Below are 576,716 nucleotides of genomic sequence, written 5' to 3'. Positions count from 1 at the left end.
TATTCAAAGGGCATTGCATTGTTATTTGGACAGAAATAGTGTGCAAGTGTATGGGGAAAAGCAGGGGATTGGCACTAGGTAATGACACATGTCTGAAGAACAAGTGCAGACACAATCAGCCGAATGGCTTCCCTCTGCACTTTACTAGTTCTGTGAATCCTTGATAACAGAAATCCCAAACAACAATCTAACATGTATGGATCAACTATTCACATCGAAACCTCAAAGTAAAACAAGGATATTTTGAAAATTCAGAACACCCCAGCCAACATATGATAGAGAGATATACATTATCGTTTTTTCACAAAAAACTCTTGACGAAATGTCACATCTGGGAAAAAAAAAGTGTTCTTTTCTTGCTGAATTGACCTGATGTGTTTTAGTAGCATTTTAAATTTAAATTAGAGACTGCCAACATTCCCAATATTTCTTGTACTCCTACAGTAAAAGCTTATTTTCCAAACCATGCTAGTTTTAGTTTGTTATACCTAGAGCTACTTGAGTTGGTTAAAGACCAATAGACAAGAAACTATCGCATATCAGCAATAATTTAACAACTTCAGACTCATCCCCATCACTTTACTTTCTGAATTCAATGATGCTTCAGAATCTGAGTAGAGAATTGATTTCCGTCCTGCTCATCACACAGCTACTAAAAATGCAATGGTTCGGACTGAGTAATTGACTGCCAAGTGGCAAGTGTAGACAATGTTATTAACAACATTCACAGAATTTCAACCGGATTACTTTTGGTGTTAAGAATTTAATGCACATTTATATATTTTTTAAAATTCTTTTGTGGAATATGGGCATGCCAGACAAGGCCAGTATTTATTGCTGATCCCTAATTGCTTTGAGAAGGTGATGGTGAGACATCCTCTTGAAATGCTGCAATGTACATCCACTTTACTGTAACTACAATAAGGTGGTGACGTAGCTGGATAGTGATCCAAAACCCTAGGCTAATGTTCTAGGGAAATGCATTTGAATCTGACCATGATAGATGGTGACATTTAAATTAAATAAAAAGCTAGCTCAGTGGTGACCGTGCACAGAACAACCTCGATTATCCAATCAAGACAGGTGGGGATTATTTTGTTCAGGTAACTGATTGTTTACGATCAGACCAGTGATCCGAACAAAGGAAGCCATACTGAACATAATTACATAAAAAAGCTGTTTACAGAGTTTTTATTTCATTCAATTGATAAAATATGTACAAATGCTGGATATTACTTAAAATTCCTGATTTTTACAAATAAAATCACTTTTTGGCTAGAGTTTGACTGAAGTCTCTGAAATTTCTTGCTGATATTTTCCTTGGATTTATCCTGGTCCTCAACAGCATTCGGAATCTCTCTGTTCAGTGTCGTCCTATCATCCAGCCGAACCAAGTATTGTCCCTCCCTCCTCAGCAACTGCTGAGCCCTTGGTGAGAAAGAGAGAGAGAGAGAAGCGCAAAATACGGGGGGGAAGAACACAAGAGAGAAGGACGATTTTTTCCTTGTGTTTCCTCCAGTCGTGTTTCCTCCAGTCAAGTTTCCCTCCTGTTTATTTTCACGAGTGCTAACTTACAGCAATTTGCTCTCCCCCATAAAAAAAGTTATGTTAAATTTTCTTGTCAAAATCTTTTTGGTTTAAGAGTTATCATGTGATAACGGGAGGAAAAAGCAACAGAAAAGTGCGAGCTCATGTTTTGACTTAACTCTCTAGAGAATGAGCTGTGGAAAAAAATTGTTGGGTTTGCAAAATGAAGCACGTCAATGTTGAGAGGGAACCTTACTGTTAGAGCGCACAGCTCGGGCTGGCACATGTGTTGTTTTGTGGGTTCACAGTCATAAACCTTTGCCCTTGGGGAGAATAAGTGTTGGAGAGCTTTTTTTATTAAATGTGTAAGACTTAATTCTGACATCACATGTCAAGTATATATTTGAAGATAATTATTTGTTAAAGCATACTTGCATCTATATTCCTGTTCAAATTTACAAAATGATGTATTAAATGGATGAGGAATAGAATTTTCCTACTTCAATTGAGATCTTGTTTGGATAATTGATATTCAGATAACTGAGGTTGTTCTGTATTCATTGTCAATTACCACTAAAGGTCCACAGTGCTGGTGGAGCTGTTGTGGCAGTGCTCCTCCCATTGGATCAGGAATTTCAGGTTCAAGGCCTACCTGGTCCTAAAATGTATATTAGGATCTTTGATCAGGTTGACTAGGAAAACATTAACCCACCATGCTGCTGAGAAGAAGGTCTTACAAGATTCCATCCAACAACTCAACTCTCTCCTCAGTCAAATGGAAAGGCTGAGGTGACAATGAAAATTGTCAAAGCGATCCGGAGAAACAAAACAAGCTGATTTATCAAACATGTATACAAGGCAATCTCAGAGTGGAAACTACCCCTGTTTTGTGGTTACATCCATGCTCACTGGCATAGCAGAAGCCTTTAATTTAGTAAGTGGCTGTTTCATTCTACAAGTTTCTGTTTGACTTAATTTGTGCTTTATTTTGATAAAGTGACCCAGCAGGGGCTGTTTCATTATTGTTTTCAACCTCCTGTTTTTGTAAAACAGTGGAGGGAACTTTATTTTCAGTTTAATTTTTAGCCCACTGAGTGGAAGGAGCTTTACTCTCTATTTAACATCAGTTGCCCCCACTGTGGGAGTGTTTGATGAGGATAGTGTCAAGGAAGCTTTTCCATTTTCTTTTCAATTTAAAAGAGTGGAGACGCATATTCTGAAGGCATGACAAAGGTTACCTCAGAGTACAACGGGACTTTGATCAGATTGGCCACAGGCCAATTTAGATAAATGTGACATGTTGCATTTTGGAAAGGCAAATAAGGGCAGGACTTATATAATTAATGGTAAGTTACAGATCAAAGAGATCTTGAAGTGCAGATTCATAGTTCCTTGAAAGTGGAGCAGAACATAGATAGGATGATGAAGAAGACACTTGGCATGCTTGCCTTTATTGGTCAGTACATTGAGTATAGGAGTTGGGAGGTCATATTGCAGCCATAGAGGACACTGGTTAGGCCACTGTTGCAATACTGCATGCAAATCTGCTATCGGAAGAATGTTGTGAAAATTGGAAGGGTTCATTTACGAGGATGTTGCCAGCGTTGAGGGATTTGATCTATATGGAGAGGCTGAATAGGCTGGGACTGTTTTCCCTGCAGCATTGGAGACTGAGAGATGACCTTATAGAGGTTTACAAAGTCATGAGAAGCATTTATAGGGTAAATAGATAGGGGCTTTTCCGTGGGATGGAACGAGTCCAAAACTAGAAGATATAGATTTAAGGTGAGAGTGGCTAGATTTAAAAGGGACCTAAGGGGCAACTTTTTCATGCAGAGGGTGGTGAGCGTATGGAATGAGCTGCCAAAGGACGTGGTCGATGTTGGTACAATTACAGCATTTAAACGGCACCTGGATTGGGAATATGAATAGGAAGGGTTTAGAGGGATATGGGCCAAATGCTAGAAAATAGGACTAGATTTATTTATGATATCTGGTCAGCATGTTTCTGTGCTGTACATCTCTATGACTCTAAGTAGTCAACTTCAGTAACTAATGTCACACTGTACCCACACTACTTTTCCAATAGCTAATAAAACAAGGTAAGTCAGGAGCAGTGACAAGAGGGACTGATAAAATCAAAGTGAACTGACAAAAACGTAACCTTCACTTTGCTAAACCTTCCAGATTATTGTCAATGCTACACTGTGGACAACCCATCAGAATACAAACACTCAGTACTCTTTAGAAAACTCAGCTCATTTTGCAATGGGGATCCTATGTTGAGAAGTTGCCACCTTGATTGTACATGGTTAACATAATTGACTAGCTATATTCTTGCAATTACTGGCACTCACATCCAGCTGGAAAAGCTGTTCCTTCACTGTAGATGAGGAAGATCTTATGTCACTAACTGCACAGAGTACAGATCAATCATCAGTCTCAGTAATGCACCACTCCCCAACAAGGATGATGGATAAGCACCAACAGTTATCACAGCAGCAACATTGGTATCAAATGATTTACATTATTCCACAATAAACATCAACTCAGGAATGAACAGATACCAAACAAGCAGCCAAATACAATCTGCACACATACAATTCCAATTTGAATGATTTAAGGAATATTTATGCAATGAGTGTGCATGGACAGATGAAAATGGGACAGATTGAGAGGAACAAACATTTTTGGTTCATGAGAGATAGTTTTCTATACAGACCTTGTATATTGGGTAACATCCATATACAAATGCTTGTGCATTTTTTCTTCATGGAACTGGGGATGTTTAACGAAATGTGTTTGTATACTGTACATTATGACCTGCCATAGTTATATGACCTTGGATGTACTGGTTTTTAGTTTTTATCAGACCCATTAAAGTCTGTAAGGGAAGGGTAGTCAGGTTGAGCTATTTCAGGGACAGTCACACAGGTGGGCACATGTGGTTAAAAGCAGACCGGTGAGCAGGCTGGTTGCATAAAGGGCCATAACCTTTCAAATGACACTTTGCCAAATGCCTTCTGGAAATCTAAGTACACCATATCCACTAGTTTCCTTTTCTCCATCTTATTAATTACCTGCTCAAATAACTCTAATAAATTAGTCAAATGTGTTGTCCTTTTCACAAAAAGGGATGGCATGGTGACTCAGTGGTTAGCACTACTGCCTCACAGTGCCAGGGAGCCAGGTTTGATTCCAGTCTCGGGTGACTATGTGGAGTTTGCACATTGTCCCTGTGTCTGTGTAGGTTTCCTTCAGGTGCTCCGGTTTCCTCCCATAGTCCATAGATGTGCAGGTTAGGTGAATTGGTCATGCTAAATTGCCCACAGTATTCAGCAAGGTGTAGGTTATTGCATTAGTCAGGGGTGGGGGCAGTAGGTCTGGACAGGTTGCTCTTCGGAGGTTGGTGTGGACCTGTTAGGCCAAAGGCCCTGTTTCTACACTGTAGGGATTCTATTCTATCCTGTAAAACCATCCTACTTCAGGAAGTCTTGGGCTTGGTTTCCCAGGTGTCAATGGGAATGCTGCACTTTTTTAAGAAGACTTTGAAAGTAACCATGAAATGTTTCCTCTGCCCTCCTGAATCTACCTCCTATAACACATAATTGCACTTCACAACTAAGATTGAGAGTAATCTCAGCATGAAAGTAGGACTGTAAAGTACTGTGAGGTGGTCAGTCTTAGCATATTGCCATGAACTGATGCATTTGTGCTCTGTAATTAGTGAGGACAAGCTGTATGCCGATCTCTATAGTTGGTTCCTTCAACATTTGTCAAAAGCCCAGACTGATAGACATTTCCTTCAGGACTTGGCCAGCTCAGTCAGTAGCGCTGCTCCCAAACCACTCATGGCATTGGCCATTTGAGCTTCCCTTCCAGTTACCCTCAGTGCTTCTTCCAAGTTTTATTAAAGTGTTTCTGTGTATTGTCAGATTCCTCCTTTATATTGACTACATTTCAAATTGGGGTTAAGCACACATGATTGACATAGAAAGACAGACAGACAGACAGACAAACAGAAGGTTGGATGCTTGGATGAATGTTTCACAGTTAATATGCAGTGTAACTTTAAGACGCATGCTTGTGATATCATGTATTATAGCATGTGACACAAGGCTACAAAAGTTTCAGCCTCCATGGGGCCACCTGAAGCATGGCATGTTTGTTGATGCGTGCTGCTCTTTATAATGGAATAGCTTAATTTTAGTCCTAATGCTGAAGTGCCTGTGACTATATATGTCAGGAGCTAAACTACATGTCTGTTGAATCTTTCAGCATCATGTTACCCACAGCTAGTTCCTATGTTACAAAAGCTAACATTAGAATCATTGCACCAGGTACAAAAACTCTTTTGGAGACAAAGCCACATCACAGTGGCTGTTTATATAGCTACATATATAATTAACATATTTAAGAATCATCATTTTGGCAAGTAATAGTACACATAAAATAAGTAATCATTATTTATGACATGGTTACAAACCATTGCAATAAAATAAAAATAAAATACAAAATAAAAGACGGATTATACAGTCACAATCACTGCGTCATATAATGCAGGTGTTCTTAATTTATGGAGTACAAATGAAAGGTCTGAAAAATCCGGAATTGCATGTGTATCAATGTCTTAGTGATATGTTTACATTGTTGGGTAAAGGAATAGTATTGAGGAAGAAAGACCAAATGAAATACATAAAAATTGCTAACAAAAGCAATTTCAGAATGTCAACATATTTCAGGTAGCCACAATTTTCGTCTAAATATCAGTGCCTTAAAATTGCAGTGTTTTGGTTTTGATTGTCAGCAGGAAATGCTTTTATATATGCGGTTCAAAAATAATCAAGCATTCACTCTTGTCTTCACCAAAACCACATCTGAAGGACAATAGGCCTTTGACTGATGTGACTCAGTGAAATGGATAATGTTCTGTCTACCAGGAGAAAATGTCTGCATTTCAAATGGAAAGGTTAATTACAGCCAGACACTGCAAAAATCTGATATATCCTCCAACAGCTGTACTAAGTATAAGCACGCTGATGTGTTCAGTGTTTATTAGGGAAAACATTTTTTCACGACAAAGAACAGAATTTATTTCTGTGCAATTTCATTGAACAATTGACAAAGGTTTTCCTACTTGGATAATGTAATATCTAAACTTATCAAATGACAAACCAAATGTTTCTGCTTTCATATCCATTCAAGTAACAGGATGATGGAAGGAAAATATTTTGCTTCAACCTGAATCCATTTTGTGGCAGTTGTTTGATGGCCCCAGCATGGACAACCTGTGCTCTTATGACCCCAGATTGTCCCAAAGTCTTTTTCCAGTCAGTGATGTATCTTTGTAGTTGTAATTTAGGAAACATGGAGGCTAATTTGTAGACAGTCATGTCCCACAAGCAAATATATCATAATGTCAGATAATCGGTTATTGTGATGTTGTTTGGCACCAGAATGTCAGGGACTAGTCCTCTGTTATTTCAAAATAGTGCTCCGGGGTTCTTTAGGTTTACCTAAGAGGGCAGATTGGAAGGTAGCTTAACTTGCATTCAGAAGATCATACCTCTTACCCTGCAGAATACCTCAGTACTGCATTGGAGCATCAGTGTAGATCTTTTGTGTTCAAGTTGATCTTGCATTCTTCTGCATCAGAAGTGCCAGTACTACCAACTGAACTATAGCGGGCATTTTAGTGGCATGAAATTTCACTACATCTCTTCCATTTTAAGTTTAAAGCAACAGCATATGATTCTGTTTAAATGTCTAATTTTCTATATTTGCAGAGGGCTGAGTAAGGAAAAAAGATCAAATGAAGAATGAGAGCAAATCTCATCCTCTCCCTGACCCTCCTCCCTCTCAGCTTTGTTCACTGACCTGAACGAATCTGCTGCAGTCTGGGAAGTGCACTGGCTTAATATTTTAAGTATGGATGAAGAGCAGGATGTACGTACAGAATTCTGTCTCAAAGGTGAGCTCCTATCATAGTTGTGCTACTGTGGGAAGATATCAAGAAATGTCTTTTCACAAAATTTGGAATGACGTCCTTTCCAAACCACTTTCAGCAGTTATTTTCAGTCACAGCAGAAATATGGGATTCGCTTGGCTCTGATTGGCGCCAAGGAATCAAAACAAATTGGTGACAGTGAAATACCTACCAAAAAATACAATTATTTTTGCAAATAACAGCTTTATTTTAAAGATAAAAAAGCTTTCCACAGGGAAATGCAATCGTTTATTCCATTTTATTGTACTACTGTTTTTCTATATCTCATCCAGTAGACTTCCTTTTCTTGTAACCTGTAACTAAAATCTAAGAACCAGATATCTGGGAAAGGATGCCTGACAGCAATATGAACTGAAACATATGGCTAAGGATCTGTTTCTCAAGATCTCATTATGAATGCTTGGCTGAGCTCTAAGATTTACTAACAGATCTGTTCAGCAGAGACTTGTGAACACAGGTTATGGGGGAGCAATTGTTTTGATTGATCAACATCTTTCAGGTTAAAGTTCACTTCCTTTTTAAAAAAATGTTTGCATATGTATCCGGACAAGGTCAAGTGGTATGAAATGAAGTCAACCGTGTAATTTACACTATGAATATCATTGTGTGATTCTCCCTTCTATATATGTTGGCTGATCAGCAATTTCTTTTGCAAAAAAAATCTTTGAATGGATATTGTTTTCTTATAGTAGGAACTGTTTTCTTATAGTTCCTACTGTATGCCTGCACGTATGTCCTGACACGCTCATGGTGTCTGAATGAAAACAAGAACCCTTCTGATAAGTGGTGACCCTTATCTTCCAGTAGCCTGTCTTTGACTAGTTATGATGAATTTAGTGCTGTTGACTCAGACACTGCAAAGAGTAAAGCCATCAAGGCAAGATAATGTGTATTTTGTTGTCTGATGAGCTGTAAGTGAAGGGGTGAGAATCACTTTCAGTTCACCAAAGTGGCTGACTTTGGATGAGGCACATGTGTAGTCATTTACACTCAGAAGGATGAGGAAGCATGTAGTCTAGCTTACCCTCAGGCTTGGTCTTCCTGTTTGTCTCTGACAAGAGGAAGGGAGATGATGCTGGCTGTGTGAAGAGAGGCTGAGTGACCTCCTTTATTCAGCAGGGCACAGAAAACTGTTGAGTGTTGCAAATAATTCCATCTGGGGTCCGGAAAGGGCAAAATGCATATAAGTTGAAAGCCCTAGTCAAATGCGTAGCTACTAGCTGTGGTGTCCTCAGCTAACTGAAGGGTTCAAATTGGGATTACAACAGTTCCCTGAAGAACATGCCCATCTCCACTACTAAAGTTGAACCAATGTTATTCATGCCATTGCCACTGCTCATAAGCTTTTCACAGGTCTACTCAATATCACAATGTATACTAGGAAGAAAGAAGATCAATATTTATTGACTTATATTTACTACGTGCTCTCAATTTTACATGGGTTTTTCCTTGGAGACTCTCTAAACTGATTCCATTTTTCTTTGTTTGTGAGCTGTGTCACATTTTGTGGAGGGCTTTTCACCACAAGGCCTAGTGAGGTTTCTCATCATCTCTTCGCAAACTCACTTAATTAATGAACAATGCTGTTGCTATGGTATCCCTCATAAACAATTCAATCCCCATTTTACACAAACCATCCCAAAACACTCATCTTGCATTGGTTATCTACTAAATAACAAGCATCCCTTGCACCTGCGCCAACTTTGAATTTTGAATAACTTTGAACTTTAAATGAGAAAAACCCATTAGGTCTCAAGAGAGAAACCCTCCTTGACACTCAGAATTGACACTAAGCCAAAGTTTGGAAAGATTCAATCCTTTGTTCCTATGATCTAGACTCCTCCCTGGTGAAACAAATGCTCACTGTCCAACCTATCAATTCCCTTCAGAATGAAGCATTTCAGCTATGAAGAAAGGCTGGATAAGTTTAATTGTTACCTTTAGAGTACACTATGTTGACAGATGATCTGAGGTGGGGCATAAGATGATTAAGGCCATGGACCAGGTGCATAGAAAGTAGTTGTTCCCCTTAGTCAAAGGGTTAAAAAGAGGCGGCCTATTTTTGGAGTGAGGTTTCGAAGGGATTTGAGGAAAATGTATTCACACGAACTGGTGGGAGTCTGGAATGTACTGCTTGGGAGGGATTTGAGGAAGGCAACCTCACAACCTTGAAAAAATCCTTGGATGAACACGTGAAGTGTCATACCATTCAAGGATATCAGCATAGCGCGGGAAAGTGCGACTAGTGCAGGTAGTAGTATATTTTGATGGTACAGACTTGATAGACCAAAGGGTCTCTTCTATACTGTATAATTCTATGAATCTCATGTGTTGAATGAGATCACCTCTCACTCTTCTAAATGCCACAGAAGACAAACCCAGTTCAATCAGTCTCTCAGAATAGGGTAACTAACCTCATATCAGGAATAATACAGCCAATACAATGCGTGCTCAAAGATATCGGATTCAAAGTGTATCTCACCAAAGCCTGCGCATTTGGAATTATAGTGTTTGTTTGTAGTGGAATTGTACAAACATGATTGTACTCTAATCATGTTTGCAATAAAAGACAATATACTATTTGCCTTCCAAAGTTCTTGCTGTACTTGCTACCTTCTGTTTTCCAAGAACAGTGCTCCTGAACACCAATATTTTTAAGTTTACTGCTGTAAAGAGAAACACGTTGCCTACATTTTCACCTTACACTCATCAGGGCAAATGCAAGAATGGTCACAACAATTTACTCTGACCTTAAAACGTCCTCCGGGCTATAGGCTGCTGAGGCAGAAGATGAAGTGTTGTTTCTCCAATCTGCGGCCTTATTCGTTGTGGCAATGGAGGTGGCCGAGGATGGTTATGTCGGAATAGGAAGGGAAATTAAAAGGGACGGTGACTGGGAGGACTCAACATTGAGTTCTCCAATTTCAAATAATCTTCCTTCCCGTCCCCCGACTCCCTTTTCAGCCCCTTCCCATCCCTTCCAGCTACTAACCTGATTCGTTCCTCATATCGACCGATCAAGTTGTACCTTCAACCTGTGTTCACCTATTCACTACCTCACCACTCAGCCCATCTCCCTACCCAAAACCCTCCCCTCCTCCAAATTTATTTGCAGTTCCCTTTACCCTCATCCCCAGCCCTGAAGAAGGATTATACCTGAAACATTGACTTTTCCACCCCCTGATGCTGCCCGGCTTGCTGTGTTCTTCCAGCTTCCTACTTGTCTACCTTGGATCCCAGCATCTGCAATTTTTTTTGTCTCTGACTAATTGACCCAGGTCTTCCACGTGGCATATATGAAACTATCTGCATCATAAATTTTCTTCAAAAAGTTCTGAATATCAGTGTGACATCAAGAAATTTGTATTATTTTTGTTTAACTCACATGATAAATGCACGTATTAAATGAGGAAAGGTTGCTTACAACTGTCCAGCTGAACACAGAAATGAAGAAAGCAACATGGACTGATAACAGCAAGGATACTGGAAGCTCTAACCTTCCTCTTTCTCTCAATACTTCTCTCAATCTGACAAAATAAAACTGGTGAAAAAAGCACCTTGCAAAAAGCACCGAATAAGGCAAGTACTATTGCTGCTGGAGATCTGAAACAGAGAGAAAAAAAATCCAAAGTGCTGGAGAAACACAGCGACTCTGGTTATATCAGTGGAGAGAGAAAAAAAGTTCTGAAGAAGAGTTGTATTGAAATGGAAAAATTAACTCTGCTTCTCTCACCAGAGATGTTGCAAAACCTGTTACATTTCTCAAGTACTTGCTATTTTCACAAGTACCACTCATTAAGAAATCATGGTTATCTTAAACCTTTGCCGCACCTGAACAAACTGGGCAACAGCTAAACTGTTGAGGATCAGGTTTTACTCTCACAACTCGAGGACTCTAAAACGTAAACTGCAGCAGCCTGTACCTTCTGTCTGTATCCTCCTCCCTTTTTTTCTTTCAAAGTTTATTTCTTGTACTGTATCTATATGTTTGATGTTGTATTTTCTTATTTTTCCCTTAGTTTAATCAATAATAGAACTCTATTCTCTATTCAGAAAAACCTTGGAGTTGACTCACCCTCAATTTGGCTTAATTAAGTTTCACTGAAGTGTAATAATAACGTGCTCAAAAATAAGTAAAATACTTGTTATGACTAGCCAAGAGAGATTAAAAAATAAAGGAACCAAACACCCCATTCATCCAGTATGAATAATATATAGGCACTCCAAGATGTTTTCTTCTAATTAATTTGTTTAAATGTGTTACATTACACACCTCTGAAGACATTGGGACTGGAACCCAGGCATTCAAGTTCAGAGTAGGGACACTACCACTGCATCACAAGAGCCCCATATGGGAGCCCAAATTAATGCCCAGTTAATATGCATCAGGTTAATACCATTATAACTCAATTGCCCTGCACCCTTCACTTGAGTTGATCATTTTGCCTTGTTCTGAAGCTATTGACAGTGCCCTCTCAGTTTTTCACATACAATTATACAAGTCCCGGGGGACTTACCTGCAGAGGCGAGCATGATCCCGGAGTTTGTTAAGCTCCGAGAGAAAATCGACACATCCATTGAAGAGACCCGGTCCTGGTGGGAGTTGATCTCGGTCATGCTGCAGAGGCATGACCGAGAGATCAATAAACTCGGGCAGCGTGGTGGAGGTACAGAGCAAAATGCCGCGGCCTCTGAGACTGCTGCTGAATCCTCTGTGGGACAGGTCCGGGCACTGGAACACCGGGCCTGGGCCTTAGAAGAACATATCGATGACCTTGAAAATCGAGGTCGTCGGAAGAATATTCGGTTGCTGGACCGTATGAAATGGGAGGAAGGCCAGCTTGTTGATTTTTTGGAGCAATGGCTCCCAATGGAGTCGGAGCTGGGCCGGATGCAGGTTGAGCGGACCCACCGGATTGCTGTGCGCAGGCCTGGGTTTGACCAGCGCGCCTGCTGTCCTGGTTTGATTTCAGCACTACAGGGAAAAACAAATGTTGGTAGAGGCCTCCAGAGTTTTGGGGAAGGATCCCCATGCCATGGTATACAAGGGTTCCAAAATAATGTTGTTCTAGGACTTCTCTCACCAATTAAAAGGAAAAAGATATTATTAAGTCTTTAAAACGAAAGGGTTGGTTGTAGCCCTTCTACAGGAGACACATCTACTTGATAAGGAGCATTCAAAGCTGCAACAGGGTGGATTTGGCCAGGTGTTCTTTTAATCTTTTAGTTCAAAAAGTAGGGGAGTGGCCATTCTTATTCGGAAACATCTTCCCTTCCAAATGCTAAGCCAGATAAAAGATGCGTCTGGATGGTATATATTACTTAAAGCCCTAATATATGGAGAGGAATATGGGATTTTGAATGTTTACTACCCCCGGCACATCCTTTTAAATTTGAAAGAGAATTTGTAAGTTGATAGCTCTCGGGATTCATCACACAATTACAGGGGGAGATTTTAATTGTATTATCGACCCTGAGGTGGACAGGATACCTAGGAGCTTCACGGATATGTCTCTGAGATCTAGGCAGTTGGCTGATCTGAATAGGGAGTCGGGGCTGGTAGATGTGTGGAGGTGTCTTCACCCTGAGGGTAGAGATTTTACTTTTTATTCTAAGGCACACAAGTGCCATTTTTTTTTTGTCCCTTCGACCTTTCTGAATTCGATATTGTTTTGTAAAATAGGTAATATAACTATTTCCGACCACACCACAGTATATATGAAGGTTAAGACTAGTGATGACGGGATGGGTTCCCTACACTGGCGTATGGACTCTTTCCTCTTGAAGAATCGTAAGTTCATAGAACATTTCTCGCAGGAATTCAAAACTTCCTGGGATATCAATTCAGGCATGGCCAGTAACCCATCAGTGAAGTGGGAGGCTACTAAGGCATACGCGCGGCAAGGCTATCTCATATTCTGCAACCTGGAAAAGACAAAAGGGAGAACAACAGCGTCTGCTTGAGGCTCGCCTGAAGGCAGCTGAGACAGCGCATGTTGATAGGCCCTCCATTACTAAACTACAGCAGATTACAGCCCTCAGGGCAACTTTGAATACTGCACTTACTCAAACAGCAAAGAGGGAGATATTATTTGCGAAGCAGAGATTATTTGAATACGGCGATAAGCCAGGCAGGTATCGAGCATAACTTGCCAGAAAGAAAAAGACTCCTCAATCCATTACATCTGCAAGAGAGAGTGCTGGTACCCTGACTTGTGATTGGAATAAGATCAGTGCAGCCGTTAGAAAGTTCTATTTCGAATTGTATAAGTCAGAGGGCTGTGAGGATAGAACGAGGAAGATGGAGTCTACTTTTTTTAAACATCTCGCCCTGTCGGGCCTAACCTCAGAGCAGGTGTCGCTTTTGAATGTCCGCCCACCCCCTTCACCCTGGACAACCCAGTAAGGGTGAGGCAGCTCCAGAGTGGGAAAGCGCCCGGACCAGATGGATTACAGGCTGCGTTCTATAAAGAATTTATAGGTGAATTGGTCGGGTCACTTATAGATATGTATAATTATTCACACAGTCAGGGTTGCCTCTCGCCTCCTCTGAGAGAAGCAAATATCTCTCTCATTCTTAAGAAAGGAGAAGCCCCAGATGACTGATCTTTGTACAGAACTATATCCTTATTGAATGTGGACTTTAAAATTCTCTCAAAAATGTTGGCATTAAGATTGGAGAGGGTTTTACCATTCATTATAAAAGAGGATCAGACGGGGTTTATTAAGGGTCCCAGATCAACTAATAACATTAGAAGAATGTTAAACATGGTACAAGTCTGCCAGCAAAGAGCGATACTGGGATTAGTTGTCTCCCTAGATGCAGAGAAGACATTCGATCGGGTAGAATGGTTATATCTCTTTTATACTTTGGAACGGTTTGGTGTTGGAGAGGTCTTTACTAAATTGGTTACGGTATTAAATAAGACCCCAAAGCAGTGGTGATTACCAGTGGTTTAAGTTCCAATAGCTTTAGTGTTAGCAGAGGCTGTCATCAGGGATGCCCTCTCTCACCACGACTATTTACACTAGTGAGTCAGCCACTGGTGGAAGCTATATGAACTGATCCTATGATAACGGTCCCAGAGGTAGGATCGAGTAAGCATAAAATCACACTCTATGTGGATGACATCCTTCTTTTCTTAAATGACCCATTGACATCTGTGCCCTGTTTAATTCAAGTGGTTAACTTATTTGGTATGTTCTCAGGTTACAAAATCAATTTTATGAAATCAGAGGCTGCTGCTAGGAGGTTTTACCAGCTTATCCAATTTTGCAGATGGATCCTATTTCCCCTTTCGGTGTTAACTGGGAGGTTTTCTTTATTTAGATATTTTTATTACTCCGGTATTTGGCCAGCTATATAAAGCTAATTATACACACTTATTAGATAAAATAAGGCAGGACCTTCAACATTGGGAAGATCTCCCGATATCCTGGCTAGAAAGAATTGCTTTGGTCAAAATGAATATTCTACCTCGCCTATTATATCCTATGAGAATGCTCCTCTTGATCCTGCCAAGACAGGTGCTGTGTAAGCTCTATGATTGGCTCAGCTCCTTTATTTGAAGTTATAGACAGACCCTTATTAAATTAAATAAGTTGCAACTCCCACAAGTAAAGGGAGGGCTGGATGTTCCAGATTTCAGGAGGTACCAATTGAGTTCTCTGTTATCTTTCATAGCTGATTGGGTCTCCTGTGACCCACAATCAATCTGGTTGGATATTGAGGCCTCCCAAGCAAAATGTCCCCTCATCAATCTATTATTTATGGATAAGATGAGAGTTATTATGGATCATTGTAAAAGTCCAATTGTATTAAATACAATCAAAGCTTGGAGGATGATGCGACAGGATGAGGGTAATTTACAAAAAACCTCCCCTTATACCTCTATAGTGGGAATGTTGGGATTTCAGCCAGGGTTGGCTGATGCTGAATTTAAAATCTGGGAGTCTAGAGGAATCTCATGTTTGGGAGATCTGGTTGATGGGGAGGTCATGATGTCCTTCGAACAGTTACGTCAGAAGTTCGGGTTGCCCAGCGAGGACCTTTTTTGATATTTTCAAGTACGAGATTTCATACAAAAAAAGACCACATTGATGGCTAATCCTTATAAATCAAAAATGGAAAGCAGACTGCTTTGGCCGATGGGTGCGCCCTCGGTCAGTTCTCTCTACCACTTGCTACGTAATAAGGTATCGAAGGACATAGAACGGTTATGTAAAACCTGGAATCAAGAATTGGGGATGGAAATCTCCTTAGAGATGTGGGACGATATCTGGGAAAATGCCAGGAGATCTCTATCTGTAATAGAATTCTGGCTATTCAATTCAAGAAACTTCATAGGGCTCATACTTCATATAGCACCAGAGCGACTTGCAAAGTTCAAGGCAGAAGCATCCCCAATATGCCCTAAAAGAAAAACAGAAGTTGGCACCCTCACTCATTGTTTGTGGACATGCCATAAGATTCACAGATATTGAGATAATGTAACGAATGCCTTGGCAAAGATTTTGGGAATGGAGATTGGGTTGGATCCAGTGTCTCTTCTTCTGGGTTCTCCAAATTTCCCTTCTCTAGATGCATATGGGAAGAAACTATTCACTATTCTTTTGTGTGAGGAAAAACATCTTAGTAAATTGGGTATCCAAATGTCCCACAGGACTTTGGAATTGGCATAGGATGATTATGAAATATATTCCCCTGGACTTCCTTACGAATATGGTGCACCAAAAAATGGAATTGTTTTATAGAACATGGCAGCCGTTTTTGAACTACATTGAGGCAGATGTATCGGCCATACTGTTAAGGGCCTTTGCTCAGCCATGAGGATGGTCTTGGTTGGTTCAGGAGAAAAAATCCTATATAAATATGGACTTTATTATGACTTGATATAACTTTATCTTTAATGTGTACCTAGTTATTTATTTACTTTTTTTATTTTATTTTCTCTTTTCTTGGTTATTGTTAGTAATATATGATATCTTACTTTGTGTTTTGGCAGTTTGTAGAATAGATTAGTAGTTATTTTTCTTAATTTTATATTGGTGCTGTTATTATATTGTAAAACGGGAAACATTATTTTGTACTAATTTTGTAAAAAAATCTCAAATATCTTTTTTTTCAATAAAAATATTTATGAAACAAAATCACACAACACCAGGCTATAGACTAAAAGGTTTATTTGGAGACACTAGCTTTTGAAGCGCTGCTTCTTTATCTAAGATCACCTCTTATTCCTCCAAACTCCAATGAGCAGAATCCCAACCTGTTTGGCCATTGCTCATAAAACAGTCCCTTCATACCGAAAGTCATCCTAGTTAACCTCCCCTGAACAACTCCAGTTAAATAAATATTTCCTTAAAATAATAAGACCAAAACTGCTCATGGTACTCTGGATGTGGTCTCACTAACAGCTTGTGTAGTAAGACTCTTCCACTCTTATACTGCAACCACCTTAAAATAAGGGCCAACATTCCATTAGCCTTCCTGATTATCTGCTGCATATTTGTACTAGTTTTCTGTGTTCTGTACACCATTACCCCCAAATCCCTTTGTGTTGTAGCTTTCCACAACTTTTGTCCTTTTACATAATATTCTGTTGAATAACTTCACATTTTCCCACATTACACTCCAGTTGCCAACATTTTTCCCACTTTCTTAATCAATATCTGTCTATAAATTGTTTGTACCCATCTCACAACTTGCGCCTATCTTCGTGTCGCCTACAAATTTAACTGCAGCAAATTTGTTTTTTCCTCCATGTCTTTAGTATATATTGTAAATAGTTGCAGTCTGAGCATACACACCTGACAAATCTTTGGAGTTTTTTGAAGAGGTAACCGAGAAGATAGATGAGGGTAGGGCAGTGGATGTAGTCCATATGGACTTTAATAAGGCCTTTGACAATGTCCCACATGGCAGGTTAGGTTGCATGGGATCCAGGGAGGGCTAACTAGTTGGATTCAAAATTGACTCGATGCAGAGGGTAAAAAGCAGAGGGTGATGGTTGAATGCTGTCTCTTGGACTGGAAGCCTGTGATTAGTGCAGTGCCACACGGGTTGGTGCTGGGACCTTTGTTATTTGTTATTTACATAAATGATCTGGATGTGAATGTATAAGACATGGTTAGTAAGTTTGCAGATGATATAATATTACGAGGTATTGCTGATAGCGAGGAAGATTATCAAAAATTACAGAGGGATCTTGATCAGATTGGGAAGTGGGCTGATGATTGCCAAATGTAATTCAATACAGATAAGTGTGAGGTGTTGCACTTTAGAACGTCAAACCAAGGTAGGACTTATAGAGTAAATGGTAAAGTCCTGAAGAGTGCTGTGGAACAGAGGAACTTAGGAGTACAAGTACATAGTTCTTTGAAAGTGGCATCACAAATAGACACGGTGGCGAAGAAGGCATTTAGCATGCTGACCTTCATCGGTTGAAGCACCCAGTATAGGAGTTGCGACCTTATGTTACAGTTGTAAGTTGTTGGTAAGGCCGCACTTGATGTACTGTGTACAGTTTTGATCACCCTATTATAAGAAAGGCATAGTTAAACTGGAAAGAGTGCAAAGAAAATTTACAAGGATTTTGTCAGGACCAGTAGGCTGAGGAACAGCTGAGGATCCTGGGATTGTATTCATTGGAGTTTAGAAGATTAAGGGGAGACTTAATAGAAACTTACAAGATAATACATGGCTTGGAAAGGGTGGACGCTAGGAAATTTTTTCCGTTAGGTGAGGAGATTAGGACCCATGAACACAGCCTTAGAATTAGAGGGGGTCAATTCAGAACAGAAATGCGGAGACATTTCTTCAGCCAGAGAGTGGTGGGCCTGTGGAATTCATTGCCACAGAGTGCAGTGGAGGCCGGGACGCTCAATGTCTTCAAGGCAGAGATTGATAGATTTTTGATGTCTCGAGGAATTATGGGCTACGGGGAGAATGCGGGTAAGTGGAGTTGAAATGCCTATCAGCCATGACTGAATGGCGGAATGGATTCGATGGGCCGAATGGCCTTACTTCCACTCCTATGTCTTATGGTCTTACGAATCATAGAGAAAGCTTGGCCAGGAGAGGACTTTATTCCTTGGAATGTAGGGGAATAAAGGGTGACCTTCATGGGGTGTATAAAATCATGAGGGGCATAGATACGATGAATGCATGTAGTCTTTTTCCCAGGAATGGGAAATTGAACACTAGAGGGCATAGGTATAAGGTGAGAGGAGAGATTTAAGAAAGACCTGAGGGACAACGTCTTCACGAAGAGTGATGCGTATATGGAATGGGCTGCCAGAGAAAGTGGTTGAGGCAGGTACAATAGCAACTTTTTAAAAACATTTGGATAGGTACATGGTGGGAAGGGTTTAGAGGGATATAGACCAAATGAGGGCAATTGTAACTAGCTGAGTGGGCACCATGGTCAGCGTGGACCAGTTTGGGCCAAAGATCCTGTTTCCGTGTTGTATTACCCTATGACTCTATGACCTGATGAAACCCAATAGTTACAAGTTGTCAACCTGAAAAAGAACTCGTCATCCCCATTTGTTGTTTCATGCCCATAGACCAATTCTCTATCTACACCAATATACTACCTCCAACACCCTGGGCTCTTATCGAATGGCTCAATCTTGTGTAAGGTACCTAGTCAAATGCTTCGGGAAGTCCAAATATAACACAACTACTGATACCCCTCTCCACTCTGGTTGAAAATTCCTCAAAAAAACCTCTAATAAATTAGTCAGACATCATTTCCCTTTCACAAAGTCATGCTGATTCTGCTTGATAAGATTATGATTTTCCAAAGGTGCTGCTATTACTTCCTTAATAAATGATTCCAATATTTTGCCAGCAATGGATGTTATGTTAATAAGCCTGCAGTTATTCAGGGATCAGTGCTCAGACTGCAACTATTGCAACAATATATTCTAATGACTTGGAGGAAGGAAACAAATTTTCTGCAGCCAAATTTGCAGATGACACAAAGATGGGTGCAAGTTGTGAGCAGGATACAAACAGTTTACAGAGAGATATTGATTAAATGGGTAAAATTTTGGCAAATAGATATAATGTGGGGGAATGTGAAGTTGTTCGTTTTACCTCTGAAAAAAACATTTGTTCTTAATTGCGTTGCATTTCTTGGATTGTTAAGTGAATAGTTTCACTTTAGTTGATAGCTTGATAGGAAGAGGTAACAACTTTTTCGTACCTAAGGGGAGATGTTACTTGTTCAAATAATGAAATGCTAGTTCCTGGGACCTAGGGAGTATGAAATAGGCTTTTGTTTTCACAACATGATTCAATTTACATAGGTGGAGATGATACATATTGATCTTCATTTAAAGACAATGGAAAAAGTTAAATAAAACATTTTGAAAAAGAAACACGCAGTCATTGGAATTTAGGATAAATGTGGGAAATGCAACACCTTCTGTCCTACAGTTTCACCATGATCTTAATTTTTCTGAGATACAGTTTAACTTGAGGAACAGGAAAGAAAAGGAATTACCTGTGCTGGCAATATTCAAGAATTCTAGTCCCTGGAGGATCCATACTATTTTCACAGTTTGTGGAGTGAACATTTATAAAATCTTGCTTAAGGAACTCTACTTAATTCAGAAATACTGATTATTGCTGAAAAAAAAGGACACATGTTGTCAAAGGGTTTTTTTTTTGCCTTATACTCATCAGGACAATTTATAAGAAATACCAATATTTGTGCTACATGAGAAAAAAAGTAATGATGTCAGTTGGCATCTATGTAGTAAGCACCCATTAATGAACACATTCTTCATGGCAATGCCTTTTCCAATCAGAGTGCACCTTGCCAACCAATCAGCACTGTCACCTCATAAGTGTTATTTTTTTTCTTTTGAATTGGTATTCTTATGAATTGGCCTGATGAATGCAAGATGACAAGCTTCAACAAAAAACAACCTTTTTCAGCAATACTCAGGTTCTGCACTACTAAATGACTATTTAAATATTGGTTATTTGTACTTTGTTAGGTTAAGAGCAACAGAGGACAGCTATGATCATGACTGTCAGATTGAAGTTTGGGGGTGCTGTGACCAGAAGGAAGGCAAAACACTTCACTTAGGGGTGAGGTGAAAGGTACTGCTCATTCATCTCTACAACCACAAGCAGTGTTATCAAAGTACTCAACATCTGCAGCAAAAGCTCCCACTTCTCTTTCAATTCCAGTTTTTCCACATCCTTGGAAACTCAAACGGCAGAAGTTGGTTTAAATCTGATTCCCAATTATATAAGGTGAACTTGTTTTAAATATTCTATTGCAGTGCACCACCTCTCCAAAAGGGACCCTCATTATCTACCATTGTTAAAGTAGGAAAATGAAAGCAGGAATATATCTGGCAGTTGTTCCATATCAGTTTTGGTAGAACTCCTGATTTCTTCCTGTGTGCTGTTATGTTGGACTGAAGGGGGGATAGACAGTGAATTTAATATTCGGATCTTCCTGCATCACATTTCTGATAGGTTTCTGCATTAATTATGTGAAACTATAGACCAATCATAAAATTTCAAACACGTTCAATCAATTTCCATTGCTGGTGTTCTGTTGCCTTCACGAGCTTTTAATCTGGGCATTTCACCCACTCTGTCTAAATTTCTCTCCCTCTTGGAGTAATGTGAAAAGCTCTGCTTTACCTCCTTTCAGTTCTACCTCCTACTATCTCCCATGCCAACCCTGCTTCCTTCCTTCTACATGTCTCATCTGATTTCCTCTATTCTACTCAGCACTGTTGTTGATAAAATATCAACAGGAGGTAACTTCTATCTGCCATTCCATATTGTGAATATCTGTCACCAATTTGACTCTACCACATTGTGAATTCAAGACCATTTGGATCCAATAAACTCTGGATGACAAGTCATGCTTACATCAGAGGTGTCAAAAAACAAAGAACCTAATTATTCCTAGATTAATTGCCATAAATAGATCTTCAGCAATAACACCGTAGCTATTCATCACCTTTTGACAGCTTTGTATTAGTCATCTTTCTTCAACTTTAATTCAAAGCATTTCAATATTCCATGCAACTCTTACTTCACCTATTAAACAAACGTTTGGCATATCAAACATGTATCTATGATATACAGAAAAATATTGACATACTTCCCAGAATTACAGTTGCTAAAATGAGTTACATAATCATCCAGACAACATTATAAAATACGCCTGGGGCTCAGTGACTGAGATGATGGTAATTACTACAACTTGTTCTCATTAGGAACCAAATTTATTGTGACAATGTGTTATATCTGTGCTTACCATTGACAAATGCCTTTTATGAATTGTATGGGTCAAGGCTTATTACCAGTGCTGTGATCAATGTCTGACAAAGTGACTGAAGAACCAAAATTAGACTTGACATGTATGAATATAGATCATCAAAGTAGTTGTTTACTTCTTTCTAGCAATTGATCAGCTTAATGAAATTTGAAAAAGTATCATTAATAACATTCTTGGCAAACAATGATATGAAATGCAATGGGAAGCATTCAAAATAGTGTTCAACAGCGTTCAGAGAAATATATTGCTCTCAAAGCAAGAATAAATAAACAACAATGGTATATGGTGAATGAGTGAAAACATTGGGAAAAAATGCAGAAAAGATGAAGATAAACAATGAGTACATGAATCCCAAGGAGAGCACTAAAACAAATTAGGAGAGTTTTTTAAAAAACACAATTAGAATGCATAAGCGGGAATTCAGAACTAAATAATCAGTGAACATATATTAAGGAGTGAAATTTTCCATGTAAATTAAAGAAAAAAAAATGGCTAAGTGATGAAGATCTCAGGCAGCTCAAGCAAAATGGCAGAAATATGAAACAATTATTTTAATGCAGTAATTACCAGGAAATAAAATCAGGTGTACATGTCATCAGAAAATTAGATTAGAAATTACATAGCCACATTTAAGATACTTTCTTTATTTTTCTAATTTATTGAGGGGATTTGGGCTTTGTTGGATGGGCCAGCATTTATTGGTCATCACTAATTGTCCTTGAGAAGGTGATGGTCAACTGCCTGGTTGAAGCATTGCAGTCCATTTACTGTTGGTAGTTCATAATGCTGCTTAAGAGCATGTTCAATGATTTTGACCCAGTGCTGGTGAAAGAATAATGATATACCCCCAAGTCAGGTTGCTGTGCGGCTTGGAGGCCAACTTACAAATGGTGGTGTTCCCACTTATCTGCTGCTTTTGTACTTCTAGATGGTCGTGGCCATAGGTTTGGAAGGTTCTATCCAGACATTACTATACTACATTACTACCACTGAGCATCAGTGGTGGAAGGAATGAACCTTTGTGGATGACAATGGAGCAGGCTGCTTAGTCCTGGATGGTGTCTACTCTTTTGAAAGTTGTTGGAACTGCACTTATTGAGATAAGTGGGTAGTATTCCATTACACTCCTGATTTGTTACTTATCAATAGTGGACAGGATATGGAGAGTCAGGAGTTGAGCCACTGCCCAATTTATGACTGCTGATCTGTTCTTGTAGTCACAGTACTTATATGGTTAGGTCAGTTCAGTTTCTAGTCAATGTTTACTCCCAGAATGTTGTTAATGTTTTGATAATGGAGGATTTAGTGATGGTAGTGCTGTTGAATTCCAGAGAATGACTGTTAGGTTCTCTCTTGCTACAGATGATAATTGCATCGCGCTGTGTGGCACAAATGCTATTGCTGCTTATCTGTCCAAACCTGGATGTTGTCCAGGTCTTGCTGCATTTTGACATGAACTGCTTCAGTATCTGAGGAGACACAAATGGTGCTGAACATTGTGCAATCAGTGAAATTCTCCATTTCTGGCTTCACAATAAAGGGAGGTCATTGATGAAACTTTTGAAGATGGTTAGGTCTAGCACACAACCTTGAGGAATTCCTGCAGCGATGTCCTACAACTGAGATAACTGACTTCCAATGACCACAGCTGAAAATGTGTTGCTGGTTAAAGCACAGCAGGTTAGGCAGCATCCAAGGAACAGGAAATTCGACGTTTCGAGCCAGAGCCCTTCATCAGGAATGAGGAGAGGGTGCCAGGCAGGCTAAGATAAAAGGTAGGGAGGAGGGACTTGGGGGAGGGGCGATGGAGATGTGATAGGTAGAAGGAGGTCAAGGTGAGGGTGATAGGCTGGAGTGGGGTGGGGGCGGAGAGGTCAGGAAGAGGATTGCAGGTTAGGAGGGCGGTGCTGAGTTCAAGGGAATCGACTGAGACAAGGTGGGGGGAGGGGAAATGAGGAAACTGGAGAAATCCAAGTTCATCCCTTGTGGGAGGAGGTGTAGTCCAGGTAGAGATGAGTTCGGTGGGGCAGGAGCAGCTGAGACAATGGGTCGGCCGGGGCAGTCAGGTTTGTGGATTTTGGGCAGGAGGTAGAAACGGGCGGTGCGGGGTTGTGGGTTGGAGGCGGTGGATGAGAGATTACCTGAGGTGATGAGGTTATGGATGGTCTGGGAGATGATGGTTTGGTGGTGGGAGGTGGGGTCATGGTCAAGGGGGCAATAGGAGGAGGCGTCCGCGAGCTGGCGTTTGGCCTCAGCGGTATAAAGGTCGGTGTGCCAAACTACTACCGCGCCTCCTTTGTCTGCCGGTTTGATGGTGAGGTTGGGGTTGGAGCGGAGGGAGTGGAGGGCTACACGTTCTGAGGGTGAGAGGTTGGAGTGGGTGAGAGGGGTGGACAGGTCGAGTCGGTTAATGTCGCGGCGGCAGTTGGCTATAAATAGATCGAGGGCGGGTAAGAGGCCAGCACGGGGTGTCCAGGTAGATGGAGTGTGTTGGAGGCGGGAGAAGGGGTCGTCAGAGGGTGGGTGGGAGTCTTGGTTGTAAAAGTAGGCACGGAGGCGAAGGCGGCAGAAGAATTGTTCAATATCTTGCCGCATGTTGAACTCATTAATCCGAGGGCGTAGGGGAATGAAGATGAGGCCACTGCTGAGGACTGATCTTTCATCCTCAGAGAGGGGGAGGTCTGGAGTGATGGTGAAGATCCGGCAAGGTTGGGAGCTAGGACCTGGTGTGGGACTGGAGATGGTCTGGGAGACGATGATTTGGTGATGGTCCCACCGCCTCCAACCTCATAGTCATCTCCCATCCACCACCTCCAACCTCATAGTCCCACAACCCCGCACCGCCTGTTTCTACCTCCTGCCCAAAATCCACAAACCTGACTGCCCCGGCGACCCATTGTCTCAGCCTGCTCCTGCCCCACCGAACTCATCTCTGCGTACCTCGACACGGTTCTGTCCCCTTTAGTCCAAGAACTCCCCACCTACGTTCGGGACACCACCCACGCTCTCCACCTCCTCCATGATTTTCGCTTCCTCGGTCCCCAACGCCTTATCTTCACGATGGACATCCAGTCTCTGTACACCTCCATCCCCCATCACGAAGGACTCAAAGCCCTCTGCTTCTTCCTTTCCCGCCGCACCAACCAGTACCCTTCCACTGACACCCTCCTTCGACTGACTGAACTGGTCCTCGCCCTGAATAACTTCTCTTTCCAATCCTCCCACTTCCTCCAAACTAAAGGAGTTGCCATGGGCACCCGCATGGGCCCCAGCCATGCCTGTCTCTTTGTAGGATATGTGGAACAGTCCATCTTCCGCAACTACGCTGGCACCACCCCCCACCTTTTTCCTCCGCTACATCGATGATTGTATCGGCGCTGCCTCGTGCTCCCACGAGGAGGTTGAACAGTTCATCAACTTTACCAACACCTTCCATCCCGACCTCAAATTCACCTGGACTGTCTCAGACTCCTCCCTCCCCTTCCTAGACCTTTCCATTTCTATCTCGGGCGACCGACTCAACACAGACATCTACTATAAAACGACTGACTCCCACAGCTACCTGGACTACACCTCCTCCCACCCTGCCCCCTGTAAAAACTCCATCCCATATTCCCAATTCCTTCATCTCCGCTGCATCTGCTCCCAGGAGGACCAGTTCCAATACCATACATCCCACCAACCCCACTGGTTCTCACCTACCACCCCACCAACCTCCGTATACAGCGTATCATCCGCCATCATTTCCGCCAACTCCAAACGGACCTCACCACCAGGGATATATTTCCCTCCCCTCCCCTATCAGCGTTCTGCAAAGACCATTCCCTTCGTGACTCCCTCGTCAGGTCCACACCCCCCACCAACCCAAACTCCACTCCCGGCACCTTCCCCTGCAACCGCAGGAAATGCAAAACTTGCGCCCACACCTCCTCCCTTACTTCTCTCCAAGGCCCCAAGGGATCCTTCCATATCCGCCACAAATTCACCTGCACCTCCACACACATCATCTATTGCATCCGCTGCACCCGATGTGGCCCCCTCTATATTGGGGAGACAGGCTGCCTACTTGCGGAACGCTTCAGGGAACACCTCTGGGACGCCCGAACCAACCAACCCAACCACCCCATGGCTCAACACTTTAACTCTCCCTCCCACTCCATCGAAGACATGCAGGTCCTTGGACTCCTCCATCGCCAGAACATAACAACACGACGGTTGGAGAAAGAGCGCCTCATCTTCCGCCTGGGAACACTCCAGCCACAAGGGATGAACTTGGATTTCTCCAGTTTCCTCATTTCCCCTCCCCCCACCTTGTCTCAGTCGATTCCCTTGAACTCAGCACCACCCTCCTAACCTGCAATCCTCTTCCTGATCTCTCCGCCCCTACCCCACTCCGGCCTATCACCCTCACCTTGACCTCCTTCCACCTATCACATCTCCATCGCCCCTCCCCCAAGTCCCTCCTCCCTACCTTTTATCTTAGCCTGCCTGGCATCCTCTCCTCATTCCTGATGAAGGGCTGTTCCTTGGATGCTGCCTAACCTGCTGTGCTTTAACCAGCAACACATTTTCAGCTCTGATCTCCAGCATCTGCGGACCTCACTTTTTATTTCAATGACCACACTCAACTTGCTATGTGCCAGTATGACTCAAACCAAGTACTTTTTTTCCCTTGATTCCCAGACTTTTTTTTTCCCCAGGATTCTGTCAAATGTAATGTAAATGTCGAGGTCAATCACTCTCACCTCAACCTCTTTGTCCATGTTTGAAGCAAGGCCGTAATGAAGTCAGAAGCTGAGTGGACTTAGTGGAATCAGAACAGAGCGTCAGTGAGCAGGTTGTTGCTAAGTAAGTGCTGCTTGACATCATTGTTGATAATAACAGCTTAACTTGGGAGCAGCAAGTTCTAGATCAATAGTCTTCAGTATTCTAGCCAGGATGTTGTCAGAGCCAATAGCTTTGTGGCATCCTAAGCCTTCAGTCCTTTCTTGATATCACATGGAGAAAATTGTATTGACTGAAGCCTGGCATATCTAAGGAGGCCAAGATGGATGGTAGACTTGACACTTCTGGTAGAATTGCAAACATATCCATCTGATCTTTTGTACTAAACTGCTGGACTCTCCCATTACTGTGGATGAGTGTAATTGTGGAGCCCCTCTTCAAGTGAGTTTTTTAATTTCTACCACCAATTACCACTGGATGAAGCAGGATTGCACAGCTTGGGTCTGATCCCTTGGTTTTGAAATCACTTCATTCTGTCTATCACTTGATGCTTATGCTGTTTTGCACAGAAGTAGTCCTATGCTGTAGCTTCAGGTTGACACCTAATGTTTTATTTTTCTGAGTACTGCACTTATGTCACCCTCCTGCACTCTTCACTGAGCCAGGGTTGAAAGTAACAGGCATCTGTCACATTTTGCAGTTTTGTCTGAGGTCAGCACTTTTCCTTGTTTAACTCTGTGGCACAAGGCAAGGGACTTGCCTCTTCCGTGGAGATTTAGCACTGGTAGGATGAGTTAGGGATGTAAGGTCTGTGGATTGGGGTTTGCAATATGGATGAACGGAAGAGGGATCCAGAGATGATAGAGATTGGTATCACAGCATGGAAGAGTAAGGATAACTAAAGAAGGGACTGAAAGGGTCATGTTAGTGCTGTCTAAATGAATGCACATCTCATTGTTATCTGGAAGAGATTTTACAGGTTTGTAAGTTAATCTACAAAATGTTGATTGTCTCCATTGTGAGTGCTTCTGGAGTCTGTTACAATACATACAAGGGACAGCTAGATGAGCCTGCCCATTCTGATGAAGGGTCACAGGACTCAAGATGTTAACTCTGTTTTTCTTTCCTCAGATGCTACTAGACCTGCTGAATTTCTCTAGCACTTTCTGCCTTTATTTCTGCTCGTTTATCCATGTCGCACAAACTGTTAAGTACAATAATGGACACTAAAATGATAGTCCAATGAAAACTGAGCAAAAAAATGCAATACAGGACAGAGTGGAAATTTCTCCTCCTTGATGTGGTGTGGGGAATTCTGAGAGTGTAGGGAAAACACAGTGGAATGAAAACATCAGAATGTCAAAGTCAAGTATTTTTTTTCCACTGTTTCTCTTAAGCTTTAAAAGGCAACTTCAAAATCTCACCATTGAGTGATGACTATCTAACTTACATGTATTTCTGTCTCACTATTAGCCCAACTCACATTACTTACATACCACTTTCAATTCTCCTCTCCTTCCCTGACAAACAAGATGATGCAATTTCTCAGCCTGATGTCAATGTGGATGTCTCGTGGTTGCTCTGCGCTGATTGGTTCCATCAGCCCTTATCCAATTTCTTCCTCACCACAATGTTTCTGCACACTCCATGACCACCATCCTTCACACAACAGTTCGTCCACGCATGTCAGCCGCTGCTCGTCAGCCTCACCCCATCATCCTGCTTGCTTTCAGTCCAACTCACACACCACTTCAGCTCTTCAATACGTTACATGAAGCTCAAAGATTCGTGTCAATTGCATTCTTCTATCAGGTCATTTTTCCACGTACAGATCTACACCTGCATCCACATAGGATGCATCTTCTGCGTCTTAGCTTGCATTTTTAAATCTCACTCTCTTCGTTCATGTGTGGCAGCCTCAGTGTCATAGAGTCATTGAGTCATAGAGATGTACAGCATGGAAACAGATCCTTCGGTCCAACCCGTCCATGCCGACCAGATATGCCAACCCAATCTAGTCCCACCTGCCAGCACCCGGCCCATATCCCTCCAAACCCCTCCCATTTATATATCCATCCAAATGCCTTTTAAATGTTGCAATTGTATCAGCTTCCACCATTTCCTCTGGCAGCTCATTCCATACACGTACCACCCTCTGTTGTCCCTCAGGTCTCTTTTATATCTTTCCCCTCTCATGCTAAACCTATGCCCTCTAGTTCTGGACTCCCCAGGAAAAAGACTTTGTCTATTTATCCTATCCATGCCCCACATAATTCTGTAAACTTTTAGAAGGTCACCCCTCAGCTTCTGACACACCAGGGAAAACAGCCCCAGCCTGTTCAGCCTCTCCCTGTAGCTCAAATCCTCCAACCCTGGCAACATCCTTGTAATTTTTTTCTGAACCCTTTCAAGTTTCACAACATGTTTCTGATAGGAAGGAGAAAAGAATTGCACGCAATATTCCAACAGTGGCCTAACCAATGTCCTGTACAGACGCAATATCACCTCCCAACTCCTGTACTCAATATTCTGACTAATAAAAGAAAGCATACCAAACATCTTCTTCACTATCCTATTTACCTCCACTTTCAAGGACCTATGAACCTACATTCCAAGGTCTCTTTGTTCAGCAACACTCCCTAGGACCTTACCATTAAGTGTATAAGTCCTGCTAAGATTCGCTTTCCCAAAATGCAGCACCTCACGTTTATCTGAATTAAACTCCATCTGCCACTTCTCAGCCCATTGGTCCATCTGGTCAAGATCCTGTTGTCATCTGAAGTAACCTTCTTCGCTGTACACTACACCTCCAATTTTGGTGTCATCTGCAAACTTACTAACTATATCTCCAATGTTCACATCCAAATCATTTATGTAAATGACAAAAAGTAGAGGACCCAGCACCAATCCTTGTGGCACTCCGCTGGTCACTGGCCTTTAGTCTGAAAAACAACCCTCCACCACTACCCTCTGTATTCTATCCTTGAGCCAGTTCTGTGTCCAAATGGCTAGTTCTTCCTGTATTCTGTGAGATCTAACCTTACTAACCAGTCTCCCATGGGGAACCTAGTCGAACACCTTGCTGAAATCCATATAGATCACATCTATAACTCTGCCATCATCAATCCTCTTTGTTACTTCTTTAAAAAACTTCAGTCAAGTTTGTAAGACATGATTTCCCACACACAAAGCCATTCTGACTATCTCTAAATTGTCCTTTCCTTTCCAAATAAATGTACATCCTGTCCCTCAGGATTCCCTCAAACAATTTGCCCACCATTGACATCAGGCTTACTGGTCTATAGTTCCCTGGCTTGTCATTACCACCCTTCTTAAACAATGGCACCATGTTAGCCAACCTCCAGTCTTCTGGCACCTCACCTGTGACTATCGATGATACAAATATCACAGCAAGAGGCCCAGCAATCACTTCTCTACCTTCCCACAGCATTCTAGGGTACACCTGACCAGGTCCTGTGGATGTATCCACCTTTAACCGTTCCAAGACATCCAGCACTTCCTCCTCTGTAATCTGGGCATTTTGCAAGGTGTCACCATCTACTTCCCTACATTCTTTATCTTGCATATTCTTTTCCACAGTAAATTCTGATGCAACATACTGATTTAATATTTCCCCATTTTCTGCGGCTCCACACAAAGGCTGCCTTGCTGATCGTTGAGGGCCCCTACTCTCTCCCTAGTTACCCTTTTGTCCTTAATGTATTTATAAAAACCCTTCAAATTCTCCTTAATTCTATTTGCCAAAACTATCTCATGTCCCCTTTTTACTCTCCTGATTTACCTCTTAAGTATGCTCCTACCGCCTTTATACTCTTCTAAGGATTCACTTGATCTATCCTGTCTATACCTGACATATGCTTCCTTCTTTTCTTAACCAAACCCTCAATTTCTTTAGTCATTCAACCTTCCCTATACCTACCAGCCTTTCCTTTCACCCCAACGGGAATATACTTTCTCGGGATTCTCATTATCTTATTTCTGAGGGCTTCTCATTTTCATTTTGCGAACATCTGCCCCAAATCAGCTTTGGAAAGTTGTTGCCTAATACCGTCAAAATTGGCCTTTCTCAAATTTAGAACATCAACTTTTAGATCTGGTCTATTCTTTTCCATCACTATTTTAAAACTAGTAGAATTATGGTCGCTGGCCCCACTGTAATCTCAGTTATCTGCCCTGTCTTATTTCCCAAGAGTAGGTCAAGTTTTGCACCTTCTCTCGTAGGTACATCCACATACTGAATCAGAAAATTTTCTTGTTCATGCTTAACAAATTCCTCTCCATCTAAACCCTTAACACTATGGCAGTCCCAGTCTATGTTTAGAATGTTAAAATCCCCTACCATAAGCATACTATTATTCTTACAGATAGCTGAGATCTCCTTATAAGTTTGTTTCTCAATTTCCCTCTGACTATTAGGGGGTCTATAATACAATCCCAATAAGGTGATCATCCCTTTCTTACTTCTCAGTTCCACCCAAATAACTTCCGTGGATGTATTTCCAGGAATATCTTCTCTCAGTACAGCTGTAATGCTATCCCTTGTCAAAAATGCCACTCCCCCTCCTCTCTTGCCTCCCTTTCTATCCTTCCTGTAGCATTTGTATCCTGGAACATCAAGCTGCCAGTCCTGCCCATCCCTGAGCCATGTTTCTGTAATTGCTATGATATCCCAGTCCAATGTTCCAAACCATGCCCTGAGTTCATCTGCCTTCCCTGTTATGCCCCTTGCATTGAAATAAATGCAGTTTAATGTATTAGTCCTTCCTTCCCTGACTGTTTGACTCGCTTCTGTTCTCAACTGTACCAGTTTCAGATTGATCTCTTTCCTCACTATCTCTCTGGGTCCCACCCCCACCCCCCACCTTACTAGTTTAAATCCTCCCGAGCAGCTCTAACAAATCTCCCTGCCAGTATATTAGTCCCCTTCCAATTTAGGTGCAATCCGTCCTTCTTGTACAGGTCACTTCTACCCCAAAAGAGATTCCAATGATCCAAAATGTGAATCTTTCTCCCATACACCAGCTCCTCAGCCGTACATTCATCTGCTCTATCCTCCTATTCCTGCCCTCACTAGCTCTTAGCACTGGAAGTACTCTCGAGGACCTCCTTTTTAAATTCCTGCCTAACTCTCTGTAATCTCCCCTCAGAATCTCAACCTTTTCCCTTTCTATGTCATTGGCTCCAATGTGGACAATGACCCTCTTCCCCCTTGAGAACATTCTGCACCCTCTCTGAAACATCCTTGATCCTGGCACCAGGGAAGCAACACACCATTCTAATTTTTCCCTATTGGCGCAGACACGTCTGTCTGTACCTCGGACTAGACAGTCCCCTAACACAATTTATCTCTTGGAACCCGATGTACCCCTCATTGTATTAGAGCCAGTCTCAATACTAGAAACATGGCTGTTCATGCTGCATTCCCCTGTGAATCAATCATTCCCTACATTTTCCAAAACAGCATACTTGTTTGAAATGTGGATAGCCACCGAAGACTCCTGCATTAGCTGCCTACCTCTCTTACCTTCCCTGGAGTTAACCCATCTATGTGACAGTATCTGAAACTTTCACCCCTTCTTATAACTGCCATCCATCACATACTGTTGCTATTGCAAATTCCTCATTGCCTCTAACTGTCTCTCCAACCGATCCATTCGATCTGATAGGATTCACAACCAACAGCATTTATTACAGATATAATCCGCAGTAACCCTTAAACTCTCTTTAAACTCCCATATCTGACAAGAAGCGCATATCACTCTTCTAAAGGCTATTTCTGCTCCTTCACAATCTATAGACCCAGAAAATAACACCATAGTATTCCTCTACAAAACACTGCTCCAGGTTAAATGAATAGTTATGACTTATATTTTAAGTTTAATCAAGAGACATAGCTCAGAAAACATATAATCAAGAAAGCACCTACTCTACTCACTACTGCAGACTTTCTGTAGGCCACACTTAAAAACAATTCACTCATCTGTTTCGGTGCTGTGAACTTCGCCCAAACAGTTCCTCCAAAATCAGTTGTGAATTTCACTGTTTGTTAATTTTCTCAGATGCACTCCGATGTCCAGTGATACATGGATTCAAACAGCAAAGGCAGTAACTGTGCAGGTACACTGTGGTGTCAGTTTCTTTCTCTCTCTCTCTCTCTCTCTCTCCTGCACTGACCTCACCATATGCTTCCTTTGTCTGTTCTTCTCCCTTTTAAAACTGCTGTTGTTTTGACTTTTTTTTTCCCAACGTTCCAAACCAATGCAACATCATATGAAACAGTAATTGCTGCTCCTGGAATTCAAGGAAATAACCTCCAACACCTAAAATACCTCAAAAAAGGAGCAGCTGTTACAGACAGATATTTTTCCCATCCTCCATCTTGGATTCGTATAGTACTCTTGAGCATAGAAGCAGAGACATAGTAGGGTGCACTGAACAGTATGTGGATGGACATGTCACTGTCCAGGTCCGTGCTAGGAGGACTACAATCAATAAGAAAATACAGACAGAATCAGTCAGGGTACTTCTTCTACCAGTGTCCAGGGGACAATGTTCATGTAATCTAGGATTTAGGCCAATGTTAGTCTGCAGGTCAGTCAGGTTACAAAAGGATCTTGATGAGATGGGCCAATTGGCTGAGAAGTGGCAGATGGAGTTTAATTTAGATAAATGTGCGGTGCTGCATTTTGGGAAAGCAAATCTTAGCAGGACTTATACAGCAGGTGTGCTGCTGAACAAAGAGACTTTGGAGTGCAGGTTCATAGCTCCTTGAAAGTGGAGTCGCAGGCAGATAGGATAGTGAAAAAGATGTTTGGTATGCTTTCCTTTATTGGTCAGAATATTGAGTATAGGAGTTGGGAGGTCATATTGTGGCTGTACAGGACATTGGTTAGGCCACTGTTGGAATATTGCGTGCAATTCTCTTCTCCTTCTGATCAGAAAGATGTTGTGAAACTTGAAAGGGTTCAGAAAGGATTTACAGGAATGTTGCCAGGGTTGGAGGATTTGAGCTATAGGGAAAGGTTGAATAGACTAAGGCTGTTTTCCCTGGAGCATCATGGGCTGAGGGGTGACCTTATAGAGGTTTATAAAATCATGAGGGGCATTGATAGGATAAACAGGCAAAGTTTTTTTTTCCCTGAGGGAGTCCAGGACTAGAGGGCAAAAATTTAGGATGAGAGGGGAACCACATAAAAGAGACCTAAGGTGCAACGTTTTCACGCAGAGGGTGGTACATATATGGTATGAGCTGCCAGAGGAAGTGGTGGAGGCTAGTACAATTGCAACATTTAAAAGGCACCTGGATGGGTATATGAATCAGAAGGGTTTGGAGGGATATGGGCCGGGTGCTGGCAGGTGGGACTAGATTGGGTTGGGATATCTGGTCAGCATGGACAAGTTGGACCGAAGGGTCTGTTTTCGTGCTGTATATCTCTATGACTCTATGAGTTGTGGTGCTGTGGAGATTTCAATCTCGAAGTATTTGGTTAATTTTTTCTAGCAATGAAATTAAGGAGGGATTGAGAATCCTGGAAATGAATAGAAGAGCATTTAGTGGTGAAGCAAGAGCAGGAGAGGTGGCAAGACAATCTCAGTAAACAAGTAGAATATGCAGGGGCACGAAGGATTGATCATTTGGCAGGATGAGATGGGTAAGAGCCATCCAGTGGAGCTGATCCATGCAGTAGTGAAGTTGTAGTCTATAAGCCTTAGTGAGATGAGTGTGCAGTGTCAGATCCTGCAAGTGTAACAAAGCAGAGGAATGTGGTATCATGTACCTTTGTAGAACACAGAGGTCAACAACCTTCTTCCTACTGACTCCTTTTTATCCAAGAGCTGCTGTTTGAATCTACATATGCTGGTGTGACCACCTTTGAATCTTATCAGATGCAAGGACTGCTCTCCTCTCCAACAGCCATTCATCAGAACCTCCAGGTCCCTGTCAGCAAAATGGGGAGAAAGCTTAGTTTCAGGATTATGTCTTCAGTGATAATGTTCAAGCACCAGAATGAAGAAAATGGCAGTTCCTAACTGCAGAGTCAGATGTGATGGGCTTCTGGGCTTTAACTATGGTGCCAGCAGCATAAATGCTGGAAGATGATGGCAGTGTTCAACACATCTGCTTCTTTGGCCATAAAAAAATTGGAAAAAAGGCTTGCCAAAAATCCAAGCTGCAGAATGAATGAGGTGAAGTGTGGAAGACAACATGGGAGAAATTGTTGTAACCCATGGTAGACAAGGTGCTGGAAATCTCACTCAACAAACCACTTTAACTGAAAAAAGGTTTCAGGTACTGTTCCTTCCATACTGAATAAAATGTCCTTAAAATCCCTGTGTGCTGCAATGTATGCCAAACAGGAGGCATGCCAGCACATTTAACTCTCTGACTAAGCTAATCTCAACAAATAATTAATCTTGTGAAACCAATCTAATGTGACATATTTACAAGAGAAAATAAAATTTGAAAAACAAGTGCTACTTGTACTCTTAAGTCTCTTCTTATTGGTAATGTAGATCAGTAAGGAACCTGTGGCTGTGATGCAGGTTTTACTATTTGACCAGCACATGCGTTGGTAGCTGACCTATAGGTGCAACATTATCAACTGACAGCAGGTTTCTCAAATGAAAAGCTTCTCCAGGCTATAAGTTGTTTGTTGTTTGCATGCACGCCTCCCAGCATTTCAAATTATGGTTGTAATCTTATGGGCAACAGGACAAAAAGAATGGAAGTTGATGACTTTTCAATTGCATCATCAGGAATGACATGCTGTTCACACCTGAGGAAGGTGCAGCTCTCCAAAAGTTAGTGTTTCAAATAAACCCATTGGACTATAACCTGGTGTCATGTGATTTTTGTCAAAATTCCAGGTAACATGCCCAATTTCCAACCATCTCTTCCTTCTCAGAGTTCAATCCTAACTCTTTCCCTTCTTTGACATCCTGTCTCCTGGCTCACATTCATTACAAGCTGACAGATACTTGATTGCAACTCCTCACACTCTGTTCCTGTTACAAGTGATGGCTTTGTGGTAATGTCAATCCACAATAATGTTCTGGGGACATGGGTTCAAATGCCACCATGGCAAATGGTGAATTCAATGAAATCTGCATTTAAAAACCAGCCTAATTGTGACTGTCAACTGTTGTTAACATCCATCTGGTTTACTAATGCCCTTTAGGGAAAGAAATATTCCATCTTTAGCTGGCCTGGCAAACATAAAACTGCAATGTGAGTGATTCTTAACTGATTTGGCCTTGCAAGCCAGTTAGATGCCTCAAACAACAAAAAGTCTAAAGGAAACATGACCAATCTGGCATCGGCCCACATCTCAGAATGACACAGTAAACACAGACCTCTCAACCCTCCTTTCTAACATCTGGGGGTTTGTGCCAAAATAGAAGAGATGTATGACAGACTAGTCAAGACCTGTCATAGCCATACTCACAGAATCATTCCTTATATACAATGTTCCAGACACTGCTATCATCAACTATGTTCTGTCCCAATGGCAATGACAGACCCATCGAAGATGGCAACACAGTGGTATACAATCAAGGGGGAGTTACCCTGTACTTAAAAACTAAGAGGACCAGATGCTCTCCGCTATTAATTCGATCATGGCTGATCTCATTTTGGTCTCAAATCCACTTTCTTTCTGACCCTTTAATTAAAAATCAATCTCCCCTTTAAATGTTTTCAGCATCCCAGCATCCAATACTCTCTGGGGCAGTGAATTCTCCAGATTAACAACCAATTGAGAGAAGCCACTCCTTCTCATCCCTGTTTTAGATCTGCCACCCCTTAGCCTAAAACTATGACCGCTCATTCTAGATTGGCCCATAAGGCAAATTATCTACTTGACATCTGCTTTGTTAATCCCTTGGGTTTCTTATATACTTCAATTAAATCTCCTCTCATCCTTCTAAAATCTAATGAATAAAGGCCTAAACTGCTCAATCTCTACGCATCAGACAAGCCTGTTAACTCTGGAATTAGTTCTCACCGAAAGCCCTCAACATTAAGTCCATTAAATTTCATGGACCTCGTGAAATCTCATGCTACCAGGACAAACACGGGCAAGGAAATCTTGTACTAATTATCACAACTGGCTACCGCACCTCGCTCAGCTGGTAAATCAACACGCCTCCAAGTTGAACATCACTTAAAGGAGTAATATCACTTAGATGGACATTAACACGATGCTTATGCAAACATAGTCCAGTGTCCATCATGTAGTGTAAAAGTCTCAATGTCCTAAATTGATTTGCAACAGAGGTAGCAACACAAAACTGGGCATCCATGGGCTGCCTTTGGCCAACAATAGGAATGGACATGGATTCAACAAAAGTCTGTTAACTTATGACCAGGCATTTCTCCATACTACCATCACCATCAAACCAAGAAATCAACCTTGGTTCAGTGAAGAGTGTAAGATGGCATGCCAACAGCAGTGTGCTGAGAAATGAAGTGAAATGATAATGCATGAAGTTAAAACACAGGTCAAACAATGGAATCAACGCGCAATGGATGAGACAAAGTTAAGTCCATCACTAATGGGTCAAATTGAAACTCCGCAATCTTGCCCAACCAGTTGTGACTGGTAAAGGATAGTTAAATAACTGCATGAAGGTTTGCTTGCTGACGTGGAAGGTTCATTTTCAGACGTTTTGTCACCATACTAGGTAACATCTTCAGTGGGTCTCCGGCCGAAGCACTGCTGATGATTCCTGCTTTCTATTTATATTTTTGGGTTTCTTTGTCATTTCTGATGGTGATGCAATTTCCTGTGGTGATGTCATTTCCTGTTCTTTTTCTCAGGGGTAGTAGATGAGATCTAACTCGATTTGTTTATTGATAGAGTTCTGGTTGGAATGCCATGCTTCTAGGAATTCTCATGCATGTTTCTGTTTGGCTTGTCCTAGGATTGATGTGTTGTCCCAGTTGAAGTGGTGTCCTTCTTCATCTGTGTGTAAGAATACTAGTGGGAGAGGGTCATGTCATTTTGTGGCTAGCTGATGTTCATGTATCCTGGTGGCTGGTTTTCTGCTTGTTTGTCCAATGTAGTGTTTGTTATAGTTCTTGCACGGTATTGTGTAAAAGACATTAGCTTTGCTTGTTGTCTGTATAGGGTCTTTCAAGTTCATTAGCTACTGTTTTAGTGTGTTGGTGGGTTTGTGTGCTATCATGATGCCAAAGGGTCTGAGTAGTCTGACAGTCATTTCCAAGATGTCTTTGATGCACGGGAGAGTGGCTAATGTTTCTGGACATGTTTTGTCTGCTTGCTTGGGTTTGTTGCTGAGAAAGTGGCGGACTGTGTTAATTGGGTTTTTGAATACTTGGTATAGGTGATTTTCCTCTGCTCTGCGTAGTTCCTCTGTGCTGCAATGTGTGGTGGCTCATTGAAATAATGTTCTGATGCAGCTTCGTTTTTGGATGTTAGGATGATTGCTTCGCCTGGAAGCCCACTGAAGATGTTACCTAGTAGGGTGACGAAACGTCTGGAAATGAACCTTCCAGCTCAGCGAGCAAACCTACATGCAGAACCTCCACCTGAACTACAAATCTTCTCAAAACTCGCTAAGTTAAATAATTAACCAAAAGGAGAGGCTGCACTAATATCCGTCTCCCCAATGATGGGATAACCTCGTACATCAGTGCAAAAGGCAAGGCTGAAATATTTGCATCCACTTTTATCAAAACGTCAAGTGGATGATCTACCGCAGCCTTGTCCTGAGGTCTCCCAGCATCACAGATGGCAGTGTTCAACCCATTTGATTCACTCAATGTGATATCAAGAAATGATCAAAAGCATTGAATACCACAAAGGCTGTGGACCATGACAACATTCTGACAATAATATTGAAGACTACAGAACTGGCTGTGCCCATCAGCAAGCTACTCCAATACAACTACAATACTTGCAGGTAACTAAGAATGTCAAAAATTACCCAGATATGTCCTGGGCACATATAGCAGGACTAATCCAGTACAGCCAATTTTCACCCTAGCAGCATATTCTTGATCATCAATAAAGTGATAGAAGGTGTCATCAACAGTACTATCGAGCTATATTTGCATAGGAACAACCTACGCACCAACACTCAGTTTCAGTTCTAGCAGGGGCTGTCAGTTCCTGACCTCATTACACTCTTGGTCTAAACATGGGCAGAAGAGTTAAAATCCAGAAGGAAGGTGAGAGTGACTGCTCTTAACACAAAGTTAACATTTGACTGGGTATTACGTGCAGGAGCCCAAGCAAAACTGGAGTCAATGGGAATTCAGAGAAAACTTTCCAGGGCTTGGAGTGATACCTGGCATGAAGGAAGATGCTTCTGGTTGTTGGAAATCAGTTGTCTCAGGCCTGAGACATCACAGCAGGAGTTCCTCAGGGTAGTATCCTAGGCTCAAACATCTTCCACTACTTCATAGAGTTATACCGCATGGAAAAGACTCTTTGGTCCAACTCATCTACATTGACCAGATGTTCCAAACTGATATACTTCCATTTGTCAGCATTTGCACCATATTCCTCTAAGCCTTTCCTATTCATAAACCATTCCAGGTGCCTTTTAAATGTATCTGCCTCCACCACTTATTCTGGCAGCTCGTTTTATATATGCACCACCCTCTGCTTGAAAAAGTTAATTCTCAGGCCTTTTTTAAATCTTTCCTCTCTCACCTTAAACCTATGCCTGCTAGTTTTGGACTTCCCTACCCTGGGACAAGGACCTTGGCTATTCACACTGTCCATGCCTCTCATGATTTTATTAACTTCTCTAAGATCGCCCTTCTGATACTCCAGGGAAAAATGTTGAGCAGTGTAATATTTGCTGATGATTGCACAGTGTTTCCTTGTCTCCAGGGTAAAAGACAATTGTGGATGGGCAATTATGCTGGCTTAGCCAGTGACACCTACAACCATGAGCAAATCGTTAAGAATTCCATTCTCTCCATCTGTATTCTATCAATTTATGTAATCTAATGACCATCTCTAATAAGAAACAATCTAATTACTGCTCCTTGACATTCACTGGTATCACCAACACTGAAATCCCCACTATCAACATTCTTGGAGTTACCATTGACTAGAAACTCAGCGGGACTTTCCATAAAAAACAATGGCCATGAAAGGAGTCATAGGCTAGGAGTACTGCATTAAGTAACTTACCTCCTAACTCCCCAAATCCTGTCCACCATCTACAAAGCACAAGTTAGGAGTGTGACGGAATTCTCCTCATTTTCCTAGATGGGTGAAGCCCAAACACTCAAGAAGCTTTACACTATCCAAGACAAAGCAGCCTGCTGGATAGGCATTACACCCACAAACATGCACTCCCTCACCCCACCCCCCCCCGCCACATCACCCCACCTACCACTGACTATCAAAGCAACAGTGTGCTATCTAGAAGATGCACTGCTAAAATTCAACTAAGATCCTTCAGTAGCTCCTTCCAAATCCATGGTCATGACAAGGGCACCAGATACATGAGAACATCACCACCTGCAACCTCCTCTCCAAGCCAATGATCATCCTGACTTGGAAGTATATTGCTGTTCCTTCACTGTTGTTGGGTCAAAATCCTGAATTCCCTCCCTAAGGGCATTGTGGGTCAATCTACAGCATGTGGACTGTAGTGGTTTAAGAAGCTCACCATCACCTTCTCAAGGGCAACTAGGGATGGGCAATAAATGCTGGCCAGCCATTGATACCCACATCCCATGAATGAAGTCAACAAGATGGATAGGACTCTGGAAAGTACTGATGTTCAGAGTGATCTTGTTGTACATATTCTGAAATTCCTTCCCGAATGGCATTGTGGGTCTACCTATAGCACACGGACTGTAGCATTCAAGAATGCAGCTCTCCACCACTAGCTTTGTTGAGAGTAACTAGGGATGGACAATAAAAGATGCTGGTCAGCCAGCATTGCCAATATCCTGCAAGTGAAAAACAAAGTGGAATATTTCATAGTAGCACTTCATGTATCTTCCAATTTCCTCAGAGAAGAATGCATCCACTGAGCTGTGCATTCAATAGATCACGCTTTGCCATAATGCCACCAACAATCACATCTTCTCCTACTGTCCCCTGTCAACATTCTAAAACATCCTTTCTTTCTGTGACTCCCTGATCCACTCCTCATTCAGCACTTCACTGTGACTTCTTTCCGCGCAAGTGCAAAATATGCAGCACTTGTTCTTTTACCTCATCCTTTCTCACAATCCAAGGTTCTGAACACTGCTTTCATACGAATAATGATTCACATTTACTTGTTTCAATTTTGTATAAAGTGTTATGATTCACAATGTGGCTTCTTCTCTACTAGGGAGACCAAATGTAGATTGGATCACTGCATTGAAAAGCATATTTGTTCAGTCTGCAGGCAGGACCCTTATCGTCCTTTCTTTCATTTGCCTCTTCAATTATGTTTCTTTTTCATACTCAAACCTTTCTGTACTTGATTGGCTGCCATGTTCTAATGGAATGGAACACTACATTGTCATTCAACTTGGCATTTTAGAGAAGTTTTGATTTAACACTGAGTTTAATAATTTCAGGTCATAACCTCTGCCCCAATCAGCTTGATTAGATTTCTCTTCTTTTTTAATCCTGTTACTACCAATTCAGATAGCTGCTAATATGCCATTCACATCTCATTTAAATTTAGCTTTTATTTATTTACTTAACCCATTACTATTCTTTTGGCTGTTACATCATGAAACCCTTTGCTATTTAATCAGCAGTGTACTTCACTCTGTTGTAAACCTTCCATTTGGTTTCTCACCTTCCCCACCTTGCTTCCAAACATTGAATTGTCCTCATTTCTGGTGAAAAGTAACAGGCTTGAAAATATAGCTCCATTTTTCTCCACTAATGCTGTCAGACATACTGAGTTTTTCAGTAATTTCTGTGTCTGTTTCAGTCCTGTTCATGAGTGGCTTCAAAAAGAGATGAATTTAGATGTTTTACTTATCTTTCTGCTAACAGTCATAGAGTTATAGAGTTGTACAGTCATATAGCACAGATAATGACTCTTTGATCCAACCAGTCCATGCAGACCATAATCCGAAACTAATAAACTAGCTCCACCTGCCTGTGCTTGATCCATATCATTCCAAACATTTCTTATTCACTTACTTATCTAAATATCTTTTAAACGTTGAAACTCTAGCTGCATCCAGCACTTCCCCTGAAAATTCATTCCATGCACAAACCATTCTCTGTGTAAAGAAATTGTCTCTCGTGTCTTTTTAAAAACTTTCTCTGACCTTAAAAATGTGCCCCCTAGTTTAGAAATCCCCCACCCTAGTGAAAAGACACCTGCCACTCACCTTATCTATATCCCTCATGACTTCATAACCCTTTACAAGGTCACCTCTCAACCTCCTATGCTCCAGTAAAAAAAGTCCAAGCTTATCCAGTCTCTCCCTATAACTCAAACCCTCCATTCTAGGCAACATCCTGGTAAATCTCTTCTGAACCTTCTCCAGATTAATAATATCCTTCCTATAACAGGGTGACCATAACTGGACACAGTACCCCAGAAGAGGCCTCACCAATATCCTGCACAACCTCAACATAATGTCCCACCTCCTCTATTCCAAGGTCTAAGCAATGAGGTGAAGCAAGCTAAATGCCTTCTTAACCACCTTATCTAGATGTAATGCAAACTTCAAAGAATTATGTACCTGAATCCCTGGGTCTCTCCATTCTACAACACTACCCAAGCCCCTACTTTGAAGTGTATAAGTCTTAACTTTGTTTGTTTTACCAAAATGTAATACCTCACATTATCCAAAATAAACTCCATTTATCACTCTTCAGCCGACTGACCAAACTGACCAAGATCTCTTTGTAATCTTAGATAACCTTCTTCACTGTCCACTTACAGCAACAATCGTGGAATGTAGGATATCCAGCTCCTCATATACTTCAAAGCAGGCAAGCAAGAGGCTGGAAGAGCACAGTAAGCTACACAGCATCAGAAGTTCAAGATTACAGGTAAAAACCCTTCTTCAGGAATGGAGGTGGGGGTAGGGGGAGTTGCAGAGTAAGGAGAAGGGTTATAGGTGGGTAAGAGGCAGAGTAGAGAGATGGCGACAGGTGAATATCTGGTAGGTTGATAGGAGGAACAAATCCGGTTGATAGCTGAAAGGAGGGGTCAGCTGGAGAGATGGAAGGGAGAAGTCAGAGCTGAAAAGGGAGTTAGGGTGAGGTGGGAAGGTTATTTGAAATTGGAGAACTCAATGTTGAGTCCTCCAGGCTGTAGGCTGCCCAGGCAGAAGATGAAGTTCCTCCAATTTGCGGTCTGATTCACTGTGGCAATGGAGGAAACCAACAATCGACATGTCATAGAGGAGAATCCTCATATAATTCAACCCAGTAATTTATTCAAAACTAAGCTCATATTGGGTTGTCATGCTAACATCATAAAATGCAATTTCAATGCCTTCGTGCTTTGAAAAGAATCCCAATACTCCAAAAAAATCTTTCTACCGTGCAGTTTAATATTTTTTTATATTCAAATCAACTTCCACCAGTTATTTATATTAAAATAAAGAATTTAAGAAGTAAAACAAACATCTATATTTATTTTCATAAATAAATTTCAATAATTGTTGTTTTGGTTCCATATGATTTACATTGTCACCAGATATAGATCCAAGAAAGTCCAAGCAATAAAACAAATGATAGCACAGTTTCATTTGTGGCAACATTACTTATCTCTTCTCACTTTGACGTTTAACAGTTAAATGATTACTCAGGTAATTTTAGTAAACAATTAATACATGACCTAATTAGAATGTATCACTTAGCTTTGGAAATAGACATTTATAGTAGTGGTTCTGTTCGCCGAGCTGGAAGTTTTAGTTGCAAACGTTTCGTCCCCTGGCTAGGAGACATCATCAGTGCTGTGGAGCCTCCTGCGAAGCGCTTCTTTGATGTTTCTTCTGGTATTTATAGTGGTCTGTCCTCGCCGCTTCCGGGTGTCAGTTTCAGCTGTCCGCTGTAGTGGTTGGTATATTGGGTCCAGGTCGATGTGTTTGTTGATGGAGTTTGTGGATAAATGCCATGCCTCTAGGAATTCCCTGGCTGTTCTCTGTCTGGCTTGCCCTATGATAGTAGTGTTTTCCCAGTCGAATTCATGCTGCTTGTTGTCTGAGTGTGTGGCTACTAGGGATAGCTGGTCGTGTCGTTTCATGGCTAGTTGGTGTTCATGTATGCAGATTGTTAGCTGTCTTCCTGTTTGTCCTATATAGTGTTTTGTGTAGTCCTTGCATGGTATTTTATAAACTACATTAGTTTTGCTCATGTTGGGTATTGGCTCCTTTGTTTTAGTAAGTTGTTGTCTGAGCATGGCTGTTGGTTTGTGTGCCGTTATGAGTCCTAAGGACTATATAGGACAAACAGGAAGACAGCTAACAATCCGCATACATGAACACCAACTAGCCACGAAACGACACGACCAGCTATCCCTAGTAGCCACACACTCAGACAACAAGCAACATGAATTCGACTGGGAAACAAGCCAGACAGAGAACAGCCAGGGAATTCCTAGAGGCATGGCATTCATCCACAAACTCCATCAACAAACACATCAACCTGGAACCAATATACCAACCACTACAGCGGACAACTGAAACTGACACCCGGAAGTGGCAAGGACAGACCACTATAAATACCGGAAGAAACATCAAAGAAGCGCTTCGCAGGAGGCTCCACAGCACTGATGATGTCGCCTAGCCAGGGGATGAAACGTTTGCAACTAAAACTTCCAGCTCGGCGAACAGAACCACTACAACAAGCACCCAAGCTACAAATCTTCGCACAAACTTTGAATAGACATTTATCTTTAACACTTGCACTGGAATCTGTCTGTTGTTGTGACTTCCACAGACCCAGATTTTATTACAGTTGAGAAAACTCCATGGATATTTCAAAATTGTGGATGCCATTTATAGGATCAAGCAAAAATTTGAATACCTAAAATATTGGACAAAACTCTGGACTTCTCATAATTTTTAAAGGATAAATGAAAGCTGAAATGAGTCTGCAGGAAATACACAACTAGCAAGGCCTGGGAATAGAGACTGCTGTTCTGGGACTATTGTTCAGCCTGGAATTCCAATTTTCAACACCCCTCTAAAAGAACAATCGACCAAAACTAACAGGCCCTAGCCTGAGACAGGTTTTATACCTTGGGCTGCAAAGTGCAGATGGTATGGGGCCTACAGAGACACTGGACATTCTACCTCGATCAAAACCCATTCACACATACTCTAATCATCTAACTAGCCAAATAACTTCAGAAAAGAACATCAAGACCTTAAAGAAAACAACAGATTTGAGGAGAGATAATGAGGCACACAGTCAGTATAATTGCCAGCCCCGATCTCACCAGAGGGGTGCAGCTTTTCTCAACAAGCTTCTGCATGAACATCTTCCTCACAGGCTTCAACTCTCAACCAAGAACCAAGAATCACAGAGGCTGAATCAAGAAACTGAACAGAGAAGCTGAATCAGGAAGCCGAACCAAGAGCATCATTGGAACAAAGGACATTTGAGAGGGGGGTAGGCCAACTAAGCACCATCTGAACAAGAGCTTCCAGACACGGGCCTGTTCTGAATCAAGAGAACCGATGGCAATGACCTCAACAACCGGGTGCACTTCAAAACCACGTTTTGAATGGTGAACATAATCTCCCGAGACCCTAAAGTTCTGACTCATCTAGCAAGGAGGGGGAAGATGATGGTGATAGTGCATTGAGAGCCCAAGGGTAGGAATTCTAATTAAAGTGTCTGAAATTAAACACTGTTGTTTCCTGTGTGTAGTATACTTATAGGATAGTATTCTGATAATAGTCATCTAGTTACTTGTGTATTTTAAGTACTACTGTTCTGTGAACTGATTGTGGCAATTTCCTGTTTAATTGCATTAACTATTTTCTTATATTAAAATTACCTTTAGTATTTTAAATAAACACAGAGATTCTTTTGCCCTGAAAGATGTCAACTGCCTCTTCATTTCACATTCCATAAAGAAGTCCAGTGTCCAGAACCAGGGATCCGGGAGTGATTTGGACCACTTAAAAATCAGAAATAACTGATTAAAAACCAGAACCTACATGTTTTAGGACCCACTTCACCTTTTAACAAATCAAATTTAGTCAGAGGAGAGAAGGGGACAGGCCATAATTCATGCAGGCAGGAAAATAAAACTCAGCAGGGACATTCGAAATTAGTGCAGGTTCAAATACACCAGATTTTGACTGTTACAAGGACCTTAATCTGCAAAATGGGCATCATAATTTGATGAATGAGACACAAATGCTCTTAAAGAGTGTGTAAGGTCGGTAGATGTCATGATCTGAAGTTCTTTAAGTCGCCTGTTCTTTGATCTAAAAGTGAAATAAAAGGCTTAAGTTACCAAGATAAATTTACAGAAAAGCCAGACTGCTAGACTGCTTTGACTGTTCAAATTATTGTTGGGGATTAGGGAAGAAAAATACAGTCTGTTAGTACAGTTGAAACAAAATAATTTGTTGTTTGATTCTCAAAAGTTAATATTACGTCATTATGAATGTTTGCCTGAGTTTCCAAAACCATAATTAGCTCAGCAGTTCTAAACTCACAGCTTAGTTGATAATTGAAAGAGGCTATTTCGGAATTGTACATTACAAAACAATACAGCACAGGAACAGGCCCTTCAGCCCACAAAGTCTGCGCTGATTACTAATCCTGATTTGGAGGTGGGGGGAAGGGGTTTTGGGGAATGTGGATAGCAGCCAAAGCTTGATATAGAGCGATATGGGATGTATGAGTGGACACAAGGGATAGGTTAGACATGGGATATGGCAGGGAAGAGCTTTGGCTGTTACAAGGGAACAAGGAGGAAGTCAGACGTGAGTTGGTATGCTGGAACCATGGGGGTATGAGGGGGACATGAAGATTGCTGATGGTATGAATTGCATGGAGGGCCATGGGGCATTTAGGGGTGGAGGTTTAGATGGTGGGGTGGGTGGGGGGGGGGGGGATGTCGGTGGCAGGGTTGTGGCATGGACAGGGTGGAGGTGCATTGACCAGGTTTCAGTGCTGAGGGCTAAAATAGTTAACAGTTCTGACAGAAAGGGGCCAAAATTCCAGAAAACTGTTTGCGTTCTGACCAGCTTGTTTGCTTGCCACCTCGGTGGTCATGTAATGATCTACTTCCAGGATTAGTGTGCCCAACTGAATCCCATCTCCCCCTCCCTAGAGTTAAAATTGGGTATTGAAGCAGGTCTGCAATTTGGGGAATCTCACAGTGGAAACCTGTCTGTGCATCAAGGCAATAGAGCGTTTTTGAATACAGACCCAGTTAAATCTCCCCTATTGGCCTTAATTTTAACCTAAATCAGAACTGGACACATGAAAGAAGTAGGAATGGAAAGAGGAAGCTGCATTAGCTAAACAATAATTCACACCTATTGTACTTTAACTGACTGATATCATTTATTTAAAGTGAGGTCCTTTATCCTTGGTCAAATAGTAAAAATGTTGAAGATCAACAGAAAGACAGTGGAAAACAAAGTAGCTCATTTTAACTTCTTATCCATTGCAATCCCATGCCATCAGGGAATTTAAATTGCCCAAATATTTCAACACCTCCATGTGACCCGTTATCTGCTTTGAAAAATATCACAGGCTTATTTTCTTTGTCAATTATTTATAACATCAAGGAGAAGTTGGAGGCTGTATTGTCAAACTACACGTTAATTACAAAAGCCTCTTCAGTCTTAGGCACTCATCTAACTGTCACAAATACTAACATTATGTGAAAATACAAGCATAACTAATTGCTCAGCTTGTAGAACAATGTGCTCCTCTGGGAATTTATGTCAAAGCTGTTGTTAGCTGTTTCAGAATGATAATTTTTTTTCCATAGATCTTTTCAAGACCAATAAGAATCATTATTATTAATGATATTGAAATATGTATGTTATTTTTATCCAGTCATGGTCACATGACATTGATTCATGCCCTGCCCAGTGGAAATGGAACTAAGGTTATTCGATACAAAGCTGAAAATGGCATTTGATTTTTTTTTCTTAAGTCACTTCTGAATAGTTTGTGTTGTTTTCTTTTAGTTTTTGCTGTTATCAATCAAATTACATTGTTTTTATTCAGCCAGTATTTGGTTTTGTCAAGGATAACAATAGATGTTAACCAGAACATCAAGGAGTCAAGGTGAGGAAGCATTGAAGAAAGTAATTGAGAAGAGATTGTGGTTGTGGAGGTTGAAAGGACATATGGTGAGAATAATGATTAAAGTAAGACTGCCAAGATGAAGGTTAAGAAGAAAGTCTTAGACTAGATGAAAGGACTCAGTTCTGAGAGCTCTTAATTGGAGCAGTATTGAAAGAAGAATGGGTGACTGACAGGAGGAGATGTGGAAAATCATAAGACCATAGGAGATAGGAGCAGAAATTAGTCCATTCAGCCCATCAAGTCTGCTCTGCCTGATAAGTTTCTCAACCTTATTCTCCCGCTTTCTCCCTGTATCCCTTGATCCCCTTGACAATCAAGAACCGATCTTAGTCTTAAATACACTCAATGATCTGGCGTCCAAAGCCTTCTGTGGCAGTGAATAGCATAGGTTCACCACTCTCTGGCTAAAGAAGTTCTAAAAACTCTTCCCTTTATTCCAAGGCTGTGCCCTTGGGTCCCAGTCTCTCCTACCAATGGAAACATCTTCCCAACATCCACTATGTCCAGGCCATTCAGTGTTGTGTAAATTTCAATTAAATCCCCCTCATCCTTCTAAGCTTCAAAACTCCATTCAGCATAGACCCAGAGTCCTCAAACGTTTCTCATATGTTAAGCTTTTCATTCCTAGAAACATTCTCACGAACCTCCCCGTACATGTTCCAGGGCCAGTAAATGCTTCCTGAGATATGGGGCCCAAAACTGCATTCAGTACTCCAAATGTCGTCTGACTAGAGCCTTGTAGAGCCTCAGAAGTATATCCCTACTTTTGTATTGAAGTCCTCTCAACGTAAATGTCACCATTGCATTTGTCTTCCTAACTACTGACTCAAGTTTATCTTAAGAGAATCCTGGACTAGAACTGTCAAGTTTCTTTGCACTTCAGACTTCTGAACTTTCTCCACATTTAGAAAACAGTTCATACCTCTTCCTATAAAGTGCATGACCTCAAACTTTCTCATGTTGTTTATCATCTGCCACTTCTTTGCCCACTCTCCTAACCTGTCCAAATCCTTCTGCAGCCTCCCCATCTCCCCAGTACTACCTGTCTCTCTATCGTTGTATCGTTGTGGGAGGCACGGTGGCACAGTCATTAGCACTGCTGCCTCCCAGCGCCAGAGACCCGGGTTCAATTCCCGCCTCAGGCAGCTGACTGTGTGGAGTTTGCACGTTCGCCCCGTGTCTGCGTGGGTTTCCTCCGGGTGCTCCGGTTTCCTCCCACATTCCAAAGATGTGCGGGTCAGGTGAATTGGCCATGCTAAATTGTCCATAGCGTTAGGTAGGGGGTAAATGTAGGGGTCTGGGTGGGTTACGCTTCGGCGGGTCGGTGTGGACTTGTTGGGCCAAAGGGCCTGTTTCCACACTAAGTAATCTAATCTAATCTCCAAACTTTGCCAGAATCCTCTCAGTTCCTTCATCTAGATCGTTAATGTATAAAGTGAAAAGTTGTGTCCCAACACTGAGCCTTGCGGTGATCACCATCATTGTGGTGACACCAAATAAAGTAAGTGAAGCTGAAGGTACAACAATAATGGCAGTTTTGTTTTGGAAATTTAAAAAATATCAAAAGGGGAAAGTGAAGCAAATGTTTTATCACCATTCTGCACACACCCATCAAAATGCTTATGCTTGTACCCACAAACAGAGCTACACAGATCTTAACTAGTCCATTGAACACAGCATTAAATTTATCCTTTAAAGATTGCGTGCTAGTAGGCCTGATTGAAGGAATGAGATATCTGAGTCCTCGATAAATTCTAATGCTTGAGAATTCTTCAGAAGCGTGATAATCATAGCGTCCCATGTTTTAAATGACACAATATAAAAATAGGCATTGCAGAGTGATCAATAGCAACAAGCATCTGAGTGGTCCTATTCAAAATGCTGGGGCTTATCTCATCTCCAATTTCTGGCATACCTTCCTGATAATAACTATCGGGAATTAACTGCATGGATTCTGGTTAAATGCTATCTAAGGACACCTACAAGTAGCATTAGGTTGTCACCACCAGAAGAAGTAACTACATTCTAAAGTTGAATAGCTTTTAAGACCATAAGACTACAAGACAGGAGCAGAAGTAGAACTTTAGAGTGTGCCACAACATTCAATGAATTAATAGCTAATCTGATAATTCTCAACTCCACTTTCCTGCCTTTTCCCCATAACCCTATCTCAGCCTTGAATACACGTAATGAGCCAGCTTCAAAACAGCCTTCTGCAGTAAAGAATTTCACAGATTCACAACCCTCTCGGAGAAAAATTCCTCCTCATCATCTCTTTCTTAAATATGCAACTCCTTAATTGAAATTATGCCCTCTGGTCCCAGACTCTCCCACAAGAGGTAACAACCTTTCTGAGCATAACTAGTTCAAATCTTGTATGATCCAATAAGGTCACTTCTCCTTCTTCTATGTTCCAACAATTCAGGTCCATCCTACTCAATCTCTTCTCGTAAGACAGTACTTCCAGACCTGGTATCAGCCTAGTGAACTTTCTTTGGACTGCCTCCACTGCCAGCATATTTTTCCCTTAGATAAAGGACCCAAAACTGTTCACAGTATTCCAGCTGTAGCAGCTCTTTCCAAATAGATCATCATGTTTACCTTGGGATTATGTTTTAGTGTGAAGCAAGTTTGGGTACATGATGGAAGTGGGAGTGAACAGCGTATTTCCTTGCTTTAGCTGTCCTCCCCAAATGCATTTCTCAACAGCTTTTCAACTGAATTCCTTTTGCCCATTCTCTGCCCATCTTCCATTGATATCTTCCTGTAAACTATAGCCTTCTTCGACATCATCAATTGAATACCTAATAATCATATTATTCACAAACAACTTTGTAATGCTGCCTACATTTAACTTTAAATTATTGAAATATACTAGAAACAACAAGGGCTCCAGTACTGAGCTTTGTAGGATCATTACCCTTTACTTCAATTTTTAGATCCAACTTTTCATGGATCAATGGGCTTTTAATCTTCCAACTAGTCCAATTTAATTGCAATTATGGAAGCTGTGAAGACAATTTGTGTGTCCAGAACAGTCTTCCTTCTCATTGTGTAGAGCTGTGAGATCATGTAGCATGAAGAGATTTTGATCAGCAAATGTAAAGGTCTGTTGCACATTTGTGCCAGTTGACATTAATTTGTTGTTCTAAAATTGCAGCATTGCCACAAACATTTCCAGAAGTAGAGCAATTATATACTTGTGATAGGTCTGTGGCAAGGCCTACACGAAATAACAAGCTACAAAATGAAGTAGGAGAAAGTGAGGTCTGCAGATGCTGGAGATCAGAGCTGAAAATGTGTTGCTGGAAAAGCGCAGCAGGTCAGGCAGCATTCAAGGAACAGGAGATTCGACGTTTCGGGCATAAACCCTTCTTCAGAAATCATTCCTGAAGAAGGGCTTATTCTGGAAACGTCGAATCTCCTGTTCCTTGGATGCTGCCTGACCTGCTGCGCTTTTCCAGCAACACATTTTCAGCTACAAAATGAAGTAGAACAGATCAGCAGAAAAACTACATCCTTCCCTAATGCGCTCAATGTATTTTTTATGTTCAGTTTGAGCAGAAGATCAGTGAAATAGTGTTACCTTCCCCAATAGTCCCAGATGCATCTGTTCCCTCAGTCACTGCTACAAACATCAGATTGGCTTACTTGAGAGTGAACCCATAGACAGCAACTGATCCAGATGGAGTCCCTAGCTATGCACTCAGATTCTGTGTGGGCCAGTTGACAGGAGTATTCCTGGACAACTTTAACCTCTGTCTGCTATGATCTGAAATCCCCATCTGTTTCAATACAACCATCATCATCCCAGTACCAAAGAAAACACATGCATTGTGCTTCAATGACTACCACGCAGTGGCTCTGACTTCCATAATTATGAGGTGCCTTGAGATCCCACACCTCCACCCTTGAACCCCATCCCTCCAACTGCAACGAGGACAAAACTCCCCTGGTCCTCACCTTTCATCTCACCAACATTGCATCATCCTCTGCCATTTCTGCTGCCTACAAACAGACCCCACCACCAGAGATAATATTTCCCTCCCCACCCCTATCCAGTTTCTGTAAAGACCGTTCCTCCATGAATACCTCGTCAGGTCCATGCCCCTTGAACAGCCCACCCTCACCTCCTGTCACCTTCCATGCTACAGCAGGAATTGTAAAACCTGCACCCACACCTCCCCCCTCACCTCCATCCAAGGCCCCAAAGGAACCTTCCACATCCATCAAAGTTTCATCTGCATTTCCACACATGTCATTTATTGTATCCATTACTCACAATGCTATCTCCTCTACATTGGGGAAACAGGCTGCCTACTCGCAGAGCGCTTCAACCCCACTTCCCGTGGCCGAACACTTCAACTCCTCCTTCCACTTTGCCAAGGACATGCAGGTCCTGGGCCTCCTCCACCGCCACTCCCTTACCCCTCCAACGCCTGGAGGAAGAACACCTCATTTCTGCCTTGGGAGCCTCCAACCCTATGGCATCAATGTGCATTTCATCAGTTTCCTTATTTTCCCACCCCCCCGCCCCACCATCTTACCCCAATTCCAACCTTCAAGCTCATGACTTGTCTCATCTGCCCATCTTCCTTCCCACCTATCTGCACCACCCTCTGACCTATCACCTTTACCCCAACCTCCAACCATCTATTGTACTCTCAGCTGCCTTCTCCTCAACCCCATTTATCTCTCCATCCCCAAGGCTCCCAGCTTCATTCCTGAAGAAGGGCTTATGCCCGAAACGTCGATTTTCCTGCTCCTTGGATACTGCCTGACCATCTGTGCTTTTCCAGCACCACATTCTTGACAGTCATAGCTCATGTCAACTCTAGCCTCCCAGTTGGCTTTGGTCTCTTGCAATTTGCCTACTAGTGCAACAGGTCCATGGCAGACATCATCTCCCTAGCCCTACACTCAACTGGCTAATAAGGATACCTACATCAGACTTCTACTCATTGACTATAACTCCTTCTTCAACACGATAATCCCAACCAAACTAATCTCCAAACTCTGAGACCTAAATCCTTTGCTCCAACCTTTGCAACTGGATTCTCGACTTCCTGACTCACAGACCGCAACTGTAAGTGAGGATAGGAAATAGCATCTCCTCCACGGCAATCAACACCGGTGCCCTGCAAGGCTGCGTACTCAGCACCCCAGCTCCTTATAGACTCATGACCGTCTGGCCAACTTTCGTCCAAACTCCAACTGCGCTACTGCTGTAGGCTGGATATCAAACAATGATGAGACAGGATACAGGAAGTAGATAGAATGCTTGGTGACGTGGTGCAAAAATAATAATGTCACCTTCAATGTCAGCAAAACTAAAGAGCTGATCATCAAATTCAGGAAGTAGGAGGACACGCCCCTACCTACATCAATGGAGCTGAGGTAGAGATGGTTGAGACAGTCAAGTTCCTAAGAGTGAGATCACAAATAATTTATCCTGGACCACCAGTATTGATGCAATGCTCAAGACGGCAAAACTACATCTCTTCTCCCTCAAGAATGTTAGGAATGTCAACATGTCCAGAAGGACCTCACCAAAATGTTACACATGCACCAGAGAAAGCATTCTATCAGCAACTGCTCTGCCCAGGACTGTAAGAAACTACAGAATGTTGTGATCACAGCCCAGACCATCACGCAAGCCAACCTTCCAAGCATTGACTCCACCTACACTTCTCGCTGCCACAGAAACGCAGCCATCATCAAAGGCCCCTCCCACTCTGGTCATTATCTCTTCCCACCTCTTCCCTCAGATAGAAGATAAACATACACACTAACGGGTTCAAGAGCAGCTTCTTCCCCACTGTTAATAGACTTCTGAATGGACCTCTTAAATTTCAAATCTAATGTTGATCTTGTTTTTTTGTGCACCTTCTTTGCAGCCATAACTTTGTATCCTAGGCTCTGTCCAATCACTCTATGATCTTTCTGTCTTTGTATGTTATAATATGATGCACTTGACAATAATAAATCAAATCAAATCAAATCAAATCATGATGGAAGCTGGGATAGAGCTAGAATAGGAGAAAGTGAGGACTGCAGATGCTGGAGACCAGAGTTGAAAAATATGTTGCTGGAAAAACACAGCAGGCCAGGCAGCATCCGAGGAGCAGGAGAATCGACGTTTCGGGCATAAGCCCTTCTTCAGGAGGGCTGGAATAGTCAGGCATCCAGATTTTACTGATTATTCCATTTCATATTAATTAGCAGCACAAAATAAGACAAAGGCTGAGGGAACTTATGGCACAATGTAGAGACCTCATCTTTAAACCGATCAGCCCCAGTTTGACTTCTACCTGTTCCAGAGGTGTGTAATAGTCTTGAACAGATTGAGAAGGAAACATTGTTTTAAAAAGTTATTTTCAGGCGTAGGCCAACACAAATTATGGATTCTGCCTCTCCCTGTGTTTGTTTTCTAGTACTTTCAATTAATTTACATTTGCTGCACAATTATCCTAAAGCACATCCTTGAAAGTTCGTAGATTTCATTGGCTTTGGTATTTGAAGCTGTATCAATACAATCAGTAACAACATCAACTTTATAAAATGGTTCCTTTTCTTCAATGATCATACCATCACACCTTATCGCAGACAAACATTGCCACATTGGATGCTCAGGTCTCTCCCTCTCTCTCATTCACTCTGTTATAGACCGACCAAACCCCTTCAAAATATATTAAGAAGATAGCCCAGACCCTAACTTAATCTTATTTTAAAGGCAAGTGTCAGGTGTTGCATTTCATGTACATTTTGACTGATCAAACTACCAGATTTGAAGTAAAACATATGTTCCTCATATACTATAGTTAAAATACATAGAATCATAGAGTCATAGAGATGTACAGCATGGAAACAGACCCTTCGGTCCAACCCATCCATGCCGACCAGATATCTTAACCCAGCCTAATCCCACCTGTCAGCACCTGGCCCATATCCCTCCAAACCCTTCCTATTCATATACCCATGAGGAAGAAGGGATTGGATAACTGTACTGGAAAATGTAACAGAATAATCGATTAATTTACTACTAAACACTAACTGTTCTAATATGGTAACATCCCACAATTCTAGCATCAGCAAATAAAGCCTCTACTCTTTGTAATTTTTATTAATGACTTGGATGAGGAGATTGAAGGATGGGTTAACAAGTTTGCATACGACAAAAAGGTTGCAGGTGTTGTTGACAGTATAGAGGACTGTTGTAGGCTGCAGCGTGACATTGACAGAATGCAGAGATGGGCTGAGAGGTGGCAGATGGAGTTCAACCAGAATAAATGTGAAGTGATGCATTTTGGAAGGTCGAACTTGAAAGTTGAGTACAGGATTAAAGACAGGATTCTTGGCAGTGTGGAGGAACAGCGGGATCTTGGTGTGCAGGTACATAGATCCCTTAAAATTGCCACCCAAGTGGACAGGGTTGTTAAGAAAGCATATGGTGCTATGGCTTTCATTAACAGGGTGATTGAGTTTAAGAATCATGAGATCTTGTTGCAGCTCTATAAAACTTTGTTTAGACCGCACTTGGAAAACTGTGTCCAATTTTGGTCGCCCTATTATAGGAAAGATGTGAATGCTTTGGAGAGGGTTCAGAGGAGGTTTACCAGGATGCTGCCTGGAATTGAGGGCTTATCTTACAAAGCTCGGACTGTTTTCTATTGGAAAAAAGAAGGAAGAGAGGGGACCTAATTGAGGTGTACAAAATAATGAGAGGCATAGATAGAGTTGATAGCCAAAGACTTTTTCCCAGGGCAGAAATTGTTAACACGAGGGGTCTTAGTTTTAAGCTGTTTGGCGGAAAGTATAGAGGGGATGTCAGAGGCAGGTTCTTTACACAGAGAGTTGAGAGAGCATGGAATGCATTGCCAGCTGCAGTTGTGGAAGCAGGGTCATTGGGGATATTTAAGAGACTGCTGGACATGCATATGGTCACAGAAATTTGAGGGTTCATACATTAGTTTTACTTTACATGAGGATCAATGGTCGGCACAACATCGTGGGCTGAAGGGCCTGTTCTGTGCTGTACTGTTCTATATTCTATGTACACCCTTTGCAAAAGACAAATTTAGTTCAACAGATTGTCTCACATGCAATTCTAGCATCAACAAATAAAGCGTCACGAGAAAACGTTGACCGGAAGAATAGCAGGGAGAGAGGTACTGCCGCTTCCAAACCCAGCTTCAAGAACCTAGCAACAACTGTTGCAAACTAAAAACTAAAAATCCTGATTCCATGGGAACTGGCCCCATCCATTCAGGCTGCTTCTATTGTTCTTACTTTAAAAAAAAATCCAAGACCTAATAAACTGTTTGCTCTAATAGCTCTGAGTAGGCTGCTCGGTACCACTCACACTTCTTCATTAAATAAAACCAAGACAAAACACACCTCTTAAAGCCATAGTCTCGTTACAACTCTCATTGTGTTGATTTGGCCAATTCTGAATGTTTTCAGATGTATATTAATGCAGCCAGAACTATATTTCAGGATAGAGAAACAGCGCTACATGCCCAAAAGAACAGTTATCAACCAAACAGATGCAGAAGGTTTCAGTCCAGTCATAACAGACACTTCCGTTACAATTAATGCACACACAAAAATTGTCTTTAATTGGACTGTCCTAAAATGTTTTAATTTGTGTTTTCCTTGTTACTAATGGATTATTGTCACCCAACATTAAATCATATTTTTCTGAGGTTCAGAGGAAATGTGCTCCCTTGGAATAACATTCGCAAGCCAATAAATTCTAAGAGTGGAGTGCAGTCAAGTAAATGCTATAATTGCGCAGGCAGGAGGTTAATTATCACAGTTAAGTTTTATATCATGTGATGACATTTCTACCATTAAAAAAAACGTTTAGCAGTTTTTCATCCCACTGTCACCAAAATTTATATCAGATTGGAAATTAATTAGGTAGGTTTAATAACAGTTTTTTTGTCAAATCCTTAGGTCAAAAATTACCATTGAGACCGAGTTCATCAAATAATTCATTAAAATGTAGCTGTCAGGGGAACTCCATCTCCGTTAATCTGTCTATGAAGAAGGAAAATTTGCACTGCACTAAATCACATCTCTTTACATCATGGTCACAAGTGAAGGGCCCACTTCAACAGTAAAATGTGCTATAAATCTTCTAAATGCTGTAGCTGTTTAGTATGAAAACAATCATCTCATCTCATCAATAGCAACATCACAATAATTGTAAAATACTTTGCACTTTTGCAGTCAAGAAATATTGTATACTAATGATGTATTAATCCTGAACATATTGCAAATGTTCAGCAGCTCCACTTTTAGGTTGTGTTATAATCTGAACCTTTTTTTCTGGAAAAATGCAAACATTTTTACTGTTATCTATTGATCTGTTAGTTTGGCTTCTAATTATCCAAAAGGAAAGAATACACACCAATAACTGCGGGCTTTATCTTTGTACTGCTGTGATACCTTTATATATTTACCTTCAAAGTCTCTCTCTCGACAAAAATATAAACATTTTCCAGCACCTCCTCGTTCATGTGCCGCCCTATGATGGTGTCATTCACAGACATGGTGCCAAATCTTGTCATCCCAGAGCACAAAAGACATGCATAGGCAGGACCCAAAAGACTTGCAGGCAGGATCCAATTTCAGAGCTCCTCCCCTAATCCCATCATGTCATATTTCTGATGGCAAGAGATAAAGGTTTAGGTTCCCAGTGTGCATGTTGCAATCCTAATGTGACTGATCCATTGCTGAGTCAGTGATGTCAGGTCTACTGCCATTTTTAATCGAGTCATTAGTAGGAGATATGGTTTATACCAGCTGAGAACTGGAGTGAGGCCTATTCTAGAGTTGTGACAGGGAAATGTAAAATGGATTGCTAACTTTACATTATAATCATGTTGTTAGTTAAAAAATGCCTGTAATGCAGTGAGTGATCATAAGTTCCTTTTTAGAAAAGGTGATGAATAAATTGACCAAAATTGTGAAAGTGAGAAGTTTTCAAAACATTAAATTAATTTATCCAATGGATAAAGGCCAAATTCTTATTGAACAGTATTAGTTTTCTGATTTTAATTTGTCATTTACATCTTAGATTTTCATCTTTTCATGGGTTGACAGGTCAGGCAGTTTTCAGGTTTTGAGGCAGTGGGATAGTTGGCAATCTGAACAACTACTTCAAGGCCTTTACTATATTCAGATCTGGAAGTTTTGTGAACATATTTGTGCAATGGAATCTCATGATGAATGCTTTGCTGTGGTTCAAAAACCTAACAGTGAATTCAGCTCGCAGAGGTTTATTGAGATTGTTACTAAGGGGTAATGGCTGCCTAGCATTCATAGCAGAACTGGGCCGTGTCCCAGCAAAACAGGCCTTCTTCAGGAGACTATGACCGAAATTCCAATCCAATCCTGCCACCTCATCATGAAGATAGTGTGAGTGGGCAGTGATGGGCAGGATTCAAAACTGCACTGCATAGAAATCTCCTAACTCATGAGTCACATCTCAAAAGGAAAATGTAACCCCACTACTGAGCCAGACTTCACATATACACTGACATAAATAAGCTTTATGTTTCCTTCAACATTCCTGAACTTGCTAGTATCTTTGTCAGATACTAGGGCAACCAGTGCCATTACCTATGACTTGGGATTGAAATTTTATATCTTGATACTAACTCCATTCACCGCCTCAGCTATTGTTCCAGGTTAAAGCTGACTGTTCAAATCTATGTTCTAGTTGATTGTGCCTCTCTGAAGGATCAAGTTTTTTTTTTCTTCTGTCTGGTAAATTGATCACTTACATGAAAAGCTGGTGCTGCTGCCGTTTGTAGGAAAATTTCACATTGATGCAATTTTAGACCAAAGTGGATTTTCTTTCACTAATGATAAATTATTTAATTCCATTGTCTCAGAAATTGAAAAGGTACAGTGACTATAATGTTGGCAATTGCAATGATTTTTTTTCTCAACTGAGCACTGACAACTTTAGTGAGGAGCAGCTATTAACTAACCGAGCATCAATGATAGGTCAAAGATAATAAGTAGTAATAGAATTCAATTGAAAAACAGGTTTGCCATTTCATTTGATTGCTTCCATTAAGTTTAGTTTTTATCTAATGAGCAGAGGCCATTTGCTAATATAGCACTGTCAGCAATGTGATGTGGATTACCTAATATCCTACTGAAATGAATTGAAAAGGTGGTTCAGAGGGGCTTAGTTATTAATTATATGAAGAGATGATTAAGCTAAACTCAATAGTGTTATAATACTAATACCTTATGCTTTATTCCCAAGTAACCAATGGAAGTCGAACAGTGGCCTTTTTCTCAGCAACGGAACTCCTGACAGTCCTCCAACTCAATGCAAGGAAAGAATGACAGATTTTACATTTTTTTTGTGTATTGGTACTGGGGAGTTATGTTGATGTGAACATTAAGCAAGATACTTTATTTCTTATTAATCTAATTCATATACATAATGAAACTAAATAAGTTTACACAATAAACACGTGTAAAACATTTGGTTTAGTATCAATTAGATTGTGCCCAATTCTGTGAATCACAGTTGAGGAAGGCAATGGAGACATCAGAGAGCACGCAGAAAAGGCTCCCAAGAATGAATCCATAGATAAGGAACTTCAGTTTGTGAATACAATAGAGGATCTGGAGCTGTTCTCTTTGGATAAGAGAAAATTAAGAGGAGGTCAGATTGAAGTGTTCAACATTGCAGCGCCTCAGAACAGTGTACTTAGAGAGAATCTATTTCTATTGGCAAAAGGATGCGAACCAGAGAACAGTGATTTGAGACCTCAAGTTTCCTAAACATTGTTGCCCAGAGAACAAGATGCGTTACTCCAGCTGATTTTGAACCACTGTTTTGTACAGGTTTAATGTTTTGTTTTCTAAGTTCCAGTTGATGAAGTCTGGATTCTATATGCTTTAGTAATCTCTCTCAACACATCCTACCATCATCAAAGACTTACATACATATATTCACTGGTCTCTCTCTCTCTCTCTCTGTTCCTGTGCCTTCTTTGAAATTTCCTTTCATTTTTGTTTTATTTCTCTATGCTCATCCTCCCAAAATAAATAATTTCTTACCTTCCTGCATTGAATGCCCTCTGTTACTTGTCTATCCATTTTACTAAATTATTTTTAAGCTTCTACACCATCTTCCACGTGATTTATGATACATCCAAGTTTTGTGTCCATTGTAACTTTTGAAATGATACCCTGTAAATCAAGATTTCAATGGTCAACTTACATCGGGAGGAGCAGAGGCCTGAGCACTGATCCCTGGGGAGGTCTATCATAAAATGGAATCATACTCTTTGAGATATTTAGAAAGTAAGGACCCAACTGAATACAGAGAGATTAGTTTGTAAGTTTTGTTTGTCATTGATAAATCCTGTATGACATTGTTCATTAATTATGAGTGTGCTGTTGCAGCAGTTCAAAAGTCACAGATCACATCTTGTGCCATAATGATAGTATCCTGATTTCCGGACTCAAGTCCCACCTGCTCCAGAAGTATGCCATAATATGTCTATACAGGTTGAGTAAAAATACTATTACACACCATATAATCATGACCCTCATTATATTCTCTGTCACCCCATCTATAAATGCAAGCAACTTAGTTAAACACAATTGACTGATAACAAATCCATTCTGTTTTTTCTTAAAAGACCCACATTTGCCCAAGTAATGATTAATTTTGTCCTCAATTATTGGGCTGAATTTTCCCAGGTCCTGAACAACATGGGCAATGATGAAACAATTGGGAAAATATAGTGCAAAGGTGGGCGGCACAGTGGCACAGTGGTTAGCACTGCTGCCTCACGGTGCCTGAGACCCGGGTTCAATTCCTGCCTCAGGCGACTGACTGTGTGGAGTTTGCACGTTCTCCCCGTGTCTGCGTGGGTTTCCTCCGGGTACTCCGGTTTCCTCCCACAGTCCAAAGATGTACAGGTCAGGTGAATTGGCCATACTAAATTGCCCGGAGTGTTAGGTAAGGGGTAAATGTAGGGGTATGGGTGGGTTGCGCTTCGGCGGGTCGGTGTGGACTTGTTGGGTCGAAGGGCCTGTTTCCACACTGTAATGTAATCTAAAAAAAAATCAGATTCTTGACATCCAGAGATGAAAGTTTGATTTTTGCACAGAATATTTCAACCTCTAATTGAGAATCTCACAAGTGAATGGCAAGGGGCCTATTTGCACGCATTAGAATTTTGTTATTACATTATTGTTTATCTGTGCATTATTATTTTCCCAAGCAGTGGTAAGAAAGTAGACAGTGACAATTTCCAACATGAAAGTCATAGTTGGCACCAGATAGCTGTCACTCACCAATATGCTTTCTGAGTCTTCATGGTGGCCAGCTTCATGTGGAGTATTCCATGTGCAATGATCACCCCCATCCTCCAACTAGAGAGATTGACATTGACCAAGCACACCAGACTCACCCCATCACCATGGCAAACCTCGGAATCGCTTATAATCCAGTTCACCAATCTAATACTGTACTTTGCGGTTCACCAATACTTCTCAATGCAATACTTCCAGGCTGCATTGTGCTCAGGGACAATAACATTATGCATCAGAAATGGGCAGAACTCAACTCCAAATTCCTTGTGGCCAGTTGTTTTTCGGATTTTGGGATTTTTTAGATTTCAGAATAAATGATATTTTCAAAGTGAAATTAAAACATCTTACTAAACAGTAGACCCATGTGTGTCTACTACGAGCACTGAGACACAACTGATGCCTGCCAGTGCTGTGCCACGCTACCATGTCACACCTGAGTGATGTGGGTCGAAGGTGTTTGAAGTTGGGTCACCTGTTCGCATGCCAAACAACCTTGTTATGCAAAAAAACTTCACGACAAAAACTTTGGATTTCAGAGCTATTCGGATTATGAAATTTTGGATAAAGGATTGTGTACCTATACTTCATTTCAAAGAATCATAGTATCTCAAGAGTGCAGAAAGAAGTAATTTTGCTCATTGAACTTGCACCAACCCTTCAAACAGCATTCCACCCAGACCCACAACCCTGCAATGAGCATTTTTCTAACCATGGCTAAACCTAACTTGCACATCTTTAGTTTACGAAAAGAAACTGGAGCACCTAGTGGAAACTCACACTGACACAGGAGAGCGTGCAAACTTCACACAGATAGTCACCTAAGACTGGAATCAAACCTGGGTCACTGGTGCTGTGAAGCAGCTGTGCTAACAACTATGCCACCCCACTTTGTGCTTACTTAGATGCTCACAGCTTCTATACCTAGCCTTGCCTTATTGTACATTGCTGCCACATTCAGAATTTAAAGGTTCATATTACTTCATCTTGCCTTTTAGCACAGACAACAACCAGTCATCTGTCATGTCTGGCAGGAATGACTACATTGTTGAATGTCACCATACTACATTAATAACATGCCTACAGAATGTGCCAAAAGCGGATGCAGCAAACACACCAAAAGTGCTTCAACTAAAAGATCATGTGTCAAAACTAAGGTGATTTCGCCAAGGCAATTGTGACTGTTCCAAAGAAATTTCACTGGACACAAAACATTAAGTGTGTTTCTCTCTCCATAGATACTGCCAGACTGCTGAGTTTCACCAGTATTTTCTGTTTTTATTTTAAGAGATGCTTTTGATAGTCAGAGAATCCTATGGAAAGGAGGCATCATTGGTCACCACCACAATGGGCTTCCATTTGGGTACAGTACCTTACATCATTTGGAATCACTAAACTGCAAGACTCAGGCTCATAGGGAAAAAAGATAAAGAGTTAAGTAAAGGTGTTGAATGCAAACATAGAGTACCTCAAACCTGAAGGAGTTAACAGAGTGGGCAAAGAAGAATGAAACATGAAGGTTTGGGAGGGCTTGGAAGGGGGGGGGTCACACTAGATTAATAGGCTGAGCCTAAACTCACTCAGTGAGGGAGTAATTTGTGTTGCCTTCCATCTACATCCTGTGACGATGCTGCTCCTTTAACAAGGTCAAGTTGTCCTTGGCTGTTTTTTTCCCAAGAGGCGTCGTAAAGGCAGAGGTTTGATTTGTCTGGGTTAGGGACTTTGCTAATGGTTAACAAATACTGCTTAAGGCAATAATCAGGGAAATGGATTTTTGAAAGGGGAGTGGCCAATTCTCCCAGTTCAGAGATTTTTCTAGTTTGGTTTTTAGTTTTAGCTGGTGACCCCAAGAAACTACTAGGGAAAAAGAAACAGCTACACTGAAAAGAGGCTCCACATCGATTCTCTCTCTTCCTCTCTGCCATCTGTCTTGTAAGAACCTGTGTTTGAAATTACCTTTTTGCTAAGGCAGTGTGTTTATGGGATGTTGCAGGTAATTGGAATGGTTCTTTGTTAAGTTAGATTGTGCTAGTCAGGTTTTCAAGTTGTTGTTATTCTAAATTGAATTATTTCGTTTTTGTTTCCTTTGGTGGTGTGTAAATAAATTCTATTTTACTTGAAGCCAAATGGTTTGATCTGCTGCATCACACCTGTGATATCAACCTTAACATTTGCTTAAAACAACTGGAAACGTTAGGGTCTGGGTTACCTTCTTAAAATATTTTGAGGGGGTCTGGCCTGGTCCTAACAGATTGGGGGCTCTTTTCAGGATTTATTCTATAGTTCCAATTTGGAATTCGGGTTCTTGGACTCAAAGGCAGCGAGTGGTAGGCTTTAGTGTCTTTTGCTCTTTGTGTTGAATTCGATTGCTTTAAACAGTGCTGGTGTAGTAATGACTCTTTCAGTTGCCAAGAGTTTTCTGGGGGTGGAAGAAGTGAATTTGGGGGCTTTACAAAAGGTGAACAAGGAAAAGCTGCTGGAATTGGCAGTCAAATTGGAGTTGAAATTGCCTGTGTCTCTGAAAAGTGATGTGGTTATTGCAACAATAGTTCAGCATTTGAATTTGCAGTAAAGGCCATCAGAATCTTTGGAGATGACTAAAGTTCAATTTAAAATGAAGCAGCTTGAGTTAGAAGCAAAAGAAAAAGAAAGAGAAAATGAAATGAAACTGTTTGAATGATGATTAAAAGCAGAGGAAAGACAAAAGGAAAGAGAGAGAGAAGAAAGTGAGAGAGAGAGAAGAGAAAAGAGAGAGAGAAGAAGAAAGGGAGAAAGAGAGAATTTGAACTTCATAAATTGGCACTTAGCCAGAAAAGTCAGTGAAAAAGGATGGAGATGAAGGCAGAAGGTAAGCTGAGTAAGGAAGAGCATAAGAATGAGCAAACCCATTGGAGCCAAAGGCTGGTATGGATCTGTTTAAAAATATTCAAGCAGGAGTGCTGCATATTGTGAAAAAGCCAGTGGAAAATCAGGCAACTGAGCTATTACAGGAAGCATCCCCTGGGATTTTTCCTGTCTGTGCGACAATGAGGTCACGAAGTCACTAATTGAAACAGGAGAGAACAAACAGTACAGATAAGAAAGTTGAAGTGGAATTCACAGAGATCTTGTTTGATCAGATGGTTGAGACAAACCAAGAGCAAATAGATGATAAAGTAGACATTTTAGCTCAAAGAAATTAACTGGGTTACAGCAGAAAGATGAAAAAAATTAAAGCAATTGTATAAAAGGGCACACATGGAAGAATAATCTAGATCTACCCCTGAGTGCTACTATCTTAAAAATGATGTCTTACTGAGGAAATGGAAATCATCACACATTCAGACAGATGGGAAATGGACAGAAGTTCATCAGGTCATATTGCCAGTGAGTTATAGAAAGGAGATGTTGGGGGTAGTGCATGAACTCCCAATAGGAAGTCATTTAGGGGTAAGACAAACTCAAGCCTGGACTGCACAAGGATGTAGTTGAATTTTGCCAGACATGTCATACATTTCAGGAAACTGGAAAACCACAGGCAATAATAGAACCCACACTTTTAATATCCATTCCTGCATTTGAGGAACCTTTTATAAGAGCCTTATTTGATTGTGTAGGAGCCCTACCTAAAACAAAAAAGAGGCAATCAAGATCTGTTAACTATAATGGATGTGTCCACTAGATTTCCAGAGGATATTCCATGAAACAATATCACAGCTAAAAGGATTGCAAAGGACTTACTCAAATGTTTTCACAAGATACAGATTCCCCACAGAGATCAAGGGTCAAATTTTACATCAAAATTATTCAAGAAAGTTATGGACAGCTTAGGAATAAAACAATTCAAATCTACGGTGTACCATCCAGAATTGAAGGGAGCACTAGAAAGGTGGCATCAGGCATTAAAGATTATGTTGAGGACTTATAGTCAAGGTTATCGAGATTAAATTGGATAAAGGAATTTCACTTGCACTTTTTGCCATCAGAGATAAACCAAATGAATCAACCAAATTCAGGCCATTTGAATTAGCTTTTGGGCATGAAGTGAGAGAACCATTAAAACTAAATAAGGAGAAATTCTTGAGTCAGAATTCAAAGACTACATATTTGGACTGTGTGTCAAATTTTAGGGAATGATTAAATAGAGTGGGGGAGTTAGCTGGGTAGTGTTTAAAAGTATCACAACATACAATGAAAGAGGAAACAGACAAGAAATCAAAAACTTGTCATTTTGCCATCAGAGTTAAATTGAGTGTTACTTCCAGTATTGATGAATCTTTAAAAGCAAGGTTTAGTGGACCTTATCAAGTCAAAAGGAAATTGAGTGAGGTGAACTATTTGATAAGGACTTTAGATACAAAGATATCTCACAGAGTGCGTCATATATGCTCAAAAGATATTTTGATAGGGAAGGAAAACAAAAGGAGAATGTGTTATTAGTTACAACACGGAGTGAAGGATCAAGTTCAGAGGATTCTGAATTGGACATTCCTCAAATTAAATTGAACAATGAGGAAGTTGTCAAAAATTGGGATAAATTATTGAGTTACCTGCCACAGGAAAATCAAAATGACCTGAAAGGGTTATTGCAATCACATGGGGAGATATGTGGAAATAAGCCGGGAAATACGAACGTAATTATCCATAATGTAGATTTAGAAAATGCTGTCCTGATTAAGCAACATCCTTATAGCCACAACCCCTGTAAAGCTGGCACAGGTTCAAAAGGAGATTGAACGCATCCTCCAAGATGACAAAATCAAATGAGTTATAGTGATGGGAGCTCACCCATAGTAATGGTGCAAAAGCCAAATGGTACTAAACAGTTGTGTGTGGATTATTGCAAAGTCAATGCAGTTACAAAGACTGATGCATATCCAAATCCACATTTGGAAGACTGTGTTGCAAATGTGGGAGGGGCAACTAAGTTGGACTTGCTCAGACAGTACTGGCAGATATCTTTGACCGAAAGAGCGAAGACAATTTTGCTTTCATAACGCCGAATGGACTGTATCAATTTAAAATCATGCCATTTGGTATGAAAAATAAGCCAGCCACATTATAAAGACTAACCAATACGGTCAAATCCAGATTACCCAATTGGGTGGTATACACTGATGACCTGGTGATTTTTAATCATACATGGAAAGAACATTTGCAACATTTATCAGAATATTTCAATCAACTTCAGGAAGTAAGCTTGGTGATAAACTAATAGTGAATTTGCCAAAGCCCAAGTCACCTTCTTTAGACATGAATTAAGGACCCCATGGAATGCATAAACAAAGGTAGTTGGGGAGTTTCCAATATCATCCCATGCAGCAGCCAGCACTGTATGCACAGGATTGGAGGATCCCTCCAAGTATGCTCCCATTTAAACAGATGGTTGTGTTTGAATTTGGGAAAAAATTGAGATGTGATAAAAATCCAAGTGATTTATGAAGTAATATTTGAAATCTAAAGTCATCTAAGATAAAGAACAACCAAACAAAACATAAAATTGCCTGGAATCAAATATAAATATTTGAGTCCTGCTTTAAAGTTTTCTGAGAATATTTTATTGGACCATAAAAGTTTCTCTGGAGCTCATGAATGAGATAGGATAGTAATTGCTGGGATGTGGAAGGCTTGTCTTATAAGGAAAGGTTGCACAATTTAGGCCAATACTCACTAGAAAAATGAGAGGAGATCTAATTGAGGTATATAAGATGCTAAAGAGGATTATCAAATTAGATGTAGAAAGGATGTTTCTCCTTGTGGGGCAAATGCCACAACTTTAAGCTAAGGAGCGGCAGATTTAAAACAGAGATGAGGAGGAGCTACTTCTCTCAAAATGTCATAAATCTGTGGGATTCACTATCTCAGAGAGCTGTGGGTGCCAGGACACTAAATAAATTTAAGAAAGAGATAAACAGGTTTATAATTTAGGATTTTGGAGAGTCAACAGGAAATAGGACTTGAGGCTGAGATTTGTACAGCCATGATTGTATAAAATGGTGGAGCAGGCTTGACGGGCTCAATTGCTACTGCTGATCCTATTTCTTGTGTGCTTACACATACATTTAAAATGAGAAAAATTAATTGAGGCTACCAGACTGAGACAAAATAAAACAGCAAATAACGGAGATTGGAAAAATGTGTCTTGGTGTAACTCAGTCAACTTGACATTAGTGTGCATTTTAGTGGAAGGAAACCTTAAATAAAAGCAATAAATCAATATTTTTCTCTTGGCAATGTTTGTGGCCTTGTCCTCTTTTTAAGAGAACTGAATTCGAGAGTCAGGCCAGCATCTGAGGCATCGAATGCAGAGATAAGTAAGGACTTGCTATCCAGACCTTTTGGTAAGATCAAAGACAGTCAAAATGCATTACATAGAGAATCATAGTTACAGTGTTATACAGCACAGAAACAGATCCTTTGGCCTAACTACGCACACCCCTACATCCTGCTTCAGGCAGTTTCTCTTGGCCTGTATAACATGCTCAAAAGAGTGATAGTTCAGTGACTACTGACAACAAGGCACCAGAAACAGCTTCTAAGATCATTAATGGCTCCCAAAAGATATTTATTGCTGGTCCAATGAACATATCAGGAGTCAGTGTGAACCTCACATTGACTTTCACAGGACTTCCAAGACTTGCCCTGAAACTATTTAATCTGAACTAACCAATCCATTGTACTTCTGTTCAAGTGCTGAAAAAAAGTCACAAATATTGCAACAATTTGAACTATTGGCAATTATGTGTCTTCCTTAATGCTTCATTCAATGCCTGCATGAGTGGGGCTCAGTTGTGCAATGGCCTATTCCCCTTAACAATACAAGAGGGACAGTTATATTGATCGGATAAGTAAGTGGACAAAACGATGGCAAATGGAATGTAGTGTTGGAAAATATGTAGTTGCTCATTTTGGAAGGGAGAACAAAAGAAAACATTATTTAAATGGATAAAAATTGCAGAAATCTGCAAATCAGAGGGACCTTTTATCCATACAGTCTGGAAACAGACCCTTTGGTCCATACCAACCAGTCACCGTAATCTGACCTAGTCCCATTAGCCAACATTTGGCCCATATCTCTCTAAACGCTTCCTATTCATATACCGATTCAGATGCCTTTAAAATGTTGTAATTGTACCAGCCTCTGCCACCTCCTATGGCAGCTTGTTCCACACATGCACCACACTCTGCGTGAAAAAGTTGCCCCTCAGTTGTCTTTTAAATCTTTCCCCCGCACCATATTGGGATCTTAAAACAATTTGGATTCAGTTAAACACATTGATACATTCTAACATGAACAAAATTAAAAACTGTGGGCTTAGAATAAGAATGTGAGCAAGAACTGTCTTCAAAGTGAAGGGAGACCTGGAGAATTTAAAATTAATTTGTGATCTTGTTTTGTTACTATAGAGTAAATTGACCTGCCGGTGAAAACTGGAGGATGACAAACAGATATAGAGCATAACCCAACCCAATCTAGTCCCACCTGTCAGCACCCGGCCCATATACCTCCAAACCCTTCCTATTCATATACCCATCCAAATGCCTCTTAAATGTTGCAAGTGTACCAGCCTCTACCACATCCTCTGGCAGCTCATTCCATACACATACCACCCTCTGCGTGAAAAGGTTGCCCCGTAGGTCTCTTTTATATCTTTCCCCTCTCACCCTAAACCTATGCCCTCTAATTCCGGACTCCCCGACCCCAGGGAAAAGACTTTGCCTATTTATCCTATCCATGCCCCTCATAATTTTGTAAACCTCGATAAGGTCATCCCTCAGCCTCCGATGCTCCAGGGAAAACAGCCCCAGCCTGTTCAGCCTCTCCCTGTACCTCAGATCCTCCAACCCTGGCAACACCCTTCTAAATCTTTTCTGAACCCTTCCAAGTTTCATAACATCTTTCCGATAGGAAGGAGACCATAATTGCATGCAATATTCCAACAGTAGCCTAACCAATGTCATGTACAGCCGCAACATGACCCAACCCCTGTACTCAATGTTCTGACCAATAAAGGAAAGCATACCAAATGCATTCTTCACTATCCTATCTACCTGCGACTCCACTTTCAAGGAGCTATGAACCTACAGTCTAAGGTCTCTTTGTTCAGCAACACTCTCTAGGACCTTACCATTAAGTGTATAAGTCCTACTAAGATTTGCTTTCCCAAAATGCAGCACCTCGCATTTATCTGAATTAAACTCCATCTGCCACTTCTCAGCCCATTGGCCCATCTCGTCCAGATCCTGTTGTAGTCTGAGGTAACATTCTTCACTGTCCACTACATCTCCAATTTTGGTGTCATCTGCAAAATTACTAACTGTACCTCTTATGCTCGCATCAAATCATTTATATAAATGACAAAAAGTAGAGGGCCCAGCACCGACCCTTGTGGCACTCCACTAGTCACAGGCCTCCACTCTGAAAAACAACCTTCCACCACCACCCTCTGTCTTCTACCTTTGAGCCAGTTCTGTATCCAAATGGCTAGTTCTCCCTGTATTCCATGAAATCTAACCTTGCTAATCAGTCTCCCATGGGGAACCTTGTCGAACGCCTTACTGAAGTCCATAGAGATCACATCTACTGCTCTGCCCTCATCAATCTTTTGTTACTTCATCAAAAAACTCAATCAAGTTTGTGAGACATGATTCCCCATGCACAAAGCCATGTTGACTATCCAGAATCAGTCCTTGCCTTTCCAAATACATGTACATCCTGTCCCTCAGGATTTCCTCCAACAACTTGCCCACCACTGAGGTCAGGCTCACCGGTCTATAGTTCCCTGGCTTGTCCTTACCACCCTTCTTAAACAGTGGCACTATATTTGCCATCCTCCAGTCTTCCGGCACTTCACCTGTGACTATCAATGACACAAATATCTCATTAAGAAGCCCAGCAGTCACTTCTCTAGCTTCCCACAGAGTTCTCAGGTACACTTGATCACGTCCTGGGGATTTATCTACCTTATGCACTCCAAAACATCCAGCACTTCCTCCTCAGTAATCTGGACATTTTGCAAGATGTCACCATCTATTTCCCTACAGTCTAGATCTTCCATAACCTTTTCCACAGTAAATACTGATGCAAAATATTCATTTAGTATCTCCCCCATTTTCGGTGGCTCCACACAAAGACCGCCTTGCTGATCTTTGAGGGGCCCTATTCTCTCTCTAGTTACCTTTTGTCCTTAATATATTTGTAAAACCCCTTTGGATTCTCCTTCATTCTATTTGCCAAAGCTATCTCATGTCCCCGTTTTGCCCTCCTTATTTCCCTCTTAATTATAGTCATACTTTATTTATACTCTTCTAAGGATTCACTCGATCTATCCTGTCTGTACCTGATATATGTTTCCTTCTTTTTCTTAACCAAACCCTCAATTTCTTTAGTCATCCAGCATTCCCTATACCTACCAGCCTTCCCTTTCACCCTGATAGGAATATACTTTCTCTGGATTCTTGTTATCTCATTTCTGAAGGCTTCCCATTTTCCAGCCGTCCCTTTACCTGCGAACAACTGCCTCCAATCAGCTTCTGAAAGTTATTGCCTAATACCGTCAAAATTGGCCTTTCTCCAATTTAGAACTTCAACTTTTAGATCTGGTCTATCCTTTTCCATCACTATATTAAAATGAATAGAATTATGGTTGCTGGCCCCAAAGTGCTCCTCCACTGACACCTCAATCACCTGCCCTGCCTTATTTCCCAAGAGTGGGTCAAGTTTTTGCACCTTCTCTGGTATGTACATCCACATACTGAATCAGAAAATTGTCTTGAACACACTTAAGAAATTCTTCTCCATCTAAACCTTTAACACTATGGCAGTCCCAGTCGATGTTTGGAAATTTAAAATCCTCTACCATAAACACCCTATTATTCTTACAGATAGCTGAGATCTCCTTACAAGTTTGTTTCTCAATTTCCCTCTAACTATTGGGGGATCTATAATACAATCCCAATAAGGTGATCATCCCTTTCTTATTTCTCAGTTTCACCCAAATAACTTTCCTGGATGTATCTCCAGGAATATCCTCCCTTAGCACAGCTGTAATGCTATCCCTTATCAAAAATGCCACTCCCCCTCCTCTTTTGCCTCTCTTTCTATCCTTCCTGTAGCATTTGTATCCTGCAACATTCAGATGCCAGTCCTGCCCATCCCTGAGCCATGTTTCCATAATTGCTATGATATCCCAGTCCCATGTTCCTAACCATGCCCTGAGTTCATCTGCCTTCCCTGTTAGGCCCCTTGCATTGAAATAAATGCAGTTTAATTTATTAGTCCTACCTTGTCCCTGCCTGCCCTGACTGTTTGACTCACTTCTGTTCTCAGCTGTACCCGTCTCTGATCGATCTCTTTCCTCACTATCTACCTGGGTCCCACTCCCCCACCTTACTAGTTTAAATCCTCCCAAGCAGTTCTAGCAAATCTCCCTGCCAGTATATTAGTCCCCTTCCAATTCAGGTGCAATCCGTCCTTCTTGTATAGGTCACTTCTACCCCAAGAGAGATTCCAATGATCCAAAAGTGTGAATCCTTCTCCCCAGCTCCTTAACCTTGCATTCATCTGCTCTATCTTCCTATTCCTGCCCTCACTAGCTCATAGCACTGAGAGTAATCTAGATATTACTACCCTTGAGGACCTCCTTTTTAAATTTCTACTTAACTCTTTGTAATCTCCCTTCAGAGTCTCAACCTTTTCCCTTCCAATGTCATTGGTTCTAATGTGTACAATGACCTCCTGCTGGCTCCTCTCCCCCGTGAGAACATTCTGCACCCTCTCTGAGACATTCTTGATCCTGGCACCAGGGAAACAACACACCATTCTGCTTTTTCTCTGCTGGCCACAGAAACATCTGTCTGTACCTCTGACTACAGAATCTCCTAACACAATTGAGCTCTTGGAAGCTGACGTAATCCTTGTTGCATTAGAGCCAGTCTCAATACAAGAACCCTGGCTGTTTGTGCTACATTCCCCTGAGAATCCATCACCCCCTACATTTTCCAAAACAGCATACCTGTTTGAAATGGGTATATCCACAAAAGACTCCTGCCCTAGCTGCCTACCTCTCTTACCCTTCCTGGAGTTAACCCATCTATGTGACTGTATCTGAGACTTTCCCCCCATCCTATAACTGCCATCCATCATATACTGTTGCTGTTGCAAATTCCTCATCGCTTCTATTTGTCTCTCCAACCAATCCACTTGATCTGATAAGATTCACATTCAACAGCACCTATGGCAGATATAATCCGCAGTAACCCTTAAACTCTCTTTAAACTCCCACATCTGACAAGAAGTACATATCACTGCAAAGGCCATTTTTGCTCCTTCACAATCTACAGATCCAGAAAATAACATTGTCTTATTCCTCTACAAACACTGCCCCAGGTTAAATTAATAGCTATGGCTTATATTTTAAGTTTAATCAAGAGACTTATCTCCAAAAACATATAATCAAGAAAGAATCCACTGTACCCACCATTGCAGCCTCTCTCGGACAGACTTAAAACAACAATTATCTTATCTGAACTTCGCCCAACAGTTCCTCCAAGATCAGTTGTGAATTTCACTGTTCGTTAATTTTCCCAGATGCACTCCGATGTCTAGCAATACACAAATTCAAACAGCAAAGGCAGTAACTGTGCAGGTTCTCTCTCTCACCTGCACTGACCTCACCATGTGCTTCCTTTGTCTCCTCTTCTCCCTTTTAAAATTGCTGTTGTTTTGACTTTTTTTTTCCAAAGTTCCAAAACAATGCAACAGCATATAAAACAGTAATTGCTGCTCCTGGAATTTGAGGAAATCACCTCCAGCACCTAAATTACCTCAAAAAAAAGGAGCAGCTCTTACGGCCAGAAATTTTTCCCATCCTGCATCTTGGATTACCCAGAATCCAAATGCGGCTAAACCAAAATTATTTAGATAACTACTGATATTAAGGGAAAAGAAAATGGTCAGTGATAACTCTGATTTAATGGGAACTTCATTAAATTCAGTGAGGATTGATACAAAAGCTCAAAGATCTCCAGTGGTGAGATGAGAGTGACAGACTTTTACATCAAGGCTGCATTAGACCGAGGGTGGCATCAAGGAGCTCTCCCAAAACTGGAATCAATCACAGGGCAATCTCCTCGGTGGTTGGAGTCATACCTGACGCATAGGAAGATGGTCGTGCTTGTTGGAGATCAATTGTCTTAGCTCCAGGACATATCTGCAGGAGTTCCTCAGGGAGCATCCTAGGCCCAACCATCTTCACCTGCTTTGCCAATGATCTTCCCTCCACCATAAAGTCAGAAGGGGAAATGCACAACGTTCAGCACCATTCGTGACTCCTCAGATATTGAAGCAGTCCATGTTCAAATACAATAAGATCTGGACAACATCCAGGCTGATAAGTGGCAAGTAACATTCATGCCACACCATCGCTAATAAGAGACAATCTAACCACTGTCCCTTGGCATTCAACAGTGTTACCATCTCTGAATCCGCTACTATCAACATTCTGGGAGTTATCATTGATCAGAAACTCAACTGGATGCATGACAAACATGGCTACAAAATCAGGTCAGAAGCTTGGAATACTGTGGCGAGTAACTCACCTCCTGATCCCCTCAAAGTCTGTATGCTATCCACAAGGCATAAGTCAGAAATACAAAGGAATACTCTTCACTTGCCTGGATGAGTGCAGCTCCAAAATCACTCAAGAAGCTTGACACCATTCAGGACAAAGCAGTCCAATTGATTGGCACTTCATCAACAAGCATCCACTCCCACCATCGCCAATGCTCAGCAGCAGCAGTGTGTACTAGAGACAAGATGCACTACAGAAATTCATCAAAGATCCTCAGATAGCAACTTGCAAACCCATGACCACTTCCACCTAGAAAAGTGAGGTCAGCAGATATATGGTATCATCACCACCTTAAAGTTCCTCTCCAAGTGACTCACCATCCTGACTTGGAAACATATCGCAGTTTCTTCACTGTTGCTGGGTCAAAAACCTGGAATTCCCTCCCTAATGGCATTGTGGGTCAACTCACAGCAAGTGGATGCATTGGTTCAAGAAGGTAACTCACCATTGTTACAACACAATGGTGAACCCTTTTGTTAATTGAACCAAACACCCAGAGAAGCTCACTTCACCTCATAATCTAGGCGAAAGTGAGTACTGCGGATGCTGGAGATTAGAGAGTCAAGAGTGTGGTGCTGGAAAAGCATAGCAGGTCAGGCAGCACCCGAGGATGTTTCAGGCAAACGCCCTTCATCAGGAATGAGGCAGGGAGCCTAGGAGGTGGAAAGATAAATGGGAGGGGGTGGGCCTGAGGGGAAGGTAGCTGAGAGTGCAATAGGTGGATGGAGGTGGTGGTAAAGGTGTTTGGTCAGAGGGGAGGGTGGTGCAGATAGGTGGGAAGGAAGATAGACAGATGGGACAGGTCATGAGGATGGTCCTGAGCTGGAAGGTTGGAACTGGGGTAAGGTGGGTGGCGGGGAAATGAGGGAGCTGATAAAATCCACATTGTTGCCATGGGGTTAGAGGGTCCCAAGGTAGAAGATGAGGTGTTCTTCCTCCAGGCATCGGGTGGTAAGGGAGTGGCGATGGAGGAGGCCCAGGACCTGCATATCCTTGGCAGAGTAGAAGGGGGAATTTGAAGTAAGTGTTCGACCACAGGGCAGTGGGGTTGGTTGGTGTGGGTATCTCGGAGATGTTTTCTGAAGCACTCTGCGAGTAGACAGCCTCTCTCCCCAATGTACAGGAGACCACGTCGGGAGCACCAGATACAGTAAATGACAAGTGTGGAAGTGCAGGTAAAACTCTGAAGGATGTGGAAGGTGCCATTGGGGCCTTAGATGGAGGTGAGGGGGGAGGTGTGGGGGCAGGTTTTGCAATTCCTGCGGTGTCAGGGGAAGGGGCCGGAGGGGTCGGTTGGTGGGGGTGTGGACTTGACAAGGGAGTAGCAGAGGGAATGGTCTTAATGGAAAGTGGATAGAGGTGGGGAGGAAAATATATCTCTGGTGGTGGGGTCCATTTGCAGGTGGTAGAAATGGTGGAGAATGATGTGATACACACAAAGGTTGTTAGGGTGGAAGGTGAGGACTGGGGGGTTCTGTCCTTGTTGCAGTTGGAAGGGTGGGGTTCAAGGGTGGAGGTGTGGGAATTGGATGAGATTCACTGGAAGGCATCATCAACCATTTGGGAAGGGAAACTGTAGTCTTTAAAGAAGGAGGTCATCTGGTGTGTTCTGTGATGGAACTGGTTCTCCTTGGAGCAGATGCAGCAGAGGTGAAGGAATTGAGAATAAGGGATAGCATCTTTGCAGGGACCATGGTATCTGTGGGAGTCGGTGTGTTTGTAGAAAATGTCAATGTTGAGTTGGTCACTGTTGATGGAGATAGAGAGCTCCAGGAAGGGGAGATAGGTGTCAGAGATGGTCCAGATGAATTTAAGGTCAGGGTGGAATGTGTTGGTGAAGCTGATGAACTGTTCAACCTCCTCATGGGAGCATGAAGTGGCACTGATGCAGTCATCAATATAGCAGAGGAAAAGGTGGGGAATGGTTCTACCTCCTACCTAAGATCCGCAAGCCTGACTATCCCGACTGACCTATCGTCTAAGCCTGCTCCGACCCCACTGAATTCATCTCCACATACCTCAATACTGTCCTATCCCCCCTAGTCCAGGAACTCCCTACATACATTCGGGACACCACCTTTGCCCTCCACCTCCTCCAAGACTTCCGTTTCCCTGGTCTCCTATGCTTCATCTTCGCCATAGACATCCAATCCCTATACACCTCCATCTGGCATGATCAGGGCCTCCAAGCCCTCCACTTCTTCCTCTCTCGATGTCCCCAGTAGTACCCTTCCACTGACCCTCTTATTCGCTTGGCTAAACTGGTCCTCACCCTCAACAATTTATTCTTTGAATCCTCCCACTTCCTTCAGTCAAAAGAGGTAACCATGGTCATCCACATGGGCCCCAGCTATGCTTGTCTCTTTGTTGGTTATGTGGAACAGTCTACCTTCCATAGATACACTGGCACCACTCCCCTCTGCGAATATGTTTCATTTGAAAAGGTATGTTTCATAGAATGTGTTTCAATGGCAGTTATTCTCTCACTGGCAGTTACTCTGTGTGACTATCAAACTACCTACCGTTTTTATGCCCCCAACATTGGATCATCTCACTGGTTTGATGTTGGCAAAAACAATAAATTCAAATGCGATTGGATTTTAGTATCCTCCAGCATAATTTAAGTGTGTGTTTTAGTATCCTGGGGCATAAACACAATTGAGTTTTAATAAATTGGGACATAATTTAAACTGAGTGATTCAATTCCAATTGTTGTCAAAACAGCAACCAATTTAGGTATCCATTTCACAACCAAATGTTATATATCTTTAATTTTCCAGTACACTCTGCGACTGCTAGTTAGACATATGACTGGTGCTTGCAAGCTCTCAGTTCTGACCAGTATTCATTCTCTCTTAAAGGTACAGTACATGCCTTCAACTTAGGGCAACTATGGTCAGCCAGGATGTAATGCCCTTCCCAATTTGTGTTTTAATGAGGGAAGGGCATTAAATGCTGGCTAGCCCTTGTTGCCCACATCCCACAAAATGAATAAACAAAAAAAAATCAATCATTGGGTCTTGACAGCAAATGCCTCTCATTTTCGTGAAAAGATAAACAACAGTTCATATTATCTTAGTAAAGTGACAATAATAAAAATAACAGAAAGCATGGACCCATGGGTTATCAACAACTTCAGGAAGCAGACATGAAAAAGTATTAGGTGATATCAATCAATATCCATCACTCTCAAAAGCCAATTAAAGTTTGATAATGTATCCTTTAAACCAATTAGCAATCTGCCTTGCTTAGCCGAGGCGAATCAGAATATCCTGATGAAATTGATCATGCTGTGGATTATGGTTTGCAAGGAGTTAATAGGGGACAGCTTTCAGTGACTAATGTGCGTGAGAAATTTGAACTTATCCTGCCTCCAAGTGAAAGTGGAAGTCCCTTGAGGTACTGAAAAAAAATCAGAGATTGGATGTCAAATTTCATCCTGAGCTGAACTGGAATACAGAGGTTGTAGTACTCCCATAAACTTGCTGCCTTGCTTTAATAGGTATTACTTATAACCTATAAATATTGTAGTGCTGTAATAGGCATTACTTATGACCTAAGTAAAGTGTCCTTGGTTACTGCATTAGATTGTCCCCTGTTACCTTTTTAGGTCGAAGTCTCAAATGAACAAATGATTATTAGGAGGAGCAAATTACTGCAGATGCTGGAATCTACACTGAAATCTGCCGGAAGTTACAGTGGGTCAGGCAGCTTTGATGAAGAGTCATCTAGAATTGAAACATTACCTTCCTCATTCTCCTTAGATGCTGCCTAAACTGCTGTGGTACCCAGCACTTCTGTTTTCAAATGAATATTGGGATTTGAATATAAATTATGTAAGAACTAAACATTATCACCCTTGAAGCAAATTTCCAAGCTATTAATTCTTCTCTCAAATGCTGTGTTTCCAACATGTTCCATTTCTATATCTAGTCATTTGTTGCATTGCTGTTACCAGAAGTTTGCAGAGTAAGATTTGATTATCATTAAGCTATTGTGATAAAAGTCACTGACTAAATTGTTTTTGTACAGCCAGAGGTTGAAGAGGTTGTGAGAAAGATAATTTCCAAAACATGCCTTTCCATGTCACTTCTTTTCTCTCATTTATCAACGAGAAGCTGTCAATACAAATATATGGAGGAAACAATATAGAACAGTCTGGTCCATGCTTTGGACACTTTGACTAGCTTATGTATTAAAAACACTTTTACCAAGTACTCTTGTTGGCGAGGCAAAAGGACACAGAATTTGGTTTGCAGTTTAAATCGATTTTATTAATAAAATAAAACTTATTTAAAACACCATGTAAGCACTACCCAAATTCCCACAATATTTACTCTTTACTGAGCTCAATCCATTTGATAAAGGATATTTCCTGCATGTTTGAACTGGGGCATTGGAATCTCCCTCCACTCTGACATACGACTGGCTCCCTTCAACGGAGGTTGATCTTACAGGTCAGGATGGATCTTCTCTCTCGATCTCTCCAGCTATGTTTTTTTTATTCATTCTCAGGTTGTGGACATCATTGGCTAGACCAGCGTTCATTGCCCATCCCTAATAGTCAAGAGGGCAACTGAGAATCTAGCACAATGGTGCTAGAGTTATATGTAGGTCAGACCAGGTAAGGATGGCAGTTTCCTTCCCTAAAGAGCAATAGTGAACCAGATGGGCTTTTCCTGACAATCAATAATGACTTCATGGTCATCATTAGACTCTCAATTCCAATTTCACCATCCACCATTTAAACACAGGTCTGCAGAACATTACCTGGGCCTCTGGATTAATGGTCCAGCAATAATACCATTATATCATTATCCCTGTTTTCAAATCTCTCCATGACCCTTCCATTCCCTATTTCTGCCATCTTCTTCAACCTTAGAACCCTCCAAGATATCGACTCTAATTTAGTTCTGCTTCCTGGGGCATCATCAATTTTAATTGTTTCACTATTGCTGGGTGTGCTTTGGTCGCCCTTGGCACCAAGTCCTGGAGTTGATATGAATGATTGCTTCACCTCACACGAAGGTAAACATAAAGTTAAAAGTCATAATCAGACTCACGTGTTTCTACCAATGCAGCCACATAGCAATGATATATAGATAGTGATATAGACCATCACTTTGCTGGCTTCAAGCTAATGTTTATTTCAATTCTCTTATATTCTATCCTTCTCACAGCCATACTTTTCACAGCCTTCAGATTTTGCAGTTCTCCTGGGTGTTTGTTATTAGTCAAATTGACCAAACAACACCCCAACTTCAATTGTCTAATGCTGGGTTTTGTGTGCTGGAGAAAGCAATTATAAATTGAAGATCTGCAGCGCCCCATACATTGCATGGACAGGATGGAAAAATGCTTTCTGTGATGAAAGAGTGAAAACTAAGAATCAAGCTCCTTTTCTCTTTGGTAGTGAATTGTAAGGTCATATATCTGAAGCAATCACAGATAACCTTAAAAATGTCTCTGAACTCAAGAGACATATTAAACCAAACAACCCAGATATCTATGGCTAAGTATAGGTTGTAAACATATCGAAACCTACAAATGTGAATCAAATTAGAAGTATCACCTAGACTTGTTACAGCAGCACTAATATAGTTAGTCAAATGAAACCATTAACTGCTGCAAAAGCACAAAAGGCTGTTGAGAAGTACAACAGCCACAATAACGACTTGCATTTCTATCGTAATTCCCACTTACAAGATGACGCCTCATCACTTTACATTAAAGAACAAAAGTCAGTGGACCAATGCTAAATAATAATTTATGATGAGATTTGGGAGCTTTATTATTACTTTTACCTGTAGAGCAAGATCCTAAGAATCAATAGTTTATAGAGATAAACAGAATTATTACAGCACAAAAGGAGGCCAGTCAGCCTATTCAGTCTGCACTACCTCTTCAGATCAACATTTCATTAATCCCATTTTTCAAATTCTTCCCTGTGATCCTGTACATTTTTCCTTTATTAAAGACATGCAAACTGCCTTTAAATGCATCAAATGAACCTGTTTCAATCGACCACACCTCAGGCAGTGCATTCAAGGTCAAACCCTAACCACTTGCTGCGCGAGAAAACCTTTTCTCATATTGTTTTTGCTGTTATTGCAAATTGCTTTCAATTTGTGACCTCTTCATCTTGATCTTATAATTCACAGGCATACTCGTGTGTCTGAGTGACATGGGCTATTGGTAAGTTATTGGATGACAAGGGCTGAGAGGCCCATCTTCATGTTAGGAACAACTTGCACTACCTTTTATGGTTTTCATAAGTGATGTGATCAGATTCTGTCTCGTCAGCACCTAGTTTTCAAATGACAGTGATTTTGCTAAACTCTTTGGTAACAGCCCAACTCATGCCATCAAAATTCAGACACCTACCAAACTCACAAAACAAGCTCAACATTGGGAGAACACAGAAAGCAGAATGAGCTCCTGGCTGATTGCATTCCTCGTTTGCTCTGAACAAACCCCATGCTGGAAACCAGGCATTAACTGTTCAGAGTACTGGCCGCACACAGCCCACATCCACAGACAATGGCACTTGATATATGCCAGCCTCTGAGAACCAACATGACACATAATGAGGACTTACGCTTTGCACTCTGGCTAGTAAATTTTGGAACATCTGCTGTTCTGAGAACAGTGTGTGGTAAGACAGGATGGTATTTGGATTTCAGAGTGCCATGGGAAAATGATTATTTATTAATGAGCCAAGTTTGGTAACTTATGATGAGAAAACCTGCCCAACTAGGTGGTGACAATCCTTCAGCGGACGAGGGTACTGCAGATGCTGGAGATTAGAGTCAAGATTAAAGTGGTGCTGGAAAAGCACAGCAGGCAGACAGCATCTGAGGAGCAGGAAAATCGACATTTTGGGCAAAAGTCATTCATCAAGAATGGGCGTTTGCCTGAAACGTCGATTTTCCTGCTCCTCGGAAGCTGCCTGACCTGCTGTGCTTTTCTAGCACCACTCTAATCTTAACGGTGACAATCCTTCCTCAAGAAGGTTGACTCAACTTCAAAGTCAAAAAAAAATGTTGGATTCAGCCCAATGATCTGGACTGGGAAGAGAAGAAAAACAAACACACTAGTGTTAGTATATCCATCCATTTTATAGTCTCTTCTCAAGTTGTCCTGCTGGAATTCTATGCTCTTTATTTCCCCCATGAGAGACTTCCTAAATTATAGCAGGTCCTTTGAAAGTAGCTGTGCCCTGGCTTCCCTTAAATGGCACTGTCCTCCAAAGAGACTTCATGGCTTTTCATGGCTACTGCAGCATGATGGTCTTCATCGGTACTGTCTTTTCCGACTGCAGTCAAAAATAACTGAACATGCTTTATACTCAAGGAGTGGTCAAATTTATTCTGAAATAATTTCAAAGTTTCTAAGAAAATATCCCACAGCAAAATGAAACTAGCACCAAGGAGCATGGCATCGCGGAGCCCTAACAAAACTGGAATCAGTGAGTATCATGAAGAAAAAATTCTCTACAAGTTGGAGTTATAACCTAGCTCAAAGGAAGATAGTTGTGATTGTGGGAAGTCAGTAACCTTAGTTGCAGGGCATCTCCTCTGATGTCCCTTGGGGTAGAGTTCTAGGCCCTATCTTTTTCTGCTGTTTCATCAATGATTTTCCCTCCATTATAAGGTTAGAGGTGGTGATGTTCGCTGATGAATGTGCAATATTCAGCACTATTTACTACTTATTAGATATGGATGCAGTTCTTTCCATGTGCAGAAAGACCTGGACAACATACAGGTTTAAACTGACAAGTAACAAGTAAAATTCATGACACACAAATGCCATGTAATAGGCATCTCAAGCAAAACAGTTTTCAACAAGAGAGAATCTAACATCTTCCTTTGATATTCAATGGCATTACCATCACTGAATCATCTACTATCACCATTCTGGGGTTATTATTGACAAGAAACAGAACTGGATTATCCATTTAACTATTGAGGTTACAAGAGTAGGTCTGAGGCTAGGAATTCTGTGATGAATAACTCACCTGCTAAATCTCCAAAGCCTGTCCACCATTTACAAGGCAGAAGTCAAGAATGCGATAGAACATTGCCCACTTTCCTGCTTGGGTTCAACTCAAACAACACTCAGGAAGCTTGATACACCCAGGCCAAAGCAGATTGCTTGACTGGCACAGCATCCAGAAATACTCACTCTCAGCTACCAACATTCAGGAACAGTATTATATACACCATCTATAAGATGCAATATCTACAATACGATGTGATTAGTCACAATTGATACTGGTCACAGAAACATCTGCTCTTCTAACTTCATGGTAGAGGAAAGGTTATTGATGAAGCAGCTGGCAGTACTATCATAGAATCCCTCCACTATCAATAGCTTGGGGGTTAACTTTCACCAGAAACTGTACTGTACTGGTATATAACTTAAAATGTGTAAAACTATAGTGGCTACAAGAGCAGATCAAAAGCTAGGAATCTTGCAACAAGTAATTCTTTTCCTGACTCCCCAAAGCCTGTCTACTATGCACAAGGCACAAGTCAAGAGTGTGATAGAACATATCTCACTTCTCTGGATGAGTGCACTTCTAACAACCCTCAAAAAGCCTCACACAGGACAGGCTAAAGCAAGCTGCTTAACTGACACCCTAATACTATTATCAACATTCATTCCCTTCACCTCTGATACTCAGTGGTAGCAGCATGTACTATCTACAGTATGTAATGTGGTAACTTGCCAAAGTTTCTCCAATAGTACCTTACACACCCAAGATCTAGATGGACATGGGCAATATTTTGCAAGGGAAACTACCACCTGCAAATTCCTCTCCAAACCATAGATGTAGCGCATTTTGTTGATGGTATTCTCTGCTCCCACTGTGGAGGAAGTGAATATCAAAGGTGATGGATGGATTGCTTTGTCCTAAATGGTGTTGAACTTTTTGAGTATTGTTGGAGTCACAATTATCTGGCAGTCGCAATATTCCATCTCACTTCTGACTTGTGATTGTGAATGCTGGTTTAGGGTGTCAGAAAGTACATTACTTACGTCAGAAATTCCCATCCCTATCCTTGTTTTAATAGCCACAGTCTTAATATCACTAGTCCAGTTTACTTTCTGGTCAATGGTAAACACCAGGATGTTGAAAAAAATGAAGACAGAATCAGGAAATGATATGCCGATGAGCTTGATATCAATGTTGGGCAGTTGGTAGTAAGTGTCATTAGGGGTGAACTGCACAAACATTCTTACAATAAAGAAGTGATTAAGATCATGCACCAATTCTTATGATAAATAAATTCATGTCTTGCCAACCCAATCGAATTCTTTGCAGTGATTATACTTTGATGAATGAAGGCAACATAGTGGATACTGGATGTTTAGACTTTAAAAAATCTTTTGATAATAATGATAGTAATGCCATTGCATATCTAAAGGTAGATGGTTAGCTTGTCTTTTGTTGGAGATGGTCAACAACTCTCATGGAACAATTGTTACTTGCCATTTAACAGCCTGAACCTGGACACTGCCCAGGTGTTGCTGTAAAGAATATTGGCTGCTTCAGTATCTGACGAGTTTTGAATGGTACAATCAATGAATATCAATCCTTTGAACTTAATGCAGGAAGGAAGGATGAAGCAACTGAAGATAGTTGGATCTAAGACAATACCCTGCAACAAAGACTTCGGAATGACATGACTGACCTCCAACAACTACAAGGATTTTCCTTTCTGCTAGTTATAGCCCCAACCAACGGTGAGTTTATCCCTTGATTCCCATTGACTCCTGTGTTGCTTGGGCTCAATGTTGCTATACTCAGTCAAATGTTGCGTTGATATCAAGGAAAGTTATTCCCACCTCATGTCTGAAGTTCAGCTCTTTAATCCACATTTGGGCCAAGGTCAGGGGCTGAGTGTTGACAGCAGAACCTAAGCTGGGCCTCAGTGAGCAGGTTATTGTGGAGCAGGTGCCACTGATAGCCCTGTCAATGACCCCTTCCATCCCTTTCCTGATAATTGGCAGGAAACGTGCTGGATGTGTCCTGCATTTTTGGGGACAGGACATATTGGGGCAATTTTCCACTTTGCCGAGTGGATATCAGTGTTGTAGCTGTATTGGAAGAGCTTGGTAGGGGCACATATAGTTCTGGAGCATAAGTCTTCCATTCCACTTCTGAAATGTTGATAGGACCCATATACATGGCAGTATACAATGCCTTCAACTGTTCCTTAACGTTACATGGAATGTATTGTGGTTTAAAACTTGCATCTATGATGCTGGGGACCTGAGGGGCACTAAGATGGATCATCCACTTGGCACCTCTGGCTGCATAGACCTCAGGCTTGCCTTTTGCACTCATGTGCTGCTCCCCAATTAGAAGATTTGTGGAATTGCATCTTCCTTTTAGTTGTTCTGCATCCCCATTCATGACTGGATGTGATGGAACTGCAAAGCTTGGATCTGATGCATTGGATAGGGGATTGCTCAGTCAATGCTGCTTTTGCTGTTTGGCATGCAAGTAACCCTTGGGTATATCTTCACCGGCGTAATACTTTTAATTTGGATGTGTGGTGTTCCTTCTGGCATGCTTTCCTACAAGCTCTGTTGCACCAGGGTTGACCTTCTGGGTTGGTGGTAATGGTACAGTGGTAATTGCACCATGAAATTACAGATTGTGGTTGAATATAAGTCTGCTGCTTCTGATGGCCCACAGTGTCTCATGGTTTCCAGAATTGCCAGAACTGTTCAAATCTGTCCCATTTAGCACAATGCCTCTGATGCACATATAATAGAGTGCATTTCCAATGTGAAAATGCAAAATTTGTCTCCACAGTTACTATTTAGTGGTCACTGCAACTGATACTGTCATGGACAGATGAGTCTGTGGCAAGTAGATTGGGGAAGATAAGCTCAAGTAGATTGTTTTCTCCCTTACTCGTTCCTTAACTGCTTGTTTCAGACCCAGTCTAACATTTCTGTACCCTGAGACTCAGCCAGCTTGGTCGGTGGTAGGGCTACTGAGCCTTACTTCGTGATGGACATTGAAGTCCCCACTCGAAGCATATTCTCAGCCCTTGCTGCTTTCAGTATTTTCTTCAAATGGTGTTCAATATGAGAGTGGTGGTCAGCAGTGGTAATCAACAGGATTACCTTGACCCTTGATCTGATACCATGACACATTATGGGGCTTGGAGTCAATGTTACGGATTCTCAGTGCAACTCGATCCTGACTGTATACCACTGTGATGCCACCTCTGGTGGCACAGAATATTTACGGGAGTGTGACGGTGTGCCTGAGATATTGTATGTAATGTATGACTTGGTGAGTGTGACAATGGTGACTCAGTTATTGTACAGTTCTCCCAATTTTGGCACAAGGTCCCACATGTTAATAACAGAGTTTGCAGGTTCTGGTTTCACTCCTTTTCTCAGACGATATACCATGCTCAACATTCAGCCAACAGAGTGGAATTTTCAACAAATCTCGGCCCTCCAACGTTGTCACTGTTGTAGTTGCAGAACACTGCTGAATGGAATCTCCTTTTAGAAACATGAAGCTTTCTACTTTCATAAAAAGGAAGATTAACAGTTCTCTGAAAATCCAGCCCTGTATTTTTAAAATAATGAGATCAAACAATTTCACTAAAATACTATTTCTTCAATAAAAGCTAACTGGCCAGTACCTTCAGTTCAGTGCAAAGGGAACTTATCCATTATTCCATGATGCATTTGATACTGTGATGTGGGTACTTGGTTGCTAACACTTAACATTAGCTTTAGGACTGCACATCATCACAGACTTGGACCAACTGCTGAACTACTGCCAAAGTATGACACTGGTAATGGTGTTATTGATCGGTACATTAAACTTAAGGGCTGCAGCAGGAATTGTGTTCCCATGGCTTTTCTTTATTACATTTCATTTTATTTCCTTAGTAGCTAAATCTTGCAGATTACAGATGGGAGGAAGACAGCTCTAAATGCTGCACATCTCCAAGCAAAATGTATAAATGAGTCACTGTGCTACAGATTTAGATAATACATGGCTTTCTGCTTTAATACAACACTTCAATTATTAGTTTGTGGAATTACTTAGTTAAATCTTAATTTCTATTAAATTTAATGTTTATGAATTCTTTTAAAATAGGAGTAATTGCTTACACTTCAAGGACCAATTTCAATAAAATGGATAGCAATGTGCATTTCTCTTTTCTGGACATTTAATTAGTTATGTTACAATGTATATAATCGTTAGCTTGACATGCTTTCCATTTTTTTCAACAATAATAAAAGTAAAACAATGCTTTATTAAAAGAGATTCATACCTCAATTAAGTTAACGCCCTGGAACAGAAACAGGACTTTGCTAGAAATGAATAAAGTCAAGCTATTTAGTTTCAGTAACAAACGATGCAAGAATATGAAGTAATAGCATACACATTCATTTGTAAAAGGTATCATCAAGCTTCCATTTTGGTCAACTTTACATTATCGACAACTAGAAAGAAAAGTAAATGATAATATTTAATGAATGTAAGATTCTGTCGTACTCTTACAGCAGGTTCTCAAGTAGCTGATGGACAGATTGCAGGGTATTGCAAAGAGATTGAAATTAAAAAACACACAATTTAAATCAGATCCAGTTATAAAACTCTACTGGCCAAGAAACAGTGGGAAAAAAAACAGATCGCTTGGTGCCATAGAGATGTACAGCATGGAAACAGACCTCTCAGTCCAACTTGCCCATGGCGACTAAATACCCTAAATTAATCTAGTCCCATTTGCCAACATTTGGCTTATATCCCTCTAACCCCTTCCTATTCATATACCCACCCTTATGGCTTTTAAAAGTTAATTGTACCAGCCTCCCCCACCTCCTCTGGCAATTAATTCTATTCATGCACCACCCTCTGCATGAAAAAGTTGCCCCTTACATCCTTTTAAATCTTTTCCCTCTCACCTTAAATCAATGCCCTCCAGTTTTGGATTCCCCTTCCCTGGGGAACCGACCCTGTCTGTTCATCCTAACCATGCCTCTCATGATTTTATAAACGACTGTAACATCACCTCTCAGTCTCCAGCACTCCATGGATAATAGTCCCAGTCTATTTAGCCTGTCTCTATGGCTCAAACTTTCTAACCCTGGTAACATTCTTGTAAATCTTTTCTGAATCCTCTCAAGTTTCACAGCATCTTTCTGAAAGCAAGCAGACCAGGTTTAAATCCAGTATTCCAAATGTGGCCTAACTAATGTCCTGTACAACCAAAACATGACTTCCCAAGTCCCATACTTAATTCACTGACCAATAAAGGGAAGAGAACAAAATACCTTCTTCACAATCCTGTCTACCTGCACTTCCGCTTTTAAGGAACTATGAACCTGCACTCCATAGTCTCTGGAGGAGACATTAGGAATACGTTCAGAAAAATACATACCAGTGCTGGGAAAGATTAATGGATTCAAAAGAATCAGCATGGCAACACAATGGGATCCAGATGTCATGGGGACTTCCAAAAAAAAATCACAAGTTCAGAGATTGGACTCCGAGTACGAGCAGCAACTGAAATCTACCATTCTAGTTTGCAAGGCAAGCAGTGAAACAATTTTCTCATTGAATGAGTGACAGCTTCATTGTAAGTTGTGGCAATGTTGTCAGAAAGGGTCTCGAAGATTTTGAGCCAGTGACAGTGAAGGAATGGTGCTATACTTCCCAGTCAGGATGGTGACTGACTTGGAAGGAAGTTTATAGGTAGTGGTGATCCCTTCCTCCTGATGAAGGGCTTTTGCCCGAAACGTCGATTTCGCTGCTCCTTGGATGCTGCCTGAACTGCTGTGCTCTTCCAGCACCACTGATCCAGAACCCCTTCCTCCTACCTAGCTTGTGCTTACTTTAAATTAAACTGCATTTACTTCAATGCAAGGGGCCTCACAGGGAAGGCAGATGAACTCAGGGCATGGTTAGGAACATGGGACTGGGATATCATAGCAATTACAGAAACATGGCTCAGGGATGGACAGGACTGGCAGTTTTATATTCCAAGATACAAATGCTCGCAGGTAAAAGGACAGCTGGAAAATAGGAAGACTTCAAAAATGAGATAACGAGAGTCCAGAGTCAGTATAATCCTGTTAGGGTGAAAGATAAGGCTGATTGGCATAGGGAATGCTGGATGACTGGAGAAATTGAGGGTTTGGTTAAGAAAAAGAAGGAAGCATATGTCAAATATAGACAGCAGAGATTGAATGTATCCTTAGAAGAATATAAAGGCAGTAGGAGTATACTTAAGGGGAAAATCAGGAGGGCAGAAAGGGGACATTAGATAGCTGTAGCAAATAGGGTTAAGGAGAATCCAAAGGGAGTCTACAAATACAGTAAGGGCAAAAGGCTAATTAGAGAGAGCATACGGTCCTTCAAACATCAACAAGGCGACCTTTGTGTGGAACCACAGGAGACGGGAAAGATATTAAATGAGTATTTTGCATCAGTGCTTACTGTGGAGAACAATATGGAAGACACAGCATGTGGGAAAATAGATGGTGACATCTTGAAAAATGCCCACATTACAGAGGAGGGGGTGTTGGATGTCTTGAAACTCATAAAAGTGGATAAATCCCCAGGACCTGATCAGGTGTATCCTAGAACTCTGTGACAAGCTAGGGAAGTGATGGTTGGGCCCCTTGCTGAGATATTTGTATCATTGATAGTCACAAGTGAGGTGCCAGAAGACTGGAGGTTGGCTAATGTTTTGCCAGTATTGAAGAAACGTGATAAGAAAAAGACCAGCGAGCCTGACATCAATGATGGACAAGTTGTTGGAGGGAATCCTTAGGAACAGGACTTACGTGCATTTGAGAAGGCAAGGACTGATTAAGGATAGTCGATGTGGCTTTGTGCGTGGGAAATCATAACTCTTGAACTTGATTGAGTTGTTTTGAAGAAGATCGATGAGGACAGAGTAGTACATGTGATCAATATGGACTTCAGTAAGCCGTTCAACAAGGTTCCTTATGGGAGACTGGTTAGCAAGGTTAGATCTCATGGAATACAGGAAGAACTAGCCATTTGGATATAGAACTGGCTTGAAGGTAGAACACAGAGGGTGGTGGTGGAGGGTTGCTTTTCAGAGTGGAGGCCTGTGACCTCTGGTGTACCACAAGGATCAGTGCTGAATCCACTGATTTTCATTATTTATATAAATGATTAGGATGTGAGGTATAGCTAGTAGGTTCGCAGATGACACAGAAATTGAAAGTGTAGTGGACAGCGAAGATGGTTACCTCAGAGTACAATGGGATATTGATCAGGTGGGCCAATGGGCTGAGGAGTGGCAGATGGAATTTAATTTAATAAATGTGAGATGCTGCATTTTGGAAAAGCAAGTCAGAACACGACTTTTACACTTAATGGAAAGGTCCTGGAGAGTGTTGCTGAACAAAGAGACCTTGGAGTGCAGTTTCATAATTCTTTGAAAGTGGAGTCACAAGTAGATAGGATAGTAAAGGAGGCATTTGGTATGTTTTCCTTTATTGGACAGAGCATTCAGTACAGGAGTTGGGAGGTCATGTTGCAGCTGTACAGGACATGTTAGGCCACTTTTGGAATATTATCTGCAGTTCTGGTCTCCCTCCTATCGGAGGGATATTGTGAAACTTGAAAGGTTTCAGAAAAGATCTATAAGGATGTTGCCAGTATTTGAGCTATAGGGAGAGGTTGAATTGGCTGGGGCTGTTTTCCCTGGAGTGTCAAAGACTGAGGGGTGACTTTAAAGAGGTTTAGAAAATTATGAGGGTGACAGATATGGTAAATATCAAGGTCTTTTCCCTTTGGTGGGGGAGTCCAGAACTAGAGGGCAGAGGTTTAGGTGAGAGAGGAAAGATTTAAAAGGGACCTAAAGGGCAACCTTTTCACACTGAGGGTGGTTAATGTATGAAATGAGCTGCCAGAGGAAGTGGTGGAAGCTGGCACAATTACAACATTTAAAAGGCATCTGGATGGGTATATGAATATGAAGGATTTAGGGGGGATATAGGTCAAATGGGACGAGATTAGTTTTGGATATCTGGTCGACTTGGACTGAAGGATCTGTTTCTGCGCTGTATACCTCTATGACCCTATGATCCGTTCCTCTAGGTGGTAAAGGTCATGGATTTAAAAGATAAAACTTGTTGGATATCTAAATCATTGGAGTCACAGCACCCCATGATTTCGACCAGAAGATATAGGAGCAAAGTAGGCCATTCTGGTGTGCATTATCATTCAATGAAGTCATGATTGATCTGGTATTCCTCAACTCCACTTTCCTGCCTGTTCCCATAATTTGATTCCTAACTGATTAAATCTTTGTGGACCACAACCTTGATTATAATTAGCAACACAGCCTTGATGGGCCTCGGTGGTAAACAATTCCAGATTCACTGCCGTCTGACCAAAGAAATTTCTCCTTTTATCTAGGTTTTAAATTTGCGACTCCTTATCCTGAGATTACTTTGATTAGGGTCAACGGAGAGCTCCTGTAGTTTCTCTCTCCTCTTGTATTGGTGTGGCAAAAAGGCTCACATCAGAGGTTCCTCTGGAATGTCAAAATTCACACCGGTATTCTTGGAACAGTTTTCTCAACCCCAGGAAGTCGGTGATTCTGGAGAGTACATGTCTGTATTATCCCTGTTTATGGTTAAGAGAGAAATCATTTGAGGCTTTGTGCAGCATGATTTATATCCTTTCTTGAAGATTGTTATATTTACATCCTTGAGGTTTGGGTGAGGGAGTTTTTTCACTTCCCAGATCTGCAGGATGGCTATATGGAGTTTTGATGTGAACAAAAATTCACTGGCTTTAAAATCCTGAGCTGACATATGACTGGGAGTTCAAGCTTTAATTTTGCTTTCATGTGATTACTTGTTGCAGCTCTTCCATTATTGTTAGATCCCCCATGGATTCTACCACAGCTATCAGGATCAAAATATTTTTTTCAGTGTGGATGGACAAGATTGTCATCCTCAAGAACGGAAACATTATTTTGTGAATGAGGTGAATTTTATTCATTTGACATGAGTTTATAGGTGTTCCTGGCGTCCTCTGAAGTGCTTTGCATGTTTTCTTTATGGCCAGCAAGTTGTTGGATCTCCTGGGCTTTCACTTCCCAGCACACACGTCCTTACGCTTCATCATTTGTGTTTGGCTGTCAGTGTTGAGCTGTTGAAATGCTGTCTTCTCAGCTTGTGATCTTGGTTTGTTCTGCCAGGCAATGGAGGTTGTTAGTTTTTATTTTAAGAAGTCAAATATTTCAGTATCACTTTCAGTGAACCATTTCTGCTGAAGGCAATGGTTGAAGCTAATGCCTGGCCTTATGAGTCTAATCGGCTGTCTCTATTTGACCCCACTATTATGCCATTGAGTTTGATGTGCATTCAGAATTTCTCTCTTCAGCCAACTACATTAATGCTGAGGTATTATCTTCGTGTCTTACATAATATCTTTCTATGTGGCATCTTATCAAACGCATTCAGAAAATCTAAAAGCATTACAACTACCTGTTCTCTCCTATCAACTCTGGCTGTTATATCCGCAAAGGACTCTAGCAAACTTTTCAACATGATTTCTCAAAACCATGTTGACTCTGCTCAAATGAATCAAGATTTTCTAAATATCCTGCTATTTCTTCCTTTAAAATGGAATCTAGTATTTTCCCAATGGCAGATGTTAAGTTAACTGACCTACAATTTCCTGTTTTCTGTCTTTCTCCCTCCTTGACTAGGAGCATCATATTAGCAGTCTAGATTAGAGTGGTGCTGGAAGAACACAACAGGTCAGGCAGCATCCAAGAGCAAGAAAATCGACTTTTCCAGTAAAAGTGCTTCATCAGGAATGAGGCAGGGAGCCACCAGGGTAGAGAGGGTGGGAGGGGGTGCAGCTGGGGAGAAGGTAGCCACAAACACAATAGGTGGATGGAGGTGGGAAAGAAGGTGATAGTTTGGAGAGGAGGGTGGAGCAAGTAGGTGGGAGGGAAGATTGGCAGATAAGACAGGTCACGTGGATGGTGCTGAGCTGGTAGGTTGGAACTGAGGTAAGGTGGGGGGAGGGGAAATGAGGAAAATGATGAAGTCCACATTGATGCCTGGGGTCAAAGTGTTCTGAGGTGGAAGATGAGCTGTTCTTCCTCCAGGCGTCAGGTGGTGAAGGAATGGTGGCGGACGAGGCCCAGGACCTGCATGTCCTCAGCAGAATGGAAGGGGAACTTGAAGGGGAAATGTTGAGCCACGGGGCAGTGGGGTTGATTGGTGCGGGTGTCCCAGAGATGTTCCCTAAAGTGCTCTGCAAGAAGGATATTAGCAGTTTTCCAATATGCTGGAACCCTCTCAGATTCCAGTGGAGTTTAATGATTTCAGCCAATGCCTTCATTATCTCTGCAACACCATTCTTTAAAACCACTTGGTGCAATTTGGAGCTGACCTTGCTTCTCTACTATGTTTGAGATAAAGTGTACACAATCTTGTAGCACAGAAATTTCCTCCTCTTTTGTGTTTATGTTATTCTCCCCCTTTACTCTATTACTCTTCCCTTTCTGTGCTTTTTTATTTTCTCTTGCTGGCTACAAGCAATTCTCTTGTTGGTGGGCTGCAATTTCCCTTCAGTAGAACACTAAGAGCTGTGAATGAGAGCTACTGACAAAGTGAGCAGTAAAGGTGTGAATTAACCATGGCAGAACTGAGTGCCATAGGACAGAGGGTATAATAAGGTGAGGTGTCTAAAAACCTCCACCATCCTTAAAATTTTCAATAGAAAAAATATTTTTGGGGATAAATTAATTCATGTCATACTTACAGTTGACCAACACTGTGAGTATGTCATATCCTCTGGTTATTAACCACTGGTGACTTATTATTGGGGTGGTCCTCTGCCACTAATCCTCTTACTCCATGCTGAATATAAGAACCTCACTATTATCAGTGATAGACAATAGACCAGTAGACAGTCTTAACAAGAGAAACCTGTCTTGCATAACAAGTTTTTTTAATGTGATGTCAACACATCTAATTGACATTAGAGATAGTTACAACTATCAGGGGCCATGTCTGTTAAATCTGTCTCAGTCAGGACCCCTTGCAAGACTGCCTCTTTCTCTACACAAAGATTGTGTAACATCATCAGATTAGGTAGAGCTCAGGCAACTTTAACATCAAATCTTTCAGAACCATTACCTGAGACGATTCTAGACAAATGCGTATTGATTCCCATACTAGCAGGCAGCCACACGTCACTATCTGTGCAGACTACGTGGCCTTCCTCAAAATAAGGAATACTGCATTATAATGAACACATTTCTCCTCTTTGTTTTAGTAGCCAGTGCAATGAAGAGTAGAATTGCATAAAGGTACTGTTCCTCAAAATGTGTTACCCATTGTATTACAACATTTGTATTCACACAGATCATCTGCTCATCTGAGAAGAAGATATTTAACTATTTAAAAACTTTTTATGGTAGAATATGAATGTCTACATGCAAAAATAGATTTATATCACAAAATTAATTAGATCATGGAAACGCTGGTATATAAATATCAGGAAATATACACTCCACTGTTGACAAAGCTTTCCCAAAAAGCAAACATGAATAAAGCTTTAGGTGAAACCAATGACTGCAGATACTGGAAATCAGATTTTGGATTAGTGGTGCTGGAAGAGCATAGCAGTTCAGGCAGCATCCGAAGAGCAGCAAAATCAATGTTTCGGGCAAAAGCCCTTCATCAGGAATAAAGGCAGAGAGTCTGAAGGGTGGAGGGATAAGTGATAGGAGGGTGAGGGTGGGGAGTACAATAGGTGAGTGGGGGAGGGGATGAAGGTGATAGGTCAGGGAGGAGGGTGGAGTGGATAGGTGGAAAAGAATAAAGCTTTGTCCTGCACCTGCTTTTTCATTAAAGTTAATGTGAAAGGAAAACATAGCCACAGCTATTTGGTGTTGTTAAGTACTGATGGGGGAATAAGTTGTCCTTTACAAAAAAAATCATCTGGCTAAATCATTTTGCATTACAATCACCATAACACATTTTTAATGTCAAATGATTCAGTAAAGTGTTTATATTTTCAATTATCTGAAAGAAGCAACAATTGATGGAAGAAAATATGCAAAACAAATTAAATGCTTACCAGCATAAGTTGGTTTAAAAAACGGTTAGATATTTAGAAAATAAATACTGAAGACTGGAAATTATGAGGTGAAACATACAGCAAAACTTAAAGATCTTCACTGCAAGGGAAACTGTATGAAATGAGTTAGGAGGTTGCAGAATTCACTTTCAGGATGATGGTTAAGGCAGGAACAATTTTACATTACCAGAATGATTGGATGGGTGGATAAAGAAAACTTTGACAATAGGAAATGGGAAAATGTGTTTTGATCATTTGTTCAAATGGAAGGTAAAGAACAGATCTAATAAAAACAATTTTTCTATTTGCATATTAGAAATAGAAAGAGGTTATATCATATCTTTGTGAGCTTAAAATGACACATGCTTTGATAAACTAGATGCTCATAATATAAATAACCACAAAAATAACTCTACCTTATTTTAACCAATATAATTTAAAGCTTGACAGGGAATGTTCTAATTGACTGAATATTATTTATTTGCTTGCCTTGAAACCGAGGCCATACATTCACAACGAATTCACGGTTATTTCCGCTCATGAAATGGTTCACAAGGATATACAGTTAACTATTAAGCAGAGCTATTAACTGAAGACAGTCAGGTCTCATTGAAAATATATCATCATGTCAATCAATTGCCCAATTCAGAATATCAGCACTCTGAAGAGCTGTGCGTGACTGAAACCAAGCAGCAATTCTTCAATGTTCCTGAGTGCTGGAAAACCATGGTAATACTCGAAACAGTCACAGACCTTGCGATCAAGGTAATAATAATGGGCTCTGCTTGTATTACAACAGAAAATCGAGGTCAATCAAAGCACTGAAGCAGCAGATTAACCCATCTATGCTCTGTTCCATAATTTCCTGCTGCAGTACCACTGTTTAAAATTATGATTTAAAGGAGAAAGAAATCCCCAATGTGCAATTTTTATTTGAAGTACTATACTTTCCATTTTTATGGAAACAAATAAGCAAATCACGAATTTCTGAAGCTATTTTTTAAAATATCTATCTTCTTGACAACATGATGAGTCAGGAATAAGCTGCCCCTTATTTTTCTGCTGCTTCTTGATGATAAATGTCTGAACTATGCCAGAGTGAAATATCAAACTTGCCTGACAGCTGCTCAGGAGCTGCCAATCCACAGAGATCATGCTATAAGCTGAGACTGCAGATTTTGCAACCAATTTAAAAGGTTACCTGGTAGTCTGTGGTTCATCACTGGATTGCTGAATGCTAGCCTTGACTTTCATTGAAACTTGACCATGTTCATTGTATTAGTTTGTAGCAGGGAACATCAATGGGGAATCTCAAACAACAACCCATATACAATAGGGTTGTGCAAGTAGTTTGTTGGCATAATGTTGGAATTCTGTTGTACTTTGCTGTAATAGTTATTGCAATTTAACCTTCTGTTAATTTCCAGGGATATAGTTGATCCACAGATGCAGATGACTGAAGAGCTGTTGCTCACTCTATACCAGATTCAGATGTCATTCTCAATTTCTTCATCACTTCATAGGGAAAAAAAAATCACTATTTTCGAGTGCTGCCAAAACATAACTTGGTTATCAATTTACATCTGGTCATCGAAATATTCCACCTCTGATGTATATTGAAAGTGAGATTCTGGAATATATTAAATAGTTCCCATACCTTGACACCTTTCTCTCAGAAGACCACCATTAGTGAAGAGATGTGACATCAGATGATCTACTTTAGTGCAGCCTTCTTCAAGCTATAGCAGCAAGTGTTTGTGACAAAAAAAGTTCCTGTCATCGAGTCATAAAGCTCAGAACAGGCACTTCAGCCCATCAGGTCTGTGCCAACCTAACCACTCTAATCCCACTTTCCAACACTGAGTCTAAAGCTTTAAATGCTATGACATTTCAAATGTTCATCCATTTATAGGTAGTCAGGCTTCTCGCCTCTACTATCCTCCCAAGTAGCACGTTCTAGATTCCCATGACCCTCTGGGTTCAAAGTGTTTCCTCAAACCTCTTCTAAACATCCTGCACATCACCTTAAAATTATCACCCTTCTTTATTGAGCCTTTAAATAAGGGAAACAGCTGCTTCCAATTCAATCTACGAGCATGGTTCTCACCCTGAACATTTGCAAGACCAAGTTCCTCCAGTAATGGCCTGGCATTGTGCAGTGAACCCCCAAGCATCAAGGATCCACAGGGAGGCCTTAGAGAACAGTGACTACTTCCAATACCTCAGGACTGTCAAGGAGTCATAGATATGTACAGCACAGAAACAGACCCTTCGGTTCAACTCGTCCATGCCGACCAGATATCCTAAATTAATCAAGTTTCATTTGCCAGCACTTGGCTCATATCCCTCTAAACCCTTTCTATTCATGTACCCACCCAAAGCAGCTATTGTAAAAGAGATTGAGCACCACCTCTAGTGTGCTAGCACAGCCTTCAGCCGTCTGAGGAAAAGAGCATTCAAGGACAACAACATCAAATTCAACACCAAGACCATGGTTTATTGAGCTTTGGTGATTCCTGCCCTCCTATATGGGTTTAAGACATGGACTGTCTTCAACAGACACCTCAAGATGCTGGAGCAATACCACCAATGCTGCCTGCACAAGATCCTGCAAATTCACTGGGAAGAAAAATGTACCAACACCAGTGTCCTTGACTAGGCCAACAGCCCAGCATCGAGGCACCCTGACCACCCTTGACAGGCCACGATGGGCTGGGCATGTCATTCATATGACCAGCACAAGACTCTCTAAGCATTTGCTTCGAAGCAATAGGTGAATCCCAGGTGAACAGAGGAAGCACTTCAGCGATATCTTTGAGGCCTCACTGGCGAAGTGCATCATTCCCACATACACTGAGACTCCAAGTGTTCTGCCATTCATTAAGTACTTCCTTGTCCTGTTACTTCTTCCAAAGAGTATCATCTCACATTTTTCAGGGTTTCATTCCTTCTGTCACTGATCTGCCCATTTGACCAACCTGTCTATAACTTCCTATAACCTAACACCTTCTTCATCACTAGTAACCACCCAGCCAAACCATTTGTCATCTAAAAACTTACAAATCAATCCCCCACACCCCTGCACAATAGGGTCTCCATTGACTTGCTCCCATTTGCAAATACTAATAGTTTTTCTTGTCCTTGTTCCCCAGTCTTGAATATTCCTGGACATTTATGATTCTTTGGGCTTTATGCTCCTACATTTCACCCTTGAGGGAATGTGTTGGGTCTATATTCTCGCCATTTCTATTTTAAATGCTCTGCCTACACTCCAATTGCCTGTTGACTATTTGAGGTCTATAGTATAGACCCAGCAATGTGACTGTGGCATTTTTATTTGGAGGCTGCACCCACAAAGAAGAAGAAGATATTGTCCCTGTTTACTGTGGTAACTGATTCCTTAAGTAATAATGCCATAACCCCTCCCCTTTCACTATTTCCTCAAACCTCTTCTAAACTTCCTGCGCATCACCGTAAAATTACCACCCTTCTTTATTGAGCCTTTAAATCAGGGAAACAGCTGCTTCCTATTCAATCTACGAGCATGCATCTCACCCGTCTCACTTACAAATCCAAAACCCTGGAATGTTGAGTTGCCAGTGCTCCCCCTTCCGTAAGCTATATCTCTGTCATGGCAACAATATCACATTTCCAAGTGTTAATCCATACCTTTAACATATCTGTAAGTCAGCACAGAGTCAGAGTCAGGCAGCATGAAAACAGATCTTTTGATCCAAATAGTCTCCACCGACCATGGTCCCAAACCAAACTAGTCCCATTTGCCTCAGTTTGGCTCATATCCCTCCAAACCTTTCTGATTCATGTACTTGTCCACATTGTTATGGAGCAGGCCAGACCCTCTCAAAACATTTCAAGAAGGTAGCCCAGACGTGAACTTTTCTAGTTGTTTTGAATAGGTGTAGATTAGATATTCCACGAGTGATGCAGTTGGTCAAACCCCTCAGTTTTAAATAAAACAGAATTTATTTGCAGAGTACCAAATGAAATACAAACAAAAGAGAATAGAATACAGAATAACGTAACCTCTCTGAAAACCCAACAGACTCTCCCAACTTAATGATGCTGTTCTAAAATAATCCTCATAAACAGCACTTGGCAAAAAAGGTAAAATCAATCACAGGGTTTTTAGAGGAGAGAGAGAGAGATGGAAGAGAGATTCAGCATGGAACACCTTCTTCCATGTCACTGTTTATTGGACCAGCAGCCTCAAAAACTGACTGTTTGCTAAATCCAAACTCAACCAAAACAGAGAAAGCTGAGCTGGGAGAACTAGCCACTCCCCTTTCATTGTATAAGTGTTTGTTTAAAAACATAAAAGCTTCTTCAAGTAGATACACTCAGACATGTTGGAATCTTTTTTTTGCATGACCCCTCTCAAAAAAAACCAAGACAACATAACATTGTTAAAGGTGCTGCATTGTCACAACATGGCCTTTAAATAGTGTAACTGTACCTTCATCCACCACCTTCTCTAGCAGTTCATTCCACATACAAACCACTCTGTGTTGCCACCTATGTCCTTTTTAAACCTTTCTCCTCTCACTTTCAAAATATGCCCCCCTAATTTTGAATTTCCCCACACTAGGGGAAAGATCCTTACTATGCAAATGTCTCATTTTACAGGGCTTTTGTTGCCACTGGATTGTTGTACTATCCTTCTGCCCATGTTGGAATGTAACTCCAAATCATGTCCTCTTCAAAGATCATCCATTGTTCCACTATTGTTTTTCCTGTCAATTTTTAGTACTATTTTACTTGGGCTAGGACCTTCTCTCCTCATAGAAGTTACTCATCTTTCAATTTCAAAGTTTTACTTCTGATTGTACCTTGATTGTGTCCATTGGGAATTTAAATCCTTAATACAGTAGTCACTCTTTCTCGAGCATTCTCTCCCCTTATTTCATCTCAAATCCTTCCACGATACTGGCCAAGAAATTACAATCGAAGATATAAATAGGATCAGGCTAAAAACAACCAGTTACTTGGAGATCAGTTCCACACTGGAGATTCCTGGACTGAAACCTCCTGTTAGAAAATATCAGAGACACAGCAAACAATGGACAGCAAAGAGGAGAACCATCATTGAAGCCACACGTCCCTTAACAGGACAAACTGATTTACAGGATTTCTGAAGTTTAAACATCCAGCAACACAGCCAACCACTGTGACACAAACGATGAAAAGGTAAATTGGTAACGGGGTAGACTATTTGTTCAATGCTGGGAGGGGTAGTGTTGAATAGTGAGTACATGGAGTATCCGGTGGGTAGGATGCCACAATACGGCACCATTTTTGAATAGGTTGAGAACGAAAAGAGTAAAAAGATATAACTGAAAGAGAGTCTATCTTCATTCCACTGTCTCTACCATGAACCCTGAGCTGGCTAACTAGCCATACCTGCGCCTCTTTCACCACCTCATTGCCATCAAACCCACTAATGAAGGCGTCACCAATCTTTAGGCACCATCTCTTCGCTGCTGGGCCTACCTCGCCAAGCTGAATCCCACACCGAACCCACACTTGGCCCGCAACCAGGAGTGCCCTACTCCGCTGTCACCACTGCCTTGTGGATTACCAGAGATCCCCAGGCTCTGTGCTGCCTTAATAACGACAGGCCTCCCTGATCCAGGCATACTATTCTGCCACTGCTGCAGCCGTCACCTTGCCAATGCCAGAAGTCCCTCTCTGGGCCTACAGCAACCAGAAGTCCTTGGCTCTACTGCTAGGCCAGGTCACCACAATATCAAGAGTACGCCTCCGGTCCCCCCAGTTTCCCAACAGAGTTCTTTGGTGCCAGTGCCACCTCTGATTGCTGGAGGAGCTTTGCTGCCGCTGTCACTAGTCAACCAGATGGGTTTATCTGATAATCAACAATGTTTACATAGTCACCGTTAGAATAGCATTTTATTCCAGATTATATTGAATTCAATCATCTTCACAATTTGGGATTTAAACCCATGTCACCAGAACAGAAACCTGTTTTCTGGTTGATATTAGGAGACAGTGAGGACTGCAGATGTTGGAGATCAGAGTTGAGAGGGTAATGCTGGATCCTGATGAAGGGCTTATATCTGAAATGTTGATTCACCTGCTCCTCGGATGCTGCCTGACCTGCTGTGCTTTTCCAGCACCACACTCTCGACTTCGGGCTGACATTACCAATGGCACTGCCTCCCAGAATCCAGGAGCCTAGACAGTTTTCTCTCTAAGGCTGTGTACAGTGTGGCAACAATATTCAATGCCAACATCCCATTTGCCTTCATAATCAATTGCTGTGCCCACATGTTGACTTTTTGATACATGTACAAGGATCTCTATGACACCGAGATCATTTTTGTAACAGAGTTCTGCAGTGTCTCTCCTCTACTGTTCTATTTGAAAAGAAGTCTTCTTTTCTATTTTACTTGTCAAAGTTCACATTTTTTCATTTTTATTTACCAATGCATAAATCCTGTCTACAACCTTTTGCAGATTCTTTATGTCCTTTTTACTCTTATGTTCCTACTTCTCTTTCTGTCAAGTAAGCAACCGCACATTTGACTCTTTCATCCAGGTGACTGAAACAAACTTTAAATAGTTGAAGTCCCAGCATTGTTACCTGTGGGACTCATATTCTTAAATTTACTGAAAAAGTAAGAGTACTATGTGCAATTTAAGAATTTATAAGTAATTTGGTTGAAAAGGCTTTATTTGCACATCAATTCATAACATAAGTTCATAAATATCAAAGTACAGGGGATATTTATAGAGTCTAATTGGGAAATTCAATGTATTTTTCCATTAAATATAGATTCAAAAAGTAAAATTTTAAAATCAACAGATCCACTTTATGATATTATTATTTAAATTTACATTAATCGCACAAGAAAGTCACTGACCGTCGCTTAAAGTCCATTCGAAAAAAATCTTAAATGGTCATAAAGCTGTCAAAATAAATACACATTCAAATATATGTGCAAAAACATATTTAAATTTCATAAAACTGTGAATCAAACCAAGTTTATAGTCACCTTGACAGCTGTAGCAACAACACAAGCTCAGTTGAATCAATTCGTGGAATTTCAAACTCAACCTGCATTCATTACAAGATTTTTTCCACAAATGTATTAGTAAATATTGTGAAGCTTTTGAAGTATTGGATCCTTTCACCATCTGTTTCACTGCTTTAAAGGCTGAATATATAACTGACATATCAATAAATAACTTAACCATCTGTTTTACTGTTTCAAAAGCTGAAGAGAAGGCCGACCTCTCAATCAATGAAAAGATCAGAGTTCTGGTCTCAAATGGCACTTTACATTTTGAATCTCAAAGGGTTCAATGGTATCTACTGCATAAAGTATTTAATGCTTCTGATTACTTGTACAAAGCTCGTCAATTTAATATTTGCTTACTTTTAAAGAACAAAGCCTTATAGCCAATCACTGATGTAAATTAAAATTACTCAACATCTAATTCTAAGATACATGCTTGTCAGCAATGCTTAAACTTACCTGTCGAAAGGTTCCCAACAGGTTTCCATCATAGTAAATGCCATTCCGATCTGCAAACCAAGTTATCTTCAGAAATCCTTCAAAGCCCAACGACATAAAAAGTGTGAGGCTCTGAAATCACCACCCCACAATGGGAACATTAGCAATGAGATTGGTGCATGTTGGATCACAACCTGTATTTTTATTCCATGCCCGTGAAAACAGCAGAGGGTGGGAATGAGATCAGGAACTTATTTCCATACATGATGTAGATTTGCCCTGTGTTGGAATGGCAAAATGACCAGCTTAGATAGATTAAAAATCTGTTGATTTATCTGGGCAGCAATATGTAATTTTCAAAGTATTACTCTATTTGTTAATTGTACTATGCTTAGCATTACTGCCTTGGCACAAATGGGAAGAGTCTTATAACTGTGCACTGATTACAAGATATTTTGCAAACTGAATTGGAGAATACTTGAGTTTTTTTTTAAAGAAATAAACATTCAATCCTGCACTCTATGGAAAGGGTCACCTCTCCTCCCCAACATAAACACCTAAGGGCGTAACAGAAAAGCAGGTCCAAAACATTGCCGCTGTGCTCAAACAATAATCAAACTGGAGAGGCTCACATGACAGATCACACTTGGGTTATTCTGAACATTTTCCAGGTAGATTGTATTGCAAGCATTTTAAATGTGAAGCCTTTGAAAATGTGAGTGTGCAAGGAGTGACAATTTTCAGTTGCAGATTGAACCTGTGCCATACACGGTAAGTAATTAAAGAGCAGCACGATTATTTGTTGGATTGTAACAGAACAATACAAACGTGGAATTGGGTGTCGTATTATATCGTGTGATATTGAGAATTATTCTCTTTACGTAAAACATAGCTCTAGCCATTTCTTCATGCCACTGGGATCGATGGCCAAGAATATCAGTGTGGGTGGGAGTGGGGGAAGATGGGGGTGTTGTTGCTACTAGTTTCCACCTCAACCTTGGAACAAATATAGCTCATAGTCAGGAACATGATAGGAGACCAGCAAACTAGTCAACAGTAGAAGATTACTGGTGTGTCCATCTTCAGTCTCAACACAGCATCCGTTTAAAGATCAGGAACAGTGTACACCAATATAGTACACTGACAAAATGAAATGATCGCATTTTGTAAATATTTTCCTACCATACATTCAAAACCAAGCAAATCTGACAGCTTGGGTAACCCCAGCATCACCTTTCCATAAAATGGCCAAAAGAGATCAATGACGTTACAGACAATCACTGTGCCTTGACATTCAATGGTGTTACCATTACTAAATTGCCCACTATCAACATCTTTGAGGTTACCATTGACCAGAAACTCAACTGGACTCGTCACATAAACACAGTGACTACAAAGGCTAGGAATACAGCAGCAAGCAACTCATCTCTTGATTCCCTAATTCTTGTCCATCATCTACAAGGTACAAGTCAGACATGGGATGGAAGTGGAATGCTCCATGCTTGCCCAGATAAGTACAGCTCCAACAACACTCAAGGAGCTTGACACCATCCAGGACAAAGCAGCCCACTTGATTGGCATGACATCCACAAGCATCCACTCCTTTCACCACCGATGCTCGTAAAGCAGTGTGTATTATCTACAAGATGCATTACAGAAATTCACCATAGATCCTTAGACAGCACCTTTTAAACCCACAACCACTTCCATTTGGAAGGACACATGCAGCAGATTCATTAGAATTAGATTATATTGATATGGAGATGCCGGCGTTGGACTGGGGTGGACTAAATCAGAAGTCACACCACACCAAGTTATAGTCCAACAGGTTTATTTGAAAACACAAGCTGTCGGAGAGCAAGTCCTTCATCAGGTGAAGTCAGGTAAGGAAGGAACGGATGATAAAAGGAGCAGATGATGAAGGAGCAGTGCTCCATAAGCTTGTTAGACTATAACCTGGTATCATGTGACTTCTGGTTTAGCTTTTACTGTCATGTGTACTCAAGTATTGGAATTCATGAATACAGTGAAAGCTGTATAAAGTCACCATTCTCTGGCACCATCTTGGTTACAAAACCAGTATTTTTAAAAAAAACAGAAATAATAAGAAGAGCCAAACAATAAGAAAACATCCAGATCTTAAAATCTGAAGTCTTATTTCCATAAAGTTGTTTGGAACACCCAACTACCAATACAGGCATATGGGTCTAGCCACAGCCTGGAGTCTCGGTCAGGCAGTGAGCCTTGCATCGAACATTGGGAGGAGCCATGTTTTTGCTGCCGCTGATGATGTCACCACTGCACCTAAACACTGGAAGGAGTCATGTTGTAGCTGACACTGATGCCACTATATCCAATCACCGGTACTGCCTGCCCATACTACCATGTTGATGCTGCAAAACCGCTGCAAAAGGCTTGAACAAAAAGAAAATAAAAAGGTGAAAGAAAAAAGGGAAAAGTAAAAAGAAAAAAATAGAAAGGAAGCAGACAGGACGGGACGAGCCTCAAGCTCAGCCCTGCTACTCCGTTGCCAACTACCATCATTGTTCAGAAAAATAGGAACACTACCACCTCTAACTTGGAAATATATTGCCATTTCTTCGATGTTGCTGGGTCAAAAACCTGGAATTCCCTCCCTAACAGTATTGTGGGTCAATCCACGGCAGTTGAACGTAGCAGTTCAACAAGGCGGTTCACCATTACCTTCTCAAGGGTAACTAGGGACAGGCAATAAATTCTGGCCAGCCAGCAATGTCCATGTCCCACAATTAAATCAAGGAAAAACTATAAAATCGTCTGGACATCTAACACATCTTAACTTGACAAATGGCAAACTGAATTTCTCATCATTAGTATACCTGATGGGTCAATAATTATTATAATTAAAATAAATATAATGTTCACATGCGGTTTACAGTATAAGATATGGCGTAACCAGCAACAATCAAGCCAGCTTGCTCACCGTAAACATCGTAACAACATAGCTGCAGAAAATGTGGAGCTGAAATAACAATATTTTTGAGACCGCAGCAGACTGCGATGAACTTATGACTTGACTGTAGGTCTCTGATGATTGCAATGGAAGTTGTAGAGTTGAAATAGAATGATGGTGTTGCTAAAGACTGATTTTTACCAATCTATTATCTTACAAACCTTTCTAAGACTCTTGTCTTGGAAAAAATGTATCCGCCAATTATGAACCAAATCGAAATGTAAATTAAAATAATTTGCTAATTCAGTTTTGTGAGCTGCAAATAAATTTTCTTGGTTTACAGCCTTCTATTATGGTGACATTATTTTAGAATGTTTATCCAGTTAAATGAGGACACTTCAAAATACTAAAACGGTCTAACAGCATTAACGGAAATGATATTTATTCTAAAATTTTAGCGAAAAATAAAGCCTTTTAAAAAAAACTCAATGTCTCCATCCTGCATTATCATGCTCCCATTTCTATATTTCCCCATGTAGTTAGCTGGCCTCTTCATTTATATTTGCAAAGCCAGGATCTTAGCTCCTTATTCTTTGTCAACTCCCTGCCCTGAAAAATAGTGGATTAATTTCCATACATACATGGACAAAGCCTAACTTCAGTCCGTGACAACTGACACATGCTGTCTGATCAAATGTAAAACAAACTAGAGTTTTAGAATAACAACATGGAACCTGTTCAACTCCTGCGAAAATCTTTGAGGCAAAGCTATCAAGTCTCTTTCTGTCCCTTTCTAACTTCATCTCCTGACACATACCTCTTTCCTGATCAACATTGAAATCGAAACCTCAAACCCTACAAGTCCCATGATTTAAATGTTTACTTGCCAACTTTACAGATCTATATTCACACTGTACTCAGTCAGTTGCTCATCCATGTCCTCCTCACCTTAAGGTTTATTTTCATGAATGCCACTTGCAATGATTTTCCAAGTTGGAGACTACAGAAACTCCAACTCAGGCAGAAGCTCACAATTTGCAGCACTAACTAATCACACCTGCCTCGCACTCTAAACACTGCTCCTAATGTGTTGACTTCAATAGCCATGTCTTCAAATTCATCCACAATCTAACCTCACTGCACTGCTGAAATCTGAAATGATAATCAACACAAAAGGGAGGTATAACCTAAGTTCAAGAAATAAGGATGGCCACTTCGCATTGTTTGAGATGAGAAATTATAAAGGCAAGAAATAATTTGTGGGAGTGGTGCACAACCCTCATGACTACATAATAGGGTGGAGTAAACAGAAAGAAATAGTGGGCACTTGTCACAAAGGTATAGAGAATTATATAGGATTTTAATCTATATATAGACTGCAAGAATCAGATAGGTAAACGAGATCTAGATAAAGAGTTCATAAGATGGTTATAAATAAGTTTTTTTAGATAGCACGTTCTGGAGCCAACCAGAGAACAAGTTACATTGGACCTGATGTTCAGCAATGACATAAGATCAATTGATGACCTCATAATGAAGGTGTCCTAGGTAGCACTAATTATAATTCCGAATTTTACATTTTGATAAAGGGAGAGAAAGGTGGGTCCAAGACTAGATTTTTAACCTTAAATAAGGACTGTTATGGTGCATGAGAGCAAGGCAAAGTGATTTTGCAAATTAGGTTATGAACTAAGAACTCAGAATTGGAACCAAAGGTTATTGTTTAAAGATGAACAGTCACTCATTAAAATAAAGACCAGGAGAAATTTTGTCTTTCAGAGGATAATGAGTCTCTGAATGTTCTTCCTCAAAAGACAGTGAAAGCAGAGTCATAGGATTTTTGTTTTGGCAACCTACCTGGTCAGAAATGGCCCCATCATATTTCTGCCCTCTAAAGGCTGGGGTTGGATTAAGTCCAGCCTGTTGACCTTTGTTGCAGAGCAGAGATTACCAGGAGCAAGCTGTTAATAAGACAGGATGGCCAAAAGACCTACCTTGGTTCTCTGGGACAGCATGCAAGCTGTCTTAAAAGTCATTAGGCCCTCTAACCCTTAATCCCCTACCTAGACCCTATTCCCTTCACCATTTTACCTCTCTATCCATTCCAGACATCATAAATATTAGAAATTTTAATGTTTAAAATTACACAACACCAGGTTATAGTCTAACAGATTTATTTGGAAGTACAAGGTTTTGGAGCGCTACTCCTTCATCAGGTAGTGGGTTGCAGGATTCGATTCAAACATTCTAACAATCTAATAGCATTTTCATTCATTCACATTTTACAGGAAGAAAAATGTCTCAGTCATAAAACATACTCAATAATTCTAAATCCCCTCAAGTGCTCAATCTGTGAGAGAATAAGCAACCTTTATTCCATTCCCTTTTTTGTTTCAGCAGCAGGAGCATCGACCAGGGGTTGACAGGAAGGTGAATCAATGATTTTAAAACTTTCCTTTAGAATAGGCGGAGCGCACGCTGAGCAGGAGTGGACATGGGAGTGCTGAGTGAGTGAAGCAATATATTTGGGTGGTTGCGTTACCCGAAACACTACTCAGGTAGTGTCTCCCATCCATCCTCCTCCTTTCACAAAAACAAAATGGTTCGGTGCACCGGATTGGTAAGGTACATGGTTCTTTTTTATTCTTTGGGAATTCAGAATAACGGGAATGGTGGTTAAGGCAGTTGAATGTTCCTCCTGCAGAATGTGGGAGGTAAGGGTCACCACTCGTGTCCCTGTTGACTGCAGCTGCAGGAAGTGCACTCAACTCCAGCTCCTCAAAAACCACATTAGGGAACTGGAGCTGGAGCTGGATGAACTTTGGATCATTTGGGAGGTGGAATGGGTTATTGAGAGGAGTTACAGGGGGGTAGTCACACCTCGGGTGCAAGAAAAAGGCAGATAGGTTACAGTCAGGGGACGGAAAGGGAATTGGCAGGCAGTGCAGGGAACCCCTATAGCCAGTCCCCTCAATAACAAGTATAGCATTTTGGATACTGTTCGGGGAGTAACAACTTACCGTGTAAGCCATGGAGTATAGGTCTCAGGCACAGAGACTGTCCCTGTTGCTCAGAACAGAAGGGGGAACAGGAGTAGAGCATTAGTCATTGGGGACTCCATAGTTCGGGAGACAGATAGGAGGGTTCTGTGGGAACCAGAGAGAGTCATGGTTGACGTGTTGCCTTCCAGATGTTTCAGATTGTGTTTTTGGGATCCTTGACGGAGAGGGGGAGCAGTCCCAGGTCATGGTCCACATGACTAACAACATAGGTAGGAAAAGGGATGGGTATTTAAGGCAGAAATTCAGGGAGCTCGAGTGGAAGCTCTTTGCTAGAGCAAACAGTGTTATTATCTCTGGTTTGTAACCTACACCACATACTAGCAAGACGAGGAATAGGGAGAGAGAGGAGTTGAATGCGTGGCTACAGGGATGGTGCAGGATGGAGGGTTTCTGATACCTGGATAATTGGGCTCATTCCAGGGTAGGTGGGACCTCTACAAACAGATTGGTCTATACTGAACCAGAGAGGTACCAATATCCTGGGGGGGGAGGGAGGGGGGGTGGTGGAATGTGCTAATGCCCTTCAGGAGGGTTTTAACTATTTCAGCGGAGGATGGGAACCTTAATTGTAGTTCCAGTGTTCAGGAGGTTGAGAGCAGCGAGGTCAGAAATGTTGTAAGAGTTCACTGGCAAGCAGGAAGGTGGTTTGAAATTCGTCTGCTTCAACGCCAGGAGTGTCTGGAATAGGATGAGTGAACTTGTGGTACCTGGGACTTCGACGTTGTGGCCATTTCAGAAACATGAATAGAGCAGGGACAGGAATGGTTGTTGCAGGTTCCGGGATTTAGATGTTTCAGTAAGAACAGAGAAGGTGGTAAAAAAAGGAGGGGGGCGGGTGGCATTGTTAATCAAGGACAGTATTACGGTTGCAGAAAGGATCTTTGAAGACTCATCTACTGAGGGAGTATGGCTGATGTTAAAAACAGGAAAGGAGAGTTCTCCCTGTTGTGAGTTTTCCATAGGCCTCCGAATAGTTCCAGAAATGTAGAGGAAAGGATAGCAAAGATAATTCTGGATAGGAGCGAGAGTAACAGAGTAGTTGTTATCGCAAACTTTAACTTCCCAAATGTTGACCGGATATACTATATTTTAAGTACTTTAGGTGGTTCAGTTTTTGTCCAATGTGTGCAGGATGGTTTCCTGACACAGTATGTAGCCAAGCCATCAAATGGCGAGGCCACATTGGATTTGGTACTGGGTATTGCACCTAGCCATCTAGATTCGGAGGTAGGTGTCGAGAGTGTGGTGCTGGAAAAGCACAGCAGATCAGACAGCATCTGAGGAGCAGGAGAATCAGCATTTCAGGCATAATGGTACAGGTAAATTTCTGCTGGATGTGGAATGATCCTTTGGGGCCTGGGACAGAGGTGAGGGGAGTGGTGTGGGTATAGGTTTTGCCCTTCCTGTGGTGGCGGGGGAAGGTGCCAGGTGTGGGGTGTAGGCTGGATGAGGGAATCGTGGAGGAAATGGTCTCTCTGGAGTGCCGATGGGGTGGGGAGGGAAATATCTCTCTGGTGGTGGAATCCATTTGTAGGTGGCAGAAGTGGCCGAGGATGATGCGATGTATGCAGAGGATGATGGGGTGGAAGGTGAGGACCAGGGAGTTCTGTCCTTGTTGTGCCAGAAATTTACCTGCACCTCCACCAATGTCATCTACTGTATCCATTGCACCTGATGTGGTCTTCTCTACATCGGGTTGACAGGACACCTACTTACGGAATGCTTCAGAGAACATCCCTGGTGCACCGGCAACAACCAACCCCACCACCCCATGGCTAAACACTTCAACTCCCCTGCACACCCCGTCAAGGACATGCAGGTCTTGGGCCTCTTTCCATCACCAAACCCTTACCACACAATGCCTGGAGGAAGAACATCTCATATTCTGCTTCGGGACCCTGCAACCACGTGAAATCAATATGGATTTCAACAGTTTCCTCATTTCCCCTCCCCCGACATTATCCAAGTCCCAAGCCTCCAGCTTGGCACCGCCCTCCTGATCCATCCGTCACCTTTCCCATCTATCTTCTCCAACCCCCTCTCTGACATACTACCTTCTCCCTCACCTTCACCTACCTCTCACATTCTCAGCTACTTCCCCCCCCCCCCCCCCCCAAACCCCACGCCTCCTCCTATTTTTCTCTCATCTCCCGGCCCACAAGTCTCATTCCTGATGAAGGGCTTATGCCTGAAATATCAATTCTCCTGCTTCTCGGATGCTGCCTGACTTGCTGCACTTTTCCAGCACCACAAGCTCAACTCTGATCTCCTGCATCTGCAATCTTCACTTTTTCCTAGTTTGATTTGGAGGTAGGTATGCACTTTGGTGATAATGACCACAATTCGGTTAAATTTATTCTGTGATGATATGGAATAGGAATATACCACAGGGTTATTGCTGGGGGAAAGACAATTATAATGTGATTAGGCAAGGTTTAGGATGCATAGGAATGGGAAGGTAACTGAAGGGATGGGCACAATTGAAATGTGGGACTTATTCCAGGAACTAATGCCCGAAATGTCGATTCTCCTGCTCCTTGGATGCTGCCTGACCTGCTGCGCTTTTCTAACAACACATTTTTCAGCTCTGATCTCCAGCATCTGCAGTCCTCACTTTCTCCTTATTCGAGGAACAGCTACTCCATGTCCTTGATAAGTTTATACCTGTCAGGCAGGGAGGAAGTTGTCGAGAGCGGGAGCTGTGGTTATTAAGGAGGTTGAATCTCTTGTCAAGAGGAAGAAGGCGGCTTATGTTAGGATGAGATGTGATGGCTGTTATAGCGCTTGAGAGTTACACGTTGGCCAGGAAAGACCTAAAGATAGAGCTAAGAGGAGCCAGGAGGGGACATGAGAAGTCATTGGTGGATAGGATCAAGGAAAACCTGAAAGCTTTCTACAGGTATATCATAAATAAAATAATGACGAGAGCAAGATTGTTGTGAGTAGAGTCAGAGGAGAATGGGAAAGCGTTAAATGAATACTTTTAGTCAGTATTCACACTAGGAAAAGGCAATGTTCTCGACGAGAATATTGAGGTACAGGCTACTAGACTAGATGGGATTGAGGTTTACAAGAAGGAGGTGTTAGCAATTCTGGAAAGTGTAAAAATAGATAAGTCCTCTGGGCTGAGTGGGATTTATCCTACGATTCTCTGGGAAGCCAGGGTGGAGATTGCTAAGCCTTTAGTTTTGATCTTTATGTTGTCATTGTTCACAGGAATAGTGCCAGAAGACAGAAGGATAGCAAATATTGTCCACTTATTCAAGAAAGGGATTGGAAACAACCCTGGTTATTATAGAGCAGTAAGCCTTACTTTAGTTGTGGGTAAAGTGTTTCATAAGGTTATAAAGAGATTGGATTTATAATCATCTAGAGAGGAATAAGTTGATTAGGGATCATCAACACGGTTTTGTGAAGGATACGTCATGCCTCACAAACTTTATTCAGTTCTTTGAGATGATGACCAAACAGGTGGATGAGGGTAAAGCAGTTGATGTGGTGTATATCGATTTCAGTATGGCGTTTGAGAAGGTTCTCTACGGTAGGCTACTGCGTGAAATATGGAGGCATGGGATTAAGGGTGATTTAGTGGTTTGATTCAGAAATTGGCAAGCTGAAAGAAGACAGAGGGTGGTGGTTGATGGGAAATGCTCATCCAGGAGTTCAGTTACTAGTGTTGTACCGCAAGGATCTGTTTTGGGGCCACTGCTGTTTGCCATTTTTATAAATGATCGAGATGAAGGCATAGAAGGATGGATTAGTAAATTTGCAGATGATACTAAGATCGGTGGAATTGTGGATAGTGCTGAAGGATGTTACAGGTTACAGAGGGACATAGATAAGCTGCAGAGCTGGGCTGAGAGGTGGCAAATGGCATTTGATGCAGAAAAATGTGAGGTGATTCACTTTGGAAGGAGCAACAGGAATAAAGAGTCCTGGGCTAATGGTAAGATTCTTGGTCGTATAGATGAGCAAAGAGATCTCAGTGTCCATGCGCATAGATCCCTCAAAGTTGCCACCCAGGTTGATAGGGTTGTTAAGAACCATATGGTGTGTTAGTTTTTATTGGTGAAGAGATTGAGTTTCGGAGCCACAAGGTCATGCTGCAGCTGTACAAAACTCTAGTGCAGCCACAATTGGAGTATTGCATGTAGTTCTGGTCATCGCATTATAGGAAGAATGTGGAAGCTTTGGAAAGGGTGCAGAGGAGATTTACGAGGATATTGCCTGGTATGGAGGGAGGGTCTTATGAGGAAAGGCTGAGGGACTTGAAGCTGTTTTCATTAGAGAGAAGGTTGAGAGGTGACTTAATTGAGACACATAAGATAATCAGGGTTAGATAGGGTTAACAGTGAGAGCCTTTTTCCTCGAATGGTGATGGCTAGCATGAGGGGACACAGCTTTAAAATGAGGGGTGATAGATATAGGACAGATGTCAGAGATAAGTTCTTTACTCAGAGTAGTAGGGGTGTGGAATGCACTGCCTGCAATAGTAGTAGACTCGTCAATTTTAAGGGCATTTAAATGGTTATTGGATAAACAAATGGATGAAAATGGAATAGTGTAGGTTAGATGGGCTTCAGGTTGGTTTCACAGATCGACACAACATCGAGGTCTGAAGGGTCTGTACTGCGCTGTAATGTTCTATGTTCATTAACCAGGTCAAGGACAGATAATCCTTTATGAAATGCATAAAAATGTCAATGTAAATGTGAACTCAATCATCTTGAGAAAAGTGATTTTCAATCTTTTGAAACTCAGCAAAGCATTCATAATTCATCATTTATTGAGAAATGTAAAGAAAGCTAATCCTTTAATATTCTTTTCAAAATTATTAATTGGAACATGAACTCAGACTGTGTTCTGGGAGAATTCATTTTAAATGTTTTGGAACTCAGCCATGTATTTACTAAACTATAACAGCCGTCCTTAGTAAATACCAGCAACTAAATTGATCAAAACTGCAGGAACAGATGGGTAATGCATTTTATTCAGTTACACAAATGGCCTCCCAATCAGAGAAATCCAGCAGCCAATGCTTATTTGACCTTGAACCAACAGATGCCAATATTTTTATGTTTGAAAGGTTCAGATCTAAATAAAATCAGGCCTTGGTGTCCACTTTATCCTCCTTCAAGAGCATTTACATTCACCACATAAATTTACGACCCCCACATTGTGAGTTACCGTCCTAAGGACAGCAGAAATAAGGTTGGCTTGAATTCAGTACTAATTTCAGATAACCCTGCTGAGTTTAGTTTTCTCACCTGTGTAGTTCACACACAATCCCTTCTCCTGAAGGCAAAAATGGGGGCAGGACATCTGTTCCTAAAAGTCATTTTTAAAGACTTCCAGAGTCAGAGCAACTCTGATAAAATAGGGTCCAATGAGTTACTCAAGTATTTAGTTTTTTTTTACAAAGGGAGATGTCATCTCCAGGTAGATTTAGTGGCACAAATCATTATGAGTGTTATAAATTATGCTAATTTGCTTTCCAATCCTGCTTGGATGGGAATGGTCATAGGATCATAGAGTTATACAGCACAGAAACAGACCCTTTGGTTCAACCAGTCATAGAACATAGAACAATACAGCACAGAACAGGCCCTTCGGCCCTCGATAAAAACAAATTACTGTGGATGCTGGAATCTGAAACCAAAAGAGAAAATGCTGGAAACTCTCAGCAGGTCTGGCAGCATCTGTACCTATTTTTCCCCTTTTTTTTAGCTTTGACAAAGGGTCAGTTAGACTCGAAACGTCAGCTCTTTTCTCTCATTACAGATGCTGCCATACCTGCTGAGATTTTCCAGCATTTTCTCTTTTGCCTTCGGTCCTCGATGTTGCACCGACCCGTGACCTATTCTCAGCTCGTCCCCCTACACTATCCCAAAATCATGCATGTGTTTATCTAAGGATTGTTTAAATCTCCCTAATGTGGCTGAGTTAACTACATTAGCAAGTACTGCATTCCACGCCCTTACCACTCTCTGCATAAAGATCCTGCCTCTGATATCTGTCTTAAATCTATCACCCCTCAATTTGTGGTTATAATCTTTCACCCCTCAATTTGCTGGACATGATCCCAAAGTAAACTAGTCCCATTTGTTTGCTCCTGGCCCATATCCTTGCATACTTTTCCTTTCATGTACCTATCCAAACGTCTTTTAAATGTTGTAACTGTGGACTCATCCACCACCTCCTCAAGAAGTTCATTCACAAATGAACCACCCTCTATGTAAAGGATTTGTCCCTCATGTCTTTTTTAAAATCTCTTTCCTCTCACCCTGAAAATGTGCTTCCTAGTCTTGAAATCCCCCATCCTAGGGAAAAGACAACTGCCATTAACTCTACCCATACCTCTCATTACTTTATAACCTTCTTTCAGGTCGCTTCTCAAACTCCTATGTTCCAGTGAAAAAAAAGTCCCAGAAAGTTTCTTAAAAGTCACAAGCTGCCTTGACCTTTTTTCAAGTATTTGTTTATGGTTTCCAGTGTGAAAATTAAAACAAGTGGTTATAAGCAATTTCTAAGTCTTGGGGCCCATGTTGCCCTGTGGTTTGTGAAATCATTTCAATATTTTCTTCAAACTCAACGTTTATAAGTGGACCTTTCCATTTCAAAACCAATATTGTTGAAAACAACAGATCAGCTTAAGCTGTAATAAGAATCACAGGATTGGACTGTAACAGAGGCTATAACTTATATAGTTCATCAATCAGTGGAAACAGTAATACTGGACTGCAGGTCAAGCATTTAAAACCAGAATGCTGAGTCTGCACAGACCCAAAATATTCCATCCATTAAGATTAGCACATACCTATAATCTTGAGTACAATGCAGTAAAACTTGCCATATTTAATGTCCAAGGTTAAATAATAAACTGCTCCAAATTGAAAGAAATTGTGAAGGGCCTGAAGGCGTGAAATTAATCGAGACTGAACATTTAAAAAAAGGATATTTCTAAAGGCACAAGTCTGTATACAAGTTTGAAGAAACTGTGTCCTCGATGACATTAACTTATACATTGGATTTTGTAGATTACAATATTCAGTCTCAACATAAAATATCGGCTGCGTGAACAGCTCCAGAACAAACTCATCAGGCCAGAAAATTGCTTTGAAAGCAAGAAGCACCATTGAAGAGCTGAAAGGTCACTTATCAGTATGGTCAGTTTCTATTTCGGTCCACCTAAATAATGCTGTTGAAAACAGAATTGTCACCAGGACTTGTTAACACTGTGGAGCGTCTGGATCTTCTGAACATTCGGTGTCTGGACAATCACTTGCTGTCACAGGTTTTATTAATGGTGCTTAGCTAAGCAAACCAGCTCGTCTCAGAAGTTATTCACTGCCTCTGGTCTTTCTGCGTAAAGAAGTGACCTTTGCTTTCAATTTCAACCCTAGAAGCTTCTGTACAACATTGCTTTCCAGTTTAGGGGAAAGATATGACAATAATGTTCAAAAATGATGGAAGTTTCTGTTTAAGTGGATATTTGTTTTTATATCGAAATGATACAGCAGGTAAGTTCTTGAAATGTTATGCCACTAAGTCATGCAGGTCAGGAGATCCCAGGTCCTAATTTGGACAGCAGTTGCCAAAGGGGAGCCCGATAAAAATAAAGAGGTTAAACTTAAGAATGTCTGTCCAATCTGAAGTTATAGGCCTGACTGTCGTCTACTTCCTGGACTGCGGAGGCATGGATTCCCTGAACAAGTACATCCCAAGTGAATGCCTGACCATAACCAATTCCCTGCATTGGTATTGGAGGCTCCCCTTAACTTATTTTGCCAGAAGCCTATGACTTACTGAGCTAAGACTCCATGACCTGCAGCTGTCTTCATTGATTTCAGTGAAGGCTTCTTCCCTAAGACTTTGAGACATGATTGCCTTCTTACTATGTATTTGCTGTGTTGGCTGTTGACAAGCGGTACTGGTGTGAGATTGATGTAGCATATTGCTACAATATGTACATGCTCTTGACTGAGGACAGCTGACCAACAAGGCAAGCCGACTTTTTCTGTGACTGCACAAATAGGTAAGCTGAGACATGGCTGGGATGATAGAAACATCCAGATATATGCTAAGTGAATGGCTGCTAAAAGAGCAAATGAACAGCCCTGAAATGAAGTGTGATCCAATCCACAAGCTTGTCCCTGTACATGGAATGTTCTTGCAGAAGCCTTTTGATGTCAATGTACCCTGCAATGAGGTCTGTACTTCTGAAATGTCCTGCACTTGATCATAAAGGTACTGTGAGCAACCTGAGGGCTTAACAAGAATTAGAAGCCAAGATCTGTGAATGAAGGGTACATCTGGCATGTGGTGGTGCTTGTAGATCATGTCTTGTGATGTTATTTTTAGCTAACATGGGGATTTTTTACAGTGAGCAGTGAGCTGAAGTCATCAGGTATCCACACTGTCTTCCAAAAATTCTTAGCACCTGGTTTGCTCAGTGATAAGTGTTAAGAGAGAATACTGCATTTTAATAAGGTGAGATGGGAGTTTAACAAGCAATAAAAGCTCATAATATGCAACTCACCACTGCCCAGTGAGAATCTCTCCTTGCTACCCAGATTTGGAGGAGCCAGAGTTGGACTTGAGTGGACAAAGTTAAAAATCTCACAACACCAGGTTATAATCCAACAGGTTTATTTGGAGGCACTAGCTTTCGGAGTGCTGCTACTTCATCAAACAGTGCTTTGAAAGCTAGTGTCTGCAAATAAACCTGTTGGACTATGACCTGGTGTTGTCCGAATTTTAACTTGATACCCAGAAATTAATTTAAAGATACAGCAAATTGGTATCCAATGTTGAGATAGGCCTTGCTGAACTTCACAGCTGACTCTTCCATCTTTCTCACCATAGCCACCATGGCTCAGACCCCTATTAGACTCCACCCCATCAGACTGGCAGAAATTCACTAGCTTTGATTTGCTGTGGTGGCTGAAATAAAGTTGGTACAGTAGGCTGACATGGAATAAAAAGTATCACGATTTGCCATGATACCATGCTTTGATCTGCATGTTATGCCTTATGTTAAAATCTCTTTTGATTCTGATACAGAATCAGGGTTGACATGTGGCACTCATAACAGCAATGTGCATCTCAATGGTATTCTGCAATATGAGAAATGCCACAAACTTGCAAATCCTTCTCCTCACTCCACCTGCTTCTGTCTGCAAAGGAGCTTGTTCAGCTGCTGAGTCTCCATATTACACTCAAAATTCTTTCAGCAGTTTTTTTATCCACTAATTTTATTCTCAGCAACTACATTTTTATTGGTGAAAATATAAATGCAAAAAATGTTTGTTTTCAAATGGTACACTTCTCACAGTTTGACTTTTCTCTCTCTTTTTAATGGTTTAATTAGAAAGGTTTATGTGAAAGTCTTAGTCTGTTTTAAAAGCTTATATTATTATCCAAAGCTTTGATCAGATAGACCTACGGATCAAGGAGTGTCAGATGGTGTTTAATTTAGATAAAGGTGAGGTGCTGCATTTCGGTAAGACAAACCAGGGCAGGACTTCCACAGATTATGGTAGGACCTTAGGGTGATTGCTGAATAAGTAGACTGAGAGGTGCACAGTGGAGTCATTGGTAGACAGAGTGATGAAGAAGGTGTTTGGTACGTTTGCCTTTACTGGGCACTGAATACAGGACTTGGGAGGTCATGTTGCAGCTATGCAGGACATTGGTGAGGCCACTTTTGAAATATGGACTGCCAATCACATTCAAATTTACTAACAACTACAGTCAAAGCAGACTAATATTAGGTGAGGTTCAAATTTAATGTTGTTCTAGTTACATCCACCTTTTGACGAGTGGTGGTAGAACAAGATCTATGGGTGGGCTCTCATTGTGGAGTGGCAATGTCTCTTTCTCTTAGCCAGGAGGCTTGAGTTCGGTTCCACTTGCTCCATAGGTGTGTAATAACCTCCATAAACAAGCTGATTATAAAACATCCAAAATCTACTGGAGAGGACACGAAGTCTCACTGATTTTCTTTATTGACATTCTACCCAATCCTGTGTTTTTTTCACATGGAAAACTGGAGCAAAATTTCCCTCAAAGATTCTAGACTGTGGAATACAGGGAGATATGGAATACAGGGAGATCGAAAGACGTTAATTAATTTGACAGCAGATAAGTAGGGTTTTAATTTAATTTATTTCAAGATATTTTGCAACAGCTTTTATTTGACACAATTGCCAAAAAAAAATCAGTTGTTTGACTAAATGCAGGTGTCGAATTAATAAATTTAAAAAATGGCAAGTGCTGAGATCAACCATAAAGTTCAACTAATGCATTGCAAATATTAATCTAATGCTTGCTGCGTTTGTCAAAAAGACTCAGAGTCTCTGCAGTGCAGAAACAAGTCATTTGGCCCACAAAGTACACACTGACCTCCTGAGGGCCATCCTCCCCAGTCCCACCCTATTCTTATAACCCTGTATTTTCCATGGCTAATCCGCCTAGCCTGCATATGTTGGACTGTTGGAGGAAACCCACACAGACACAAGGAGAATGTGCAAACTCTACACAGTCACCTGAAGCTAGAACTGAACTTGAGTTCCTGGTACTGTGAGAAATGTTCCACCCCAAATTAAATGAAATTAATATCAGAACAAAATTAGAAGGAGCAAACATCAGAATTGGTGATGGTTGAACGATTTAAAAAGTGACAGTTTTTTAATGTGCTTTAGTTATGCTAAAGGGATGTGTGTGTTTGTTTACATCAAATCTTTAACTCAGCAATAAAGGGCTAAACCATTACTGTAACTCTGGACAAGCTGAAGTTTTGTTTAAAACAGACACAGTGAATCAGATGTGAAAATGTGAATGTTTAGCAGCTGAATTTATGATTGCAATAGAATTGTCATAGAGTTGTTACTGATGGACCAGGGAAAGTGGGAAAAAAAGCCGTGAAACTTGAAAGGGTTCAGAAAAGATTTACAAGGATGTTGCCAGGGTTGGAGGATCTGACGTACAGGGAGAAGCTGAGCAGGCTGGGGCTGTTTTCCCTGGAGCATCAGAGGCTGAGGGGTGACCTTATAGAGGTTTATAAAATCAGGAAAGGCATGGATAGGGTAAATAGACAAAGTATTTTCCCTGGGGTCGTTGAGTCCAGAACTAGAGGGCATAGGTTTAGGGTGAGAGGGAAAAGATATAAAAGAGACTGAAGGGGCAACTTTTTCACACAGAGGGTGGTACATGTATGGAGTGAGCTACCAGAGGATGTGGTGGAGGCTGGTACAACTGCAACACTTAAAAGGCATTTGGATGGGTATTTAATAGGAAGGGTTTGGAGGGATATGGGCTGGGTGCTGGCAGGATGGGACTAGATTGGGTTGGGATGTCTGGTCGGCATGAACGGGTTGGACTGAGGGGTTTGTTTCCAAGCTGTACATCTCTATGACTCTATGAGTGTTACATTTATAGTGTTACAATCATAGTAGCAATTCGATATAACCTCCATGATTTGATTGTGATATCTGAAGCCTGTATGGACAATGGATTGTTTTAAAGAGAATTCTATTAACCTAATATGGTTGCTGTGCCCAGACAACCTACATGGAATTTGAGTGAATGATTTTATTGTCACATGTATTTTAGAGTGAAGAAAACAGCAAAATAAAGTGAAAAGCCTTTCCATTGTCGCCATGATCGGTGGCATTTCAAATGGTTAAAGAGTAAGAAAAAAATAGAAAGATATAACTTAGGGTCCATCAGTCCAAGCCAGCTTATCAATGATGCTTGTGCCACCATCCCTCACCATCATCTGTATCAAACCCAACCAATGTTAAGTTGCCATTCTTCAGGCACCACCTTACCCTGCTGGACCAATTCTCCTCTGCCACTGCCTAGCTACTGCCTGCTCCAGACCAACCAATGTCAGAGTCTCATCTCTCATCACTGGCCCCACCTTGTTAATGTTGCCTTAATGCTGTTGGGGTTAATTCATAACTGGGGTGCCTAGGTTGGGGCTAGGAAATGTACTAGCATTGCTACAACAGGCATTGACAGATTCAGTCCCTAAACAGTTAATCACAGCCATGCAGGGGGAAACAAACAACTGCAAGGCTACTTGACTAAACCCACATTCCCCATTGATTAGATCATGTCAAAGCTAACAAAAGAACCGGTAACTGTCGGATAGTGTAAATTGGAACACATTATCGATAGAGTAACTGTTAATGCCCTTGTTGACGTAAAGCCCCATCGAAACCGGTGATAAACTATAGAGCCTGTTAAACCACCTATGGAGAGCTATTGATTCAGTAAAGGAAAATGCCTAGCTAGGTAGACACATAGTAATAAGGTTGATCACCCAAACAATGGACTACTGATTATAGAATCAGAACTGCCGGACCCAGGATGGCTGAACTATTGTTCAGCACCGCAGAGGTTTGACAGGCACCTCAGTGCGGCCAATGGAGGCACAGACCCCCTCGCACGCAACAGAATGGACCAATGAGAGGAACGATCAAGGGAGGACAGACCGGGGACTCGAAGAACCGGGAAATATAATTTCGCCGGGTCCGAAGAGGAAGTCAGAACGCGCCTTCTCCAGCAAGCCCAAAAGCTTGCTGTTTCACGGACGACCCTCTCTCTCCCTTTTCGAATAAAGCAGTTTTGTGCTCTTTGAATCTGGCCTGGTGTCTCACTCTTTTCGGTACGAACACGGAGACGGGAGCCCCGTCTCAACAATGCCCTTCCACCACCAGACCCAACCAACAACAAAGTCACAGATTTTCAGATGCCATCAATCGCCACTGGGCCTACCTTGCTGATGTTGCCTCTGCCAATGTAGCAGACACTGATTCCAATATCAGGTCCCATGCCTGCCCTGGAAAAGCTGTGCTGGGATCCCTCGCCACTGCCGATGCTGTCCAAGCTCAGAACATGATGTTAGTAAAAGAAAGGAGAAAGAGAAAAAGAAAAAAAAGCAGTTGAAGCAGACAAGCCCCAGCTCAGGAGCCTTATTCTGCCACCATCTTGGTGATGTCATGATCAAAACATTTGTGTCAGGATTAACATTAAACCTTGTAACTCCACAATAACTGACTGAACTGTCACAGTAACTCTGGAAAAGCTGAAGTTTTGTTAAACAGGTTAACATTCATCATGATGATGAATATGTGAAACTGGCTACATTGAAATTGTGATTTTACTCAAGGGCATTAAAAGTAAATGAGATGTCAAGAAATTTACAACTCTTGCTTTACTAATACTCATACGATAACTTCATATATCAGGAGGAGAGGTTACCGGCGACTGTCCAGTTGAAAAACAAAGTGATGAATGACTTGGAAGCCAGACTGTGCAAAACCAATCTGAAATGTTAGCTAACCTTTAAAGTGGCAAATTAAGAAGAGTTTAGTAATATTACAAACAAAGAACTACATTTGCCTTTATCTATTTGATGCTTTTAATCAACACAGAGACCAGAGTGCTGTACTGAAACAAATCAAATTGGATCCAAAAGAGAAAATGCTGGAAAATCTCAGCAGGTCTGGCAGCATCTGTAAGGAGAGAAAAGAGCTGACATTTTGAATCTAACTGACCCTTTGTCAAAGCGCAAATTGGATAGTTGAACAATCCCTATTGCGTGCCGGTTTAACAGAAAACTCAATTTATTAAATAATATTTCCTCTTCCGTTGTAAAGCAGACTTCAAGCAATTAGCACCAAATGGAATGGATTTTTACTCCATTATTTGTTGCCGCATTTTATGCTACTAAAGCAATGTTGCTTTATTTAAATCTAAGTGGCCCTGCCCATGTTAAAGAATACTAATAGAGAAAAAGAGCAAAACCTGAAGGGTGAGCTGAATGTAATAGCTGTTTCATGACATTAAGGGTTAAAATATGCATTTCTGTTGTAATCCACTAGTCACAACTCTAATAACATGGTGAACCTGGACATGAATTATACAGATTGTCAATGTCAGACTCCAGACAAAGGACATCACACAAAAATATTCTTTTCAGCAGAAGCAAGGCCAGACAGCAATTATTTAGTTTGTGGGGTTACGGGTTACTCAGTGCAAAATGTTCCAACCTTCCTAGCAGAAGTCAGTAGTTTTTGTACAAGTATTCTCAAGACACTTTATACTTTAGACTTGATGTTGTGTCAGGGAGAATAGAAAGAATTAATTTATATTTATAAAATTTTATATCACAACCCCAAGAAATTGCAAAATTTTAAATATGAAATTATTTATTTTTGATGTGCAGTCACCATCATTATGTAGGAAAGTGTAAGATTGAAACATTCATGAAGTAACTGTTTAGATTAAACTGAATTTGAGTTTTTGATTTATTTAAATCTGGTTGAGATCCTACCTTTACTCCTCTTTAGTGCTGCACATTAAACGGGAATTTACCTCATGCCTGCAATCAGGCCACTGAAAGTGCGTTACACTTATTTTTTGTGATCACAGGGCAAATCCTGCACACTTCCACAGACTTCAATAGGCATAGATACTGCTTGAAAATATATACCATAGTGGCAAGTTAAAGTACACAAGGCCCCATCTTCTGCTGCCATAGTTCCCAACTGCAGTGACATATTAAAGGGGTCGCAGATGATATGATGGAACATCCAATGTTACAATCATCACCACAAGATTTCCTTCCATCTAATGAATTTGAAAATTTATTCCACGCATTTCAACATCACTGATCATTTATCACAAACTGGCAATTTTGAGTCACAGATTCTCATTCAAAGAACACAGATTGCAAAACTATACCTCCTTTAGAGATGGAAAAAAGCATCATCAAGCTACATTCAAATATTTTTTGCTCCCATATGCACATAAAACATGGCAATCGAAGAATAATTGCAATAACCTAAAACAGCTTTTGTTCATTCAGGTATTTGAATCAGTTTTCATTTTGTTGGTATTGCTAGAGTGGAATGGCTAACTGAGAGCACTGAATTGGGGAAAATATTGCTCTTAAGGTCTCCAACTATAATTCATTAGAGTAGCTTTCTCTTGGCATGAATTGCCTTTTTTTGCAGAAGATGCAGGAGATTCAGGTTAATAGCAATAACAATGTTTATGAGGTGGAAATCAGCACGAGTATGATCTGAAATGATAGAAAGTTGATGCATTGAACAAAGCCAGAAAACTTGGAATATACATGAACCTGAGCAAATTTGGGAATATTTTTGCTCAGTCTTGAATTTTTGCTAGACTTGAGGCATTGAAAATGGAAGCCATGATGAATAATCTGGAGAAGATTTCAGAGCTTCTGGGAATGAAAATAAGCTGAGCAGAAGGTCTTCCTTACTGCTTCAGCATTTGGTTTGGTACATGAGGGCATGATTATAATTTTAAAAAGCCATTTTGAATTAGATCACTGTTCAATCTTTTAAATTTTGAAGAATACAGTCCCTGTCTTTTCACGCTCTCCAAGTGAGTAAGAGTTAAGTTGACAAAAGGACAATTAAATGCCATGAGGTGGAGTAGAGAGGATAAGCTGCCATTTGGTTTATAAAGGGCTGGATGTTGTGAAACTTGAAACGGTGCAGAAAAGATGTCCAAGGATGTTGCCATGGTTGAAGGACTTGAGCTATAGGGAGAAGCTGAATAGTCTGGGGCTGTTTTCCCTGGAGCATCGGAGGGATGATCTTATAGGGGTTTATAAAATCATGAGGGGCATGGATAGGGTAAATAGACAAAGTCTTTTTCCCTGGGGTGGAGGAATCCAGAACTAGAGGGCATAGGTTTCGGGTGAGAGGGGAAAGATATAAAAGGGACCTAAGGGTCAAATATTTCACGCAGAGAGTGGCACATGCATGGAATGAGCTGCCAGAGGAAGTGGTGAGGGATAGTACAATTGCAGCATTTAAAAGGCATCTGGATTGGTATCTGAATCGGAAGGGTTTAGAGGGATATGGGCAAAGTGCTGGCAAAAAGGACTAGATTATCTTAGGAAATCTGGTCAGCATGGATGATTTGGACCGAAGGGTCTGTTTCATGCTGTACATCTCTATGACTCTATGAATGTGGGTGAAAGAGCATAAATGGGCATGCAGTATAGGAGGGATCTTGGGTGGCAGCACATATGTTGACATGGAGTAAAAGGGGTCATGGGGTGGATACATTAGGAAAAATCTTAGAATCCTTACAGTTTAGAAGCAGGTCATTTCACCCATCAAGCCCACACCAGCCCTCCGAAGAGCATCCCAACTATACCTACCTCATCCTTTGGAGATGCCGGTGTTGGACTAGGGTGTACAAAGTTAAAAATCACACAACACCAGGTTATAGTCCAAGAGGTTTAATTGGAAGCACACTAGCTTTCGGAGCGACGGTCCTTCATCAGGTGATTGTGGAGGGCTCGATCGTAACAGAATTTATAGCAAAAATTTGCAGTGTGATGTAACTGAAATTATACATTGAAAAATTGATTGTCTGTTAAGCCTTTCATCTGTTAGAATACAGTGATAGTTTCACTTCTTTCATGTGTAAATCACAAAACCCTTTTTTTAAAGTTGCATTCTCGGGTTAGCTGCTAACAATGGTGATAGCTAGACAATATGTTGAAGGTGTTAGCCCTGTGTGTTCTCTGTCTATGACCTGATGTTTAGATTGATTCTAATCTAATAAGTGAGATAAGCGTTTTACATAAATTCCTGCAGTTTTTGAGTTGAGTTCGACATGAATGTATGCAGTTTTTGAGCAACGTGCAATGTAACTGTGCAATACAAATTCACCACACAAAATATATGTGTGCATGTGGGTTTTTGTCTGTCTGTGTGTGCCTGTCTGTCAGGGTGAGGGTTGTGAGTGTGAGAAAGTGTGTGTGTGTGTGTGTAGTGGCTGCAGAGTGTATTAAGTCTGCGAGGGGGTGCATGTGTGAGCGTGGGAGTGTGTGTGTCTATAAGGGTGTGCGTGTGTCTGTGTGTGCGCCTGTGTGTACCTGTTTCCGCGTGTATGTGAGAGTGTGTGTGTGTATAGGAATATCTGTGTGTGTGTGAAGTGCAATGGTGATCACCTGTAATGTGACATGAACCCAAGGTCCTGGTTGAGGCCTTCCCTATGGGTACCCTCTCTATGGGTACCCTGGTACCCTAGTTGGACTATAACCTGGTGTTAACTTATCTCATCCTTGTAACGTTGCATTTCCCATGGCCAATCCATGCAACCTCCACAGCTCTGACAATATGAAGCAGTTTCCCATGGCCAATCTGCCTAACTTGCGAATATTTTGACTGTGGGAGGAGCCGAGAGTACTCAGAGGAAACTCACACTGACATGGGAAGAACGTGCAAACTCCATACAGACAGTTGTCCAAGGCTGGAATCGAGCCTGTGGTCCTTGGTGTTGTGCGACCACTGAGCCACTTAGCCACCCTGCCACTCAAAAGGTACTAACATCTTCCACATAGCAACTTACCTCTCCCAAAGGTCTCCAGGGCCATTTCAAAATACCTTATTTCTTCAAAAGTGTACTGTACTTCTCCAAAGAATTATGGGAGCTTTAGCACTTATAATACTAAGTGAAAAGTGTAAAGTCATGATTTTGACATGCCACTAAAAAAATCTGATCAGCCTGAGGTAGCTACACTTCATCATTGCCTCCGTAAACCACAAATATGAAAATTAGAACCGACTTCCTTCCTTCCCTCTGGGAAATCAAAACTTATTCAAGAATGAGACTTTCAGAATCAGGCCTCTTCTGTCAATTTTAGTAATGACGCAGAGCTTGTCCCTCGACCTGAGAAATGAGGTCTCAGTGTTTGATTGTATACTTTTGAATTCCTTTTCCACATTATTAGCAATAAGATCTGAAATAAATATATTCGAAATTTTAAATCTGGACTTATCATTACTTTTGTACAATTTATCCAGTATATGAGTTGCTTCTATTTAAATTAACATGTGTATTCTCGGGTGGCTGTGTTGTACGATTGGTTTGTGAGTTTAGATAATTTGGGAGACAAGAGTGAATTGTTTCACTTTCAACCTCCCCAGTTTGCTGCAATAAATATTTACAATCTTTGTAGCACAAGGCAGTGCCAATCTCGAATAAAAAAGTATTGTCCTTTGTCTACTGCATTAATATGGAGCCAATTACAAGGTTTCCTTGAGTGAAAAAGAGCAATTTTATTATCTACCGATCCCAAGAAAAATAATGAAGACATTATGTCAAGTCTACACACAGAGGTACAAAGTTAAAAGAATGGATAGTGTCTAGTAAACAAAAAGGAAGATGGAAGAACTGTGCACTTTAAAGTCCTTAGGAAACATGAGACAGAAGATTTTAACCTGAGACCATGTTGGTTTAATTGATGTCTTACAGGATCAGCAGTAGTGAATATTTAATTGTCCTTTGACGTCTCAGTGTCTAATGTTTTCTTTTCATCTGTTACTTCTTAGAAGGCTGAGAGAAAGGCACTTTATTTTCTTGAGAGACGAAGAAAGAAAACTTTGTCCTGTTCTGCATCACAAATACACCTCCACTGCTCTATAAAAACCTTTGCTGAAATACAAGCTAGATTGTGTATTTCAAAATTTGAGTTAGTTGTTTTGTAAGTTTAAGAACTGCAGTGAAATTTTTAATCATCTCTGGCAAGCGAACCTTATCATAAAGGTGTAAATCAAAATAAGAGTCAAACACCTTCTCAAGCCTGCCTTAGTGGACTAGTTTCAATACCTTTGAGTATTAAAATGTGAGAATGATATTCAAAAATCAATAGTTCCTATTACGTCACAATTGTGACAATTTTTTGCAATGTTTAAAATGACATTTCCAGTGGCAGCAATCAAGTAGAAGTTACTTCAGGATAGGCCAACGAATGAAATTTTAGGAGTTAGTATGTGGACACTGAAAAGAAAACTGGGGTTATCTTTCAGTGAAGTAAAATAAATCTTTTTGTGGCACATGTAACTTCCCATGTTCTCGATGGTATGGTGATACAGTAGTTAGCACTGTTACCTCACAGCACCAGGACCTGGGTTCAAATCCAGCCTTGGGCACCCATCTATGTGCAGTTTACACATTCTCTCAAACTCTGTGTGAGTTTCCTCTGGTTGATCCAGTTTCTTCCTATAGTCCAAAGATGTGCAGGCTAGGTGGATTGGCCATGCAAAAAATCGTCCTGTCGTGTACACTGATAGAAGAGGGGGGATAACCATAGTGAAAACCCGATGCAAGGTTACAGGGATGGGGTGGGATGCACTTCAGAGGGTTGGTGCAGACATGATGGACCATATTTCCTCTTTCTGCACAGTCGGAATCCTATGTTGTTGATAAAGTGGAATTATCAGCTATTCATAGCTGGATAGATTTCTTAAATGTAGGGATTTTACTTATCTGCTCTGTCTTTGAGTTGTTGGCACATCTCCTGCATCCATTGCTTGTTGTGACACAGTGAAAACCTTCCCAGAAGCAGGTGGCAGAAGCAGGAAGTCATTTTGGAGCAAATAGGAAGTGTCTGAATACCAACTTAACTTGTCCACCAATGCCTCAATCATAGCTTTGTAAAGGGTTAAGGAAATCAGGAGACTAGAAGAGAATGCAGCCCCCCACTACAAAATGTAAAACTTCAAAGTGAATCAACAGCACACTGAAAATAGGATAGCCAATTTGCTTAACAACTCCTTCTATGGCTTGAACAACTCTGAAATGGAAAAAGATGGATATAAATTACCATTGGCTCCACGGCTTGCAAGAATGGCATTAATTTTTCATCATTGCAACAAGAATCCCAGCAACACTGAAGCAATGACATTCATAAAAGCTTCCAGACCTTGCACGCACAGCCAGAAACCAATTGGTGGCAACAAAATTAATCTGAAATGATTTTCAAAGCATTTCCTGAATTGTGTCTACAACTGCATTAGAGGAGATCAATATGACAGGACTTATTGCCTTGTTAAGTCAGCCTGGTGCCATTTCACAGCTACTGAACCTTAAATAACAATCACTTAATAATGTATAATTTTCAATTCAGAAAGTGATATTTTCCTGGTTTAGATGTGTGATATTGATCTGCTGCTGATTCTACTTACAGTTGCAACTTTTGGGTAGGACAGAGATCCTGGAGTGACTCAGTCATTCTCTCCATTGCGAGGAGGACAAATTCTTCATTTATTAAGTACTAGGGTGTTTACATCAATGACACTGATGTTCTGTTGAAGAAGTCAATCTGCATATTTGTGAACATTGAGGTGTTCTAAAGTTAGTGTTTTTGCCACAAATGTTGAATACTGTCACAAGCATCCACTTAGAGGGATCGAGTCATACAGCATGGAAACAGACTCTTTGGTCCAACTCATCAGAGCTGACCAAACCTCCTAATCTGATCTAGTCCCATCTGCCAGCATTTGGTCTATATCTCTCTGAACCCTTACTATTCACATAGCCATCCAGCATGGCTTTGTGCATGGGAAATCATATGTCACTAATGGATTTGAGTTTTTTGAAGAGGTAACAAAGAAGATTGATGAAGGTAGAGCAGTAGACATTGTCTAAATGGACTTCAGTAAAGCGCTTGGTAAGATTTTGCATGGTAGACTGGTTAGCGAGATTAAATCACATGGGATCCACGGGGACTTAGCCAATTGGGTACAAAATAGGCTTGAAGATAGACAGCAGGTGGTGGTGGAGGGATGTTTTCTGGACTGAAGGCCTGTGACCAGAGGTGTGCCACAGGGATCAGTGCTGAGTACATTGGTTTTTGTCATCTATTTAAATGATTTGGATGTGAATGTAGGAGAAATGGCTCATAAGTTTGTGTAGTTGGCGTAGTGGGCAGTGAAGAAGATTGTCTCAGAGTACAACGGCACCTTATCAGATGGGTCAATTGGCCGGGGAGGGGCATTTGGAGTTTAATTTAGATAAATGTGAGGTATTGCATTTTGGAAAGGGTGGGACTTCTATAGTAGATGGTAGGGCCTTGGTAAGTTTGCCAAACAAAGAGACTTAGGAGACAGTGATTACCAACTGCGCATGCACACAATCAAACAATTTTCAAAATTAAATCAGAAGCTCTATTTTGTTTAGCAGTTTATTTCTGTTATCTGATTTACTGTTACATTAAAATTACATCATTAACTGGTCTTTTTACTATTTGTTACTATATTTATGAGCGATGTCACTGCCAATACAGAGGCTTTTTGGTGTCAGCAAGCATAGGCTTTTAGAAAATAAGAATTTATCATCTTTAACAAAATCTGTATTGCATGATCCTTTATGTAAATGCATAGAAATCTGCATCATAAGCAAGTGAGAATAAAGTGAGAACGGTGTGAATAGAATAGCTAATCAGGACATTATAGATAGCGGTTTATAGATAGCTGTTCTTTTCTATTTTACAAGCTTCTCTAAGGCAATCAGCATATTCATTTTCATCAACAAAAATACAAAGACAGAATTTTATACACACGTCTAAGGTTATATTTGTACTGCAGTTTGGTTCCTCGGATCAAAACATTAACGAATGTTACATCTGATTTTAAATCATCAAATCGTCTATTGATTTAATCTCTACTTGAAGAAAATAATTCACCAAATTTGGAAAGCAGAGATAAAAACCCCTACTTCACATTCTTATGAAAATGCATTAGCCTATAGAGTGTAAACAAAGATTCAAAAACTCAATAGTAAGCTTCTTACTGACTGAGGAATAGAAAACTTAAAAGCACAAGAATACTTAGTCATTGCCTGGTCTTTTGCTTTTCAGCGTGGGTAATTGACTTTGGACTAAACATTGCATTTGTGTATCATGTGCCAGAAACTGAACAGAGAATATTAATAAATATCATGAAGATCGAGTCAAACTGCTGAAAAGAGCAGATTCCTGCCAGACCAAATTTAATGCAGGGAAGCATGAAATTATTCATTATGGTTTGAAGATGAGGGAAAGCAATCCAAACTAAATAGTGCAATTTAAAAGATGTACAGGAACAGAGATACCTGGAAGTATATGCACAATAAGTTGAAGAGGCTATTAAAATTCTATAAGTGAATTTTGGTTTTATAAATAGAAGCATAGAGTACAAAAGTAAGGAGATTATGCTGAACTTTCACAAAATACTTGTTAGATTCAAGCTGGAGAATCGTGACCAGTTCTGGGCACTACACACTGACAGTAATGTCAACCCTTTATACAGAATGCAAAGGACCTTTACTAGAATGATACTATACATGAGCAAATTCAATCAGATGGAAAGACTACAGAAGTCAGTGTTGTTTTCAGAATAGTGAAGATGAAGGGAAATTTAATAGATTTAAACTATCTGCAATATTTTAAAAGAGGATTTATTTTAAAATAAAAAGGAACTGTCTGTTGTAGCAGAAGAGTTGATAACCAGGGGACACAGATTCAAGGTAACTGAAGCAATATGACAAAAACTGTCACAACACAATAGGAAAAAGTACATCGATAATTATGCCCTCTATATCACAAGCCAGTATAAGTGGATATCTACACAATTAAACTATTATGATCAATTTGCTTGACAGGTTCCTATTCAAAATTAAATAAATTCTCATCAGGTTCTGACATTAATAGGAAAAAACAACACGGATTGCAAGCAAACATTGTGTTTAATGGATAGCAAAAATGGATGACTAATGCACTATTATATGACTTAAGCTACTCCCTTCAAATCCCAAGTACAGACACATTCATTCACAAATAAGGCAGACAAAAACAGATGGTTTCACACAAATATTATGGGTGGAAAAATAGAGAAAGAGAAAACAAATTCTGCAAAACAAAGTGTCGATCACAGGGTAGTTTGAGTCATTTCTCACAGTTCTTTGGCTCTTAATGATGACATGACGCTGCTTGTAGAGCGATGGTTAATCTTGGATTTAACAGCAAATCAGGTGAACCTAGTTCCTTTCTTCCATTAGGATTCCTTCTTTAAAGTGCCTTAACTCTTTCTTTCTTTTGTATTTTTCACTTGCAGAGGGGCAGAGATGCTTTTTGCTTGCAGGCTCCTGAAGTCTCTGCATGAACTGCCCTAGAGGACTGTGAAAGTGTAACTAAAAAAAGCAAATCCAAACGCTGTTGCTCAGCACCTTTTCCCTTAGTCTCCTAGAGCCAACCTGTCTTGTAAAGTATCCACCTCACTACTCTGAAAAGTAACGCAACCTTGTAGCTAAAGTGTGTATTACACAAGTCCACTTGATGCTCAAGTTAAAAAAAACCTCCTGATCTTCTAGCTATACTGTAATGTTCATTAAATAAATTAGACTCATTGCACAACTGTTTTCAGCAGGTCGCCAGACAAAACGAAAAATCATTCCAGTTACATCCACCTTTCCAGTCTGGGAGAGAATGAAAAATTGTCAACAATGAAGCAACTATATTCAAAATAACTAATAATTACATACAGTTAGCCTGTACTCATGTTTTAGATTGCACATTCTATTTCTCATATTTTGATTACGGGCAGTTCTACAAATAAAAATTTTAGGATTTTGGGATTCTCGTTTCTGTTTATCTTTTGAAATTGGTAATTATGGTATATAATTATGGGACCACCACCAGTTTAGATTGGTAATATCAACAAACTGTTGCAAAGGCATGGAGTCAAAGAGATCTACAGAAAAGAAAAAAAAAAGCCCTTCAGAATATTATGTCCGCTCTGGACAAAAATGACAACTGAAGTATTCTAATCCCATTTTCCAGCATTTATTCAACCCATCTGCCGTCTTTAATGGTCTGACTCGCAATGTGACTCCAGCTTCATAGCTGACTCTTAACTACCCTCTGGATAATAAATGGTGGATCAGCCAATGATGCCCACATTCCATAATAACTTCCTTTCCACAAGGTATAAATTGAACCAGAGTTATCCCACTGATTCAATTGAGTCCAGTTTTTCTACAGCTCCTTGATTCCAAACTTGGTTAAATGCTACTTTGACACAATTAACAAAGTTTATAGAGGTTTCAACAGAAGTAGGTAATACTGTATATAGATTTGTCTTCTTTCCATTTAATTTCCCATCTTCAAGATCTGAATTTTGCAGAAGTGGGAGTCCTCAGATATCTTAGGATTGCAGCTTGCATGTTTAATTTAGTTACACTAGTGTGTCAACAGTCTATTACCTTCACAAATATGTCAATATTGTTGCTGGTACTTTTTCCAAAGTTACCTAGTTTCATATTAAAACTAATTACAGTAGCTATTAAGAATCAATAGTTACAGATTTCCAAAGCAACATTGTCAACTCACAAATATTGCCCAAGATGGCATGAAGTACTAAGTTTGTTCTAAACCACTGACAGCTTTGAAAAATGTCCCTAAATGGGACAGTGGTTGAAGAATACCAATCACTTTTATTTATTATCACCAGCTTAAGAAGTGCTAAAAGCATGTCACTTTCCAGCTAGAATGAACAAAGACATTAACCCACCTGGGGTAACATTCGGTTTTCTTCCTCTAGTTGCTTCACTCTGGTCTCCAGCTGTTTGACATAAGTAACTGCTGGCTCTGAAACAAAGAATAAATGGTCACATTTCATTAACTCAACAGAGCTTTTAGATGACAACCACTTCCTTTCAGCATCTTTGAAAACAAATTTAAATTCTAAAATCACGCAACATTAATAAGGACCTGATTGTGATCAAGACAGCTGCTGTCACTGGAGTTTTACATCAAACTTCAAATTCCTTTAACTCAACAGAATTAATTACTGCTTAAGCTCACAATTATTGCTAATTTCAGCTATATCATGAATCTTTAAACTCATATCTTAATGCTGGCAACACAAAGGAAGTGTACTGAAAAAAGGTAAAAATTCTTAATAAACCTAAAAATTTCATACATGAAAATGACTAAATAACTGTCCCAAGTCCTTTCCAATGACTGAATGAGATTATATGACCTGCAAAAATGTTTCATCTTTACCATTAGCTTTAATAATAAGTTTCTCAATGAATAATGAGTTGAAAAAAGTTACTGGCTTATAGCAAGAAGACAGTTCATATGGAGAGTCATTCACAATTACATACCACATCAAACAGATTTTGCAGATTTAATTACTGGAATTCATTATTTATTTTGGAATTTGAAGATAAGTTGTTCATTTGAAAAAGTGCCTGATAGTAAGGAATACTTTATATCTGTAGACAAATTACAAAGTCACAGTCTACTCAGTGGTTTAAGGAGATGCTACAAACTGACATGAAGGATTTCATACATCCTTAACTTTATTCCATCATTTTTGTTTCTTTCCGTCTCTATTCTTTGTACAAATATTCTTCAAAGAAATGTTTGATATTTGCACCTGAAGCAATGCAAAAGGAAATGACAACAATCAGCACTTACTTTCATTTCATTGTATTCACAAGTTATTAAAATATTTTAATACCTGCTACGAAACAAATAATAAATATGTGTTTTGCCACTATCCTCCTAAGGTTGGAGTACTGTGAGAAAGATAACTAACAGTCCTCTGGGCAATTAGTTATGGGCAATAAATGCTGGTCAAGCCAGTAATAATCCAAATCTCTGAATGAACATGTAAAAAAAATCTAGCGTTTTCTCTCTATAGAAATGTTTATAGAGACAAGGCCGTTAACAGGGAAAGCAGCTGAAATGGGCCAGATGCTTGAGATTCGAACATAATGAGGGTGTAATTTGTTATAGTTAACATGGAAGATAAAATCAAGTGTAAATTGTCGAAGAAAGAGCCCAGGCAATTATATCAAAAGGATGCACCTGTGGACACTAATATGCTTCGTATTAGCTTCTGATTGGACATGCAGCTGATTTTACTGGATTTTAACAAATCATGAGAGCCTTAATTAGCTTTTAAAAACTTAATACATTCTTACAATAATCATATAACAATGCTGTGTTGTAATCTTTACATTTTTAAATAGATTCAATAAGCATGATTGAAAAGCCAGTTTCCTTTGGTTGCAGCTTGACGTCAGCTTTGTGGCAAAATGCTTATGTAGAATAATTGGAACACTTTCTATCATTTGAGAATTAGGTAGGATGTAAAAAGCAAGTCTTGTGAGCTAATCAGGTTATATATTGTTTAAAGCAGTTATAGATGCTCAAAGCCTGGAGGAAGTTGAATCATTTGCTAATGGCCTCCTCTCAGGAAGGCATTCTAGTTGCCATCACAACTGGTCACACTACGTCCACTGAATGTGAGTTTTGACTTTAAGTTATAACCTCATCCCCAATAAAAAAAAATTGCTGATTGCTTTGACCCTAAACAGTGGATACTAAACTGCACCTTTGATCTTGGTTGACTGACAGTTCTTAATTCAAAGGTCTGAAAAGTGACATAAATATTGCAGGATTTTCTCAATATTTTTTATAGCAACTTGTTTATGAAGTGAATTCTATAGGCCAAACCAACATACCACGTACATCTGGCATTGATTGCATGAAATATTTTTATCCACAAGTCTTGTAGATTATTGTGATACAGTCCAAGAAAGCTCAACATCAGCCATGGTAAGTATTAAAGAAAGAATGAGTTGCACTGATATCTTGATCAGTTAGGTCAATGGGCTGAGAAGTGGCAGTTGGAGTTTAATTTGGATAATTGTGAGGTATTGCATTTTGGTAATACAAACAAAGACAGGACTTACACAATAAATGATAGGACCCTGAGTAATATTGTAGAATAGGGAAACCTAGAGGTTCAGATAGATACTTCTTTGAAATTTGCATCACATGTATACAGGGTGGTTAAGAAGGCGTTTAGAATGCTTCTCTTCATTGGTCAAATATTTGAGTGTAGGAGTTGGGATGTCAAATTGAGGTCGTACAGGATGTTGGTGAGGTCTCTTCTGGAGTACTGTGTACAGTTCTGGTTGCCCTGTTACAGTAAGGAAATTATTAAACTGGGGAGGATTCAAAAAAGATTTACCAGGATGTTGCTGTGAACAGAGGGTTTGAGTTATAAAAATAGACTGGAACTTTATCACTGGAATATAGAGGTTGTAGGGTGATCTTATTGAGGTTCATAAAATCATGAGGGGCAGAGATAAGTGAATTACAAAGGTCTTTTCCTGAGGGTGGGAGAGTTCTAAACTAGGGGGCATGTTTTTAAGGTGAGAGGAGAAAGATTTAAAAAGGACATGGGAGCAACTTTTTTTACACAGAGAATGGTTCATGTCTGGAATGAACTGCCAGAGAAAGTTGTGGATGCAGTACAGTTACTACATTTAAAAGACAATTGCACAAGTTCCTGAATAAGATAGTTAAAAATCACACAACACAGGCTATAGTCCAACAGGTTTAATTGGAAGCACACTAGCTTTTGGAGCATCGCTCCTTCATCAGGTGATTGTGCGGTGCTCCAAAAGCTAGTGTGCTTCCTATAAAATTGTTGGACTATAACCTGGTGTTGTGTGATTTTTAACTTTGTACACCCCAGTCCAATACCGGCATCTCCAAATCCTGAATAAGAAAGGTTTGGAGGGATTTGGGTCAAGCACAGGCAGGTGGGACTAGTTTAGTTTGGGAACATGGTTAGAAATGGACTGGCTGGATCAAAAAGTCATACAGAATGGAAACAGACCCTATGATATAGTGCCTTTCACATGCTCTGATTTTCCCAAAGTATTTCAAAGCATTATACAACATAATCCTTGCTATACAGATTATCTCATTAACTCAAAGTCAAAGCCAACAATAAATTTAATTCAAAGGTATTACATTAATTCTGATGCTGATGTGATTGCATTTTCCCAACAGCAGCATTATCCCTGTCAAGTTGTAGTTCACTTTCAACTATCTGAGAATCCGCAGCAGCCAGCCTAGAAAATGTTGTCATTCCTTGTCAACACTCCTTATCAATAACTTGCTGCTAATCTACACTGATTTCTGTCCTTAGGCCAAATACCCAATGTGGTACCTTGGCACCGCACACATGTAAATCATCCGGTAGATGCAAAAAATACAGAAATGTGCACTCAGGTTGACCTTAGACCTGAGCATCACTTATACAAAATAACTCTTCAACTCACAAAGCTCAAACCTCTGCAGCCAAGAAGAAATAATATTTGTACAAAGATTTGAAAATCCCTGATGTAATCTGCCCAATTTCTGATCTGCTTCGGCCATGACCAGAGCAATCAAGGCAACTCAAGCTGTAGGATAGAGTGATGGTCTGAGACTGGATGAGATGCTCTTCTGAAAGTGGGTGCGGACTCAATGGACTGAATGGCCTCTTTCCGCACTGTAGGACTTCTATGATCAGAGAAATGTGACTAAATTCAATCTCATATAATGCAAGACAGACAGGTAATAATGTTTACATGGTTCAGAGCTCAATGAAGTATTTACATTTTCATATATATATGTTCCATGCCTATAATACATGACAGATGTATTGGTTTGTAATTTTAGAATAATTTTAATGCAACATTACCCTTCCATTAATATTCCATTTATCATTTCCCTGTCACCTGCTGCATTTGTTTATCAATTTTTAGTTCGATACGATTGCATACTTTTTAAATCCTGTTTTCTTAGTCTATATGCATTTTTCAATAAAAGTCACACAGCAATCTACCCTTGATCATATTTCTTGAATGAATTACAACTACTAAGATAGTATACCATGTTGATACATACATGTATTGGACATAGAATGGTGTATCCATTCTTTTAATGGTTTCTGTTTCGAAGCAATTCTACCACATGTATTTCAAAAGATTGTATGTTTCATAAATGATAGATAGTACTTTTTTTAACAACAAGAAATTAAGACATTTCAAGCACACACCCCCTCCCCCACTCCCCACCACCACCAAAGCAAGCAATGACTTTGTTACATTCAACAAGGAATTGCTTCGTGATGGTGTTCAGCAATATATCGTGAATATTTATTTTATTCAACATACGATAGGTGATGGATAGGATAGCAGGACACCTCAGCTTTTATGACAGTGATTTTCTTAGTTCCTTACTATTAGATTTCAAAAAGGTGATTAAGTCAGATCTCAAAAGCAAACATCATTTTAGCTGTAATGGTGGGTGAGCTTTGGCATGTTGGGACTTCAACTCAGCTATTGCTTGCACTCTAACATCAGCCATTTCTCTGGCGGGTAAAAGACAGAAAAATTCTCTTGATATCATCAAGTTTTTTTTCCCCCTCTAATAATATGCTAGCCCATATTTGTGTGAATACACAATCCAGCTGGAATCATTTCTAGTACTAAGTCTCAGATGTCAAGGAAGTGGAAGAACAGTTCTCTACTGAGTTTCCCTCAACCTGAACAGTCCCAAATTTCATCATTTTACCATTGAAATCCTGTGAAAATCAAAGTAGCCAGTATTCATTAAATGTAACATCTGCAACCATATTTGCATATAATTGGAGCCAACAACTGAAAATGTGGTGGAGGCAGGTTCAATTGAGGCATTCAAAAGGGAACTTGATTGTTTGGATTGAAATGATGTGTAGAGATAAGGGGAAAAGGCAGGAGTTTGGCATGAGGGAAGAGAACCAGTGCAGGCACAATGTGCTGAATGGCACTGTAACAATGCTATCATTCTGTTTTCCCCCACTTTTGTTTGATAAGAACTGTTATAATATTGCACTGGGATAATAAGCAGAACAGCACAGGTTTTTCGTGCTTTTAGTATTCAAATATACTTCAAACAGTTCTACAAATAGAGTGAGAACATTATATTTCCTTCAGTTCAAAGCCAATTCATTTTATAAGCATTTGCTTCAAGTATCTATTTGAATTAATCTAGTTGTAAGTGACAAACCTTAGGAACACAAAATATTTTCTGGTAGAAATATAATTGAATATGAAACAATGCTAAAATTTTTGAGTCAGAATTTCACCTTCTTGATCTGTTATTGAGACATATTCAGTCAGATGGTGGAGACATCTACAGTAAAGTGTCGCTAAGAGTCATCACCTGAAGCATTAACATTGCTTCTCCAGCTCCGATGTTGGCTAACCTGCTGATTATTTCTGACTTATTTTATTTGAATTTCATATTTTTTATCATCTTAGCTCTCAAATTAGAAATGCAGTAACCTTGGTAATATTTGGGTATTACGGCGGCACAGTGTCAGAGACATGGGTTCGATTCCAGCCTCAGGTGACTGCCTGTGTGGATTTTGCCCATTCTTCTTGTGTCCAGGTGCTCTGGTTTCTTCCTAGTCCAGGGATGTGCAGGCTAGGTGGATTAGCCATGATAAATGCAGAGATATAGGGATGGGGTGGATCTGGGTAGGATGCTTTTCAGCGGGTCAGTGTGGATTTGATGAGCTAAATGGTCTGCTTCCACACTGTAGGATCCTATGATTCTCTCCAAGACTTAACATTGCTCTTAACATGTGGTGGTCACAGTATCTAGCCAAGATCTAACCAGTGTCATAGAGACTTAACGGAAACAGACCCTTCGGTCAAACCAGTCTATGCCAAATATTATCTCAAACTAACTAGTCCAATCTCCCTCCACCTGACCCATATTCCTCCAAACCTTTCCTATTCATTTACTTATCCAAATGTCTTTTAAACATTGTAATTATACCCACATCCACAACCACATCCTCAGAAAGTTTATTCCACACGTGAACCACCCTCTGTATAAAAGAGGTTCCTCCCATGTCTTTTTTAAAGCTTTCTCCTCACACCTTAAAAATGTGCCTACTAGTGTTGAAATCCCCCATCTCAGGGAAAAGACACCCACCATTAACTCTATCTTTTTGCCCCCATAATTTTATAAACCTCCTAATTCCAGTGATAAAGTCCTAGCCTTTCTTTATAACTCAAACCTTCCTTACCCAACAAAATCCTGGTAAATCTTTTCTGAACCCTCTCCAGCTTAATAATATTCTTCCTATAACTGGCCAATCAGAACAGGACACAGTATTCCAGAAGAGGCCTCACCAATGTCCTGTACAGCCACAACGTGACTTGCCAACTCCTATAATCAAAGGATTAAACAATGAAGGCAAGCATTGCAAACACTTTTTTAACCACACTGTCTGTTTGTGATGCAAACTTTAAAGAACTGTGTACTTGAACTCCCAGGTCCCTCTGTTCTACAACACTATCCAAGGCCCTACCATTAATTGTATAAGCCCTACCCTTGTTTGTTGTACCAAAATACAATATCTCACATTTACCCAGTTTGAACTACCATCTGCCCATTGACCCATTTAATCAAATCCCTTTGTAATCTTAAAAAAACCTTCTTCATTGTCTACTATACATTCAATTTTGGTGACATCTACAAACTTACTAACCTACAATCCCACATTCTTAAACATGCCCTGAGTTCATCAGCCTTACCTGCAAGACCTTTGCATTGAAATAAATGTAATTTAGTTCTTCAGAGATATCACATAACCTGATTCTCTCTTGTCTTTATTTTTGAATTAAACAATATACCACCACTTAAGCCATTAATTTATCTTCTTCATACCTGCTTATGATAAAGTTCAATGATTGAAATGTTGTACGGTTTAAAATTTCAGTGTCATTAGGACTCTAATCTTATTAAGCTTGTGTTTTGTTCTACCTAAGTAGCACAAAAGTAGTCACAAATGGCTGATTTGGCCTGGACAATCTTTTGGAGTCTCCTAACAACCTTTCAGTTAATTTCTATATTTATCTTCTATTGAAATCCTTTGGGATGGGCAGATTAAACAGAGGACAGGCTTGCCTCTGTACAGTAGAGCTTCACTGTTTATGATTATGAAAATTACATTTACAAAAGTAAGGGAATTAATTCTGATGACTTAGTACTTAATATGTTTGTTGATCTAATTCCATAATATTTTGTATGAGATTTTTTAAAAATCAACATAGGGATTGAGACTCATGATCTGGTCCTATTGACACAGGCAGCTTGCAAACAGTGTCCTGCTCCTTCTATTGCAATGATTTGGAGATGCCGGTGTTGGACTGGGGTGTACAAAGTTAAAAATCACACAACACCACGTTATAGTCCAACAGGTTTAATTGGAAGCACACTAGCTTTCGGAGCGACGCTCCTTCACAGCGACAATCACCTGATAAAGGAGCGTCGCTCCGAAAGCTAGTGTGCTTCCAAATAAACCTGTTGGACTATAACCTGGTGTTGTGTGATTTTTAACTTTTGCAAGATTGTGACTTTTAAAGCCAATTGGGATGCATGCTACTCTCTGGCTAAGTCCTTATCAGGGTGCCAAGTATATGTATTCTCATGACAATTAAAAAAGAAAGTGTTTGGGAAACACAGGACTGGTAGCATCTATCAAGAGAGAAACAGAGTTAATGCTTTAAATCCAATAGATTATTTTGATGCCTTATGCTGGTTCCACAATTGCCAGTTTTTTGGTCTAAGATGACTCTTCATTACTGTATACGTGCTGTTCCTCTATACAACTATTCCCCTCCACATTGGTCTGAGACTCTCTGCTTCCTCCTTGAAAAGAGATGTGAATATTCTCCATTCACCACCCCCTGGCTGAGTTCAATCTCAATTTGAATAACTTCTCCTTTACCTCATCTCACTTTCTCCGAGTGGAGTGTGCAGCTATGTCTACCCACTATGCCAATCTCTTTGTGGGGAATGTGGAATATTTGTTCCAGTCCCACTCAAACCCTCACCCATAGTTCTTTGTCCATAACGTAGATGATGTAATCAGTGCTGCTTCCTATTCATGTGCAGAATTAGAAAAAATCTTCAATTTTGCGTCCAATTTCCATCTTTCTCTCACCTTGACCAAGATAAAGATTGAAGAAGGTAGCTCACCATTATCTTATCAAGGGCAACTATGCAATAAATACTGGTCAGCCAATGGCCATATGCAGAAGTAAATCCCTGCTTTTATATTCAAGTCCTCTCAAAATAAATGCCATAATTGCCTTTACTTCCCTAACTACTGACTCAACCTCCAAGTTTACCTTGAGAGAATCCTGAACTAGAACTCCCAAGTTCTAGAATGAGGAAAGTGGCTCGTCTCCCCAATATAGAGAAGGCCACATCGGGTGCAGTGGATGCAATAGATGATGTGTGTGGAGGTGCAGGAGAATTTGTGGCGGATATGGAAGGATCCCTTGGGGCCTTGGAGAGAGGTAAGGGAGGAGGTGTGGGCGCAAGTTTTACATTTCCTGCGGTTGCAGGGGAAGGTGCCAGGAGTGGAGGTTGGGTTGGTGGGGGTTGTGGACCTGACGAGGGAGTCATGAAGGGAATGGTCTTTGCGGAACGCTGATAGGGGAGGGGAGGGAAATATATCCCTGGATGTGGAGTCCGTTTGGAGGTGGCAGAAATGACGGCGGATGATACGCTGTATACGGAGGTTGGTGGGGTGGTAGGTGAGAACCAGTGGGGTTCTGTCCTGGTGGCGGTTGGGGGGGCGGGGCTCAAGGGCGGAGGAGCGGGAAGTGGAGGAGATGCGGTGGAGGGCATCGTCGATCACGTCTGGGGGGATTCTGCGGTCTTTGAAGAAGGAGGCCATCTGGGCTGTGCGGTATTGGAACTGGTATTAGCACCCGATATGGCCTCCTCTATATTGGGGAGAAGGGCCGCCTACTTGCGTGCACCCGATGTGGCCTCCTCTATATTGGGGAGACGGGCCGCCTACTTGCAGAACGCTTCAGGGAACACCTCTGGGACGCCCGGACCAACCAACGCAACCACCCCGTGGCTCAACACTTTAATTCTCCCTCCCACTCCACCAAGGACATGCAGGTCCTTGGACTCCTCCATCGCCAGAACATAACAACACAACAGTTGGAGGAAGAGCGCCTCATCTTCCGCCTGGGAACCCTCCAACCACAAGGGATGAACTCAGATTTCTCCAGTTTCCTCATTTCCCCTCCCCCCACTTTGTCTCCATCGATTCCCTCGAACTCAGCACCGCCCTCCTAAACTGCAATTTTCTTCCTGACCTCTCCGCCCCCACCCCACTCCGGCTTATCACCCTCACCTTGACCTCCTTCCACCTATCACATCTCCATCGCCCCTCCCCCAAGTCCCTCCTCCCTACCTTTTATCTTAGCCTGCTGGACACACTTTCCTCATTCCTGATGAAGAGCTTTTGTCCGAATTTCCTGTTCCTTGGATGCTGCCTGACCTGCTGTGCTTTAACCAGCAACACATTTTCAGCTCTGATCTCCAGCATCTGCAGACCTCACTTTTTACTCAAATTCTTCTGCAGCCTCCCTGCCTCCTCAATGCTATCTGTCCCTCTACTTATCTTTGTATCAGCTGCAAAGATTTCCACAAAGAATTCTAGCAGGCTTGTCAGGCATGACCTCCCTTTGATGAAACCATGCTTACTTTGCCCTATTTTACAATATAATTCCAAGTATTCAGAAATGGCATCCTTCACAATGGATTCCAGGATCTTACCCATAACCGAGGTTAGGCTAATTGATATGTAATTTTCCATCTTTTGCCTTACTCCCCTTTTAAACAGGGGTGTCACATTAGTGATATTCCAATCCTATGGAACCCTCTCCTGATTCTAATGATTCCTGAAAGATCATGACTAACGCCGCCACTATCTCTTCAGCTATCTCCCTTAGAACTCTGGGATGTAGTCCATCTGGTCCAGGTGATTTATCTACCTTCAGGCCATTCAGTTTTTCTAGCAACTTCTTCTTGGTGATGACAACCATACTTAGCTCTGCCGCATCATTCTATTGAATTTTTGGGCAATTACTCATGTCTTCCACCATGAAGACTGATGCAAAGTAATTATTTAGTTACTCAACCATTTCCTTGTTCCCCACTATTATCTCTCCAGCATCATTTTCCAGTGACCTAATGTCCACTTTTGCCTCTCTTTTGCCCTTTATATATCTAAAGAAACTCTTTCAGTCTTCCTTTATATTATTGGCTAGCTTGCCCTCATGTTTAATGATATCCCTTCTTTTTTTTTGTTATCCTCTGTTGGTCTTTGTAAACTTCCCAATCTTCTGGTTTCCCACTGCCTTTTGCCGCATTATATGCTTTCTCTTTTATCCTTGACTTCCCTACTCAGCCATGGTTGCCTTATCCATCCTGTACCATGTTTCTTATTCCTTGGGATGAATCTCTGCTGTGTCTCCAGAATTACTCCCAGAAACTCCTGCCATTGTTGTTCCACTTTTTTTCCTGCTGGGCTCCTCTCCCAGTCAATTCTGCCCAGCTCCTCCCTCAAGCCTCTGTACTTGTCTTTATTCAGCTGTAATACGATTACTTCTGATTCTCTCTTCTCCTTCTCAAATTATGGAGTAAATTCCATCATATTATGGTTACTGTCTCCTACGAGTTCCTTCACCTTAAACTCCTTATCAAGTCTACTTCATTGTGTAACACTAAATCCAGAACTGCCTGCTCCCTAGTGGGATCCACCACAAGCTGCTCCAAAAAGCCATCTCATACACATTCCTTAGCAGAGTCTCTACCATGTTTTATCTATGTCATTGGTACTTATGTGGACCACGTCCGTTGGATCTTTACTCCCCAACTCCAAGTTTCTCTGAAGTTTCCTTTCTTCCAATCCAATATCAACCTAATTTTCCCAGGCCATCTGCATATTGAAAGTGCCCATAATCACTGTAACTTCGCCTTTCCTACACATCTTTTTTTTATCTCCTCATGTATCTTATGCCCAGCTCCTGACTATTGGTTGGACTTATGTATAGGCCTCCAAACATGTTTTTTTTTACCTTTGTGGTTCCTTAATCCTACCCACACAGATTCTACACCATCTGACCCTACTTTATTTCTTACTATTAATTTCATTTCATTTCCTACTAATAAGGCACCCTACCCCTCTGCCCACCTGCCTAACTTTTCAATCAGATGTACAGCCTTGAATACAATATTCAGCTCCCAATCCTGATTCCCATACACCCATGTCTCTGTAATGTCCACCATGTCAAACCTGTCAATTTTGATCTGTGCCACAAACTTATTTACTTTATTCCTTATACCGTGTGCATTCAGATAAAACACCTTCAGTCCAGTATTAACCATCCCTCTTTTCTCATTGTCATTCTTTTGTCCAGTGTGCTTGAAGTTTGACTACTAACCCTTTCCAGACACTCTGTCCTATTTGTGTCTGTGTTGTCAATTTTAATAATCTCGCCTGAGTTCCACATTCTTGCCTCCTCCTTTAATTCAGGTTTTCTAAATCCCCCTATAACTGAACCTTCCCCTCTCCCCAAATTTAGTTTAAAGCCCAGCCTACAGCCGTGGTTATGTAATTCGCAAGAAGTCTGGACCCAGTAAGGTTCAGATGAAGACCATCCCATCGGAACAGATCCCTTCTTCCCCAATACTGGTGCCAGTGTCCCATGAATTCAAACCCATTTCACCCATACTAATCTTTCAGCCACACATTTACCTGCTTAATCTTATTGACCCTGTGCCAATTAGCTTGTGCCATGTCCACTGGATGTTTACTGTCCAACTCCAAGTTTCTCTGAAGCCCAGATGAGATATCCTCAACCCGAGCCCCAGAAAGGCAACACAATCTTCTGGACTCTCAATCCTGTTCATAGAGAACAGGCAAAGAATAGCTCAGAAACAGCATAAGGGCTCCTGCTAACAGTGATTAATGTGAGTTGGGTGGGCAAGTTGGTCTTAATTCCTCTAATTTTTCATGGATAACTATTAAGCAAGGTGAGTCCACAGCCTAGTTAAGTCTCTGACTCAAACTCAGAATGGATTTTTTTTAACGAGTACTCCAAATACTGAGTAATTGCCCTCCGGAAGCTTGAACATCCTGGGAAATCCTCCTATGGTCAGTTGCATTAGTACTTCTGTATGTTTCTGACGCATAACTCCAGGCTACATTGTTGCAACAAGTGTCTTCCTAACAGATTGCCTGGGACATTATCCCTTAAATAGCCACAGAATCAGACTGACATCAGATTATTCAATGTAATTGGGCTGGAGTTCAACACTTACAGGTAGAATGCCTGCCACTAGTTTATGTTACATGTGAAATACAAATAATTACTTGATTTAAGTTGCTATCTCACTATAAACAGTATGCAGACAACAAAGCTGACACAACCGTGCATGCATTTCAATTGGTCCCAGCGTAACATCTGATGTGGCTGCCGCGATTATTAACTTGCGTTCCTGTGTCTTAATAAATTGATTTTGTTTAATGTAATTGCCTTGAGAGCAACATCGGAAAATGAGAATGAAAAAGACTCTAAGCAGAGGAAGGGTAAACAAATTGAAATTATCTATCGTCCTTCTGCTCATTTTACAGATTCACTTGGCAAGGATAGGCATTCTGTGCAATTACAGATAGAAACCTGAGAAGTGTTGTTGGTAATATTAATGGATGAATGCTAAATGCATTTAAAAGGCATTCCCCTCTGCTCTGCATTCAAGACTGAGACCTCTGCATTGACTCTTCCAAACTAAATGAGTTAATGCCTACACCAAAATAGCAAAAAATGGATAAAGTATTATTCCTACAGCACTTAATAGGTTTGATTCACATAAAATTCTCTTTCCCAAAATTCTTCAGATATTCTACTATCTGCCAGCATAACTCTAATGGAACAACAAGAAAAATAACAGTTGCATCACCAACTTCAAAAAGATAAAGGCAATAAAATGGAATGGTTCCTCCACATCCTGCCTTTCCAGCAATAAAGGCAGAAACACTATAATGGACAATTGAAGAGGACATGATTTTGGTGATGCGACAAATGAAAATAGACACACATTCTGATCTCTACTCAGCTATTCTTACTAACAGTCCTAATAAAATATACACAACTGCCAAAACTGTTTGCATCAAAATACAATCCCCTGATACAAGTACAGTAATATTTTCTAATTAAGTGCTGTCACATTGGGTCTCTTCACTGAAAATGTATTATTCTTGCAAATAAATAAATTCTGTATGTGCCTTGGGAGACTAGATGAAGAAATGTGATTAATTGCTATCGTGGTAACATAAATTGGAGTCTGTCACATTCATAGCGTGACAATTATCTTACAATGGTCTGAACTACAGCTTAATGATTGTAATTTTCCTGCTTAAATTGGTGGTGGTGTTCTGATGAAATTTGTGAGGTATAAAAATGAATAAATACAAACAAGTGCTTGACTTCACATCATTTTCAGTTTTTGGCTACATACATTCAATTAATTGTGCAATTCATCCTATGTGGGTAATGTTACCATTTCCTGACTACAAATTATACTGCGCTACACCAGCAGTAATTATCATTTTGCAGCAGCTCCTATTAAAGCCAGCTGTAAACGAATGGCACACCTCAGTAAAACATTAATTAATAACAACTATGAGGGTGAATTTTACTTGAATAAGTAAAACTGGAATCACCAATACTTTTTTCCAGGAAATATTAAGCCAAATTTAAAAAAAAACACTTGACTGATTTATGGTGTTTTGAACTGAATCTATGCATAAGTAACATTTTTGATTAAATATAAATCTATTGTGTGCCATCTCTCCATTATCTCTTAATACTGGATACTTCAAGAATTATTTAAGTAATAAATATTCCCATAAAAACAAAATGCAGATTTCATTACTTATTTTTAGTTAAAAAGGGAAGAATTTTTAAGAAATCAATGTTGGACAACTACTTACAAGACAGAACTTCAATGTCAATTAATTTTAAAATCCTTCCAGGCCAGAAATATAAAGTCACATAAATATGAATATGTTCCATTAAGGGCTGATCATCTCCAGGTACAAGTTTGGCATCATTACTCCTGATTATTGCTGAGAAAGAGTGATAAGAAAGGGACATAAAACTTAAAAATCCATGTAAAAGAATCCAAACACAGGTATATTACTGTTCCTTCATATATTGAGTCCTTCCAAATCTGATTCCTCAGTGTTCAAAAAACTGACATCAATACCATGGGCATTTTGATCACACTGCTAGAAATTCTGACACAATGCTGCCCTGCCAAAACATGTCTAAACTACCTTCATAAGGAAGCAATCCTTTCAAAAAGACTCTTTTCTGTCACTGAACCTCTATCGAACAGAAGCACTATAAGAATGCTCTTTCTTCACTGACAGGCTCTCCCTTGTCAGCAGAATTTACCTAGCAGTTGATGGTGCATCATAAGTAACAGCAACTCACAGAAAAATGTCAGGAACAGATGGGCACAGCAGGGAGGTGGAAATACCATCCACTAGTAATGACCTGGAAAAGGCAAAGCCAGTACTGTCTTGCGAAAAAGTGAATTTAAACTTTAAGTTTCATTCACTTATCATCTGGGGCCTCACTGATGTAGACTGGCTCCCAGTCTGGCAGCCTCAATTTTAAAATATTTGACCTTGTTTTTAAATCTCTCCACGATCTTGTCTTGTCTCATTTCTGTAACATCCTCTAGCCCTACAAATCTTTGAGATTTTCTTCTTATTCATTCATGGAATATGGGTTTTGCTGACCAAGCCAATGTGTATTACCCATTCCTAATTGTAATTAATCTTTGTGTTGTTATAAGTCTGGTCTCTTGTACATATCCTACTTCCACCACTTTATCATTGGTGGCCATTCATTGTGTTGTCTTGACCCTTGGTTTCTATCCCTAAGCCTCTCTGCTTCTCTACCTATCTTCTTTCTGTTAAGACCTACTTAAATGCCTTTTCGTCCATCCTACTATCTGACGGGACCTCAATTCAAACTTTGTCTGTAACACTCATGGGATGTTTTCCAACATGATTGGTGCTACATAAATTAAAGTTTGCATTGTTGTCATAGAACCCTTGATCCTTTATACATCGCCCCGCCTCAGAAAATTTGGGAATCTCTTTTGGTTCAGCTATCATTCACCTTTTCTAACTTTCCCCTTCCTGTCCAAACTAACCTTTCTGACATTCTCTTACACGTACAGGGATTTTTTTTTTTTTGACATTAAAGTTGTTGCAGTAATCCAGGATGTTATGGTAATGTTTTATGCATATGAATCAACGAAGTGAAAGATTGTCAGAATCACTGCAGGACAATGGAAACAATGCCATTGGTTGAACATTTGTTCTTGGATCAGTGAATTCTGCTGTCAACTGTGATGGTTAATTGACAGCTATATTATGGGCAAGCAGCATGGTTACCAGATGGTATGTATTAGCGGCACACTATATCAGACAAAAGACACTGCTTGACATCAGCATGGGAATCCAAATCTTTTCCTGCGTAACTACCAGTGCACCTGTGCTTAAACAATCCAAGGCTATTCCTGTTCTGCTCAATGCATCAAGATCATTCTCTTTCAAGTGTACAAAATCACTAGCGTATTCTCCATTTCTCAACAGAAACAAACAGTGAATGTTGTACACCAGCAGGGTAAATATATACTGATTACTGTATGTCTCTGAACACAAAACAGGATGTTTTTTCAGAAATTCAATGGTCCTATACTCAGAAGTTTGATTCTTCTTAAGTATTCTTTGGCAGCCTTCCATTTTCTGAGAAGACCATTTCTGCCATAGTTGTAACTTCTGTGTTGAATTTTGCTTGGTGGGGCAGAGTTCCACTCTGCAATGCTCAGTCCCAAGTATATTTGCTGCAGTTGAATACTATGGGTGAAGAGTTCATAAGATTCTGTTTACTATTAAAGCTGAACTTTATGTTTCTAGAATCCGAATTAGTTTTATTATCACATGTACTCACATGAATACAGTGAAAAGTTTACATGTCTCCACTTATGGCGCCATCTTAAGTACCAAGGTACCTCAGTACAGATTCTTAAGTACAAATTCTTGGGGAAGGAAAAAAATAGGAAATAAAGAAATAAAAAGTTCAGCAATAAGTTAGAAAAACAGAGAAATAAGAGTTCAGAATAACACTCCTTCCAACTCCCACCTTGCTGGGCTTCACCTCAAACCCAGGAGTTGAGTCCATGTTGAGACCACAAGTTCAATTCCACACTGAGGCCGCGAGTTCAACACTGCCAGCAACAAATCACCTTCCAAAGATCATGACCGTTGTGACTGAACTGCTTGAATATCTCAATGTCTACCATCTTCATATATTGCTAGCAATTTTTTGTGGTGGGGATATGGATGCCTAGCAGGTCTGACTCAGTGACCAATTCAGTGTTCAGTCATCCTTCAGTAATGAACTTGGTTGAACCAGCACATATAATTGTTGACTTCAAGACCTCTGAGATGGTGTTCTTGCCTTGCTAGAGATTATGGGTGTGCATCTTAAGCAGTGAATGTAGAAACTGTTCATTCTTTTCTCCTGTAGCTTTTACAATTTGTGAGTTGATTTCAGCATTGTGTAACAGATTGCTGGTTATTATGGAGCATGATATATGAAGTTTCAGCATTGCATTGCCGTAGTATCATCTATGAGGATTGACAATGTCATGAATCATGATACAAAACAACCTTGATCATCTGAACATTAACTATCCAAATTTCAGATTATCCCAATGCTTGGGTAAACTGTGTTATCCGAACCTTTGATTATCCAAACATTTGATTATCCGAACAAAAAACTCCCCACCCGTGTCATTTGGATAATCGAGGTTGCCCTGAATCTGTCTTCCTGATGCTGACGATTAAACTAAACATTTAACAGATATGAGGAAGTCTGCCTATTTACAGCTGAAGGGTTTTATGGAATTGACTTCTAGAATGGAGTCAATTATAGCCTCTGATGACAAAAAAAGCATAAATTGCTTGAGAACTCAGCAGGTCTGGCAGCATGTGTGAAGAGAAAAACAGATTTGGAGGTGCAGAGTGAACATTTCGAATCCAGTCACTCTTCTTCAGAACTGTTTCTACCAGATCTGCTGTTTCTCAATCAATTTTTGGATATTTTTTTGTTTCAGATCTCCAGCATCTGCAGTTCTTTGTTTTATTCTCTTGTAGTACACTCCTGTCTTGATTTTCAGGTGGACAATGCAAAGGCAGCATTGTATCAATTCTGTTATGTAGTAGATACTTGCAGTTGAAGTGAAGATACAAGATTGCATCAAAAACATTAAAAGTGACACATTTAGCAATTTTATCCTTCTAAAATGCATAACCCTAATAAGACAGACATAATTTAGTATTCACCAACTCTTAGCAGAAATTCCCCGACTGCTACGTCTTTGTCTTCTCCTGTAGATTGGACCTTTCAGGAGAAAAACAAACCAAATGGTTTGAGACAGTGAGTGAATACTTTGTATGGATTCTGCTTTTTAGATACTGCTGTGGGATGATCCACCACCAGAATGCTTGTATCTGAATTGAATGGATTGGCCACTTTCTGAGAAAAAAAACTGTTTCAAATTTGCCAGACATCTCCTCATGGAGGAGCCGGAGTAACAGTAAATTTTCACCAAACGAGGACATTGAAATTTTCCTTTCTGTTCCAGCCTGCAATATATACTGTCTGTAACCTGGGCAAGAAGCTGTCAGTAATACTGCCAAATGACATATACAAAATAATAAAATAGATACTTTCTTGATAAGCTTGTGACCGAAACTATTGTTCCTCACAAAAACTAAGTATAATCCATATTGTTTGATGAATTTGCTGGATTAAAAGCAATCATGTTATATTAAGGTGGATAGACACAATACATGGGGCTAATTCTTTTGGCAAAGCTGTAAGATGCAAAGGTGAGTGATTTGCAATGCTAATATAGATTGACTACAAATTTCTCTTGCGACATAGTACAGTAATGGAAGTAATTAGAACATTGATTAACATAGCATCAAAGTGTTCAGTGGCATAACTCTGTCCAGCATGGAAAGACTGCAAAAGCAAAAGCGACAATCTGGTTTTAATTAGAATTATATGCTTGTATGACAAAGCAACAATTGGTATTTATGATAAATTGTTAATGTAAATAAAACCCAATGAATTGCACAAGGGAGGAAACAGAGTGAATATGTGAGACTTTTGTGAAAGAGTTAGAAATAATTGCTAAATTGGCATGAGTTGTGTACTGAGCATGAAATTCCAAACTTAAGGATCTTAGCAAGGGAGTTTCAGAGATGGTGAAAGGCTTTGCTATTGATTTGAACCAGAGGGAGTGCATGGAGTAAGGGCAGGAGGGCATGGGAGAGGATTCAAAATTGAAAAGAGCTAAATTGAGGGAAAGGCTGTGGTGGAATATTCAGAACAGGAGGTGGATTTCAAACACAATACTGTCCTGGAGACTCTCCAGCTTTTGCCTTTGGTCAACCCTGCATTTAAATGTTGAAAATAAAATGCGCCAGTTTATGAACTAACATGCTTACAACATTTATTATTTGATAAAATAGGTTTTCAATGCTTAAGAAACTAATCGGGTATAAGAGATAATTTGCGATAAAAGATCAATTGTGTAAAATAAACAAGGAATGCAAGTAAAATGAATCCTGTAAAGTGTGTGCTGAAGAAAACAAGCAATTTCAACAAAACAGCAGAAAAGAATGTCAGGATTATGTTTGATACTACAACCGAAACTGATATTGGAAGATTTTGAGAAATATAGGTATATCAACTTTCACAAAAACAAAGAAAATCTAGAATTGAGCAATGAAAGTAAAAGGAAACTGCAGGATATTTATGGTAAAATATCCCCACAATGAAGTAACATGTAAAAGAAAACTAACTATGAAAAGCCTACAAACAAAACTCATTTGTAAAAAAAAAATGTCAACTATAAAGCAATTGGCAAAACAATGATGTAGATTAACTGAAGCCATCAATTTAAAAACCCTGTGGCTTGAAATTAAATAATAATGTGAGTATATACTACATTAAACAAACTAATCATATTCTCAAAATTAAAATCAAACTCGTCAAATGCAACTCAATAGTTTTTTCTCTTATCTACCTAAAATTAGGAATCCTGGCAAAAGACAGAAATGCATGATCTTTCTTTTCTAATTCATTGAAACTTCATCAGGTAGTTTATTTTATTAAAAGTTATTCTCAATAAAGTAAGAAGTATTCAACCATGAAGTAATCAATAGGCAAAATGATCACATCTTACTGTTTCATGTTCCCATAGCATTCATGCAGTTGCTTTATGTACACACATTTGATGAGAATCATAAGCAGAGGCACATTGAAGTTACTTCACAAGTGACAGGTCCAAATAACTTGTAAACAAGCAGGCAAAAGTAGGTTGTCTGAGTGCTTTGCAACTTCAGGATCAAAACCTGATTCAATATACTATGTGATAAGCATTTGACTAATCTCTTAAATATAGTTGATCAACGGATGCATATAGCACTTGCATGAAATTGTACTTTTTATTTATATGTGATAGGGATAATGATGATGGTGGGCATTACATTTCTAGGTCCACACTAGAATAATGTTGGTAAAGTTAAAAACATGAAAATGGGCATTATATTTTCAGACTTATTTCCAATAACAGGTGGCGGCAAATAATCCTCCTCCGATCAAGAAATATAAGACAGGAATATTGCAGCTTTTACGTGTTTCTTGCACCTAACAAATTAAAGTGTCCCTTTAACTGGGGCAACACACTCTCTAATAAGAGTGGAAGTACTACACAATGTAAATCTCAATCCAATATTCTGCTGCTGTTTAATTTGGCTTGTTCATTTGGCTCTATAGGTTTAATATCTGCTCGGTACATCTTTAGGTCAGTTAGAAGTGAATAATTGATTTTTTTTTGTCTTTCCAAGTATGCATTAGTTTTCTTTATTCTTTCATGTGATGTAGGTATTGCCAGCAAGGCTAACATTCCTAATTGTCCTTGAATGAAGTGGCTCTCTGGGACATTTAAGAGTCAATCATGGATTTATCTAGGGTCATGCTTAAGCCAACAAGTTGAGGACAGCAAATCTCCTTCCTCGAGGATACTAGTGAACCAGATGAGATTTGGAATAAGTAATCAAGTGTTTCTTTGTCACTATTACTGAGACTAGTTTTCAATTTCCGATTTTATTAACTAAATTTAAATTCCACCAGCTGCTATAGTGAGATTTGACTCAGGTCTTCAGAAGATTAGCCTGGGCGTCAGGAATATTGTTCAGTGATAGCTTCACTGCACTGTGGTATGTCTACCAATGTCTTCCCTTAAATGTTTAAGGATGTTTAGTTTGCACTTGTTTGCTTTTTGATGAACACCTCTCAAAATCATCACGTATTTATGGTAAAAATGCCAATAAATCAGTGAGCACACTAGGTGTTCAGCCTGGTCAACCACATTGTCCCAGATAAAGATCCATTTATACAAGAATGTTGCAATGGAAAGGAAATTGAGGAATGAAGTTCAGTAACAATAAGCTTAAGTTTTGTTGCTGAGTGCAGACCTGTTAGATTTAATCGATTTTTAAGATTCGAAAGTATGGAAATATCACAATTAGAAATATTCCTGAGTTGCCATCAGAATGTACAGTATCTTCAGTCTGACTTTGTAAAATGTCTTTTTTTTATTTGGTGTTTTCAAAAAAAAACTGTGGACTGAAATTAGAAAATTTCAAAATAGTGTTTAAGAGGCGGCTGAATGTTTTTTAAAAAAGTAAGTCAATACTCATACCAACCATCGTGTAAAAAGCACTGTTTGAACAAGTAGTAATTGAAGTTCCAGTTGCAGATTAGTTGGACCCAAAAGCAGAGTGTTAGCAACAAGATGTTGATTGGCTATGGACACGTGACCAATTATCAATAACAGATTTTTTTGCCTGCTAACAACTGTATGACTGGTTCTCAGGTAACTGAACTGCTTGCAACTGGGATCATGTTACAATGAGAGGAACAATCTGTTCTTCCCCTGCTTCGAAGCAGTCTCTCTGTTCTCTGCAGTCAAACCTCACTGAAAACCTGAAGAAAGCAGGTTATCTTTTCCATAATACAGGAGAACCTCAATTATCCAAATGTGATGAGCGAGCACTACTCCGTTCGGATAATTGATTATTCGGTTAATCGATTAAATGCCTTTCCTCTGGGGCTCAGAGTTTTTAAAGTCTGCTCTCTGTTCAAGAGAAAGCAGCAGCACACAGCACATGAGTCCCCACCCCAACACCCGCCCTCAGCCCAGCACAGCCCCCCGTCCCCCCGTCCCCCCAAACCTGTCCAATGCCACCAACTCCCCTGCCCCCAACACCATCCAACACACACCCCCACCCCCAACACGGCCCCCTGCCCCCAACCCGTCCAACCCGGTCCCCTACCCCCAATACAGCCCCACCCCCAAACCCACCCTCCACCAGCCCCAACACTGTCCAACATCAACCCCTTGCCCCAACCCCCTCCAACACCACCTCCTAGCCCCAATCCCATCCAACACTGCCCCCAACATGCCCCCTCCACACCGAACCCCGTCCAACCCCGGTGCCCTGCCCCCAGTCCAACACCGTCCTCTCCCCGCCCCTAACCCCATCTAACATCGTCCCCTGCCCCCAGTCCAACCCTGCCCCCAACCTCCCAACCCCATACACACCCATCCCCTCTCTGGGGCAGCCGGTCTGGACACCAACAATATGACTGCTGGTTGCCAACAATATAGTTGCCTTTGTGACACACACACACACACACACCCTTTTACTGCAACCTTTTGACAGGTTCCACCTTTGCCCTGTACAGGACAATGTTGGAGAGATTATGCAGGGAAAGGGGGTTTAGGGTACATCCCTATGTAGAACTCCAGGGAAAGTGTGGGGAGAAAGGGCAGGATGTCAGCCATTTGGAGACGGTGCCTATTTCCTCACTGCAAACAAAAGACGTGATCATTGTTGGAAACACAGCTTTGATGTAATGTTTCCATCGAGACCTCAAGATCTCCTGCAGATAATCCAATTTTTGGATAATTGGTATTTGGCTAATCGAGGTTCCCCTGTAGTTGTTGTAAGCTGTGAGTTTAACTGATAAGTTAGATATTTTCTGTGCAACAACCACCTTGTGTCACATTATAAGGTTCCCAAAAATAGACATAGAAACACAGGAACAGGCCATTCAGCCCCTCGTGCCTGCTCCACCAGTCAATATGTCACTCTTCAGTTCCATTAATTTCCCCATTATTGATGATTTACTTAAGTTAATTTTATTTTGATTCTGACCCCAATCCTCTAATTTATTTTAGACTTCCAGCAAGCTATCCTCCATTACTGATGTAAATGCTAATTATTCAGCATGTCTGCCATTTCCCCATGGTCATTGACAATAGCAACATTCTCAGCCTTCTTAACCAGTGACTTTCATGTTACATAATTATAAAATCTCTTATTGTACTTTGTGTCCACTACAAGTTTCCTTTCATAATCTTTTTTACCTGCTCTTACAGGCCACTTTGTGGCCCTTTGTTGATCTTTGCATTTGTCCCATACCGAAGGATCTGTACTGATCTCTGTATTTCTTTTAATTTTGTGCTGTCCATTACCTTCATAAATGATTTTTTTTTGTGAGGTTGAGCTTTTCCTTCTCATGCGTACAAACTGTTTCTGAACAGCATCAAATGTTTCTTCGAATGCCCTTCACTGTTTCTCGGTTGTTTTGTCTATTGGCAGAACTTCCCAGTTTACTGTGGACAGTCTCTGCCTCATCCCATTAAGTTCTGTCTTACTTAAATCCAGAATTCTAGTATCCAAATTTTACTTATCTCTTACAAATGCTACATGAAACTGAATCATGCTATGATCACTATTTGACAAATGCTGACAAACAACTAAGTTATTTGCTCATTACTAGATCCAATATTGCTTGTCCCCTTGTCACATCCAAGACACATTGTCATAGGAAATTATTGTGGACACACTCTAGAAATTCTCAACCCTTCTGGCAAGTCGGGCTTAAAAAGGATGTCTTCAAATGAGATTACTAAGGGTAAATTAGAAGACAGTGCAAAACTCACTTGTCTGTATATCAGTTAAAAATCACACAACACCAGGTTATAGTCCAACAGGTTTAATTGGAAGCACACTAGGTTCCGGAGCGACACTCCTTCATCACCTGAAGGAGCGTCGCTCCAAAAGCTAGTGTGCTTCCAATTAAACCTGTTGGACTATAACCTGGTGTTGTGTGATTTTTAACTGTGTACGCCCCAGTCCAACACTGGCATCTCCAAATCATGTCTGTATATCATGTTGTTTAAACTGATTCACTCATTAGTTTGCCTATTTTTAAATATATATTAAGTAGATTAAAGTACATGTGTCATCTTGTAATCATTATTAGGTACTTTAAACCTAATAATACTCTTGATGCTGTGAGCAGTGTCTGAGCAAAATATTTAAGCAGAACAAGGATAACATGGCTGGTGAAACATTGCATTGGTTTTGCTGTGTAAGTGAACTGGTTGGATGAATTAGGAACCCCACAGTATTGTAAGAGGGATTTGGAGCAAAATGTCAGGAGTTACTCTGTGAAATAAAGGTTTCCCTGGAGCAAGTAGCTTCCCCAGAGCAAATTCCAAGAGTGTCAGCCAAATGGGGTGGATTCTGGTGAGCAGCTCCCATATGTTATGTCAGGAGGCGTTAGAATTAAAGGAAATGATTGGTAAATTGACTGCTGTGTTGGTCACGCTGGCAGCTTAGGTTGGTAACGATCCAGCAAAACAAGCGGGTAAAACCTGAAAGATGAATCCAACAAACGTGTGCCCTTTATTATCTTCAGCTGATTGAGTGAGGGAGAGAGAGAGAGATATCTACAATGATACTGCAAGTGCACTCTGGGTGTTGAGTAAAATCATTTAGTCATTCCACTGGTCCATGCTATATCTATATATACAATACATATAATGTAGTTTAAGCCAATTTATTCACTCATTAGCTTTTATATGTCATAAATATATATTTAGTGGATTTAGCTAATAAATTAGCTTCATATTAAAGTTTACATGTCTCCTTGTATTAATTTTGATCAAACCTTAAAGAACCCATTAACTATCTTCAGCCTAACAATGAACAGGTGATTGTCTGTCTCTTACAGTCTATGTTAAGATTAACATCCTTCATTAATATTATTCTGCCTTCACTACATAGAAGCCAAATTTCAGCATTTATACAATCTAGCCCTTCTGAACTGCTACCAGGTAATTTATATATGACACTTTGTGCATTTAGTTCCTTTATGATTCTTCAGTTCCTCAGTTCCACCCATAAGATCTCCACTGGGTATTTTACACTCATTTAAGTCAAGTCGTCATAACTTTACCAGACCACAGAGCTGCTTCCTCATTAGACAGATGACAGATGTTGATATAACCTGAAGGCCATCATACCTCAGGTGAGGGGAGAAGTTGAGAAGGAGTGTCCTTCATGGCAACCTCAGCTGGCATTCAGATTGAACCCACACTGTTGGCATTAAAGTGCTTAGCAATTCAATCATCTAGCCAACTGAGCTAAACTGAACCCCTTTTGCCCCATTACATCCTCCCTCACCATAGAAGTGATTCTGTTTCGAATCAGTAATACTATTCCACCCCTTCTGCCATTTTCTCTACCCCTACCATTAGCTTCTTAACCTGGTGCATTCAGTTCCCAGTCTGGACCATCCTGTACCCATGCCTCTGTAATGACTACTATATCATAATCTCCAATTTTAATTTGTGTCTGTAGCTCATTTACTGTGTTCTTTACACTGTGCATCTGTACAAAGAACTCTAATTTTGGCTGTACACTCATTCCTGTCCTTCAGCATCTTTTTTATTATTTCACCCTCATGATTTACTCAACACTTTTTAATAGTCCCACCTTGTTCATTTAACTGGCTCTGCTTGTTCATTGTTTTAACCTTTAAATTCTCCTCACATTCTGACCTCTGCTACAGCTCAACTCCAGCCATACTATTTAAACCCTCCCAAGTGGCACCAGCAAACCTCCCTGTAAGGATATCCCAATATACAAAGATAACTACAAATCAATGTCCTGACCAGTAGAACTGTTGTGTGTGTGTGTGTGTGTGTGTGTGTGTGTGTGTAAATGAGGGGGAGTTTACATAGGGATGAGTTTTAATTAATAGTATTATATGCCAACAGTTTATAACTATTTACCTGTAGCTACAGTCTAATAGCTTGTAATAAATCAGAATTCTTGTTCAGTACATAAATCTATTCCATACTTTCTATTAATTATGCCTGGAAAATCAGGTAAATTGGGAAACTTTACATACTTTATAACATCATTGACTTTTGTGATGATTTTGGGAAAAAGTGGACTTGGTTTCCAGATCCCAGTGAGGCAGAACAAATTCCTTTTATGGTATAATTTCAGAACACAATTTGACTCATCTTCCGAAGTACTGCCTTATTTCCTCCACATAAGTAAGCATAAATTGATATGTAACATTATCAATAAAAAATAGTAGCCAGGCTATCAATCTCATCACTGCAAGTACTTTGTGCCAAATAAAATGCAAGCAAGGCCATTCTGTAATGGAAGACACAAACATTTTCACTCCATTCTTGCTGGTCAAATTCTTTCTTGGTTGTGATAAGGGTAGACATCAAATTGTCTTTTTTATATATAATACAAGAATATTCTATACACATTGACTTCCTGGATTGCTTTTATTACCTTAAATAATTAACTATTTACTATAAATTTTCCTTTTTTTGCAATCTCATTGTAAATTTCAGACATCTTTCAGGAAAGGTTCTTGAAAGACAAATGCATGCAGGTATCTACAATAGGTCACATATGCACACCAAGTTAAATGTCAATCATCTATACAATACTTGTAAAGTGGTGCTCAAGACTATTTAATTTTCTTCAAAGCTACAATACATTGATTTGTCCTACTAATGGAATTCTAAATCATTGATGAACAAGTGTGAATGAATTTTCTTCAAAGAACTATAGTTAAAGCACAATATAAATTATTATTTGTTGTCTTGAATTCACTTGTAAGACTGACTGTATGTTAAAAGTCACCCAAAGATTGTATGTACATACATGCAATGTTCTGCAATTGGAAGATGCATATTGTACCACTTGCTTGGGCCAGGTACGGAGGTGTGAATAACCTCACCCTTTTTAAAATCCCTCAGTTGGTCCCAGCAAAGGTTTTATTTATTAATCCATATGAGCTATATCAAACTTTAATTAAAATATACTTTGTCGGTTCAAATGCAAGGAGCTAATTACAAGGTTCCCTAGAGTCACAGAGGTGTATAGCACAGAAACAGACTTTTCAGTCCAATTCTTCCATGCCGACCAGATTTCCCAACCTAATCCAGTACCACTGGCAAGTGCCCAGCCCATATCCCTCCAAACCCTCCTAGTCGTACACCCATCCAGATGTCTTTTAAATGTTATAATTGTACCAGCCTCCAACTCTTCCTCTGACAGCTCATTCCATGTGAAAAGGTTGTCCCTTAGGTTTCTTTTATATATTTCCCCTCTCACCCTAAACCTATGCCCTCTAGTTCTGGACTCCCCCACCCCAGGGAAAATACCTTGTCTATTTATCCTATCCATGGCCTTCATGATTTTATAAACTACGATAACGTCACCTCTCAGCCTCTGACACTCCAGGAAAACAGCCCCAGCCTATTCAACCCCTCCCTGTAGATCAGATCCTCCAACCCTGGCAATATCCTCGTAAATCTTTTCCGAACCCTTTCAAGTTTCACATCATTCCGCTAGGGAGGAGAACAGAATTGCACACAATATTCCAATGGTGGCCTAACCAATGCCCTGAACAGCTGCAACATGACCTCCCAACTCCTGTACTCAATACTCTGACCAATAAAAGAAAGCATATCAAATGCTTTCTTGACTATCCTAGCTACCTGCGACTCTACTTTCAAGGAACTATGAACTTGCACTCCAAAGTCTCTTTGTTCAGCAACACTCTCTAGGACCTTTCCGTTAAGTGTATAAGTCCTATTTTGATTTGTTTTCCCAAAATACAACACCTCATATTTAACTAAATTAAACTCCATCTGTCATGCCTCAGCCCATTGGCCCATCTGATCAAGATCCGTTGTAATCTGAGGTATCCTTTTTCACTGCCCATTACACCTCCAATTTTGATGTCATCTACAAACTTAGTAACTAAGTATACCTCCTATGTTCACATCCAAATCATTTATATAAGTGGTGAAAAGTAGAGGACCCAACATTGATCCTTGTGGCACTCCACTGATCACAGGCCTCCAGTGTAAAAGACAACCCTCCACCACCACCCTCTGTCTTCTACCTTTGAGCCAGTTCTATATCCAAATGGCTTGTTCTCCCTGTATTCTGCGAGATCTAACCTTGCTAGTCAGTCCCCTATGGGGAACCTTGTTGAATGACTTACTGAAGACCATATAGATCACATCCACCACTCTGCCCTCATCAATCCTCTTTGTTACTTCTTCAAAAAACTCAATCAAGTTTATGAGACATGATTTCCCATGCAAAAGCCATGTTGACTATCCCGAATCAGTCCTTGCCTTTCCAAATACATAAAAATCCTGTTCCTCAGGATTCCTTCCAACAACTTGTCCACCACCGATATCAGACTCATTAGTTCCCTAGCTTGTCCTTGCCACCTTTCTTAAATAGTGGTACCATGTTAGCCAAGCTCCAGTCTTCCAACACCTTACCTGTGACTATCAATGATACAAATATCTCAGCAAAGAGCCCAGAAATCACTTCCTTAGCTTCTCACAGAGGTTTAGAATACACCTGATCAGGTCCTGGGGGTTTATCCATCTTTATGCATTTCAAGACATCCAGCACTTCCTCCTCTGTAATCTGGACATTTTTCAAGATGTCACCATCTCTTTCCCTCCATTCTATATCTTCCATGTCCTTCTCCACAGTGAACACTGATGCAAAATACTCATCTAGTATCTCCCCTCTCTTCTGCAGCCCCACACAAAGGTCACCTTGCTGATCTTTGAGGGTCCTATTCTCTCCCTCGTTACCCTTTTAACCTTGATGTATTTATAAAAACCCTTTGGATTCTCCTTAATCCTATTTGCTGAAGCTATCTCATGTCCCCTTTTTGCCCTCCTGATTTCCCTCTTAAGTATACTCTTACTGCCTTTATACTCTCAAGATTCACTCGATCTATCCTGTCTATACCTGACATATGCTTCCTTCTTTTTCTTAACCAAATCCTCAAGTTCTCTAGTCATCCAGCAATCCCTATACCTATCAGCCTTCCCTTTCACCCTAACAGGAATATACTGTCTCGGGACTCCTGTTATCTCATTTCTGAAGGCTTCCCATTTTCCAGCCGTTCCTTTACCTGCAAACATCTGCCCTTACCAGCTTTTGAAAACTCTAGCTTAATACTGTCAAAATACTGTCTAAGTTCCTCCGATTTAGAACTTTAGATCTGGTCTATGCTTTTCCATCACTATTTTAGAACTAATAGAATTATGGTCGCTAGCACCAACGTGCTCCCCCACTGACACCTCAGTCACCTGCCCTGCCTTATTTCCTAAGAGTAGGTCAAATTTTGCATCTTCCCTAATAGGTACATGCACATACTGAATGAGAAAATTGTCTTGTTCACACTTTCCTCTCAATCTGAAACCTTACCTTTCCCAATCTAGGTTTGGAAAATTAAAATCCCCTACCATAACCACCATATTATTCTTCCAGATAACTGACATCTTGCAAATTTGTTTCTCAATTTCCTGCTGGCTATTTGGGGGTCTATAATAAAATCCCAAGAAGGTGATCTTCCCTTTCTTATTTCTCAGTTCTACCCAAATAACTTCACTGAATGCATTTCCGGGAATATCCTCCCTAATCTTAGAGTTAGATTAGGGCCAATCAAAGATAGTATTGTAAATTTGTGCGTGGAATCTAACGACATGGGGAAGCACTTAATGAATATTTTTCATCAGTATTCACATTGGAAAAGGGCAATGTTAGTGATAAAATGGTGATATAGGCTACAAGATTAGGTGGGATTGAGGTTGACAAAGAGGAGGTTTAGCAATTTTGGAAGATCTGAAAATAGATAAGACCCATGGGCCAAATGGGATTTATTCTCAGATTCTCTGGGAAGCCAGGGAGGAGATTGCAGAGCCTTTGGCTTTGACCTTTATGTTATCATTGTCTACAGGAATAGTGCCAGAAGACTGGAGGAAGCAAATGTTGTTCCCTTGTTTAAGCAGGGGAGTCAGGACAACCATAGCAATTATAGACCAGTGAGCCTTACTTTGGTTGTCGGTAAGGTGTTGGAAAGGTTATAACAGATAGGATTTATAATCATCTCGATAGGAATAATTTAAATAGGAATAGTCAGCATGGTTTTGTGAAGGGTAGGTCATGCCTCACTAACCTTATTGAGTTCTTTGGGAAGGTTACAAAACAGGTGGATGAATTTAAAGCGGTTGCTGTGGTGTATATGGACTTCAGTAAGGCATTTGATAAGGTCCCACACAGTAGGCTATTGCACAAACTATGGGATTGAAGTTGATTTAGTGGTTTGGATCAGACATTGGCTAGCTGAAAGAAGACAGAGGGTGGTGATTGATTGAAAATGTACATCCTGGAGCTCAGTTACCAGTGGTGTGTCGCAAAGTTCTGTTTTGGGGCCATTGCTGTTTGACATTTTTATAAATGATCTGGATGTGGGCGTAGAAGGATGGGTTAGTAAATTTGCGGATGATACTAAGGTAGGCAACGTTGTGGATAGAGCTGAAGGATCTTGTGGATTTCAGAGGGTAATAGATAAGATGCAGAGCTGGGCTGAGAAGTGACAAATGGAGTTTAATGCGGGAAAGTGTGAGGTAGTTCATTTCAGAAGAAATAACAGGAATGCAGAGTACTGGGTTAATGGTAAAGTTCTTGGCAATGAAAGTGAACAGAGAGATCTTGGTGTCCATGTGCATAAATCCCTGAAAGTTGCCACCCAAGTTGGTAGGGTTGTTAAGAAGGCATTTGATGTATTGACATTTCTTGGTGGGGGTATTGAGTTTCGGAATCACAAGGTCATGTTTCAGCTATACAAGACACTGGTGCAGCCGCACCTGAAGCATTGTGTGCAGTTCAGGTCACGCATTATAGGAAGGATGTGGAAGCTTTCGAAAGTGTTCAGAGGAGATTTACTACAACGTTGCCTGGTATATAAGGGAGGTCTTATGAGGAAAGACTGAGGGAACTGAGGCTGTTTTCTTTGGAGAAGAAGGTTGAGAGGTGACTTAATCGAGACGTATAAGATAATCAGAGAGTTAGATAGGGTGGACAGTGAGAGCCTTTTTCCTCAGATGGTGAAGGCTAACATAAGGGACACAGCTTTAACATGAGGGGTAATAGATTTAGAAGAGATATTAGGGGAAGTTTCTTCACTCAGAGAGAAATAGGGGCATGGAACGGCCTACCTGCAAGAGTAGTAGACTCACTGATGTTAAGTGCATTTAAATGGGCATTGTACATTAATATGGATAATAATGGAACGATTTAGGTTAGGCGGGCATCAGATTATTTTCACAGGTCGGCGCAACATCAAAGGTCGAAGGGTCTGATAAAAATGACTGCACTGTAATGTTCTATATTCTACATTAAGCATAGTTGTAATGTTACCCCTTGTCAAAAACACTGCTTCCCTATCCTCTCTTGCCTCGTTTTCTATCCTTCCTGTAGCATTTGTATGCTAGAACATTAGGCTCCAGTCCTGTCCATCCTTGGGCCACATTTCAGTAATTGTTATGATATCCCAGTCCCATGTTCCTAACCATGCCCTGAGTTCATCTGCCTTCCCTATTCGGTCTCTTGCATTGAAATATACGCAGTTTAATTTATCAGTCCGACCTTGTTCACTGCTTTGTCCCTGCCTGCCCTGACTGTTTGACTCACCTCTTATCTCAACTGTACCAGTCTCAGATTGATCTTTTCCTCACTATCTCCCTGGGTCCTCCCATGCACCTCGAGCAAATCTCCCTGCCGGTATATTAGTCCCCTTGCAATTCAGGTGCAATCCATCCTTCTTGTACAGGTCATTTCTACCCCAGAAGAGATTCCAATGATCCAAAAGTATGAATTGTTCTCCCATACACCAGCTCTTCAGCCACATATTCATCTGTTCTCACCTCCTATTACTACCTTCATTAGCTTGTAGCACCAGGAGTAATCCAGATAATACTACTCCCAAGGATCTCCTTTTTAAATTCCTGCCTAACATTCTACATTCTCCCTTCAGAATCTCATCATTTTCCCTTCCTTAATCATTGATTTCAATGAGTACAATGACCTCCTGCTGGTCCCTCTCCCCTTTGAGAACATTCTGCACTCTCTCTGAGACATCCTTGATCTGGCACCAGGGAAGCAACACACTATTCTGATTTTTCGCTGCTGGCCACAGAAACGCCTATCTGTGCCTTTGACTAGAGATTCCCCAACACAATCGATTGCTTGGAACCCAATGTACCCCTCATTACATTACAACCTGTCTCAATACCAGAAACCTGGCTGTTTGTGCTGCATTCCCCTGAGAATCCATCAATCCCCAATATTTTCCAAAACTGCATACTTGTTTGAAATAGGGATGGCACAGAAGACTCTTGCCCTCAAAGAAGGAAGAATGCTATTGCTTACTAACACCAAGAAAAACAATAAAATGCATTGTAAATTTACGCAGAAACACAGGTATAGAGTTTAAGAAGAACAATATAGTATAAAAAGGAAAAGAAAAAGAAAAGCTTAAAAGTCCTTTGAGTCTTTGAGACTGTAGTTGTTTAATTGATGCATTTTATACTGTATCTATGGACATATTATTGAGTTTGTAGTGAATAGGTGTTTCTCTGATTTATTTTATCACTATCTTATCTTTCCAGAGACGGAAAAGAAACAGGGAGACACAAAGAGAAAGAGAAAGAGAGAGAGAGAGACGCAATCTTTCAGTTCTACTGATGCAAATCTATTTCTCTCTCTCTCTATTGCTTTGCCAAAACAGCTGACTGAAACAATGTTTATTTGTGTATTCCCACATCTGACTTCACCGTTTTTCCAAACTGGATAAATTGGAAGTCAATCATCACCCATATGGGGAACATATCCATGAAGTTATAAACTGAATAGGAAATGCAACCTTAACTTTCAATGCCATTTGATAATGAAGTTAGTTATTTTTGGCTCAAACTGGTTGTTTGTTCCAAGGGTTTCATGAACTGGCTCAACCTGCAGTCAACCGAGGTCTTTTTAAGTCAATAAAAACCAAAAGGGCTGTGGATGCTGTAAATCAGAAACAAAAACAGAAGTTGCTGGAAAAGCTCAGCAGGTCTGGCAGCATCTGTGAAGAGAAATCAGAAATGAGGAAGGGTCACTGGACCGAAAATGTTAACTCTGATTTTTATTTCACAGATGCTGCCAGACCTGCTGAGCTTTTCCAGCAACTTCTGTTTTTCTTTTATAAGTTAATGGTTATTTTTAAAACATTTTTAAACAATACTTAAATCCATTAAAATCCTAGGTATTAAAACCAGTTAAAGGTAATCAAAAGTTTTGGATTACCACTTTATCACCATCAGAACACATTAATTTCAAGAGAATTGCAGGGAGTGGCAGTATCTGGCTATTCCTTTTTAGATGGACTTGCCAAGAGTTTCCATGATGTTTCTTTCTAACATGTATTAGCCAAGCATTCTTTTTATTTTATGGCAGCTGGTGTCTCCTTCTTAAACACAACTCCTTTCTCTCTAAACTGCATCAAATGTTTCAGTGCAGCGCTGTTGGATTTAACTCAACAGCACGAGAATACTCCCTTTCTGCAGCAGAAATTGGGAGTTTACTGTTCTACTTTAATGACCTGAACCCAGATAAGAGCATTGGAATCATGACTAGATTGGGGTTGAATGCAGATATGCAGCCCTGATCACTTCTTACAGTGAAACAAGCCTGGAGGAAAATTTAGCTTTACCATATGTCCCAAGACTCTGTACATTTGCTGAACACTTCACCATGTCACTCAGGTAGCCTGCATCACCATTGTCCCTGCACAATGCTTCTGCCCCAATACCCAACACCCATCAGTCTCAGTGAACTATTGACCCTTCTGCTGTGACATTCTTTCCTACCACAGTTACTAATTCCATGGCGAGAGAGCAAACTAATGTTTCGAGTCTAGATGACTCTTTATCAGAGCTAAAATAAAGTGTGGACGGGATAGCATTTATGCTATAGTTTGGGAGGGGGGGTGTTGGGGTAGTGGGTATAGGGTGTTAGTGGAGTAAGCATGTTAATAGTTCAGCTTAAGTGATCGGAATGTAAGAACGGCAGAACAGTAGCGTGTCTAACTGTCAAACTTGAAAGGACAGACAATCCCACTGGGACAGGAAGAGGGGAGAGAAGACATGATAACAGAATATAACAAGCCAAAACAAAGGGAAGAAATAGAAGTTGGTTCACAATTTGAAGGTGTTGAACTGAAGGCTGTAAAATGCTGCTCTCAAGAAGAGATGTTGTTCCTACAGTTTGCACAGTGATTCATTGGAGCACTGCAGCATGCAGAGGACAGACGTGGGTATGCGAGCTATGGGAAGGTCAGAATTGGCTCCATCCCATGAATGCTGTCCCCACCACACTTCACTTCAACTCTGATGAAGAGTCATTCAGACTGGAAATGTTAGCTTGCTGTCTCTCCATGGATGCTGTGTGGCTCACTGTAATCTCCAGCATTTGTTGTTCAGATTTCAGCATCTACAGTAATTTGTTCCTACAGTTACTAATTCAACTGAAGCTCCTATCAAATTGCAAGGGTGAGATTTCTGCAATCTTGGGAGATTCCTGAAACAGTAAAAATTGTTGGGAGATTAACAATGACCAACTATAGCATGTAACAGATACTTGTTCAATAGCTTTTACTTTGACATGTACTTTCAAATTTATAACAAAGTTAGTCGATACTTATACAAACACACATATGTATTAACATCAACAGGTGGAGCTTAAAGAGTAAACTTTAAATTTTTCATTATAATGATATATTATTGGCTTTAAAAGCATCTACAATCAAATGCAAGTTTTTCAGATGATCAAGAGAGCTTATTTCATGAAGCATAGCATGGGATTTTTGAGATGGAATGATATGCTAATGATGAAATTAAAAGAATTGTCCCTGTAGCCTGACAATAGCAAGCATCAGCTTTGAAGATTTCATTCTCAATGTGATCAAGCAGTTCAGAAATCCAAAGTTATTTTCATAGCCTTCATAAGTACTGAATAACATTATTGACCTGAAGCTCTTTCTGGTGTTGAAAAGATTTTTAGAAGAATTCCTATTCTCTGGACATGATATTATTCATGACACCCACAATGCTCAAGGTCATGTTGTCATTCATATTCATCAATGTTACAAAATCCCAAATGCAACAGCACAGGAAAGGAGAATCAGCATATGAAGTCTATGCAATATGAAAGAGAATGAGAGATAATATCTGTACTTCGTAACTTACAATGATATCTGGGTTTTTGTTAGATGTTGATCAGCCTTATTTAATGCCCTTTCTACCTAAAGACATTGAGACCTTGCTGTGGTGTAATTCTCCAAATCCCTCCAGTAACTCATCAAACTGGCTATCACCTTGCGCTCAATCATGAATGATTCTGGCGTATTTGACGAAGTGAACATTACAGTTTAAAACAATCCTTTTCTCATTCAATGCAAAGTCAACAATAGTGAATGTGTGATGGATTTTTACTCTGCCTGAAATAGGAGTTCTAAGGCTATGTGATCCCCACCACCATTCTGGCTGGAAGGAGTAAACCCAGCAAAGATATCAAAGCTGGTCTCTTGGCATGTATGATTCAACTACCACTGAATAAATCAGCGGATCTGTCAGGGAACTACATTTACATAGTACAAAATGGATATCTGCAAATTTTGGTCATTATTTGATGAAGAAATGTTAGATTAAATGAATGCTTTAGGAACAATCTTGGGTCATAGACTATTTGATGGTTATAGCATGGTCATAGGACTTCAGCATAACTTGTTCTTGCCACCCAGTTTTCACAATCCACCTAGTCCTATTTGCCTGCATTTAGTCTATATCCCTGCATACTCATCCCATCCACGTACTTGTCCAAATGTTTCTTAAATTTCAAAATTATATTTGCCTCCACCACATCCTCTGGCAATCCATTCCAGAAACTCATCAACCTCTGCATGAAAGAATTGCCCCTCTGGATCCTTTTGTATCTCTCTCCTCTCACCTTAAACCTATGCTCTCTAATTTTAGACTCCTATACCATGGAGAAAAGTTGTTGGCTATCTGCCAATTCTATGCCTTTCATGATCTTCTGAACCTCCAATAAGGCCCCCCCAGTCTACTACGCTCCAGAGTAAAAAGTCCCAGACCATCCAGCCTTTCCTTACAATTCAAACCTTCCAATACAGGGAGCATCTTAGCAAATCTTATTTAATAATACTCTTTCTATAGTAGGGCAACAAGAACTACATGCAGTACTCCACGTGTGGCCTTACTATCATCTTGTAGAGCTGCAACAAGATGTCCCAACTCTTATTCTCAATGCTCTGACCCGATGAAAGTATGCATGCCAAAAAGCTCTCTTCACCACTCTATCTACCTGTGACTCCACTATCAAAAAGCTATGAACCTGTACTCCTACATCTCTTTGTTCTATAATATTCCCCAGGGCTATATCATTGACTGTGCATGTCCTGTCCTGGTCTGACCTATCAAAATGCAACACCTCACATTTATCTGAATTGAACTGCATTGGCCATTCCTCAGCCTACCTGCTCAAAATCTCGCTGTATTCCCAGATAACTTTCTTCATTGCCCACTATACCACCAATCTTGGTGTCATCTGCACACTTATTAACCATATCTCCTGAATTCTCATTTATATAAGTGACGAATAACAGTGGACCCAGCACCGATCCCTGTGGCACACTGCTTATCACAGGCCTCCAGTTTGAAAAATAACCTCTATTATCACTTCCTTTCTTCTACCTTCAAACCAATTTTGTATCTAATTGACCAGCTCTTCCTGGATCCCATGAATTTTAACTTTATTCAACAACCCATTTTGCGGTACCCTGTCAAAGGCCTTGTTAAAGTTTATGTAGACAACTTCTGTCACTCTGCTTTCATCTACTTTCTTGGTCACCCTTTCAAAAAACTCAGTCAAATTCACAAGACATGATTTTCCACGCACAAAGCCGTGCTAACTAACCCAAATGAGTCATAGAGGTCTACAGCATGGAAACAGGCCCTTCGGCCCAACTAGTCCATGTTGCCCAGTTCTCACAATTAAACTAGTCCCATTTGCCTGTGTTTGGTGCATATCCCTCCATACCTATCCCAGTTGTCTAAATGTTTCTTAAATGACAAAATTACACTCACTTCCACTACTACTTCTGGCAGCCAGTTCCAGACACTCACCACTGTCAGTGCGAAAAAATTGCCCCTCTAGACCCTTTTGTATATCACCCCTCTCACCTTAAGCCTATGCTCTCTAGCTTTAGACTCCTCTGCTGTGCTGTTGGCTATATACCTTATCTATGCCTCTCATGGTATTTTAGACCTCCATAAGGTCATTTCTCCATCTCCTATGCTCCACGGAACAAAGTCCCAGCCTATCCAGCCTCTCCTCATAACTGAAACCCTCTAGTCCAGGTAGCATCCTAGTAAATCTTTTCTGCACTCTTTCTAGTTTAACAATATTCTTTTTATTGTAGGGCAACCAGAACTGCATACTGTACCCCAAATGTGGCCTCATCAACTTCTTGTACAGCAACAAGACATCCCAACTCCCATACTCCATTCTCTGACTGATAAAAGCAAGAATGCCGAAAGCCGCCTTCACCATCCTGTCTACCTATAACTCCACTTTCAGGGAGCTATGAACCTGCACCCTTAGATCTCTTTGTTCTATAACACTGTAATACTTGACATTTAATAAGTAACTGAGTAAAAAAAAACATCTTTCACTTTCACCTTGTCCACTGTTCCTCATGAGACTATTTTGATGCAGAAAAATCCAGTGGTCTGATAAGCATAGCTTATACTCAACAGCACATTGCACTGGTACTACAGGGAAACAAAACAGTCTAATTATAAAATATTTCACTTTCTCTGACACATTCACACCATTCATGTATTAAGCAATCTACGTCATGTGTGAAAAAGATTAAACAACTATTTGCACATAAAAGATTGAAAAGGAAAAGCAGTGGAAATTTTCAATAGGTCAGCACATCTGTAATTAGATTGGATTCCACTACAGTGGGAAACAGGCCCTGAGGCCCAACAAGTCCACTATGACCCTCCAAAGAGTAACCCACACAGATCCATTTCCCTCTGACTAATGCACTTAACACTATGGGCAATTTAGCATAACCAATTCACCTGACCTGCATATCTTTGGACTGTGGGAGGAAACCAGAACATCCAGAAGAAACCCGCACAGGCACGGGGAGAATGTGCAAACTCCACACAGACAGTTGCCTGAGGCTGGAATTGAACCAGTGTCCCTGCTGCTGTGAGGCAGCAGTGCTAACCACTGAGAAACCTTGCCTGTGCAAAGTGAAATAGTTAACATCCAACAAAATAGGTCATCGACCCAAAACATTAAGTCTGCTTCTCTTCCCACCAAAGCTGCTTTTCCGATTAAAGTTAAAAATCACACAACACCAGGTTATAGTCCAACAGGTTTAATTGGAAGCACACTAGTTTTCGGAGTGTTGCTCTTTCATCAGGTGGTAGTGGAAGGCTCAATCCTAACACACAGAATTTACAGCAAAAATTTACAGTGTGATGTAACTGAAATTATACATTGAAAAATTGATTGTCTGTTAAGCCTTTCATCTGTTAGAATACAGCGATAGTTTCACTTCTTTCATGTGTAAATCACAAAACCTTTTTTTAAAAAAGTTGCATTCTCGGGTTAGCTGTTAACAATGGGTGATAGCTAGACAATATGTTGAAGGTGTTAGCCCCCTGTGTTCTCTGTCTATGCCATGATGTTTAGATTGATTCTAATCTAAAAAGTGAGATAACAGAGTTTTACATTAATTCATGCAGTTTTTGAGCTCAGAGTTCGATGTGAATGCATGCAGTTTTTCAGCAAAGTACAGTGTAACCCTGAAAATACAAATTCACCCCACAAAATAGATGTGTGCATGTGGGTCTTTGTCTGTCTGTGGATGTATGTCTGTCTGTCTGGGTTGGGGGTCGTGAGTGTGAGAAAGTGTATGTGTGTGTGTAGTGAGTGTCTTAAGTCTGTGAGGGGATGCATGTGTGATTGTGGGAGTGTGTGTGTCTGTAAAGGTGTGTGTGGGTGTCTGTGTGCGCATTTGTCTGTATGTGAGTCCGTGTGTATGTGTGTACAGGAGTGCCTGTGTGTGTGAGAGAGAGTGTGTGTGTGTGTGTGTATAGTGCAATGGTGGTCACCTGTAATGTGACATGAACCCAGGGTCCCGGTTGAGGCCCTCCCTGTGGGTACTGAACTTAGCTATCAGCGTCTGCTCGGCCACTTTTTGCTGCTGCCTGTCCTGAAGTCCGCCTTGGAGGATGGTCATCTGAAGGTCCGAGGTTGAGTGTCCTGGACCACTGAAGTGTTTCCCAACTGGGAGGGAACCCTCCTGTCTGTTGATTGTTGTGCGATGCCCATTCATTCGTTGTCATAGCCTTTGCTCAGTTTCCCCAATGTACCATGCCTCAGGGCATCCTTACCTGCAACGTATAAGATAGACAACATTGGCTGAGCCACATGAGTACTTGCCATGTACAAGGTGGGAGATATGGTGGTATCTATGTCCACAATCTGACACGTCTTGCAGCGCCTGCCGTGACAGAGTTGTATGGAGTTGTCCTGAGAGCCGGGCAGGTTGCTATGAACAATGATCTGTTTGAGGTTTGGCTGTTGTTTAAAGGCAAGTAGCGTAGGTGTGAAGAAGGTCTTGGTGAGGTGCTTATCCTCATTGATAATGTGTTGCAGGTCACGAAGAACATGGCGTAGTTTTTCAGCTCCTGGGAAATACTGTACAACCAAGGTACCCTGTAAGTTGCAGCACGTGTCTGTCCTTGTCTGTCTCCTGAGGAGGTCATTACGGTTCCTTGCTGTGGCACGTCGGAACTGGCGGTTGATGAGTTAGGCATTGTACTCCGTTCTTGTGAGGGCATCCCTGAGTACTTTCAGGTGTCTGTCACATTTCTCCTCATCTGAGCAGATCTGGTGTATGCGTAGGGCTTGTCCACAGGGAATGGCTGTTTTAATATGTTTTGGGTGGAAACTGGAGAAGTGTAGCATTGTGAGGTTGTCTGTGGGTTTGCGGTAGAGTGTGGTGCTGAGGTGTCCATCCTTGATGGAGATGTATGTGTCCAAGAATGAGACAGATAGTCGAGAGTAGTCCATGGTGAGTTTGATGGTGGGATGAAACTTGTTGATGTCAGTGTATAGTTTTATCAGTGACTCCTCGCCATGGGTCCAGAGGAAGAAAATATCGTCAAAGTACCTGGTGTATAATGTTGGTTGTAGAGCCTGCATAGGGAAGAAGTCTTGTTCGAACCTGTGCATAAAAATGTTGGCATATTGGGGTGAAAACTTGGTTCCCATGGCTGTTCCGTGTGTCTGGATGAAGAACTGGTTGTCAAAGGTGAAGACGTTGTGATCGAGGATAAAGCGGATGAGTTGTAGGATGGTGTTTGGAGACTGGCAGTTGTTGGTGTTGAGTACTGAGGCTGTTGCTGTGATGCCATCATTGTGGGGGATGCTGGTGTAGAGTGCAGAAACGTCCATTGCGACGAGGAATGTTCCCGGTTCGACTGATCCGTGGATGCTGCGTTTCTGTAAGAAATCCGTAGTGTCGCCACAGAAGCTGGGGATCCCTGTACAATAGGTTTCAAGATGCCTTCAACATATCCGGAAAGATTCTCACATAGGGTCCCATTGCCTGACATGATGGGACGTCCTGGTGTGTTGGCTTTGTGTACCTTTGGAAGGCAGTAGAAGTTGCCTACACAAGAAGTACGTGGGATGAGGGCGCGTAAGGAACTCTGAAGGACTGGATCCAAAGTTCTGATCAATGTGTTTAATTTATGGGCATGTTCTTTGGTCGGATCAGTTGGTAGTTGCCTGTAGTGTTCCTGATTGTTCAGTTGTCGGTACACTTCCTTGCAGTAATCTGTTCTATTCTGAATGACAATGGCTCCTCCTTTATCTGCTGGTTTGATGACAATGTTGTGATTGATTTTGAGAGCCTGGATGGCATTACGTAGTGAATGGGTGATGTTTTGCTCTACCTTGTGGGTACGGCTGATGAATCTGGCATTTATATATTTCCTGATAGTTTGAGTATTCATGTCAAGCCCAGAGCAGCAGCCCTCCGGTGGGGTTTCCGATTAAGTATTTTCTGTTTTTAAGATTTTCAGCAACTGCAATATTTTGCTTTGTACACTGAATGATGCCAGATTGTGGTGACTGAACACTTTTTGCTGTATCTTCAAGATAAATATGAAAATAAATAAATAATTTGTCCAATTAGAAATGATAATTGAAGATTTTCTTTCAGAAGCGCAAATATATTTCTCAAGCTAACTTCACCTGACAATTTAACCATTCCAGTTAACGGTCATTCTTAATTGAGGTAGTAAGTGAATCTCAATGTACCTGATCTGCAATGCCTCTCAGCAGGACTATGACACAGGCCGTGATCTTATATTCTAAGTATCGTTCGGCATCCTGCCGGCAAAGTTTAAAGTCAAACACCTTCAAAGTTTACTTCTTCCTGGAAACAGAAAGCTTCCTTTTAAAATAGTTTGAATCCTTTGACTCTGCAAATGTCTGCAGATTCTGTCTCTCAGAACTCTCTAATAACTTATCCACCACAGACATTAGGCTTACCGGTTTGTAGTTCCCAGGCAGCCTTTCTGAAATAATGGCACACATTAGCCACCCTCCAATCTTCAGGCATTTCACCTGTGGCTATTGATGATTCAAATATCTCTGCTAGGGGCTCTTTAATTTTCTTCCTAGCCTCACACAAAGTTCTGGGATACACTTCGTCAGATCCCAGGGATTTATCTCCCTAAAAGCATTTTAAGACTTGCAACACCTCCACTTCTGCAATCTCTCTTCAGGCCATTATTAGTTATTTCCCCTAACATTTTCATTTTTGTGTTTATTTTTCCTGAATTTACTTTATTATTCAGGTCTTTGATGCAACTGTGGGATGATGCTTTTTCTGCCCTATCTACATTATTATTACCACAAAGAGTTCCATACTAGGTTTCTGCTGTACTTGTGCTCTTTAGAGAATAACATTGAGGGGCAACAAAATGAGGTAGGTCAAGCTAGATCAAAATATGTTACACTTTTACAGGAACAATTGTATTTCATAAGCTGTTTTGGATTTTCAGTGTAATAGAAGTGACACAAAAATGCCCAAAACATGTTGAGGCAAATTGCAATAGAATATGAGAGGGTCATCCTGCTTTGACTTTGTACCAGATGCAGTGTGAACATAATTAATCAGTGCAAGAGTAGGCTATTGGCTTTAAATAAGTTCATGACTGATCTGATTGCAGCTTTAGCTCCTTTTTCCTGCTTGCCATCAATACCCCAACAGCCCATAACACTTGACTCCCTTGTAAATCAATAATCTGTCTAACTCAGCCCCGAATATATTAATTAATCCAGGTTATGCTGTTGTCTAGGATAGATCATTCAAAAGGAGAAAGTGAGGACTGCAGATGCTGGAGATCAGAGCTGAAAATGTGTTGCTGGAAAGGCGCAGCAGGTCAGGCAGCATCCAAGGAGCAGGAGAATCGATGTTTCAGCATTTCTGAAGAAGGACTCATGCCCGAAAAATCGATTCTCCTGCTCCTTGGATGCTGCCTGACCTAGATCATTCTAAAGACTAATTATCGTTTGAGAGAGATTCTCCATCTTGGTCTCCATGTTATGTGAGGAGACCCTTCAGCTTCAATCTGTGTCTTTTAGTTCTAGAATTCACCAGCAGGTGGAACATTCTCTTAGCATCCATCCTGTCAGGTTGTATCCTTTCAGAATCTTACATGTTAATAAGATACAGAATTTTACATGTTATCAATAAGATAAACTCCCATTGTTCAAAACTCCCGTGAGTATGGACACAATGAATAAAGGTGAAACATAAATGTCCTTATTAGAAAGAGAGGGCCAAGGGTGCTTTAAACTGAGGGTCAACACTTCATGGTAGAGATAAAGTTGAGAAGCAGATTTCTTCATGGAAATCTCTGCCAATTTTGGAAATTGAACCCATACTATTGGTGCCACTCTGTATTAGAAACATCCAGTATGAGTGCAATTAATGCAAAGTTAAGTTTGAATATTTACAAAAAAAATCCAATCAATTTTTTGGGGCATTTTGAACTCATGTCCCTTCCCCCTTGTTAGCAGTAAAATTCAACTGCTCTTAAGTTGCCATAGGAAGAGCTCTATGAGTGTATGGCAGAGCCAGCAATGCAATTTCCATTTGTTTATCTCATTCATTCTAAACAAATTCCAGCCACAAATTGGGAAACAATATCAAGTACAATATTTCTTCAAATCAGCTAATTAAATTGGACATAACGTTGTCATTATCAGATGTCAGTAAATTTTCTGTTTTCTACTTATAAAGATTAAGCTAGATGTTTACACAGTACTAATTTATGTCTAGTATCAATTAATGACCATTGCACAAAAGAATTATTTAATTGCTCCAGTATAGATGATCATGTCATAAACATAAGCCTTTTGCGTGTTCTGATTACTTTGAAGATTTAATTCCACATTTATAATGAGCTTCATTATCTCAACGCCACATTGAAATTGAACATTCTGGAACTGCATTCATTCCCTTTTAAGAAAAACTGCTTCACAGATCAATAGGCAATTTGAAATACTCTGTACTGCTCAACAGGAATGTTGTAGGTAAGGAAGCCAAGCAGCAGAAATTTGTAGCATGTTTCTTAATGTATTTTCACTCTTCACCATTCTTACTAAATTCAGAAACGTTGCCTACATCAGAGGTGGGAATGCCCAATCAAATGGGGGATGTGCAACAATTTTGTGAAGTTAGGAGGAGTCTAGAGCCATTTAAAAATGACAGGCTTGGTTGGATTCCATGGACCTCATTCATAAGTCACTAAAAACGAGCATGCAGCAAGCAACTCGCAAGGTGAATTGAAAATGCAGTATTTACTCAATAAGAGAAACTATGACATGATCTCTGAGTGGTAAATTTAACTAAGTGCAGGGAACAACCCCAACAGTAATGAGGTCAGACAGGTGGACCTCATAGAATGACATCCCTGATTGGAACTATTAATCTGAACCAATCAGGGAGCCCTGGCTGACAAAAGGTTCTGTTCCCTCTCAGAGCTGGCTCTGAGGAAGCCAGACCAGTTTCGAATACTATGTACATGTAAATACAGGGCGACTTGGTGACAGTTTACCAGCTTCTGTGGAGTTATTTCACTAATCATTGTGCATGGCTGTTCTCAATCACATAAAAACCATCGATTTTGTCAAGTGCTGCCCTTTGCCTCCTGTGCCTACTCCACAATGAGCTTCAGGTTGTGATTCTTACAAATGGAATCAGCACAAACTTGACCGAGGTGAAGATTGGAGTCAAACAATGCTATGTCATTGCATCAACTCATCTGTTTTTCTCTCTGCAACACTGTGCCTTGCTTCCAGGAAATTTATCCTGAGATGTGACAGTGAGCTACAGAACAGACACAAAACTGTTCAAATTGCTTTCAATCCAAAGCAAAAACCATTCTAACCTCAATCACTGAATATCAAGATGCAGATAGCACCCGTGTGTGCTCATTCAGAAACGGAGTTCCACATCACTATTGATATTTTTTTCAAAGCAATGTAGAAAATAGCCTTTCACTAAACCCTTGGATTTCAAATTGCTCCCAATTCACAAAACATTCTTTCTTTTGATCAATAAAAAAAATCTCAGAAAATCTGGACTGCTTTCTGTGTCTTGGGAGTTTCCTTTTAACAAGTACAGACATCAAATAAATGATGAAGTTCATGATCACCCCTAATGTGGCTTTTTTGATGACTACTTTTTGCAAGATCCTTGAAGTCTGGTTACAAGAAAGGTGGTTTAACTGCAGCATCATCTCCTTGCCAATTTCCCCATTACTGACATAGAGGGTCAGCATGGAAGTGTGAATTTAAAAAAAAAGACATTAGTTTTAAATAATTTAGCCAATGTAAGATTCCAGTGTATGGAGGACAATGGAAAGAATTTCAAGCAGTTATGAAAGCTTAGGTGAGAAGGTATTCTAATCTTTGGCTGGTTGGAACCTTAGATAAACATATTCATCCACTGATTATTAACAGGAGCGAAGATAAAGAATTATGCCATGCCAACTACTTCAGCTAAAAGTCTCTACTGCTTAACAAACAAAAATGCTATGCATAAACAATACACATGTAAAATGCAAGTAATAATGGGTCATGAACTAATGGCGAACTAATCTGGCCAATAACAAAATAATAGTAACTTAATCAGGTTGGCAAAAGGTAGGTTTCATCCGACCCAAGGGTATGCCACAGCACAAGGCTAGATTCAAAGGGGGTACAATATCATGCTTTTTGTGACAATCATGAGAGGAGGAGCTAGGATATGGTCAACAAGGATGAAGCAGCAAGAATAATGGAGACAAAACACCAATCAACTGCACTGTCCGATGCTGGTGTTCAGAAGAACACAGCATCCCTGAAGAAGTGAAAACCCAAGCCGATTATTGGCAGTCTCTGGTCTGTGAATGACCTAAATGGCTTTTTGAGAAAAGCACCAAAGCACATTGAGAGTCTTTATCATTAACATGGAGAGGAGAAAGTGAGGTCTGCAGATGCTGGAGATCAGAGCTGAAAATGTGTTGCTGGAAAAGCGCAGCAGGGTTCCTTGGATGCTGCCCGACCTGCTGCGCTTTTCCAGCAACACATTTTCAGCATTAACATGGAGAGTAAAGTTGAGGCACCTGTGAGACTGCACAAACCTCCAAATAGCCCACCAACCCAACCCTTCAAAGGCTCCACATATGACAAAATACGCACACTGCGCAATGGACTTCAAGCCATCAAAGAATAGAGTGGCAACAAGACAATGTTAATTGTGATGGACTGTTTCAGAACAGGAAGCAAAGGTAAAATTCATCCCCAACAAGGTCTCATCTTCTACAAAGTACAAGAGACACCCAACTTAACTCAAACCATAAATGATTAAATTACGAGTTCTGAAGAGGGATCACGCTGCACACAAAATTTAACATTGTTTCATTCTCCACAGATGCTGTCAGACCTGATGAGTTTCTCCAGTATTCTCTGCATTTGTTTCAGATTTCAATATTCACACCATTTTGCTTTTCCTCAAACTAGTCATAGTTTTCTGCCTTCACAGAATCAATTACAAGGAATCTTTACCATTCAAACTATAAATCTTATGAAATGTGCTTACAAATAGTTGCACCTCTTAACACTCCACCTGGCAGTCAGAATCACAGCAGCAATTTGACAATCATTGCCTGAGGTTCTCAGCCACATGTAATGCTTTACATGAACTACCAGAGGCCGCAGGTGAATAGATACATTAAGTCTCCAGGTAATTCACAGGGTATGGTCCTCAGACTTCGAGCACAATCAGTAGCTCATTGTTATGGGAACATGTAAAATACCATCCACCTAACTGTGAATAACATGAAGGCAACCTGAGTAACACTGATATTAGTACTCGCATGCACTTGAGAGATCAATATCGCAATAAATGTCATGAGTCTGGTCAATGGCAGGGCATCAAACATCACAATTAATGACTGGTCAATGCAGAGAATTAAAGATTGTTGGGATTATTTGCAGAAATGGATTAGATTAGATTACATTCTCTACATCCTCTACAGTGAGGAAACAGGCTCTTCGGCCCAACAAGTCCACACCAACCCTCTGAAGAGAAACCCATCCAGACCCATTTCCTTCTAACTAATGTACCTAAGACTATGGGCAATTTAGATTGGCCCATTCACCTGACCAGCACATCTTTGGACTAGTCACAGAGGAACTATACCAAGATGTGAAATGTGACAAACAGAGCTTCATGAATGTAGTGAAGAGAGGGAGAATGAAGGATGATCTTATGAAGCAAATACCTCATTGTTTAAAGGAACATTGGCACCTGTTCATCATCTTCGGTCATTTATAAGGGTAGGGTTCAATGCCTCAAAAGGCAAATCATTTTCAATTAGAAGCTTAAACTCACAAATTTGTGTGCGCTACTTAGCACCCTTGCATGTTTTATTCAAATTCTGTTAACTCATGATGAACAATTGTTTAAAAAATGAAGATTGGATGAAGGGATCCTGGAAAATTAATGGAATAGAGACAATTATTGATGTTAATCATTTTGCTTATTCCCCGTTTTGTTATTTTATTAATATACTGAAAATAATATTTTTTCTGCTTCTTAAGAATGAGGATTCTTGACAATTAGAGTTAGTTCAATTTACTTTCCAACAAAATAATGAGATGCAAGGGAAATCACCCTAATAATCAAACAGACAGCAAAGAGTGTCTTGTACATTGACTGTTAAGAAATAATGAAGTTGGTATATTGTATGTACAACAAAACCGTGTGAATTATCTTTTCAAAAGCTAATATCGGTGTTCTGATCAACTGAGGAGGGGTAATTAGATTCCCTCTTTTTACCCTGCTCTCTGTCCTTAATTCTATCTTAGTATGTAGCTATTATACTTCCATTTAAATTTAACTTGATCAACATGAATGAGTCAATGTACAAAGTTGTCTCTTTAGATTAGATTAGATTACTTACAGTGTGGAAACAGGCCCTTCGGCCCAACAAGTCCACACCGACCCGCCGAAGCGCAACCCACCCATACCCCTACATTTGTCTTGAGTGGATTTTTTTTTAACTGAAGGTGAACAGCCCAGAGCCTTACCAGATCATAGAGCTGCTCTCTCATTTGATAGAGAGGACTGGTGGTGGCTTAATCTGAGGGTCACCATACCTCAAGCGAGGAGAGAGATTGCGAAGAAGGTTCCTTTTCGGTGACTGCAGCCAGTGCAGGAATTTAACACATACTGTTGATATTACTCCTTATTGCTGGCCAGTCATCCAACAAACACAGAAAAATAATAAAATGTGGCAACAAAAACACACAAAATGGTAAGACGTTGAGAAAAAAAGACACAGGTATGGTGTCTGGACAGAGTGGGAGACAAAGACAGTCGGAGATAAAAGATTTGAGAATCCTTTAGGCATTAGGTTTTACACCAGAACTGAATGTGAATAAGAGCAGTGAATTGAGTGGGAACGAGGGCAATGTGGAGTAGGGCAGGGTTCTCAGTGTGGAATGAGCCGTATAGATTGACCACTGTGAAAGTGGGGCAGGGAGCTCAGTGCAGAGTGGGGCAATATGGAGTGGGGAAGGGAGGTCAGTGTGGGGTGAGGCAGTGTGGAATGGGGTAATTAGGAGTGAGCCAGTGAACTCAGTGTGCAGTGAGGAAATGAGGCAGGGAGCTCAGAATGGAATGGGACAGTGTAGCATTGGGCAGTGAGCTCAGTGCAGACAGGCAGAGAGTTCAGTGTGGAGTGGGGCAGAGAACTCAGTGTGGAGTGGGGCAGGGAGCTCAGTGTGGAGTGGGGCAGGGAGCTCAGTGTGGAGTGGGGCAGGGAGCTCAGTGTGGAGTGGGACAGGGAGCTCAGTGTGGAGTGGGACAGGGAGCTCAGTGTGGAGTGGGGCAGAGAGCTCAGTGCGGAGTGGGTCAGGGAGCTCAGTGTGACGTAGGGGAGGGAGCTGAGTGTTGAATGGGACAGGGAGCTCAGTGTGGTGTGGGGCAGGGAGTTCAGTGTGGAGTGGGTCAGGGAGCACAGGGTGGAGTGGGGCAGGGAAATCAGTATGGAGTTGGGCAGTGAGCTCAGTGTGGAATGGGGCAGTGACTTCCGTGTGGAGTGGGACAGGGAGCTCAGTGTGGAGTGAGGCAGGGAGCTCAGTGCGGAGTGGGGCAGAGAGCTCAGTGCGGAATGGGGCAGGGAGCTCAGTGCGGAGTGGGGCAGGGAGCTCAGTGCGGAGTGGGGCAGGGAGCTCAGTGCGGAGTGGGGCAGGGAGCTCAGTGCGGAGTGGGGCAGGGAGCTCAGTGCGGAGTGGGGCAGGGAGCTCGGTGCGGAGTGGGGCAGGGAGCTCGGTGCGGAGTGGGGCAGGGATCTCGGTGCGGAGTGGGGCAGGGATCTCGGTGCGGAGTGGGGCAGGGAGCTCAGTGTGTAGTGGGGAAGGGAGCTCAGTGTGTAGTGGGGCAGGGATCTCAAAGCAGATTGGGGCAGGGAGCTCAGTGTGGAGTGTGGAAGGGATCTCAGTGTGGAATGAGACAGTATAGAGTGAGCCAGTGAGATGTGGGGCAGGGAGCTCAGTGCAGAGCAGAGCAAGATGGAATGGGGCTGGGAGCTCAGTGTGGAGTAGGGCAGGGATTTCAGTGTGGAGTGAGACAGCATAGAGTGACCAGTGTGAAAGTGGGCAGGGAGCTCAGTGCAGAGTGAGGCAATATGGAGTGGGGCAGGGAGGTCAGTGTGGGGTGAGGCAGTGTGGAATGGGGTAATCAGGAGTGAGCCAGTGAACTCAGTGTGCAGTGAGGAAGTGAGGCAGGGAGCTCAGAATGGAATGGGACAGTGTAGCATTGGGCAGTGAGCTCAGTGCAGACAGGCAGAGAGTTCAGTGTGGAGTGGGGCAGAGAGCTCAGTGTGGAATGGGGCAGAGAGCTCAGTGCGGTGTGGGGCAGAGATCTCAGTGCGGAGTGGGGCAGAGATCTCAGTGCGGAGTGGGGCAGGGATCTCAGTGCGGAGTGGGGCAGGGAGCTCAGTGCGGAGTGGGGCAGGGAGCTCAGTGCGGAGTGGGGCAGGGAGCTCAGTGCGGAGTGGGGAAGGGAGCTCAGTGTGTAGTGGGGCAGGGAGCTCAGTGTGGAATGAGACAGTATAGAGTGAGCCAGTGAGATGTGGGGCAGGGAGCTCAGTGCAGAGCAGAGCAAGATGGAATGGGGCAGGGAGCTCAGTGTGGAGTAGGGCAGGGATTTCAGTGTGGAGTGAGACAGCATAGAGTGACCAGTGTGAAAGTGGGCAGGGAGCACAGTGCAGAGTGAGGCAATATGGAGTGGGGCAGGGAGGTCAGTGTGGGGTGAGGCAGTGTGGAATGGGGTAATCAGGAGTGAGCCAGTGAACTCAGTGTGCAGTGAGGAAGTGAGGCAGGGAGCTCAGAATGGAATGGGATAGTGTAGCATTGGGCAGTGAGCTCAGTACAGACAGGCAGAGAGTTCAGTGTGAAGTAGGGCAGAGAACTCAGTGTGGAATGGGGCAGGGAGCTCAGTATTTAGTAGAGCAGGGAACTGTGTGGAGTTGGATAGGGAGCTCTGTGTGGATGGGGACAGGGAACTCCATTTGTTGTAGGGCAGGGAGCTCAGTGCGCAGTGGGGCAGGGAGCTCAGTATGGAGTTGGGCAGGGAGCTCAGTGTGGAATGGGGCAGTGACTTCCGTATGGAGTGAGGCAGGGAGCTCAGTGTGTAGTGGGGCAGGGATCTCAGTGCGGAGTGGGGCAGGGATCTCAGTGTGGAGTGAGGCAGAGAGCTCAGTGCGGAATGGGGCAGAGAGCTCAGTGTGGAATGGGGCAGAGAGCTCAGTGTGGAATGGGGCAGAGAGCTCAGTGTGGAATGGGGCAGAGAGCTCGGTGTGGATTGGGGCAGAGAGCTCAGTGTGGAGTGGGGCAGGGAGCTCAGTGTGGAGTGGGGCAGGGAGCTCAGTGTGGAGTGGGGCAGGGAGCTCAGTGTGGAGTGGGGCAGGGAGCTCAGTGTGGAGTGGGGCAGGGAGCTCAGTGTCGAGTGGGACAGGGAGCTCAGTGTCGAGTGGGGCAGGGAGCTCAGTGCGGAGTGGGGCAGGGAGCTCAGTGCGGAGTGGGGCAGTGAGCTCAGTATGGAGTGGTACAGGGAGCTCAATGTGGAGTGCGACAGGGAGCTCAGTGTGTAGTGGGACAGAGAGCTGAGAGTGGAGGAGGGCAGGGAGCTCAGTGTGGAGTGGGACAGGGAGCTCAGTGTGGAGTTGGTCAGGGAGCTCAGTGTGGAGTTGGTCAGGGAGCTCAGTGCGGAGTTGGGCAGGGAGCTCAGTGCGGAGTGGGGCAGGGAGCTCAGTGTCGAGTGGGGCAGGGAGCTCAGTGTCGAGTGGGGCAGGGAGCTCAGTGTCGAGTGGGGCAGGGAGCTCAGTGCGGAGTGGGGCAGGGAGCTCAGTGCGGAGTGGGGCAGGGGGCTCAATGTGGAGTGGGACAGGGAGCTCAGTATGGAGTGGGACAGGGAGCTCAATGTGGAGTGGGACAGAGAGCTCAGTGTGTAGTGGGACAGAGAGCTGAGAGTGGAGGAGGGCAGGGGATTCAGTGTGGAGTGGGACAGGGAGCTCAGTGTGGAGTTGGTCAGGGAGCTCAGTGTGGAGTTGGTCAGGGAGCTCAGTGCGGAGTGGGGCAGGGAGCTCAGTGCGGAGTGGGACAGGGAGCTCAATGTGGAGTGGGACAGGGAGCTCAATGTGGAGTGGGACAGGGAGCTCAGTGTGGAGTGGGACAGAGAGCTGAGAGTGGAGGAGGGCAGGGAGCTCAGTGTGGAGTGGGACAGGGAGCTCAGTGTGGAGTTGGTTAGGGAGCTCAGTGCAGAGTGGGGCAGGGAGCTCAGTGCGGAGTGGGGCAGGGAGCTCAGTGCAGAGTGGGGCAGGGAGCTCAGTGCGGAGTGGGGCAGGGAGCTCAGTGCGGAGTGTGGAAGGGAGCTCAGTGTGGAGTTGGTCAGGGAGCTCAGTGTGGAGTTGGTCAGGGAGCTCAGTGCGGAGTGGGGCAGGGAGCTCAGTGCGGAGTGGGGCAGGGAGCTCAGTGCGGAGTGGTGCAGGGAGCTCAGTGCGGAGTGGGGCAGGGAGCTCAGTGCAGAGTGTGAGAACTCTGTCACTGTTCTTGAGTTTTGAAGAGTGAGAAGTGATTTCATTGAAGCTTACAAAATATTGAGAGGTCTGTATAGATTGGACATGGAAATGATGTTTGCACTGCTCAGAGAGACTACAATCCAAGGGCACAGCCTCCAAGTGAAGCAATGACTCCTTCAAACTGAGATGAGGAGGAATTTCTTCAGGCAGAGGGCGGTGGATTGTGAAACGTGTTTGTCTGTTTTTAGTCAGATATACATAGTTTCTTTATTGGGCAAGGGATCAGGGGTCAAGGCTAGAATGGAAGTGGCAACACACAAAGCAATCCAAATTTTAGGCAGCATCTGATAGCCACTATTGCAACCACAGCATAAGCAGTGGGCACCTGTTGTCTAATACAGTTAGTACAAAATTAGCTCCACCCATCAGGAAATAAATGACTGTTCCTGGGAAGAGCTAACCAGCATTGCACATTGTGCCTTAAGATCAAGCCATTGTTCTGCCTGAAACTTTGTAAACAATCTTCTCCACTTAGTATTAGTGGCATAGACGAATACCAGCAAAAATCAATTGTTGGTGTGAATCTACTCTGGACACTGCAAATCATAACTGATATTATAAGGTGGTGACAGCTGTGAGGACTTTCCAACGGTAAGAACGCCAAATGTCTCAGATTGGGGTGAGTATGGCCGTGCACAACAATGTTCAAAGGGCCCTGTACGGTGCAGCAGTAGTCCCAAATCTATCCTACAACAGATTTAGAAGATTACTGAGCCATCACTGTGATAGTGGGTCCATGGAGCATGAATCTGCTGCATTCTCTCAGGATCGGTTTATACTCGGAGGCTGCATTTGGCAATACTCTGGCTGTTCCCAGTCAGCCAACCCAGGCCAAAATCATACCACCTGGCTGAGATAGTGCAGGTTGAGCCAGGTCTTATCGGCCCAGTGCAGCTGGAGGTTGCCCTCCAAGGCCATCTCAGTCTCTCCCTCACTGAAAGCTTTTCACCATCCATGCTGTAGCCAGTGTAGGAACATTAGAACAAGTGAAGGAGCAAAGGAAGGAAGAAAAAAGGGAATTAGTTGATGTTTGTGTGCAGTCTGACATTTGTGGACAGCACACACTGCTGATATGGTGCAAAGGTACATGGAATGCATGTTTATGGATGTGGTGACAGTCAAGTAGATTGTTTTTGTCCTGGATGGTGTCAAGTTTAATGAGTGTTGTTGGAGCTGCACTCATCCAGACAAGTGAGGAGTATTCCAGCACACACCTGACTTGAACTTTGCAGATGGTGAACAGGTTTTTTTAGCCTCTGACCTGCTTTTAGCCAGAGTATTTATGTAATTAGTTCAATTCAGTTTCTGGTCAATGGTAACCCTACCACGATAATGATACTGAAGGATTCAGCAATGGTAATACCACTGATTTTTAAGGTGAGATGGTTAAATTCTCTTTTGTTAGAGATGGTCATTTATGTCACACAATTGCCAAGCAAGGTTACCTGGTTCCCTATTAGTCCAAGCCTGGATATTGTCTAGGGCTTGCTGCAGATGGAAATGGACTGCTGAAGTGTATGAGGAGTAGTGAATGGTGCTGAACATTGTGCAATCATCAGCAAACTGTCCCTACTTCTTATGATGGAGGGAAGGTTATTAATGAAGCAATTGAAGCTGGCTGGTTCTAAAATACAACGATGAGGAACTCTTGCAGTGATGTCCAGTTATTAAGAGGATTATATTTGACAGAGCTGGCATAAAATAACGTGCATGCAGTCAATGCCACCTTGCAGTGTGGGGAAGTCTGCCATCCTAACAGTGCCACATGCTCATTCCAGCTATTGGGATCTGGTAGGAGGGGATGAAATGGAGTTAGCTTGAGTGTCATAAAGACATATAGCATGCAAAAAGACCCTTTGGTCCAACCAGTCCATGCTAAGCATAATCCCAAAAGAAACTAATCTCACATTCTGCTCCTGGACCATATCCCTCCAAACCATTCCTGGTGATCTAAGTATCTTTTAAACGTAACTTTGCCCACATCCATCACTTTCTCAGGGAAATTCATTCACATATGAACCACACTCTGTATGAAAAAAAATGCCCCTTTTGTTTCTGTATAGAACCTTAATGACCTATCTATACAACAATGTCTGCAAAACTGCATTTGTTGTAAATATTTCCAGCACCAGTCTGGAAGCAGCCAGGTTCATGCCACAGCCAGAGGTAACTTAACATTACCTGAAGCTGCAGTTGTAACTAAAGGGAGTGATTGGTTAGATTAGATTAGATTAGATTACTTAGTGTGGAAACAGGCCCTTCAGCCCAACAAGTCCACACCGACTCGCCGAAGTGCAACCCACCCATACCCCTACATTTACCCCTTACCTAACACTACGGGCAATTTAGCATGGCCATTTCACCTGACCTGCACATTTTTGGATTGTGTGAGGAAACCGGAGCACCCGGAGGAAACCCACGCAGACACGGGGAGAACGTGCAAACTCCACACAGTCAGTCGCCTGAGGCAGGAAATAAACCTGGGTCTCTGGCGCTGTGAGGCATGGTGGCACAGTGGTTAGCACTGCTGCCTCACAGCGCTAGAGACCCGGGTTCAATTCCCGCCTCAGGTGACTGACTGTGTGGAATTTGCACATTCTCCCCCGTGTCTGCGTGGGTTTCCTCCGGGTGCTCCGGTTTCCTCCCACAATCCAAAAATGTGCAGGTTAGGTGAATTGGCCATGCTAAATTGTCCGTAGTGTTAGGTGAAGGGGTAAATGTAGGAGTATGGGTCTGGGTGGTATGCGGGTCGGTGTGGACTTGTTGGGACAAGGGGCCTGTTTCCACACTGTAAGTAATCTAATTGGTATCTGTGAGAGTATATTTAATGAAGTTTAGATACTGCATCCATTAGTTCTCACTGATATTCAGGTAGGTGCATATGGTTTCCTGTTGAAAGCTCCTTTTTCCTGCACCCTATCTTCTAACAACTTCTCCTGCTCTGTGTATCCTCTGCTTATTTTCCTAGCCATGCTGTATTTCAAAGGAAATGTTTATTGCTATGCCTATATCTGGGAGAAACTGGTTTGTGTAGAGCCTTGAAGTCAGCAAAGTGTCCTTCAGCAACCTCCTTGCCACTCCCTGTAGAACGGACGACTTGAAAGAGTTATGGAAAGCATTGAAATATTGCGGAATGCAGCAAAACTAGGAAAAAATAATCAAATCAGCAAATTGATGATTCCTTTAGTTCTGGTGGGGTTGGCAGGAAACCCTCCTGCTGCTGAACATACGTTCAGCTTTGTGAGGTTAAGTAAATACTCATCTAAAACACCAAGTTCCAAAATGGCAACCCAAGACATTGACCTGGTACTGCTTGGCATCTCACAATTTGTGTTAAAACAGGGATAACGCAGCCTGGTTATCTGAGGAGAAATGTTGCCACCAATCTGTCTCTGATATTGGAAAGAGGGGCTTTGTAGTGCTTTGTGGTGAAGGACAAACCTCAAAAAGATGAGGCACTTGTCTTGATAATAAGATAGGGTTATTGTAATACAGAAACTATATACAGGTTGTACTAACCCTGGGAAAATTAACTGTTATTAACAAGAGATGGTAAGGCACATGAGTCTCCATGAACAGGCCAACCGTTGTCTGCCCAAACTGTCTGGTACTGCACCACATGACTGTACTAAATATCAGAAAGGGCAAAGCTTCAGTTTAGCCCAAGTTAACCCTTTCATATCCTTTTCCTTGTACAACAGCCTGCATTCCTCCAGTAAATGTTACCTGTATCCACAACCAGATGAACAACATAGCGATTAGTATAATTCATAGCAGAAAGATGTCCATCGACATCAAATGCTGTTTAGTTCTCCCACTGGCACCTGCACCACCCAAACAATGGCCACTATTAGTCCAAGCTTATTTCAGAGACTTTTAATGCTGGCCAGTTAGATATCTGGAAAACCGTCTCCAAGACAGTTTTCTAATTTCAATTATTTCTGTTCATCCTTCATCAGAGTATTGTTATTCTGCTAGTTTATTATTGAATTAGAAGATGGACACATGTTCACTGAGGATGGGTGAAAGGATCTTAATCCTTATAAATAGTTTTCGTGCATTTTTGACAATTACTCTTTATCCACCATTGTTAAACCGAATGACCCAACATTATTTTTGAATTAAAAAGAACATTTGTCCAACAATTATTATTTCATGTGTCATAAGACACTGGAAAGGATGAAAATAGATAAGTCCCCTGAGCCTGATGGCATTTATCCTAGGATCCTCTGGGAAGCTAGGGAGGAGATAGTGGAGCCATTGGCCTTGATTTTTATGTTGTCATTGTCTACGGGAATAGTGCCAGAAGACTGGAGGAGAGCGAATGTGGTCCCCTTGTTCAAGAAGGGGAGTAGGGATAGCCCAAGTAACTATAGGCCAGTGAGTCTCACTTCTGTTATGGGCAAAGTCTTAGAGAGAATTGTAAGGGATAGGATTTATGAACATCTGGATAGGAATAATGTGATCAAGGATAGTCAGCATGGTTTTGTGAAGGGCAGGTCGTGCCTCACAAACCTTATTGAGTTCTTTGAGAAGGTGACCAAGGAAGTGGATGAGGGTAAAGCAGTAGATGTGGTGTATATGGATTTTAGCAAGGCGTTCGATAAGGTACCACATGGTAGGCTAATGCAAAAACTTTGGAGGTATGGCATTGAAGGTGCATTAGAGGTTTGGATTAGGAATTGGCTGGCTGGAAGGAGATAGAGGGTAGTAGTTGATGGTATAGGTTCATCTCGGAGTGCAGTTACTAGCGGTGTTCCACAAGGATCTGTTTTGGGACCATTGCTGTTTGTCATTTTTATAAATGACCTAGAGGAGGGGCTTGAAAGCTGGGTGAGCAAGTTTGCGGATGACACGAAAGTCGGTGGAGTTGTGGACAGCGAAGAAGGATGTGGCAGGTTACAGCGGAATATAGATAAGTTGCAGAGCTGGGCAGAAAGGTGGCAAATGGAGTTCAATGTAGCTAAGTGTGAAGTCATTCACTTTGGTAGGAGTAACAAGAAAATGGATTACTGGGCTAATGGTAGGCTACTTGGTAGTGTGGATGAGCAGAGGGATCTTGGTGTCCATGTACACAGATCTCTGAAAGTTGCCACCCAGATAAATAGTGCTGTGAAGAAGGCATATGGTGTACTCGGCTTTATTGGTAGAGGAATTGAGTTCCGGAGTCCTGAGGTCATGTTGCAGTTGTATAAGACTCTGGTGCGGCCTCAACAGTTTTGGTGCAGTTTTGGTCGCCATACTATAGGCAGGACGTGGAGGCATTGGAACGAGTGCAGAGGAGGTTTACCAGGATGTTGCCTGGCATGGTAGGAAGATCGTATGAGGAAAGGCTGAGGCACTTGGGGCTGTTCTCATTGGAGAAAAGAAGGTTTAGGGGAGATTTGATAGAGGTGTACAAGATGATTAGGGGTTTAGATCGGGTTGACAGTGAGAACCTTTTTCCGCTAATGGAGTCAGCTATTACTAGGGGACACAGCTTTAAATTAAGGGGTGGTAGGTATAGGACAGATGTTAGGGGTAGATTCTTTACTCAGCGGGTTGTGAGTTCATGGAATGCCCTGCCAGTAGCAGTGGTGGATTCTCCCTCTTTATGGTCATTTAAGCGGGCATTGGATAAGCATATGGAGGTTATTGGGCTAGTGTAGGTTAGGTAGGCTTTGGTCGGCGCAACATCGAGGGCCGAAGGGCCTGTACTGCGCTGTATTTTTCTATGTTCTATGTTCTAAGACTGCTTTCATTTTTCTTTCAAGAAGTAATTTTCCCCAAGAATATGGGAAGTACAAACTTAATGACTTAGCATATAGCTCTCTACCAAAAAAAAATTGCTCATCTTCTCTTGCTATTTAATTCCAGATAAGTACCAAGCAATATGTGACCTTCATAAATTGTAGTCTAATTAGTTCCTTCTCAAAATGTCAGTGCAAGAATGCCACAATGATACAAGTCTGTTAATTTAATGTAAACCAGCTCAATTTGAGTGATCTGAGTGATAGGAGATTGGAGTGTCGGATTATGAAACATTCTGTGTGCAATTAGATAATGTTTGTTTTCTGTTCATTTTTAGCTTTAAAGCTAGTGTTGCTAGAATTTACAAGTAGAACTGGTTTTTAAAAAATCCCATTTGGGAAGGCTGCAATATGGCAGTCAAGCTACGTGGAATTTGCCTGTGAAACATCTTAGAACTACCTGCAATCCTGCAGTATCGTTGTTACACTAGATACTATTATTCTTGATTAAAGTGTGTCTAAAACACTCCCAGACTAAAGGAGTGAGAAACACTAGATCACTCCTAAAATGTGATTAATTATATTGGTATCTTATGTTGCAATTTATTTTAGAAGATCTGTTGTTAGTAATTCAACTTCTTCAATGAAATCAGCAAATTAATGTGTCATTTGCAGTATAATATTTTGTTTGTTCCACAAAACAATGATGAACGGATTCATGAATGATTTATCTCATAGTCCATTGAGTCTGTTCAGGAAGTCAGAAAAAGATTTGATCTGTTCTCCAGTGCTTCACTTCTGAGCTCAGAGTATGACATGCTAAACAATGTAAATACACAGAGGTCTGTCTGTGGAATGAAGGTCCAGAGGAAGTTACAACATTTAAAATACATTTGGACAAGTACATGAAGAAGAAAGGTTTGGAGGGATATGGGCCTAGTTTAGTTTGGAATTATGGTTGGCATGAACAGCTGAGACTGTTATATGCCTCTATAACTTTATGATGCTTTCAGAGTGTTTTATATGCCATCTAGAGAAACTAAAGAATAGCTCTTTATTTAATGAACAGTTTTACAAAAGTCTTAGTAAGGAGTATTTAATTTAATAAAATAATGACCATGAACATGCAGGAAGCAAAGGTCAGCTTTAGTTCAGGAAAATTAGCAGTTCAAACAAGAATGTCACCCCAATGTTACCCTCTCTTAAATCATGCGATGTTTTCATTTCTCATCATTAAATAATAGAACTGGAAGTTGATCTTATCCTCTCATCCAAGGTCCCAATTTCTAAAGTGAAACCTACAACCATAACTTTAAAGTAGGTTAAACGATGGGAATGTACAAGTGAGTTTTTGACGAGAGACACTGTCAGCCCAACACAAACTGCAGCATTCTATTTGCTTTGAAAAATTATAGTTTTTGAAGCGTAGAATTTGCATCTTTAAGCTTTTAGTGAAACTGAAAAGGAATTTTAAATGGTGCACAGTTAGCAATTTGACAGATAGCGAAGCAAGAGCTGGGAATCTCCCTGCTGAACATCAATGAAAACTGGAAACATTTCAAAGATGTTTTCAAACAGCAAAATTACTGTCAAACTGATGTAACTGTTACTATCACTGAGGCAAAATAGCTCCTGACAGCAGTGTCCAGTGACAGGTAACAGGCAGAGCTACAACAAGATGTTTCCTTGATGTGACAAACTGTTGCCTCAGAAAATTGGGAAATTATTGACGTGATGTGTTGCATATTTAAGTTATTGATCTTACTGGCATTTTTCCATTGTAACATTTTAAAATTATGTTCTACTAATTTCTGTTTCATTCTGATCAGTAATGGTCATAATGATTTGATATAAATATATAAAGTTCCAAATCAAATGTAAGCATGATTTAAAGCACCATTATTTAATTCTGTAAATAATCTTTATTCTTCACAAGCTTGCTTCAAATATACATTGGTTAGAAATTTGGGCATAATTTAAAAGACTACTGTTTTATTCTGCAGATTATATCTATTTCTTGCTGGTACAACTGCAACATTTAAGAGGCATTTTCATGGGTATATGAATAGGAAGGGTTTGGGCGGATATGGGCCGGGTGCTGGCAGGCGGGATTACATTGGGTTGGGATATCTGGTCGGCATGGACGGGTTGGACTGAAGGGTCTATGACTCTAAGTCATAATTCAGGATCCAGAACTGTTGGCTCTGCACTTCACGCTCAATCTTGTAAACTGATTAAATAGCATGCACTTTTTTTCAAACTGATGGACAGCTGGTCTATCATGTAGACTCCTTATTCTGACAAAATTAGGCTTGAGAAATCTGCAAGAAATGCAGGGAAAATACTGGCCTGGAAATTCCTCAGCAATACTCAAAATTGATCAAAACAACAAGAGACCACTGCAAGTGTAAAGCACATCAGATAATAACCTTTTGTCTCCAGTGCCATCATTCTTCAGCAAGAACTCAAACAACTCCCTTTTGAGCACTTGCAGCATATCTGGACTGACTATATGTGCCAACTTGTTCTAAAGATCAAAGAACCTCTGCCAACAGAATAACCTCCTAATGTTTAGTTCTATCCAGGCCCCGTCTTACTTTTCAAATTCAACCAATTTATCATTAAGGATGCAATCTAATCCAAGTAAATCAAATGACTCTTCAACTCAATGCTTTTCTGGAGTGAAGCAACTCAGCTCTCTAAGCCTAACAAAGGAATTTTCAGGCAAACAACCTGTTAGGTTGGTGCATCCTTTGGAAACAGGAATTATTCACAAGGGAGATGAATGCTAAATGTGAACAGGAGCATTTTCTTTACAATGCTCACACCCCAGTTCTAACTGGACTTCAGCTCTGCCCCTCCAGCTCACCTGATCAACTGTCTTAACGGGGCATCCCCTCCAACTACAGACATAACATAACCCTCCTCTGATCTTCAGTTGCAACCTTCATATGTCTCCTATTGGCTTGGAAAGCCAGGAACAAAATTCACTCCACTGTTTCCTGGAGCCTGACAAAAGTCTGCAGCAGACAGGCTATTAACTGTTTGATGTTAGGAATCTCATCCATTGAAAAGATCCTGCTGTGGAGCCACCGCCAATCAGTCCCAGCAGGAGGACTGGGCGCTATGGCCATGTTGATGAATACATCAGACCCAGAGTTCTCAAAAGGTAAAGGTAAAACCTGGATATGACACAAACTGGTCTGAGTCAACTTGCATTCCTAAAAATGGATGAAAAGCACTATGGAGGCCACCAGGATACCAAAGAAATGTGTTTGGAATAACCAGCACAAATCAGACACGTGATGGTGAGGCATGTGGTGGTTGGTGATGGCGGAGACTTGTTTCTGCAAGTGTGATTTTTAACATCAGCATGGACTTCCACGGGTACCATCATGCCCAGGGGGTCCTTATACCCAGCCTGCAGTTGAGCTACTAACCTTCATTGGGCAGTTTCACCACGTGGTGGAAGGATTGCCCGGCACAGACAGAACACCAAGTGAGACATCAAGAGACCCTTAACTAGAATATAAAACTGTACAGCAAGGAAACAGACTCTTCGGTCAAACTCATCCATGCCAACCAGATATCCTAAATAAATCTAGTCCCATACAGCAGCATTTGGCTCATATCTCTCCAAGCTCTTCCTATTCATATTCTTATCTAGATACCTTTTACATGTTGTAATTGTACCAGTCTCGACCACTTGCTCTGGCAGCTCATTCCATGCACTCACCACCCTCTGCATGAAAAAGGTGCCCCTGAGGTCCTTTTTACATCTTTCCCCTTTCACCTTAAATCTCTGCCCTCCAGTTTTGGACTCCCCCTACCAAGGGATAAGATTCTGGCTATTCACCCTATAATTCACCCTATAAATCACTATAAGGTCTCCCCTCAGTCCCTGAACCTTCAGGGAAAACAGCCCCAGTCTATTCTACCTCTTCCTATAGCTCAAACATTCCAACCCTGGCAACATTCTCGTAAATCTTTCCTAAACCCTTTCAAGTTTCACAACATCCTTCCTACAGCAGGGAGACCAGAACTGAAAGCAGTATTCCAAAAGTGGCATAATCAATGCCCTAGATAGCTGCAACATGATCTCCCAAATCTAATACTCAATGCACTGATACCATCACTATCCTGTCTACCTATGACTCCACTTTCAAGGAACTATGAACCTGCACTCCAAGGTCTCTTGATTCTGTAACACACCCCAGGACCTTACCATTAAGGACCTGTCTTTAGTTACCCACTTAAGAGCTTCAATTGGCTATACTTCGCTTTCCCCATCAGTGACAAAGTACCACTGCACCAGAAGGTTCCAAATGAGGCCTCAAGGCCTTGTATAGGACACAACAGTTTTTGTTTTATACTTAGGTATCCTAGTAATGCAACTAATTTTTTTTTAGCACTGGTCTTGCATCAGTGATCTTGTTCTGTAACATCTAGGTCATATTGCTGCACGATGGATTTTAGTTAGGGACCCAGCAGAGCACAGATGTGCTTGATACTAACCCGATCCTTTTCATAATACTATATTAATCCATAACGAATATCATCTGCCAATTAACTTTTTTTTATCCAAGGTCTATTATAAGTCTTCGTGGCAGCCGCAAGTATTTCCCCAACACAGTGGCCCTGATTTCCAAATCTTCATACTTGTGAATGTAATCTCATACAGAGATGTAATTTTAAAAGTCTGACATAAGCATGTTTCCTGCACTTAAGAATGGCTATTTTACATTGTCCTGCAATGCACTTTGGCTTGTATACAAATCAACTTGGGAGTGGACTCAAGAACAGAAACCGTGTTAGCAACTCAGGGACTACCTGTGGTAAAAACAAGGTAAAAACAATGACTGCAGATGCTGGAAACCAGATTCAGGATCAGTGGTGCTGGAAGAATACAGCAGTTCAGGCAGCATCCAATGAGCATCGAAATCGACGTTTCGGGCAAAAGCCCTTCATCATGAAGAAAGGCAGTGAGCTGGAAGCATGGAGTGATAAGCTAGGGAAAGGTGGGGGTGGGGAGAGAGTAGCATAGAGTACAATGGGTGAGTGGGGGAGGAGATGAAGGTGATAGGTCAGGGAGGAGAGGGTGGAGTGGATAGTTGGAAAAGGAGCTAGGCAGGTCAGACAAGTCCGTACAAGTCATGGGGATGTGGTGGGGGAAGGGGAAATGAGGAAGCTGTTGAAGTCCACATTGATGCCCTGGGGTTGAAGTGTTCCGAGCTGGAAAATTAGGTGTTCTTCCACCAGGCATCTGGTGGTGAGGGAGCGGCGGTGAAGGAGGCCCAGGACCTTCTTGTCCTCAGCAGAGTGGGAGGAGGAGTTGAAATGTTGGGCCACGGGGCAGTATGGTTGATTTGCTAGGAGGCGCCCAGTCTCCCCAATGTAGAGAAGACCGCATCGGGAGCAACGGATACAATAAATGATATTAGTGGATGTGCAGGTAAAACTTTGATGGATGTGGAAGGCTCCTTTAGGTGAGGGAGGAGGTGTGGGCACAGGTTTTACAGTTCCTGTGGTGGCAGGGGAAAGTGCCAGGATGGAAGGGTGGGTCATGGTGGGGGGGGGGGGGGCGTGGACCTGACCAGGTAGTCATGGAGGGAACTGTCTTTGCTGAAGACGGAAAGGGGTGGGGAGGGAAATATATCCCTGGTGGTGGGGTCTTTTTGGAGGTGGCGGCCCCCCTACGACCCACCCTCCCATCCTAGCACTTTTCCCAGCCACCGCAGGAACTGTAAAACCTGTGCCCACACCTCCTCCCTCACCTCTATCCAAGGCCCTAAAGAAGCTTTCCACATCCATCAAAGTTTTACCTGCACATCCACTAATATCATTTATTGTATCCGTTGCCCCCTATACTGTCTCCTCTACATTGGGGAGACTGGGCGTCTCCTAGCAGAGCGCTTTAGGGAACATCTCCAAAACACCCGCACCAATCAACCACACTGCCCCATGGCCCAACATTTCAACTCCCCCTCCCATTCTGCCGAGGACATTGAGGTCCTGGACCTCCTTCACCACCACTCCCTCACTACCAGACACCTGGTGGAAGAACGCCTCATCTTCCGCCTCGGAACACTTCGACCCCAGGGCATCAATGTGGACTTCAACAGCTTCCTCATTTCCCCTTCCCCCATCTCATCCTAGTTTCAAACTTCCAGCTCAGCATTGTCCCCATGACTTGTACGGACTTGTCCGACCTGCCTAGCTCCTTTTCCACCTATCCACTCCACCCTCTCCTCCCTGACCTATCACCTTCATCTCCTCCCCCACTCACCCATTGTGCTCAATGCTACTCTCTCCCCACCCCCACCTTCCCCTAGCTTATCTCTCTATGCTTCCAGCTCACTGCCTTTATTCCTGATGAAGGGCTTTTGCCCGAAACGTCGATTTCGCTGCTCATTGGATGCTGCCTGAACTGCTGTGCTCTTCCCCACTACTGATCCAGATTCCCTATCGTGTTCATCTGGTAAATTAAGATTAGAAAGTGAGAAGCAGTATTGATAGTGAAGACCTATTGGACTTAAACAATCTTTTCATGTAAGTTCCAAATTCAGCTCAAATACAGTCATATGAATCATATGACTAGCTTCCCAAGTTCATTCATAAAAGTTGTAATCGACTTCATCTTCACTGGAGTGTAGCATTAGTTACCTAAATAACAATAAGACACCTCAATGGATAGTATCATGCTGTTAGTTAAGATCTACAGCTTGACTGTGACCCAGCCACCAACTCAAAACCTGGCAGGCAGTTCAAATTGCCACTGCAAATTGTAACAGTTCATTCCAATGTCTTCCCCTAAATTGCAATATTAAGCCCAGAGCTCTTGTGGTGTAGTATTATGCATTCCCTTGTATCAAGAAACTGGGGTTCAAAAACTAGCTATTCCAGCTATAAAACATCACAACAGTTGATTAAAATTTCTGCAACATTAACCTTTTTTATTTGAACCAGAAAATAGTATAATCACTAGAAGAAACTTCCTACCTTAAATATGTAGATTAGGCTCGGTTGATATCAAGTACATTAATTTAAATTATATAGGTACAAATGAAAGAGATAAATCAGCTTATTGTTTTTATTATTATGGACTGCAAGCAAGTACACATTTGTATAAATGTTTAAATGTATAAGTACCAGTATGTGAACAACTGACCAAACCAGGTATTCTGTCAGCACAAAATATCAATGAATTACAGAAAGCCACACTTCAGGTGGACAATGCCAAGTAACCTATCCTGAACAAACAACGTTGCTGTACTCTGCTCAGATCTCATGACTTGAGCATCCGTGACTAGGTCAAACTGGTATTGGGAGCCAAGGTAAATTGAAGCAGGAGTGAAGTCATGTTGTTTGGACACTGGACTGAGTGATACTTTACCCCCTTCACTATCAGGTTAGATTAACAGAAGGTGCTGGATGTATGGTTCAGAAGGCCCAGAGCATACACTAAAAACAGGGAGGATCTGATTGCTAGGGCGAGGCAGAAACTGGGCATGAGACAGCATACCACTCCCTCTAAAAAGCTGGACAACAGATGTGAGGTTCTCGGTGTTGCTGTACATGGTACAGGTCTGACCCATTCCCTGAGCATGCATCCACATGGTCACCTTAACAATCTTCTACTTCACCTGCAGATCAATAATAGACTGTGTCTGCAGGAACACCATGTATCAATCTCTATATGGAGTTGTGGGGGGAGGGGGGTGGTATAGGACATACCCAACATCTCCTTCATCCTGATGCGCTGTTTGATGTCGCTGCATCAAGCTGTGTGTATAATCTTGGTACAAAAATACCAAGTGTCATTCTGTGCTGAGGTTCTACCTGTTCCTGGTGTTGCACAGAATGCTCCAAGTGTTTGGACTGTACCATATTATATGTCCCTCACGGAAAATGAAAACATGTTTTCAATCAGATGGTGGTCGGCACATAACACCCTTGAGACCCTGATGTTAAAGTTTGTTCCCATCGGATGTTCTCTGAGCAGAATGTTAAAGTCATTTAGCAGAACGCCTCATCATCAGAACGTTCTAACTAACACCAAGTGGTAGATTGGCTGGTGATGCAAAGGGCACTACCCGTCAAGGCTTTCAGCATGCCTGGACTCAATGTGTCACCACACACTCCCTTCGAGGTTGTTGCAATGGTGAAGAGTCTGTCCCACATCTCCTTCAGGAATGTGCCTTTGCAAAGAAGATGAGAGATTTGGTTTTTGTTGTGCAAATCCATGCTGCAGGACTCTGTGGTCTATGGGCTGTTCCCTATGATGCACATTGAAATAAAGATCAGTTTACCTTGGAAGACCAACAACTCAGTGAATGACGCTCTTTGCTTTGCCTGAATCTTGTTTCTTTTCCAATGTTAAAGAGTTGTCCTCAACTGAGGGTTCCAGACTGGCACATTCCAAGACTGTTTGATGAGGGATGCGCTAAAGCTTGGGCAGCCGTTGCTACAGCACAGTGGAGAAGGGTTGCTTTCTGAGATCTTTCTATCATGGTAGACAAAGGGCTAACTTATACTAACTCATGCTAACACCCCTTGGCTTGTATTGTGATTTGATCAGTTTCTCAATGTATTCAGTAATTGTTCTAGTCTTGCATTTGGTTTGAGACACCTAAGTATGCAAAATGCTCAAATAAGAAATGTGATTTCTTTGTATTTTATTTATATCTGATTTGAATTATTTTGTAATGTACTTCTCAACGTTAGCGAGTTTTGAGAAGATTTGTAGCTCAGGTTGAGATTCTGGATGTAAGTTTACTCGCTGACCTGGAAGGTTCATTTTCAGACGTTTCATCACCATACTAGGTAACATCTTCAGTGACGCTCTAGATGAAACACAGGTGACATTGCCTGCTATCTATTTATGTGTTTAGGTTTCCTTGGGCTGGTGATGCAATTTCCTGTGGTGACATAATTTCCTGTGATGATGTCATTTCCTGTTCTTTTTCTCAGAGGGTGGTAAATGGGATCCAAGTCAATGTGTTTATTGATAGAGTTCCAGTTGGAATGCCATGCTTCTAGGAATTCTCGTACATGTCTCTGTTTGGCTTGTCCTCAGATGGATGTGTTGTCCCAGGTGAAGCGGTGTTCTTCCACATCTGGATACAAAGATATTAGTGAGAGTGGGTCATGTCTTTTTGTGGCTAGTTGATGTGACCCACTCTCACTAGTCTCCTTACAAACAGATGTGGGAGGACACCACTTCGACTGGAACAACACATCCATCCTAGGACAAGCCAAGCAGAGACACGTATGAGAATTCCTAGAAACATGGCATTCCAACCGGAATTCTATCAACAAATACATTAACTTGGATCCTATTTACCACCCTTAAGAAAAACAAGAAATGACATCACCACAGGAAATGATTTCACCATAGGAAATGGCATCATAACCCAAGAAAACCTCAACACATAAATAGGAAGTGGGCCATGTCACCAGCGCTTCATCCGGAAGCTCAATGATGATGTTACCTAATATGGTGATGAAATGTCTGAAAATGAACCTTCCAGCTCAGCGAACAAACCTACATCAGAACATATAGATATTTTATGAATAAAGCACAATTTGCAAATCTGTTCTGAAATTATTGTTACATGTAGGTGAATTTTCCAATTCATGAGCAATCGGTAATCAGGGTGTAAATTGTGCTTGTTTAGAACAGTTCGCTCTGACTTTTAACCAATTTGTCAAACAAAACCTCTGGCAGGAACTGATGCAATTGGTCAATGTTTTAAAACCACTTTTAAAGTTTATGAAAATGGGGTTATTACTGAAAAAACAATGTTATTACAATATCAATTAATTGCCTGTAAGGAACCCCATTTTAAATGACTAAACATTTCTCTTTAAATAAAACAAAAGCATTTTCTCGTTTCTTAAGGGATCGTAATTACTTTTAAAAACTTTAAATAGTGTTCATCAATGTTCATCAGTGTTCACCTAAAAGACAAGTAATGAGTGCAGTTAACAGAAATCTGCAACGCTGATTAATTTGAAGTGAGACTGTGGTCAGCTCCGTGGACAATGTCAGCTTCCAGGTGTAATGTTTGCAAACCAGCAAGAAAAAAAGGTTGCAGAAACTGGATTTGCACTGAACTTAATTTGCACTTAAAATTCCATGATGTTTTGAGCTGGTTAAGGCAATTCTGAATAGATTATCCTGAAGAATCAGCACTTTTGCATGGAAACTATCTCATGATATTTACGAGTCTAATGTTGCTGTAGATGCCAATATCACACCACAAACTTTGTCCTCAAGAGGTTGTGATCATTGGATTTAGAGGAGCTTAAAATAGCTTCCAAGATTAACTCTTTCAAAACTATTACAGATAGTTCTCCTAAAACGCGCATTTATTAAATGCGATTTGGTGGTACCGCGATTTATGAACTACGGACCTTTTTTAATAAAGCAAACTCCCACTTGCTGTTACATGATTCCATTCTTGGTACAAGCTGAACAGCAAAACCCAGCCTCAGGTTCCTCTGTCTGCAAAATGCTAAGTTAATGTGTTCAGCTAAAATAGGAAGACAATCGGCTCTGCAACCCTTGAAACTTAGCCTGAAACTGGGAATTGTGGTCTATATTTAGAAGGAATTTTATTTCAAACCCGGGGGTAAAATCTTGAAGAGGATTGGACTTCCACATCAGCACTATATGGCTCATGCACTCTCTGGTGAAGTGCTTCGTGAAAGGTGCAGCGTTGTCGGCAGTGATTTTAGTGTTAAAGTGTTAAATTTACTGTATTATTTCACTAAAATATACGATTTAAAGATTTACTTAGACTGAGCTATCCTTTGTGTGAGGCGTCACGGTGGCTCAGTGATTAGCACTGCTGCCTCACAGCACCAGCGACCTGGGTTTGATTCCAGTCTCGGGTGACCTGTATGTGTGGAGTTTGCACACTCACCCCGTGTCTGTGTGGGTTTCGTCCGGGTGCTCTAGTTTCCTCCCAACCATTCAAAGATGTGCAGGTTAGGTGAATTGGCCATGCTAAATTACCCATAGTGTTTGGGGTTGGATGCATTAATCAGGGGTAAGTATAGATTGGGGAGATGAATCTGAGTGGGTTACTCTTCGGAGGGTCAGTGTGGACTTGTTGGGTCGAAGGGCCTGATTCCACACTGTAGGGATTCGATGATTTTTGTTTTGATGTTTACTCTTTTTTTTGGTGGATCACCTCAACCCTGTTTTTCCCATAGGTGCTATTATTTATATTGTGTGATTTTCTATGACACAGTGTCACACAAGAACTACTTATACCTAATACAACAAAGTGGTGAGTGGGGATCATTTTGAGTGAGAATTGTGGTGACCCAAGTGGTGTGAGTGAGTCAGGAGGGGATTAGTGAGGGACTGACCAATATTTTGGGTGACATGGGTATTGAGGAGCTAACCACGACTGGTGGTGTGATGGAAGACAATGAACTGTATTGGGGGTAAAGGAGAAAAGGTGAGTATTGTCAATAGTTGACAGAGCGGGGGGGGGGGGTGGTCTTGGTTCTCTTAATCAGGAAATGAGGGGAGAGACTGAGCATTGCCAATGGTGAAGGGTGAGTGTTGTCAGGCATGAGGGAAGTGAGTGAGTATCTCGAGGGGTGAGGGAGGGAGTGGATATTATCAGGGGATGAGCATTTTCAGGGGGTGAGGTAGGAGGTGAACATGGCTGCAGTGTTGAGGGTGACAAGTCTATTTTAAAAAAAAGTGTAAATCAATGAACTGAAGGTTCAATGGTGTAAAAAAAGAGGTAGTTGCCACTTGACCTCCCGAATTCTATTCATTGTTGGATACCCTCTTGTTCCAAACAGTGCAGAGGCTCTAGGTATGTGAACAGTTTACATCACAGAGAGCAACAGTATGTACCACTGCTGTACCACTGACTGCAAGGACTGGACCATAGTCACAGGTGAGGTGCCGGAAAACTGGAGGTTGGCGAACGTGTTGTTTAAGAAGAGTGGTAAGGACAAACCAGGGAACTATAGACAGTGAGCCTGACATCGGTGGTGGGCAAGTTGTTGGAGGGAATCCTGAGGGACAGGATGTATGTGTATTTGGAAAGGCAAGGACTGCTTTGGGATAGTCAACATGGCTTGTGCGTGGGAAATCATGTCTCACAAACTTGATTGAGTTTTTTGAAGAAGTAACAAAGAACATTGATGAGGGCAGAGCGGTAGATGTCATCTATATGGAGTTCCCAAGGGAGGTTGATTAGCAAGGTTAGATCTCATGGAATACAGGGAGAACTAGCATTTTGGATACAGAACTGTCTCAAAGGTAGAAGACAGAGAGTGGTGGTGGAGGGTTGTTTTTCAGACTGGAGGCCTGTGACCAGTGGAGTGCCACAAGGATCGGTGCTGGGTCCTCTACTTTTTGTCATTTACGTAAATAATTTGGATGCGAGCATAAGAGGTACAGTTAGTAAGATTGCAGATGACACCAAGATTGGAGGTGTAGTGGACAGCGAAGAGGGTTACCTCAGATTACAACAGGATCTTGACCAGATGGGCCAATGGGCTGAGACGTGGCAGATGGAGTTTAATTCAGATAAATGTGAGGTGCTGCATTTTGGGACAGCAAATCTTAGCAGGACTTATATAGTTAATGTGAAGGTCCTAGGGAGTATTGCTGAACAAAGAGATATTGGAGTGCAGATTCATAGCTCCTTGAAAGTGGAGTCGCAGGTAGATAGGATAGTGAAGAATGCGTTTCGTATGCTTTCCTTTATTGGTCAGAGTATTGAGTACAGGAGTTGGGAGGTCATGTTGTGGCTGTACAGGGCATTGGTTAGGCCACTGTTGGAATATTGTGTGCAATTCTGGTCTCCTTCCTGTTGGAAAGATGTTGTGAAACATGGAAGGGTTCAGAAAACATTTACAAGGATGTTGCCAGGGTTGGAGGATTTGAGCTATAGGGAGAGGCTTAACAGGCTGGGGCTGTTTTCCCTGGAGCGTCGGAGGCTAAGGGGTGACCTTACAGAGGTTTACAAAATTATGAGGGGCATGGATTGGATAAATAGGCAAAGTCTTTACCCTGGGGTCGGAGAGTCCAGAACTAGAGGGCATAGGTTAAGGGTGAGAGGGCAAAAATATAAAAGAGACCTATGGGGCAACGTTTTCACACAGAGGGTGTTACGTATATGGAATGAGCTGCCAGAGGAAGCAGCGGATACTAGTACAATTGCAACATTTAAGAGGCATTTGGATGGGTATTAGAATAGAGACGGTTTGGAGGGATATGGGTCGAGTGCTGGCAAGTGGGACTCAATTGAGTTGGGATATCTGGTCGGCATGGATGGGTTGGACCGAAGGGTCTGTTTCCATGCTGTACATCTCTATGATCTATGATCTATATGCACTACCTTTATAAACTCCTTTGAATGGCAGGACCTTCCCTTTAGGAATAGCTTTCTGCCACCCAGTGTCCCTTCCTACCCCAGCAGCCGGCCAGCACCTCTCATCCCCTACTGAGCTGGAGCCTTGATAAGGCTTGTTCAGCTAAGGACTGAACTTCCTCCTCCTATCCTTTCCTTCACCCAAACTCCTGACAGCCCTCCTCCAATACCCTTCACACACATTCCCTCAGCCCTCTAGAATCTAACATTTCCCTTCTGAGGACCTGAAAAGTCCCTATTTCCCCCGGAGACTTGCAAACACCCCCTTGATATCCCCAGAACCCAAATACCAACCCGTCCTGAACCAGCAACACACCCTAGAGCCTTCCTCCACCTTTCCTCTCGACCTCTGGAACCAACAACTACTCCCTCTGCCCCCTGAACTTCACATCCGCCATTCCCCTCCCTCATCCAGACCCACTTTCTACACCAGCACAGACTTCTCAAAAATTCTAACATGTCCTAAACATTTAATCACGTTCGTGACACGATCCTCACCTTGTGCCCTCACTCCCCAACTGGCCTACTGGCACCCTGCCCATTTGGTACTCTGCTATCCTAAACACCTAGCACACTACCACCCTGCTTACCCTCAGTCCTGGCACCCACCCACCTGGCATCTCATTGAATTGGTACATTATCTGCCTGTTACCCCACCTCCTGACATATTTGTACCTTCCCACATAGCACCAACATTCACCCTAAGATGAGTGCATATGCAACAGCTCTGATGTGCTGCACATGGCCATTGGCTTCTGCACACATTTCAGGAAATGAGCAGCCAATAAGAAAATTAGAAAGAACACTGCCTGGTACACCAACTCCAGCACTTATAAAGAACATAAAGTTGGCTCAGTTCCAGAGGACTATCGGGCAGATCTCTCAAAAGAGGGACAGAGAGATACAAGTGGTATGTTTATCCTTTCCCAGAAGCTGCCAAAGTGCCTGCCTGTGGTGCTGGACATTTACGTCACAGAAAATGGCAAGTACTGCCATGGAGAAGGGTCTGTAGTTTGCCTTATTACCCAGCATTACAATGATGGAGTCATATTAAAGATATACACTACATTTAGAGTCAAAGCATCATTGAGATGTACAGCATAGAAACAGACTCTTCCATCCAAGTTATCCATGCTGACCAGATATCCTAAGTTAATCTTGTCCTATTTGTCAGCACTTGGCCGATATTCCTCTAATCCCTTCCTAATCATATACCCATCCAGATGTCTTTTCAAATGTTGTAATTGTACCAGCTACACCACTTCTTCTGGCAGCTTATTCCATACACACACCACCCTATGCGTGAAAACCTTCCCCCCTAGATACCTTTTAAATCTTTTCCCTCTCGCCCCAAAACTCATGCTCTCTAGTTTTGGACTCCCCCACCTCAGGGAAGAGACTTTGTCTATTTTTCTATCTATGCCCCTCATGATTTTATAAACCATTATAAGGTCAACCCTCAGCTTCCAACCCTTACAAGTTTCACAACAACTTTCCAATAGGAAGGAGACCAGAATTGCACACAATATTCCAAAAGTTCTGTAGGATCTGTGATTGGAAGACCCCATCAGAACTCCGAAGGTTCTTTTTAGTGTAAAAAAGCAAGAATGGAATGGCAAGCTGACGATGAGAAAGGTAAAACACAATGGATAAGATGTTAGAGAATGCTTCAACTCTTTCTCATGATAATGGTTTAAAAGAAAATAGAAAATCTAGTGCAGATGGTAACTCTGCTGTCTTGATTATTACTTTCCGGTCACACATCTATCATTATCTGCATGATTCTTGCTTGATTGTTTCATCTATTTGGAATAAATGCAAAATGCAGACAGAAACATTATTGTATAAGAAGCAAAACATGTCATAAACAGGAACACTGCCAAACTAAAGACTTTAGTATTTTGACTCATCCTGCTTCACAGGGCGGCAACTTACAGAATTTGTGAAAATACAGTTGATGAACAATAATCACAATAGCCTTTCAAAAGGTGAAACTACATAACTGAATGACTTCTGTTTATTGGCATGAATCATGAATGAAAATATGGTCCACCTCCTGTGACTGTTATCTAGAATAACAGTGGTATTCTCAGAATATTTCCCCAATTCATCTCCAAGATTTAATGCTAATTAGTAACAAGTGATTGTCATTTTCTCACACATTGCTGGATTTATTGGAAAATTAGGTTAAGATCAAAAATAATACACACAAAATCATAACAGACATTAAAGACCAAAAGCTTCCGTTCTTTTGGTCTGAGTTTGATTCAAACATCGAAGTGAGAATTCGAAGAGCAATGTAATAACCCCACTGTGACCAAAAGTCATCAGGCTCTGGCCCGAAACGTCGAATTTCCTGTTCCTTGGATGCTGCCTGACCTGCTGTGCTTTAACCAGCAACACATTTTCATCACTGGTTGGGACAGTATGTAATGTCCACTCCTAATTGCACATGAGAAGGTGGTGATGAGCTGCCTTTTTGAACTGCTGTCGTTCATGTGTTGGAAGTCAACTCACAATGCCATTAGGGAGGGAATTCTAGGATTCTGATCCAACAACATTGAAGGATTGGCGATATATTTTCAAGTTAGTCTGGTGTGTGGCTTGGAGGAGAACTTGCGATGGTAGTATTCCCATGTATCTGCTGCCCTTGTCCTTCACATGGAAGTGGTCATGGATTGGAAAGGTGTTGAACAAGGAGCCTTGGAGAATTTCTGCAGTGCATCATCTAGCTGATACACACTGCTGCTACTGCACCAATGGTGAAAATGAGAGATTTATACTTTTGTGAATGAGCAGCAATATGGAACCTCCAACAGTAGGTGGTGATGTTAAGGGAGAGCACTGAGCAGAGTACTGGAGCAGTTGTGTCAGGACCTCCAGTACCAGATTCCACTGAGTTAGTCAGCTGTGCATCTCATTATGATCTTGGTTCAAAAATGGACAAAGGATCTCAGCTCCAGATATGAGCTAAGTGTGGCTGTACTTGACTTCAAGGCAGCATTCAACCAGCATCAAAGAATCAAAACTGGAGCTAATGAGAATCAGGGACATACCTCCCCAATGGATGGAGTTGTACCTAGCACAAAGGAAGATGATACATGATTGTTGAAGCTCAATAGACTCGACTCTATAATTCACAGCATACAGTATGGTGTCCTAAGTCCAACTATCTTTAGCTGTTTCATCAATGACTTTCTTTCATCATAAGTTCAGAGGTGGACATTTTCAATGATGTTTGCACAATGTTCAGTACCATTTGTGATGCTTTCAATATTGAAGCAATCAGTGTCCATATGCAGCATGACCTGGGCAATATCCAAGCTTGGATAATATGTGGCAAGGAACAGTCATGCAACACAAGTATCAGGCATTGATATTCTACAACAGAGAATCTAAATATTATCCCTTGAGATTCAAATGTAACGTCCTCACTGAATCCCCCTCTATCAATAGCCTGGGGGATGTAATTGAACTGCAGCTGAACTGGACCAGTCATATAAATAATGTCGCTACAAGAACAGATCCGAGGCTGGGAATGCTGTAGCAAGTATTTCATCTCCCAACCATACATTCACAAGGCACAAATCAGGACCGTGATGCTTTCCACATGCCTGGATGGGTCCAACCACACACACAAATGCTACACCATCCAGGACAAAGCCATCTTCTTGACTGACACCCCATCCACCACCTGCAACATTCACTGCCTTTATCACTGACACACGGTGGTAACAGTGAGTACCATCCACAGGATGTCCTGTAAAAACTCACAAAGGTTCTCTTGAGAGCAATTTCCAAACCCACGATATCTACCAGCTAGAATTCCCTTCCAGGTCACAGGTAGAAATATTTCTTCACTCTCACTGGATTATAATCCTGGAACTCCCTCCCTGACAGCATTGAGCACCCAACAAATGCAACAATACAAGAAGGCAGTTCACCTCCACCTTCTCTGGGGTAATTATGGATGAGCAATAAATATCTGTCTGAGCCAGGGATGCCCACACCCCTTGAGAGCATTAAAAAAAAACGATTGTCCTTTGTTTTAGTAAGGCTTTGCTGAGGATTGAATAGCTTTTTTTCTCTAAACATGCCAAGCTCATGCAAATGTGATGAGCATGATTGCAAAGATTTGATTCAAACAACTGGCCTCTGACAGTACAGATGTTGCACCCTCCATTCTGATGGAAGCTTTGATGAATTGGTCTTAAAGCTTTGAGATCTCTTTCTTGCAGAATTGAAGATCTCTTTCTGATTCCACAATTTTTGATATCTCAGATTCTGTGACCACTTTACTGGCTGTAGACCTGTCTGAAGCTTCATCATTGAACTAGCAGAAGGTTACTTGCTTGCTTCTACATCTCCTGGGCAAGTCCTGAGTATGGGCTGAATCTGGCATGGTTACTCAGCTTGTCAACAACACCAAAATTGGTGGCACAGTAGACAGTGAAGAAGGTTTCCTAAGATTACAAAGGGATTTTGATCAAATGGGTCAATGGGCTGAAAAATGGCAGCTGGAGTTCAATCTGGATAAATGCAGAGTATTGCATTTTGGCACAACAAACGGCTGCAGGACCTGTACAATTAATGGTAGGCCTTGAGCAGTGTTGAAGAACAGAAGGAGCTCAGGGTTCAAGTACATAACTCTTTGAAATTTGTGTCACATATAGAAGGGTGGTTAAAAAGACATTTAGTATGCTTTGTCTTCATTACTCAGTCCTTTGAGTACAGTCTGTTTTGATATAACACGATAGTTCCATTCCCATGCAATCCTGCGATATAAGAAAATCATGTAATAGCAGCACCATTTAAACCAATGGGACTGGAATCATGTTATAGCCAATACAGGTGATGAATGTTCACGTTATATGAATGATGGTCTAAATTCTTCAATCGCGTTATAGCCAATTTGTGTGGAAGAAATGCACATTATAGCAGAACTGACAATATAGGAATTGGGAAATCATGTTGAGGTTGTACAGGACATTAGTGAGGCCTTTTTTGGAGTATGATTCCATTTTCTGGTCATCCAGTTATAGGAAGGAGATTATCAAGCTAGAGAGGGTTCAGAAGAAATTTTTCAGGACATTGCTGGGTATGGAAGGTTTGAGTTATAAAGAAAGTCTGGATGGAATGGGACTTTTTTCCACTGGAGCATAGGGGGTTAAGAGATTACCTTATAGAGGTTCATAAAATCATGAGAAGTATAGATAGGGTTAATGGCAGCTATCTTTTTCCTCGGATGGAGGGTTTCAAAAGTAGAGGGCACATTTTTAAGATGAGAGGGGAAAGATTTAAAAAAGACATGAGGGTCAAATTGTTTTACACAGAGACTGTTCACTTGTGGAATTAACCTCCTGAGGAAGTGGTTGAAATAAACACAACTACAACGTTTAAAAGACACTTAGACAAGTAAATGAATAGGAAACATTTGGACGGATATGGCCCAGTAGTAGGCAAATGAGACTAGTTTAGTTTGGGATTATGTTTGGTGTGTATGGGTTGGACTGCAGGGTCTATTTCTGTGCTGCATGGCTTTATGACTCTGTGCTTTGGTCCAGTCCGAGTTATGTCAAGATTTTGTCTGGAGGGTTTCAGCCACAAGACCTAGTGAGTTTCTTCACCATACCTTACCATATGTGCCACATTAGTTACCTATCCTACCCACATGGCAGCCATCGCAGTACATTAGGGAATCATATTACCATGCATTCTAAGCTGCCCTGCTCATTCGTATATAGATGCTCAACATATAGATGAAGGGGAAGATGGATTCACGATTCTCCTGAAGGTCCTGGTCAAGGAGGTGATGCAGAAGAGGGGTGCCCTGTTTCTGGAGGATTGGCAAAGGAGGCCATACCACCAGGTCCTGTTCAGTACCACCCTGTTCAGTGTTATATCGATGGTATAGAGGAAGGGCCAGTAATGGCATAACAAGGTCAATCAAATTCTCTGCTCTATCTCTGCTACTACACCCATCTCCCACAAAACCTTATTCTCTGTTCTCACCAGTAACAAATTCCCTCATTCACTGTTGTACCTCACCCCCCACAAGCCCACTTTGCAATTTGTGCCTACACTATTCATCCTGAATTGCCTCTGCACTGCCTCCCCACTCCCTTGGAGCATCTGTGCATTTTCCTTTCTTGCACTAGCACGAACAGCTGTGCCTCCCACTTTCACCTCATTCAATCTCTCCATTTCTCTTATTACAGAACGGAGCATCCCACAATAGGTCAAGAAGGGCTTGGACAAACAGATTCCTCAGCCTCTAGAAAGAAAGAGACACCTGACTCAAACAAGAGAAAACCAGACTACTCCACTGGGGATGTCCTGCGAACTGAGTAAGAATAACTTGTCATTCCCCTGTAATTCTTACAATAATGTCGCTGTCATTCCAATGCATTGCATACCACTTCTAACCACTCAGCAAGATCAGCTTCTCTCTCTTTGGTCTTGCAGGTACACTCACAGTGTCCACCACCTCTGTGCAGAAATACTTGGCACACCTCCTGGAGCTCTGAGGATGACAATAATGTGGCCTCAGAAACAGTAGTAGTATGGCCGCCTCCTGAATCTTGCATCAGCTCAGATACTTAAACCATTGTGTGAACATTAGCCTCAGAAAGTGTGAGAGCGCAAGTTGGTAAGCACCTCACTGTGACAGCTATACAACTGGCCAAGGAAGAAATGCCCCAAATCGTTTGCATTTCAAGGCTTGCCAGAGACCAGGCACCTTCTCAGGCATGGGCAGGAGAGGACCCAATGATGTCTGCCATTAGGGACTTCACGCACAGAAGGGAACAGCAGCAGCAGATAGGGATGTGGGTGAGAATGGCCCTCCCTGCCCAGAAGCTGCAGCAGGGCAGGAAGTAAATATGACTCAGGTCCAGCTCCCCTAGGGACTGGTGAAAAGGTGCACACAACTGCCACTTTGTCAACCCAGCCAGTGGTCCTGAGGACTGAGGCATGGGGAACCTGCTATATACATCAGGTACCCCTTCCTCACAATGGCACTGCCAGGAGGCACCTGGCTGGAGGAGGAACCACATGCAGGATCCTCAGAAATCTCCAATCAGGACACTCCAGAGGTGACAGGTCCCTCTACCTGTCCACTTTCACCCTCCAAAGCTGAAGTTGACGAGGGTCAATCTGCTTCTGTTTTCTCTGGCCCTTCCTGCGGTTGCTTGACCAAACCCCTAGGGCCAACCTGCTGTCCTGATGAATGGCCGTGGATCCAGAGAGTAGACCAAGAAATTGTGGGTGGGAGAGAAAGAAGAAAATATATTGAGTGTACTTTCATGGCATAGGTGACAATTCAATCTATGTGATTTTGCCCATTTTAAAAGTAAATGTCGCTGATTTCACCTTACTTTCATCTCTTTATCTAGCCTCAAGTGAAACAGCACAACATAAAGTGAACACTCCTTGGCGCATGACTTCCAACCTCCACATCAACATGTTAGTGAAGCTCTAAACATCCTACTCCCCTTGCTGGTAACCTGTCTCATAACCACATGACCTTCACTGCTCCCCAGGCTGTCACCCAACCCATCCCCACAAACCTACATCTGTCCACCTTACCAACCCAAACCCTGGCATATGAAGTGACTATTCACTGTGTGATCATTTGCTGCCCCTTCCTTGAAGCCAGGATGCTCTTGACAGTGGGTGAACCACCTTCCTTACATACATTTACTTTTCTATGCTGCAACTGAAACCTCTGTGTGTACATGATACTCTCTAAAACAGTATCCATGATGGGTTCCTGCTGGTTAAGTTCCTTCATGGCTTAACGAGGTGTTCCTTTGCACACTTGCCATTGGTGTTTTTCTTCCCTACCCGTTTGAGTTTCTGTGTTACCATAAGTCCATAACAAATAAGAATAAGAGTAGGCCATTTGGCCCCTCAAACCTTCTTTGTCATTCAAAAGGATCATGGTTTTTTTTGTCCTTTGTCTGTAACCTTCGATTCCCGTACTGATCAATAATCTATCTCAGCCTTTAATGTATACAAGAACTCTACCTCACAGCTCTCAGTGACAAAGAGTTTCCAAGACTTACAACCCTCTGAGAAAAGAAATTCCTCCTCACCTGACTCATAAATTTGTATCCCTTTAGTCTTAGATTATGCCTTCTGGTCTGAGGCTGTCCCATGAAGAGAAACATCCTCTCAGCATTTACCCTGTCAAGTTCCTTAAGAATCCTATTGTTTCAATGAGATCACCACTCATTCTTCTACAATCCAGTGAGTAGAGTCCCAACCTGTTTAGTATTTGCTTGTAAGATCCCTCCATATTGGAGATCATCCTCGTGAACATACTGTGATCTGCCTCCTATGAAAAAATATCTTTCTTTAAAGAAGGAGGACAAAACTATTTACAGTACTCCAGATGTAGTCTCACCAGTACCTTGTACAGTTGCAGTAAGATATCCCTGCTCTTACACTTCCATCCCCTGGAAATAACGGCCTACATTCCATTAGCCTTCCTGATTACCAGCTGCAGCAATGTGTTAGCTTTCTGTGTTTCATGCACAAATATCTCCTTATCTTGCAGGTTATTACAGTTTTTAAATAATATTCTATTATTTTGTTCCCTTCCAAAACAAATACCTTTACATTTTCTCATAATACACTCCAGTTGCCAATGTTTTATTGGCTAACTTCATTTTTCAGTATTTCTCTGTAAATTGTTTGTATCCCTTTCACAACCTGCCTTTCCAACTATTTTTGGGTCATCTGACTACAGGACTTCATTTCCTTCAGCCAAGTCATTAATATCCAGGTAGAAGATCCTTTGTCCGAAATGCCCAGGATCAGCTGTTTTTTCAGAATTTGGAATTTTTTGGTTTTCAGAATGTGACACGGTGCTTGGTCATGCCCCCTGTGTTACATCTGAGTGACATGCAGTGAGTGGGTGTCGACTTGGGTTAACTGCTCGCTTTTCACTTTTTGGATGTTCAGATAAAGGCTCTTACACCTGTATTTTGTAAGCAGTTACGGTCCCAGCACTAAACCCTTTTGAACATCACAAGTCCCAGGTTGCCAACCTGAAAAAGAACCCCTTATCCCCACTCACTGTTTCCTGCCGATGAACCAATTGTCTATCCATGCCAATATACTACCTGAAACAGCATGGACTCTTACCTTTATGATTTAGCTATTCATGAAGTACCTTGTTGAATTCATTCTGGAAGTGTAAATGCAACATATTTACACGTTCCCCTCTAGTCACTCTGGTTGAGACTTCCTTGAAAATGTCTCATATAATAGACAGACATGACTACCCTTTCATGAAGCCGTGTCAACTCTGTTTGATTAGATTTTGATTATTTATTGATTTCTCACAAATGCTAACTGCATACTCTCCCTTCAGCCTTCTCCCGTGCTTTCTTCAGCTGGGGTGTGTAAATATGCCACAAAATCTGTTGGTAGCCAGCCTATTCCACTGCTGAGTTTGTACTCACATTTTCACCAGTGGGTTTGGACCATTGGTCAGGCAGTAATTTACCCTAATGGGCTCACAATTACCCATTCCTTTATCTGCCCAACTGTTGTTCTCTCTCCTGGCTCAAGTGCCCCTTATTATTTACTCCTTCCTCTCTCACCTTTAATGCCTGTCTTCAGCTTGTTCCTGTATCACTTGTTCTGAGTAAATCAATTCTGAAGAAGGGTCACTGGACCCAAAACATTGACTCTGCTTTCTCTGCACAGATTCTGCCAGACCTGCTGAGCTTCTCCAGCACTTTCTGTTTTTGATTCAGATTCCAGCATCGTAGTTCTTTGCTCCCATTTATAACAATGTCACCTATAACAGAGAGATTTCCTACCATTTGTTATAATTAGATAATTCACTTTCAATAAAAGCTCCAAAGCACCAAACAAGAGTTACTTCTACCCAACGTGAACACAGGGAACAGCATGAGAATACTTCCTGTATCCACAAATCGAAGCAATGTCAACACATTCAGCTCTTGTGGAATCAATAGATTTGCAGAACAGAAATGTGGAAGCTGTTTGAGGAGCGTGGGAGTGTGGGATAACTTTGTCCCACTGAGACAGGCAAGGAATGGTGAGGTAAAGGAACCTTGGACGGCAAGAGCAGAGAAGCTTCTCATCAAGTGGAAGAAGGAAGCTTACTTAAGGTTGAGGAAGCAACAATCTGGCACAGCTTTAGAGGATTACAGGGTCACTAATAAAGTACTCAAAAATTGACTGAGGTGAGCCAGGAGGGGGCACAAAAACACCTTGGCGGGAAGGATTAGGGAAACCCAAAAGCATTCTACATTTTCGTGCGGAATAAGAGAATGATCAGAGAGACAGTAGGGCTGGTCAGAGATAGTGGAGGGAATTTGTGCCTGGAGTCTGAAGAGGTTGGGGAGGCCCTAAATGAGTTTTTTGCTTCAGTATTCACTAGAGAGATGGACCTTGTTGATAGTGAGAACACCCATGGACCAGGTTAATAGAAAGTGGATGTGCTGGAAATCCTGGGAAGCATCAAGATAGAGGGGTCCCGAGGGGCGGACGAGCTACGTCCAAGGTTACTATGGGAAGTGAAGAATGAGATTGCTGCACCTCTGGCAATGATCTTCATTCTCCACAGTGTTAAGACATGGGCTAAACCCCTCCCCCCGCTAATTTAAACCCAACACACAGAAAAGATTCACCCATGCTGTAATCTATGAAAGTTTGAGAGGCAAAGAACTATCCCAAAAGTCTATTAAAAATTAAAATTAACAAGTTTTTAAGTCATACAGAGAATAATTAACTAACATCTATTTACAAGTCATTTATCTAAACGTTCTCCTTTTACTTTCTCCTCTACAATACTGGTCCAATAAAAGCCCCGATTAAGATTTACAGGAAAATTCAAACTTCAAAACCAGCCAGCTGTCATATCTTCTCTTCGTATCTTCCTCTGTATATCTGCTCTCCAGGTCAGTGTCGATCTTTTTTCCTGTGCAAACTCCTTCTCCAGATAGGAACCTCTCAGAGAGTTCTTACCAGCAGCCTACATCTGTTGGTCTTTTGGCAGTTCTCCAACTGTTCAATTTTTCCCCATCTTACATCCCAAGGCATTGGATCGTTTCATTGGTTTTAATATTGTCAAAATACCAAATTCAAACTAGATTGGAGTTTAGTATCTGGGGGCATAATTTTAACTGATTGGCCAAATTTGAATCTGTTTTTTTTGTCTCATATCAACCCAGGTACTGCTAGCTGCTGGACCAAATGTTACATTGTAAATTCTCCAACAAGCATTCTGTGTGATGGCTAAGTCCTTCAGCTCTCTTAAAAGTACAGTACTCCTTACACCTTCATAACAACAGGAATAGTACTGTCTGATTGGAGGGAGGCAAATGTCCCTCTGTTCAAGAAAATTCCTGGGAATTACAGACCAATCAGTCTTCTGCCTACGGTAAGTAGGTTACTGGAAAGGACTCTGAGAGATAAGATATATGACTATTGAAAAAACATGGTTTGATTAACGATAGTCAGCGTGGCTTTGTGAGGGGCAGGTCATGCCTCACAAGCCTCACTGAGTTCTTTGAGAATGTGAAGAGACAAGTTGACAAAGGTCGAACAGTGGATGTGAAGTATTTGGATTTCAGTAGTCTTTTGGTAAGGTTCACCATGGTAGGCTCATTCAGAAAGTTAGGAGGTATGGGATACTGGGGAATTTGGCTGTCTGGATACAGAATTGGCTGGGTGAAAAAAGACAGTGAATGGTAGCGGATGGAAAGTATTCTGCATGGGCGCCAGTGACCAGTGGTGTCCCGCAGGGATCTGTTCTTAGGCCTCTGCTCTTTTTAGTTTTTATAAATGACTTGGATGAAGAAGTGGAAAGGTAGTTTAATAAGTTTGCTGATGACACAATGGTCAGTGGTGTAGATAGTGTCGAGGGCTATTGGGGCTACAACAAGACATTGACAGGCTGCAGAGTTGGACTGACAGATGGAGTTCAACCTGGATTGAAGTGAATAATTTTGAAAGGTCAAATTTGAATGCTGAATACAGGGTTAAAGACAGTATACTTGGTAGTGTGGAGGAACATTGGGATCTTGGTGTCCGTGTATATGGATCCCTCAATAGTTGCCATCCAAGTTGATAGAGTTATTAAAAAAGCTTATGGTATTTTGGCTTTTATTAATGGGGGATTGAGTTTAAGAGCCTGGAGGTTCTGCTACAGCTCTATGAAATATTGGTTAGACCACACTTGGAATATTGTGTACAATCCTAGTCGCCTCATTATTGGAAGGATGTAGGTGCTTTAGAGAGGGTACAGAGGAGATTTACCAGGATGCTGCCTGGATTGCAGGGCTTGTCTTATGAAGAGAGGTTGAGTGAGCTAGGGCTTTTCACACTGGAGAGAAGGAAGAGAGATGACTTGATAGAGGTGTACAAGGTAATGAGAAGCATAGATAGAGTAGATCACCAGAGACTTTTCCCCAGGGCAAAAATGGCTGTCACGAGGGGTGACAATTTTCAGGTGATTTGAGGAAGGTGTAGGGGAGATGTCAGAGGTAGAAACTTTACACAGAGCGTAGAATGCACTGCCAGCGGTGGTAATAGAGTCAGAGACATTAGGGTCATTTAAGTGACTGCTGGATAAGCACATAGACTGCAGTAGTTTGAGGGGTGTGTAGGTTAGGTTGATCTTAGATTAAGATAAATGCTCGGCCCAATATCATGAGTAGAAGGGCCTTTACTGTGCTGAACTGTTCTATGTTCTATGTTCTAACTCAAACAACAGCTTGCTGCCTTGATGAATTCACTGCTATTGTGTTCCACTAAACAGAAATTTGGCAGATGGCCAATTAAATACTGGCAAAGAATTACAATCACATTATTGCTTCCTTTATCAGGCTATCAGTCATTAAAACATGATGATTATTTCATGAAAATAGCTTGACTAATGCAACATAATGAACAATTTGCTTCATTGCTACGATAAAGGGACTGAACACATTTAAACAACATTACAAATATACACAAAAGATCATAGGCTCAGTATGCTGGGGAAGAAGTGTAAGTTTACATACATTGATGCAAAGATTGAACAAAGTATAATACAAGCAAGAAATTAATCATCATAAAAGGATTAGGGTTTACAAAATCAACATTGGATAGGAGTGTTAATTCACTGAGTGAGGAGGAGGGAACACACACATACACACACACACACACACACACACACACACACACACACACACACACACACACTTGTAACACTTGATTTTTTTGTCATCAATTCTTGGATATGAGTGTCATTAGCATTTACTTTCCACATTTAATTACCCAGAGAACGCAGGTGGTCTTCTTGAAATACTGCAATACTTTAATACTCATGAGACTTCTTTAAATGTGCAGCTAAGAATCAAGTACATTGGTGTGGGGTCTTGGTGAGGCTAACTAACAACTTCCCAAGAGGAAATAACAAATCAGTTCAGTTCTTTGGACAGTCAGACAGTTTCTGGCTCACTTCTATTGATATCTGCATTCATTTCTAGATTTTTACATCGAATTAAAATTCTCAAACAGCCAACTAATGCCCACTAGACTATTTTTTCAGTAGTACGATTGTTATACCACCACACCCTGGTTTTGATTAAAGGACAGCATGTGGTTTTGGTCAGCAGGAGCATAAACATAAAATGTCTGAAGTGTGAGTGTGTGTCAGTCTAAGGGTCCCCAATTTATGAACGTTCATATTTATGAACATAATCTCATACACAGCTGTAATTTTAAAGATCTGACACACTAACATTTCCTGTACTTACAAACAATTCTTTACATTGTCCTGCATTGTGTTCCAATTTGGGTTTCCAGAATGGAACCCGTTTGCACCCTATGGGATGGCAATTAGTAAGAAAGCGTCCCACATTCTCAACTGTCTCCATGGATGTATTACTGGCTGAAGTGATAGCTCAAAGGAAAAGCCCATTGGAGATTGAGGACAAAATCTATGTGATTGGCTCACTCAATACCCTATGGAGTATGTTTGCTGGATCAGTATTGCAACCTTGACCGTCTCAATAATTCTCACAAAGTACCAGCAGAGGTTCAATGCCCTTACAAGGCTGGCAAAAATAAACCAAGAAAGACACCATTTACAAAGCACCTCATGTATGAAAGAGAGTTTACTTCATCTTTTACTCATCAATGTCTTTATGCGCCATCAGCTGGACATCAGGCAATCTTTTTGACTGTGAAAAGAGAAACCTCGGAAGATAGTGACACTTACTGCTTTCCAGTGGCATATTTCATAATCTTGAAGAAATGTATTGAAGGAATATGGAATGCCTGCTCTCATAAAAGGGAAAACAGCACACATTCATATTCTTTTAACATTTAAATAATATATTTTTTCTCTCTCTCTCTCTCTCTCTCACTGTCTGCAAAATACAAAGTTGCACACAACAATGACAGCGAACCACAATGTGGGAGGGATACCAAGACTGAAAATAGTGTATCTACATAAATAGAAATAATTTTAGAAATTACACAAAAGAACAGAGGAGTTGGTAAATTTGGAGATGGCGAAAGGAAGTTGGTGAAGGTTAAGTATCATACTTAAGGGTACTCTTTGAAAAGGGTATTTCTTCAAGGTCAAATGTTTCGCAGATAATGGATTGAGAATAATGTGTCTCAATATCATAGGAAAGAGAAAATAATGGGATAACCCACTTACCATCGAGCACTTGAAAATTTACAACTTCTACAATCACCTTATAAACCCCATTATATCAACGTACATGGACAAGTCCAGCCAAGATATACCATCACAACCATATCCAGATGAGTGAATACATTCCTGTTTTCATTCCTGAGGCTTATAAAAGTTTGAATGTTCTAAAAGTTGTTTTAATCAATTTGATACGCATTTGACAGTGTGCAAATCTATAAAGATACAATCCAGCCAGATCCCTTGAGTAAATCAAAATTGTAATTGGACTTAGAAGTAGAAACATTATTGTATTGCCCTTATATTACAACATTATACCCTTCAGAAGGTATCATTCGTGCCTCAGAAAGGTTTTCAGAGGATAAGCATTACTGAGTATGAAGACTTGGGAATAGAAATTTTAAAAAGTGAAATTACATGAAGTTCAATTCTGAAATCTTAGAGATTAAGGGTCATATTTTCACAGAGTTAGAAAGATTCTGTGGATGATTAGAAATGGTGGTGAGCACCTGGATGCCAGAAGTTGCCCCCTGTTCTGATAAATCTCATTTTTAACAGGAGAGGAAAGGGAAGTGGTATGATTCATACAAAGGGAAACATTAACTCAACAGAGCCATATGACCTCAGTAATGAATTCAAACAGAATTAATTTTCACTGTTGTAAATTTTTAACCAACTGTGTGGGAGTTATGAATAGATGTAAATATTCTTGAAAAGCAGAAAAAGGTTGTATAAATGTCATGAACTGAAGTTTCTTTAAATACAAAATCCTTTGAATGTGAAAATATGCTGCAGGTGTCGGAGTTTGCTAACACAAATTCTCTGCTGGATTGATATAATTGACTGGCCAGCTGATGTAGCATCTGTTGCACCCTTAGTTGCTGACCCTTTACAAATTACTAATACAGTCAGTTCTGCTATAATGCAGTAGTTCCATTTTCATGCAAACCCGTGTTATAAGAAAATCGCATAATAGCAGCACCATTTAAACTAATGGGGCCAGAATCTCATTGTAACCAATATATGCTTTACAATTTTGCATTTTGGAAACAGTGTCCCCAATTCATCAATCATGTTACAGCAAATTCATGTTAACAAAATGTGTGTTATAGCAGAACAATCTGTATGATGGCATTGTGCAAGTTTGCCTTAGTTTCAAAGGCTACAATTATCTCAACAGATGGTTCCTTGTACACATTTTGATTGAGAGTTTAAAGAGGTCATTAAAGATTTAGCCACTATTGATATAAATCCATATGACTTTCGAGCAGAAGTAGGCCATTCAGCCCATTGTGTCTACTACATCGTTCAATGAGACCATGGCTGAACTGATAATCCTCAACTTCACTTGCCTGCCATTTCCCCATAACCTTTGATTTCCTTACTAATTAAAAAAAAAGTCAGGTTCAGTCTTAAATATGCTTAATGACCATGCCTTAACAGCCCTCGGTGGTAAAGAATTCCACAGATTCATGAGAGAAGAAATTCCTCCTCATTTTAAATATGACAATTTCAAAGCAGTATTAACCATCGCACCAGTTTTAGCTATACCAAAATTTTTGAAATCCTTCAAATTTTTAATTGATGCTAGTGACATAGCAGTTGCAGCTGTACTGCTATTCTCCCAAATCTGAGAATACACCTTCTTTTCCTACATTCTCCCACAATGGATATAACCTTTCTGCATTTACACAGTGTTATAACGCAGTGGTGAACCCTTCCACTAATTAAACCAAACATCTAGAAAAGCTCACCTCACCCCGTAATCTGTTAAAGCATGAGTGACAGAAAACTCTCAAATTTACATGAAAAAAAATCAATTAAAGTGAACATTAAACAACTATTTACAACTCTAAGCTACCTTTCTCTTAACTACTTATTGTCCGCCTTCAACTCTATAGCAATATACTGTTCTGATAAAAACCAATATTCAAATTATGTCAACTTAATTTCAAAAGCACACAGCGACTATCATCAGTGCCTGCCTTCCTCTGGCTGTAGATCTCTCTGGGTCATCTTCGGTCTTTTGCTGCAAGGATGTTTCATATGAAAAGGTAGTTTTGATAGAGATGTGTTTTGCTGGCAGTTACTCTGGCGATGGCAGTTGGCCTCTTTGTTCAGCATAGACAAGTTGGACTGAAGGGTCTGTTTCCGTGCTGTACATCTCTGTGACTGTGAACTGTCAAAATGTCTGCTTCTTTATACCCCCTGCATCGGATCATCTCATTGCTTTGATGTTGGCATAACAATGAATTCAAAATTGATTTTTTTTGTATCCTGGGGCATAATTTAAACTGAATGGTTCAATTTGAATTGTTGTGAAAATAGCAACCAAAACTCAGGTATTTGTTTCACAGCCTAATGTTACATACTTTCAATTTTCTGAGATTGTTAGTCAGTCACATAACACATGCCTGCAAGCTCTCAGTACAGAATAGCTTTCAGTCTCTTAAAGGTACAGTACACACCTTCACCTTCATAACCCCTCCCCATTAAGAAAAATGAACCATCACAATGAAAAGCTGGCTTAATTTTCTTTTTTCTAATTCTTAGCCCATAACAATGAATTACCCAGGACATTAACTTAAGTTCATATTAATTTCTGCACACATGTATATATAACATTGGTATCTGTTCAATCTTATCCATACTTTATCTGTTAAATCAGTGATAATAAATCTGTTAACTAATTCTTATGACCCATAACATGAACAATTTGCAAATTAAAAGTCTGTAACATAAGACTCCAATGAAATAATATTATACTTATCTCTTTAAGTTGTTCCAAGAATGTAAGAGGATTGTAATCCATGTACACAACTGTCTCCGAGACATTGTTTGTCACATAAACATTAAAATGTTGTAAGGCCAGACTCAAACTCAATAATCCTTTTACGATGGTAGAGTATTTTCTCTGGAGAGTGTTGAGTTTCTTTGAAAAGTAACCAACTGGCTGTTCAATTCCATTGTCATTGTCTTGGGGCAGAACAGCTGCAACTCCTATGTCACCAGCATTAATTATAACTTTGAAGGGCTTCAAAAAATTTGGTGCAGCTGAAACTGATGTGGTGGTTAATACTCCTGGCATTGTTCTGTCCACCAAAATTTTGTGCTCTTCTTCAGTAAATCTGTTAGCAGTGCCACTACGCTGCTGAAGTTTGGACCAAACTTCTGGCAGAATCCATTTAGTCCCAAAAATCGAAGCATCTCTTTCTTCGAGGTTGGTCATAGAATTCCTCAATAGCCTTCATCTTGGCATTCCTTAGGGTCAACCTTTAATGACCTATGTTATGCCCTAAGAACCTCACCTCTGCCTTCATGAATTCTGTTTTCTTTAAGTTTATGACCAGTTTTGCTTCTCTTAATCACTCAAAAAGCTGTGCCAACTGTACCATATGATCTTTCCACGATTCACTAAAGATCACTACATCATCCAGATAAACTGCACAGTTTGTTAACCCAGCTATGCCTCTGTTCATGTGTCTTTGGAATGTGGCTGGTACGTTCTTCATTCCAAGTGGCATCACTTTGAATTGATATAGCCTATTTAGGATTACAAATGCTGAAACTTCTTTTGCTTTCTCTGATAAAGGTACCTGCCAATAATCACACAGTAAGTCCAACTTCGTGACATAACTGGCTTGTCCGACTTTCTTCATATAGTCCTTCAATCTTGGTATTGGGTATGAGCCTGATTTTGTTATGATGTTGAATATCTGATAATCAGCACAAAATCATTGAGTCCTGTTAGGTTTGGGAACAAACACAATCAGCGAATTCTACTCACTCTGATTCGGTTCAATGATATCTTTGCTGAGCATTTCTTCCACTACCATCTGGACCTGTATGGCTTTGAAAGGATTAAGCCTGTAAAAGTGTTGTTTTATCAGAACAGCATTCCCTACTTCTACCTCATGCACAATAGCATTAGTCCTCCCCATCCTATTCCTGCATATGTCCTCATACTGCTGCAACAAACTTTTCAACTGTGTTATTTGTTCCTGAGACAGATAGTTCACTAACCTATCCCACTCCTCAAGGACTTCCACATTGTTTAATGTCTTTTGAGGCATATCAAACATAATCATAACCCACGTAAAAGGTTCTTCAAATGTGGGAATTGGCAACAAAGGTGCCAGTTTCATTACTGCCTGTGTCTTGCCTACCATTTGGCATGGATGACACGTACAGCAAAGATTAACGACAGCCTTGTGCATTCCAGGCCAATACAATTGTTTTTGTATCTTAGCCTGAGTCTTTTGTACACCTGTGTGACCTCCTAAGGGTAGTTCATGTGCTACCCGTAACACTCACTGTCTGTATGCTGCAAGCAATGCAATCTTTTGTACTTCTGCCAATTTCGCCTCTGCACTAATTTGCCATGGTCTCCATTTTTGTCTTAGAACTCTATCTTTAAGATAACAACCTTCAGGAATATTCTCTGACTCCTTTTCTGAGTATACACCAACATTTCTATCTTTTTAGTGTATCGTTTTTCTGTTGTTGGTCCATTAGCCTTTTAGGACTGAACACCTCTGCCTGACCCACTGCCTGTTCAGGTTTTTCCTGCACCATTATGTCCAACAGGGTGTCCGCTAACTGAACCTCAACTCTACCATCTTACTCTTTAGTTTTTACCTCGGACGAATAGTGGGATCTTGTTACTACACAGTCTGAAAAATTCCAGGGTATTTTTCTATTAATTCCTCAGTTCCCTATCTTATTTTGGCTTCTCCACAACAATGGATGTCACTCCCACCTTGGATCCTGCTAAATTCAAACTGAATTCCTGGAACTGACACTCTGTCAATCAGTCTCACTGTTACTTTCCTAGTCTTGAGTTGGCACTCCAACCTGATCTTACAAAGGGGAACGCTACATTTCTGTCCATCTATCCAACAAATTACCACACTCTCGGGTAACAGGTCAGAAAGAGTGCAAATATATTCATCTCTAACTATCAGCGACTGGTTAGATCCTGTACCTCTCAAAATTATAACTTCTTTCTCTTTTCCCCCATTCTTTCTGAGTAAACTTTACCCGCTGAAGCGAATTCTTGATAGAGATCAGGTACTAACTCCATACCCAGCTCCTACCTCAGCTATGCACTCTCCTGAAGCTCCTTGACTTTTCTTGGGGTTTCCTTTCCTACTTTCACTAATGCCACTGGCTTAGCTTCTTTTACCACATCTTTTCCCACACTGCCTTTCTTTAGATCAGCACTGTGACTTTACGTGTCCCATTTTACCGTAGTGGAAACACCTGAGGCCTTTCACCTCCTTTCACCTTCTTGGGTTTCTTTTTTTAACCTGTGGTAAACAATTACCAGTGTGCTCTACTCTTTGTTTCACAGGATGAAATTCTTGCCAGAAGTTAAACTTTGCCTTATGCACCAATGTGTATTCATCTGCCATCTCCGTTGCTCTTCTCACTTTTTGAACTTTTTATTCATCCACATGAGTTCTTATCATCCCTGGAAGTGAGTTTCTAAACTCTTCCAGCAGAATAATCCCTCTTAGAGCTTCATAGGTCTTATCTATTTTTACAGCCTACAACCATTTATCAAAATTACTTTATTTAATTCTTTCGAACTCAACATAAGTCTGACCTGGTTCCTTCTTTATGTTTCTGAACCGCTGTCTATCCTCTTCTGGTACCAATTCATAAGTACTAAAAATAACCTATTTGATATCTTCATAATCTCTTGACCCCTCGTCCGACAGCGCTGCAAATATCTCAACAGCTCCATCTACCAGTTTAACTTGAACGAGCATTACTCACACGTTCTCTGACCACTCCATCTGCCTAGTCAATTTTTCAAATGAAATAAAGAAGGCTTCGATATCTTTCTCATCAAAATGTGGCATTTTTTAAACATATTTGTGTGTATCACTGCCTTCTCTCTTCATCTCCATCCTGTTAAGTTGACTTTTCTGACTACGTCACAACTTCTGAAGTTCAAATTCTCTCTTCCTTCGTCTTTCTTCTCTCGTTCTCTCTCTCTCTCTCTCTCTCTCTGCTCAGCTAAGTACCTTCTCTCCTTTCTTTATCTTCTAACTCTATTTTCCTCAATTGAATTTAAGTTTCTCTATCTCTACTGCAGTTGTCTGGTTCTCAGACACACTAAGTGCTTGACTAACTCCCTTATAATTTCAGCTTTCCTTTTGTCTCTGATTAGACTCAATTCTAACCTCTTTGCTAATTCGAAGCATATCCTTCTTCTATCTTTTTAAACTTTCTTGGCAAATTTGGGACTCCTCATCAAACACCAGAACCTCTTTAGCAATTTTAATGGCCATATCTCTCACTTTTAAGTTAACCAACCACCAGTAACCAAAGTTAAACAAATTGTCTCACTTAATTTTATTTAAAGGTCTAGGACACGAATCGGCAAGGGTTTATATCTGCAGGGATCTTTCATACCCAAATCTGTTCAAATCTGTCCCAATCTCAGACTGGGTCTGTCTAAATCTGTCCAAACCACAGACCTGAGCCACCAAACTGTTCTGACACAGCCGTGAACCTTTCTGTTAATTAAACCAAACACCCAGAAAAGCTCACCTCGCCCCGTAATCTGCTAAAGTATGAGTGGCAGAGAACTCCCAAGTTCCATTACTTAAAATTCAATTTATTCTTTAACTCTAAAAGTGAACATTAAACAACAACTACTTACAACTCTAAGCCCTCTTTCTCTTAACCACTTATTGTCAGCCTTCAACTCTATAGCAATATACTGTTCTGATAAAAACCCATATGCAAATTATGTCAACTTAATTTCAAAACCACATTGGTGTCTGTCTTCCTCTGGCTGTGGATCTCTCTGGGTCATCTTCAGTCTTTGCTGCAAAGATGTTTCATATGAAAAGGTGCTTTTGATAGTGAGTGTGTTGCTGGCAGTTACTCTGGTGATGGCAGTTGGTCTCTCTGACTAGCTGTCAAAATGTCTGCTTCATTATACTCCCAGCATTGAATTGTCTCATTGATTCGATGTTGGTAAAATAATGAATTCAAAATTGATTTTTTTTGTATTTTGGGGGCAGAATTTAAACTGAATGGTTCAATTTGAATTGTTGTAAAAATAGCAACCAAAATTCAGGTATTTTTTTCACAGCCAAATGTTATATATTTTCAATCTTCCAGTACACTCTAAGACTGCTAGTCGGTCACATGACACGTGCCTGCAAACTCTCAATGCAAAACAGCTTTCATTCACTTTTAAAAGGTACAGTACACACATTCACCTTCATAACAATGGTTAAGTCCCTTATGAATGGATTTTTTTTAAAAAAGGAACATTTAATTGGGATTTAGAAGTTTTCAATAAGTTTATGAATTTGAGGGGGTTTTTTTCATGAATAAAAATGCAGCGTGAGAGATCCCTAAAATGTTTAGACATGTGGGTTATTCATCTGCACATGACTCCTGAAGTCTGCCCACAGTGAATACTTGTTGAGTTGGCATTGATTTAACATGAAGGGTGTAGGATACTATGAGTGGGTGGGTGAGGGGTATGAGTTTGCATGGAGGCAATGGAGGAGATATGGAAAGTTGGTGAGGGTGCTAAGAAGTTGTGAGAGGTAAGGGCTGAAGGGCCAACTTGCTTTTAGTACAGTTATTATGAAGTCCTAGAGAATTCAAGCCAGCCTTAAAAAAATCTACCATGTCAGTATTTACTTCTGTTAATAGGATTCCTATGAGCTAAAGGTAACAATGCAAGAAGATATTGGGAATTAATTAACCTATTCAAACATACAGAAAGAACAATCAGCTCGAAGGTAGGTGAATTCTATTGTGTGTACTTGATTGAAATAGAACTGTCTGAAAGCTGGTTGAATGTACAGTATGAAAGGAGTCGGTTAGGCTCATGGATTGGAAACATCAACAACAAAACCTGAAGTAAAGAAAATATAGTGTAAGCTGAGAGACTGGGTAAAGGAATGAACGTGCCCCACAAAAGAGATCATGAACTTTTTAAACAGAGCTCAAACAGTAGCAGTCCACAAAAAAGTTAGAAAGCACCATAGAAGGTGCAGTTTAACAAGGTCAGGAAATATATTATGTATTAGGAATACCATCAAAGCACAAGACATGTGATCAGGAAGTGTTAAGTTATTAAAAGCTGCTAACAGCAAGAATTACAAATTTGTGTGATGCGCACAAAGATGCCAGATATGGATTGACAGTCATGTGACACAGTAATACATGAACTAAAATGGGGATTCCTTACTAAATGCATAAGGCCAAAGCCAGGATAATGGCACAGGTTTTCAAAACAGACTAACATATAAAAGCAGATTCTCCTATAGCAAGAAGAATAATTCCGAAGATTTTCTTGTCTTTATTAGACTAAAAAAACATGTAAATCAATTGATATAAAACAGCACTTTTCCAGAAAGATTCACCTCAAAAGGGAAATATTCTTTGCCTTCCAAAAGCAGTAAACATACTGGGTACATCCTGGAAGTTAAATGAATGCGGCAATGGCTCAAATGATGCCTCTAAAGTTTACCTCTTCTCAGTAAAGTCCATCCCATTAAATGGGGTTCTCTACATTTTAAAGCAGACCCATGTTTTTTTTTGGCACCGTTCATCATTGATTTTGTTTTGTAAGGTAGTAAGAGGGAATTTGAAAACATTATCATAAAGCAGAATTTAAAATTGGAAGTCAGGCTTCAGGAGCTTTTCATTTTATAGGCTTTGATATTAGACTAGATAGGGAGCAACTCTAAATGAATAGCCTTAACTACACAATGTTAATAGGTTTCCAATAAATTAGGCCATATACTCAGACAAGGAAGACTCTAAAACTAAGGAAGAGGGAGACTAGTAGACAAGTTTAGCCAGTCAATTAATCTAGTTATCCACACAACAAAGCTGGATGCATGCTATGTTGTGTATTAATTAAGCACCAAGTTAAAATATACTTCATTTGGAGATGTGCCAATAACAAATTAGACATATTCTTTTACAAAGTGTAGAACAATGTCAAATCAGAATTCTAGCCTGGACCTCCCGAAGGAAAGAAATTAGTCAAATGTAATGGAATGTCTCATAATCTTTCCAAGGGTTATTCAAGTATATTAGGACAATTTTATAGGAAATAAATTGTAAGTATTGTCCATTAGTTTGGGAATCATGAAAAAAAATTAAAGTACCTTAGCTGCAGAGACACTTGCATGGGTAGAAGCAACAAATATTGCTCTGTATTTACCTAGTATTTTCAAGGAGCTCTTATATAAGGGCCAATTGGAAAAACACCTAGATTGACAACTAGCTACTGTAATATAATGTTCATTCCACAAAAAGACTGAAGATCATTCTTCTAAGTATAAAAGACATTTCAGACAGAGTCTACTTCACAAATAAAATTAGGAGACACAAGTAATCAGTTATTCGATCACTTAAAAAAAAATCACTTGTTCAACTGGAATATGTGAGTTTTCTTCAAACGTTATATGTGGTGTTCTAATGAATTGTGACAGAAAGCCGCAACTGATGACTGACCTGATCTCTCACCACTCTCTGTACAGATACCCAAGTGATGGTCCATAAATCTTGTGACTGCTTGCACTGAACTGCTGCTCACGCTGTGATCCACTTCTCAAGCTGAAGTGAGCTGGAGTCCCTGATCCTGATCATCTCAAGTGGATAGCTAATTGTGTCCAAGCCCCTGGACTATAAGTACACATGCCTTTGACTACCTATGCTAGGACTCCTTGACTAACAGCAGCCCAACTTTACTTGGTTGAACAGTATTAGCCTTTACCTTTGAGATTCAACCATTTGGTGCATGCAGTGTGTTTGATGTGTAAACGACTGTTACATAATGCAGGTGTGAGATTAACATAGTAACATTCCCCATATCCCCAGTGAAAATATTCCCAGGCTAACCAGTCTTCCTTCATAACTCAAACCTTCCATACCCAGCAAAGTTCAAGTTATAAAGAAATGCTGATTAAGCTGGGGTTATTTTCACTGGCATGTAGAAGGTTGAGAGCGACCTGTAGAAGTTTATAAAATAATGAGAGGTATAGGTAGAGTTGATCGTAGTTGTCTTTTCCCTAAGGTGGGAAATTTCAAGACTATGGGGCACAATCTTAACGGGAGAGGAGAGAGATTTTAAAAGGACATAAGAGGCAAATTTTTTATAGAGTTCGGTTTGCATGTGGAATGAACGTCCTGAGGAAGTGGTGGATGCAGACACAATTACAACGTTCAAAAGACATTTCAAAAGATAGGTGAATAGCAAAGGTATAGAGGCATGTGGACCAGGAACAGGTAGGTAGGACTAGTTTAATTTGGAATTATGTTCGGCATGGACTGGATGGACTGAAGGGTCTGTTTCCATGCTGTACGTCTCTATGTCCATGCCCTTGACTGATCACTGTGGGCAACAATGAAACCTGCTTGGATATAAGTCTATGCAAAACATCAAGGCAAGATAGATGTGCTGTGATTTTTTAATATTTGACTGTGGGGCAAATCACCAAAAGGCAAGATAATGCAAGGCAAGGTGAGGCATGGATATTGTGGGCATCTAGGTCAGCACAAAGTAAGTGTCTTCTTAAAATAGGAGCAAGCAGCCCTCAGATACGGCCTGGTGCAATCCTTAAACTGGACACCTGTCCCTATGCATGTTTTCTTGCAACAGCCCTGCAATGAAAGGTGTCAGTGCACCCCAAAGTGCAGCACTGAATTGCAGAAGTGAACTATAAGTGGATGACATGCACCATTATGATGCAGTGAATCTTGTATATGCTAGATACCATCAAGGGAGCATGCAGCTGCTACCCATGGAGTGTACCCTTGCTGGGTGTCAAAGATGGAAGTCCAGAAAAGCCAGCAGTGAGCTGGGGTCACCAGGTAACTGCTCTGACTTTCATATTGGAGTTTTCAGCATTTAGTTTCTATCCAGCAAGTAGGAGAATAGGGGGGAGGGGCTAAATGTTGATGTGATGAGATTAAATAATAATGAGGATGATAACGAGCATTAATCCATACTAATAACTCTCTCACCACTCACTGGTGAAAATTGCAACTCAGCATCCAGACCTTGCTTGGGGAATGCGACATTGTCCCCCACCATTGTGAAAGACATCACTCGAACTCTCACTCAATTTTCCCACATCTTTCTCCGGCTAGGAAGATTCTGCTTTATGTTTCTATGTAACAGTCATGGAGCAGCTTTTAATACATTTGAGTAATATCAAAAAAACAACAAAGTAAACTACGCATGCCCCTTCATTCTGCCTCAAGCAGTTTCTCATAGCCTGCAAAACATGCTCGAAAGAGTGACAGTTCAGTAAAAACAAGGAACCAGGAACGGCTTCTAAGATCATTAGATTCATAGAGTCATAGTGATGTACAGCATGGAAACAGGCCCTTCGGTCCAACCCATCCATGCCGACCAGATATCTCAACCCAATCTAGTCCCATCTGCCAACACCTGGCCCATAACCCTCCAAATCTTTCCTATTCATATACCCATCCACATGCCTCTTAAATGTTGCAATTGTACCAGCCTCCACCACTTTCTCTGGCAGCTCATTCCATACACGTACCACCCTCTGCAAGAAAAAGTTGCCCCTTAGGTCTCTTTTATATCTTTTCCCTCTCAACTTAAACCTATGCCCTATAGTTCTGGACTCCCCGTTCCCGGAAAACGATTTTGCCTATTTATCCTATCCATGCCTCTCACAATTTTGTAAACCTCTATAAGGTCACCCCTCAGCCTCCGACGCTCCAGGGAAAACAGCCACAGTCTATTCAGCCTCTCCTTGTAGCTCAGATCCTCCAACACTGGCAACATCCTTGAAAATCTTTTCTGAATCCTTTCAAGTTTCACAACATCTTTCCAATAGGAAAGGACCAGAATTGCACGCTATATTTCAACAATGGCCTAACCAATGTCCTATACAGCTGCAACATGACCTCCCAATTCCTGTTCTCAATACTCTGACCAACAAAGGAAACCATACCAAATGCCTTTTTCACTATCCTATCTACCTGGGACTCCACTTTCAAGGAGCACTGAACCTACACCCCAAGGTCTCTTTGTTCAGCAACATTCCCTAGGACCTTACCATTAATTGTATAAGTCCTGCTAAGATTTGCTTTCCCAAAAAGCATCACCTCGCATTTATTTGATTTAAACTCCATCTGCCACTTCTCAGCCCATTGGCCCATCTGGTCCAGATCCTGTTGTAATCTAGGATAACCCTTAAGGCTCCCAAAAGATATTTATTGCTGGTCCAATGAACATGTGTGTGTGTGTGGACATCACATTGACTTTCACAAAGCTTCCAAGACATGCCTGAAACTATTTAATCTGAAATAATTAACCCATTGTACTTCTGTTCAAATGCTGAAAAAAGTCACAAATATTGCAACAAATCAAACTACTGGCAATTATGTGTCTTCCTTCATGCTTCATTCAATGCCTGTATGAGTGGGGTTCAGTTGTGCAATGGCCTATTCCACCTTAACAATACAAGAGGGACAGTTATATTGATAGGATAAGTTAGTGGACAAAACTCAGCAAATGGAAAATGTGTAGTTGTTCATTTTGGAAGAAAGAACAAAAGAAAACATTACATAAATAGTTAAAAACTGGAGAAAGCTGCAAATAGAACATAAAACATTACAGCCCTCGATGTTGTTCTGATCTGTGAAAACAATCTGAAGCTCATCTAACCTACACTATTCCGTTTTTGTCCATATGTCAATCCAATGACTATTTAAACAGCCTTAAAGTTGGCGAGTCTACTACTGTTGCAGGCAGTGCAATCCACGCCCCTACAACTCTCTGAGTAAAGAAACCACCTCTGACATCTGTCCTATATCTATCACAAACTATTCCCCATTATTCTACAAAACAGATGGACTGTTTATCTATTCAGCATGGAACAGACCCTCGGTCCAACTCATCCACACCAACCAGACATCTCAATCTGACCTAATCCCATTTACCAACATTTGGTCCATATTCCTCTAAATCCTTCTTATTCATGTGCCAATCCAGGTATCTTTTAAATGTTGTAACTGTACCCGCCTCTACCACTTGCTCAAGAAGCTTGTTCCCAATACACACTATCTGCTATTTGAAAAAGTTACCTCTCAGTATCTTTCCCCTCTCACCTTAAAACTATGCCCTCTAGTTTTGGACTCCTCCACCCTAGGAAAACAATCTTGGATATTCACCCTATCCATGCCCTTTATTATTTTACAAATTCTGTGTAAGGTCACCCCTCAGCCTTCGATGCTCCAGAGAAGAAGTCCACAGCCTATTCAGCTTCTCTCGATAGCTCAAACCCTCCAGTTGTGGCAACATCCTTGTATTAGTGATGGGCAAGTTGTTGAAGGGGATCGTAGGGAACAGGATTTACATGCATTTGAAAAGGCAAGGACTGATTATGGACAGTCAGCATAGCTTAGTGCGTGGGAAATCATGTCTCACCAACTGTATTGAGATTTTTGAAGTAACAAAGAGGATTGGTGAAGGCAGAGCAGTGGACATGATCTAAATGGAGTACGAAGGGTTCATCAGGATGAAGGGTTTTTGTCCAAAACATTGGTTTTCCTTCTCCTTGGATGCTGCCTGACCTGCTGTGCTTTTCCAGCACTACTCTACTCTAGACTCTGATCTCCAGCATCTGCAGTCCTCATTTTCGCCTAGTGAGCTAAATGGGCTTTAGTGAGATGTTCTAGGAGAAAGTGAGGACTGCAGATGCTGGAGATCAGAGCTGGAAATGTGTTGCTGGAAAAGTGCAGCAGGTCAGGCAGCATCCAAGGAGCAGGAGAGTCGACGTTTCGGGCATGAGCCCTTCTTCAGGAATGAGGAAAGTGTGTCCAGCAGGCTAAGATAAAAGGTAGGGAGGAGGGACTTGGGGAGGGGCGTTGGAAATGCGATAGGTGGAAGGAGGTCAAGGTGAGGGTGATAGGCCGGAGTGGGGGTGGGGGCAGAGAAGTCAGGAAGAAGATTGCAGGTTAGGAAGGCGGTGCTGAGTTCAGGACTAGTCTGAGACAAAGTGGGGAGAGGGGAAATGAGGAAACTGGAGAAATCTGAGTTCATCCCTTGTGGTTGGAGGGTTCCTAGACAGAAGATGAGGTGCTCTTCCTCCAGCCATCATGTTGCTATGGTCTGGTGATGGAGGAGTCCAAGGATCTGCATGTCCTTGGTGGAGTGGGAGGGGGAGTTGAAGTATTGAGCCACAGGGTGGTTGGGTTGGTTGGTCCGGGTGTCCCAGAGGTGTTCTCTGAAACGCTCCGCAAGTAGGCGGCCTGTCCCCCCATTATAGAGGAGGCCATATCGGGTGCTGCGGATGCAGTAAATGATGTGTGTGGAGGTGCAGGTGAATTTGTGGTGGATATGGAAGGATTCCTTGGAGGCCTTGGAGTGAAGTAAGGGGGAGGTGTGGGCACAAGTTTTGCATTTCTTGCGGTTGCAGGGGAAGGTGCTAGGAGTGGAGGTTGAGTTGGTGGGGGGTGTGGACCTGACGAGGGAGTCACAGAGGGAGTGGTCTTTTCGGAACGCTGATGGGGAGGGGAGGGAAATATATCTCTGGTGGTGGGGTCCGTTTGGAGGTGGCGGAAATGATGACGGATGATACGATGTATATGGAGGTTGGTGGACTGGTAGGTGAGGACCAGTGGGATTCTGTCCTGGTGGCGATTGGAGGGGCGGGGCTCAAGGGCGGAGGAGCGGGAAGTGGAGGAGATGCGGTGGAGGGCATCGTCAATCACGTCAGGGGGGAAATTGTGGTCTTTGAAGAAGGAGGTCATCTGGGTTGTCTTTGAAGAAGGAGTCATGGACATCTAGTCCCTGTACACCTCCATCCCCCATCATGAAGGACTCAAAGCCCTCCACTTCTTCCTTTCCCACCCTACCAACCAGTACCCTTCCACGGACACCCTCCTTCGACTGATTGAACTGGTCCTCACCCTGAACAGCTTCTCTTTCCAATCCCCCCACTTCCTCCAAACCAAAGGAGTAGCCATGGGCACCCACATGGGGTGGTCAGTGATCGTTAATTCAGAGTACAATGGTACCTTGATCAGATGATACTGGAGTATAAAACAAAAACTATTGTGTTCTATCTAACACGATTTGGAACTCTCCGACGCAGCAGTACTTTGTCACTGCAGGAAAAGCCGAGGATGGCCAATTGAAGCTTTTAAGTGAGTAACTAAAGACAAGACCTTGATCAGATGGGCTGATGAACTGAGGAGTGGCAGGTGGAATTTAACTTACATAAATGTGAGGGGTTGCATTTTGGAATGGCAAATCAGGGCAGGTCTTATACACTTCATGATAAGGTCCTCGGGAGTGTTGCTGAACAAGGAGACGTTGGAGTGCAGGTTCAAAGTTCCTTGAAACTGGAGTCGCAAATGGATAGGATAGTGAAGAAAGTGTTTGTTATGCGTGCCTTTATTGGTCAGTAAATTGAGTGTAGGAGTTGGGAGCTCATGTTACAGCTATACAGGACATTGGTTAGGCCACTTTTGGAATACTGCATTTATTTCTGGTCTCCCTGTCTGCTATGGTTAATTTAGAATTCCTGCATTTATTTTAGTACACATACTTTGCTGGTTTTTTAGTGTTGGAATCTCAGATGTTAGCAAAAGGAACTAATTACAGCTAACTAGTTCATATTCCATTGATTTAAAAGGCAATAATTTTATTAAAAATTAGCTTGAAAACCATACATGGCTTAAAAATGGCTTAACAGCTGTATCAGGTTGAGATAAAATTTCACAATAAGCAAGCTTTTAAAAAAAACCACACTTGGTGATATTGTAATGACAGTAGTATCTAACTAAGGCTGTGAAGAAATGTTTACATGCTATTTCTGCTTCCTACTTTGTCCCTTAGAGGGAAATGATGTCTTAGTGGCATATTGACTTAGCACACTGACCTTTTGCTTCTGGAATATGAGACTGGATCAAGCCCAAGCATCGTTCTGCCAGCTGTCTCAGTTTTAGCAGTTTTAAATTAATTCCTGGTAAGGGTTGGTTCACAGCACAAAACTAGCTATGGCTGCAAAATGTAGGAGCTGTTCCATTGTCATCACTCACTTTAATGAGTATATTATTTCACTCCATATTTCCAATTTCTTATTCTCTCTGGTACCCTCTGCTACCAAACGAATGAAGGTCTTGGATTGCTGAAAGCATCAATTAAAACACAATGATGCCATTACATTACATTTCTGAGCAAAAAGCTGTCCCTAAAGGAAAATGAACTCACCAGTGAATATACTAACAGTAATTTTTCTGCTGAGTCAGAATATCATGAGATCAAGCAATATGCCACCTCTTAAACAAGTAGGTTTACATACAGTGCAGCCTGTCATGAGGAGGAACATGGTGACTAAATCCACTGAATTGCAGGAGAGGCTACATGTCATTCTCCTGGTTACAAGGAATCTTTTCGTGATCAAGTTGGAGGTGGAAAAAAGGAGAACTCACTCACTCACACCAGGTTGTCAATCCAAGGCTAAGGTAGACAGATTCTTAATCAGTCAGGGAATCAAGTCAAGAGTAATAGAGAAAAGGCAGGAAAGCAGAGTTAAAGATTATCAGATCAATTATGATCTCACTGGAGAAGACTCGATGGACCGAATAGCCTATTTCTGCTCTTAGTTTATTGTCTTATGATCACACTATTGAGCCAATTATCACAATTAATGCCTGAGCTCACTGGAATTTAATAGTGGCTGCAGGATTTTATGCCATTTGAATAAAAGGAAAATACTGCAGTTGTTATACATCTTATATATAAGTAGGAAACGTGAAAGAAACTCTAGCAGCATCTAGAATTAACATTTCATGTCTGATATGACTCTTCTCCAGAACTGAACTGAAGAAGAATACTAGACTGAAAACATTAACTCAATTTCTCTCTCTAGAGATGCTGTCAGAGCTGCTGAATTTCTCCAGCATTCTCTGCAGTTTGTATACCAGTCTCATGACTTTCCTATGCCTTCAGGAACATTCTGTTAGATTTGAGTTCATGAGCAGAATTTAATGCCTCTGACATGATTTTAGCACATTGTTTAGAGAACAAAGGATATACTTGCTTCTGACGGTGGGGTGTGAGGCATTCTGAGCAGTACACCTTTCAGTCACTCAGCTAACTAGAATCATAGAATCCCTACTGTGCAGAAAAATGACCTTCCAGCCCATCAAATTTGTACTGACCTTCTGAACAGCATCCATCGAGGCTGAACCCTATTCCTCTACCCCACATTTACCATGACTACTCCACCCTAGCCTGCACACCACAGGGCAAGTTTTGGCTGATGTAGCCAATCTGCACAACTTTGGACCATGGGAGAAAACTGGATTTGAAGCCTCCCCGGTGTAGTGTGGTTATGACTAGGGACTCAACAGAACATGGGATTTAAATAGGTGTCCAGAAAGTGATCCATTAAAATGGCATAACCTATTTTTATCGATGCCAGCTATCCCTTGATGGCAGGATGACATCTTATCAGGGCTGCAATTTTCTGCCATAGCGAGCAGGGAGTCACTTAGAGTCAGTGAGCCCTCAGCCCAACCCAGTCTCCTTTCACAGTCACAGGTTCCAGGCATGAACCAAGCCAGTAACACATGTGATTTAAGTTTTGATTTTCGTTTTGTGTATTCAATAGTGGCAAGTTTGTCTTGTAAATTCTTGTCTTGTAAATGACATAATAATTAGCTCATGAGCTGCACTGGCAGAAGTGGCTTAGAACTTGCCTTTTCTGTTTTCAGTCTCTCTCTCTCTCTCTCTCTTTATACTTTTTGCTTTTTTTTAGCAGCAGAAACTTGAGTAAACAGGAATGGGCAGTTCAGAGAGAGTAAAGCGGTCCTTTTAGATTCTAAAACTGGTAGGAATCCACATTCCTGAGGATTTGCCCAAGCGGGATATGGTTTGCCTGACAACCTTTGGAGTTATTCTGCCACTTTTGTATTGGTGTGAATCATGTTGCATCAGTGCAAACATGGCTGTATAAATGTAACTAATATGTGGTCAACCTTCCCTAATACTCCAGTAAATTTGAAAAAATGGAATGGAAAAGTTCAGTCACGTAAAATTACACAGATATGTTTATAAATAACAGCATTTGCCTATACTTAATTTCTAGCTTGAAATATAATCAATTTTAGAGTCAGAAGCACTTGAGAGCTGCTTTGTAGAAATATTTTACCCTCCAAACGTTAGGCATTTTCAGTCTGGAACCTAAAAATAAAATGCAAACATCTGACCCTATGTCACTTTTTAACATCCTTAATGGCTGATATTAGCAGAGGTTGTACAGGTCTCCCTGGTCGTCTATTTGTGTTTTCAACCAGAGTTCAAAGTGGAAGGAGCAGAAAATATCCAAACATAAATCAATTAAATCAGAAGAGATGGTTGGCCCTGCATTGCTGCACATCAAGCAGTTGGAAATGAATCAATGTGCCTGTAATTCAGGGTTCATGAAAGTTACTGAAATACTCTGCTGAGGGTTCAAAAGGCTTAGGTTATTCACAGTGATTTGATCTGAACTGTACCTTGACACTCCAATATTGAGTGTGAAACTACTCAGGCATTTCAAACTATATAACTATGTAATCAAACAAAAATTTAAAAGCTGATTTGATGTAAATTTAACAATATAAAAGACTTGCATTTATGTTGTGACTTGTATGATCACTGGACATCTCAAATTACTTTACAGCCAATTTAATACTATTGAATGATTGTCACTGTTCTAAGATTAATTTACAGAGATACTTGATTCATGAATACTATTACAAAACAAAGTTATGGGTTACTTAAAACTATGCAACTCTGAAATGATCATTTATAAATAGGCCCTCCATATGCTACACTTCATGAAACATGAAGACCTATTAAAAAGACCTATTAATCTCTGACATGAGTATGACATATTTGTAAGAGACCAGATTTAAATTTCATTATTTCTTAATTGAAAAACAAACAATCATTAGTTTCTTAAGGATGTTAATTCATTTCACTCCAGTATAATCACATACTGTCACAACCTGCAAGGGAACTTCATCCACTGGAGAACAAGCACTGCCTTGTTTCTGAATCATTGTTCTTCTAAATCTGCTTTCCTTTTAAATAGACAAAAAAAACTCACAACATTGTGCATTAACGATCAAACCAGCTGCAGTCTTAATATTGAAATTAAAGATTCCACCTGATATGCCCTAGTAGCACAAATATTTGGTAAGAGTGCAATGATAGAAATTATTCCAACAGACTCTGATTTATTGAACTATTAGAATAATCAATTGATTGTTCATTCTGCTGTAATGAGTCCTTGAATAATGTAGAATGGTTAAACAATCGGACCTGAAGATAATAATTAAGGCAATAATATGTCAATACATATTTTTCACTCAGAATATACACTCAGTCATTCACTCAGAATGTAAATTCACTGATATTTTTGTGACATGCTGTACTTGAAATCTGACTTAAATTCCACTGATCATGAATCCACAGATTGCCTCGTTTACAATGGAAGGGATCATAGATTTTGGATGACCAGATGGTTGTCACTTTGTCATTTAAAATTCACCTCTGGGACTTCACTTGGTGAAAACTTCATGGAATGTACAGTCAAGCCTGAGCAAGAAGCAAATGTTGTTCTAACTCTCAGCAGCCTCAGATGTAGCAATTCTTCAAAACCCATCTGATCCTGGAAATAATCTACAGTTCAATTATCTGATTTTGCTAATTACATAGATGGAAATTATGAGATTTTCAATATATAGTATAATATAAATGAGTGACAAAAGATTCGGTAAATGTATATCAGCAGAGCAAAGAGGAAATTTGCATATTACAGCCATGAATGGTGTAAATCTGTTCTATGGAATTATCTGTGTGTAAAAAAAAACTCTCTGGCACTATTCTTATGCCACAGTTACATACAGACTTTCCAGAGAATTACATACCTGGGTATTCATTTCAAACACTAACTCTGATTGCACATCCCACAGCCTTCCAACCTCTGGGTAAATAGGCTCAGAACTTTACCATTGCAGAGAGGGAAAAATGAAGGTGGACATAACTCAAGTAACTCTAATTTCTATTGCACAGATATTCAATATTGTGAGGAAAGAACGTAAGTGCCAGTACAAACTGAAATTCAAAATTAGAAGGATTTCCTGACTTCAAGCAATGGCTTGGGTTGAGAAACCCAGGCTCACCCGTTTTGTTGTGGGGAGAGCGAAGCCAGGTCTTGGCTGTCTGCAGCTGAACAATGAGTACCAAGGCCCTCCAGGTGTTGACTGACAAGGTTCATTTTAATAGACATGATTCGGACATGATTTAATAGAGATTGCAAGTGAAGATTAGCGTAACACAGGGCTAAGTGGATCCAACTTACAAATCACATAGTCAGGAATCACAGCGGGGAAGAAATCAAAAGGTGGGACTGGCAATCCTAAAGGGAGCCAATGTTAAAAAAGCTGTAATACTGAGAAATGAATGTGCTTCAGCACTATTCTGCAATACACAAAACAAGTCTAGCCAGTAAGCATGATTCACAAGTTTTATTGGTTTCTACTTCTGAGCTGTTAGCAATATGTTGGAAAGAAGGAGAAGAGGGAGAAAATCCAATTAGTCCCTTTTGTTTGGATTTCAGAGGAGCACTCCTGTTCCAATGGGCTTTCCAATCACAGGTAAGTTACTCAGCTTCTTGGTGGAGCTAGTAGATAACTCTTAGGCATGTATTCATTCAATACAGTAGCATTGGTACTCTTTCTATTTCCATTTCACATGTTGAAGTGTGTCTTGGCATTGCAATTAGGGGCTTGCTGATAACTCTGATGTCATCATTACTCTGCTGATAAAACAAGGGCACAAGGTGTCATCAGTGCATTGCCTTGAACTCCTAGGATAGACTAACACAGTCACCTTTTGTCCAAAAAAAAGTGGAGCAATTGTTGGCTTAACATTAAGCTGACCAATGCAGTCCACATAAGTTGGATATTCGATTGGGTGGACTTTGTTCCTATTGTAGAGCTGGATGAAATTGAAGGCAGCATACAGAGGATCCTCGATAATCCAAACAAGATAGGTGGGCACTATTTCATTCAGATAATCGATTGTTTGGTTAATTGATGTCCTCTGAGGTTCTGAGTTTTCTATGAAGTCTGCTCCCCCTTCAAAAGACTAGACAGCAGCACACCATGCGCGAGACCCCACCACTGCCCCAGCCCCGTACCCCCATGCGTCTCCTGTCCAACACTGCCCCCACTCTCGCACCCCAACCCTGTCCAACACCACTCCCCTGTCCACCCTCAGCTCTGCATGTCCTCAATCCCATTCAACACCGCCCCTCCATCCGCCCCCAACAGCATCCAGCACTGCCCACTGTCAACCCCCACCCACGCCCTCCCCCCAAACCCATCTAACATTGCCCCCTTCCACCCTACCCCCGGCCCCCCAAGCTCAACCATCACACCCCCCATCCCCTCTCCGGGACAGCCGAACTGGATGCCAACAAGCGCGTGCGTGCGCGCACACACACAACATTTCATTGCAACTTTTTGACAGGTTCCGCCTTTGTCTTGTACACGACAATGTTAGAGAGATTATCTGGGGAAGGGGGGTGTAGGGTATACAACTGCATAGAATGGCAGGGAAAGTGTGAAGAGAGACCGCGGGCAGGAGGTCAGTCATTTGGAGACATTGCCTGGGCTCCCATCGAAGTCCAGGCCTGTTCCCGGCAGCATTTCTGTAAGCCAAGTTCACTTTTAATCACTGTAATTAAAATACACGATAAGTGTTGGAAACACATGTTTGATGTAATGTTTCTATTGGGACCTTGAGATCCCCTTCGGATAATCTGATATTCGGATAATTGATATTCGGATAATCGAGGTCCTCTGTATATGGTCAAGTGGTTGAAATCTATGACTCTTTGTATTTTGAGGAACCATTTTGTGTTAAAATGGCAAGAGAATGACAGCTTCACAGAATTAATCATTAAACTATAGATTCAAGTGTCAGTGGACAGAGAGCGAAACAGAGGCATGGAGCAAAATAAACATTTTATAGCTTCAACCAGCACCACTTTCAGGCTTTTAAACAGATGTCCATATTTAGGCAGATACAACATTCAATGCTATCCTGGAAAATCCAAAGCCATTCAACATGATCATGACTGATCCTCTATATCAATGGCATATTCCTGTTTTCTACTTCATTCTTTTTTTTTAAATGATCAATCTTTCTTGAATATACTCAGTGACCCAACATCCACAGCTTTCTGTGAAAGTGAATTTCACAGGGTGACCACCTTACAAGTGAAGAAATGTCTCCTTATCTCTATCCTAAATGATGTCCGCCTTATCCTGGGACCGTGTCCCCTTGCTGTATATTCCCCATCCAAGGAAGCATCTAGTCTGTCCAGCCCTATTTAGAATTTCACATGTTTCAATCAAATCCTCTCTCATCCTTCTAAACTCGAGTGAATATTGACCCAAACAAACTAATCTCTCCTCATAGAACAGTGCTGCCAAATGTTAGAGGGGGTGGTGTCTTGAATTTGTATAGTTGGTAGGAGACAAAAACTGACAGTTCTGATCATACAGGCATAATGATGTATACTCTGGTCAATATTATTTTCTGTTGAAATCGGTGGGAAGGAAACATGGGTATGATGTATGATGGGTAAGCCATCCATTGCCAACATTTGTCCATCTTGGCCTACATTGAAAATTAACCCTTAGATGCTGACATCACAACACAAAGGGCAGACACTTCCTGGGCCCTGAATTACATGGGTGTGGTGAGACATTTGGGTAAATTGTGTGACATGTCAAGTAAGGCCCTTCTTGAAATCAAGATTGAAAAGTCACATCTTCCAAATCAGTCCTCAATATGAGACAAGATTCTTGCTAAAGAGTGGTGATAGGCCAATTACCATCATGATTATTACTTAATCGCAAGTCATTAAAATGCACGTTTCCATCATCCCATGCACCAGATAAGAACTAGGTGCCGATAATTCCCAACGTGAATGGTGAAGCAAATAGATGGGGACTCCAGCTCACTGCTTATTTATATTCACTCACGGAATATGGATGTCACTGGCTGGGTCAGCATTTACTGCCCATACTTAGTTACATTTGAGAAGAAGGTAGTAAGTTACATTCTTGAACCACTGCAGTCCATGTGCTGTAGTTAGACCCAGAATGCCCTTAGGGAGGGAATTTCAGGATTTTGACCCAGCAAAACTAAAGGTAACATACGTCCAAGTCCAGATGGTGAGTGGTTTGGAGGGGAACTTTGAAGTGATGTGTATCTGCTGCCCTTGTCCCCATCTCGACAGTAACAATTGTGGTTTGAAAGATGCAGTCCAAGGAAGCTTGATGATGTTTTGAAATACATCTTTTGGGTTATACACACTGCTGTTACTGAACAGTGATCGAGGGAGTGATGTGATGCCAATATGTAGGCTGCATTGTGCTGGATGGTGGCAAGCTTCTTGAATGTTCTTGGAGCCAAGTAAGTCAGGAGTAAACCATCACATTCCTGACTTGCCCTGACAGTGACTTACTGTTATGAAGTTGAAAGCATATACTGTACCTTTAAGAGAGTGTGAATGCTGTTCTGAACTGAGAAATCACAAGCACCTGCGATATGACTAATTGGCAGGCTCAGAGTAAACTGAAAAATTGAAAATATGTAACATTTAGCTGTGAAATGGATACCTGAGTTGTTGCTGTTTTGACATCAGTTTAAATCATGCCTCAGGATACTAAAACCCAATCGAGTCTGAATTTATTGTTTCATCAATATCAAACCAATGAGATGATCCTATGTTGGAGATATAATAATGCAGCATTCTGAAAATTGGAGATGAACAACTGCCATAGAGAGAGACACAAAAGATTAAGAAACACTCTATCAAAGGTACCTGTTCGTATGAAACTGACTTACAGTAAAAAGAAAGAAGACGACCCAGGGAGATCTTCAGTCGGATGAAGAAAGACACTAAAGATGATAGCTGCTGTGTGATTTTGAAATTAAGTTGATGTAATTTCAATAAGTCTCTTATTGGAACAGCATATTATTATAGAATTGGAGGCAAGTAATAAGTAGTTAAAAGAAAAGGGGGCTTAGAGTTGTGAATAATTGTTGTTTAATGTTCACTGTTATAGAAAATAATATCAATTTATATTTTAACTCCAAGTAGTGGAATTTGGGAATTCTCTGTCACTCATATTTTAACAGATTACAAGGTGAGGTGAGCTTTTCTGGGTGTTTGGTTTAGTTAACAGAAGGGTTCACAGCCATGTCTAACAGTTACTGACTGCCAGATTTCAAGCCTATGACCTCTTTTGTGGACATTGTATTTATAAGTTGAGTTCAGTTCATTTCCTGGTCAATAGTAACCCCCCAGGATGTCGGGGGAATTCAGTGATGGTAACACCATCAAATTTCAAGAGCTGATGGTTAGATTCTCTCTTTCTGGGGATGGTTATTGCCAAGCAATTGTGTGGCATGAATATTACTTGCCACTTGTCAGCACAAACCTGGATATTGTCCAGATTATGACACATTTGGACATGGAGGGCTTCAGTATCCGAGTAGCCACAAATGGTGCTGAACATTGTACAATCATTAGTGAGCATCCCCAATTCTGACTTTATCATAGAGAAAGGTCATTGATAAAACAGCTGAAAATAGTTTGGCCTAGGCACTCCCCTGAGGAGCTCTTTCAGAGATGATCTGGAGCTGAGATGACTGACCTCAATAAGCCACACCATCTTCTTTTGGGGAGGGTATGACTGTTCTGGAGAGTTTCCCCCAAATTCCTACTGACTCCAGTTTTGCTAGAGCCCCTTGATGTCATGCTTAGTCAAATGCAGCATTGATGTCAAGGGACTTCAGTCTTCCCTCACTCTGGAATTCAGCTCTTTTGATCCAAGGCTGTAATGAGGTTAAGAGCTGAATGGCCCTGGTGGAACACAAACTGGGCATCACCGAGCATGTGCTACTTGATAGCACTGTTGACACCTTCCATCACTTTAGTGATGATAGAGAGTAGACTGATTGGGCAGTCTTTGGCCGGATTGGTTTTTATCTGTTTTTTTATGTATGGGACATACCTGGACAATTTCTATTTGTCGGGTAGACCCCAGTGTTATAACTGTACTGGAACAGCCTGGTTAGGAGTGCAGCAAGTTCAGGAGCACAAGTCTTCAGTAATATTGCTGGAATGTTGTCAGAACCCAGAAGCTTTGCGGGATCCAGTGTCTCCAACCATTTCTTGATATCACGTGGAGTGAATCAAATTGGCTGAAAACTGGCATTTGTGCTTCTGAGGAACTTTGAAGGAGGTTGAGATGGATTTTCCACTTGAGACTTCTAGTTGGAAATTGTTATGAATGTTTCAGCCTTATCTTTTGTGCTAATGAGCTGGGATCCACTGTAAATAAGGATGGGGACATTTGTGGAAGCTTCCCCTTGTCCAGTGAGTTTTTTCATTGTCCACTACCATTCATACTAAGTGTGGAGAGATTGAAGAGTTTAGGTCTGATCGGTTGGTTATGGAATGCTTAGCATTGACTATCACTTGCTGTCTCTGCTGTTTGGCACACAAGCAGTCCTGTTTGTAGTTTCACCAGCTTGAATTTCACATTGAGATATGTCTGGCACTGCTCCTGGCTTACCTTCCTGTACTGTCCATTGAACTTGCTGAATTTGTGGCTTGGACACATAACACCAGCATCTCTGGGTACACTTCTTAGACAGTGACCATCTCATAACCTCTTCCACCCTCTTCCGTCAACTGAAGATATAAAAGTTTGTATACACATATGAATACATTCAAGAACAGCTTCTTCCCCACTGTTACATGACCTCTGAAACGGGTCTTTAATGTTAATGTTCATGTCTCTCTCTGCACCCTCTCAGCAGCTGTAACATTGCATCCTACACTCTATTCTGTTACCCTGATGCATAGTTTTATCTGTTTGTAAGTATGTACGACCACACTTTTCACTGTACCTTGGTATACATGATGGTAATAAATCAAATCAGATCTGACACATGCCAACCTCAGGAGAAAGCGAGGATTGCAGATGTTGGAGAGTCAGAGTCAAAAGGGTGACGCTGGAAATGCACAGCAGGTCAGGCAATATCCAAGGAAGAGGAGAGTTAACATTTCAGACTTAAGCCATTCATTCGGAACGTGGAGGGGGAAAGGGGATGAATGATAAATATGGGACCGGGGGTGGGGAGGGGGCGGGTGGAGGTGGATGGGAAGGTAATAGGTGGATTCAGTTAGGGAGTAATTGTGATCAGTCAGTGAGGAAGGTAGAGCACATAAATGGAAAGGAAAATGGACAGGTAGGACAGGTCAACAGAACTGTGCCGTGTTGGAGGGTTGAATCTGGGATGAGATTGGGGGAGGGGAGATTTGGAAATTAGTGAAGTCGATCTTGATGCCATATGGTTGTCGGGTCCTGAAGTAGAGGATGAGGTGTTCTTCCTCGTTTAGCAGGAGGCTTTGATTTGATGGTGGAGGAGGCCCGGGATTTGCATGCCCTTGGGGGAGTGAGAGAGGGAGGGGGAGTTGAAGTGGTCGGCCACAGGGTGGTGAGGTTGATTAGTGCGTATATCCCAGAGATATTCCCTGAAATGCCTCCGTGAGTTGATGTCATATCTCCCCAATGTACAGGAGACCACATTGAAAGCAATGGATGCAGTGGATGAGGTGGGTGGATGGGCAGGAAAGTCTCTGCTGGATGTGGAAAGATCCTTTGGCGCCTTGGACGGAGGTGGTGGGGAAGTGTGGCAGCAAGAGAAGGTTCTGGGTATAGCGGGTGGGTTGGTGGGATGGGGGTGGGGGTGGGGGTTGGGGGTGGTGGGGGGGGGGGGTGGGTTGGACCTAACAAGTTTGTCACGGCAGGACTAGTCTCTGCAGAATGCAGGTAGGGGTGAGGAGGGAAATATCTTTGATGGTGGAGTTTGACTGTAGATAGCTGAAATGGTGGAGGATAATGCACTATATCGAGATTAGCAGCATCACATGGCATCAACAATCAACTTCACTAGTTTTCAAATCTCCCTCCCCAACTCATCTCAGATCCAACTCTCCAATTTGGCACCCCTTGACCTTCCTTCCCACCTATCCGCTCCACCCTCCCCTCTGACCTATCACAATTGCTCCTCCACCTGCATCCATCTAAAGCCTTCCCACCCATCTTACCCCCAGCTCCATCCCCACTCCCCTTATTTATCTCTCTTCCCTTTCCCCATCCACATTCCTGATGAAAGGCTTATGCTCAAAACGTCAGCTCTCCTGCTCCTTAGATCTTGCTGTGCTTTTCAGTGCCACCTTTTTTGACATACCAACCTCATGACATCCTGATGACACATCTCAGCTCTACCTACAGGATGTTTCTGCACATAAATGCTGCAACTGGAGAATCCCACCATCTATTATTGCAATGCTGCTGCAAGAAAACTGTCTGTGTTTGAATAGACTCTCAGCTTGCACATTAGACTAGACTGCCTCCCAGGGCTGTTCTCTTGCTCTTTTAGTACTCACTCACTTTGAGCCTATTTTAATGGTCAGAAAATCTGTGCTTTGCCTTGCCTTAAGTGCAGAACATCTGCAAGACAAAAGGTCCTCCACAAATCTGGCCTGGCATTGTGGAGCAAATCCTGGATCATCAAGGACCACGGGGAGGCCTTAGAGAACATTGACCACTTCCAATACCTCAGGAATGTCCTGTTGACCAAAACAGCTATTGATGAAGAGATCCAGCATCATGTCCAGTGTGCTAGTGCAACATTCGGCACATTGGAAAAAGGGTGTTTGAGAACAACAATAGGTCCAACACCAAGATCATGGTTACAGAGCTGCAGCGGTTTCCACCTCCTCTGTGACTCTGAAACGGGCCAGTGTAATTCTCCAAGCCAGACCCCCTCAGAATATTTTAAGAAGGTAGCCTAGAACCTAACTTTTTCTGATTTTAAAGGCAGATGTGAAGTGGGTGTTCTAGGTACAATGCAACTGGTCAAACCACTCAACTTTAAGCGAAACAAAATTTACTCAACACTACAGGTAAAACACGAGCAAAGAAAGCAGAATTTAGAATAATTTAACTATTAGAAAACTGAACTGACCCAATACTGTAACGATTACTAATGAACTGTTCCAATCCATTCCACAAACACACCCTTGGGCAAAAAGGTAAATTCTATTGGATATTCTTACAGGCAAGAAGGAACAACATCTAAATGAGATTTCAGAAGAAGGTCACAGAAAGCTGACCGAAGCTTGCAACTCCCCTGGACTCTCACATCTTGTGACTACTTAACTAAAACAATCGAGAGAAAACCTGAACTGAGAGAACTGGCCACTCCCCTTCCATTGTTGAACTAAACCCTTTGACACTTCTGCCTTTATTACTTGTCTTCAAAAAAATTAAAGACAAAATAACTTTATCAAAGTGACAGCATTGACACACTGTTTACAGCAGACAACTCAAGGCGCTGGAACAATACCAACAACATTGCTGGTGCAGGATGCTGTGAACTCGCTGGAAAGAAAGATGCACCAATACCAGCATTCTCAACCAGGCCAACTTCCCTAGCATTGAAGGTACTGACTACCCTTCATCAGCTATGATGGGCTGGGCATGTCATCTGCACGACCAACATGAGATCTCCAAGCAGGTGCTCTACTCCCAGCTTTGAAATGACAGGTGAGCCACAGGGAGACACAGGAAACATTTCAATGAATGCCTCACTGATGATGTGCAGCATTCCCACAGACACTTGGGAATCATTGGCCCAACACCGACCAAAGTGGAGGAGGAGCATCTGGGAAGGTGGCGAGTACCTCAAGATTTGCCATCAGGATAAAAATGAAAGCCAGGTGAACACCAAATGTTCCATCCACCCCTTTCGTCAACCACCTTCTGCCCCAAGTGTAACAGAGTCTGCAGTAGCCATATTGGTCTGTACAGCCACCTATGGACCCAACCTGAGAATGGAATAGAGTTGCCCTCATCTGCAAGGGACTATCAATGATTGCCAGTACCAATGGGCTCACAGCACCTCTTTCGTGCCTTGATGTTTAGTCCAGACACAAAGGCAGGTACTTTGTCATTAGTCAAGGTGCGCACATGGATCTGTCATAAGGGTGGTCAGGGTAAGGATCCTCTGCTCAAATTGAATAAGGAACCTAATGTCAGGCATTTCGCCATCGATGGGGAAGTGATAGTGGTTACCTGAATGAGCTAGTAGGCAATGCAGAGGGCCTGTTGACTTAGTGGTGTGAGGATGTGGGAAGCACTGGTGAGGTTGAGAGTAAGTGGAAGATGTTGCATGCAACATTGTGGGTGGTGGAGCACAGGACTCCATGGCTCCTGGGTGCAGTATCAGAGGCAGAGTGAGTGTGATGTGCGGACAGGAGATGATGGCATTTAGCCTGGCAGAAGAGAGAATGTCATTGACCTTCTTCCTGCACTGTTAAGTTTCTGCCCCAATGGTTATTATCCACACTGACTGGGGGCAACCCCAGACCAGGCTGGAAGGATCTGGTGTCATGGCTTCCTAATCCAGTTTTGAGGGAAAATGACATTGCTCCTCTGCACCACTCCATACACCAGGACCTCCAGTTTCTCTCTGCGACACAAGTTGCCAAATTCCCTTTATCTGCCATGCCTGGGGCAAATGTCATGAACTTTACAAGGCAAACCAGACCAACAATGCTTGATCAGATGCTGAATGTCTTTTAAAGATGCTGCCAATGATCCTAGGTTATCCTGGCAGTAGTGAGTACTTCTGGCCATGGCAAGTAGGAGAACTGGTTTAGCACTGGATAAGCTATGGGAAGGGCAGAAAAGAAGGCAAGAAAGGAGGGGTGGTGGCGTTTTTGTAACTAGGCAAAATATTTCTGAAAAATTATCCAGTGAAAATATGGGTAAAAATTACAAACAAGAAAGGAAAGATCAACTTGATGGGATTGTGCTATAACTCATCCCCCCACCCCAACCCCCCACCCCTCCCAAAGCCAATAGTAAGAGAGAAATTGAGAAACAAGTATGTAGATAGATCTCAGATATATGTCAGCATAATAAGGTTGTAATAATGGAGGATTTTAATTTTCCAAACATTGACTGGGGCTATCAGAGTGTTAAAGGTTTGGATGGTGAAGAACTTGTCAAATTTGTTCAAGAATTTTTTTTATCAATATGTTGACACTCCTATTAGAGGAAGAGCAACACTAGATTTTCTTTTGGGCAATAAAGCAGGGCAGGTGACTGACATAAAAGTGGGAAACACTTTGGGTCTACCAATGATAATTCTATTAGTTACAAAATGGTTTAAGGAAAAGGATCAGCCTTCCATAAAAGTTATAGTTATTAACTGGAGTAAGGCAAATGTTAATGGGGTGAGACAAAAACTTTCAAAATTAATTAGAGTAGACTGTTCACAGGTAAAAGAATGTCTGACAAATGGGAGGCAATTAAGAATATAATGACGGGAATTCAGAGGCAGTATATTCCTGTTAGAATGAAAAGTATGTTTGGATGAATAAAGATATTGAGATTCTAGTCCAGAATAAAAGAGAATCTTATTTTAGATATAGACAACTTGGTTCAATTGAATCTCTTCATCAATATAAAGAGTGTAAGGGCATTCTAAAGAAAGAAATCAGGAAGGCAAAGAGGGAATATGAGATAGCATTGGCAGATAAGGTTAAAGATAATCCAAAGAAATTCTACAAATAAATTAAGAACAAGAGAGTAACTAGTGAGAGGTAGGGCCTCTTAAAGATCAGGAAGATCATTTTTGTGTTGAACCCCAGGAAACGGAAGCGATACTATATGAACATCTCACGTCAGTTTTTACTGTGGAGAGAGAAATGGAGTCTAGAGAAAGCAGAGAAATAAACTTTGATGTTTTAAAAACCATTCACCTTACAGAAAAGTAAGTTTTGGAGAGCTTAAAGAATATAAAGGTGGATAAATCACCATGACCTGATCTATGTATCTCAGAACATTGTGGAAAGTAAGAAAGGAAATTTTGAGACCCCCTCACTGGGCTACACTGAGAGAAAGGCTCCAGGAATTGCAACAAAAACAACACTTACTGATTTCTGGAAATGTTCACTCTTTGGAATTCTTAATCTTCATTTGTCTGGCTCTGGGCAGTAATTTTATATCAAACCATCCATTTCTGGAAGAAATTCTCACAGAAACAACTTTTAGTTGGCAGGGATGACATAATACATTCTAAATAAAAAATTTGGTGAGACAAAACAGAAAAACCTAAGCCTTTATGTCTGGCCTCACAAATGGTCACTTAGACAAGATAAAAAGTCCCCTGAAAGCCACAGAACAACTACCTCAGCATTAACATTTCCTTCAGTGGAAGAAGAGGTTAAAAAAAAACAGATGAACCTTTCATCTGAGTGCAATTGTGCTGTGGTACGGGCTTTTACTAAACTAGGAGCATTTCATTTCCTATCACTTTTAAACCATGCTAAACTTTAATCCTTTTCAAAATGCATTAAAATCAATATAAATGTGCAATTTCCTTTCATATGTGCAAGTACATAAGGGTAAAAGCAGAAAATACTGTAAAAATTGAAATGCTTCTCTCAAGTCTTGCTTGAATTATTCATGAGACATTGTATTAAACTTTAATTTAAAAGACCTCTACTATTTCAGAATAATCAGATTCAGGGGATGTAAATCATTACAACTTCTGCTTGAAACAATTTTTTTGTCATCTATAACCTAAAGCATCGATGTATTTATATTTTCTTCTTTTATGGACTATAAGATGGTGATTTAATGATGTACAATTTCATACATCAGCTCACATCAGTGCCTTCTGAGCTGAAATTCATATTTTAAATGCTGGGAAACTTGTACTAACCCTGACATATCAAATGATTGAATTGAACTGATCTAGTCCACTGGTTAAAGAAAGTGTGCAGAACAAAAGACATACAAGAAATGACTTCAATTACATATTAAAATAATTCCTTCTGGAAGGGAGTTGCAAATATTTTGAAATGACGTGGAACATGTTTTAATCAGCACGGAGTAATTGTATGCCCATAGTTTTCCATATTTATATATAATGTGGATCACATCTTTAATTTCAATATGAGTTACATGACAGTTGATGTTCACTTCGCTAATCTCCAGCTTTGAGTTCGATTTGTGACTTTCGTATCTTGGTGCTGCTGAGACCCAACATAAGCGTCACTTGAAACCAAGATGCCAGCATCATTGCAAGGGCCTTCATTCCCCCTGGCAATGTTACAGAAAGTACAAAGTACAGCAGAAGGTGACATGATTATTCAAGATGTATAAAAGTAGCATGCAATGGCACACCTGTTTCTCTAGCATTAGATTGATTCAGGTCTTCAAAATATGTCTTTTGCACACTGAAAAGCAGGCTAGAGAATAAATTAGAAATGACCTAGAAAGCTTAAGGTGCTGGAAATTGGAATGTCCAATTTTTGGGGAATTCCTGACATGATTCACAACTTGCTGCTGCTCTGTGTCTGAATGAGATATGTAGCATCTAAAATTTGTTTGCCCACCTCAGTGTCTGGAATGTTTGTGGCTCTGAGCTGATACCACATTGTAATGTTTCCTGTAGCACAACAAATGGTTTCTGTGCTCTGCAAGGGTTTAACCCTGTTTCATATGATACAGTATGATGAGGTTGTTTGTTTATAAATGGACACAGCAATTAACCCTGATCTATTCTGCCACAGGTGCAGCGATGGGCTCTTTATCATCAGCAAGGCATTCATTTCTGATGAGGTGAGACTTTCTTTAGCTCCAATAGACATTGATACAGTTCCTGGTATTTACATATATATTGCAATCATTGACATTGCTTAACTGGCTAATACTGAGCAGTTTGGTTGCAAACTATAGCATGCTTTGCTTAGTGCCATGTTACAAGTCTCCCCAGTAAGATGGAGACTAAGACGTTTACAAAATCAGGTCACATGCCATAATAGAGTAATGACAACATCAGTATATCTCTTAAAAGGTATATAGCATACCAGCTGCAAGACATAAAAAATATGTGGTTCAGGAATCTATTGCTCTATAAAGGCATATATAGAGCCTTTATTCCTGGTATATATTCCTGGTATTCTCTCTCTCTCTCTCTCACACACACACACACACACACACACACACACACACACACACACACACACACACACACACACACACACACAGTCACTGCTGTGCCTATAAAAGGGAAGTTGCACTATTGGATTAAAAGATTACTCAGGGTCAAGAGAGATATCAGATCAGCCAGGGAAGGAGCTCCCCACTTCATTGATATGAGTAGATTGAGTAGATTCCCCCGAGTGTGGAAACAGGGCCTTGGCCACAACAAGTCCACATGGACCCTTTGAAGAGTAACCCACCCAGACCCAGTTCCCTCTGACTAATACACATAGCACTAAGGGCAATTTAGCATGGCCAATTCACCTGACCTGCACATCTTTGGACTGTGGGAGGAAATCTGCCAAGAGGCAATGGCCAGACAATTGGAGATCAGTAGATACATAATTCACTGGATTTTATTAACCCTACAGTGACTGAACTGAAGATGGCAGGACCCGTAAAATGGCAAGGGAAGGCAGGAGTGAAAATTGGCATGCCCATCAACTTCTGTGCTGCCATGTCATCTTGCCAGTGGTGGGAAAGGTGACAGATGGCATTTCCAACCAGAATTGAATTAAACCACCTCAAATTCTCCGACAAGCTATTCATGATATTGACTTAGAAATATCTCACCATTCCTTCACTGTCACTGAGCACAAATCTGAGAGTTCCTCACTAACAGTATTGTGGATATTTCTACAATACTGCACCTCCAATTTTGGTGTTATCTGGAAACCTATTAACTATACATCCTTTGTTCACATCCAAATCATTTATAAAAATGATGAAAAGTAGCGAACCCAGCACCAACTCTTGCGGCACACCACTGGTCACAGGCGTCCAATCTGAAAAGCAACCCTCACCGCCTTCTGTCTTCTACCTTTCAACCAGTTCTGTATCCAAATGGCTAGTTCTCTCTGTATTCCATGAGATATAACCTTGCCTATTAGTCTCCCTTGGGAAATCTTGTCGAACGCCTTACTGAAGTCCATATAGATCACGTCCACCACTCTGCCCTCATCAATCCTCTTTGCAACTTCTTCAAAAAACTCAATCAAGTTCATGAGGCATGGTTTCCTGTGCACAAAGCCATGTTTTATGTTTATCTTTGTTGATTCTTTCAATCTATAAAAAGTTATTAAAGTCTGAAGTGTATAATATCAGATCACAGACAATTGTTTTGCTTTGCCTCTGTGATTCCTTACAGCCCATACCAAGGTGGTGTCCATGTTCCTGGTAGTGTGGTATGTATTTCTCTATTTCCTGGAATCTGCAGGTCACCTTGGAAGGAAGTGGTAAGGTTTGTGAGAGAGCGGGAAGATTTGAAGGAGGCCACATTCATCAGTTGCAACAGGACACGATAAGATGGTCTGAAAAGGGACTTTCACACCCCATTGTGCACTTGACTGTACCTCTATTTTAGATTTCTGTTCACAAAGCCTCCATGGCCAACAACCTAGTTTATCAGTCAGCCTGACCTGGGACACAAATTGTCACAGGCAATATATTAGTAACTCCAATACTCAGAGTACAACAGGATCTTGATCAGATGGGCCAATTGGCAGATGGAGTGACAGATGGAGTTTAATTTAGATAAATGCAAGGTGCTGCATTTTGGGAAAGCAAATCTTAGCAGGACTTATACACGTAATGGTAAAGTCTGAGGGAGTGTTGCTGAACAAAGAGAACTTGGAGTGTAGGTTCATAGCTCCTTGAATGTCGAGTTGCAGGTAGATAGGATAGTGAAGAAGGCATTTGGCATGCTTTCCTTTGTTGTTCAGAGTATTGAGTATAGGAATTGGGAGGTCATGTTGTGGCTGTACAGGACGTTGGTTAGGCCACTTTTGGAATATGGCATGCAATGCTGGTCTCATTCCTATCGGAAGGATGTTGTGGAACTTGAAAGGGTTCAGAGAGGATCTGCAAGGATGTTACCATGGTTGGAGGATTTGAACTATAGGGAGAGGCTGAATAGGCTGGAGCTGTTTTCCCTGGAGTGTTGGAGGTTGAGAGGTGACTTTATAGTGGTTCATAAAATCATGAAGGACATGGATAGGATCAACAGACAAAGTCTTTTTCCCTAGGGTGGGGGAGTCCAGATCTAGAGGGCATATGTTTAGGGTGAGAGGGTGAAGATTTAAAATGGACTTAACGGGCAACCTTTTCACGCAGAGGGTGGTACGTGTATGGAATGAGTTGCCAGAGGAAGTGGTGGAGGCTAGTACAATTGCAACATTAAAAAGGCACCAAGATGGGTATATGAATAGGAGGGGTTTAGAGGGTCATGGGTTAGGTGCTGACAAGTGGGACTAGATTGGGTTGGGGTATCTGGTCAATGTGGATGAGTTGGACCGAAGGATCTGTTTCCGTGCTGTACATCCCCATGACTCTATGACAAAGCAATCAGCAATAACTCTACCTGGAATACACTATTATAAGATACAGACAAACTTATACAGAAATTGAAGGCAATTAGCTATGTCTGGGAGAGGAAGGAGTCGAAGCCACATGAAGAAAACCTTTTCAGCACCTGTTTGATAACTGGATGCCTCATGCTACAAGAATATATGACTGCCCTGCTGAAGAATTCAAGGAGCTAACTGTAGGAAAACTACAAACAGACAGCTAACACCAAATATAACAAGGAACAGAGGAGTTGCTTCTGATAAGGAAGCAAGATGCAGACAGAAGACATTCAAAACAGTAATCAGTGTTTTGGATGAAAGGAATCTAAAAAAAACTCAACAATAATATCACATCAATGCCTGAAGGATAAAAAAAACTGTACAACAAAGCAACTCTAGAACTCTCTGGAACTTCAAAGAACAACACTGCATAAGGACTGAACCCTGGACATTTCTAGAGATTGAAGCTGTTGGTTGGTATCATAGCTAAATTCCACCATTCATCGGTTAATAGCTAAGTTGAGTTTTGAGGGGCCTTTTTTTGATTGCTACATGCAATAAAGTTTAAATCATTGAATACTAATAGTATACTGCACGGTTTTTCTCTTGGTCAGACAAGAGAAGATCATCTAAAACATATGAAAATGTGTTGTGATCCAAGCTGATGTTTTACTCGACAAGTCAGATTCCGGACTAAAGTCTGGCTTGATAAATCAGATTTAATCTTTTTCTTAACTTAAAGAGGTGATCTTTCTCTGAAAGACAAGCACGAATGCTGCAGATTTGTCTTAAGTGATGAATCAGAAGTTATTATGCAAATCACAGATAAGTTAGAACACATCAAGCTATTTACCTAAAACACAATTCGAAAGACTTTTGAAACATACAATAAAAATACCAACTATCCCAACCCTATCCAACAATGGAGAGAGTTTGCTTCTCCATCACATACGTTTGACTTAACTGTTCCTTTCAATTTCTGGTCCTGAGAGTTTGGTAGCTTTTTCCTTGGTTGAGTTTAAGCTTTCTCAGTTTCGAATGATCTCTTCTGAATTCTAGCCAAACATTTACTGTCTGGAACTTTCATATTAAAACCTTTAGGTTTACAAAATCAACGGGTTATACAGAGAGTTAATGGTAGTTGTCTTTTTCCTAGAATGGGGGATTTCAAAATCAGAGCACAGTTTTAATGTTAGAAGAGAGAGATTTGAAAAAGATATGAAAGGCAACTATTTTACACAGAGGGTGATTTGTGTGTGGAATGGTCTTTTGGAAGAAATGGTGGTTTAAAAGACACTTTGATGAGTACTTGAATAGGAAAGGTTTGAAGGGATATGGGCCAGGAGCAGTGAGTGGGACTAGTTTAGTTTGGGTTTATGTTCAGTATGGATTAGTTGGATTGAAGGATTTGTTTCTGTGCTGTATGACTTTATGACTCTAGTTCTGACTGAGGTTCTATCTACAGAAGTAATTGTTTCATACATCTAACTTCCACCAGGACCTCTGTGAACTGAAAACAAAAGCTTTCCCAGCAAAAAATACACACGATCACTAATCCTGCTAAACTGAAAGAAAGAGAATACAGAGGAACCTCAATTATCCAAATATTAATTATCTGAATTTCGAATTATCCGAAGATCTCAAGGTCCCAATAGAAACATTACATCAAACAGGTGTTTCCAACACTGATCACATCTTTTGTTTACAATGATTAAAAATGAACTGGACCTATTGAATTACTGCCAAGAACAGTTCTGGATATCGATGAGAGTCCACTGTCTCCAAATGACTGACCACCACTCTCTCTATCTCTCCACACACTTTCCTTCGAGTTCTACACAGGGGTGTACCCGAAACCCCCCTTCCCCAGATAATCTCTCCAACATAGTCCTGTACTGTCCAACATTGGAGGCGGGGGGAGGTTGCAGACAGGGGCAGGGGTTAGGTTGGATGGGGACAGGGTTGGGCAAGCATGTGGGTGTGGGCGTAGGGGCAGACAAGGAGTAGGGGCAGACGGAGAATGTGGGCAGACGGGGGTGGGGGTGGGGGCTCACAAGTGGTGTGCTGCTGCCTAGTCGCCTGAATGGGGAGTGGATGTAGCAAGTGCTAGCTGTGTCAATCTTATTGAACTGATTGGGGGGGGGGGGGGGGGGGCAAGGGTGGGGGGAGGAGGCTTTAGCAATGCTGCGGGTTCCTTACATACAAAAGTGTGTGTCTGCTCAGAAACAAACCCTGGGACAGAGAGACAGAACAATTTGTCAACCTCAGGTAGCAATGCCATGAGAGTTGCGTAGGTAACAGTCAGCAATGCACATTCAGACAAAAATCTAAAGTTGACCTTCATAACATTACTATTTGTAGCTATACACCACACAAGTCTAAAACACCAGGGATAGAACATTATTCTATAAATAATTTTAAATCAACTCGGCATAGATATGCAAAGGCACAGCTCTGAAGCAGTGGAACTTGACCCTGGGCCTATAGGCTCAGAGGTAGAGACATTATCAATGCACCACAAGAGCTCCTGAAACCTTACTTTATTTCACACTCATAACCATTTAACATATTTGGTAATTGCTAACAAAATCCATAGCTTTCTTATGCAAAGTATAAAATCTCAGCTAAAATTATTCTACAGACATGCAACATTTCACGTTTGCAATAAAAATATGAACTCCTACTAAAATTTTGTTAGAAAGTTCCAATATTTAATATGTCCAACATTTAACTATTTGACTGTGGCATGAAAGTACAATGTTACCCAAACCTATAGATGACGTACTCGATCTGATAATGTTTACTTAAAATTTAACTTGCACATCAATTGTAATCTTCACAAACAGAATCTTCAACATTACAAGATAAGATGCAGCATATTGAGCATAAGAGAAAACTGCAAAGAGAAATTTAGGATAAAGAGCCAAAGGCATGTTTGAGGTGAAGAAAGTCCAGCTACTGGGGTAGCTCGGGTAGCTGGTTGCCTGGAGCCAAAAACAGATTTGAATTAGGCCAAACAATTTAAATTATACCCCCCAACAAAACAAACTCCAATCCAGTTTGATTTGAGAATATTGACAATCTTAAAAGCCAGTGACACAATCCAATGTTTTGGGAGTAGAAGGCTAGGTAAAATTGAACAGTTGAGAGGAGAACTGCTACTTCACCAGCATGTAAAGACTGCCTGAAAAATAGCTCTCTTAAAGGTACCTGTGAAGCAGAATCTCCAAGAAGAAGAAAAGAATGCAAAGAAGAACCAAAAATTGCCTGGTTTTGAGATAAGAAGTTTTGTTTTGTAAATCTTAATTGGGATTTTTATCAAACCAGTATTGGAGAAGAGAAAGTAAAAGATAGGTTAGAGGAAGGAGTTGTAAATAGTCATTAGTTAATTATTCTCTGTTATATTTTAAGAAATAAAGTTATTAATTTTTATTTTAAATAGTCCTTGGCCTCTCAAATTTTCACAAATCTTTTCTGCATTGCTGGTTTAAATTAAGCAGGAAAGTTTACCTTGTGCTGTAGCAATTCAAACAAAGAGTATAAGAATAAACCCAGCAACTACCACTTGGAGGTTCAAAAGTTTTGAGAAACAATAATCTGGAAATAAACTGATGGTTACTTATTCAAGTTTGGATTAATTCAGTAAAGCACCCATGGATTTTTTAAGTGTTTGACTAACTTGGATCAGCTTTTAATGAGGTAACAGAGAGGAACATTGAGGGCAATGTTACGGTGTATATGGGCTTCCAAAAGAATCTGAAAAAGTGTCACATGATGTATTGCTTGCTAGCAATTTAGAAAGCCATGGAATAAAAGAGTCAGTAGCAGCATAGATACCAAATTGGTTGAACGACAAGAAATGGTTTGTTGCCGTGAATCAATTTTGTTTTCAGACTGGAGGCAGTTATTAGGTCTAGTTTGCCAGAAGTCAGCAGTAGGACTGTTGACTCAACATGTGGAAGTACTGTGAATTGGGCAGAGGATAGCAACAGATTTCAGAAAAATGGGACTTCCAGACTGAATGAGCAGACACACTGTAGATGGAGTTTAATATAGGGAACCATGAAGTGATATATTTTGGCAGGAAAAATGAGGAGAAAGAATTAAAAAGTATAATTCGAAAGCAGGCAGAGGAACAGAGAGGTCTACAGTTGTATGTGCACAAATTGCTGAAAATTATAGGGCAGGTTGAAAATGTTGTTACAAAGTCATACAGACTCCTTAGCTTTATATATAGATGTATCAAGTATGTAAACAATAATGTTACTTTATAAAACAGTGGTTCATCCTCAACTAGGATCTTGTATTCAATTCTAGGCATCACACAATGGAAAGGCTCTGAAGGCTTTAGACAGAATACAAACACAATTTGCAAGAATGGTCCCAAAGATGAGGGATTTCAGTTGCACAGATAGGTTGGCAAAGCTGGGAATGTTTACCTTAAAGAATAGAAAAGGGAAAGACACTTGGCAGAGATATTCAAAGTTCAAAGGAATCGAAACATAGGAAATGGAGAAAAATTGCTCCCATTGTCAAAAAGGTCAAGAACCAGAGAAGACAGATTTAAGATGATTACCAAAAGAACCAAGGTGACATGAGGACTTTTTTTTATGTATGTAGACACTAGTTAAGACTGGGATGAAGATTTGCATTGTGTCTGAAAATGTGTGGATTACCTCAATCCCCAAGTCACATGGAAACTTGCCACTGTTTGGCTGCCAATCCACTTTGAACTTCCACTGGAAGTGGGTGAATGGAACCCACATTTAATGCTCCAAGAAAATTGCATCTACACAGCAGTTAAGTGCTAAACCTACAGATGTCCCTATTTTAACTTGCCAAGCAAGTTTAAATTCTGCTAATCTTTAGTCAGGACCAAACTTGAGTGCTTAAACCAGATTTGCAAACAAATATGTCGTTTTTGCACAGCATTCATTCACAACCTGTTTTCAATTTCTTGCCGATATAACATTTTCATTCTTTGCAGTGGTTTTTGAATCAGGTATCAGCAACCCAGTCTCATAAAAATTTAAACAGTATTTAAAATTAGGAAAGTGTCACCTTTCATTGCATCAAATAAAAATGAGTTATTTAATGACATTATTCAATGGTAATTGTTGAGTTTTTTTGTCGGGCCATTCTATATCACACTTTGACCTCCTTTCCCTTCTAATCCACTGTTCCAACTATGCAAAGCCTAAGTGTGCTCCAAATCAAGCTGCAGCTTAATTGCTTTAATATCAAACCATCACCCTTCCACGCACGCACCAACTGATTTTCAGAATTCTCTATAATTGATGTAGTCTTTGTTACTAGCATCAACACTGTTTTCAGTCATTACATTTGCACTGCCCATAAGAAGTAAAATCTGTGACTGCTAGTTTCATCCTCAATAAATCAAGAGCAACAAAGATGCCAGATGCAAATCTGTTTGAGAAATAATTCAAGAACAGTGAAGAAGCTACAAGCTGAACATTTGCCAAGTGCATCAATTTACTGACACTTGATGCGACATGAACCAATGCACAGATTGCAATTGTATATTTAATCTAACTTCTAAATACTTTAAAGTAATATGAACACTTTTCATCTAGTACGCTAAAGCAACAGAGACTTTTCCAGCTATTGCTGATGCTTCAGAGAGGCTCCCATGTATTTTCTTTACTTAATATTTCTGATCAATCTTTTTCTTTACTACATTGTTTAGTCAGAAGCAAGGCATACTATCAACACGGGAATCATACATGTCAGTGGGTACAATGTTTGGCAAAAGACACAGATAACATCAAGAGTCAAGTGTGAGGAAAATAGGAGGTTTCCCATATTTCTACAGCAACTGCGGTACAATGTATGGAAAAAAGCACAAAAATCTGCAAAATTAAGATCAATCAATATTTAAAAGAGAAAAATAGTTTAATGTTTTAGATTTGATCTTTTATTTCCTATAGCCTTAATTCACATTTTACTTGTTGACCAAGTCACTATCTAGAACTAGCTGCTTTTTCATATAAATAAAGAAATACCTTTTGATTTGCCAGTCATGCTTTGTTCCTCTGAATCTTCACTGTGCTTGGGACATCAATGCCATATTAGTAATTATTTCCCTAAAACAGCTGGAAGCAGATAGCTTGCCCATTTGTGGCCATTAAAACACTCTAGATTTAAGTAATAAGCAAGAAGATTCAAGAGGTACAGCATGGTGTATCAGATATTTGTTTCTCTAAAAAATATTATCCACTGAGTCTAGCCAAGAGTATGGAGAACATATAACAATGTGACCCAAGAGTGATGGAAAAACCCACGCTCTTGACATGCTATTTCTAATTTTTTCTATTCATTTATAACGTAAGAACCAGAAGCAGGAGTTAGCAATTCACCCCCTCTCCACCATTCACTATGATCATAGCTCAGCATATCTTGACTTCAACTCAAGTAAGCATTCCTGGCTGGGCCAGCATTTATTGTTCATCCATACTTGTCCCTTGGGGTTGCTGGAGCCATTACAGAGGAGTTAACAGTCAACCACATTGCTGTGGGGCTGGTGTCACATGTAGGCTAGACCAGGATGGCAGATTCCTTCTATAACAGACATTAGTGAGCTAGATGGGTTTTCACCACAATTGACTGTGATTACATTGTCGCCATTTGGCTAGCTTTCAATTCCAGATTTTGATCAAATACAAATTTCATCAACAGCTATGGTGAGAATCTAACCCACTTCCCCAGAACATTAACTGAGGACTTAGAATACTGGTAGAAGGCAAATGTTCTCCTTCCTCAGTGCAGGCAAGATAATTCTACAAATATCATTTCCTTCAAGAGTACCAATCACATTGTCAGGTTATTGATCTCACACCTATACTTAACTTTGTCCTGAATGCATCCAATGACAGAAACTGGGAAGAAATTCATGTCGGGCAAAGACAGCATTGCAGATCCCCTTTTTATTTTTGCTGTGACTTTTGCTGCTGAAGAGTTAAAGGTCCTAAAGTAACATTGACAGTGACTCAAGAAAAATAAATTTGCCAGTAAGGCATGAGTGCATCAAGTAGGTTAGGGGTATAAAATGTAAGGTGAGTGGGGGTTTAGGGAACCAGGCAAGTGGATGCGCTTAGGATAGAACAAGGATTTGGGTTTGGGCATGGGAGATCAGGCTGGGGAGTGAGTGGGGAGGAAATGGGTTGTTGTTTCCAGCACGGTTCGGTCAGGTGATGAGGAGAGGTTGTTTTGTTTTACAGAGGGGTGAGGTCAGGTCATGCCTGGAGAGTAATAGTGTTGGTCGTAGTGACATTGGGACAGGTCAGATCTACAAGGATGTAGGTATAGCTGGTATCAGGTCCAGCAGGTTAAGGGGATCAGGTCAAGTGGTGTCAGGGGTTAGAGAAGCTGTAGGTGGGGAAAGGCGACAGTTGTGGTGATTTGTCGGGACAAATTAGTGTTAGTGTTTACCTATGAATTAGAAAGATAGGTAACTTTTCCTGAGTGACTGTTATAGAGTACAACACGGAGAGAGACCCTTCAGTCCAACTCATCCATGCCAACCAGATATCATACATAAATCGTATTCCATTTGCCAGCATTTGGCTCATCTCCCTCTAAACCCTACTCATCCAGATGCCATTTTAAATGTTGTAATTGGACCAGCCTCCACCACTTCCACTGGTAGCTCATTCCATACACTCACCACTATCTGTGTGAAAAAGTTGCCACTTTGATCCCTTTCAAATTTTTCCCCTCTCACTTTAAACCTATGCCCTCTAGTTTTGGACTCCCCACCTCAGGGAAAAGACCTTGTCTATTTACCCTATCCATGACCATCATGATTTTATAAACCTCTATAGGATCACCTCTCAGCCCCAGATGCTCCAGGGAAAATAACCTCAGCCTATTCAGCCTCCACCAGAGCTCAAACTCTCCAACCTAGGCAACATCCTTGTAGATCTTTTCTGCGCCCTTTCAAGTTTCACAACATCCTTCCCATTTAAGGAGACCAGACTGAAGTATTTCAGCCTAACCAATGACATGTCCAGCAGCAACCTGATCTCCCAACTCCTACACAGTACGCAATGCACTGACCAAGAAAGGCAAGCACGCCTTATTCACTACCATGTCTACATACAACTCCACTTTCAATGAATTATGAACCTGTCTCTTTGTTCAGCAGCACTTATCATTAAGTGTAGAAGTCCTGCCCTGATTTTCCTTTCCAAATTTCATCACTTCACATTCATCTAAATTAAGTTGCATCTGCCAATCATCAGTCAATTAGCCCATCTAATTAAAATCCTGTTGTTCTCTGAGGTAACCTTATTTGCTGACACAACTCTAGCCTGTTAGATTTGCAATCTGTCCACTTGCATTGCCACCTTGGGCCAAACCTGTCTTCCGAGAATGGAAATATCGTGGTTTGGAGCCTTTTGAAAGAAGCTGGGACTACTGATTAGTCAAGTTTCCCAACGTGGTCTTCCAGCCCCCTTCACAAAAATCCAGTCCGTCTTTTTGATATTAATCCCTGTTGTGATGCTACACCATCCGATGTAATAGGTTTCCCACCATTTATCCCTGTCGTACCATCTGCCGCTAATCATATATTACTGTTTTTTTCCTCACTTGGTCTGCAATGGGCACCACATTCTTGTAAAAACCTCTCCTGAAAATATAGTGCAGTGTTATCCTTCTCTCATCTTTAAAATTGACAATTGGACTAACCTGTATTTTCAGTAGTAGTTCGAACCCATTGCTGCTCAAGCTTGGTGGCCACTTTAAGTAATTAATCGGGGATTCTTGAAAATGCAAAGAAATATTTTGGCTGATTCAAACTTCAGAAGGAATATTGGACTGTCAAGTTAAATAAATATTATTTAAAGTGATAACAGGCACACTGGTGATGATGTGTTTGGACTTACGGTGAAAACATTTAAAAATTAAAATCTGACTGGCCACGCAGCTGATTCTGTTCACGCGACGGGAGCACCAAGACTCAAAATGGCGGCGGCAGTGGGCCTCGTCCAACACAACATCGAGTGCCCTATCTTAAGTGAGTCAGAATCCTTCGAGTTTAAGGTTCTTTTTGGATGAGCAGAATTGTCCATTGGAATCTCGGATTTCCCAGGCAATTTGCATCCGTGTGATCCCAACACAAAACTCCAGTCTACGCTACTCCAACGATTATCAGACCATCGGAATATCTGTCCCTTGTGTCGGACAGTTGGGGAAAGCTTGTTTTGTTTACAGCATTAGGTGGTGTATGTTGGTGTGTTCGTTCATTATCACACTGAGCAGCTGTGCTACACTGAAACAGCTTTTCAGCATATTCCTAAATTAATGAGAGTCAAGTAAGAGAGGTGGGTGGCAAGGTATATGGTGCCAAGGTAGGATGTCTGGAGTTGGTAAGTAGGTTGAAGGGGTGGCAGGTTGGCATATGTGACAGGGTAAGCAAGTTGGGCACTGTGGCCAGGATGGATGAGCAGATATGAAGGTTGAGGTCCAGTCAGGTTAGGTGGAAGGTTGGCTTATGTGGTCAGAGAGGAGTCACATAAGGAAGTGGAGCTGGTGAGAGTCCAGCCACACCCAGAGTGCGTGGGAGTGGGGTGTGTAATTAGGGTCAGGCCCCAGAGGATGGAGATTTGGGTCAGGAACAGGTTGGGATCAGAACAGGAGGGAAAGGTAGTCTGGACCTTGTTGGTGAAGTTGGACTTGGGTCCAGTGCAGACTGGCAAGGTCTGGTCCAAGCTTGGCTGGATATCAGTAGTCGGACAGGATTAGGGGGAAGTCAGATCACTTCCAGGGAGGAGTTTGAGAAGAGTTGGGTATCCATGGAAGTGGTCTGTTATCAGTTGTACTGGAAAGTGTGAGCCACTGGGGTTGGAGTTGGGGAAGGGAGATTCAATATTATCCAGGAGTCAGAATAAGTTTTAATCTTCATAATTTCTCAATTATTCTAGCTGACCGTATTGAATCAAAAGTATGTCTCCAACTCTGACATCAAGTTGAGGAATTTGTTTAGGAGCCTTTCTTTTGCAGCTGGCAACAGAAAAGTATAACATCTACCACGAAGAAAGAAAATAGAGTTCCACATAATTGAAATTCAGGCTTTAAATGAGCAATACTAATCTATGTAACAACTTAGAACATAGAATACAGAACAATACAGTGCAGTAAGGCCCTTTGGCCCTCAAAGTTGCACTGACCTGTGAACTAATCTAAGCTCATCCCCCTATACTATCCCATCAGCATCCATGTGCTTATCCCAGGATTGTTTAAATCTCCCTAATGTGGCTGAGTTAACTACACTGGCAGGCAGGGCAATCCACGCCCTTACCAATCTCTGAGTAAAAAGCCTGCCTTTGACATCTGTCTTAAATCTACCACCCCTCAGTTTGTATTTATGCCCCCTCGCACAAGCTGATGTCATCATCCTAGGAAAAAGACTTTCGCTGTCTATCCTATCTAATCCTTTGATCTTTTTATATGTCTATTAAATCGCCTCTTAGCCTTCTTCTCTCCAATGAGAACAGACCCAAGTCTCTCAGCCTTTCCTCAAAAGACCTTCCCTCCAGACCAGGCAACATCTTGGTAAATCTCTTCTGCACCTTTTCCAATGTTTCCACATGTAATGGGGCGACCAGTATACAATATTCCAAGTGTGGCCGCACTGGTGTTTTGTATAGTTGCAGCATGATATTATGGCTCCGGAACTCAATCCGTCAATCAATAAAACCTAACATACTGTATGCATTCTGAACAGCACTATCGACCTGGGTGGCAACTTTCAGGGATCCATGGATCCAAGATCCCTCTGCACATCCACACTACAAAGAATCTTTCCATTGACCAATACTCTGCCATCCTGTTATTCTTCCCAAAGTGAATCACCTCACATTTAGCTGCATTGAACTGTATTCGCTACCTTTCAGCCCAATTCTGCAACTTATCCAAGTCCCCCTGCAACATTCTTCCACATTGTCCACTACTCAACCGACTTTAGTGTCATCTGCAAATTTACTAATCTATCCACCGATACCTGTGCTTAAGTCATTGATAACAATGACAAATAGCAGTGGTCCCAAAACAGATCCTTGTAGCACACCAATAGACACTGGACTCCAGGATGAACATTTTTCATCATTCACCACTTACTGCCTTCTTTCAGAAAGCCAGTTTCTATTCCAAACTGCTAAATCACCCTCATTCACATGCCTTTGCATTTTCTCAAATAGCCTACCATGTGGAACGTTATCAAAGGCTTTACTGAAGTCCATGTACACTACATCAACTGCCCTAACCTCATCTACATGCTTGGTCACCTTCTCGAAAAACTCAGTGAGGTTTGTGAGACATGACCTGCCCTTGACGAAGCCATGTTGACTATCTGCAATCAAATTGTTGCTTGCTAGATGATTATAATATTTTATAATCCTTTTCAAAACATTTCCTACAACAGACATAAGGCTCACTGGTCTATAATTATCTGGGTCATCTCTACTGCCCTTCTTGAACAAAGGCACAATATTTGCAATCCTCCAGTCCTCTGATAATAAACCTGTAGAAAATGATGACTCGAATCTCAAAGCCAAAGGCACCACCATCGCCTCCCTATCTCCCAGAGAATCCTTGGATAAATCTCATCTAGCCCAGGGGACTTGTCTACTTTCCCCCTTCTCGAATTGATAACATCTCTTCCTTACTAACCTCGATCCTTTTTAGTCCAAAATCTCACATCTCTGTCTTCTCCTCGACAATATTATCCTTTTCCTGAGTGAAAACTGATGAGAAATATTCGTTTAGCACCTCTCCAATCTCCACAGAGTCCACACCTAACTTCCCACGTCTGTCTTAGATTGGTCCTATTCCTACCCTAGTCATCCTTTTATTCCTCAAATACCTATAGAAAACTTCAGGCTTCTCCTTTATTCTACTGCTGAAGGCTGCTCATGGCCTCTCTTTGCTCTTCTTAACTCTCTTTAAATCCTTCCTAGCTACTCTAACTCTCCATCGCCTCATCTGAACTATTTTGTCTCATCGTCACATAAGCCTCCCTCTTCCATTTAACAAGAAATGTAATTTCTGTGTAAACCACGGTTCCCTTAACTTATCACTTCCTCCCTCCCTGACAGGGACATATCTATCAAGGACACGCAATATCTGTTCTTAAACCAGCTCCACATTTTGATTGTCCCCATCCCCTGCATTTTGCTACTCCATTCTATGCATCCTTAGTCTCGCCTAATCGAATCATAATTCCCTTGCCCCAACGTGCCCCTGCGACATGGACCTATCCCTTTCCATCGCTAAACTAGACGTAACCGAATAATTATCATTCTCTCCAAAGTGTTCATCTATACTAAATCAAACACCTGGCCTGGTTCTTTGCCAAGCACCAGAAGCAGTGTGGCCTCCTCTCTTGTCGGTCCTTCGACATACTGTGTCAGGAAACCCTTCTGCATACATTGGACAAAAACTCATCCATCCGAAGTACGAGAGTTACAGCATTTCCAGTCAATGTTGGGGAAGTTAAAATCCACCTCAATGATCACCCTGTTCCTTTCACTCCTATCGAGAATCATTTTGCCAATCCTCTCCTTATCTTCCTGGAACTCTGCGGAAGCCTATAAAAAAACTCCTGGCATTGTGACCTCTCCTCCCCTGTTTCTAACCTCAGCCCATACTATCTCAGTAGACAATTCCTTGTCAAAATTTCTTTCAGCTGCCTTTATACTATCCTTGACTAACAAGGCCACACCTCCCCTCTTTTACTGCCTTGCCTGTTCTTAATGAATGATCTAAACCCTGGAATCTGCAACCTCCATTCCTGACTCTGCTGTATCCATGTCTCCAAAATGGCCATAACATCAAAGTCCCAGGTATCTATCCATGCTGCAAGCTTACCCACCTTACTCTGGATACTTCTGGTGTTGAAATCGACACACTTCAAACCAGCTTGCTGTCTGCCAGCGCATTCCTGTGACCATGAAATCCTGTCCATGCCCTCCCTACTCTCATCCTCCTGTGCACTGGAACTACACCTCAGGTTCCCACTCCCCTGCTGAGCTAGTTTAAACCCACTCGAATAGCAATAGCAAATTTCCCACCCAGGATATTAGTACTCCTCTAGTCCAAATGAAGACCGTTCTGTTTGTAGAGGTCCCACCTTCCCCAGAATGAGCCCCAATTATCCGAGTACCTGAAAGCCTCCCTCCTGCACCAACCCTGCAGCACGTGTTCAGCTGATATCTCTCCCTATTCCTTGCCTCACAATTACATGGTAACAAACCAGAGATAACAACCCTGTTTTTTCTCACTCTCAGCTTCCACCCTAGCTCCCTGAAATCCTGCCTTACATCCCAATCCCTCTTTCTAACTATGTCATTGGTATCTACGCGGACCACGATTTGGCACTGGTCACCCTCTACCTTTAGGACCCCAAAGACACGATCCAAGACATCATGACCCTGGCATCTGGAGACAAATATACCATCCATGAGTCTTGTTTGTTCCTTCTATCTGACCCTCTAGCTATTGAGTCCCCAATAATTAACACTCTACTCCTTTCACTCTTTCCCTTCAGTGCAACAGGGACAGAACTTGAAACTTGAAAAGGCAATGCGATAGTAAATAAAAAGAGAAAGAATGAAATTGTATTTTAACAAGTTAGGGTTCCCACAATTTTGAGTTTATAAAGATGTCAATAATTTGATAGTATGTCCTCCATCTTTGTTCATATATTAAATAGAAGTTTTTTTTATGTTTACTCACATTCACCTATTTCGCTGAGGCATAGAGTCCTAATCTGCTTCTCTTTCACAGTAACCTTCGACCATGTGAAAATGTAAACAGGGGTTCATAAATGTATATGAAGTATGGACTTGGCTGATTTCAAAGATGACCCACCTGATATGAATCCAAGCTTTTACTGATAGCATGTTATGGGAAGCAAGATAGTAAGTATTGTGTTTACCATTTTACTTAAACCTGGTCTGTTATACTAAATTGCTGTTCTAAATGATATGAAGCTTTGACAACATGAACATAATCCTTCAGTAAATCTATAATAGAAAGTAGAAATTTGATTTGGAGAATTGTGCAAAACCGACAATACTGGATCATCCACTGGATGCACACAGTGCCCTTTATTCAGTTCCCATTTACTGCAACAACCCCTTCTGTGCTTTTGAGATCCCTGGGCTGTTTCTTAAATTGGCGTCTTCCCAAAGTCTGAGTGTGATAAGCCTTGGAAATGCAGCATGGTAATCCTTTACTGAAGAGCATGGAACCAGATTGTATCAGGACCTTTCCTGAAATTTCTTACTGAGATGATGACCTATGATTCTATGAACTGACTCTTGTTATTTGCTGCTTTTCACAAATATCTGTAGATGTGTGTGAAGTTTCAAGAAAGTATCCTGAAGCCAAACAAATGCCTCCCATTTTCAGAATAAATCAAAAAGCATGGGGGTCTGATGGTTGCACTTTGACATTTACCCGAGACAGTTTTTGACAGATCTACAAAATTATCAGCAGGGTAAAGTGATATCAATATTGAGGTTCCATGAAAGGTGGCTGTCGCTGGAAGTGCTGATGGATTTGTAGTGTCATTCTTCCTCATGTCGATTTTGCTGCTTCTTTGTTCTAAATCGCAACCAATGCTCAAGCAGCAAACACTGGACAATTCAGAATGTCAGCACATCAATACTGCAAGGTAGAACAGAGTTATTTACTTATTCTGAGTAGAAAAGTAGTAATAATATTTGCTTTCATGAAAGGATGCAGGCATCAACAGTCAGGTTACTGAAGTACTCGATATTCTGGTCCAGAATTATGACAAGAGTGGTCTATTTCAATTGAAACACAAAAAATCAGAGCTAGATGGAATGCAATGGAAACAAGCAAAGCCAGTGGCGAACAAACAGATTGGCAGCTTTTGACTCCAATGGTGGGGATAATCTATACAGCAAGGGGCTGGCTGTAACAGACCTTGTGGCATCCAACTTTGCAGATAATCATGACGTGGTACTTTCAGTGTTAGAAAATGCAGGAAGTTTAATGATAAACCAGAACAGTTCCAGGGTTGCATGAAGGGTGGTACAATGACTCAGTGGTTAGCATAGCTGCCTCACAGTACCCAGGACCTTTGATTCTACCCTCAGGTGACCGTCTGTGTTGGTACATTCTCCCCGTGTCTGCGTGGGCTTCCTCCCACAGTCCAAAGATGTGCAGGTTAGGTGGACTGACAATGCTAAATTGCCCGATAGTGTGAAGGCTAGATGGATTAACTATGATTAAAAATAAGGGGATAGGGTAGGATGTTATTGAGAGGACTGGTGCAGATTTGATGGGCTGAATGGCCTTGTTGTGCACTATAAGAATTCTATGAGAGTAGGTTAAGCTCTTTGGACTTTTGAAGCTGGATTCCAAAGGTGTGTAATGACATCTCTGAATGAAAAAATAGAGGAAGGAGATGGGGTCTCAATTGGGTGGTTTGGTGGTGGATTATTAAGTAAAAGAGCTGAGTTCTGACCTGCTCCTGGGCCTGACTAAAATGCCCGTGAACAGATTCAGGCAGTGGACTGAAAATCCCAATAACCTGCCTCTCTCCCACAGTTATATTCATGAGTGGATGTCTTTGGAGAGGGAGCATGCGGTGTCCGGGAGCAGTCTCGAAGCTTTTCATGGAAGTTTGGCACCGTAGAGGCTGAGGTGCATTATTTTCCCCACCAACTCCATTTTGATTCAGTTGCCTCCCTTGCTTCCTCCATGTTTTTGTGTTCTGTAATTGTTACAGCACTGCTGCTGGGCAAGGTTGATCATTGTTGATTGGGTGATTAGATAAATTGGTGGTGCATTTTACCAAATTTTTTTTAATACAAAACGAGCTTGGCAAAAGTGGCCATCAACAGGTCCCTAGTGGGCAGTGGTTGTTTGTTGCTCATTACTAAATGGGTTATTAGACAAATTGCTGTTTGGTTCATAAAATAAATTTTAAAAATTTGATTTCTGGCCTGTTCCTGCACCTGCCTACCTCTCTTGCATGGTTAGGACTGTGCCTGAATATTATTGGAAAAGTATCATGCTGTGTCCATTGGTTATCCTGAAGACAATAGGATAGGTGGGCAATATCTTTTCTAATTGGACCATTTGATTGAGTGTGCTATCTTTTTTCCCCTTCGTGGTTTGATTTTGGTCTGATAGGCAATGTTTATAATTTATAAACAAAAAATAGCTGAGTTCTTTATTAAAATAGAGCTGAATTATTTACAGAATAAAATATTGTGTTGCTTTTCCATATGGCACAGAAGACTTTCCTATGGAGGCTGTTGCTGCTCACCCTCTACTTTAGCACCTTCATCCACTGCTGGGCAGTAGTGGTCCCCAGTGGAGGGACCTCTGCATGAAAATCCTCCTGCTTTCCATTGAGGACCTGGGATAGAGGATGTTGTATGCAGCAGTCCCATGCAACACCAATTAAGGAGGTTTGTGGGACCCCAACCAACCCTGTATTTTGCAGTGCTGTGAAATCTGTGAACCGCATCTGAGTTGTGAGGGGTTGCACCCCTTTAGAAAAAAAAATTTGATTGCATCTCAGCCCAATGTTCCTGGTCTTAGGACATCCTGTGCAAAAAGAAATGGGCTGTCAAAGGACTGCTCCTGGGCTTGGTTAGATTAGTCATTAGTCGTTCCAGACTGTGGCCTGTGGAAGGGGTATAACTCTCAACTACTGCCTCACTCCCATGGTTACATCTGCACCTGGGTGTGCTTGAAGATGGGGCACATGGTGGTTGACCAGCACCCATGAAGCATATAGGGCCACTGTGAGGGCTGGGTTATATTTTATCCCCTCCCATGATATTTTGATTTAGTTCCCCTACATTTTCCTTTGAGGTTTTTTGGGTTAATATTACAATACTTCTAGTGCTTTTTTTCTCAGTGAAGATTAAAACCACTCACACTTACTATTTTGCCTTTGTTACAAATTTCAACAATTTATTGTTAAATCTTCCATCCAATTGTTTCACTGTTAAGGATATAAATTTTGTACAAAAAACATTGTTTTCTGACCCTTCCTGTTCCTAATTACTATCCATACTGACTCTACTTGCTAATGTTTGAAGCCAAACTTTGTTACTAACGTCCTCATGTCATCCTTTACTATTTGGATTACCCACCTATTTTCCATTCTGTATGTCTATTTTGAAAAGATAATACAACTATATCAATTCCATAAGGTTTACCCGGATCTATGAATCTGTAAAAGGTGCCAACCTTAAATGACAGGATCAAAGTATCCAGAATCAAGGTTTTACACAAATGATGGTTAATTTCCAGTTTCAATTACTACAGGTGTGATAGGATAGAAGATCAAGAATGTTCACCCCTACTCCTGACATCAATGATACACTTCCGTCATTGTAACTGAATGGGGAATGTATTTGTATCACTGGAATCTACAGCAATTCCCCACCTAAGACTAGATGATTGACGATCCCTCCCACCTTCACAGAAGCACATAGTGTCACTGTGTGCAGCTGCCATGCTCTGATGGATAGGAGACATGTATTTGTCTCTTTGGGCTTTCCAGACCTGATACCTGCCATTAGTCTGTATGCCAGATATATCGCTAGTAACATTGATCCAAAAACCAATAAAAGGACTGATGTCAGTCAGCAAGTGTTTGTGATCTGTTAGAACAGCAGCAAAAAGATACCCACTTTCCTTTAGACCAGTTCTGTGCAGGATATTTGTGGACTAGACTAGTCCCTTAGTGAGATTCTCCAATTTCTTATGGTAATGAAGTAGATACTTCAAACTGTTAAGCTCCCAGTAAACTGGTTCCTTTTGGCTGCTCACCCATCCCTTTCTATGGTTGCAATCAGGTTAATTTCAAAAAGATGCCTTTCCTTGTGGATATCATTTTTCCTTGGATCACTAACAGACCACTAACACACACATAACTCACTTTAACACTTTCTGTACATGTCTAGAAAAAAAACACAAACATGTCTGTGTGACATGGCCCCCTGCTCAGGAGAGGTTGGCTTGTCAATCTGTCTTGTTTTCCTTTTTAGGGTTTCCATTTAACTTTCCCTAATGTGATAGTTTGACATTTCTGAATCTCTCTCCAGATGGCTACTGAATTTGTATCCACAGCTTCATCAGCCTTTTTAAAAATCACATGTTGGAATTGAAGTTTGAACAGTAATCCAGGGCTATGATCTGTGGTCATGACAATCATAGCCATAAATACTGCAGTTGAAAGTTTGTTAAGTATTGGACTCTGTAAAAGGAATCATACGATGATTGATGCAATGCTGTATACAATTTTAACTAGTCAATCAGCCTCTTAGATGATAACTGTACTTGCATGGAATGGATACTTCACTCAATGAATTAACTCCAAATCAGTTGATGGTATAAGCCCATTCAAGAATGCAAAATTGCTTTCTTCCTACTCCACAAGATACTCCAATTTGCTCCACTCTTTCTTTGTATTGGAATGCTTTACATGCAGGAACATGGGCTTTCAGCAACACTAAGGTATCAAAAAAACATTCATAGGGCGGTGAGAAATTGTGCAAGACTATTTGAAACAGAATTCAATTTTAGAGATTTGGTGTATTGTAAAGGAGAGTGTCACAGAGGACAAAAAGCTCTGAAAAGGCAGTACTTATCAAATATTGCAATCTGTCAAGTTATACACTATGATAAACTGGAATTACTTACAAAAATACATTTTTGAACAGCTAAATGCGAAAGATCTTACATCCCAAATAGTCATGTGTTTCACTGTTTAAAGTCCTAAGGAACAGAAAACAATGGATCAAAACTGGCAGAATGCCAATGTGAGTGATCACAACACACAGGAGAGAACTATCATGAAGTGGAAACTTGGGTAACATATGTTCCACAAAGGAACGGGAAAATTATGGGATGTTCACCTATGGCAAAGTTTAAATATTGTTCAATGCTCAGGATTATGCTCAAGAAGAGAGTTCCATTGTCTGCCAGAATGCTGTGATAAGGAGAAGAGGAAAACAGCACAATACAAGTACTGATAGATATCCAGGTCATGTATTGAAGAAAGAACACCAAATTAGACAAAAATGCAATCTCTTAGTCGAAAGCCTGGCAGATGTAAAAATGAGAGGCCAAGTAGAATAGAATACCCAATAGGAGTGAGGTCACAGAATGATCTTCAAACATGAAGCAGAAGTAGTCATGATTGGGAATTTTCAAAGTTTTGAGGATAAATGAAAAAGAGAGGCAAAACAAAAGAATATTCAATAGTTTGAGGAGGTTTGGAGCTTAGTCTAAAACTGAAGGATCTGTTTCTATGCTGTTAGACTGCAAGGCTCTATAACTGATAAACGTCAACCATCGTATCATACAGATGAAAATGTACTGAAACATTTTTGCAGATGGGATTTATAAGGCTAGCAGCTGGGCATTTTCGAGAGTTGATCGGTGATTCCAATGTCGGAGCTGACTCTCCCACAACTGGATAAATAATCTTAAAAATCTTCTTTGGCTCATTTATTCACATTTCCATGGGAGTGCAGTTCGATCAACATAAATAATTACACTCCTGCTGGATAATTCTATTCAGAGAGAAGTGTTTGTGAAGCCTCCAAAGAAGCAGCTGCAGAATGAAAACTACGGAAACAAAACAAAAATGTCTGCCTTGACTGATGCTTCCAAAGTCTGGTCTTTTTTAGTGAGATCTGTTTTGGTAAAAATATTGTTCAAGTAAAAGCTGACCTTGTGGTGTTTGTTGATTTCATAAAGGAAATCATTCAAGCATTTATCTTCTTGACACATGTTGATGATTTCTGTTTAGAAAGTCGTGTAGAATTTGACAAATGTATTATCAATAAGCTCAGGAGATAACAAAATTGAACATTAGATTCATAGAGCTTTTAAATGTGTTGATTGAGGTGGAAAGCAGATAAGGCCAAAAACAAAGGATTAAATTAACCATCCTATTTAGAAAGTTTCATTTCTGTCCTGGTTAATTGTGCTAGGTCATCACAGAAATGAGATATTTAAGCCACAATCAAGACAGAATAATAGTAAAACATGATTGGTTGGGCATTCAGGCCAGACCAGATGTTAATTTTGATGGGTAGTTAAATCCTCCAATAAAATATGATAAAGCAAAAAGTATCTTAAGGGTAAATAGAACACTTTTTTTGAACATCTGGAGAAATGCATAATTTAGTTGCCATTCAAAAATGACCTCAAGAATACAAAGCTAGGCATGTTTAATGATTCTGCAAATGCTAATCTTTCTAATTTGTATTCAATCCAGTTAGTTTCCAATAGTAGCCTTTATTTCAGAAAAGCTGATCAAAGGCCAACAGCTCTCCTGTACTCTGCAGCACCACTGGTGAGGTGGTGCCCCGTTCAGTATTACATTAAACAAGAGGTTGAGGGATCAAACTTGGGTAATGTAACAAATCAATGGATAATGCTAAGGCAGGAGAGAAAAATATTAACGTGAAAAATGAAGTTAACAGAATGGTAAGGAAGGAAAAAAAAATCAGATATATCAGTAATCAGGATTAAATGTTACAAAGGAAACAAAAGATGAAGACATCTACACTGGAAACGTTAGCTTGCTCCGTCTTCATGGATGGTCTCTGACCCGCTGTGATTTCCAGCATTTCAAACAAAACTAATGCCTTTGTATCTGAATGCCATTAACATGCATAACAAAGTAAATGAATTGATAGTGCGCATTGAAGTGAACACAGATAATCTGATTCCCACTACAGAGACTTTACTGAAGGATGACATGGATCAGGTCCTGAATATTAACGGGTATATGACATTTAAGAAAAATAGAAAACTAAGAAACACTGGTTCTTGTGGATACAACGGATACGTGACTTTGTCAGGTATTTTAAGTGAGTTCCTGTAGAACAGTTGTACTGAAAATTTTATATCCATTGAATGCTACATAGATAATCACATGGTGTAAGATAGTACACAGTCTACCAAAAGTACGAGTGTGACAAGTTATGGACTTAGCTTGATGATTTGAAATAATACTGGAGAGAAAGGACATCTCTAAAACTAAACAAATGATGCAAATCTTCATTTGTCTAGTTATTTTACATAATTTAAATTATTCCGAAATTTGGACACCAGCCTGAGAGGTCCTCAAAATATAATGTTTTGTACAGAATTTTGGGTAGGTTGATTAAATGGTTTTGAAATTTTGGTTGCATTTATAAACTCCATTTTTCACTTTTAGAGAGTGAAGGAAATCTGTTAATTATACGCAAGTGCTGACCATCCATTGCAACCCCCTGTAGATTACAGCTTTTTTAGGGATTTTTCTGGTGCAGTGGCAGTGTCCCTACCTCTGGACCACAAGACCGGGGTTTGAGTCCTACCCACACCAGAGATGTATAATGATATCTCTGAATAGGTTGATTTAAAAAAAATTGGTGGGCTTACAAGGTGAAAGCTTGTTACGTCATAGTGTATAAAGATGTAACTAGTTCTATCCTTCATAGACTAGCTTTCTAGAATAAAACATGGGAAGTGCATGTAAGATTATTAATGTATTAGAAGTTTGGTTCTGCTCTTCTCATGCACCATCTTTTATTTTCTTAAGATAGGATTTAATTCCATATAGTTTGTTGCCTAGTATCAGCCTTTGAATGAACTCCAATTTATATTTTATTGAAGGTACGGTACCACTGTCAAGCTGTAAAGTTTATACTTTTAACAACAACAATCATTTAAGCAGCTGAACTGCAAAACCGATTTCATTTTATTCACAACACTTAATTCTTCGTGTGTTCAGGCAGTAATAGTTTTTTTTTGGAGATAATGCCTAACTCAAGTCCCTTCTGTGAATCATTGAACTTCATCAGTTGTAGATCAGTTTCATGATATTCAATAATATTGTCTCTGATAAACAATTCCAGCTCATTTAGTTGAAGAACAGAATTGAATTGTGAATATTGGCCTCAAATAGGGAAAAGATTAATTGATACCCAAAATGGTCTTCTAAAAGTAATCCCCAAAATAATACAAGCATCAGCAAATTATTGCTTTACCCCACTGGTGATTACCCTTAGAATGTTTTTTTTTGTTTTTCAACAGCTATTTTTGTACATTTTAGTGTGAAACTTTGAGAAACATTCTGATGCCAATGAGGACCTTGGTTGGAGAGCTGCATGTTCTCATGTCAGTTCTTTTTCAGGAAAGCCCATTGGATCATTTCTGCCACTCAGGCACTTAACACTTGGTACCTTGTGGGGAGGATTAGAATGTTATTTAAATGGAGAAATACTGCAGAAAGCTGCAGCACAGAGACATTTGTGGATCCTTGTGCAGAAATCACTAAAAGCCAGAATACAAGTTCAGCAGGTAATTGAAAGGGCCAGTGGAATATTAGCTTTTATTGTGAAGGAAATGGAATATTAAATTAGGGAAGTCTTGCTAAAATTATACATGACACTAGTCAGACCACAGCTAGAATACTGTGAACAGTTGATCCCCTGATATAAAGGAAGATATAATGGCATTGGAGGTTATCCAGAGAACATTGATCCTGGGTATGAAGAGCAGAACCAAACTTCTAATACATTAATAATCTTACATGCACTTCCCATGTTTTATTCTAGAAAGCTAGTTTATGAAGGATAGAACTGGTTACATCTTTATACACTATGACATAACATTTAAGACAGAGATGAGAACTTCCTTTTCCCGTGGTGTAGATTATCAGTGGAATTATTTACCAGTGAAAGGTTTTGAGGCTCAGGCATTAAAATATACTCAAAGTTGAGACAGACAAATTTTTAATCAGGGAATCAAGGGGTATGGAGAAAAAGGCAGGAAAGTAGAATTGTGAGTTATCAGATCAGCCATCCTCCTCATCTCTGTCTTAAATGAGGCTCCCCTGCTCTGAGATTGTGTACTCTGGCCTGATTCTCCACAAAGGGAAACAACTTCCCCATTAATCTTTTTCTATATTTTTTTCAAAAAGGTCCCTTCTCAATCTTCTAAATTCTAACATATGCACACTCAACCTCTTCTCATCAGAAATTTCCTTCTGAAACTGTTGGGTTTATTGAGAGGGGGATTGAATGCAAGAGAAGGGAGGTTGTGTTACAGTTATACAGTGCATTCATGAGATCACATTGGAAATATTGTAAGGAGTACTGTTCACTGTACTTTAGAAAAGATGTTAATGAGTTAGAAGTAGTTCAGAGACGGTTTACTAGACTATGACCTGAAATGAGCAGATTGCCTTCTGAGCAAAGGGTAGACAGGCCAGTATCCTCTGGTGTCTGGGCAGTTAGAAGTAAGTTTGAAACATATAAGGTACTGAGGGAACTCAACTGGGTGCATGTGGGAAAGATGTCCCCAGATCTTCCTCCAGTGGGAGATGCTAGAACTAGGGATCATACTTTTAAATTAAAGAGTTGTGGATTTTAAGACAAAGAGGAAGATTTTTTTCTCTCTCAGCAGTTTAAGAGTCTTTTGAATTCCTTCCTCAAAAGGCAGAAGTAGTCAGAATGTAGTTTACTGAGGGATCAAAAATTATCAGGAAGATGTGGGACTGTGAAGTTGAGGTTAAAATTAGATTAGCTATGATCTTATTGAATGGTGGAGCAAGCCTGAGGGGCTGAGTAGCTTACTCTTGTTCCTTTGTTCATATGTTTGTCAGAACATGCATGTCAATCTTTTCAGAAACAAGCATGTAAGCTCCACAACTTACTGGAGGGTCATGTTATGGAGAGTGTGGTAGATCACTAAAATATCACAGATCTGTTTTTAGTGACCTCCGAACTTAGATAGAGGACACAGCACAATGGACAATTGCCTCATCAGATACTCAGTGGCCTGCTTAAGTAGTTGTTTTTCTGATTAGATAGCTTCTATGCCTCGGTCTCTGGATCTTAGAAGAGGTTGAGTCATCATTTCTTTAAAGGATACCTATTCTTCCCCACAATCCATCCCCAGAATCTGGGGTCATAGGTATAGACGGTGGGTGAAATGAGAAATTGCAACACTCTGGACTGGTGCAAGCTAAAGGTCAAGGTAGATGCAGGGAATATGAGCACAGGTTTGCTGGAAGCTCTTGTGCTCACAGACTAGCTGAGCATTGATGAATCCAACTGAATGGACATTTGACAATAGCCAATAGACAATAGGTGCAGGAGTAGGCCATTCAGCCCTTCGAGCCTGCACTGCCATTCAATATGATAATGGCTGATCATTCCTAATTATTATCCTCTTCTTGCCTTATCTCCATAACCCTTGATTCCACTATCTTTGAGAGCTCTATCTAACTCTTTCTTAAATGAATCCAGAGACTGGGCCTCCACTGCCCTCTGGGGCAGAGCATTCCACACAGCCACCACTCTCTGGGTGAAGAAGTTTCTCCTCATCTCTGTCCTTAATGGTCTACCCCTTATTTTTAAGCTGTGTCCTCTGGTTCGGCACTCACCCATCAGCGGAAACATGTTTCCTGCTGCCAGAGTGTCCAATCCTTTCATAATCTTATATGTCTCAATCAGATCCCCTCTCAGTATTCTAACCTCAAGGGTATACAAGCCCAGTCACTTCAGTCTTTCAGAGTAAGGTAATCCCACCATTCCAGGAATTGACCTCATGAACCTACGCTGCACTCCCTCAATAGCCAGAATGTCTTTCCTCAAATTTGGAGACCAGAACTGCACGCAGTACTCCAGGTGTGGTCTCACCAGGGCCCTGTACAGCTGCAGAAGCACCTCTTTGCTTCTATATTCAATTCCTCTTATTATGAAGGCCAGCATGCTATTAGCCTTCTTCACTCCTGCTGCATGCTTGCCTTCATTGACTGGTGTACAAGAACACCCAGATCTCTCTGTACTGCCCCTTCACCTAAATTGATTCCATTTAGGTAGTAATCTGCCTTCCTGTTCTTGCCACCAAAGTGGATAACCATACATTTATCCACATTAAACTGCATCTGCCATGCATCTGCCCACTCACCTAACTTGTCCAGGTTGCCCTGTAATCTCCTAACATCCTCATCACATTTAATCCTGCCACCCAGCTTTGTATCATCAGCATATTTGCTAATGTTATTGCTGATACCATCTTCTATATCATTAACATGTATTGTAAAAAGCTGCAGTCCCAGCACGGATCCCTGCAGTATCCCACTGGTCACTGCCTGCCATTCCGAAATGGAGCTGTTTATCACTACCCTTTGTTTCCTATCAGCCAACCAGTTTTCAATCCAGTCTAGTACTTTTCCCCCAATACCATGCGCCCTAATTTTGCTCACTAACTTCCTGTGTGGGACTTTATCAAAAGCTTTCTGAAAGTCCAGGTACACTACATCTACTGGATCTCCCTCGTCCATCTTCAGAGTTACATCCTCAAAAAATTCAAGAAGATTAGTCAAGCATGATTTCCCCTTCATAAATCCATGCTGACTCTGTCCTATCCTGTTACTACTATCCAGATGTGTCGTAATTTCATCCTTTATAATAGACTCCAGCATCTTTCGCACCACTGAGGTCAGACTAACTGGTCTATAATTTCCTGTTTTCTCTCTCCCACCTTTCTTAAAAAGTGGTATAACATTAGCCACCCTCCAATCCTGAGGAACCGACCCCGAATCTATCGAACTCTGGAAAATAATCACCAACGCATCCACGATTTCCCGAGCCACCTCCCTCAGTACCCTGGGGGTAGACCATCAGGCCCCGGATACTTATCAACCTTCAGACCTAACAGTCTCTCCAACACCAAATCCTGGCAAATATAGATTCCCTTAAGTTCAGGTCCTTCAGCCACTGTTACCTCAGGGAGATTGCTTGTGTCTTCCCCAGTGAACATAGATCTGAAGTACCCATTTAATTCTTCTGCCATTTCTTTGTTTCCCGTAATATACTACCCTGTTTCTGTCTTCAAGGGCCCAATTTTAGTCCTAACCATTTTTTTTTTTTGCCTTGCACATACTTCAAAAAGCTTTTACTATCCTCCTTTATATTATTGGCCAGTTTACCTTCGTACCTCATTTTTCCTCTGCGTATTTCCTTCTTAGTAATCCTTAGTTCCTTGATGACCATTAGATGCAATCAATGATACTCTGCACTGACAGAATCCAACAGAGGAAGCTAAACTTACTGGCCTCTGTTACTGTGAGGGTGCAACTTGCTGAAGTTGAACATCCTGCCAGCTTTCAAAAAGAGCATCAGTGACCTGTGAGCTACAACTGCTAAGGAGGTGACATCAAGGTTCTTGCTAGGCCCCACAAGCAATGCATTTCAAGACCTCAGAGAATGTAACAGCTATTGGAATGGCATGGTGCTGCAGGCTGAGACGTATCATCTCAAGGGCATGAATCTCTGTGAGCATCTGTTGAATAGAGTTAACCTACTGATGCAATGACTCTCCAATATCTCCAAGTAGCTGACAATATGTCGTCTCTCATCTTTGTTTCTTATGTCCAGGGCTCTGCCTGTCCTGTAAAAGAAATTGCTCCTCATCATCACTGGTCTCTAAATCTGAGCACTATCCTTTAATGAAGTTGTCTTTCTTTTGTTTTGCTTGATTCCCTATGATGGCTTCTCTTAAGCCACTGCAAAGTTAAGATGGGGACAACCTTCTGCATTGCTGAGTGTGTACAGGACACTCTCCCTACAACCTGTGCAGACCTGATGGCATCTGTTTACTACTGACTGAGTGTCCTCCTTGGCCAAATTCCCATTTATGGGGATAGCTGATGTTGATGGTATGCAAATCATGCACCATTACCAAAATCCTAAACTGGTCCTCAGAAAGATTGTAATGAGGTCACTAATGACTTTAATTACCCTCTCTCCCAAATTGTTTCCTGGGCATGCCTCTCCCCTCCTGATGAAACATGGCAGGGTTGGGAATGGTGAGTTCTTAAGGTGAAACAATCCTGCCTACGTAATGAGTTATTTAGAAAGATGACTAAAAATTTGGTCAAAGGGTTACGTGTACAAAAGGATGTCGGAAGTACAGAGGTGACAATGTTTAGCAAGGTAAATCCTTAGGCCTTAGGTAGCAGAAGGCACGGCTGCCAGTGGTGAGTGGTTAAGATTGAGATTGCACAAGAAAGCAGAAAGAGTGCGGATGCAATCCCAGGATATCACTGCAGCTGTTGATCAGGGTAGCGTACAAAGCTCAACCATCTTCATCTGTTGCATCAATGACGCTTCCTACATTATAAGATCAGAGGTTAAGTGATTGAACAAAAGCTTGGAAGATGAAATATAATGTGACAAATGTGAAGTTATGCATTTTGGCAGGACAAATAGAGAAGCTGAATGTTATTTAAATAGAGAAATACTATAAACAGGTATTGAATGGGGGGATGCGGAAGTCCTCCATGGATCACAAAAAACTGTCATTCAAGTTCAGTGGGTAATAGAGAAGGCAAATGGAATGGAAGGTCAGAAATTTGTTTTTTTTTGCTTTTGATTAGGAGAAACACCCAGAGCTTGAAAAAATAGCATTCTACTTTAGGTTTGTCCGCTTTGCAAAAGGTCGAGCTGAAGATGACTATATAAAACAGTTGCTCATAATGAAAGGAGAGAGTTTACAAAATGTTAGGAAATTGGTTATTTCAATGTGAACAATTTAGTTTTAAAGTTCCAAACCATGAGTGTTTGATTAAACGTTTGAAGGGTTTCTTGAAGCTGAGAAAATCTATGCTTAGTTTTAAGAAGTCTCAGGCAAGAGTTTGTCAGAATCTGAAGATAGAGACTTGAAATTAAGCCCCATGGATGTGATAGAGAATGAAAATATCTTTAGTATGAGCACTGTAAAGGAATTATTTTTGGATTAATGAGATTGTATTTTATTGGGTGTTTCTAAATCTTTAAAATTATGTTATATATAAATAAATTGGTTTATTTTAATTTATCTTCAATTCTTTTGCAAAATAAACTTCTGTTCTATTGTTAAGAGATATCCTGTTGCATTGCATGTTTGTGTTTCAGTGAAAGACCACCTAATTAAAACAGCAAACCCAAATATGATTTATCAAGTCAGATTTCAGGCTGTGATCTGACATGTTCAAGAATAACATCAGATGGGATCACAACATCGTAATCTCCACATCTACAGACCGCTGACAAAATTGGCTTTTGTGAAAGTGCGGTCAGCTTGCCATGAGTTATATTGCTGAAGCCCAAGGAAAAATTCCTGTCATTGTGCCTCTTGGCTTGAATGTGGGCTGCTCATGTTGTCCTCTGTCATCGCTTGAAGATCGAGCTAGATGAAAGTACAGCCCCATAAATTTGAAAAGGATATTCAAATTGGAGCAATCTCAAGAATACAGCCAACAGATTTTATTTGAAATATTTGGAGCACAGTGAATGATTTTATGAAGTAGTATTATTGTGGTTTTATTCAACCTCATTGCATTCCACCTCATTCCCCCATTAAATCATATTTCCTATTCATATCGTATATGAACAGCAGTTATAATTATTAATATTGCCTAATTTGAAACATAATTGCTGACTTGCCTTTTTTAAAGCCCCATCAATATTTGAAATGTACCTCCCTTGCTCGTGCCCACTCTTTTACATTTTCAAATATTCTAGGTATAGTTGATTAATCTTTTATTTCAAAGTAGTTAATGGTGCTTAACATGCCATGAAATCAAGTCTTTCACATTCTCTTAAATGACTTCACAGTTTTCACCCTCATACCAATTACTTCCAGTCCACAGTAATTTTCTACCGACAGGGACCATTACAGCAGGATATGGTGATTCACTCTATGGCTAGCACACACTCATTCTTACCCTTTTGAAGTTTGTTGGATGAACCTGAATACTTGAACAAAAAAAAGCAATAAAGCGAGATCAGGGCTACCCAATATATCTCTGCCGACATTCAATAAAGTCAGCAAGCAGCATGGTTTTGTTGTGTTATGTTGGAAACTAAAGTAAACATTCATATTTGCTTATTTAGCAAAGATTTTCCTAGCAGCAATACCCATCCTACAGTTACTGGCTTAGGCTGAAACAAAGGATATCTCCTTCTCTTCAGTATTTTAAAGAGTAGATTTAGAGTCATAGACTTGTACAGCAGAGAAACAGACACTTCAGTCCAATTCGTCCATGCCAACCACATAACCTAAATTAATCTATCCCATTTGCTAGCATTTAGCCCTGTCCCTCTAAATCCTTCCAATTCATGTCTCCATCCAGATGCCTTTTAAATGTTGTAATTTTAACAGTTCCTACACTTCTGGTGGCAGCTCATTCCATGCACATACCACCCTCTGCATAAAAATATAGCTCCTTTGTTCCCTTTTATATCTTTCCCCTCTCACTTTAAACCTATGCCTTCTAATTTTGGACTCCTTATCCAAGGAAAAAAAAACTTGGCTGAAATCCACACTCCTCATGATTTTATAAACCTCTGTAAGGTCCCTTGCTCCAGGGAAAATAGTGCCAGGCTATTCAACCTCTCCCTTTAGGTCAAAGCCTCTAACCTGGCAACTTCCTTGTAAATCCTTTCTGCACCACTTTCAAGTGGGCCGGCACGGTGGCTCAGCGGTCAGCACTGCTGCCTAACAGCACCAGGGACCCGAGTTTGATGCTAGCCTCAGGCGACTGTGTGGAATTTGCACATTCTCTGTGTCTGCATGGGTTTCCTCTGGGTACTCTGGTTTCTTCCCACAATCCAAAGATGTCCAGGTTAGGTGAATTGCCAATGCTAAATTGCCCATAGTGTTCAGGGATGTGTAGGTTAGGTACATTAGCCAGGGGTAAATGTAAAGGAATTGTTTGGGTCTCCCTCTTTGGAGGGACTTGTTAGGCCAAACGGCCTGTTTCCATACTGTAGGGATTCCATGATAAAGTTTCAACACCTTTCCAATAGCAGGGAGACCAGAATTGGACCAGTATTCCAAAAATAGCCAAACCAATAGCCGCAACATGACAACCCAATTCTTATACTCCATTCACTGACTAAACAAGGCCCGTGTACCAAACTCCTTCCTCACTATCCTATCTACCTTCAAGGAACCATGAACCTGCACCCTACGGTCTTTTTGTTGGCAACACTCCCCAGAGCCCTACTGTTAAGTGTATAAGTCCTGTCCTGATTTGCCTTACCAAAATGCAACACCTCACATGTATGTAAATTAAACTCCATCTGCTACTCCTCAGCCCATTGGCCAATCTGATCAAGGCCCTGTCATACTACGAGATAACCACCTTCACTGTCCACTATGTCACCTATTTTGGTGTCATCTGCAAACTTACTAACCATTCCTCTTGTATTCACATCCAAATCATTTATATAATTGACAAAAAGCAGTGGACCCAGCACTGATCCTTGTGGCACACAGCTGCTCTCAGGCCTCCAGTTCAAAAAACAGCCCTCCATCACCACCCTTTGTCTCCTATCTTCAAGCCAATTCTGTATCCAATTGGCTAGCTCTCCCTGGATTCCATGTGATCTTGCTAACCAGTTTATCATGCAGAAACTTGTCGAACGCCTTGCGAAGTCAGTACAGACAATGACCACTGCCTTGCCTTCATCAACTGTCTTTGTCACTTCTTCAAAAAAATGCAATCAAGTTTGTGAGACACAATTTCCCACACACAATGCCATGTTGACTATTCCTAATCAGTCCTTACCTTTCTAAATACATGTGCATCCTGTCCCTCAGAATCCCCTCCAACAACTTACCCATCATTGACATCAGGCTCACCAGTCAATAGTTTCCCGACGTTTCATTACCACCGTTCTTAAATAACCACATTAGCGACTCTCCAGTCTTCTGGCACCTCGCCTGTAGCTATAGATGATACAAATGTCTCAGCAAGGGGCCCAGGGGTCTCTTCCCTGGATTCCCACAAATGGCTGGGATATATTTGATCAGGACCTGAGGATTTGTCCACCTTTGTGTATTTTAAAACATCCAGCACCTCTCCTCTGTAATATGGTCATTTTTAAAGATACCACTGTTTACTTTTCCAAATTATCTAGCTTCTATATTCTTCTACACTGTAAACGTGAACAAAATAAAAGAGAAAATAATTACAAATTCTTATGATGTCAGATCCTTGCCTGCCAAATCAATACTGTTTTTACAGTAAAAATGTATAATCTGAATGAAACAAAAATCATATCAGGAATCTAATCAAATGACTTGCAATGTCAACCAAACCACAAGATTAGGCCACAGACTTGAGATTAATATATAGTTGGGTATTTAAAATGAGAACTTCATTTCAGAATTCTTGTTGAGAATTCTACACAATTAATCTGAATTGATCGGACAGGAGTAAAAATGTGATATTCAGAGGATCTGGAAACTGTTCTATTATTAATGCTGATTTACCTGTATGGAATGTTTGTTGGCAAACTCCTTTGATGTCCTTGGACCTACTCAACTAAACTTGATGAGATGATAGTTTGGGCCAAGGGACATGTCACAGGATAGTTGACATTAAACCATCCCCTCTGGGGTGGTGGTCAGGGAGATTAAGTAATGGAGGATTAACTAATTAGCTAAACTAATTAACTAAGTAGAAATGGGATGGGTATATGAATAGGAAGGGTTTGGAGGGATATGGGCTGGGTGCTAGCAGGTGGAACTAGATTGGGTTGGGATATCTGGTCGGAATGGATGGGTTGGACCGAAGGGTCTTTTTCCATGCTGTACATCTCTATGACTCTATGACTGGGCAGATGAAGTACTGTAGCTGTATGATGTGGGGGCTGGCATATCCCTTTGCTAAATACGTTGATCACATCTACAGCAGGTATTGGTTGCTGGAGTAACTCTGGCTCAGAATTGACAAGCTGAAATCTGAGCTTCAAACACTGTGGCACATTCGGCAGGGGGAGAAGTACCTGGATGCTTTGTTTCAGGAAGCAGTCATACGTGGTAGATTAAGAATCACAAAACCAGTCAGTGGCCAGGTCAGCAGCGTGTGACTGCAAATGAGGCAGGAAGAAGAATCTAGGTAGAGGAGCCTCAGCTTTTGACCTTGTCTAACAGGTATGATGTATTTGCTCCCTGTGTGGATGAGGATGGGAGCAGCAGGGAGGATGGGCCAGCTGACTATGGCACCATGGTATAGATGGCTATTCAAGAGGGGGGATCAAAGAGACAGGTGGTAGTTGTAGAGGATTCTATAAGTAGGGGGATGGATAATTTCCTTTGTAAGTGGGATCGAGGATCGAGGTATGTTGCCTGCCCGATGCCAGGATGTGGGATATCTTTGACTGGCTTGAAAGAATATTTAAGAGGGATGGGGCCGATCCAGTTGTTGTGATCCACATCAGGACAAATGACATAGGCAAGACTAGGAAAGAGGACCTATTTCGGGATTACCAGGAACTAGGAATTAAATTAAAGAACAGGTCCTCAAGGGTCATAATCTCCGGATTATTGCCTGAGTCACGTGCAAATTGACTTAGGGGTGTGAAAATAAGGGAAGTAAACAAACAGCTAAAAGATTGGTGTGGGATAGAGAAGCTCCTTTTCATGAGGCACTGGCATCTGTATTGGAACTGGAAGGATCTGTACTGCTGGGACATCTTCACTTGATCTGAGCTGAGACCAGTATTTTAGTGAAAAGGGTAAATAGGCTGATCAACAGGACTTCAAACTAGAAAGTGGCAGGGAAGGGAAGGGTAAAACTCCGAGAAGAATAAGGACCAATGGGAAGCAATTCTGCAGATTAACATCTCTGGGGGTGGATTCCACACTGAAAAATATGAAAAAAAAATGTTTGGAAAGGGCTAGGAAAAAGCAGCATACCAAAGGGTGAATGAGGCAACCATTGCTAACCAGGGAAGTCAGGGACAGCATAAAATCAAAAGAGAATGTATACTATGTGATGAAGGGCAGTGGGCAGCCAGTGGATTGGGAAGCCTGCAAAGACCAACAGAGGACAATGAAGAAAGAGAAAATTAATATGAGGGTGAGCTAGCCTGCAACATTAGGGCAGATTGCAGGAGTTTCTTTTGATATATGAAGGGCAAAAAGAGAGGCCAAAGTCGACATTGAGCTGCTGGAAAATGATGCTGGGGATTGGTAATAGGTAACAAAGAAATGGCTGAGGAACTGAATGAGTACTTTGCTTCAGTCTTCACACTGGAAGACATGAGTAATAGCCTAAAAATTCAAGAGAGATTGGGGGCAGAAATGAGTATGGTGGCTATCACCAAAGAGAAAATGCTAGAAAGACTGAAAGGTCTGAAAGCAGACAAATCACCTGGACCAGATCGGCTATACTCTCAACTTCTGAAGGAGAATCTGAAGAGGTAGTGGAGCCTTTAGTAGTGATCTTTCAAGTACCACTGGAGGCTCCCAGAGGACTGGAAAATTGAGAATGGTAACCCTCTACTTAAGAAGGGAGTAAGGCAAAAGATAGAAAATTATAAGTTGATTAGTCTGAACCTTAGTCATGGATAAGATTTTGGAGTTCATTGTGAAGGGTGAGATTTCTAAATTCTTGGAAGTGCATTATACAATAGGGGCAAGTCAGTGTGGTTTCATCAAGAGGAGGTTACATCAAGGAGATCCAATGGATGTTATCTCTCTGGACTTCCAGAGGCCTTTGATAAGGTGCTGTACAGGGGGATGCTGAGTAATTTAAGGGTCCGTTGTGTTAGAAGCAAGGTACTTGCATGGATAGAAGATTGACTATCGACCAGATAGCCAAAGAGTGGGTATAAAAGGGTCCTTCTCAGAATGGAAGCCAGTGACTAGTGGTGTTCCATAAGGGTCAGTGTTGGAACCACAACTTTTTACTTTATACATTAATGATCTGGATGAAGGAACTGAGGGCATTCTGGCTAGGTTTGCAAATGATTCAAAGATAGATGAAGGAGCAGGTAGTATTGAAGAGGTAGGGGGACTGCCAAAAGATTTAGACCAGTTAGGAGAGTGGGCTAAGAAGTGGCAGATGAAATACAATGTGGGAAAATGTGAGGTCATGCACTTTGGGAGGAAGAATAGAGGCATGGACTATTTTCTAAATGGGGAGAAAATTCAGAAACCTGGAGTGCAAAGGGATTTGGGATTGTTTAGACCCAGGATTCCCTTAAGGTAAACATGCAGGTTGAGTCAGTAATGTTTTCATTCATCTCAAGAAGACAAAAATATAAAAGCAGGGATGTAATTCAGAGGCTTTAAAAGGCTCTGATCAGACCACATTTAGAGTATTGTTTACAATTTTAAGCCCCATACCTCAGGTAGGATGTTTTGGCCCTGGACTGGGTCCAGGGGAGGTTCACAAGAATGATGTCAGGAATGAAAGGCTTAACAAAACAGGAACGTTTAAGGACTCTGAGACTATACTCGATAGAGTTTAGAAGGATGGGGGGGAGGGGGCACATCTGATTGAAACTTACAGAATACTGAATGATCTGGATAGAATGGATGTTGGGAAGATATTTCCATTGGCAGGAGAGATGAGGACCCGAGGGCACAGCCTTAGAGTAAATGGAAGACCCTTTAGAATGGAGACAAGGAGAAACTTGTTTAGCCAGAGAGTGGTGAACCTGTGGAATTCATTACCACAGAGGGCTATGAAGGGCAGATTTTTGAGTATGTTTAAAACAGAGATAGATAGGTTCTTGATTGCCAAGGGAATCAAAGTTTATAGTAAGAAAACAGAAAAATGAGATTGATCAAATGGTGGAGCAGAATCGATGGGCCACATGGCCCATCTGCTGCTTCGGTCTTATGGTCTAATTTGGCCTCCTAGAAGACATTCCCACAGTGCTATCTATACTGTGTCCCTGATGATATTGCATTTCATAAAACCTAAGTTATGCATTCCAAAAAAGACAATGGATTTACATTATAAAATCACGTACGTATTTTGCATTCCATTCTCTGCTCATATTTTGTTTGTTTCACAACAGTTATATTCTGAGACTCAATATATTACTGCATAACAAGGGAAAGTGAAATGCAGAGCCATGGAAGATTTAAAGAAAGAAAGGCCAAAAGTTAATGGAAAACAATAGTAAGTGGTGAGAGAAAGGGAAGGTATAGCTCGAATACAAGACAGAGAGCAACAGAATGCAAAAAAGACCAGACCACAAGTAATTGTTGAAGTAAACTGCCATCTGTAATCCCCATGAAACTTTGAGTCAGACCTGTGCTGACTTAGCAAAAAGGATGCACAATAGTTCATGCAAGTAAGGCCAACTATTCTGGTTTATGTGTGTGCAGTATATAATATGTTTACAAAAATGCTATATCTTCTGATAGGAGTGTTCCTTCTTGTCAATTGTATGATGCTGATTACCAGCATTGATTAGAGAGATGTGAACATTGGGTGTGAAGAGGTGAAAAAACAGTCATCTTCAATATGTTGAATAAATGGTAAAGTACAATTGTCACCGTGAAGTGAGCCATCTGAAAGAAAGGGCCATAAAAGCAAAAACGGTTGTGGAGGATCGTGAAAATATCTTGGCTCAAAAATGTTGAATTTCTAAGAAATGTTCAATGGCTTGGAACTCCCCAAAGTAGTAACTGTTGACAAGTTGCTACTTTGCTCCTACTTTTCTCTTTTTCCAATGGTTCTCTACATTTCTTGTTGGGTCTTCCAAGCTCAGTTTCTTCAGAAATACACAGTATCCATCTAATCATTCCAGAGGATCACAGAATCATTGAATTTATGTTTTTGTATGAAAATGGGTAAGTACATTAATTATTGAATAAAACATGTATGCAGGAAATGTTACAAATAAATTAACAAACAAAATAGTTAATTGAAATATTTTCCTCGTCCTATTTTTAACCTTAATACCAATCTTATTCACTCCAAATGCCCAAAAGGGTGAATTACTTAACTAGTATTTCATAACAAAATTTATATATCTAATATTTTATAAATTATTTTTTACTTTCAATGTTATATATCACAGACATAAGGCATCATCAGTTTTTTGCGTAATAATTTGAGTGTAATTCTAATGAATCTTCAGTTTAAATATGTACATAATAGTATTGATGCCTAGGAGTGAGTTAGAATCATAGAGTCATAGAGACGTATAGCACAGGAACAGACCCTTCAATCCAACTCCTCTATGCCAACCAGATATCCCAACCCAATCTAGTCCCACCTGCCGGCATTTGGCCTATATCCCTCCAAACCGTTCCTATTTATATTCCCAACCAAATGCCTCTTAAATGTTGCAATTGTACCAGCCTCCACCACTTCCTCTGGTAGCTCATTCCATACACCCTCTGCATGAAAAAGTTGCACCTTAGGTCTCTTTTATATCTTTCCCCTCTCATCCTAAACCTATGCACTCTAGTTCTGGACTCCCCCACTCCAGGGAAAAGGTTTTGTTTATTCATCCTACCCATGTCCCTCATGATTTTATAAACCTCTATGAGGTCACCCCTCAGCCTCCGAGACTCCAGGAAAAACAGCCCCAGCCTATTCAAACTCTCCCTATAGTTCAAATCCTCCAACCCTGGCAACATCCCTGTAAATCTTTTGTGAAGTTTCGCAACATCTTTCCAATAGGAATGACAACAGAATTGCATGCAATATTCCAACAGTGGCCTAACCAATGTCCTGTACAGCCACAACATGACCTCCCAACACCTGGACTCAATACTCTGACCAATAAGGGAAAGCATACCATATGCCGCCTTCACTATCCTATCGATCTGAGACTCTACTTTCAAGGAGATATGAACCAGCACTCCAACCTCTCTTTGTTCAGCAACACTCCCCAGGACCTTACGATTAAGTGACTAAGTTCTGTTTATGATTTGCTTTCCCAAAATGCAGCACCTCACATTGCTTAAGAAACATTCATAACACCAATCTCTTAAATTCCTCAGCATTTCACCGCAGCAATGCATTTGTTCAGCTGGTAAATCTTCTCCTAATACCCAGCAGAAATGTATCAAAGGACAGTTAACCCTTTCTCTGTTTGTGCATTCACAGGAAAGTATTGTCTTATTGTGAGTTTTCTAACAGACTGAATAATTTACAAGTGACATGGAACTGAGCAATCAATCAGCATCTGCTCTAATATTGTTGAAACACTTGTTAAGCTGAGAATCATGCATTCAATAAGCTCTAACCTAAAATATTAGCCAGTTTATTAATCTTGCCTCAAATGTTGAATTAGCAAGAAGTACACACAAAAGTTCATGCATGTGAGACCAACCATTCTGCTTTGTGTATATATAATATTTAAAAAGCTACGTCTTTTCATAGGAATGTTACTTCTTGTCTATTTTATGATGCTGATTACTAGCATTGATTCGATGAATCAGACATGCCTTCCTCAAATTCTGAGGAGGCGACCACAAAACATGCCTCAATAGCAAAGATATGAGAGCAACATGAAATTTTAAAGCATTGTATTCAGGCAATGGAAGTCAAAAAAGTTTTATAATTTCAAAAACATAATAGTGATATTATTACTCATTATTTTGCATGCTAAGTAATGAATAAAAGGAAAGGACACAAAGATTTCTAAGCTTCAAGTGGCTGTTGCACTCACCAAGTTTGATTCTTCAGGTTTGAAGATCAGGTATAAGACAAATATTTAATACAAGTTATACTTAAATATATAAGCTTTGATTCTGCAGTACCAACAGAAGTGATTTGCCATTATTGCAGGTTAGAGAGGTCCAGTAGTGCTTCACTCGGAAGCTGCAGTGCACAATCTGTTATTTCTAAGGCCTAACAACTTCGATTGCTGCCCTGAAGATTTAAACTGTAAATATTGAAAAAAGGAGAGCATGGGCTCATAACCACTAATTGGAAAATTTCCCAAGTATTTCCAGAATATAAAGAGCTTCCTTTCAATTTATGAATATTTAATGAGGAAGCTAACATCACAAAGGATTTTTTCATTTTTTAAATGGGTTTGTGTAAATTAATTTTTAAGAACGTTAATCAAACTTTTCTAACCTGACTCATCAGGTTATCAGACCTTACATTCTTTTAATATAAATGGGTTTTTAAACAAAACATATGATTATTGTTAAAATGGCAGCACTAATTTTGTTAAAACGTCAAATCAATTTGGCAGCCTGATTTCTCAAGCCATTTAGATGTTTCATTGCGTATCACTTCTTAAACTGCTTCATATAATTTCGTCAAAATACATTTTGTTACAATCTCAGCAGAGCCCAATAAGTATACATAAATATTTGAATTCCAAGATGTTAGGTGAAAGAAGGACTCATCTAGATTTCACATTTTAAGCTAGTACTTCCTCTACATAAAGTGCAACACTGGTTCGATCTCTTGCTCACTACGTTAGCCACCAAGTCTCCAAGCCTAAACTACAACCCTCTCTGTTTGTAAATTCCAGTTTTATAGGGAAACCTGGAACCTGATCTTAAAATGGCTTCCCCTATCCTCTTTTCCATGGAATATTTTGTTTTTAAGTTGAAATACTAATCCGTTATGGTTGGTGCAAACTCTTTCTTCATGGAAGAAAAGGAGTAGTTTATACTATAACTGTTTATAATCTGATATGCAATCACTCAGGGGATTTTGGTTGCCTTGGGTTAATTCATTGTAGATTTAGAAATTACTATCTTTGAATCCAAGCACAAATACTTTGCACCTAACTTTTCAATACAATAACTTGGCCCTTTGATATCTAACAAATAAACCACTCAGATTTATTCAAAAAATACCTATGCATGCTGGAAATCTGAAATGAAAACAGAAAATATAAGAGAAACCCAGTAGCTCTGGCAGCATCTGTGGAAAAGGAGCAGATATGGTGTTTCAGCTCAAAATATTAACTCTGTTTCTCTCACTCAGATCTATTTTTAGGCAGACTGTAGCATAGATCACACAACCTGCTTCATTAACTCTACATTTAGAGCTATTATAAACTCATAAACCAAAAGAAATAGTCAAAAAACTTCAATAATCTTATAGACCTCACAATTCTAACAGTTTGAAATTCATAATTATGTTCAAAATTATCATAACTTTATAAGAATTAGTTTATCGTTTTGATTTTATAAAATAACCCATATCAAATATGTCTGATTGAATGTGTTTCTTTCAAAAGCCTTTCAACTGTAGTAGCCTAGTCTATATAGATTTTGTTATTTAGTGACTAACATCCACCATCAACAATTTGTCATTTTCACCCACATTACAGAACTCCACTGAGACAGACTGTGGGAGAGAATCCCCCCTCAGTTAAACTCAAATTCTTGCTATGTGCATCAAAGTGAATAGGTCTGTGATACAAATGATATGCATATGAAACAACAGCTGTTGGTAAAATATAATTCTAATCCTTTATAACTGCAATGGAACAGGTTATTATTGTAAATTTCAGCTGAAAACATTTTAAATACAGTAATCCGTGAGTTTGACAGATATTTATGAGCAAGAAATGTTTGGCAGACAGACTGCTGCTTGAACACTCATGGATGGCTGTAAAATGACAAGGAATGAGACATTTCCAGCAGGGATCCAAAGGGACTTCCTAGCACACCCTTTAGGACTATCTTGCTTCCCGTGAGCATATTTCATTCTGTCAGTATACGACTGAGTGTGCGTGTCATGTCTCACAGCTACTGCCACTGTTAATGGATGTAGTCAACTCCTGGAGTGACTGTTGAGTGTATAACATTGTAGCTCAGAGGCATGACTGCTACCCGCTGAGCCAAGCTGTAACAAAGTATGACTTCTGGAGAGTGGCATCTGTATGTGATGAAATAGATAAATAGAGAAAACAAAAGAAAAAGAAAAACATTAATATAGCATCTTATACAGCCTCAGGCTTCCAAAAGTGTTTTACAAGCAGTTAAATGTGGTTAACTTGAAGTAACTGTTGTAACAGAAAAAGGAAGAGATAGATAGTTGGATCCTGATCTCTTAGTGGAATTATATTTATTTGAATCATAAACAAAAAAATTGGACAAATGAATAAATGGTTTACAGTTAATTATAGTCACGAAAAACAAGACATCCAGTATATCTGTGTAGATGAGCAATGACTAAATCATATCTGAAGAAAATTATGGGGGAGGAGTACAACAAGACCTTTTATGGGTATAGTGATCATGACATGTGCCCATTGCCCTGCGCCCATTGGACATACTGCAAACAGCACACAGACATTGTGATTATGGTGTGGTAGGTTTGAGTAAAAATCTCAACCATTTTGAGAAGATTCCCTACCATCTAAAGTTCCTGGGCTTCTACCAGAATCTTGGAACTTTTTGAAATTAAATTTAACAAAGAAAATCCCAGCAGCTGGGCTATGCTGGAATGTAAAGTCCCAGGGACAGTTTGTCAGAAAGCTGGGGAAACCTGTTTACACCTCAGCCCTACAAGAACAATGAACTAACCTTTATGACAAACTGAATTCAGACAACATGAAGTCTGCACAGATTCCAAGACCTCCAACTTCAATGGATGTTCAATCATGTAAACACAGGAAATTCCATACAATCAGGAAGCTTATTCACCCCAAATGGAAAAGGGCATTTGCACTTCCTCTAACAATCAGGAAGACCATCAATAAACACATCGGCCTAGACCCCATTATACTGACCATTGGAATAAACAATTGGAACCAGCAACTGGAGGCAATGGGAACGAAACCAAATCAATTCCAACTGACACAGTACAGCAGCGCTTCACAGGAGGCTCCTCAGCACTGAGGATATCACCTACAGAAGGGACAAAACATCTGCAAACCAACTTCCCAGCTCAGTGAACATAGCCACAACAAGTGCAGGAAGATCAATTCTCTATTCACCCCAATGGAAAAGACATTTGCATCTACACTTATAATCAGGAAGATCAATTCATCTTGGAAGAAACAACGAAAAAACTACAGTAGAAAACCAGATTTGGTGGGGAGATAAGAGGCCTATGATTTGGTATAATTGGAGCCTCCGATCCCAGGTGGAAGCAAAATCAAAAGGGATTGAAACAGAAGAGGGAAAGATCCCCTAGAACTACCACCAGGAGAAGGATCACTGTACCAAGAATGATCCTCACAGCCATCTCTAACCTCGAGAGTGCGACCAGCCACCTGCACTTCACAATCGTGTTGTTCCAGTGGTGAGCTCAGTTTCATTGAGACACTAAAATCCAACTAGTTAGCAGGAAGGAAGTAGATGGGTTGGCAAGGGTGCAGGGCATCCCAAGGTCAGGAATGTCTTTTTATTCAGGTACTTGAGATCATTTTACTGTTCTATGTGTAACGGTAAATAACTTGTGTTAGACTAATAGTATATTTTAGTCCTCGCCTGTGTACTTGACTGTTTCAATCTACTGCTTGTAATTTGCCTTTTTCTTTTGTTTTCTTGTGATATATTCACCTTTCTGTTATTTTCTGGCAATATTCACTTTTGGTTTTTAATAAATGCAGAAATGCTTTGCTCCTGAAACATCTGCCTCCTATTTTATCACACGATATTCCCTAAATAAGTCCAGTGTCAGAACTAGGGATCTGGGGGGATTCGAACTTCTTTAAAAAAATCAACAAATTACTGATCACAAACCAGAAACCCTACAGTGTGCAGCACTATCCGTACAGTTTGGTCCTCCATAACTCACGACGGGTTACAGACACACTCCCTCAGTTAACACTCCACTTGTGGTGAACCTGATAACCCCACCTCCTGCAGCATCCCATGTCCTCCATGCACCGTCCTTGTCCCTTCGACATTGCAGATTGATGCCCCTAATCCACAGTGTTGAGTCTTGCCTACTTCCCTCCCACAATCGTATTCCTTGTTAACTCCCCCACTTCTGACATTCATTCCATTGACTCCCAGGACTTGCAGTGGCCTGTCCCCTTGACCGGCTTGGATGGATAGTTCCAGTTGAACTGATTGCATCCATGAATTGTCTGACTGCTTGCACTGGCACTATTGCACTGACTGTGGTCCACCCCACTGTGAGCAAATGGTACCCTTGATTGATAGCAGCCCAGCTTGCCTGAGAACATGAGGATTCAAGTTTGAGACCTGACCATCCGGTTGATGTACATGCAGTGGGTTTGCTGCTGCTACTGGCACATGCTGTCGGTGTAAGATTGAGTTGGCAATGAGCTGAGCATTGACACGTTCAGCTCTTTTGACTGATGGGTGCTGAGAAGCAAAACAATCTGCCTGGTTTTGTATCTGCTGAAAGGCGTGTGGAGATAGGAGCACTGTGCGCATTTAATATTTAGCTGAGGGACAAAACACAAAAAGGTGAGATGATGCATGGATACTGTGAGCATCCAGATAGGGGCAAAGTGAGTGTGCACATGGAGTGTGAGCAGATCTTCCTGAGATGCAGCCAGATCTAATCCATGAGCTGAGCAGCTGTCCCTGTGTCCTTCCAGCAACATTCCAATGAGAGTTCCTGGTGCATAGTGCAGCATTGAATTGCAGGATATGCCAGGAGGATGCAGTGAAACTGGTATGTGTTAAATGTCAATGTCCATGGGCTTGAGATGCTTACATCTGCTGTCTTGGAGCATACCTTCAGACGTTAGTGTAGGTTAGTCAAGAGGAGCAGGCAGTGAGCTGGAGCTATTAAGTACCCAGTCAGTGTTGCACATTTGGAATTTGTGGCTGATATTAGATTAGGTTAGATTAAATTAGATTACTTATAGTGTGGAAACAGGTCCTTGGGCCCAACCAGTCCACACTGACCCTCCGAAGAGCAACCCATCCAGACCCATTCCCCTACATTTACCCCTTCACCTAACACTACTGGCAATTTAGCATGGCCAATTCACCTAACCTGCACATTTTTGGACTGTGGGAGGAAACCGGAGCACCCAGAGGAAACCCAAGCAGACACAGGAAGAATGTGCAAACTCCACACAGGCAGTTACCTGAGGCAGGAAATGAACCCAGGTCTCTGGCGCTGTGAGGCAGCAGTGCTAACCACTGTGCCACTGTGCCACCCATATTAGTTACTCTCACTTAATATTACTTTTTACCCAATAGATGAGAGAATGAGAATCTGCATTTAATGAAGTGAAACTGAGTGGTAATGAGCAACAACCTCTATTGATAGGCCTCTACCAGCAAGAATCTCATCTTGATGCCCATGACACAGTTGGAAATGCAAATTGTCAGCCTTAACGTTGAGAAAGATCTCGCACAACATCTCACAATTATTCAAGCTTTTCTCACCATAGCCCTTGTCATCCAGGGCTGGGGAAGATTCTGCACCAATAGACTGAGTGGTGATTTGTTTGCTGTATACAAGTTCCTGAAAAGTCTTATCAAAGTGGACCTGGAAAGGATGTGTAGTGTTGTGGATTAGTGCAGAGCTAGGAACACCATTTAAAAGTTAGGAGTTGCCTTATTGAACAGAGATGAGAATTTTTTCTCTCAGTAGGTCATCCATCTTTGAAACTCCCGATCTCAGAAGGCAGTGGAGATCATTGAACAATTTTACAGCCGAAGTAGATTGGTTCTTGTTAGAACCAAAAGTTTTTGGGGGTAGATAGAAATGTGGAATTTGAAATGCAAGCAATCGTACGTATATTGAATGGTAAAGCTTGTTAAAGGGGCCAAATGACTGACTTCTACTTTGATTTCATATGTTCATATGTAAGAAGAGATGATGATTTATTATCAACACCACTGGACTGGTAATGTTCTGGGGAACCAGGTTCAAATCCTGCCATGGCAGATGGTGAAATTTGAATTCACTATTTTTAAAAAAATGGAATTAAGAGCCTAAAGATGACCAGGAAATCATTGTTGATTGTTGGAAAATCCCATTCAGTACACTTATGTCGTCCTACCTGGTCTGGCCTACACGTGACTGCAGACCCACAGCAAAGTGGTTGGTTCATACCAATTAGGGACAAGTACTAAATGCTGGCCCATCCAGCAACACCCACGTCCAACGCCCTTTAGTGGACAAGGTCTCCTACTGAGAGGCCTCCTCCTTCCTCTGAGAAAGCACTTTGGCTTCACCACTTGCCTTCAATTCCTCTTGGCTGGTGGGGAGGGGGAGACGATGAAAGTGCAAGGAGACATGAGTGTAAATGAGCTTTTGAAGGGAGCACGGCAAGCAAAGAGAGGTGGAAGTCAAAGTGTGATGCTGGAAAAGCATAGAAGGTCAGGCAGCGTCCGAGGAGCAGGGGAGTCGACGTTTCAGGCATAAGCCATTCATCAGACAGGTGTTAATTAAGCAATCATTATTCTAAAATGCATTAGTAGAAGCTTGGGGCCAACAGCTGAGAAGTCAAACTGTACTTATATAAGAAACTAATTAGACCTCAGCCTGAGTACAGTTCTGGGTACCACACTTTAGGAAGGATGTAAATGCATTAGAGAAAAGGTTCACAAGAATGGTTCCAAAATAAGAAACTTCAACTATGAAGATAGATTGGAGACATTTGTAATCTTTTCCTTGGATTTGAAGAAGGTAAAAAGGAGATATAAAAGAAGTTTGCAAAGTCATGAATGGTCTGACAGAATATGAAGGAAGAACTGTTCCTACTTGGAAAGGATTGAGAAGTAGAGGGCACAGATTTAAAGTGTTTTGCAAAAAGTAAAAATGGGAGGTGAGTTTTTTTTTCACTAAGTCATTCAGGTCTGGAATACAGTACCTGAGAACACAATGGATGCAGATTCAATTAAGTATAATATTGGGGCAGCTGATAAAACTTTACACTGTATTTTTCATGAAAAATACATGTGACAATAGATTTCTATTCTAATTAAGGAATTCAAGGGGACATCATTTGAATAGAAATAATGTGCAAGCTTACAGAAAAAAGGCAGGATTTTGGCAGTAAGTCAACATGATCAGAGCGATGTTCCATTCACGATGGACTGCATGATCTCCTGCACTGGAGCGGTTCTGTTTGTTCAATCCACTTTTAAAACAAAGTGATTGGTACAAATTACATAGCAAGCAATGTGTGGTGGTGGCACGGTGGCTCAATGGTTAGCACTGCTACCTCACAGCACTAGGGTCCCAGGTTCGATTCCAGCCTCGGGCAACTGTCTGTGTGGAATTTGCACATTCTCCCCGTGTCTGTGTGGGTTTCCTCCAGGTGCTCTGGTTTCCTTCCACAGTCCAAAGATGTGCAGGCCAGGTGAATTGGCCATGCTAAATTGCCCATAGTGTTAGATGTAGGGGTATGGGTGGGTTGCTCTTCAGTGTGGACTGTTTGGGTCGAAGGTCCTGGGTTTGCACACTGTAGGGAATCTAATCTGCCCTTTATTGGCACCCAGCTGCCTAGACACTGAAACTGATCTGCCTCTATGATATGGGTGTTTACCTCTAGTAGGATGTTTGTACCCGATTGAAGCAATTACAATGTTAGCTTCTAGAATATAAGAACTAGATGTGTGTAGCCTAGTACCGAAAAACTCAATAAATGTTAATTACAACTCTTGGTATATAGTCACAGTCACTTCAGTGGTTGGGCTGATAGCAATTTGGTTACATCCAGCAATACAATTCCAACTTCAAGAGACTTCAGTTAACTTGAAATCAGAGACCAAATCATATCAGCATGTTTCTTAAAAGTATACTGCATACTAGCTGTGAGACATAACATAAAAACAAAAAGCAGACTGGCTGAGAGAATAGAGGGGCTCTTATTCTCCTGAGATCATCTGGAAATGTTAAACTGTCAATCAAGAAACAGAATGGTACGACTGGCATGACCCGTTGGTTTAAAGATTAATTTGTTGGCAGTGATCTAGTTACAATTGAACCATGCTGGTTTCTGATTGAGCAGGCTCCAGTTACTCCTCAATTACGCTTCCTCGGTGGTCACATTCGGTGGTTTAGGGCCAGATTGGTTAGAGAAAGTCAGCAGGAGAGTGACTATCCTTTATTGAAGCATGTCAATGGATGCATTGAATAAGGATTAGGATTATAAATGGAAATGTATAAAGAAGTACATAGGAAAACATAAGACAAAGGCAATTTGTCCTTTAAGTCTGTTCGTTTCATATAAATCTGTATCACAAGAAGTTTCCCAAATGTAGTTATCTTCCTATGTGACTATGACACTCTATAATCATTTCTCCATCTCAAAGGCAATCAGCAATGTTTGTGGGACATTAGACTAGCATTAAGATATTTTGAGGAAGGGTCAGTCAACTGAAAATGTTAATTATGATTTCTCTCCATTGATGCTGCCAGACCTGTTGAGTTTTTTCCAGATGTTTCTATTTTTGTCTGTAATTGTCTGTCTTTCTGTTTTTATTAACAGTTTATCATTCACCATCAGCAGCAATTTCATTCATCAGCTAAATTTGCTGCAAATATCTCACTTATGGTTCATACATTTAAATATAATCTTCAGTTTAGGAATTAAAGTTGAACTCTAGAAATTTGGACAAATGCAATTAAAGCAAACCTGGAGCCTGTGACACATAAGAGTTTGAAACCATGTTGCATGAAAAGGTTAACAATAAGAAAGATATGATTATGAAACAACAAGGTGGTATGACTCAGCTAGAGTTGGAAACGTGATACCCGATAGATACATTTTGTTCGATCTGCCCAGAGATGTTATTACACACCTCTGGCAGAAGTGAGCCTTGAATCTGGGCTCCCATGATGTCTGGCCTGCTTGCAAGGACAGTGGCAGATATGTTTTTTTGCTCTAGTAATTAGAACTAAATTGGGTCAAAAACATTCTATAAGGACTTAAACCCACTTACTTCATCACACTAAAAATAAATGTCAAATTAGGGATGATTAAACTGTTTGTTGGAGGACATCCCATTGCAGGCTACATGATCACAGAGATGGATAGACTTTAGGAAAGCTCACTGACTGAAATTTAATTGGGTGTTTATTAGAAGAGTCAGTTCCAGTTTGCACCTCATGTAGTTTTCAAATCACAGGCAAAAAATAGCCGAAGTAAATAATACTTCAGTAGGCCAATGCTGTTAGTAATGTAAAGCATTATCATCATTCACCATGTGGAAGGTAGAGGGGATATAATCTTTAGAATGTAAATTTGCTTGCTGAGCTGGAAGGTTTGTTTTCAGACGTTCCATCAATTTACTAGGTAACATCATCAGCGAGCAAGGTTTGGGAGAAGATTTGTAGCTCGGGTGCTCATTGTTGTGGTTCTGTTCGCCGAGCTGGGAATTTGTGTTGCAGACGTTTCGTCCTCTGTCTAGGTGACATCCTCAGTGCTTGGGATCCTCCTATGAAGCACTTCTGTGATGTTTCCTCCGGCATTTATAGTGATTTGTATCTGCTACTTCCGGTAGTCAGTTCCAGTTGTCCGCTGCAGTGGACGGTATATTGGGGTCCAGGTTGATGTGCTTATTGATTGAATCTGTGGATGAGTGACGTGCCTCTAGGAATTCCCTGGCTGTTCTCTGTTGGCTTGTCCTATAATAGTAGTGTTGTCCCAGCCGAACTCATGTTGCTTGTCGTCTGTGTGTGTGGCTACTAAGAATAGCTGGTCATGTCGTTTCGTGGCTAGAGGTGTGTTGCCTGCCTGGAGCCAAGGCAAGGGACATCTCAATTGGCTTGTAAGGATATTGAAGTGACAGCAGAAAGGTTCAGTTGTTGTGGTCCATGTTGGGACCAACAAAATAGGTGACAGTAGGCAACAAGTTATGTTTAGGAATATCAGGAATTAGGAAACATAGAAGAACAAGACCTTAATAGATATCATCTCTGGAGTATTACCCAAGGCATGTGCAAATAGACTTAGAGATAAGAAAACTAGGGAAGCAAACGTGTAGCTAAAGGAGTGGTATGGGAAAGCGAGGTTCCATTTCATGGGGCGCTGGCATCAATATTGGAATGGAAAATGCATAATTGGGTGGGTTTCACCTGAATAGATCTGGAACCAGGATCCAAGCAGGGAAAGGCTAAATAGAATGGTCACAAGCACTTTAAACTAATACAAAGGAAAGAAGGTTCAGCAGAGGTTATTAACCATTCCAGAACAAGTGATAAGGGCAAAGAGTATGGAAAGGAGATAAGGGGCAACTCTGAGAAGGAGACAGTCAACGCAGTTCTAAGAGTGTTGCATCTAAACATGTGCAGTACATAAAACGAGGTAAATAATGCAGTTTGAAATCGGCAATTACAATGTTGTGGGCATCGCAGAAATGTGGCTGGATGGGAATCAGAGCTGGCAACTAAATATCCAAGGATACCTCCTATCAAAAGGACAGGCAGATGGGCAGAAGGAGCAGCTTTACGTTTTTAGAAAGTAAGGAACTAAAATCAATAGTAAGAAGGAATATACGGTTAGAAGGCACAGAATCTGAGAGAAGAGTTGAGGAACCACAAGGAAAATGACCCTGATGGGTATTACATACAGGCCTCCAACAGTAGCCAGGATGTGGGGAAGAAAATATTTCAGGAAATAGAAATGACATGTCAGAAAGGCATGATTGCATTAATCATGGGGGACTTCAATATAAAGGTAGACTGCGAAAATCAGGTTGGTAGCTAATGCCAAAAGAGCAAATTTGTGGAATGTCTATGACGTACCTGTCTTAGAACAGCTTGTAGTAGACCCCACTAAGGAATGGCAGTTCTGGATTTGATGATGTGTAATGAGGCAAAGGTGAAGGAACCCCTTAAAAGGAGTGAGCATAATATGATAGAACTTACCCTGCAGTTTGAGAGGGAAAAGCTGAAATCAGATGTAATGGTAGTACAACTGAGTAAAGGTCACTACAAAGAGATAAGGGAGGAGTTGGTCAGAATTGATCGGAAGGGGAGTCTGGTACAGAAGACAGTGGAGCAGCAATGACAGGAATTTCTGGGAGTAATTAAGGAGGCACAGCAGGAATTCATCCCAAGAAAGAAGAAACATATTAAGGGAAGGATGAGGCAATCAAGGCTGACAGGGGAAGTCAGGGGCAGCATGAAAGCTAAAAAAAACACAGACCACGTAGTGAAGGTTAATGGATTGGGAAGGTTTTAAAAAATAGTAGAGGTCAACTGAAAAATGAAAGGAAAGGGGGAGAAAGATTAAATATGGGTTGTGGTTCTGTTCGCCGAGCTGGGAATTTGTGTTGCAGACGTTTCGTCTCCTGTTTAGGTAACATCCTCAGTGCTTGGGACCCTCCTGTGAAGCACTTCTGTGATTTTCCTCCGGCATTTGTAGTGGTTTGAATCTGCCGCTTCCGGTTGTCAGTTCCAGCTATCCGCTGCAGTGGCCGGTATATTGGGTCCAGGTCGATGTGCTTATTGATTGAATCTGTGGATGAGTGCCATGCCTCTAGGAATTCCCTGGCTGTCCTCTGTTTGGCTTGTCCTATAATAGTAGTGTTGTCCCAGTCGAATTCATGTTGCTTGTCACCTGTGTGTGTGGCTACTAAAGATAGTAGCCACACTCTCTCAGCAGAGCAGGTAAGGGCTGTTTGGCAGTGGCTGCTTGAAGGCTCGGTGACGCTTGTTGAACGGTTTGAATTTGAAAGTTTTTTTTAAAAAGCGCGGAGCGGACCCAGAAGCTGGTGTAGCGCAAGCTTACCTGGGTAAGTTGTTTTTCTTCCCTATAAAGGTGCGCAGGAGAAGAGGTCCAGTCAAGGATAGTGGTGGGAAGTTGCGTGTGGAAGCTGAAGAAATTGGAGAGACACTGAATGAATACTTTTCGTCAGTATTCACTCAGGAACAGGACATTGTTGCCAATGTGAATATTCAGTCACAATTAATTAGAATGGATGGCTTTGAGATATGTAGGAAAGAGGTGTTGGAAATTCTGGAAAGGGTGAATATAGATAAGTCCCCTGGGCCTAATGGCATTTATCCTAGGATTCTCTGGGAAGCAAGAGAGGGGATTGAAGAGCCATTGGCCTTGATTTTTATGTCCTCGTTGTCTACAGGAATAGTACCAGAAGACTGGAGGATAGCAAATGTGGTTCCCTTGTTCAAGAAGGGGAGTAGGGATAACCCTAGTAACTATAGGCTGGTGAGTCTTACCTCTGTTGTGGGCAAAGTCTTAGAGAGAATTGTAAGGGATAGGATTTATGAACATCTGGATAGGAATGATGTAATCAAGGATAGTCAGCATGGTTTTGTGAAGGGCAGGTCGTGTCTCACAAACCTTGTTGAATTCTTTGAGAAGGTGACTAAGGAGGTGGACGAGGGTAAAGCCGTAGAAGTGGTGTATATGGATTTTAGTAAGGGGTTTGATAAGGTTCCCCATGGTAGGCTACTGCAAAAAATAGGGAGGTATGGCATTGAGGGTGAGTTGGAGGTTTGGATTAGGAATTGGCTGGCTGGAAGAAGACAGAGAGTAGTAGTTGATGGCAAAGATTCATCTTGGAGTGCAGTTACCAGCGGTGTTCCGCAAGGATCTGTTTTGGAAACATTGCTGTTTGCCATTTTTATAAATGACCTGGAGGAGGGGTTAGAAGGTTGGGTGAGCAAGTTTGCGGATGATACAAAAGTCGGTGGAGTTGTTGACAGTGAGGAAGGATGTGGCAGGTTACAGCGGGATATAGATAAGCTGCAGAGCTGGGCAGAAAGGTGGCAAATGGAGTTCAATGTAGCTAAGTGTGAAGTGATTCACTTTGGTAAGAGTAACAAGAAGATGGAGTACTGGGCTAATGTTTGGATACTTGGTAGTGTGGATGAGCAAAGGGATCTTGGTGTCCATGTACGCAGATCTCTGAAAGTTGACACCCAGGTAAATAGTGCTGTGAAGAAGGCATATGGCGTACTGGCTTTTATTGGTAGAGGAATTGAGTTCCGGAGTCCTGAGGTCATGTTGCAGTTGTAAAAGACTCTGGTGCAGCCGCATCTGGAGTATTGTGTGCAGTTTTGGTCACCATACAACCAAGGATGTGGAGGCACTGGAACGGGTACAAAGGAGGTTTACCAGGATGTTGCCTGGTATGGTAAGAAGATCGTATGAGGAAAGGCTGAGGCACTTGGGGCTGTTTTCATTGGAGAAAAGAAGATTTAGGCGTGACTTGATAGAGGTGTACAAGATGATTAGGGGTTTAGATAGGGTTGACCATGAGAACCTTTTTCCACGTATGGAGTCAGATATTATGAGGGGGCATAGCTTTAAATTAGGGGTTGGTAGGTATAGGACTGATGTTAGGGTAGATTCTTTACTCAGCGAGTCGTGAGTTCATGGAATGCCCTGCCAGTAGCAGTGGTGGACTCTCCCTCTTTATGGGCATTTAAATGGGCATTGGATAGGCATATGGAGGAAAGTGGGCTAGTGTAGGTTAGGTGGGCTTGGATCGGCGCGACATCGAGGGCCGAAGGGCCTGTACTGTGCTGCATTTTTCTATGTTCTATGTTCTATAGCTGGTCATGTCGTTTCGTGGCTAGTTGGTGTTCGTGGATGTGGATTGTTAGCTGTCTTCCTGTTTGTCCTTTGTAGTGTTTTGTGCAGTCCTTGCATGGGATTTTGTACACTACATTGGTTTTGCTCATGCTGGGTATCGGGTCCTTCGTTCTGGTGAGTTGTTGTCTGAGAGTGGCTGTTGGTTTGTGTGCTGTTATGAGTCCTAGTGGTCGCAGTAGTCTGGCTGTCAGTTCAGAAATGCTCTTGATGTATGGTAGTGTGGCTAGTCCTTTGGGTTGTGGCATGTCCTCGTTCCATTGCCTTTCCCTTAGGTATCTGTTGATGAAATTGCAAGGGTATCCATTTTTGGTGAATACATTGTTTAGGTGTTCTTCTTCCTCTTTTTGCAGTTCTGGTGTGCTGCAGTGTGTTGTGACCCTTTTGAACAGAGTCTTGATGCAACTTCTTTTGTGTGTGTTGGGGTGGTTGCTTTTGTAGTTCAGAACTTGGTCTGTGTGTGTGGCTTTCCTGTATACCTTTGTGGTGAATTCTCTGTTCGGTGTTCTCTGTACCATCCTGTCTAGGAATGGGAGTTGGTTGTCCTTTTCTTCCTCTCTAGTGAATCAGATTCCTGTGATTGTGGTGTTGATGTTCCGGTGTGTGTTCTCTATTTCTGTGTTTTTAACGATTACAAAGGTGTCGTCCACATATCTGACCCAGAGTTTGGGTTGAATTTGCGGTAAGACGATTTGTTCTAACCTTTGCATTACCGCTTCTGCTATGAGTCCAGAGATGGGTGAGCCCATGGGTGTGCCATTGATTTGTTCATATATTTGGTTGTTGAATGTGAAGTGTGTTGTGAGGCACAGGTCCAGTAGTTTGAGTATGCCATCTTTGTTGATAGGTTCAACGTCCTGTTGTCTGTTCTGTATGTCCAGTAGGTTGGCTATTGTTTCTCTGGTTAGGGTTTTGTCGATAGAGGTGAATAGTGCTGCTACATCGAATGAGACCATGGTTTCTTCCTTGTCTATGTGTATATTTCTGATGATGTCCAAGAATTCCTGTGTTGATTGTATAGAGTGTCAGATACAGAACGAAGGACCCAATACCCAGCATGAGCAAAACCAATGTAGTGTACAAAATCCCATGCAAGGACTGCACAAAACACTACATAGGACAAACAGGAAGACAGCTAATGATCCGCATCCATGACCACCAACTAGCCACGAAACGACACGACCAGCTATCCTTAGTAGCCACACATGCAGATGACAAGCAACATGAATTCGACTGGGACAACACTACTATTATAGGAAAAGCCAAACAGAGAACAGCCAGGGAATTCCTAGACGCATGGCACTTATCCACAGATTCAATCAATAAGCACATCGACCTGGACCCAATATACCAACCACTGCAGCGGACAGCTTGAACTGACAACCGGAAGCGGCAGATTCAAACCTCTACAAATGCTGGAGGAAAGATCACAGAAGCACTTCACAGGAGGATCCCAAGCACTGAGGATGTCACCTAGACAGCAGACGAAACGTCTGCAACACAAATTCCCAGCTCGGCGAACAGAACCACAACAACGAGCACCCGAGCTACAAATCTTTTCACAAACATTAAATATGGGGGTAAGCTACCTTGTAATATAAAAGAAGATTGCAAGAGTTTTGTTTTAGAAGTATAAAGTGTAAGAGAGAGGCAAGAGTGGAAAATTAGTCTGGATAAGTAATGGGAAACAAGGAAATGGCAAAGGAACAGAATGGATATTTTCTATCAGTCTTCATAGTGGAAGATACCAACAACATGCCACAACTTCATGGGTGACAGGGAGCAGAGGTGAATGTTGTAGCCATCACTCAGGAAATGGTGCTGGGGAACCTGAGACGTTTGAAGGTGATTAAACCACCCGAACTGGATGGACTACACTGCAGAGTTCTGAATGACGTAGCTGAGGAGATTGTAGTGGTGATCCTTCAGAAATCACTGGAATCTGGGAGGGTCCCAGAGGACTGGAAAAGGGAATCTGTTACTAAGAATGAGAATGTGGAGTACTTAGAAGTGTATGGTAAAATAGAGCTGAGCCACAATGGCTTTGTCAAGTGTGATTATTGTCTGCTAAGTCTGTTAAAATTCTTTGAAGAGGTAATGAGCCGTTTAGGCAAAGGAGAGCCTGTGAATGTGATCTACTTGTATTCCAGAAGGCCTTTGACAAGATCCCACACAGGAGGCAGCTAAATAGGACAAGAGTCCATGGTGTTAGTGACAAAGTACTAGCAGGGATTCAGAATTGGCTAACTGGCAGAAAGCAGAGAACGAAGATAAAGGGGTATTTTCCAGGATGGCAGCTGGTGACTAGTAGAATCCCGAGGAGCCAGTGTCAGGACCACCTTATACATAAATAATGTGAACGAAGGAATTGAGGGCATTCTTGCGAAGTTTGTAGATGATGCAAAGATAGGTGGAGGGACAGGTAATCAGTTGAAGAGTACGGTGCAGGAAAAACACAGCCAATCAGGTAGTGTCCAAGGAACAGGAGAATCGAGCATAAGCTCGTCATCAGGAATGTGGGGGGGCCCAAGGGTCTGAGCAATAAGTGGGAGGGGGGGGTGAGGCAGGGGGAAAGGTATCTGGGAATGCGATAGGTAGATGGAGGTGGGGATGAAGATGATAGGTCAGAGAAGAGGGTGGAGCGGATAGGTGGGAAGGAATATGGACACCTAGGACAGGTCAAGAGGGTGTGCCAAGTTGGAAGTTTATATATGGGATAAGGTGGGGGAGGGGAAATGAGGAAACTGGTGAAACAGCCTACAATATCATCGTCTGGGAACCCCACATTACCCGGTTCTACCTCTTACCCAGTATTCACAAAACTGACTGTCCCGGTCGACCATTCATCTCAGCCTGCTCCTGCTCCACCGAACTCAACTTTACATGCCTTGACACCCCCCTGGTCCAGGAACTCCCCACCTACATTTGGGACACTGCCCGTTCCCTCCATCTCCTCCATGACTTTCATATCCCCAGCCCCCAGTGCCTCATTTTCACCATGGAAATCCAGTCCCTATACACATCTATCTGACATCACAAAGGCCTCCAAGCCCTCTGTTTCTTCCTCTCCCATCAATCCAACCAGTACCCTTCCACTGACATACTCATTTATTTGGCTGAACTGGTCCTCGTCATCAATAATTTATCCCACTTTCTCCAGACCAAATGGGTAGCCACGGGCACCCGCATGGTCCCCAGCTATGCCTGCTAGTTTGTCGGGTATGTGGAACAGTCCCTTTTCCACAGCTACACCAGCATCATCCCCCACCTTTTCCTCCACTACACTGATGACTGTATCGGTGCCAACTCATGCTCCCATGAGGAGGTTGAACAATCCATCAACTTCACAAACACATTCCAACCCAACCTTAAGTTTGGCTTAATATTCCAGGATACAAATGCTACAGGAAGGATAGAAAGGGAGGCAAGAGAGGAGGGGAGGTGGCGTTTTTGGTAAGGGATAGCATTACAGCTGTGCTGAGGGAGGATATTCCTGGAAATACATCCAGTACATTCAGGGAAGTTATTTGGATGGAATTGAGAAATAAGAAAGGGATGATCACCTTATTGGGATTGTATTATAGACATCCCCAATAGTCAGAGGGAAATTGAGAAACAAACTTGTAAGGAGATCTCAGGCTATTTATAAGAATAATAGGGTGGTTATGGTAGGGGATTTTAACTTTCCAAACATAGATTGGGACTGCCATAGTGTTAAGGGTTTAGCTGGAGAGGAATTTGTTAAGTGTGTACAAGACACTTTTCTGATTCCCTATGTGGATGTACCTACTAGAGAAAGTACAAAACTTGACCCACTCATGGGAAATAAGGCAGGGCAGGTGACTGAGATGTCAGTGGGTGAGCACTTTGGGGCTAGCGACCATAATTCTATTGGATTTAAAATAGTGATGGAAAAGGACAGACCAGATATAAAAGTTGAAGTTCTAAATTGGAGAAAGGCCAATTTTGAGGGTATTAGGCAAGACCTTTCAAAAGCTGATTGGAGGCAGATGTCCACAAGTAAAGAGAAGGCTGGAAAATAGGAAGGCTTCAGAAATGAGATAACAAGAATCCAGAGAAAATGTATTCCTGTTCGGGTGAAAGGAAAGGCTGGTAGGTATAGGGAGTGCTGGATGACTAAAGAAATTGAGGATTTGGTTATGAAAAAGAAAGAAGCACATGTCATGTATAGACAGGATAGATCAAGTGAATCCTTAGAGTATAAAGGCAATAGGAGTATACTTAAGAGGGAAATCAGGAAGGAAAAAAGGGGACATGAGTTAGCTTTGGCAAATAGAATCCAAAGGGCTTTTACAAATACATTAAGGACAAAAGGATAACTAGGCCTTTGTGTGGAGCTGCAGAAAATGGGGGAGATAGTAAACGAGTATTGTGCATCATTATTTACTGTGGAAATGGATATGGACAATGCAGAAAATAGCAAAATAGATGGTGACACATTGCAAAATGTCCATATTACAGAGGAGGAAGTGCTGAATGTCTTGAAATGCATAAAGGCTGGTAAATCCCCAGGACCTGATCAGGTGTATCCTGGAACTCTGTGGAAAGCTAGAGAAGTGATTGCTAGGCCTCTTGCTGAGATATTTCTATCATCGATAGTCACAGGTGAGGTGCGAGAAGACTGGAGGTTGGCTAACATGGTGCCACTCTTCAAGAAGAGTAGTAAAGACAAGCCAGGGAACTATAGACCAGTGAGCTTGACGTCAGCGGTGGGCAAGTTGTTGGAGGGAATCCTGAAGGACAGGATGTACATGTATTTGGAAAGGCAAGGACTGATTAGGGATAGTCAACATGGCTTTGTGCGTGGGAAATCATGTCTCACAAACTTGATTGAGTTTTTTGAAGAAGTAACAAAGAGGATTGATGAGGGCAGAGCGGTAGATGTGATCTATATGGACTTCAGTAAGGCGTTTGACAAGGTTCCCCATGGGAGACCGGTTAGCAAGATTAGATCTCATGGAATACAGGGAGAACTAGCCATTTGGATACAGAACTGGCTCAAAGGTAGAAGACAGAGGGTGGTGGTGGAGGGTTGTTTTTCAGACTAGAGGCCTGTGACCAGTGGAGTGCCACAAGGATCGGTGCTGGGTCCTCTACTTTTTATCATTTACATAAATGATGTGGATGCGAGCATAAGAGGTACAGTTAGTAAGTTTGCAGATGACACCAAAATTGGAGGTGTAGTGGACAGCAAAGAATGTTACCTCAGATTACAACAGGATCTTGGTCAGATGGACCAATGGGCTGAGAAGTGGCAGATGGAGTTTAATTCAGATAAATGCGAGGTGCTGCATTTTGGGAAAGCAAATCTTAGCAGGACTTATACACTTAATGGTAAGGTCCTTGGGAGTGTTGCTGAACAAAGACACCTTGGAGTGTAGGTTCATAGCTCCTTGAAAGTGGAATCACAGATAGATAAGATAGTGAAGAAGGTGTTTGGTATGTTTTCTTTTATGGGTCAGAGTATTGAGTACAGTAGTTCGCTGTACTGGACATTGATTAGGCCACTGTTGGAATTTTGCGTGCAATTCTGGTCTTTTTCCTATCGGAAAGATGTTGTGAAATTTGGAAGGGTTCAAAAAAGATTTACAAGGATATTGATAGGATTGGAGGATTTGAGCTATAGGGAGAGGCTAAACAGGCTGGTGCTGTTTTCCCTGGAGCGTCAGAGGCTGAGGGGTGACTTTATAGAGGTTTACAAAATTATGAAGGGCATGGATAGGATAAATAGACAAAGTATTTTCCTTGGGGCAGGGAGTTCAGAACTAGAGGGCATAGGTTTAGGTTGAGAGGGGAAAGATATAAAAGGGACCTAAGTGGCAAGTTTTTCACACAGAGGGTGGTACATGTATGGAATGAGCTGCCAGAGGAACTGGTGGAGGCTGGTGCAATTGCAACATTTAAAAGGCATTTGGACGGGTATTGAATTGGAAGGGTTTGGACGGATATGGGCCGGGTGCTGGCAGGTCGGACTTGATTAGGTTGGTATATCTGGTCAACATGGATGGGTTGGACTGAAGGGTCTGTTTCCATGCTGTATATCTCTATGACTCTCTGACTTGGACCGTCTAGGACACCTCGCTCCCTTCCTGAACCTCTCCATCTCCATTAATGGTGACTAACTCAACATGGACATCTACTACAAACCTACCAACCCTCACAGCTACCTGGACTACACCTTCTCCCACCCTGCCTCCTATAAAAATGCTATTCCTTATTACCAGTTCTTCCACCTACCCCGCATCTGCTCCCATGAAGACCAATTCCACCACAGAACAGACCAAATAGCTTCCTTCTTCAAAGACCTCAATTTTCCCTCCCACATGGTCGAGGATGCCCTCCAGCACATCTCATCCACTTCCCGCACCTCCATCCTTGAACCCCAACCCTCCAACAGAATAAGGACTGAACCCCCCACTCCTCACCTTCCACCCCATCAACCTCCGGATACATTGCATTATCTTCTACCATTTCTGCCACCTACAATCAGACCCCATCCACCAGGGATATATTTCCTTCCCCACCCTTATCTGCATTCCGGAAAGAACATTCCCTCCATGATTCCCTTGTCAGGTCCCAAACCTCCCATCAACCCACCCTCCCCTCTTCAGACCTTCCCCTGCCATTGCAGGAATTTCAAAACCTGCACCCACATCTCCCCCCTTACCTCTGTCCAAGGCCCCAAAGGAGCCTTTTCTATCCATCAGAGATCTCCCTGCACTTCCACACACGTCATCTACTGTGTCCGTTGCTTCTGATGTGGTTTCCTCTACATTGGGGAGACAGGTTACCTACTTGGGGAATGCTTCAGAGAACATGTCCAGGACACCCACACCAACCAACCCCACCACCCTGTGGCCGAACACTTTAACTCCCCTATCCCACTCCCCGCCAAGCTCATGCAGGTCCTGGGCCTCCTCCATCAACACAACCTCACCAACTTCTGCTCGGGACCTTCCAACCACACAGGATCAATGGGGATTTCACCAGTTTTCTCATTTCCCCTCCCCCCATCTTATCCCAGATTCACCTTTCCAACATGGCACCACCCTCTTGACCTGTCCATTTTCCTTTACACCAATCCGCTCCACTCTCTTCTCTGATCTATCACCTTCACCCCCTACTTCATCTGCCTAATGCATTCTCAGCTACCATCACCCTAGTCCCACCCCCCTCCCATTTATCTCTCAGCCCCTTTGGGCACCCCTACATTCCTGATGAAGGGCTCATGCTCGAAAAGTTGACTCACCTGCTCCTCAGATGCTGCCTGATTGGCTGTGCTTTTCTAGCACCACAGTCTTCAACTCTGATCTCCGGCATCTGCAGTGTTCACTTTTTCCCGGAGGAGCAGGTAATATTTAGGAAGCAGGGAGACTGCAGAAGGACTTGGACGGAGTAGGAGAGTAGGCAAAGAAGTGGCAGATGGAGCACAATGTGGGAAAGTATGAAGTTATGCACTACTTTATATATAATAAAGGCCGAGACTATTTTCTAGCTTCAGAATTCTGAAAGACAAAGGGACTTAGGAGTCCTAGTTCAGGATACTCTTAAGGTTAAACAAGGTTAATTTGTAAGCTAGGAAGACAAATGCAGTGTTAACATGAATTGCAAAAGGGCTAGAATACAGGAGCAGAGAGGTATTACAGGGTCTATATTAGGCTATGGTCAGACCATATTTGGAATATTGTGAGCAGTATCTAAGGATGTGGTAGTCTTTGACAGGGAGGTGCACAGGAATGATCACAGGGATGAAGAGCTTGTCATTTGAGGAGCGATTGAGAACTATGGGTCTGTTCTTGATGGAATTTAGAAGGATGAGGGGAGATCTCATTGAAACTTACAGAATACTGAGAGCTTGAACAGAGTGAATGTGGAGAAGATATATCCACTAGTATGGTAGACTAGGACCCACGGAAACAGCCTCAGAATAAAGGGATGCTGCTTTAGAACTGAGGTGAGGAGGAATTTCTTCAGTCAGAGGGTGGTGAATCTGTCACAGAAGGTTGTGGAAGCCAAGTAATTGAGTGTATTTAAGACAGAGATAAGACAGGTTCTTGATTAGTGAGGAGAGCAAGGATTATGGGGAGAAGGCAATAGGGTTAAGAAATATGACAGCCATGATTGAGTGCTGGAGCTGACTCAATGGGTCAAATGGCCTAATTACACTCCTATAACTTATAGACTTTAGGATAATCAAATAGATTACTGAGTGATGTTTAAACCTCAACCATGACGGGTGTTATCTACGTGTCAGTTGATAGGATTCTTGCATTTAAATCAAAAGGTTGTGGATTCAGGTCCCAATCCAGGACTTGAGATGAAAAGATTATGGCTGATACTCTATGCAGTACTGAGAAAATGCTAACCTATCAGAGGTGCATTCTCCGGATGAGACATTAAACTGAGGCCCTTGTCACTTTCTCAGGTCCATACATGATATCCGATAACATTCCAGTAAACTCCTGTTTTTCACCAAATTGCCATTCATGAATTTGTTTACCCATGCTTTTCATTCTCTGCACCATACCTGCCATTACATTGCTAATGTCTACTTACCCACAGTTTCTCGGAACAAAGACTTTAAAAATAAAACAAAAATGTAAAAACCCTGAAAAAGACCTAAGACCATTCAAAAAAACAGTAAAACTTGCTTCATTTTATAATCTATTCCTCTAATTACTGTTGTATGACTATTTTTAAATTCATGTACTAGAATATCCATTTTTCTCAGTAACTCCAAAATCTGTGGTCTCTCTCCATTGAAATAGTACACTACTTTTCAACTCTTCCTCTTAATGTCGACATGCTCACATTATACTGTATCTAGCAATTTTTGTTTACTCATTTAACTTATTAACTTGTCCATGTTCAAACTCCTTATGTTCTGTGACAACTTATCATTTATCTGATATCAACAACAAATCTAAATTACCATATTTTCAGTTCCTGCGTCCAAACTGATTTCACAAATTGATTATATGTGACGGGTGTTACCTACGTGTCGGCTCTGTGTGACACAATCGATATTAAAAATTATTAGTTACAACATGTCAATGGAAAACACCCCTACTTATCCTTACTCTTCCTGTTAGTTACCAATGTTGTATACATGCAAATATGCAACCCCAAAGCCATACGCTTTCTAGACTGTGTAGTAACCTCTGAAATGGTACCTTATTGAGTTCCTTTGGAAATCCAAGCACAACAAATCTACAGACTTCTCTTTATTCTTCTGACATGTTACTTCCCGAAACAACACTAAAAGCTAAAAAAGTTATTATTTTGCTTTCACATTGTTTGATCACGTTGATTTTTGATGTTTCCTTCCTTCATCCTTCCTTCCCTTCCTCCCTCCCTTACTTCCTTCTGTTGTTTAAATTGCAATGCCAACAGCTTGGAGTTGGGATAATTTGCAGTCACCACTCTCTTTCCATCACTGGGTCTGAGGGCCAACTTCAATTAGAGCAGTAGGAAAAATGTCTGGAGAGTACATGGGAAATAGCTGATACACCTCTGAGCAGGGGCAGAAGCAACAATAGCAGCACTAGATCCAGCAGCACAAGCAGAAGTCACACTAGAAGCAGCATTATTAGTTGGTTTTTCCTCAGTTATAGAGTCAGAGTCACAGAGTTGTACAACATAGAAACAGACCCTATGGTCCAATTTGTCCATGCTGACCAAATATCCTAAATTAATCTAGTCCCATTTGCCAGCATTTGGCCCATATCCCTCTAAACTCTTCCTATATGTAACCATCCAGATCCTTTTTAGGATCCCATTTAAATGCTGCAATTGTACCAGCTTCCACCACTTCCTCTAACAGATCATTCCATATATGCATCATCCTCTGCTTGAAAACGTTGCTCCTCAGGTCTCTTTTATATCTTTGCCTCCTCATTTTAAACCTATGCCCTCTAGCTTTGGACTCCACTACCCTGGGTAAAGACTTTCTCTATTTACCCTATCCATGCCTGTCATAATTTTATAAACCTCTATAAAGTCACCCCATGGCCTTTGACACATCAGGGAAAATAGCTTCAGCCTATTCAGTCTCATGCAATAGTTGAAACCATCCAACCCCAGCAGCATCCTTGTAAATCTTTTCTGCACCCTTTCAAGTTTAACAATATCTTTCCTATAGTGGGGAGACCAGGATTGAATGCAGTATTCACAGAAGGGAAGGACACCAAGATCTAACTGGAAGTGTGTGAAAATCCCAACACAGGGTTTACAGGCAGAGGATCAGCTCTATTGACATGTTTCAGGAGTCTAAGGCTTTCATGGCAAGTCATTGTTGATATCTGCACCCTTTTGGAATAAGACCTCCACTGGGAAGGAGTAAAAGGGATTGCATTGCTAGCAGCTAATGATTTGCACTATTGGGTAGAGCACAAAGGCATCTGTGTAATAAATTGGACCAAAATGAAGCTTTATAAGGATGAAATAGTTATTTTCCTATAATTAGGATCTTTAGAGAATCTCAGGGTTTCTCATCTCCTTTGTAATGTCCTTACAAGCTGCTTTGTCTATCCAGAAGATCACCTCTTGGGAAGAGCACCTCACAATGTTTGCAGATAGCCTGAAGGAGAATCTACAAGAATTGTCCCTGAGGTGGTTATTCTCTGCCTAAGCTCAATCCATGAAGATGAAAGGTTTAGAATGTAACATGGACATTGGGGAGATCAGGACACTAAAGAAATATAAGGATGGTGTTCTGACACAGAGTAAACCCTCTTGTTTAATTTAAGTCAGCAAGACAGAAAAGATGCAGTAATCTGTGAAAATTCAAGAAGCCAAGAACTAGTTAAAGTAAAATTTAACCACTTTATTTCTTCAGGAATAACAGAGAATAATTAATTAACAACTACTTACAACTCCTTCTTTACCCTCCCTTCCATAATACTAATCCGACAAAGCTTCCCAATTAAGATATACCAAAAATTCAAGTTTTCAAAACCAGTCAATTGTCAAGTCTTCTGTTGGGATCTTCTTGTGTCTTTTCTTCTTCTTGGGGATTATGCTTCACAGGTCATGATTGATAAAGATATCTTTTAAGAGAGCTATTCTCTGGGCAATCTGCAGATGTCATTGGCTTGGCAGTTCTCCTCCCAACTGTTCCATTTTTCCTGGTCTTATACCCCCCCAAAAAAAGCATCGGATTGTGCCATTAGCTTTCGGGATTGTCAAAATACTAAATTCAAACTTGATTGGAGTTTGGTTTCTTTTTGGGGTATAATTTAAACTGATTGGCCCAATTCAAAACAACTTTGGCATTTCCAGGCAACCAGCTATCCTAGCTACTGAACCACATGTTACATTGTATCTTGTTCAGAACACTTGGTGCTGTCAGATAGTGCTGCTAGCTTTTAACTCTCTTAAACTCATCTTCATGGATTGAGCTTAGGCAGAGAATAACCACCTCAGGGACAATTCTTGTAGATTCTCCTTCAGGCTATCCGCAAACATTGTGAGGTGCTCTTCCCAAGAGGTGATCTTCTGGATAGACAAAGCAGCTTGTAAGGACATTACAAAGGAGATGAGAAACCCTGAGATTCTCTAAAGATCCTAATTATAGGAAAATAACTATTTCATCCTTATAAAGCTTCATTTTGGTCCAATTTATTACACAGATGCCTTTGTGCTCTACCCCATATCTTCATAACAGTGGTGTAGTGGGCAGTGGGGCATTTGCAGGTGATGAAGGGTTGCAAGAAATTGAACAGAGTTTGAAACAATGTAAGTGGACAAGAATGTTATTGCTTTGATGCAGAGCTTCCCTGTATATCAAGAAACCTTTTCATAGTCTGCTCATTTTGCTTAATTAGAGTCAAAGAGCAATAGAGATGCACCACATGGAAACAGATCCTTCGGTCCAACTTATCCATGTCGACCAGATATCCAAACCCAATCTAGTCCCACCTGCCAGCACCCAGCCCATCGCCCTCCAAACCCTTCCTATTCATGTACCCATCCAGATGCCTTTTAAATGATGCAATTGTACCAGCCTGCACCACTTCCTCTGGCAGCTCATTCCATACATGTACCACCCTCTGCATGAAAACGTTGCCACTTAGGACCCTTTGATATCTTTCCCCTCTCATCCTAAAAGTACACCCTCTCGTTCTGGACTCTGCCACCCCAAGGAAAAGACGTTGTCTATTTAACCTATCCATGCACCTCATGATTTCATAAACCACTATAAGGTCACCCCTAAGGCTCCAACGCACCAGTGAAAACAGCCCTAGTCTATTCAACTTCTCCCTATAGCTCAAATCCTCCAACCCTGGCAACATCCTCTTAAATCATTTCTGAACCCTTTCAAGTTTCACAACATCCTTCCAATAGGAAGGAGAACAGAATTGCACACAATATTCCAAAAGTGGCCAAACCAAAGTCCTGTACAGCTGCAACATGACCTCCAACTCCTATATTCAATGCTCTGACCAATAAAGGAAAGCATACCAAATGCCTTCTTCATTATCCTATTTACCTGCGACTCTACTTTCAAGGAGCTATGAAGCTACAATCCAAGGTCTCTTTGTTCAGCAACACTCCCTAGGACTTTACCATTAAGTGTATAGGTCCTGTTAAGATTTGCTTTCCCAAAATGCAGCACCTCACATTTATCTAAATTAAACTCCATTTGCCACTTCTCAGCCCATTGGCCCATCAGGTCAAGATCCCATTGTAATCCGGGGTAACCTTTTTCGCTACCCCCTACACCTCCAATTTTGGTGTCATCTGAAAACTTACTAACTATACCTATTATGCTCACATCCAAATCATTAATATAAATGATGGAAAGTAGTGCCACACTTGATCAAATGCATCCTTGGTGTCAAAGGCTGTCAACACTGGGATTCAGTTCTTTTCTCCATACCTGAACGAAGATTGCAATAAGACGAGGAGCTGAGTGGCCCTGGTGGAACCCAAACTAAGCAGCAGCGAACAGTTATTCCCATTCAAGTGCTGTTTGATAGTACTGTTAATGAAACCATCCATCAGTGATTTGGTGTAAATTGGCTTCCTTGGATTTGACCTGTTTTTGTGTACAGGACGTACCTGGGTAATTTTCCACATTGCCTGGTAGATGCCAGTTTTGTAAGTGTACTGGAACAGCTAGGCTAGTGGAGCAGCAAGTTTTGGAACATGAATCTTCAATACTATTTCCGAACTATTGTCAGGGCCCATAGCGTATGCCTCCAACCATTTCTTGGTATCACATGGACTGAATCAAATTGGCTGAACACTGAAACAAACAAAACAACAAGTGCTAGAAAATGTCAACAGGTCTGACACCATATGTGAAGAAAAGCAGAGATAACATTTTGAGTCCAGTGACCAGTGATGTTAACTGCTTTCTCTCCACAGATGCAGCCAGACTTGCTGAGCTTTTGTTTTTCTCACCTCTGCAGCACCCAAAGTTCTTTGTTTTGTGTTAGTGGCTGAAGACTGGTATCTGTGATGCTGGGAACATTTGAAGGAGGCCAATATGGATGATCCATTCAGCACTTCAGCCTGAAGCTGAATGCTTCAATCTTGTCTTGTGCACTGATGTGCTGGCCTCCCCTATCAGTGAGGATGAGGATATTTGTGGAGCCTCCTCCTTAAGAGTTGTCTAATTATTCACCTTCATTCATGATTTGATTTGGCAGGATTGCAGAGTTGAGATCTGATCCATTGGTTGTGGTATCATTTTGTTCAGATTATCACTTGCTGCTTCTGCTGTTTGACACACAGTTAGTCTTGTTTTGTAGCTTCACCAGATTGACACTTAATTCTTAAGTATGCCTGGTGCTGCTCCTGGCATGCTCTCCTGTACTTTCCATTGATCACCTCACTTAACAGCAATGGTAGAGTGAGGGCTGTGCCAGACCATGAGGTTGCAGATTGTGTTGAAGTGCAACTCTGCTGCTGTTGATGGCCCACAATGCATTCATAGATGTCAAGTCTTGAGTTATTAGATCTGTTTGAAATCTATCACATGAGCATGATGATAGTGCCACACAATATAAGATACTATCAATGTGCAGGTAGTACTTTGTGTCTGTAAAGATTCGTCACCTTTACCTCTTGCATCATGGACAGATACGGGTGTAGGTTTGCTTGCTGAGCTGTAGGTTTGATATCCAGACGTTTCATTACCTGGCTAGGTAACCTCATCAGTGGCGACCTCCAAGTGAAGCGAAGCTGTTGTCTCCTGCTTTCTATTTATATCTTTCTCCTGGATGGGGTTCCTGGGGTTTGTGGTGATGTCATTTCCTGTTCGTTTTCTGAGGGGTTGATAGATAGCATCTAGATCTATGTGCTTGTTTATGGCGTTGTGGTTGGAGTGCCAGGCCTCTAGGAATTCTCTGGCATGTCTTTGCTTAGCCTGTCTCAGGATAGATGTGTTGTCCCAGTCGAAATGGTGTTTTTTTTCATCCGTGTGTAGGGCTATGAGGGAGACGGGGTCGTGTCTTTTTGTGGTTAGCTGGTGTTCATGTATCCTAGTGGCTAACTTTCTTCCTGTTTGTCCTACGTAGTGTTTGTGGCAGTCCTTGCATGGAATTTTATAGATGACGTTTGTCCATGGGTTGTACTGGGTCTTTTAAGTTTGTTAGTTTTTGTTTGAGAGTGTTGGTGGGTTTGAGTTCTACTAGGATTCCGAGGGGTTCAAAATATTCAAAATATTAATTTGTCTGATTTACTAGCCCTGATGTATGTGATTATACATTTCCAGTATTTTCAGTTGGTAATATCTGCTGGATTGTTCAGTAAAGAATGGCGCTGAATGCAAACTTATAGGTGCTTCTGGTATCACTTATCATGAGAGTAATTGGCCTATATAAAAAAAGCCTTTTATTGTGAATTATTTTGCAACATTCTCAATGGCCAACATCAGACCAAACCTATTTCTGTTGTAATTGAGAATCGATTTGAAATCACACCAATACTCTGTGACTGACAGTATTTGTAATGTATAAGCCAGGCCACCAACAAATTGAATTTTTTTTACACAAACTCAGGGAAGAAAAATCTTTGAACAAATGCTCCTGGTGTTGCTCAAGGCAAATGGGTTTCCTGATTAAAAATCTCCCCTGCAGTTGAATACTAACCTTTCAGCTCATTACACTAATAAGCCTTGGATACCTTAACTACTGGTGAGACAATAAGCCTCTTAAATGAAAATAAAGGACAGAACGTTTTGATCTAAAAAAGGCAATTTTTACAGTGAACTGAAGCAACATTTAGCACAGATACTTTACAGTATTCACACCTCCCCACAGGCTTAAACTGACAGCTTTCATTTCCTTCGTTTTTCAGATTTACATAAAAAATTAATTTTCCACGAGTAGAAATTTCCACAAAGTTTGGTTTTAACAAAAATATTCAGCAGGTGCTGTGTATGTCTCCATAATTTTGGTTTCAATCAATATTAATAAGATGAACATATGGATAAGATTTTTTTGTTTGCAATTATCAGCAGAGGAATCACCATTGCAATGTTATTAAACTTCTGACTGTTTGCTCAGGGAGATATTGCCTGGATAGTGAGTGACATAGTAGCTTAGACTCTGGCAATTCCCCCTTAATGTGAGTTATAAGGGAATGCAGATGAATCCTCTGACAACTGTAAAATGAACTGGGCACTCTATAAAATGGCAAATATCACGTTAGTTCAGTTAGAATCCCTACAGTGTGGAAGCAGGCCAGTCAGCCCATTGGGTCCACACTGACCCGCCGAAGAGGATGCCACCCAGACCCACTCCCCTACCCTATCCCTGTAACCTTGTATTTCCCATTACTAAACCACCTAGCCTGCACATCCCATGTAATTTAGCAGTTCCAATCTACCTAACCTGCACGTCTTTGAACTGTGGGAGGAAACTGGAGCACCCAGGGGAAATCCATGCAGACTTAGGGAGAATGTGCATGTGGAGTTTGTACAATCAACTAAGGCTGGAATCGAACCCTGGTCCCTGGCACTGTGAGACAGCAGTTCTAACTACTGAGCCACTGTGCCATCCCAAGATGCAGTTAGATAGGTTAGTTAGAGAAAATGTTGTTGGCAGAATAAAATGAACTTCACTCCGAACCCATTCATACTACCGGGGATTGCTAAAGTTGATATACAGTGGGAGGCAAAATCCATGCTTCGTCCAGTCACTACAAAACTGGAGCGTTGAATAGATGGGCCAGTCCTCAGCCAAGATCCAAGTGTGAAGGTTGCTTATGGCAGTGCCTTTCTTGGGAGACTTTTCCTTGCCACTGTTCAAGTGAGAACCTCTATTCACCAGAAACAAAACTATTAACACAGGGGGATGTGGGTGTGCTCCTTTGGATGGCCATTCCATAGATATATAATAAAGGGATATTTCTGTAAGTGATAGAAAAAAACAGTTGTGCTCAGAATTATGACATGTCCATTGAATTACATGAAACCAATATAATTCACAGAAAGGTTTCTGTTTGTTATCCAAAAGCAACCAGAAACTTATTTTAATATCAAAGCCAGTACAAATATACTCAAGAAGGTCAACATGCATACCTTTCCTTGTCAAATTGTTTGCAGTGGAAAAAAAAACAATTTAGCAGACTTGATGCTAAAGCAACATCCTGTATGCCATGCCTGCACTGGAAAATTCCAAAGATTATAATTATTGTGAAGAGCTCTCGTGGTGGATTGGGCCTGCTTTTGGGATATAATTGTCAACAGAGGCAGGAAATAGCTCACACTGCAGTCCTTGTTAAAACAGACTGTTTCATTGTAGTTGGCATAAGCTTGAAGAGAAATGGTACAGTATACCTCCATTTTACGACCAGTCTTGGGTGTAAAGGAGGGTAGCCCTCTTTGAGATTATCCTGCCCTCCTGAGAACAACTTAATCCAAGGATGAGAAACACAATCCAGGCTGTAACAAGCAGTGGAAGGATGTGGGTGAAAATGAGCAGGACATGCATCATTTTAGGAGAAAGAATAACACCAATTTCAGCAAAGTCAGTGGGCAAATAACACATTCAAAAGAAAAGCTCCTCTCAAGCAATTAAATCATAACTTAGGTTCGATGCAAAGTCCTCAAGAAAAGCTCTTTCAAAAAATGTGATACATTGGCAATTAAAATTGATTATTTCATCATGTTACAATTGATGAAGTGACCTTAAAAAAGCAAAATTAAAGCATAACTTGAATGTAGAAATATTCTTCACAAGGTGACCATGTGTTCACTCAATGTGCTCCTCGACATTGCTAAGTTTCAGTATAGCTTTGAAACAAAGGAACTTGAGCATTCTCCTCCATTACATGAGATTTTAGCTGGCCTGTATCTTGTTTATGTTAAATGTATTCGTTTGTCATACTTTCATATCATTTGCAATATTTCAAAAGGCTGTAGTAGTCATGGAAAATTCAATTCTCTCAGCTTTCTCTCTGCTTAAGCGACTGAGAATGTGGAGAAGAGGCCCATTTCCCCTCAACCCCACCAACATTAGCTCACTATCCACATTTAATATGCTAGGCTCAATGCTCTGAGTCCTGAAAGTATGGGAGGAGTCGTCCAGCGAATAACTTAAAGCCCCTTAATAACAGAAAAACTGTTACTTCACTACTCCACTCACTTAATAACCTACAAACTGTCACTTCCTGCCATATTATTAACTGTGTGACCATTTGAAGGAGGGTTCTGCAGCCAACATTAATTTATTTTCTGGTGATAAATCACAGGATCCATTGACAGACAGGTAGCTGTCACACATCAACTTTGGTAAATCTACCATGCTAAATATTGACCATCACTTTGAAGGGAATGCAGCAATTGAGAAACCGAGCACAACTGAAACTTTGATTGTGACACTGAGAGCCCTGGGCCTCAATTCACAAGCTTTGTCATATGCCTTTCATAGCCTGAACAGAAGGAAGGCATGGTCACCTTCAAAAGCAACAATGAACAATGTTATACAATGTTATACAAGCTGCAGCAAAATCTCTTGAGTCAGAATAAAAATACATGGGCCCTTTCCAACCTTAATAGACACTCAGTCAACTATTTCATGAATACTTCGCTCTTTAGGGAAATCTTACTTCGTTTTGCTTCAGTGTCAATTGGTCTTTAACACTCAATTTGTCCTCCAAATTTAATACTGGTGCAAAGTGGGTTCCATGTCATACAGGCACTAAACGTTCACATATACCAAGCCTGTTCAGAATCTGCTTGCTTTACAGACTGATCTCATGTTAATATTGCGTTCCTTCTTTTGTTCTTAGTTTCAATTTTCCTATTGCTCCTTACTCTAACTTCCAGCAACTGCAATGGTCAGACTTCTGCAAAATGTGACACTTTGCATAATAATTGACATTTTGTGGGAAAGATAATGGTAAATGTTCTCAGCAGAGTTTTTTTTACTTTTTTACTGCATAGTCCTTCCATTGTTAGTTTGGTCACAGCTAGAGCATTGTGTGTAGTTCTGGAATTCACATTATAGGAGGAATGTGATTACACTGGAAAAGAATGCAGAGGAGATTTATCAGGATGTTGCCTGGACTGAAGAGTGTTAGTTGTGAAGAGAGAATGAAAAACCCAGGGCTGTTTTCCTTACATCAGAGAAGACTGAGGAGAGATATGGATGAGATATATAAAGTTGTGAGGTCATAGATAGGGTAAACAGGAAGAAACTCTTCCCTTTGGTGGGTGGGTCAATGACCAGTCACATAGATGTAAAGTAAGGGGCAAGAGGTTTAAAGGGAATCTGAGGAAACATTTCTTTCACTTAGAAAGGATGTTGGAAATCTGAACTCACTGTCTGTAAAGGTGGTAAAGGCAGAAACCCTAATGACATTTAAAAATTGAATGCAATCATTTATTGCCACAGGTATTCAATATAAAATACAGTGAAATGTTTGTAACATCACCATACATCAACGCCATTCTTATTAACTTAAAATAAACTAAAAAATAAAGAAAGATAATTGAAAGAGAATCTGACTTTCCTTTCTCTGCTGCCAAAATTCCGCACCAGGCTTCACCAGCTCACACCATTCTGTAGTCAGAGGCCTGCTCCAGGCTTGATCAGCTTATGCCATACTGCAGCAAGAGGCCTGCTCCAAGCTTCACCAGCTCACGCCATGCTGCAGCCAGAGGCCTGCTCCAGGCTTCACTAGCTCACGTCATGCTGCAGCCAGAGGCCTGCTCCAGGCTTCACTAGCTCACGTCATGCTGCAGCCAGAGGCCTGCTCCAAGCTTCACCAGCTCACACCATGCTGCAGCCAGAGGCCTGCTCCAGGCTTCACTAGCTCACGTCATGCTGCAGCCAGAGGCCTGCTCTGGGATTCACCAGCTCACACTGTGTTGCAGTCTGAGGGCTGCTCTGGGCTTCACCAGCTCATGCTGGGCTGTAGCCAGAGGCCTGCTCTGGGCTTCACAAGCTCACGCTGTGCTGCATCCTGAGGCCTGCTCTGGGCTTCACCAGCATCACCATGCTGTAGCCAGAGACCTGCTCTGGGCTTCACCAGCCTACACCACTCGAAAGCAAGAGTGACATTCCAGGCTTCACAGGACAGCTGACTCTGTAGCCACGCTGTCACTGAAGACACCGTAGCTCAAGACCCCATCAAAGCCTCCTGCCTACCAAAAGAACTCTTTCAAAGATAAGTATGTGAAAACTAAAAATAAACTAAGAAGAAGAGGAGAAAGGAAAAAGAAGTAGTGGACCAAGGAGTCGAGCCCAGGGACAGGAGGCCAGATGCTGTCTACTCTTTCACTGCCATCTTGAAAAGGTCTTCAGATGTGCATTTGTAATGCCAAGACATATAAGGCCATGGGCCAAGGGCTAAAAATGGAATTTGAATAGTTATGGGCTTATTTTGTCCCATGATGTGGAGATGCCGGTGTTGGACAAAATGTGAAATCACAAGCTTTTGGAGTGTTGCTCCTTTGTCAAGCAACCTCACCTGATGAAGGAGCAGTGTTCCAAAAGCTTGTGCTTTTAAATAAACCTGTTGGACTATAACGTGGTGTCGTGTGATTCTTAACTCTGTCCACCCCAGTCCAACACCAGCACCTCCATATCATGAGACAAAACAAGACCGTAACTATTCAAATTCCAATTTCAAGAAGTGTCAAATCACCATGAGCTGAGACAAACCAAGTCAAATCAACGTAGTCTTCAAACTATATTAGACCTGAATAAAAATCAAAAGAAGCATAGATGCTGTAAATCAGAAACAAAAAAAGAAGTTGCTAAAAAGCTCAGCAAAGCTGGCAATGTCTGTGAAGAGATATCATTTATAAGGAAAGGTCACTAGACCTGAAATGTTAACTTTGATTTCTCTGCACAGATACTGCCAGGCCTGCTGAGCTTTTCCAGCAACTTCTGTTTTTCTTTTTGTATTTTAGACCTGATCCTGACAAGATAGAAGATGTATAAAAGATGTCAACAATACAAGTCAAAGATAACTTGAAAAGATGCCTCAGTTTCTTATGCTTATAATCTGAATTTTGTGACACAAGTATCTCCTCTTGGAGATTTATTCTGCAGAGATACAAAGATATTCTGGAAGGTCAATAGTGTAATTTTCAATCTCTCCAAATGTTTTATCTTCCACAAAAGTGTTCTGCAATATTATGATCCCTCTAAACTTATCATATTGTACATGGATGAATCCCAGAAAGGCCTGGACATATATCTGTTTCCAGATGATGACCTCATTGCATTTGGTTTCAAAGTCCTTATGACAACTCTGTTGAACTAATCCAACAATGAAAACAAAATATTTGCTCTAGCTATTAGAATACAAAGGTTTTATATAAACACTAATTTGGCAAATGTTCTTACCAACAACATACCGTTATAAATTATGTGTTGAAAACTTCCTTGCTGTGCACCTCCACAAGTACTGCATCTACCTGTCCTAAGGTATGATTTTGAAGTACATTACAAATCCAGGCTCACAATACTGATTCTCTTAACAGACTTCCAAATTAAGCTAAGAACAAAAATAATCACCAAGGATTACAAGTGGATATTGTCGAATCTGGGTTTTCAAGTGGTCTCTACACTGATCGCATTCATTTGATCATAGCTGAGCAGATTTAGCAAGCTATATCTGAGGATATCTAGCTCTGACAGCTCAAGAAGATCATCCTCAGTGGATAGCTCAATCATATTTGACAGGTCCCTGAGCAAACACATTCCTTCTGGTCATGCTGAGATTATTTTGGATTCTCTTGGAATGTAATTTTCAAAGGTAACAAAGATATTCTACAAGCTGTATGTCAAGATATGCTTGATCATACACACTTAAATCACTTGGGCATAGAAAAATTCAAGGGTTTGGCAGAAGATTTCATCTATTGGTTCAGCACCAATAAGGACATTATTTAACTGGTCAAGTTATGTGAAAAATGTCAACTCCATGAACATCAACTCTCAAGGGAATCGCCCAATCTACATAAAATTCCTTCTGAACTGTGGAGCAAAATTGCGAGTAATATTTTCCATGTCCCAGGAAATGATTACTCTTGGTGAGACTGACTATTTTACCAAATTCCTTTCTGTGAAACCAATTTTAAAAATGTTGTGCAGCAGATGTTAGTGCATTAACTGTCCTATTCAGTATGTTTGAGATTCTGTCAACAGTCTGCAATACACTAACACTCCCTTCCAAGACATGTAGGTAATAATGAAGCCCATGATCATTTAATGTAATGCTACTAACCAAGATTTCTGGATAGCCATTTTAAATCTATGTACTACTCCTACCCTCACCAATAGCTCTCATGTTTGGATGACAGATCCAAACAACTCTTTAATCACACATTCTTACCTTCCATCCACATGCAGTATTGGAAAGAAGGAAGAAAATGGAACACAATCAAGATCAATGAGCATATTAACAGCCATCCCAACTTAAACCAAGCCAAAGCACCAGAGTTTAAAATCTTTGGATGAATACATTTGCCTGTGGAAAGGTACTATGACATTGTGTACATCCTAGGTCATACAATTGTGTCACAGTACTGCACTCATGTAAGAGTGAAGACACTATCAGGTATTGTACAGTGCCTTTCTCAACTGAATGGATATTGGCTCACTGTAAATATCAGTCCTCAAACAATTTTACTTTTGCATGTAACTGCAAAATCATACTCAAGCTACGAACATTTTCTCATGGGATTTGATTTTCCAAATTATATCAAAATTCACTTAAATCTACTCTCATAGGCACTTAACAAATAAGTTACAAGTCACCTGGATCATAAAATGCAGTTCAAGAGGCTTAAATAGGCATTATTTATAAGTTCCTAGGCTTAAAAAAAAGGTAATTTCTTTGTTTTATGAGCAGATTTTCGCTGTCAATGGTAATGCCATTGCTCTTGATAAGTTGTGTATGCCATGACATAAAAGAACTGTTCTAATAAAGTTATGGCATATAATTAATCAAGACTCATTCAAATAAATATATAAATCTCATTTAAATACTTTGCTGTCATGCTTTCAAGCTACCAAGACTGTAATGTTCACAACTGACATCTTTTCTGTTTTTGTCATGTAGTTAAAGCTGCCAACTCAATACTCCAGAAAATTATTGACATAAAAGTGGTTCTTTATTATGATTGCAGAACCAAGTGTGAGAGGGGGGTGAAGGGAGTTGGTTAGAATAGCATTCTTTGCCATACAGGAATGCAATATTAGCACTGACGGCATGGAATTGAGAATCCATCAATATGATTAATGTTATTCATATGATTTCAAAACTGATCCTGCATTCATTCCAAAAAATGTGCAAACATTATGCTGCTCTGAAGGACTTGCATTGAAAGAGCACTGTTCATATTCCAAGAACATCGCAAAATATTCCACAACTAACAAATTATTTTTGAAGTGTAAGTGCTGTTGCTATGTAACAGACACATCAGGCAATTTACAAACAGCAAATGAAACCAATGACTGGTTGATCTATTCCGGTCATGTTAAGGGAGTTGGTCTTGTAGAACAGTGATAGTGTCTCTATCTCTGAGCCAAGTGGCCTAGATTCAAGTCTGACCTGCTCCAGAAGTGTATAATAACATCTCTGTACAGCTTGATTAGAAAATACCTTCTGGTGATGTTGGGCGAGGAATAAATAATAGCAGCGAGTTGGGAAATTTACTACCTTTCTTCAAGTAAGTTTAATATTTTGTCTGAAAGACAACAATGATGCAATCATGAAGCATATTTAAGCATGTGATAAAGGTTCATGAAATATTCTTGTTACAATTTGAAACTTGAGTCCTAAATAGGAAAAGCTTTGCAAAGCATTAAGTTTGATTCATATTTTTATACTGTATATGTTAAGAAGATAAGGACATCGTTTAAGTTTCGTTTTTGAGTAATAAAGGGTAATCTGGAGGTTTGTTTATATGTATTTAAATGAGGTTTCGGAACTCTTGCATTGAATTGGTCAGTATTGTAGTAACAAAGGTAGAGCAGAGCGAAAAAAAAACATCATTGTTTAGATTCCAACATCACAGAATGACACAATCATCTAGAAGGTCAGGTAATATGCAGGTCCGGTCAAAGTGATAAGCTGCTGTGGTTTTAGCAAACTCCAAAACAGTTAGAGCTGGGAATCAAATCCTGAGTAACTTAAGAGAAAAGCATCCTGTAATTCGATAAGTCTATTATATCGATACAGGACAGTGGAGGCTAAAAGGCTAGGTCAGTAAGAAGATTTGCCAGGCAACTCCTGGAAGCTAATGGTTGGGAAACACATGTATATTTTTTCATTCATACATGGGATGCAGGCTTCCCTGGCATTTATTGCCTATCCCTAATAGCCTTTCAGAACATGTAGGGAATTTCTTGAAGTGCTGCAGTCCGTTTGGGGGTTCACGTACATCCATAGTGCTGTCAAGGAGGGAATTCCAAAATGCTGTCCCAGAAACTGTGAAGGAATGGCAGTACATTTCCACATCACAATGGTGAGTGGCATGGATGGAACTTTCTGCCCAGTTTTGCCCATCCTTCAGGACAACATTGACTACAACACTGTACAACCCTGTCATGGCAGTCTTTGCAAGACATGTCAATTGCCAACATGGACACCACCATTACACATGGGGACGACTCCCACCATGGCAAGTACTCATATGACTCTGCCAACGTTGTCTATCTCATATGCTGTAGGTAAGGATGCCCTGAGACATGGTATATTGATAAGACCGAGCAGAGGCTATAGCAACGGGTGAATGGACACTGCACAACAATCACCAGGCAAGGGTGTTCCCTCCCAGTCAGGGAACACTTCAGCGATTGAGGATATTCGGCGTCAGACCTTTGGGTGACCATCCTCCAAGGCGGATAATGCAAAGTGGCCGAGCAGAGGCTGCTAGCCAAGTTTGAACCTTGGGCTCAGGTCACACTACAGGTGACACCACTGCACTATACACTCCCTCACACACAAACACACATACACACATACTCCTTCCTACTCACACACTAACACAGACAATCTCTCTCTCATACGTACATGCATACACCCCCCACACTTACACCCACGCACGCACCCTCTTACAGGCTTATACCCCATCACACTCACATACATACTTTACCAAGCTTACACACACACACACACACTCTCCTGCTTGCATATATATATAGGTTTATGGGGTGAATCTGTATTTGCAGTATTATATCTTATTTTGCTCAAAAAATGCATAACCTACAGTCAATGCATGTAAGATTATGTAAATCCCACTTTAGAAATAGAACCGGTCAAAATGAGGACACAGACCGACTTTAACCTCACACCTTTAATGCATTGTCTAAGCTGAGCTGACATATTTTGTTAGAAAACCTGAGGATATCTTCAGAATGTGACTTAAAAGGCGTTCTGGGAGTTACATTTGAATGAACCAAAACTTGCAAATCCATTCCAACAGATAAAAGACTTAATCTAAGTTTGTTTAATATATTTCAGCCTCATGACACTGTAACCTTTTGCTATAAATTCTGAGTCTTATGGTCCTGCTACACAACTACCTGATGAAGGAGCAGTGCTCCGAAAGTTAGTGTTTCAAAATAAACCTATTGGACTATAACCTGGTGTTCTGTGATTTTAAATTTTGTCCACCCCAGTCCTACACCAGCTTCTCCAAATCATGACAAATAAATTCTGCCAAGCCAGCTAACAGCATGGACATTGACTTAATAGACTCTGACTCACATGAATTTGTTACCATATCAGTTTTTCAAAGTTATTGTAATTGTATCTTATTTAGTCTTCTTTCTACCTTCTGTTGAACAATGTGGTGCTGGAAAAACAAAGCAGGCCAGGTAGTATCCGAGGAGCAGGAGAATTGATGTTTCGGACATAAGCCCTTCTTCAGGAAAAAGGGCTTATGCCCGAAACGTTGATTGTCCTGCTCCTCGGATGCTGCCTAGCCTGCTGTGTTTTTCCAGCACCACATTGTTCAACTCTGGTCTCCAGCATCTGCAGTCCTCACTTTCTCCTTTCTACCTTCTGTGTATGTTTTGCAAAAATATATCCCCCAGGTTTGAATACTTGAATAAACCCCATCTATTTGTTTGATGTCAAAAAGAGTATGGTGCAAGTTATGGGATAATTGGACTTCAAAAACAGAGGGTTGAATCATTCGATTTTTTTTTGGCTCAGTCTGAGTTTGCACTGAGTTTTTTGGAGGGTTTGGTGCCATAAGGCAAAGCAAGTTCTTTTGTCACATCTTACCAAACTTGTATCATTAATTACCAACACAAATCTACAGCATCTCTCATGTCCAGTTTCCACCCTTCACACTGTGCCTCATTTCCAGGATAACTCTCTGCACTGCAGATGTCATAGAGTTCACCATCTTTGAAAGCCTGTTATGCATGTGCACAAGTACTTTCAATCTGGAGCTACCATTCACAATTCCTGACATTTGCCCGAAACATGACACAAAGGGAAAATCAATGGCCTGCTTTGTGGGCGGCTTCCTGGAAGTCCTATTGGATGGGACAGGATTTCCTCTTGCCCAAGAACCAGTAGTGGAGATCACAATGGAATCCTAGCCATCTGGAGAAAAGCCCAGAACTGTTAAAGTAGGCCAGTGTCCTTCTCAACAGTGACAGGCTAAGTGTCACCATCTTCTCTTCAATATCTCACACTCACTCCATCTCTGCCACTGTACTGACCTCCCGTCAAGGTTCATGCTCTGCTATTCTCACGATTGGTTGTAACATCTTCCCCCCTCCCCCCCACCCACTCACGCTCAACCACCCCAATCCCCTACACCACTAACCCCTCATGCTCTCTCCTAGCATCAACAGTAAAGGTTTGTGTCACTCACTTTCATCTGAAATAATACCTGCCTCTCTCTCAATCCAGAAGGGAAAAAGCCCACAACAGGGCAGAAAAAGATCATGATGGAGTGTGGGATGCCCATAGTTCAGCTGATGTGGAGGGTGTTCTGACTCTGACTAGCCTGATCTGGACTGGCATTGGAGGCTGCTGTTCCTATACCTGGAACCCCGGAGCTAAGACTATCCTCCTTATTATGACCGATGACAACAATAAGGTGAGTGTCGTATCTTTGGCTGAGGAGACAAAGTAGGGATGCTGTGAGCATCCAGTTAAGCTCCTCAGAGTAATCGAATGTTATGTTAGCGAGCCTGAGTGTGCAGTGTCCTTGCTGCAGCGTTACAATGAAAGTTGCCGAGATGCAGCATTAAAGCGCAGAAGCATCTTGTAAATAGAACAAATGAGGGCTCTCAGAGGCTGACATATATCAGATGCCAATATATGTGGACATTGGATTGGGTGCAGGTGGTGCCCATGAAACGTGACCTGAGATGTTGGTACCTGGTATGCAACATGGAAGTGATTCGGAGCAAGGAGAGAACTGAATCTCTGGTTTCCTTTTCAAGTTTTCCCAACATCAAACTTGTTGGTGAGTGGAGTTAGGTGGGAGGCTGAAGTTTAATGAGGTGAGTTGTGATGTTAACAAGAAATTTAACCAGTAATAATCACCATCAATTGGCAGCTCCCCACTGCCTAATGAGAATCTCATCCCACTGCTTGTGAAATGTATAACAGATATGATGAATTTGTTCACAACAATGAGATGGACCGTGCTTGACATGTCACCCAATTCTGCCACATATCTCGCCATAGCCCACATCACTCAGGCCTCTGTAATGTTCCGCCCAGAGGGTTTAGGAGGAAATACCCTCTGACCTAGTTTCAAAAGGGAAGCAAAAAAAAATTGTTAATCACCTTCATTATGAACAGAAGAGGAAGACTATAAAATAATTTAATTCATCTCTCACCCTTGCCTATGTCAAAATGCATCCTTTCAGTTCTCACTTGTAAATGTGCACCTCTGGGCTCGATGCATCAACTTAATGGCTGTCACCTTGGATATTAAGAAGCCAAATGGTCCACTGCTGGTATGCTCAGCGTGAACACAGCGTGTTAAAAAGATGCCTCACACTCCTAGCATTGAATTCCACCCCTCCACCCACATTATCCTGTCCTGACATCACTAGTCAGTCTTGAACCTGAAGTTCTGAGTATACGGAGGCAGGTACCAACTGGAGTCAGAGAGTTGCTCAAATATCTTGTTGCTATTTGTTTGCTGGTGTCATTTTCAATGACAAATCTTTGCTTCTGAATCGTTTTTTTCGAAATTCAGTCTATTTCACAAATGGAGCTCACTTCAGTTTATGGCGGCTTTGCTCTGTGGACAGGAGAAATTGTTTAAGTGGTGTAGCTCAGGAAGGAGGTAAAACTAGAGAAGAGAAAGAGTTATATGGAGGATGGGAAAAAATTCTGGCTGTAACAGCTGCTCCTTTTTTTAGGTATTTTAGGTGCTGGAGGTGATTTCCTCGAATTCCAGGAGCAGCAATTACTGTCTTATATGCTGTTACATTGTTTTATATGCTGTTACATTGTTTTATATGCTGTTACATTGTTTAATATGCTGTTACATTGGAGAAAAAAAGTCAAAACAACAGCAGTTTTAAAAGGGTAGTTATGGTAGGGGATTTTAACTTTCCAAACATAGACTGGGACTGCCATAGTGGTAAAGGTTTAGATGGAGAGGAATTTGTTAAGTATGTACAAGTAAATTTTCTGATTCAATATGTGGATGTACCTATTAGAGAAGGTGCAAAACCTGACCTATTCATGGGAAATAAGGCAGAGCAGGTGACTGAGGTGTCAGTGGGTGAGCACTTTGGGGCCAGCAATGATAATTCCATTAGATTGTAAAATAGAGATGGAAAAGGATAGCCTAGATCTAAAAGTTGAAGTTCTAAATTGTAGAAAGGCCAGTTGTGATGGTATTCGGCAAGAACTTTCGAAAGCTGACTGGGGACAGATGTTTGCAGTTTAAGGCACAGCTGGAAAATGGGAAGCCTTCAGAAATGAGATAACGAGAATCCAGAGAAAGTACATTCCTGTTAGGGTGAAAGGAAAGGCTGGTAGGTATAGGGCATGCTGGATGACTAAAGAAATTGAGGGTTTGGTTAAGAAAAAGAAGGAAGCATGTGTAAAGTATAGACAGGATAGATTGAGTGAATCCTTAGAAGAGTGTAAAGGCAGTAGGAGTACACTTAAGAGGGAAATCGGGAGGGCAAAAAGGGGATATGAGATAGCTTTGGCATATAGAATTAAGGAGAATCCAAAGGGTTTTTACAAATACATTAAGGGATACTAAGTGAGTATTTTGCATCAGTATTTACTGTGGAAAAAGATATGGAAGATATAGAATGTAGGGAAATAGATGGTGACACCTTACAAAATGTCCAGATTACAGAGGAGAAAGTGCTGGATGTCTTGAAATGCGTAAAGATGGATAAACCCTCAGTATCTGATCAGATGTACCCAGAACTCTGTGGGAAGCTAGAGAAGTGATTGCTGGACCTCTTGCTGAGATATTTGTATTATCGATAGTCGCAGCTGAAGTGCCGGAAGACTGGAGGTTAGCTTATGTGGTGCCATTCTTCACGAAGGATAATAAGGATAAGCCAGGGAACTATAGACCAGTGAGCCTGGCATCAGTGATGGGCAGGTTGTTGGAGGGAATCCTGAGGGACTGCATGTACATATATTTGGAAAGGCAAGGACTAATTAGGGATAGTCAACATGGCTTTGTGCATGAGAAATCATGTCTCACAAACTTGATAGAGTTTTTTGAAGACGTAACAAAGAGGATTGATGAGGGCAGAGTGATGGATGTGATCTATCTGGACTTCAGTGAGGTGTTTGACAAGGTTCCCCATGGGAGATTGATAAGCAAGGTTAGATCTCAAGGAAAACAGGGAGAAATAGCCATTTGGATACAGAACTAGCTTAAAGGTAGAAGACAGAGGGTAATTGTGGAGAGTTATTTTTCAGACTGGAGGCCTGTGACCAGCGGAGTGCCACAAGGATCAGTGCTGAGTCCTCTACTTTTAGTCATTTACATAAATGATTTAGATGCGAGCATAAGTGCTACAGTTAGTAAGTTTGCAGATGACACCAAAATTGGAGATGTAGTGGACAGCGAAGAGGGTTACCTCAGATTGCAACAGGACCTGGACCAGATGAGCCAATGGGTTGAGAAGTGGCAGATGGAGTTTAATTCAGATAAATGCGAGGTGCTGCATTTTGGGAAAGCAAATCTTGGCAGGACGTATATAGTTAATGTGAAGGTCCTAGGGAGTGTTGCTGAACAAAGGGACGTTGAAGTGCAGGTTCATAGCTCCTTGAAAGTGGAGTCGCAGGTAAATAGGATAGTGAAGAAGGCGTTTGGTATGCTTTCTTTTTATGGTCAGAATATTGAGTACAGGAGTTGGGAGGTCATGTTGTGGCTGTACAGGACATTGGTTAGGCCACTGTTGGAATATTGCGTGCAATTCTGGTCTCCTTCCTATTGGAAAGATGTGAAACTTGAAAGGATTCAGAAAAGATTTACAAGGATGTTGCCAGGGTTGGAGGATTTGAGCTACAGGGAGAGGCTGAACAGCCTGGGGCTGTTTTCCCTGAAGCATTGGAGGCTGAGGGGTGACCTTATAGAGGTTTACAAAATTATGATAGGATAAATAGACAAAGTATTTTCCCTGGTGTTGGGGAGTCCAGAACTAGAGGGCATAGATTTAGGGTGAGAGGAGAAAGATACAAAAGGGACCTAAGGGGCAACATTTTTCACACATAGGGTGGTATGTGTATGGAATGAGCTGCCAGAGGAAGTGGTGGAGGCTGGTACAATTGCAACATTTAAGAGGCATTTGGATGGGTATATGAATGGGAAGGGTTTGGAGGGATATGGGCTGGGTGCTGGCAGATTGGACTAGATTGGGTTGGGATATCTGGTCGGCATGGACGGGTTGGACCGAAGGGTCTGTTTCCATGCTGTACATCTCTATGACCTGAAGTTGGAAACTCCTCTGTGATGTCACCCTCAAACAGTCAGATCTAAGAAAGATGGTGCCTCAATGAGCTCTGAATGAAGTCCTGACTGGAAGAGGCCAGACTGCAATGGCAACATAATCAATGGAACAATGAGCTATTGTTATAAGTGATTCATTTTATAAGACTATATGAGGACAAGAAGCAAGGAATGCTGACTACTAACTGATACATATATTCTTCAAATTTATCTAATAAATAACATACTAAGGCATCCATATGACCTGCACATACTGATTTAAAACAAAATACATTGGGCCAATGAACTATCCAACACTGTTTTAGGTTGCAAAATTGACCATGTTATAATTAAAACGAAAAACAAACTGTATTTGATCATGTAGTGTCAGGAGTACTTAAATATGTTTCAACATGTCTATATTCATCTGTTTCAGAATCAGAATTTGCATAATAATCCGTATTATTCAAGTTAAAATTCAGACTGCAACACAAGAAACACAATCATTGCTGTAGTACAGATCAATTCTCTCAGTTGTGAAATTGGTCTGTGTGATTTAAGGATCAATAATTTATACCTCAGATAAATAGAGCATAATAAGAGGTAATTACCTTCCAAGGCTTGTTGTCAATTCATCTGTGCATTTCTTTTTTTAGATTACTTACAGTGTGGAAACAGGCCCTTTGGCCCAACAAGTCCACACCGACCCGCCAAAGCACAACCCACCCAGACCCATTCCCCTACATTTACCCCTGTGCCTAACATTACGGGCAATTTAGCATGGCATATTCACCTAACCTGTACATTTTTGGACTGTGCGAAGAAACCAGAGCACCCAGAGGAACCCACACAGACACGGGGAGAATGTGCAAACTCCACACAGTCAGTCGCCTGAGGCGGGAATTGAACCCGGGTCTCTGGCGCTGTGAGGCAGCAGTGCTAACCACTGTGCCACTGTGTTTATTTCTATCTCTCTTCTGATAATCTGTTTCTGATAAAATATTTGGAGATAGGAGCAAACTGTTCATCATTCAAGGAGGGCAATCAAGAGTGAACATTCTGCCACAATACAGCCCACAAGAACTCCAGTGCTCCGCCATTAACCATGCTGAGCAAATTGCTGACGTTGTCAGTCGAGTAGATGTTGATTTGCAACGTGTAATAGAGAAGTTATTTCAAAAAAAGACAGAACGTAATGTCCTTTTATTGTAACTATGGACATATACTTACTGTTCACATTCCTTCTCAATGATTGGATGAGGTCATTATATTCAGTGCTGCAGAGCACCAATCAATGTCACCAACTTAACGTAATCATTGATGGTGAATCATGAACAAATGTACATCTTTACAGTGCAGTCAGAAGCTCTAGTATAGTTCTGATGCTGACTTGTAGGACACACAGTTCCAAAACAATTAGAAGTGCTTCTTTCAGGTTGGAGGTAATTTCATGGCTGCTGATTTGCTGAACAAATCAGAACCCATTTTTATTAAATGATACTGCTAGGACCTTTACCTGTGGATTAAGGATTGAATTCCATAACTGCACCAAAATTCTACACACACTGTAAATAACTGGCCTTATATTGATCTATCACAGATTGGGAGGCAATGCCCTAATGGTATTATTACTAGACTATTAATCCAGAGACCCAGGTCATGTTCTGGGGACTTGGGTTCAAATCCTATCATGGTAGATATTGGAATTTGAATTAAATAAAAATCTGGAATTTATCGTCTAATGGTGACTATGAATCCATTGTCAATTGTTGGAAAAACCTACCTGGTTCACTCATACCCTTCAGGGAAGGAAACTGCCATCCTTACCTGATCTGGTCTACATGTGACTCCAGACCCACAGCAATGTGACTCTTAACTGGCTCTGGGCAATTAGGGACAGGCAATAAATGCTGGCCTAGCCAATGATATCCCCATCCCATGAATGAATAAAAAAATCCCATTACTTAAAAATTAATTTTAACCCCTGCCACCTTAAAAAATGAAAGTGCAGAACAAAATGGTGTAGGTGACTGGGGTTTAGTTACATGGATAACACTGTTTCTTTAGCTTTGGAGGATGGTTCTTCGTTTTGGCAGAACTAGATATTTTTAGAGATTCCTTGAACACAGACTGCATGGAAGTCATATAACAAGGTCTCTATATGTCAATAGGCATCAAAACTTTATGAATGTTAATGGAAGACCTTAACTCAGGGAAACAAACTATTACGTTGGGACATTCATAGTTGATGTTCCAAAACCACTCGGTGACTGCCAGGAGCTTCACTTCTAATCTTTAATCAGATGGGGAACAGAGTTCAGTCAGTGGCAAATTCTCCGGCAAATTTCCCATGGCAACATGAATTACATTGTGTACACCATCCAACAGGAAAGGGAACTTCTTTCCTTGTGGCCTCTTGAATTCAGAGTGCTGTCCTGGCAGTCTGCTCTAATGTCCAACAGCTGCACATCCACTCTGAGTCCAGTTGTCTGTTCTCTAGCAATTGCCAGAGAATAACCCTATTCATGGTTTTCACTATTCAGGACTTACCAGCCCTGCACTTTACTTCTGCTCCTTGCTTCCAAATCAAACTTCTTTTCCTTATTTTTCTTCTCCCATGCTCCAGATTCCATCCCTCCTTCAGCCTGCATTCTGGGTATAAGCTCTGCCCCTAGTCTGCAAAGAACTTGGTCTCAAAATACATGGGGTCAATGAGTCCAACCAATTTTCCTGCCTGACATACTCTTGGGGTAATGACCTCTACTGGTGGCATCTCACTGCCCTGCACTGATTGGTCCATTTCAGTGTTGGGCATTATGATGTGAAGTGGTGTTTAGGTCTCCCATTAAATTGGAACTCCCTGGAATTTAGCAGCGTTACAGTAGACTATTGGGATTTTGCAGTGTTAGGGGAGATTCCGTCTGACATCACTGAGAGAACTGATAGAACTGCAAGTGGAGGAAAATTGAAGTTTGACAGAACTTCAGATGATGTAGATTCCTGGGGGTATAATCTCAAGATGCTGGTTATCTGGATGAAAGATTAGAGCAGAGAAATTGAATTTTGGAAGCCAACTGCCCATGCCAAATATCAATGGAAATGCATCAAACACTATCTTGATTTGACTTTAAAGATGTGACAGGCATCAACATATACCAGGTGTCTGCTCTCACAGCTTATCTAGATCGTCTCTCAAACATTGGACAGAAGTGTAATGGTATAATCAAAATCTAGAGTCTTTCCAATGGATGTCGTCAATCCTAAACCGTTGAGGAGTAAGATTACATGATGTATGCAATTCTTCATGAAATGAGAAAGGTACAATAATGTATGATTGCGGGTTACTCAGAATGGCCTTTTTGCAGAGCGCTTTAGGGAACATCTCTGGGACACCCGCACCAACAACCCCGCTGCCCCATGGCCCAACATTTCAATTCACCCTCCCACTCTGCCGAGGACATGCAGGTCCTGGCCTCCTCCATCACCACTCCCTCGCCGCCCGACACCTGGAGGAAGAACACCTCACCTTCCACCTCGGAACATTTCAACCCCAGGGCATCAATGTGGACTTCACCAGTTACCTCATTTCCCCTCCCCCCACCTTACCTCACTTCTAACTTTCCAGCTCAGTACAATCTTCATGACCTGTCCTACCTGCCAATCCTACTTCCCACCTATCCACTCCACCCACCTCTCTAACCTAACACCTCTATCCACCTATTGTCCTCTTGGCTACCTGCTCCCCCCCCACCCCCCCCGCCACCCCATTTATTTCTCCACCCTGGAGGCTCCCTGCCTTCATTCCTGATGAGGGGCTTTTGCCCGAAATGTCGAATTTCCTGCTCTTCGGATGCTGCCTGACCTGCTGTGCTTTTCCAGCACCTTTCTAATCTAATCTCTGATTTCCAGCATCTGCAGTACCCACTTCTGCCTACTCAGAATGGTGTTAGGTAATTTTAGAAGCTCAAACAACTGTGTTCCTCATAAGTTCCTATAGTTTCAAATAATCAGCCAGATGCAGAATAAAGCTTTATTTTTAGGAATGAAAAGCCACACCAACTTGTCCCCAGTATGAGTGAGAAACAGGGAGACTAGGATCACTATTTAAGTATTGCACATTTGAAACTGTGATAACAAATAAGATAGATCAATACTGCAATCTTGCAAAACCATGAAGTGTTGTGAAATTCTGATCACTGCTTCATCAAAATAATATTGACATTAGACCACTGCCTCACTGACAGTATACAGTTATTCATTCCCTGTTACGACATCTCATCAACACATTGTCAATAAAAGCACTAGCTCAAAACAAATGCTGCATTTCTTGCTTCTGAGAAACCAATAAGTTTTGTTTCAGTTACTTTCGTAAACGTTTTCTTCCATTTAAAGCAGTAAGTGAATGAGAATGTTGAAGAAGTTAAATATGATATCCATCTGTTTACAGCCAGCAAGCCCAATTTTAAATGGCACTGCAAAAGAAAAATATTACTTCAGTAATCTAACTGTGGATGGAGCAAAGAACTATCTTATAGATTAGATTAGACTTACAGTGTGGAAACAGGCCCTTCGGCCCAACAAGTCCACACCGACCCACCGCAGCGCAACCCACCCATACCCCTACATTCACCCCTTACCTAACACTACGGACAATTTAGCATGGCCAATTCACCTGACCCGCACATCTTTGGACTGTGGGAGGAAACCGGAGCACCCGGAGGAAACCCACGCAGACACGGGGAGAACGTGCAAACTCCACACAGTCAGTCGCCTGAGTCGGGAATTGAACCCCGGTCTCCGGCGCTGTGAGGCAGCAGTGCTAACTACTGTGCCACCGTGCCGCCCACGGTGGGACAGAAATCCTGAGAACATGTAATTGCAACTGACTGCTTCAAGTTTCAAACTCCTTAACAAAGAAAACAGGTAGAGAACGTTCCAATCAGCAAATTGCAACAGAATTGAAAGTTAATCCTAATCAATAATTGTAAATGAAAACTGACAGCCAACAATGGCTCCCAAAATCAAATTGCTAAAAGTCAGTTTTGAAACAGCTTTTGATTGTCATCTTGAACCATACACCACCCATTAAAAACAGACTTGTTCTTGTAATAAAGCCAAAAAGATTTAAAAGTTCTTTACTGCCTGTTCTTGACAAAGAAGCACAATTTGTGACTTGACCATGTGCATTGTTGTTGATGCACCCAACCTGCAAACCTGGAGCCACTTATTTATTTGATTGTAATCTTAGACCAAGTGGGATCTACACTGCTGGCTCCCTGAGCACTTGGCAGGAGGGTCATGCAGCATGTACAGATAACACAGTGCTGCCAGCCTGTTCTCATGTACGGGACATCACCCTTTAATGTGCAATTTGTATTGTTTGTAATGAAGTCAGCTAAGTGACCTCAAAAATATATAAAATGTGGGTTATTAATCTGGTCCAATCAGGGAGCTATGGCTGACAGATATAAACAGGAGTGTCAGAGCCTCTGTTCACTTTGAAAGCTGGCTCTGAGTAAGTTGGATCAGTGTCAAGGACATGCCACATCTAAATAAACGGTGACTTGAAGATGGCATACCTGCCTCTGTGGAGTTGTTTTAGTGATGACAAGAGAAAAGTACGCTCTTGAAGAAATCCACTTGCAGCATTTATCTTTGTGTTGGGGTAAGCATTTCTGACATCATGCTATTATTTGGGAAGCTTGACTTGTTTGATCCTGCTTTTGAAGACTAGGCCCAGTATACAGAAATAATGCATCATTTTTTCCAGACAAATGACAATGGGGCAGATGAAAAATAATGAGTAATTCTTCTGACAGCTTGTGGACCTTTTTTGGTTATTAGGAGCCTGACTTTCTCTGAGGCACCAGATACTAAAACCTTTCACGAGCTGACGGATTTAGTTATGGAATATTATGACATGAGCCTCCTCTAATTCTGAAATACTATCAGTTATAAACAGCAATTCCAGAATCAGAGTTATCCATATTGGGATTTTTGACTAGGTTAAGATGATTGGCAGAGGCATGTAACTTTGGTTTAACCCTTAATGAGATGCTGAGAGACCACTTGGCATAGTGGGTTTAATGATGTGACCATGCAAAAGTGCTTACTTGCTGAAACCCATCTGGACTTCAAACAGGAACTACAACTGGCATTATCATTGGAAAATGCCGCTAGTGGAGCATAGGAGTTACAGGGTATTCTGATAGAAGTGACAGCCTTGTCAGTCTGACTGAGCTTGGGGAACACCACTTGTTTGAAGGCAATGATATAGCCTCACTCAGAACATACCCTGAATGGAGGGACTCTCGATCAGTCCACAGCAAAACCCCAAAACAAAGCCAAGCCTCACCAAACGGTTAACATTTTCTTCAGGATCTGGGCTGGCAAGCCATTGTAGTTGCTGCCAGTATGTGGACTCGACAGCAAAAGTGTCCCACTAGACTGAAATTGAGTAAGAGAGCTCATAGGCTTCTGACTGTTCCGGAACCTGTGAGTTCTCCCTCTCCATCAAGCGTTGAAGACACTCCAGAATCTGACAGGGCAGATGTCGCCACCTCAACGCTTTTACTGCTTGAAGAGGAGAATGAACTTCTTACAAGATGTTCTGGGCACAAGAAGCAAGCCACTGGGTGTTCCACACTGCCTGTATCAAAGGCAAAGTTGGAGAAAAGCCTCAGGAGGAGCCACAAAAAGAAGAAACAGCCTATGCCCTCGGACTCAGAGGGGGAGGGATATAGTGATTTGAATAAGGTCAGTCAGATGGCCGTCATAGAATATGAGTTCCCTGATTGGGGGTGTTAATCCATCCAATCAGGGAGCTCTGGCTGACAGAGAAGAACAGGAGTGTCAAAGGTTCTTTTCAGTGTGACAGCTGGCTCTGAGGAAGCTGGATCAATGTCAAGGACTCGCCATGAATAAATAAAGGGGTGATTTGCTGTTGGGATACTGGCCTCTGTGGAGTTCTTTCAGTGTTGTACTAAATGGAAGAAGTTGCTGCTGGCTGCTGTCCTGGAGATGTGTTGAAGTTGCTCAAATATAAGTTTACCCTTAACCAAGCAATGTTGACTTGCCTTAATTCACCTGAAATTGCCCCAGTGACTGATAACTTCTGTCCTGAACTATCATTTCTAATAGCTTTCCCATCACCAAAATTAACTGATTGACTTGTTGTTACTGGATTTATCCCTGTACTCTTTTCTGAGCTAGACTTTAGCATTCACAATTCTTCAGTCCTCTGGCAACAGCCCATGAGTTGAAAGAAGATAGAAAAATGATGGTCAGTCTGTCCACAATTTCTACTCTTATTTCCTTAAATGCCCTTAGGTGCATTTCATCTGGTTTTGCTGCCTTATCGAATTTAAGTTCAGACAGTGCATTCAATATCATTTCCTTATCTACTTATACCCTTCAAGTGTCTCAACTGCCTTCTCTTTCACCATGACCTGAGCAGCATATTCTTCTTTAGTAAAGACAGATGTAAAATATTACCCCTGGTGGTTTAAAACATCAGCGTTATACCTCCGTCTATGCATTATGCTCATTTTAGTCCCAAATTTCTTGCAGCCATATTAATATTTATAAGCCTATCGAGGACTTTCAGATTTCCTTTTAACTTCATTGCTAGTCTTTGCTCATGCTCCCCCTTTATTTCTGTCACTTGTTTTTAAAATTCCCCTCAGAACCTTCTACATTCAACCCAGTCCTCAACTAACTTTAATCTGAAGCACACATTTTCATTTTAAAGACTATCTCTTTTATGAAGCAGGAAGCTTTCCTCATCTTGGGAATATACCTAGACTACACTTGGACTATCTCTTATTTAAAAGCAAGATTAGAGTGGTGCTGGAAACGCACTACGGGTCAGGCAGCATCCGAGGACTCTAATCTCCAGCATCTGCAGTACCCATTTCTGCCTATTGTTTAAAAACAGCCCATTCTTCAGATACAAATTTGCCTGCTAAGTTTTGAATCCACTTTCTGAATCCATTTTTTTTCTGAAGTATACTTTTCCTTCAAGTAATTATTCTTCATCTCGAATATAAACTGTCCTTTTCCACATCCAAACTAAACCTTATGATGCAATGATCACTGTCCGAATATGTTTCCCTCTCCTGACATTTCATCCAATTGGCTCACGTCATTTCCAAGAAACATCTCCAGCAATCTCCTTTCTCATTGAGCTGCAAATGCATTGCTTCAGAAAAATCACATGAACACAATTTAATAATTCTTGTCCCTGTCCCTTACACCATGGTTATCCAAGATATATTTCAATATTTAAAATCCCCCATTATGATTGTTCTATAATATTTGCACTTGTTTCCAATTTCCTTGCAAATTTATTCTTCTGTGTCTTTCGAATTAGTTGGTATCTTGATTGCAATGTAATTGCACTATTTTTGTTCTAAGCTATAACCAAATTGACATTGTTCTTGACCTTCCTTGGACATCCTCTCTCTCCAGAACTGCAATGTGCTTCTTAATCAATACTCAACTGTTCACTTTTCCTTGCTTTATCCTTTCCTACACACCATGGCCCAGAACTTCAAACTAACAGTAATCAGATCAAAAATGTCACTTTTCATATTTTTCAAGGCCAGACTCCAGCTTGCCACCATCTCTGTCTCCTGTTTCGTGCTTGAAACTGTGCAAGGGAGGTTAAGTTGCATGACACTAAAGAACCTGGGAATGCCTTTTAAGAGAAACCGTGAACAACAGAGCGATTAAGACAGAAAAAGTGAATGTAATAAAGCCTCTGTAGGTATTATGCAGCTTTTGAAAATTATTTCCTCTGTAACATTTAAACATTTAACATTATTTTCATTGATTAATTGTAAGGTGTTGATTTTTAAATTTGTTTTAAAGATTTAATGAAAGTGTTATTTAATAACAATTCTAAATGTAATTAGTTTCTCTTATTTATTTTAATCTTCAATGTTACTTCATTATTTCCAGTGAATGGTTGTAAGCAAGTATCATAAGTGGTTAAGAGGGCAGAATTGTAGGCTGATACTGTGGGAGTGGGCACAGTGGCAGGTGAACAGCGTGGGAGGAGATTGGTGGGAACTATTCAAAGTCTCTGAGTTTATCTCAGGGTTGAGGGAGTTTTTCAGAGGATTTCAGATGCTGAGCAATTGCCTATCAAAGTTTCAACTTCCCAGGCTATTCCAGTGGGGTCAACTGCATTGGGATTTCCACATGGTCCTGGTATGCACCTTCAACCCAAGCTGCTGCAATGACTATTTTCCTATCAGAAGATCTGAGCCATCCAACCCAGGAATATTTCATACCCTTTATTTGAGCAAGGTCTCTGATATTATCACAGCATCATATGTCAATGTGGCTATCTGCTTTATAACACTAATAAATGCTCACTTTGTGATATTATAAACTTCAAGACTTTAATAACTGGTCATAGATTGAAATAATCAACAAAGATAAACTCTTACAAGGAAAGAAGCAGCAATAACTCTGGAATTAATGATTATGGGATAACAACAAACTTGTACAAGAATTGAAAGCAATTAACCATGCCTGGAAAAAGAAGGAATCGAAGCAAAATTGTTTTGACATCTGCTTGTTAATGGACTGCTTTATTGCTACAAGCCCTGCAGAAACGCTTTGGGTTTAATTGCAGGAAAGCTATGTTTTCAAGCAGACGGTTCAGCTTTATGTAACAAGGAACAAAGAAGCTACTTCTGATAAAAAGGCAAGCTGTAGACTTGCAATATTTTGGATGAGAGAATCTAAAGAGTCATCAATAATATCACATCACAAACCTGAAGGATGAAAAACTGTATAAGAATCTGACATGAGAATAATTCAGCAGCAGGACTTCGAAGGATAACAACGCACAAGGATCGAAACCTGAACACTGCCAGAGACTCATCTGTGGGTTAGAATTGCAGCTAACTTCGATCATAATTAGGTAATAGCCAAGTTAGGAGGTTTAACTTGTTTACTTGAGAGGCCTTATTTGGTTGCTACATGCAATAAAGTTTAGATCATTGTTTCAGTAATTGATTGTGAGATTTCTTAATAAGTAGCCGAAGTAAAGGTAACTTGTAATTTACCCACAACAACATACAATACTGTAACTCTAAGTTAGACTTTATTATTTTCCCTCTTATGATGAATCCACTGAATGAATATTTCCTAATCTAGAGCTACACTACAATATTGTTTGTACCTTTGTATTCTTCTCTAGCGTGACTTCCTGGCATCTACCTTACAGCCAAGTGAACCCTTCTCAGCAAATTTCCCCACAAGAAAATTATTTTCAATTCTGATTGGGTGCAATCTGTCCAGCTTAAAGAGGCTCCATCTCCCCTAGAACTGATGGAAAAATTCCAAGAAGTGAAAGCTGTCTGTCCTGCACAATTTCTCCAGTCATGCAATCATCCCCTCTATCCTCCTATTTCTGTACTCACCTGTGCATAATACTGGGCGTATTCCAGAGATTAATACTTTTGAGCTTCTACTCATTAACTTCCTATTTAGCTCCCTAAATATTAATTGCCACACTAAATTTCTCCATTTATATTATTGGTACCAATATGGACCTCGAATGCTGGCTGCACTTTCTGACTCCTTGGGATGTTGTGCAACTGTTCAGTGACGTCCTTGACCCTTGCACCATGCTGGCTTTATGCAGAGCCCTGGGCCTGACTCTCCAGATGAACTTTCATCTGTATTCAAAACTAAACACTGGTTAGAGATCAGGGACTCCTCACTACCTATAATTTCTTCTCAACTGACTGACTTCATAAAGTGACCAGATGACCCAGCCTTAATGGGACAGTTTTGGTTTTTCATTAAATGTCTCGGTGTCCTGACAACTTTCTTAAAATAGCTCTACACACATTGTCAAACGAATAAGGAAAGTAAACTAGCAATGAAGGTGGAAAAAAGCTGGAAAGTCAGTTCAATGGCCTTTACTTCAATGATTCCGATGTTGAAATGATCCTACTTCATCTAACCAGGCCCCGTTCAGTTGCCTTTATTTGGAAGGTTTCACTGGTCCGTAAAAAATACTGATTCACTTTAACAATGCCAGTTCATGGCAGGTGCTGCAGGAAAGGTAATTGGTTTTCTTTGGGTTTAAATTTAGTTTTTTGTTGCAGAGAACTGGCAGTTTCTACTGGAGAAAACATCACACATTTTGCTCTCTTTGTATCTGTGTTTCTGTAACTTACTTCTAGTTCCAACCTGCTCAGCCGGCTGAGAACCACTCAGTTTCAATTATAATCAACTCCACAGCACCTAAACATCTGCACATTGCAGGAACTCATAGACACAAAAAGTAGAGTTCACAATGTGTATTGAATTCCTCGTTGTGAAATTATATAACCATCCTGATAAATATTTGCTTTTTAGAACAGTTCTTTCTCCTTGCAATCTCCAATTTTTCAAGACACAAAAAAACACATGGTTCTTACAAGTGGTAGAAAAGGGATTATAATTTACTTAGTTTTCATCCACTAAATTGATGTTGCATATGCTGCATTGTAGGTATGCAAGATATTCAATCACTGCTATAAATTAAAATGATTTTAGGCCTCCTTAACAACTGCGTGATATGATTGACAAGTCTTTTTTTTAAATATGTGTAAATTGAAGCATGTGAAAGTTAGCAATCCGGTAGAGTAGAGTTATGCAGTGAGTAAAGTAAATTAGGAGTTAAATGTCTTTCCTTTAGCCAGGTTGGTCAGGCAAGACATTGCGCCCATGCCAACGGGGCACAGTTTGTTTACTGACCCATTCTGCCGCTCACTGCTGCTGAACAAATTGCCTGGACAATTTCCAATCCCTTGGTGGGATGAAGATCTTGCTACTTCTATCGACCTCCCAATCTAAGATCTCCAAAGGTTGAAAGGAGGAGGCAGTACCTGGGGAGTGACTGACCTTGACAGTTCTCCTTGGGCAGCTCTGCTGAATATTGCCGACAGGCATAAGTTGACTTCAAATTGAAATCAAAACAACCTGATATTCATACTCCAGGTAAGACAATACTGTGAGTATGTTACACTGGAGGCTCATTTATTCTATCTTAATGAGAGCCTGTGAGCAAGTGTATTGATTGTGCCTCTTGATTAGTTCTGTGCTACTGTGCAATACCGACTCTGGGACCGAAAACAAACCAATCCGGAGAGATTTCTACTCCGCGTAACTGTCCAACTTCACATTTTTAAAAATGGCATTTATAGAGTACGATCACTTCATAAGGAGGTCAGAATATTCACACATAAACCTACAATAGCAATGGTCTGATTTTATATAAAATCCAAGGAACTATGTGTTAAGAAAATATTCCAAAATGTTTTGATAGATTAGCTACACATTCAACACTGAATGCAGGTCGGTCCACACTTGCAAGTATGAGGCCTGCTTCTAATTGGTGTTTTTTCTCTGATTAACGAGTTACACCATAAGACCATAAGACATAGGGGTGGAAGTAAGGCCATTCAGCCCATTGAGTCCATTCTGCCATTCAATCATGGCTGATGGGCATTTCAACTCCACTTATCAGCATTCTCCCCGTAGCCCTTAATTCCTTGTGACATCAAGAATTTATCAATCTCTGCCTTGAAGACATTTAGCGTCCCGGCCTCCACTGCACTCTGCGGCAGTGTTCTCTGGCTGAACAAATGTCTCCGCATTTCTGTTCTGAATTGACCCCCTCTAATTTTAAGGCTGTGTCCACGGGTCCTAGTGTCCTCGCCTAATTTCCTAGCATCCACCCTTTCCAAGCCATGTATTATCTTGTAAGTTTCTATTAAATCTCCCCTTAATCTTCTAAACTCCAATGAATACTATCCCAGGATCCTCAGCCGTTCCTCATATGTTACACCTACCATTCCAGGGATCATCCGTGTGAATCTCCGCTGGACACGCTCCAGTGCCAGTATGTCCTTCCCTGAGGTGTGCGGACCAAAACTGGACACAGTACTCCAAATGGGGTCTAGCCAGAGCTTTATAAAGAATCAGTAACACAACGGTGCTTTTATATTCCAACCCTCTTGAGATAAATCTTCGAGTAAAAAGCATTATTCCTGATGAAGGGCTTATGCTCGAAACGTCGAATTCTCTATTCCTGAGATGCTGCCTAACCTGCTGTGCTTTGACCAGCAACACATTTGCAGCTCTTGAGATAAATGACAACATTGCATTCGCTTTCTTAATCACGGACTCAACCTGCATGTTTACCTTTAGAGAATCCTCGACTGGCGCTCCCAGATCCCTTTGTACTTTGGCTTTACGAATTTTCTCACCATTTAGAAAGTAGCCTATGCCTTTATTCTTTTTTCCAAAGTGCAAGACCTCGCATTTCCTCACATTGAATTCCATCAGCCATTTCCTGGACCACTCTTCCAAACTGTCTAGATCCTTCTGCAGCCTCCCCACTTCCTCAGTACTACCTGCCTGCCCACCTAACTTTGTATCATCAGCAAACTTCGCTAGAATGCCCCCAGTCCCTTCATCCAGATCATTAATATAAAATGTCAACAAATGAACCCTGCGGGACACCGCTTGTCACCGACAGCCATTCCGAAAAAGAACCTTTTATCCCAACTCTCTGCCTTCAGTCAGACAGCCAATCCTCAATCCATTCCAGTAGCTCACCTTGAACACCATGGGCCCTCACCTTGCTCAGCAGCCTCCCGTGTGGCACTTTATCAAAGGCCTTTTGGAAGTCTAGATAGACCACATCCACTGGGTTTCCCTGGTCTAACCTACTTGTCACCTTTTCAAAGAATTCCAACAGGTTTGTCAGACACGACCTCCCCTTACTAAATTCATGTTGACTTGTTCTAGTCAGACTCTGCTCTTCCAAGAATTTAGAAACCTCATCCTTAATGATGGATTCTAGAATTTTACCAACAACTGAGGTTAGGCTAATTGGCCTATAACTTTCCATCTTTTGTCTTGATCCTTTCTTGAACAAGGGGGTTACAACAGCGATCTTCCAATCATCTGGGACTTTCCCTGACTCCAGTGACTTTTGAAAGATCTCAACCAATGTCTCCTCTATTTCCTCAGCCACCTCTCTCAGAACTCTAGGATGTATCCCATCAGGGCCAGGAGATTTATCAATTTTAAGACCTTTTAGCTTTTCTAGCACTTTCTCTTTTGTAATGGCAACCATACTCAACTCAGCCCCCTGACTCCCTTTAATTGTTGGGATATTACTCATGTCTTCCACTGTGAAGACTGACACAAAGTACTTGTTAAGTTCTCCTGCTATTTCCTTATCTCCCATCACTAGGCTTCCAGCATCAGTTTGAAGTGGCCCAATGTCTACTTTTGCCTGTCGTTTGTTTCTTATGTATTGAAAGAAACTTTTACTATCATTTCTAATATTACTGGCTAGCCTACCTTCATATTTGATCCTCTCCTTCCTTATTTCTCTCTTTGTTATCCTCTGTTTGTTTTTGTAGCCTTCCCAATCTTCTGATTTCCCACTGCTCTTGGCCACTTTATAGGATCTCTCTTTTTCTTTAATACATTTCCTGACTTCCTTTGTCAGCCATGGCTGTCTAATCCCTCCCCAGATAATCTTTCTTTTCTTGGGGATGAACCTCCGTACAGTGTCCTCAATTATACCCACAAACTCCTGCCATTTTTGCTCTACTGTCTTCCCCGCTAGGCTCTGCTTCCAGTCTATTTTTGTCAGTTCCTCTCTCATACCCTCATAATTACCTTCATTTAACTGTAACACCATTTCATCCGATTTTGCCTTCTCTCTTTCAAACTGCAGACTGAACTCCACCATATTATGATCGCTGCTTCCTAAGTTTTCACTTACTTTAAGATCTTTTATAAAGTCTGGTTCATTACATAGCACTAAGTCCAGAATAGCCTGCTCCCTTGTGGGCTCCATGACAAGCTGTTCCAAAAAGCCAGCCTGTAAGCATTCCATGAATTCCCTTTCTTTGGATCCACTGGCAACATTATTTACCCAGTCCACCCGCATGTTGAAGTCCCCCATGATCACCGTGACCTTGCCTTTCTGATATGCCTTCTCTATTTCCCGGTACATGTTGCGCCCCTGGTCCTGACCACAGTTAGGAGGTCTGTACATAACTCCCATTATGGTTTTTTTGCTTTTGTGGTTCCTCTCCTGAGTTATTTTGTCTTCTGCCTTGTTTCATAAATTTCTTGCATTGCAGCAAGAAGTTTTAATTCTGAGTCCAGCTCAGAGTTGATTAGAATCCAATCGATGCTCGGGAGATTTCTTAATCATTCTGATTCAGTGTTAGATATTTCCTTGGTATGTCTGACATCTTTCAGTTTTCAAAGTCCAACTGGAAACTGAGTTTCTCAACTATGAGAATATTCTCAGTGAAGGAAGTAATTCTCCATTATGTAGGCAAATGTTTCATTTCAGGTATGAGTGAGGGAAATGTTGTGTTCATGTGTGGTAAGGAGTGATGATTTACAATCAGCACTGAGGACATTGCAACTCCCTTACCTGACTAGCTCTGAAGATTAATGCAATTTAAATCCTGCTGACTGACTGTACATTTAGATTTGATTAACTAATGCAGCACTAATGATATTAACTGGATAACAGCAAACAGACCCATGATGGAATATTCAAAACATGACCATCAGAACCATCAGAATTCCATGGGTGGAATGTTCTCAGTTACTGAGTGCCATGGGCCATAGTGAGAAAGTTGGAAAAAGTCACACGAGATGCCAGCAAGGAGCATCTCACCATCATGAGCAAATATGACTCACTTTCCACCCAAGAGTTGAACATCAAGATGAGATTCTCATCAGTGAGCAGCAAGAGGTCTGTTGTCATCATTGCCTATGCTGGCTTCATTAATTTATATTTTCCCATTGCCCCAGCCACTGAAATGAAACTAAGTGGTGACAATTCCCACCATGGAAGTCAGAGCAGTTCCCTAGTGAATCCAACTCACCGTTTGCTCCTCCAGATCCCAATCCCACTAATGGCTGTGATGCACAAGTAATATATTGCATCTTGGAAAGACTTACCCTTGTTGCCTAAGTTCCCATAAACTGCACATGGTGCAGGAGCTGATCTGAGACTGTTGGACCTGGCTCTCCAAGAGAGCCACCAACCTGCCCGTAGAAGCAACCAGACAACAATGTGCCAGAAGCAACACAGCCCAAGTGGTGGTGGAGTTGTGGAACCTTTGTGTCAGTTTTCCCAGTGCCTGGAACAAAGCTCCCTGCTGCTCCTGTGTCTGCTTGTGCATTTGAATGAAGTTGTTGGATTACTTCTACCAGGCGCCTATTCTCAGCAGTACTCTGAGTGCCAGTGACCTGGGGTGTTTATTCCACTGACTGCCGTGGAGACATGGCAAAGAAGCACTCACAGGCAGGTGCTCTGGTATGAATTCAGATAAAATACCACTAAGGTCTCAGTATCTGAGCTTGTTATGCGGAGGAGGGGATTGAAGGAGGAAGCCTTGCTGAACTATCTTCCTCAGAGGTGGAAGAGAGCAGGTCTTGTGGGGCCAGCCTGTTTGTCACTGAGTTTGTACTGGTGCCACTGAGAAACTGCAGAAAAAAAGAGAGGGGATGTGCTGCAAACGAGATGTAGAACTTTGAACATGTTAGAAGTATATCCACAATGGCAATAATGGGAAAGTAGCACAGTAAAGGACCATGGTTCTTACTCGTTACAGTTTTGGTATCACCACAGGAGTGGTCACAGTCCTTGCTGGGGGATCAAGTATATTTCATGAAAGCAGTTTTGTGATTTCAAAATACCCAAATTGTATTGGCTTATGATCTGCATTCCTGGATTAGCCATGAATAATCTGCTCCAAAATGTTGCTGTTGACTGCAATGCTGTAGAAAAGGAAAGCAAATCTTTGCAGGTTATTTGTTCAAGCTACAGCAAAATTAATATAAATTATTTATTTATTGTCACTTGCATTTTTACAGTGAATAAGACAGTAAAATACAGTTAAACACTTCAACATTTGCCACAATCCTGCATTATTTTGAATAATTTAAGAATAAAAAGGATAAAAGATATAACTGAGAGTTTTGAGCTGGCTCACTAACGACATTTGTGCCATCACCCCTCCTCCATCGCACTTGCCTCAGATACACCAACATAGGAGTCACCATTCTTATCATGTTGCCACCGCTGCAGCTGCTGCTCACCAATCCAGGATTCCCTGCTTGAGGCCTACTGCAACCAGGAGACCCTGGCTCCACTACCAGATCAGGCTGCCATTGCCAGTCTCACTGAGAATTCTGCGCCAGCTTCCCTCCTCTGAGATGTTGCCTTCCCACCTTCAAACGTCCACTGCCATCTCCGATCGCTGGAGGAGCTTTGCTGCTGCCAGATCCAAACATCAGAAGGATGACTCTGCTGCCACTACTGCTGCCGCCTCCAGTCACCATGAGGAGCAGCAATTCTGTGTCTAGCTTTGCCGACTAACTGCCACAAAAGGATCCAAAAACAAAAACAAAAAAAAGAGAAAAGCAGCAGAAATAAAATGGAAAAAAAGCATGCAGGAGTGAATGAATCCTGAGCAAGACTCCACATGCAACTCTGCTACTCTTTCGCCATCTTGGATATGGACATTATGGGGAGGATGTTTCTGATGGATGAGGAGTGTAGATCTCGGAATCTTAACAGTAAACAGTCATATTCTGGATAATAATCCGTGGTGCCATCTGAAAAGCAGCCTCTAAAGGGGATCTTATGGTTGTGCCCAGAATAACGAGGCAGCCTACAAATTCTAACAAGAACCAGTCTACTTCAGATAAATTAATGCCAACCTTCCAAGATGTTGTTAAACTTCAGGGGAACGCCCCTGACATTGATAAGCTGCTATGGTCCAAGTTGGACTGTGTGTATGACACTGACACACAACTCCCATGGGTCAAACTTATGTGTCTGATGATCTTGTTCTATGGGTTATTGAATGTGTTCATTGCACAGCTCATAGTGGTGCCAGAGGGATTACTGACTTACGTCTGAACACCTGATGGCATCCCCAACTGCAGTTTGTTGGCTCAGAGGGTTAGTGGCCATTGCTTGATCTATCAGGGGCATAACCGTGGCAAGGGTGTACCCTATGATCAGGGGAAGATAACCCTTCGCCTGGCAGTCCTTTTGAGATACTCCAACTGAATTACATTGAGTAAATGCCAATATTATAAATACATTTTGGTTATTGTTGATGTATTTTCTAAGTGGATTGAAGTCTACCCTATTACCAACGCTATCGCTAAGACTGTGGTGAAGAGTTTGCTGAAGGAAATTATTCCCTGCTTCAGTATAGCTGCATGCATTAGCTCGGACAATGGACTGCACCATGTGGGTTATATTAATGAAGAGCTTGGTTCCCAGTTTTCTATTCATCGGCAATTGCATTGTGCTTATCGTCCTCAGGTTGCCAGCCTTGTTGAATGTTTAACCAGACTATTAAGACTAAACAAGCCAAAGTAATGGCTGAGACTGTCCTCTCCTGGGTTATGCTGCTCCCTGTGGCCTTATTCCAGATGTGATCCGCACCTGCGGGCAAGACACGACTATCTCCAACTGAGAATCTCTACAGCCGCCCGCTCCATACTCCTTGGAACGATTCGGCTCCCTCCTCAGTACACATGCACCACATGACTGAGAAAATGATTTGTTATTTCTTGTTCTAATTAACATTGTGCGTGCCTTTCACTCCCAGATGCGTGCGGTCTATGGAGATGTTCTCTCCCTTTCAGCCTCGTCACAGGTGGAGTCTGTTTCATTTGTGCTCATCAGGAACTGGACTCACAAGGGTCTCCAACCTCACTGCGATGGCCCCTTCCAAGTTTTACTTACTACCCCTACAGTGGTCAAAGTCGCTGGTCGCTCGGCATCGTCCACCTGCATCATTGTAAATTGATTGGCCGCACCAATCAAAAGGGGGGAGAGGAGGAGAGAATACCTCAGGATAGCTAGTGCTCATTCCACAAGCAGTTTTACCCAATGAAGCAAATGATTAGACGTCTTGGGGCTGAAACGATCTCCATCTATGGCTCTATTTGGGTTTTTGAATTTTGCCATTGTTTTAATGCTAATCATATTCCAGATACTTGAACTAAGAGGAGGGACAAGTGGGTGATCACTTACTCACTGACCTGTTTGATCACATACAACATCCTGATGGGGAAAGCCACTAAACATCGATGCGATCCGGAATGATCTGAGATTATCTACCACCAATGCCGAGGAGATGTCGTGCAGTGCACCAGACCAGACGCCTTTAATGTGTGGAGCTTGACTAAGATTGATTATTGCAATGGATTTTTACATCAGAAAGACCGTATGGTCCACCTGGACAGTAGAAATTAGTGGAAATTACCGTGTAATACCAAACTTGTCTTTTTGATTTTACCTGCAGACATAAGCCTATTGAGGATAGAAATGATCAACCCCGTTTCTATGGTGAGTGTTTTAAGGAGGCCCGGGAGCACCGTCCCTTTTTGCAAGATGGGCCTACTCGAGAAAAGAGAAGCCTGATTGGGAAAACGCCTCCATCCACAAAAAACGTATTTATACAGGCTCACAGGACACTCTTCACCCCAGAGTCAGTAGTACATTACTCCTTTCTATTGGTAGCTAATTTATTTGCCCCTTCCCAGTCCCCAATCCCAATCTATTCGTCAGGCTCCCGATAGCTGACCCTCCGATACCATATTAACCCTCCTGCCACCTGTTTGCTGACAACTTCTAATTTTATTGCAGGGTCGTATGAGAATTGCTTTAATGAAACTGGCTATGGGTATGCAATTGTTCATGTTCCATATAACATCTCCTGCCTATTTGCGACTTGTCTTGTCCATTCGTGTAAGACAAAGGGGCCTTATACCTCCTGCCTGTGCATACAAACAGCTTGAACTCACTGGCTGGAGGTCAACAGGCCGGATGCGGCATAAGTAATTATACCCATCTCCATGTACGGACCCAGGACAAAGCCCTTCCCTTTCATGCTTATACGTCTTTTCTCTTTTCAGAATCTGATACTGTCACCAAGACCACGTGCAATAGAGCTAAGGAAGAGCCTAATGGGAATAGAATTCTGAGGACCATTATCTACCATACAGTGTGAGCACTCAGCAGTCACTTTGCCCATTTCTTATGGTGCTCAAACGAAGCCTCTTGCAAAATGTCGGCCCTTTACTCCTGTAGACCTGACCATTTCAATAATCTATTTTAACAAATCCCCCCCTCCCCCACCACCTCGTATACACCAAACCAGGCTATTATTTCTTCAGCCAAGAAAAAGCTGCCGATTTTCTTGTTCTTGATGGCAAAGATGTTCCCCATAAGGTCGCTTTCGGATCCCTTGTTCCCACAACAATACCTTGCCCTGGCCGGTGGACAACCCGGTGGAACCTTCATCTCTGGAGGACCCAACAGTCGGTCTCAGCCGACATTTGCTCCAATTGGAAGGATCCCAAGGGACTGGGTGACAATACAAAACATTCGATAAGCTAGGGAATCCTGAGTTTGAGGGGATCGGCGGGGGTAATAAGTCAAAAGAACTGTAATTACCTCATCTGGGACTATTCTAGGAAATAAGATTGAAGAGGCTCTGGAACAGATTAAATTAGGATTATCAAATCTGTGTCTTTACTCTTTGCAGAAGCAGTATGCCTTAAAGTATATACTAGCCTGGGAAGGTGGGGTCTGTACAATTGTCCAAGACAAATGCATTATGGACATTCCCAATCACACTGGTAATATTACTAAGATACAAGATGAGACCTAAGTGTTCCTTGACAGAATTACTGAAGGGACCAGTTGAGGAGACTGTGGATCAGGCTCTTGGTAAAATTGGCTTATCAATTTAGCTATGCATATTGGAATCAATCTCTTTGGCCTGTTTGTCGGTATTGTTATTGTTAAGTGTTTAATTGCTAAACCTATGAGCTCCCTTAGCAATATAGACTCACCCCAGAAGATGCTCCTTTTGTGATTCGATGGCTCACCCACATGTGTTGATGGCAATGATAAATGTGACCGGGTGAGCGGCAAAGGTGGTGGTGCTGCTCTAGCGGATGCTGATGGCTGGAACACCTTGAAGTGCATTTGTTTGGATTAGCCTTGCCTTTTAGTGATCGCAGCGCAATCAAAGGGGGGGAATGAGGATGTGGGCATCTGGGAGTTAGGACAAAATAGCTGAAGCAGCTGCAGAAAATGGCTTCTGCATTGCTAAATTGTACTAAACCAGACAGAAACAAGAAACCACAGACTACTGTAGATCCAATTAATTGCAGAAGTAATGGTTGAACCCTAACCGCAAGGCAGGACAAATACAATTCTGAGAACAAGTTGTTTAAAATAAAAATTCATGATAGGCTAAGACAAAAGTGCAAGCAGACTTCAGAGAATTCGATTTGGTTGTTACCAAATGATCATGCTCCATGCCTGACTATGAACAATGTATATAAACCCTACACAAACCCTGTAAGTCATTGGATTCTTTTGGTGGTCTAGGAGTATTCATATTCCTGGGCAGATCAGAGTCTACTGAGCCGGCCATATCAAAGAATAAATGATTGCTTGTGTGATGGGCAAAGTGTGTTTACTGACCGATCGCAGAACTGAGAATCCAGTTCCCACCGCCCCCACCCCCCTCCCTCCACCAGATCCACTACAGTTTGTCATTTATATAAATGACTTGGATGTGAACATAGGAGGTCTAGTTAGTAAGTTTGCAGATGACATCAAGATTACCTCAGAGTACAACAGGAAAGATATAAAAGGAACTTAAGGGGCAATTTTTTTTCACACAGAGGGTGGAGTGTGTATGGAATGAACTACCAGAGGAAGTGGTGGAGGCTGGTATAATTGTAGCATGTAAAAGTCATCTGGATGAGTATATGAATAGGGAGGTTTTAGCGGGATATGCGGCAAATGGCAAATGGGACTAGATGAGGTTAGGATACCTGGTCAGCATGGATGAGTTGGACCGAAGGATCTGTTTCCATGCTGTACATCTCTATAACTCGACGACTCTTCATCAGAACTAAATAAGGTGACCATGTGGCTAGTGTTACAACTATGTGATTGAATGTGACTTTTCAAGTTCTTCTGTCAACAAGCTTGAGTTTCCATTTTATATTAAAGCAGTTGGGGGTGGTGGCCTGATATGTGGCTTCAACATTGTGGAGTATTAGAGTGGTTACAGAGATAGTGTTGCATCGTATGAGAAAAAGCATAATTGGAAATCATTAACATGTCCAATACGAAATTCAAACTCTTTATCCCGTTACAATTAAGTATCAACTCCAAATGCTGCCGATACCACACCTGAATTAGTCAAGGGAACTGCTGAGCAAGGAGCAAAACTCTCACATTGGGAAACTAGAACAGCTATGGTAATAGTAAAGACTTGCTCGCTTCAAACTTTTTTACCAGAAGGAGGAGAGATGAAAAGAACAGCAGTTGGTGTGGTCAGCAGAGAGAGAAGAGACTGTAGGTTATTTGTGAGCTATTTAACAGAACAGGATACTGTCTCTCATCAACTATGTCCTGGATAACCACATGAGCAGGAAGAGATATCATTGACAGCAGCTTGAACTTCTGGTTTTGGCAATTGAGCAGCATCCCGAATGCACATCCACACAATTGAGGAAATCTTCGGTAGCACATTTGTGGGTGGGGAGAGGGTGGATTGAAATGTGGAGATTGGGTCAGGGATGACCAGATTTTCAAATGTCAAAACTGGAACAGTTGATGAATCTTAGGAAGGCAAGCCTCCACGATGATGCACTGTTGGGCAGTCACCAGAAGCCTGGAAGATGGACAGCTTATGATGGTAGGTCATGTGACATCTCCCAGAATATGTCCAACCAAAGTTGGTGGCCCCAAAAAGCCTTTGGTTGAGTGCGCACCTTGATTCTTACATGTCATTGGTATCTAGCTGTCTATCAAGGAATTGTGCGCCACTTGGGCCTTTATGTTTGGTTCTTGTATCTCCCCAGCACACCAGAGAGACAAAGCAGCATCAACTAATTAAACCATTGAACAAATCAGATCCATCATCATTGTCCATTAAATTGGATGGTGATGCAGATACTAGGAGGGCTTGAATTACCCAGAGACCAAACGTGGCCTTCTTTGTTTAACAAGTTCCTTTATGTCTGTAAATAGTTCCCATTCCTGATCCGTCTCTAACAATTATTCTTGGACTTTAGGGTTTCGCAATAATAAAATCTGAGATATTGTATTTGGCTTAACCATGAACCTCCTAATAATCTGATTAAAAACCTCTTAAACCAGTGTAAGCCACATAACACTTTGATTGGTGTGTCCAGTATAAATCTCCCTACAATTTAAGCTCGACTCCTACCCGAAACACATAAAATCATCTTAATATATGAGGAGAAAAACCTTGGCATTTCTCCAAATCTGATCTACTTCTGTCCTAAACCCCCTGAATGTGGTGATTACCCTTAGATGACCTTAACCTTTCAGCTCCTGTTTCTGACCTATGTTCCTGAGTGCGGACCCCTCCAGACAAGATTCAATGATTTGTTTGGAACATTTATAATCTCTAACATGGCTGGTCAATCCATCATTGATTATACGTCAGAATCACACTGACTGATTCTGATGCTTCTTCTAACTGCAGTCCTAGTCGTAGTCACAGAGTCGTACAGCACAGAAACAGACCCTTTGGTCCAATTCATCCATGTTGACCCAGGTTCCTAACCTAAAATAGTCCCATTTAGCCCATGTCCTTCTAAACCTTTCCTATGCATGTACCTGTCCAAACGTCTTTTAAATGTTGTGCCTGTACATCCACCTACCACTTCCTCTGACAGTTCATTCCATATATGAACCACCCTCTGTGTGAAGAAATTGCCCCTCAGGTCCCCTTTAAATCTTTCTCTTCTCACTTTCAAATCCAGGCACTTCAATTTCACCCCTTTTTATAAAAAGTTATGTCAAGCTTATAAATATTGAGAATTTTCCTGTTGATCAGGGTGCCTGAGAGCTGATCTTCCTGGTGCATTTCATCTAGTTTAGCCAGTTAAGGCCAGGTAAACATGAATTAAAGGTCTAGACTGCATTTTCGATTTACAATACCTCGCCTCTGGTTTGGAAATAGCATCGCATAAAATAATAGCCCTTAGATGGATGAAGGTTTAAATTCTCCATTCCTTCCTCAATGGAAACTCATTGCAGAAACAATGACCAAATTCCAATGCTATTGCATGAGGTTATCAATTTTAGGCTTGCATCAGGCAAAGGCAGGAAATGTCATTTCCCTGCACCATTGCACCATGATTGCAGTCAGATAATGTTGAAAATCTCATGCTAGGTCACTGACTGTATTTCACTTCTCTGTATTTGTGCCAAGAGTTGCTCTTATTTGCAACACTTTGCTGTGAGATTTATTCTTCTTGTCTTTCACATTTTAGAAATTACAATTGGAGAGGATTCTGATCCAGTGACAGACCACACTAAACAAGGCAGACTCCAGCTGAGAAACTGGAACTCGGTGGTTATCTTGCAAGTTGGATGATGGCCATCAGGGTAGTTTTTGGAGTGAGAAAAAGTAATTTAAGTTTGTGTTTTATTGCGGGGGACGATGTAAAACTATAGATAGGGTGGAAATAAACTAAATGTAGCTGAAGACGAGAGTGCTGGCAAATAGATGAAAGAACACAGAAGTTTCACAGTAGAACTGTTCATTGAGGATCATTATGGGAAACATATTGTTCCCATTATGGATGCCGATGAAAAGGATTTCTGTAAATCTAGGAATGCACAGTTAGATAGATCCCTTAACAGTTGTCAAAAGAATAGTATTTAAGTGCAGTAAGTTGTGACAAGGTTTTTCAGGGAAGTTTATATGGAGTGCAAATAAAGGAAGGAGACAGGTGAAGAATTGATACTTTGCGAAAAGGTGACGTGTTGACTGAAATCTCTGATATGGTTCATGTATAGAGGGGAAGGTGCACACTTTGTGTGTGCGTGTGTATCTGTGTCTGTGTGCGAGAGAGAGAAAGTGCACGTTGCCCGTTTATAAGGGGATTAGAGTTTTAGTTGGAAGCGTCATATGCCAACAATTTTTATCAGTTTATTTCACTCATTACTTGTAATAAATAATAGTTCTTCTTTTCAGTACATGTTTTCTATCGACCTTGGTCTAAAAGACAGGTCAATTGCATACTTCAAAATAAAACCTTGAGAATTTAATATCACTTGAAGAACAGTGGGATATGGTTTATGACACATTGTCCTACTGGATCATAATACTTAGATTAGATTTCTACAATATGGAAACAGGCTCTTCAGGCCAACAAGTCCACACTGACACTCTGAAAAGTAACCCACCCAGACCGATTCCCCTGCCCTGTATTTACACCTGACTAATGCACCTAACACTCTGGGCAATTTAGCATGGCCAGTTCACCCAACCTGCACATATTTGGATTGTAGGAGGAAACCCACACAGACAGTAGGAGAATGTGCAAACTCCACCCAGACAGTTGCCCGAGGCTGGAATCAAACCTGGGTTACTTTGAGGCAGTAGTGCTAACCACTGAGCCACCATGCCACCCCTAAGTGTATAACTAAGTATTATACTATATAAATAGGATTATAATTTCATTCAAAATATAGCATTATTAAAATAATGGTGGTGGTTTTATACTTGGGTAATTCTTAAATTGGATCTGACTCAAAACTATTACATCACTTCTCCTTAGCTTCAAGATAAAACTCAACTTCACTGCATTTTGCAATATTTACTGAATAGTATTATAACCGTTTCAAAGGTAGCTGATTTCTTCATGTACTTTTAATGCTATTATGTGTTTAGCCCAGATTACATTATGCCTGTATGACCCTTTCCTGTTTATACATTGAAATCAAATGCAATTGTGACTTTAACTATATTTTTATTCCAGTCACCAAGTCTAAATCATGGAATGTCCTCTTCCACAGCATTCTACTTGTACACACATCAGATGGACTACAAAGGCTTAAGAAATTGATTCACAAGTGCAATAAATACTTGCCTAGTCAGCTGTTGTATAAAGTAACAATTCTGAAAGGGTTAATTTAAGAGAATGCAGAAAGCTCCACCCAATCCGATGATGGCATAAGCACTTGGAAGAGGCAAAGGCTGAACTTTGTAGAGTGAATACCTATACCTCAAGTCTCATAACAGTTGCTAAAACCATGTTTATCTTATTAATGTAACTTGTATCTCATAGCTATCGCGCAATAACACAAATTTTTCTTAAGAGGAAAACTTCAGATTAATGTTACAACTGGCTGAGAAGGCTAGAAGTTAAAACAAAAATCTAAGTTCACAAGTGCTGCAGCCATGTAAGCAGATAGGATGAGGTATGATTGCAGTAGGGGAATCCGTGGCTACGCAAGTAATCTAAACCAAGGTCACAGCACTGGTAATATTGTGAAGCCAGGAATTTAAGCAACAAGGGAATGATTTAAAAGTCTAAACAGACATGGTCTAACAAAAAAATGATACTAAGATTATTGAATGTACGAAAAGAGTGAGAGATCCATAATTTCAGCTACCCAGGTAGGAAAAAATTAGTGGTATTGCAGGCACTGAACTTTATTTGGAATGCTCATAGAAAAAGAACAGGTATTATTAAGCTGTTAAATTGACAACTTTGCCAGTGCAAAACATCTATTTTACCTGTAGAAAATAAGAAGCCTCCATCTTGACTGCAAAAGTGCAGGAAAATTCCCAGTAACCAATACAGAGCTAACCAAAGAGTTAAACAGCAAGGAAAATAAAATAAAATTGCTTCTGCTGAAAGAATCAACAGAACTTAGTTGGGACCAAGAATAGAGGCAGTTTTGAAATACCAAGGAATTAAAAGTAAACCTTCAAAGTAAAAAGAATAAATAATCTCATTAGGAAGAAAAGGCAGGAGGAGTAAAATTGCCTGTATAAAGAACATTTCATTTTATTATTCTTTGTTGTGGTTCTGTTCGCCGAGCTGGGAGTTCTTCTTGCAAACGTTTCGTCCCCTTTCTAGGTGACATCTTCAGTGCTTGGGAGCCTCCTGTGAAGCGCTTCTGTGCTGATTCGTCCGGCATTTATACTGGTTTGAATCTGCCGCTTCCGGTTGTCAGTTGCTGTCCGCTGCAGTGGTCGGTATATAGGGTCTAGGTCGATGTGTCTGTTGATAGAATTTGTGGATGAGTGCCATGCCTCTAGGAATTCCCTGGCTGTTCTCTGTTTGGCCTGCCCTATAATAGTGGTGTTGGCCCAATCGAATTCGTTTTGTTTGTCATCTGACTGTATGGCTACTAGGGATAGCTGGTCGTGTTGTTTCGTGGCTAGTTGGTGTTCATGGATGCGGGTTGTTAGCTGTCTTCCTGTTTGTCCTATGTAGTATTTTGTGCAGTCCTTGCATGGGATTTTGTACACTACGTTGGTTTTGCTCATGCTGGTATCGGGTCCTTTGTCCTGGTGAGTTGTTGTCTGAGAGTGGCTGTTGGTTTGTGTGCTGTTGTGAATCCCAGTGGTCACAGCAGTCTGGCTGTCAGTTCAGAAATGCTCCTGATGTATGGGAGTGTGGCCAGTCCTTTGGGTTGTGGCATGTCCTCATTGCGTTGTCTTTCCCTAAGGCATCTGTTGATTATTCTTTATTTTTGATTCTGGACTGTAATGGGAAAAGGGCTGTTTTTTTTAAGATGGCCCTCAGATCCAGTCAAAGAAAGAGGGTGGTAGCAGCAAACTATCCCAATCATGTTCTGGTAGTGGTTAGCATCATTGTATATACAACAGCAGCAATGCTTTCACCCTACCAACCAATTCGACAAAAGGTGAAGAAAGATACTTCGCATTTCGAGTAGACCTAAATGTGGAAAAAATATTCTGGTTGTCAGAATTGCACTAAACCAACCTAGGAACTGGATGATTTTTTTCCCCTATATTATCAGGATTATTAATTCAGATCAGTCATAATCCCATTATTTCTTTGATGTGAATAGTCACAAGAACTACTTTGAAATTCAATAAGTCCTAAAAATAAACACGTAGCTCATGCTCACCGCAGTCATGGTACATGATTAGTCTCAAATTCAGAACTTGGAGATGGAAAGTTGAAAGTTATACTCATTTTCTACAAACTTCAATCAATCTCTGTGTTTATATATTTTACTTTCCTAGCCTTGTGTTTTGTAAGTACACACACATTGAGCTACATTGAGAGGAGATGGAAAAATAAGTAAGAAAAACCTGCCGCTCTCATAAATTTCCACGAAGACAATATCATTTTGATTCCATTTTCTCTTTTTGTTTAGCTAACTAATGGTGGCAGTAAATTTTAGCTAAAATAGGCAGCATACAGCACATCTAAAAATAGAGCTCCAGTCTCATCATTATAATGCTGGCAAGCCCACAGGCATCAGGGAAAAAGTGCAACGCCTAAGTCTTAATTTATTCAATTGATCAACAATAAATGTGCAATTTTTTTCTGATATTGCTCTTCTTGTATTGAATTCAGATCCAACTGAGATGCTTTTTATATGTGGTTTAAAGAGAGAGGTGGATATATTGGTTTTAGTAGTCATCAAAGTTCATTATTTTTCATCCAGGTTTCTGAACTTCCAGGTAAGGGTTGCATGTCTGATTGGTGGCTCATGCATTGATATTAAGACCACCAATGTAGGAACTTGCATACAAAACAGACATTTTATTGAACACAAATACCTTGAGCAGTACTCTCTCTCACAGTTTTGCACAGCTTTAAAAAGTATTCATATTTCCACAATTACGTAGCTGTGATGGCTGGCTCATACTTTCAGTTTCCCTGAAAAGCTTTCAATCTGGACAAGTGTTTAATACCGTATCCATAATCAGATACAATATAGTCAAAAGAGTAATGTGCAGATGCCTGCATATATTCCAATTCAGTTATTCAATCACTTTGCTTCTTCGGGGGAGTAACAGAGCAACTCACATAAGGAACCCAGTCAGCACCTCCTTCACCCACTTATATTAGTGGCCTCTGGGTAATTTTTGACAATAGATTTTAAGTACAGTGAAAAGTTGCATCTATAAAGAATTTTTGATGTCACAAAGGACACAGTGGGGTATAGTCAGACAAAAAAAATTGTGTTAGGTCAAAGAAAGTTTTATTAGGATTAGTAAAAACTTAGTAAAATTTGTCAATTAGCATGTTATTTGAATATGAGGATTGAGCATTTTAAATTTCAGGGTCTTGCTGGATGAGAAACCAACATAGGTCAGTGAGCACAAGGACAAATGATACAATGGCCTTTATGCTATTCAGCATGTAGACAACACAGACTTGGATGAACTGCTTGTTAAGAGGCCGAAAGTTAGGTGAAAAGTATTGGAATAATCAGAGCCAGAAGTGGCAACAGCTGAATGTGAGGTTCTGAGCTAAGAAATAAGGTGAAGCAGTGATAGGGAGATGTCACAGTGGTGGAAGCTAATGACCTTTGTGATGGAGAGGATGTGGAAGCTCAACTCAAGATCAACTAGGAAGTCAATGTTACAAACAGTCTAGTTCAGTGTGCGACAGTGGCCAAGATGGAGAATGGAATTAGTGAATTGGCATCAGAGGTTTTAGTGAAAGCTGAAGAAAATGGCTTTGATTTTTCTGATGAGTAATTTGAGAAAATTGAGGTTGATCCTGCACAGGATATCAGATGAGCAGCCTACCATCAGAGGGACAGTGGAGGGATCAAAGATGTGGTGGTGAGGTAAAGCTAGTTGTCATCAGTGTACAGGTAGAATTTGGCATTACATCTTGCTCAGTGACAACTTGTAAGTGAGGAACAGGTAGGCTGCCCTTGTACAGAGGTACAATTAAGGGTTGTAATCAAGTTTTAACAGAGCTAGTTTCCGTAGCTTGACAGCATGGTTAAACATAGCTGGTAAAAAGCATCATTCTGCATGTACATATGGAGGAATGAAACTATAAACTGAGGGGATAATAAACTAGGTTGGCAATGCAATTTTCACAAATGCAACATTCGCATTTGTCAGCAGTTACAGAGATAAATCGCCTATTGTGCTTTGGAAATAAACTTTGGTGAAATATGTTTACATTGTTGTCTGTCAGAACAGTCAATTATTGAATTTTCACATTTTAATGAGAATGCATCACAATTTCATAAGTCTTAACATGTTGCTTCAACCATTACATATTTTCCAATGTAATTGCACTGTGCAAATCACAATCTTAATCATACAAGTCTAATCTCTCTTTGGTCATTGAATATTATCTGATTTTTGCTTTTTCCTCCATAACCTTACCTGACTTGTCCCCTGCCTCAAACCATCTATTGCTAAAACCCTCTTCCAAGCTCCCTCAAGACCTATTTCAACAGTTGGTCTCTCACCTTTCAAACTCATAAACCTGAACTCATCCAAAACTCCGTCATTTTTATTCTAAACCACACCAAATTCTAATCACCCTGTGCTTACCAATCTAAATTGGTTCCTGGTCTAACATCACCTCAATTTTAAAATTCTCATCCTACTGTCAAAGTACCATAATTTCTCCGTCAACCTCATTTGGCTCCATAACCATTGAAAGAATTCTATATTTTGATTAGATTCCCTACAGTGTGGAAACAGCCCCTTTGGCCCAACAAGTCCATACCAACCCTCCAAAGAATAATCCACTCAAAGCCATTTCCGTCTGACTCATGCACCTAACACCATAGGCAATTTAGCATGGCCAATTCACTTAACCTGCACATCTTTGGACTGTGGGAAAAAAACGTAGCACCCGGAGGAAACCCATGCAGGCACAGGGAGAATGTGCAAAGTCCACACAGACAGTCGCCCCAAGGTAGGAATCGAATCCAGGCAACAGTGCTAACCACAGAGCCATGGTGCCGCCCCAAATTTTCACTTGTAGAATCTTGCATACCCTCACTGCCTTCATCTTACCATGTTTGCCATACCTGCAGCCATTTTAACCCTGAGATCTGGCTTTTCCAGTCCCAGAGGCAAAATTCATTATTTTTACATTAAACTAAATGATGCTATTGCAAAAAGCAGTAATAAAATTAGATTAGAATTCATTATCTTACTATATATTTCCAAATAAATTAAGAAAATGCAAGTTCTTCAAATGAACGAACAGTAATTATTGACCATATTTGAAAGGTTTTATGCACTTATAATAACTTAAGATTTACATTAATTGCAAAGCAACTTAATTCCCATTTTGCTACTTTATAAAATAGATACATGTGAGACATTCAGTGATCTGAAAATAAAGAGAATAATATAAGCTAAACTGATGCACAACAGAGGAATTTCAATCAAATTGTATCTCTTTCCAAAATCTGGACAGCAGAACTTAAGTGGTGAAAAGCATAAGCAATTTATCCATTGATTTCCAACCTAATGCATATTTTTATTTTTAAGAACAATCAGCATAATTTACTAATTCCTATAATACAAAACATAACTGTTGGAATATTGCATGCAATTCTGGTCTCCTTCCTATCAGAAAGATGTTGTGAAACTTGAAAGGATTTCAAAAAGATTTATAAGGGTGATGCCAGTGTTGGAAGATTTGAGCTTTAGGGAGAGGGTGAAAAGGCTAGGACTGTTTTCCCTGGAGCATCGGAGGCTGAGGGGTGACCATAGAGGTTTATAAAATCACGAGGGGCATGGATAGAACAAATAGACAAAGTCTTTTCCCTGGGGTGGGGGAGTCCAGAAGTAGAGGGCATAGGTTTAGGGTGAGAGGTGAAAGATATAAAAGAGACCTAAGGAGCAACTTTTTCACACAGAGGGTGGTGCATGTATGATCTGAGTTGCCAGAGGAAATGGTGGAGGCTAGTACAATTGCACCATTTAAAAGGCATGAGGATGGGTATATGAATAGGAAGGGTTTGGAAGATATGGGCCACATGCTGGCAGGTGGGCAGCATGGTGGCACAGTGGTTAGCACTGCTACCTCACAGCACCAGAGACCCGGGTTCAATTCCCGCCTCAGGCGACTTACTGTGTGGAGTTTGCACATTCTCCCCGTGTCTGCGTGGGTTTCCTCCGGGTGCTCCGGTTTCCTCCCACAGTCCAAAGATGTGCAGGTCAGGTGAATTGGCCATGCTAAATTGCCCATAGTGTTAGGTAAGGGGTAAATGTAGGGGTATGGGTGGGTTGCGTTTCGGCGGGTCGGTGTGGACTTGTTGGGCCGAAGGGCCTGTTTCCACACTGTAAGTAATCTATTCTAAGGTGGAACTAGATTGGGTTGGGATATCTGGTCAGCAGGCACAAGTTGAACCGAAGGGTCTGTTTCCATGCTGTACATTTGTATGACTCTATAATATGAAGGGATTAGTAATTTGTCATGCAGTGTTTGTTTTTTAACCTGAATTATGGCTTTCATGCTCTAAATCAGTGATCCTCTGTATCACCCTTCTATTGAAATTTTCATAGTAACGCTTAATTTTGCTTAGCTGGCAATTAAACATCAACATAATGTTTCATAGCATACAAGAAAATTAGAAATAATTTGTTTAGTCAATATGTACATGATACTGAAATGGATACTGAATCTGTGCAACTTATCCATAAACACTGAACATTACTGTTCATAAAAGTTCATTCATTTTACACAAGAAATTATTGATAAATTTCAGCATCATATTCGTAAGTGCCTGTTACACAGCACAGCATTCCAGCATCCTTTCTTTCATAAGTTAAAAATCTGATTTCCCATATATTAATTTTGTATAATATCCATTGGATTGTTAGCCATCACTGTCTGTGCTTGCATTGACTGTAAGATTCATTATTAATTCCAACTTATTATTGTTTGCACCTTTTCACTTTTTCCTTTAAGAACAGTTGGTAAAGTTACACAATTTCCAGCCTCTTTGAGCTGGAACTTCATGATCAATGAAATTTGCCCCTTCGTGAGTTAGTAAACCGGGACAGATTCCTGAATAGATGTGTTCTAAAACATATTTTTTTCCCAAAAAAGAGGTTGCGTCTCTTTGTTCCTCATTATTATTGGATTGTGGAAATTCAGTCAAAGTTGTTCTACACACTCTGATGGTGTCACACTGTCTTTGGGGTAGAGAGTTGAGTAGTCTAGAATGAAGTCTTGAAAATGTGTTGCTGGAAAAGCGCAGCAGGTCAGGCAGCATCCAAGGAGCAGGAGAATCGAAGTTTCGGGCATGGGCCCTTCTTCAGGAATGAGGAGAGTGTGTCAAGCAGGCTAAGATAAAAGGTAGAGAGGAGGGACTTGGGGGGGCATTGGAAGTGCGATAGGTGGAAGGAGGTTAAGGTGAGGGTGATAGGCCAGAGTGGGGGTGGGGGCAGAGAGGTCAGGAAGAAGATTGCAGGTTAGGAAGGTGCTGCTGAGTTCGAGGGTTGGGACTAAGACAAGGTGAGGGGAGGGGAAATGAGGAAACAGGAGAAAGCTGAGTTCATCCCTTGTGGCTGGAGAGTTCCTAGGCGGAAGATGAGGTGCTCTTCCTCCGGCCGTCGTGTTGCTATGGTCTGGCGATGAAGGAATCCAAGGACCTGCATGTCCTTGGCGGAGTGGGAATTGAAGTGTTGAGCCAAGGGGCAGTTGGGTTGGTTGGTCCGGGTGTCCCAGAGGTGTTCTCTGAAACGTTCCGCAAGTAGACGGCCTGTCTCCCCAGTGTAGAGGAGGCCACATCGGGTACAGCGGATGCAGTAAATGATGTGTGTGGAAGTGCAGGTGAATTTGTGGCGGATATGGAAGGATCCCTTGGGACCTTGGAGTGAGGTAAGGGGGGAGGTGCGGGTGCAAGTTTTGCATTTCATGCGGTTGCAGGGGAAGGTACTGGGAGTGGAGTTTGGGATGGTGGGGGGTGTGGACCTGACGAGGGAGTCACGGAGGGAGTGGTCTTTGCGGAACGCTGATAGAGGAGGGGAGGGAAATATATCTCTGGCGGTGGGGTCCGTTTGGATGTGGCAGAAATGATGACGGATGATATGATGCATATGGAGGTGGGTGGGGTGGTAGGTGAGGACCAGTGGGGTTCCATCCTGGTGGCGATTGGAGGGGTGGGGCTCAAGTGCAGAGGAGCGGGAAGTGGAGGAGATGCAGTGGAGAGCATCCTGATCACGTCTGGGGGGAAATTGTGGTCTTTGAAGAAGGAGGCCATCTGGATTGCTCGATATTGAAACTGGTCCTCCTGGGAGCAGATGCAGTGGAGACAAAGGAATTGGGAATATGGGATGGCGTTTTTGCAGGGCGCAGGGTGAGAGGAGGTGTTATCTAGGTAGCTGTGGGAGTCGGTCGGTTTATATCCGTGTTGATTCGGTCGTCTGAGATAGAAATGGAGAGGTCTAGGAAAGGGAGAGAGGAGTCTGAGACGGTCCAGGTAAATTTGAGGTCGGGGTGGAAGGTGTTGGTAAAGTGGATGAACTGTTCAACCTCCTCATGGGAGCACGAGGCAACATCGATACAGTCATCGATGTAGCAGAGGAAAAGGTGTGGGGTGGTGCCAGTGTAGCTGCGGAAGATGGACTGTTCCACATATCCTACGAAGAGGCAGGCACAGCTGGGGCCCATGCAGGTGCCCATGGCTATTCCTTTGGTTTGGAGGAAGTGTGAGGATTGGAAAGAAAAATTGTTCAGAGTGAGGACCAGTTCAGTCAGTCGAAGGAGGGTGTCAGTGGAAGGGTACTGGTTAGTACAGCGGGAAAGGAAGAAGCGGAGGGCTTTGAGTCCTTCGTGATGGGGGATGGAGGTGTACAGGGACTGGATGTCCATGGTGAAGATAAGACATTGGGGACTGGGGAAGCGAAAATCATGGAGGAGGTGGAGGGTGTGGGTGGTGTCCTGAATGTAGGTGGGGAGTTCTTTGATTAATGGGGACAGGACTGTGTCGAGGTCCTGTCCCCCTTTGTCCAAGAACTCCCCACCTACGATCGGGACACCACCCACGTCCTCCACCTCCTCCATGATTTTCGCTTCCCCGGTCCTTGGTGGAGTGGGAGGGAGAGTTGAAGTGTTGAGCCACGGGGTGGTTGGGTTGGCTGATCCAGGTGTCCCAGAGGTGTGTCTGAAACGTTCCGCAAGTAGGCGGCCTGTCTCCTCAGAATAGAGGAGGCCATATCGCATGCAGCGGGTGCAGTAAATGATGTGTGTAGAAGTGCAGGTGAATTTGTGATGGATATGGAAGGATCCCTTGGGGTCTTGGAGGGAGGTAAGGGGGGAGGTGTGGACGCTAGGTTTGCATTTCTTGTGGTTGCAGGGGAAGGTAATGGGAGTGGAGGTTGGGTTGGTGGGGAATGTGGACCTGACGAGGGAGTCACGGAGAGAGTGGTCTTTTTGGAACGCTGATAGGGGAGGGGAGAGAAATATAGCCCCGGTGCTGGGGTCCATTTGGAGGTGGCGGAAATGACGGCGGATGATATGATGTATGTGGAAGTGGGTGGGGTGGTAGGTGAGGACAAGTGGGGTTTCTTCCTGGTGGCAATTGGAGGGGCGGGGCTCAAGGGCAGAGGAGCGGGAAGTGAAGGAGATGCAGTGGAGAGCATCGTCGATCACGTCTGGGGGGAAATTGCGGTCTTTGAAGAAGGAGGCCATCTGGGTTGTTCGATATTGGAACTGGTCCTCCTGGGAGCAGATGCGGCAGAGACAAAGGAATTGGGGATATGGGATGGCGTTTTTACAGGGGGGAGGGTGGGAGGAGGTGTAGTCTAGGCAGCTCTGGGAGTCGGTCGGTTTATAGTAAATGTCTGTGTTGATTCGGTCACCCGAGATAGAAATGGAGAGGTCTAGGAAGGGGAGGGAGGAGTCTGAGACGGTCCAGGTAAATTTGAGGTCGGGGTGGAAGATGTTGGTAAAGTGGATGAACTGTTCAACCTCCTCATGGGAGCACGAGGCAGCACCGATACAGTCATTGATGTAGCGGAGGAAAAGGAGCAAACTGACCCCAGCACCAGGGATATATTTCCTTCCCCTCCCCTATCAGCGTTCCAAAAGGACTACTCCCTCCGTGACTCCCTCTTCAGGTCCACATGGCCCCCAACCCAAACTCCACTTCCAGTATCTTCCCCTGCAACCGCAAGAAATGCAAAACTTGCACCCACACCTCCTCCCTCACTTCCCTCCAAGGCCCCAAGGGATCCTTCCATATCCGCCACAAATTCACCTGCACCTCCACACACATCATTTACTGCATCTGCTATATCCGATGTGGCCTCCTCTATATTGGTGAGACAGGCCGCCTACTTGCGGAATGTTTCAGAGAAACTCTGGGACACCCGGACCAACCAACCCAACCAACCCTTGGCTCAACACTTCAACTGTCCCTCCAACTCCACCAAGGACATGCAGGTCCTTGGACTCCTCCATCGCCAGACCATAGCAACATGATGGCTGGAGGAAGAGAGCCACATCTTCCGCCTAGGAACCCTCCAACCACAAGGGATGAACTCAGATTTCTCCAGTTTCCTCATTTCTCCTCCCCCCACCTTGTCTCAGTCCCAACCCTCGAACTTAGCACCACCTTCCTAACCTGCAATCTTCTTCCTGACCTCTCCGGCCCCACCCCCACTCTGGCTTATCACCCTCACCTTAACCTCCTTCCACCTATCGCACTTCCAACGTCCTCCCCCAAGTCTCTCCTCCCTACCTTTTATCTTAGCCCGCTTGGCACACTCCCCTCATTCCTGAAGAAGGGCTCATGCCCGAAACATGGATTCTCCTGCTCCTTGGATGCTGCCTGACCTGCTGCGCTTTTCCAGCAACACATTTTCAGCTCTGATCTCCATCATCTGCAGTCCTCACTTTCTCCTAGTATGAAATCTTGCTGGACACAGACATGTCAGCTCTGGTTCTTGGTAATTGTAATTCTACATAACTGGTTAGTGTTCATTGTACCTTTCACTATCATGAAATTTCCTCTACGTTGTCATGTAAGACAGATGCCTCTTCTTGTTAAGACTCTCCAGTTTTATTGCCTACCCATTTTAATTAGATAGGCCCTAAGCCTCGGAAAAGAAAGGACAAATTGAGTTCTGTTTCTGCAGTGATGTGGTTATTTTATTCACTGAGCATGCAAAAGAATCTTAGTTCAAAACCAAGTAGCAACATTTATGTGAGTTGTTGGTGTCATAGTGTGGATTCTGGGGTTGAATGAACTGTTTCCACGTTCCACTGTATTAAACCATGACTGTTTTTATGGGGCCATCCACAAGTTAAGGAGAAGCCTAGATTACTGTAGCTAGTTCACACTGTTCCTTCAACTAATAAGACCTAAGTAAAATACTTACTGTTTGTTCATCCCAGCAGTGAGAAGAACTTACAATTAGTTGATGGTTTCTCATTATCTCAGGATGTTCCAAAGCACTTTACAGCCAATAAAATACTTTTGAAGTCATTTTTATAGCATAGGGAAATGATAGTCAATTTGAAAATGGCAATGTTATAAGATGCACATAGTCTTTTTGTGATGTAGATTAATAGATTCCTATTGATCAGGACACTGGGAATGCCTCCCATGGTGATCTTCAAAGTAGTGCCATGATAACACTGTTCAAAAGACCAGACAGAGCCTTAATTTAATATCTCATTAGAAAGATGGCAACTCCAACAGTACACCATCTATTCAGTTAGATACTGGAGGGTCAGTTCAAATTTCTGAAATGGTATTCAATTCATAATCTTCTGAAAAGGCCAATATATTACCAACTGGCCCATGACTGATGCATTGTAGTGCATGTAAATTTCAGTCTCCTTAAAATGGTTCAAAGGACAAGTTAGAACAATAATTTACATTGACCAAGTATGTTTTTTTTTCTTATTACACAAGGTTTTGGACTTTAGTTTCGCAATTCTCTATATTCATAAATAACTAATATTCATTATTATTAACTAGATAAGATAAATTCTACCTTTATTATTCCTAGATTTTTAACCCAATGATAAAACTTTGTAAATTATTCACTTTTCCCATGTTAACCATAAATCAGTAACCTTGAGAAATGGTATATTTTCAAGATTGTCTTCCCAGCAAGTACATTTTACTTTAAAAAAATCACTCTCTGCACAGATTTGAAAAGTAATTGCAAGGCAGCGTGAGATTATCTGTAGCCCATGTGGAGTGGACTTAATGTCAGAAGTCACTAAATAAGTTCCAACACTTTGTTATAGAGAGCTATTAATGTAAACATAAATTATCATAGGGACACAACATTTACTTTTCTACATTCCTGGTAACTTTTGCTCCCTTTGCTTAAATGTGGTTTATTACTTTAAAACTTGTCTGATAAAAAATGCCCCTGTTATTAAGATAGTCAGTCTTCAGCAAAAAAAATCTAATGGGAAGTGGACGAACATTAAAGAGTCAGATGGTTTAGTTGAAAAGGCAACTGGCAAATAGATAATATCAGAAATGGGCCACATTTCATAACCCAGAGATTTACAGGACTTTGAACCTTTAAATTAACTTTTAAATGAGCTGTGGAATGGAATGAAATGATTTGTACAGAGGTACTGACATGATGGATTGATTTCATGAACATATTAACCAAGAAATAGTGCAGCACTCAGTACACATAACAGTTTGAGTTTCTTGTGTAAGTGACTTCATAACCCTTGGACCCCTATAGTCAAGTCGTTAACAAGACTTAGAAAATTATTCTTGAGGTTCTGTTAAGTCTGGGTGACTTGTCACAGTCCTCAGAAATGTTAATGTCAATTTTTTTTTAAAGTTAAATCTTATTCAATAATGGTACTGTTAAGCCCAGAATTTCTCCAATATATTTTTTAATTTGGTTAAAAGGCTCTTCAAAAGCACAAGACTTGGAGCTGACACAAGGTTAAGGATGTCAGATTCAAATGATAGGAGTCCAGATTTCTGACAATGAATGTGCTCGATCTGATCTTCATATCACAAAAAGTCCTGTTTAAAAATGGATAGAATGAAATACAGAATAACTGTGGATGGGAATGATCAAACCCCCCATGGACATGAGAACATTCTTCAGTTGAGCAATCATCAGGGTGAGCTCTGTTTAAAATGAGGAGAGATAATGTAAATAGTATATGTGGGTACTGCTTGAAATTGAAGCAGCTAGTTCCATTTGTATGTTATCCATGGTACAGGCAAAGAGAAAGTCATCATACACTTACCACACCATAGGTCTGCTCTCTCATTAGATGGTGGTTTAATGTGAGGGTCACCACACCTTAGGCGAGTGGAGAGATTGAGAAAGAGAGACCTCATGATAATCTCAGCCAGTGCAGAAACTGAACCCATGCTGTTGGCATCAGTCTGCATTGCAAACCAGATGGGTAGCTAACTCAGCCAACCAACCCCTCTACACACAATGGGACAACAAACAATTGAAAGCATATGGAGTTGTACTGAATTGTGAACTTGACCTTTTTATCTCACCCAGACAGGTTCAGATCAGATTGGAATTAGAGTTTAGGTGGAAGGTGTGAGTTCATTTTTTTTTAATTCATTTGTTACCCATCCCTAATTGCCCAAAGAATCAACCACATTGCTGTGGTTCTAGAGTCATATGTGGGCCAAATTAGGTGAGGATGGCAGATTTCCTTCCCTAAAGGAATTAGATGTTGTTTTTCCCATCAACTGACAATGGGTTAATGGTCATCATTAGACCATTAATTCCAGAAATTTATTGAATTCAAATTTTGCCATCTGCTGCAATGGGATTCAAACCTGGTTTCTGGTGATAATACTGCTCGGCCATTGTCTCCCCTACATCATTTAAATACATTTGTCTGAATCTAAGAAGGAAGATAAAACCTAGTTGTCACCAATTTAGCTTTAGGAATTGAAACTATCAAAACCATAAAGTACAGGAACTTTGCCTGAAAAAGCTGCCTTTATGACATAGTGAATAATCAGACATCAAAGGAATCCTGTAGCCAGAAGCTAACTATATGTGTAACTGAAGCAAAATGCCATTTCAGCTTATTGTCACTCTTTAATGCTTATCAAGTCTGTATTTGTTTTGTTCTGTGACTATAGGCCATTTGTGTTGGATTACAAATAGGCTGACGAGCGAAAGACTCACAGTATTTAAATTTTAAAGATGGGAACAGACAATGAAGTCAAAGTTATCCTTTCTATAAATAGTTATACATCTCTGCAATATAGTGCCGCATGGATTACCAGCACAATTATATGCTATCACCCCTCTGTAGTTGGAACTGGAAGTAAAGAAGGGGGAAGAAGTAAACTAAATGCAGGGAAAGAAGGATTATATAGGAGATTATTAAGTAAATGAAAGGGTCTCCATTAAAGGTAATGATAATCAGTGTGGCAGAAAAAGATTGTAAGTTTAAGAGTATGCGAGCATGTAGAGTTTGCAAACACAGTTTTAACAAGAACAGTCTTTTAAAAAGACTGAATTAAGTGCTCTATTTCTGAATGCCCACAGTATTTATAATTTTCTTTATTTTTGATTGTGAACTAAAGTAGGAAAAATAACGTTTTCAAAATCAAGAACCGTAGAAGGAATTGTTGCACTTTGTAAAGGAATGACAGGAATTCAGTCTGAGTTGTATTTTCACTGTTGCTATGCGAACAGTGGAGAAGGGGAGATATGACATCATGGCACAGGGGTAAGGGGTGGTGCAGTGTGAGAATTGCTGGCAGCAGGTAGCTGTTCCGTTTGTACAACTATGATCAGTTCTGGATGTCAGAAATCATCAGAATGATGATATGATGACAACTGTAATTAGTTCCGGGCAGTTGAACAGCTTGTGGATGTAGACAATAGAGGGCAGAAGTTTTCCAGACTATTGGAAGAGCATGTTCTGTAAAAGTACTCAAAGTACTTCAAGTATTCTATTTATTTAAATAGAAAGTTAGTTACTTTTCCCATCAGTTGCTGTAAGCTGTTGCCTTTAACCAGTAACTATGAAACTTTATAATGAGCCTGGACTGCCTGCAAATGAAAGAGAGGACACAAAGCAGAAGGATTCATTTATACCCTCACTACCTCAGGAAAGCAACCAACATAACCAAAGACCCCTTCCCTCCCATCTTGGATATACTCTCTTCCACCTCTTCCAACAGGCAGAAGGTATAAAAGTTTGAATACATGTCGAAATAGATTCAAGAACAGCTTCTTCCCTGCTGTTATCAGATCTAAGAATGGACCTCTCAAAAGTTAATGTTGATCTCTCTCTCTTGACCTTCTCTGCAATTGTAATACTATATTCTGCACTCAGTTCTGCTGCCCTGATGTACTTTGTATGGTACAATTTGCCTGTATAGCACGCAAAACCACACTTTTCATTTTATCTCTGTACATGTCACAATAATAAATCAATCATCAATCAATGAAGAGCAGAAGGTGTTAGGAAGGAGCATCATGTCAAACTGTGTGGTCTGGTGACATTGGACAATGCTTCCCAGTTTTGTTCTTCCACCTATAATACCAAAGTTTGTCTGTGTCTGCCTGTATGTCTGAGGTTTAAAAAGGGGTTAGAGTTTCAACCTGTGTGGAGTTCTCCCAGTCTCTGCATGGGTTTACTCTGGGTGCTCCGGTTTTCTCCCACAGTCCAAAAATGTGCAGGTTAGATGAATTGGCCATGCTAAATTGCCCGTAGAGTTAGGTGAAGGCGTAAATGTAGAGGAATAGGTCTGGGGGTTGCTCTTCAGAGGATTGGTGTGGATTTGTTGGGCCAAAGGGCCTGTTTCCACACTGTAAGTAATCTAATCAGTAGAATTAAAAGTAATTGTTGTTTACCTGTAATCAGAATTTATTTACTTGAATTAAATAGTAGTTCTTAGAACATAGAACATTTCAGCGCAGTACAGGCCCTTCGGCCCTCAATGTTGCGTCGACCTGTCATACCAATCTGAAGCCCATCTAACCTACACTATTTCACATACATCCATATGCTTATCCAATGACGACTTAAATGTACTTAAAAAGTTGGCAAATCTACTACCGTTGCAGGCAAAGCATTTCATATCCTTACTACTCTCTGAGTAAAGAAACTACCTCTGACATCTGTCCTATATTTGTCACCCCTCAATTTAAAGCCATGCCCCCTCGTGCTCGCCATCACCATACTTGGAAAAAGGCTTTCCCTGTCCACCCCAACTAACCCTCTGATTATCTTATATGTCTCTATTAAGTCACCTCTCAACCTTCTTCTCTCCAATGAAAACAGCCTCAAGTCCCTCAGCCTTTCCTCGTAAGACCTTCCCTCCATACCAGGCAACATCCTAGTAAATCTCCTCTGCACCCTTTCCAAAGCTTCCACATCCTTCTTATAATGCGATGACCAGAACCATACACAATACTCCAAGTGCGGCCGTACCAGAGCTTTGTACAGCTGTAGCATAACCTCATGATTCCGGAACTCAATCCCTCTATTAATAAAATATAAACATTGTATGCTTTCCTAACAACCCTGTCAACCTGGGTGGCAACTTTCAAGGATCTGTGTACCTAGACATCGAGATCTCTCTGTTCATCTACACTACCAGGAATCTTACCATTAGCCCAGTACTTTGCATTCCAGTTACTCCGACCAAAGTGAATCACCTCACACTTGTCCGCATTAAACTCCATTTTCCACCTCTCAGTCCAGCTCTACAGCTTATCTATGTCTCTCTGTAACTTACAACATTCTTCATCACTATCCACAACTCCACCGACCTTAGTGTCATCTGTGAATTTACTAATCCACCTTCCCACGCCCTCAACCAGGACGTTTAGAAAAATGGCGAACAGCAGTGGACCCAACACCGACCCTTGCGGTACACCACTAGAAACTGGACTCCAGCATGAACATTTCCCATCAACCTCCACCCTCTGTCTTCTTTCAGCAAGCCAATTACTGATCCAAACTACTATATCTCCTACAATCCCATTCCTCTGCATTTTGTACACTAGCCTACTGTGGGGAACCTTATCGAATGCCTCGCTGAAGTCCATATACACCACATCAACCAGTTTACTCTCATCTACCTGTTTGGTCACCTTTTCAAAGAACTCAATTTAGTACAATCACGGTTTAAATCTGGATCAATGTTTTCTGTTAAATTGAGACAAATAAATTGGGAAATTTACGTATTTTGATGAAATAATTAACTTTTATATCATTAACATTTGTGCAGAGGCCCACCAATCAGCACACTTTCCCAACACAATCATAATAACATCGTATTCACAACAATAACAGATGTATTGACTGTTCAAATAGAAATCAATAGTTATGACCTGTCAGTCACTATAAAGATGTGGCTCAAAGAAACCAAACTTAGGTCCTGATATTCAATTGTAGGTGACACTCAGGAAATACAGGAAGCTGAGAAGGGAAGGTAGGGTAAAAAGGGCATGAGAACTGTCATGACAAATAATCTTAGTTCTAAAGTTTAAAACACACAATCAATTTGGGTAGAACGAAGAAACAAGAATGGGTAGAAAATATTGGTAGGACTGTCCATAGGCCACCAAAGAGCAGTAATTGTATAAGTAGAATATAAAAATACTTTGAGGAAATTTGAGGATGATAAGTGAGTGGACAAAACTTAGCAGGTGGAATACAGTGTGGAGAAATGTGTATTTCTTCACTTTAGTAGGAAAACAAAGCAGTTTTAGAGGCTGGGAAATGTTGAATAGCATAGGGATCTGGGTGCCGTTGTTCATGTGTTAATGGAAGTTAATAGGCAGGTACAACAACCAACTGAGAAGGAAAATGGTACATTGATCTTTATTATAAGGGGATTTGAATACAAATGTAAAGATGCTTTGCTGCAATTATACAGAACTTAGGTAAGACCATACCTGGAATATTATGCGTAGTTTTGGTCTCTTTTAAGGAAAAACAATACTTATCATAGATGAAATGTAATGAAGTTTAATTAAAATAATTCCTTGGATGAAGGATCTGTCCAATGAGATAAATTGGGCCTACATTCTCTGGAGTTTAGAAGAATAAGAGGTGATCCCATTCTAACATATAAAACTCTTACAACAATTAATAAGTGTGGCTTTACTTTGTCTTGATTTTTTTTGAAGACAGGTTTTAAAACAGAGGTTTAGAACTGTCAATTTGATTCCAATAAAGTAAACAGCTTGTGAGGTCTTGTTTCTTTTTAAAGTTTAGCAGTTAAGTCATCTTTTATTCTGTTAAGTTTTTGAATAGAGTTCAGTTCTTCCAATTTCTTCCTTGCTTTGTTGTATTTTAACTATAGAGTATGAATAAAGTGTGTTTTGATTCAATTCTGATCATTTGACCAATTGAATTGCATGTGGAATGCAATGCCTGGCACTTGCCTTTAAAGAAGGAAAAAGCTAGGCTCTGGGCTATCTTCTCAGTATATTTTATGGGGCTGTGGTCTGGTCCATAACACAAGGTAGATGCAAGAAGGATATTTCCCCTTGATTGGGGAGGTCTAGAACCAGGAGGCACAGACTAAGAATAAGAGCTGACAATTTAGGACTGTTCACTCACTCAGAGGGTTGTGAACATTTTGGAATTCTCTACCCACAGAGCTGTGAAGGCTCAATCACTGAATATGTTCAAACGAAAATCAATAGATTTCTACACATTAAAAAAAATCACAGAACGGAACTTGTCCCCACAAGCTATTGATTCAGAGGTAAGAGTGCTACCAACTGAACCACAGCTGATACACTGGCAGTTATAAACACATATAATTTTTCTTCTTTTGTGTTGAGCATTGATCATTTCATGATCACAAGAAGAACACCTCTCAGCAAACATTCCCATAAACCTATGCCAACAATGCCTCCTCACATTTCTCTTCGGAGAGAAGCCATCCTGTGCTTTATGATTCTCCCCTTCTATTTCTTGTTTGCAATACCTTCCCTAGTGAGCTTACAATTTATTATCAATGTGTAGACATTTTGTACTGTAACCCATACTAATTGGGAGCTGGGTTAAGACTTAAAACATATTGTAGGCAAGAAATCTATGTCCATCAGAAAGAGAAAAAAAATGCATCACATTAGTGAGGACTTAAAACTCAATTTCCTTGCACGTAAAAAAGTGGTTATGAATTCCTTAGATTTGCTGTTACTCTTCGACTAATAATATAGCAGAAACCTACTTTACAAGCAAAAACAGGATTTCCCATAGCACTTTCAGTGGCAGAACAGAATCAGCCTGAAGGAAGGTTAGGGACAGAATGCCAAATCAATGTGGCATTCAGTTTACTTGAAAATGCTCAGAATATGTTAACAATATGGTTAATATTTCATGTTGCTGCTTGTTAGTTTACTTTCACTGGAATATAACTTTATACAATGAATGTTGAAATAAGACGCATTGTGTCATGAACACAAGTTCAACTTTCTTAGTAAAATCTTTTTTAAAAATAATTTTCATTTCTTACAAGGCAACCCCGTTTTGCAGCAGATTGTTCTATTGAATTACCTTCTGCTTTTGAAGACAATGGGATTACTAATGAGATGAAAAACTGAATCTTTTCAAGAAACAACTGTTGTTTTTCTGTGAGCCAAAAGGAGAATACAACTGCAGGGAATTAATTTTAGCCTGCTACAGGACCAAATGAATTATTTCCTAATTAAAACCACTGTACTAAAAAGACTACCTATGTCATTTTACATGCATTTGGGTTAGAATAGTCTCAATGTATCATTTTAGAAGGACATCCATAAAGCTGTTCATGGTATTAGAACTAGATACACAACAGCCAATATTTTGGATTACTCATATTGGAGGTGATAAAGATCAGTATGGTTTAACTTTTTCTCTACTCTTGTTATTCTGGGCTTTTTAAAACAATATTGCTTTTACTTCACTATGCTGGATGTCCCAGTCCTATGGAATCTGTTCCATTTATCTTTTAAAGTGGACATCACCACACCAGAGACAACAGAATAATATCAGAAATCAAGCAATACCAGGTTATAGTTCAATAGATTTATTTGAAATTGCTCCTTCTTCAGGCGTAGTGTTAGGGAGGTATAGGACACGATATTTATAAACAAAATGTTAACAGTTTAAAACTAGCTGCCCTTGTAGAATCCTTTAATCAGTTAGGCGGTAGACTGCTGATTAAAATGCAAAATCTAGATTCCTTTCAAGTCTTTGTCCTAGTAATTAAAGGTTGTATAAATGTACAAGAGATGAAATCTCAGGTTCAACAATGCACTTTAGATGTGAAGACACGCTTTGAATCTGTCTGTTTTAAACCTGAGGTCCAGTTTTATTCTTTTTGACAGTAAAGAACCTTGAATGAAATAACTTTCTTGTGTGTCTGTGTCTGTGTCTGTGAGTCTATAGTGTGTGGGGTTACCTGTAGTGTGATATGAACCCAAGATCACAGTTGAGACCTATCTTCATGGGTATAGAACTTAGCTATCAGCCTCTGCTCAGTGATTTTGCATTGTCACATATCTCAAAATTGGAGGCTGAATGTGTTATTAACAGTTTGCTTAGAAATACTATATCTTATAGCTCCATATCATACCATGCCTGAGGAAGGAGTGGAGGTCCAAAAGCTTGCAATTTCAAATAAACCTGTTGGATTATAACCTGGTGTCGTTTGATTTTTGACCTTGTCCACACAGTCCAACTCCAGCATCTCCACATCAACAGAGTAAAAACTCGATTTGTGCAAGAAGTTATTTTTGTTTTCTAGTCATGGAACTTTCCTAATGGCTGGATTGTACCATTTAGGCAACCTACCCAAACAGTTAAGGACAATGGCAATGTGGAGGATTGTTTCCTGGTCATTTCTAGTATTTTTTTTGAGTTTGTGTACTGCTAATGTTAAGTTGCTGTCAGAGAAAGATAAAGTTGCTGTAATCCCAGAATATGGTTGCTCTCTCATTAGAAAGAGACGACATGTGGTGAGTCTAAACTGAGAGATACCACACCATAAGCAAAGGTTGAGAAAATAACCTCAGCTGCCACAGAGGTTGAACCCACACACATTTAACATCACTTTACATTGCAAACCAGCCATTCAGCCAAATGAGCAATGGGATGTTGCAATCCACTCCACAATTCCAGCTGTCTATAAAACTGCAATTCATAATGCAGATGCAAAGTAAAGACATTTGCAATGCAGCAAACAGGTCCACCACTTGCTATATCATGCTATACACAGACAGAAAATGATCAAGGGAAATATCTTGATTATCATCAGCATTACAAATCATGAAAACTGTTAAAGTATTTGCTGCTAACGTGAATCTAAAAGCAGCCTTTGTGAAATCCAGGCTCTCACTATGCAACGTTTGACCAGAAATAAGTACATATGAATTAAGAAGACAGGGAATACATCGTTTTTCACGTATGAAATATTTGTAAATCTCCCTTCTTTAACAATGACCCTGATGTTTCCTCATGCCAAACGCTGTTGTTGAAGACAGTTCAGTCCCAAAAAGAACGGAAATGTTGACTTTAACAGTGGGAGTAAATTTCTCTCAACTTATATGCATTTGGAGGAGATGAGGCTTAACTGAAAAGGTGTCCAACTGACAAATAATTTTAGTAGCAACTAGCACCATGCTGAATAAACAAAGGCTAGACAATGTGATATCAAGGTCAGTATTAGTTTATTTGAAGAGACAAAGGACTGACACTCCTTGCCTGATCCAGATTTAGATATCCATAAGACCATAAAATGTCTGAGCTGAAGTAGGCAATTCAGCTGATCCAGTCTGCTCCAGCATTCAATGAGATCAAAGTTGAACGGATAATTCTCAAACTTCAACTTTTCCTGCTTTTTCCTGTTAACCCTTGATTCATTTTCTGATTAAATAACTGTCGATCTCAGCCTTGAATATACTTAATGACCCAGGCACAACAACTCTCGGTGGTAAAGAATTCCACAGATTCACTATTCTCCAAGAGAAGAAATTTCTCCTCATCTCCGTCTTTAATGTGCTTCTCCTAATTCTGAAATTATCCCTTCTGACTCTAGACTTCCAAAAAGGGAAACAACCTTTCTACATCTCAGATTCTCTGAGAAGGGAAAGCAATCGTTCCACATCAAAGATTCTCCTACGTGGGGAACCAACTTTTCTACATCTAACTTTTAAGGCACACACATCACTTTGCATCTCAATTCTGCTCAACATTTTCACTGCTTCAATATTGAAACCATGCATAATACATTGGTAGACAAAGGAATGTAATGGATAGACAACCTACACATAAATATATATGTAACAAAAAGAAGTTTGTACTTACATCAAACATTAATATAAGAAGTGAAGATATCAAATTTGAGGGTTTTAGGTACTGAAGGTTAAAAAAGGTAACAGCTTTGACAAAGGGTCAGTTAGACTTGAAACGTCAGCTCTTTTCTCTCCTTACAGATGCTGCCAGACTGCTGAGACTTGTCCAGCAGTTTCTCTTTGGGTTAAAAAAGGTAAGATGAGTGGGTGTGGGATAGGATATAGGCAGCAGTGAGTTTTGCAAAGTTTTGGTTTTACAGCAGGTGCAGGATGGGAAGGCCAGTAAAGGGAAGTTGGAACTGTAGTGTCTACAGGTGACAAAGACATGAATAGTGTTTCAGCAGCAAATGTTTTCTGATAAAACCAAAGGCAAGTGATCCTATGGAAGTGATGGTAGATGTCCTTTATGATGGAAAGACTTAGACATTTATTTTTGGGTTGAAGAGGATACTACTGTTACAAGTAGCCTTGCTCAGTCCTCTTCAGTCAAAATGTACTGGAGTCAATAAAGCAGTGATCAAATATTTTGTGATAAAGTAAGTCTTGTGGTACTATGGTAGTATCCCTGTCTCTGGATCAGAAGCTCCGAATTCCCAATGCCAAGACATGATGGTCAAGGAATGTTCACCCATATGGTTAATCCTTCTAGCATAGTCCAAAGGCGGTTAATAACTGTGGGAAAGGCTCCTGGTCACTTATGAAATAGAAAGAAATTGAAGTCCCTACCATCACGATGCAGAGACTATGCTACAATATGCATTCATCTTGACTCAACAACTCAGACTTTTTGGAAAGCTGGATGGCTCTGTCGTAACCAGCTACTTTGGATCAAATTGGTATCAACAGCATGGGGTTTGATTTCTGTCCAGGCAGGGGAGGATTTGCTACTTGTATTTTTTATACTACCTATGGTCAACATCATTGTGAGTCAGACCTGGCTTTGAACAAAGAACTCAAGGAGTAGAAATTTCATGGATGTGCCCGAAAAAAAATTCAGGTAAAAGTGACTTGTTCTTGATTTTTCATCAAATTTCATCCAAACTCATTGATTAATTTCTGGCACAAAACCTGCTCAAATTCTAAATCAAGGATCAAACTTTTTGTCATTTATATAAGTGATTTGGATGTGAACATAGGATATATAGTTAGTAAGTTTGCAGATGACACCAAAATTGGAGGTGTAGTGGACGGCGAAGAAGGTGACCTCAGAGTAAAACGGGATCTTGATCAGATGGGCCAATGGGCTGAGGAGTGGCAGATAGAGTTTAATTTAGATAAATGTGAGGTGCTGCATTCAAGAAAGGCAAATCAGACCAGGACTTATACACTTAATGGTTAGATCCTGCAGCGTGTTGCTGAACAAAGAGACCTTGGAGTGCAGGTTCATAACTCCTTGAAATGGAGGCGCAGGTAGATAGGATAGTGAAGGCGACTTTTGGTATGCTTTCCTTTATTGGACAGAGCATTGAATATAGGAGTTGGGAGGTCATGTTGCGGCTGCACAGGATGTTGGTTAGGCCACTTTGAGAATACTTTGTGCAATTCTGGTCTCTCTCTTCTATCAGAAGGATGTTGTGAAACTTGAAAGGGTTCAGACAAGATTTACAAGGATGTTGCCAGGGTTGGAGGATTTGAGTTATAGGGAGAGGCTGAATACACTGGGGCTGTATTCCTTGGAACATCAGAGACTGAGGGGTGCCACTTAGAGAATACTGCATAGAATTCTAGTCACCATGCCACGGAAAGGATGTTGTTAAATCAGAAAGGGTACAAAAAAATTTACAAGCATGTTGCTGGGACTGAAGGATGTGAATTATAAGGAGACGCTGAATAGGCTGGGACCTTTTCTCTGGAATGTAGAAGGCTGAAGGGGTGACCTTATAGATGTTTTTAAAATCATGAGGGACATGAATAGGATAAAGAGACAAACTCATTTCCCTGGGGTGGGTGAGTCAAAATCTAGAGGGTTTAGGGTGAGAGAGGAAACATTTAAAAAGGACCTAAGAGGCAACTTTTTCACACAGAAACAAGATGTCTAAAACCAGACCTGGGACCCCCAAGTCTGAAGGAAATCCAATCTGTGGAGGAGACGGTGGCAGCATTTCCCTCTCCTAGGTGTACCTGCCCATAGGGTTGATGGAACTGCGCAATTGGAAGAGGGGGCAAAGGGAGGGAATGGGGGTGATGGAATTTGGAGTAGAATCTTGGTGATGGCTGACTCCAAATTATGAAAATGTTTAGCCTAGGATGCATCAACTGGCCATAAATCCAGTTCAGGGATGGCTTTGGAAAAAGGTGAGTGGAGATATTGTGCTTGAATTCATCTCATGACCATCTGGTGCATCTTACAGATCCCGAATCGGTGGTTGCACCACCCAAAGGAGTTGTCTGAGTACAGACGTGAGGAAGAGGAAGCACACATTTCTGCAAGTGTGCTGTCACCTCCTTCTGAGATAGCAGGCACCAGCCCCCCCTACTAATTAAGAACTGCACTGAATATTTTAATTGCTTATCCTTTTTTTTCAGTATTTGTGTTACATTCTCTCATGATTGAACTTGCTTTTAAAATTCAACTTTGTGGTCAATCACTCATGTGGGATGAGCATATGCTGAAGTGGCTTTAAGAGTGGAGATAGAATGGGGAGCACTGAGAGAAGAGCCCAGAACCAGTGTGCATGAGGGGGTTGTCAAAGGCAAGTGTTCACCTTGCATGTGAAGGCTCGCTTTGCGACTGAGTGTATTGGAACCGCAGCAACAGCTAGGTGACTATCTCATTGATTCCCTGGTGCACTGTGAATAGACAGGTCCATCTTGGTTCTAGCTTTGTTAGGGTGTTTATAGTCAAATAATGAAGAGAGAATAGTTGCCCTTGTGATGAGTCCATGAGGCAGACCCCAGTGTCTGGAAGATGGGTGAGATTTTCTGTGGAGTGGCACCAGTTTTGGGAAAGGAGCCACGATGACTGAACAGAACTTGCCCAATCCCACAGGTAACAGGTTAGTGGCTACACTGGATGGCAGATGTGCTCCAGCACCACAACCCAAACAGCTATCTGGACACCACACTGAGGGCTTTATACCCAGAACTGGACGCTGGGGAATCTCATGTTTTTCTGATTCCTGAACCAGATGTACCAACTGTTACCCTGAACCAAGCAATGATGGCTGCTCCTACAGAGTTTTTTAGTTATAAATGCCAGCATTTGTTGCCCATTCCAGATTTGCAGGGATGGAGAAACAGGAGAGGACTGACCCCATGAGGTACACTGCTGGGATCATTAACTGCAATACTGTTCCCCACCCCCCACCCCCACCCCAACAGCCTCCCTCCTTTCACAGACTCTCCCCTCACTCCCACTCCCATGCTCAGGCAGATGTGCCATCTCTCATTGTCACCACTGCTCCTTCAGTCATCAGCTCTTTTTATCCCATTTCCTGTCTCTGATTGGAGCCCATCAAAAGGAAAGAAGCAGTCTATGATTGAAAGAGCACCTCCTCAACAGAGTCTGTCACTTCCACATCCAGGAGTGACCTTTCTCTTCCCGGTTGCCCCCATGACTGAATCTTCTTAGACCTCTTGGGAGTCTGAGGGCGAATTGACCCACAGTCCCCATAGTATTATTGAACACTCGCTGGCTCACACAGCACTCCAGCAACCCGTCATCTGGTCAATTACTAGGATTTGTGAGGTACCATCTTGTTGGAATGGCAGTTGTTCCTCTCTTGAAGAAGACAATGTTCGCATTCCTACCACTGCCACTCTGCCAACACTCCTGCTGTTCCCTCGAAGACTGCCAACATTAGCTGTGCCAAGGTGATGTAATCAGGCCCAAAGTTGCTCAGGGCATCCTGAAAGGCCATCGTCCTATTGACATTCAGCAGCCTTCCATCAGTCATGCTACAACCAGTGGGAACCACACCATAGGAGGACTAGGCAAAGATCAGGACTGGACTGTAGACAAGCACAAATGAAATTCACAAGGGTCAATAGTTCTGTTTCTTTTTATAATATTGGAAGGGTCATGGAAAAATATTTACGGAAATGTTTTTCTTTGTTGGTGTTATTTTTACAAATCTTTGGATAAGTGGATGGTGTGAGGGGACATTGCAGAGGCACACTGTGGAATAATGCAGTGACTTCCTATGGAGACTAAAGGCCAGGATATGATCATAGGCAGCCCAGCAGGAGTGAAGGGGATCATGGATATTTCATCCTTCTCCTCATCCTCTTCCTCCTAGGGAGATATCTATGTACATGGATGATAATGGCTGTGTCTCATCATAGCAAAGATTCTGGGGCTACAGCAAACCACATTGTTTTTGTTCTGTTCGAGTGATCGGCTGGCAGAGGGAGTAATGAGCCAATGTATAAAGGACATCCTTTGACCTCCATAGATAAAATCGTTTGTTTTTCTTCGTGGCCCAAAGAGAAAGATGGTCTCAAAATAGAGGCATCCTGGTTGCTGCCAGGATAGCGGGATGTATCATATGATGGTTTGGGGACAGTTGCACATAAATGCTAAGTTAATGGAATTAAATCTTTTGAGGATATAGTATGCCTTTGCACTGATGTGTCAACTTGCAGGACCCATGTTGGAGAAGTTGACTGCTGCCTGCACTGTTGCCATCCAGTTTTCCTGGCAAACTCAGACATTACTTCTCTATTTAAAGAGACATTTGTCATTTCTCCTTTCGTTGCATAGGCAGCCACTATCATCCTCTGGATATAGCAATGGAAGTCAACCTGTTCAGTATGGGTTGAAGATGACATTGACCTTTATGATCACCAGCAGCACCTTCCATGCCTCAACTTGAAGCTTCAACATTTGATGTAACATTAGCACAGCTCTGCGACTGGGTTGTTTGGGTAGATTTTAGGTTCCTCGGGCAGTGCTCCTGCTTCAGATGGACTAGAAGAAGTTTTCCTTGAAAGTCCCCGGTGGATATTACCTTCTCTGAAGGACCCTTCTCCTCTTTGGTCTGTGCACAACTCCTATCCTGTCATATTGCTGAGAAACAACAATTACAGATCCTATATTTATAACACCTTTAGATCACTGAAAGTCATAAAACTCCTTTGTCCTTTCTGTCAGGATGACGCAATACACATTTATAAATCCAGTAAGTGACCAGAACGCCTCCAAAATGCACTTGTGTTCTTTGATAAACTTTGCAAGAACAACAGTCTGTCAAAAAGTCAAGTGCACGTCAGATGTTGGTCTTTCAATGGTATCATGAGCTGGTGAGTGAGCTAATGTTGTTCCAATGTGGTGTCTTGCTCAGGTCTCCCCTATACTCTGCTGAAACCACTAAGGACTCAACTTCCTTAACCTTGGCCCCCTTAGAGTTATAGAAGCAAATTTTGCAACCCAAAATGGTTCAGATAGTGATGTGGTAAAACCTCTTCACTTAACACCAGAAAATGTCAAAAACCCTTTTTGACCATCCTTTGTGATACTTAGCTATTAGGCAATAGTACAGAAAGCTTTAGGTCTGTATTGTACAGAAGGACTCAGCTCCTCATCTGTATCTGATACTATTGAAGCAACAGTGTGTGAAATTTAGATTGATGCACCTTATTCTAATAAGCCGTCATGGGCATTAGCAAGGTCAACAAAGAAGTTTGGACATTGTGCAATTCAACATAAAATACAAGTAAGGGATTATTGTCATTGTTTGCTTTGTATTACACCCATTTCTCACCAAGATAGAAATCAGTCAATCTGGTTGGAGCTGATGCCTGCATTCAGTGTATTTTTTCAGAAGAGTGCTACTTTTTTTTAATGGGAGGTGTGTGATCTATCATCAGTCAGGCTTGGAGTTAATTTTAAATATAAGGTTATTCTACTGAAGCAAGTTATGACTACAACCCTGCCCTTGACTACACTCCTTTTCTCAAACAATGATGGCAGCCAACAATAAGTGAAACAAAATGTTGTTTAATTTGCTGAAGACTTAGCTTTTAGGAGTAGTGCTGAAAAAAGTTTTAAAGTATTAAGTCTCCAATGCACCTTCAATTAATTGTGTCACCATCGTGAGGTTTATCAGGTTGTTTCATTTGAAGACAAGTTTTAAATTTAAGCTAAATGAAAGGGTGATGCACCTGTCCTCAAATCTGTCTGACTGCAAATGTACCTATTTTAATTGTTAGAGATCAAGGAATGAGTTTGCATTGCTTTGTTGGGAAGAAAGTGCAAGCTTTTTACACTTGGATTTAGTGGCAGCAGTTGTTATATTTATCATGATAAGACCCTCAATCTCTCAAAATCCCAAGAAGGTGATGAAGGTATTGAATGAGCAGATGTGCTGTCAATTATCCACTTCTGGCTAAGATGAAGTGATGCTGAGGTTACCAAAAGCCAATTAACATTTCTACCTGATACAATGTCAATGTGTTTCAGGTAACCATCAGGACGTGGACAGAGGAAGTCATATTAAGATCAAGTTGCAAACTTCCCAATAATTAATGAATATCAGAGAGTCAGCAATTATTTTTGAGAAGAACCTTCTAGACTTTGGGAGCTACTGCAACCAGATGTACAGAGAGACTGTCTCTCTCTAAGGATTATATCCTACAGTTTTTTTTAAATAGATTTTGGGTGTGTTGCTCTGGTTTAACCAGGCTTTATTGCTGCTGGTGGTTTTAACAGATTATCTGAAAAGTGACTACAATACCTGGGGATGATCACTCAAAGTAACTACTCTACACATCAAGGATGTCTGACTCCATTGGAAGCTGGAAGCAATTGTGGAATTTTTATTGAAAGAATTGTAATTCCATGGACAATTGAATAGGTGATTAATATACAAGAAAAATGTTACTTCCTATCATTAAAGTATAAGTTGAGTACAAAATAAAAATAATGTTTACTCAATTGTTCTTCCTAGGTCATTTGTTACAGTAAAAGTTTTTAGGATGTGAAATCTTGTGTCTTTGCTTTAGCTAATAACTGGAAGTTTGAATGTCTCATTAAAACTTATAGTCCTTTGCAGAGATTGAAACAATTGGTAAAATTGGCAACCAGTTTCAAACTTTGGTACAGAGTTACAAATCACACAACACCAGGTTATAGTCCAACAGGTTGAATTGGAAGTACTAGCTTCCTGATGAAGGAGTGGTGCTCCAAAAGCTAGTGCTTCCAATTAAACCTGTTGGACTATAACCTGGTGTTGTGTGATTTGTAACTTTGTACACCCCAGTCCAACACCGGCATCTCCAAATCAAAGTTTGGTGATAGACAGTAACTACAAAGAAAGACTCATGTTATCTTTCTGTTGTGGTAAAAGATTCAATTACAGAATTTCACCCTGAAATACAATTCTCATAATGAAAGCTATTTTCCAAACAGCTAATTTTAACAGACATTGAATTGGTTAAGATGTCATTCATTTTGCTCTAAATTGGTTTTCCTGCACAACCCCAGGGAAAGCACAAATACTATCCCTCAGTAAATAAATATATGAAAACACAAATACCTGAGATCCCACTCATATCACTTAAAATAAAATGGTATAGTTGCAAAAAATATAGCTATCCTTACAAATTACAGATCACAGAAAACTGTCATGATAATCAAATTCAAAATGCAGATTGTACTCCGTAAAATACATCTGCTTAGCTTTAGAGAGACCATAAGCAGCTTCCAGAATCAAGAAGAATGTGGGAAGTTTGAGTATCACACATTAACTCTGCAGATATTTTGCTTAGTATTCAAATAAATGCATTGTCCCTGACCTTTGCCTTATGCACCATGATTAGATCTGTCAGACTTTACATTCACACCAGCGTATACTCATGGCATTTAAAACAAACAGATCTATTTAACAACCTGGCCTCATTCCTAAATTTATAAGCTGTCTCTGTTCTTTGTGGATGGGACATTTGAAATCTCAGTGATAAAAGGTTTTAGAGAGAAAGCATCCCAACTCCACAGTACATTCCAGACCCCTCATCTGTCCTGTTTTTAGTCATGACTTGCTCATTTTCCAACTGATTTTGAGTTGTACCCCAACTTTAGAATGAAACTCTGAATTTTAAAATGTTGTCGAAACCAAAAATGTTGAATTTCAGAACTGGATAAGATCACCAGAACTCAAAATTTTAATTCTGTTTCTCTCTCCACAGCTGTTGCCAGACTTGCTGAGTTTATCCAACAATTTCTGTTTCTAAAGTTGGGAAAACTTTACAAGGAAGCTAGAGAGAGCTTGAGGTGGATTCCACTCACTGCTCGCTCTGAACAGCCTCTGTATTGGAAACCAAGTACCAATGTTTCAGGACACACTCCTTGGGTACTGGCCATATGTACCCATTTCCATGGACATTGGCATCAGGCATGTACCAGCATCTGTGAACCCTGATGGCACATCCCCAGATCACTACAGGATGCTTCTACACTTCAGTGTTGAACCTTGGCCATTAGCATCATCATGCCCATGTAAAGACAGTGTGATTAGGGGCACGCACCAGCCTATGGACTGGACCAGATTGCATCTTTGGGCTGTTTGTTTGTTGTCTTGGTGCTAACCCACTTTATGCACAGCTGGATGCTCATAGCATCCTTGCCTTGAATTGCCTTAGCTTGTCTTCTTGTGCTTTGCTCTCTCTCTGCGAGAGACTCTCTCCAGGCTCATATAACTGCTATCTTGTTAAAGGGTAGTGGCAACATAGAGGGCATTTAAGGTTAGTGGTGTCAGGCCTTGAAGTGGGTAAGAGTCAGTGAGGTAGATGTTACAGGCAATAGTGAGACCAGTAGAGCAAGAGCCTTGGTGGCAGTTTGGTACAGTGGCAGAGAGAGAGTAAGTGAATGGTATCAGAGAGAAGGTGGTGAAAAGTATCCTAGAGGAGCGAAGAAGGACAGTGACATTCTTCCTGCAGTGTTCAGCATTCCTTCAGATGCCTGAGAGTGGCTTTAACCTGGGTGTCAGCCTCAGATCAGACTGGCAAGATATGTTTTGAGGTCTTCACAGCTAGTTTTGGGGGTCGTGGAGGTCCTGCATCAGCACCGATCCATCCAGCAGGACCCAAGGGATCTGACCTAACAATGGGACGATGATTTCCCCCGTCTGCCATGTCTGGGCCAAACAATGGGAACTATGCTGGGTATTTCCAGACCAAAGGTGAACAATGGGCTTTTGAAGTTGGCATGGGTGATGTCAGGTGAATTCTGGGATAACTGCTAGGTAGCAAGTTGTTCTGGGGATGGTGTGTGGTAAGGTGAGATAGAATAATGTGAGAGACATCTTAGGAGCTTGGCATGTAATTAATGAGGCGAGTTTTGTAAGATATGGCATGGGAACTCGCTAGGTTTAATTGCAAAACCCCTGTAAAAGCTCAGTGGAGGCACAGCGCCATATAGCAGGGAAGAAGCTGCTCTGGGAGTCTTCAATATTGGCTCCAAGCCTCATGAAATTGCATGGCATCAGATCAAACAGGAGCGCAAAAACTTCTAATTGATGCTGTTTTCTTCCCCTACACCTCTATCCCCTCCTCAGCTGGGGAGTCCATACTCCTCCATTGGAACACTTAAACACCACTTGAAATTAGCACTGAGGATGGCAAGAGTACAAAATACACTATAAGTAGGGCACTTAAGTATCCATCACATGAATGGCTCAATGATACTATTACTGACTGAGCTTACTGAATCCTAAAGGACAGAGCTGCTCGAATTGAATCTCCAGTAGGTGGTGAAGGAGACAACAAGAAGGACACACATACTTGGCCAGGTTCTCACCATATCAACCTGCCCTCACCGATCAATCTGTTGCAGATGCATCTGTCCATGAAATTATCTGTAGAAGTGACCACTGCACAGTTCTTGTGGTGACCTGTTCAGTCTTCATATTATGCACCCCTCTAACACATTGCGTGCCACTGCTGCAATGCAAAATGGGATAGGTTTTAAACAGATATACAAACTCAAGTTTGGAGAGCTGGGGTCCATCAGCAGCAGGAGAATTGCATTAAAGCACATACTGTAGCCTCAAGGCCTGGCATATCCCATTGTGCCATTGCTATCAAGGCAGGGCAAACTGATTCAATGAAGACAGCAGGACAGAATGCCTGAAAACCAGCAGGCAAATCCTAAAAATGAGTTGTCAATCTGGTGAAGCTACAACGTAAGACTATTTAAAAAAATGCGCACAATAAATAGAGTTCAGCAATCCCACAACTAACAGATCAGATCTAATCTCTGCAGTTTTGCCACATCCAGTTAAGACTAGTGGCAGACAATTAAACAATTAACAGTAGGAGGTCCATCCTCCACAAATATTTCCATCCTCAAGGATGGGGAAGCCTAGCACATCATTGCAAAAGATAAGAATGAAACATTCGCAATAATCTTCAGGCAGAAGCCTTGAGTGGATATTCGGTTCGGCTTTGTTCAGAGACCCTTAACATCACAGATGCCATTCTTCGGCCAATTAGATTTACTCCATGTTACACCAAAAAACAATTAAAGATACTGGAGGCCATAGACACTGACAACATTCCAGCAATAGTATTGAAGACGAGTGCTCCAGAACTTGTCCCGCCCCTAAGCTCCTCCAACACATTGTCACATTGACATTTACTCGGCAATGTGGGAAATTGCCCAGATATGGCCCATTCACAAAGAGCAGGGCAAATCCAATGCAGCCCATTGCTGCACCACCAATCTTCTCTTGATCTTTGCAAAGTGATGGAATGTCCTGGCAACAGTGTTATCCAGTGACACCTATTTAGTGATAACTTGCTTGCAGATGCTCAGTTTAGGTTCTGGCAGAGGTATTCAACTCTTGACTTAATTACTGGTTTGGTCCACACATAGAAAAAAAAAATGAAGTTGAGAGATATTACACTCTTCAATTGCTTATGCAATGAGCCTTCAGTGTAAGGTCAGAAATTGGAATGTTCACTGATAATTTCAGTCTCCAAACAGTTATATTTTGCAGATTTTAGAATTCACAGCCAGAGATTTTACTTCTAAAGGTAGAACAGTATGTTCAAAATAAATCATAATCTTTGTACAATCTGAGGAAAGCAAAACACGATTGATCTGAAAATGAATGCATAAAGATGTCGAGTTCCTTGGTCCTCAGTTTCTTTCTGAGATGTCATTCAGCCACGATGTTTAAATTATCATTTCTGGGTATCTTTTGTCATTTTGTTTTGCATTCATTTTTTACTGTGTTCAAAATGTTACTGCCAGAGGTATTATTGTTGTCAGCCTATAAACAGGAATTTTGATTGAATTGTTAAGTTTCTTGTATTTATCTTTTACCATACATAGCTATCTGATTGTCAGTCTATAGACACTAATCCTCAATAAGGAATGTCATGTGATTTTTGAATGTAGCAGTGAAGCATATGTGTTGTCAATGATGGCCATCAGGTCCAATCTCCTCTTCCTTCTCCTGTAATACAGAGATCCTCAAACAATTTCAAAAGTTTAGTGGTCACTCCGCACTATGGATTGCCCCGTGTCTGCGCCAACTGTTTTGTACTTTTTTCTTCTTTTATTTTTTTTGTGATCAGATACACCAGTTCTTTTTTCTTTTTTTCTCTCTTTTTTTTTCAACCCCCACACTACCGCCTAACTGTGGTAGTGCTTATTTTTCCCCAGCACCCATAGTGTGAGTGCGCGCAGGTGTGAGCCACAGTGAGAGACACAAAATGCATGAATCTTTATTCAATTTCCACCACCAGGAAGATAGGAAAACACCCGGGTGGCCAGTGACAAGCAGTGCCCTTCGTATCAAAGGACAATGCTGTGTGATCAAACAGAGAAGAGGAGGGCAGGGACTAAATCAAAATAGAGTTGGAGGGGGCAACAATGCACTCCATTCCCTGTGGCACCCACCTCTCCCGCCAGCTGTTCTTATTCAGCTTCTGCAAAATTGGCATCCATGTGTTGCTTAACACAATCCTGTTAGGAATTATTCACATTTAAAAAGAAATCCAGACATCCTGTGATTAACCAATAGAAATACACCACAAGGTTTTTATTTTATAAACAAAAAAAAATTGTATTTGAAAGGTTAAAACAAAATAAAAGGTTAGAACTGCAAATGTTATGCACTCATTTGTACTTATTTCCCCCAAGCCTTTTCCTTATAAGACACATCAACCTTAAATTTCTGTAGGTACCGGACAAAAGTATTTTCCATAATCATCAGGAATTCACTTTAATGCTCTCAGTTCAAACTATTCTCTGAGATAAGACATTTTTCATACTTCTAGATTATGACTGCCTCAATCCTCTGTTCTTATGTTCTCAATGTTTCTCAGCCAATTCTGTTGATTTTCTTATGCATGAGGCTCTGGGAGGGCCTCTACAATTGTCGTCACTAACTCCACATTATCTCATATTCCAGGATCTTTGCCCTCACTAAAATTAAAGTGAGATTTAATCTCATCCACATTCCATGTGGCAAAAGATGCAGTCAGTATTCTCTCTGTTTAAGTAAATCAATTATCATTTACTTTGCTTCTTTTCTCAGTGAACTGGAAACAGAACACAGAAGCTGTAACTAAACCTCAGCAAAATTGAATTCAGTCCCAGATAAATTGAGGCCAGACAATCTCTATTGACTGCACACATATCCATGATAAAATGCAATGGTCTTGAATATCTTCAAAAAGATTTTTAGATCTTTCATCAGAGGAAATATATAGATCTTGAAACCAGAGTTTACCAAAGATGATTATACTATTTGAGCTCTAATTTATAAAACAAAATATCACCCCAGATTGGTTTTACTGAAATTATTGCATGACTCCAATTCATAGAATCATACAGTCCAGCAGAGGCTTTTCAGCTCATTGCGATCTGTACTTCCAGAATGACAATAAATCTATACTAGTCCCACTTTTCAGCACTTAGCTCATAGCCTTGAATATTATGATACTTCAAGTGTTCATCCAAGTACTTTTTTAAAGGTTGTGAGGTTACCTGTCTCTTTAGCTAATTAAAGCTGTTGTTTCATGCTCCTCATTTTCTACCTTCTAACCTCTTAAGTCATTATGGTCCCAACCTTTTTAGTGCAATGAGTTCCAAGCTTGGTTAAATTTATCTAATTCAGGGCTGCAAATCATTTCTTAGCTGGATATGTCCATTTCCCATGGTTAAGACCTAATATTAAAAGTTATCTTCCACTACACAAGAATCATGAGCTAGGTAATTACAACATGCTGTACCCTTTAACTTGCACCTTTATACCAGAATCAGAGATACTGACACAAGACTAATAAGGTCCACACGCCCCACGAGGGCACCCTCTCCTCCACACTGGGCCTGCACTCCCCACAAGGACAGCCTGTTGCCCACACTGGGCTCACATCTCCATGAGTGCACCCTCTCCTCCAAAATGGACCCACACTCCCCACGAGGGCACCCTCCCCCCCCCCCTCCCCTACACTGGGCACTCCCCACATGAACAGACAGCCTCTTGCCCACAATGGGCCTGCAGTCTCCAAGAGGGCACCACCCCATACTCAGCACAGACTCCACACATGGACAGCCTCTTTCCCACACTGTGCTCACATCTCCATGGGGCACCCTCTCCTCCACAATGGGCCCGCATTCCCCACGAGAGCACTCTCTCACCCACACTGGGCCCACACTCGCCACTAGGGCACTCTCTCCCCCACACTGGGCCCGCACTCCCATTAGGGTATTCTCTCCCCCACACTGGGCCCGCACTCCCACTAGGGTACTCTCTCCCCCACAATGGGCCCACACTCCCCACTAGGGCACCCTATCCCCCACAGTGGGCACGCACTCCCCATGAGAGCACTCTCTCCATCCACACTGGGCCCGCACTCCCACTAGGGTACTCTCTCCCCCACAATGGGCCCGCACTCCCCACGAGAGCACTCTCTCTTCCACACTGGGCACACACTCCCCATGAGGACAGCCTCTTGCCCACACTGGGCCCACATCCTCACGAGGGGACCCTCTCCCCCACACTGGTCTGAGTTCCCCATCGCCTACCCCCCATCTGGGCTCGCCAGCCACTGACTGTCAAAGTTCCACTGGTGCCAGCTATTGTGTCTTTGGAAAAAGCTTGTTGTCATAGATTGTAAATATTTACTTCATGGTTCAGTAATTTTTTTTATTTAGGAATTAAAATTTAATTGAAGATGTAGAATAAATGCAAATGAAGCACCTGGATGTCTCCTACCTTTAGAAGCTTGTGGTTACGTTGCTTTGAGAGGTTAACCACTAAAAAAATATTGGATTACAAAACTGTATGTGGCTTTGCAATTGTGAGACTGCTGATGTTAGCAGACTCCAGATAGCTCGGGCTGGAGAAGTCCCTGGAAACCCACAAGCAGCATTTTCTCGCTGAGAAATAATGGAGCTCAGAGAAATCCTCAGGGTAGTGTCAGCTTAGAGAAGCTGGTTGTTTGTGAAGGAGCTAGAATTTGTTTTGTGAGTCGATACTGGAGCACAGCCTTAAGAATCCAAAGGATGCCAAAGGTTTGAACTCCCAGGATATGATTATTCACTGAAGCTATCTGTGATGAGTTAGAGTGTGAGGGAGCTCTGAAGCTAGACTTTCAAGTGTGAAAAATCAGAATCCCTTCCAAAGGAGATACAGTCTTAATGAGATTTGGTGTCCGCTAGTGCCAATAACCTCTGAGGGGTAGCTGAAAAAATTGTGGAATCTGTCTTCACCAAATTGGCTACTGAACATGCAGTCTGTGGGAACTGTGGGTGGCAGAGGTTTGGAACTATTTTCTACAAATGGCAGTTGATGCGAGATCTGTTGTAAACTTTAAAACTGAGGTAGATTTTATTTTTATTATTAAGCAAAGGTATTAAGGGATATAGGCCACAGATCAGCCACAACCTCATTGTGGCAGGACAGGCTCAAGGGGCTGAATGGCCTACTGCAGTTCCCATGTTCTTTGACCACACGCATTTGCTTATTCATATTTACCTCATGTTAATGCTGAACATTGGAGTCTTAGTTGTGTGCATATTGTAGATTGTTGTAGCTTTATTCTCTTAGTAAGCATTTGGGATTTCCCATTTGGTCGACTTTATATAAAAAAAGTTACTGTCCCTAACGAGAAGATACTTTAAATTTGATTATCTTCTCTGTGATCATAACAACAGTAATTTCATTCAGGATGATCACAAGACAGCTCATATGTAAAAGAGGAGCAGCAGTAATGGGATATGCCTTAAAGCAAACTCATCATACAATGAGCTAGATTTTTCCTATCAAGACTGGATGTTTGTATTGAGAAACTTCCTGACCCTGCAGACATGTCTCCATATGCACTCACTATCCAGGGCTCCATGTCTCCTTCATGCTCCCTATGCCCCCAAGCCACTTCTTTGCCCCTTGAAGCCTGCATGATAACTCATCCAGCATAGATGAGAGATGGGGAAACAGAACTACGTGCAAGTTAGAATAGAGGCAGCAGGCCTACTGAGAGTGTACTTTTAATCAATCCTCGATTTAAACTAACTGATCACAAGAGCAAGTGTATAAGCCAGTTTTCCAGAATTAGAAGTCTCAATTTAAAAACAAAAGATATTATAACTGAAATTATTCAATTGCGTCTCTAATTAATTTAGGCCATAGAAACACTTACAATTTGTAGAGAAGCATAGGACACAGTAGCCAGAAAGTTAATGAAATTAATTGCCAGCCTATAAAACCTCTGGAATCAACTAAAAAGTTTGTTCATACCTTAAATATTTGCTTGATGATCTGAGGTGACTCATAGTTGATCAAATCACTAAAAAGTCAGGTTAAACATTCCTTAGATCATACAGAATGTTGGGCTTGCAAGAGGCAGCAATTCTGACATCTTGATTTGTGTCCCAGGGGAATGTGAAATACTGCTTACATTAAACACTCAACCTCTGGGCACTGACAGACATATTGCTTCTTCAATCAGTGACATATTTTACATCCCATAACTTTCACATTGAAGAGTCTGAAATTATTGCTGGAAAAATATAAGCACAGAAATTATTTATTTGGATGTCTTTCGAGTGACAGATAGAAACCTCATTAGGATTCATAGAAGCTTCTTCTGTGCTGAAAAGGTACAGATGAAATGCTAGTACAATAAAGCACTGAGCTTATAATGTGATCTGTGTACCGTTTACACATAATGTCATTTATAATTTCAGTAAAATATGCTGTTTGGGAGGTGAACATTACTGGATAACATTTATTATAATATCATGCTAGACATTTGATGGCAGGTTAGCAGTAATGTAATGTACCCAAAGCCTTGTATTATAAATGAATCTTCAGCCACTATGGGAATTTGAATGATATTCCAAAGAAAATTACCTTTAATTATGTATGTAACTTTATAAACAAGCAAATGTTTCACAATTATATTTGTGCATAATCGTCACAATTTTCCTGAAATAGAAAACCAGATTGTTTATAAAATCCTTCAAAATGTAGCATTAGTGGTTAATTTTATTTATCTTAATCATGAGAATAACGCTCTATATTTTACACAAGGATAATGAGTTAAATTGCAGAAGGGTTTTGTTGTATGGATGATATATCACAGTCAAAATCACATCAGTTTTCAGGCAACAGATGGGGCTCGGGGAAGAATACAGAAAATATTGTTTTCTGTACAGTATACTTTCTATATTTACATTTCCCGCTCTGAAATCCTCTTTCCCCATGCCTCCCCATGAAATCTGGAAGAAAGGGGTCAAGCCAAATGCACACACAAAAGCCTGTTTTAATTCTGCTTGAGAACTAGTTACTATTATGTACACAGTTTCAGTAAATGGGAGCCATTAAAAAGGTGCAATCATTATTCTTTCATTTGACAAATGATGTAAAAGATTTCAGAAGACATTGAAAGCTGCGGCTCACATGCCCAAAATCTTAAAAATAATTAGATTAAAAGTAATTTTAAAAATAAAAATAAAATCTTTAAAAAGTAGAAAAAAGTATATAATATGAAAGGTCAAATGTAATGTTACTAATATGGTATATTGCCCAACATCTGGAAACGTTTTGGTATGAAAGCAGATGAATTTAGGGGTTTTTTTTAACATAACAAGCTGGGTAATTAGCATGAATTTGGAACTTTATACATTTACAGATCAGTTGTTGAGGGTGCTACATAGCTAAGTTGCAAGACGGCTAGGAGATAATTCCTTATCATACTCCATGACTTAAAAGAACAGGAAGGGAAATAGTTGCAAATGATTTTCTGGCTTTGAATGGAAAGTGGGAACAAGTCAAGCAAAGGCACTCAATTAGAAACAGAGGAAAGGCATTGAAAGAGCATGGTCTGGTCAAACATGTCAAAGGCTAAAGCCAGGTCATAAAGGATGGGAAGACATGATTTAACATTGACACTTCAGAGGATGAAGAGGGGATTACCAGGGCACTATCTGAGCTGGAGAGTCTGATCTACAAGGAAAGATTGGATAGGCTGAGATTGTTTATCTGAGAGCAAAGAAGACTGAAAGAGCACCTGATCAAGGTACATAAGATTTTGAAAGGAATAAATACAATGGACAGGAAGGCACTTTCTCCATTAGTCTTGTGGTCAATAACCAATATTTAGGGTCAGGGTTAAAGCTAAGAGGGGAGTTGAAGAGAAATCATTTTCAACCAGAGTGTGGTGGGAGTCTGGAACTCACTAGCTGAAAGAGGGGTTGAGTTAGAAACTCTCATAACATTGGATTAGTATTTGACATTCATGTGCTCTAACATCTAGGGTTATGGACCAAAAGCTGGAAAGTAGGATTTGCACAGTCAGATCTTTGTTGATCACCACTGACACAATGACCAAATAGCTTCCTTTCTGGGCCATACGAGTCTGAGAAGGGTCATTTTGTTTCTCTGGTAAGCCCAATCATGGCAGGTTTTGAGGAGAGGAAAACAGTACCAGAGGAGAATATTAGAACTATCGTCCCTAAACATTGTTGATCATAAGATACAAACAGTTTATTCCTTTCTTTCCCAACCACAATGCATCTACTCATGAAAAAAAATCTAATCTCATTTTGTTTATACCAAATGTCTTCTCACATGTAAGCCAACATGGGTTCTTTCAAATATCACTACCAACAACACTGACATGCACCCAAACAAAACACTGAATGAACAGCGGATATTGGAAATCAAAAACAAAAACAGGAATTGCTCGAAAATCTCAGCAGGTCTGAAAGCACCTGCAGAGAGAAGTCAGAGTTAAGTTTTTGGCTCCAGTCACCCTCCTTCAGTGGTCAACATGATCCTTTTTACTATATGCAAAAATTGACATTTTATACCACAGTCTGTGTCATTCCATATATATGTCAATCCTCAATGATTGCAAATGTAACAAAAGACCATCAGTATTCCTGAAGACATGTAGGGAATGCCTGCCTGCCCAACTAGAGTAAGATTTACATTATCTAGCACCATAGCAACCAAAATACTTCACTAGTCAGAATCTCTAATATCATTCCCACCCTTTGATATCCACAAACTACATACACTTTAAACCTTTTGACTTTTCATTGAAGGTGATATTCCTCATTTGAAATTATTTATGTTTTTCTGGCTTCTACTTCTTTCCCTTTATTGAGCCAACAGGGTAGGTGGTTGAGCTGTTTGCAAAAATGCATCTTTGTAACCAGCCAGGAAGTGCTGCATAGGAGAACACAGTGTGACAAGCACAGAGAAGGATTTGTTTTCACATCATCCATCGCTTTCCTTGCTATTAATAGTGTCTTAATTATTGCTTTCTCCAGTAAGCTTTATAAATGGTGTCTTTATTGTCTCCAACTATCAGCTTTTATTTTCTGAGATGCTCAAAAGCAATACTACATGAGTCAATAGAGTTTTCTTTTTAACCTCTTACTTTTGTTGTTGCTTTTGTAGTAAATCCCTGATAGCTGGCATTTTATTTTTATTTACAGGCACCACCTTATCCAATGCTTGTTGGATAACAGCAGCTCTACTGTATGCCTTAAACATGATAAAAGGGGAACTATAATATTTAATGAACATCCACCCAAGACATATATAAAATAACGCTGAGGTTTTATTTAGGCAAACCAACATTCTGTGGCCTTCTCCTTTCTGCAACAAGTGATGCATTTTGTAAGTAATTTGGTACCAGATAGCTGGTGTGTATTAATGTGCACTAGTCTAAGGGCCATTAGTGTGCCCATCAATTATTTGGTTTTAATGACATTTATTGTACATTACTTTAAAAGATGCTGATACATTTGGTGCGATTTTCAGTACAAGTCTGGTATTATCCTTGGTCCAAGTATTTCAGATAACTTATTCAGCAAAATACATTCGACAAAAGAAATTAGAGAACAATTGGACAATATAATTCACATGATCAGCAGCAAAAAGATATTGACAGAGAACTAAAAAGGACAAATCTCTGCTTTTGTTGCTTTTATACATACAAGACATCAAATACAGGAGCCTGTTGAAACATTTTATGATCACAGAAGTAATGAGCGTAGAATCTCAAAGAGACAAAAATGCTGCACAGAAATGTAAGGAAATAACATAAATAAAACAGATGAACAGATAAATAATGTCAAATTTAAAATGTATCTGTGAACTGACAAGGTAAACACTGATTGCAAACTAAAGCATCTTTGTTAATTAAAGAGACAATAGCCTGGATACGTACCTACAGCATTCATCATTGTTAATATGGCTTTTTATAAAGAACCACTTATTTGCCACATATTTTGCTTTGATAATATAAGTTCAGATGTTGCACATTTGGGGTTGGACGTTTTTGGGATGCCATCATCCCTAGCCTCCCAGGTAAAAATCTGAGGAGGAAGCCAGCCACAGTGCTGACTGCTGCCCCAGAGAAATGTAATGCTGGAACCAGTATTCATTGCTTCGAGGTGAGAATTTCACTACTTTCTTGGGAGAGCTGTCAGCCATTCAGGAAGCCTTCAGTTATGTTCTGTGTTTTCTTAACTGCTGTGATAGCCACTATCACGTGAGGCACTGACCACTTGTATCATTTGGCTGAATCTTAGGATATCTTGACTAAGTTCAAGGTTGTGTTGAGTATTTAGACGGACTGTTGCCATTTTACCAAATTTGCCTCGTTAATTACGTACCCTGCCCCATGGTGTGTGCAACACCTGGTTTGTGCCCCATCTTACCACACACCATTCTTGGAACAACTCACTACTAAGTGGATATCCCAGAATTCACCAGCTTCCTTTGCCTCTACACTTAGTTAAAAGCCTTTTGTGCACTAGACATATACCATCAGTCCAGAGTTTCCCTGCATGGTGATGAGCAAGTTGACAACCTGCTTTACTGTCAGGGTCCTGGGTCCTCCTGGATGATATGGTGCAAACTTCCACCATCCTAAGGACCAGCATTGGAGGCCACAACACCAGATCTCAATTGGACCACGTTTGCCTCTTGGGTTAAAGCAGTCTTAGCCATCTGGAGGGATGCTCAGCAAGGTAGGAAGAAGTCACTTCTGTTCTCAACTCTGCCAATGTAAGTTCCGCAATCTTCCCTCTGATACCTCACACTCACTCTCGCTCTACTAATGTAACCATCTCCCAACAAGATTCTATCACTCTCACTATTGCCTTCAAAATCTCTTCTGCATATACTCTCACCCACCATAACCCTCAATAGCAATAAATCTAAACACTCTCTGTAGTGCCTACCTGCCCATTCTGGACATTCCCCTACCTGTGCCAACAGTAACAGCTGTGCCACCAACTTTCAACTCCCATAATTCCTCTCTTTCAGCTGGCCTCTCTCAGAGTCCATGAGGAAAACAGCCCACAATAGAGCATCAAGAATCAAACTGGGTGGTATGTTCCCTGTCATTTGGCTCCTCACCCTTATGGATGACCACCCAAGCAGGACCTGAACCAGTATCAGATGATGCCTTTGCGCTTGTATGCGAGAAACCAAAGGCTGTCCCCCTTAACTTGACTTGAGGCAGACTGAGAACTATGACAGGCTTCCTGCCTTTGTGTCTGTGTCAAAGACCATGGAAAAACAGCAGTAATATTAGCTTGGTATTTCTGGCTAAGGGGGAAAGGCACAAAATAGCAAGGGAACATTGAAGTAGGGTCAAAGTGAGTGAGAGTTTTGACAGTAAATGAAAAACTTGGAGATGTAGCCTGGTTCAGTCAATGAGCTGGGCATGTGTCCCTGACCACGTTAACTGGATCCCAATGAGAGTTGCTAGGTCAGTTCAAGTTGCTGTACTGAAGTTACAGAAACATCCTGTAAGTGGATTGGAAATGTGCCATGAGGGCCCTTAGAGTCTGGTATATGTCAGAAGCCAATATCCATGGATGTGGGATGTGTGCGCGCCTTGTGCCCTGAGATGTTGGTGCCCGGTTCCCAATGTGGAGATGGTACAGAACAAGCAGCAAATCAAATCTGCCAGGAGCTCACTCTGGTTTTCTTATTGGGTTTTTCAAAGATCTGCCTAATGAAAAATGTGCAGTGATTAAAGATTTAAAGAGGGGCCCAAACTGGGTTGATGGTGTAACGTGTTCATGGTTGAAAAAAATGATAGCAGTTTCTGAGTTCATCATGGGTAGATTCTGGGTCTCCCAAAAGTGTATAAAAAGGTTTTGCAAGTGTCAGATTGCAAACACTTGTGAACTGTCTATTACTTCTAAGATGAAAGAGAGTTCAGTTCAAGAGTAACTAAGTAGATATAGATGCATTATGTTCAACCTAGTCTAAACTGGTATGACCTGGATCTGCTGTTGTGGCTTCCATTACTGTGTGGACTATATCCTCTCCATGTCTGCATGGGTTTCCACTGGATGCTCCAGTTTCTTCCTATAGTCCAAAGATGTGCAGATTAATCGGATTGGTCATACTAAATTACCCTGTACTGTCTAGGGATGTACAGGATAAGTGGGTTAGTCATTGTAAATACAGGGTTACGGGGATAGTGTAGGGCCTGTGGCTGGGTCAGATGGTCCTCAGAGAGTTGGTGCAGACCCAAAAGGCCGATTGGCATCTGCTCACACTGTCTGCGAGCTTCAAGTTGTTTTGGAGAGGACTGGATGTAATTTTTTTTACATCAGCTTGCATGCTTCCATACAAATTAATAAATATGACAGACAGATCCTTTTGTGTGTTGGATCTTCTACCATGTGGTGTGATACCAAAATAGGAGTTTGTGTTTGACACAGACAAGCAGTAGAGAAGGCAAAGTTAAGACTATCTTTATGCTTAGACTTCAAAATAATGTTACTTATTATGCTTTAATAATAAATACTTCTGTACTTGATAAATAATAAATATACCAGGCTCTGACTTAGAGAAAGGAATAATCTATCTTTACACACTGCCACGACTCGTTCTCATTTTAGAGTGTTGCAAGCTTCTTCCAGAGAGTATCTAAACTTGCCCACACTGTGCTAATTATACCTTGTGGTGTGTGACTCCATGATACCATTGCTATACTGTTCCAGAGTCCTAATGGCCTCACTTGACAGTTAATAAGAGATGACACTAGAACAGCTCTCTGTTCTTTGAGTAATACCAAAGACTCCAGTCAAAAATTCATCAAAAAGACAACAGTTGAATCTCACAAAAAGTGAAGCATTCATTAAATAAAAGGGAAAGAAATCTTCCTGTCAGGAAATGAAAATGTTAAAACTAACCATTAGCAATAAACATATTTTCTAATGATATCAAGTTGAAATTTAGCCCAGTTTCCTGAATTAAAATCTTGACTAATTTGGTCAGGGTTCAGGAGACCAGATTCTGGCTGCCAACAATTCTCTATAAGTGATTGCTGTTGCAATGTCTCGAAATGTTTCATTCCTGCCTCCTGTGAGTGTGTTCTCGAATACCTGATGGACAGCTGATATCATATTTTATATTGTAAAGCCCAACACAACTTATGTGGCTTGGCATCAAATTTTCTTTCACAATTCAATTCTGTGAAATGCCCTGAGATGTTTTATTGCTTTTTATTGCCTCACATAAATATAGGTTGTTGTTGATGATATTGTATGTTACGTATACTGTGTAGAGCAGACTTCTGTTGTTGTATTTATTTCTACTTGGTGCTGGAACACACTATTCCAATAAGGTCAGCTTGCTCATTAGTTCATGAAGCATAATGTATTTCAATCCAGTTTACTGCCTTCGCTGCTCAAAAAGTCTCCTCTATTTTGGGGAAATGAAGCATAGACTGGGTGACCACTTCACACAACACCTATGTTCTGCCTGCAAAAAAGACCCTAAGCTTCCCGTGTCCTATCACCTTAACACATTGCCTTGTTCTTCAGCCAACATCTCTGTCTCAGGCTTGCTGCAGTATTCCGTCAAAGCTCAGTGCAAGCTGAAAGAACAGTGCAAGCTCATTTTCCGCCTGTGAACTTTACACCTTCTGGACTCAACAATTTTAGGGTTTGAGGCATCTTCTCCCATGTACTTACCCCAATGCCCACACACCAGGCCTTGCTATCACATGGTTTGTTATTACAGCCAATCCATTGTTAGTCACTAATAGTCCCCCATTAATAGCTATTCATTTGTCTAGGCTGACCGTTATCTACTCCTTTGTCTGTCCAACTGTTTTTCTCTCTGTTTGGGCTGTATTTCTATCTATTGTTACCCCCTTACCCCCTATCTTCTGCATTAAAAACAAATTTTTCCAAGCTACCATCAGTTCTGAGGAAGGGTCACCGGACCCAAAGTGTGAACTCTGATTTCTATCCACAGATGCTGCCAGATCTGCTGAGCTTTTCCAGCAATTTCTGTTTATGTTTCTATTTCATTAGGGATGCTTCAGATAAGTCAGAGGTTTTGCTTTATAGGAGGAAGAGAACAGATCCTATGAAAGCCCTCATAGCTCCCAGACTATTTCAACTTGCACTTTCCCTTAGGCAGAGCTTCCAAAAAGGCCCATCTTCTCCACAGTTCAGCATATGATTCCTGGCTGCCTGAAGCAGCTGTTTTTTGCCTACTTAAACTGATTGTGGATGGAAGGTTAACTGGCAGCACTTAAATGAAGCTGGTTGGTTCAATCGTCATTATTTTCTCGGCAGGAAATTATCAAATTCACAAAGATATTGAAATATGCATGGTTACTTGAACTAACTTCAAGTAAAATGAATGATACAGAATGTTGAAGGGAGTGTGGGTACCGCATAGACCTGTTTAACAGACCTGATTCTCCTGAAAATGCAAAGGCTTGGCAATTAAGTGGTAAATGATATTTAACATGGATGATATATATTAATTAGTGCATTACCGACATTTCAGAAAAGGACAAACAATTAAGAGCAATACTGCAGGCCAGCAAAGCAATTTAAAATGGGCACAAAGCAATGGTTTATTTCTACGGCTATAAAGTTTGAAAGTAACAAAATGATATTGAACTTGTGCAGGACCCAGGGCAGACAATTCATTGTGTATTGTGCACAGGTTGGATCTCCATTATATGATGGAGACAAAGAAGCATTGGAACAAATGCAAAATAGATTTACAAGGATTGTACAAGGATCAACACATTACAGCTTTGGAGAAAGATCGAAAGAGCTAATTATTGGTGGTCTGATAAAAATCTTGAAAATTATCAATGTGTTGGACTGAATAAATGTGGAGAAAATGTTTCCATTGTGGGTGAAATGAAAACTAATGGCCCAAAAGCGCAGGCAGTCATGAATAAATCTAAAAGGGAACGAAAATATAATTTATTTATTCATAAGGTGATTTGAACATACAACTTTAATAAGAAGTGATTGAGGGAAATTGCTTAGATGCTTTCAAAAAGAAAATTAGATGAGTACACAAGTAGAAACAGAACTGAAAGATACATTGGTAGACTGAGGCAGATGGATGTACACATGCCAGCACTGACAAGTTGTGCTACATGTTTCAATTGTGTTCTACATTCTGTACAATTCTTTGTTACATTCATGAGGTTCCGACCAAGTCAAAGGTGCCTCAAACAATTATAGAGCATGTAGGGGAAGATGCTGATGAGGTGGAAAACAGCAGTATGTTCACTGATTTGATGCTAACTCCCACTTCTGCCAGTTTCCAGTTATATTTCATAAATGTTATTTCAAAGTCGAGTAAGCGCAAATTAGTTCCACAGTATCGTTGGACAGAACTTTTCAAATGAAGAGCTTCTGCTCATCAGTCAGTTGAAGAGTCAACAGGGAACTCCAACACAGGCTGTCCAACAGTCCTTTATTGTTTAGTGAGGCGCTAAGAAAATTGGCCTTAAGTAGTCAGCTCTGTAGTCCTGGCTGCGTCATGTTCAAACAGTGGCCATTCTAGCAAGACATCCCTAAAGAAGAGGAACTAATGGAAGCTGGATTGACTGTAAATCTGGAATGGCAGCAGAGCCTGGCTGGGATATTTGTTCAAGGGGAGGCTGGGGGTTTGCAGTTATAATGTTATGGGGAGCCCCAAAGGAAATCTCCCTTTTCCAGACACCAGCTCACCCAATAAAAGCTGTCAGCTACCTGTTTAGTGTGGAGCCTCCCCTGCTGTGGGTAATAATTGTGACAGAGCTAGGAAGGGCACTTAAGTGGCCACTCATTGATTACTTAAGGATCTCAGAAAACCTGAGGGTAGCTGGGCCAGCTGATGTCTCCACTGCCTCCATAAAATGAGAGAAGGGTTAGAGTTCATGGGTAAGCTCCAAGTAGGCAGGCCAGGCACTGTATTATACAAAACCCTGCCTTAAAACCCACTGACAAGAATCATAAAATGGAACTATAAATATAGCATGCAAGAGTATTGTTGTCTCCACGGAATTCAGATGTTCTGCATAAAAATGTCTTATTTATCACATGATATATTGTGAAGATGCTGCTCATTTAACAAGGTTGTGCTGTCCTTGGCTTTTTTTCAGAGAGATCATAAAAACAGTGATTCTGAAAACTCTGGTTTGGGTGGGTTTTGGAGCCAATTTGATTATAGCTAACAGATGCTGCCTCAGGCTTTTAAGTTTTAAAGAAAACATTTGTACAATGAAAGAGAAATGGCCAGTTCTCCCAGCTCAGCTTGTCTCTGGTTTGATTTGGTCTTCAGCAGTCTGGCTATTCACTGAAAGCAGCCAGGCAGTTTGAGGCTGCTGGTCTAAGGAACAGTTTCATGGAAGAGGATGTTCCATGCTGCCACCTCTCTCTCTCCTGTAAGACTCTATGTTTGACTTTACCTTTTGTGCCAAGGGGTATTTATGTGGATCGTTGCAAGAATTGGGAATAGCATTGTTAAGTTTGGATAACCTGTTGGATTTTCGGATAGGTAAAGTTATTCTGTACTCTGTTCTCTTTTGTGTTTCATTTGGTAACCTTGTAAGTAAACTCTGTTTTGTTTAAAACTAAATGGTTTGACCAGCTCCATCCCTTCCGAAATATCCATGCTACACATGCTTACAACAATGGTCTGGTGCACAACAGATTGAGGGCTCTTTGCAGGATTTGTTCTATAGTTTCAATTTGAGATCAGGGTCACTGCACTCAAAGGCAGCGAGTGGTAGGTGTTAGTGTCTTTTGTTCCGGGTGTTGATTTTGGTTGGTTTAAACAGTTCTTGGGATTGCAATGGCTCTTTCAGTCATCAAGAGTTTTCCGCAGGTGGAAGAAGTCACTTTCCAAAAGGTCATTAAGGCCAAGCTTCTGGAATTAGCAGTCAAGCTGGAGTTGGAGCTGCCTCCTCCCAGGAGGAAAGGAGAGATAATTACAACAATAGCTCAGCATTTAAATTTGCTGGAAGTGCCATCTGAGTGTTTAGAGATGACTAAAATTCAATAGAAAATGAAGCAGCTTCAGTTAGAGGCAAAAGATAAAGAAAGGGCAACAGAAATGAATCAGTTTGAATTACGATTAAAAGGAGAAGAGAGAAATAAGGAGAAAGGGGGGAGGTTGAACTTCAGAAATTTGCGCTTAGACAGGAGTTCAAAAATTCACTTCCTGAAGTTGTGCAAAACTCATGTGGAAGAGCTGAGATTTAAAATAGCAGGATTAGCAGCTGAAATGACTGATGTTTATGAGTTGGTCCATTAGGCTTCCAAAATCAATTTCAATCCGTGAGGGATTGAAATTAGGGAAAAGAGAAATCCTCATGCGGAAAGGTAGATCTTGGTGAAGGTCATAAGGATAACATCACTGGATAAAAAGGAAACCCTTGAAGGGGAAAGAGAAGTAAAAAGGATTTTGTGTTTAACATCAATAAGTAGACCACATGAAATCACAGTGTTGATGGGTTGGGAAAAGCACTAGGAAGCCAGATGTAGGAAAACAGGATAAACCAGTGAATTTTGTTGGAGTGGTAACAAAAAGCACCGTGGAGGCCAGAAAGCTGCACGGACTGTACAAGCTGGTCGGAGATTGGTTAAGAAGCATCGGAGGCTGAGGGGTGACCTTACAGAGGTTTATAAAATCAAGAGGAGCATGGATAGGATAAATAACCAAGGTCTTTTCCCTGGGGCGGGAGAGTCCTGAATGAGATGGCATAAGTTTAGGGTGAGAGGGGAAATATATAAAAGAGACCTAATGGGCAACTTTTTCATGCAGATGATGGTGCATGTGTGGATTGGGCTGCATGGGGAAGTGGTGGAGCTAGTACAATTGCAATACTTACAAGGCATCTGGATGGGTATATGAATGGGAAGGTCTTGGAGGGATATGGGCCAGGTGCTGGCAAGTGGGACCAGATTGGGTCGGGATATCTGGTCAGCATGAATGTTTAGGACAGAAGAGTGTGTTTCTGTGCTGTACATCTTTATGACTCTATTGTCAGATCTTCTTAAACCATATACATGTGAAGGTAAAGTTTACTCACATAGGCCAGGAGAAGCAGGTAAACAGATCACAATATTAAGAATTACAGGATCCTGTCAATCTGTGATGTTCAAAGATGAGGAGGTATGCACCTCTGAAGGAATATTGTTAGAAAAAGTGCTAGTAACAGGAATTCACAGTGAGACAAAAAGCACTCAATTATGTAAAGTGAGGTTAGAGTGTCCAGTGAAGAGTGGAGAAGTCATAGTAGGAGTACTGAATAAACTCTCAGCTCCAGGAATATAACTTTTCATTGCTAATGATATAGCTGGTACACAGGTAGGAGTGCTGCCTATTGTGGTTAAAAAGCCAGTGGAACTTCAGGTAACTGACCTATTGCAGGACACGCATCCTGGAATTTTTTCTGGACTGTGTGATAACAAGACCACAAAGTCACCAGTTGAAACAGGAGTGATCAAAGAGTACAGATACGAAAGTTGAAGTGGAATTAGCAGAGACCTTGTTTGATCAGATGGTTGGCACAAACCAGGAGCAGATAGATGACAAAGCAGACATCTTTAGCTCAGATAAATCAACTGAGTTACTGCAGAAAGATGAAAATTTAAACCAATTGTATCAAAAGGCATACACAGAAAATAATCCGAATATATCCCTGAATGTTATTATCTTAAAAATAATGCCTTAATGAGGAAATGGAGACCATCATGCATTTAGGCAGATGAGAAATGGGCAGAAGTTCATTAAGTCATATTGCCAGTGGGTTATAGAAAGGAGACGTTGTGAGTAGTGCACAAGCTACCACTAGGGGGTCATTTAGGAGTGAAAAAAACTCAAGCTAAAATATAAAAATATTTTTACTGGCCTGGACTACACAAAGATGTAGTTGAATTTTGCCAGACATGTCATACTTGTCAGGTAATTGGAAAACCACGGGCAGTAATAAAACCAGCCACATGAAATCACAGAGTTGATGGGTTGGGAGAAGCACTGGGAAGCCAGATGTAGGAAAACAGGATAAACCAGTGAATTTTGTTGGAGTGGTAACAAAAAGCTGCACTAGAATGTGGAGACCAGAAAGCTGCACTAGAATGTACAATATCCATTCCTGCATTTGAGGAACCTTTTACAAGGGTCTTAATTGATTGAGTAGGACCCCTACTTTAAAAAAAATAAGAATCAGTATTTGTTAACAATAATGTAAGTATCGACTAAATTTCCAGATGCCATTCCATTACACAATATCACAGCTGAAAGGATTGTCAAGGAATTACTCAAATTTTTAACTAGAATCAGACTACCGATAGATCAAGGGTTAACTTCACATCAAAATTATTCAAGTAAGTTATGGACAGTTTAGGAATAAACAATTCAAATCTATTGTGTACCATCCAGAGGAGCACTAGATAGGTGGCATCAGATATTAAAGACCATGTTGAGGGCTCATAGTAAAGGCTATCCAGATGATTGGGATAAGGGAATTCCATTTGTGCTTTTTACAATCAGAGATGCACCAACTGAATTGACCAAATTCAATCCATTGGAATTAGCTTTTGGGCATGATGTGAGAGGACCAGTAAAATTGATTAAGGTGAACTCGGTAAGTCAGAATTTAGAGACCACATATTTGGACTATGTGCCAAATTTATGGGAATGAGTAAATTGAATGGGGAGGATTGGCTAGACAGCATTTAAAAGTATTACAGAATACAATGAAACAGGAAACAGATAAACAATCAAAAATGTGCAATTTTGTTATCGTAGATAAGGTGTTAGTGTTACTTCCAGTGATAGGTGGTCTTTTAAAAGCAAGTTTTAGTGGACCTAATCAAGTGAAAAGGAAATTGAGTGAAGTGAACTATTTGGTAGGGACTCCAGACAGAAAGATATCTCACAGAGTGTGTCATGCGAATATGCTCCAAAGGTATTTGACATGGAAGGAAGGACAAAGGAGGATGTGTTATTGGTTATGACACAGAATGAAGGACCAAGTTCAGAAGATTCTGAAATCAACTGTCCTCAAATTAAATTGGAGAATTAGGAACTTGTCAAAAATTGGGATAAATTAGAGGTAACTTCCAGGGAAAAATTGAAATGATCCGAAAGAGTTATTACTATCACATGGGGAAATATGTGGAAATAAACTGGGAAGTACTAACCTAATTGTGCATGATGTAGATATAGAAGATGCTGTTCCAATTAATCAACATCTTTATCGGCATAACTTTCTAAAGTTGGCACAGGTTCCAAAGAAGATTGAATGTATCGTCCAAGGTGATATAATCAAAATGAGTTATAGTGACTGGAGCTCACCCACAATAATAGTGTCAAAACCAGATGGTATCCAACGGTTATGTGTGGACTAATCGCAAAATCAATGTAGTTACAAAGTCTGATGCATATCCGATTCTGTGTTTAGAAGATTGTATTGAGAGGGTGGGACAAGCAACATATATTTCTAAGTTGGAGGATACTGGAAGGTACTTTTGTTAGAAACAGTGAAGGCAATTTCAGCTATCGTAACACCGAATGTCCTGGATCAATTTAAAGTCATGCCATTTGGTATGAAAAATGCGCCAATCACATTTCAGACATTAACCAGTCAGGTCATTGTTCGATTACTCAATTGTGTGGTATATATAGATGGCCTGGTGATTTTTGAGTCACACGTGGGAGGAACATATGCAACATTTATCAGACTTGCTCATTCAACTTCAGGAGATAGGCTTGGTGATAAACCTGGCTAAAAATGAATTTGCCAAAGCCCAAGTCACCTTCCTGGACCATGTTATTAGATATGGATAAATGGCCCCATGGAATGCTAGAACAAAGTTAATTGGGGAGTTTCCCATACCATCGACAAAAAGATCAGTACTACAGTTCCCAGAATTGAGTGAATTTTATCGAAAATTCATGCTAAATTTTAGCAGTATGGCTACTCCACTCATTGAATTGCTAAAGAAAGGCAAGAAGTTTCAGTGGACAGAGGACTGTCAGAAGACATTTGACAGTCTGGAAGCTGTGTTAACCACTGCCCCAATATCAGCCACACCTGATTATGCAAAGCTATTCAAGGTGGCTGTTGATGCAAGTGATGTAGGTGTTGGTGCTGTACTCTTGCAAGAAGATGACAAAATGGTAGAAAGACCTTTCGGGTATTTCTCCAGGAAATTGAACATTCATCAGCAGAAATATTCAATAGTTGAGAAGGTGACTTTGAGCTTGGTGTTGCCGTTACAACATTGCAATGTTTCTGTTATGAGTAACATATCTGAGACAACCATGTACGCTGATCATAACCCATTGACGTTTGTGGAGAAACTTCAGGACAAAAATGGCAGACTGTTTAGATGGAGCTTGTTGTTACAGCCATTCAATTTGAAAATTGTGCATGTGACAGGATGAGAAAATGTGATTACTGACATATCGTTAAGACTTGAATGAGAAACATAGGCATTCTGTAGCAGGAGTAAAACAGATTGAAACAGAATGTAGTCGTGCATGTTTGCATGTTTATAGTCAATGAAACATATGTGCATATTATAGAGTATTAACAGTTAAGATTAAGGGCTTTTAACTTGAAGCAATCTTTGGATATTGATAGTTCATTTTTTTTTAGGGGGGGGAGGTGTGATGAAGCTGCTCGTTTAAAAAGGTAATGCTGTCCTTGGCTTTTCTTTCAGAGAGGTCATAAAAGCAGCGATACAGGAAATGTACGATCTTCGAGCCCAGTGTTCCCAGGGACTGCGGATGACCACAACAACTTAATATATAAACCTGAGCATTTGAGGCAACTGAGGTTCATACTTCTGCTAATGCTGGTGCTTCTGGTGCTGATACTCCTCTTGCTCCTCTTCGGACGCTAAAGGTTGAGCTGCATAAACTACTCCCATACTATTGGCAAGCCTAGCAGCAAGGATGTGCCACTGCAACTCCGTGAAGGTAAAGACAGGTGACGTGACTGCCATGGGATGTGACCAGCATTGGCTCAGCCAGCATTTATTTCCCATTCCTCATGGCCCTGGAGAAAGTGGTGGTGGGCTCGCCTCTTGACTTGGTCTGCATGGGTGTAGATAGACCCATGATATTGATGGAAAGAGATTTCATGAACTTTGACCCAGCCATAACAAAGGAACAGAGATGTCATTCCAAACCTGATTAAAGCTCTCCCAACATGTCAGTTTCTCTGAAGATGCAATCCTCTTTATGCAGACACCTCGGTGACCTTGGTGCATAGCTGGCAGCTTGGGAAATAGGTCAGTTCACTGGTAAAGTCAGAATGCACGGTGAAAACGATACCTAATGTTCAATTTGAATGTTTCAATTAGTTGCCCATTAGTAGCATGGGAGATTCACCCACATCTTCAAACAATACCTGCAAAAGGGAAATAGCAGGTAGCATGATTTCAGAAAATCCACCTCAGGTTACTTTTAGGATTAATTAGGTACCTAAATTTGCTCCACTTCACAAAAAAAAATCCTCCCTATATGACTTAAAATGTTTCTCTGCTAAATACATTTTCATCATCATTCTGAACAGGGTCGTAATGGTACTACAGATTCTGTAAAAAGGTGATCTTTTACTGGGCACAAGGAGTCTTAAGAAATAAGCAGAAGCTCAGCAAGTACTTGAAGGGTCACCAAGAGGGAAGATCAGCAAAAAAAATGATTAAACACACATGTATAGAATGCATGTAAATAATAATGAGAACCTGAACATTCACAAATGCATTATCATTATCCTGTAGAGATGTTCTTTTGCAGTGCACACCATGATGATATATCTACTGTTTGTCATCTCTCAACATTAGGAGTAGAAATAGATCATACAGCTGAGATTTTGTTCTGCCAATCAAAATGATCAGAGTTAATCCTTGGCCTTGACTCTACCTCCCTGTCCATTCTCCAAATCTCCCAATTCCCATGCAGAGCAAAAAAAACATAAAGTAATCAAAAAGCACATCCTCTACGCGACAGGCTTTAAAATCTTCCAGTAGTGAAACTCAATTTAATGAAAAATGGAATTATATATTTTTTCTCCATAATTCCCAAGGACTCACATTCAGAATCACATTCTCAGAAATTCCATGCTTTAAAATTATATTTCTGTAAAGTTGATGTATGAATCCTTAATTAGGCAGTTTGAATATTCTTACTAAAACAAGCCTGAAACCTGTCAGCTCTAACATCATGACATATCCAGAATCTCATCACTATAGTAAATACAAACTGAAAGAACCACAGATGCTGGAAATCAGAAACAAAAAACAGAAATTGCTGGAAAAGCTCAGCAGGTCTGACAGCATCTGTGGAGTGAAATCAGAGTTAGAGTTTTGGATCCAGCGACCCTTACTGAGAACTGTTTGTTATGTTCATTAACTATACATTACCTGTTTTTGTCTCGTCACTGTAGTGCTATGCTTCATACAGCTCTTCATAAGGTTTAGTTTGAGACCACTTTGGAAGAATATAATTTCACCAGAATTCCTCCTGGCAAAAGACAACTGCACACTGAGAAGGGTACGGTTTTCTATTTTAGAGCCACAAAGCAGTCTGGTGTGATCCAGTGTGTAAGGTATGGTGGTTCAAAATGCTCTCTTGTCATATTGCATATCTGAGTTTGTCTAGTTTATCCCATGAATGAGAATCAGCATTGCCACACCCTGGATAAGATCCAGCCTAGAAAATGAGGATAGACCTCACGTCACCTGAACAAGTCTATTCCAGCTAGAAGACCAAGTATCATGGATGCTGAGTAAGCTACGTTTTATTTGAAAAGTGTTAGATTTTTAAAAGGTTTAAGGAGCACACATTCACTTACATGTATAAATGTTAACAATAATCTAGAGGACAGTGAATACAAAAGCAAACTACTGCAGATGCTGGAAATCTGAAATTAAAAAAATTTAAAATGTTGCAAACACTTAATCAGACAGCATGCATGGAGAAAAAAAATTTCATGTCAATGACCTTTCATCAGAAATTGCAAAGGTCTTTTCACCAGGGTAGAGGAATCCAAATCTACAGGGCAAGGTTTGAAATGAGAGGGAAAAGTTTTAAAAAGCATCTGAGGGACAACTTTTTCGCACAGTGGGTGATGTGTTTATGGAGCAAGCTGCCAAAGGAAGTGGTTGAGGTTACAATTACACTATTTAAACAGGTACATGGACACATGGATACATGGATAGGAAAGAGTTAGAGGGATATGAGCCAAATACTGTAAATGGGACTAGTTTGGTTTAGGAAACCTGCTTAGTATGGATGAATTGGGCTGAAGGGCCTGATCCTCTGCTGTATGACTCTATGACTCCAACTGTTGTCAAGGGAAAGGGAAATATAAAGCAAAAAAAAATGAACAAGGTGGAAAAGACTAATGATGAGAAAAGCAAACGTCAAGCTAACCAGTTCCTCAAGAGAAATAAATAGTAATGAATTAACAGATGCAAAAGCAAAACCCAGCAGATTTTAGAAATCGGAAAACTGAAAATGCTGGAAATGCTCAGTGGGTCAGGTAGCACCTGATCCACGTCTATGGAATGATAGACAGTTCATTTTTCAAGTCAATGACCTTTGATCCGGTGCTGCCTGAAATGCTGAAAATTATCATGACATTTTTGTTCTTATCTCAGTAATCTAGGTGAAGTAGCTTGAATATAAGCTGTAAAGAAATATTTTAAACCCCTCGCTCTTCACACCCTACATCTTTCAACCTGCTCTCTTCACCCACCGCAATCTTCACACCTTTCTCTTCATTCCCCCCTCTCTTCACCCCCCATCTTCAATCCCCACTCTTCATCCCCTTTTTTCACCCTCCACTTTTCATCCCCCCGCTCTCCACACCCCACTCTTCATCCCCCCATTCTTAGCCCCTCCTCTTCACACTTCCCTCTTCACTCCCCGCTCTTCACTCCACTCTTCACCCCCTGCTCTTCACCCCCCGCTCTCCACACCCCCACTCTTCACCCATGTCCCCACTCTGAAGCCCCCTCTCTTCACCTGCCTGCCCTTCACCCCCCCACTCTTCATGTCCCCCGCTCTTTACCTGCCCTCCACACCCCTGCTCTTCACCCCTCCTCTTCACACCCCCCTCTCTTCACTCCCCACTCTTCACCCCCTCTATTCATCCCCCCCACTCTGCACCCCCCCCCGGTCTCTACCACCCACTATTCACCCCCCACCATTCACCCCCCGCTCTTCACCCCTGCTCTTCACCTCCCATTCTTTACCCCCCCACTCTCCACACCTCCGCTCTTCACCCCCCATTCTTCACCCCCACTCTTCACATCAACCTCTTTTCATGCCCCTCTCTTCACCCTCCACTCTTCATCCCCTGCTGTTCAGCCTCCACTCTTCACCCCCCAACTCTTCACACTCCTCGCTCTTCACATCCCCTCTTCACCACCCCACTCTTCACCTCCCTCTCTTCACCCCCATTTTTCACCCCCCTTGCACCCCCTACTCTTTACCCCCCATGATCTTCACCCCCCTTTCACTCCCACTGTTCACCCCATTCTCTTCACACACACTCGCTCTTCACCCCCTACTCCACCCTCCTGCTCCCTGCTCTTCACCTCCTCTTCACCCCCCACTCTTCATCCCATTCTCTTCACACACCCCAACTCTTCACACCCTCACTTCTTAATACCACCACTATATATAAAGAAGCGAACAATGGTAATAAATACTCCCCCGAGTATCACTCATTTTTAACAGAAGCCTGAATTTCCAAAAGACAAAGGATTCCTCCAGCTTGCTGCTCCATTTTATGCTGCTCAGGGCTACCCCTGTTCTCTTTCTTTGTTAAGAATTTCTTTCTATGCTGATTGACTTTGGGATGATTCAGAAGTGGTCAATTCCCAATGGTACTCAGTTTATACATGATTGCAAATTCATCATTAGGATTGAAGCTTCTGAATTATTTTAAACTCCAGGCCTATCCACTACTCCTGTCTTGATTTTGGAAAAAATTCCAGGCCTAAACACTTCATTGTACTTTGCACACTTGTAAGTACATAGTTAAATAAGTTTATATTCAGAATAATTAGTAAATTAATTTGAAATATAGCGAAAATCCATCTATTACATATAGTTCTGAGTTCAATAGGGTAAGTGGACTATACAGCATTTAGTTTAAATTGCTACACCTATGAATGAATGGACACCGCATGACAATCAACAGACACGAGTGTTCTCTCCCAGTCGGAGAACACTTCAGTGGTTTGGGACATTTGACCTCAGACCTTTTGGGTGACTGCCCTCCAAGGTGGACTTCGGGACAGGCAACAACGAAAGGCAGCCGAGCAGAGGCTGATGGCCAAGTTCGGTACCCATAGGGATGGCCTCAAACGGGACCTTGGGTTCATGTCACACTACAGGTGACTCCACTGCACTTCACACACACACAGACAGACAGGCACAGATGCTCCTACACACACACACACACACTCATGCAGACCCTCTCTCATATAACCACACATACACCCCCACACACACCCTCTCACAGACTTATACCCTTTTACACTCACCCTCACACACATACACACATTCTCTCACAGACACTCATAAACCATGTCCTCCCCCACCAACACACACACACACACACACACACACACGAACACATACACATATAAATCTGTGGGGTAAATTTTTACTTGCAGAATTACATTTTACTTTGCTCAAAAACTGCATGAATCCATGTAAGATTCTGTAAATCTCTTTTTTTAGATCAGAATCTGACTGATCATTGTGTCACAGACAGCCTCACAAGGAGTTAATACCTTTAATACATTATCTGGGCTGACATGACACCAATTGTTAAAGTTCACGTGAGAATATAACTTTGAAAAGAAGTTTTGCAATTTACATATGAAAGAACTGAAACCAACATGGTCATTCTAACAGATGAGAGACTTAACAAACAATCCAGATATTTTCAATATATAATTTCAGTTACATCACACTGTAAACTTTTGCTATAAATTCTGTGTCTTACAATCTTATTCTCCACAACCACCTGATGAAGGAGCAGTGCTCCGAAAGCTAGTGCTTCCAAATAAACCTGTTGGACTATACCCTGGTGTTGTATGATTTTTAACTTCATTTAGTTTAATGTGACATGATGAAAAGCTGTCCTTGCTGGTTCTTGTTGAAACCTGCAGCATGCGACCTTTGAACCTCCTCTTTTCCATCTTTTCTGAGTGCAGCCCAGTGTATCTCCTTCACTCACTGGCCAGGTTTGCAGCTAGCCATCAATGTCTAGAGGACATCCATCCTAACCCCTATAGAACATTGAATCCTCAGCAAGTTACCTTAAACAACTTTTGAATGTAGTTTCTTTCAATGTAAGCCTTTATGTATAAAATGTACATATTTATGCTCTGCATAGAACATTACAAAAAGTTACCACAATCAAAATGAAATCAGAACGGAAATCAGTTCTGATGAATTCATATTCAGAGTGAAATATTAATTCTGTTTCCTTTTCCACTGTTGATGCCAGACTTGTTGAGAACTTCTATTATTTTATATTTCTATTTTAAAATTAGAACTGTATATTTTCATACACTTAATGAAGGTAAATTTGAAAAAGATAAGAAACACAATTCAGGTTTTAACTTAGTCATGACAGACTTTGAAAATAAATCCCACTTAATTGCTCAGTATCTGGAAATATATCAAATTAAGAGTAACCTAAAAACATTTATATTCACAATTGAACATCATGAAATCTTAGATAATGATTGTATCTAAAATTCTCTTCCAAGTTCAATCAGTAAATCTTAGATTACTTCAATTTAAGTAAAAAGAAATTGACCAGCTTCTCAGGATTTGTAGCTGAACACCTAATGACCCATCAAAGATAATGAAAGATTGAGTCATCAATTAGATGAACTGCAATCCACAGGTATACACTGCACAGCCTCAAGGAACATTATTACATCTCTGTTTCGATTACTACAGCTATGCATAAGAAAATACTTATTCTGTCTGCACAACTTCAAGCACTCCCATCATCTATAGCAAAAGATCAAATGCAACATAGTTCATAATAAAGAATTATCATTGCCTGCAAGCTGTAATTAGCCAGACACAACCATGTCATAATTGAATATAATTAAACACAAGAAATGTGAAGCTAGACTTATTAATTTAACAGTTAAATAGTAATGATGAAGAGAGAGACATCTCTTGCATTCATCAGGACAAACAGGAGAATGCCTAATTTCAAAAATCCACAATTTATACAACCAGAGAAAAGGGTGCAAACTGCTTGGCAAGTCAACTCTTAAAGGCCAAGGTGTTGCCTTGGGAATATGAACGTGGAGCTATATGCTCCTATGTTTCCACTAATTCAAAAATCTTGCTGAGGCAAGTGGAGAGCTGGTGAGTGACCCATTTTATCTCTTTCAGGAAAGACCACTCAAATCATATCTCATCAGGAATTGGAGAGGTGATCTATGGGTCCATAACTTCAAGACCTAGGGTATGGAAGGCCAGCCCAGCAAGAAAGGTCAGCCATTCAGAGCTATGGAGAAGGCCTAGCTGCAAAAGGAAAAACACCCCATTTTTCCAAGATCACAGGGTGTTGTTGTGGGGGTAGTTCGAGGAATTGGTAGTTTGGGAGACATGAGGGGCGGTGGGTGGTGATGGGGTGGTAGTAGGTAAAGGGAGTCAGAAACAAGAGCTGGGATTGGATCACAGTGGAAACCTCCACACTCCCCACACCCCCAGCCTGATGTCTAGTCCCTTGATCAGGTACTGATTGACTTTGATCAAGGCATCCACCCCTCTTCCCCATAATCCTGAACCAAAGTGACAAGTTGCCCACACAGGTTGACCTATCAGTCAAACCACATGGAAAGAGGTCTGTCTGTATCTGCATTAATCTGACTGAAAGCAGCATAAAGACCTTAAGTGAGCCTCGATTAGCCACTCAATTGGCAGCAGGTCAGGAAAGTTGAATGTAACTCTGGTGGAGGTGAGAAGGAATGGGGTTTGGGTGCATTAACACACTGCCTAAATAAGTGCCATTCCTGACTTGAGAAGGAGCTTCCACCCTGAGGAGTTTGAAGTACTAAACCATAATCCATTTACACTTCCTCTGAAAGAGAACGCTTTCACTGGAAGGAGCTAACATAAGCCAAAACAGACATTTACTTTGGATTATTATACTCTTGGGATAACTCAGAAAATTACTTATTCAAAATACTACAGTATTACAATTCAAGTCTGGACATAGTAAAACATATATTTTATGATGTTTCATAAAAATGACTAATGCAAGTCAGCATTTTCTATCTGTGATTATTACTTTGCAGTCTGAGATTAGCATCCTCTGCACTGCAACACTTGCTGTAAAGATGGTGCAAACACAAAACTCATTCAAATACACGTTCAGTCCATCTCTCAGTATTGAACAAAAAAAAGGGCTTACATTGATGACTTCTAAAGATGAAAACTTAAGTCAACCTGCTTTGAGCAACAGAAATCTTGGTGTATTCATCATAGCTATATAATTACTGCACAAGATATATGTGCTGATTTCATGGCTTATGGGTTATGTCTCTACAAAGAAGAATTCCAGATGAATACACTAGGTATTTGCCCACACTGGTCAGAGGGCACATTTTCAAAGTCTTAAAATTCCACTGAGTATCGTTGGCAAGAATTATGGTACAATAAATCATGATGAATCATAGGAAATTCTTAGAGTTCTTTCAAGCTGTTGTAACTGTTCTTTATATCAAGACAGTTCAATATCTTGACTGTGAACTTCAATATATTAGGTTCACATTGTTCACATGTCAGACAGAAACTGCATAGTCAAAGTAAAGACTGTAATGTCAAAAGTTTATGTAAATATATAAATACCATGATCCACATAATTATGGGAATGACATAAGATCACATGGAGGTGGTCTCTCCAGCAGTTATGTTAGAGGTCAAGTCTTATCCACTATTTCTAAATAAAAGGTAATGTTTCCCAATTTTCAGGCTCCTGCTATTTTTACCAACTCAACTATCAACACAACTAAAGTAGAATAACAAAAAGAGCCATAGAGTCATAGAGCTGTACAGCACAAAAATAGATACTTCGGTCAAACTTGTCCAAGCTGACCAGATATCCTAAATTAACCTAGTCCCATTTGCCAGCATTTGGATCATATCTGTCTAAACCCTTCCTGTTCATATACACATCCAGATTCCTTTTAAATGTTGTAATTGTACCGGCCTCCACTAGTTTCTCTGGCATCTCAATCCATACACGCAGCACCCTCTGCTTGAAAATGTTGTCCATTAGGTCACTTTTAAATCTTTCCCCTCTCACCCTAAATCTATGCTCTCTAGTTTTGGACTCCCCCACCCCAGGGAAAAGACCTTGTCTATTTACCCTATCGATGCCTGTCATGAGATTATAATTCTGTATAAGGTCACCTCTCAGCCTCCGATACGCTAGGGAAAATAGTTGCTGTCTATTTAGCCTTTCCCTTTAGTTCAAATCCTCCAACCCTGGCAACATCCTTTTAAATCCTTTCTGAACTCTTTCAGGTTTCACAATATCCTTGCAAAGCAAGGAGACCAGAACTGCACGCATTGTTCCAAAAGTAGAGTAACCAATTTCCTGTATAGCCACAACATGACCTCCCAATCCTGTATTCAGTGAACTGACCAATAAAAGCAAGCATATCAAATGCCTTGTTCATTATTCTATCTATATGTGACTGTACTTTCAAAGAGTTATGAACCTGCACTCCAAGGTCTCTTTGTTCAGCAAGACTTGCCAAGGCCTTACCATTAAGTGTATAAGTCCTGCCCTGATTTGCCTTTCCAAAATGCAGCACCTCACATTTATCTAAAAGAAACTTCATCTGCCACTCCTCTGCCCATTCGTCCATCTGATCAAGATCCATTGTACTCTGAGGTAACTATCTTCGCTGTCCATTACATCTCCAATTTTGGTGTCATCTTCAAACTTACTAACCATATCTCCTATGTTCACATCAAAATCATTTATATAAATGACGAAAAGCAATAGATCCAGCATCGCTCCTTGTGGCACATCACTGGTCACAGGCCTCCAGTCTGAAAAGCAACCCTCCACCACCACTCTCTATTTTAAGCTTCAGGATTCATTGCAGCATTAATTGAGCTAACTGAGCAGATCTAGTTAGCAACTGCAGTAAGAAAATAGCACAGATGAACTTTTTAAAAAGACATTGTCGAATCCATATACCCTTAGTCAGCATTTCCAAAGGATAGTCATTTTGCTGACAAAATTAAACATGGTGTACAAATTTCACTTGGTACCACTTTTTATGAAGTGAAATGTGTTAGGACATTTTTCTATGTTAAATACATTAAGTCAGTGCTAATTGTTGTTGTTGTTGTTGCCCCAAGATTTCCCTGTAATCTATTTCAGGCAATGATATTGTACTGCATTTATTTTTTACTAATAGATGACCACATCAGCTGGCTCTGCTGCTTATAATAACTGGCCGAGGGTGAAAGAAATATTTTCTTCTACATTATTATAGCAGGTTGCTGTCAGTTAGGATTATGCATTGAGTTTTTTTTTATGGATTTAATTTATATATAAATGTTCAAATAAAACAATAAACATATTTATTGTAACACCTAGTCTTGTAGGCCAGATAATTGCGTTATATAGATTACTTACAGGCTGAAAAAAATCAAACATCTTGGCATAATAAATTAATAGAATGGAAAGTAAATTTTCTGGTTTATGTGTTGGGGTTGCTATCCTCACGTATGATGTTTTGTGACTTTGGCAATATAGCTTACTGTGGGATGGGGGGTGGGGGAGGGTAAAGGATGTTGTCAAGAATTGTAGTGTCCCTCCTCAAAGATGTGCTGAGAGAAAGAAGGTCTACTCAGCAAAGGGTAAGAGACAGACTTTAGGAGTAATGTTTTGAGGGTGAAGAATGGAATACCTCTGCACTATTTAAGATGTAAACTTGGACTTTCATGCCTCTGCCCATGTTAAAATGAAGGTACAAGGGTTTTAAAATTCACGGACTGAGAGTCCCACCTAATTGTTAGATGAGGGTATCAAGCCCATTTGCAGTACTCCCAATCACCATTTCAACGTTGAGGTATTTCAGACCCCTAATCCCTCCTCAACATTCAAACCTTTGATGGAATTAAATCCATGTTCGTGTCAGGGTCTTCTCACCCACTGCTAATTGAAGTCCTTAGAAGGCCAACTAAGGACCTTAACCTGTTACCAGCAACCAGTGAGGAACTACAATGCAGGGAACGTGACAAACAAACACTGGTGAACTCAATGTCTGATTGAAGGACTGAGCTTCAGAAAGCAGAGGCTCCACTGACAGCCACCTCCCCATCCCTGCTGCTGACCCCTAAAACAAATTAAAACCTTTGAAATTCATCTGTTCTACTGCCCATGTCAATGTTACCAGACAACAGCCGTAACATCATCTTATCTGCTGTACACATACAATTCAGAGGCTGGTTCATATTCAACTTAAGATTTAAACACATGGACAGCCCAAAGATCACGAAGCAGAGTCCTTTATTCCACTAGCATTAGGTCATTACATTGGGCTGAGGGATCTGGTTGTCTGATCCATCTCCCTCATTTCACCAAAGATTTTCTTTCTTTTCCAGTGAGAGTCTATTTTTTTGCTGTGGCTGCCCCTCCACCCCACCCCACCTCCCCTCTCCCACTGTAACTATCCGGTAGAAATCCTGCATCACTGCTCAGCTCCCTTGCTTATTGTCCTCTGTCACAGCTGCCACCTGCTCCTGTTAGATTTTTAACTTTTTTTCTGATTTTTAACTTTTTGGACTCATCTCATATCTATTCTCATGATAAGTAATCAATAAACTCACTCTTGTTGATTCAAAAAAGGCTCCATGAACTGGCTCCTTTTAGAATATATGTTATTCTGGTCTGGAAGAAAGGGAAAGCCCTCAGTGCACAGACCCTGGATGGGTGATGAACTCTCTGTCTTCATGAAAATGGCTTGAAGACATGAAGATTGAGTTGGAGAATGAGATATCCATTCAGCAATGGAACCAACTAATTCAGAATTGAAGGGTGAGGGCTGTCTACCACACTTTTATCCACAAGCAAAAATTGTTAGTGTTAGGAATAGGGGAGGGAATTCTGGAATAGGAGTTAATTCATAATTATTAAAGATCTTCAGACTCAACACAACTCCACAAAACAAAGTGGCCTTGTCATAAAACTCAGTGAATGAAGTTTTATATTTTCCATGTGCTCTTAGTGGTTTTCCTACAAGCCATAATGAGCTCTGCTTTGTCTGAATTGCTGGGCAGTGCAACTATTCTACTTGTCACGGAAGATTATCTATTATCGGTGAAGATTTAACACATTTGAGGAAAGTATTCAAACTGCCAGGAGCTGGCAAAAGCATAACAGTGTCGTGAGATGTCATTTTATTAATAGCATAGGATTCCTTATTCTCCTTTTCTTCTCCTGGTAGTTCCAGGCAGCCGCATCACTTCAAACTTGATGCTATTACCAAACCCTTTATTCCCTTCCTAATGTACCATTCTCTACAAGGACAGGAGAATGCAACAATTGCCTTTTTAGATGTAAGTTTGTTTACTGAGCTGGAAGGTTCATTTTCAGATGTTTCATCACCATACTAGGTAACATCTTCAGTGAGTCTCTGAACGAAGCACTGAAGGTGTAACCTGCTTTCTATTTATATGTTTGAATTTCCTTGGGTTGGGGGTGGTCAATGGGATCCAAGTCAATGTAATTGTTGAAAGAGTTCCAGTTGGAATACAATGCTCTAGGAGTCTTGTTTGGCTTGTCCTCGGATGGATGTGTTGTCGCAGTCAAAGTGGTGTCCTTCCTCATCTGTATGTAAGAATACTAGTGGCAGTGGGTCATGTCATTGTGGGTTAGTTGATGTTCATGTGTCCTGGTGGCTAGCTTTCTGCCTGTTTGTCCAATGTAGTGTTTGTTGCAGTTCTTGCAAGGTATTTTGTAGATGACATTAGTTTTGCTTGTTGTCTGTATATGGTCTGTCAAGTTCATTAGCTGCTGTTTTAGTGTGTTTAATATATCCAGAACCTCAACCTGAACTACAAATCTTCTCAAAGCTCACTTGCCCTTTTACTTGCTGTTTCTTTACTAATCAAAGCCCCACAGGCGGAACCTCTACTTTCTTGTACTGTGTTCAACTTAATATAGCACATTCACTGCTAATAATGCAGTCTTGAAAAGGAAGCTTAATTTTCCACTCTGCTGATGCTATATCTTATCAATACCACCACATTAAGTACTTATGTTGTCCCTCATGTTCAATTCCTGTCCCATCAAGCCAGATGCTGTTCCCAGAGCAACTCATTACTTAGATTGGTATTCCTTGAACCCATGTTATCTCGAAGTCTGTGTGCTCCCAGAAATGCACTAACATTCTGAAATTGGCATGATCACTCAAAGACAGATTGTGGACGTATGGGAAATAGGAAAAGTGATTCTCCAACAGAGCCCTGAAAGTCCTGGTGGAGGAAGTATGGCAAAGGAGGGCTGTTCTCTTCCTGGACGAGAGAGAGGAGGCCTCACTAACAGATGCTAGCTGCATGTTTCACGGTCACCAATGGGGTCAGTGCTATATCCACAGTCTAGAGGAGTGGCCAGCAGTACCACAAGAAGGTCAGTGATATGCTTTGCCATGCCAGGGTAATTGCCACTCTTTTCTCTCTGCCACCTCACATTATCTCTGCTCCTTCATCCACCTCCCACCAAGGCTCACGTTCTTCCACTCTCACCATTGCCTGAAACACTTCCCTCACCCATTCTCACCACCCTAACCTCATTTACCATTAACCTTACATGGACACTGCTTGCCTCCTCACTCCCTCAGGACACTCACCGTCTTTCACCCAGAGCTGTGCAACCTACTTTCATTTCACTCAATCCCTCCCTTTCTCTCCTGACAGGAGACATTAGCCCACAACAGGGCAGACAGTGCCCATAAGGATGGGGGAGTGCCTGACATACAGTCCACAGCACCTACAAAGAGAAAATGCTCGTCCTCTCAGAAGTAAATTAGGATGGCTCCTATGAGAATGCTGACGCATCCATGTCCCACCAACATGAATAAATACCGCTCGCCATTCCACTTCACTGTTTATATTAACACTGCCATCAATGTATTCCATTACATGTTACTTCTAACCATTGTTTCTAGGTCTCTCTTCTGGCTTTCAGATACAGTCAGCACAACTACCTATACCATGATAAACTAGCCAAATGCCCCAGAAGCCACCACAATTCTGAGAACCAAAGTACCATGACCTCAGAGGAAGCATTGGCGAGATTGCCTCCTGCACCCTGCACCAGCTCAGTCACTGACCCCACTGTGGGAAGGTTAGGTGTAGGTGGTGTGGATCACAAGCTGGTGAGCACCTCACTAGGCTGGGGAAGAAATGTCCCCGGGTCCTGTCACTTGGAGGCCTGCCAGAGATCCTTCGGCCCAGGCAGGAGAGGACCCTGTGATGTCTGTAACCAGGGACTTCACCCACAGGCAGAGGGAGGAACAGAGAAGCAGGCAGGGATTGGAAGAGAATGGCCCTCATTGCCCAGAAGCTGCAGCAGGGCAGCGAGTCACATGACCATCTGTCTCCATGGACAGGCTGGTGGTTGCCATAAAGAGCTTGGCCATTGTGTGCCTGGCCATTGGTCCTTAGGCCTGCAGATTTGGCAACGGAGGGGAAAGGATATCCTGGCACACTCTGCAGATAACCTCTCCTCCCCCTCCTCACAAGGAGACAGAGAAGTTCCAGGAGGCACAAACCAGAGGAAGAACCATACACAGCTCCCTCAGAGGTCTCCTCTCAGGGTACTCCAAAGGTGGTCAGGCCCTCTATCTCTGCTCTGCCTGCCACGCCAGTCTTTGAAGGTTCCCGCTGAGGAAAGTCAACTGACAGGAAGATCCTCTGCATGTCTGACTTGTCCAGACACAAACATACCCCTGGGTTACCCAACCAAACTTCCAGGGTCCACTGCTGAACGGGGTCCCTCCACCCCAGCTGTGGAACTATGGACTACACAAGGTCAGACTGGGTGGGGGAGGAAGAAGAAAATAGATTTAGGGCAATTCATGGCACAGATGACAATTCATTGATTCATTTTGTTCTTTTTTATAAACGTCATTGATTTCAACTTATGTCTGATTGTTAGTCATTTTGTATTGCCCTGAATGTAACTGTTCTAGCATGAAGCTGAACTACATGGCCACACACAATGTACCATGGATTGCAGTCTGTGCTGAGAGACTGCCAGCACCATCTGGAAGCAAGAACAATATGTAGACAGGGCATTGGGTCATACAAACAATTTTGGCCCTCCTTGTGCAACATTCCTATTCTTTTGTGGCATCTGTGTCCAACAGTGGAGCTGTCAATGTGCTATTCAGCAATGTCGATGGTGGGTTGTTGCGACACAATAATCTGGGAATTGGTGAGCCCACAGGTCTGTGTTCTGGACAGTATCTCAGTCTGTGTACAATGTTTGTTCTCTTTAAAAGTCCATGATCGGTGTTAATTGTAGCCCCCACTGATCACAGGTTGAGCCACTTTCTCTGCCCACTCCAGGTATGGAGCCAGTTTTTTCTCCATTGCCGACTTTCCATTTCCATCCTGATGGAAAATGCCAGTGAGTGCTGCTCGGCTAGTGGCTTAAAACCTCCAACGCTTTGTATTGCTGAGACCCTGAACATCAAACTCCCTTCCTGGTAACCCAGCCATAAACCCCAGTGCTTCCACATCTCTGAAATCCTCGCCCAGCCCACCTTTATGCCCCTAGCCCTGCCCAGCTTTCCCACACAGCCTCAGGCATATGAAGTGATCATGCTCAGTGCAGTAACACACTGTCCTTCTCCTTGATCTGGCATGCTCCTGACTGTGGACAATCCATTGCCATTCACAACTCCCCTTTTCCCAGCAATGTTTACTGTTGTCCCATCACAACTGTGTTCCCATGTTCCCCCCAGCCTGCAGCCCATAGTCCTGACAGCTTAATCATTTCCCATGGCAACCACCACCCTTGCTTCTCCAACATGCCTTGTCCGAATTTCTGTTGACTGCAACCTACCCCCTTGAGCAATTAAACTGAACAGCCCTAGATGAAACGTGCACAGTCCCTTACCTGATGGATATACATTTCTAATTATATTCACCTTAACATCCACCTCCCAGACGATCATCTATGGAGCCACAGTCCTGACAAAGACCCATTTCCCTCATAACAGAGACAGGGAGACTACTCTGACTGGATACCTGACCTTGTCCAATCTTCTGCAAGCTTTCCCTGACTGACAACGTCCATGGACATTGGTGGGGATCCCATTTGGACATGGCTGCTTGCTTGCCCCACATGTACTGTGTTAGCTTGTTATGCTGCTAGCACATGGTATAAGTGTGAAATGATGCTACACAACAAGGTGTGCGCTCCCTCAACTGAGGACTATGAACAACAAGGCAAGCTGTCTAGTTGTATGGCTGCCCTAATTGTCAATGCAAGATTTGGAATAGATGCTGTAAGCATGCAGGTAGCTGTTGAATGAGCAGCCCTGAGATGCAGCAAGGTCCAATCCATGAACTGAGTATCTACTCTCTGCTCAAAGTCTCCTTTCTACAGCATCTCAATGCAAGTTGTTGGTGCACCTGGCAATGCAAGTCTGTACTTCCTGAGTACATAGCCAATATATTGGAGAGGTGCCAAGATAGTAATGAAGGGTTGACAAAGCCCCCTGGACAATTGGTGCCTATGCTCCATGCCATGAGCAGCAGTTTGGAACACTCTATGGAGACTGCCTAGTAAGAAAATAGTCGTACTGCTTATGAAAAGCTGGAGTGAGATGCTTCTGAAGTTGAGATAGGGACTCAATGGACCTTTTGTCCAGTTTTACCATAGCCCATATCACTCAGACCCCTGTAAGATTCCAGCCAGCATTTCAACTGGTTAGGGATGGAGAACATGAGCAAATTCACGATGATATGCAGCTTCTAAAATGAGCACTGGAAATTTCATTCTCACTCAAATTAACTGAAATATGTGGAAAAAAAGTTACATTACAAATTAACCTTAGAAACATATCTGACCAAGTGGAAGAAAGTAGAAACTCAGAGAACTCATTTTGTGAAGCTTCCCTGCAGCATTCCTTTAATAGCTCTGGTTAACATTTTGATTTTGATTTGGTCATCATTTTCTGAAACTATATTACAGAAGGTACAAATATCTATGGACTAGGTACAGAGTGAAATGTGGAGCAGTTAAGCAATTCACTTTCTTACAAATTATTGCCATTCCACACAAAAATTATTCCAAGTGATGGACAACCTACATCAGACCAATTTAATCATTGACCGTTCTGCTAGGTTCATCTAAGAAATCTGCCTCATAGTGTTTAGGTTCAAGGGACAAAAACAATACATTCAAAGTTCAATTCTGGAGTCTCTGAATAATTAAACAAATAAAACTTTAACAGTTAGCCAATGTTCACTTTAAAATGCATGATGATGTATCTGTGCAACAGTCTGGAAATAACTCATAACTTTGTCAGTTCAATGGGAAATGGTCCTAGCATGATGTAAATTGTGTCTTTAAAATTCAAAGTGTCCCTGGGATAAAGTAGCACTTGGATCAGTTTGTAACCCAGCTAGTATGAAAAAAATTTTAAAGAAACCATTACTGTAATTCAGAATTTGTTCACAATTTGATCTGACAAGACTTTGAAATGCTTGTTAAGTCAAATTCTCCCAATTATCACAAAATGCAGCAAAAAAACTGTAGGAACAGAGTAGAGGATAGAAAGTAATACATAATGGACTTGGTGTGACAATGTGTTACATTAGCAATCAATGTTGGAGTTTCTCTTCTTTTCTAAATACATATTTGGTCCCAACTTCAAATATAAGTGATCTCACCCATAGTAAAAGGAGTGAGAGTGAAAGGACATTATTGACTTTCAATCTGATTAGGCTTCAGGTATACAGAGATTGGTTATTTGAAGGACTGGAAGATTTAGAGATGAGCAATCTTAATGGCCAGCCCTTAAAGAGTAAAGTTTAGTGCAGGCAGGATAGAGGAGCAATTGATCATGGTGGCACAGCGGAGACATATATATAAAACACTCCTCTCTTTTACAGGGACAAATTGGAAATACTGCTCCAGGATGAGCACTGACAGGAGATGGCTCTATTTATGGCTGAAAAGCCTAACATAGACAAAATGCCATGATGAAAATCTCCACTTCTACTTTCAATTTCCATTCTACTCTCCTCTCCATCTGATCCATCTTGATTCCTCCCTTCCGTTTCTTAAATTCTCTGTTTCCATTTTTGTGGATAGAGATATCCATGAGTATTCATGACAAACCTCTTGATCATCAAAATTACCGAGACAATGTTTTCTGACACCCTATTTCCTGTAAGGACTCAAAGAACTATAGAACAGTACAGCACAGGAACAGGCCTTCAGCCACCAAGACCGTGCCATCGCATGTTGCCTTTCTAAACTAAAAATGTTTTGCTCCTTTTCGATCCATAGCTCTCTGTTCTCTTCCCATTCATATATCTGTAAAAATGTCTCTTAAACATTGCTATTGTATCTGCCTCCACCATCACCTCTGGCAGCACATACCAGGTAATTACCACCCTATGTTTAAAAAAAACTTGCCTCTAACATCTCTTTTAAACTTACCCACTTTTCCCTTAAACTTATGTCCCCTGTTGGAAAAGACTCCAACTATCCATTCTATCCATGCTCTCACAATGTTTTAAAAATTACAAAAATCTCAGCTCAACTTTCGATATTCAAGTGAGTTTGTTCAATCTCTTCTCTTGATGCTCTCCAAACGAGGCGACATCTGGTAAGCCATTTCTGCACCCTCTCCAAAGTCTCCACCTCCTTCCGGTAGTGTGGTGACCAGAATCATACCCAATATTCCCAATGTGGCCCAACTAAAGCTGCAACATGACTTGCCAATTTTTATACTCTGCCCCAATTGATGAAGACAAGCAAATTATATACCTTCTTGACCACCTTGTCCATTTGTTTTATCACTATCAGGGAACTATGAGTAAAAAATGAGGTCTGCAGATGCTGGAGATCACAGCTGCAAATGTGTTGCTGGTCAAAGCACAGCAGGTTAGGCAGCATCTCAGGAATAGAGAATTCGACGTTTCGAGCATAAGCCCTTCATCAGGAATAAGAGAGAGAGCCAAGCAGGCTGAGATAAAAGGTAGGGAGGAGGGACTAGGGGGAGGGGCGATGGAGGTGGGATAGGTGGAAGGAGGTCAAGGTGAGGGTGATAGGCCGGAGTGGGGTGGGGGCGGAGAGGTCAGGAAGAGGATTGCAGGTTAGGAGGGCGGTGCTGAGTTGAGGGAACCGACTGAGACAAGGTGGGGGGAGGGGAAATGAGGAAGCTGGAGAAATCTGAATTCATACCTTGTGGTTGGAGGGTTCCCAGGCGGAAGATGAGGCGCTCCTCCTCCAGCCGTCGTGTAGTTGTGTTCTGCCGGTGGAGGAGTCCAAGGACCTGCATGTCCTCGGTGGAGTGGGAGGGGGAGTTAAAGTGTTGAGCCACGGGGTGATTGGGTTGGTTGGTTCGGGCGGCCCAGAGGTGTTCTCTGAAGCGTTCCGCAAGTAAGCGGCCTGTCTCACCAATATAGAGGAGGCCACATCGGGTGCAGCGGATGCAATAGATGATGTGTGTGGAGGTACAGGTGAACTATGGGCCTGTACACCTCGATCATTCTGCATATTGATACTACTAACGGTTCTGCCATCTACAGTATACTTCCCTCCTGTATTAGATCTTCCAAGCTGCACCGCCTCACATTTGTCCAGATTAAGATTAATTTGCCATTTTCTGCCTAAGTCTCCAATCTATCTAAATCTCCTCATTATCCTCAGCTCCCTCAATCCTTGTGTCATCACAAACTTACTGTTCAGACCACTTACATTCTGTTCCAAATCATTTCTATATACATTACAACAGAAGTGCTAGCACTGATCCCTGTGGAACACCAATGGCCACAGATTTCCAGTCTGAAAAACAGATTAAGTCAAAAGTCATACAACACCAGGTTATAGTCCAACAGATCTATATGAAATCACATGCTTTTGGATCGCTGCTCCTTTGTCAGGTGAAGTCTTCTGTATCCATCCTACCAGCTCATTATGGATCCTATGTGACTTTATTTCCTGCATCAGCCTGCCATGATGGACCTTGTCAAAGGACTTGCTAAAGTCCATGCAGATAACATCTTCGGGATAGGAGTAAGAATCACCAACTTGTAATTATGTCTGTTGCCCTTCTTAAATGAAGGAACAACATTGGCTATTTTCCAGTCCTCTTGGATTTTTCCTGTGACTAAAGAAGACATAAAGATTTCAATCAAGGCACCAGCAATTTCCTCACTTCCCTCCCTTAGCTTTCTGGGAGTGATCCCATCATGTCCTGGGGATTTGTCTTCCTGACTGCTTTTTAAAACACCCAAAACCTCCTTTTTTATACTGACATGTCCCAGAATATCAATATACGTGTCCTGAGAATCCCCATCCACCATGTCCTCCATTGTGAATATCAATGCCAAGTATTCATGTAGGACCTCACCCACTTCCTCCAGCTCCAATTATAAATTCCCTCCTTTGTCCTTTAGTGGATCTACCTTTCCCTAGTTACCCTCTTGTTCCTTCTATATGTATAAAATGCTTTGGGATTTTCCTTAATCTTGTTTGCCAGAGACATTTCATGGCCACTGTTGGGTCTCCTAATTACTTGACTGAGTTCTTTCCTGCTATTTTTGTATCCTTTGAAGGCTCTGTCTGTCTTCAATTTCCTAAACCTTGATTCCACACTCCCAGTTTCTCTATCTCCAGCCCATCTGCACACAAGATGCTACCTTCCACAGGGATACTTCTGACTTGTCATTTGTTTTCTCAACCTCAACCTCACTACCCCTACTCCACCCCCCCCCCACCCCCCACCACCACCACCAACCCAAACATGGTTAACAGAACTGTCAGCCATTTCTGACCTCATTTTTGGAACTTCTGCCATCATACCTTCCCTCCCACCCTCCCAGAATGAGAGTCCTGAGTTTCCACCTCATCTGCTCCAACCGTCCATTCACTAGCACTTCAATACACCATCTTGCTCCGATGCTAGCATTTCTGTCCCAGACCTTCTGCAATGCTCCAGTGAAACTGATGTAGATGAAGGAATAAAACCTCAATATCAACTTAGCCACTTTACAGCCTTCAGAACTCAACATTGGGTGCAAACAACTTCAGAACATTTCATTTCAATTACACATCCAATCTGCATTAGCACAGTGGCTCAGCACTGCTGCCTCACAGCTCCAGGGACACAGGTTTGATCCCAGCCTTGGCTGGAATTTTGCCACCTAACTTGCCAAACTAATTGCCATAGTATTCAAGGATATGCAGGTTAGGTGGAGTAACCATAGGAAATGCAGAGTTATGTGGATAGGGGGATGGGTTGGGGTGGGATGCTCTTCAGAGGGCAGTATGGATTTGATGGCCAAATGGCCTGTTTCCGTAATAGGATTTCTATGATCTGCCCCAGTGTTTGCTCTCAGCAGAGCAGACTTATTTCCTGCTAGTAACACCTATTCTTCATCTACGTCCCTTCTCTATGACCTTTGTCACTTGTTCTTGGGTACCTTCATCACCCGTATCATTTGGTCTTCCTTCCCCATTTCTTTACAGTCTAAAACACGTCGCTTTCCCAGACTCCGTCAGTTCTGAAGAAAAGTCTTCTGGAGCTTCAAACATTAACTCTGTTTCTCTCTCCACAGATGCTGCCAGACTTGCTGAGGTTTTCCAGCACTTTCTGATATTATGCAATTCTTGGTATTCTTTTGGTGAAATTTTATAAACACTTCCCAGTGGTTTGAAGGCATTGATCCTGTAAAATGCTGTGGGTGTGGCCTGCACATTGCCTATTCAACTGCCTGCTGTTTTATAGGAGTAGGTGGAGGTTTTGGCTAGTGTATTTACCCTTTGGCCTTTGACTGTTAATTGGCCAATTAAGTACCTCATTCTCTCCCTGCGGGAGAGGATGAGTATTTTAGCCACAATAATACAAGTATGCAATAACTCTTGATATGAACACTTACATTCATGTGGCCAGATACCATTTTTACATTAGTGACAAGGGGACCTGGGAAAGATCAGCACTCCCACCTTTCCTATTGTCTGAAACTCGAGAGATAAAATAATTCTTTAATAGCATTATCTGCATTATGCACTGTATCTTGAAAGAGTAACAATCTTTACATTCTTGATAAGCACACTGAAATCTCAAAACAAATGTTATCAACCCACCAAGTCAACGCACAGGATTTCCAACTGGTGATAGAACAGATGTAAATTAAGTCGTATTTGTGTTACAAAAAAACACTTTATATACAATATTAATGGTAGGACTTGAGTTTTGAAAGATTGTGAAAAGAAAGATGTATTTCAAAGTTTGCAGACTTACCTGGCGAGGTTTCTTTAAAAGAGGTCTCACAAAATCCCTATAGTGTGGAAGCAGGCCTTTTGGCCCCTCAAGTCAACATTGACCCTACAAGGAACGTCCCATCCAGACCCAGACACCTACCCTACATTTCCAATGGTTAATCCACTAACTGGCACATCATTGGACACCATAGGGAAATTTAACATGGCCAATCCACTTAACCTACACATCTTTGGACTGTAGCAGGGAACCAGTGCAGACCCACACAGACACAGGGAGAATGTGCAAACCCCACACAGACAGTGGCCTGAGGGTGGAATTGAACCCAGGTTCCTGGTACTGAGAGGTAGTAGTGCTAGCCACTGTGCCATCCGAATGTTGGATATACTTCACAACTGCCATTTTTCCTGCCTTCTCCCTGTAACCCTTGATCCCTCTGCCCAATCAAGAGGTTATCTATCTCTATCTTAAAGACATTCAGTTACTTGGCCTCCACATACATCAGCAGCAATGAGTTCTGTAAAATAACCACCCTCTGGCTGAAGAAATTAGTCATCTCAATTCTAAAATGTCATCCCTTCGCTGTGAGTCTGTGCTGTGGGTCCGATTCTCTCCTACTAGTGGAAACACCTTCTCAGCACGACTCTATCCAGCACCCTCAATATTCTGTAAATTTCGACGAGAGTACCCACAATGCTTCTAAACTCAATCGAGTACAGACCGAGTTTCCTCAATCACTCCTCATATGACAAGCCTTTCATCTCTGGGATCATTCATGTGATCATCCTCTAGACTCCCAATGCCAGCCCATCCTTTTCCTTAAGCACAGGGCCCAAATTTGCTCACAACATTTCAAATGCTGTCCGACTCAAAACAGCCTTATACAGACTCAACAGTCCATCTCTGTTCTTCTTCTCTGGCCCTCTCGAAACATTTGCCTTCCTAACTGCCAGTTTAACCTTCAGGTTATCCTTAAGAGAATCTTGAACGAAGACTCCTACATTACTTTGTGATTCATATTTCATAACCATAAATCAATAACTGGAATAAGTATGTTTATTTTATGGTGTGTGCTGGGCTAGGGATACAGCACAGCACTCCTCCAGCTTCTGTCATAACACTTGGAATAAAATTTGTAGAAGAGAATGATATTTCTGACATGGGAAATCACAAAAGATAATATGGTGCTGTTTTAAATTTTGATGTCCTTAAAGATATGATCATTCTTGAATACAATCTATTATGACACAGTTACCCACAAATTTTACTTCTATTCAATTGGGATTGGTAAGTGAACTGTCATTCACAGGATTGAATCTAAAACCCAGACTAATGAAAATATCTCCTTTGTCTACTGAGTGTCAGCTTTCTATGGAAAACTAGATTGATCAAGTCTATTCCATAGAGTCGCAGAAATCTACAGCACAGAAAAAAGTGGTCATCTGCCTGTTGAGTCTGTGTTGGTGATAGAGTGATCCACAGAATAAATCTACTTCTAATTTTAGTTTGTAGGGAACAGAAGAAGGGAGATAAGAAAACAACACATCTCCCCTGAGATTAAAAAGCTGGGAAAGACAATGAGGGAAGAATTTAATTAGGTAACACAATCAGATTTACGCCAATTCAGTTTTTCCAGCCTGTCAATTTCACGAAACCATTAATCCCCATGATGCTTTCACCTTGTCAAATCACTGAGTTGAAGGCTATTTAGGAATCCCATGTGCTGACAGTTAAAGTTAGAAGACAGTGCTAACCCTTAAATCAATTGCTACTTTGCTTAGGATACTCACCTTAGAGGGGCCTTTGTGCTACAGTGGTAGTGTCCATACCCCTGGACCAGGTTCACCTGGGTTCAAGTGCTGCCTGCTTCAGAGGTACGTAATAATATCTCTGTGGAAGTTGATTAGGAAAAATAGGTGTAATAATAATCCCTAAATGCTCAGCACAGGGATTTCCCTCATATTTTAACACATGCACTGCTTAAATACAGAAGAACTATGACCATGTTGGTTTCTAGCAGGGAATTTTAAGTTCTTATTAATGCTTGGAAAGCCAGGTACTGGCTGGTATGGTGTGGTACATCTTAAAGTCATGGAAAGGTCTATGCAAATGCAACTTATACCTTTCCAAATGAAATCATAACTCTACAAAGTTAAAAGGTGGTGTGCCAATCAACTGTGAATCCATTCCTGCAATCTAGCTCAAATGTCATTTGAAAGCGAGTTGAATTTTATCAATTTAGCCTCTCCTACAGTGATGGGCCTATTAGTTGCTCAGGAACACCTTACCCTCAGCAGTTGGCTTCCTGTGGTTTTTAACTGAAATCACTCTCACCTGCCTTGAAAATTACAAGAGGCACTGCAGTAACTCAGCAAGGCTCTTTCAATAGCACCTTCCAAATTGACAGCCTCTGGTACCAAGATGGTTCCCTTCAAGTCACATACTTTCCAGTCTTGGAAATATATCATTGTCCTTTCACTGTCACTGAATCAAAATTGTGAAATTCCCTTCCCAACAGCACTCTGGATATCCTGACATCTAAAAGACTGAAACAGTTCAAAAGGAAGCTCACTACCACTTTCCCCGTGCCATAAAAACCTACTGAGTCAGTAACACCTTCATCCCATGAACGAACAAAAAAAAAACTCTCTGCTCAATCAGTGCCAGGATCAGGAGCTGGATCTGTTATAAGAAAGATTTCTCATGAAAGCGACGGTGTCATTGGTTCTAAGGGTCAACCTGTATGCGGATTTGTGGGACTACACCAATGGAAAGGAAAGCTGGAGATAACTCCTTCCTGCGATACTCATTCTTACCTGGGGATCCTGCTGCAGATTTCAGAAAATGCTGTACAGCAATATCTTTGAAGGAAGGAGAAAAGAGATCAACCTCTCCAGCAAAGCAAGTGAAGATGCAATTGACCAGAGTAGTCAGCAGCAGGTGTGTACTCCCCATAACTTGGGGACAGTACACCAAGAAGATCATGGATCTCAGCTGGGCAAGAAAGGTGAGCAGCTTAAACCTTTCAGGTACCAGCCTCCCATTCTGACCTTTCCCATATTCGGCTGCATAGCACACCGCAGCCTAATACAGTACATCTTACTGCTCCTCTCATTCCACTCTCTGCAAACACTTCACTTCTCCATCTGAACACTCAGACATGCCCTCACTTTATGACCCATGCCGCACAGTAACACTCCACAAAGGTTATCTTTCCCTGCTATCCACACAGACTATTACTCAGCTTCATAAATCTCTGCTTTCTTCACCCAACTCATTGGATGAAATCTGGAAGAAGGCAAGATAATGTTGGGATCCCACACCAATGGCATTTTTAGGAGGTTTTGTACTCCATACATTTACCAAAATCCACTTTCCTTCACAAATGGAAAGTCCTTCCACCATCTCCGAAGTCACTGGATAAGCAAAGTAATAAAATTGTGCTTTTTAACCTGACTTAGAAATACTCATTTCCTGAAATCCAATAAGTAACACCCTCCAAACTATGAGCATTAAATCTACTTCTTCCTTTGGCAAGCACAAATTAATTCTAATACACAGACTGATTTGGTGGTGCTCGAGTAATTTTATGCACTTCTTATCATTTCTTGTGAATAGGAAAATAAACTAATTAAGCATAGATTATTGTTTCAAGCATAATTATTTATTGGCATTCTTTCCTATTTTATTTAAGAACTAGATTTAATTTGCACTTTTCTCAATGCTCAGCAAGGACAGTGCGATTGTAATGCTACAATGCAATAACAACTGCATTATCCTTGATACACTTTAAACATGCAGCACATGCTGCAAATAGAACATTTCTATCAAATGGAAAGGGCTTGCACAATACTGAGTGAGTATATTCTGAAAGCTGATGGGGGTGAGACAGCTGTAGTGAAGGAGTCATTGTCCAGGTACAGCTCATTTCCATACTCCAGCTTTCTGCTTGAAGATTATTCTCCTACTGCTGCTCTGCGCCACCACATGCTGCCCTTGGGCAGCTGCAGTGGGGTAGAGACTGTCACATATCGCCTGCTGGAATGTGCCTTTGCATAGGAAGTCTGGGGAAAGATGCAGTGGATTTTGTCCAGGTTCGTCCTGAACTGCTCTCTGAGGCAGGGCTCTGTGCACTACTGTGTATTTCCTGAGATTCACACCTAAACAAACACCAACTGCGCCTGGAGGACCATCAACTCAGTGAAAGATGCTCTTTGGCCTGCCTGAAACTTGTTGGTCTTCCAGAGAAAGGACTTGACGTCAACTGACTGTTGCAGACTGGCACATTCCAAGGTCCAGGACTACGTGCTGAGGGATGCAATAAAGCTTGGGGCAGCTGCTGTCAAGTCACAGTGAGGCAAAACCACTGTTTGAGGTCTTTCTGCTGAAGTTAAATCGGGGTTTATTCAGGTACATGACCATCCAGTGCTTCAAATGCATCTAAATATAATCTTGCACTGGTGAGAAATGACTTTGGTTTGTTTGTTGAATAGAATCAAACTCCAAAATGTATTTGTTCCTTCATATGCTTCAGTATGTATTTCATTATAATTTTATGAATAGAATATATTATTTAAATTTTTAAAAAATTCTTCTATCAACAAATGTGGATCTTTTCTAAAAAAAATACTATCACACAAACCAAGGACCTTCACAGAATCACAGAATTGTTACAGTACAGACAATGGCTCTCTGAACATTTTAACTTCGTGCTACCTTTTCACCTACAATAAACAAAAATAGAAGTAAGGCATTCACTTCTTGGATAAAATCATTGATGTGTCATAAAAGTTGATGATCTTTTAATTAAAAAAAATTACTAAAATGCACCCTCAATAAGACTTTTAGATACAAAGGCAGAAGATGAGATATAATGTGAGAAAAGGTTAGGTACTTTTGCAGGAAGAATGGAAGGGCTGAATATTATTTAAAGGAGACAAACTGCAGAAAGCTATAGAACAGGGGGATTTGTGAGTCCTGATTCATGAATCAGAAAAAGCAAGCATCCAAGATCAACTGGTAATGGGGAAGGCAAATTAAATATTGGCCTCTACTTCAAAGGGAGGTTTCACTAAAACTATAAAAGGCACAAGTCAAACCACAGTTGGAATACTGTGAACAGTTTTGGGCCTGTTATCTAAGAAAAGATATCCTGACATTGGAGGCATACCAGAGAAGGTTCACTAGGTTGGTACTTGTTATGGAAGGATTTTCTTATGAGGAGAAGTTGAGCACATTTGACCTGCACACATTAGAGTTCAGAAGAGTAAGATGTGACCTTATTGACACATGGTATGCTGCTCAGGGACAGAGTCAACACTAAGAGGTTGTTTCCTTATGTGAGAGAGCCAAGGACCAGAGAACATCTGACAGATGCAACTTAAGAGGCATTTCTTTGCTCAGAGATTAGTGAATGTGTGAAATTCCTGACTGCAGACAGCTGTCAAGGCTGGGTCGTTAACACCACAACACCATTAGAAAAAGAGGCCATTGATGCTCTCAAGCCTGCTCTGCCTTTCAATTGGATTGAATCTGACGTTCCTCGTGTCCACTTTCCTGCCCTTTTCCCATAATTCTTACTGTGCTATTCTCCTACTGATCACAAATCTATCTGTCTCGACCCTAAATATTCAAAAGGGGAGGTGATGGCCTAGTGGTATAATCAGTGCGCTATTAATCCAGAGACCCACATAATGTTCCAGGGACCTGAGTTCAAATCCTACCATGGTAGCACTCGAATTCAATTTGGGCGGCACGGTGGCACAGTGGTTAGCACTGCTGCCTCACAGCGCCAGGGACCTGGGTTCAATTCCCGCCTCAGGCGACTGACTGTGTGGAGTTTGCACATTCTCCCCGTGTCTGCGTGGGTTTCCTCCGGGTGCTCCGGTTTCCTCCCACAGTCCAAAGATGTGCGGGTCAGGTGAATTGGCCATGCTAAATTGCCCGTAGTGTTAGGTAAGGGGTATATGTAGGGATATCGGTGGGTTGCGCTTCGGCGGGTCGGTGTGGACTTGTTGGGCCGAAGGGCCTGTTTCCACACTGTAAGTAATCTAATCTAATCTAATGATGACCCTGGCCCCGCAGTTCTCTGTGGCAAGAAGTTCCAAAGACTCTCAAACCTCTAGAGAAGAAATTCCCTCTCTGTCTCAGTCTTCAATTAGTGCCCCTTTATTCCGAGACTATGCCCCTGGTCCTAGAATCTCCTATGTTTGGAAACATCCCTTCAGCATTTACCCTGTCAAGCCCCTTGAGAATCCTGTATGTTTCAATGAGATCAAGTCTCATTCTTATAAACTTCTTTGCTTATAAGAAAATGCCTTCATACAAGGAATCAGCAAAATGAATATTCTGTGAACTGCTTCCAATGAAATATCTTTACTTCAACATATGGACCAAAACTGCTCACTGTACTCCAGACATGGTCTCAATAACACCTTGTTCAGTTTCAGTAAGGCCTCTCTACACTTATACTCCAACCCCGTTGAAATAAGGGCTAACATTCCTTTTTTTTATTTAACTTATTTTTCTAATCAACCAGTTCAGTGACTTTTTACCTACCTGTAGAGCAGGTGGGACTTGAATACAGGCCTCCCGGTGCAGGGGTAGAGACACTACCACTGCAAATTAAGAGGGCCCCCCCAACATTCCATTAGCTTTCCTGATAACCTGCTTCAACCCAGTGCTAGCTTTCTTTGTTTCAAGTCCCTTGTGTTGTAGCTTTCTGTAGTTTTTCTCCATTTAAATAATCTGTTCTTTTGCTCTCTATTCCAAAAATTATTAACTTCACATATTCCCACTTATACTTTTTGCCCACTTATTTACCCTATCAATGTTTCTCTGTAAACTGGCTGTGTCCCTCTCAGACCCTGCCTTTCCACCTATTTTTGTGTTGGCTGCAGACTCGGCTGCAATACAGTCACTTCCTTCCTCCATGTCATTAATATATCTTTGTAAAGAGTTGTGGTCCCTGCACTATTAACGATCTGGATTTTAGGTCATCGTTGCTAAGTATGCAGATGACACAAAGGTAGGTGAAGGGACAGTTAGCATTGAAGAAGTGGGGAGGCTGCAAAAGGACTTGGACAGGCTAAGAAATTGGATAAAGAAGTGGCAGATGGAAAACAACAGAAGAAAGTATGAGGTTGTGCACTTTGCTGGGAAGAATAGAGGTGAAGACCATTTTCTAAATGGGGAAAAGTTGGGAAATCTAAAGCGAAGAGGGACTTAGTCCTAATTCAGGATTCCCTTGGGGCTTACATTCAGTTTCAGCTGACAGTTAGGAAGGTAAATGAAATGTTAGCATTAATTTCAAGAGGACCAGAATACAAGAGCAGCGATATACTGTTGAGGCTGTATACGACTGTGGTCAGGCAGTATTTGAGAGCAGTTTTGGGTCTTGTGTCTAAAGAAGGCTGTGTTGGCTTTAGAGGATGTTTACAACAATGATCCTGGGGATGAAAGGCTTTCATATGAGGAGCAGTTGAGGACTCTGGGTCTGTACTTGGTGGAGTTATCAAGGATGATGAGATTAAGATTACAAAGATTAAGAGTTAAATTAATAATTAATTATTACTACTAATTAATTAATAATAAATACTAACATTACAAAGAGATCTTGATCAATTGGGTCAATGGGTTGAAAGGTGGCAAATGGAGTTTAATTTGGATAAATGCAAGCTATTGCAATTTGGTAAAATAAACAGGAACAAAACTTATACAATTAAACATAAGGCCTTAGACAGGGTTGCAGAACAGAGAGAACTAGGGGTTCAGGTGTATAATTCTTTGAAGTTTGCATCACATGAAGATAGGGTGATTAAGAAGGTGTTTAGCACGCTTGTCTTCATTGTTCAGACCATTGAGTATAGAAGTTGGGACATTATGTTGAGCTTGTACAGGACATTGGTGAGGCATCTTCTGTGTCCAGTTCTGGTCACCCTGTTATAGGAAGGACATTATTAAGCTGGAGAGGGTTCAGAAGAGATTTACCAGGATGTTGCCAAGACTAGAGGGTTTGAGTTATAAGGAGAGGCTGGATAGGCTGAGACCTTTTGCACTGGAACATAGGAGGTTGAGAGATGACTTAAGAGAGCTTTATAAATAATAAGAGGTATAGATAAAGTGAATGGCAGGTGGGGGGATTACAAGACTATGGGCATATTTTTAAGGTGAGAGGAGAAAAAGACCTGAGAGACATTTTGGTTTGTGTCTAGAATGGACTTGCAGAGGAATTGGTGAATGGTGGTACAGTTATAATGTATAAAAGACATTTAGATGAGTACATGGATAAGAAATGTTTGGAGGGATATGTGCCAAGCATAGTTTACTTTTAGATTATGATTGGCATAGACTGGTTGGACCGAAGAGTCTGTTTCCATGCTGTATGACTGTATGACTCTATGAGAGGAATTTCATTGAAACTTACAGAAGACTGAGAGGTCTGCATAGAGTGAGCGTAAAGAAGATGTTTCCACTAGTAGGACAGACTAGGACCAGAGTGAAGGGACAAGCCGTTAGAACTGGAAGGAGGAGGAATTTCTTAAGCAGGAGGAATTTCTCTGTGAAACTCATTGTTGCAGAAGGCTGTGAAGGCCAAGTCATTGAATGTATTCAAGACAGAGATAGATAGTTTCCTAATTGAGGGAATGAAGGGCTGTGAAGAAGAGTCAGGAGAATAGGGTTGAAAAATATACGAACCATAATCAAATGGTGGAGCAGACTCAGTGGGCCCAATGGCCTAATTCTGCTCCTATATCTGTGGAGTTATGGTCTTATCACATTGACCCAACTGAATTTGAAGTGAAGAGCTTGTAAACCCACTACAGACTAATTGCCAGACAGAGTTGTGATATTGCACAAGCAGAACACGTGGAGTCCTTAAAGGTGAATTCTCTGAAAAGCAAGTGCACATATTGCAGGGGACGATGAACTTGCCATGTGCAACAGGTGTTCTTGATCCCAGGGAAACTCTGCCCCTGGCCACTGAAGGTGCTTCACTGGCACTATTTACAGCAGACCTTCCCTAAGGAAGAAAGTGCAAAGCTATCACTGGTTCTCAAGTGGGGTTGGGAAATGGAGAGATGTCCATCCCCTTAATTTAATTAGAATCATGGAATTGCTACATAGAGTCATAGACGTACAACATGGAAACAGACCCTTCAGTCCAACTCATCCATATCCGAAATAAATCTAGTCCCATTTGTCAGCATTTGGCCCATATCCTTCTAAACCCTTCCTGTTCACATACCCATCCAGATGCTCTTTACATATTGTAATTGTACCAGCCTCCATGACTTCCTCTGGCAACTCATTCCAGATACACATTACCTTCTGCAAAAAAAAAATTGCCCCTTAGATCCCTTTTAAATCTTTCCCCTTAAACTGATGCCCTCAAGTTTTGGACTCCCCCACCCTAAGGAAAAAAACCTTGTTTATTTACCCTATCCATGCTCCTCATGATTTTATAAGCCTCTATAAAATCACTTCTCAGCCTCCAATGCTCCAGGGAAAACAGCCCCAGCCTGTTCAGCCGCTCCCTATAGCTCAAATCCTCCAACCCTGGCAACATCCCTGCAAGTCTTTTCTGAACCCTTCCGAGTTTCACAACATTTTCCAATAGCAGGGAGACCAGAATTGCATGTAGAATTCCAACATTGGCCTAACCAATGTCCTGTACAGCTGTAACATAACCTCCCAACTGACATACACAATGCACTGACCAATAAAGGCAAGCATACTAAACACCTACTTCACTATTCTATCAACCTGTGACTCCACTTTCAAGGAATTATGAACCTGCACTCCAAGGTCTGTTTGTTTGGTAACAATCCCCAGGACCTTACCATTAAGTGTATAAGTCCTGCCCTAATTTGCCCTTCCAAACTGCAGCACCTCACATTTATCTAAATTAAACTCCACTTCTTCAGTCCATTGGCACAACTAATCAAGATCCTTCTTCGCTGTCCACTACACCTCCAGTTTTTGTGAGATCTGCAACCTTACTAACCATTCCTCCTATATTCACATCCAAATCATTTATATAAATGACAAAAAGCAGTCAACCCAGCACCAATCCTTGTGGCACTCCACTGGTCGCAGGCCTCCAATCTGAAAAGCAACCCTCTACCACCACCCTCTGTCTTCTACCTTCAAGCCAGTTCTGTATCCAAATGGCTAGTTCTCCCTATATTCCATGAGATTTAACCTTGCTAACCAGTCTACCATGAGGAACCTTGCCGAACTCCTAACTGAAGTCTAAATGGATCACGTCCACCATTCTGGCCTCATTAATCCTCTTTGATACTTCTTCAAAAAACTCAATTAAGTTCATGAAAGATGATTTCCTACACATAAAGATATGTTGACTATTGTTATTCAGACCTTGCTTTTCCAAATACATGTAAATCCCAGTCTATAGTTCCCTGGCTTTCCCTTACTACCTTTCTTAAATAGTGGCACCATGTTAGCCAACCTCCAATCATTCAGCACCTCATCTGTGGCTATTGATGACATAAATATCTCAGCAAGAGGCCCAGCAATCACTACAGTGCAGAATGAGGCCACTAAGCCCACAGAGTCTGCATGAACTCTCTGAAGAGCATTCCACCCAGACCCAACCCCAATCCCATCCTCAGGTCTAACCCATCTAACCCACACATCTCTGGACATGACAGGGTTATTTAGCATAGCTAATCCACCTGACCTGCCTATCTACGGACTGTGAGAGGAAACTGGAACATCTGCAGGATACCCACGCAGACATAGAGAAAATATGCAAACTCCACACAGACAGACACTCAAGGCTGGAATCAAACCTGGGTCCCCGGCACTGTGATACAGCAGGGCTAACCACTGAGCCACGGTGCCGCCCAATTTCCAGCATCATTTCGTCATTTGTGAAAATGTTGAGAAGAGATAACGTTCTGAAGCATTGAGAGAAATGGATAATCTCAGAAATATTAAAGCAGTTAGTCAATTAATCCCTTCAAGAACAATGAAATAAATATTTAGATTTATTCAGGTAATTAAAGCTAAATAATACAAGGCTGCACAGAGAATACCTCAATGGCTTTAGCAGCTCAGAAATCAAGCAGTGAAGGCTAAACAATGTAAATTGAGAGATTTGATAAATATTCAAAAGTATTACTTTAGGGTGTGGAGAAAATCTTCACAACTGTTTCTCAACAAGGTGAAAAGGTTGGATTAGTCACTGTTAAAGCAAATAGCACATGGCTTGTGAACCAAGTTAGATCAGATGACAATAGGGTCAATGCGTTCTCTTCCTTCCTTAATTAAGTAGATCATCCTTTCATGGGGAGACTTCATTATCTCTTTGGAGAAGAGCTGAATCAGAAGATGCCACATTTCATATTTGTCACAATTATGTTTCATGAGTTTAGCTCTGATTTAATATTATTACACTGTGTCCTTGAAAATAAACTTGATCTGTGCAATACTCTCATAAAGACAGTGGGATTGATCAGATTCTCCAATGTAATGTTCTCAGAAATTGCAAATTTTAAAAATCAGTCACTTCAGGTAAAATTCAGCATGTATCTCCAAGTACTTTCTTTATATCAGATTACTTAGTGAAGAAAACATTATAAACATATATACACCCAGAGTCATATCTAGTGACATTTTTACACATATCTTCTACATCCTTTGGTCTCAGACTCAAAAATCTGGGAAAAGCCAACACCTTGACCATGTATTGAAGTCAAATAAAGCTGGAAAGACACTAATTAATTATCTTATTCTCTTCTAGCAGGCCCTATCTCATCAGTAAAGAATGACTCAATGGGGAGAACACGGCTTTGCCAAACAAAAAACTTTTGCTTTTTTTTGTACTGTAGACTTGAAAATGGGAAATGATACTTCTTTAAACCAAGTGACTGTAGAAGGATATATTGCAATTCCTTTAAAAATTAGCTATCGAATTAATTGTGTACTGTATCTGTAATGTTGCCATAATCAAGCATTGGGGGAGTCTATGAGAGAACTCGGCTGTATGGCTGTTTGTCCAGATGTAGTTTTGCCCAGTGACCAACTTCCTTGTCGGTTTTTCAATCAGGATCAGTTGTGTGGGAGGGTGAAATGTGGAGTAGGATTCAGAAATGCTTCGATGAGATTTAGATATATTCAGTATGTGGCAAATGCATGGCTTATGAAGTATAAGATGGGTAAATATGATACGATCCATTTTGGTAGGAAAAACAGTAAGGCAGATTATTATCTGAATGGGGATAGATTGGGAAAGAGGGAGGTACAACAAAACCTGGGAGTCCATGTACACCAGTCGCTGAATCTAGGTGTACAGGGCTAGCAGGCAGTAAAGAAGGCAAACTGTGTGTTGGCCTTCATAGTGAGAAGATTTGAGTACTGGAGCAGGAATGTTGTGCTGCAATTGTACAGCTCTTGATCAGATCACACCTGGAATATTGTGTGCAATTTGGTCTGCATACCTGAGGAAGGATGTTCTGTTATGGAAGAACTTACAGAACTTAGAGCTAAAGTGATCAAAGGGTGTGGGGTGAAAGCAAGAACAAGGTACTGAGTACTGATGATCAGCCATGACTGTACTGAATGGTAGAGTAAATTTCTACTTTCTATGCCTCTATGTTTGTGTGTGTGTGTCTTCGTATGCCTGTGTGTGTCTGTATCTGTTTCTATATGTGTGTGTGTCTCTACATATATCTCTGTGTCTATATATACATGCATCTCTATGTGTGCTTCTGTATATGTGTGTCTCTGTGTTTGTGTACCTCTATGTGTGTGTGTCTGTCTATGTATGCCTTTGCATATATGTCTGTACATGTGTATGTGTGTGTGACTACATATATGAATAGCTGAAAATGTGTTGCTGGAAAAGCGCAGCAGGTCAGGCAGCATCCAAGGAACAGGAGAATCGACGTTCCGGCCATAAGCCCTTCTTCAGAAATGAGGAAAGTGTGTCCAGCAGGCTAAGATAAAAGGTAGGGAGGAGGGACTTGGGGGAGGGGCGTTGGAGACGCGATAGGTGGAAGGAGGTCAAGGTGAGGGTGATAGGCCATAGTGGGGTGGGGGCGGAGAGGTCAGGAAGAAGATTGCAGGTTAGGAAGGCGGTGCTGAGTTCGAGAACATATGTGCTGAGTACATATATGAATATACTACATATAATTGTGTGTATCTGTGTATGTGTGTGTGTCTCCAAGAGTGTCTGTTTGTATTTGTGTGTGTGCATGCCTATGTTTGTGTCTCTATGTATGTGGCTGTGTGTTTGTGTATATGCATATGCCTGCAATATTTGAATGTGTGCCTGTGAATGTCTCTATACGTGTGTCTCCATGTCTCACATGTGTCTCACATATGTGTGTGTCTGTTTGTGTGTGTGCATGTGTTCAGGAGTACACAGCATAATAACAATGTTTTGATTGGTTCCTGGGTAAGTGGCTATAGATATGTGTTTGGACAGTACAGCAGGAAAATCCAGCTTGTGGAAGAGAGAACTCGTGCTGTCTTCCCCCACTCCTTTATAAGTCGATAAGCAGAGGAAAATCCTGAGCAGCTAGCTACTCTCTCACCCCTTCTTGAAAGGAAAAAAAGACAAACAATCCTTGACAATGAAAGGCAAATCAGCACTGGTGAATGAATGATTGGTATTTGAAGTGTTCATAACCTAGTGCCCTCATCAAGGAGTCAAAAAGAATTGGAAGAAAGCATCTCATCGATACTTGCAATCAGCACTTGTCTCAGACCTGTGCTTCACTGATTCTTATTTGTTCATTCCGCAATCTGAAATAATTGTGCCTTCTCTTATTTCTATGAACATCTTTTTGTTAGCGTTTTTTGAAAGAGAGTACAATTTAAGTTAATCATGTTTCTTTTCTGCCATCAGTTAAATTCAATCTATTTACATTAAGTAGCTGCTTTTCTGTGAAGTACAGAAACTGAAGAAGTGTTTTTTTTTCAAACTTGGTTTGTCAGGCAGGTAAACTGTGGACTTCGAATAGTTTAATGACTGGGTTTGATTTCCAGTTAGCCCGGTTACCATGTGTAACTGAAGTTAATTTTGTACTGATGCAACTGGAAATAGTTCGGCAATGCAAAAATTCACTTCACAAAGTAAATAGCACATCTAAAACATGATAGGAATTTATGAGAGAATTTAAAGAGAGTGCCTCAGTATTTGAGTTAACTCTCGTTCATCAATAATTTCTACTATGAATGGAAAAATCAATCAATAAAATAATAAGCAGGCAGTCAATTGCTGTTTTGATTCAAGGCAACTGACAAAATTCGAGCCGATTCAGCTGAGTATAGTCACTAGATATTAAATTCCAGTTGCTGAAGTACATCCTGAAAAATAACATTTAGGAAATGCTGTAATTGACAGACTCCTGAGACAAATCTTCCTCATAGAGAGTGAAGCCTCAGTCACACCTGGCAAATGGTTTCTGGAGGCAATGGTGAAAATTGTCTCTCTAGATTGGTTGCACTGTCTCCAAAGACAGCAGCTACATTTCCTTGATTGCATGTGGAACTCTAAACCCAGCAATAATGACATTTCATGGGTGTGTATCAACCTTGACCAGCCCCTGGAGAAATCTAGTGGGCAGAAAATAAGTTAGTGAATTCCGACTTTCAAAAGCGAAGCACATACAATTGCTTTGACGTGCAGAAATACCCATAGAATACAAACGTGAAAGTTCCAAAGAACTGGGAGGATATGGTATTGCAAAACTACTTCCCATGAAATAGAAATTGATGACAGTTTGATGAAGGTGAATTGACAACAAAGAAATACCAACAATTCAATTGTACTTTTGTACAAAAGGCAAAGCACTCATTTGTGGCCAAAATGATCATGGAACTGGAATTGCTTATCAGTGGCCCAAAGCAGGTGATAATAAGTCAGGAACCTATTCCACCAATGGAATCAGGCTGCCAGTTCATTATCACCTGTTCTGTGCAGTCTTCCAAGACAAATCTATCTCCTTGGATTAACTTCTCACTTGACCCTCTTTCTCTACTGTCAAAGACAAATGTTCTTCCCAGGTTTCCAGAATAAGCATCACTATGTAGCAGTTTGCTTGATGGTTAGAAGTAAATGACCAGTTAGCTCTGCCTTTTGTAGTGGTATTGCTTTTCTAAAATGAGTTCAGATAGCTACATGCTACAGTTAAGATGTGTAGATGTGCTTCTCTGTTACTGCAAGTATTGCGCTTTGGCAGTCAGTCTGGTGGGAAAACCTATCAGATTTCCAATAAATTGAACTTACATTATTTACCAGCCCTGTGTGAGAGTGTTAACCTTGTGTTAGGATGGAGACTCATGCAACATCCAGTCACAAACATCTTTTCTATCTGGTGAAAAATTACTATTGTACTTTGAGAAATTAAGTCCTGTGGGATTTAAATAAAGCCTTGGCATTCAGTTTTCATCAGGGAGAGGGATAACAGAATTTCAGATTATTTCCAAGTCAGGGTCCTTTTTCAGGTGGGAAACTGATTAATGTCATGAGTGAGTCCTGAATTGATATGGAATGGCCGGGACTTTCTTCACTGCAATGTAGGAGGTTGAGAGGCGACCTTATAGAGGTTTATAAAATCAAGAGGAGTATAGATGGAGCTAATAGAAGGTATCTTTTCCCTAGGGATTGAGGATTTCAAGACTCAAGGACATATTTTTAAAAGAGGAGAAAGATTTAAAAAAGACATGAGAGGCAAACATTTTACACAGATGGTAGTTCGCATGTGGAATGAACTTCCTGAGGAAGTGGTCCATGTGGACATAGTTATAATGTTTAAAAGACACTTAGATAAGTACATGAATAGGAAAGGTTTGCAGGAATATTGGCCCTGAGCAGGGAGGTGGGACTAGATTAGTTTAGAATTATGTTAGGCCTGGACTGGTTGGACTGAAAGGTTTGTTTCCGTGCTGTATGTCTCAATGACTCTCTAACTCTAAGAAGAGTCTTCCTCTTTCCCAGGAAGGCAGATACAGTCAAGGGTCTGAAAATCTCTCTTTCGCACCAAAGAAGGATAGATATGAGTGTTACTGAAGTGGTGAAAATCTCAGAGCAGTGGAGGGTCAACAAGCTTTGGGGTTTCCATGTACACAAAGGGAAAACAAAACATGGTCAAGTATTGCCTAATGGAATGATTTGTCTATCCATTATAAGTTCATATCTAATGATGTTGAATATAAAGGTGAATTTTTACTAGAGTTTGAATAATGCACTTAAACCTGCTGTAATTGTTCCGCGTTACATTCTTTCAAAAGGATATTGTATCTGGAAATGGTTCTCAAAGAGTTAATTGTTCTTGTTACTTTGAGGCCCATCTCTTCATATGATATCTATAGGTTGAGCCAGTGAGTCCTACACCGGTCTTCGTAGGGAGCAGATATATTTGGTACAACTCCTGAGAGTCATAGTAATTATGCCAGATGTATAATGTCATTGTATATATTGGAATAATGCATAAAAAAATCAACTTGTTAACTGAAACCAGTGTCTCTTCTGTAAAGACTTAACATCCTCTACCACTGAACATTAAATAGGCTAAATAAAGCAATACAAAACATTCTATGTTCTGAGGAATACACTTCATTTGTCAAGTGATTTAATCAACATTTTGAACTTCTTCATAGCAACTGACAAAAAGGTTAAAGAGCAGCTTGTTCCAGTAGTATGAGGGAGTTGAGGTTGTTTTATTCATGACTAAAGGGCTGAATATTTAAATTATTTCAGATCTTGACTCTTACACAGACCAAACTATCCTTCAAAACTTATGTCTCCTCCATACTTTTGTAATATCCAAACTGCAGGTTAAGGTTCTTGGAACAGCCAAAATGGGGTCTGTGGAATTCAGCATTAAATTCAAGTTTGCATTTCCTGTCTGTCTAATTCATGTGCTATCTTCTTCACCTTGTGGGCAGAAATGCATGAAGTACTTCCACATCCGGGTCCTTCTTACCATTTTTAAAGGCAGCTGGACTCTGCTTGATTCTGTGAAAATCTGAACCATGGGCTTGAAATCATCAAAATAGTTTCAAATAAGTCATATTAGACTTGAAATATGTTTCTTTCCTCACTGATGCTGTCAGAATTGCTGAATTTCTGTTTTTATTAGCCAGTTAATCAGGAAACACAGCTACATACATAACAGTATTCTAACCTCCACTGCATAAAACACTAGATGCTGGCTCAATTATGAATTTTAAGTCAGAGATTAATTGAAATTTAGATTTTGCCAAGAGTACCAAGTGATATAGAGAAAGGTGGGTGGATGAAGTGAGGATACAGGTAAGCTATCATTTTATCAAATAGGAGAACAGACTCAAAACATTGAATAACCTACTCCTGTTCCCAACCTCTTCATCATATTTCCTCATCAGTCTGTCCACCAACCAAACAATCTTACAAAGTTTTGGTAATCCCTCCCTTATTACATCCAAAGATTTCAGGAAAGAAATTCACAGAATGGGATCTAGCTATTTTCCTTCACACTTTGAAATAAGTTTTAATTCCTTTTTTTCAGAGATAATCCATTCTTTCCACTGCATTCACAGACCCCCCCCCCCCCCATTGTACAATATTTGACCTTACATTATTATAATTGACCAAGGCACATTGGTATTCATCAATACTTTTGCTAAATGCTTCACATAACACAGCAAAATAACCCCTGCTCCATCTACCAAAGAAAAGTTTGACAACGTGAGTTCAGCATTAAAAAAGAGAGTTGTGAAAGAAGGATGTAGGCAGGCAGAAAACTGCAAATGTGAAGTATAACAAAGCAGAAGTCAACAGAAAAATAAGTGTCTGCCTTACGCACTAAAACAGATTGCAAAGGACTATTCTTCTAGTTGAGACAAGCAAGTAAAAGAGCATGGCACATTTGTTAACTTTAAATGATTACACAAAAGTTAACTTTATCAGTAGTATCAGTGAATCTGATCATGAATGTTGCCCTGAACATTCACGTTACCACAGAAAAAAAACAGCTAAATGATTTGACACAAGCCTCACGTTACATTAGATTAATTTAGAATGCCTTTGGAAGGATTAAAGAAATACATGTTTTAAAAGCATCAATATCTGGTTCAGTTCACAACAAGTTATGGTTTCTACACACTTGGTTCTTGATATCCTATAAGTAGGTTTAACTCATTGTGTACAAAGAATGTTGATTCAAATAATGTATTGGAAATCTTATGAAATAGAGTAGTCACCGACCCCCATACCCACAGCGGATATGTTCCAAGGCCTACCACGGAAGCCCAAAACCGTGGATAGGTGCGAACCCATTCATTTCAATGGGAAACATACCTTTCCAGCAGCCCCCTGTCCCTGGTTCCAGAAGGTTCCTTACAATATGTTCGGGCCGTGGTAAATCGCTGGTAACTGAAACCACAGAAAATGATTCCACAGATATAGGGGTCACTCAGTATGTAGAATAACAGCTCAATTTGGATTGTCAACTTAACAAAAGGGAAATAAAAGAAAAAAATGAACTTATCAACAAAATCAAATAAATTATCAGAGTCCCATGCAAATGGAGAAGTCATACCTGGTAAATTTTCCAGTAAAAATGTCACAGTAGAACTGACTTCTCGCATAAAGATAGAAATCAGATAAGGATAATTTTCTTTTTGATTGATTGTAAAAATATGCAGCCGGAGACATTTGGAATTGTGTGAGAAATATAAATATTACAACATTTTAATGATAATACAATAAGTAAACTTGAGATCTTATTGAAAGTTATAGCAAAAGTCATCATAGTCCTTCCAGACCATTGGTTTGTTCTAGATGATTGGCCAATATATTATAGGGATGCTGTCCTATTAGAGGGTTGGTGGTGGTGGCTCAACCTGAGGGTCCCATATCTCAGGTAAGGGGAGTGGTTTAGAAGGAAAGATCATCCTGGTAACCTCAGCTGGTGTGGGAATTGAACCCAGATTGTTGGCATCACACCGCATTGTAAACCAACCATCTATCCAACCCCCCATGCATTGTGTGGCTTTAAGAGAGTTTTTTTTATTAAAGTGAGGTTAAGGTAGAAGTGTTGAGCAGAACACTTCAAAACAATAAAGTCTTCTAACAGCTTGTCAGGCCTTGGTTTTTGTTAAATGTCAGAACAATAGAAGCAGCCTGAATGGGTGGAGTCAGGCTCCGACAAAACCAGGGTTTTAGTTTAGCTTTCATAAGTTGTTGAGATTGTGAAAGCTGCTATATTTCTCTGTACCTTTGCTGCAGCTAAACACTGGAATTCTCTCTATTGGCTGAATGGCAAGTAAGACAATCTGTTTTACTGAATTTGCCTTTGCCTTTGGGGTGTTTATGAGATGCTATTATCTTGGAACAGTTGCTGTTCAGTTGTTAAATTTTCTGTTATTCTGTTAAGTTTTCCAATCAAGTTAAGCTATTCCAATTTTTCTTTCTTGTTTGTATTTTAGTCATAGTATGTTTTGCTTAAAGCTGAGTAGTATAACCAATCGGATTACATCTGGAACATTACAGCACCGTACACTTGCTTTTAAATAAGAAAAGCTTAGGGTCCAGGCTATCCTCTTGACATATTTGAAAGGGTGAAAAACATGTTGCTGCAAAAGCGCAGCAGGTCAGGCAGCATCCAAGGAAAAGGAGAATTGATGTTTCGGGCATGAACCCTTCTTCATTCCTGAAGAAGGGCTTATGCCCGAAACGTCGATTCTCCTGCTCCTTGGATGCTGCCTGACCTGCTGCGCTTTTCCAGCAACACATTTTTTTTTAGCTCTGATCTTCAGCATCTGCAGCCCTCACTTTCTCCATATTTGAAGGGGGTTTGGTCTGCTCCGTAATAATCTTTGACAGGAAATTTACAGTTGTATTCAGTAAAACATTTCATAATTGTAAGCACCGTTATTATACAGTGTTCTAAAATGAATACTCAGAAGGAAACACCATCAGAGCCATCAAATCGCTGCTTATTTAACAGATGTTGAATAGCATACACCAGACTCCCTAGCTATTAGTAACATCAGTGTGAAGAAAGGCAAAGAAATAAGCTGCTCAATTTTTTCCAACTCACTGTTCGCATCATCTCCTGAGAGAGGCAGACAAGAAAAAAAATGAGTCCAGAAACTGAAGCTATTCATTATTTACCTCACAATACTTAAGCAATCCCCATCACTCTATCCCTCAGTATTTTTCCAAGAGATGTTCAACATAAAACTAGACAAGGCAGTAATAATCATTCCATCTACTGGGCCAACCCTAAATACAGTGAAATTATGATTAATCAAAAACAGAGAATCTGCCAAACATTTGTGCTCTGTGAAGCTTCAAGAAAGCCAAGGAAGATTCTTTGTAATCCAGTTTGCCTACAAAAACATTATATCCAAAAATCCCAAATGAAAATGCATTAAAGCAATATTTACGTGAATAGTGTCTTTGTTTCCAATCTGTTCACACTCACAATGGCCTTCCCTAGTGCAGTTAAGGGTACTGCAAAATGCTGTGATTTTGACCTGGAAAAATCAAACTAAGTAATTTTTAAAATATTTTATATGTTGTTTCGGAGGCATCCATTTCAGTCTGCCAGGTCATCAGTGTAGCCATGCCAGGTCATCTGTGTTTTCTTGCTACAGGGCATAATCCCTATGACTTTTCGCAGCTTCAGCTAAAGAGACAAGTAGCTGAGCAGGCAGGTATTCATTGGACTGTTCAAAGACCCTCTCTCTTTGGTTGCTTAGTTGAAGAATCAACCGCAGCTACTATTGCCTCATCTGTCAGTTCTGTTGTGCAATGTACAGTGTGCTCCATTTTGGTGTAAGATCCCATCGTTGCTTTAGCTGGAATTTACAGGCTAGTCTCCTGCAGACCGTTGAAAAGAACCTCTTTGTTGGGCTGAATGGCTTCACCTTATTCCTCCTCAATTTCAGCATCGTGCACATTCTGTTGCCCATCTGAACCAAGGATGTCAGAAGCAGTTGGCAATTGTAGCTTCTATCACAATCTTTCCCACAGTGTTAATCATGAACAACTCTAGAAGAGTTGAATGGTATTTCTACTTCTTCACAATGGCACTGAAAACCTGAGTGATCTGTTACTATTATTAGTGTGCTTTTGGATTCCTAATCACCCGCTGAACCATTGGCTGAAGCTTGCCCAGTGTTAGAAGACAGGGACATCAGTTTGTTGCGCAAGACCTGCAGGGCTAGGTGCATAGGTCAGTTGTCTTCAATAGTAATAATCGTCTGTTATGTGGGACAAGTTACAGTTAGTCAAGAACAGAGAAAGGGATTTGGGCAGAAAGTGAGGTAAATCATTTAATTATTAAAAAAGAAAGCAAAACCATGAAACTGGGAAAGGGAATTAAACCCCAGGAGTCCAAAATAAATAGAAGCAGTGCACAGGAAATTATATAGGAGAAGGATCAGGGGTTTAGTTAGAAAATACCCTTCAGCTATTGGCAGAATGAACTTTAGTGGTTATAAAACCAAGTAGGATCTCAGGATATATTGGTCAAGGACAGAGCATAATTCCCAGGAAGTAATTGCTTGTAAAAGACTTTAGTACAAAAAAACCTTTTGTATCACGTATGACTATGACTATTGTGTGTGAAACCAGTGAAGTTCATTTTGCCAATAGCTGAAGGGTGTTTTCTACTAAATCTCTGATCCCTCTCCTGTATAATTTCCTGTGCACTGCATCTATTTACTGTGAGTTCCTGTTGTTTAGTTCTCTTTCCCAGTTTCATAGTTTTGCTTTATTTAATTAAATCATTTATTTCACATTCTGCCCTCATTCCCTTCTCTGTTCAGGACCATTTGCAACTGGTCCCATGTAGACTGTTTAGAGAGATTCTCAACTTGACATCACTCACATGTTCACACTTCTTTGTCAAATTTCAATGAAAACGTCAGAAAATTATTTTGTAAGTAAGGTGAAAACAGTTTAATATTCCAGGTCAGATAAATCCCAAAGTATTTCACATCAAGAATTTATTTCCAACATTTGGAGAAACCTGTACTGATCAAGGGCACTCAGAACAGAATTGTAAAAAGATAGGTCATGGTTAGAAAATCTTGCTGAAGTCATTGAAAAAGGACGTGAAGAAATTTAGTGATTATGATTAACTAGGATTTCAAAAGTATTTGATGAGATCCTGCAAAATAAACCTATGGCAAAGTACTAGAAGATCGATTGCAAGACATTATGATCATATGGATTGGAAGACAGTCAGATTAACAAGGATTACATGGGATACATGGCACAGAACCGGTTTTTACAGTCCATGCTGGTCTTACTGCTGCTTTTGAGATCCCCTCAACTCATCTTACTCTATCATTCCAATCATTCAGTCCCTTCTCCCTCATGCCAATACTAAAACCAAAAATCTCAGATTATAAAGATATGGAGCAAAATGTCCTGAGTTAGAAAAAAACACAGGTATGGTCTTCCTTTGAGTCTGTTGGAAAGGGATGAAAAATGAGAATACTTTTGGCTCTGGATTGGGGCTGTTGTCTATTGTGTATGGAAATGATATAGACTTGTGAAGAGAGTGATAAAACATCAACACTTGTTACAAACATCAAATTTCAAGTACGTCAAAACATAAATAATCACTGTGAAAATAAAATCTATGAAAAGAATTTAAATAATTTTTAATAAATATTTTACTTTTTTTTAAATTGCAGGATGACAACAGAATGGTCAGTTATCCTCATATCCCTTTTATATCTTTCCCCTCTCACCCTAAACTTATGCCCTCTGGTTCTGGATTTACCTACTCCAGGAAAAAGACCTTGTCTATTTATCCTATCCATGCCCCTCATGATTTTATAAACTTCAATAAGGTCACCCTTCAGCTTCCGACACTCCAGGGAAAACAGCCCCAGCCTATTCAGCCTCTCCCTGTAGCTCAAATCTTCAAACCCTGGCAACATCCTTGTAAATCTTTTCTGAACCCTTTCAAGTTTCACAACACCACATTACAAGAACAGGGGCAAGCTCTGCACTATGTGGCTTTTGTCTTCATCCTTAAAAGCCTTTCCAAAATTAACAAAGCTGAGGTCAGGAAAGAAATGTAAGATTCACAATTCACCTGTTTTGCTTATTATCATTTAGGACAAAAAATTCCACTCATCAGGTACCGATGTCACTGATCCAACGTATACCCCTCTTACCCTAGATGCAATAAAGATGATTTACAGAATACATTGTGACATCTCCCTTGAAATCTCTATCTGTAAAAATGCCAAAGACAGCAGTTTTGAGGTCATGTTGTCAGTTCCAAATTCCTCTTTAAATCAACTATCATGCTGAGGCAAACAAGCCGCATCCCTCATGGTTGCAGGGTCAATATCCTGAAACATCTTACAGGATAGAGCACCATGGAGGCTCAGTGGTCAGCACTGCTGTCTCACAGTCCCAGAAAACTGGTTTTGATTTCAGTCTCAGGCGACTGTCTCTGAGGAGTTTGCACATTCTCCCTCTGGTTTCCTTCCACAGCCCAGTGAATTGCAGTTTAGGTGGATTAGCCATGCTAAATTGCGTATGGTGCCCAGGGATGTACAGGCGAGGTGGATTAGTTGTGGGCAGTGGGGTGGGTCTGGGTGGGATGCTCTTCAGATGGTTAGTGTGGATTCGATGGAATGAATGACCTGTTTCCACACTGTAGGGATTCTATGATTCTTACATTATACTATTTGGAATCATAATCAGCAGAGGGTCATGAAATTGGCCCATCACTACCTTGACACAGTAAGCAGGGAGATGTAATCTTGCCAGCATCAACTACATCCCAAGGACAAGGTCATAGAGTCATAGAGATGTACAGCATGGAAACAGACCCTTCAGTCCAACCCGTCCATGCCGATCAGATATCCCAACCCAATCTAGTCCCACCTGCCAGCACCTGGCCCATATCCCTCCAAACTCTTCCTATTCATATACCCATCTAAATGCCTCTTAAATGTTGCAATTGTACCAGTCTCTACCACTTCCTCTGGCAGCTCATTACATACCCGTACCACCCTCTGTGTGAAAAAGTTGCCCCTTAGGTCTCTTTTATATCTTTCCCCTCTCACCCTAAACCTATGCCCTCTAATTCTGGACTCCCCAACCCCAGGGAAAAGACTTTGTTTATTTACCCTATCCATGCCCCTCATAATTTTGTAAACCTCTATAAGGTTACCCCTCAGCCTCCGACATTCCAGGATATATAGCCCCAGACTGTTCAGCCTCTCCCTATAGCTCAAAATCTCCAACCCTGGCAACATCCTTGTAAATCTTTTCTGAACCCTTTCAAGTTTCACAACATCTTTCCAATAGGAAGGAGACCAGAATTGCACGCAATATTTCAAAGTGGTCTAGCCAATGTCCTGTACAGCCGTAATACGACTTCCCAACTCCTGTACTCAATACTCTGACCAATAAAAGAAAGCATACCAAATGCCTTCTACAAGGTCTGAAGAACAAAGCTCCACTCTGTTAGTAGTGTATTGTAGCAATAACCTGAATTATGTGCTGATTTCTGGGAATGAGCTGAGGATGGCAACAACTGTGCCGACAGTTGAAGGATATACAGAGTCACAAATCAGTGAGAACCCTGAATGACAATAAATATGTTTATTGCCTCAGTCATGGTAGAAAATAAGAACTTGCATGTAGAAGAAAAATAACTATGCTGAAAATGTGTTGCTGGTTAAAGCACAGCAGGTTAGGCAGCATCCAAGGAACAGGAAATTCAACGTTTCGGGCCAAAGCCCTTCATCATTCCTGATGAAGGGCTCTGGCCCGAAACTTCGAATTTCCTGTTCCTTGGATGCTGCCTAACCTGCTGTGCTTTAACCAGCAACACATTTTCAGCTCTGATCTCCAGCATCTGCAGACCTCACTTTTTACTTGAAAAATAACTATGTCAAGCAAATGAAATTCATTGAGCAGTTATGTTATGAGAGATAATGAAATAAAGTAAGAATGGAAAGTGCAGATGTTTTGGATTAATTATTCACAAAGTAAAAACTTTAGGGAAATTTCATATCCAGACAAGCTATCAAAAAATCTTATAACCTTTGTAAATGCTAGTAAAACATCTGTTAAAAAAAAAGCAAAGAGAAAACATTCCAAGTCCTCAAGGAAATGAGGAAGACAAAGCTTTCAGTATGATTTTCAGTGACTGCTCACAGTTATAGCTGAAGAGCCAAGAGTAATTTCTGCAAACCAAACTTAAATCTGAGCTATTGACAGATAAACAAATCACAGACTGGCTAATTTAGTACTAGAAACTAGAAAAAACATCAAGAGATTCTCTTACTCATCATCTAATAAACAGAGTTAATGTAACAGGCAGTAAATTAAAGCTCTATACACAAAGTCTAGGGAGTTTGAGGATTTTTTTTGATCATCCTCACATGGAAAGGATTTGGGGAAAAAGTAATTATTTAAATTTTGAGTTTAGAACCGTAATGAATTAGTACCAGTAAATAAAGAGGTTCTGAGATACTCAGTGATTTAGCTGAGGAAAATTGACTTGATAATGTGCACTAATGGATTAGATGTGGTAAGCAATTTGATGGCGAAGGTTTGTCTCTTTGGAGCTTCCAACATAATCTTCCGGTCTAGGGTCCACTCTGTGGAGTAAGATGAGACATTCTCATGTTTCTTCTTCCAGAAGGTGAGCAAGGAGAGCTCTGTAATCAGCATGCAATGGAAGAAGATGGCTTAGCAGCATTATCTCAGTCCGACATCTTTTATGCTAGTCTGCATGACATGAAGACCACAGACATCACAGAGGTCTGACACAACAGCACGCACGGAAGACTTGATTGCCTAAGATCTGCTATAGGTGTATGACAGTATGCTTCTCACAGGTAGCATGTGTGAATTAATGAGGAAAGGCATCACCCTCATCTACAAGCATAAGGGGGAATCAGAAATTGTTGCCCAATTTCACTGCTGAATGTAGATTATAAAATCTCCTTGCAGTTACCCAAGCAATCTTCTATTACATACCGCCTTCTGGATTGTGCCTATAGTAAAGAAGGTCTCTAGAGAGAAGCAGTGGTGTTTTGTTGAGGTTCATCACAAGCAGCTCCATGATGCAGGATTCTGTGTTCAGCGGCCTGTTTCCAGGGACGGATACTGAGACAAACATCAACTGTGCCTGGAGGACCCCCAACTCAGTGAAAAACACTCTTTGATCTGCCTGAAATTTTTGGTCTTCCAGTGTAAAGAGTTGAACTTGATCGAGTGTTGCAGACTGGCATATTTCGAGGTCATGGACGACGAGCTGAGAGCTGCACTAAAGCTCAGGGCAACTGCCTCCAAGGCTAAGTGGGGAAAGACTACTGTCTAAGGCAGGAGTGGGGAACCTGAAGCCTTAAGGCCGCAGGCGGCCTTTAGGCCATTGTGTGAGGCCTTCTGAATGAATCCAAATTTTGCAGAACAAATCTTTTATTTTTCATTAATATGTTTTTTTTCATCCTTTATTATTTTTATTTTAATCTTAAAATGAATGTATTTAAAATACTAGAGAATAAAAGAAAATTAAACAAAATAATCCCCACTTATTACTGCGAACCTATATGCTCCTACTTAACCAAAGTCAAGACGCCCTTAAGGTCACAAAAGACAGATACCCATCTAGAGGATCAGCTAAAATTGCAGACCTCCATACTGCAACTAAATATTCAAATGTTTTCCTACAAAAAGCAGTCACAACAAAGTCATTAAAAGGTTAGTTAATTTTAGAATTAACATTTATTTTCTTTTTTTAGTTAGTACATTGTAGTTAGATTTTTACAAAATAATGTGAATTTTGAAGAATATATAATTGAAGTTTCTTGGGTGCGACCTTATTAGGTTACAACTAAAATAATGCGGTCTTCCAACATGAAAAGGTTCCCCACCTCTGGTCTAACGTCTTCCTGCCTAATTATAATGAGGGTCCATTCAGTTATCAGGCCCTCTCATTGTCTCAATGTATTCAAATGGTGTCCTACATGAATAACAAATGCCTTGGGTTTTTGCAACTGCTGGGAATGTCGAATTACAATGTTTGTTTTTCTTGATATGCAAAGACGGTACAGAACTGCTTTAGTACCAGTGAATGCAAATAAAGATTTTTTTATGAATAAAGTATATTTTTGCATTAAAAAAGATGGCCTGTCTTTGCAATGTCAGAAAAGCTTCCATGATGTTGGTAGGTTTTTGATCTCTCAGGCATTGATAGATTCCTAAAAGACAATCTAACTGTTATGTTATGTCCCACAATCAGTATGCTTTTCAAAGACTTTCTCATAATATCGTGATTGTATCAGAGCATGTGACCAGAGGGCATACTCTGACTTATTCTGGCAGATTATTTGAGACATGACATGTTTTTGAAATCATGTTGCTTTACTGCAACTAACAACTTAATGTTAGCTTAGGTACCTGAGTGATGTAATATTTATGTACAATAGATGTATTAATATCTGTTGGTTTCTTACATTTCTCAATATCCACATAGAGTTTCTGATGATAGTTCCTTTAAAATAACAAAAGCATTGCTGCACCAAGTAAAGTACCTTGCTGGAAACAAACGGACATCATGGTCAGCAGCCGGAGCCATTTGTAAACAACACGATAACATCTTGATAGCAAAGGTTTCAACAACTAATTGAAGACCAACCAGGCAACAGTTTTGGACACCACAGAGTTCAGACAATCAGTAACACCAGGTTCTGTGATTAGACAATGATACAGACCTCTAGATAAAACAGTGACCACCCAATAGAACTAATTTTGTCAATAATGTCGGTTCATTCAAGATAAACCTGATTGTCTAAGAAGTGTTCTACTTAAAAAAATAAAAGGATTGAAGCTATAAATCCAAACAAAACTAAATTCTACATACATATACTGAAACACCTCTTTATCTCTCTATGGGAACCAACGATGATTGCTGAACTGATACTTTAAAAAAGGCAGTTAAAAACTAAATACACTGCTCCAATGATCCCATGAAGAAAATACTACTTAAAACATAAAAATAAACATGTTTTTATACATGCAGCCTACCTGTGTCCAGGTATTGATTGGTTCTACTATTTTCATTACCTAATTCAATGTGACAATAAATAAAGTTTCCATTTTGGTGTGAACGCCAACTAGAGTCAGAAATCTGGCACTTTAAGATTGCAATTCTTAAAGGAGCAATTTTAAAGAGACCAAGACCAGTGGAGCTGTAGTTTTAAAGGGACCAAAGCCAGTGAAACAGCAGTGTCATTAAGACTGAAATTAAGGCAGAATACAGAGCTTGAGATGAACATTGCAAAGTTTATAAGGCAAAATCACGGAGTGCAGGTACATTAGTATTAATTGGGTATCCAGTGTCACATTTACTAAATTACAACTGATCAATCAACAGATGATTCCCCAAAAAAGAGCTCTAAAAATCTTGCTTGCCATTGGTAAGGAGAGGCTTCACAGAATTAATATATTTGGTTTTTCCATGAATAAGCAGAGAGATCCATAAACTGTGTGGATGGTTCTTGTAGACCAGCTTAAGGTAAGAATTAACTTCAGGATTATCAGATTTCAACTCATGTCAAACAGAAAGCAAACCCAAGAGTCTATTAAGCAATTTATTAGAAGATGCCACAGGAAAGGGTCATCCTGAAGTGCAACTATCAGAAAGGCTGATTGAGTTAGTCACCACCTTTAATCCAATTATAGACCAAGTATAATAAGTGGAAATGTGTAAGGAGTGGCAGATGGAGCTTAATTTGGATAAATGTGAGTTATTGCATTTTGGTAAGATGAACAAAGGCAATACTTATACTGTTAATGTAGAGCCCTGGGGAGTGTTGCTGAACACTCAGGGGGTTCATACTGTCATAGAATCACAGAGGTGTACAGCACGAAAACAGAACCTTCGGCCAAACTCGTCCATGTGACCAGATATCCGATATATATATATATCTAGTCCCAACTGCCGGCATTTGAACCATATCCCTCAAAATCCTTCCTGTTCATGTACTCATTCATATGTCTTTTAAATTTTGTAATTATATCCCCTCCTCTGGCAGCTCATTCCCGTACTCACACTACTTTCTGCATGAAAAAGTTGCCCTTGGGTCCCTTTTAAATCTTTCCCCTTTCATCTTAAACCTATGGCCTCTAGTTTTGGACTCCCCTATCCTTCAGCTATTCACCTTATCCATGCCCACCATTTAATCTATAAAGTTACCCCTCAGTTTCCAATGCTCCAGGGCAAATAGCCTCAGCCTATTCAGGCTCTCTCTTTTCTTGAACGCTCCAATCCTGGTAACATCCTTGTAAATCTTTTGTGAACCCTTTCAAGTTTCACAACATCTTTCCAATAGGAAGAAGACTAGAATTGAATGCAGTATTCCAGTAGTGCCTAACCAATGTCCTGTACAGCTGCAACATGACCGACCAACTCCTACACTCAATGCCAATAAAAGTAAGCATACCAAATGCTTTCTTCACTATCCTGTTTATCTGTGAGTCTACTTTCAAGGAACTATGAACCAGCTCCCAGAGGTCCCCAGGTCCTTACCATTAAGTGTATATGTCCTACCCTGATTTGCCTACCGAAACACAGCATCTTACATTTATCTAAAATAAACAATATCTACCAATCCTCAGCCCATCTCATCAAGATTCTATTGTACAGTGAGGTAACCTTCTTCATTGTCCACCACACCACTAATTTTGGTGTCATCTGCAAATTTACTAACCATACTTCCTAAGTTCACATCCAACTCATTTGTATAAATGACGGAAAGTAGTGGACCCAGCATCGATCCTTGTGGCACTCCACTGGTCACAGGCCTGCAGTCTGAAAAACAACCTTCCATCACCACCCGCTGTATTTTACCTTCAAGCCAATTTTGTATCTAAATGGTTAGCTCGCCTTGACTTCATGCTAACCAGTCTACCATGCAGAATATTGTCAAGTGCATTGCTGAAATCTATGTAGACAATGTCTTTTACATAATTCCTTCAAAAACTCAATCAAATTAGAGTATTTAAAAGACATTTAGACAAGTACATAAATAGGAAAGGTTTAGGATGTGGGCCAAATGCATGCAAGTGGGACGAGTTTAGTTTGAGAAACTTGGTCAGCATGGAGAGTTGGACTGAAGGGTCTGTTTCCATGCTTTTGACTCTATGACTCTAAGTTGTCAAACAAGAACATTGCTTACCTTTCCAGGTAGTACAGAATCTCCAGATCAGGATGAGTTAGCACCCTGAAAAAGTATTACATTTTGAATGTGAGTATTAGCCTTATACGCTCTGCTTTACCCATTTGTATAATTATCAAGTTTCTAATATGTGCCTATGTACAACCATATAAGTCTTAATTTTAGAAGAAGGAGTGTGTTGTGATATGTCACACATCAGCATGTCAGAATGCCTTTAAAATACATTATTACCATCCCACATGATGTATTACCAGACACATCAGATCCCAGACTGATATCTGGCTTGATAGATCTTACTCTTGCTTTATTTAACAAGGAAGTATTTTACTGCAACGCAAGCACACAGTGATCTGATGCTAACAATAAAACAAGTTTATTACATAAAAGGAAAAACAAAATAGGATAAATCAAGCTATTTACATAGAACACAACTTGAAAGATTTCAAAGCACACAGTGAAAATATAATCTCACCTATCCCAATACCATTACATTTCAAACACCAGAAAGAATCCCCCTTCTCTATGGTAGGTTTGACTTATCGTTTGCTCTCAATTCCTGGTCTTGAGAGTTTGACCTCCTCTTCATTGATTATTCACACAACTGTGCTTAAACGTTCTCACTTCCAAATAACTCCATCAAGTTTCTAATCAAATGCATCTATTAGAACATAGAACATAGAACCTTACAGCGCAGTACAGGCCCTTTGGCCTTCGATGTTGCGCCGACCTGTCATACCAATTTGAAGCCCATCTAACCTACACTATTCCATGTTCTGGAACTTGAGGTAACATATTATCTATTTTTTCCAAACTAACTCCTTTTTCCAGTAGAAACTGGTTCATATATCCAACTTCAACCTGGACCTCGACACACTGAAAACAAATGCTTTGCAATTTAGCTTTTTTCCCTAAGCAAAAAATAAATTCTTGATTCTTCTAACTTAAATCAAGCTAATTTTCCTTCAGTATTTACTCTGCCTGCTCAAAAGCACTCCCAATGCAAACATATTCACATTACCATTCCCAGGACTCTCTCTCATACAGATTTAAATAACATAACTCATGAAATACTGACAAGTTAATCAATAAACTCTCTCATATACACAGACCAAAACCCCCATGCCACCAGTTAAAAATCCAAATTCTAAAATAAATTCTATTGGAATTAACGTAAATCGTACATCTTACAACACAGCATACTCATTATATCATCGTCACATAGTAGTATGTATCTTGAGGGTATAAAGATTTCATACTCCACCTAAGACTGGGAGATTTTTTGAAGCTATTAAAAGCTTAATGCTCTATTATAACTTAGGAACATAGTAACATAGGAATCGGAGTAGGCCATTCAGCCTCTTAAGCCTGCTCTACAATTCAATAAGACTATGACTGTTCTATGACCTAACTCCATGTTTGTCTTGGGCCCATAACTTTGGCTACACTTGCTTATTAGAAATTTATCTCAGATTTAAATTTAACAATCGAATTAGCATGAACCGCTATTTGAGGAGGAGAACTCCAAACTTTCCCTACCTTTTTGTATGTAGAAGTGCTTTCTAACATCTCTCCTGAATGACCTGGCCCTAATTTTTAGGGTATGCCCCCTGCTTTTAGAATCTTCAACCAGTGGAAATTTTCTTATCTTTATCTATTCTGTCTTTCCCTGTTATTATCCTGAAAATTTGATTAGATCACCCCTAAGCCTTCGAAATTCTAGAGAATAAAAGCCTAATTTGTATGATCTCTCCTCATAATTTAACCCTTGAAGCCCAGATATCATCCCTATAAACCTGTGTTGAACTTCCTTCAAGTCCAAAGCATCCTTCCCATGGTCTGGTGCTCAGATCTGCTATGAGGGCCAGTGTTCCTTTGGCATTTTGACTTTTTCTACACCTGTTTGTGGCATTGTAAAGAGCAATGCATCTGAACAACCAAATCTCATTGGACATCCACTGAACTTGACCTTGTGCCATCCAAAAAGTACCCTGATTTTCAGTCTAAAATCAATAATCTCACACTTGCTTTATATTAGATCCATCTGTAACATTCATCCAATCTACTAACATCCACTGTAATTGATGGTCTGATGTCCACGCAGAAACATGGGTGCATTAGTAATATCATATTTGCATATAGGCAGTTGGAATAAATGTCTGTTACAATCTTCAATGCCACAATAGCCACACTTAGCTTCTTATGTTACAAAGAATAGCAGAAGCAATGCCACATCTAGTAAAACACTCTGGTAAAGACAACATCACATCAATGGAAGCTGGGTAAAAGAGCCCAAAATTAAACAGACTCCATCAGTCAAGATGGAAAGGAATGATTATGTTTATGTCTTGTAAGATGATCTATTTAAGTGGAGTACCATAGCACAATCACATTTTCACGAATGTGTGAAAATAAGATATATCAATCAATGAATCTAATTACAATCAATACACTGTGCAATTTCCACAGAAATAAAGCAATTTAATGATTCAAACCAAGCTTCACCTCATTCAACTTGATCTGCTTTCAGACAGATTGAAGGAGGAGACACAGATACAAATACAGAAAGTGCTGGAGAAACTCAGCAGATCTGGCAGCCCCTGTGGAGAGAAAACGAGAATTGACTTGTGAAGAAGAGTCATATCTTAAAAAATATTAACACTTTTTCTCTCCCCACAGATGCTGTCAGACTTGCTGAGTTTCTTCAGCATTTTCTGTGTTTGTTTCAGATTTCCAGCATCCACAGTATGTTGCTTCGATAGAAAGACACAGAAGTCTGGATAAGTTCACAAGGGACTTTAATTGTTATACTGCAGGTATTGTTCTAGAAGAGACAGGGCAATATAAGTCAATATTCATATAAATTACTCAGATTCCATATAGCATGTTGCTTAGAGATTGTTAGCATTAAACCAGAAATGCAATCAATGGCAGATCTGAAACAGGAACAGGAGACTTGTCTAATATTCACCATTTCAGCTCTCCGTTGAGTCTACTTTAATCTTTCCTTTTGCTGTTTTTTGAACAGTAAAATTGAGATGTACTGCACTATTATTGTCAAACTTTTATAATAATTCACATATCCCCAATTCACTTGAGTTCATTGAAATAATCCAATAAATCAGTTAAATTGGAATTTTTCCATTCTGTAACTGTAAATGGCTGTCCCTGTTGGAATTTTCTTTGTAACACTTGTGTTGTAAACATCAGTACAAATACCACTTCAGTGTGGTGTTAATTAAGAGGTGAAGTTGTTTATTGGTGAAATATATGATTCAATCTTGCTTCAGAATGACTCTGAAGATGGCCTTCCTCACAGGTTTGACAGTGAATGAGCAGCATTTCGAGCTAAATTTCCATCAGGATCTTTCAGATGTAACTGTGTGCTTAGACATAATCTGTTTACCCATACACTTTTTTTTGTGTTAAGGCTACACTCGGTCTACAATTTTCCCCAATGTAAAAGGTCAGCACCCATTCCTGTTACTGTTGATATTGTCAATTTGAAGTACCACACAAATGTGTACACTTCCAAATCTGCAAACGCAATCTTTCTGACAGTTAACATTTGCCACTACTTGATAAAGATCATAAAAGATAGGATTCTGTGAATCACAGATATTTGTTCGTATAACATTCAGTGATGTTTTTAGCAGATTGCATTTCAGCAAAAAAGCATATAAGGGAAATACTGCTGACACGATACTATGATGAGAATTGCATTACAGACTGAGAAAATACTTGTTTCTTGCAAATATCAGCAGGCACACAAATTCATAACGCATGTCCACTAACCCCTCCAGAACAGCCACAAGCCTATTGACCTACAGGAGGAATAGGAACAGAGGTGCACATCGAGATGAACAGTCATTTTATCAATTGCTTGATAGCCCAACAGTGAGATGTGGACCTTGTCTTGTGCCCACAATGAAATGGAATCTCTCAGATTCTTCCCTTTTGGGTTGTTTTTGGGTTAAAAAGAATTTCACTCCCAAACAAAATCATTCCAGAGATTTCTGTAATGTGTGAATTATGGAACTCCTTTATGTCTGTTGTTAGATGTAATCACTTTCCTTATAGTAACCCAGTGACTCTACACTTCAGTTTTGCCAACCATCATGTTATACTGTTCCCATGTTGAAGCCTCTGTCACCTACTCCTGTAGTAACCATGCCCTCCAATGCATCATTGTCTCCTAGCCTTGCATGTTGAATCTCTCCCATTTACAATTAACGTACCCTCTGCATGCTATCTCCAACTTCCAAAACTGACTTCTCCAACTTCCCCACCACAACAGTGATAATGATAACCCACACTGGCTTTCATTGAGCTGACACCTGTGATTGACGATCATCCATCCCACATTGACCAAATTGGTTGAACAGCCCTGAGTCAGAAATGACTGGAGTCTTTTTAGCTCTTACTGTGAGTTCCTAGACTGGCTCCTCTAGAACTGTAGGACTGGTGGTGTCTACTCCCAATAAGGACTATCTGACCCTGGATGCCCCAAATAAGGACTGACGATGTTTGAATTGCTGGACTGATATGACCCACTTTGCTGGGATCCCAGGACTGAAAGTTATCCCCTTTGTCTTAAGCAAGAACTACTTCTCTTCAACTTTGAGATTATGGCCATTTGGTTGAAACACATGCAGTGTGGTTGCCGTGCAGGCGTGAGATTGATATAGTGCCATACTGTACAGTAACATGCCCATCTCATAGAATCATAATGCAAGCAGTCCATTAACTCCACACCGACCCACCAAAGAACATCCCACCCAGACGCACTCCCACACTCTATCTTGCAATCCTGCATTTCTCATGGCCAATCCACCTAACCTGCACATCTTTGGACTGTAGGAGAAAACCAGAGCACTCAGAAGAAACCCATGAAGACATGGGGAGAATGCACAAACTCTACACTGACAGTCATCCAAGGCTGGAATCGAATGGGGGTCCCTGGCGCTATGAGGCAGCAGTGCTGAGCCTCCATTCTTGAGTGTTCACCACTGATAATGATGATGAGTTGCCTTGCTTTGTGTTTGTGTTAAAATGCAAGGCAATACAGAAATATTGTGAGCTTTTAAGCTCCAACTAAGGGAACAAAGCACAAAACGGCAAGGCAAGGCAGAAATTCTGTGATCATTAAAGTAGAAGCAAAACAGGTTAGATGCTAAAGGAGCAAGCAAGGAGTCCTGAGATGCAACCTAGTCAAATCCATTCCCTGTTTCTGTGTGCAAAGAGTCCTGGCAACAGTGTTACGAGGAAATGTGCTAGTGCACTCCAGAGTACAGCAAAGACATGCACAACTATATTGCCAAATGGTTCTGAGATGCAATATAAAGGTATGGCGAGGCTAGTATGTGTACAATGAAAATGTTAAAGAAAAAAAGTGGAATTGGCAAATGCGACGTACAGGTCAGGCTTGTTTTGTATACTTCAAAATTGGGGGATAGGTAGGAGCAGTGTTATTCATTTCCAAGTTTCACTGTTTGTCATTTTTTTTTCTTCCCCTTGAGAAGGGGAGGGATACCAGCTGGAAAGGGGACCTCTCTCAGGCATTGCCTGCTGTATTGAATTATCAGCTAATCAAACACTGAACAGTCCACTAGTGGGCCCTATGTGGGAACAGGAAACAAGTGCTTCCTCTGCTCAGCAGTGCCACCAAGGAAATGGTGGCTGTTTCCAGGATGACACCCACCAGAGACCCAGGAGCACACATTAACCAAGTCCAGAGGTACATGATGATGGAAGAGGTTTCACAGGATGGGGTTCGGAGACCTGGTGTTGTAATGGCATCGGCAGCAAGGGGTGTGAGCTGGTTCTCCATGGGGAACTTTTCTCCTCCACTTCATGTTGTTCGGTCCCTTGATTAAGCAGTGAATACCTTTGAGCCAGTGACCCTAGTGGGGTGACTAGTCTTGCTGAGATGGCTTTAATTGAAGTAGAGGTGGGGAGGCAGTAATGACTTCACCCACTGCCCTCCCATCTGATGAAATGCCTTCCTTGAATGTGCCATGGGGAGGGAATAACGTTCCACCCAAAAGCAACATCACCAAAAACAAGGAGGACAACAGAAGAGGAATCTGGAAGAAGAATAAAGAATAGCAGATTGTATAGTGTCTCTATGAACTGGGTTCAGAGGGTAAAGAATATTTGTGGGGACAGAGTGGGTATTGGGAAGATGTTCACATTGGGTAGGAGAGACTAGGATACGAGATCACAGCCTTAGAGTAAAGCGAAGACCTTTTAGAACAGGGATAAAAAGGAGCTTCTTCAATCAGAGCATGGTGAATCTATGGAATTCACTGGCACAGAAGGTTGTGGAGGCCAGGTCATTGAGTACATTTAAGACTGAGATAGTTAGGTTCTTGAGTATCATGGGGATCAAGGCTTATGGGGAGAAAGTGAGAGAATGTGATTGAGAAACTTACCAGTCAAGATTGAACAGCGGAGCTGACCCGATGGGCTGAATGGCCTAACTTCTGCTCCTTTGTCTTATGGTCTTATGAGATAAGGTATTTAAGGTGAAACAGTGACCATTGAGATAACCTCTTTTGGTAATTTTGTTTTCATTTCATGGGATATAGTTGGTGCTGGCTAAGGCTAGCATTTGTTGCCCATTTGTCAATGTCCTTCCATTGAGTGGCCAATTGTTAGGCCATTACAAAGGATGTGGGTTTGGGGCCACATTTAGTCCAGAACTGATAATGATGGCTGATTTAGTTAATGTGTTGAAAATCCAAATAGCATTTTGCTCTTTCTTTTTTTAAAATTAATAATCTATTTATTTTGAAGTATAAAATTGCTTTGTGTTAAGACTTACCAAAAGGCACCATCATTTTTTTTTGCCTTTGATAATTAGAGTCATAGAGATGCATAGCATGGCAACAGACCTTTCAGTCCAACTTATCCATGCCGACCAGATATCCTAAATTAATTTTTTTAGATTAGACTTACAGTGTGGAAACAGGCCCTTCGGCCCAACAAGTCCACACCGACCCGCCGAAGCGCAACCCACCCATACCCCTACATTTACCCCTTACCTAACACTACGGGCAATTTAGCTTGGCCAATTCACCTGACCCGCACATCTTTGGACTGTGGGAGGAAACCGGAGCACCCGGAGGAAACCCACGCAGACATGGGGAGAACGTGCAAACTCCACACAGTCAGTCGCCTGAGTCGGGAATTGAACCCGGGTCTACAGGCGCTGTGAGGCAGCAGTGCTAACCACTGTGCCACCGTGCCGCCCTAATCTCGGCCCATTTGCTAGCATTTGGCCTATATTCCTCTAAACCCTTCCCATTTATTTACCCATCTAGGTGCTTTTAAATGTTAAAATTGTAGCAATCTCTACACTTTCTCTGGCAGCACATTGCACACACACACTACCTTCTATGTGAAAAAGTTAGCCTTTCAGTCCTTTACATATCTTTCCCCTTTCACCTTAAACCTATGCCCTCTAGTTTTAGACTCCCCTACCCCAGGTGAAAAGACCTTGGCTACTCACCATATCCATGCTCCTCATGATTTTAAAAAAATTCTATAAGCTCACTCCTCAGCCTCTGACACTCTAGGGAAAAATGTCCCAGCCTATTCAGCCTCCTCCTATATCTCAAACCCTTCAGTCCAGGTAACATCCTTGTGTATATTTTCTGTCAATTGTTTTTCTCATTACATGGCTTTGCCTACTCAAGAGGAGAAAGCTTTATTTATTTAATTTACAAAGTATTCACTGCTCCTGCTTTTCACAGGCAAAGATTATCCTTTAATCTCAGCTTTCTGCAACTTTGTCAGGTTTTGTTTGTTTTCTAAGTAGGAGGAGAAAGTGAGGTCTGCAGATTCTGGAGATCAGAGCTGAAAATGTGTTGCTGGAAGTTGAACAGTTCATCAACTTTACCAACACCTTCCACTCCGACCTCAAATTCACCTGGACCGTCTCAGACTCCTCCCTCCCCTTCCTGGACCTTTCCATTTCTATCTCGGGCGACTGAATCAACACGGACATCTACTATAAACCGACTGACTCCCACAGCTACCTAGACTACACCTCCTCCCACCCTGCCCCTGCAAAAACGCCATCTCATATTCCCAATTCCTTCGTCTCCGCCGCATCTGCTCCCAGGAGGACCAGTTCCAATACCGTACAGCCCAGATGGCCTCCTTCTTCAAGGACCACAGATTCCCCCCAGATGTGATCGACGATGCCCTCCACCGCATCTCCTCCACTTTCCGCTCCTCCGCCCTTGAGCCCCACCCCTCCAACCGCCACCAGGACGGAACCCCACTGGTTCTCACCACCACCCCACAAATTCCATATACAGCGTATCATCCGCCGTCATTTCTGCCACATCCAAACGAACCCCACCACCAGGGATATATTTCCCTCCCCTCCCCTATCAGCATTCCGAAAAGACCATTCCCTCCGTGACTCCCTTGTCAGGTCCACACCCCCCACCAACCCAACCACCACTCCCGACACCTTCCCCTGCAATCGCAAGAAATGCAAAACTTGCGCCCACACCTCCTCCCTTACTTCTCTCCAAGGCCCCAAGGGATCCTTCCATATCCACCACAAATTCACCTGCACCTCCACACATATCATCTATTGCATCCGCTGCACCCGATGTGGCCTGCTCTATATTGGGGAGACAGGCCGCCTACTTGCAAAACGTTTCAGAGAACACCTCTGGGACACCCGGACCAACCAACCCAACCACCCCGTGGCATAACACTTTAACTCCCCCTCCTACTCCTAGGACATGCAGGTCCTTGGACTCCCCCATCGCCAGACCATAGCAACATGACAGTTGGAGGAAGAGCACCTCATCTTCCGCCTGGGAACCCTCCAACCACAAGTGATGAACTTAGATTTCTCCAGTTTCCTCATTTCCCCTCCCCCCATCTTTTCTCTGTCAAATCCCTCAAACTCAGCACCGCCTTCCTAACCTGCAATCTTCTTCCTGACCTCTCCGCCCCCCCATCCCACTCCAGCCTATCACTCTCACCTTGACCTCCTTCCACCTATCGCATCTCCATCACCCCTTCCCCAAGTCCCTCCTCCCTACCTTTCATCTTAGCCTGCTGGACACACTTTCCTCATTCCTGAAGAAGGGCTTATGCCCAAAACGTTGAATCTCCTGTTCCTTGGATGCTGCCTGACCTGCTGCACTTTTCCAGCAACACATTTTCAACTTTGTTTTCTAAGTAGTCAAGTATAGTAAGGGGAGCAGAGTACTAAGCCGAACCATCAGTTACATCAGGGCGAAACTGAGGACTGCAGATGCTGGAGATTAGAGTCAAAAGTGTGGTGCTGGAAAAGCACAGCAGCTCAGGCAGTATCTGAGGAGCAGGAAAATCAATGTTTTGGGAATTAGCCCTTCATCAGGGATGGCCTTCATCCTGATGAAGGGCTTTTGCCCGAAACATTGATTTTCCTGCTCCTCGACATCAGCTACATCAGTTTGAGGTAAAAAAAATCAAGGTTTACATTTATCGTATAAGCACTGCTTGCCTTGCAATGCAGCCTCTCACTATCACTTCTACAGAGGTCTGGAATGTTTGCCTGATTGCACTTTTGTTTTGGTGTAACAGCACTGCTTTCAGCACAATTAGGGCAAAGTAATCACCAGATATGAAGCCCAAATGGCATTCAGCATAGCTCAAGTTTCCATAGGTTTCAGTAGATTGTGTCAGAAATAGATTGCAATCTCATAACTGAGAGAGAGAATTAACCACCATTAATCACCATGCTGTGCACTCATTTGCAAAGCTTTCAAGATGTTCCTTATCTACAGGCACAGGAATACTAACTGGGCATGGTCTTAAAAGTTTTGAATTTCTTTTACTTTACTAAGAAACATTCTGTGGCACCCCAAGATAAATAGCACATACTTCTTTACTGTTGTAGAAAGCTATTTTTAATCATTGCAGATGGAAGGATGATTTAAAATGCTTATTTTTATGATGAAACTATCCTTATAGAATATAGAACAGTACAGCCCAGAAACAGGCCTTTCAGCCTTCCATGTCTGTGATGGCAATGATGCCATTCTGAACTAATCCCATCTGCCTGCACATGGTCTGTATCCCTCTATTCTCAGCCCATTCATGTGTCTGCCTAACTGCCTCTTAAATGTTGCTATCATATCTGCTCCAACCACATCCCCTGGCACTGTGTTCCAGACACCCACCAGACACCCAAAATTGCCTCTCAGATCTCCTTTAAATTTTTCCCTCTCACATTAAAACTTTGCCCCCTAGTATTTGGCATTTCCAGTCTGGGAAAAAGATCTCTGATTACAATTTCAATCAGGTTGCCCCCTCAGCCTCCAACACTAGTGAAAACATAGAACATAGAACATTACAGTGCAGTACAGGCCCTTCGGCCCTCGATGTTGCGCCAACCTGTCATACCAATCTGAAGCCCATCTAACCTACACTATTCCCCGTACGTCCATATGCTTATCCAATGACAACTCAAATGTACTTAAAGTTGGCAAATCTACTACTGTTGCAGGCAAAACATTCCATAGCCTTACTATGTGTAAAGAAACTACCTCTGACATCTGTCCTATATCTATCACCCCTCAATTTAAAGCTATGCCCCCTCGTGCTCGCCATCACCATACTTGGAAAAAGGCTCTCCCTGTCCACCATATCTAACCCTCTGATTATCTTATATGTCTCTATTAAGTCACCTCTCAACCTTCTTCTCTCCAATGAAAACAGCCTCAAGTCCCTCAGCCTTTCCTCGTAAGACCTTCCCTCCATACCAGGCAACATCCTAGTAAATCTTCTCTACACCCTTTCCAAAGCTTCCACATCCTTCTTATAATGCGGTGACCAGAACTGTATACAATACTTGAATGGGGCCACACCAGAGTGTGTATTGCTGGAGCATAACCTCATGGTTCTGGAACTCGATCCCTCTATTAATAAAAGCTTAAACACCGTCTGCCTTCTTAACAACCCCGTCAACCTGGGTGACAACTTTCAAGGATCTGTGTACCTGGACACCAAGATCTCTCTGCTCATCTACACTACCAAGAATCTTACGATTAGCCCAGTACTTTGTATCCGGTTACTCCGACCAAAGTGAATCACCTCACACTTGTCCACATTACAATCCGTTTGCCACCTCTCAGCCCAGCTCTGCAAGATTCCAAGTTTGTCCAACCTCTCTAATCCAGGCATCACTCTGGTGAACCTCTTTTGCACCCTCTCCAAGCCTCCATATCCTTTTAATAGTGTGGTGAACAGAATTGCACACAATAGTCCAAAGTGCCTAAGTTACACTTTATACAGCTGCAACAAGACTTGCCAACTTTCATACTCAATGCTCCATTTGATTAGGCAATCATGCCATATGCCTTCTTTACTACCTTATCCACTTGTGTTGCCACTTTCAGGGAGCTAATGATATGCACCTCGAGATCCCTCTGTATCAGAATGCTCCTAAGGGTCCTGCCGTTTATGTACACTTTCCTCTCGCATTTAACATCCTAAAATGCATTACCTCTCACTTGTCCAGATTAAACTTTGTCTGCCATTTCTCCACCCAACCCTCAATGATCTGATCAATCAACTTGATCAATGCTGTATCTTTCGTCATTGTCTAAAACTCCAGCAATTTATGCATCATCCGCAAACTTACCAATCAGACCACTTACATTTGTATATGTTACAAGCTACAGAGGTTGCAGCACTGACCTTTGCTTACTGCACTGGTCAGAGACTGCCAGCCAAAAAAGCACCATTCTGCAACCAACCTGTCTTCTATGACTATACCAATTTTGTATCCAATTTACTAATTCACTGTGGAATCCATGTGACTTAGCCTTCTAGACCAGCCTACCATGAGGGAGCTTGTCAAATATGTAAAGTCTGTGCAAACAACTTCCACTCTCCTACCCTCATTAATCATTTTCATTACTTCCTCAAAAAAGCCCATTGAATTTGTGAGTCAAGACCATAATTACATAAAGCAATGCTGACTATCCCTAATAAGACCATTGTTTTCCAAATGTGAGTAAATCATGTCCTGAAGAGTGATATCCAATAATTTCTCTAGCACTGACATTTCTAGTGATCAACAGCCAATAATCTTAAACAAAGGAACAACATTGGCTATTCTCCAGTCCTCTGGAAGCTTGCCTTTGGCTAAAGAGGATACAAAGATCTTTATCAAGGCTCCAACAATCTCCTCTGTTGCCTCCCTCAGTATCCTTGATAGATCACATCAGACCCTGGGGATTTATCTACCTCAATACTTCTTTCTTAATATCAACATGACCCAGAATATCCCTAATCTTACCATCATCCATGTTTTTCTCCTTTCACTCATTAAGGACCACTTTTTCTGGCTTCACGCATAAATTCCATCCTTTGTCCTTGAATAGACCTACCCTTTCCCTAGCTACCCTTTTGCTCCTAATATACATATAAAGTAACTGGGAATCTCCTTATTCTACTTACCAGGGACATTTCATGGGCCCTTTTTGCCCTCCTAATTTTCTTTAAGTTTTTTTTCCTGCTTCCTTTATATTCCTCAAGAAACTCATCTGATTTCAGTTTCCTAAACCTTGTAAATGCTTCCTTTTCCTTTTTGACTAAACTTTCAATGTCTCGTTATCCAGGGTTCCCGAATCTTGCTATCAGTTGAATTAATCAAAGTTCACCAAGTTACCATTCCTAAAAGTATGAAAGAATACTTCCTTTAAAATTCACAATTCAAAATGTGCTGGTTCATGGCAGATCTGACACTAAGCAACATGAAAGTGAACTTGAGGAAAACACAGAGAAAAAAAGACACTGTATTGAGAACTGGTGCTATCTGTACTGGGATTTGGTGGTGCATCTCGAGTGGAAACTCTCCCAGAATTTCTGTGTGTTGGACCATCCAGCACAGATATAGCCCTGAAGCTGTAAAGAATTAAAATTGTTCAAGTTTACAATATAGATTTGCCAGAATGACATTTGATGAAGGCAATTCACTATTAATATGTTTTGAGATTCAGTCAAAGGATTGTGGACAGTGATTCATTTGAAAAGACTGAGAAGAAGTACCTAAACTGGTCCTTTATTTTTCAAATGGAAAGAGTTCACAAAAAGAAAATTGGAATATTTAAAAATAAAATACTGCTTGGAAGATACATGGCTTAGGCTAATTACTTGGGACAGCTTCCTGGAAATCACATGCCTGGGTTTATGGTGTTGCTTTGGATATGTTGAAGTTCATTGGGTATAGCCTGCTGAGAAGAGCAACTCCCAAACTCATCCTCTGCATTGCAGGGGGAAAAAAATCCTTTCGGGAATTCCAGTGAGGGACCTGAAAAATCGATGCATTTGTTAGATGTCTATCTCCAGACATTGCCCCACCTCCGTTCCTTTCCCCTCTCCTAGACTTGCCTACCTTACACCCAACCTCTTTGTCAGGACCTACTACAGTATCTACTTATCTCTGCTACAGGCAGTGGTCACTGATCTTGGTGGAGCTGCCATGCTGGAACACTATTAACCTCTTGAATGACTAGCTGTTCTTGATTTCCTTCAGCTATGAAGCTAAAATCCAAACTCCAGCCATTAAAGAGCCAGTATATAGAATATGGCACAGTACACACCCTTCAACCCTTGATTTTGTGTGGACCTTTTTATCTTACTCTAAGATCATAAATCTTATTCTAAATTGCCCATAGTGTTAGGTGTGTTAGTCAGAGGGAAATGGGTCTGGGTGGGTTATTCTTCAAAGGGTTGGTGTGGACTTGCTGGGCCGAAGGGCCTGTTTCCACATTATAGGAAATCTAATCATATGTTATATAGTAACTAATACAGTATGAAAACCAGCCTAAGGGTGTTATAGTGATGGAGAATCTTAGCTCTCATCAGGTCCAATTCTACAGCTATAACTGTTTAGATGGGAATTAGAATAATGAATATCATCAGTCAAGACACCTGAAGTCATGTCTGTTTTAATTCAATAGCCACAAGGGTCATGTGATGCATTGATAGTGTCCCTACCTTTGGGCCACAAGGCTTGGGTTTAAGTCTCAGAGGTGTGTAATGAAATATCTAACCCATGTTAGACATTTCATGTTGTAACATGAATTACTGGACAGCAACCAGAAGAGATGATCTGGCATGTTCTCTCCTCTCTTAACAACATTTTTAGTGCAGTCTACTACCCCTGTGTAGGTTGGTTTTCAGCAGTGATGAAATGGAAGACTTTACTGATTCATAGTTCAGGAACAGAGGACCAAATCATGTTTATCAACTAAGAAATCCCAAAGGTTCTCAAGATAATTTTTGCAGATTTCACTTTAATTCATAGCACTGCTTTTCTTAAAGTTTATTTTCACTTTCTTTCGAATGAGAAAGATGTCACTCAATCTTCTGAGTTCTTGGTATCATCAATGCCCATATCACAATAACAATGTTTCTACTACAGCCAGATTAGATTAATTTCATGTAAAAGTGTCATACACTCAAGACTGTTTTGCAGCAATCAGCTCTAAATTACATGCAAAACCATGTCTTACCTTTCATTAGCTAGCCACCTGGAGCAAAAGGTTCCTTTTGCTTTTGTCATTGGAAAATTGCAAGGTATGTACTTCCTACAGCTAGCTAACTGTAGTAATTATTTCTGTCCATTACCGATATTCAACCACAAGCATTTAATCATAAAATGATTACAGCACAAAGACGGTCAATTGGTTTATCTTGTTTGTACTGTTACTCTGAAAGAACAATTTGGTTTGTGCCTCTTAACTGCTTTCTCCCCTCAGTATGGAAGGTTTTTCCTCTTCAGATTGTTACTGTTGTAGTGAAAATGGACGATCGATGTTGAACAGTCATCATTCGATTTTAATGCCTGAGACTTTTATACGCTATAATGGTTTTGAGAAAGGACTCTGATGACCTGCAATGGCTGCTTTGATCACCTGACAAGCACAGGGGATCCACGCGAAATCTATAAAATTGGTTAAATTGGAATTAATATCTTAATCACCAGGCAATGAAATTTAGTGAGGTATCAATATATTCCAAGATGAAAGGTTGTCTCTAACTAGCCAGCATGGAACAATGACACAGCTAATGATATGGACAAATCTTCTCAAAACTCGCGACATCCATCAGAATCCAGAAAGGAATTGTACAGCAACAGCAGCCTTTGAGCAACAAAGGATACAGAAAGCAGCATAGACTGGGAACAGCAAGATTACGGAAAGCTTTTCTCTCTCACAAAACCTCAGAAACCAGCAGTGAAAAGCAATCTGGAATAAAACCACTGCTCACCAAGAAATCAAGGTTATCTGGAAACTACACTTTCAAGGAGAACAACAACTAAACAATTGAGAGTTGGGTTTCCCTCTCACAACACAAAAACTGTGAAAATGATAAACTGTAATGACCTTTAACTTCCTATGTATATCGACACTGTTTTCGCTGCCCCCTCCATTTGTTTTGCAGTTGATTACGTGTCTCTGTGTGTGTTTGATGTCACTTATTAAAATTTTGTTTCAGTGCAGTAGGTAACAGAAGCTTTCTTCTTCATGCAAGGAAATATTGTAATTAATTGGTTCCTTAATTCTGATCTAGTTAAGTGCGATAGCTAAATGCCAAAGAAAATAAGATAATTATTTGTTGTGAGCAACTGAGAGGTGGTCAATAAGAGAGGAGCTGATCACCCACCTCATATAGTCGTAAAATATTTGGGGCTTATTGTGCAATTAGAGCCCATTGACAAATGAATAATTTGGAGTTGGGAAACAACTTGTTCCTTCCAACATTGTGTAAAACAAAAAAACTACAAAAAGATTTTTTTTGAGTTGTCATCATTAAAAGTCCATGTTTGACATTAATGTTTTCACAGAACAGGACAAAATTACTTCAGAAAACTAAAAGCCTTGAGCTTAGAAGAAGTAAAAGTTGATATCGAAGCACTTGGAGGCGCAGCTCACCTGAAAGCCAGGAAAACAGAATGTGCAAAAAGAGAGACAGCTGGAGAGAAGAAAGACAAATCCAAGAGAAAGAAAGCAAACAATAAAGGGAATTTAAATTGAGACCACTTTACCTGAGAAGGAAGAGTGAAATGGTTCTGCTGAGGGAGACACAACTCACTGACTTCAAGTCAGGTTTGCCTATTTACTACCAATTTCTGATGTGGAAGAAATTGATGCTTTATTTGTCTGTTTTAAAAGGTGACCACAGTGGTTAAAGTGGCTAGTTCATTGGTAAATGTTGCTGTTACCCAAACCCTGTGAAATCTCATGAAGTTTACTCCCTTTTACTCAAGGGGGGCACTACTGACTATGAGGCATCAAAGGGGGCTATTTTAAGTGCATACCAGCTAATGCCAGAAGGTGTACAGGCAAATATTCTGTTCCCTTAAAAAGCAACCTGATCAGACGGCATATGAATGCCTTAAGCAGCTCACTTTTGATCATGGGCACTTAAAATTGAAGTTTCCCAGGAAATTCTGCTCAAGGAGTTCAAAAACTTCTAACCCTTTCCAGTTCAGATTTATGTCTAGGAGCAGAGCCCAGACAAGCAGCAATTCTGATTAACAACCATGTGTTAGCAGACAGACCTGTCACCCCAGGGAAACTGGAAGCTGTCGAAGAGCAAAAAGAGATAAGGGTGAGGTAAGTATCTTGAACCCAAACTGGAGAGAAGATGAAGTTCAAGCAGAGTAGATAGAATTGTCCCCAGTGAAAAAAGGGAGGGAACTGGGTGACAGTCAGGAGGGAAACTATTCCAAGTATTTCAACATAGGAAATCAGGGCCTGTAGAGGAAAACAATTGGCTTTGGAGTCTGTCAGAGAGTCAAGCTTCAGGAGCAATGTCTGTAGCATTAAGGATACCCTGTCTCTGCTCTGACATGACTGTGAACCAGGGAGTTGTGACTACAGATTACTTTCAGCAACTAGAGAAAGAAATCAGCATTCTCCAAGACACTGGGGCCTCACAGACCTTATGAGTAGGGAAAACACAAGGTTTTCCACCCAGAAGTAAATTAAATTCCTGTGTGCTGATGAAAGGGTTCAGAGAGCAGAGGTGGCAGTAGTTTAAATTACATTGATAGAAAACTTGGTACAGGCTTGGTAACAGTGGACATCATCCCAACCTTATCAATGTCAGTGATAGATATTTTATTGGGGATTGATGGGGCAGATGGTAAAATACACCCATCAAACAGAGAAGGACAGAGAGTCTGGGAAGGCTGAAGGAAGCTAACAGGAAGTGGTGGAAAAGCAGGGAAGCCTGAGAGTTTTAGAAGTCCCACGGAAGGCAGTAAAGCCCATGAGGTTTGGGGGTAACTGTGGAGCAGCTGTTCAGTTTCAAAAGGGCTGATGCCCACCAGAAATGTCAGAAAGAGCCATGACAGATTTGAAGGAAGGAGAAAGTGAGGACTGCAGATGCTGGAGATCAGAGCTGAAATTGTGTTGCTGGAAAAGCGCGGCAGGTCAGGCAGCATCGAGGAGCAGAAAAATTGACGTTTCGGGCATGAGCCCTTCTTGAGGAAAGATGTGGCTGTGGGTGCGAGTCTGTTTGAGAATGTGACTGAAGAGCTTCTGGGCAGAGGAGATGACCTGGGGTGTGCAGTGAGAGAGAGATTCACTGAAATCCTTGTAGAGGGAGGAGGGGAACTTCTTCAAGGAAGGCATCCTTGCAAGAGGATTCGCAGTAGGTTAAAATCTACGAGAAGAAAGTGAGGACTGTAGATGCTGGAGATCAGAGCTGAAAATGTGTTGCTGGAAAAGCGCAGCAGGTCAGGCAGCATCCAAGGAGCAGGAGAATTGACATTTTGGGCATGATTCCTGAAGAAGGGCTCATGCCCGAAACATCGATTCTCCTGCTCTTTGGATGCTGCCTGACCTGCTGTGCTTTTCCAGCAACACATTTTCAGATTTGGAGGAAGTTAAAAGGAGCCAGACTAAAAATCTTAATGGAAGGGAGGGAAAGCCAGAAGAAACAGAGATTGAAACCTTGATTAGTGGAAGAGCCGAAGGGGAGTGAAGCAGAAGCTCAATATCCACCCCATGGGCACCTGAGAAAATAGAATGGATGAGGGAAAACCCATTCCCAGAAACAAAGGGAAAAGGGATGGGAAATTACTCCACAACAACCAACACTGATAGATGCCATCAGGATCAAGCGAGTGAAGTAACCACAGAATGACCCATTGGAAGATCCAGAAAACAGAATTAAGTCTTGAGTCTAAACCAATCCACTTGGGTTGAGGGAATGTTAACTGTGAATGATATGCAGGATACAAACCTGGACATCTTACTGCAGCAAGTCTTAGATACCCACCATGACCCTCCTCAAAATCAAATCTGTAAAATGTGCGAATCCAGCTTGATTATAGAACTGGAAGAGGTTTAATATAAATCTCTTGCTTTTATACACTAGGCCATACACTTTATTAATCATTCTTTTGACTGGTCCTATACTTCAATGATTCATGAAAGTATAAACCCAGGTCCTTCTACTCCTATAGTCCCTTTAAAATTGTAGCCTTTCGTTTATATTATTTATCTGCATTCGTCCTCCCAACATAGGAAGCTAGGAAATAGACGCAGGAGTATACCATTTAGCATCTCAAACCTACTCTTCCAGTCAATAAATAATGGCTGATCTGATGTGACCTTTACTCCACTTTTGTGCTTGCCCTCCACAATCCCCATCTTCTTTGTCAATCAAAAATGTGTCTAATTCAGCCATTCATATACTCAATGACCCAGCCTCTACTGTTCATATGGGGAGAGAATGCAAACACGAGTGACCCTCTGGAGAGTCTCACTCACTCTCACACACACACACACTCTCACTCTCACCCACACACACACTCTCTCAGTCTCAATCACTCCTGCACACACTCTCCCAGTCTCACTCATTCTCACACACTCTCTCACTCTCACCCACTCACACACATTCTCCCAGTCTCAATCACTCTCACACACACACTCTCCCACTCTCAATCACTCTCACACACATCTCCCACTCTCACTCACCCTCACACACTCTCCCAAGTCTCACTCACTGTCACACCCACTCTCCCACTCTTGCACTGTCCCTGTCTCACTCACTCACATACTCTGTCTCATTCTGTCATACATTTTATTCGTTTCACACATAAACATACACAAAGACACACTCACACACTCTCCCTGTTTAGCACATGCACACACAACACACACACTCTCCTCATCTCTCGCACACATGCACACACTCTCCCTGCCAAACTCACTCACACTCCCATACTGTCCCTGCAGTGCTTACACATGAACAGTCTCACTATCACACACACTCACACATATTCTCCCTCTCTTGCATATACATGGAGCCTCTTTCCTCCATACTGTCTCCTGTCTTTGGGCCTTTATTCCACAGCCCCAGCCCCAGACAGCAGACAATGTGTCTCTCCCCAATAACACCTGAGGCAAACATAGAACATAGAACATAGAAGGATACAGCGCAGTACAGGCCCTTCGGCCCTCGATGTTGCGCCGACCGAATCCTACCTAACCTATACTAGCCCAATAACTTCCAAATGCCTATCCAATGCCCGCTTAAATGACCATAAAAAATGACCACAAACACAATGAAACTACACACATTCACACAGATGGCTACTCTTCCAATCAGAGGAGGGTTTTTTTCTAACTCCTGTTTGTGACATCCACAAAGATCTGGAGTAAAGGAACCTGATTTTGCTTTCTCAAAACCTTGTTGATTTTGCCTGAATTGTTATTGTTATTTTCTGAATGTGACACCACTACAAATTGAATAATGGGTTCATGCTTTTCCCAGTAACAGACATAAGGTTGACTGGCTTGTAGATTTTTTTTTGGTCTCCTTCCTTCATTTAATTGAGTTTCTAAATCCTGTACAACCTTTTCAAAATGTAGGAAGTATTGGAAGATTATGATCAAAGCATCCACAGTCACTCTTTTCAGACTCTAAGATTGCAAGCTGTCAGGCTCAGTGATCAGTTAACCCCCAGATTCCATTAATATTCCCAATAGTTTTTCTCCAGTGATTCTAAGGATCTCCCTTCCTTTTGCCTCATGACTTGCTGCTATTCTTGGTGTGCTTTTAGCATCTTTCTTCTGTGAAGACAGATACAAAATATTTGCTCAAAACTTCTGCCATTTCCTTGTTGGTTAAATTTAATCCTTCACTCTCATTTAATCACTTTCCCTTTCATATACTTGGAAACGTTTTATGGTCAATTTTATACTTTTTGTTTGTTCTCTCTCGTACTGTAACTTTTCCCTCTATTATCTTTCACATCATTTAATGGTTCAATAACTTTCCAAATGTTCTACTCAATTACAATCGCCTCACATTCCTTTGCAGTAAATTTCTTCTGCGATTTGTCCATCCATTCCACCCACCCATGTATGTCCTTTTGAAGTGTTCCATTGTCTCCCTCGTGGTTCACAATATTGGTAAGTTTTTTAATCGCCTGCAAACTTGGACCAAGGTCTAAGTTATTTATATATATATCTCATGAAAACCAAGAATCCAAACACTGGTCACTGGAAATTCCCCACTAACTCTTGCTTCAGACGAAAAAACAACCATTCTTCATTTCCTGCAAGCAGTCTATTTCATATCCATGTTGATAATCAGATGACCCATTATCATTATGACCCATCATCATTACAACCCTTCTGCTTTCAAAGAATTGCAATCAGTGCTCTCAAATATAGTTTGCCGGTGCCTTATGTAAATTAGGACCTCTGATGCCAATTCAATTTTCTGTCTGTTCCGGAATGTTGCACTATAAATATTACACTATTAATGATATTGACTTGAAAGGTCAGTTCAAAGCATTTTCTTAGAGTGGCTTCATGTCAGAAATTGCATGCCACTGTGGTATGTTAATTATTCCCAGATCTGCCATACAAGTTCAATAAGTGGCACTTAATTATCCTAACCTGTCCAGATAATGAAACAAAGTAATGAAGCTGCATTTAGTTTTGCAACTCAAGCACTTTACATCAGATGAAACAAAAAAAAGTTGCTGAACATGACATGATGGTAAGAGCACAATCACCTGATAAGGGTAATTTTGAATGTAGGTTATTTTACATCTTCATTTAACAGTGCTTAGAATTAAAGATCCCTGTTACTAATCAAAAGGATATACATCGCATTCCAAAGCAGATAGGTTTCATGGTTTCTCATCTTAATATCTGTCACTTTTCAGTTAATTGAAGACATGTAATCAATGTCCCATATTGTTGCTTTCTGAACTGATTATCAGTATTTCATAATGGTTTCTTAAAAGCCACCAGTAATGAAACTCAAGGAATAGTATTGTTTAAACAATCATTAAATGTTTTTATTCCACACATGAGGCTGCCTAGCTGAGCATTTGATTTGCTGGGGATTTATACACTCAGACATGTCAAATCATATTAAATCCCATCCCCCACCCCACCACCCCATCCCCACCCCCCCATCCTATCCATTTGTGTCTTTGTTTTCCCATCACAAAGGAAGCAGCAGGCTTATTTATAAAAGCTTAGCCTCAAATTAGAAAGATGCCAACTATCATTATGAAACCATCTTGTGTGTGTCGCCTGGGTGATGTGAGCTTTCCTGGATCTATAAGATACCTGGGATGAGTGAAATGCTTGAAGACTATTTTGCTGAAGAAAAAAAGTGCTGAGCTCAAAAATAAAGCTGACCACAGAATGCCGCCTTACAGACAGAGCAAAGGTATGTGAAACTTAAAGCTCGAGAATTTTATCACCCGCCAACAGAGAGGTAGTGGGAATAAATGACAACTGGGATGATAAGGAACAAACAAAAAGAGAGGAACAGGTGACCTCCAGAGCAAAGTACTGAAGCTGTTCAATGATTATTCATGGATGAGATGAGATGATGAGTAACCTGGAGTGAACTTGCAGATGGTGGTTTTCCAATATATCTGCTACATTTGCCCTTCCAGATGGTAACAGTCACAGGTTTGGAAGGTGATGTCAAAGGAGACTCGGTGAGTTGTTGCAGTGCATCTTGTAGCTGGTCCACACTGCTGTCAGTGATGGAGGGAATGAATGTTCGGATGTGGTGCCAGTCAAGCAGGCTCCTTTGTCCTCAATGGTGTCAAGCTTCTTTGCCTTGTTGGAGCTGCACTCATACAGGCAGAGTGAAGACTATTCCATTGTAGTCCTGACTTGTGCCTTGGAGATTGTTAGCAGATTTGGGGGAGTCAGGAGCTGAGTTACTTTTTGCAGAATTCCCAGGATGTTGACAGTGGTGAATTCAGTAATGGCAACACAAATAAACATCCGAGGGCAATGGCTAAACTTTATCTTGTTGGAGATGGTCATTACCTGGCACTTGAGTGGTGCGAATCTGACTTGACACTAAAAGCTCAAGCCTGGACATTGTCCAAGTTTTGCTGCATTTGGATATGGACTGCTACAATACATGAAGAGTCATGAATAATGCTAAACACTGCAATCGTTGGTGGCTTTCCCACTTCTGAGCTTATGTTGCAGGAAGGTCATTGATGAAGCATCGAAAGATGGTCGAACACAACCCTGAGGAACTCCTGCAGAAATGTCCTGAATCTGACATGACTGATTTCCAACCAATACAATTCTTTTCCTGTGTGCTAGCTCGCACTCCAACCTGTGTCGCTCCTGATTCCTAGTCACTCCAAGTTTTGCGTGGGATCCTTGATATCACATTCCAGAAAATACAGCATTGAATTCAAAGGCAGTTGCGCTCAACACACCTCTGGTCATTCCTTCCAATGCAGGCAAACTTTGTGCTGTCTGCTAATTTAAATGATATCCCATTGAGCCCTGTACAAACACACTGTACTGTGCAATCCTATACAAATGCAGAGTCCTCTGGAATGCTGCACAGACACACTGTCCTGTGGAATCCTGAAAAACCACACTATCCTGTGGAATCCTGCACAAACACACTGTCCTGTGGACCCCTGCACAGACACACTGTCCTGTGGAGTCCTACATAAACACACTGTGCTGTAGCGCCCTGCATAAACACACTGTGTTGTGGAGCCCTGCATAAACACACTGTGCTGTGGAGCCCGGCATAAACACACTGTGCTGTGGAGGGCTGTTAATGTACCAGCAGCAAGTCAGGGTGTCCCCCTGCCAAACTCTGAGAAGTCAATGAGAGCATAGCCATTGGTATAAAAGTCAATATTGTAACCCCAAGGATCTGGGATGCAGTGCAGGAAGAGGATTATTGGCTTCATACGAATTGTCAATCTGCATAAACATATCTGCAATTATCAGACATTGATAAGTGAATAACACACGCCTCTGTTAATTTTGACACACCGCAGTACCACCACTCACTGATTAATATTGTATATCAATTAGGACTCAGTCTCACATTTGTAGCTTCATCTCCCACCCTTGCCTTCTTCAACTTCCACAACTATATCTCACCTGGTAGATAGAGGGTAGCATGCACAACTATGCACATGAGCCACATTCCTCAAATATACACCATTTACGCCAAATGCACCATTTACTGAGGCACATCCTTCTCCCTTCAGGCCAAGTTGGCACGGGGTCACATGCTGCCCGAACCAAGCAGTGGGGGAAAGACCCAGCTCCATGGAGGACAGTGCTTTCCATTCCTAGAATGTTCATGAGGCCACGGACAGTGACAGGGCTGAAACAATTCATGGTGCTCATGCCTCATCCTCCTTCCCACATTTCACTCCTCTGTCATCCTCAAAACACTTTGAATTTACAAGCTGAAGCTGGAGTAAACATGTACCTCTTGCTTCCTCCCTCCCCTCACTACAACCTTGGACTTGTTCCTTTTGTTTTTCATGTGCCAGAGTACTGCAAGGTAGCTAGGTAGTGCTGGAAAAACGAGAAGTGATAGGAGATTCCAATGATGGGGAAATCCCAATATTCCCTCTGAGACTTGCAGCCACCAGCTCATGGTGACATTGCCTGTACTTTCTTGAATAGCTGAGAAGCAGATTCTGCACCTGGTGAGAAAATGGGCATGAATAGCACAGGTGGTAAGGTGGCACAGGTGCCAGTTCAATGGAAAGTAAGATGGCTATGGGCTGTGCTGCGAATAAAGATATTTTGGGTGCAGCTTGCAGGAGATAAAACTGTTAGCTATTTATACAGGAATGTTCAACACATTGGAAAACCCACCAGAAAACCAACTGTCACTATTGAGGAACATGGAGCATTCCAGCAGTAACCTCGAATATGGTTTTCCACACAACATGGAAGCCATGCTTCCCAACTTGGAAGTGGTCACTACCTCCTCGAGAAGACTTACAGACCTAACAATGATACAGTATTTGATTGATAATGTTGTGATTTCTATTCCAACAGAAAAGACAGTGCAGCTACAACACTCAGCAGCTTAACATCAAGGGTAAAATAGCCAGCTTAATTAGCACTCCATCTACAATCTTTGAACTATGGGAAAAGATGGGGACTAAAGACACAGATGTGAGGGTGCTAATAGCCTCCTTTTAGATTATACAATTCAATTATTCTATGAAATCCTAGCAGCTCAAATAGTTGACAAATGCAATATTTTTTTCTTCAGAGGAGGATGTTTAATATCAATCTCATTGAAAAAGTTTTAATTATGCAAAGCTGCTACCAGTAAATTATGGACAATTCATTCACTTACTTAAAAAATGAGGGGCAGCTCAATTTAGAGATTAATAACCAAAAGTTTCACGGAGCCCTCAAAAGTGTATATTATTTGCAAAAAATATTGTTGATATCTTTGTGACTGGTGGGACTGTCACTCACTGCTTTTTCAGAAGCAGTAAATCTCTGGTGGCCTAAATAGATTAGAGACAACCCATCAATTTACAGACTGTGAGATTTAACTTCGCCTCTTAGCACATTGACATCCAAAGTGTCAATGTCATAACACCCACCACTTTTGATGTGCTGACATTTCTAAATGAGAAAATGAGATTTCAATATCAGAAATGTATCCAGAATCATTTTTAATCGAGCAGCAAGGAACTGTATAAATTTAATACTTGTGGGTTGCTCTGAAGGGTAATTAATAAAGGCAGGCTCTGGCTGAGCCACACAAAACAGAAGGCTGGGATTTAATTCTGAGTCTGAACGAGTTAGCTGGTCTCAACTGTGGTCTTGGTATAACATAATCTGTCAGAGAATAAGATAAATGGAGTATTCATCAAAGACTGTTGAACTTTTAACTTATTCCTTTATTCTCCTAGTTTAAACTATGCAAGATTTTAATGTTAATTATTACTGTATTTCTCTATTTTTCTACTATTTTTTGAAGTAATACTTTAGATTAGATTAGATTACTTACAGTGTGGAAACAGGCCCTTGGGCCCAACAAGTCCACACCGACCCGCGGAAGCGCAACCCACCCATACCCCTACATTTACCCCTTACCTAACACTACGGGCAATTTAGCATGGCCAATTCACCTGACCCGCACATCTTTGGACTGTGGGAGGAAACCGGAGCACCCGGAGGAAACCCACGCAGACACGGGGAGAACGTGCAAACTCCACACAGTCAGTCGCCTGAGTCGGTTAACTTTTAAACTCTAATTTCTCTTACCACTTTGCCCTACATTTTTTTGTTCCAAGGTACTGGGTATCTAAAATGGCTCCACATGTGGCAACATTATACACTTTTCACTGTAGTCCTGTATTTCTGTACTTGAGCACAAGTGACAATAAAATCTAAAATCTGAATCTAAATCTCTGTTAGAGAAAAGGAGGAAAAATCATCCACAGCTCCTGCTTGTAAACATGATCCACTGAACATGTGTGTACATCATCCAAGGATCCAGGCATGGCTCAAATATGTAATGGCCAGCTTGCTGACATGCTTTACCTTGGCCCAATAATGTAGAACAGCCACATCAGTGAGATGTTGGAGAGTGTGTGCCCCCACTACATTTGAAAGCAGAGGTGACCTAAAATAAAGCAGGTGGCTATCGCATTAACCCTGCTTTACTTAAGAGTCCACATGCCTTTGGGCTGATTGGTACTCTTTAAATGGACTATTAACTGCCACATAGGACCTCGTTGTGTCTCTGTGGCAATTGTCCATTCTGCAGGAGAAGGTAGCTTGGCAGTTTTGACAATGGGACCTGCTATTTGACAAGAACATAAGAAATAGCTGCAGGGCGAGGCAATTCAGCCTCTTGAGCCTGGTCTGCAGAAGTGTGAGGGAGGAAATCTATGTTGGCAGGTCTCTCTGCCAATTAGGGATAACAGCCAAGATGGTAATTGTTCTTTGTCTTTCGCTTCTGATCTTGCTATTATTGGCTGTTATCCCCAATTGGCACAGAGACCTGCCAACATAGATTTCCCCCCTCACACTTCTGCAGACCAGGCTCAAGGGGCTGAATTGTCTCACCCTGCAGCTATTTCTTAAAGTATTTGTTAACTCTTCTGCCAATTCCTGGCTCCCTTATTATTTCCCTGTCCTCATTCTCTATGAAATCCATGTTCACTGTTGCCTCTCTCTTTGTTTCCATATATTTAACTAATCTCTTACTGTGTCTTGTTTGCTACTTGCTAGTTTGCTGTTTTAGTTTATTTTCTCCCTCTTATTGTTAATCATCATTAGTTGACTTCTAAAACTTTACAATCCTTTGATTGACCACTAATATTTGCTACATTATATGTTTTTTTCTTTAAATTTGATATTGTCCTTAATTTCATGAGTGACCATAATCGGTTTGGTTTATTCCCTTACTGGAATACTCCTTCCTCACTTGGATACATCTTTGCTATAGTTATGAACTATATTTTTTTAAACATTGTGCATTGAACATCTTTGCTGCTTTCCTAGTTCACTCTAATGAACTCTGCCCTCACTCCCATGTAATTACCCTTAGTTAACTTTAGCACAGTTGTTTCTGACCAGGTTACTCACTCTCAAACTGAACGCTAAATTCTACCATGTTATAGTCACTGTTCCCCAGTGGATCTTTTATTCTCAAATAATTTCTTAAACTTGCCTCACTACACATGACCAGATCTAAAATAGCCTGACCCCTGGTTGATTCCATAACATATTGTTCAAGGAAATTATTCCAAATACAATCAACTAATTCTTCCTCACAGCTAACTTTGCCAATTTGATTTGCATGAAGTTTAAAGTTGGCTGTGATTAATGTACCACCAGAAAAAAAGCAACTTCCAGAATGTTTTACTGAAATATATTGAACAGTTAGGAGATGAACTAACATGCAGAGCTCCAACCTAATAACCTCAGGATAATCTAAGACAAGGGTAAATTGGCTTAGGAGATAAAGGGAACACAATAGAGACCCTAGCTCTCATATAAAATGCACTTGTACTGCAACAAATAGTTCCTTGGCCTGTATTTTATTGTGATTAATGATAGAATAGCTTTCCTTATTCACCTTGTATGCAGCTGTGGGCGGCACGGTGGCACAGTGGTTAGCACTGCTGCCTCACAGCGCCAGAGACCCGGGTTCATTTCCCGCCTCAGGCGACTGACTGTGTGGAGTTTGCATGTTCTCCCCGTGTCTGCGTGGGTTTCCTCCGGGTGCTCCGGTTTCCTCCCACAGTCCAAAGATGTGCGGGTCAGGTGAATTGGCCATGCTAAATTGCCCGTAGTGTTAGGTAAGGGGTAAATGTAGGGGTATGGGTGGGTTGTGCGTCGGTGTGGACTTGTTGGGCCCAAGGGCCTGTTTCCACACTGTAAGTAATCTAATCTAATCTAATCAGCTCCCACATGCATTTAGTGGACTTTCTAGTGGAGACCGCAGTCATTTCATACCTGTGTGAATTCAGTGCCACATATAAGATCTGTGTAGTTTCCAGTAGCAAGGAAAGCAACAACCAAATTGAAATTTCTTCACATGTGACAAACATGTTGCAACAACATTTTTTAAAAATATAACCGTATTCAGGAACTGAAATAAAGTTTTGGGTGTACATGTGATATTGTAGGGAAAACATTAGCTAAAACTAGAAGAAAACCATAAAAATGTCGTATTTGTTTTAAAAAAAACGGCAACATTTATTTTCTTCTAATGGAATGGTGATAATGAACTTACTTTTTCAGTACCAGTGAGGCTATCCATCAGTACCTAGCACATACTACACTGCTAAAAACTCCACTCCAAGAGGAAAACAATTGGCCACTAGCGTAAATTGTTCACTCTGTAATTCCATCAGTGAAGACTGTCACAGTGCACACCATGGAGAGGCAGGGTCTCATTAGCAATAACTTCAAGATTTCCACACTTAACTCCATGTGCGTAGATACCAAAAGTTTTTGTCTGCTTTACCCTTCATAACACTGAGCTTTCCTGTTTTTGGTACTTAACATATTCTTTAAAACTTCTTGCATTGTTTTAAAGAGCAATCTCAGTAAAACATCAAACTGTCTATTGCATCATTTTGGTTTGGAGCATGGAAGCATACACTCTGCTAATCATTTAACTATTTTGAAAGAATGACCTCTGTATTTTTCAATTAAGAATTGTGCCTTAAAAATGTAGAATTGTAGATACATCAATTTTTTAGTAAATTTTATTCAAACAGGCTATTTCTCAGTTATCTTCAGATATAGAGTGTATTTCTGCCAAGCTAGTTATCTTGGAGACCATCAGCAGAACAACTGGGGATACTCTTCTACTACATGCAGGGTTCTCTGCCTCTTTCCAGTCATTCCCTCTTTGGCGCAGTGTATTCCCTATTCAACAAGAGCCTTTCCCTTTATACAAATCCCCGAATAAGATCTTTTCCCCTTTTGCTCCATCACAACTGCCACAACAGGATTGTTATTTTCCCTTGCTGCTGCTCACCTCTGAGGTCCTTTAGATATTTTTATCTACTTCCTTAACTTGGTAGGCCTCTCTATCCATTTATCCTACTTACCCTCTTTATAGTCCATTTCCTTACTCATTACCAAGTTCTTTTGTTTCTTCTTATTCCTTAGCTATCATTGCAACATCAAAATAATGGCTGTGAAACTAACTTCTGTGAAAAAGGCCTTTATTACTCTTTTCTATTGCTTTTGGTTTACTTACCCAATCCTTCTTCTATTCAGTTTCTTATTTCTCTTACGCTTTTCCTCCCCTTTGTAACTGAAGTCTAGAACAAATAGTGCCTTACATCATTGCTCCAGCAGTATCAACCAAGGAGTTCCTTGAAAACAGTGCCTGCGTGGGCTAGCAAAAGGGAATGGATATTTTAAGGTACAATTATGTTTGCTGCTCCTTGAGGTTTTGTAAATCAAGTGGTAAGCGCAAATGTGAGGCTTTCAGTATAGCATACAACCAATTCTGTGGCACTCATTTCAATTGAAAGCCTTGAAGCAAACATTTAAAGCTCACTGTTTGCTAAACGTTCCATGCAGTATATAGAAAATAGCACTATTACAAAGGCTCATGCCATGTCTATTCAGTTGATCAATTCAATTTGCAAGGCTGGAGGAGCAAATATTTTCCTGGTATTTGGACCAAAATGCATCATTTGTGCTCTGCTGATGTAAAAGAAGTTTAATGCATCAAAATAAACGTACTGCACTTATTAAAATTGGTAGTTTTGAAGCACTTATATAGCAGTTACACATTCTTATTACATGTTGATGTTGTTCAGGTTTTAGAGAAAATGTATTGGAATGACTGTTGTGAACAGTTTCCTAACGATATATGGCTCAAGTACCATGAACACATGACATTCACATGAAACTCTTTCAGTGCCAACGTATTGGTTCATCAGCAAATAACCAGGAAAGAGATGGAAGTTGTTGCAGAACTTTATCCCACACACTTCCAATGTACATTGTTCAGGCCATTTACAGAATTGAATAAGTCACGAATGATCTTGATTTACAGAGTGATACGATGTGATTTTGAAAAATGGATTACAGTGTTATTGTTCAGAGACATTGTGAATCTTGGGAAAAGAGAAATGGATTAGAGAAGGGGTTGTGAAGAAAGGGCTAACAACAAGGCTGTGTGTGCAGAGCATTGTTTGTTGTGTTGAAACTGTATGTATGCAATGCTTACTATTATTTGATTCATTCATGGGACATTGGTCATGGGCATTGCTGGCTGGGCCAGCATTTATTGCCCATCCATAGCTACTATTGAGAAGGTGAGGGTGGTCTGCCTTCTTGGTCAGTGCTGGTATGGACGGAGTCCCAGAGTAGAAACCTGCCAACTCTGGAGGAATGATGATACATTTCCAAGTCAGGATGGTGAGTGGCTTTGAGAGGAAATTGCATATGGTGGTGTTCCCCTGTATCTGCTTCTCTTGTCATTCTAGATGGATTTGCTCATGAATTTGTAAGGTAATGTCTAAGAAGCCTCAAGTGAATTTCTGCAATGCACCTTGTAGATTGTACTCACCGCTGTTATTTAACATCATGGTTGAGGGACTGAATGTTGATGGAGGTGCTTTGTGGGCTGCTATGTCCAGGATCATGACAAGTTCCTTGAGTGTTATTGGAGCTGTATCCATCAGGCAAGTGGGGAATACTCCCATCACACTCCTGACTTGGACTTTGCCAATGGTGGACCTTCTTTGGGGAATCAGGACGTGAGTTACTCACTGCAGTGTTCCCAGCCTCTGATCTGCCCTTGGAACCACTGTGCTTACGTGGCAAGTCCAGTTGAGTTTCTGGTCAACCTGAGGATGTCGATAGTAAGGGATTCAGTGATTTTCTTTTTGGAGATCGTCATTTCCGGGCAATTATGTGGTGTGAATGTTATTTGCCACTTTTCAGCCAAAACTAGAACTTTGTCCAAATCTTGCTGCATTTGGGCATGGACTAAATTGATATCTGAGGAGTTGGGAATGGTACTGAACATTATGCAGTCATCAGCGAACATCCGCACTTCTGACCTTATGATGTAGGGAAGGTCATTGATGAAGCAGCTGAACCACCCGGAGGAAGCGTTCCCTCTAATTGTCCTACAGGCTGTGTTGGCCTTCAAGGCCCATGCACAGCAGCGACTTCCAAAACCAGAGCTGAGTGCCACAACTAGCATGCTGACACCACCCGCCATGTGTGACACACTAAGCAGCTGCTTGCACATGCAACCTAGAGGTTGCCCTGAGGAACTCCTGCAGAGATGTCCTGGAGCTGAGATGACTGACCTCCAACAACCATGACCATCTTCCTTTGTGCTAGGAATGACTCTAAATGGCAGAGAGTTCCCTTCATGATACCCACTGAGGTTAGCTTTGCTAGAGTTATTTTATCCTGTACTCAGTCAAATACAGCCTTGATATCAAGAGTAATTACATCAAATTGCTGATTACATCTATAGTTGTTCATTGCAATGATACTGTTGAATTGAACTGAATAATCAAAAGTAAAATATCACAGCTAGTAATACCAAACTGATCAAAGTTCACTGACATCCAAAAGAGAAACTTAGACATGCTCTTTTAAAAACTGTATTTTTTTTTTAGAATGTCTACAGAATGAAAACAGGCCATCCAGCCCATTAAGTCCACACTAACCCTCCTACAGCATCCCACCCAGACCCACCCATCCCTGTAAGCCTACATTTCCCCTAGTTAACCCACTAACCTGAAAATCCCTGGATACTGTGGACAATTTTAGCATGGCCAATCCACCTAAACTAACCTGGACTGTGTGAGAAAATCAGAGCAAACGCACACAGACATGAGGACAATGTGCAAACTCCACACAGATTGTCGCCTGGAATTGAACCTGGGCCTCTAGTGCTGTGAGGTAGCAATGCCAACCATTGAGCCATCATGTAGGTAGATCACAGAAAAATGTCAAAACAGAATCAGTCAAAAGAAGACAGAAGATAAGGATCAATGGGGTGAGCTCAAGAAAGATGACAGAAAATACATTGAATTCTTAATACAGAGATAGAACAAAGTAATCAATTCATGGTAAAAAAAATTTAAAATGCATTTGCATCAGAGCTGATAGTGTTGGGGAAGCCTTCAGACTAGGGTTGGGGTGGATGGTGAATTACTGGTGAATGGGGTATTGATGAAATCTTCAGATACAAGGTAGCAAGGCTGTGAGATTGAGGGCTGGGGACGGAGTGTGTGGTGACAAATAATCCACCTCCATTCAGATGCTATCACCTGGCAGCTTCTATTCCACAAGCCCCCAGTGGTATAACACAGGTTGGGGCAATCTGTACGTTTACAACTGGATGGGAAATGGATAGTCGTGAATCAATCAACCAGTCAACTTCAATAGAAAGGAATATCTAAAAAGGTATTAAACCAATCTCCTGCATCTTGCCCAATAAGAAAAGTGAAAATTAGGCACTCAATGAGTTTAACAGGTCAGAGATTCAGTTCCTCCCAACTTAAAGAGACAGAAGAAGAGTCAGCAGAGACAATCTTCACAACAGAGTGAAGAATTAAATGGACCTAGTTAACTAACTATTCTTATCCAAGTCTATAACCAGCAGGGAGATCTAGCAATGATTAACTGAACAACTTTAATTTTGAATATTAAACTGTGTAATGTTACAAATATTCAACCTGTTTGTACCAGATTCCTGTCCATTATTCCAATTCACATCCATCCATATTATAGTGAAATTTCCAAGTTTTCGTCATCTTACCAAAGAATTGAGAGCTTGTTTAAGTCATTAAAAGTTGTATTCAGACTCAGGAACTTTATGACTCACAGGGCCCTCAGCTTCCCAGTAAATGAGCTGGTTTGTGTTTTCTGGCATTGTTTTATGCATTTGAGGTACAGCGAATTTATTTGATCATGAAAAGTTAATGATGAGTCCAGCTCTAAGTTGATATTTTGTGACTGCAAAAATGTGGACTGTGGAAAATTGTAAGCGATGACTAAAAATAGATATACATTCCTAGCTATGGAAGAAAGCAGTTGGCAATTCATGTTGAACATTTATGGGCAACACACACAAAGCAAAAAGACATCCATTTCTCACCCAAACAGATAATAAGTGGCAAGAAACTGCCAAGTTATTTTTTATAAATAATGCAATAATCAGAATCAGTTTGCCCTGAATCATGCTAAAGCAATGCTGTTAAAATGATAAACCAGTAATTTATTCTGAAAGCTGTGTTCTTTTAAAAATTGATTCTGGTATTTCTACACTGCAACAATAAATTAAATAATAAATCAACATGGTTAAGTTTTTCATGTAGGTATGTGCTTTGAGGTCTATAGTCATCTTAAAAACTGATTACTCTCGTAAATCTTTATAAATTCCCAATGTGTGAATTTTTAAGAAGTTGTATAAGAAACCCTGTTCAGATATTTTGAAGTTAGTGGTTTCTGTTGAGGATTGAATTACCACAGAAGGCACACAGCATTCTCCAATCCTTGTGATAATCAGCACTTGCATTGTGCATGTGGGAAACACTTTATTAAATGGATGGATAATATTAAGAAATAATTAGTTTATACGATCCAGAGTTCAAACACTTATAGAGGAAAGAAACCTGGTGGAAAGCAATCAGATTATAATGTTTAACACTGTCGGGACATTTTATTCAATGTAAAACATTCCACCACAGTTTCAAATACATTCGCTTTCCTAGATTTCCCAGGTTCAAAATCTATCTTACAGCATCACTTAAATATGCTTTCATTTCATGCAAAATGAACAAAGTCAGTAATTGATAGGATTACCAGTGTTTAAAGTTACACTGATTTAAATAATACTCCAAAATGGCAACAAGAAGAGAGAAAATTTCAAAATACACAAAACTTTAATTTAACGAAAGGTGGCCAATCCATAACTATAAATCACTATTGTGTCTGGACAGCTACACTTTGGCTGTGCAAAGACAGTAAATATTTACCCCAGAAAGGGACACTGAAATGTGGATTTATGTCTAATCAGTATTGTACATAAAATTAACTGAAGTAACTGCAAACTAGCTGAAACTGATCAAACCCACTTGCTGAAAAGCTACCTGAAATAATGTCAATACCCAAGATCAACATTCAATGAATAGTTTTCTGGATTTTCTACAAATTTACTGTAAAATCCATCAAAATATGCACAATTTTAAAATGGTATTGTGTACAGTTTGAAAAGTGGTGGCCATTATGCGAGCAATGGGCAGCACAGTGGCTCAGTGGTTAGCACTGCTGCTTCACAGCACCTGGGTCCTGGGTTCAATCCCCGCCTGTCTGTGTGGAGTTTGCACATTTTCCCCGTGTCTGCGTGGGTTTCCTCTGGGTGCTCCGGTTTCCACCCACAATCCAAAGATGTGCAGGTCAGGTGAATTGGCCATATGCTAAATTGCCCACAGTGTTAGGTGTGTTAGTCAGGGGTAAATATAGGGTAGGGGAATGGGTTTGGGTGGGTTTCTCTTTGGAAGGTTGGTGTGGACTTGTTGGGGCGAAGGACCTGTTTCCACACTGTAGAGAATCTAATCTAATCTAATTGAGCCCATTGCTCATGTTCTGATATCCCACCCTGGCGGATAGTGATATTTAAATTCAGGAATTGAATGGCAGTCTGATGGTCCACGTAACCTTAGTCAATTGTTGCAAAAACTTATCTGGTTCACTAATCCCCTTTAAGGAAGGAAATCTGCTGACCTTATCTGGTCTGGTCTAAAATGATTTAGAACAATTGATTGACCCTTAACAGCTTATCAAGATACTTCGTTGTACCTAATCACTCCAAAGTCTCACAAAATGAATAAAACTGGGCAGAATACCCATCATTGATCTAGACACCAGAGACAACAACAATGAAACCAATCCTATTGACAGCACACATTCCTCTTTACTAAAAATGGTAGGGGAAAGTGAGGTCTGCAGATGCTGGAGATCAGAGCTGAAAATGTGTTATGATACGCTGTATATGGAGGTTGGTGAGGTGGTAGGTGAGAACCAGTGGGTGCTGCCTGACCTGCTGCGCTTTTTCAGCAACACATTTTCAGCACTAAAAATGGTAGGCCTTGTGCCAAAATTGAGAGATCTATCTTCCAAATTAGTCAACTTAGTCATTGTGACAGAACCATACTTTATAGAAAATTTCCCAGAGACTACTATCACCAGACCTGGATATGTTCTACCCCAGTAGGACAGAGTTATAGATAGAGTTATGGACCCCTCAAAACATTTCAAGAAAGCAGCCCAAATCCTAACTTTTCTAATTGCTTTAAGCCGGTGTAGAGTGGATATTCCAGGAGTGATGTGGCTGACCCAGCCACTCAGTTTTAAACAAAACAGAATTTATTTATACACAAACAAAAGAGAACCGAATTTAAAATAACATAACTTTTTGAAAACCCAGTTGATTCTATTGCAACTTAATGATGCTGTTCCAAATATTTGCCACATCCCATAATACACCCCTTGGCAAAAAGGTAAATTCAAACGCAGATTCTTACAGGAGAGAGATTGCAGAAAGAGAGAGAGAGAGAGAGAGAGAGAGGATGAGAATGGAGTTGTTTCTTTGAATGGAGCCTCAAATAGAAACAGCTTGCTAAAACCAAACCAAACCAAATCCTGAACTGGAAGAACTGGCCAATCCCCTTTCATTGTACAATGTTTTAAAATAACACTTAAAAGCTTCTTCAAGTCGGTAAATCCAGACATATCAGAAACTCTGTCTTTATAATCCCTCTGAAAAAGAAACACCAAAAACAACATAACCTTGGTAAAGGAACAGCATCACCACAATGGTGACACGGTGGTATACAGTTAGGAGGAAGTTGGCGTTAAAATCCTCAACATGGAACTGCCATAGTGTTAAAGGTTTAGATGGAGAGGAATTTCTTAAGCGTGTACAAGACAATTTTCTGATTCAGTATGTCGATGTACATACCAGAGAAGGTGCAAAACTTTACCCACTCTTGGGAAATTCGGCAGGGCAGGTGACTGAGGTGTCAGTGGGGGTGCACTTTGGGGCCAGCGACCATAATTCTATTCATTTTAAATTAGTGATGGAAAAGAATAGACAAGATCTAAAAGTTGAAGTTCTAAATTGGAGAAAGACCAATTTTGAAGGTATTAGGCAAGAACTTTCGAAAGCTGATTGGAGGCAGATGTTCACAGGTAAAGGAACGGCTGGAAAATGGGAAGCCTTCAGAAATGAGATAACAAGAATCCAGAGAAAGCATATTCCTGTCAGGGTGAAAGGAAAGGCTGGTAGGTATAGAGAATGCTGGATGACTAGAGAAATTGAGGGTTTGGTTAAGAAAAAGAAGGAAGCATTTGTCAGGTATAGACAGGATAGATCGAGTGAATCATAAAGGAAGTAGGAGTATACTTAAGAGGGAAATCAGGAGGGCAAAAAGGGGACATGAGATAGCTTTGGCAAATAGAATTAGGGAGAATCCAATGGGTTTTTACAAATATATTAAGGACAAAAGGGTAACTAGGGAGAGAATAGGGCCCCTCAAAGATCAGCAAGGCGGCCTTTGTGTGGAGCCACAGAAAATGGGGGAGATACTAAATGAATATTTTGCATCAATATTTACTGTGGAAAAGGATATGGAAGATATAGACTGTAGGGAAATAGATGGTGACACCTTGCAAAATGTCCAGATTACTGAGGAGGAAGTGTTGGATGTCTTGAAACGGTTAAAGGTGGATAAATCCCCAGGACCTGATCAGGTGTACCTGAGAACTCTATGGGAAGCTAGAGAAGTGATTCCTGGGCCTCTTGCTGAGATATTTGCATCATTGATAGTCACAGGTGAGGTACCGGAAGACTGGAGGATGGCAAACATGGTGCCACTGTTTAAGAAGTGGGGATAACGGCAAGCCAGGGAACTATAGACCGGTGAGCCTGACCTCAGTGGTGGGCCAGTTGTTGGAGGGAATCCTGAGGGACAGGATGTACACATATTTGGAAAGGCAAGGACCAATTAGGGGCAGTCAACATGGCTTTGTGCGTGAGAAGTCATGTCTCACAAACTTGAAAGGGTTCAGAAAAGATTTACAAGGATGTTGCCAGAGTTGGAGGATTTGAGCTACAGGGAGAGGCTGGGGCTCTGGAGCATCGGAGACTGAGGGGTGACCTTATAGAGGTTTACAAAATTATGAGGGGCATGGATAGGATAAATAGACAAAGTCTTTTCCCTGGGGTCAGGGAATCCAGAACTAGAGGGCATAGGTTTAGGGTGAGCGGGGAAAGATATAAAAGAGACCTAAGGGACAACTTTTTCACACAGATGGTGGTACGTGTATGGAATGAGCTGCCAGAGGAAATGGTGGAGACTGGTACAATTGCAGCATTTAAGAGGCATTTGGATGGGTATATGAACAGGAATGTTTGGAGGGATATGGGCAGGGTGCTGGCAGGTGGGAGTAGTTTGGGTTGGAATATCTGGTTGGCATGGACGGGTTGGACCGAAGGGGCTGTTTCCATGCTGTACATCTCTATGACTCTATTCATACCAGACCTCGTGAAGTCACATGATGTCAGGCCAAACATGAGCAAGAAAAGCTCCTACTTTCTACCTCTCAACTGATGAAATAATGAGGGACCACATTTTGCACATCAGCACCTGTGTCTATCTTCAGTCAGATGTACAAAGTGGATGGTTCATCTTGGACTCCTCTTGCGATCCCCAGCATCAGAGACACCAATCTTCACCCAGTTTGAATCACTCCACATCACATCAAGAAATGGCTGCAGGCACTAGATATGGCAAAGATTTTGGATCCTGACAACATTCCAGCAATAATACTGAAAACTTGCTCTCCAAATGTAATCATGCTCCTAGCAAAGTTGTTCCAGTACACCTACTGCATTGACATCTACCCACCAATGTGGAAGCACACCCAGCTATGTCTTATCCAGGGAAAGCAGGACAAAACAACCTGTCCTATTAAATTACACTTGACTATAAATAAACTGTTGGAAGGGGTCATAAACAATGCTGTTGAGCATCACATGCAAGATAATAACATACTCACTGCTGCACAGTTTGAGTTCTGCCACAACCACTCAGCTCCTGGTCTCATTGCCACCTTAGTCCAAACATTGACAAAAGATCTGAATTCTATGGTGAAGTGAAAGCGACTGGCCTTGATATCGAGGCAGCATTTGGCAAAGAATGGCGTTAAGAAGGCCTAGAAAAACCGGGGTCAATGGGAATCATGGGAAAAAAACTGATTGAAATCACACAGTGCACAAGGGAAGATAGCTATGACTATTGGAGGTCTCAGCTCCAGGATATCTCTGCAGGAAATTTTTCAGGGTAATGACTGAGGCTGAACCATCATCAGCTGCTCAATGGCTTTTCCTCCATAAGAAGGTCAGAAAGGGGATATTCACTGAAAATCGCACGATGCTCAACGCCATTCACAACTCCTTAGATATTGAAGCAATCCATGTCCAAATGCAACAAGACCTGGAAAATATCTTAGGCTGGGCTAAGAATTAGGAGAAAGTGAGGACTGCAGATGCTGGAGATCAGAACTAAAAATGTGTTGCTGGAAAAGCGCAGTAGGTCAGGCAGCATCCAAGGAGCAGGAGAATCGACGTTTCGGGCATGAGCCCTTCTTCAGGAATGAGGAGAGGGTGCCAAGCAGACTAAGATAAAAGGTAGGGAGGAGGGACTTGGGGGAGGGGCGTTGAAAATGCAATAGGTGGAAAGAGGTTAAGGTGAGGGTGATAGGCCGGAGTGGGGGTTGGGACGGAGAGGTCAGGAAGAAGATTGCAGGTTAGGAAGGTCCGTACCCACCCCCCACTCCTGCCTATCACCCTCACTTTAACCTCCTTCCACCTATCGCATTTCCAACGCCCCTCCCCCAAGTCCCTCCTCCCTACTTTTTATCTTATCCGCTTGGCACACTCTCCTCATTCCTGAAGAAGGACTTATGCCCGAAACGTCGATTCTCTTGCTCCTTGGATGCTGCCTGACCTGCTGCGCTTTTCCAGCAACACATTTTCAGCTCTTGGGCTAAGAATTAGCAAGTCACACTCACTCCACACAATGCCAGGCAATAGCCATCTTCAACAAGTGAAAATCTAAGCATTACCCTTTGACATTCAAAGTTATTACAATTGCTGAATTCCCACGATCAACATATTGAGATCTACCAGAGGCCACAGCTGACCTGGACTAGCCATATACTGTGGCTACTGGAGTGGGTCAGAGGCTAAGGATTCTGCTGCAAGTATCTCATTTCCTGTCTTCACAAAGCCCACCACTTACAAGTACCTGTCTAAGTCACATGCAATCCTGGAATAATATCACTGTTCCATCACCTCTTTGGGTCAATATCATGGAAATCCTTTCTGAACAACAGTATAGAAGTACTTACATTTTAAATAGTTCCAGATGGCAGCTCACCACCACCATCTCTGGGGCAGTTAGAATGGATAATAAATGCTGACTGAGCCAGCAATGCCCACACCAATGAATGAAGATTTACAACAAGAACTATTTTTATGCTGTATACTCTGTGTAAATCAGTGTTTAAAAAAACATGGTCACTCAGTGGTGTGTGTGGATTGTTAATGTTACTGAAATTGCAAGTTTCCTCAGGATGGAATTATGATCGCTTTCTATGTGGTGAGATTTCTGGTGTGGTGGAGTTTTATATTCATACTACAGAAACAAAACACCAGTGGAGGTCTTCAATTTCATGCTCCCGGATCTAGAAAAATATCCATTTGTATATTGTCTTTTAAATTATGGCGATAATTAAATTGAATTCATTAAAAATAAAATCTGGAGCTGGAAGCCACACTCAGTAATGGTGACCGTGAGACCACTTTTGGCTGTCATAAAGGAACACTTAGTCCTTAGGGCAGGAAATCTACTGTCCAGATGCCTTTGACTCTTAGCTGCTTTCTGAGATAAGATAGCAAGCCACTCATTTCAAGGACAATTAGGGATGTGCAATAAATGCTGGCCTTGCTAGTGATGCCCAAATCCCATGAAGAAGTAAAGACAACTAAGTTTCAGAAAGGGCATGTAAGAATATGTAGTTTTAACTTGCAAGGAAAGCCTTTCTTTTCCTTTGAAAAATACTTAGAAGCGAGATGCGATAAAGGGGAGTTAAATCTCTCAAGGAGGCCCCTGACAGAGGCAGGTTTCAGGCCAGCATTTCCCATTTGTTTCAACATCTATTGCAATCTCTCCAGTTTTAAAGTGGTACATCATGGTGTAAAATCAACAAGGGGTTTTATCTAACTGAGGGGAATTGTTATTTACAAATACATTTGATTTTAAATGGCTCAGATATTATCTGTGATAGATCAGATCTACAGTTTACATTTTTCAGAATAAGGGTTTTGCGTGAGGCACTCAGGATATAAGCAAGTATTTATTTACAGCTAGTTTCGAAGAGTCTGAAATTACCAAAAACCATTTTGTTGGCTCCTTGACCTGACTGTATTGAAAGCAAATACAAGCCTCACAGACATTTCTCTTAATGCTATGCTGTCTTTTTCTTTTATTTGTTCATGAGATATGGGCATCATTGGTTCAGCCAGCATTTATTGCCCATCCTTAATTGCCCTGTAGGTAGTAGAGATGAGCTATCTCCTTGAACCACTAAACTTCTTGAGTGTAAGGATGCCCACAGTGTTGTTACAAAAGGAGTTGCTGTGTTTGGGCCCAGTGACACCAAAGGAACAACAACATATTTCCAAGTAAGGAGAGAGTGTGGCTTGAAGGAGAACTTAGTGGTGGCCCCAACTATTTGCTGCCCTTGTCAAGGTGGGAGACATTGAAGATTTGGAAGACATTGTCAAAAGAGCCTTCATGAGTAACTACAGGACATCTTGTTGATAGAGCACTGTGCATCAATGATAAAGGGAGTGAATATTGAAAGTGATGGATGGGGTGCCAATAGATGGTGTTAATCTTCTTGAGTGTTGTTGAAGCTGCACACCTCCAGGCAAGTGGAGAGTGCTCCATTACACTCCTGATGTGTGGCTAGTAGATGGATGACAGGCTTTGGGGAGTCAGAAGATTAACTAGTTGCAGCAGAATTCCTAGCCTCAGACCTCCTTTTGCAGCCACAGCATTTATCTGGCTAGTCCAATGTTACTTGCCTCTTATGAGCCCAAACCTGAATTTCATCCAGATCTTACTGCATATACACCTTGGCTGCTTCAGCAGCTAAGGAGTTGTGAATTGGTGTTGAATACTATGTAATCATTGGACAATATTTCCACTTCTGACATTATGATGGAGGGAAAGTCATTGATGAAGAAGACAGGATGTAGGACAATATCCTGAGGAACTCCTGTAGGAATGTCCTGGAGCTGAAGAGATTGACAGCCCACAACCACAACTATCCTTCCTTTGATTCCAACCAGCAGAATGTTACTGCTCTCCCCACCCCATCAAACCTCAGTTCCTAATTACATTAATTTTGCTAGTTTTCCTGAAGCCATACTTGATTAAATACTGTCTTGATGTCAATGTTACTCTAATCTCAACTCAGAATTCAGCTCTTTAGTCGATTGTTGGATGAGGGCTGTTGGATGAGGCCAGGAGTCTGCACAATATTGAGACAGTTGACTAGAAATCCATCAGCTTGATGCAAATTCCATCAGAAATTGCATTTCACCTCCGTGGCAGAAGAAATTGCAGCTTTTTTTCAGTTTTGTGGGAGATTTGGGAGGAAGGTTCAATCATGTAACTTCATTTAAAAAAACAATGAAAGAGCCTGGCAGCACCATTAGGAGAAGCAATGACGTGTTGTAGACATCTCACAACATAGCCTATTATATTTAAACTGGGCTTAACATTTATTCTTTCTGCTCTTATCATTTATTTCTCTTTGCTTTTTTCTGTCTTCCTTTTTTTTATTTTATCACAGCTCAGTCAATGATGACTTTGCAATGTTGTTTTTTTTTTATTTTTCTCTTGTCCAAGTACCATACTAAGAAGTCCCAAAAGTAATTAAAATAATGGCTCCTTAGCAGATGTGAGCAATAATAAATCATTTGTGTATTGCTGGCAAGACTTTCCTGAATTACTCCATTTTGTGAAATGCATGCACACATATTCAGAGGGAGAGGATCTAGAGTTTTAATAGATTTCAATGATGAAGGTTCAGCAATACATTTCCAAGTGAGACTGGTACATGATGTAAAGGAGAACTTATAGATGGTGATGTTCCCAAGCTCTGATTGCCTTTATCTATCTGAGCAGTAGAAGTTGAAGGTTTGGAAGATGTGGTTAAAGAAGCCTAGGTGAATTGCTGCAGTGCATCTTGTCAGTGGTTTATACTGTAGCCACTGTGTGAATGATTTAAGGTGGCAGATAAGTACTAGTCAAATCAACTGCTTTGTTCGACCTGGGGGTCAGGTTTCTTAAGTTTTCATAAAATCACTACAGTATGGAGGCAAGCCATTCAGCCCAACAAGTTCACATCGATTTTCCAAAGAGCATCCCACTCAGACACATCCTATCCTCCTTATCCCCAGATTTACCCACATAGCCTGCACATCATGGGCAATTCAGCATGGCCAATCCACCTAACATGCACATCTTTGGACTGTGGGAGGAAACTGGAGCACCCAGAAGAAACCCATGCAGACATGGAGAGCACATGCAAACTCCACCCAGCCTGTCGATTGAGGGTGGAATTAATCCCAAGTTCTGGGGATGTGAGGCAACAGTGCGAACCAATGTGCCACCATACCACCTTTAAATTGTTGATGATACGTGACTGCAGGGTATTCCGCTGGGGAAAGATTTTGGGGGAAGGAGATGATGGGTCACTCACCACAGAATACCAAGCTTCCGATTTGCTGTTGAAACTACAGTAATTACTTGCCTGGTCTAGTTACATTTCTGGTCAATGGTGACTCCAGGAAATTGCTCATATAGGAGTCAACAATAGCAAAACTATTTATTGTCAAGGGGACATGCTGAGGCTTTTTCTTGAAAGTTACTTGCCATGTATCAGTCAAAGCCTGAACCTGGTCTCTAAGTTTTTTGGCAAACTGCATGGATTATTTTATCATCCGAGGTGTTACAAGTAGCACTGAACACCACAGTCACCAATAAACATCAACTGATATCATGAACAATGGACAGGAGGTGATTGATGAAACAGATGAAAATGGTTGTGACGAGGTCACTGATCTGGGGAAATCCAGTTGAGATTGTAGAATATAAAATCGTAAGGAATATGCCACTCAGCCAACAAGCCACCATTCAGTACGATTATGGTATATCAGACTGTGTCCGTAGTCCAATTTTCTGATTTTACTTCATAATACTTTACTCCCTTGTCAGTCAAAACTTCAAGCCTTCAGCTTGAATAGATTCAATGGCCCAGCCTCCACTGTTCCCACCATCCTGACTTGGAAATATATTACTGTTCCTTCACTGTCAGTGGGATAAAAAATATCCTGGAACTCCCTCCCCAACAGTACAGTGGATCTACCTACTGCACATGGACTGCAGTGGTTCAAGAAGGCAGCTGAACATCACCTTCTCCATCACCTTTTCAAGGGCAACTAAGGATGGGGTATAAACACTGGCTAGCCAGCAAAGAACCAAATCCCATGGATGCACAAAAATAAATGAGAATTTCAAAGTTTGCCAAGTCTCTGAGAGAAAAGAAAATCCTCCTCATCTCTGCCTTAAATGGGAAATCTGTTATGTTGAAACTATACCTGTTGATCTCGAGTCCCCAGAAAGGTAAACAACCTCTCAGACTCTGTCACACCTAGCCCCTTTAATCAGATTATTTTTCAATAAAATCATATCTCATTTTTCTAAGCTCTGTTGAGTACAGGCCCAACTTAGTCAACCTTTCCTCACAAACAAAAACTGCTTCATCCCAAAATTCAGACCACTGAGCCTTAATGGAGATACAATGACTCAGTGATTAGCACTGCTACCTCACAGCACCAGGGTCGCGGATTTGATTCCAGCCTCAGGTAACTGTCTGTATGGAGTTTGTACATTCTCTCTGCGTCTATTTGGGTTTCCTTCGAGTGCTCCGGTTTTCTCCCACAGTCCAAAGACGTGCAGATTAGGTGGATTGGCCATGTTAAACAGTCCGGCAGCATCCAAGGAGCTGGAGAATTAGCATTTTGAGCATAAGCCCTTCATCAGAATGATTCTTGACAAAAGGCTTATGCTCAAAATGTCAATTCTCCTGTTCCTCGGATGCTGCCTCACAGGCTGTGCTTTTCCACTTTTCAACTCTATCTCCAGAAGCTGCAGTCCTTATTTTCTCCCTACTAAACTGTCCGTAATGTCCAGGATGTGCAGACTAAGCGTATTAGCCATAGTGAATACAGGGATAGGGTGGGGCGGCTGGTTTTGGGTGGGATAATCTTTGAAGGTTTAGTGCAGACTTGCTGGGCTGAATGGCCACTTTCCACAATTTAGGGACTCTATGATTCTCTGAACTTCTTCAAATGCAAGTATATACCTCTTTAAGCAAGAAGTTAAAAAAAATAAACAGAGTATCCAGACATCGTCTTACTAATGTCATACACAGTTTTTATGATTTGGATGGGATGTGGGGGAGGTTAGCATTCATTGTCCATCCCAAACTGCCTTGCAGAAATTGAGAATAAACTGCCTTCTTAAACTGCTTCAGGCTTTGTACTTCATTTTTCTTGCTTCCCGAAGTTCCAAAATGTCAAAAACAGTTGAATATTCAGGTCCCAGTCATGGTCCCTTTGCAACCATGTGCCTCCAATCGCTATCATATCACACTTATTTCTTTCTATCTGAACTAGCACTTCAATTCTCATGATTCCCGCACACCCACCCACCACTTTGCATTCTGTGGCTTGCCACCCTCAGTGCTTCTTCCAAATGGTGTTCAACATGAAGCAAGTACAGTTCATTGGCTAAGAAACAGTCTAAGTGGTAATTGCCCATGTTTGACCTTATGATATGAGACTTTATGGGGCATGGAGTAAGGACCATTCTCTCTGACTGTATGCTCCTGTTCTGTGACCTCTGGAGGATCTGCCCTGCTGGTGGGTCAGACCATGCCCAGGCATGATGATACAGCATTCAAGGGCATTGGCTTAGTCAGTGTGCATGGCTATGTCATACCATTGTTTATGTCATCTGTGAGAAAAGTTCTCCCAATTTTGGCACAAGTCCCCAGATTTCAGTGAAGAGGACTCTGCAAACTCAAGGTTTACCTTTGTTTTGTCTGGTACTTGGGTCAAGACCAATTGGCCCATTCATAGAGTCACAGTATCATACAGCACGGGAACAGACCCTTTGGTCCAACTAATCCATGTTGACCATAATCTCAAACTCAACTAGGCCCACCTGTCTGTGCTTGGCCCATCCTTCCAAACATTTCCTATTCACGTACTTGTCCAAATGCCTTTTAAATTTTGTAACTGTACCCGCATCCACCACTTCCTCTGGAAGTTCATTCCACACATGAAATACACTGTGTAAAAAAGGTTGCTCCTCATGTCCTTTTCAAAACCTTTCTCCTCGCACCTTAAAAAATATGCCCCCTAATCTTGAATATCCCCACCATAGGGAAATGACACCTGCTCATTCACCTTACCTATATCCTTCATGATTTTAGAAACCACACCCTTCAACCTCCTACACTTCAGTGAAACATGTCCAGCCTCTCCCTGTAACTCAAACCTTCCATTCCCAGCAACATCCTGAACCCTCTCCAGCTTGATAATATCCTTCATATAACAGGGAGATCAGAAGTGGATACAGTACTGCAGAAGAGACCTCACCAAGATTCTGTACAACGTCAACATGATGTCCCTGAGCCCCTAGGTTTCAGTCAGGTTCATTCTTGCTTCCATAGTAGTACATGGCCCTTTCAGAAGGAAGTTAAAAGTCAGCAGCTATTGATCTGAAGTCATGTGTAGGCTCAACCAGATCAGGACGGCAGATTCCCTGCTCTAAAGGGCATTAGTAAACATGGTCTTTTTTTTAACAAAATTCAGTAGTTTCACAGCCACTAGTACATTTCCTTCAAATTTATTTAATTAATTGAATTCATTTCATTCTCCAGTTACTGCAATGTGTTTGAATTTGTGTCTCTGGATTATTATTCAAGAGTGTGGCGCTGGAAAAGCACAGCAGGTGAGGCAGCATCCAAGGAGCAGAAGAATCGACGTTTCAGGCAGGAGCCCTTCATCAGGAATAAAGCGTGTGGGCCGGGGCTGAGAGGCAAATGGGTGCGGGGTGGGGCTGGCGAGAATGCAATAGGGAGATGGAGGTGAGGGAGAAGGTGATAGGTCGGAAAGGAGGGTGGAGCGGATAGATGGGAAAGGTGATGGACAGGTCAAGAGGGCGGTGCTGAATTGGAGGCTTGGGACTCCATCGGGCCCCAAAGGATCCTCCTACATCCGATAGAAATTTACCTGTACCTTCACTAATATCATCTGCTGTATCCGTTGCACCTGATGTGATCTCTTCTTTGGGGAGACAAGATGCCAACTTGCAGATCTTTTCAGAGAACATCTCTGAGACACCCACACCAACCAACCCCACCATTCCATGGCTGAACACTTCAACTCCTCCTCCCACTCCACCAAGGACATACAGGCCCTGGGCCTCCTTCATTGCTAAACTCTAACCACCCGATGCCTAGAGGAAGAATGCCTCATATTCCATCTTGGGAGCCTGCAACCACATGGGATCAATGTGGATTTTACCAGTTTCCTCATTACCCCTCCCCCGACATTATCCCAGTCCCAAGCCTCCTACTCAGTAACTGCCCTCTTGGCCTGTCCATTGTCTTTCCCATGTGTCCGTTCTACCCTCTTCTCCAACCTATCACCTTCTCCCCCACCTTCATCCACATATTGCATTCTCAGCTACATTCCCCCCAGCTCCAAACCATTTATCTCTCAGTCCCTTGGCTCACAAGCCTCATTCCTGATGAAGGGCCTATGCCCGAAACGTCAATTCTCCTGCTCTTCGGATGCTGCCTGACCTGCTGTGCTTTTCCAGCACCACACTCTCGATTCTGGTCTCCAGCATCTGCAGCCCTCACTTTCTCCTCACTGGATTATTAGCCGAGGAACACAGTTGCTTTGCTATAATGCCCAATGAAAGTCTTCACACATTCACAGAAAGCAAACTCAAAATAGCTCATACACTCTTCAGCAGAGTTCTACTGGTGATCACAGTCTCTCAACTGTGGATAATATTCCAATATCCACTCATAATTCATGACATTTCTCATCATTTTACCCATTGGGAAATAAAAGAAAACATTATTATTATACATATTATTCCATATATACATTATTATTCCATATATACATTAAACATATTATTCCAGCATTCATGACAGCAGTGGAAGTCATCCATTAATATTATTGATAATAGATTTCAGTAAAGGACATTCACTACTATGTTGGAGAGTTAAATAGTTCTCCCACTATAACTATTTCTTCCTTTTCTTGCTCTCTGGTGTGAGAAAACAAAATCAATCTTAGCTTTTACAGTCAAGTTTTAATGTGACAGATAAAGAATAAGGAGAGATGAAGATGGGGAATAGATTGTAAAAGAAAAATAGAGGAGAAAGGAGAAGAGGTGTTACCTGGCTATCCCTGCAAGTTACTGAGATGACCTGTGGCTTTTCTCTTTGTTTATGTTAAAGATATAATCTCCATAAAGATTAGATTAGACTTACAGTGTGGAAACAGGCCCTTCGGCCCAACAAGTCCACACCGACCCACCGAAGCGCAACCCACACTGACCCCTTACCTAACACTACGGGCAATTTAGCTTGGCCAATTCACCTGACCCGCACATCTTTTGCGACTGTGGGAGGAAACCGGAGCACCCGGAGGAAACCCACGCAGACACGGGGAGAACGTGCAAACTCCACACAGTCAGTCGCCTGAGTCGGGAATTGAACCCGGGTCTACAGGCGCTGTGAGGCAGCAGTGCTAATCACTGTGCCACCGTGCCGCCCACTGGAAAAGGGTGTAATCTTCAAGAGGTGATGTGTGTTGCACTTGGTTGACTGAAGAGTTGGCATAACCTCCCTTCATTTCTGCCACATTAATTGCGAGTTGAACATTTAAGTGGACAGTGGCGACCCTTTCCCTGGCCCTGAAAGCCCTGAAGGTGAATGTCCTACTAGCTGATAGCTGCCAGAGGCCAGCAGTGCCTCTGTACTCAGCAGCGCCACCAACGAAGCACTGGTTGCTACCAATATGACAGCCACACAAGACTCAGAGCATGAAGAGACCCAGATGCAGGTCAGCTGTGATGAGAAGGAGGTCACGGGGAAGGAAGAGGGGTGGAATGGGGTGGATGAGCAGCAAGGCCAGTGGATGGCTTTTAGCAGCTGTTTTCTGATGGTCACTAGTCCAGAATACTTTTAAATGAGGGAATCGTCTCCCAGCCTCCCAAGGAGCCTGCAAGCACGTCAAAGTTGGCATTGCCATGGTGACTCCTTAATTCACTGTTGAGCTACACAAGAGGCAGCAGGAATGACACCCTTATTTAGGCATTAACTAATTTGGAGCCAAAGTTGGTATTAGATCAGGAAGGCCACCCACAGTCCTTCCCGATACAAAAGTGATGATGGAGAGGGCAAGATGGCGGTGGAGTCTTTATCCAATCCCCTCCCACCTCCTTAAAAGCCTCCACTTACCCCCCTCCCACCACTCACAAGGGCAGACAGCACACGTTTCTGCCCACGGCTAGGTGTTGGAATTAATTCTATCTGACAAACTTCAGCATCAAATCATGGTTGTGACTTGAACAAAAATACTGAAGAAGCACAGCCATCAAGTGTGCCAATTAATCTAAGACCCTGTCTTCTCCCAAAGAGGGATGTGAAATACCCTGTGACACTACTCCAGGAACAGCAGCTGGTGTCCTGGCTGATATTTGCAATGAACCAGTGTCACCAAAACCACTGAACTGCCCTCAGTGCCTGACTGCAGTTTGTGGGATCTTGCTGTGGACAAAGTGGTTGCTGTGATTTCTACATTACAATTGTGACTAAACTTCAAAAGTTGACACTTTGGAAAGTCTTGTTTTGTGAAAGGATCCATATATGTGTGCATCCTTTGTTACAATGCCTCAGTAATGTGCCTTGTGACCGGCAACCCCACATCCAGGATTTATTAAGCATTGGCAACTCTGCAAGCTGGAATTTGAGATTTTGCTGCTGAATACTTATTAGGGAGCAACTGTATTATTAAATATATACAGAAAATCTCAAAGATGGAATTTCCTTGCAGTTATCTTGAGGACATTCTACACAACGAATCCCTGCCATGGTAAAAGTATGCAGTGAACAACCAGCTGCATATATTGAATCAATTTAATGGTAGGCCCAGCAGACCTCAAAGGATGAGGAACAAAATTAGATCTGACAAAGATAGTTTGGTTCAGAGAAGAATATCTTTAGAATTACATCCCTTCTGCTGGCATCTTTACAAAAGCAATAACATTTATGTTCAGGGGTGCAACCATCAAAACAATATCAATAGATCTACAGTCCGTGGCAGCTATTTTAAACATTTTAGACAGTCTGAACAGAAATAGGTCAGAAATAGCTGCTTACTTTTGTTCTATCATTCGATTAGATACTTCACCTTGATTAATCACCTTTACTTCACACTATTTCATAACCATACCAAATGAAAGAAAACTATCTCAATCTTGAAAGTTTCAACTGAGAGCCTCAACAGCTTTTTGAGGCAGAGTTCCAGATTTCCATTATCTTTGATGTGGAAGTCTTTCATGACATCACCCTTGAATGGTACAGCTCTCTTTTATAGGTTACGACTCTTTGTTCTATACTACCCCACCTGAGGAAATGGTTCCTCTCTACCCACACGATTAAATCCTTTAATCATCTTGAACACCTCAATTAAATAACCCTTTAATCTCCTAATGGAAATAGCATGAAATTTGATGCATTGTGAATTGGGAGAACTGGACAAAGAACTGATAGAATGGAGTGTACATGCTTAAAGGTTGCACCTTGCTTTTTGTTTGTTTAATTGGTCTTTACTGAGGTAATCCTTAGTTGATCAGTCCTCATGGCTTAGGATGCCATGAGGTTTGATTCTTTCCTGTACTATTCAGAGACCAACTCCACCACCCCTCCCCCCACCCCACCACCCCCCCCCGCTCCCGGTAAACTATACTGTCTCCACTCTACTGTGCCATACCAACATCTGTGGCTATTGTCTGACTTGGGAATCCCAGCAAACTCTTTATTTACACACTATTATATGCCATACTGATCTCCATAATGTACCTCTCTAATTATTCCATCCCTTCTTCTCAGAGTCTTGGTGTCCTGCAAATGCTGATTCCAGCACTTTCTCATCATATTGCATCGCCCCCTGCCAAGTTTTCACGTTATCATTATTTCAACAATCCGTTGATATTATTTACATTCTTACCATCTCGCCCACCCACTCTCCTCCTCCCACAAAGTCCAAAAATCAGAGAGTGAGTTTTTATAGAACTTCTACAGCTTGCCCTGATCTTGGGCTCAGTAGTGCTGAATGAATGGGGGATAGCCTAAATCACAAAACTCTCATGTCCAAATTTAGCAGGTAATAGGGAAGGCCAATGGAATGTTGGCCTTTATTTCAAAGGGAATAGAGTATAAGATTAGAATTTAGAATTAAATAGTAATGTCATGTGTACTCAAGTACAGGGATACAGGAGTGCAGTGAAAAAGTGTACAAAGTCGCCATTTTATGGCGCTATCTTAAAATACGAAATACAAAACCAGAATTTTTAAAAAAGCAAGAGGAGAAATAAAAGAACCAGAGGAAAAAGGAAAAGTAAACTGTTCTTGAAGTCTTCATACAAAAGGAAAGAATTCTGAATGAAGTGAAGTTTTTGCAGAATGGAGTTCAGAACACTAGCCAGGAGAGCAGTGAGTTAATAAAAGATTGGATAAGGATTGGATAAGGATTTCAGTGGCAGACAGAGTAAGATAGACTTGAAGACATAAGAAGTTCTGAGGATCAAAGTGAGTCTATTACTGTATTGTGAGGATGAAAGTACCTAACTGATTCTTTACAACGAAACACACATTTTAATATAAAGCATATTTATTTTCTTAATCTAGTTGTTATGTATTGGAAACATGCGCAAATTAATGAGTGAATCTATTAGCATAAACTACAAAGTATACAGATATATACAAACAAGTGAATCTCACACTGCCTTCAATCCATCAAGCACTTTGGCAACAGTAGCACTCAGAGATCTCTCAGGTTCCGTGGAAATGGTCTCTCAAACCCCAGCCAATGGTGAAAATTCTAATGAATAGACCGAAGTCCCAGACATTAATGCTATTCTCAGTCTAAGATTACTGAATCTCCATTTTATAATGGCTACAGTACTTTGCCATTTTCAAAACAGGCTGAAAAACAAAACCAGGAGGCTCCATATAATTGTACAACAGAACAGTTTTCACAGACAATTCAACGTCACATGGTTACCTCTCAGTCAAAACAGGTTGTTTTTGAATTAGGCCTGTGTTTTTTATGTGCTGTCTTTCAATTGCTCATTGGCAGGGGAATAGGGAATAGGCAGGGAATAGAGGGATATGGGACACGTGAAGGTAGATGTGATTGCTATAGAATGGCATCAGGGTCAGCACAGATATGGTGCACAGAAGGGCCTATTCATGTGCTATAGTTAGTCAAACATTGCTGTGATTCAAAGACCTACTTTGTAAGTACCAAAGTGTCTTCCTCCATGATGCTTCCAGGGGAGACACCGTGGTTTTCCAAACAGCAAAACAGAAATAGATAGTAGAGCAATCATAACCAGAAACATTTGACATCCATTCTGATTCAGGAGGCTTTGCTAAAACTATACAAGACAGTAGTCAGACCACAGCTGAACCACTGTGAAAAGTTCAAAGAAGATTCATTAGGTTGGTAATTAATACGGAGGAACTGTCTTATCGGGAGAGATTATACTGTACTTATTAAAATATAGATGAATGAGCGGTGGCCTTTGTTTAACATCTACACTTGTCACAATGCTGGTCTTTTTACAAGGTTAAAAATCACACAACACCAGGTTATAGTCCAACATGTTTAATTGGAAGCACTTGCTTTCAGAGCGCTGCTCCTTCATCAGATGGTCTTTTTACAAGATTACTATGCCCTTGAGTGTTTTTCTAGAGAGGGGGTAATTGGCTAGGTTCCAACTAAGCTGGCCATTTTTATTTACCCCTAACAGCTAATGCCTCTGAGCTAAGGCTTTCATGTCTTTTTAAAAAAGATATAATCAAAGGGGAGTGGCCAGCTAGCTGTGTTGCTGGCCTCTGTTTAGATTAGAGTTTTGATTCAGTTCAGCAGCAATGTGTGTGAGGAAAGGCTGCTGGGGCAGAGCCAGTCCGGAACTCTCTCTCACTGACTTAAAACCTATAAATCCTGGTTTGTTTCATTTTTACTCTTTGTGTTAAGGAATGTGTTTGTTGGGATTGGTGCAAGTATATTTGGAACAGCATCATTAAGTCAGGATAGTCTATCATGTTTTGGATAGGATAAGTTATCCGATATTCTATTTTCTGTTCTTTGTGTTTCATTCTGTAATTTTGTAAATAAATTCTGTTTGTTTAAAACTTGGCAGTCGGATCAGCTAATTCACTCCAGGAATATCCACTATACACTTACCTAAAACAAAAAGCAAAGTTACAGTCTGGGCTACCTGCTGAGAAATATTTTGAGGGGTGGGGCAGGTCCAGAACAGATTGGGGGCTCTTTGCAAGATCTAAAGAGTGAGTGGTACACAATAGACAATAGGTGCAGGAGTAGGCCATTCTGCCCTTTGACCCTGCACCACCATTCAATATGATCATGGCTGATCATCCTTAATCAGTATCCTGTTCCTGCCTTATCTCCAGAACTCTTGATTCCACTATCCAACTCTTTCTTAAATGAATCCAGAGACTGGGTCTCCACTGCCCTCTGGGGAAGAGCATTCCACACAGCCACCACTCTCTGGGTGAAGAAGTTTCTCCTCATCTCTGTCCTAAATGGTCTACCCCGTATTTTTAAGCTGTGTCCTCTGGTTCGGCACTCACCCATCAGCGGAAACATGTTTCCTGCCGCCAGAATGTCCAAACCTTTAATAATCTCATATGTCTCAATCAGATCCCCTCTCAGTATTCTAACCTCAAGGCTATACAAGCCCAGTCGCTCCAGTCTTTCAGTGTAAGATAATCCCTCCATCCCAGGAATTGACCTCGTGAACCTACGCTGCACTCCCTCAATAGCCAGAATGTCTTTTCTCAAATTTGGAGACCAGAACTGCACACAGTACTCCAGGTGTGGTCTCACCAGGGCCCTGTACAGCTGCAGAAGAACCTCTTTGCTTCTATATTCAATCCCTCTTGTTATGAAGGCCAGCATGCTATTAGCCTTCTTCACTCCTGCTGTACCTGCATGCTTACCTTCATTGACTGGTGTACAAGAACACCCAGATCTCTCTGTACTGCCCCTTTACCTAAATTGATTCCATTTAGGTAGTAATCTGCCTTCCTGTTCTTGCCACCGAAGTGAATAACCACACATTTAGCCACATTAAACTGCATCTGCCATGCATCTGACCACTCACCTAACTTGTCCAGGTCACCCTGTAATCTCCTAAAATCCTCATCACATTTCACCCTGCCATCCAGCTTAGTATCATCAGCAAATTTGCTAATGTGATTGCTAATACCATCTTCTATATCATTAACATACATATTAAAAAGCTGTGGTCCTAATACTGATCCCTGCTGTACCTCACTGGTCACTGCCTGCCATTCCGAAATGGAGCCGTTTATCACTACTCTTTGTTTCCTATCAGCCAACCAACTTTCAATCCAAGTTAGTACTTTGCTCCCAATACCATGCGCCCTAATTTTGCTCACTAACCTTCTATGTGGGACTTTATCAAAAGCTTTCTGAAAGTCCAGGTACACCACATCTACTGGATCTCCCTCTTCCATCTTCAGAGTTACAACCTCAAAAAATTCCAGAAGATTAGTCAAGCATGATTTCCCCTTCATAAATCCATGCTGAATCCGACCTATCCTGTTAGAGGTGTTAGAGTCTTTTATTGTGGGTGTTGAATGGTTGGTTGAAATAGCGATCGGATAGCAATGGCTCTTTCAGTCACCAAGAAAGTTCTGGAGGTGGAAGAATTGACCTTGGGCGTTATACAAAAGGCAAAGAAGACCAAGCTGTGGGAATTAGTAGACAAGCTAGAGTTGAAATTACCTCCTAATGTGAGGAAAGATGAGATGATTGCAGCAGTAGCTCAGCATTTAAACTTGCTGGAAACCCTATCAGGATCTGCAGTGATACCTAAACTTCAACTGCAAATGAATAAATTTCAGTGAGATGCAAAAATGAAACAGTTTGAGTTACAATTAAAGTTGGAAGAGAAAGAAAAAGAACAAAGGGCATCAGCTGAAGAGAAAGAAAAAGAGAGTGTGAACTTCATAAAAAGGCACTTAGAAAGGAAAAGATGAAGGCTGAATGTAGGCATAGTGAAGATGTAGAGCAAATTCATGTGGAAGAGCAGAGAGTTAAAACAGCAAGGTTAGCAGCTGAAATGTCTGATGGTTATGAGTTGGTCCATAAAACACAGTTTGGCTTCCAGAATCAACTTCAGTCCATGAGGGATAGAAACTGGAGAAATGAGAAATCTTTACTTGGAAAAGGAAAGGTAGATCTCAGTGAAGATCATAAGGATAACTTACCACAGGGTAAAAAGGAAACCCTTGAAGAGATCAAAGGTAAAAAGCTCTGGTGTTTTTTTTTGCAAGCAGGCCACATGAAATCACAGTGTTGGTGGACTAGGAAAAAGGCAGATGTAGGAAAGCAGGACAAGTCTGGGAGTTGTTTTTTATAATAGTAACAGAAAGCACAGTGGAAGCTAGAAAGCTGTATCAGAGTGTACAAGCTGACCGGAGGTTGGTTAAGGAGGAGACACCAGAGCTGCTTAGAAAATGTACCTGGAAAGGTAAAGTTTATTCACATAGGTCAGGAGTAGCAGGTAAAGAGGTTACAATATTAAGGGACACAGGACCCTCTCAATCTGTGATGCTGAAGGATGAGGAAATATGTACTCCTCAGGGATTATTGCCAGAAATTCATGGTGAGACAAAAAGTGGTAAATTATGTCAAGCAAGGCTAGAGAGTCCAGAGAAGAATGGAGAATTTATGGTAGGAGTATTAGACAAACTCTCAGCTCCAGGAATACAATTTGTCCTTGCGAGTGATACAGCTGATTCACCAGTGGGTGTGGCACCTACTGTGGTTGAAAAGTCATTGGAGACTCGGGATTTGATCAGCAAAGCAGGATTTTAACCCTGGAATCTTCCCTGATTGTGTAGTAATGATGTCACAGAGTCACCAGTTGAAGGAGGAGAGATCAAAGGTCACAGAGAAGGAAGCTGAAGTGGCATTAGCAGAGACTGTGTTCGATCAGATAGTTGAGACACAACAGGAGCAAATAGATCATCATGCAAATATCTTTAGCTCTGCAGAACTCATTGAGTTGTAGCAGAAAGATGAAAATTTTAAAATTATATCAAAAGGCATATTCAGAGAGGAATCTGAATTGCATCCCTGAGTGTTATTACCTGAAGAAATGATATGTTGATGAGGAAATAGAGAACATCACATATTCAAACAGATGAGAAATGGACAGAAATTCATCAAATTGCCTTGCCGGTAGGGTACAGAAGGGAGGTGTTGTGTGTGGTGCATGAGCTACCACTTGGAGGTCATTTAGGGATGAGGAAAAGACAAGCTAAAATACAAAGTCAATTTTACAGGCCTGGACTGCACAAGAATGTAGTTGAACTTTGCCAGATGTGTCATACGTGTCAGGTAATTAGAAAGCCACGGGCAGTAATAAAACTTGCACCTTTAACACCTATTCCAGCATTTCATGGAACTTATTACAAGAGAGTTAATTGATTGCGTAGGTCCCCTACCTCAAACAAAAAGTGGGAATCAGTATTTGTTAACAATAATGGATGTATCGACTAGATTTCCAGAGGCCGTCCCATTACACAATATCTCAGCTAAAAAGATCGTAGAGGAATTACTCACATTTTTTTACGAGATATGGACTACCAAGAAAGATACAGTCCGATCAAGGGTCAAACTTCACATCCAAAATATTGAAGGAAGTTATGGACAGCGTAGGAATAAAACAATTCAAATCTATGCTCGACAAGGTTCCCCATGGGAGACTGGGTAGCAAGGTTAGATCTCATGGAATACAGGGAGAACTAGCCATTTGGATACAGAACTGGCTCAAAGGTAGAAGACAGAGGGTGGTGGTGGAGAGTTGTTTCTCAGACTGGAGGCCTGTGACCAGTGGATGCCACAAGGACCGGTGCTGGTTCCACTACTTTTCATCATTTATATAAATGATTTGGATGTGATCGTAAGAGATATAGTTAGTACGTTTGCAAATGACACCAAAATTGGAGGTGTAGTGGACAGCAAAGAAGGTTACCTCAGATTATAATGAGATCTTGATTAGATGGGCCAATGGGCTGAGGAGTGGCAGATGGAGTTTAATAAATGTGAGGTGCTGCATTGTGGGAAGGCAAATCTTAGCAGGACTTATACACTTAATGGTAAGGTCCTAGGGAGTGAAGAAGGCATTTTGTATGCTTTCCTTTACTGGTCAGAGTATTGAGTACAAGAGTAGGAGGTCATGTTGCAGCTGTACAGGACATTGGTTAGGCCACTTCTGGACTATTGTGTGCAATTCTGGTCTCCTTCCTATCAGAAGGATGTTGTGAAACCTGAAAGGGTTCAGAAAAGATTTACAAGGATGTTGTCAGGGTTGGAGGATTTGAGCTATAGGGAGAGGCTGAACAGGCTGGGGCTGTTTTCCCTGGAGCATTAGAGGCTGAGGGGTGATCTTATAGAGGTTTATAAAATCAGGAAAGGCATGAATAGGGTAAATAGACAAAGTCTTTTCCCTGGGGTCGGGGAGTCCAGAATTAGAGGGCACAGGTTTAGGGTGAGAGGGAAAAGATATAAAATGGGCCTAAGGGGCAACTTCTACACACAGAGGGTGGTACATGTATGGAATGAGCTGCCAGAGGAAGTGAAGGCTAGTATAATTGCAACATTTAAGATACATTTGGATGGGTATATGAATAAGAAGGGTTTGGAGGGATATGGGCCAGGTACTGGCAGATGGGACTAGATTGGGTTGGGATATCTGGTCGGCATGGGCAGTTGGACCATAGAGTCTGTTTCCATGCTGGCCACCTTTATGACTCTATGTCTCTACTGCGTACCATCCAGAATCGCAGGGAACGCTAGAAAGGTAGCATCGGACACAAAAGACCATGTTGAGGGCTTATAGTCAGGACTATCCAGACGATTGGGATTCACTCCATTTCAATTAGTTTTAGGCACGAAGTGAGAGGACCACTAAAATTGAATAAGGAGAAATTAGTAAGTCAGAATTCAGAGACCACACATTTGGACTATGTGTCAAATTTTAGAGACCGATTAAATAGAGCTAGGGAGTTGGCTAGACAGCAGTTAAAAGTATCGCAGAATAGAGTGAAACAGGAAGCAGAAAAGGAATCAACAATTCGCAATTTTGCTATGGGGGATAAGGTATTAGTGTTACTTCCAGTAATAGGTGAACCTTTAAAAGCAAGGTTTAGTGAACCTTATCAAATAGAAAGGAAATTGAGTGAGGTGAACTACTTGATAGGAACTCTAGGCAGAAAGAAATCTCACAGAGTCACATGAATATATTCAAAAGGTACTTTGACAGGGAAGAAAATCTGGAGGAGAAGATTTTAATGATTACAACAGAGGGAAGAACCAAGTTCAGAGGATTCTAAATTGGATATTCCTCAAGTTAAATTGGACAATGAGGAATTTGTCAAAAATTGGGATAAATTATTGAATTACCTTCCTGAGAAAAATTGAAATGACCTGAGTTATTACAATCACATGAAGAGATATGCCAAAATAAACTGGGAAGTACTAACTTAATAGGAGATGCTGTTCTTTTAAGCAACATCCTTACAGGCATAACCCTGTAAAGTTGACACAGGTTCAGAAAGAGATTGAATACATGCTCCAAGACAACCTAATCAAAGTGAGTTACAGTGACTCGAGCTCATCTATAGTGATGGTGCCAAACGGTTACGTGGACTATCGCAAAGTCAATGCAGTTACAAAGACTGCCACATATCTAATTCTGTGGTTGGAAGACTGCATTGAAAGGTTGGGACAAGCAACTTATGTTTCAAAGTTGAACTTGCTCAGAGGATATTGGCAAGAACCTTTGTCAGAAAGAGCAAAGGCAATTTTGGCTTTCGTAATGCCGAATGGGCTGTATCAGTTTAAAGACTTGCCATTTGGTATGAAAAACGCTCCAGCCACAGTTCAGTGATTGACTAATAAGGTTATTGCTGGATTACCCAACTGTGTGGTGTATGTTGATGACCTGGTGATTTTTATTCACACATGGAAGGGACATTTACAACATTTATCGGAATTATTCAATCAACGTTGGAAGGCAGGCTTGGTGATAAACCTAGAAAAAAGTGAATTTGTCAAAGCCCAAGTCACTTTCCTGAACCAAAAAGAGCAGTACCACAGTTCCTGGGATTTAGTGGATTTTATCAAATGTTTGTGCCGAATTTTAGCAGTGTTGCTGCTCCACTCACTGAATTGCGAAAAAAAACAAGAAGTTTCAGTGGACAGCAGACTGTCAGAGAGTGTTTGACAGCCTGAAAGCTGTGTTAACCACTGCCCTGGTATTAGCCACATCTGGTTACACAAAGCCATTCAAGGTGGCTAATGATGCGAGTGATTAGATTCGATTACTTACAGTGTGGAAACAGGCCCTTCGGCCCAACAAGTCCACACCGACCCACCGAAGCGCAACCCACCCATACCCCTACATTTACCCATCTACCTAACACTACGGGCAATTTAGCATGGCCAATTCACCTGACCCACACATCTTTGGACTATGGGAGGAAACCGGAGCACCCGGAGGAAACCCACGCAGACACGGGGAGAATGTGCAAACTCCACACAGACAGTCGCCTGAGTCGAGAATTGAACCCGGGTCTCAGGCGCTGTGAGGCAGCAGTGCTAACCACTGTGCCACCGTGCCGCCCACACGGCGCTGATGTGGGTGTCGGTGCTGTGCGCCTGCAGGAAGATGGCGAGAAGATAGAAAATCTGATATTTCTCCAGGAAGTTGAACGTTCATCAGCGGTAATATTTGACAGTTGAGAAAGAGACTTTGCACTTGGTGCAAGCACTACAACATTTCATTGTCTATATTATCAGCAATGCATCTGAGACAATCGCATACACTGATCATAATCCATTGAAATTCGTGAAGAATGTTAAGAACAAAAATGCCAGACTCTTTCAATGGAGCCTGTTGTTACAGCCATTCAATGTGAATGTGCATGGGCAGGTCGAGAAAACGTGATTGCTGATGCATTATTGAGACTCAAATGACTGAAGGAGGTGTTCGGTGATGGGAGAACTACAGACTGAATCTGAAAGTAGTTATGCATGTTAGCATGTTTATAGTCAGTGAATGTATATGTGTTTTTTTAGAGTACTAACTGCTATTTCTTGAGGTTTTGAAAAATGAAGCCATCTTTGGATATTAATGGTTCATTTTTGTTTTCAGGGCAAAGGTATCACAATGTTGGTCTTTTTACAATTTACTATGCCCTTGAGTGTTTTTCCAGAGAGGGTGTAATTGGCCAGGCTCCAGTTTGGGTGGGTTTGAAAGGTTTTTTGGGGCCCTTTTTGTTTACCCCTAAAAGATAATGCCTCCAATCTAAGGCTTTCATGTCTTAAAAAAGATATAATCAAAGGGGAGTGGCCAGCTAACTATGCAGCTAGCCTCCGTTTAGATTAGAGCTTTAATTCAGTCAGCAGCAGTGTGTGCGAAGAAAGGCTGCTGGGACAAGTCCGGCCTGGTACTCTCTCTCTCTCTCTCTGACTTTAAACCTGTAAGTACTGGTTTGTTTCATTTTTACTCTTTGTGCTGAGAGATGTGTTTATTGGGACTAGTGCAAGTATGTTCGGAACAGCATCATTAACTTGGGATCGTCTTTCATTTTGGATAGGATAAGCTATCCGGTATTCTATTTTGTGTTCTTTGTGTTTCATTCCAGAATTTTGGAAATAACATCTGTTTGTTTAAAACTTGGCAGGTGGATCAGCTAATTCACTCCAGGAATATCCACTATACACTTGCCAAAAATAAATAGCAAAGTTCCGGTCTGGGCTACCTGCTTTAAAATGTTTTGAGGGATCAGGCCTGATCCATAACACACATCTTAGGGGATTTGGCAGGGTTGATGCTGAAAAGTTGCTTTCCCTTTTGGGAGAATCTGGGATGAGAGGGCATAATCCCAGAGTAAGGGGTTACCCATTTAGGACAGAGATTAGGTGGAAATTCTCCTCTCAGATGGTAATGAAAGTCTTTACCACTGAGGGCTATAGAGATTGGATTTTTTTAAAAATATATTCAAGGCTGAGATAGACATTGTTTTAATTAGCAACGATCATTGGGCAATGGCAGGAAAATGGAAGAAGGTTATCAGATGAGCCATGATCCTTTTGAATGGTAGAACAGACTTGATGGACTGAATGGCCTGTGTCTTTTGGAAACTTAAAAAATACTTAAAGGAACAGATACGGGAGAAGTTGTGAAGATGTTTCCCTTGTGGGGTGTCTGTAACAAAGGGGCACAATTAAGAAATAAGGGAGATCTCATTTAAGCCTGAAATGAGGAGAAATTATTTTACTCACAGGTCTGTGCATCTTTAGAATTCTTTACTACACATGATTAAAGAAGCTCAGTCTATGAGGATGTTGAAAGTAGAATTTGATGGGTTGCTGATTACCAGTGGCACACTGGTCTTATGTTGATGGGTGGTGGGTGGTGGGGGGGGGGTGGTGTAAAAGGCATTTAATCAGTCATGATTGTATTGATTGATCTGACTACCTGAATGGGCTGAATGGCCTACTCCTGTTGCAATATTTCTATGTTTCCTCTTCTGCGCATTTTCAATTACTATCACCCTGGTCTTCAGATGTGATGCTTGGTCTGAGGTTTCCACAGAGTAATGGAAGATCAACTTTCAATTGTCTACCCTTTACCAACTTCATCTATGAATATCCATTGTTGTGTGATTCAGTAAAGTTAGTCAGTGTTTTTGATCATTAGCAACTCATGGTTTTACTACTCTCTCAGTTTCTCCATTGGTCTATGGATAAAAAGGAGAACTAGTGATGTAACTGATTCAACTGTGAATCTCTCAATTAATTTAAATGTCGAGTGTGTCTCGCCCCAATCTTTATAAAGACCTTGCTGGGAGACTGAAAGATAATATGGACTCTAGTGATGTTTAACTATTGATGATGCACGTATTACAGCTATTGGACAGACTGCTGTGCACAAGCTCTACACTTAACAATTTTGCTAACAATTTTTTCCCTCTTAGGTTTCTGTGCTTCAAGTCTCTGATTGAAACCTAGAAAATTACTATGATCAAATGTTTCATTTGTTCCTTATATCTGTGTAAGTGCTTGTTCACTGAACTGATTTTTGATCAACCTCCTGGGCAGAATTTCCTGGTCTAGGAAATTCTCTATCTGCTTTTTGTGCTTCTTGAGTTTCCTGGAACTTCCTCTCAGACGTTCGGAAAGAAAATGTTGGTACTTCCTCAATGAGGACTAAATTATTTGCTTCATATTGATCCAATGTAGCTCTCAAACATATGTTAGCTGTGGTCAAAGCTTTCACTTTTCCATAGACTGCTGTAATTGTAATACATTAACCCAAGTCTGAACATCTGGATATGTAATGGTATTTTGACTATCTCTTTGGAACCTAATATGTAGCCAATGGTTTGTGATCTGTCTCAGTTTGAAACTTCAATCCTGTCAAATCTATGCAAATATTCACAACCCCATGTTACTGTCACAATGTCCTTCTCTGTAGTTACATAATTTTGTTTTATTTCAATATACTCTCGATGTAAAGTGGTATGGCATTCTTACACCATTATCCTGTACCTCGATGAGTTATGTGCTTAATCCTATTGAAAACATATTTACAGCCACCACTGTGAACAAGCACATCTGAAGAAACTCAGCTATCTTTTGTTTTCCAAAACGTTGTTATCTGCTCTGGACTCCAAAACCACTGTTGACCTTTTCTCAACTGATCTCGAAAAACCGTGTGATCATTGCCAAATTTAGCATGAATTTCACAATGTGGCTGAACATTCCTAGAAACTGCTGGATTTTGTTGACGGTCTTTGGTTGTGGAAATTTACGATTGTGATTGTTCAACGACCTGGCCCAAAATCTAAGTAGCTTCCTTGCAAATTCACAATTCTCATTCCAATATCAAGCTTGCTTTCAATGACGTACTCATAAGATCACTGTAGATATTAGGATGTTAATGCTTTCAGGGCTACATTATCTGTGATCAGCTCCTGCTCCATTGTGTCATGTATATCTCTCCTTGTTTTCTTCCTAGGATTTGATATATTGCACATTGAAATATTTATAAGACCATAAGACATAGGAGTGAAAGTAAGGCCATTCGGCCCATCGAGTCCATTCCACCATTCAATCATGGCTGATGGGCATTTCAACTCCACTTACAAGCATTCTCCCCATAGCCCTTAATTCCTTGTGACATCAAGAATTTATCAATTTCTGCCTTGAAGACATTTAGCGTCCCGGCCTCCACTGCACTCTGCAGCAATGAATTCCACAGGCCCACCACTCTCTGGCTGAACAAATGTCTCCGCATTTCTGTTCTGAATTTACCCCCCCCCCCCTATTCTAAGGCTGTGTCCATGGGTCCTAGTCTCCTCGCCTAACGGAAACAATTTCCTAGCATCCACCATTTCCAAGCCATGTATTATGTTGTAAGTTTCTATTAGATCTCCCCTTAATCTTCTAAACTCCAATGAATACAATCCCAAGATCCTCAGCCGTTCCTCGTATGTTAGACCTACCATTCCAGGGATCATCCGTGTGATCTCCGCTGGACACACTTCAGTGCCAGTATGTCTTTCCTGAGGTGTGGGGACCAAAACTGGACACAGTACTCCAAATGGGGCCTAACCAGAGCTTTATAAAGTCTCAGTAGCACAACGGTGCTTTTATATTCCAACCCTCTTGAGATAAATGACAACATTGCATTCGCTTTCTTAATCACGGACTCAACCTGCATGTTTACCTTTAGAGAATCCTCGACTAGCACTCCCAGATCCCTTTGTACTTTGGTTTTACGAATTTTCTCACCGTTTAGAAAGTAGTCCATGCTTGTATTCTTTTTTCCAAAGTGCAAGACCTCACATTTGCTCACGATGAATTCCATCAGCCATTTCCTGGACCACTCTCCCAAACTGTCTAGATCCTTCTGTAGCCTCCCCACTTCCTCAGTACTACCTGCCTGTCCACCTAACTTCGTATCATCTGCAAAGTTCGCTAGAATGCCCCCAGTCGCTTCATCCAGATCATTAATATATAATGCAAACAGCTGTGGCCCCAACACTGAACCCTGCGGGACACCGCTTGTCACCGGCTGCCATTCCGAAAAAGAACCTTTAATCTCAACTCTCTGCCTTCTGTCAGTCAACCAATCCTCAATCCACACCAGTAGCTCACCTCGAACACCATGGGCCCTCACCTTGCTCAGCAGCCTCCCTTGTGGCACCTTATCAAAGGCCTTTTGGAAGTCTAGATAGACCACATCCACTGGGTTTCCCTGGTCTAACCTACTTGTCACCTCTTCAAAGAATTCCAACAGGTTTGTCAGACACGACCTCCCCTTACTAAATCCATGTTGACTTGTTCTAATCAGACTCTACTCTTCCAAGAATTTAAAAATCTCATTGTTAATGATGGATTCTAGAATTTTACCAACAACCGAGGTTAGGCTAATTGGCCTATAATTTTCCATCTTTTGTCTTGATCCTTTCTTGAATAAGGAGGTTACAACAGCGATCTTCCAATCATCCGGGACTTTCCCTGACTCCAGTGACTTTTGAAAGATCTCAACCAATGTCTCCGCTATTTCCTCAGCCACCTCTCTCAGAACTGTAGGATGTATCCCATCAGGGCCAGGAAATTTATCAATTTTAAGACCTTTTAGCTTTTCCAGCACTTTCTCTTTTGTAATGGCAATCATACTCAACTCAGTCCCCTGACTCCCTTTAATTGTTGGGATATTACTCATGTCTTCTACTGTGAAGACTGACACAAAGTACTTGTTAAGTTCTCCTGCTATTTCCTTATCTCTCATCACTAGCCTTCCAGCATCAGTTTGAAGTGGCCCAATGTCTACTTTTGCCTGTCGTTTGTTTCTTATATATTGAAAGAAACTTTTACTGTCATTTCTAATATTACTGGCTCGCCTACCTTCATATGTGATCCTCTCCTTCCTTATTTATCTCTTTGTTATCCTCTGTTTGTTTTTGTAGCCTTCCCAATCTTCTGATTTCCCACTGTTCTTGGCCACTTTATAGGATCTCTCTTTTTCTTTAATACATTTCCTGACTTCCTTTGTCAGCCATGGCTGTCTAATCTCTCCCCAGATAATCTTTCTTTTCTTGGGGATGAATCTTGTACAGTGTCCTCAATTATACCCACAAACTCCTGCCATTTTTGCTCTACTGTCTTCCCTGCTAGGCTCTGCTTCCAGTCTATTTTTGTCAGTTCCTCTCTCATGCCCTCATAATTACCTTTATTTAACTGTAACATCATTACATCCGATTTTGCCTTCTCTCTTTCAAACTGCAGCCTGAACTCTATCATATGATGATCACTGCTTCCTAAGGGTTCCCTTACTTTAAGATCTCTTATAAAGTCTGGTTCATTACATTATGACGCTGATGATATTCCAAAAGTTAGGCAATTAAAGCAATCTCTCCCAAAGATGTAAAGGTGATTAACAACCTTGATTCATAGTCCATTGGTATTTTCCATAAACTGTTGTCAGTCTCCAACTTTGTGAAGGGTTTGCTATTGGCTAGTTTCACCAGCCTATCTGCCTGAGGTGGATGAACTGGGTAGAATTCCAGATAGATTGCTTTATTTCATTGTCTGTGGTGTACACATAGCCTGAACACACCATTCAGCTTGGGAAGCATGGCAAGCCCTGAACACCACTCTGTGTTAGCTCTGTGATTAGTGTTATTATTTCACTGAGTAAGAAACTGGCAAGCCATGTTTTAACTTCCTTCAAGCACGAGTGTGCTGCCATCCTGATATCTGCAGTGGCCTCTCCCTTCTGCCACATGAATACATCACTAGTTATAGACCCAAGGAACTTACCAATTCTATGCTTCTGCTTTTCCACGTATCTGTTTAATTCATTGCAACTGCTTCTTCTACAATTCCCAACTTTGACCGCTCATATGACCTTCCGCGGTGGCAGGAGCTGTGACTCAACTGGTGCTCATTTGGGGCTATCATCATATGGGCTTCTGTACACCTCTGACTTCAGTCACTCTTCCAATGCCTCCCTTGAAGCTTGCTATTGACTTTATTCTCATCGATTCTGGTCTGCAAATCCAACTTATGATTACATTTAAAACTCCATCATTGTGTGCGTTTTTAATTGGCCTTTACTAATACAACCCTTAGTTGATTAGTCCTCATGGCTAAATTGCCATGAGATTTGGAACTTGAGGTTTTATCCCACACAGCTGAGAGAGACTGATCCCTTAGCTCAGACTGCCTCTACCCCTATTGTGATGCATCTGGGACTCTGCCTTCGCAAGGAGTAACTACTGTTTGACTTTTGGAAGTTCCAACAACTTTTTTATTTACTCGTCAAGCATGATATGGACCTCTGTAATACAACTCTCTGGCAAAGATTGTTCCATCCTCTCTTTTCAAACACTCAATAGCATGTGACTGCTGATATCAGTGATACGTTGTAGATTGCCATGTTATTAATATATATGCAATCTTATTTTCATACATTAGTGAGGTTTCCTTGAATGTGATGCTATAAGGGGCCACAGGGAAATACAACTTCTGCCAATGAAAGGAAGAATCTGACAGTGAAACTCAGATAGCCTGGTTGAAAACCACTGAGACAATGAAATGAATACTGAGTTTTTGGCAATATACTCTTAGACTATGAATTAAGACTATTAATCACATTCTTCACATTTTTTGGGATGTTTTGCTTTTTAATTGCCTAACTTTTGGAATATCATCAGCCCCAGAAATATTTGAAAGTGAAATGTTTCAAATCCTAGGAAGAAAACAAGGAGTAATATACACATCACTACAAAGTTGGAGCTGATCACACATAATGTAGATCTGACAGCATTACTGAAATCAGGCCTTAAGTTGAATAAGAATTGTGAATTTGGAAGGACAAGAATTAAATTATGGGCCATATCACTGAAAAAGAGAGGAGTCCTTGTGAATCCTAAGAGAGCAAAAGCAATAAGTGAACGAAATGGGATCAATGAACCAGGCAAATACACTATAACATTCACCCTAACCAGGCAAATACACTATAGCATTCACCTTAACCAGGCAAATACACTAAAACATTCACCTTCACCAGACAAATACACTAAAACATTTACCTTAACCATGTAAATACACTAAAACATTTACCATATATTTTTCAAAATGTCTCATGAGGGCTACTTTTGATTTTCAGGTGCTACATTCTCATTCCTACTCAGTCCTCTACTACATAGCACAGTCACTTAGTATTTGTGTTGACAGGAAAAAGTACTCAGAATAATATTGAAGCAGAGTTATGTAAATTCATCAATATCCTCAAAAATGATTAAATTAATTAAATTTAAAACCACACACACACAGATTATTAATTTCCTAGATACCACAGTACTTAAATAAGCACAAAACAACGTAGGTGAGTTAGCGATTTTTTTGTTGTCAAAATAACTCTCACATACTTCTGCATGCAATAGTTCATCTCCCTAAATATATTTTCCACAGACAGGTCAGGCCATAACAAATGTAGTTCCAATGCATATTCATGATGTTAAAATATTTTAACCAGTTTGGACCCTTTTTACTACATCTCAGATCTTAATTTCAGATTTAAATTGAATAATTCACACTGTGTGTATTACTACAGCATTCATTATATTTCTCCCCCTGAATATATGCAACCTTAAGTTAAAGATACCACATTCACTTGTAAATAATTCCTTACCTCAGTGGTTTGAAGTTTTCTTCACTCCCAGTTAGCTACCTGCAACTTTATTGACAGGTTTGAAAATGGTCTCTCTTCTCTGCATCCTCCTCACCTCCTCCCAGCCACTTGCAGCCTCCCTGTCTCACCCAAGTTCATTTGCCTCCCCTCAGTCTACACCCAGCCCTTGTCATTACCTCACAATCCTACTGCAGACTCCTTTTCCCTGTGTTGGCTGCTTGTGGCCTCGCTGTCTCCCCTCAGGCCTCTTGCAGCTTCCTTTATCCCACAATTACCCCAGACCAAGTGGACAGCTGGCCACATCCCAGAAAAAGTACCTGTCAACTTCCTGTCCCAGGATTGGCAAATAAATTCTTCCAGCCTTAGCTGACACCCAGTCTTGGCAAAATGTTTGGGCATTCACTCCTTAAATCACATTTCTAGCCCTCCTCCTTGGCTTCACTCACCTGCTTCCGGACCTCGAATTTTGGAGCCTTGCACCAAAACTACAGCTCTCAGCCAATTCCCAGCTCCCAGAGCTTAACCTCCAGCTCCTGGTCCACACCTCCTCACTCTCAGGCCCCTTACTCCTATGCTCTCATATATTTGTGGCATTGACCCCAACTCTATCAATGCCTTTTCAAAGCTAATTCAGTTCATCATCCCTCACATCACTTAACTTGCAGCTATACTTATACTTTATGGTGTCAGCCATGGCTTAGTTGGTGATACCCTTGCCTTTATGTTGGAAACTGGTGGATCAGAGATCCAGATAAATCTGATACTCCACTGAGATTGCAAGGCACTGCTGCATTGTTTGAATATAAATCTGTTTCCCACATTTTAATTGCCAGGGAAACTTCAAACAGGGAGTGACCTAACATGAGGTAGCAAGGGGGCTGATATTTCTCCTTTCTCAGCAGTAAGCTACCTCTTGTGGATATATCAGTTCTATCCTCCAGGACTACATAAGGAGAAGGGTTAAAAACTCAACTTCAATTCTACTGGAGTGGACTAGTGGGACTGAACACTCTCATGTGTGCCTGCTGGGTTTATGCAACAGTATGATTGAAAATCACACTTGAAGAACTATTCGAGGAGAAAGTGAGGTCTGCAGATGCTGGAGTTTCAGAACTGAAAATGTATTGCTGGAAAAGCGCAGCAGGTCAGGCAGCATCCAAGGAACAGGAAATTTGACGTTTCGGGCATAAGCTTTTCCAGCAACACATTTTCAGCTCTTGAAGAACTATTCCCCAGTTAGCCTGTGACACAGATAATGACTAACTCTAACCCTGAGTGTTGAAAACCAGTTAGAAACAAAATAAGGCAACAAATACATCTCTCTCTCTCTTTCACTTGGAAATGCTGGAATTCAAACATGGTAGAAAGGCATCAGAATGACAGAATCACAGCCAATCTGCAAGAATAAGACTGTGATGCTAACTGTTCACCTACCAGCACAAACCCTACTGGCACCCTTCACTACAATGGCCACAATGTTCAACTACCCTCTCCTTACAAACCATTCAGGGACTGTCTCTATAACCTTTATGTAACATAAGTAATTCTTCTCATGCTTAGTAATTAATAAATTTATTTTTGTTAATTCAAGAAAGCATGGTTAAATTTGCTCCTTTTAAAACAAAAGTTCATTTGGGTCGAGGGAGAAAGGTATCCACCAAAAAAAGGCTCCTTTTAAGATTAATTTGCTGCAACAAACCAAGTAGTGAATACAGAAAGGAAGTTAATTCATTGGTCCTCACGCTGGAGCTGAATAGGTTGGGATATCCTGTCTGGAGCTGCAATGAATGAGGAAACCTGGGCTCTGGTTGTAACAACACAGGGCAAGTCAGCCAGAGCTGCATGTCGACTGGCATCACAGTTCTCAAAGAACTACCAGCTCTGGTGAAAAAAGCTATCGCTCACTAGTCTTGAGTATTCGTTGACTGATGACTCAGAGATGTTCAAATGTTTCTAGCAGAGCTCTAGAAGGAGCCTGATGCAATAAAATTCACAGCAGTTGTGATGTTGCTATGCAAAGCAGGGTGATCTTCAGGACCTTCAGGAGTAGAGCCAGTGCAGGCAGGCAGCACCTGGCCTGGCACACTGAGCCTCATGAGAAACTGCTGGACCAAAATGTGAGGGAGCTTTGCCCATTAGAAGTTGCCAGTTGAGGGTATGGTGTCCTCTGAGCTGCACCTCTCTCTGCCCATTCCTCTCTCTCCATCTCTCTGTCTCACATGGAGTGACATTTCTGTGAGGAGCAGACTGTTGCTCACTTTGTTGCTGCTGCTGCTGCTCCTGCTAATGTTTGTCTGCTGCTGCCTGCCTGCACTGGCTCTACTCCTGAAGGTCCTGAAGATCACCCTGCTTTGCATAGCAACATCACAACTGCTGTGAATTTTATTGCATCAGGCTCCTTCTAGAGCTCTGCTAGAAACATTTGAACATCTCTGAGTCGTGAGAGGAGCAGACTGTTGTTCACTTTGTTGCTGATGCTGCTCCTGCTAATGTTTGTCTGCTGCTGTTTTTGCTGTTTTTGGTGCTGGTCATCTTGGTTGTCATCTGAGACCCAGTGGAACACACACGAACACTGAACTCTAAGGTGGCGTTCTGACATACAACTTCTCAGTGCAAGCATTATGAACAAAGCCTTTCATACAAACAAACAAGAATGTAGCTGTTTGTTCTCACAGAGTCATAGGGCACAGAAACACATCCTTCGATCCAACTCATCCATGTCAACCAGGCATTTGAAAGTGAAACAATCCCATTGCCTGTGTTTGGCTCATACCCCTCACAACCTTACCTATTCATATACCTGTCAAAATGCCTTTAAATGTTGCAATTGTATACACCTCTATCATTTCCTCTGTCAGCTCCTTCCATACACACACCACCCTCTGTGTGAGAAAGCTACCCCTTAAGTCTCTTTTAAATCTTTCCCCTCTCATTTTAAACCTATGTGCTCTAGTTTTGGACTCCCCTCCCTTGAGGAAAAGGCCTTGGTTATTCACCCCTATGCATGCCGCTCAGGATTTTATAAATCGTTATAAGGTCACGCCTGAGCCTCCTACGCTCCAGGGAAAAAAATCCCAGCCTATTCAGCTTCTCCTTATAACTCAAATCCTTCAGTCCCAGCAACACCCTTGTAATGTTTTTTCTGTACTCTTTCTGGTTTAACAACATCCTTCCTGTAGCATGGCGAACAGAATGCTACACGGTATTCTAAAAATGACTTCACCAATGTCCTGAATAGCAGCAAAATGATGTCTCAACTCCTCTACTTAACGCACTGACCAATGAAGACAAGCTTGCCAAACGCCTTCTTCACAATCTTACCTACATGTGACACCACTTTCAATGAACTACTCTATAAACGTACACACCTTGGTCCCTCTGTTCAATCACACATGGTTAGTTGCGGTAAGTATGGGAAACCCTTGCATCAACTGTTAAATTATAGACGTTATATTACTGTCTCTTGAATTGAGCAATTAGCATACAGACAGTGATAAGTATATGGAAGGAGCTGCCAGAGGAAATGGTAGAGGTCCATACAATTACAACATGTAAAACATTCTTCTGTGGAGGTTGCAGTCAAGTACAGAAACTCACAGGGTGTGGGTGAGTGATGGGAAACTAGTTTCCCAACACACTGACGATTTTTCCCATTTTAACTTCACATCCCTTCCATCCCTAACACACGCAGTCCTGCAAGTGAAAATGTATTTCTCAGGTCTGAATGGAGTGTTTGGTGCCAGGGTTCTTGGATCAGAATTTTCGAATGAGTTGAGATTCAATATGTGGTGCTAAATGTAATTGCAATTTCTGAAACAACCTTCATGGCATGTTTCAAATTCTAGTGCTCAGGCACCAGCTGCTCCCCAAGCAAATGCAATGCAATGTCCGAATTCAATGAACTTACTATCAGCTGTCGAAGATACCATTGTCATTGGTGGCACTTCATGATCGAAAATTACATGGGTTTTTTGGAATTGTTCTTCAATTTTCTGAATAACAGGCACTGAGGGGGCAAGTTCCCCCACAACACCTGATCCCTCTCTCCAGTGTTGAATATTCCATGCCTGCATCCCCACCCTAGCAGTGTCCAACATCCATCCTGCCTGTTCCATCTAGAATTACCTGCCATCTGCTCCCTGTCTGATTTCTAACCTGATAGCCATCTAACTTATGAAGCTCCCTGGCTGTTGGGAGTGAAGCCTGTTGAGACCATTCATAAGGAACACTGCCATTAAAATTTAAAAGCATCTATGGGGTATCTTTACTTCCAGATTTCCTATCTACAAATCCTTCCTTCTCTCCTTGCATTCCATGTGCTTTAACATCACTGTTCCATATTTAACCATAATATAATGACAAATACTTAGTCCGTCAAAGTGCAGTCCTCTCAGATGCAGTACACTGCAAGTTGAAATCTGTACTCAACGTCAAACAACCCAGCTTATGTAAGACCTAAATACAATTGTGATTCAACTTTATTTCTTATATGCATGGCCCAACAACCTAATTATGATATTTGCAAATCTTCAGTTCAATTTACTATTACAGTGTAAATAATATTTACAACACACTCCTTGTACCGGGGCAGCATGGTGGCTCAGTGGTTAGCACTGCTGCCTCACAGTGCAAGGGGGTTCAATTCCAGCCTCAGGTGACTGTGTAGAGTTTGCACATTCTCCCCATGTCTGTGTGGGTTTCCTCCCACAGTTTAAAGATGTGTAGGTTAGGTGGATTGGCCATGCTAAATTGCCCATAGTGTTAGGTGCATTAGTCAGAGGGAGATGGGTCTGGGTGGGTTATTCTTCAGAGGGTCAGTGTGGACTTAATGGGCCTGTTTTCACACTGTAGGGAATCTAATTGTCACAGAAACATGTTTTACTGCAACTTAATTGGAGACAGTTCACTCAGTTGGCTGAAGGGCTGCTTCGTAATGCGGAAAATGTAGGTTCAATTCCTGCACCAGCTGAAGTTACAATGAAGGACTCTTCTCCTCAATGTTTTTCTCTTGAGTGAGTTGTGGTGACCCTCAGGTTAAACCACCACCAGGTTTCTCTCAATTGACAGGGCAGCTTGATGGTCGTGTAAGAAAATGATGACTTTACCTTTTATAACTATTTCATATCAAGCGTAAAAAGCAAAGCTTATTTGGCACAGGGATTTAAAACCTTAACAAAGATTTGCTGTTCTGACATTGTTATCTAAGATGGTGGTGGTGGAATAGGCACTTTCCAGGTTCCTGTGGCCAGGGCTCATCCACTCCATCGACTTTTCTTTTCTTTCTTTTCAAATTTTTTCTCTTTTTTAAATTTTTAAAATTTTTTCTCCATATTATAGTTTATCTTTGGCGGAAGCTGTACGAAGGCGGCTTCGTCAGGGCCTGAAGTGTGGCAGCAGCTGGTGAGCCCACAGCAGGACCTAGGGGATGGCGGTGAGGTGGTTGGTTAGTCCTAGGCAAGGGGGATGGTGGTGAGGTGGTTAGTAGTCCTAGGCAAGGGGGATGGTGGTGAGGTGGTTGGTGAGTCCAGGATGAGGGGGATGACGGTGATATGATTGGTGAGTCTGGAGTGGTACGAGGGGGATGGCGGTGAGGTGGTTGGTGAGTCCGGGGTGAGGGGGATGGCGGTGAAGTGGTTGGTGAGTCCGGGGTGAGGGGGATGGCAGTGATATGATTGGTGAGTCCGGAGTGGTACGAAGGAGATAGCGGCAAGGTGGTTGGTGAGTCCAGGGTGAGGGGGATGGTGATGAGATGGTTGGAGAGTCCGGGGATGAGGAGGATGACGGTGAGGTGGTTGGTACGTCCAGAGTGAGGGGGATGGCGGTGAGGTGATTGGTGAGTCCGGGGAGAGAGGGATGGCGGTGAAGTGATTGGCGAGTCTGGGGTGAGGGGGATGGCGGTGAGGTGGTTGGTGAGTCCAGGGTGAGGGGGATGGCAGTGATATGATTGGTGAGTCCGGAGTGGTACGAGGGGGATAGCGACGAGGTGGTTGGTGAGTCCAGGGTGACGGGGATGGCGATGAGGTGGTTGGTGAGTCCGGGAATGAGGAGGATGGCGGTGAGGTGGTTGGTGAGTCCGGGAATGAGGAGGATGGCGGTGAGGTGGTTGGTACGTCCAGAGTGAGGGGGATGGCGGTGAGGTGGTTGGTGAGTCCGGAGCGAAAGGGATGGCAGTGAGGTGGTTGGTGAGCCCAGAGCAGGACCTGGGGGATGGCAGTGAGGTGGTTGGTGAGTCCAGAGTGGTACTAGGAGGATGGCAGTGAGGTGGTTGGTGAGTACAGGGTGGTACGAGGAGAATGGCGATGAGGTGGTTGGTGAGTCCGGGGTGGTACGAGTGGGATGGAGGTGAAGTGGTTGATGTATCCGGGGTGGTCTGAGGAGAATGGTGGTGAGGTGGTTAGTGAGTCCAGAGCGGTACGAGAAGGATGGCGGTGAGGTGGTTGGTGAGTCTGGGGTGGTACGAGGAGGATGGCAGTGAGGTGGTTGGTGAGTACGGGATGGTACGAGGAGAATGGCGGTGAGGTGGTTGTTGAGTCCAGGGTGGTACAAGGGGGATGGCGGTGAGGTGGTTGGTTAGTCCAGGTTGGTACAAGGGGGATGGCGGTGAGGTGGTTGGTTAGTCCAGGGTGGTACTAGGAGGATGGCGGTAAGGTGGTTGATGAATCCGGATTGGGACCCTGCAATCATCATCAAGGAGGAAACTGGCAGGAGGGTGAGCACAAGGACCTAGTACCAGCTACTGCATTGGCAAAGGTTGACGGCAAATTCAGCGCTGAGGTAGTTTTGCCCCAGCATCCAGTGGTGCTGGAATCCTTCAGGTCGCTTTTGCAATGTCTTCTTTCCCAGAATCTGCGAGAAAACTGGTTCTTGGGGCAGCTTCTGCAGAGTCTTCCAGCCCAATATTTCAAAGGCTTGACACGTCAGTCTTGCTGCGGTACTGTCTTTTCCCAAACCCAGGAGTCAGGAGTGGCTTTATCTTAAGTTTTTAGGAATGGTTTTCTTATTTATGCTGTGGTATAGAGACTTTTCACTGATTTTTTTTTGTAAAAAATACAAGAGACAATAAATGACTATTTTACCTCCAAAGTGCTCATGAGGAAATAGGAATTTAGTGCTATTTGAAATAATTCCAAGTAAAAGTAGAATGTTTACTAGGTTAGTATTTTGTATTGTCACAATAAAACACTGACTGGTAAATGTCAACGTACAAAGGGGCTCTTTCTCATTATATTTTTATAAATGACCACCAAATCAGTTATTAAAATGGTTATTTACAAGCACTGCCCACAAAGGTCAGCACAACAATAACAAAAGAGAAGGGAGAGATAAAGGAAAGAATAAATTAAAAAGGAATTTGAAGGACAATAATTCCCACCAGGCATCCAGGTGGCCACCTCCTTCTAACTAAGGGTTCCCTTCGATACAAAATGAGACCGTGTTCCTCCAGACCAAGGTGCTACATGGACAGCACAAACTACACGATCACTCACAGGCAGCATAAGAAGTGCAAAACATGCAAGTTACAGTGTAATAGAAGATTAACAAATAAAAAACATTGTTTTAGCAGCAATTTGAAGTTGTGCAAAGACTTTCACATGGAAAAGATTATACAGTGTCAAGGAGCCTGATAATAGGGGGGAAGAAACTTGCACAATCTGGCCGTGAGTCACCAAATGCTCTGGTATCTTCTGCCAGATGGCAGGAAGGAGAAGTGTTGAAGTGAGGGGTGTGTGGAGTCTTCCACAATGCTCTTCACCTTTGGATGCAGCATGTGGTGTAAATGTCTGTAATACAGAGAAGAGGCCCTGATGATCTTCTCAGCTGTCCTCACTATCCATTGTAGGGACTTATGATCCGAGATGGAACAATTCCTGAATCAGGTAGTGATGCAGCAGCTCAGGGTACTCTCAATGAACCGTCTGTAGAATGTGGTGAGGATGGGAGGGTGGGAGGTGGGCTTTCGTCAGCCTGTGCAGAAAGTAAAGACGCTGCTGGGCTTTCTTGGCTATGGAGCTAGTGTTGACAGACCAGGTGAGATTCTCCACCAGGTGGACGCCAAGAAACTTGTTGCTCTTCATGATCTCTGTGGGGGAGCCGTCGATGTCCAGCAGAGAGTGATCACTCCCTGCCCTCCTGAAGTTAACAACCATCTCTTTTGTTTTGTCCACGTTCAGAGACAGGTTGTTGGCTCTGCACCAGTACATTAGACACGGCACCTTCTCTCTGTATGCTGACTTGTTGTTCCTGCTGATGAGACTCACTACAGTGGTATCATCAGTGAGCTTGATGATGTGATTCAACCACTACCACAGTTAGGCGGTAGTATGGGGGTTAAAAAAGAAAAAAAAGAATAAGTAAGAAAAAAAAATGCAGAACTTGCCCCTCTTCCGAGGTTACGTTAGCGCCCAGGTGTCCTTGGAGAAGGAGCACGCGGTGTCCACCAACACGCTGGAGTTGTTCAGGGAGAGGTGGGCGCCACAGGGAGTGGAGTGCATCATTTCCCCCCCAACTCTATTTTGATTTAGTCCCTGCCCTCCCCTTCACTGTTTGACAACACAGCATTGCCCTTTGATGTGAAGGGCACTGCTTGTCACTGGCCACTCGGGTGTTTGCCTATCTTCCCGGTGGGGGAAATTGAATAAAGATTCGTGCACTTTGTGTCTCTCACTGTGTCTCACACCTGCACACACACACCATGGGTGCCGAGAAGAAAAAGAAAAAGAAAAAAATTAAATGCAGAGCTGATGTCTATGAACAGTAGCCTGACGTAGGTGTCCTTCTTCTGGAGGTGGGTGGGGGCCAGATGGAGGGTGGTGCAAATGACATCATCTGTTGAGCGGTTGTGTCAATACGTGAACTGCAGGGTGTCCATTGAGGGGAGCAGCAGGCTCTTAATACGCCTCATCACAAGCTTCTCGAAACCTTCATGATGATGGGTGTTAGCACAATGGGTGGTAGTTGTTGAGACAGGACGCTGAAGACTTCTTCGGCATGGGGACGATGGTAGTGGCCTTGAAACACATTGGAACTATGGAGCAGCTCAGGGAGATGTTGAACATGTCCGTGAGAACATCCACCAGTACGTCAGAGCATCCTGTGAGCACTCTACAAGGGATGCTACCTGGTTCAGCAGCTTTACATGGGTTGACTGTGCATAGGGTTTTCCTCATGTCGGCCGTGGTAAGACACAGCACTTGGTCACTGGGGGGGTGTAGACCTCCTCTGTGCCATGTCGGTTCGTGCCTCAAACTGTGCATAAAAGCTGTTCAACTCATCCAGAAGGGAGGCATCACCAGCACAAGCAGGTGTTGCTGTTCTGTGGTTGGTGATGGCCTGGATACCTTTCCACATGCTCGGCCTATCGCCGCTGTCCTGAAAGAGGCTGCGCAGTCTCTCTGTGTGCGTGCACACTTTGCCTCTTTGATGGCCCGGGTCAGGTCGGCCCTCGCTGTTGTTCGGGCCGCATCGTCGTCTGCCCTGAGGTCGGAATCATGGGACCTCTGCAGCGCATCTTTACAGTCATCCACAGCTTCGGGTTGGGGTGAGACGTGATGGTCCTGGACACAGTAACGTTGTCAGTACACTTGCTAATGTAGCAAATCATCGACACCGTATACTCCTCGCAGCTGATGACATCGCCATCAGTTGCCATCTCCCTGAGCACATGCCAATCAGTGCGCTCAAAATGGTCTTGAAAAGCAAAATCGCTCCTGCTGGCCAGGTTTTCTCCTGCTTCCGAACCAGTTTGACATATCTGACGAGTGGTCTGTATGCTGGGATTAGCGTAACAGAGATGTGGTCTGAGGTGCTGAGGTGGGGCTGGGGCTCTGCCCTGTATGCGTTGGGGAATGTTTGTATAAATCAGATTCAGCGCGTTCTCTCCTCTCTTCACCAAGTCCACCTGCTGATGCACAGTCTGGAGATTCACATGGTTGCAATCTCCATCAACAATACACAGACCATCAGGGTGTGTGTTCTGCAGGCCACTAATAGCCCCATACAGTTCACAGAGTGCCTTCTTAGCATTAGCTCTGGGAGGAATATACACCCCGATTATAAGCAGTGAATTCCCATGGCAAATAAAATGGCCTGCATCTGACAGTCACAAACTCCACCAATGATGAGCAGTAACTGGATTCTTTGCAAAATGGTGATACATCGAAGATACTTGTCAAAATATTTGTGTTGACATTGATTGTTGACTATTAGTTCAAAAACTATTGCAGGCAAAGCAACTGGAAAGGAAATGAAACCAATAATAGAGCAGTGAGAAAGCAGAGAGGAGAGAGGTCAGAGAGCCTGAGGATGTACATGGAACAGTAATAGAGTCTAGGAAATGAGTAGAGTAATCAGAGACAGTAATATTGACAGCAGAGTGATCAATGAGAGAGACAATATGAGAGAGAGAGACTGGGAGTGAGTAGTCAACAAGGAGGAGACAGGGAATAAAGTGGCCAATGAGGAAGAGACTGGGAATGACGCAGTCCATGAGGGAGAGACTGGGAGTGGAGCAGTCAATGAGGGATAGACTGAAAGTGAAGTGGTCAATGAGGGAGAAACTGGGAGTGGAGCGGTTAATGAGGGAGAGACTGGAATTGGAGAAGTCAATGAGGGGGAGACTGGAAGTGAAGTGGTAAATGAGGGGGAGACTGGGAGTGAAGTGGTCAATGAGGGGGAGACTGGGAGGGGAGCAGTCAATGAGGGAGAGACTGGGAATGTAGCAATGAGGGAGAGGCTGGGAGTGGAGCGGTCAATGAGGGGGAGATACTGTGAGCGAACCAGTCAATGAGGGAGAGACTGGGAGTGAACCAGTCAATGAGGGAGAAACTGGGAGTGGTGCAGTCAATGAGGGAGAGACTGGGAGTGGAGCGGTCAATGAGGGAGAGACTGGGAGTGGAGCGGTCAATGAGGGAGAGACTGGGAGTGGAGTGGTCAATGAGGGAGAAACTGGGAGTGGAGTGGTCAATGAGGGAGAGATGGGAGTGGAGCGGTCAATGAGGGAGAGACTGGGAGTGGAGCGGTCAATGAGGGAGAAACTGGGAGTGGAGTGGTCAATGAGGGAGAAACTGGGAGTGGAGTGGTCAATGAGGGAGAGATGGGAGTGGAGCGGTCAATGAGGGAGAGACTGGGAGTGGAGCGGTCAATGAGGGAGAGATGGGAGTGGAGCGGTCAATGAGGGAGAAACTGAAAGTGGAGCGGTTAATGAGGGAGAGATGGGAGTGGAGCAGCGAATAAGGTAGAAATTGGGAGTGGAGCGGTCAATGAGGTAGAAATTGGGAGTGGAGCGGTCAATGCGGGAGAGACTGGGAGTGGTGCAGTCAATGAGGGAGAGGCTGGGAGTGGAGCGGTCAATGAGGGAGAAACTGGGAGTGTAACAGTCAATGAGGGAGAGGCTGGGAGTGGAGCGGTGAATGAGGGAAATACTGGGAGTGGAGTGGTCAGAGATGGTAAGGCTCAGAGCAGCGCTAACGCTCTTTGTAAAATGGTGAACAGCACTTAAGGGAAAATAAATCCATGTCACAGCTCATAGAGTGACATGGGGAATTAAATATACAGGTAAACAACTGATTTAATCTACCTATACTATAAACCAGATCACCTAAGTTGTTTAAAAAGTAAAAATAAGCCATTTTTATTAAACACATAAGTCTGAACTGCATTTGTTTTGGGTAAATCCAGGGTGCTTTCAGTTTTCTGGATGGGATTCCACTGCAAGACCGAGTGACGTTTCTTGCCATAACTTTCCAAACTTGCCACATTAACTATCTACTCCTCCAATACCCTCTTTCCTAATATTCACCCCATCTTAATACACACTGAAATAAGTCCAATTCTTTATGTTGTATCACCTCTTGGTATGTTTTAGCACCAGGTGAGGTTCCTCCGACTTGGCATCCGACATGGGTGGTATGTAACGCATGGGAGCTCATCTCTTGCACCAGGACAGCCTCGGTAGAATTTCACTTTTTTCTTCCAGTGGCAAAGGCGTTGAGGTGACTCCATTCATCTTCGATTCTGAGGACTCATAACCCTTTGCAGATAGGGTGAACCCAGAGGTTCTGGCAGCCTTTCTTATTGTGCTGAGGGGCAGGGCACAATTTGCTCCTGCGTCATTTGCGAATTTATGGTTTTCATATGGCCCACGTGTCCATGCAGGACCATCGCACCTCCCCAAACTTTATACTGCACTGGCCTTGACTTTGCACTGACCGTGCCTCTTACCCTGTGGGGCCATTTCCGTGATTCTTACACAAACTTTGTCCCCTGTATGAAACTGTCTCTCTCATTTGGCAGATTCTTGTGTACCCTTTATTAGAGTAAAAAGTGAAGTCTGCAGATGCTGGAGATCAGAGCTGAAAATGTGTTGCTGGTTAAAGCACAGCAGGTCAGGCAGCATCCAAGGAACAGGAAATTCGACATTTAGGGCCAGAGCCCTTCATCCCTTTATTAGAGCCCACTGCTGAATGGGCCTGAAGCTATGGGCGGTACTGCCGTGTCCTCTTTGAGCAGACCAAATGGAGGTTTGTGGTCCATGGTTATCACAAACTTTCATCGATAAAGATACTGGTGGAACTTTCTGACTCCAAGTATGACCGCCAATCCTTCTTTCTCTATGGACTATAACTTATTGCACTATGACCTGGTGTTGTGCCATTTTTAACTATTTCCACTCCAATCCAACACCGGCACCTCTATATCATTTCTCTATGTGGCCAAGCCTGAGCTTTGTTCTTGGGTTTTGCTGTGGGCTGTCCTAGAGTCCCTGTGATCAGGATACGTCCTGAGTGAGGCTATGCAATTGCCTGCACTCAAGTCGTGTTCCCCAAGCTCAGTTGCACTGGCGAGTGTGTTCACTTCCATTGGAATACCCTGCAACTCATATGCTCCACTGCCCACATTTTCTCATGATAAAGCCAATTGTAGTGCCTATATGCTTCAGTTGAAAGGCACTTCTGCATCATTACATGATTAATCCCACATACCAAATGATCTCTAAGCATCTCTTTAAAGGTTAAACCAAAGTTACATGCTTTTGCCAGTTATATTAACCTCATTAAAAATCCCAAAATGGATTGCCCTGGTTCTCCAATTGTTGAGTAAAAAACGATAGCGACTCAGAATTAGAAGAGGCTTGGGGTCATAATTTTTCCTTAACTATGTCTGCCAATCATTGAAAGGTTTTAATATCTGGTGCCTAATGGCAAGTTGGGTTTCTTATAACAGAAAAAGCTGCAGCTCCACAGGCTGTCAGAAGAATTACTTGTTGCTTTTCATTCCGATATGAACATATTTTGTTCTTCAAGATGCTCTTCAAAAGCAAGACTTCTCTATTACAGCAGCTTAATTTCATTAATGCATGATATAAAGTCTAGTTCTCAACCTACAGTCTGACTTTTACAAGTAAAGTTAGGAGCTGACATCACTTTAGAGTACTAAGGCTTGAACTTTCTAATCTCAGAACACATCTAGAATACAGAAAATCTTGAACAGCCAGCCCACTGAATCCAAATTTAACTTCACATTCTAGATTTACATAAATGTTCAAAGTGGTATTCTGCCAAATGTAGGTTACTGTGTATTTATTAAAATATAAACTTCAATACTAAAGTTCACTTCCCTTATTTAAACATTCCTATTTAGTTTTTCATAGTCATAGACTGATTTTAATTTTCTAATAACTTTTCACGTCAAAGGTTTTTTTCCTACACATGATTCTCCGTATTATTCCTTTGCTAGACGTTCTCAATGCTTTAATCATTAAACATGACATGTTCAACACAATTTTCCTTCAGTTCAATCCTTTTCAGATCACAACTTAATCTTCACTAGAAAAATGCTGAGATTAGGTCAATTGAGGATTTCAGAATGGAGAGTGTTAGCCTTCTCCCAGGCCAAGGTCTTAAGGGTAACTGGATCAAAGCATGTAAACAGAGTTAAAATACAGATCCACCATGATCTAATAGGATGACAGCACATGTTGAGGGAGCTACATTGTTGACTCCTGCTCCAGCATTCTCAATAATCAATCACTGGTTTATTAATTTTTAAAAAAGCTTAAAGTTGCTAGATTTCTTTTCAACACCTTTCTACAAAGTCAGTGCCTCAAAAGCCATATAAAAACATTTTCTAATCATCTGAATTTTCAGATGAACATTGTCATGTTTATGGAGTCGATGGATAGATTGCGCTGGCATTACTAATCTGGAGTCATTGAAGTATTATATTCACTGCTTAGTATTTCAATTGAGCCATTTGTTTTGGCTCTTTATAATGTGAAGTTATTTATAATATGCTGCATTGGCACTGTCCTGCAGTCCCATTCCGTCAAACTTTAGTCTGAGTTTTCAGCAGTTATTTTCAATTAGAATCTGGATCAAGATCACTCAAGTTCATTTCAACCAGTAAACATAACCACCAAAAAGCTGAAGACCAGACACTTAATCTTCTTTTATAGAATATCAGAGGATATGGTATATTTTGTGTTGTACATCATTGACAAGAATAAAGATTCAAAGTAACTCTACAAGGCTGGCAATATCTGTGGATAGAGAAACAGGTTAATGTTCCCTATCTATTTTAGATTCAAAGCAATAACTCTGTTTTCTCTCTACAGACTGATGAGATTCTCTAACACTTTACATTTTCATTTTAGAACTCCAGCATCCACAGTACTTTTCTTTTCATTGAAAGATGAATACATAATTAAAATATCCAAAAACTATAGCATGTTACTAATAAATGAAATACTTATCTGAGGAGAACAAAAAGTCATCAGAATTACTGATCTGTAAGGAAATTGTTACAAATCAGCAGCAGGATTACAAGAAATTGATTAAAATACACCATAGTATAGCAGAATGAAAGACAAGAAGTGTGAACAACTTGCTAGATTTTAAACTAGTTATTAAACACTGAAATATAATTGATTATAAATATGGACAAATCTGTGCCAATAAGTGCATCTTTAAAAATAACTAATTATGTCCTCCCTGAAGGCACTAGCTAATAGCTAAGGCTGAAACTATACTTAGAAGTTCACCATTCTCCAGCACTAATCACTTCATTTTTCCAATGACTCCCATTATTTCACCTCTATTACTAATTCAGGGCAAAGTAGAAATTGAACCTAGGGCAGCATGGTTCTCCCTTAGAAGTGCATTTCCTAACTGAGTCATTTGAACGCTCAGGGCCACTTTTAAGGGCCACTTTTATCTCTGCAAGTACACCAAAGTAGGAAAAAAAGCTTATAATAATAGTCATGAAATGTGCAGATTTTTAAAAAATTGACAAAATGAATCATAGTTATAATACCAAAAGAGGTCCTTTGACCTGTCCTGCCAAAACTGACAGACTGGAAGAGCAGTTCACTTAGTTTCACTCCACGACCTTTTTCTCCACAGCCTTGCAGATGGTCCACTTTTAGATAATCATCCAATTTCCTTTTCAATCCCCACTTTGACCCTGTCTCCATAACACTTTTTGGCAGTGCATTCCAGATCCTAACCACCAGAAAATAATTAGTGGGCGGCACAGTGGTTAGCACTGCTGCCTCACAGCGCATGAGACCTGGGTTCAATTCCCGACTCAGGCAACTGGCTGTGTGGAGTTTGCACAGTCCAAAGATGTGTGGGTCATGTGAATTGGCCATGCTAAATTGCCCATCGAGCTGGGTAAGGGGTAAATGTAGGGGTATGGGTGGTTTGCGCTTTGGTGGGTCAGTGTGGACTTGTTGGGCCGAAGGGCCTGTTTCCACACTGTAAGTAATCTAAATCTTCACGAACAAAAACAACTTTTCCCTATCGATTTTGTCCAGACTAATGGTTATCAATACCTCGATCGAATCCCCTTTCAGTCTCCTCTATGAAAAAAAGTCTCAACTTCTCCAGTCAATTTTCTGATGTTCCTCATCTCTGGAATAATTTTCTTTTTTTTCCTGCACCTTAATGCACTGAGATCTTTCCTAAAGTGTAATGCCCACAAGTGGACACAATATTCATTTCAACTGAGCAAGGAATTATACAGTTGTATCAGAACCTTATTGCTTTTGTATTCTGTGCGCTTCACTGATAATCCCCAGAATGCCTGATGCTTTATTAACTGCTCCCTCAATTTATCCTGCCATCTTCATTGCTTTATGTGCCTACACACTCAAGTCACTCTGCTCTCACATCCCCTTTAAATTCTACCCTTTGTTCAAGATTGTCTCTCTGAATTTTTCCGATGGAAATTAATCACTTCACAGTTCTCTGCATTAGATTTCACACACTCCTTTTCAACTATTCCACCAACCTGTTTCTGCCCATTTGAATCTGTACAGTCTCACTCTCATGGTTCAGAATGCGCCCATGTTTTATATGTCTGCACACTTTGAAGATGTTTCTTAAACGCTAGGTTACAGGTCATTACTATAAGGAAAAGTAGGGGTCCTAACACAAATTCCTGAGGAACTCCATGATAAATCCTCATACAGTCCAAAAAAACAAGCATACACCACTCTTTTTTGTTTCCTGTCGCTCAGCCACTTCTATATCCATGTTATAACTGTTCTTTTTATTCCTGAGCTCTTATTTTGCCCATAAGTCTACTTTGTAACACTTCATCAGATGCATTTGATATCTGTGTACATTGTATCAACAGCATTATCCTCATTAATTCTCTAAAACCTCATCAGAAGACTGAAGTAAGCCATGTAAAAGTTATTCTTAACATTTTTTAATTTGACTTTTGTACTGACTTCCCTTAAGTAGCCTGTATTGGCCTAATATCCATTAACTTTACTCTGAATTATCCTTTCTTAAAGATTCCCCATCACTGAGGTTAAATTTATCTGTCTGTAGATGCTGCATTTATATGTATCCCTTTTTAAATTCGAGTGGTCCATTTGCAATTCTCCAGACGTCTGGCACCCCTCCAAGTCTAAAAACGATTTTTAAAATTAAGGACCAGTGCCTTTGCAATTTCCACTCTCACTTCTCTTAATATCCTTGGAGGCATCTCATCCAGTCCTGTTGCTTTGTCAATTTTAAACACAGACAGGCAATGTAATGCTTCTTTTCTTTTTATCCATTTTAAACGCAATGTCTGAACCACCTCCGCTTTCACCATGACCTGAGCAGCATCTTCCTCAGAAAAAAAAATGCAACTTGTTCATTTAATAACATAGCAATTTCCTTTTTTAGCCAGTGAGTAAATGGTCCCACTGCTCCTCATACAATGATTTTACTATCTACATGCTGATAGAAGACTGACAGATTTTCTTTTATGTTAGATGCCAGAATTTCTTGAAAAGCTCCCTGCCTGTCTAATTATTTTTCTATTCCCTTCTGAATCTTCTCAATTTGGCTTGATTCTCAACTGAAATATCCACCTGTTATCTGTCGTAAGCATATTTTCCCTGTTTCAACTTAATTTCTACTTATTTTGTTATCCAAGGTTTATTAGGTTTATTTGCCCTATCTTTCCCTTGTAATTTTCCTATCTCATTGAGGGAACAACTCACTGTCTCTTTTAAGACCATATGATCTTAAGAGATAGGAGCAGAATTGGGCTATTTGGCCTATTGTTCCAGCTCCACCATTCAATCATGGCTGAAATGCTTCTCAACCCCATTCTGACTTCTTCCTGTAACCCTTGATCCTTTTACCAATCAAAAAATATCTCAGTCTTAAATATTCTTACTGACTTGGCCTCCACAACCCTTTATGGCAATGAATTGTAGAGATTAACCATTCTCTGGCTCAAGAAATTTCTCCTCAGAAGTTCGGGTTTCAAGGCAAAATTGTCATTAGGGAGTGATGAGTTGCCTATTAAGGGAGAACATAACTTGTTAACAGCCTTATTAGCTGCACATCTCTCTCAGCAATATGAAGCTTCATGTCCTACCATGCAACAATAGAAAACTAGACCCTAATAATTCTCGACATAGAAGACAGATTGGGTACTGGCAACTTCAGCTCACTACTTGGTCCAAAGGATCTTCACGTCACACGCTAGCACTTCAGTGCAGTCCATGGGCACTGGTCACACATACTGCAATTCTGTGGACACTGGCCTCTGGCATGTGCCAGTCTCTAAGACCCCTCATGTTACATCTCTGATCCATTAACAGTATGCTTCTGCACTCAATCTGTCACCTCAGGGTGCAATGGCAACTATAATTGCAACACTGCTACAAAAGACACTTTGCACTCAGAACCATGCACCCAGCTCAGTGAGTAGACCAAGCTCCATTACTGGGCTGGCTTGGCACTCAGTCATTTTGTGCCTACCTGGATGCTCATAGCAGCCCTGCTCTGCATCACCTTTCTGCACTCTGCCTCTCTACCAGAGATGCCAGCCACACAGTACATCTGTATTGTTAAACTATTTAGTCCTGGAAGCTTGTCACAGTTGACAGCAGTCCTCAGACAAGGAAGGTAATCCTTGGTCAGGAGGTTCCAGTGGAGTTCTCATTACAGTCCGAGGGCTTTGTCATGGTCTGTCAGTTCAACCGCTTGGGCTGTTGAGTGTCAGCATCCTCTCATCGGAAAGGAGCTGAATGTGAGGTAGCACAGCCCACACGTCTTGACTCTTCCTGCCCTACTGGGGGCTGTTTTCCTCCTGGATTGAAAGAAAGCCAGGAATTGAGAGAGATGCAAGTGGGTGGCACAGCTGTTATGGTTGATGCAGATGGGGAGATGCCCCAAGCGAGTGAGTAGGCAGTGCAGAGGGGCTTGTAGGGTTAGTAGTATCAGGGGTTGGGCTGAGTGACATTGAGTGTGGAAGACATTGTGGGTAACCTTGAGAGTTGTCGGGCATGAGCCTTGGTGGGAGGTGTATACAGTGTCAGAGGTAGTGAGTGCGAGGTATCAGAGAGATGGTCGCAGAGTACAGAAGGTCATTGACCTTCTTCCTCTATCACTGCATTTTCCTTCAGATAGTTATATTTGCATAAACCCAGGTATCAACTGTGGACCAGGCCAGCATGATCTGGAGTCATAGCTTTCATTGCTGCTCCTGGGGGAAGGCAGTGCATGACCTCTGAACCTTGCCATCCCCCTCCAGGATGCTGTCTGCAAAGCAGAGCACCAATTTTCCCTTGTCTGCCACATCCAAAGCAAACATCAGGAAAATTGTAGGCCATTCCAGACTAACATTACTGTCCAGGTGCACAACAGCCCTTTAAAAATGAAAACAGCAACAGGGGTTTCGGGCTATCCCAACACTGGCAAGTTGTTTGGGAATGGCAAGGAATAGAATTGAAATAGAAATCGGATGAGAGGGGTACCACAGAGATTAGACACTGCCGGCCAGCTTCATAGTAATATCAACCTGCTGCATACTCCTCCTGGCCTGCTTCACACTCTTTTGCAATAATTCTCACAAACTATTTATGAAGGCAATGTGCTGTCAGAATACTGTTCAAATATAATATGCTTTGGGTTGCCCATCATAAATCTGCTCCATAAATTCAGTTAAAAAAAAACCTCATTGGAAATTTGTAGAGCAACAGAGTTCAAAAACACATTGACGCTGTTGGAACAAACACTGAAATTAATGTGCAATTGAGCAATACCTTAAATGGGGTAGAATCTTCATTTAAATCCTCTTGCAGTTAGAAAACAGCAGTATTTAGTTTCTGATTACATTCCAGAAAACAATCACAATGTTAACAGAAATAAAACATTCTGTACTTAGGTGTCAATTCAAATCCAGCGTTTATTCAGGTGCATTATACACTTCAAGAACCTTATCAAGGTCTTCACTTTGGAGAAGATAAATAATGACTATTAAGTCTTTTGCAGAGAAAAAACATTAAAATAATTTGCATTCTCTCACCTCTATACTTCATTACCAGAAAGTTTCTCAGCACAGCATCAAACAGATAAAATTATGATCACATTTATAAATGAGAATAAAACATAGCACAACTATAGTGCATCAACAGCCAGATTCTCCTCCCTAATAATTCTCAGTAATTTATTCTGAGCTGCATGATTAATGCTATCAAGCGGTCTGACAAAATACTTATGAATGAACTGTTAGTTTTAATGAGGTTCTAAAGCATACCTCATTTCCTGTGTGTACCACCATTTACTGGCTGTTGTGACATTACTTTTCTGATGCTGAATCTATTAAACTGTAGAGAATATGATCTACTCAAACTGAATTACTTTCACTCAGAAACATTTTTCATATTCGGTGCATTAAATGTCATGATCACATCACATATCAAGATACAAGCAAGATAGAACATGAAATATTCTTGAGGCATTCAGCAACGTTTCTACCTCATGTCCTGCAATTCTCAAAGTTATATCCTTCTAAAAACCAGTTGAGAAAAGCATATGTATCACAATGCTTGCAGAAATCTGCTCTTTGTTTGAAACTGTGCAGCTATCCAGAAATCATTCTTGTCAGAACTGCCAACCAGGATAGGGAATGTAAAATGAGTGATACTGGATTAGCTACTGACTACACACCTAAGCTGACTTTCCTGGTCAGTGAACAAGGAGAAAGAAATCAGGTGGGAAACTCAAAAGGGCAATATCACCTGTCGTACATTATGACAAACATTAGAAGGTCCAACCTGGAGATCATCCAAGGTCACTTCACTACTAGAGAACTTTATGCCCTATCCCTACACTAATGCACAGGTCACTGTCTCCTAGTCTTCTCCATTGTGTTGGGGAAAAGGGTGTTTCTCTATTTTGTTTTAAAATAAGAAATCCTAGAGATGGTCACCCAATGGTAAAGTCAAACCTGCGTACCTGTTACTGACAGGCAGCAGTGCTACCCATTGAGCCACCATGCCACCTGTGTGCCACAATGACAAAATTCTGCCCTTGCAGATCCTAACCAAATGTCTGCAATGGATTTTGATTTTTTTTTGGTATGATTGATTGAAAATAACATTAGCCACTACAGCTAATGGAATCATCTTACTGCATTATTGATTCTGCCATTACACACTTGAGTAATAAACTTGAAAAATTCTTCATTAGGAATTAATGTCTTTTTTCCTCTCCTATTCAGGTCTTTCACCACCTTTTCTGACAGTCCTTTCTCACATTTGATACTACCACAAATATTTATATTGCGTATTTTAACACAATTAAATGTTCAATGCGTTTTCAGAAGCATTTCAAAGGAAGACATCTCTGAACCACATAAGGAGAAATTAAATTAGATGGTCAAAATTGCGGTCAATGTGGTAGATTTTTAATAGCATTTTAAAGGAGAAAAGTGGAACAGAGGTATAAGGAAGACGTTCCAAAATTTAGGCCCTGGACAACAGAAGGCACAGCCACCAATGGCAGAGTCATTAAAATGGTACATGTCATGAAGCCAGGAGTACAGCAAATGAATCTTTGAAGGAATGAGACTAGAAGAGATGAAAGATAGAGGATCAAGGCCTTGCAGGAATTTGAAAATAAAGATGGGAATTTTAACATCAAGACATTGCTTAGCCAGAAGCTATTGTCTGTCAGCAAGCACAGGTTAAGAGGTGACTGGACTTTGTGTGAATCAAGACACTGGTAGCAGAGTTTTGAATGGCCTGATATTTATAGCAGTTAGAATGTAGGGAGGCCAGCCTAGAGTGCACTTGAGTCAGCAAGTAACACAGGCTTGACTGAAAGTTTCAGTGGATGAGCTGAAACAAGGGAGAAGCTGAATGTTACTACGGATGTGGAAATAGATTACCATAGTGATAATGTATTGGAGGTCAGAAACTTATCTCAGGCTTCAATATGATACCAGGTTGATGTGAAGACAGACTGAATCTCAGAATGTTTTTAGATCAAGGGTGCCAGAAAACAGTTTGAAGCAAGGACTGTAAACAATAGCTTCAGTGTTCTTGAGATGGAGGTAATTTCCACTCATCCAGAACTGAACTGCAAATAATCAAACTGATGATGTAGCAATTGAGTAGGAATTGAAAGAGATGAGATAGGGCTGGATGTTCCCAGCATACATATGATGCCACCGTAGGCAGTATGTTGACAGGGGAGGATCCATGGGGTACACTAAAGGCAACAGCATAGTAGAAGGAAGAGAAGCCACTGCAAGTGATACACGGGCTATTGTTAGATAAATGAGAATGATACAGGGTGAGAGTAGTCCAACCCAACTTGAGAACAGAGAAGTACACTGGAGGAAAATTGTGCAGTCAGTCAGGTCAGAGGAAGCAGTAGATCAAGAAAGATTTGAAAGTTTACCTCTGCACAATTCCAAAGATGACTACTAGCCTCCAGTATCATTCCTTTCTTCATATATACTCACAGAGAAATCATTAGATGAGGATCAGAAGTGGCAGTCCTAACTGATCTCTCCCATTTTTAATTCAAAATGATTAAGCTGATTAAACATAGAACACAGAATATAGGAGCAGGAGTAGGCAGTTCAGCCTTTCAAAGCCTGCTCTGGCATTCAATATGATCAGGACTGATTATCCAACTCAGTACCATTCCTGGTTCTCCCCATATCCTTTGATCCTTTTAGTCCTAAGAACTGTATCTACATCTACACTTTAATCTCTTCTTCTGTCACAACACCAAATCATCAGAAAGCTGATAGAATCCTTTTTAATGGAACAACCAGATTGTCTACTGGACACATTCTTTTACAAAATTTATTATAAAAAAAGGAATCAAATCAGAAATAAATAAAACAACAAGTAAACTATGTTGTCAACAAGTAGGACTTTTAAATTCTGTCACTTCAAGCACAAGAATACAAGAACTGGGAGGAGCAGGCCACTCTGTCCCTCAAGCCTGTTCCACCATTCAATGGCTGATCTGAGTGAGTCTCCATTCCTGTCTGCCCCTGTAGTTCTCAGCTCTTTTGTTGATCTAAAATTTAATGCACTCAGCATTGAACATATTCAATGATCTCGCCTCCACTGCTCTGTTGGGAAGAGAATTCTATAGAGGAAACAATTTCCAGAGAGAAAACAAAACTCGCCTTCTCGCTCTGCATTATTCCTACCAACATAAGAAATAGAAGCAGGCCATTTGACCCTTCAAGCCTGCTATACAGTCAACAAAATGATACCATATTTGATTTGTTTTTTACTCATCTTTCCTATTTTTTCCCCATAATCTTTGACCTGAGTCAATCAAAACATTGTCTAATGCTATCTCAATTATATTGCTTGTTGAAAGAAATAATTCCAAACACATACAACTCTGTGAGAGAACAAATGACTTCCTTTCTCCACCTTAAATGGGATAGCCATTATTTTGAAACTAGTTGTAGATTCCCTGAAGAGGGGAGCATCCTCTCAGCATTCACCTTGTTGAGGTCTTCAGAATCTGATTTGTTTCAGTAAGATCAGCTCTTATTCTTCTAACCCCAATGACCAATCTGCTTAATCTTTCTTCAAAAGCCACTCTTTCCATTTTATGGATATGGGGAATCTTCACTGAACTGCCTCAAATGAAATACTGTCTCTCCTTAAGTAAGATGGCTAAAATTGCTGTTGGTGTGGTCTTAACAATGCCCTGTACAACTGTTGCAAGACTTTCCTCATTTTGTACTCTAATCAAGGCAAACACTATATTTGCTTTCTTAATTACTATTTCTGCATGCTGACATTTCGTGATGCATGTACTGTGATCCCTTTGTACCATAATATCCTGCAAGCTTTCTCAATTTAAATAATGCTCTGACGTCTAATTCTTTCTGTCAAAGTGAACAATCTTACTTTTCCCCCATTACACTGCATCTGAAAAATTTGTGCACACTCACCTAATTATCTAAATCTTTCTGTACACTCAATGTCCTCTTCACAACCTACTTCCCACCTATCTTTGTGTCATCAGCAAACTTAGTTATCATAGCTTCTGATCCTTCACCCGAGTCATTGATAAAATTGTAAACAGGGGTCCCAGCACTGACACTTGTGGCATTCCATGAACAACAGTTTGCCAACCCACAAACACCCTGTTTATCCCTATTCTCTATTTTGTTCTGGGCAACTAATCCTCTATCCAATGTATTTTAAGTTTGCATTTATAATTAGTCATTTGTTCTTTTTGCATTAGAGGATAAGTTTGTTATAATAGATATCTTTGTTTATTCTTTGTTTATTGCTGAGACCTAGTGTGAGTTTCTTTTATCTTAAAAGGTCTTGCAGTCAGATATTAACCATCCTAGAAATTATAATGGTTTTATTTCCCACTTCTAATGACTCATGGAATAGTGATCTTAATTTCCAAATCACTATTCCTACCACAGTCACAAAAGTACATACTATAGACAAAATTGATTTATATTTTGCAATCCTTGTGAACAAGACTGGCAGTCATCTAATGGAATAGTTCCGACCTGAAAAGTCATTGGAGGAAGTGATGTACCTGACAGAGGGGAAATCAAAACTCCCACAGCTGATATGGTAGATCAGCAATCATAGGTTCATTACGGTGTAGAAGGAGGCCATTTTATGCATCATGTCGTAACTGCTGAATACTATGATTTAGTGCCAAACTCCTGCCTGTTTCCCATAATCTTGCATGTCGTTTCTGTTTAAATAATCAACCAATGCTGTCCGGCATGCCTCAATCGAATCCTCCTCCAACACACATCCAGCGGGATATTTCAGGCCTGAACCAAAACATTACTTCTCAGTGTAGCTACCAGAGTTAACAGCAGTTCCTCTCAACTTCGTCAGAAGTTTAACTGGATTAGTAGAGCTAAACAGAGACCAGCCAGCTGAAGAGGGACAAATTTATAAAACATGATGCAATATGCAAATAAAGGCATAGAATTTTATCATAATAATTCATAAAAACAGCCAACTGAGCCCGCTCATTGACGTCATTCTCCTCCTCCACATATTCATCTCATCATATCGACATCACCCATTCCTTTCTAGCTCTTCTGTTTCACAGCAACTTCTTAACACATGAATAGCATTTGCCTCAAGTATTCTTTGTAGCAGTGAGTTCTCTCCTGAATATCCTATTGGATTTAATGATGAGAATCTTCTCTTTTTAGTGCATGGTTCTGGGCCCATCCACAAGCAGAAATATCTTTATCATGTCTAATCTATCACACTTCCATAATCTTAAAAAAAGATCCTTAATAGTGACCCCCTCAGACTTGCCCTGAGAAAAGACACCAAGCTGATCCAGTCTTTAGTGAGAGATACAACTTTTCAGTTATGGTATCATCCTTGTAAACTTCTTTGCAAGTCTTATAGTCATTCTATATCCTTTTAAGGATTCCTCATTTCAATCTCCCTGCTTGCCTGAGCTGTATTCATCCCCAGGTTAAACCACCACCAGTTGTGTCTCACTCTCTCTAATGAAACAGCCCTATGGTTCTCAGAGACTTTAGCAACGTTACCTTTACCTATATTCTTTAAAGAATACAGACACGAGACTGTGAACAGTAGTCTGAGTGTATTCTAACTATAATGCATTAAAATGATACCAACTCCTTGAAAAAGAAAATCCATGCAGATCGTACCGAAGAATGAGTGATTGTCTGAAATATGGCAAAGTCAGAAGGTGCAGCAAAGGTTTGAAACAATACAATACTTTGTATAACCATACAAAGTTCTTTCTTTCTCTGACGAATAAACAAGTCTAACATCATTCTTGGCTGGTACAAAATTTCATATTAAGGACAAACAAAGGTCTCCTCCACTATAGGCTCAATAAAAACATACTTTACAACTCATTTAGGTAACATGGACTAAACATATAAACCTTATACGATAAAAAAAATGAAGGCATCATATCACTGAAGTTATTACTTAGACAGTTATTATTTTCCTTTTTCCAATACTCTTCCCACTTTTATATCCTTGTGGCAAAGCTCGAAGTGACAGAATTTCCATAGTATTCTCCTGATCATTGATTTTGTGGATCTTTTACTGTGGTTAGGGTGATCATGAGAATCCCCTTAGAATTAATGGAATAAAGCACACTTACATTACAAGTTTCCCATCTATGTGACAAAGTTTCTATTTGTATACTGTAAAGTTGGAGCCACTATTAAGCAAGATTCTGGAAAGAAACTGACTATAGAAACCAGTTTGCACCTCGGTTGCAATTTAAGAGTGGTTGATTGTAAATGGTAATATTTAAGAAGCTAGTTTTTTTTTGCCACTTTCAGTTAACTTGTAACTGTGAGCTTTGACAAAATAACAATTAAAACACTAATGTAAAAAAATGTTCAGAGGTTAGATTAAAGCAACTGACGATTTCAAATTTCAGACTTTAATTCACCAATTTCTCGATCCTGGGCTATAGAGGTACTTCTATTGTGCATAACTGATTACCTATTAACTTTCTCGACCTCAGGTTGTGTGTAAATCAGGTCAGAAATTTACAAGTGTAAGTTGAACTAATATAGTAAATGCAAATGACTTCACTACATTTTATGGCTTTTCAATTTGTTTCCTCAAGTTTTTACAGAGCTCAACTTGGGACTTGCAAGAAACATTTTTATTTGCTTCTTGTGGCTCACAAGAATAGTAGTCACAAGTGTAAATGGCTTTTTTAACCACCTGACAGCCCAACATGAATTGTATATCAGAATACCTCAAATAAATCATTTAAATACATGTTTGAAAATGTTAAATAACTTGGAAGGGCTTACTATGACTAAAGAGGTTTTAAGCTGAAAATGCAATGGCTAGTGATGAGGATATTAAACTGGTCAGAAAGTGTCCTCATCATAGTCACTCAAATTGCTACAATTCTGATCCATCTCCCTACAAACTGATAAAATAACACACAACCCTGATAGCGACAAACCAATTTTCTACATAAAGTTCCATCTTTTGATTTACTACATGTTCAGAGTCTGTTTCAATGTTATCTCCTCCATTAAAAAAAGACACAGGTCATTTTGTTTTATAGCTGTAACTGCTGTATAGGAACTCTTGGTTCTATTTAAATAAATGAGAATTATCACAATATAATTTTCCAAACTGTTATTTTTGGGAGTCTTATCCTGCTGACCATTATTGTGAGCGCACATAGTAGAAACAAGCATTTCCTGAAACTGCAATTGATGCAGAAAGCATAAACCATTTATGATGCACAGACTATGTTGTGTCGTAATAGAACAATTCACATTTACAGTGAGAAGCTGCAGGACCTGCAAAGGCTAGAAGCAGACTAAGGGGGTTTCAGTAATATAGATGATCTATTAAACTTTCTTTAATAGGGCTATATTTCTCATGAATCACAGAATTCTTACAATGTAGAAGCAGGCCGTTCGGCCCCTCGAGTCCCTACAAACAGCATCCTACCCAAACCCACACCCCATCCTTGTAACTCTGCATTCACCATGGCTCAACCACCTCTCCTGCACATTTCTGGACTTTGGGAGGAAACCGAAGCACCTGGAGGAAAGCCATACAGAGAGAATGTGCAAACTCCACACAGACAATTGCCCAAGGGCTGAATTAACGTGGGTCCCTAGCATTGTGAGGTAGCAGTGCTGGCCACTGAACCACCATGCCATCCTAAATTGATTAAACCTGCTGCTGTACAGTGCACATATTAAAAGCAAGAAGCTAATTAAGTCAAGGAGCAACCAGACTTTATCCAATTCTTCTTCATTTTTCTGACCAAGTGTTTTTCTCAATCCTACTCTGATATCTGGGCCCATCGCATGTTTCATGTGCAATGTCACAGAGACGGGCAGCAGTATAAACACACTAATTTTTGAAGAGGATTTCTTCCGAAGTACAAAAGATGACATGATAGATTATGATTTATTTTCATGGCACTGTTCTTCAAGCTATTTAAAATTTATTTTCAAATCTTGTTTCTCATTTAGTTTCAATGCATGGTTCCATAACTTTAATCACAAATATCCATTTAACTAGAATTCACCTTTTTCCTCCAGTTAGTAACTTAAATAAACTTACACAAGAAAATATTTTAATATGCACAAAATGTCTGACACTATTTTCCCCAGCAAGAATCCATATCAGGGAGCATAACAGTACCATATATTAACTGTCCTGGATAAGCTCTTAAATCCTTAGGGCTTACATTGATGAAGTTTTAAACTGCACAATTCCCAACAATTCTGTTGTCAAAATGTCTGAAAAATGACCAATAATTGAAAATGTAAAAAAAAATCTTTTGTTTATTTCCAAAAAAACATACTCACCAGAAACCATATATGCAATCATCCTCATCACTATCCCCCAAAATCTTTAACCAAGACCTAATCCATTTCTGGGCTTTCATCCATTTCATCATTGACTCTTTCTGACTTGCTACTTCTAACTTACAGTTATCTGCATTCTTCTGTGCATCTTTACCATTAAACCACTAGTCACTCAGACTTGTTATTCTACTTACTTGACACACAGACAGTTTGCATTCTCATATCACTCCCTCAGACGAGAATCTTCAACTTCAGGATTCTCCAAAAACAGAAACTTTTTTTCTGAAACCTTTTGACATAAGCTGCCTATTAAATTGGACCCCTCCAACTCCTTTGTTAATTGCCAACATTTCATTTGGTATAACAAAGTTAACTTAGTAATTTCTTTAAAAATGCACCAAAAACACCTTTTTTTGTTAGATTAGATTCCCTACAGTGTGGAAACCGGCCCTTCAGCCCAACCAGTCCACTCCGACCCTCCGAAGAGTAAGCAGTTTATGAGTGATCCTCATCTAAGAATTACAAATAGTATTTCATGTATGTTTGCATAACAAGCAATTTTAAAAAGCTGTGCACAATAGTTTTTGATTTTGTTTGCTTTGCAGAATATCAGTGAAATATCCCATTTGTTACGAAGAGCTATGCACAATAGTTTCTTAGAATTGAGTCTTTTTTGGAGCAGGGAGTTGAGAGCTGGTGTCTCAGGAAAAGTGCCCAGCAGCAGAGCAGTGAGCAACCTTTCATCACTGCATCTGTCAGCAAGGGAAGTAAATGAGAAACTGAAGCTGAAATTTTAATGAATACTGACACCATACATCTAACTGGAATCCCAATCCTACCAATATTGCTGAATGTAGTATTGACATTAATCTACAAAATTGAGATGAACATGCGTATTAATATGCAGGTGATTATCAAAAAATCCTCACTGGTTGACAGTGCAACATTTTGTGATGAATTGAATTGCAACAATTTCAACCTCAGGTATTGACTCCTCAACACTATAATTACCTCACTGCATTGGTATTGATTTTATTCAATACAGCATGTTCGTCTTTTTAATGCTCTTCGTACTGAGAGGTGAGAAGGTTAGTAACAACTACATGCCAAACTGATGCTTCTGGACCAGAAAAGCAGCAGTTTGAAGTAGAAAAGTATTTATAAATTCAAGGAAAATGTCAAATCCACAGGAAAGATTTTTCTCTTCTTGAGTGCAACAGATACAGGTGTACAGGTGATTTCCTTTATCAGAGCGCAATTTTCCTCCAATTCCAATTTTCCAGTCTGTGTTGCCCTAGGGAATTCCTATGACTGGGTCCTATTAACAGGAAAATGTAAACACCACCTTTGCCATCACCACCTTGTTCATTTCAGATGAAATAATCTGAATGTAAACTACTTTTTCCTTCTTGCTATACTTCAGGTCATGCCACTAGCATATAGAAGAGAGTCAGAGACTTATTGCACATTTGACCAATTATGTCCATGCCAGGTCTCTCAACTTCACTCATCCCACTTCATCACAATTTCCCTGTAGCCGAGCACTTTTTTTTCTCTTTTTAGCCTTGTGAAAGCTACCTCATAAAATTCAACAAAGGTTGTATATATACTTTTTTTTGTAGAAAAATTTCAACAAACTGCTCTGTACTAATGAATAGAGACAAAGGTAAGTACCAGTCAAAATTATTTGTTTGGATTAGAAAAATGTAATTTTAGTCTCACCGGCTCAATTTAAATGAATATCACTGTTAATTGTCATTATATTGTGATTATGTCAATTTGTTTTCTTTTCAATATGGCCTTTAGTTTTAAAATTGGTTTTATTTCTTTTCTGTTCAAAAGCTATTTGTGTCAATAAGTTGTAATATTTCTACTCAGTTACTTACTCATTTGTATGCTGGAGGTGGGTACAGTTTAATTAGACAGCTTTACATGTCACCAGGTACCATTCTTATTCAAAACAGTCAGGGGTTATATTACTGAAACCTAATGGTTGAACTGCTGCTTCACCAATATCTCCTTTGGTAGAACAGCAAATGTTTTGTTTATTTCAGTTCAAAGACAGATTTTTCTTCTCTTTTGATTACCTAATTATATAGATACCACCAAAGACTTTATTAGTTTTGCATCTTTATTAATCTAGTATCATCTTTGGCCCTTCTTCCTTATCACATTAACAATAAAGAAAATGCTTGTGTTCAAACCACCAAGGAATACTCTTTTAGTATCATTATGAACTTAATAGAAACTCCAAATCTATCCAGACTTTGAATGTCCCTGTAATAATATCTAGAAACTCTTCTGAATGCTCAACTAGAAACAAGATAGAGCTGTCACATGACAGGTAATGTGTCTCTCACTTCTAGTGAAAAATGAGGTCTGCAGATGCTGGAGATCACAGCTGCAAATGTGTTGCTGGTCAAAGCACAGCAGGCCAGGCAGCATCTCAGGAATAGAGAATTCGACGTTTCGAGCATAAGCCCTTCATCCTGATGAAGGGCGTATGCTCGAAACGTCGAATTCTCTATTCCTGAGATGCTGCCTGGCCTGCTGTGCTTTGACCAGCAACACATTTGCAGCTGTCTCTCACTTCTAGTCAGCCTGCTTTCCATAGCAACTTCCCTTGTTAATTTTATCCAGTATAGTTAATGTAAGCCCTGCTCATTTGCTCTAAGTAGTAAACAAAAATCCTATACCCACATCTCATAGTCTCTTACACTAAGGGAATTTCTCTCAGAATTCTAAATGAATATCTGTCCTTCCTCCCTATGAAATATCCAATGACATTAAAGCCCACGCTTGGTAGTCTAATCACTACTTTGTATCTTTGTTTTCCTGTTTTCAACCTTGATTGTGTTCTGCCTCATAGTCCTTGACTCATCGATTTTTTTTCAATTACGAAAATGGAAGCAATTAACGGTAATGAATTCCACCAGGACATTGTGTAACTTTGTCAAATTTAGTTTTTGATTTTTATTGAAAAAACCTTTTACAGGAATCTACACTTTTGGACTAAAATTAATTCCTAACTTCTCCAATGAACCAGCGAACATCTAATTCATACACTTTGCTATCAGCTTAGCTAGTTTTGATCAGGACATAAAGGTATCAGAATTAACTTCATTCGTGATGAATATCAGTTTGGATTCTGCGTGAAGTATGTTTTCTGGATATCAGCTGAGATCAGGTCAGAGTTCACTGTTGATGCACTGTGATATAAGTGACTGTTCACTATCAAATATAAGCTCCGACATGATGTATACTAACTGAAGTAAAGTACAAATATTATAAAATCATGCCCCAATCAGTGGCTTCTTTCTTCCAGTGAGGACTGGAGAAAAGGAGAAAAATAAGACCAAGAGAAGGAAGTATCCACTTTACTGGGAAATCTACTTCAGTGGTTCTTACATTGGCCAAGCAACATACAAATGAAACTCACTTACAAATAATGTAATTAATAATCTTAGTAAAAAAAAGTTTAATTTTTAAAAGACACAAAGAAGGGAGTGTTCTGACATACTTCCTCTGATGGTTCAGTGATTAATGCACTTATTCATGTTGTAATAAGTTATTAAAACCAAAGGGATTTCAGGATTAATCCTGAACCTATGTTAAGTCACCTTATTTCCACCAAATGATAACCATACCAATGAAGCTCAGTGCTCAGGTAGGGGAAGGTATAACATTATTAACCCAAGGTTCACAGGCCTGATGTATCTGCAGTGACCCCTCCTGGACAGTACACGTTGTGGCCTTAAGTGATAACATATTCAAACTAGTATGAGTACCACACTTAAGACTTCTCTGTCAATAATCAATGCTATAACGTACACATGGAGAATGGCCGTGTGGCTGAAAACAGACACGGAAAAAGATTCATTACACTTAAGGCCAGATAAAGTAAGAAGAAACACAACTTAAATATTTGGCCTCAGTTCAAAACTTTTGATATGAATATTAAAATAAGTAGCGTAATGATTTAAAAGTTTAAAAGTCATGAGAAACAAAGAATTAGATAAAGTACTTAAGGTCAGAAGAATACAGAGAATCAATCTTAACCAGAATAACTGCAGTCAACACACCACCATGCTGGTAATAAGATACTGATGTTTACTTACATTCAACACTGGACAGAAATATATTTGGTGACTCTGTTGTAGTGAACAATATGATACAGCGTTTAGACAACCATTGACCATTTATACAGACAAAGCTCATCAATACAAACTCAAGAAAACACACCAAGAAGTTCTAAATGATCCCATCTATCATTACCATCCCAGAATAGCAGCACCTCTTGCAATTAAATGTTTACTGTACCTGCACTTCTACCTAGCTTGGAGGCCATTGAGTAAATAGGAATTGTTATTTCCATAAAAATGCAGAGTCTTTTTTGTTTACTTAACCATTACCATCCTAAACAAAATACAGAAAAATAAAAATGGACAGTATGTGGAGTATTGAATATTTTTTACTCTTTGGACACTTGTAAATGATTTAGAATGCCCAAGATCTGTATGACGAAAATACTGTCTAACAGTTTGCATTAACAAAGTTTGTCTGTAGCTTAGAGAAGAACACAAATATAAAAATTCACAAAATCTAGGCATTGAAGCAACAGGAATTAGCAGTTTCTATAAGAATATCTGTTGTCCTGTATGGTTCCAAAAGTCTTAAAATTTGAAAAGATAATATTTATCAATTTGTCAAAGTGGGAAACAGGTATTGAGCTTTATAAATTACAACAATAAAACCTTAACACTTGCCATGGTAAAACCAGAGATGACAGAGTCAGTATTATTCCTGAATCATTTCTGGATATGACTGCTTTTGTTTTGGGTATATATTTTTACTAATATTTGTAATTCTCAAAATCCATGGTCTTTTTTAAAAGTTTTGAAAAACACTATCAGAATTTGAAATTAAATTTAAAAACTATGCCATGTTTCTCTACTGATCAAAGGTACTTGTCTCCAAGTTTAAATCTCACAGCAGGTTTCAGGCTTTGTAGCAAACAAATGCCTAGATTTAGATTAGTGCTCTAATAAAGTTTGGGCATTGATCTGTAAACATCATGGTAAAACTGCCGGGCTTGCAGTAATTTAAAAAGGAGTGTTTGAGCCTTCACTACTACAAATGCAAACTTTTATTTCTTAAATACTACCGGCAGTGAGGTTGTTTTTATTCTGCAGGTTATGATGATCTGGAATGCACTACCTGAGAATATGCAAAGGCAGATTTAACAGCTATCCAAAATGAAGGATATATCTGAAATAGTTTCAAAAAGAACAACTACAGTGAACAAGTAGGGATGTGGAATTTGTTCAATAGTTCTTTCAAAACACTGGTATCGATACAATAGGCTAAATGGACTTTTTCTGCACTATAAGATGCCACATTGTAATTTCTTCTGGTCTCAGTTCTGTCCCAGTGACCTTTTTGATTTGCAGTGTCCAATTCTTGGTCTTCTTAAGTGAATCTTCTTTCATTTATGCCTTGCCATAAATGTACTACTAGTCAGATCCATCATGCCAAAGCTTTTAGAATAATGGTCAGTGCTGACCCCATTCCCATGGCACTCAGCTCTGAGTGACTTTTTCCTGGACACGTGTGATTTGGGCATAAAGGACAAACACGTACCGGTTTAAATTGCAAAGAAACTCCCTACTGTTACCTCTGATTACTGTATTCATTGGTTGATTCAGATTTGATTTATTCTTGGTATTCACTTCCTTAACTGGAGCAAACAAGTTAATTGTTTTGTGTTTAATTAGGATTTGAAAATGTTTTTGCTATTGCACAGAATTAGCAGCAAACAAACCACTGACAGTGCAGAGTACATACAGAGTAAAGATTCTACAATAATACTCCCAATAACATGCCTTAATTCTGACCTCAGACAAGTATACAGTTGTAGCTTTGCTTAGTAATATGATAAAATTGTCGATATTATAAAATTTAATTTAAACTGGAGACAGACTCACATGTTGAAATGAACTGAAACTACTTCCATTTCACTAGGAAGGCTTTCAGCTGTTGAAGTTTGGGGTGGCTTCTGATCTAAATCTTGGCAATGAGAGGGCAATGTTGCTACCTAATCCAATGTTAGGCAACAGCAAAATGAAATCCAAGAATGCTCAAGATCCTGCTTCAGGTATCAAATATTAGAGATTTTGAACTAAATCAACAATCTATGACTTGACTCCTGAACCCAACATGAATTGAACTGAAGCAAAAATTAGTTTGAATTTTCCAGTTAGTGCAGCTCAGCAGTCACCAAATTCTTGATTTCAGACCTCTCTGACTGCTTGGTGATCATGATCATCCTATTGTACATTGGGAATTAGATCTTGCTGCTCTTGTAATACCTTCCCTCAAGATCATAGTCACATAAACAATGACCGTAATAGGAACAAATGTTCTGGAAAATTACAGATAATTAGAATACCTTATGTTAAGATTAATTAACAAAATTAAAAAAAGCATATCACTGAAACCCAGGTATCATTTTTTTTAAATGGTACATCATTCAGCATGAAATACAGAGCTTGATTCGAGCCTTAACACTGTGCAAGTAAATTCATTAAAATTAATTTGATTGTAAGGCTATTGTTAAAATTTTAGGCTTTTCCCACTTACTTCAAATTCACTACTAACCCTAGCTTGAGTTTAAGATTAGAAATAGCATTTACAACAGGGAAGAGTTTTATATAACTTAATGTATAAGTGAATAAGTCTCAAATATGAAATTCAGATATAAATGTCAATACGATGGGGGCTTAATTCTTTTATGCAAAAAGGCACAAACCACTTCAAAGAATAAAATCTATTTTCCGAAACCATGTGCAATTAAACTAATTGCAATTAATCTAATAAGTAGCTTTCATTATTACAAAAGCAATACAAAGGCTTTAATCCTAATGGGCTTTAATTATATACACAGCACCAAAAGCCTAAAAACCCACCATTAGGGTCATACTTAGATATTTCTACTCAAGACAAGCTGTACACTATTTGCCTATTATGTTCACATGGAAAAGATTTTAAATGCATTTTATCAGATTAACGAGTACATAAACACATTTACACAATATACACCCTGTCAGACTAATGTAAGGTGCCACATGAAGGGCAACAATTTATCGTGCAATGGAAATTATTTCTCTTGGTGGAGAAAAGAGTTGCAATTTATTAACAGTGCATTAAATAATCTGTGCAGCTGAATTTTAAGTGGAATCTCCTGAAATTTCACAAACAAAATACACTACTCTTTTGGAGGTTAGCTTCTATGTGAAATATGTTTGCTCTGAACTAAGTATTGTGTTTTATATATGGTGATGTAAATGCATTGATTTCATGCAGAAATTGTAGCGTCATAGTAAAAGACCTGCAAAATTGGTCTCCTGACTAATTTTACAATTAATAATTTATAGGTATGGCAGTACCGTGAAAGATAGGCATGATGCACAGCAAGCGAACATGCATCAGTAAGTTTTCATGTCATAATTGAACACATGCGTTATTGTTGCATGTGGTCAGGCAACGCACTCTATTAATGCACTGAAATCTATGCATTAAACCCGCAAGGTAATTCAAATATTGTGGCTATGTGCCTGTAGTCTCTGCAAAAACACCTGTGGTTTCAGTAGGTCAACCAACCCACCATTCATCCCATTGTACACACTTCTGTGATGAGGCGAAAGCTCGTCTGGCGCTGCTGCTGCCGCCGATGGTCTCCGCAGGGTCCCTTCCTTGCTGCCGCTCAAGTGTTTCACATGCTCGGGACTGCCACCGTAATGTTGTTTGAGGCGCTCGGGGCTGCCACCTCGGTGCTGCTGCAGATGCTCCGGGGTCGGAGTGCCCACCATCATGTGCTTCGGGCGCTCGGGGCTGGAGCTGACCATGTGCTTGGGCAGGAGCTCGGGGCTGCCGGTGCCCAGGGTGTGCTTCTGCTGCTCGGGGCTGCCCCCGGCCGCGGCGCGGTGCTTGTGGAGGTGCTCGGGGCTGCCCGCGGCCGCTAACTGTTTGTGGTGGTCAGGGCTGTCGGTGCTCCCCGTGCTGGAGGTGCTGCTGCCGTCGCCAAGGTCCCTCAAGCCACTTGTGGCGTTCAGGTGGAGGAGGCTGGACTGGCTGTCTATGGAGCTGCGGCTGCCCGCGCTCTTGTCCTCGTCCAGCATCAGGCACATCTCCTTCAGTTCCAGGTTCTCCTTCACCACCTCATCCTGCCTCACCTCCAGCTCCTTCATCTTCTGCAAGTACAGGGCAACTTCCTTGCGCATCACTCCCGCCGTGTACCTGCCCAGCCGCTGCCACTCCCGAGACACCTTCTTGCCTTTCTGCCGGTCGTCGTCCAGGAAGCAGCAGAGGTCCCGCAGCTCCTGGTTGTCCTCCTGCAGCTTCTGGTTGACCTCCTTGAGCCCCCGGATCTCGGTGAGATGGACCTGCAGCCGCCGGTTCACCTCCTTGATCAGGTTACTGTGGTCGATCATCACCGTCATCTTCTCGGCATCCGATCTCCGAAGTCTCCTCACCAGCTCCTCCTTGCTCCACTTCATCAGCTCTTCGTCCGCGATTTTGCACAGCTCCTCCCTCGAGCCTTCCGCGTTTTTGGTCATTTTCCTTCAAAACCCCCTCCCGGTTAAAACAAAAAAAATTCCGACCAGACCTTTTTTTTTAATTTTTAATTCTTTAAATTATTGTAAATGTTGTTTCCCACCTCCGACCAGACGCGAACGCTCCGTCCCCCGGCGGAGGGGGGCTGTGCAGCATCGTCCTGGGTGGGGGGAGTGGGGGTTTCTCTTGTCTGTGGGCAGCACTCAGCGAGTCCCGTTGGCCGCTCTGGCGGCGCTGCCCGCTCTCAGCACTGTCTCTGCGGAGCTGAGCGGAGCAGCTCAGCCTCTCCCGCAGCCGCAGCCAGAGCCGCCAATCCCCGCTCTCCGCCGGGAGGGAGTCGTGCCCAGGCTCCCGGCGCATGCTCCCTTCCTCCGCTGCCGCCCACCCGGCAGCCTGGGAGCTGTAGTCTTTCATTCAGGCACCATTCCCCACCCCCACCGGCGAACTCTTCATTTCAAATTCATCCTTCTTCCACTGCCGCAACTAGCGGCTTCTCATATGATAACAGTGTTCCATCACTCCATTTCGAGCACATGACCTTCTGATCGAAAAACCTCCCTACAAGCAGTCAGAATATTTTCTTGTTAACAGTATCAACCCTTGCCTGCTGTCCCACTGCTGAAATATGCACTGTGCATTCATATTTTGCACAGCATTTAATGCCTGCGACTTTGATTTCCCACTTTTTCCAGACATATCAGCCAAAGTTGCTCTGGTCTTTCCTAATAAGTCAAAAACCTGAGATTAAGTTTTGTAAACTTCAATGTCACGGTTTGCGAGCATATGGAAAATGAATGTTGTTGCCAGAACCATCTTGAGTAGATTCACCAGCACAAATACTTCTTGGTGGTACTAGTCCAGCTATTGATACCATTGTGGGAGGTCACCCGCATAATGTTTTACGCAGAAGCTGAGCCATGTTTGCATTCAACAGTAATGGTTTATTACATAAGAGATAGTTTCATCTTACATTATTATCTCTTGTGAGAAGCAGACTCAATCTAAGAACACACAACTGGTACAATGAGAACTCTTTGCAATTCTCTAGCTCCTCTGAGGAACAGCCCTTTATGGTTATTTTCAATCAATCTCTTCAACCTCTGGAACAGGTTGGACCTCTGGAACAGGTCTGGCTTAGAGGTAGGGATGCTATCACTGCATCACAAGAACCATAATCATTTATACCCCGAGTATTTATTTAGTGATGTCAGTTAACTCTTTCAGGTACTAAATACATTACGCAGCAGTGAGTGGTGAGCAAGCAGGTAGGTGGAGCTGAGTCCACGAAAAGTTTAGCCATGATCTTATTACATGATGTAGCAGGCTCGATAGGTCAGATGGCCTAATCTTGCTCCTATTTCTCATGTTCTTATGTTCTTAAGTGTTATCTCTGCCAAACTTGTTTATTAGTTCCCAAAACTGAACACAACTGAGCATGGAGTGAGAATCTTAAGTCTCTTTCAACTTCATGTTTAAACATTTCAATACCATACAGGAAGATTGCACATTTTCCATTTCTCTTGTTCTCTTGTTGAATTGCAGCATCAAATACCCTCTGATATTGTCGGCCATTCACAATTTATGTTTATTTCATCTAGTTATTAGTTCTGAGATCTCATCATTTCTATGTTTTACCAAGATCTGGAATAGTCTACATTCTCCATCATACTCACCATACCTTAACTGTGATTTTCCAGGGATTCTGATTCAAAATGTTTTTGATTCAGAGGTGCACCACTAGACTGTTTTATGTCTTTACCTGTAAGTATCCAGTTAAAGATAGCTGTAAGTCCTGTGAATAAATCACATGAAATAATCTTTATAATTTGGCTAATCCAATGTGTTCACTTAATGACATAGCCTCAATTTGCTCTGGACAAGGTGTTACAGTTGAGATTTTTGTCCTGCTATCTCATAGCTCATGGAATTTTTAAGCCATTTGACGAGCTCGTGTGCAGCATCCAAGATTCACAGGTCTAGAGTAGGAGCATTAACATAACAATATGGATATTTAAGTTTGAAAACAATTCTATTACCAAGACGTGATTGATAGAAACGTGATTGCACAACATTGCAGTTGTGTGAATTTGCATTAGTATGGGTACTAATTTGACAAAACGTATAATCCAGTCAGTATCAATTGTGCGACAAAATTATTATTTTTTTCTACTCATGAGGAATATCCAAACAACTATATACTCTTGACATGTAGGGGGCTATATTCAACTTTGACCCAGGCATAAGACAGCCATTAAGCTCCCTACCCAAAACACTGGAAAAGAATATTTATGGGGTATGTACCAAGCACTTAACCATCGATTACAGTATCTCATAGGTGGCTCAGTGTCAAATTTCTTTTATAATACTTTGATGGAACTCCTCGCCTTATTTTACTGTGTTAAAAGCACTACAAATATACAAGTTGGTGTTCTCTGTTGTGTTCTAAGACAACATAGGCTGCTACATCATAAAGGAGAGGGTAGGAGTGCAGATGCTGGAGAGTCAGAGTCAAAAGGTGTGGCCCTCTATTTATCTCTCAGCTCTCTTCCCTCTTTACATTCCTGATGAAGGGCTTACATCCAAAATGTCGACTCTCTTGCTTCTCGGATGCTGCCTGTCCCACTGTGCTTTTGCAGTGCCACATTTTTCAACTCATACATCATAAAATAAAGATGTGCAGGTTAGGTGGATTGGCCATGCTAAATTGCCCATAGATTCCAGGGATGTACAGGTTAAGTGGATTAGCCATAGGAAATGCAGGATTACAGGGATAGTGTGAGGGATAGGTCTGGGTGGGATGCTCTTCAGAGGATTGATGTGGACTCGATGGTCTGAATGACCCGTTTCCACTCTGTAGGGATTCTATGATTTAGCAATTTACAAAATTCACAATTTTCATCTGTTTTCCACACACTAGCTTATCTACTGGGGAGATGCTCGAGATTCTGTTTCCCGGTACACTTGTATGGTGTAGCGCTAGGGTGGAGCTGTAATGGTTGGATGCTGGACACATCAATCCAATAGGTGGCAGGCCTTAACATGATTCTCACAATAGTTTTTTTGGATTTTCCATTAACTGCAAAAGACCCAGGAGAAGCAAGCAGTGCACCTGTCCGTCGTGCACTAAAAGAGAAGGCTTCCTCTTACATTTTCAGCATGATTGTACTATTCATTACATGTACACTTTTGTTCTTTAACTGAGTTTTCCACTACCTTGTTGAAAGCATCTTAAAATATCATTGACCATATTTTATCTCACCAATTTTTCTAAAAGCCTGTTTCCTGGACAGGAATATAAAATGCTGAGTTACAGTGTCTTCATGTATTTCTGTTCTCTGTCAACTATTCAGTTTAATCAGTTCTACTTTGGTACTTATTTGCTCATTAGACCATAAGACTGTAACATTATAAAAACATTCAGCCCATTGCATCTGCTCGACCATTCAGTCATGTTTCTCAACCCCATTCTCCTGCCTTGTCTCCTTACCTTTGATTCTCCTACTAATCAGGGACCTTTCAGTCTTTCTCTTAAAGATACTCAATGATTTGGCCTCAACAGCCTCCTGTGCCAGTGTTGCCCCAATTCATCATACTCTAGCTGAAGAAATTCCCACTCATTTCAGGTCAAAAGCATCGTTCCTTCACTTTGAGGCTTTGCCCTCAAGTCCTAGCCTCTCCTACTAGTGGAAACATCTTCTCCACATCCATTCTATACAGACATCTCAATATTCTATAAGTTTCAGTCAGATCCCACCTCATCCTTCTAAGCTCCACTGACTATACAGTCCTCAACCTCTCCTCATATGGCATGCCCTTCATTCCTGGTATCATTCTTGTGAACTTCCTGTGGACCCCCTCCAAGGCTAGCACATCCTGCCTTGTGTATGGGCCCAAATCTGCTCATAGTATTCCAAATGCAGTGTCACCAGAGCCTCATACAGCTTCAGCAGTACATTACTGCACTATGTTGTAGCCCTCTCAAAATGAGTGCAAACATGCATTTGCCTTTCTAACTGCCACTGAACTTGCAAGCTAACCTTAAGAGAACCTTGAACTTGGACTCCTAAATCCCTTTGTGCTTCAGATTTCCAAAGTTCTTTCCCATTTAGAAAATACCCTACATCTCTATTCTTCCAACTAAAGTGCACTCGCACATCCCCACATTGTATTTCATCTGTTACTTTGCTCAGTCTCCTAGACTGTGTCATCTACAAACTTAGCAACAATGCCTCCAGTTCCTTCGCCCAGTTCATTAATGTTTAACATGAACAGTTATGGTCCCAACATTGAGCCATACAAAACTCCATTAGTCTCTGGATGCCATCTGAAAAGGACACCTTTATCCCTACTCTCTGCCTTCTGCCAGTCAGCCAATCCTTTATCCATCCCAGTGCCTTTCCTGACCACCATGGGCTCTTATCCGATTTAGCAGCATCCTACACAGCATCTTATCAAAGGCCTTCTAGAAATCCAAATAAATTACGTCCACCAGCTCTGCTTTGCTTAAGTTAATCATTATTTCTTTCAAGAATTCTAACAGATTTGTCAGGCATGATCTCCCCTTGACAAAGTCACACTGACTCAGCCCTATTTTACCATGCATTTCCAACTACTCTGCAATCTCATCCTTAATAATGGACTTAAAGAGACTGAGGAGTCAAGCTAAGTAGCCCATAATTTCCTGTCTCTGTCTCCCTCCTTTATGAAGCAAGGTTATTATATCAGTAATTTTCCAGTCCTCTGGGACCCATCCTGAATTCAATGATTCTTGAAAGATCACCACCAATGCCTCCACAATATCTTCAGTTATGTCAATCAGAATTCTGGCTGTCGTCCATCTAGTTATGGTGTTTTTTTTCCACATTCAGATTTTTCAGCTTCCCCAGCACGTTCTCTTTAGTGGTACACTTGTCCTTCAGTTTTCAAAAGAAACAAGTGATTGCACCCATAATGTATGATATCTATCTTTTCACTTAGCAGCTACTGATGAAACATCTATGCATTTCAAAGATTTTCTGATTTTGATTTAGCTGTGTTCCAGGCTTTGTGCCACTTTCTGCTGCATTTCTGTTAAAATTCACTACTAACTAAAAAAAAATGGACAGGGCTGAACTTTGTAGGGACCTAAATGATTTTCACCTGAGAAACCTGGTAGGAATCTGATAATCGAGTGAGAAATCCAGTGAGGCCTACCATCTGTTCTGGGCAAACCCTTCATCCAGAATTCTTCACATGGAAGTCAGAGCAGGCACCTTGACAACTCCAGCTCATTGCTTTCTCCAGAGGATACCTATCTTCGATATCAGGAACCGACACTTCAGGGCACACTCCATGATCACCACCCACATGCAACCTATGTCCACAGACATGTTCCAGCCTCTAAGAACCCTTATAGCAAACCTTTGAACCACTTATAAAAAACTTCTGCAGTCTGAAGCTGAACTTGCATTGCACTGACATTGTAATGCTGTAGCAAGGACACTTAGCATTCAGGCACACACACCCAGTTCATGTATGGGACTATGCTGCTTCCCTTAGCCCTCCCTCGTTTTAAGTCTGCTGGATGTTCACAACATCCCTGCCTTGCCTTTTCACATCCTACTATCCAGCCAGAGATACCAGACTCCAAGTACTGCAGTGCTGTAGAGTCATAAAGAGGTATAGCATGGAAATAGACCCTTTGGTCCAACTTGTCCATGCTGACCAGATATCCTAAATTAAGCTAGACCATATCCCTCTAAATCCTTCCCATTCATCCACCCATTCAGTTGTCTTTTAAATGTTGTAATTGCATCAGCCTCTACCACTTCCTCTGGCAGCTCATTTCATACACACACCACACCTTGCGAGAAAAAGTTGCCTCTTAGATCCCTTTTAAATCTTTCCCCTCTCACCTTAAATGTATCCTCTCTATTTCTGGACTCCCCCAGCCCAGGGAAAAGACCTTGTCTATTTACCCTATCCATGGCCCTCATGACTTTATAAACCTTATAAGGTCACCTTTCAGTCTCCAGCAGTCCAAGGAAAACAGCCACAGCCTATTCAACCTCTCCCTACAACTCAAATGCTCTAACCCTGGCAACATCCTTGTAAATCTTTTCTGAACCATGTTATTTCACATAGACACAAAGCTAAGATGCTTGCTGTTGTGATCAGCAGTCCTCAGTCAACTCAAGGAAGATAGACTTTACTTAGGGGGTCCAGTATGGTAAGACAAGGGAAGTCTCCAATACTCGTCCGAGGTTTTGACACAATCAGTCACTCAGGAGAGTCAGAATCAGGATCCTTTCCTCATAAGAGCTGAATGTCAGGCAGCCCACCAACTATTTTGACTCTTTTTGCCCTGTTGTCTGTTTTCCTCCTGGAATGAAGTAGAGGCAGAAGGGATATGGAAGTGGGTGGCACTTTTGGTGCAGATGGGGAGGTGCCCCAAATTAGTGCGTGGGCAATGCAGAGGGCATGTAGGGTTAATAGTGTTGGGAGGTGGAATGGTAACAACATGTGTGGAAAGCTGTTGCACACAATAGTGAGAGTGGTAGAACATGAGCCTTGGTAGGAGGTGAGTACAGTAGTAGAGATAGAGTGAGCATGAGCTATTGAAGCTGGTGGCACTTACACCTAATGGAGTAGAGAAAATTAGTGATTTTCTTTCTTCAATGCTGTGCATTTCTCTCCAGGTAGCTGAAACTGAACTGACTGGTTATCTGATTGGCATGGACTTGGACTGAAAGGTTTATTTCTGTGCTGTACACTTCTACGACTCTATGACCCAAATAGCAACCGCAGACAGACTGACATGGGCTGGTGTTGTCACCTCCTCAGCAAGTGCCTGAGAAATCAGATGTCCCCCCCTCTGCACTAGCCCTGCCACTGGGAGCTCCAGGTGCCAATTTCCCCTTTTCCACTGTGGCTGGGCAACTGCTTGGAACGATGTGGGACAGCTCCTGACTGACATTGCTTGTCTGGATGACCAAAAACCTTTAAAAAGTAGTGC

At 41.1% G+C, this 576,716-nt stretch overlaps 1 protein-coding gene across 1 annotated transcript; it reads right to left on the bottom strand.

The window, feature by feature from the left end:
- Positions 1–130,630: 130,630 nt before the first annotated feature.
- Positions 130,631–569,953, bottom strand: ccdc85a (coiled-coil domain containing 85A). The gene is made up of 3 exons (XM_060831128.1): positions 568,773–569,953; positions 131,830–131,906; positions 130,631–130,735 (listed from the first exon to the last, which is right to left on the bottom strand). The coding sequence occupies exons 1-3, from the start codon at positions 569,722–569,724 to the stop codon at positions 130,631–130,633; spliced, it is 1,134 nt and encodes a 377-aa protein (XP_060687111.1). The 5' UTR covers positions 569,725–569,953.
- Between the last annotated feature and the right edge of the window lie 6,763 nt (positions 569,954–576,716).

Source organism: Hemiscyllium ocellatum, chromosome 10 (genome assembly GCF_020745735.1).
Source record: "Hemiscyllium ocellatum isolate sHemOce1 chromosome 10, sHemOce1.pat.X.cur, whole genome shotgun sequence".
Lineage (NCBI taxonomy): Eukaryota > Metazoa > Chordata > Chondrichthyes > Orectolobiformes > Hemiscylliidae > Hemiscyllium > Hemiscyllium ocellatum.
Note: the sequence above shows the minus strand (reverse complement) of the source record. Positions and strands in the feature narration are given on the sequence as shown.

What these genes read in the sequence shown, in the direction of transcription:
- ccdc85a (XM_060831128.1), bottom strand. Translation starts at nt 569,724, where the DNA reads ATGACCAAAAACGCGGAAGGCTCGAGGGAGGAGCTGTGCAAAATCGCG. An exon ending in TGTGTACAATGGGATGAATG is followed by an intron (nt 131,907 to 568,772) that starts GTGGGTTGGTTG and finishes TCTTTGTTTCAG; the next exon opens with AGCCAGCAGTTACTTATGTC. An exon ending in AAAACCGAATGTTACCCCAG is followed by an intron (nt 130,736 to 131,829) that starts GTGGGTTAATGT and finishes ATTCTCTCCCAG; the next exon opens with ACTGGAAAGGTGGATGTAAC.